The sequence below is a fragment of the Bufo bufo genome, chromosome 1, assembly GCF_905171765.1.
Source record: "Bufo bufo chromosome 1, aBufBuf1.1, whole genome shotgun sequence".
In the NCBI taxonomy this organism is placed as follows: Eukaryota; Metazoa; Chordata; class Amphibia; order Anura; family Bufonidae; genus Bufo; species Bufo bufo.
The window spans coordinates 63,514,252-64,005,448 of record NC_053389.1 but is presented as its reverse complement, the minus strand read 5'-3'; the positions used below and the strand labels follow the sequence as shown (position 1 = coordinate 64,005,448).

At 44.6% G+C, this 491,197-nt stretch overlaps 1 protein-coding gene across 2 annotated transcripts; it reads right to left on the bottom strand.

Annotated features, from left to right (window-relative positions):
- Positions 1 to 55,481: 55,481 nt before the first annotated feature.
- On the bottom strand, positions 55,482 to 363,556 carry GRIK4 (glutamate ionotropic receptor kainate type subunit 4). Of its 2 annotated transcripts, XM_040425209.1 has the most exons (20): positions 363,304 to 363,556; positions 200,510 to 200,643; positions 186,594 to 186,758; positions 180,609 to 180,706; positions 174,411 to 174,576; positions 136,752 to 136,930; positions 132,657 to 132,710; positions 128,013 to 128,174; positions 125,786 to 125,938; positions 118,960 to 119,064; positions 117,559 to 117,666; positions 102,362 to 102,565; positions 94,116 to 94,229; positions 88,729 to 88,838; positions 82,524 to 82,697; positions 77,672 to 77,837; positions 75,783 to 76,008; positions 74,100 to 74,228; positions 68,144 to 68,262; positions 55,482 to 56,736 (listed from the first exon to the last, which is right to left on the bottom strand). In XM_040425209.1, exons 2-20 carry the CDS (start codon positions 200,589 to 200,591, stop codon positions 56,374 to 56,376), a joined length of 2,877 nt encoding a protein of 958 aa, XP_040281143.1. In that variant the 5' UTR covers positions 200,592 to 200,643; positions 363,304 to 363,556; the 3' UTR covers positions 55,482 to 56,373. The 2 variants fall into 2 exon arrangements, with proteins under 2 accessions (XP_040281143.1, XP_040281148.1); XM_040425214.1 differs by lacking the exon at positions 186,594 to 186,758.
- Positions 363,557 to 491,197: the final 127,641 nt, after the last annotated feature.

The following is a 491,197-nucleotide window of genomic DNA, read 5'->3' as shown; positions in this document are numbered from 1 at the left end:
TGTATCTGCAGCAGAGCTGTGTGTGTAATCTACATGTAGCCCAGTGTGTGATGTATCTGCAGCAGAGCTGTGTGTGTAATGTATATGGAGCAGAGCTGTGTGTGTAATGTATATGGAGCAGAGCTGTGTGTGTAATGTGCATGGAGCCCAGTGTGTGATGTATCTGCAGCAGAGCTGTGTGTGTAATGTATATGGAGCAGAGCTGTGTGTGTAATGTACATGGAGCCCAGTGTGTGATGTATCTGCAGCAGAGCTGTGTGTGTAATGTGCATGGAGCCCAGTGTGTGATGTATCTGCAGCAGAGCTGTGTGTGTAATGTATATGGAGCAGAGCTGTGTGTGTAATGTACATGGAGCCCAGTGTGTGATGTATCTGCAGCAGAGCTGTGTGTGTAATGTACATGGAGCCCTGTGTGTGTAATGTATCTGCAGCAGAGCTGTGTGTGTAATGTATATGGAGCAGAGCTGTGTGTGTAATGTACATGGAGCCCAGTGTGTGATGTACCTGCAGCAGAGCTGTGTGTGTAATGTATATGGAGCAGAGCTGTGTGTGTAATGTACATGGAGCCCAGTGTGTGATGTATCTGCAGCAGAGCTGTGTGTGTAATGTACATGGAGCAGAGCTGTGTGTGTAATGTGCATGGAGCCCAGTGTGTGATGTATCTGCAGCAGAGCTGTGTGTGTAATGTACATGGAGCCCAGTGTGTGATGTATCTGCAGCAGAGCTGTGTGTGTAATGTACATGGAGCAGAGCTGTGTGTGTAATCTACATGTAGCCCAGTGTGTGATGTATCTGCAGCAGAGCTGTGTGTGTAATGTACATGGAGCCCAGTGTGTGATGTATCTGCAGCAGAGCTGTGTGTGTAATGTATATGGAGCAGAGCTGTGTGTGTAATGTGCATGGAGCCCAGTGTGTGATGTATCTGCAGCAGAGCTGTGTGTGTAATGTGCATGGAGCCCAGTGTGTGATGTATCTGCAGCAGAGCTGTGTGTGTAATGTACATAGTGTAGCTCAGCATGCACAACAGTGATTCTTCCAGACGTCTCTGCAGCATTTGGCACTGTAGACCGCCATCTCCTCCTCTCCATGCTCCAATCTTTCAACCTTAAAGGGGTTGTCCAGGAATGGATAATGATGACCTATCCTCAGGATAGGTCATCATTATCACATCGGCGGAGCCCTGACACCCGGCACCCCTGCAGATTGGCTGTGCCAGGGAGTCGCTGCGCTCATAAGAGCTTTGGGGAGTTTAGCCACCGCCTGGCAGCTTACCAAGCACAGCGCCGTACATTGTATAGTGGCCGTGCTTGGTATTGCAGCTAAGTCCCATTAATTTCTATAGGGCTGAGCTGCACCTAGACCATGTGATGTCACCGTGCATCGGTCACATGGCCGAGGGGTCACAAAGCGCCGTCCTCTTCTAAACAGCTGATCGGCAGGGGTGCCGGGTGTCAGAACCCTGCAGATCCGATACTGATGACCTATCCAGAGGATAGGTCATCAATAGTGTTGAGCGAACCCGAACTGAAGGGCAGCCAATCAACAAGCTTTTAAAGGGAGTCTGTCACCAACCTGACCGGTTTTAAACCGATCACATAGTTCAGTGGGACACAAAGACATGACACAGATGTTACCTTTGTTTTGTTTTTCAGATCATCCAAATCTTCCAAAAAGTCGTTTTTATGATATGCTAATGAGCCGTCGCAAGTGCCCAGGGGCGGAGTTTGCTCCGCCCCTCAGTAAGCTCAGGCCAGCCCTGTGGCTCTGTGACATCATATATCCCTATAGGCCGTTTGTGCATCGCAGAGGCACAGAGATATGTAGTGCGCATGCGCCGATTTTACGCCAGTAACTGCCCGGGCCCGTCAGCATAGTAACATAGTACATAAGGCCGAAAAAAGACATTTGTCCATCCAGTTCGGCCTGTCATCCTGCAAGTTGATCCAGAGGAAGGCAAAAAAAAACACCCTGTGAGGTAGAAGCCAATTTTCCCCACTTTAGGGGAATAAAAAATTCCTTCCCGACTCCAATCAGAATAACTCCCTGGATCAACGACCCCTCTCTAGTAGCTATATCCTGTAATATTATTACACTCCAGAAATACATCCAGGCCCCTCTTGAATTCCTTTATTGTACTCCCCATCACCACCTCCACAGGCAGAGAGCTCCATAGTCTCACTGCTCTTACCGTAAAGAATCCTCTTCTATGTTTGTGTACAAACCTTCTTTCCTCCAGACGCAGAGGATGTCCCCTCGTCACAGTCACAGTCCTAGGGATAAATAGATGATGGGAGAGATCTCTGTACTGACCCCTGATATATTTATACATAGTAATTAGATCTCCCCTCAGTCGTCTTTTTTCTAAAGTGAATAACCCTAATGTTGATAATCTTTCAGGGTACTGTAGTTGCTCCATTCCAGTTATTACTTTAGTTGCCCTCCTCTGGACCCTCTCCAGCTCTGCTATGTCTGCCTTGTTTACAGGAGCCCAGAACTGTACACAGTACTCCATGTGTGGTCTGACTAGTGATTTATAAAGTGGTAGGACTATGTTCTCATCACGGGCATCTATACCCCTTTTGATGCAACCTATTATCTTATTGGCCTTGGCAGCAGCTGCCTGACACTGGTTTTTGCAGCTTAGTTTGCTGTTTATTAAAATTCCTAGATCCTTTTCCATGTCAGTGTTACCGAGTGTTTTACCATTTAGTATGTACGGGTGACTTGCATTATTCCTTCCCATGTGCATAACTTTACATTTGTCAGTGTTAAACCTCATCTGCCACTTATCTGCCCAAGCCTCCAATCTATCCAGATCCCTCTGTAGTAGTATACTGTCCTCTTCAGTGTAAATTACTTTACACAGTTTAGTGTCATCTGCGAAAATTTATATTTTACTATGCAAGCCTTCTACAAGATCATTAATAAATATATTGAAGAGAATAGGGCCCAATACTGACCCCTGAGGTACTCCGCTAGTGACAGTGACCCAATCTGAGTGTGTACCGTTAATAACCACCCTCTGTTTTCTATCATTGAGCCAGTTACTTACCCACATACAGATGATTTCTCTCAGTCCGAGCATTCTCATTTTATATACTAACCTTTTATGTGGTACAGTGTCAAATGCTTTGGAGAAGTCCAGATATACGACATCCATTGATTCGCCGCTGTCAAGTCTAGAACTTATCTCCTCATAGAAACTGATTAAATTAGTTTGACATGACCGATCCCTCACGAAGCCATGCTGATATGGCGTTATTTGCTTATTTCCGTTAAGATGCTCTAAGATAGCATCTCTCAGAAAACCTTCAAACAGTTTACCCACAACAGATGTTAAACTTACAGGCCTATAGTTTCCAGGCTCTGTTTTTGGCCCCTTTTTGAATATTGGCACCACATTTGCCATGCGCCAATCCTGTGGGACATTCCCTGTCAGTATAGAGTCCGCAAATATCAGAAATAAGGGTCTGGCTATGACATTACTTAATTCCCTTAGGATAAGGGGGTGTATGTCATCCGGTCCTGGCGATTTGTGTATTTTAATCTTTTTAAGTCGCTGATGTACTTCTTCCTGGGTCAGACAGGACACTTTTAATGGGGAATTTATTTTTACAGCGATGCGCGAACGGCCTATAGGGATATATGATGTCACAGAGCCACAGGGCTGGCCTGAGCTTACTGAGGGGCGGAGTTAGGCGCGAGTGAGGCGGGGGAACTTGGGCACTTTCAGCAAACTCTCCGCCCCTGGGCACTTGCGACGGCTCATTAGCATATCATAAAAATGACTTTTTGGGCGATTTGGATGATCTGAAAAACGAAACAAAGGTAACATCTGTGTCATGTCTTTGTGTCCCACTGAACTATGTGATCGGTTTAAAACCAGTCAGGTTGGTGACAGACTCTCTTTAAGCTGTGGGCACTTAGAAGCCATCAGAGACATGACTAGTAATGGCATGGCTGTGATTGGCCGGTGCATCATGTGACCCAGCCTCTATACAAGCTGGGTCACGGGTAGCACCGCCCATCAGCTCTGAGTAGTGCAGGGACAGGAAGCAGGCAGCTGAAGTGAGGGAGAGTGTTAGGAATCTCATCTGGCTATTTGTTTTGTGGGTGTCCTATAGGGATTTTGTGTGCGTGCTATACACCAGCTTTGCACCCCTGACACAAAAATATAATAGTTAATCCGTCTGTTAGTTCGATGGGTGACATATACCCATTTTTGGTGTGAAGTACACCTGCACTGCATCCCTGACAGGGAAATTAATATAGTTAATCAGTCTGTTAGTTTGGTGGGTGACATATGCAGCAGACAGTCCTGCGCTAGGGGCCCCTTTAAGATGTTACAAGGATTTTTGTCATGACGCCAGTTGCATTTCAGCACCGAGGGACAGGAGTCCCCCAAAGTAGATTGTGGTACCCAGGTGTAGGAATACCAGAGTGGTGTAAGGGTTGCCTACGGTGTCCCTTTAGGTGTGGCTGTGCACGTGTTACGGGAACCCCCCAGGCGCAGTCGTCCCCAGCAGAGCAAACAGGGGGAATAGTTGAGGGATTTGTAGAAATTATTTGAGTCCAGACTTTTATTGAAGTTGAAACAGCTTTACTTGGCACGAACTTTCATCAGAAAACAATCTTCCAACTTTATCTTGGTTACCTGCAGGCTTTGGCATAAGTTCTGGCAGGCAAACACATTCGGCTCTGCTACATCTGTACTCCCTAGTTCTACTGTACTAACTGGATTAAATAGGAACTTTTCCTTTCTGCCGTAGTACTTAACTTTCTGTAGTCTGACTCTGTCTTTATCTCTTTATCTTTGTCTTGGTATCTTTAGCTTTATCTTTCTCTTTATCTCTGTATCTTCATTCCTGGCTTAACTCCAGGAATCTTCACTCTTGGATTGTGAGGCTTGCAGCTTAGGCCTCTGGGCCCAGCAGAGCAGACGGGCTCTGCTGGCTGGCACACAGCCTTCCATTTGCAGGGGCTACTCTGAACTAACTCTGACTAGCTGAACTCCTCCCTCTCTATAGAGGGGGCTAGAATGGAAAGACAAGTTCCATTCTCTGTAGGATAGCTCTGCCATAAGTGCCGCCATCTGCTGGTGAACCAGGTACATTACACTTAAACATCATAAAGTAAGAAATACAAATACACATTATGTAGGACCTGGAAATTAATGCATAGGATGACATTACATCAACCATACAAGATAGTAGAGGGGTGTAAAAGGTGGTAATGCCCCTCTGGGGCATTACACATATAACCATTTTTGGTGTCAGATACACGTGCACTTTATACGTGACAGGGAAATTAATATAGTTAATCTGTCATTGGGTGACCTCGAAGAATGAGGAGAGCATCAAATAAGGGACGTGGCCCTGGTCGTGGTGCTGCTGGTGTTGGTGGAGGTCCTGTTGCAAGGAGATGACGTGGTCGATCTGTGCCAGCTACACGCACAAATTAAACACCTTCCTCAGGTGCACGTAGGCGACAGAACATTCAGCGTTATTTTGTAGGCCCGAATACCGGTTTATGAATGGTGAGGCCAGAACAAGTAGAGGCGGTTGTAGATTGGGTGGCTGACAGTGCCTCCAATTCCTTCACATTGTCTCCCACCCGGTCCCCTGCTGAAAGCGCAGAATTGGCACCTGCAGCCCATGGGCATCTGTCTTTCACCTCACCCCCTTACAAATCAGCCAAGAAGTCTGAGCCCCAAGTCATGCAGCAGTCTCTTATGCTTTTTGATGACTCTGCTGGCAGGGTTTCCCAGGGCCGTCCACCTAGCCCTTCCCCAGGGGTGGAAGAGATTGAGTGCACCGATGCCCAACCACTTATGTTTCAGAGTGTCGACATGGGAAGACCACCACAGCACATCTCTGACGATGACAAAACACAGGTGCCAACTGCTGCGGCTTTCTGCAGTGTGCAGACTGGCAAGGAGGGCAGGGGTGAAGAGTGGGTGGAAGATGATGTGGAGGACGATGAGGTCCTCGACCCCACATGGAATCAAGGTCATGCGAGTGACGTGTGCATTTCGGAGGAAGAGGTGGTTGTTACACAGCACCAGTCGCACAGCAAAAGAGGGAGCAGTGTGCAAAAGCAGAGTGGCTGTTCCCTAGACAGTACGCCTGCTACTGCCCACTGCACCCAGGGACCGAGCACACCAAAGCCAACTCCAAGGAGTTCCCTGGCATGGCAGTTCTTCAGACAATGTGTTGACAAGACACGAGTGGTTTGCACGCTTTGCAATCAGAGCCTGAAGCGAGGCATAAACGTTCTCAACCCGAGCACAACCTGCATGACCAGGAATCTAAGTGCAAAGCACGAGCTGCAGTGGAGTACACAATTGAAAAACCACAAAAGATCTCTGGCTCCTCCTGCTTCCTCTTCTGCTGCAGTCTTGGCCTCTTCCTCCCCTTCTGGAGTGACAGTGGCACCTGCCACCCCGCAAACGGAGGATGTGGCAGGAACACCACCACTATCACCCAGCATGTCCACACTGTCCCATGGAAGCATTCAGCTGTCCATCCCCCAAACACTGGAGAGGAAGAGGAAGTACCTCCATACCCACCGGCGATCCCTGGCCCTGAATGCAAGCATTTCAAAATTCCTGGCCTTTGAAATGTTGTCATTCCGTCTGGTGGAGACAGAGACTTTTAAAAGCCTTATGGCGGTGGCTGTCCCACAGTACATGGTTCCCAGTCACCACTACTTTTCCAGGCGAGCCATCCCTGCCCTGCACAACCAAGTGGCGGACAAAATCAGGTGTGCACTGCGCAACGCCATCTTTGGCAAGGTCCACATAACCACCGATATGTGGACCAGTAAGCACGGGCAGGGACGTTGAATCTCCCTAACTGCACACTGGGTAAATGCACTTTCGGCTTTCTCACCCTGCTGCTGCTCGCCTGTCTGCGCTGCATCGTAACTTCGGCCTTCCCGCTCACTGCGACATAGCCACAAGTTGGAACTCCACCTTGCACATGCAGGCCAGACTGTGCGAGCAGCAGCAAGCGATAGTGGAGTTTTAGCTGCAGCACGCACGGGTGAGTTGCTGTTACGATGTGAGGGGAGGAACACCAGAATGACAACAGAAGGAAAATGACCAGGAACTAGGCCTCAAGGCTAGGTAAAGGGAAACGGTCACCACCTATGGAAACCCTAAACATAGCCCTGACTCCTGTCAGTATGAATAGACCGTGAAGGTGGGAATATTCATACACCGGAAACCTAGGCCCTAGAAACCCTGAATAGCCCTAGGAGTAGTGACGGGGTCTAAGACAACTGGTTCCTTCCCAGATGAACGAACCAGCCTCTCCCTGAGGCCTAGAAAACAATGAGCAAATGAGGACAACAAACTACAAGGAGAAGAACACTTATCTTCAATAGAAAATGAATGAGCAGGAACTCAGATGAGGACCACACACCAGCTCTTCCAACTCCAGACAGAGAATATCAACCATTGTTTGAAGTGTGAGTCCAGACTAAACAGAGGAGCAGTAATGACCCCAAGCTACACCTGAGACCAGAGGTGTGGTCATTACCAACAACACTGCAACAAGTGAAAACAGAGGCTGTCAGATAACCTCACTTGCAGCCAGTCTCTCAAATCTTCTAACCTCTGTCACAGGAGGGACTGTGACAGTACCCCCCCCCCCCCCCCCCCTACCCTTCTACGGGTGACCTTATCCGGATGAGCCCTGTGAAAGGCTTTCACAAGGCGACTAACATTAACGTCGGCTGCTGGAACCCACATTCTCCCCTCAGGACCGTAACCCTTCCCGTGAACGAGATACTGAAGGGATCTACGGAGAATTTGTCCATTATCCTTGCGATCTGAAATTCAACATTACCGTCCACCATGACAGGAGCGGGAGGCAAGGAGGACGGTTTAGCAGGTTTGACATATCTCTTCAGCAATGATTTGTGGAAAACATTATGAATTTTTAAAGCCTGCGGAAGTTCAAGACGAAATGCTACCGGGTTAATAATGGCAGAGATCTTATATAGACCAATAAACCTTGGACCCAACTTCCAAGAAAGTACTTTCAACTTAGGCTACTTTCACACTCGCGTTTTGGACGGATCCGTCGTGGATCCATTTGTATTATTTATAACATAGCCAAGACGGATCCGTCATAAACTCTATTGAAAGTCAATGGGAGATGGATCCATTTTCTATTGTGTGAGAGAAAACTGATCCATCCCCATTGACTTACATTGTGTGCCAGGTCGGATCCGTTTGGCTCAGTTTCTTCAAGCGGACAGCAAAACACTGCAGGCAGCGTTTTGGTGTCCGCCTTCAGAGCAGAATGGAGACTGAACAGAGGCAAACTGATGCATTCTGAGCGGATCCTTTTCCATTCAGAATTATCCGTTTAGGACCGCTTGTGAGAGCCCTGAACGGATCTCACAAACGGAAAGCCAAAATGGGAGTGTGAAAGTAGTCTTAATGTTTCTTGTGGACAGCCACACAGAATCACCCACTCTCAGGTCCGGACCACTCATACGTCTCTTGTCAGCCATATGTTTATACTTGTTGCCTATTTTTTTATTATTCTTTTGAATTTTCCGCAAAATAGATGACAATGAAGAGGAAAATCTTTCCTCTTCAGGTATACCAGAAGTTTCAGTACCAGAAAATGTGCCAAACTGTGGATGGAACCCATATGCCCCAAAAAACGACTTATCAGTGGACTCCTGCCTACGGTTATTTATAGCAATCTCGGCCAAAGACAAAAATGAAGACCACTCCTCCTGATTCTCTGAGACAAAACATCTCAAATAAGTCCCCAGATTCTGGTTAGTGCGTTCATTCTGTCCATTCGACTGAGGATGAAAGGCCAAAGAGAAGGACGATTGTACCCCCAGGCGAGTACAGAACGCCTTCCAGAATCTGGAAACAAACTGAGTCCCCCTATCAGACACCACAACAGAGGGAATATCATGTAGCTTCACTATGTTATCGACAAACACCTGTGCGAGAGTTTTAGCATTCGGTAGACCTGATAATGCTATAAAGTGTGCCATCTTGCTGAAGCGATCAGCAACCACCAGAATCACTGTTTTTCCTGAGGAATTCTGCAAATCTGTGATAAAGTCCAAGGTCCGGACAGGATGGACAACGGAAGTAGAGATCCTGAAGGCCGAGTATGTGTCACCTTTGCACGTTCACAAGTGCTACAAGCTGACACATAGCCCTCAACACATTTACGCAACCCCTGCCACCAGGATCTATGAGAAATTAGATTGACCGTGGATCTCCTCCCAGGGTGTCCTGTAAGAACTGTACAATGATGTTCTTTGAACACCTTGTGCCGTAATTCAGAAGGAACAAACAACTTTCCCGGAAGACAGGAATCCGGTTTATCTCCCTGGGCCTCCAACCCCTCTGCCTCAAGGTCGGGATAAAGGGCGGATATGACTACCCCTTCAGACAATATCGGACCAGGAACTTCCGAATCCTACCCCACCCTCCAGGAAAGCTACGCGACAAAGCATCCACCTTGACGTTTTTAACCCCAGGGTGATAGGTGACAACTAAATTAATTCTGGTAAAAAACAATGACCTTCTGGCCTGCCTTGGATTCAGACGTTTAGCCGACTCCAGGTAAGCAAGATTTTTGTGATCAGTAATTACCGTAATAGGATGAATCTCTCCTTCCAACCAATGAAGCCACTCCTCAAAAGCCAACTTAATGGCCAGCCACTCTCTATTACCTAAGTGAGAAGAAAGCACATGGGCGCCATTTACTAGGTGAAGGACCCTGCGACAAGACTGCTCCTACCCCTACCTCGGATGTGTCAACTTCCACAATAAATGGCTGTGACACATCAGGTTGCACCATTATAGGAGCAGAAGCAAAACACTCCTTCACAGCTGAAAAGGCTTGCAATGCCTCCTCAGACCAGACTGAGAGATCCAAACCTTTCCTAGTCATGTCCTTTAAAGGTTTAACAACAGTCGAGTAGTTCAAAATAAATTTACGGTAGTAGTTGGTGAACCCCAAAAATTGCATAAGCACTTTTAGATTTTCGGGTTAATCCCAGTCCAACACAGCACTGACCTTTTCAGGATCTATACAAAAACCTGAAGATGAGAGTGAGTAACCCAGGAATTTCACTTGCGGAACAGCAAATACACACTTCTCCATCTTAGCATACAGTTTATTCTCTCTTAGAATCTGTAACACTTGTCTTATGTGATCCTGATGTGTCTCCATGTCTGGAGAATAAATTTGAATATCATCCAGATACACCACAACAAACCTGCCCACCAGATGATGAAAGATGTCATTGATAAAATGTTGAAAAACCTTAGGAGCATTTGTTAACCCAAAAAGCATGACCATATTCTCAAAATGACATTCAGGGGTATTAAAGGCCGTCTTCCATTCGTCCCCCTCTTTGATCCTTACCAGATTCTATGCCCCCCTCAAATCCAATTTAGAGAACACCTTGGCACCAACAATCTGATTGAACAAATCCAGGATCAAGGGAAGGGGGTAAGGATCACGGACAGTAATGCGATTAAGCTCATGGAAGTCCAAACATGGCCTATGAGTTCCGTCCTTTTTCTTAACAAAGAAGAACCCTGCATCCACTGTGGATTTGGATGGTCTGATATGACCTTTAGCCAAACTCTTGGTGATATATTCTCACATGGCTGCTCTTTCGGGTTCAGAAAGATTATACAACCGAGACTTGGGCAACTTAGCTCTGGGAATAAGGTTGATGGGGCAATCATACTCCCTATGTGGAGATAACTCCTCGTCTCCACTTTCAGAGAATACATCAGAAAAATCTGAGATAAACAAAGGTACAACTTTAGTGGTTAATAATAGAAAGCGATATGCTAAGACAGTTGTCTATGCAATAATCACTCCAATCAAGAATCTGTCTCGCTTGCCAATGGATGGTAGTATTATGTTTGCTTATCCGCCAGCACAAAATGCGAAATGGATTCTTGATGAAAATCACCCACTTTTAAACGGATGTCCTGCACCATTTGTGACAAACATTTCTGTGTGAGTGGAGCGGAATCAATTGCAAATACCGAAATATTTTGTCTAATGCACTTGTTGTCAACCCATGCATACAGATGAACTGACCATCAGCTAGGTTATCCCCTGCCCCACTGTCAATAAACACTTCAATTCCCACAGTTTTGGAATCTAGCACCACCTCGGCAAATAGAAGAAATAGGGTACTACCAGTAAATGACAAAAGTAAATTTTCTGATTCCCCACCCACACCACCAAGAGTGAGATGAGGATTAAACATTTTTCTTTTGTTTTCACCTTGACGCTGAACATAAGGACATACGTTAACAAAATATCCCCTTTTTCCACAGAAAAAGCAGAGTCCCTTCTTAAGCCTAAAGTTATTATCACCAGGGATAATTTCCACGGTTATCAGGCCAGTCATTCACAAGTGGCTTGCAGGGTGGGTTCCTGCACCAACATAGACCAGGTACACAACTGTCCCGCCAGGTCACACTTCTGCAGGATGATGATGAGGAGGAACCGTGTTCACAGCAGACTGGCACCCAAAGCAGCTTATGGGCATCACTGGTGCGTGGCTGGGGGGATACAGAGGACACAGACAATACACCTACCACAGAGAACAGCTTGTCGTTGCCTCTGGGCAGCCTGGCACACATGAGCGACTACATGCTGCAGTGTCTCCGCAATGACCGCCGAGTTGCCCACATTCTAACCAGTGCTGATTACTGGGTGGCCACCCTGCTGGATTCCCGCTACAAGGACAACGTACCATCCTTAATTCCGTCACTGGAGAGATGCGCGAATACAAGTGCACGCTGGTAGACGCGCTGCTAATGGCATTCCTACCTGACAGCGGGGGGCACAGTGGAAGCACAAGGGGAAGGCAAAAGAGGAGAAGGAAGAGGTCGCCAACACAGCTGGGGCACCGCCAGCACCTCAGAAGGCAGGGTTAGCATGGGCGAAATGTTGAAAAGCTTTGTCAGCACGCCACAACAACCAGCACCACCAGCTGATATGGAACGTCTTAGCAGGAGGCAGCATTTCACTAACATGGTGGAACAGTATGTGTGCACACGCCTACACGTACTGAATGATGGGTCTGCCCCCTTCAACTTCTGGGTCTCCAAATTGGCAGAGGGAGTCATCACAGACAAGCGCAGCCGCCTGTCCACAGCCAACGTGGACAAGCTCACGTTTATTAAAATGAACCAGGCTTGGATCCCCTCAGGACTTGTCCGTACCTTGTGCAGAATAGACAAGTATACCGGCCGCACCCAGCCATTGCTATACTCCAGCGCACTTTCTCTTTCCATTCTCTTTTCTATTTCCCAATGTTTTGGGGCCTTCCCAAATTTATAAAAATAAATAAAGGAAATAAAAATAAAAAAACAACAAAAACACACTAGCATTACAGGAAAATATGGTTCCCAGCCAGACCCTCAGTCCGATGACCACAAATATATAGTTTATACTGATTTTATTCAGTGATAGTCACTCATTGGGCTATTTGTGTGCCCAGAAACCATTTGGTCACTGTGTCCCTTTTTAGGAAGGGCAGACTGTAGTTGGGGGAAATGCAGTTGGACAACATTCTCATGGCCAACAGATTGGAAGATATTTAGATGGTCATAGGGTGGAGTCGATGGTGGGGGCTGGGACAGCAAGATATAGGCTACTTGAAACCTGGGGGCTCGTTCTCTATACCTACGACCCTTGGACGGACAGCACTTTAGGAACAAGCTAAGTTCTATCATATGTGTGCTTTCTGTGTATGTATATAAGTATAATATCCCAGTAGACTTTATGGGGGTCAGTTATCAAACTGGTGCAAAGTAGAACTGGCCTTAGTTGACCAAGGCAGTCAATCAGATTCCACCTTTCATTTTTCCAAAGGAGCTGTCAAAAATGAAATGAGGAATCTATGGGCAACTAAGCCAGTTCTACTTTACACCAGTTTGATAAATGACCCCCTATATGTGTACATATAGATATTTGTAGTCTGTAGTTGGATTCTATTCACACGTAGGTCTGTGGATCCCGTGGCTTGTACGTGTTTACAGAAGTGTAGAATATATAAATGCTATTTATGTATGAGTCTCTATATGTACATGTACTGGATGTGAGTTGGGTAGAAGTGTAGATCCAGTAGACGGTATATTGTGGAATCTGGATATATTATATATACATACACATTATTAGCCACATTGCTTAGCTTCCAGGGAGGGCAGGAGCGGAGGTGGCTGTGTGTGGTGGTGTCCTCTATGTATTGTGTTGTTTGTAGTGTCTGTATCTTTATGTAATGTCCATTGTTTTGTCACCTCTGTTATCAGTAAAGTATTTTTATATATAAGTATCTGTGAGGGTTGTATGTTACTCCTGGGGGTATAAAGGACTAGGGGGGGGGGGGGGGTATATAATACACAGAGTAAGCGGGTTATATAGGAGAAAAAGACAGCAGTCTAGGAACAGAATGAAAAAGGACGGATGATGGAGATACAGCCAGGTCCATAAATATTGGGACATCGACACAATTTTAACATTTTTGGCTCTATACACCACCACAATGGATTTGAAATGAAACAAACAAGATGCGCTTTAACTGCAGACTGTCGGCTTTAATTTGAGGGTATTTGCATCCAAATCAGATGAACAGTGTAGGAATTACAACAGTTTGCATATGTGCCTCCCACTTGTTAAGGAACCAAAAGTAATGGGACAATTGGCTTCTCAGCTGTTCCATGGCCAGGTGTGTGTGTTATTCCCTCATTATCCCAATTACAATGAACAGATAAAAGGTCCAGAGTTCATTTCCAGTCTGCTATCTGCATTTGGAATATGTTGCTGTCAACTCTCAAGATGAGATCCAAAGAGCTGTCACTATCAGTGAAGCAAGCCATCATTAGGCTGAAAAAACAAAACAAACCCATCAGGGAGATAGCAAAAACATTAGGCGTGGCCAAAACAACTGTTTGGAACATTCTTAAAAAGAAGGAATGCACTGGTGAGCTCAGCAACACCAAAAGACCTGGAAGACCACGTAAAACAACTGTGGTGGATGACCAAAGAATTCTTTCCCTGGTGAAGAAAACACCCTTCACAACAGTTGGCTAGATCAAGAACACTCTCCAGGAGGTAGGTGTATGTGTGTCAAAGTCAACAATCAAGAGAAGACTTCACCAGATTGAATACAGAGGGTTCACCACAAGATGTAAACCATTGGTGAGCCTCAAAAACAGAAAGGCCAGACTAGAGTTTGCCAAACGACATCTAAAAAAGCCTTCACAGTTCTGGAACAACATCCTATGGACAGATGAGACCAAGATCAACTTGTACCAGAGTGATGGGAAGAGAAGAGTGTGGAGAAGGAAAGGAACTGTTCATGATCCTAAGCATACCACCTCATCAGTGAAGCATGGTGGTGGTAGTGTCATGGCGTGGGCATGTATGGCTGCCAATGGAACTGGTTCTCTTGTATTTATTGATGATGTGACTGCTGACAAAAGCAGCAGGATGAATTCTGAAGTGTTTCGGGCAATATTATCTGCTCATATTCAGCCAAATGCTTCAGAACTCATTAGACGGCTCTTCACAGTGCAGATGGACAATGACCCAAAGCATACTGCAAAAGCAACCAAAGAGTTTTTTAAGGGAAAGAAGTGGAATGTTATGCAATGGCCCAGTCAATCACCGGACCTGAATCCGATTGAGCATGCATTTCACTTGCTGAAGACAAAACTGAAGAGAAAATGCCCCAAGAACAAGCAGGAACTGAAGACAGTTGCAGTAGAGGCCTGGCAGAGCATCACCAGGGATGAAACCCAGCGTCTGGTGATGTCTATGCGTTCCAGACTTCAGGCTGTAATTGACTGCAAAGGATTTGCAACCAAGTATTAAAACGTGAAAGTTTGATTTATGATTATTATTCTGTCCCATTACTTTTGGTCCCTTAACAAGTGGGAGGCACATATGCAAACTGTTGTAATTCCTACACCGTTCACCTGATTTGGATGTAAATACCCTCAAATTAAAGCTGACAGTCTGCAGTTAAAGCACATCTTGTTCGTTTCATTTCAAATCCATTGTGGGGGTGTATAGAGCCAAAAATGTTAGAATTGTGTTGATGTCCCAATATTTATGGACCTGGCTGTATATGAATCTCCAATTTCCAATAAGCAAAATTCCCTTTTATCAGCTAGCAGAAAATTGGACTTCAGCCACTCCTTACATGAAAGAGCTCGGGATGGTTCAAGTGGAGGCATATTGGACTTTGATCCTATTATCAGTGTAGGACATGGGGTAAGGTGGATTGGGGTTGGGACAAATGAATCATTATTTGTATAACTTGTGCAATAAAGAGCTACCAGTAGTTAGTCTAAAAGAGTTAGATATTAACTAGTACAAGGCTGGTTAAAATGACCACTGAAAGGGGATATTGGTGGACTGTGAACTGCCAAGTCAAGGAAACTCCAATATGGCCATGGATGCACATGCCCTGCTTTATCCACTGCTTTCTCACTTGGCTCCTACACTTTGGGTACTTTCACACTAGCGTTAAAGGGAACCTGTCGTCAACTTTATGCTGACCGTACTGAGGACAGTATAACGTAGTGACAGAAATGCTGATTTCAGTGTCACACATCGGCTAAAAGTAAGTGGTTGCCGAGAACCAGCATCATAATCATTGCAGCCCAGGCCTTTAAAAGAGTCAAATCTACCAGAGAAGAGTCATGGTTATTCATGGATTCCTGCTCTCCCGCCCACCTGCTGATGGCTGACAGTCTTCTACCTAGTTTTCTCCCTTTCTTTCTAGGAGAGAACTGACAATCATCAGCAACTTGGATCCTTTGGACCTACTGTTCTACCTCCCGAGGGGCGGTCCTCGGCCTCGGGGGTGGCCCGTTTAACTGCCAACACGTTGATTCAGTATGTCCATATTTTTTACAATAGTGGCAGACAGGCTGCTTACGATTCTTAGACCGGTAACTCGGTCGTCCATCAGGTTCTTTGGGGTATACCTCTTTATATGCAGGCAGAAGGAGTCTTTGAGGTAGGGGACTTTCGTCTTCCAATAACAATGGTCTTTCCCATTCCTCTATTTTCCTGCACACCTTTTCTAGGCTCTTAGTGAGATGGTTAACGTGTTCCATTAACGCAGCCACCACATCGGTTACTGGAGCCTGGGTAGCTTGATTGGCTCCGGACGGTCTCATATTATTAGTTTTTGACTGGCAGGCCTGAGGTTCAAGAGAGACCACCGGCCCTGAGAGCGGGTTTTGACCCAGGATACTGATGGCCAGCTCTTTAAAGTCCAAGAACGCACAATTGGGGTGTTGGGCCGACAGCATCCTCAGCTGGCCCTTTAAGTGCTCAATGTTTACTTACACCCGCAATGAACTGCTCTCTCAGAGTTCGGTCCTGGTCCTCAGCCTCCCGGGGGTCCACCTGGACCGCAGCCCTCAGGGTTTCTTGCAGGGACAAAGCAAAATCACGGAGGGACTCACCGGGCTGTTGCTTCCTGCTGAAAAATCGCATCTTAACTTCTGACACCGTTCTGGCCTCAAACGTGGTGCCGAGGCGATCAAAGATCCGTTCCAGGCTACTCTTTTCAGAATTGGGCCATGACATGACCTCCCTGCGGGCGGCCCCTTCTAAATGTGCTAAAAGGATCTCCATTTGTTGCTCATCGGAGATGGGATAAGGAATAAGGCCAGGATCTGGTCTCTAAAGTCTTTCAGTTTGTGGGCTTCCCCGGAGTATTGCGGGAACCAGGGGGCCCCAAAATAATATGGCATGGTCAGCGGCATTAGGCTGGATGCTGCCGCAGCTGCGTGCACTACAGAGGGTTAATCGGGGGCCACCTGCTCCGCTTCTTCAGGTGCGGACATGGCGTGGTCTCTGGAGGTAAGTTTTGTAAACAGACCCACGCTGGGCTTTCCTTGCTTAAGCGTTGCTATGGGTGACCGCGGAGTGGGTATGCCCCTTTAAGGAGAGATGGAGCAGGCCAAATCTGAATCGTATGTACGTTCTCCCGGATTAAGTCCGTTGTTACTAACGAGGGGCCTCCCCCAGTCCCCCAGCAAGGATCGGAATCCTCCCGGTACTTGTATACAAAGGGGCCGATGAATACCAAAGTTTTTACTCACTCCGGTGATGCGCAGTCCAAGTCTCGCTAGGTACGTGGTTACGTCGTGCGGAGGTCCCACGCGCAGCGTCAGGAGATGAGCGCGGCTTCTCGGAGCTTCCAGATTCGTGGTAGGCGGTATCTTTTTCCTTTCACAGGCTGGGCGGTACCTTCACTTCTTCTTTTTTGCGCCAAACAGACACAGCGATGGCGCAGCAATAATCCAGTCAGCTCGGGCAGCCATCTTTAAGTATAAAGCTGTCAATTCACTGACAGCAAGCGGTGACTTAAGAAGCGGCAAACAGTCCACAAAAATACAGTTTTCACACCGCAATTTTCACAGTTCTTTGGCCCAACAATTTTCAAATAAACAGATAGGGCATTTATCACTTTATAGGCAATAATGGCACACAGTTCATATTCCACTATGGCGTAGGACAAGGATCAGCAACCTTTGGCACTCCAGCTGTGGTGAAACTACGACTCCCAGCATGCACACTTGATTGACTGTTCTCAGAACTCCCATAGAAGTGAATGGAGCATGCTGGGAGTCGTAGTTTCACAACAGCTGGAGTGCCAGAGGTTGCTGACCCCTGGCGTAGGAATATTCCGTATCCTGTTCGTGACGCCATAATATGCAGTTCGCAGCCCTGCAGGGTGAGCGAGTGTAGGGTCACAGGGGTAGTTAATGAACCGAGGGTTGTTCTTGGTACTCACAGTTTATAGAAGACCCTGGGCAGGCGTACAGCAGTGATGGAGAGGCTGGCACATGGATCCTCTGGGGCACTCTCTGTGTATAGGGACCAGGCCAAGTGGTAGGTGAGGTGCCCTGGGTGTTTGCAGGTTTAATGTGACGGTGGCAAGATCCCTTTCAGTTCGTGACGCCAGTGCCGGTTACGGTGGCACACCGATTTCTTGTAGTAATAATTGAGGAACACAAGTTGCAGTGAACCAAAACTTCCTTTTACTGAACAGTTTAACTATTTACAGTCTTTGGTCAGTTCCACATATAAAAGGTGGTGACAGGCAGGCTTTACATCAAATGGCAGGCACAATGTTCTTGCAAGATACTCAGAGGGTTAAACACTTACAGATCAGGCTGCACTTTTCCCTCAGAATCCTGTCTGTCTTTCTCCAAGGCCCGTATGCCCTATTGCTGGCTTTATCCTTGGTTAGGGAAAACTTCCTCAGGTATATGTCTCCTTGCTTTAGATATATCCTTTTGCCCTTCAGCTCTCTGTTTGGCTGGAATAAACTTGGCTCTGCACTGTACTCTGATATGAACTTGGTTTCTCAGGAGGCAGACTCTTCTCCTGGTACAACTTCTGAGCTTCTGTTGCTCAGGAACCTCAGGCAGGCTAGACTGTACTCACTAACCTCCTGGAATATACCGAACTAACTCCTTTCTGTCTGGGCCTAACTATGTATACTAGGGGGTTCCCTAGCTCCCTCTACAGCTTGGGAGGAGAAATTAAACCCCTAACAGGCCTGGTACACAGGAATGAACATGGCATTACAATGCAATACAAAACACCATTCTCCCACAGGCAGTGGGAGCAACATAACCCTTAGTAGTGCCCCCCTTTACGTAGTAGGACACTACATACATATACCCATGCTGGGTGAGAGAAATATCTCTGTAAATTGACAACTTTGTATAAAATTTTTAAAAAGTTGTTATTTACAGAGCTATTTCTCACACACAGGATGGGTATGTGTGAAAAGACACCCCAAAACACATTGCCCTACTTCTCCTGAGTACGGCGATACCACATGTGTGACACTTTTTTGCAGCCTAGGTGGGCAAAGGGGCCCAAATTCCAATGAGTACCTTTTAGGAGGGCATTTTTAGACATTTGGATTCCAGACTTCTTCTCACGCTTTAGGGCCCCTAAAATGCCAGGGCAGTATAAATACCCCACATGTGACCCCATTTTGGAAATAAGACACCCCAAGGTATTCCGTGAGGGGCATGGTGAGTTCATAGAAGATTTTTTTTTGGCACAAGTTAGCGGAAATTGATTTTTTTTTTTATTTCTCACAAAGTCTCCCTTTCCGCTAACTTGTGACAAAAAGTTCAATCTTTCATAGACTCAATATGCCCCTCAGCGAATACCTTGGGGTGTCTTCTTTCCAAAATGGGGTCATTTGTGGGGTGTTTGTACTGCCCTGGCATTTGAGGGTCTCCGCAATCATTACATGTATGCCCAGCATTAGAAGTTTCTGCTATTCTCCTTATATTGAGCATACGGGTAATGAGATTTTTTTTTCTGTTCAGCCTCTGGGCTGAAAGAAAAAATGAACGGCACAGATTTCTTCATTCGCATCGATCAATGTGGATGAAAAAATCTCTGCCAAAAAATGAGCAAAAAAAAAAAAAAGAGGGGAAAGGCGTCTGCCAGGACATAGGAGCTCCGTCCAACATCCAAACCCACTTCAGCTCATATGCCCTGGCAAACCCGATTTCTCCATTCACATCAATCGCTGTGGATGAATAAATCATTGGCAGAATTATTTTTTTTTTATAAAAAATGTTTGCCAAAGCATATGAACACCGCCCCTCGGCTCATAAGCCTCGGCAAACGTATCTTTTTACTGCAGAGGAGAAAACTCGTCTTGCAGCGCCGCATACACCGACTTGTGTGTAATCTGACAGCAGCGCAATGCTTCTGTCAGAATACACATCAGTGCTGCAGCTGGTTGATCGCTTGGTCCACCTAGAAGGTAAAAAAACAAAACAAAAAAATAACAGGCAGCAACGCAATAAATTTATTAACATCAACTTTTATAAACTTTATATAACATTTGAAACAGAACATTAACTTTTTTGCTTACCTGTGATTTTTTTTTTTTTTTTTTTTTTTTTTTACACCTTTAGAGGACAAACCTCTCCTTCCTCATGGGACAATGTGCAAAGCGCAAAGCGCCCAGAGATGTGGCGAAGTACATCATGCACTTTGTCCCAGGTGAAAGGAGAGGTTTGTGGCAGCTCTGTGTGAAAGGGCCCTAAGACCCCTGTGTAACGCGATCCCTACACTAATAGTGTACCTGAGTGTGGAACTTGCGGAAACACTCCCCTATGCATAGGGCAGGCTGGTCAGGACAGTCAGGACAAAAAAAGGTGGTGTCACGCCTTATTCCACCCCTGCTACAGAAACGACATCTTTTTCTTGGGAAACGCTGAGTTGGGGTTCCAGGATAGACACTCGGGAAGTGTCTGCCATGTAGCCGGCTCACTACATCAGGGACTTGGGGCACGGACCCTCCTGGATACAGAAGTTCCGAAATGATCTCTTCCTGGAATTTTAGAAAGGATCCCGTTCTCCCAGCCTTACTGTAAAGAACAAAACTATTATAGACAGCCAATTGAATTAAATAAACAGACACCTTCTTATATCAGCGTCTGGTGCGGTGGGACACTAAATAGGTAGCCAACATCTGGTCATTGAAGTCCACCCCTCCCATGTGAAGGGTATAGTCGTGGACAGAGAGGGGTTTCTCAATGACTCCAGTTGCCCTTTCAATTTGGACAGTCGTGTCTGCGTGAATAGTGGACAGAAGGTAAACGTCCCTCTTGTCCCTCCACTTCACTGCGAGCAGTTCTTGGTGACACAAGGAAGCCCTCTCCCCCCGTGCAAGTCGGGTATTAACGAGCCGTTGGGGGAAGCCCCGGCGACTAGGTCGCGCGGTGCCACAGCATTGAATTCCGACTAGATGTAAGTGCCGAAAGAGGGCCACGCTTGTGTAAAAATTGTCCACTTATAAGTGGTACCCCTTGTGGAGTAAGGGTGACACCAAGTTCCAGACAATCTTGCCACTGCTCCCCAGGTAGGCAGGACATCCGACCGGCTCCAGTTTTTAATCTTTTCCCTCATAGACCCTAAAACGATATGTATAGCCTGTGGCCCTTTCACAGAGCTTATACAGTTTGACCCCATACCGGGCGCGCTTGCTGGGGATGTACTGTTTGATGCCAAGGCGCCCGGTAAAATGTACTAGGGACGCGTCTATGCAGATGTTGATTGGGGGTATACACATCTGCAAACCTGGATGACAAACGGTCTATGAGGGGCCGAATTTTGTGGAGCCGGTCATAAGCAGGGTGGCCTCTTGGATGACAGGTTTTATTGTCAGCGAAATGCATAAAACGCATGGTGACCTCAAAACGTGCCCTGGACATTGCAGCAGAGAACATGGGCATGTAATGTATTGGGTCTTTAGACCAATAGGACCGCAATATTTTTTTTTTAGTTAGACCCATGCTGAGGATAAGGCCCAAAAATATTTTAAATTCGGAAACTGTGACTGGTTTCCACCGGAAAGGCTGGGCATAGAAGCTTTCCGGATTGGCGGTAATAAACTGTGGCGTAGCGGTTGGTTTCTGCCACAACTAAGTCATAGAGATCCGCAGTGAAGAACAGCTCAAAAAACTCAAGGGCTGAACCTAAATGGGCTGTATCTACGCGAACTCCAGACTGGGTGGTGAAAGGGGGCAATACGGGTGCGGCGGAAGCAGGGGAGTGCCAATTAGGGTTTGCCAGCACCTCTGGGAGACTAAGGGCTCTACGGGCCTGTGAACGTGGTGGCTGCGACCGGGGAGTTACTGCACGTGCCACCGTACCAGCTTGAACTGCCCTTCTGGTGCTCGCCATTTCACCAGGGAATACGGCAGTGCTGGTAGAAGGTCCAGGATGTGCTGTGCTGCTGGTGTATGCCGCACCATAAACAAGATCAGCGCTAGCACCACTCTGCTGCAAATGAGGCTCATCACGCAGGGTATGCAGAACACTGACATGGGATCGAGTACGCCTGACCATAGCAGGGACCTCAACCTCGTCATCTTCACTAGCGGTTAGAGTGCCACTGCTGTCTACAGGTTCATATTCTGAACCACTGGATTCAGCGGGTGAGGCGCCCCCATCGCTTTCATCCATCACGGCCAGAATCCTGTAGGCCTCTTCAGCAGAATACCCCTTTGACATTTTGGGCTAACTAAATTTAGGGGGTATTCCTCTGAGACTACCCAGAAAAAAGAGCAAACCTGCCTAGTAAAAAGGAGTGCTTGCGAAGTAAAGCTGCGATCGCTAATAAAGATCCAGAAAGCTCAAAAGTGATCTTTATAGCGCCGCAGCGATTTTACAGTGTTTTTGCAGTGATCAGAAAAAAAATAATTCTGTCACTGTGGTGGGGCGGACTGAACGCAAGTGAGCGCACAAGATCAGGCCTGATCGGGCGAACACTGCGTTTTTTGTAGAGCCTAAGGTGACCCTAATGTACTGATATAGATCTGATTGCGATCGGTCTTGATCACTTACAGATACTATATAGTACTAGTGCTGATTAGCAACAGCGATGACGTTAATCAGCGACTGCGGTGGGCTGGGCGCTAACTACCTAACAAGTAGCTAAGTAACTGGCGGTGATAAGGGACCCTTACAGGGGGGTGATCAATGACAGGGGGGTGATCAGGGAGTCTAATATGGGTGATCAGGGGTTAATAAGGGGTTAATAAGTGACAGGGGGGGTGTAATGTGTGTGGTGTTTGGTGCTACTTACAGAGCTGCCTGTGTCCTCTGGTGGTCGATCCAAGCAAAAGGGACCACCAGAGGAGCAGGTAGAAGGTATATCAGACGCTATTTACAAAACAGCGTCTGACATACCTATTTCATTGGTTATTTTAAAAATCTACAGCCTGCCAGCCAATGATCGCTGCCGGCAGGCTGTAGTTCAACTTGCTTACTGTGCGATCCTGTGAACGCGCGCTCCTGTGAGCGCGCGTTCACAGGAAGTCTCAGGTCTCACGAAATGACGCCAATAGGCGTCGCTAAGACCTGAGAGCGCTGCCGCCCGGACGCCTATCAGCGTTACAGTGGCGGCAAGCGGTTAAGTAGAGATAAGAGGGAGTTAATTGGCACAGGCATGCTCAGAAGACTAAGCCGGGTGTACAATAAGGCGCTGTAGAATGCAAGCATGCCGAAAATACAGGGGTAGTGCGCAGACGTAGTAACAAAACTAATGCGCTGCAGAGAGAACGCGCACTAGACTCAAGGGTATATGGGCAGGCACAGACCGTCCGCAGAATAAAGTGAGCGGCTAAAGGGAAAGAAGCGCGCAGACGCATTGGGATGAAGTAAATCACCGAGGGCCATCGGAGTTATGGGCACTATAGCCAATATAACCAAATGACTAAAATAGTCACATAGGGGATAGGAAGATAAAGTTAACATCATACAATAACTGTAGGGTGGGTATAGAGAGTGATTATTAAGCATATTGACAAGGAGGCGCGGCTTGGACATAAATGGCATGGAACGGTATGCATGAAAATAAGAGTGCCATGACAAAGTAGAATTGGCTCAAGAAAAATGGCCAGTAATTATCAAAAGCCAAATTAGGCTATTTAGGGGGTGCAAACCACATATAAGTGCAAGAGATATAGTAGAAAATATCTTAGGAATAAGATGAATGTAGATGGGACATAATCAATAAACCTAAAATGGAAGCAACACATGGAGATAACACAAGACCGATTGGCATCGCTAAACTGAAACAGCGTTAATACAGTCCTGATCAAAAGTTTAAGACCACTTGAAAAATGGCAAAAAATCATATTTTACATTGTTGGATCTTAACAAGGTTCCAAGTAGAGCTTCAACATGCAACTAGAAGAAATGGGAGTGAGACAAAACATTTTTTGAGCATTCAATTAATTGAAAATAACGATTAAACTGAAACAGGCTGTTTTTCAGCTGATCCAAATTTTAGGACCAAAGATTTTAAAAGGCCAAATCTGTGCAAAGATGTGGATTCATTGTCATTTCCTTCAGGTAGTCACACGTTGTGATGGCAAAGGCAAAAAAACTCTCCCTTTTTGAACGTGGTCGGGTTGATGAACTGCATAAGCAGGGTCTCTCACATCACGCCATCGCTGCTGAGGTGGGACGCAGTAAGACAGTCATTTGGAATTTGGGATCCTGAGGGTTATGGAACAAAAAAGTCAAGTGGAAGACCCAAAAAAATGTCATCAGCACTGAGCCGGAGGATCCAATTGGCTGTCCGTCAAGACACTGGACGATCCTCAACCCAAATTAAGGCCCTTACTGGTGCTGACTGCAGCCCCATAACCATCAGACGGCATCTGAGACTGAAGGGCTTCAAAAACAAAAAACGTCTTCAAAGACCTCGTCTCCTTGAACGCCACAGAACTGCTCGTTTGGACTTTGCAAGAGAGCACCAAACATGGGACATTCAAAGGTGGAAGAAAGTTTTATTCTCTGATGAGAGAAAATTTAACCTTGATGGTCCTGATGGTTTCCAACTTTACTGGCATGACAAGCAGATCCCACCTGTACAGTGTTCATTTTAGGACATGGTCAGATATCATAGTCAAGTATCAAAATAATGCCAATGTGACACCTGACTCTGACACCTGACTCTGACACCTGACTCTGACACCTGACACCTGACACCTGACCCTGACACCTGACCCTGACACCTGACCCTGACTCTCACATCTGACTCTCATATCTGAGTTTGACTTATGCTCTTCATAGGTCAGGGTCAAAGTGAGAATGAGTTATAGATATACTATGTATTTGTATGCTAAATCACACAACCAAAGTATGTCTATTGCTGAGCTTATAGCTCTGTGCCTAAAATGCTGTAAGCTAACACATTACAGTGTTATATGAGTGCATAGCTGATAGCTCAGTGGTAAAGCAATTGCCTCATACCCAGTGTTTCCATGTTCAAAACCCCTTTAAACTGTTTACATTTTATTAAGCCCTAGATAAGAGGCAAATTTAAATGATATGTGATGCAGATATCTCACTTACTTCACTTGTCAGTGTCACAAAACATTTTAGCTTTACTGTGGTTTTGTATGCTACATCACATAGATGAACAAAAATCACAAGATCATCCAAGGCAAGCTGGTAGCTCAGTGGTAGTGCTGTTGCCCCATGTCCAGGCTTTCTGAGTTCAAAACCCCTTTCAGCCTCTAAAAAATGTTTATAATTTATTATGCCCTAGATAAGAGGCAAGTTTAAATGATGTGTGACGCTGATGTGTGGACGCTGATATCTCACTTCCTTGACTTGTCAGTGTCACAAAGGATCTTAGGTTTACTGTGTTTTTTGCTATACAACATCTCATAGATCACCACCTTTGGTGTCTAAAGCTATAGCTCAGTGGTAAGACACTTCCTTTGCATGTAGTATTCATGGGTTCAAAAACCATTACAGGCTTTTAATAAAATTAATATTTTATATTTTATTGACCTCTAGATCAGAGACAAATTCAAGTGGTGTGTGATGTAAGTAGTCCTTTTTTATTTTATTAAGAGTACATGGGCAGCACAATAGTAAAGGGGGCCTTGTATACAGAGCTGTATCCTGGATTTTACATATCTACTGTATATATGTGTATTATACACACAGTGTGCTATAGCTTCACCACACTGAAATTTGCTCAGAAAGCTGATATACATATTACTGGTTTATCCACGGACACAATATATGATCATACAGATCGCAGTTCTATGTGATAGCTTCTAAGTATAGAAAAACCATGTGGTAATGTTATAGCTTGGAGGTTACATTAATGGCTTTGCATGTTGAAGTCCCCAGAAAGACATACAGTACAGACCAAAAGTTTGGACACACCTTCTCATTCAAAGAGTTTTCTTTATTTTCATGACTATGAAAATTGTAGATTCACACTGAAGGCATCAAAACTATGAATTAACACATGTGGAATTGTATACATAACAAACAAGTATGAAACAACTGAAAATATGTCATATTCTAGGTTCTTCAAAGTAGACACCTTTTGCTTTGATTACTGCTTTGCACACTCTTGGCATTCTCTTGATGAGCTTCAAGAGGTAGTCCCCTGAAATGGTTTTCACTTCACAGGTGTGCCCTGTCAGGTTTAATAAGTGGGATTTCTTGCTTTATAAATTGGGTTGGGGCCATCAGTGGCGTTGAGGAGAAGTCAGGTGGACACAGCAGATAGTCCTACTGAATAGACTGTTAGAACTTGTGTTATGGCAAGAAAAAAGCAGCTAAGTAAAGAAAAACGAGTGGCCATCATTACTTTAAGAAATGAAGGTCAGTCAGTCAGCCGAAAAATTGGGAAAACTTTGAAAGTAAGGGCTATTTGACCATGAAGGAGAGTGATGGGGTGCTGCGCCAGATGACCTGGCCTCCACAGTCACCGGACCTGAACCCAATCGAGATGGTTTGGGGTGAGCTGGACCGCAGAGTGAAGGCAAAAGGGGAGTGCTTGTGTGTGTAAAACTTTATTTAGTGTGTGTGTGGGGGAAGCGGTGTGTTTTTATGTATACCCTACCCTAACCCACCCTAACCTAACAGAATCCCCGAAAAATTGCTCACAGCCCAAAAACTCACTGATCAGCGGTACCAAGCTGATCAGCGGTGGGGTGGGCGATGCGCTAACAGTGGCCAGGCGCTCTTTTACAGCTAAGAGTGCCGGCCACAGTCAGCGCACCTACAAAAAGAAAAAAAATGCGCTTGCGCCCCAAAATATGTGGGGGGGGGGGGGGGCAAGCTGCAGCACCCCTGGGGGGACGGGGGTCGCACAAGTTGCTGTGGACCCTAGACACCCTCAGATCCGGGTGCTGCACACATATAAAAAAAAAATTCGCTACATAAGTTGTAATAAAGGAATTGAAAATGTATCCATTAGAGTGCCGTGGCTTCTCTATTTATTTCTGGCAAGTACGGGAACCTCTGGACCGGGATCCAACGCTGCAGGCACCACCACAAACTGGAAATACTGAACTAACAGTGAGTAGTGCTGGCCTATTGTTATATCGTGGAGCTCCAGGACGTTATCTCCAGGTCAGTCCCTCCAACCAATCACAGGCGATCCTCACCCTCATCCTCACCGTCCGTCACCACCACCTCTCAGGATCTACGGAGGGTGATTGGTGGTGTATATTACACCACTGATCACCCTCCTATTCCGGGTCACCGAAGACCTGAATAACCTGGAAATGCTGCAAACCGCAGGTCTGAATTGACCTGCGGTTAGCAGCGATCGCCGGTATGGGGGGGGGACCCCCCTCGGCATTGTCACAGGGTGCCTTCTGAATGATTTCAGCAGGCACACCGTTCCTAACACTGCCCGCCGCACAGCGGTGATCGGAAATACACAGGTACGCCCTGTGTCCATAAGAGGTTAAAGAGGCTCTGTCACCAGAATCAACCCTATTAGACCATACATACTGCCTGGTAGGGCTCATTATGCTGATTATGTATGATAAATAGCTGCAGAGATATGCAGAGATTCATATGCAAATAAACAATTCGAGCACTCAGAGGCGGGGCTGAATATTCTGAGCAATGCTCTACAATACCCCCTGTGCTCTGCACACACACCCCTCCCCCCATTGACTGACAGGGCTAGACAGCAGGCTGACGTCACAGCACCACGGGGATACCGCACATGCAGCCGTCAGCGCTGACCGCGGCAGTGCAAGGGTTAATGAGCCAGCATCAGTGTTTTCACCGATGCCGGTGCCTACAGCAGGGGTCCAACTATTAGTGCCTGCCGGACCCCTGCAGTTGATCGGACGGGAGTAGCTCCTGTGGCCGCCCGATCAGAGCGCTGTACCTGTATGACGCTGGGATTTGTGACCGTGTTTCCAGCGACACACATGTACAGCGCTGGTATCCTATGGGTTAATGACATATTATTTATTATAGTATATGCTATTAAAGAAAAAAAATATGTCTTTCTGGGGACTTCAACATGCAAAGCCATTAATGTAACCTCCAAGCTATAACATTACCACATGGTTTTTCTATACTTAGAAGCTATCACATAGTACTGCGAGCTGTATGATCATATATTGTGTCCGTGGATAAACCAGTAATATGTATATCAGCTTTCTGAGCAGATCTCAGTGTGGTGAAGCTATAGCACACTGTGTGTATAATGCACATACAGTACAGACCAAAAGTTTGGACACACCTTCTCATTCAAAGAGTTTTCTTTATTTTTATGACTATGAAGGCATCAAAACTTTGAATTGACACATGTGGAATTATATACATAACAAACAAGTGTGAAACAACTGAAAATATGTCATATTCTAGGTTCTTCAAAGTAGACACCTTTTGCTTTGATTACTGCTTTGCACACTCTTGGCATTCTCTTGATGAGCTTCAAGAGGTAGTCCCCTGAAATGGTTTTCACTTCACAGGTGTGCCCTGTCAGGTTTAATAAGTGGGATTTCTTGCCTTATAAATGGGATTGGGACCATCAGTTGTGTTGAGGAGAAGTCAGGTGGATACACAGCTGATAGTCCTACTGAATAGACTGTTAGAACTTGTATTATGGCAAGAAAAAAGCAGCTAAGTAAAGAAAAACGAGTGGCCATCATTACTTTAAGAAATTAAGGTCAGTCAATCAGCCGAAAAATTAGGAAAACTTTGAAAGTAAGGGCTATTTGACCATGAAGGAGAGTGATGGGGTGCTGCGCCAGATGACCTGGCCTCCACAGTCACCGGACCTGAACCCAATCGAGATGGTTTGGGGTGAGCTGGACCGCAGAGTGAAGGCAAAAGGGCCAACAAGTGCTAAGCATCTCTGGGAACTCCTTCAAGACTGTTGGAAGACCATTTCAGGGGACTACCTCTTGAAGCTCATTAAGAGAATGCCAAGAGTGTGCAAAGCAGTAATCAAATCAAAAGGTGGCTACTTTGAAGAACCTAGAATATGACATATTTTCAGTTGTTTCACACTTGTTTGTTATGTATATAATTCCACATGTGTTAATTCATAGTTTTGATGCCTTCATAGTCATGAAAATAAAGAAAACTCTTTGAATGAGAAGGTGTGTCCAAACTTTTGGTCTGTACTGTATTTACAGTAGATATGTAAAATCCAGGATACAGCTCTGTATACAGGGCCCCTTTACTATAGTGCTGCCCATGTACTCTTAATAAAATAAAAAAGGACTACTTACATCACACACCACTTGAATTTGTCTCTGATTTAGAGCTCAATAAAATATAAAATATAAATTTTATTAAAAGCCTGTAAGGGTTTTTGAACCCATGAACACTACATGCAAAGCAAGTGTCTTACCGCTGAGCCATAGCTTTAGACACCAAAGGTGGTGATTTCTGTGATCTATGAGATGTAGTATAGCAAAAAACACTAAATCTAAGATCCTTTGCGACACTGACAAGTGAAGGAAGTGAGATATCAGCGTCACACATCATTTAAATTTGCCTCTTATCTAGGGCTTAATAAAATGTAAACAGTTTAAAGGGGTTTTGAACACGGAAACACTGGGTATGAGGCAATTGCTTTACCACTGAGCTATCAGCTATGCACTCATATAACACTGTAATGTGTTAGCTTACAGCATTTTAGGCACAGAGCTATAAGCTCAGCAATAGACATACTTTGGTTGTGTGATTTAGTATACAAATACATAGTATATCTATAACTCATTCTCACTGTGACCCTGACCTATGAAGAGCATAAGTCAAACTCAGATATGAGAGTCAGATGTGAGAGTCAGGTGTCAGGGTCAGGTGTCAGAGTCAGGTGTCAGGGTCAGGTGTCAGGGTCAAGTGTCAGGGTGAGGTATCAGGGTGAGGTGTCAGGGTGAGGTGTCAGGGTCAGGTGTCAGAGTCAGATGTCAGGTGTCAGGGTCAGGGGTCAGGTGTCACAATTATTTTGATACTTGACTATGATATCTGACCATGTCCTAAAATGAACACTGTACACCTGAGATGTTTTCTACGGGCCACAGTTGAGGGGGCGCCATAATGGTCTGGGGTGCTCAACTGTGTTCAGTGGAACAATGGAGCTTCAGGAAGTGCAGGGGCTTCAAACGGCCGCTGGCTATGTCCAGATGTTGCAGAGAGCATTCCTCATGACTGAGGGCCCTCGTCTGTGTGGTAACAACTGGGTTACCACAACGCTACATACAGTACACAATGCCCGCAGGACAAGGGACTTCTTCCAGGAGAATAACATCACTCTTTTGGCCTGATCATTTATAAAAATGGACAACAGTTCCAGACAATAGATGGCCTTCGTGCGGCCGTCTTCACCACTTGGAGAAATGTTCCCACTCCCCTCATGGAAACCCTTGCATCAAGCATGCCGAAACGAATTTTGGAAGTGATAAACAATAACGGCGGAGCTACTCATTACTGAGTTCATGTTTGGAAGTTGGATTTCTGATTTGGGGGGTTTAGGTTTTTTTTGGAGGTGTGGTCCTAAACTTTTGATCAGCTGAAAAACAGCCTGTTTCAGTTTATTCATTGTTTTCATTAAATTGAATGCTCAAAAAATGTTTTGTCTCACTCCCATTTCTTCTTGTTGCATGTTGAAGCTCTACTTGGAACCTTGTTAAGATCCAGCCATGCTAAATATGATTTTTTGCCATTTTTCAAGTGGTCTTAAACTTTTGATCAGGACTGTACCAAGTGTAAATGTAATGATAGGACCATGCGGCATGCTTCACGAGTGTCGCCACTCGTTATTGGATGACTCCGGCCCTATAGGAGGAAAAGAGAAAAAAAGCTGCAGAACTGAAGATATCTCAAAATGGGGGATTTGTGGGAGATGGAGGTCAGTGTATTAAATGGAGTTTACAGGATTAAATAGACAGATAATAATAAAGCTAAAAACAAGGACAAAAAGTCAGTTTATGTGTGTTGATCGCACCCACACACCCCTCCCCCCACCCCACAGTTTTCTATCAGTCTGTACTTCAGGAAGTGCGGGGGGGGGGGGGGGGGGGAGAGGAGAGAGGAATGGAAACATACGTATGGTCTTATGATTTATATCTTGTAACTGCAAATGTCATGTTTGTCATGTGATGGTCTTTTCCTATATATTGTAAGCTTGTCTTTGAAATAAAGAGAAATCTGATACAACTACATCCAGTGTATGTGTCAGTTTCCCCGAGCGCACGTATCCATTTTTAATTTGGATTCCAACAATTATAGGATAAAGGGATATTTCTCTAACATTTGCAATATAAGTATGTACGTGAACGAACCAGGTTCAGACACAGCAGGCCGAACCCAGTTTGCTCATCACTACTTATAATGTATTTCTTTTACCTTGATTGCTCCTATCTATGGTTCTGGGCTCTGGTCACATGACCATGTCCATGCAGCTCTTTCTTATTTCCTGTGATGTCATATCCATGAGTGGGGCAGTGATAGAGGAGTGTCTATGTTACTAGTAGTTGTAACAGCGGCTGCTGTGCGCCACTGTTCCCCTGCTTACCACCACAGTTCCTGGCGCAGTGTTCAGCGGTGATCTGCTGCCAGTGCTTCCCATTTACCGCTGCAGTCCTGAGCTCTGTCTTTGTGGGTGCTGTTTGTTCTGGGATCCGCTCTACAGTTTCCTTTCAGCCCTGGCCACAGTATGCTTGCTGCTTTTTCTCTGCAGCACTTCCTTAAGGGCCGGTGCGCATCACTTCCTGTGCTTTATTGGTTAGATCATGTGACCTCGCTGACCAATCCTAGCCCTCCTGCACATATATAAGTGGCTCAGCCCCCTTCCCAGATGCCTGAGTGTCAAGGTCCCTGTGGCCTGCAAAGGTTGCTGATTTTTCTGCTTGCATTCCTGTGTACCTGACTTGTGCTTGTGTTTCTGGACTCTGCTACCTGTTTGATCCCTGCCTGATTGCCTTGACTCTACTGTTGCCGATCCGGATTGCCTGACCTGCACCTGTCCTGCCTGCACTGACCTATTGCTTGTTTGACTTCACCTCTGCCTCATCCTTCAGTCCTGCACTGTTGCTTCTGTTTACGATTCGGCCTGCTGACTACATCTGTACCTCTGGTACCTTGCTCATGTACCTCCTGGTCTGCCTGGACCAGCCGCCTCCTGTGCCAATCCTCCTCAAGAGGTAGCAACCGGGTGTTCCCCTTGGGAAAATCTATTCCCACCATCAGGGGTACTGTGATGAACGAGGGCTTCACTAAGACAATGCCCTTAGAGGAGGTAGGACACATGGCACAGTGGGTTCACACCCGCTTGTTCGTGACAGTACACTGGGGCCATGGACCCAGCTGGTCACCCCAAGCCTGTCGTCCAGGAATTGTTACATGAAGTGAGGCATCAGAGCGAACGTCAGGATGTCATCATGTAGTTCATGCAAAATGTTGCTGCTCGTCTGGATGCCATCTCTTCTCAAGCTACTGCAGGGTTGCCAGTCGCTGCTACTCCTACAATGCCCATACTGGTGAATCCGGATTTGTGTGCCGCTGGTGTGCAACTCCCTCTGCCATCACACTGTGGTGGAGATCCTAAAACCTGTTGTGGCTTCTTGAACAAGTGCCTGATCCACTTTGAGTTGCATGGGCAGAAGTTTCCCACTGAGCGGTCCAAGGTTGCCTTCATTGTGTCCCTGCTGTCTGATGAGGCCCTTGCTTGGGCAAATGCTATTTGGGAACATGCAGGTCCAGAGACCACTAATCTGCAGTCTTTCCTGGCTACCTTCCAGCTGGTCTTTGAAGAGCCCGGCCGCTCGTCCTCCACTGCATCAGCTCTGCTGCATCTGCAACAGGGTTTTTTGTCTATGGGTCAGTACGCCATCCAGTTTCGTACCCTGGCTGCCGAACTTGCATGGAACAATAAGGCTCAACTGGCAGTATTCTGGGAGGGCCTTTCTGACCGGATTAAGGATGAATTAGCTGGTCGTGACCGTCCGTCCACTCTGAATGACCTAATTACCTTGGCCACAAGAATAGATATGCGTTTCAGGGAACGTTCTAAGGAGGTCGCATGCACCAGAAGACCACCTCGCTTGGCTCTATCCTTCCAGAGGCCGGTTCTTCCTCTAGTGTCCACCCCATCTGAAGAGCCCATGCAAATAGAGCACCTTTGATTGTCTGAACAGGAACGTCTACGCCGCAACGCAGAGAACCTGTGTCTGTATTGTGGAGGCAAGGCCCACTTTGTGCATAATTGTCCACAGAAGCCAGGAAACGCCAATGTCTAGGCTCAGTTGGAGAGGTGGTCCTAAACAAGGAGAAGTCCTCTCCAAAATTTTCTGTGACTCTCTCTCACAAGAGAGTCACACTGTCTGTGCCTGCATTCTTGGACTCTGGGTCAGCCGGTAACTTCATTCAGCAAGCTCTGGTCCATCAGTACCGGCTCCCTACCATCCGTCTAGAAAGACCTCTGTCAGTGGCTTCTGTGAATGGACCGCCACTTCCCGAACCTGTGCTGTCTGTTACTATGCCCCTTAAGTTGCAAATAGGGGTTCTGCATTCAGAGATGATCTCCTTCTTTGTGCTGCCAGCGTCCATGAATCCGGTTATCCTTGGTCTTCCCTGGCTGCGTCAGCACACTCCTGTTCTGGACTGGCACTACTGATTCTGCGTTGGGGATCATCCTGTCAGTCCACCTGCTTATCGGAGGTCCGACCTGCTTCTTCGCCTAATGTACCTAAAAAACGTGCCTGGATCTCCGCATAAGTATGCAATTTTTGCGGATGTCTTCAGTAAGAAAGAGGCCGAGACCCTGCCTCCTCACCATCCATATGATTGTCCGATTGACCTTCTGTCTGGTGCCACTCTCGCTTCCCGAGACCCAAGCGTTGTCTGATTACGTAAAGGAAAAACTCTACAGGGGATTTATCTGGAAATCTACTTCGCCAGCTGGTGCTGGGTTCTTCTTTGTGCAGAAAAAAGATGGATCCTTATGGCCCTGTATCTACGATCAAGGTCTGAATAAGGTCACGGTCAAGAATTGATACGCTCTTCAGCTAATCTCCGAACTCTTTGACAGGATTCGGGAAGCTAAGGTCTTAACTAAATTAGACCTGCATGGTGCATACAACCTTATCCGCATTCCAAAGGAGTTGGTAAACAATATCTTCCGGGACCTGCTCTATGTCTGCGTGATAGTGTACCTGGATGATATACTGATCTATTCTCCAGATCTGACCACTCACTGGAGGCATGTATGTTTAATTTTACAGCGGTTAAGAGAGAATCGACTTTATGCCAAATTCGAGAAATGCATCTTTGAAAAATCTATCGTACCATTTCTCGGATACATCATCTCGGATGCCAGGTTGCAGCTGGATCCCGAAAAATTGAATGCGGTAATTGACTGGCCCCACCCACAGGGTTTTCGCGCCATACATCACTTCCTTGGATTTGCTAATTTCTATCGTCAGTTCATCCTGAATTTTTCATCTCTTACATCTCCGATCTCCGCTCTTACTAAGAAAGGGGTGAATGCCAGAGTCTGGACTCCTGAGGCTGAAGTCGCTTTCATCCAATTAAAGAGGTCCTTTGCTTCTGGACCTGCTCTGCATCATCCCGATGTCTCCAGACATTTCTTTTTAGAAGTGGACTCCTCCTCCATAGGAGCCGGTGCTGTTTTACTACAGAAAGGTTCCAAGGGCAAGATGTTTACATGTGAATATTTCTCCAAGCTCTTTTCCCCTGCTGAGAGAATTACTGTATAGGAGACAGAGAGCTTCTGGCCATAAAACTAGCCTTGGAGGAGTGGCGTTATCTATTTGAGGGAGCCCAGCATCCGGTAATAATCTTCACTGACCACAAGAACCTTACATATCGGCAGACGACCCAGCTTCTGAACCCTCACCAAGCCAGATGGGGACTCTTCCTCTCCTGTTTTGATTTTGAACTTCACTTTCACCCGGCCGAGAAGAACATCAAGGCGGATGCTCTGTCTCAGTCATTTGATTTCTCTGACCAGCAGGAGGAGCCCCAGTACATCGTAAATCCTGCTAGCTTGATCACAGTGGCTCCTGTCCTGGTAAAAGACAACCCTCCCAGGAGGACATTAGTGCCATCTGCCAAGAGAAAAATGTATTCTAGCTTGGGGTCACAACTACAAACTGGTTGGTCACCAGGGATCCACAAGACCTCAGTCGTGATGAGCGGCAGGGGCTATATTCGAATTCGTGATATTTCACGAAAATTTTGTAGAATATTCATCATATATTCGCAAATTTCGAGAATTCGAGATTATTTTACAGAATGCGAAAAATTGGCAATGTAAAAACCGCGTAATGCGAATTCATAACGCTAATTACAGGCGTGGGTCACTTTGGCTAAATTTTTCAAGCTGGTATAAGTTTCCTGAGACTGGAGAAAATGGCTGGCACGGCAGAACATTAGAATAGCTTTATATGCAGATAGAATCAAGTGCTCCAATATATTCGTGATTGCGCTCATCGGCAGTGATTAGAATATTTTTTCGCACTAAGTGCAACTTCACATTTTAGCAGGTCTGACTACAGATTACTGATTGGTGCACTAAGTATTGTTGTGAACTTGACATTGCTTCTTTCTCATTGGCCCACAAGCAAGAAGCAGAGAGGAATCATGTGTTCAGATGGAAAAAAAGGCCGAATATTCGATATAATGAATATATAGCACTATATTCTTAATATTCGCGAATTCTCGAAGTGGCGATATTCGCGATAAAAATTTGCTATTCGAATATTTGTGCTCAACACTAGACCTCAGAACTTTTGTCCCGCCACTACTGGTGGCCCACACTGGTCTAAGGATGTGCGTGATTATGTGTTTGCCTGCACCATCTGTGCTCAGAATAAAGTCTCCAGGACCAAACCACCCGGGCTGTTGTTACCTCTTCCTGTTCCTGATGCCCTTTGACAACACATTGCCATGGACTTTGTTACGGATCTGCCCTCTTCTGCCGGATGTACAGCTATCTGGGTGGTCGTGGACTGGTTCTCCAAGATGGAGCACTTCATTCCTTTGGCTGGACTGCCCTCTGCTGCTGAACTTACTAAACTGTTTGTGAAATACATATTCCGCTTGCATGGACTACCTTGGCATATGGTTCCAGATCGCGGAGTCCAGTTTACCTCTAAGCTCTGGAGAGCTCTTTGCCGACTGCTCGAAATTGAGCTGAACTTCTATTCCGGTTATCATCCCCAGACCAACGGCCAAGTAGAGCGGGTCAATCAAATATTAAAGAACTATCTCCGGCATTTTGTTTCGGCCCAACACGACAACTGGGTACAATTGCTACCTTGGCCTGAGTTCTCCTATAACAATCACTCTAGTGAGTCTACTGGATCCTCTCCATTCTTTGTCATTTTTGGACAACACCCTCGTACTACTCTCCCTGTTCCTATATCTTCTGGGGTACCAGCTGCAGATTCCTCTTTTAGGGATCTTTTGAAGATTTGGCGTGACACCAAGGGCTGCATCAACAAAGCGGTGACTCACATGAAAACGAATGCAGACAAGAGAAGAAGAGAACCGCCTCAGTTCTCGTCAGGAGATAAGGTATGGCTCTCCTCTAAAAATATCCGCTTAAGAGTTCCCAGTTTCAAGTTTGCTCCTAGGTTCCTTGGACCCAGGGCCGGCCTTTGGGGTGTGCGGGCTGTGCGGCCGCACAGGGCGCCATAGCAACAGGGGCGCTGGGCGGCCGACAGCTCGCAATGTAATATGCGGCAGGCGAGGCTGCACTTGTGTTCTCCCTCGGGGCGCCCCCTGTATCTCCCCCTCCCCTGTCTGACCTGACGTTTCTTATAAAGTTATACAAATACAGGAGGCAGTGCCGGAATCAAATAGCCGGCACCCGACCTCTGTGACAGGGAGCTGCGATCAGCGGCAGTTGAGTTAACCCTTCAGGTGCAGTACCTGAGGGGTTAACTGCCGCTGATCGCAGCTCCCTGTCACAGAGGTCGGGTGCCGGCTATTTGATTCCGGCACCGCCTCCTGTATTTGTATAACTTTATAAGAAACGTTGGTGGCATAGTGCGCCCCCCCCCCCCCCCCCCAACACCCCAGTATAAGAAACGTTGGTGGCACAGTGCGGCCCCCCCCCAACACCCCAGTATAAGAAACGTTGGTGGCACAGTGCGCCCCCCCCCCAACACCCCAGTATAAGAAACGTTGGTGGCACAGTGCCCCCCCCCCCTCCCCCCCCAACACCCCAGTATAAGAAACGTTGGTGGCACAGTGGGAAGTGCCAATGAGGGTTAAAAAATAATAAAAATAATTAACTCACCTCCTCCAGTTGATCGCGTAGCTGCCGGTCTCCTGTTCTTTCTTCAGGACCTGTGGTGACGTCACTGAGCTCATCACATGGTCCATTACCATGGTGATGGATCATGTGATGAGAACAGTGATGTCACCACAGGTCCTTTGACAGGTCATGAAGAAAGAACAGGAAACGATCAATTGGAGGAGGTGAGTTAATTATTTTTTTATTTTTTAACCCTCATTGGCACTGCCCACTGCACCACCAATGTTTATTATATGGGGGGGGGGCCACTGCGCCACCAATGTTTATTATACTGGGGTGTTGGGGGGGCCCACTGCGCCACCAATGTTTATTATACTGGGGTGTTGGGGGGGCCCACTGCGCCACCAATGTTTATCATACTGGGGTGTTGGGGGGGCGCACTGCGCCACCAATGTTTGTTATATTGGGGGGGCCCACTGCGCCACCAATGTTTATCATACTGGGGTGTTGGGGGGGCGCACTGCGCCACCAATGTTTGTTATATTGGGGGGGCCCACTGCGCCACCAATGTTTATCATACTGGGGTGTTGGGGGGGCGCACTGCGCCACCAATGTTTGTTATATTGGGGGGGCCCACTGCGCCACCAATGTTTATCATACTTGGGTGTTGGGGGGGCGCACTGCGCCACCAATGTTTGTTATATTGGGGGGGCCCACTGCGCCACCAATGTTTATTATACTGGGGTATTGGGGGGGCGCACTATGGGCCAGTGCACAGGTGCGGTGATCGGATGGATGTTCTCAGCTGGACACCGGCCGACACTGCGCATGCGCTGGGAGCCTCACCAGCGGTTAGGGTAGGGAAAAAGCACTGGCCCGTACGTAATTTTCCCTTCCCTAACCGCTGGTGAGGCTCCCTGTGCATGCGCAGTGTCGGCCGGTGTCCAGCTGAGAACATCCATCCGATCACTGCGCCTGCACACTGGCCCATAGTTTTTCCCTACCCTAACCGCCGGTGAGGCTCCCGGCGCATGCGCACTCTGCTGTGAAATTTCCCTAACCTGTCGTTGTGCGCCTGCGTGGCGCTGCACACCTCCTCGCGTCATGTCCGGTGCGACCGGAAGTGACGAGGGTAGGGAAATCTCACGAAGTAGGGAAGTATAACATTACACCGGCCTTTGGGGTGTGTGGGCTGGTAACTACTTGGTTGGATAGTCAGCCAGCCTATGCAACAAGCAGTGTTTTTGTTGTTTTTTTTGGGGGGGGGGGGGGGCGCCACAAGGTTAGCTCGCACAGGGCGCCTGAACACCTAAGGCCGGCCCTGCTTGGACCCTTTGAAGTATTGAGGAGGATCAATGAAGTGACATATAAATTACGTCTGCCTCTCTCTCTGCAGATTCCTAATGCTCTCCATGTGTCCTTACTGAAACCAGTAGTTCTATGGCTCCTTCAACTCCAAATCTGATTTCTGGAGATTCTGACTAAGTATTTGAGGTCAAAGACATCCTGGACATCAAGAAGCATGGCAAGAAGACCTACTATCTTTTGGGCTGGAAAGCCTTTGGTCCTAAGGGGAGGTTTTGGGAACCAGAGGAGAACATTCATGCTCCGAACTTAGTAAAAAGGTTTCTGTCTCTTTGTGGACTCAAGAAGAGGGGGCGTAAGGAAGGGGGGGGGGGGTACTGTAACAACGGCTTCTGTGCGCCACTGTTCCCCTGCTTACCGCCGCGGGCCCGGGAGCAGTGTTCAGCGGTGATCTAGTGCTTCCCCTATCCTGAGCTCTGTCTTTGTGGGTGCTGTTTGTTCTGGGATCCGCTTCACAGTTTCCTTTCAGCCCTGGCCACAGCATGCTTGCTGATTGTTCACTGCAGCACTTCCTTAAGGGACGGCGCGCGTCACTTCCTGTGCTTTATGGGTTAGATTATGTGACCTTCCTGACCAATCCTAGCCCTCCTGCACATATATAAGTGGCTCAGCCCCCTTTCCAGATGCCTGAGTATCAAGGTCCTTGCAAAGGTCCTACCTGACCCATGCTTGTGTTTCTGGACCCCGCTACCTGCTTGATCCCTGCCTGCTTGCCTTGACTCTCCTGTTGCTGACCTGGATTGCCTGACCTGTACCTGTGCCGCCTGCCCTGACCTATTGCCCGTCTGACTTCACCTCTGCCTCATTCTTCGGTCCTGCACTGTTGCTCCTGGTTACGACTCGGCCTGCTGACTACGTCTGTACCTCTGGTACCTTGCTCAGGTACTTTGTGGTCCGCCTGGACCAGCTGCCTCCTGTGCCAATCCTCCTCAAGAGCTAGCGACCTGGTGTTCCCCTCGGGAAAATCTATCCCCACCATCAGAGGTACTGTGAAGATCGAAGGGTTCACTTAGACAACGCCCTTAGAGGAGGTGGTACACGTGTCACAGTGGTTTCACACCCGCTGGTTCGTGACAATAGGGTTGCTACCCAGCCGGTAATTCAGTGCCTCTGCCGGTGACAGTATTATTTTTTTCTACCGGTATCTTCCAATGTGTACTTGGCACTATTACTTCCATTGTGGAGCGCTCATTAGTACAGCTTTTGCCCCTCCCCCTCTTCTGCTTATGTTAAAATAAGAAAAAACAACTTTCCTCATCCATTTGATTGTGCCACAGGGAACACTCGCTGCTCACTAGATGCACAGGACAGGACCTGTTCTCCAGAGAGATGACGTTTCACAGCATTGACTGGAAGTAGCAGGACCTGCAAAACGTCATCACGCTGGAGTACAGGTCCTGTCCTGTGCGCATCCAGTGAGCAGCGAGTGTTCACCGTAGAATACAGTAGCATAACTAGAAATGACGGCCACAGCAAATTTTTGAATGGACCCCCAGAAACTTCTTTGCAACCCCCATCCCCTGTGCAACCCCTTCCCCTTCTGTGGCTAGTCAAGATTATGCTCTCAGAGGAGGCCGTTCTGTCCATTTCCTACAGTGTCTCTGTATATAATGTCATATTATAATGCTGTTGAGGGGGCCCTGACAATAAAATCTTTTAGTCCTCCTCCTGGGCGGGCCTCTTTTAAGTTTGGGCCCCTGGAGGAGCGATCAAATGGAGGAGGTTCTTTTTTTTTTGCACAAGCAGAGAAGGGAACATTAGGGGCACAAATGGAGGCATTAATATTACTGGGGGCACTAATAGGGACATTATTAATTCTGGGGGGCACTAATAGAGGCATGAAAGGGGTTATCCGAGACTAAAAAATTCCCCTCCATATGCCCCTCATGGTAAATATACTTACATGAAAGGATGAAAGCATCCGGTGTCGGGGGGAGCCTCCCTAGCATCTCGGGTGGCCCCTCACACTAAGTCTACTTACCTGGCTCCCTGCTCCCCGTGTCACTCCTGGTCCCCGCACGGGGAGAAGCAGTAGCGGCAGCTGTGCGGGAACCAGGAGCGACACGGGGAGCGGGGAGCCAGGTAAGTAGATTCAGTGTGAGGGGCCCAGGCATATGGGGGCAGTTTTTAGTCCCGGATAACCCCTTTAATATTATTGGGAGCACTGATGAGGGCATTATTAATTAAGGGGGGCACTAATGGGGGCATTAATATTACTGGGGGCACTAATAGGGCATTAGGCTACTTTCACACTAGCGGCACAGACCTCTGGCAGGCTGTTCCGTCGGGTGAACAGCCTGTCGGATCCGTCCTGCCGCTAGTGAACGTGTGCCCCCGGACTGCCGCTCCGTCCCCATTGACTATAATGGGGGCGAGGCGGAGCTCCAGAGGAGGCACGGCAGCACACGGCGAGAGGCTGCCGGAATAAATGTCGGACATGTCGTAGTTTTATTCCGGCAGCCTCTCGGTGTGCGCTGCCGTGCCTCCACCGGAACTCCGCAAATTTCCAAGTTTCAATTTCTCTACTTCTATAATACATAGTAATGCCTCCAAAAATAGTTATTTACATTCCCCATATGTCTACTTCATGTTTTGATCATTTTGGGAATGATATTTTATTTTTGGGGGACGTTACAAGGCTTAGAATTTAGAAGCAAATCTTGAAATTTTTCAGGAATTTTCCAAAACCCACTTTTTAAGGACCAGTTCAGGTCTGAAGTTACTTTGTGAGGCTTACATAATAGAAACCACCCAAAAATTACCCCATTTTGGAAACTACACCTCTCAAGGTATTCAAAACTGATTTTACAAATTTTGTTAACCCTTTAGGTGTTCCACAAGAGTTATTGGCAAATGGAGATGAAATTTCAGAATTTCAATTTTTGGCAATTTTTCGATTTTAATAATTTTTTTCCAGTAACAAAGCAAGGATTAACAGCCAAACAAAACTCAATATTTATTGCCCTGATTCTGTAGTTTATAGAAACACCCCATATGTGGTCGTAAACTACTGTATGGGCACACGGCAGGGCGCAGAAGGAAAGGAACACCATATGGTTTCTGGAAGGCAGATGCTGGACTGGTTTATTTACATCATGTCTAAGTTAAAGCCCCCTGATGCACCCCTAGAGTAGAAACTCCACAAAGTGACCCCATTTTGGAAACTATGGGATAAGGTGGCAGTTTAGTTGGGACTATTTTTAGGGTACATATGATTTTTGGTTGCTCTATATTACATTTTTGTGAGGCAAGGTTACAAAAAATTTTAATTCTGAAATTTAATCTCCATTTGCCAATAACGCTTGTGGAATACCTAAAGGGTTAAAAAAGTTTGTAAAATCAGTTTTGAATACCTTGAGGGGTGTAGTTTCTTAGATGGGGTCACTTTTATGGAGTTTCTCCTCTAGAGGGTGCATCAGGGGGGCTTCAAATGGGACATGGTGTCAAAAAAACAGTCCAGCAAAATCTGCCTTCCAAAAACCATATGGCGCTCCTTTCCTTCTGCGCCCTGCCATTTGGCCATACAGCATTTTACGACCACATATGGGGTGTTTCTAAAAACTACAGAATCAGGGCAATAAATATAGTTTTGTTTGACTGTTAACCCTTGCTTTGTTAATGGAAAAAACGGATAAAAATGGCACCGTTTTTTTTTTTTTTAGACTGTGTTCATTTGAAGGGTTAGGTCATGTGTTATTTTTATAGAGCAGATTCGTACGGACGCGGCAATACCTAATATGTCTACTTTTTAAATTTTTTTTTAGGTTTTACACTATAATATTCTTTTTTTAAGTAGGGGCTCATTTCTTTGCGGGATGAGAGGATGGTTTTATTGGCACTATTTTGGGGTGCATATAACTTTTTGATTGCTTGCTATTACACTTTTTGTGATGTAAGGTGACAAAAAAAAGGCATTTTTTTGTCACCTTACATCACAAAAAGTGTAATAGCAAGCGATCAAAAAGCTATATGCACCCCAAAATAGTGCCAATAAAACCGTACTCTCATCCAGCAAAAAATGAGCCCCTACTTAAGACAATCGGCTAAAAAAAAAAAAAAAAACTGACTCTTTTAAAAAGTAGACATATTAGGTATTGCCGCATCCGTAAGAATCTACTCTATAAAAATAACACAAGACCTAACCCCTCAGATGAACACAGTCAAAAAAATAAGATAAAAATGGTGTTCATCTGAGGGGTTAGGTCATGAGAGCCATAGTTTTTTTATTAATTTTTTTCTGGGCGATTGTCAGTGGCTAAATAGAATTAAAATTGGGGAAGGGTATTATAAATTTAGTACTCCATGGAAGTGTGGTACTCCCTGAAGCAACCGTCAATGCAGAGGCCCGGATGATCGGGGCACGTGTCACACTGAGTAGTGGTGTCCTTCCGTATCCCCCTCCTGTGACACACTCTGCACCTTTTTTTGGGTCCGTCCCTTCTTTCCAGTATGGGGGACCACACCTGGAAAGTGTTGGCCAGGGATGATCCAGGCGCCTCCAGTTCCCGAGGTACTCCGCCCTGCTCTTTCCCGGTCAGAAATGATCAGGGCCTTAACATAGAAACATAGAATGTGTTAATAAAAACTTATTGATTCAAAAAAATAAAAACTTATTGATTAAAAAAAAAAGAAACATAGAATGTGTCGGCAGATAAGAACCATTTGGCCCATCTAGTCTGCCCAATATACTGAATACTATGGATAGCCCCTGGCGGCCCTATCTTATATGAAGGATGGCCTTATGCCTATCCCATGCATGCTTAAACTCCTTCACTGTATTTTCAGCTACCACTTCTGCAGGAAGGCTATTCCATGCATCCATTACTCTCTCAGTAAAGTAATACTTCCTGATATTACTTTTAAACCTTTGCCCCTCTAATTTAAAACTATGTCCTCTTGTAGCAGTTTTTCGTCTTTTACATTTTCTCTCCTCTTTTACCTTGTTGATTCCCTTTATGTATTTAAAAGTTTCTATCATATCCCCTCTGTCTCATCTTTCTTCCAAGCTATACATGTTAAGGTCCTTTAATCTTTCCTGGTAAGTTTTATCCTGCAATCCATGTACCAGTTTAGTAGCTCTTCTCTGAACTCTCTCCAAAGTATCAATATCCTTTTGGAGATATGGTCACCAGTACTGCGCACAATACTCCGAATGAGGTCTCACTAGTGCTCTGTAGAGCGGCGTGAGTGCCTCCCTCTTTCTACTGGTAATGCCTCTCCCTATACACCCAAGCATTCTGCTAGCATTTCCTGCTGCTCTATGACATTGTCTGCCTACCTTTAAGTCTTCTGAAATAATGACCCCTAAATCCCTTTCCTCAGATACTGAAGTTAGGACTGTATCACTGATTTTATAATCTGCTCTTGGATTTTTACGCCCCAGGTGCATTATCTTGCACTTATCAACATTAAATTTTAGTTGCCAGATTTTTGACCATTCCTCTAGTTTTCCTAAATCCTTTTTCATTCGGTCTATCCCTCCAGGAACATCAACCCTGTTACAAATCTTTGTGTCATCAGCAAAAAGACACACCTTACCATCGAGGCCTTCTACAATTTCGCTGATAGAGATATTAAACAATATGGGTCCCAGAACAGATCCCTGAGGTACCCCACTGGTAACAAGACCATGGTCTATATATACTCCATTGACTACAACCCTCTGTTGTCTGTCCCTCAGCCACTGCCTAATCCATTCAACAATATGGGAGTCCAAGCCCAAAGACTGCACTTTATTGATAAGCCTTCTATGTGGGACAGTATCAAAAGCCTTACTAAAGTCTAGATAAGCGATGTCTACTGCACCTCCGCCATCTATTATTTTAGTCACCCAATCCAAAAAATCAATAAGATTAGTTTGACATGATCTCCCTGAAGTAAACCCATGCTGTTTTTCATCTTTCAATCCATGGGATTTTAAATGTTCCACAATCCTCTCCTTAAGTATGGTCTCCATTAATTTCCCCACTATTGATGTCAGGCTTACTGGCCTATAGTTGCCCGATTCCTCCCTACTACCTTTCTTGTGAATGAGCACATTTGCTAATTTCCAATCTTCTGGGACGACTCCTGTTGCCAGTGATTGGTTAAATAAATCTGTTAATGGTTTTGCTAGTTCACCGCTGAGCTCTTTTAATAGCTTTGGGTGTATCCTATCAGGCCCCTGTGACTTATTTGTATTAATTTTAGACAGCTGACTTAGAACCTCTTCCTCTGTAAAGACACATGCATCAAAAGATTAATTAGTCTTCCTTCCTAACTGAGGTCCTTTTCCTTAATTTTCCTTTGTAAAAACTGAACAGAAGTATTCATTGAGGCAGTCAGCTAGTTCTTTATCTTCTTCCATATACCTTCCTTCTTTTGTTTTTAATTTTGTAATTCCTTGTTTTAGTTTCCTTTTTTCATTTATGTATCTGAAGAATGTCTTATCGCCTTTTTTCCCTGACTGAGCTAATTTCTCTTCTGCCTGTGCTTTAGAAGCTCTTATAACTTGTTTGGCCTCTCTCTGCCTAATCTTATGAATTTGCCTGTCATCCTCTTTTTTTTTTTTTTTTTTTTTTATAATTCCTAAATGCTATCTTTTTGTTTTTAATGATTTTGGCCACTTCTGCTGAGTACCACAGTGGTCTCTTCCTTTTTTTGCTTTTACTGACAAGCCTAATGCAATTTTCTGTTGCCTTCAATAGTGCCACTTTTAAGTAGTCCCATTTCTCCTGGACTCCAATGAAACTGTTCCAATCTGATAGGGACTCGTATACCACTAATCTAATTTTAGAAAAGTCACTTTTTCTAAAATCTAAAACTTTAGTTTTTGTGTGGTGTGACTCAGTCACTGTACTTATAGTAAACCACACTGACTGGTGATCACTAGATCCCAAGCTTTCCCCTACAGTAATATCAGATACCAAATTCCCATTTGCGAATACTAAATCTAAAATGGCCTCCTTCCGGGTTGGCTCCTCAACTACTTGCTGTAGAGATAATCCCAGTAGGGAATTTAGAATATCTGTACTCCTGGCCAGGGGCGGACTGAGAACCCTCAGGGCCCCCGGGCAAAATAAATCAAGGGCCCCCTTACAGGCCCCCCCCATGTTCTGCTGCAAGCCCCACCCTTGTCCCGCCTCCAGCCACACCCTACACAATCTTTAATAAGATTTCAAAGTTAAAGCGGCACAAAAGGCACCCAGACCACTTCAGCTCATTGAAGTGGTCTGGGTACAGTGTCCCTTTTGCAAATCGAGCTGCAATGTTCTAGAGAAACTGCATTGTTTACGTTCCAGCAATAAGTCAGCCTCTAGAGGCTGGCAGCCACCTGAGGGCTTCCTGGAGTAAAACAGACCTTTGGTCTGGTATCTGACGCTGGACGTCCTCACACTCTGCATGATGACCTCCAGGGTCAGATTTTTCCCCATAGGAAAGCATTGATTCAATGCTTTCGTATGGGGTGATCTAATCTCAGCGTCCATTAGTGAGCCTCTGTTAGAAGCAGTGTGGGCATAACTACTGTGAAGGGGGCACATATCTGGGCATAACTACTGTGAAAGGGGGGGAGGCCCTTCACAGTAGTTATTAACCCCTTTCAGCATTCCCACTTTCAGTAAATGGGGGACTGCTGAAAGGGGTTAATAACTACTGTGAAGGGCCTAGCCGTCTGGGCAACCCCACAGATCATCCCCCCACCCACCTTGTACTTGTTCCACTGATCCGCTACTTGCGGGCTACATGGGCATGAGTTTAGTCACTTCGGTGCGCAATCCCATCCTGCGGCGCGTGATCCCGCGAGACCCGTGACCTACAGCGGCGGGTCTTGCGGGATCACGCGCTGCAGGATGGGATTGCGCACCGAAGTGACTGAACTCATTCCCGCGCAGCCCACAAGTAGCGGAACAATTACAAGAGGGGTGGGGAATAGCCAAATTAAAAAATATTTTGAACCAAAAGGTGTTATGGGGGCTCTGTGGATGGCACTGTTATGGGGGCTCTGTGGATGGCACTGTTATGGGGGCTCTGTGGATGGCACTGTTATAGGGGCTCTGTGGATGGCACTGTTATGGGGGCTTTGTGGATGGCACTGTTATGGGGGCTCTGTGGATGGCACTGTTATGGGTGCTCTGTGGATAGCACTGTTATGGGGGCTCTGTGGATGGCACTGTTATGGGGGCTTTGTGGATAGCACTGTTGTGGGGGCTCTGCAGATGGCACTGTTGTGGGGGTGCTGTGGATGGCACTGTTGTGGGGGCTCTGTGGGTGACACTGTTGTGGGGGGGATCTGTGGGTGACACATATATAGCACCTTATGCTATATATGTGTCATCCACAGATCCCCCCATAACAGTGTCGCTGTGAGTGAATGACCCTGGGGAGCCCTGGGGGATAACATTAACACATAATGTTATTCTGCGGCAGGCCCCCATCCCGCCCGGGCCCTCGGACCATGCCCGAAGTCCCCGACCGGTCAGTCCGCCCCTGCTCCTGGCAGAACTAGCTATTTTGGTTTTCCAGTTTACATCAGGAAGATTGAAGTCTCCCATAATGATAACTTCCCCCTTCAATGTCATTTTAGCTATTTCCTCAACTAGTAGATCATCTAATTCTTTGACTTGGCTAGGTGGTCTATATATCACACCTACACGAGTTACCTTATGATTATCAAGCTGCAAGGTAACCCAAACTGACTCTAAATTGTTCTCGCTAACTTGTATCAAATTAGATTTTATGCAATCTTTCACATACAGGGCCACCCCTCACCCCTTCTTGCCTTCTCTGTCTTTCCTGTATAGAGAGAACCCTGGTATTGTTATATCCCAGTCATTACTTCCATTGAACCACGTCTCAGTAACAGCCACTACATCTATATTGTCAGATGCCATTATAGCCTCAAGTTCATTGATCTTATTCCCTAAACTACGAGCATTTGTAGACAAGAACCTGAGCTTGTCATTTCTTAACCTTTGTGCTACTGGCATCTTCTGGCATTGTTCCGGAGGGCAGTCAGACTGCTGGATTATCACTCTTTTGCCTCCCCTTTCCTAGTTTAAATGCTCCTTAGCAAATACTTGGAACTGTTCACCGAGGACATTCGTTCCCTTGAGAGAAAGATGCAAACCATCTTTCTTGTACAGTTCTTTTCCATTCCAACAAGAGCTAACATGAGACACAAAGCCAAACCCTTGGTTCAGACACCATTCACCAAGCCATACATTGAATTCCTTAATGCGCATCTTTCTATCATGCTGAAGGTTATGCACAGGCAAAACTGCAGAGAATGAAACAGTTGATGCAACCTCCCGTATATCCTTTCCAAGTGTGTGAAAAGCTTCTTTCACCCTTGAAACTCATTGCAAGCCAGATCATTTTTCAAAAGATGGACAATAACATCCACCTCTCTTTCCTGCTTTGCTTGCCTAACAATATTAGGGATCCGTCGTTTATCCCTGCTAACGGTAGCACCAGGGAGACATCTCACAACACCATTCTCCTCAAACCTCACACCTCTTATGATGGAATCGCCCACCAACAGCTGCTTACTATCAGTACTCATCTTCTCCTTTTTGTCTTTGGCTGCAGTCTTCCATACTTTAGGCATGGGAGATAATTGTTCCTCACCCACTGTCCTTGAGCCATCCTCCATGTTGCTCTTGCACTCTGAAAGTGCTGCAAATGAATTATGGAGAGCCACAGACTGTGGGACATGTCTTCTATCCACAACTCTCAGTCTACCAGAACCTGCAGTAACCTATCTTCCATTTCTAGGGGGCCTCTGTGGCAGTGGCATTGCAACATTCTCAGCCTGAGTTTGTTTAACGGTTAATTTACAAATCTCATATTTCAAAAAGGCATTTCCTGCTGCATTATGGAGAGCTGTCTACAGATCAGACAGTATCCAAACCTCCGAAGAGTGGAACCTGAAATAAAAGCACAACAATTACTGCACAGAACCAGGTCTGCCATTGTAAAGAGGGGAAAGATTATAAACAAACAAATCTTACTTGTTTAGATTGTATCCACCTCCAGATTACCTCCTGAGTATCTCCTGTTTTGAAACACAGTGTCTGAGTATCCACCAGAAACACCACTGAAGTTCTGCTACAGTGGAAAAGCTCTGAGTTAGACTAAGTTCATCTCCTGAATATCTCCAATGCACTTGAGGACTGCCTCATAGAACTGGAGGAATTTCCCTGTGTTGCCAGCGCTCCGGGACAGCACAAAAGAGTTGTACATGGCAATCTGTACCAAGTAGTTCGCAACTTTTTGTACCATGCCCCGGTTTTGCGCATGGCGTTATATGGCTTGAGGACTTAATCAGTGAGATCAACTCCTCCAATATACCGATTGTAGTCAACGATACAATTGGGCTTGAGGACGGTTGCCACAGTACCTCGCACAGGGACAGGGGTGATGCGGTTACCGTGAATTGTGGACAGTACAAGGACATCCCTCTTGTCCTTATATCTGACGAGCAGCAGGTTTCCACTGGTAAGGGCACGGGTCTCGCCCTTGGGGATAGGTACCTGGAGGGGGTGGGCAGGGAGGCTGCGTTGATTTTTCCGCACAGTCCTACAAGTGGACGTGGATCTGGCAGCGAGGGACTGGAACAAGGGAATACTAGTATAAAATTATCCACGTACAGGTGGTAACCCTTATCTAGCAGTGGGTGCATAAGGTCCCACACAAGTTTCCCGCTAACACCCAGAGTGGGGGGACATTCTGGGGGTTGAATATGGGAATCTCGCCCCTCGTACACGCAAAACTTGAAAGTGTACCCTGAGGTACTCTCACAAAGTTTGTACAGCTTCACGCCATACCTCGCCCGCTTAAAGGGAACATACTGGCGGAAAATGAGTCTCCCCTTGAAAGCAATGAGAGACTCATCAACAGCGACCTCCCTTCCAGGTACATAGGCCTGTACAAATTTGGCCCCGAAGTGATTGATGACCGGCCTGATTTTGTACAGGCGGTCATAGGCAGGATCACCTCGGGGGGGGGGAGGGGGACATGCTGCATTATCTGCATAATGCAGGCATTTCCGGGTGGCCTCAAAACGGGAATGTGTCATGGCCGTACTGTAAAGTGGGGTCTGGTATAGGACGTCCCCACTCCAGTGCAGCCTGACACTGGGTTTTTTGACTAGGCCCATGTGCAGCAAGAGGCCCCAAAACGTCCTCATCTCGGCTGCACTGACCGGAGTCCAGCCCCTGGACTTAGCCAAAAAGGAGCCCGAGTGTTGAGCAATGAACTGTTGGGTGAACAAGTTTGTTTGCTCCACCATCAGATTCACAAAGTGGTCACTGAAAAAAATAGTCATATTTAGTGAAGCCCACTGCGGAAATCTGGATTGGCCAACAAAATTAGGAATCACGGGCTCAAAATCCTCTGGGGTACACCATGCAAGTTCGCCGGCAGGGGGCTCAGGTGGACTTATCTGGTGGGCCGGAAAACTAGTACGAGCCCCAGAGCTGCTCGTACTGATGTGGGCCACAGGGTCCCTGGCATGGGGGTCCCCTTGCTCTGCCGTCTTGGGGGCTCATCATCATCACTAGATGATGAGAAGGACGCGGATGACAAGAGAAAAGTGGGGTCATCCTCGTCCTCACTGGGGCTCTCAGAGTCGGAAGCAAGCAGGGCATATGCCTCCTGGGCCGAGAACGTCTGGCGGGCCATAGGGGAGTGTGCGTGTGTGTGTGTGTGTGCGTGTGTGAAAACTTTATTTAGTGTGCGTGTGTGTGGGGGCATGGGTGTTCGCGTACTTACCCTAAACCTAGAACAGAAAAAAAAATATATAAAAAAATAAATAAAAAAAAGATTCAAACACGTTGATCAGCGGTGGGGTGGGAGATGCGCTAACAGTGGCCGGACGCTAAGAGAGCCGGCCACAGTCAACGCACGCACAAAAAAAATTAAATAAGTGCTTGCGCCCCAAAAAATGTGTGTGGGGGCGGGGCAAGCTGCAGCACCCCTGGGGGGGGTCTAGTGTCACACAGCTGAGTGTGCTGTGGACCCCAGACACCCGATCAGGTGTCTCTGTCCAAAAAGCCCTGAGCCCAGCTGCCCAGAGCACTAATCCTGAGCCGCTGGAGTCTTCAGAACTGTAAGTATTTACAGTAATTCACTGTAAGCTATATTACGGTATATATATTACTTATTTTATATGAGTAAGGGTGCTGGGTGGTTGGAGAAGGAGAGGGATGGATGGAGGGGGAGGGATGGATGGAGGGGTTAGTAGTACAGTAATATCTGCACATTGTAAAAAGAAAAAAAAAGTAATCTGCTAAATACTATATATTTGTGTCAGAAGTTGAGCTTTTTTAATTTTTTGAATAATGATACAGCTATTTTATTTGCTTCTTTTGTGCTGATTCTTAGCTCAGCTATTTTCGGCTGCCTCATTGAAATGAATGGAGGGCGGCCGCACGGAGTGGATAGAAGACCCCGCCCCCTACAATGTCTCCAGTTGTGTATTATGACATTGCCACAGCCCTATCTGCGGTTCAGACGAGCCCTCCTTCCCCTCTGCTCGGGCCCCCCTCCTCCCTTACATACATTGTGTGCACAGATGGCGATGTCCCTGACCCTGACAGCCAGGTGAGCGCTCGCTCTCCTCAGTCTGCTGGTCACTGCACTGGCCAATCAGCATTTAGCAGCGCCAAGCTCCTGCTGCTGATTGGCCAGTGTATCGCAGCAGCAGACAGAACTGAGCGGGCGGGACGCGGCACTCTGCAGTGTGATACTCCAGCCCCCAGTGTCGCCGGCAAGTTTCACTGCGTGCACAAAGTGAGTTGCGAGAAGTGGGTTCCTCTATGTTTAAAAAAAAGTTAATGGGTGAACGGTTAGTGGGGGGAAGTGGTGGCTCAGCGGGGGCAGAAGCAAGCAGGGTTCCTGAGGGTGGGGGGTCACTCTGTTCTGTATAAAAGGCTTATCATATAGAGAACAGTGTGCCCCTCCACCCATGAACTCTGCTTGCTGTTCATACTCATATGTAGGACAGTGTGCCATAGGGCAGTCTCCCCTCACCATGAACTGTGTGTGGGGGGTGAGGGGCTGGTGCACACTAGTATCAGCAGCAAAGAACTTCAGATGTGGGGTGGGGGGGGTGGTGGGCTATGTCAGGCTTTAGGATAGTGGGCACAGGCAGGAGGAGCGATGTGTATGCGGGCCCCCTGCCCTGCACTCGCTCAGCTGTGCTCACATACATATGGCGCCCTGTGCCCACTCTGCTAAAACCTGACATCGCCCATCTATGCCCGGCTCTACCAAAGCAGACAGGCAGGAGCAGTGATGTGTGCAGTACATGGCTCACTGCGGCCCCAGTGGTTTATGAGAGTACGGATTATAAAGCGCTATACGCACCTGAATTCAGCGCCTATTTCTCATAGAGAAAGAAAGTGTTAGAAAATGTCATTTTAAGGTACTTACAATAGGGTTTAATAAACTTTATTTAAAAGTTTAAATACACTTTGTCAGGGATGCCCAACCCCCAGCCGGTGCAAAACGAAACCTTCTCGCCTGCCCTGCCTCGCAGTTGCAATAGCTGGAGCGCCGCAGGTTGGATATTCCCGCTTTAAAGGGGTAGTCTGGTTGTTTGAAGTTATTCCCTAGCCACTGGAAAAAAGAGGGTGTGACGGGGGAGGAGCCAGGGCAGTTACTGGGATGGGAAAAAGGTGGTAGTGGGTGGAGCTGGGGGCCCAATTCAGACTCTTGCTATGGGGTCCAATGATTTCTATGTACGCCCCTGCGAGGAGACCACTGGTGAGCGCCGCGGCCTTCTCACAACTCACCAAGCACAGCGCCGTCCATTGTATAGTGGCTGTGCTTGGTATTGCAGCTCAGGCCCCTTCACATGACAAGGACAAGGATAGGACTGTTCTATTAGGGGCCAGCTGTTCCGTTCTGCAAAATATGGAATGCACACGGACGTCATTTGTATTTTTTGCGGATCCGTTTTTTTTCGGACTGCAAAATACATACGGTCATGTGCATGAGCCCTAAGGAAGCAAAGGTTCCTGACAGTGTGCAGGAGAGCATGCTTCTTCTTCCAGGAGATTCCATGCTGCAATCATGTCGCAGAAGCAGAAGAGCCTTCCATAGGATCATCTATATTTCCACATGATGGAATTTCACACTCTGCTGTGTTGGATAAAGGGCTCAACCAGCTGTCAATGTGCAGCACAACCTCATGGAGCTCAGGCACTGGCAGCTCCTCTACATCCCCAGGCATCTGGAGCTTCCCAGGTTTGTGAGCAGGTCCAACACCTTCATCAACCCTCTTTTATTTTACTCTGAAGCAAAATGAGAATGAAGGCAGCATTGTTATTCTGACTTCATAGCATGTTGCTGTTGGAGAACTAGGTCAACGGGCCTCTGCCCAGGAGGAACTGTACGAGGAACCTGATCTGTTTCTCATTGAAGGAGGGGGCATGAGCAGTACAGATGGGGGAAAACAAATGCCGTAATCACCTGTCTGCCTCTAGCAAACATGAAAGCCGTGACAGGCGACGTAGAGGAAGATCTATCAGAGTGAGAAGAGCACATGGAGGACGCTCTGTCCTCCAGCAAAATGTCAGGCCTGAACTCTGCTCCATCACTCAATGCCAGGAAGAAGACAAGTATCACCATCAGCAGCACCAGGAGCCATAAAGTACTATTGATAGGACTAGGAAAGCCTTCATTTGTGTGTTGGAAGTGTAAGACGTGGACATGTCACAGAGAAGAAATTGCACATATATATAATATTTTGGTATATAAAAGTCATTTTTTTTTGCGGATCCATTGTAACAATGCCTAAAACGGACAAGAAAAGGACATGTTTTATTTTTTTTTGCGGGGCTACGGAGCGGACATACTGATGCGGACAGCAAACGGAACGGACATGGAAACAAACAACGTTCGTGTGCATGTAGCCTTAAAAGTAGCAAATTACTCTCCCTTCTAAAAAGACTCTTGATCTAAAGACAACACAAACAATAGAAACACTCCCTACACCATCTATCTATGCTAGCTCCCTACGCTATGGTTTTCGTGTTAAAAATTAGCAAAACTTTAAAAATGACAGTGTGACTAAGAATCGTTTTAAGTGGTGTTTTTATGGAGTGTAGGCGGCCTCAGCAACTTTGCCATCATTTACACAAAAAACCAAGGCATAAATGATGACTGGACAGGATCTCAGTAAGATGCACGGACTGCCGGAGGAGACATTTAATTCATGCTTTTAATGCCTCCTCTGGCAGTGCAGTTTTGTGTGCTTTTTTTCATGCGTTTTTTTGTTTACTTGAGTGATGTTTCTTTTGTTAATTAAATTTTTTTTAACATATGTTTTTTTATTCCTATAGAAAAGCCTATAGAAGAAAATGCATGAAAGAAAATGCAGTTTGTGGTGCGTTTTATATTTGCTTGAAACACGTCAGCAAAAACACTATGGGGTAGATTTATCAAAAATGGTGTAAGAGAAAACTGGCTTAGTTGGAGGTGGATGGAAGGTGGAATCTGATTGGTTGCTATGGGCAACTAAGCCATTTTTCCTTTACAGCAGTTTTGATAATTCTCCCGCTATGTGTGAAACCACCCTAAGGGTCCCTACATGCACAAATTTTGTCTGCCCTTTTTTACCAGTAAAAAAAAAATCACCAGATAACTGGAAAAAAAAAACTGCAGGAAATGCCACTAGAAAAGGGTGTTTTATAATTTCCTGATCTGGCTGAGGTGCAACCATCCTGACCAAGGCATCCTGATCTTTTTGATTCTGCTATGTTCCATATCACAGTCCATAAAAAGAAAAGAAGAGAAATAACACACGGCAAACATTGAGAGGAACACATGATTTCTGAAGGTCTTGGAGACTGATTCATAGCATGCTTACCAACTGCAGTTTATACATTCAGGACAAATAGGTCCCCACCCCTGGGGACAACCCAAACAGTGTGGAACCACCCAGTTATAGGCAGGATTTACATACAGTAAGTCCTACCCATTTTCAGCCCGGTCCTTGCAAATTCATAATCAATTGCCATTCACATGTATTTGATTTGCCTCATTCATTTCCAGATTGAGGTTATCCTTATAAGGGGGTCAGAATGGCATTCAAAAACAAGAAGAAGTCATACTCACTTCATCAATCCCCCATTGCTTCCTAGGTTCCTCTCAACACAAGAAATGACTGCTCAACCAATCGCTGGCTGAGGGACAGTAGATCACCACTGTAGCCAGTGATTGGCTGAGCAGTCATTTCCTGTATGTTGATAGGATCGGGAGGAGGATTGAGGGATGAGTTTTTTTATGCCCTTCAAAAAAAAAAAATCCCTATCAGACAACCAATTTGACTCTTTTCTTCTGGCGACATCCAGTGTTCCTTCATTGTCTTCATACTGGTCATTGTTCTGAATCTCTGATGCACGTTTATGGGTTGTTGTAGTCATTGTTGTTTTTCCAAATAGACAAAACTTTATGAAAAATTTAAATACATTTTTTTTTCTCCCTTAAAGGGGTTGTCCAGGATTTAGTTTTATTTTAAATTTCCCTTCAGCCAGCAGTAACTGTGAAGATATTCATTCTTACCTGCTTCCCCCCATCCCATTGTCTTCATCTCATCTGTCAACTTCTGCACTGCTGCAGTCAGTAACTGGCCTCAGCAGTTCTATGTCCCGAAGCGGCCTTTGACCAGCAGTGATATGCTGCTTGGAGACATGTCACTGCATGACATTATGTCATGGACTGCATTAAGTCCATCAGGAAGTTGACAGATGGGGATAAGAAGACATGGAACGGAACGGAGTGGCGGTAAGTAGGTAATTATGGATTTCTTCTCAGCTACTGCAGGCTGAGGGTGAGGGGATTAAAAATAATCCAGGACAACCCCTTTATACATATAAGTATCTAGCGGGACACCGTGGACATACATTACAACTATACAAACATACTAAGAATTGTTATCTTTATTTTATAGAAATTGCATAGAATTTTAGATTTCATCAAAAAAATATCATTATAATTCTTTCATACACAGCTTTTACGGACTCCTGGGGTGGATCTTTTTATTATTTTTTATTTTTTTGCAATAAGGGGTAGATTTACCAAATATAATATCAAGAGCAAAGTGGTACCTAACAACTGTCCTATGATCCTACACTTGTCCTGTAAACCTTTCTACTAGAGTATATAACAAAAGCTTATTTTCGGCACCATACTAATGGAGTTTTATTTATCCTTTTCATTTACTTTCACCATCGATCGTTTGGTAAATCTAGCTCTTATTCGTATTACACAATGACGAAGCTGTATATTTACATGACAGCCATGAGGTGATATCCCATGACACCAATATTGTAGACAATTTTTCATGTGGCCAGGATGTACACTTCATATGGGGCTTGACTTTCTCTACAAAAACATGAATACTGGCAGAACACAACCTTCAAAGACACACATGAAGCCATAGTAAAAAAAACAAAAACATTCTCAACCAATTAAAACACCAAAACGGTTTCCTGATCGTACGCAGAGAACAATCTTATTCTCACCACATCCAAACTAACAGTTTAGACAAAATGTTTGGCTTGATACTACAGACACTGTGGGTATCCAAATAAGAATAGCTTCTGGATGTCCATGACTTTGGGGAAAGGAAGACAATGGCCCTCAAGATCCAAAAATAATGATATCATGTGACTAGGTTTAGTCCTCTGCTAATTTAGATGGGAAACCATCAGTTTTACAATGTCGGGAACTTTTTAACGGCAGCTCAGATCACAGAAATCCATGGTGGGAGCTCTTTTTGTATCATGGATTATCCACTAACAGGATTTTAGTCTTGCTGTAAAAAGTTTCATTGTTTAATTGGGTGATGACAAAAAAAAAAGCACTGGATGTTTTGTTTCCCTTTTTAACGCTCATGGCCTTCTACTCCGGCTCACTGCTGTTTGAGGTCTTCTCCCATAAACTTTCCTCACTTTGTGCTGGAGAGCCCGCAGAGGTACGCGCTCTGAGTCCTTGAAAGCGGCGGCACTCTGGACATACTCTAATATGTGTACATTCCCGGGCCACTAGAGCTGCTTCTTGTGCCAGTCTCTGTGCCAATGGGTCAGGCCCACTACCGCCACATAGTTTACCATTACTGAGAATACTAGTACTGCGTCCTCTTCTATCATCCTGAATGGTAGATCTAGAACGTATAAAACCCCCACGCCTACGACGTGGCAGGAGACTGTCTTTGCAGAGAATTATGTTGCTTAACTCTGTCACCATTTCTTTGCACACGGAAACCTAGAAAGAAAAATGATCAAAAATGTGAAATTCTTAAATAATGGGCAACTGGGAAATCTGAAGCATAAATAGATTTTTTTTTTTAGCTGTTTTAGCTGATACACAAAATATTAAATTTATAATATTAATTTATTATGGACAACTGGGTAATCTGGAGCATGGGTAGATTCTCATCTCTGGATGACGGGTTAGATTCGGCACAATTGTTTGATCTATTCAATTGGAGCCCGAATCGATAGTGGGCTTAAAAATTTGAGGACTGATATTTTTTCTCAGTGGTTGCTCACCTTTTTTTTTTTTTTTTTCTATAACTTTTTTTTCTCTCTCTCTCTAAAATTCACCTAATCGAATCACCCAAAATTTGGATTCAGATGCAACTTGAATTTCTACAAAATTTGGGTTGAATCTGATTCGTATTGAAATGATTTGCTTGCCTCTAGTAGATTCTTGATATCAGCTCTCCAGAACTACTGTTTCTCCTTGTGGAGATGTTAGCTGGTGTAGAGATTCTTACAGGCAATGGTCCCTGGGAAAAGGTATGAAAATCCTCTCTCATCCATAAGAAAGAAAACTGTCTTTATAATGCCACCAATCCCCTACCTCTGATTGGTATGGTGAACACACCTTTTCGTATTGTTTACACTACCCTGTAAGTCAATGTCTGACCCATTAAAGAGCTTTGAATCATGACTTGTGATATCAGCCAAACCAGTGTCCTCCAAAAGGAAGAGACACTCATCTGTAGCAGGGGCGTAGCTATAGGGGGTGCAGAGGTAGCAGTCGCTACCGGGCCCAGGAGCCTGAGGGGCCCAAAGACCCTTGTGCCACATAAGAAGACACTGGTATTATAGAAAGTGTATGCAAGTTACACCTCTTGCTGGACACAAGGGGTTAGGTTAAGAATTTGGTATGGAGGAGGGGGGGTGCAGTTAAAATTTTTGCCTCATGCAGCACGAAGGTTTGAGGGAAGGGGTGCCCAAGCTGAACTCTTGCACCAGGGCCCATGAGCCTTTAGCTACGCCCCTGATCTGTAGATTGATGTTTTGGGCTTCTTGCCCCTTTTTGGTACAGAGTCATGTTTCAAGGCATTTGAAATACTTTGGACATTGACTTACAGGGTAGCTATCTCCAAGTGTCAGCTACTTTCACACTAGCACTAAAGCAATCGGGCTTGGCTGTTCCAGCAGAGGAACAGCCTCACAGAGTTCTCCAGATCCGGCAGCTACCCGGCATAATTGCCACGATTTGGCTGGACAAAAACTATTACGTGCAATGATTTTTGTCTGGGCGAATTCCAGCATTTATGCTGGGGAGCGTCCGGATTCCCACCAGATCCCATTATAGTCCATGGGATCTAGCGGGAACGCGGCACTATCCAGCTATGCTGTATCTGGAGAACTCCGGCAGCCTGTTCCTCTGCCAGATTGCTTTAGCGATAATGTGGAACTAGCCTTAGAAAGCTCCACCACAGATTCTGTACAAAACTAAAGATGGAAGGAATAGCATTGCATGCTGCAATATTTTCTCTATGTACAGGTGAAACTTGAAAAATCAGAATATCATGCAAAGTTCATTTATTTCAGTAATGTAACTTAAAAGGTGAAACTAATATATGAGAGACTCATTACATGCAAAGCGAGATATTTCAAGCCTTTATTTGTTATAATTTGGATGATTATGGCTTACAGCTTATGAAACCCCAAATTCACAATCTCAGGTTCCCTTTACTCAGGGGGTATGGATTAATTAGCTGACTACAGTGTGACACTTTGAGCCTAGAATATTGAACCTTTTCACAATATTCTAATTTAAAGTTTCATTAATGCAACTCCTTTTAAGTTGCTTTACTGAAATAAATGAACTTTTGCACGATATTCAAATTTTTCAGGTTTCACCTGCAAAAGGTGGATGCAATGATGGAAATGTGATGAACCCTACTATAGTCAAAGGGGCCCGGCAAGCGTCTCTAGTTTCATAATGTGACAGATTTTCAGTTCTTATAATGGAACAGAAGCATGGAAATAACAGAGCAGATCTGAACTCAGACTTGGTTTTCTTCCTTCTGGAGAAGAGCTCATGTATATACTATTTAATATTAATAAACAAGGGTTCATTCTGGAGCATTGGGAGATGTGCACAATATTTGGTCACATTTAGAGATGAGCGAATTTTAAAATAATTTGAGTTGACCGGTTCACCAAATTTAAAAAATAAATTTGGTTCAATCCGAATTTATTCGCTGCGAATAATGTTAAAAAACTGCTATTTCCTGGCTGCAGAGAGCCTTTATAGTGGTGTAGAACACTGTGCATTGCAGTAAACACGCATAGGGAGTCTGCTGTGGTAGTGAAATAATACTGTTAGTCAGTATGACATGCGTCGCTCTTGGAATCACTGCACACTTCACTTATTTGGGCAGTCACGGGACCAAAACTGACTAAATAACTCAAGTGAGAACTCAGCCTTACAGGTCAATGTTAGCGCCAAGAATAAGCGCACTCCTTTTACATCGTCGTCAGCTGATTCCACATAGATGTCTACAGAACCTGTTCTAGTAAATGCTTATACAAGTAGAGCCCCCGACAGAGTGGAGAGGGTGTCAGCAGTAAGTTTGTGTTGAAGTCACTGATTATTTTGCCCTTCCTCTGATCCATCAGAACAATAACCCCCCAAAAACTGATCCTGTCTGTTGAGCATCCGCCTTCACTCGGTCAGCATTTGGTCAGTAATCTATCAGTATTGCTAAAGCCAAAAGAAACAGGAGTAGATCCAAAACAGAGATGACACGTGAATGGAATATTTGCATGTCAACATTGGCACCCTGGCCACACTTCACCTTCTGCCCACAGATTCTACATATGGCCATATTCACCTCCTCCGGCGGCTTAACAAAACACTGCCACACCGCCGAGTAGGTGATTTTACCCCCAACACTACGCACTGACTGACTGCTACCGCTGCTGCCTCTGTGAACAGGTGCAATGCTACTTCCCAGGTAGGTAGGCTCCTGCGAAGCGGGTGGTCTACCCCAGGCACGTTTGGCTACCGACCTCCCACTGCTGCCACCCTGATGACTCTTGGCCACGCTAGCGACTTGCTGACTCCGCCGCTGCATCACGGGCAAGCTGCCACCCTCTTCTTCCGATGATGAAGCCCCTTTGTCACCCAGTTCCCAAGTGCGATCGGCGACATCATCATCATTGAGTACTGTCTGCGAGTCACTGATGTCCTCCTCAACCGTCTCTGGGTCAGGAGCCTGACCACTCGCAACACCAGCTCCCACGCCACTCTCCTCATCACTACTTGCCTGCCTAGTGGAGGAAGCGGCGGATGTCTCCTCCACATCTTGGCTTGCCAGTAGCTGCTGACTGTCTTCTAGTAGCTCGTTCTCACTATATAGTGAAGCTGAGCCCACAGCATACAATACTTGTCTGGCTGAGGGAACAGAAAATGACAGAGGCAGGTTGAGGACAGGTGAGGGCACTGGGCCTGCTCCCGGGCCATGCCAACTAAGGGTTGTGTCTGACGAACCCACCGACCCTTGGCTGAGGGTGTCTAATGTCACTCGCAACAAAGTGGAAGATCGAGTCAACCATTCAAGAACCGCTGGGTTGTTGGTTAAGACACGACCGCTAGCTGACACCGGGAGCTCAGGCCTCTTTAAGTGACCCCTGCTTCCACGGCACCTTACTCTGCTGCGACCTCTGCCTGCGCGATAAACATTTAGACCTCTGCCAGTCCCCTGTGCAGGGCCTGGCACTTCTCTGTCTGACATACTGTTAGATCAAATAAATAAATAAAAAGGAAATTAAAACACCCCAAAAAAGTCTGTAATTTTCTCACTTCACCAGACAATTGCTAATAGGCCCTTTTTCCCCCCACTAATACACACAAAAAAGGGCTTTAGAACATATAACTGCACCACTGAACGGCAAATATATTTTACTTTTGCCACTAATACACGACAAAAAGGGCTTTAGAACATATAACTGCACCGCTGAAAGGCAAATAGGCCATTTTTTCCCACTTCTACACGACACAGAAAGCTTTAGAACAATATATATTACTTTTGCCACTAATACACAGCAAAAAGGGCTTTAGAACATACGTATTTTTCGCACTATAAGACGCACCAGCCCATAAGGCGCACCTAGGTTTTTGAGGAGGAAAATAAGAAAAAAAAAATGTTTAACCAAAAGGTGTGCTTTTGGTGGGTTTTAAACTAATGGTGGTCTGTGCATGACACTACTATGGGGGATCTGTGGATGGCACTGTTATGAAGGGGATCTGTGGGTGGCACTGTTATGGGTAATCTGTGGATGGCACTGTTATGGGGGGATCTGTGGATGGCACTGTGTCATGCCCCACTCTAACGATGAGCGGAGGTCGGCCAAGATAGCAGCACGAGTTTAGTATTTGTTTTGGTGCCGTGCTGGATCCGCCTCTCATCAAGTGCACTGGGTGGAGTCATTAGTTTAAATAGTCTCCAGCTAAGTGCTCTGAGCAGATTATACTGATCATTTTGGTCTGGGAAGTTTGGAGAGAAGGTTGGCTGTCAGTTCCTGCTCTCAGAAGATAAGTGTCATTTCTTGTTTGGTTGTTTGTGTCATCTAGCCCATCCAGGTTCTGTGCGAGCAGGCTGCTCCTATCTCCCCACTTCACCATCTCAGGGAGTTCAGGGTTTTGTCAGTCCAGGCTGGAGGACACAGCACACCTACCTTCAAGGTCTGCCTGTGGGCTGAGCAGTGCAGGGAAAGAGGTCAGGGAGAGACTAGGAGGCGACCCTTCCCTTGTCTCTCGTCCAGAGCCTGGTTGGTGTGTTATCTTTTATACTGCGTGCACGTCCGCTGTGACATTATAATCCGCCATACTGTGACTGCCATTGCTCAGAGTTTATGTGATGGCGTCAATTGATGCACTGGTTGACCGCATGCAGGGTTTGTCCCTGGAGGTTGCGGATCTGCGTAGTTCGGTCACACAGTGTCAGAGGGTGTTGGCTTTAGGTACCGGTCAAATTGTTGGGGAGCCTAAAGTTGCTCTTCCTGAGAAATTTGCAGGGGGTACTGATGATTTTTTCCGTTTCAAAGAGTCATGTAATTTGTACTTTCAATTGTGCCCATTTTCATCAGGTAATGAGGATCAGAGGGTGGGAATCATCATGTCTTTGCTTAAAGGGGACGCGCAATCCTGGGCTTTTTCTCTGCCGCCCGGTTCTCTGGCCATCCGGTCGGTGGAGGAATTTTTTAAAGCCCTGGGATTGATTTACGATGACCCAGATCGAGTTTCGATGGCAGAATCAAAATTACGTAACTTACTACAGGGTAAACATACTGCTGAGGTTTACTGCACAGAGTTTAGGAGGTGGGCTACTGAGTCGGGGTGGAACGACCCCGTGTTACGGAGTCAGTTTTGTCAGGGGTTATCTGAAAGGTTGAAAGATGCTCTGGCTTTTCATGAATACCCAGATACTTTGGAGAACGCAATGTCTTTGACTATACGTTTGGATAGACGTATCAGAGAAAGGTGTAAGGGTCCCTCCGTGCAGGAGATTCCTCCCGCGTGTGGTTTTGTTTCATCAGCTGCCCAGGGTGATATTGCTTGTTACTCTGGGGTAGGGGAGGAACCCATGCAGTTAGGTCAGATATCTTGCCATTCGGATAGTAGAGACTTTCGAAAATTGCACAATCTATGTTTCTATTATGGGAAGAGGGGTCATTTTGTTTTTTCTTGTCCGTATGTTGAACCACAGGGGGAAGAGATAAAGAAAAAAGAGAAAAAAAAAAAAACTCCCCTCACACTTGGTAGTATGAATGGTGTGGTGGAGCAGACTGGTATGCAAGTTCCCTGCAGTTCTCGTTTTCTCCTTTCAGCTATGGTGGCGCTAGAGTCTAGAAATGTGTTTGTTGATGTTTTTCTTGATTGTGGTGCTGGGGTAAATTTAATTGACTTTCTGTTTCTTCAGGGTCTGGGACTAAGTACTTGCACGTTAGAGAATGAGATTCGTGTTTTTGCTATTGATTCTTCCCCTCTTTCTCAAGGGAGCCTTACTCACGTTGTTCATGGTATTCATTTAAGGGTGGGTGATGCACATGCTGAGATTATTTCCTGTTTCGTCATAAAGGATTTGCCAGCTCCAATAGTTTTGGGGTTGCCATGGTTGTCTAGACATAACCCAATTATAGACTGGCAAGCGAGACAAATCATTGGTTGGAGCAAGTTTTGTTCGGATAATTGTCTTGTCACATCTATTTCTGAAGTGTCCGTTACGGCCTTGCCTCAGTATCTCTCGGATTTTTCGGACGTCTTTTCGGAGGGTGGGGCTCAGGAATTGCCCCCTCATCGTGACTATGATTGTCCAGTGAATCTCATTCCGGGGGCTAAGTTGCCTAAGTCTCGGCTCTACAACCTCTCTCAACCCGAGAGAGAGGTCATGCGAAAGTATGTCGCCTGAGAGTTTGGCAAAGGGCCATATCAGACCATCTAAGTCTCCAGTGGCTGTAGGTTTGTTCTTCGTGATAAAGAAAGATGGATCACTGAGACCGTGTTTGGATTTCCGGGAGCTGAACCGTATTACAGTCCGGGATCCATATCCCCTGCCTTTGATCTCTGATCTTTTTGATCAGATTGTTGGAGCCAAGGTGTTCTCCAAGTTGGATTTGAGAGGAGCATACAATCTGAACAGGATCAAGGAGGGGGAGGAGTGGAAAACGGCCTTCAATACGCACGAGGGTCATTTTGAGAACCTGGTAATGCCTTTTGGGTTGATGAATGCGCCAGCGGTATTTCAGCGATTAGTCAATGATATTTTTCATCACTTGGTGGGGAGGTTCGTAGTAGTCTACTTAGATGACATTTTAATTTATTCTCCTGATCTGAAGACCCATCAGAATCATGTGAGACAGGTTTTGACGATCCTTCGGGAGAATAAGTTATATGCCAAATTGGAGAAATGTTTGTTTGCGGTGCAAGAGCTTCCATTCTTGGGATACATGCTTTCTGATTCCGGTTTTCGTATGGACCCCGAAAAGGTCCAGGCGGTTCTGGAGTGGGACCGACCGGAGAATCAGAAAGCTTTGATGCAGTTTTTGGGGTTTACGAATTATTATAGAAAATTTATTTTGAATTATTCCACGCTAGTCAAACCTCTTACTGATATGACCAAGAAGGGCGCTGATGTCTCTGTCTGGTCGGATGAGGCATTGCAGGCCTTTTCAGCTATTAAGGAGCGTTTTGCGTCTGCTCCCATTCTGGTGCAGCCGGATGTATCTCAGCGAATCGTGGTCGAGGTTGATGCATCAGAGGTGGGGGTTGGGGCGGTGCTTTCGCAGGTTCCTTCTCCTGGCAAGTGGGTCCCGTGTGCCTTCTTCTCCAGGAAGCTCTCGGTCGCCGAGAGGAATTATGATGTTGGAGATAGGGAGTTGTTGGCTATCAAGTTGGCCTTTGAAGAATGGCGTCACTGGTTAGAGGGGGCTTCTCAACCCGTTACTGTGTATACAGACCATAAGAATTTGGCTTACCTGCAATCTGCCAAGCGTCTGAACCCTAGACAGGCCAGATGGTCATTGTTTTTTACCAGGTTCCATTTCATGGTTACCTTTCGCCCAGGGGTCAAGAACGTCAAGGCAGATGCCTTGTCTCGCAGCTTCCCTGGGGGAGGTGATTCAGAAGATCCAGCGCCGATTTTGGCGGATGGAGTGGTGGTCTCCGCCCTGTACCCTGAATTAGAGATGGAGGTATTGGGAGCTCAGGAGGGGGCTCCTGGTTCGTGTCCCCCAGGGAGGTTGTTTGTTCCTGAGGGCCTACGATACAAGGTGTTCAAGGAACATCACAATACTGTTCTCGCTGGACATCCTGGTAGTAAGTCCACCTGTGATCTGGTGTCCCGGAGGTTCTGGTGGCCAGGGTTGCGTAAGAGTATTGAGAATTACGTGACAGCTTGTGAAACCTGCACTCGTTTAAAGGTTGCTCATACTCGACCGCCTGGTTCACTTCTTCCATTGTCTATTCCATCTCGTCCTTGGACGCATTTGTCCATGGACTTTATTACGGACCTGCCGAGTTCCTCCGGGAGAACAGTGATTTTGGTGGTAGTCGACCAGTAGTCGTTTCAGTAAAATGGCTCACTTTATACCACTTACAAGTCTGCCTAACGCTAAGACTCTTGCGCAGATTTTTGTGGATAATATTGTGAAATTGCACGGTATTCCTTCGGATGTGGTCTCTGATAGGGGCACTCAGTTTGTCTCCAGGTTTTGGAGGGCGTTCTGCTCTCGACTTGGCATTCAACTTTCTTTCTCGTCGGCTTTTCATCCACAGTCGAATGGTCAGACGGAACGTACCAATTAAAACCTGGAGACCTACTTGAGGTGCTTTGTGGCTGAGAATCAGGAGGACTGGTCCTCATTCTTCTCCTTAGCAGAATTTGCATTGAATAACCGTAGGCAGGAGTCCAGGGGTAAGTCGCCATTTTTTGGCGCATACGGTTTCCATCCTCAGTTTGGTACCTTTTCTGGGTCTGGTTCCTCCGGGATGCCAGAGGAGGAGAGATTCTCTTCTGCCTTGTCCTCTATTTGGCGGAGGATTCAAGGGAATTTGGAGAGGATGGGTGAGAGGTATAAACGAATGGCTGACATGAGACGTGTGACTGGTCCGGACCTGTGTGTGGGTGATCTGGTGTGGTTGTCCACTAAGAATATCAAGTTGAGAGTGCCATCTTGGAAACTGGGTCCAAGATTTGTTGGTCCATATAAAATTTCCGCGGTGATCAATCCTGTGGCGTTTCGACTGGATCTGCCGCAGACTTGGAGGATCCACGATGTCTTCCACAAGTCTTTACTAAAAAAATATGTTAAACCGGTGGTACCTTTGCCATTGCCTCCTCCTCCTGTTCTAGTCGAGGGAAACTTGGAGTTCGAGATCTCCAGGATTCTTGACTCGAGAGTTCTGCAGGGTTCCCTCCAGTACCTGGTGCACTGGAGGGGATATGGTCCTGAGGAGAGGATGTGGGTTCCGGCGTCAGATGTCAACGCCAGCCGACTGGTGAGGGCCTTTCATAGGTCCCATCCGGATAAGGTTGGTCCAGGATGTCCGGAGGTCACCCGTAGAGGGGGGGGTACTGTCATGCCCCACTCCAATGATGTGCGGAGGTCGGCCAGGATAGCAGCACGAGTTTAGTATTTGTTTTGGTGCTGTGCTGGATCCGCCTCTCATCAAGTGCACTGGGTGGAGTCATTAGTTTAAATAGTCTCCAGCTAAGTGCTCTAAGTGGATTATACTGATCATTCTGGTCTGGGAAGTTTGGAGAGAGGGTTGGCTGTCAGTTCCTGCTCTCAGAAGATAAGTGTCATTTCTTGTTTGGTTGTTTGTGTCATCTTTCCCATCCAGGTTCTGTGCGAGCAGGCTGCTCCTATCTCCCCACTTCACCATCTCAGGGAGTTCAGGGTTTTGTCAGTCCAGGCTGGAGGACACAGCACACCTACCTTCAAGGTCTGCCTGTGGGCTGAGCAGTGCAGGGAAAGAGGTCAGGGATAAACTAGGAGGTGACCCTTCCCCTGTCTCTCGTCCAGAGCCTGGTTGGTGTGTTATCTTTTATACTGCGTGCATGTCCGCCGTGACACACTGTTATGGGGGGGTTCTGAGGGGGGCACTGTTATGGGGGGCATCTGTGGATTGCACTGTTATGGGGTGGTGATCTGTGGATGGCACTGTTATGGGGGGTGATCTGTGGATGGCACTGTTATGGAGGGGGATCTGTGGATGGCACTGTTATGGGGGGTGGATCTGTGGATGGCACTGCTACATCCACAGATCTCCCCCCCGCATAACAGTGCCATCCACATATCCCCCACCCCATAATAGTGGCATCCACAGATGCCCTAATATACCGGAGCTAAACCTATGGGAGGGAGGAGGGGCCGGTGGCATGCAAATGCAGCGGGGCCGGAGCGGTCACTGTACTCCGGCCCAGCCGCTCACTCACTGCTTTATTACCTAAACCTTTTATAATAATAACTTTAATTGAAGTTCCAATCCCCAGTCCCATCTGTACTACTTACTAAATGTCCTGTAGCAGGCAGAGCAGGGCGGCACAGGCACGTGACATCAGTGAGTTACGTCCGGCCGCCCACCCTGCTCTGCCTGCTACAGGACATTTAGTAAGTAGTACAGATGGGGCTGGGGATCGGAACTTCAATTAAAGTTATTATTATAAAAGGTTTAGGTATTAAGGAAGTGAGTGAGCGGCGGGGCCGGAGTAAAGTGAACGCACCGGCCCCCCCGCATTTGCATGCCACCGGCCCCTCCTCCCTCCCCCCTCCAGCTGATACATCGCGCAGCATCGTAGACTGCGATGTAAAATGGCAGCATTCGCCCCATAAGACGCAGGGGCATTTCACCCCCTCCCCCACTTTTGGGGGGGAAAAAGTGCGTCTTATGGGGCGAAAAATACTGTAACTGCACTGCTGAACGGCAAATATATTTTGCTTTTGCCACTAATGCACGACAAGAAGGTCTTTAGAACATAACTGCACCGCTGAACGGCAAATATATTTTACTTTTGCCACTAATACATGGCAAAAATGGCTTTAGAACATATAACTGCACCACTGAACAGCAAATATATTTTTCTTTTGGCACTAATACACGACAGAAAGGGCTGTAATTTTCACACTTCACCACACAACGGCTAATAAGCCCTTTTTTCTCACTAATACAAGCCAAAAAATGCTTTAGAACATATAACTGCACCGCACAAGGGCAAATAAGATGTAGAAATAAATCCTTGTAATAAACCCTGTTAATGGCTGTATCAAACAGCACTTGCACCCCAATAACAAGAGCAGTTTGCTGGAATTACAGAGCTGTATAATGGCAATTTGGATCCGCAGTCAGTGCAGCAAGGTGTAATCGGATTGTTCCTATTACCCAGGCTGTAAACTCCCCTACTGAACCCTGTTCTACATAAATGCTGTGGAATGATTCCTCCCTATCCTTTCCCTACACCTTGAATAATCTTTCCCTGCACTTGTAAATCCTTTTTTTTTAGCACAATGACGTTTTTCCTAGCACTTTCCCTAGCGCCTGCTGACGTCTCTCCCTGCCCTAAGTGCACTGCAAAATGGCAGAATCCAAGATGGCTGAGGCTATTTATAGGGCTGTGACATCACAGGGCTGGCTGCGGATTGGCTGCATGCATGGCATTATGATGATCCCGCCTTCCCAGAGTTCCTTTCTCCATGTCCTCACACGTTCAGCAGCCATTTTAGGAAAAAATGCGATTCATTACTACGAAGCGTGAGGGAATTCGGAACGAATCAAATTTTTCCGGAAATTCGGATGGAATTCCACTTTGCCAACTTCGATTCGCTCATCTCTAGTCACAATGCTAATTAAGAAGTCTTTATTTTACCTCAGAGTCTTCAGAATGGCGTACGGTCCATAGGAACTCGAGCACTGCCATGAAAATAGCCACTATTAGACCACAGATTAATACGACAAAGATGCCGCCAATGTTTTCCATCCCTAAACCTGAGAGAAAAAAGATAAAACCACAGGTTATGAATCATGATTGCTACTATAATGCTGTACGTCCCAGTAGTGAGTGGAATACAATAACATGCATTTATAGACGGCAGTGATCAATACAGCAGAGCGCTTATAAAAATTCATAGGCCAGGTCAGACCTTTACAAGCGCCGCTGTTTTGCAGGGTAGAACACGTTCTCTGACCAATTAATTAAATTTGACGCTAGACACCTGCTGCAGCATTTCATTTCTCCATTCTTCTGCACGGAGAGTCCTGCTATGAAGATTGACAACAAGATGAGCTATTAGAGGATAGCTGTTAGAAGAAAGAAACCTAAGATTGTTGCAAATACAGGGAGTGCAGAATTATTAGGCAATTTTTGAGGATTAATTTTATTATTGAACAACAACCATGTTCTCAATGAACCCAAAAAACTCATTAATATCAAAGCTGAATATTTTTGGAAGTAGTTTTTAGTTTTAGCTACTTTAAGGGGATATCTGTGTGTGCAGGTGACTTGTACTGTGCATAATTATTAGGCAACTTAACAAAAAACAAATATATACCCATTTCAATTATTTATTTTTACCAGTGAAACCAATATAACATCTCAACATTCACAAATATACATTTTTGACATTCAAAAACAAAACAAAAACAAATCAGTGACCAATATAGCCACCTTTCTTTGCAAGGACACTCAAAAGCCTGCCATCCATGGATTCTGTCAGTGTTTTGATCTGTTCACCATCAACATTGCGTGCAGCAGCAACCACAGCCTCCCAGACACTGTTCAGAGAGGTGTACTGTTTTCCCTCCTTGTAAATCTCACATTTGATGATGGACCACAGGTTCTCAATGGGGTTCAGATCAGGTGAACAAGGAGGCCATGTCATTAGATTTTCTTCTTTTATACCCTTTCTTGCCAGCCACGCTGTGGAGTACTTGGACGCGTGTGATGGAGCATTGTCCTGCATGAAAATCATGTTTTTCTTGAAGGATGCAGACTTCTTCCTGTACCACTGCTTGAAGAAGGTGTCTTCCAGAAACTGGCAGTAGGACTGGGAGTTGAGCTTGACTCCATCCTCAACCCGAAAAGGCCCCACAAGCTCATCTTTGATGATACCAGCCCAAACCAGTACTCCACCTCCACCTTGCTGGCGTCTGAGTCGGATTGGAGCTCTCTGCCCTTTACCAATCCAGCCACGGGCCCATCCATCTGGCCCATCAAGACTCACTCTCATTTCATCAGTCCATAAAACCTTAGAAAAATCAGTCTTGAGATATTTCTTGGCCCAGTCTTGACGTTTCAGCTTGTGTGTCTTGTTCAGTGGTGGTCGTCTTTCAGCCTTTCTTACCTTGGCCATGTCTCTGAGTATTGCACACCTTGTGCTTTTGGGCACTCCAGTGATGTTGCAGCTCTGAAATATGGCCAAACTGGTGGCAAGTGGCATCTTGGCAGCTGCACGCTTGACTTTTCTCAGTTCATGGGCAGTTATTTTGCGCCTTGGTTTTTCCACACGCGTCTTGCGACCCTGTTGACTATTTTGAATGAAACGCTTGATTGTTCGATGATCACGCTTCGGAAGCTTTGCAATTTTAAGAGTGCTGCATCCCTCTGCAAGATATCTCACTATTTTTGACTTTTCTGAGCCTGTCAAGTCCTTCTTTTGACCCATTTTGCCAAAGGAAAGGAAGTTGCCTAATAATTATGCACACCTAATATAGGGTGTTGATGTCATTAGACCACACCCCTTCTCATTACAGAGATGCACATCACCTAATATGCTTAATTGGTAGTAGGCTTTCGAGCCTATACAGCTTGGAGTAAGACAACATGCATAAAGAGGATGATGTGGTCAAAATACTCACTTGCCTAATAATTCTGCACGCAGTGTATTTTGGTGTTTTTTTATTTGCTTCTCGAATATGTCCTGTAGGTATAATGTATTTTGCTTCATGACATAATAACCTGGTACTTAGAAGATCTGTCCTGTCTATATGGATGCTTCCTTCCAAACTTATCTCCACTTCTGTTTATGGATTGTGCCTAATATTGAAGCTCAGCTCCATTGAAGTGGATGGGACTGAGCTGCAATACTACTGACAACATGTGGACAGGTGTAAAGCTGCTTTTTGAAGAAAACCAAACATGTTTTTCTAGTCCCGGCCAACCTCCAGGCCAGGCTGCACCATGTATGGGCACTTTAAGGTTGAGCACCGAAGCACTGGGGGATCGCTATGGTGAACATGACTTATTTTACTATTTTACATCACACTGAACTTTTTTAAAACATTTAAATTGGCTGGATAACCCCTATAAACTTTTTTATCCACTTCTCTTACCAACTCTTAGGCCCCTTTCACACGGGCGAGTATTCCGCACGGATGCGATGCGGGAGGTGAACGCATTGCACCCGCACTGAATACCGACCCATTCATTTCTATGGGGCTGTGCACACGAGCGGTGATTTTCACGCATCACTTTTGCGTTGCGTGAAATCGCAGCATGCTCCTCTTTGTGCATTTTTCACGTAACGCAGGCCCCATAGAAATGAATGGGGTTGCGTGAAAATCGCAAGCATCCGCAAGCAAGTGCGGATGCGGTGCGATTTTCACGCACGGTTGCTAGGAGACGATCGGGATGGAGACCCGATCATTATTATTTTCCCTTATAACATGGTTATAAGGGAAAATAATAGCATTCTGAATACAGAATGCATAGTAAAATAGCACTGGAGGGGTTAAAAAAAAATAAAAAATCATTTAACTCACCTTAATCCACTTGCTCGCGTAGCCCGGCATCTCCTTGTGTCTCCTTTGTTGAAGGACCTGTGGTGAGCATTAAATACAGTTACAGGACCTGTGATGAAGTCACTCCGGTCATCACATGGTACGTCACATGATCTTTTACCATGGTGATTCATTATGGTATAAGATCATGTGACGTACCATGTGATGACCGGAGTGACGTCATCAAAGGTCCTTTACCCAGGTCCTAAAGAAAGGAGACAGAAGCAGATGCCGGCTGCGCTATCAAGTGGACTAAGGTGAGTTAAATATTTTTTTTATTTTTTTTAACCCCTCCAGCGCTATTTTACTTTGCATTCTGTAATCAGAATGCTATTATTTTCCCTTATAACCATGTTATAAGGGAAAATAATACAATCCACAGAACACCGATCCCAAGCCCGAACTTCTGTGAAGAAGTTCGGGTTTGGGTACCAAACACGCACGATTTTTCTCACGCGAGTGCAAAACGCATTACAATGTTTTGCACTCGTGCGGAAAAATCGCGGGTGTTCCCGCAACGCACCCGCACATTTTTTCGCAATGCCCGTGTGAAAGAGGCCTTAGGCCCCTTTCACACGGGCGAGTATTCCGCGCGGATGCGATGCGTGAGTTGAACGCATTGCACCCGCACTGAATCCCGACCCATTCATTTCTATGGGGCTGTTCACATGAGCGGTGATTTTCACGCATCACTTGTGCGTTGCGTGAAAATCGCAGCATGCTCTATATTCTGCGTTTTTCACGCAACGCAGGCCCCATAGAAGTGAATGGGGGTGCGTGAAAATCGCAAGCATCTGCAAGCAAGTGCGGATGCGGTGCGATTTTCACGCACGGTTGCTAGGAGACGATCGGGATGGAGACCCGATCATTATTATTTTCCCTTATAACATGGTTATAAGGGAAAATAATAGCATTCTGAATACAGAATGCATAGTAAAATAGCGCTGGAGGGGTTAAAAAAAAAAGAATAATAATTTAACTCACCTTAATCCACTTGATCGCGAAGCCCGGCATCTCCTTCTGTCTTCTTCTTTGCTGTGTGCAGCAACAGGACCTGTGGTGACGTCACTCCGGTCATCACATGATCCATCACCATGGTAAAAGATCATGTGATGGATCATGTGATGACCGGAGTGACGTCACCACAGGTCCTGTTGCTGCACACAGCAAAGAAAGAAGTCAGAAGAGATGCCGGGCTGCGCGATCAAGTGGATTAAGGTGAGTTAAAATTTTTTTTTTTTTTTTTTTAACCCATCCAGCGCTATTTTACTATGCATTCTGTATTCAGAATGCTATTATTTTCCCTTATAACCATGTTATAAGGGAAAATAATACAATCTACAGAACACCGATCCCAAGCCCGAACTTCTGTGAAGAAGTTCGGGTTTGGGTACCAAACATGCGCGATTTTTCTCACGCGAGTGCAAAACGCATTACAAAAATCGTGCATGTTCCCGCAACGCACCCGCACATTTTCCCGCAACGCACCCGCGCATTTTCCCGCAACGCCCGTCTGAAAGAGGCCTAAGGCCCCTTTCACATGAGCGTGACGGATTAGATCCGGATACGTTCAGGGTGCGTTCAGTGAAACTCGCACCATTTTGCAAGCAAGTTCAGTCACTTTTGTCTGCAGTTGCGTTCAGTTTTTTCCGTTCCGTTCAGTTTATCACGCGTTTTGATGCGTTTTTCACGCGCGTGATAAAAAACTGAACGTTTACAAACAACATCTCCTAGCAACCATCGGTGAAAAACACATTGCATCCGCACTTGTTTTCAGATGCAATGCGTTTTTCACTGAAGCCCCATTCACTTCTACGGGGCCAGGGCGTGCTGCGTGACAAACGCAGAATATAGAACATACTGTGTTTTTCACGCAACTAAGAACTGATGCATGAAAAAAAACGCTCATGTACACAGACCCACTGAAATGAATGGGTCAGGATTCAGTGCGGGTGCTATGTGTTCACGTCACGCATTGCACCCGCGCGGAAAACTTGTTAGTGTGAAAGGGGTCTTATGCTCATTCTCTAAACTAGAATACTCTCAGTTAGCCAGGATTCCTGCTGGACCTCAAAAGCTCAACACTTGACTCTATACCTTCTCCAGTCCATGTTGCAGAGTCCCGGCAGACAGAGCCCAGGGACTGAATCTTAAAGGATAGAAAATTTGACATATCATAGTCTAAAATGGTCAGCACAGCACTTGGAAACAGAATCTTCAGGAACAGCTCCCTCACTCATTTCACTTGCACCAACATTTGTCCCCAATCTTTCAATTAAAATCTCCAATGAATTTGAGAAACCCCACTGTCGTCCTATCAAAGAATGGTTTATTGAACAGCAGTGGCTCAGCGGTTAGCAAAGTTGACTTGCAGTGCTGGGGTCTTTAGGTCAAATCAGACCAAATGGAGTTTGTATGTTCTCCTCATGATCATGTGGGTTTCCTCCAGTTTTATCCTACACTCCGAAGACATACTGAGAGGTTAGCAAAGTTGACTTGCAGTGCTGGGGTCTTTAGGTCAAATCAGACCAAATGGAGTTTGTATGTTCTCCTCATGATCATGTGGGTTTCTTCCAGTTTTATCCTACACTCAGAAGACATACTGAGAGGTTAGCAAAGTTGACTTGCAGTGCTGGGGTCTTTAGGTCAAGTCAGACCAAGGGCAACATCTGCATGGAGTTTGTATGTTCTCCTCGTGATCGTGTGGGTTTCCTCCAGTTTTCTCCTACACTCCAAAGACAAACTGAGAGTTTCATTGACTTCCTATAAAAAATGGTGGATGTTGGAGAATGAGCACCTAGATGGCAGTCACTGACTCCCCTGCTCCACAGCTCTCCCAACAGTCTGAGTCCCTAAGTTGAGAAATGTGATTACAAAAGTTTTCTGTTATTATGTCTCTGTTTGCATATCATGGTTAAATCTGGTTGACGAAGAAAACCAAGCTAAGGGGAAATACTGTAATCAGCAAATAGTTATTACATCTTCATAGCCATTGCCACCACACAGAAAATATATTTGTGGAATCATTTTCAGATGAGCATGGTTACCTTTTGCTCTATGGTTTTCTTCTTTTGGACATATACCCCCATCCCACCACTTTCGTTTCAGATCCTCTAGACAGTTGTTTTCTTGAAGCTGTAAGATTGCCAAATCAAACTCATCTCGGAAAACCGAGCCTTCAGGACAAAGAAATATCAATTAAGTTTCATTTTCCAAATTCAGGTGCAAAATAACACTCCAGTGCCATTTAGAAAAACTGAGATATCTGAGCAGTAGAAGCAACACCATAAATCATAATCTGTTTTAAAGGGGTTGTCCCATCTGGACATTTATGGCATATCAATAGGATATGCCATAAATGCCAGATAGGTGCTGGTCCTACCTCTGGGACCCACTACTCTTTCAAAGATGGGTCTCTCCATGAAATGGAGAGCAAGTTGTGCAAGCTTACTTGAATATTTTCCAAAGTTCCATAGCAGTGAATATGACTGATGAGATGGAAGCAGGTCCCATATGTGGGACCCTCACTTACAAAATATTTATGGCGTATCCTATCGATGTGTCCAGTTGGGACAATCACTTTAACCCCTTCAACCATCGTGACGTACCCGTAAGTCACAGTGGTTGAGCAAATATATGGAGCAGGCTGCTACAGTGAGTCTGCTCCACACGCGGTGGGTGTATTATACAGCAGGCACCCGGCTGCAATGACAGGGAATTGCAATCCGGCCAAACCCCATCATTAAACCCCTCAGGTGCTAAGATTAACAGGAATCGCACCACCTGTGACAGGGGCGAACTGGAAACTTAAAGTGGCCCTGGAAAAAATACTAAAAGTAGCCCGTTTTTTAGTCAGGTCCAAATTGATGAAGGCAGAACCAGCAATAACATACTGTGGCACACTATAGTACCCCAACAGAGCCAAATACCACAGTCCATCACAAAATACTGCCCCCATCAGCACAAAATACTTCCCCAAAAACATCCCCTTTCCCAATTTTATATATGAAAAAAATAATTTTTGTCTGAACTATTAAAACATTTTAAAAGAAAGAACGCCATGACAGAAAAAAATAAAAATAAACCACGCAATTCACCATTTTTAAGTCACCTTTTCCCCCCCAAAAAATTGAATAGCAGTGATCAAAAAGTGGAGAACCACAAAAATGGTACCAATAAAAACTACAGTTCATCCTGCAAAAAACAAGCCCTCATACAACTCTGCGGACAGAAATATAAAAAAAACTATGGCTGTCAGAAAATGGTGATGCAAAGAGAAATTTTTATTTTTTAAAAAAAGTAGTAAAACAAAAAAAGTATAAAGTTTGGTATCACTGTATTCATATTAAGCCGCAGAAGAAGGACGTTATGTCATTTTTAGCGCGCAGTAATGTCAAAACCCCAACCTTGGCGGAATTGTGTTTTTTTTCCAATTTAACCCCACAATTTTTTCCCCCAAGACATGGTAAATTAATAAGTGCCCTTAAAAAATAAAACTTATCCCGCAAATAATAACATCTATATGGCTATATGAATGGAAAATTTTAAAAAGTTATGGCTATTGGAACATGGGCAAGGAAAAACAAAAATGCGAAACCAAAAATGGGCCCAGTACTTAAAGGGGTTAATGCATTTAATACAACTGACAATGAAAAAATAGTCTTTTAGTGTAAAACCATAAAAGGATATTAAAAGACATGAAATGATGATAAATTATACGTGTTACGTACCTATGGGCATGCCAATACCATAGCCTTTAGTGTCCAACAGACCTCCAACCTGAGTAAGATTGCAGTTCCGCTGACGATAGTACTCATTCATGGTAGACTCCAGTAGGAAAGCATAGTTGGAGTTTAACACTCTGGCTATACCTTCCTCTGTGCTCTTGACAAATACACTCGGTTGTTTCGAGTACATGTAATTCCACATCCGTTGATAGGTCTGGTAACGAGAATTCTAGAGGGGAAAAGAGAGGGTTGTCATAATTTATGCTGGTGACAAGTAATATCACCATTTTCTTCTATTGGGAACACTGCAGTGTCAGGTAGTGTTATATCAGCGCATATGCTCATATTGGGACGAGCTAAAAGCAAAATAAAATGAAAAATTAATATTCCCCTTAAGATCCCATGACCACAGCACAACCATGTGCAGGAGGCTTTGCGTGAGCACTCAGAGTCCTCTGCAGTACCGCATTATGAAGCCACAGGGACTCAGTGTCAGAAGTATTCTCTTGTAAAAGTAATGCTACTCTATGGGGGAAAGCCTCCGTAATACAGTTTGCAATGCAGCATAGCAAAAGGAGATCAGTGACAGGATCTTTGATGTGTAAGTGACTCTCCTGGACCTTGCAGACCTTTTTACATAAGCAAAGAAGAAAAGAAGGTCTCTACTTCTTGTCTGAGCTATGAAATTGAAGGTAAAAAAAGAGACCCGCCACCCTGATGTTTCAGTACAGTTTTTCTCCATAGCCTAAGGTGACAACTGTGACTATATTGTGACTAAGTGTAAGGCTACATGCACATGACCGTGCCGTTTTTTGTGGTCCACAAAGCGCAGAACGGAACGGGCGGCCCATTGTAGACATGCCTATTCTTGTCTGCAAAACGGACAAGAATAGGACATGCTATATTTTTTTTGCGGGGCCTCGGAACGGAGCAACGGATGCGGACAGCACTCCGTGTGCTGTCCGCATCTTTTGCGGCCCCATTGAAGTGAACAGGTCCGAGCCACAAAAACTGCGGCTCGGATGCGGACCCGAAAAATGGTGGCGTGCATGAGGCCTAACTCTGAATTAATTTTTTAATGTGCAGAGACAGTGACTGTAAGTTTTTTTGTACTACACGTTTTTCATTTTTATAAAAAAACTGCAAGATATCTTTTTAGGAGCCCTCAAACTGTGGGTATCCAAGGGGAATCCATCTTCAGCATTCTACTGAACGCTGAAGACACCGGATAACTGTATGATGCAGAGGATTCTCAGGCTGCCTCTGGTCTCCCTGCCCCAGCTTCTGGCTTCTTTTTCCATCCCTGATTCCCTAAATATGTAAAAGAGCATACTAATGATGGGATACGCTTGCCTGCGGTTTGTTTGCTGCCAGTGCTGATAGATGGCAGCAGCGCTCCCCTCTACTTTACCAGTGTGTTTCCAGATAGCACTGGGAAGATAGGGAGAGTAACAGGGCTGCACTGATCAGCGCTGACAATAATTGTACTATGTTCCTGTATACCTACTGTCAGCACTGATCACTGCAACCCCACTTTTCTCTTTTATCCCAGCGCTGGAAAAGTAGAGGGAAGGGTTGCTGCCAGCAATGTCTGTTGGCAGGGAAGCATTGCACATCGTTTTTAGTATGCTGTACTACATATTTATGGAGGCAAGGCTGGGGCAGGGAGACCAGAGGCAGGCTGAGAAGCCTCTGCATCATAAAGTTATCCAGTGTCTTTAGCTTTCAGTAGAACGTTGAAGATGGATTCACCTTAGCAATGATCAGTTACATCGAAGGGGGCACTTTACATACAGTTTTGTGATAAAAATTAATATAGCTCCCTAAGAAAGTGTTATACTGTAACTTGAAACTTTAGCTGCTCCGAAATCTACTGTATGACACATAATTACTTGAAAAAAGGTCATGCTGGAGCCTCCATGTATTGTACCATACTCAATGGTGGTCTGGTCTGCCAGGTCATCCACTGACTCGATGGGTACGTCCATTCTTTGCACAGTGAGAAAGGCAGCAAGGTTAGCTGTATATGATGATATTATTATTAGGGTAAAGGCCCACCTGTAAGAGCAATAGAAAAGAAAACGGAAATATGATTATGGTTGTCCATTTCTTTACAGCACAAGTCAACATTAAAGGGGTTTTTCCGAGATTTTTTAACTGATGACCTATCTCCTGCATAGGTCATCAGTATCTGATTAGGGGGGTCTAACACCCAGGACCCCCACCGATCAGCTGTTTGAGAAGGCACCGGCGCTTGCAGTACTGCTTCGTCACTCTCACAGCTTTGCCTAGGCCAGTGACGTTGCGTTCATCGGTCACATGGCTTAGGCGCAACTCAGCCTCATTGAAGTGAATGAGGCTGAGCTACGATACCAAACATGGCTACTATATACACTCACCTAAAGAATTATTAGGAACACCATACTAATATGGTGTTGGACCCCTTTTGCCTTCTGAACTGCCTTAATTCTAAGTGGCATTGATTCAACAAGGTGCTGATAGCATTCTTTAGAAATGTTGGCCCATATTGATAGGATAGCATCTTGTAGTTGATGGAGATTTGAGGGATGCACATCCAGGGCACGAAGCTCCCGTTCCACCACATCCCAAAGATGCTCTATTGGGTTGAGATCTGGTGACTGTGGGGGCCATATTAGTACAGTGAACTCATTGTCATGTTCAAGAAACCAATTTGAAATGATTCGAGCTTTGTGACATGGTGCATTATCCTGCTGGAAGTAGCCATCAGAGGATGGATACATGTTCTCATTCTGTTTACGCCAAATTCGGACTCTACCATTTGAATGTCTCAACAGAAATCGAGACTCATCAGACCAGGCAACATTTTTCCAGTCTTCAACAGTCCAATTTTGGTGAGCTCGTGCAAATTGTAGCCTCTTTTTCCTATTTGTAGTGGAGATGAGTGGTACCCGGTGGGGTCTTCTGCTGTTGTAGCCCATCCGCCTCAAGGTTGTGCGTGTTGTGGCTTCACAAATGCTTTGCTGCATACCTCGGTTGTAACGAGTGTTTTTTTCAGTCAACGTTGCTCTTCTATCAGCTTGAATCAGTCGGCCCATTCTCCTCTGACCTCTAGCATCCACAAGGCATTTTTGCCCACAGGACTGCCGCATACTGGATGTTTTTCCCTTTTCACACCATTCTTTGTAAACCCTAGAAATGGTTGTGCGTGAAAATCCCAGTAACTGAGCAGATTGTGAAATACTCAGACCGGCCTGTCTGGCACCAACAACCATGCCACGCTCAAAATTGCTTAAATCACCTTTCTTTCCCATTCTGACATTCAGTTTGGAGTTCAGGAGATTGTCTTGACAAGGACCACATCCCTAAATGCATTGAAGCAACTGCCATGTGTTTGGTTGACTAGATAATTGCATTAATGAGAAATAGAACAGGTGTTCCTAATAATTCTTTAGGTGAGTGTAAGTACAGTGTTGTACTTGGTTAGATGAGAGAATGCTACGGTGCTACTGTAAGTGCTTCTTCTCCTTCTCAGATCAGAGATACTGATCATGGAAAACCCCTTAAAATGGATCGCTTCACTAACTCAGGCTTACATGCAGTAAGGGCTTTTTACAGGGCAGTCCTTGTAGAACTGCACAACACTGCATAACATTTTCTTAATACACTGTTAGGGGGTCATTTTTATACTGAAATATGTCTAGATTAGGCGTATTTCAGGCAATCTGCGACTTTTCCCCGCTCACGCCAGTTCTAAAAAAGTGGCCGTGGTGTGGACAGGGAAGGGGATGGGTGGCAGGCCCGTCTCATTCATCAAAGGTGTAAATATAAGCCAGCTAGGAAGCTGTCCTACATTTGGAATTGACGCTGGATGTGGCAAAGTTTTGGAGAGGCCTGTGCCTTCAGCGGATCCACTGCCAGATATAGGGGTCATTAAGATCGGCGTCTAAAATGGCAGTCTTAATAAATGACCTCTTAAAGGGCTTCTGTCACCCCACTAAACCTTTTTTTTTTTTTTTGCTTACTTATAATCCCCACACTGCGATTTATGCCTACATAATCAAATTAATCATTTTGGTCCTGTAGATTTTGTTTAAAACATGCTTTTAAAATATGCAAATTACCTTGCTACCAGCAAGTAGGGCGGCTACTTGCTGGTAGCAGCCGCATCCTCCGATCCTAAAGACGCCCCCTCCGCATTGTGATTGACAGGGCCAGGGAACGGAATCGTTCTCTGCTGGCCCTGCCTGTTTTCATTCAATATCTGGCGCCTGCGCCGCGGCCGTACCTGTCTTCAATCGGCGCAGGCGCACTGAGAGGCGGACGCTTGCTCGGCCGCTCCATCCTCAATGCGCCTGTGCCGGGTGTAGATGTGACGTCATCGGCGCAAGCGCATTGAGCTGTGGGCTGTGCGCTGCGATTGGCCAGCGCTGCAGCCTAGGAGAAGGAGACGCCCACAGGACAAGGGCAGACACCGCCTACTATAACTTAGTGAGAGAAGATACCGGAGGGGATAACGGGAGAACGGAGGGGCGCCCGGGGATAATAGTAAGTGCAGTGAGATCCCCGGGCACCGCTCTCCATGGCAGCATACTTAGTTCACAATGTTTTTCGAGGTGAAAGGTCCTCTTTAGGTTGTGCTGAATCTTTTCCCACAAAATAATATATTATTTATAAAATTATATATCATTCTGCTCAATAACTTATTGTTTTTAGATCAGGCAGCGTGTTCAATGTGACAAGTTCCCTTCCCTTGAAATACCTGGAATTTTAGGTTGTAGGGTTTCCAGGCTCCTGATATTAATGACTTATCCTCAGGATAGATCATTAATATCTGATCAGTGAGGGTCCGACACCCCACATCCCCCTCACCAATGAAGTGGTCCCTGCAGCCTCTGGCCCTGAAACTAGCACTGTGAATGCAACAGGAAGCACAGCTCCTTCCAACGTGTACTGGCCGTGCTGGGTACTGCAGCTCAGCTCCCACTGGAGTGAATGGTAGCTGACCTGCAGTAACCCAACATGGCCACTACACTTTGAATGGAGCTATGCTTCCTGTTGTATTGAAAATGCTAGTTAGAAACATAGAATGTGTCGGCAGATAAGAACCATTTGGCCCATCTAGTCTGCCCAGCTGATCGGTGGGGGGTGCTGGGTGTTGAACCCTCACTGATTGGATATTGATGACCTATCGTGAGGATAAATCCTCAATATCAGGGGCCTGGAAAACCCCTTTATTGAATACCTTACTGTTAGGGAAGGACTTGTTTTTCTGCAGTGTACTGTAATATTACCAATCAGGGAAGTGCACAGAAATGATAGGACACCGGGGAATAATAAAATAATAATAACAATTATTATTATTATTAATAATAATAATAATAATAATATATCTCTTAGTGTTCAGAGCTCTTTAATTCTGGAACAGAGCTGAAATTTTGAAAACTGTATGGTACAATGTCTACAACAGTAAAATAGTCATCTCCACAAGCAGAGGCGTAGCTAAAGGCTCATGGGCCCCGGTGCAAGAGTTCAGTTTGGGCCCCCCTTCCCTCAATGCTTTGTGGCCAGGGGCAGGGGAGCACATAGCCTTCCTGCTGCCTGAGGCAAAAATTTAAACGGCACCCTCCATGCCAAATTCTTGACCTAACCCCTTCCCCCCAGCCATAATTATAACTTAAAGGGGATAGCCACTTTCTGGCTACTCCTGATCAATGTGAATGTAATATAACTCCATGACACTTACACCTATAGCCTTTGTTGATATTCTGTGCCATTTCCTATATTTCATAAGGTATTTTCCCTTGTTGGCCAAGTCTTTTGTGCTGTCCACACAGAGGTTCTGTCCATAAATGGCCGCTGATGGAGGGTCATGTGTCCAGGCAAAAATAACGCTAAACACATTGCTCGTCCTTCTCCAGTCACATACACTATGTTTGCATTGTTAAGAGTTTTATTGCAGGAGCAATTTGTTTGAATTGAGGAGACAGAGTGATTTTCCTGGTCACATGACCCTCCATCAGCCGCCATCTTATGGACAGGACCTCAGTGTGGACAGCACAAAAGACTTGGCCAACAAGAGGGCGTACCTTAAGAAATTTTGAAAATGATGCAGAATTTCAACAAAGTTTATATTAGTAAGGCCTCATGCACACGACCGTTGTTATGGTCTGCATCCGAGCCGCGTTTTTTCGCGGCTCGGGTGCGGACCCATTCACTTCAATGGGGCCGCAAAGGATGCGGACAGCACTCCGTGTGCTGTCCGCATCCGTTGCTCCGTTCCGTGGCCCCGCCCAAAAAAATATAACATGTCCTATTCTTGTCCATTTTGCAGACAAGAATAGGCATTTCTACAATGGGCCGCCTGTTCCGTTCCGCAAATTGCGGAAGGCACACGGGCGGCTTCCGTGTTTTGCAGATCCACAAAAAACGGAACGGTCGTGTGCATGAGGCCTAAATGTGATATAATAATCTTACAAAAACATTGGTCAACAGCAACCAGAAAGTGGCCAACCCCTTTAAAGATTCTGGGCCCCAGTGCAAAATCTATGACAGAGCCCTCCCAGCATGCACCTTCTATAATACCGGTGTCTTCTTATACGGCACAAGGGTCTTTGGGCCCCCTCAGGCTGGTGACCTCTGTCCACGAGCTATCAAATAGCCTCATCATAGATAAGATACATGCCCATGTGCAGGGAAATACATGTGATTCATTAGGTATTGACATCTGTAGTTTACATCCCTGGGATAGATAACTCCTCTTACCAAACTCCGCTGACGCACCGTGTAGACAGCGCCCGGGGTGCTATGGTAGATCCCTGTTGCATAAATCCTCCAACTGGAAACCACAGACTGTTCCCGAGGGAATACTGGTTTATTAGGAGATTGCATCTTCCCTGTACACATGGATGAGGGCTGTACCACTCATATGGGGTCAAGCTAAATAAATGGAATACAACATGACATATCAGAGAGATAAGTGGGAACATTTTAGAGTAAAAATAATTCCGAGCTCCATACCTGAATGGTAATTAATAGTCCGTTATACTGATCAAATATTGATGGCCTATTCTGAGGATAGGCCATCAATGCAAAACTTTATGGGTAGGGTTACACATTACGGCCTCTGGGGGGGCAGCCAAAACCTCACCCACATGATTTCGCGGGTAAAAAAGGTTTTGCTATCCAAATAGTTTTGCCATTGGTCACTATGTTTAGAGGGGGTTCGGCTACACAATGTATGTTCTTACCTTAAAGGGTTTTTTGAAACTTAAATACTGATGACCTAGGTCATCAGTATCTGATCGGTGGGGGTTCCAACACCGATCAGCTGTTTGAGAAGGCAGTGGCGCTCGCAGTAGTGCCACGGTCTTCTCAAAGCTTTACCTAGGCCAGTGATGACACATTCGCCAGTCACGTGGCCTAGGAGCAACTCGACCCCATAGAAGTGAATGAGGCTGAGCACGATACCAAGCACAGCCGCTATACAATGTACGGCGCTGTGCTTGGTAAGCTGCGAAAAGGCGGCGGCGCTCACGGGAGCACCGGCATCTTCTCAAACAGCTCATTGGCGGGGGTCCCCGGTGTCGGACCCCCACCGATCAGATACTGATGACCTATCCAGAGGATAAGTCATCAGTATAAAAGTCCTGGAAAACCCTTTTACAGGTATATACATATATTAAAACATATTTATTGCAGATATATTTTTGTTCTTGAGATATAATGGATATATCTATTTTTCTCAACCACAAGCCTTCCTATAATTACATGCTTAGAAATATATTTTGGCGTTTTCAGGTCATAAAATGGGCAGGTATGAGTTCTGTTTACTCGTCGTTAAATACGATTTTTCATATCCTTGCTGATAATTGTATATCCTTACAATGCCTAATTAGTGTGCTGCCGGGGAGTGCAAGCATGCTTAATTAACATGATGATTTTAGTAAAGCACAGTGACGTTCCACCAATTATGCATCTCAAGGTGACTGCAGCTCATCAGCCCACACTCCGCATACTGCAAAGAGAAAGACTGCCCTCTGCCAGAGGTGCCCTGTTCGGCCGGCTTCACACGTGAGCACTGTCTGCAAATTTTAATGAAAAACCGGTCACTGGCTGTACGGTCTGGAAAAAAAAATCCTCACGCTAAAACAATAACTCAATAACTGCACATTACACTACACAATGGCATAAGCATTCCCAATACTTATTGCCATAATCATGTTCTTCAGCTTTATGATTTGTAGGGACAATAGGAAGATTCAGTATGACAAGTTTCACTTGAGACAGAATAAAGATTTAGATGAATGGAATAGAGGTTTGTCCCATATGTATTGCGCGTGCTGCCATATGGTGCCCCCATGAGGCACCATATTTTCAGTGCCTCTCGGCATATGGCATGCACTGTTGCATTAATAATACATAAAGGCGTAAGGCGGCTTTGGAGCTCCCTGTCCCGGAACATTTCTTTAAATGTGGACATAACATCTCTCAATTAAGGTTTCAGATAATTGATGGGATCGCACATCCCCGGCGCGGTGCCAATCGAGAGACTCTACTTAAAAAAACTTGAACTCAAATGGATCCACAGGTTAGATAACCTAGAACCCAAAGGTCTTAACAGGGACTATAATTTGGGTGTATTTATTAAGTAGTTTGTTCCCTAGGTGGATGCTGCATCTACCCTGTATATACGAGTCATTTAGATTTGTAACATAAGTTTGGTGCCCAACAAAGATTTTTTTCATGTTTTTACATTTTTATCATATACAAATTTTTACTGGTGGTGAATTGGTTGGATGAGATTGTCGATCTGCGGGACAGTCATTTGATTTATGACTTTACCCGACATATGGGGGTACCTTCCCCCTTTACCCTGTTAATGTTTAATATTAGGGGGGACATGCTTACTAACGTACGCTGCCCCTTCTATACACATTGGGGATTAATGGCCGCAGTGACTCCTTGAGTAGGGTTGAGGGTCAACTAAACATTGATCACTCCCCTATAGGGATCGCTAGGTTTGATTGTGGGGACTCATGTCTCATGTGAGGACTAGGAGATGCCTATGCGACGACTCCAGTCATATTGAGCCCCCTTATACGATATACCATTGGTCGGCTTCTCTCTAACTGTCCGTCCATTCAGGTTTCCCCCTGATAAATGATTAATTTTGTCTTGCCTTTTAATTCGGTTTTTTCAGGTAGGACGCGATTATATTATTGAGTCGCTTCCATGCCTTAGCAACAATATACGTCATTTGACCCCCCCCCCCCCCCCCTTTCCTACTACTGGCTATAGCACAATCCCTTTCCTGCACTTAGCAGCAGGATACGTCACCAGACTCCTTTTTTCCATTTGGTGAAAACACAAAGGTAAAAAGTCCTGTAGGCTGCGCTCACCTTATCTGTCAGGTCTGATCTGATGGTCATGAATAAGGATCTGTATTAGAGTATCCGAAACGCGTAGACTTGCTTGCCATGTTGGATTTTTTATTCTGTGTGTCATTGGAATAAAGAACTACGTCTTTTTTGGAAGCTGGACATCCCGTTTTATTTTCATATAGTCCTTTTTTCCATTGGCTGGAGTGCGAAACCCTTTACTAACTCAGCGCATGCGCAGTAGAATGGGAAGTACGCCGGACACTAGTGCGCGCCTTTCTGCACATTGGACCTCACACGGGGCACCACCAGGATGAAGTAAGTGGCTCACCAATGATTTTAATGAATTGAATATACAGTCGTGGCCAAAAGTTTTGAGAATTACATAAATATTGGAAATTGGAAAAGTTGCTGCTTAAGTTTTTATAATAGCAATTTGCATATACTCCAGAATGTTATGAAGAGTGATCAGATGAATTGCATAGTCCTTCTTTGCCATGAAAATTAACTTAATCCCCAAAAAAACTTTCCACTGCATTTCATTGCTGTCATTAAAGGACCTGCTGAGATCATTTCAGTAATCGTCTTGTTAACTCAGGTGAGAATGTTGACGAGCACAAGGCTGGAGATCATTATGTCAGGCTGATTGGGTTAAAATGTTAAAAGGAGGGTGATGCTTGAAATCATTGTTCTTCCATTGTTAACCATGGTGACCTGCAAAAAAACGCGTGCAGCCATCATTGCGTTGCATAAAAATGGCTTCACAGGCAAGTATATTGTGGCTACTAAGATTGCACCTCAATCAACAATTTATAGGATCATCAAGAACTTCAAGGAAAGAGGTTCAATTCTTGTTAAGAAGGCTTCAGGGCGTCCAAGAAAGTCCAGCAAGGAGGACTGGGGCAAAGTCATATTCTCCGATGAAGCCTCTTTCCGATTGTTTGGGGCATCTGGAAAAAGGCTTGTCCGGAGAAGAAAAGGTGAGCGCTACCATCAGTCCTGTGTCATGCCAACAGTAAAGCATCCGGAGACCATCCAAGGGAGTGGGCTCACTCACAATTTTGCCCAAAAACACAGCCATGAATAAAGAATGGTACCAAAACACCCTCCAACAGAAACTTCTTCCAACAACAGTTTGGTGAAGAACAATGCATTTTCCAGCACGATGGAGCACCGTGCCATAAGGCAAAAGTGATAACTAAGTGGCTCGGGGACCAAAACGCTGACATTTTGGGTCCATGGCCTGGAAACTCCCCAGATCTTAATCCCATGTGGACAAACAAAAACCCACTAATTCTGACAAACTCCAAGAAGTGATTATGAAAGAATGGGTTGCTATCAGTCAGGAATTGGCCCAGAAGTTGATTGAGAGCATGCCCAGTCGAATTGCAGAGGTCCTGAAAAAGAAGGGCCAACACTGCAAATACTGACTCTTTGCATAAATGTCATGTAATTGTCGATAAAAGCCTTTGAAACGTATGAAGTGCCTGTAATTATATTTCACTACATCACAGAACTGAAACAAAGATCTAAAAGCAGTTTAGCAGCAAACTTTGTGAAAACTAATATTTGTGTCATTCTCAAAACTTTTGGCCACGACTGTACACTCCTATTGATCCACATGTATTTATATGTAAGATTGACACATATGTTGAGATATTTTGATGATTATTGGTGACACATCCCCCCCCCACTTCCTGGGTGGTGTCACGCACACCCTTTATAAGGCATATCTTATGTTATAATCTCACTGCTTGATAAAGACCAGAGATGGTCGAAACGTCGTTGTTGTCACTATGCTGCTGATTTAAAATGAACCAATTTGGATTTTGCACAAACAGAAGAGTGCTGCGGATTTTGATGTATTATTGGTACATGCCGGGACCCTCAGCCAGGATCTCTACCCGCGAGCACCACCTCTCCTATCAATGGTAGATACATTTTTTTTCCAATTGCTGGATTCTGTAGTGCTGCCTATCTTGTGTTATTTATTATGCACTGAGGCATGTCACAATTTATTTTTACATGAGCATGAGGAGTAGTACAGAATCTGTGAGAAGAATACCGCCATATTACGGATCCTCACCATATCACTCTGTAATACAGCTGTGTACTATACATCATGACTTAAAGGGCTTTTAATATTGATGGCTTATCCCCAGGACAGGCCATCAATATCTGATTAGTGGGGGTCTGACACCCTACACTCCTGCCGATCAGCTGTTTCAGAGTAACTCCAGCGTCAGGAATCGGTGCCGGAACTGCACAGCCCAATGGACAGAGCTGGTAACTGCAGCATTGCACCCATTGAAATGAATAGGAGCAGTGCTGCAGTAACCAGCTCCATCCACTACACAAAGGACAGAGCTGCGTAGTTCTGTTGATGAAGATAGGGTGCGGGGTGGGTGTCAGACCACCGCCGATATAATATTGATGGCTTATCCTGAGGATGGGCCATCAATATAACTATCATGGAAAACTCCTTTAAAATGAATCCCTTTATTTTACGATCATAACGTTTTTTACTGTATTAAATTCTGTACTGATTATTTTCTTGATCTGTCTTTATATAGATCGGCACTGCTTTTTTCTGATGCAGTGCTCCCAATACATAGGTATTGATTTGAAAGACAACATTCTGGCTGTCTACTGTCACCACTAGAGGGAGCTAACTGCACACTGTCTCATCACTGATTTCCATTTATACCAGTATACAGTAAGATATTAAACTATCTCTGGTGACTACAAGAAGCCAGTATATTAAAGGGACTGGGAACCCATTTTAATATTGTCAGGCATGATGCAGGAATTTTAAACCCAAAAATTGGAGCGCTATATCAGAAAAATGGAGCTCAGACTGCTAACATGATAGATTAAGAAATTAATACACACAGATTTTAGAACCTATTTAGAGTTAGTCTACTTTCACACTGGCGTTTTGGCTTTCCGTTTGTGAGATCCGTCCAGGGCTCTCACAAAAGGTCCTAAACGGATCAGTTTTGCCCTAATGCATTCTGAATGGAAAAGGATCCGCTCAGTTTGCCTCCGATCAGTCACCATTCCGCTTTGGAGGCGGACAGCAAAACGCTGCTTGCAGCATTTTGGTGTCCGTCTGACGAAACTGAGCCAAACGGATCTGTTCTGACACACAATGTAAGTCAATGGGGATGGATTCCTTTTCTATAACACAATCCGGCACAATAGAAAACGGATCTGTCCTCCATTGACTTTTAATGGTGTTCAAGACGGATCCGTCTTGGCTATGTTACAGATAATACAAACAGATCTGTTCTGAACGGATACAGACGGTTGTATTATCTGAACGGATCCATTTGTGCAGATCCATGACGGATCCGCACCAAACGCAAGTGTGAAAGTAGCCTAAAGAGAGAAGAACTCAAGAGTGGACAATCACTTTACCAAACATAAAAACTTGTATCCCAAAAATGGGGATCAGAGATTCTGAGATCAGAGATTCTGAAATATGATGACGTTAGGCCCTACTAATCTAGATGTTCCTCTAGATCCAAGGAGAGTGTATTTCCTGCCTTACATGATAATCAAATGGCAATAAATATAGTAACTTTTACCGAGCCACAAGGAACAACACACAGCTGACAGCCAAGTAGCCAAGAAGCATGAAGAGCCACACACCGGGTGAGAATGGATCCAGAAAAGAAAAGTATCCAGGCTTCCTTCCCTATGAGAAAATGAAAATCAATTACTTCAAGCTTAGGCTTTATGTAAGGGAATGCATAATCAGAAAATTACATAGTTTAAATAATTTTTTGTGTTAAGCAAATTTTTAAATCATTTTGGTGTGTTTTTTTTTTAAAATACAGAAATCTCGTATTCTGGCCACTGAGCTTCATAATAGATTGGTACTTCCTGTTCTGTAGAGGTCACATTTCAACAGTCATCTCATTATCCTCACAGACAGGATTACAATGACAGATAACACCACTGTATAGATAACAAAGGATCTACCATTCACAATAGGTGATGCTCACAGCTCACCTCCTCCCCCTCCCTGTACAATAACTGTACAGGTCACATAGCATGCCCATAACAGTCTTTATTAAAAGTCATCTCCTGTCTACATGTTCCTATGGCTCAGGTAGATGCGATAAAAACATATTTCTAAATGCTGATAAAGGGAGTCTGTCAGCAGTTTTAAGTTAACAATGCTAAACTGCTGACAGAAGTAGGTAGGGGCTGGGGAGAAGAGTTCAAACTATATTTGACGAAGTTTTTATCAACAGGAGTAGTGAGAATATGAATATTTATTCTGCCAGATTCTGCTCTTCTAAGTGCCCAGGAGGTAGAGCTTCACTGTGAAGTGTTCTCTGTAGTGAGCTGCTTTACAGCCCCTCCCCTCTGAGTGACAGCTGTAGTGGTCTCCTGGTTGGATGCTACAGCTTTCACTCAGCAGCTCAATGCAGAAAGCACTTCACAGTGCAGCTCCTCCTCCTGAGCACTTAGAAGTTCATATTCACACAACCCTGATGATAAAAGCGCCAAAAAGGTACATTTTTATTGCTTTCCCCAAGCCCCTACCTAAGTGCTATCAGCAGTTTAGCATGGTCAAAACTGCTGATAGACTCTCTCAGGCAACATAGCTCAGGCAAGATGGCCTTCTCCATAATCATGTACATAAAATTAAATTTAAAAAAATTATATCATAATAAAATAAAAACTGGTTAGAAACGAAGAATATTTATCAGCATCTGGCTGTAATTTGTAAAGAGAATAGGGGATAAACTCAATTTATGTTGTTTCCTCAGAAATTATTTTTCATTGAATTTGTGTTTAAAGGTTTTGGCAAGTCAATGTCAAGTTTCTGTGCTCAGATGCGAGAACAGATTGTGAGTTACCATAGAAATGACTGGTCCTTGGTCCCCTATACTGTGCGTAAAATTCTTCACCTGTGGGGTTCATATTAGAATGGCTTTGAGGACAGGAAAGCAAATGTTATCCCAATGTGTGCTAATACTGTATACACTAAAGACGTTAGTGAAAATCTACCTGCAGGATGTATACATGAGGTAATGAGGCAGCCAGCATTATTTTAATGTGATTTGTTGTATTACTCTAATGTGCTTGTATTATACAGTTGCAAGAAAAAGTATGTGAACCCTTTGGAATGATATGGATTTCTGCACAAATTGGTCATAAAATGCGATCCGATCTTCATCTAAGTCACAACAATAGACAATCACAGTCTGCTTAAACTAATAACACACAAAGAATTAAATGTTACCATGTTTTTATTGAACACACCATGTAAACATTCACAGTGCAGGTGGAAAAAGTATGTGAACCCCTAGACTAATGACATCTCCAAGAGCTAATTGGAGTGAGGTGTCAGCCAACTGGAGTCCAATCAATAAGATGAGATTGGAGGTGTTGGTTACAGCTGCCTTGACCTATAAAAAAAACACCAGTTCTGGGTTTGCTTTTCACAAGAAGCATTGCCTGATGTGAATGATGCCTCGCACAAAAGAGCTCTCAGAAGACCTACGATTAAGAATTGTTGACTTGCATAAAGCTGGAAAGGGTTATAAAAGTATCTCCAAAAGCCTTGCTGTTCATCAGTCCACGCTAAGACAAATTGTCTATAAATGGAGAAAGTTCAGCACTGCTGCTACTCTCCCTAGGAGTGGCCGTCCTGTAAAGATGACTGCAAGAGCACAGTGCAGACTGCTCAATGAGGTGAAGAAGAATCCTAGAGTGTCAGCTAAAGACTTACAAAAGTCTCTGGCATATGCTAACATCCCTGTTAGCGAATCTACAATACGTAAAACACTAAACAAGAATGGATTTCATGGAAGGATACCACAGAGGAAGCCACTGCTGTCCAAAAAAAACATTGCTGCACATTTACAGTTTGCACAAGAGCACCTGGATGTTCCACAGCAGTACTGGCAAAATATTCTGTGGACAGATGAAACCAAAGTTGAGTTGTTTGGAAGAAACACACAACACTATGTGTGGAGAAAAAGAGGCACAGCACACCAACATCAAAACCTCATCCCAACTGTGAAGTATGGCGGTGGGGGCATCATGGTTTGGGGCTGCTTTGCTGCATCAGAGCCTGGACGGATTGCTATCATCGAAGGAAAAATGAATTCCCAAGTTTATCAAGACATTTTGCAGGAGAACTTAAGGCCATCTGTCCACCAGCTGAAGCTCAACAGAAGATGGGTGTTGCAACAGGACAACAACCCAAAGCATAGAAGTAAATCAACAACAGAATGGGTTAAACAGAAGAAAATACGCCTTCTGGAGTGGCCCAGTCAGAGTCCTGACCTCAACCCGATTGAGATGCTGTGGCATGACCTCAAGAAAGCGATTCACACCAGACATCCCAAGAATATTGCTGAACTGAAACAGTTCTGTAAAGAGGAATGGTCAAGAATTACTCCTGACCATTGTGCATGTCTGATCTGCAACTACAGGAAAAGTTTGGTTGAAGTTATTGCTGCCAAAGGAGGTTCAACCAGTTATTAAATCCAAGGGTTCACATACTTTTCCACCTGCACTGTGAATGTTTACATGGTGTGTTCAATAAAAACATGGCAACATTTAATTCTTTGTGTGTTATTAGTTTAAGCAGACTGTGATTGTCTATTGTTGTGACTTAGATGAAGATCAGATCACATTTTATGACCAATTTGTGCAGAAATCCATATCATTCCAAAGGGTTCACATACTTTTTCTTGCAACTGTATACATGTATGGAGCACAACTTTATAATAAAACATGGCTTATTTTACTAGATGATTAGTACTATCTAATTTATACAGTATACAGTATGAGTTCTCCCATTGTACAGTCCAAGACCACACAGATCATAGTGCAAAAGATTAAAGGGGTTGTCCAACGAAAAATAAATTATAGGCAGGAAAAGAGTAAAACTAGGACTCACCTTTGCAGCTCCCTGTCTCCTTGCCATTTCTGGTCCCCACCAGCCTGGAAGGGATAACGTTCCATTGCTATTCACTTGACTGCTGCAACCGGTCACTGGCCTCAGCAATTACGTCTGCAGAATTAGCACGTGACCAGAGAGGCTCTGCTGCTCCTGCACATAAGGCCGCTGAGGCCAATGATTGGTTGCAGCTTGACAGTGTACTTAGATCCAAATCTACTATATCTTTGTCAAGCCTTCCCTTTCAAAGCTCAGCTGTGTGCTACAGACCTCTGTTTCTTACTAACTGGCCAACAGTAAGTTGTTCTCATTGTCTGTCATGTTACAAATATAGTGCAGCCTGGTTTCTGCAAGTCTGCTAGCGCACATTACAATTGCTCTTTATTCTCCCCCTCCCTTTGGTTAGTACATTCTTGTGATCATATCCCTCTTATACATCAGACTGACTACTTAAAACAATGTATAGGTGTCACTGCTGTGTCATGGTCTGGTGTAATGGACCATGACACTTTTGCCGTGCATGCTTGTTGCTGGTGGCAACATGTTGTTTTGCATGTTTTGACACTTCCCCTTTAAGTTGTGTGTCCCTTCCCAGCCTTGTGTGTTCGGGGTTTAGATTTGTCTTCCTTGGTGTGGAACGGGGAGTGGTCTCCAGGCTCTATTTATCCTTGTGTTTTGAGCCTGAGAGCTAGTTTTGTCTCCAGCCTTGGTGTGTGTGTGGGAGTGTTTATGTTCCTGGATTCCATCTGTCCAGTCTGTGGGCCATCCTAGTTGAACATCAATGTCACCCCCTTGTTTCTATGTTCTTTCCCCTACCCTTACCTGTTGTGTTTGGTGTGGGTTTATTTTATGGGTGTGTGGTGATGTCTTGTTTGGTGTTATGCCTGGCATGGTTGCTAGACATCCCCTTGTTGTTCTGGTGTGTTGTTGTCTTACCTGGTGCTTACCTGCCATTCAGTTGCAGCTCTATCTATCTTTTCCCTTATGTTACTAGGCCACTGGAGACTCCGGTTTGTCTGTGTCCTTGAGGAACCAGTTTTCTCCTATTCCTGACCTCTATGCAAGGGACCGTTAGGGTCAGCAGTATCTAGGTTCCAGTGTATGAGCCCTCCCACCTTTAGGGGGCGCTCATACGGTCAGGAGATCAGGGTAAGGATTAGGGCAACTGTAGGAGTTGACCTGCGCCTTTTCCCTGTGTCCAGGCTTAGTATTAGCTTTCTTAATATGGTGGGGAGTTTCCCCCACTCCCCACCGTGACAGTATGTTCAACTAGGATGGCCCACAGACTGGACAGATGGAATCCAGGAACATAAACACTCCCACACACACACCAAGGCTGGAGACAAAACTAGCTCTCAGGCTCAAAACACAAGGATAAATAGAGCCTAGAGACCACACCCAGTTCCACACCAAGGAAGACAAATCTTAACCCCGAACACACCAGGATGGGAAGGGACACACAACTTAAAGGGGAAGTGTCAAAACATGCAAAACAACATGTTGCCACCAGCAACAAGCATGCACGGCAAAAGTGTCATGGTCAATTACACCAGACCATGACACAGCCGTGACAATAGGCTGCTGTAATCACAGGACTAGCTAGCAAGTTCCCTGACAAGCATCTTGCAGTTCCCTGATTGGACAAAACTTTCAAGTTGTCTTAGCTTTTTGTCTCTCTCACTGAATCAGCAGGGAGGAAGTAAAGGGCTGTAGTAATACAAAGTCTTCTTCCAGACTGCTTTATATTGAAATGGATGAAGAATGATTATGCATCCAGCAAGTAATGCTACGAAGCATCTTTTTTCTTTTAAATTCTATACTGCAGTTCTATTGATCATTAGGATATTTCATTAATATCAGATGGACAGGAGTTTGATTCCCAATCAGCTGTTCTGCAGTACTGCTTTTATTCAAGGTACATAAATTACAAAAATTCAGTACATAAATTCTTTCAAATAAAAACAGGCTATAGGGATCCACCATGGCCCCCGGTCAACATCTATTTATTAATTACAAAGTTAGAAGGAAGATCCTTGACGAGAAGCTTACCATATAAACACGGTACAGAATGCTGATTCCTAAAGTCATAAATGGTTTTGAGAAGTCGATCACCTTTTCTCTTTCTGCCGTGATTGTGAGTCCAGCAACAGCCAGATCTGCCTTCTGGAGAGATATAGATATCATGAACATCATTTTTTATGGACGTTACTAAAAACCTTTCAACGCCTCCTTCAAGAAAACAAATCTAATATCAAACACAGTAAGACTGGCCATACATATAAGATACATACCTGTTGGCTGAATGCTTATTTGACCAACAGCTATCCCATCCAAGCCCACCATACTCAGCTTTGTCTCTGGCCATGGCTTCTTTTAAGTATCCTTGTTTTTTGTACAGTACCTAATCCCCCAAGGATTACTACAGTTTATGCACACATTACATACAAAAGAATTGTCTAAGAGTAAAAAATAAAATGACTGTTAGCGTTAGCCTGAGGAGGTGGTGATGGTGAGTACAATAAAGGAATTCAAGAGGGGCCTGGATGTATTTCTGGAGCGTAATAATATTACAGGCTATAGCTACTAGAGAGGGGTCATTGATCCAGGGAGTTATTCTGATTGCCTGATTGGAGTCGGGAATGAATTTTTTATTCCCCTAAAGTGAGGAAAATTGGCTTCTACCTCACAGGGTTTTTTTTTTTTGCCTTCCTCTGGATCAACTTGCAGGATAACAGGCCGAACTGGATGGACAAATGTCTTTTTTCGGCCTTATGTACTATGTTACTATGTTACTGCAACGTGACTTTGTCTGTTTAGAATTAAATAACTGCAGCCTAAAGTTATTTGCTGTTTAGGTCAGGTTTGGAGCACCCTGCATCATTAAAGGGGTTCTCCAGCTTTTTAATGCTTTTGCCACTTCCCACCAGACTTGTTGTGGGAAACAAACTTACCTGTTCCCCACAGGTGACTCCCGTTTGTGCTGGAAGTTTACAAGGGGCACCAGAGTGCGGTGAGTGCAGTGGTGGACCAAAGGAGCCAGAACCAAGTGACGAGAAGCAGATAACAATGCTTCCTTCCAAAGGTCTGGCGTGGGAGGGATGGGAAAAAGTGACAACACCTTTAAGCCACTTTAAAGTTATTAAACTGGTAATGGCAGTGACAAAGAGCAGCACCAGGGTTGCCAACCTTATGTAAATTCTCAGAGAGTCCCAAGAGCATAGACACCATAGAGCAGCACATTCAGTTACTATGTGGCCCATGACAAATACAATAACCAGCACTCTCCTGTGGGATCAGACCAGAGAGGCTAGCCTTTGCTCCCTGTGTGCATCAATGAGTCATGAACGCCCAACACTGATGACAGTTCACCAGTTGTCCTTACTTGGACCACTTTGGAAGCTACTAACCACTACATACTGGGAACACCCCTCAAGACCTGCCATTTTGGAGATGCCCTGTCCAAGTTGTCTAGCCATCACAATTTGGCCCTTGTCAATGTCGCTCAGATCCTGAGATAGACTCATGGCTGCTAACCCTAGCTAAACCCCTGCAGATTTTAGAGTACTTTTCCAGTGGCAGTGGTGTAACTAGAAATGACCGGGCCTCACAGCAAATTTCTGAACAGACCCCCTTCCACCAGCAACTTCTTTGAAACTCTCGACTCCTGTGCAAGCCCCACTCCTGTGGCTAGTCAAGATCGCGCTCTCAGACGAGGCTTGGCAGCCGCTTCCTCTGTTTCCTATAGTGTGATTGTCCATAATGTTATGTATAATACTGTTGAGGGTGCCCTGACAAAATCTTTTATCCCTCCTCCTAGGTGGGGCCCTTCTGAGTTCTGCTTACCATATAGCTACGCCCCCCCCCCCCCCCCACGTGGCCAGTGGGCCACAGTGACAGCATCATATGCATTGCCCAGGCCGACTGTAAGGAATGAGACTCGGATTCCGGCTGGTTCTCTACACATAACGTTGTAACCTCTTCAGGTTTATTCAGACCTGCAGCCACCTCTTCTAGGAGATGAGGGTATAACAACAATACAGGTATAATCAGATTCCTGCCCTGCGGATGCAACTTGTCTGATGCATATTTGGTCTGAAGAGTGAAGAGTGAAGAAAATAGAAGTGGCTTATGAAAGGCAGACAAGCTCCAGGAGCAATAAGCTTTGCTAAAATCGTCTGGAAATGTGGAGAACCAAGAACAAGTCACCTCTTCAGTTTTGTATTTAGAACCATTACTTTGGAAATGTTCTAAGGTATTATGACTCTGTGTGTACTAAGCACTTGCTGGGCACAAAACAGCTGGAGTCTGTATAATCTTTGGAAGTAATGCCGGGAATATATAATGTGCCCTTTATGTGTGGTTTTGGCTTTGTGCACATTTGAATTTGTAGATCATGTTTTTTCCTTCACTAATGGACTGTCATAGAGCGTAAAATTGATGTCAATTCTATTTTCCATCAGTTCCTAATCTGTTTCCTATTTGTTTCAATCTCCTATCATCCATTTGCTATCCATCCCTTTAGGATTGAAAGGGGTCTGTTAACATCTTAATTCTGCACACATGGTTTAACGATCATTTATTGGTCTACCAGAATCTTTTCTGCATTTTTTTTTTTTTCGGAACACACGGGGCTGCTTACAGTTGTGTTCAAAATTATTCAACCCCCACTGAAATTGAGTGTTTTGGCCAGTTTGACATTGATTTTGATCATTTCAGTCATCTTGTTTACAATTAAATCAAAGAGGCACTTGTAAGTCAGACAAATATAACATAACATTTATAATGAAATAACCACAAATGTCTTTTCTGTGCTCACATCATTATCAGTTTTATTCAACCCCCAAGTGACATTCAATCTTAGTACTTAGTACAACATCCTTTTCCAGTTATAACAGCTTTTAAACGTGAAGCATAGCTTGACACAAGTGTCTTGCAGCGATCTACGGGTATCTTCGCCATTCTTCATGGGCAAAAGCCTCCAGTTCAGTCACATTCTTAGGCTCGCGCGCTGCAAGTGCTTTCTTTAAGTCCCACCAGAGGTTCTCAATCGGATTTAAGTCTGGTGACTGCGATGGCCACTTCAAAATGTTCCAGCCTTTAATCTGCAACCATGCTCTAGTGGACTTGGAGGTATGCTTGGGATCATTGTCCTGTTGAAAGGTCCAACGTCTCCCAAGCCTCAGGTTTGTGACGGACTGCATCACATTTTCATCCAATATCTTCTGGTACTGAAGAGAATTCATGGTACCTTGCACACGCTGAAGCTTCCCTGCACCTGTAGAAGCAAAACAGCCCCAAAGCATGATTGACCCCCCCGCCATGCTTCACAGTAGGCAAGGTGTTCTTTTCTTCATAGGCCTTGTTCTTCCTCCTCCAAACATAGCGTTGATCCATGGGCCCAAACTGTTCTAATTTTGTTTCATCAGTCCACAGAACACTATCCCAAAACTTTTGTGGTTTGTCCACATGACTTTTGGCATACTGCAGTCGACTCTTCTTATTCTTTGGAGACAGCAAGGGGGTGCGCCTGAGAGTTCTGGCATGGAGGCCTTCATTACGCAGAAACTTTAGTACCCACATCTGACAAATCTTTTTTCAGTTCCTCAGCAGTCACACGGGGACTTTTCTCCACTTTGCGCTTCAGGTAGCGCACAGCAGTCGAAGTCAGCATCTTCTTTCTGCCACGACCAGGTAGCGTTTCAACAGTGCCCTTTGCCTTGAATTTGCGAATGATGCTTCCTATGGTGTCTCTTGGTATGTTTAACATCTTTGCAATCTTCTTATAGCCATTGCCCTTCCTGTGAAGAGAAATCACCTCTTCTCTTGTCTTCCTGGACCATTCTCTTGACTTCACCATGTTTGTAAACACACCAGTAAATGTCTAGAAGGAGCTGAGTATCACAGTCCTTTTAAATCTGCCTAATTGGTGCTTATTATGCTTGATTGCTGCTCCTTGACATCCACAGGTGTTTTCAATACCTGATCGAAAACACTTGAATGAACCTCTGTTCTTAAGAGTGGTAGTCTTTAAGGGGTTGAATAATTGTGTCAATGAAGAAATCACAAAAAAAACATTTAATACTGTATTACAAAAACAATTGATGTCATTTTAGTTGCATTTGGTTCTTTAAAAAGTCCTTGTAAGATTTCATTCTGAACACAATTACAAATGTACACTAAATTCCCTAAAACCCTTTACAGCATTGGGGGTTGAATAATTTTGAACACAACTGTATATTACCCTATTTAACTGTGTTTAGGGATTTTTTTACAACATTTTTAAGCTTTTCTTTACTATGACAAATTAACCGTTTTTTTTCTTTGGCATCTTCAACTCTTTTAGAGATGCCCATTTGGAAAACGCCTGAAAAAACAGGTACACCTAGAGCATGGGACGTTTAGTAACAAATGGCACAAAAACACACAAAACTACCACAAAAACAAGATGTGAAAGGCATGAAAAGGTATGCTTTGGCTGCAGTGCATTTCGTAATGCACTATAGGCATTAAACAGTTTAAAAACAGGCCATTTACCCCCTTCCTGACCACATACGTGTTTGAAAGCCAAAAACTTTTATTCCGTGGTTAAATAAATTATTTTTGTTCCTTTTCGCTGATACATGGTTTTGTTTTTGTCGTTTTTTGGGGGTGTTTTTTGGTTTTTATTTTTTACACCTGTAAATGGAAAATTGTAAAGAAAAAAAGGGGGACGTAGGGGCATATTTATTAAGACCGGCATTTTAGACACCGGTCTTACTAAAGCCCTTCACTGGCGATGGATCTGCAGGCGCCGGTTATGAAAGTGGTTGTAGAATCCCCAGTCACATGCATAGGATGTAAATAAAATAAATAGTACTATTTTGTTGCAGTGGCTGTACCATCCCAAATCGACAGACTAGGTGCACTCTCCACGGCACACCCACTGCCAATAAAATCGCAGTAATAAATATCAATAGTTTGGAGGGCACTCAACTATCTGGCGTTGCAAGGAACCATCAAATGCATAAATACACATAAACCACTTATTCCCAAATATACATAAAAAGTATGAAAAAAAGGGAAAATTATCTAAAATAAAATATAAAATAATAGCGATATCAATTAATTGATAAAGTTCAATATGGTAAAAAGTAAAATAAAAAGTGCAATCACAATAATGGCAATATCAATGGGATAATAAATATACCTTATTGAAACTTTAGACCCAAATTAATAAAAAATGTTTATCAAATTAAAAAAATATGATTGTTGCATTTATAAATATGCTCATAAATCCCATGATTTGCAATTTCATGATTCCATGGAATAATTAATAATTCATATTATCACATGATATATGTAATATCTGAAAAAGCAAATCAGTGATATTCTCAAATAAAAAAATCAAGTTACAATGATTATTCAAACGGCACTATATACATGAATGAGTTTGTGAAACGTTTTAGTTGGTTTTCATATAATTGGCCAGCTGGTATTGGAATATAATGATATATAAATCTCCAGTTTGTCTCATATAACTCTCCTTGTATAATTCTTAATTTCACTGACGTCAGTATATTAATATTATATTAGGGGTAATTGATGCCAAAAGTTTTATTGTTGAAACTTTTTTTTTTTTTTTTTTTTTTTAAGCAATCCCTCTTTTTGGAATATTCAATTGATATACTATAGGGTTGCATACCTGCGAATAAAATATTCTAAATTCACGAGTAATTGAGGTCCCCTCTATGAAGGCAGCTTTTTGTTCTTTATATTCTTTAGATAACTGTCCCTTGATAGAATTATTAATTGTTAATTGTGGTTAGTGTAACAAACTTGCAGTAACGTTACCAATCCTTTGTAAAGTAAGGAGACTCTGCGACCGGAGTGGAGCTGTAATGCTATGGCCACTGAGCTGTGCCGGCTCGGCTCTTTCGGCTTCCCACGTGTTTGGAAACTGTTGATTTGATCGGCCCCAAGTAACTAGCAAGTAAGTGTTTGACGTAGATCGCTCCTCTTACTATGGAAAGTTCAGTTGTAGAAAGTTCAGTTGCAAAAGGACAACCAGTCCGTCTCCGTAGTATAATAATCTACAAGTAAGTTATAGCCGCTCTCATGTTCACTGTCAGCGCAATGTACATAATTCATATTATTACATATATCATGTGATAATAAGAATTATTAATTATCCCATGGAATCATGAAAATGCAATTCATGGGATTTATGAGCATATTTATTCTGTATTTATAATTGCAACAATCATGGTTTTTTAATTTGATAAACATTTTTATTAATTTGGGTCTAAAGTTTTAATAAGGTATATTTATTATCCCATTGATATTGTCATTATTGTGATTGTACTTTTTATTTTACTTTTTACCATATTGCACTTTATCAATTAATTGATATCGCTGTAATTTTAATTTTATTTCATTTTCCCTTTTTTTCATACTTTTTATGTATATTTTGGAATTAATGGTTTATGTGTATTTATTTTTTTTTTTTTTTTTTTTTTTTTTTTTTTTATAAATATTTTATTGTTATAATACAAAAATTTAAATCCATATTACATACTTGATATTATAAATTCCATAGATCCGCCAATTCTGATCTGTAAACATAATTGACAATAATTTCATGCAAATATCCATAATATGTCAGTATTTGAAAATCAAAGGGAGGTCTCCTACTGGGGAGGGTGACAGGGCTCACCCGACATCCTAGGCTTGATAATGCAAGTGGAAAAAGCAACCCACTTAGCCCAGGTTCTCCATTCGCTACAGGGATAGGGGCCCGAAATCCAGACAGCCGCCCGGCAGCGAGCGCCGCCCGCGCACGCCCTCCCCCAGACACGGGCAAGTACGAGCGGAAGGACTGGCACTCATGTGGCCGATCGCTTTATGCTCACATGCTGCCTAAAGGCGAGCTTGCAGCGATCTTTAATCGCAGGCATTTGATAAAGCAAAAACCAGAGAGGGGAGTCCAGCAGTCTTTTACCACAGTGGTAGAAACCCACTCGTATATTTTACTGCCTCATCCCCATATGATTAAGTCAGCTATCGGTTGCATGGTTCACCATACTTTGCGTTTATTCGCATTGATATTTCATGCGACAGAGAACTCGAACCGAGTGTCACTCAGCAATTAAAAAGGATATAAGCAAAAAACAAAGCCAGATACCTGCTCTGTCTCTTAAAATGAGCACATAGTAGCGCGCCCACCGCGTGTGTCACCTCCCTGCCCGCAATCGAGCCCCATGTCTGACGGGAAGAGCCGTATCCCGAGCCGCGCCCGATATCCGGGCACCTCCAGACCTCGAGTCACGGTCCCCTACCCATGTACCGCTCGATATTATACCTGGATAAAAAATTTTTTACCATTATTTAATACCGGGAAGTCCCCCCTCTTTCAGTCCTGGAGACCCTCCCATGCTTCCAATATACCTCCACATTCTTAATCAATATAATACATACAGAAAAGCCGGACAGCTAGAATTTTCCCCAACTCACCCCATAAACCCACCCCCCCCCCCACCTTGCAGGGAAAAAAAAAAAAAAAAAAAAAGAAAAAGGGATCATAATTGTGTATGTGTATTTATGCATTTGACGGTTCCTTGCAACACCAGATAGTTGAGTGCCCTCCAAACTATCAATATTTATTAATGCACAGGATGTGGCTTGTCATTGGATTTGACGTGAATTCCACACGAAAATCTCTGACAAATCAGGAGTGTGAACTGGCTCTTAAAAGGTAAAGACTTTACTGCGTTACTAGCCATGTACATTCAGTAGAGCAGTCAAGTTTCATTTTTGGCTGTAAGTACGCCTTATTCTGGTTCTAGTCTGTATGCAATTGTATTACCGATCTTAGGCATCTCCCGACCAGAACTGTATGGAGACTTACTGGAAGTGCTCCATGGTAAGGAGAAGTATTGGCAATGCTCCATGAAAAACTAATATGCAAAGAGAAATAGAACCATCTCACCGGCGCCCCCTATTGGAAGTGGCTTCCCATGAGCCATCCAGAATCTTACTCAGTACTGATGAAGGGCAAACACCCCAAAACAGCTGTCTATGGATGGATATCTGGTTTGGCTATATTCTGTCAAATCCCAATACTTGTTAGAAAGTCGGATCTTGACTCATAGTCAGCCACTTCTATTAGGTGGTGCTGGCAGGATCCTTCTCTTTCTTGGGAGATCTCGCCATTATCTGAATAAGATAATGCTTCTTTTTGATTGGTGTAGCACTGTTGGACAGAGAGACGTAGTGAGGAATTAGACATGTAACAGGAAGATGAAGATTTCTGTTCTTACCCTTGATATCAGTTCTCCCACCATCCCATTCCATGTGCCATTTAACTCTGGAACACCGTAAAGTCCATCGACCACCAGGCGGATCTTATAGTTAAAATGCAGGATCTTCGACAGCTCCTGTAGCATGTCCACACAGAATCCTTCATACCGGTCATTACCTTCAAGTTCCTGATAGTTTGGTTTCAGCATCAAATATGGGTTTTCCTGTAAAGTAACTGGTTTTGGTTATTGTAATCAGTCCATGGGTCTGTCTGGTTCCTGCTGTTACTATTATGTTTGCTATGTAGAAAAAAATGTCATTCCAACAAATAAGTCAAGCTAATATTAAGCCACCAGAAAGTTATGAACCCAACGGCTCAGCCCTAGAAGTTGCAATGATGGTATTGTAGAGGTAAATTTGTAGAGGTTATATCAGATTACTAATATGACTATGCAAAAAAACGATTATCCAACAAAAGATCGAAACAATGAAAAAGAGGAAAGATACAGGGGTCAAAACAAAATTTGTCCTTCCAAATTCACCATTAGTATATATTTCCATGGGAGAGGGGAATGAGCCACTGTCAAACCCCTTTGACAGTGGTTGTTCAGCCCCTTGAAAACAAAAACCAAAAGCTTAGTGAGGTATAAAATAGACTAAGTAATGGTCATCTTACCGATCCTCCACTGCTCCCGTGCCACCACTTTAAGCGTGCCCTGCTGATTCTGTCTCCAGTGATGACGCTTTGACACATGACCACTGGAGCCAATCACTGGTTGCAGCAGACATCACTGAGGTCACATGTCCATTTCGAAACGTCATCCCTGAGGACCAAGATACAGAGACTGGCAGTGGACACAAAAAGCAGCAGCGCGGGAGGGGATCGGTAAGGCGAAAATGATTTGGTTTGTTATTTTACACATTTCTAAACGTTTGGTGCCCAATCCTTCTTTCTTCTGACATCTATAGTCAGGGGATGGCCACGGACCACGGAATGGAGCAACGGACGCGGAAAGCACACGGAGTGCTGTCCGCATCTTTTGTGGCCCCAGTGAAGTGAATGGGTCCGCATCCAAGCCGCAAATACTGCTGCTTAAATGCGGACCAAAACAACGGTCGTGTGCATGAGTAGTGTTGAGCGCGAATATTTGAATCACGAATTTTAATCGCGAATATCGCCACTTCGAGAATTTGCGAATATTTAGAATATCGTGCTATATATTCGTATTCGCGAATAGTGTTGAATATTCTAATCGCTAATTTATCGCTAATTTATCGCAAATACATTACATTGCCAATTTTCGCAATCAAGTAAACAATGACTGGAGATCACAAATTCTCGAATTTGCAAATTTATGGCGAATATTCGGCCAAAAATTGGCGAAATATTGCGGATTCAAATATTGCCTATGCCGCTCATCACTATGCATGAGGCCTATGGCATTGTATGTTGAGTCTAGTTTCAACTTACGATGGGTCAGAAAAGACCATGGTATGTTCAAAATATTGTATCCTGAGGCCATTGTATCTTGAGGGATCACTGTACACTGGAGAGTCAGCACACACAGATAGTACAGGCAGTGTGAGTCAGGAGGTTTATATACCTGCAGCTAATCACTGTGTACACTCAGCTACTATATATCTGCACTCCTGGTCCTTTACATAGGAGAGACATTATATATTTAATAGAATAAAGGTATATACATAGGAATATGGAGGGTGGGAAGGAGTGGGGCCTGAGAGCTGCCAGGAGGGATTTGATTGGTCATGATGTCATCCTATACTTCACAGGAGGTCAGCCACAGGGGAGAGACCGAGTTTCTGTGTACACATTAGAGCAAGTAATCAGACTTGAGGTCACATGACCAGGTTGCAATAATGAAAGGTTTCAAAATGTATGGAGGTAACTGCTTTAGGGTGTAACAAAATCCACAGCTAGAATACTTTTTTATCATTATTTTTTTTTTTTTTAAATGATCCTTTCATTTTCCAAAGGAGCTCTGGAAAATGAAAGAAGGGATCTGATTGGATGCTATGGACAACTAAGCCAGTTGATTTCCCCCAATGTGTAATGGCATGTACAGAGACACACGTGGCTCCACTGACTCCATACTACACTGACTCAGTACTGTGGCTATGACGGTCGAATATCTCTGTAATCCAGTATCCATTTCTCATATTCCATGTGAATGAAAAAAACAACATATGCTTCTATGTGAAATCAAAGGCAAACAAAGGTACAAGGGGGCCCTATAGCCTTCTGTGGGGGCCATATTACAGCTCTATACAATGTAGGGTGAGCCGAGCTGTAACATGATCATGTGCATGAGCCCTGAATGAGACCACCTGCCCTATTTTATTTGGCATGTCTACCATTTGTCATTGTTCTTTCTTTCCCTTTCTTTTTCTCTCTTTCTCTTTCTTTCTCTTTCTCTCTTTCTTTCTTTCTTTCTTTCTTTCTTTCTTTCTTTCTTTCTTTCTTTCTTTCTTTCTTTCTTTCTTTCTTTCTTTCTTTCTTTCTTTCTTTCTTTCTTTCTTTCTTTCTTTCTTTCTTTCTTTCTTTCTTTCTTCTGTTCAAGTTACAGGGGATCTTCCTGCTGAAATCCAGCCTCATGCAGCCCGTTGTCATAAATCTGTAGTGTTAAAATGCTGCTAATTGCCTGGAAAGATCCGGTCACAGACTGATGAGCAGCCTCTGACAGAGTCACACAGACTACGGTACTTCAGCTCCGCTAAGATAACATCCGTGTTAACCCTCCGAATGCCAAAGCTTTACAGCTGAAAGGCCTCTACATATTTAAAGAAGTTGTCCAGACATACATGACAATGCTCTAAAATATAACAAAAGGAGTAATACCTCACCAATCCCCTGCCGCCCCAAGCCAACACTTATCCCCATCCCCCACAGTCTGTGATCACCCCTCTCCAGCAATCCTGTCCACTGCAGCCAGTCACTAGCCGCAGCAGTGACCTTAGCCACCAATGAGGTCAGTGGTCACATATTGTGTGGACATGTCAACAGAAACTAGTGGGGGATCAGGTAAGTGTCAGCATGTGGCAGCGGGGGATTATAACAGGGCATCTGTCAGCAGTTTTGTACCTATGACACTGGCTGACCTGTTACATGTGCTCTTGGCAGCTGAAGGCATCTGTGTTGGTCCCGTATTCATATGTGCCCACCGAGAAAAATTTGGTTTTAATATATGCAAATGAGACTCTAAGAGCAACGGGGGCGTTATCTGCTTATCCGCAGCGAACCTTTCACAATCAATATCTGCCAAACCTGCTGATTTTGGTGGGACCTGCCGAAAGTGTTAATGTGCATCAGATGTCATGGGAAGTATGTGGGATTTCAATCTGGCAGCGTCTTACTCCTCTCTCACCTTGTGAATACATGCACAGCTGGCCGACCCAACTGTGTATGTGTATGTGCAGCGAGCCTCTCAGGAGCCGGTGCAGAGGATGGGAGTGGTAGTGGCCCTGATGAGATGTTGTGTCATGGTGTGTACTCCCCCTGGCCGTTGTTCCCTGGGTTCGGTGCAGTGAAAAGATGATATGAAGGAATTAGGCAGACGTAGAAAAACAAGAACAAACATTTTTCTTTACTTAATGCCAAGGATGAAATAGAGTACATCCAGCGGTCGTCTGACCAAGCATTCGGCAGATAGTTATCTAATACGCATGGTCACTTTTGCTACACTAATAGATTTCTTAAAGGGGTTGTCTCACTTCAGCAAATGGCATTTATCATGTAGAGAAAGTTAATACAAGGCACTTACTAATGTATTGTGATTGTCCATATTGCCTCCTTTGCTGGCTGGATTCATTTTTCATCACATTATACACTGCTCGTATGCAGGGGTTACGACTAGAGGTGAGCAAAGTCGATCTGTCTCCATACAGCATTAAAATGTATGCGCTGCGCAGAGGCAAAATTCGTTAAGTCTGAAGTCTTGCGAGACTTCGGTGAAGAACTTCCCGCAGCGATTTGAAAACTTTGATATTGAAGCCAACTTCGGATTGCCGTTTTAAAATTTTTATAACGTTTTATAATCGAAGCCCAAAGTTCTTCGTGAGACTTCGGACTTAATGAATTTTGCCTCCACGCAGCGCATAAATTTTAATGCTGAAATGTGTCGACTTCAGGTCTTGGATCCGAAGCGTGATTCGCTCACCCCTAGTTACGACCACCACTGCAGCGCAGATAGGAGGTGGCCGGGATGGGAACTGCTGTACATTCTGAGCTCCCACGGTCCTGGCCACCAGAGTGGCCGGTGCTTTTTCCTATTGTGTACAAGCACGACCACCTCTGCTGGATTGCAGGGTGGTCATAACCATAGAAACGAGCAGCATATAATGTGATGGAAAAATGAATCAAGCGGCAAAAGAGGAAATATGGACAATCACAGTACATTAGTAAGTGCCTTGTATTAACTTTATCTTCATGATTAATGCCATTTGCTGAAGTGAGAGAACCCCTTTAAGCTCCAATATCCAATACCCAGCATCAGCATTGGATCGTTGAATGAACTCAGGCTCAAGAATCCAAACTGCTGCAAAGCAAGCAGAAGCAGAGTTGCTTTGTTTGATAAATTGTCCGAATTAAAATGGCCATAATGAGTTTTAAAGAGGAGATGTCACCTCTCCTGAAATGTCTGTTTTAGGGCTCATGTAGACAGCCATTGCCCAGCTGTTTTTCGCATGGGGGACCGCAATTTTTTGCGGGGTGGAGGCACGGAGAGAAACCCCACGAAAGCACTCTGTAGCGCTTCTGTGGGGTTCCGTGCCTCCGTTCCGCACCGCACCTTCCAGATTGCGGGTCCATTCGAGTGAATGGGTCCGCATCCGTGATGCGATGCAAAAGCGGCCAGGGGCCCGTATTTTATGGATCCGCTGTTTGCGGCTGGCGCATGGCTGTGTGCGTGAGTCCTTAGTAAATAATTGTATTCCACCTGAACTCACAATCCTGGAGCAGTATTCCTATAAGGGTTCATGCACACAACCATATCCGTTTTTGCAGTCCACAAAACGCAGATCCACAAAACATGTATACCGGCCGAGAGCCTGCCGCTAGTTTTTTCTCCAGCAGAAATGTCCTATCCTTGTCTGCAAAAGGAATGGATCTGCATCCGATCCATAAAGAAATGTGGATCGGATGCGGACCAAAACCACGGTCGTGTGAATGAGCCCTAAATCTATGCTGTGCCATTCCTCTGTTATTCCTGTTAGAGGTTTATGAATAAACGTACAACTTGGGGTGTGTCCCTGCACAGTCTGGGGCTGTCCAATCGGTACTGCCAGTGGCAGACTGTGCAGGGACACCCCCCACTTACCAGTTGTACATTTATTCATAAACTTCTTGGAGGAATAATAGATGAATGGCACACCAATGAGTTATAACAGGGATGCCCAACCTGTGGCCCTCCAGCTGTTGCAAAACTACAACTCCCAGCATCCCTGGACAGCCTACAAATACAAACCGGATTCCAAAAAAGTTGGGACACTATACAAATCGTGAATAAAAACTGAATGCAATGATGTGGAGGTGCCAACTTCTAATATTTTATTCAGAATAGAACATAAATCACGGAACAAAAGTTTAAACTGAGAAAATGTACCATTTTAAGGGAAAAATATGTTGAATCAGAATTTCATGGTGTCAACAAATCCCCAAAAAGTTGGGACAAGGCCATTTTCACCACTGTTTGGCATCTCCCCTTCTTCTTAGGCCTCCTGCACACGACCGTTGTGTGGCCGTTGTGCCACACAACGGCCACACGTTGTGCCGTTTTTTTCTGTTTTTTTTCGCGGACCCATTGACTTTCAATGGGTCCGTGGAAAAATCGGAAAATGCACCGTTTTGCAGCCGCATCCGTGATCCGTGTTTCCTGGCCGTGAAAAAAATATGACCTGTCCTATTTTTTTCACGGCCAACGGTTCACGGACCCATTCAAGTCAATGGGTCCGTGAAAGAACACGGATGCACACAAGATTGGCATCCGTGTCCGTGATCCGTGGCCGTAGGTTAGTTTTTATACAGACGGATCCGAAGATCCGTCTGCATAAAAGCTTTTACATAGCTGAGTTTTCACTTTGTGAAAACTCAGAACCGACAGTATATTCTAACACAGAGGCGTTCCCATGGTGATGGGGACGCTTCAGGTTAGAATATACTAAAAGAACTGTGTACATGACTGCCCCCTGCTGCCTGGCAGGTGCTGCCAGGCAGCAGGGGGCAGCCCCCCCCTGTAGTTAACACATTGGTGGCCAGTGCGGCCGCCCCCCCCCTCCCCTGTAGTTAACTCATTGGTGGCCAGTGGGCCCCCCCCTCCCCTGTAGTTAACTCGTTGGTGGCCAGTGGGCCTTCTCCCCTCCCTCCCCCTCCTAATTAAAATCTCCCCCCTATCATTGGTGGCAGCGGAGTGTACCGATCGGAGTCGCAGTTTAATCGCTGGGGCTCCGATCGGTAACCATGGCAACAAGGACGCTACTGCAGTCCAGGTTGCCATGGTTACTTAGCAATTTGTAGAACCATTATACTTACCTGCGAGCTGCGATGTTTGCGTCCGGCCGGGAGCTCCTCCTACTGGTAAGTGACAGGTCCGGCCGGGAGCTCCTCCTACTGGTAAGTGATATGACCTGTCACTTACCAGTAGGAGGAGCTCCCGGCCGGACCTGTCACTTACCAGTAGGAGGAGCTCCCGGCCGGACGCAGACATCGCAGCTCGCAGGTAAGTATAATGGTTCTACAAATTGCTAAGTAACCATGGCAACCTGGACTGCAGTAGCGTCCTGATTGCCATGGTTACCGATCGAAGCCCCAGCGATTAAACTGGGACTCCGATCGGTACACTCCGCTGCCACCAATGATAGGGGGGAGATTTTAATTAGGAGGGGGAGGGAGGGGAGAAGGCCCACTGGCCACCAACGAGTTAACTACAGGGGAGGGGGGGGGCCCACTGGCCACCAATGAGTTAACTACAGGGGAGGGAGGGGGGGCCGGCCACACTGGCCACCAATGTGTTAACTACAGGGGGGGGGCTGCCCCCTGCTGCCTGGCAGCACCTGCCAGGCAGCAGGGGGCAGTCATGTACACAGTTCTTTTAGTATATTCTAACCTGAAGCGTCCCCATCACCATGGGAACGTCTCTGTGTTAGAATATACTGTCGGATTTGAGTTTCACAATGTAACTCAAATCCGACGGTATATTCTAACATAGAGGCGTTCCCATGGTGATGGGGACGCTTCAAGTTAAAATATACCATCGATTGGAGAAAACTCCGATCCGATGGTATATTAACTCCTGACTTTACATTAAAAGTCAATGGGGGACAGATCCGTTTGAAATTGCACCATATTGTGTCAACGTCAAACGGATCCGTCCCCATTGACTTGCATTGTAATTCAGGACGGATCCATTTGCCTCCGCACGGCCAGGCGGACACCAAAACGACTGTTTTTTCATGTCCGTGGATCCTCCAAAAATCAAGGAAGACCCATGGACGAAAAAATGGTCACGGATCACGGAAAAACGGAGCCCCGTTTTGCGAACCGCAAAAAAATACGGTTGTGTGCATGAGGCCTTACAACACTCAACAGACGTCTGGGGACCGAGGAGACCAGTTTCTCAAGTTTAGAAATAGGAATGCTCTCCCATTCTTGTCTAATACAGGCCTCTAACTGTTCAATCGTCTTGGGCCTTCTTTGTTGCACCTTCCTCTTTATGTTTTGCCAAATGTTCTCTATAGGTGAAAGATCTGGACTGCAGACTGGCCATTTCAGTACCCGGATCCGTCTCCTACGCAGCCATGATGTTGTGATTGATGCAGAATGTGGTCTGGCATTATCTTGTTGAAAAATGCAGGGTCTTCCCTGAAAGAGATGACGTCTGGATGGGAGCATATGTTGTTCTAGAACCTGAATATATTTTTCTGCATTGATGGTGCTTTTCCAGACATGCAAGCTGCCCATGCCACACACACTCATGAAACCCCATACCATCAGAGATGCAGGCTTCTGAACTGAGCGTTGATAACAACTTGGGTTGTCCTTGTCCTCTTTGGTCCGGATGACATGGCGTCCCAGATTTCCAAAAAGAACTTCGAATCGTGACTCGTCTGACCACAGAACAGTCTTCCATTTTGCCACACTCCATTTTAAATGATCCCTGGCCCAGTGAAAACGCCTGAGCTTGTGGATCTTGCTTAGAAATGGCTTCTTCTTTGCACTGTAGAGTTTCAGCTGGCAACGGCGGATGGCACGGTGGATTGTGTTCACTGACAATGGTTTCTGGAAGTATTCCTGAGCCCATTCTGTGATTTCCTTTACAGTAGCATTCCTGTTTGTGGTGCAGTGTCGTTTAAGGGCCCGGAGATCACGGGCATCCAGTATGGTTTTACGGCCTTGACCCTTACGCACAGAGATTGTTCCAGATTCTCTGAATCTTTGGATGATGTTATGCACAGTTGATGATGATAGATGCAAAGTCTTTGCAATTTTTCGCTGGGTAACACCTTTCTGATATTGCTCCACTATCTTTCTGTGCAACATTGTGGGAATTGGTGATCCTCTACCCATCTTGGCTTCTGAGAGACACTGCCACTCTGAGAAGCTCTTTTTATACCCAATCATGTTGCCAATTGACCTAATTAGTGTTAATTGGTCTTCCAGCTCTTCGTTATGCTCAAATTTACTTTTTCCAGCCTCTTATTGCTACTTGTCCCAACTTTTTGGGGATTTGTTGACACCGTCAAAATTGGAATCAACGTATTTTTCCTTTAAAATGATACATTTACTCGGATTAAACGTTTGATCTGTCATCTACGTTCTATTACAAATAAAATATTGACATTTTCCATCTCCACATCATTGCATTCAGTTTTTATTCACAATTTGTTTAGTGTCCCAACTTTTTTGGAATCCGGTTTGTATTAGGGAATGCTGGGAGTTGTAGTTTTACAACAGCTGGTGGGCCGCAGGTTGGACATCCCTGAGTTATAAGAATCGATGCTCCAGAATTGTGATTACATAGGGGATGCGAGTAATGCTAAACCAGACATCAGGAGAGGGGACAGGTGCTCTTTAAGAGTTATTATGGCCATTTCAACTTGGGTCATGTTCATACAGAGCATTTCTGCTGCTTTGCAACAGAAGTTCTGATTTTTGAGTCCATGAAATGACAGACTGCTGATGCTGGATATTGGGTATAGAAGCTGACATGATCTAGTATAGTGTAGCAAAACATAAAACTTGTGCTTGTCAAATAGATATAGTGTGTGTTGTGCTCGCACTTACGTGCAGTACATAAATCAGCAGAATGCATTTTGGTGATGAATTATAAATATTGCTGTCTATTTGATTTGTGTTTAATGCTCCAGAGAAGGGTCATTTCTACGGTCGTGGCAAATAAAATCTTTATTTAGATTTATTCACTGTATTTTTAGCCTTGAGCTTTTACGAGATGAAAAGAGGTGATGAACGGTCTAGTGCTATAGGCCACAATGCAGACCCATTTCAGAGTCTGTATTAGGGTATGTCCATACTGGTGGTATCTTGGTGCAGAAAGTCCTTGTGGAACCTGTGGTAAAATCCACACAAGTTACATGCGGTTTTTTAAATGCAGATTTGGCTCACAGGTCTAGTGATGTGTGGATTCTTTACCGGAAATCCCACACAATTGGCAAGTGTCTGCCACGCGTACCGTACCCTTACTGTCAAAAATTGGACTTCTACTGAACTGGAATTAGATCCACATAAAACCTTGCAGAGATTGAAGTTCAGTTCAGTAGATCCTTCACATATGAATCATAATAGGTCTTCCTTAGAGGTCCATGAGGCCACTATTGAATCCAGTTGAAAAGAACTGAGCCATGTTCTAATGAATGCTATATGTTTGGAGGTATACAGAAGCGTTATTTCCAGGAAAAATTTATCTCAGTACATACAGCATCCAACCGAGCCTGTAGAGCAGCACACAGAGGCTGGGTGGCTTTGTATGAAGAAGCCATACACCTTTCATGCACTGCCATAAGGCCTTCATCTAGTGGGTTTTACAGTAAATCCACCAACCTTCAGGAGCTGCTTTAACAAGGTAGTTATTATGAAAACTACAGTTGAATTTGGTAGATCTGTTTTGGTGGAGAAGATGGCTAGAAGGTAGGAGGAGTGTTTAAACTACGGACTGGGGGGGGAGGGTAATTACGTTATAGGATGGGAAGATAGTGCAGATAGAGACCTGGGCGAGGTAACGGGACAGGTGGAGGAATGGAAGGAGGGACTCGAACAGTTCAGAAGGAAAGGTGTAGGGTAAAAAATATACATAAACCTCTCAAATGTATGTATACTAATGCCAGAAGCCTGACTAATAAAACTGGGGAACTGGAATTAGTGATGTGTGAGGAGGACTATGACATAGTGGGAATAACTGAGACATGGCTGGATGATATCTATGACATAGTGGGAATAACTGAGACATGGCTGGATGATAGCTATGACTGGGTTACAGTCTGTTTAAGAAAGGATCGCCAAAACCGGAGAGGGGGAGGGGTCTGCCTTTATGTAAAGTCCTGTCTAAAGCCCACAGTCCGAGAAGATATAAGTGAGGGACATGAACATGTGGAGTCACTATGGGTAGAAATAGAAATACATGGAGGCAAAACCAATAATAGAATACTAATAGGAGTTTATTATAAACCACCTAATATACCAGAGTCCACGGAAAATTTACTTCTAAACGAGATAGACAAGGCGGCAAATCATAATGAGGTTGTTATTATGGGAGACTTCAACTATCCAGATATAGACTGGGAAACTGAAACCTGTACAGCTCATAAAGGAAACAGGTTCTTGGCAATAACCAAAGACAATTACCTTTCCCAACTGGTTCAGGACCCGACTAGAGGGACGGCCATACTGGACTTAGTAATAACCAATAGACCTGACAGAACAACAGATGTGCAGGTCAGGGGACACCTGGGAAACAGTGACCATAAAGTAATAACCTTCCAATTGTCATTCAAAAGAGTGTTTCTTCAGGGAGGAACAAAAATACCAAACTTCAAAAAAGCTAAATTTAGCCAACTAAGAGAGGCCATAGGCCTAACTTACTGGGACAAAGTCCTCAAGAATAAAAATACCACCACAAAATGGGATATTTTTAAAAGCATCCTAAAATCTCATTGTGAGAGGTACATACCGTATGGAAATAAAAGGTTAAGGAGCAAGAAAAAAACTATGTGGATAAATAGAATTGTAAAGAAAGCAATAAATGACAAAAAGAAAGCATATAAAACACTAAAACAGGAGGGTAGCGAGGAAGCATTGAAAAACGATAAGGAAAAAAATAGAATATGTAAAAGACAAATAAAATCAGCCAAACTAGAGACCAAGAGATTAATTGCCAAAGAGAGTAAAACTAACCCTAAAATGTTGTTCAATTACATAAATGGTAAAAAGTATAAATCTGAAGGTGTCGACCCTTTACAGAGTGATGAGGGGGGAATTGCAGAGAGCGATGAGGAGAAAGCAAAGCCATGAAATATTTTTTTCTCCACTGTATTCACTGAGGAAAATAAACTGTCAGATAAAATGCAGAATGTAAAAGTAAACTCCTCATTAAAAGTGCCCTGTCTGACCCAGGAAGAAGTACAGTGGTGTCTTATAAAGATAAAAATAGACAAATCGCCAGGACCAGATGGCATACACCCTGTATCCTAAGAGAGTTAAGTAATGTCATAGCCAGACCCTTATCTGATATTTAAGGACTCTATACTGACAGGGAGTGTTCCGCAAGATTGGCGCATAGCAAATGTGGTGCCAATATTCAAAAGGTGTCCAAAAACAGAACCTGGAAACTATAGGCCGGTAAGTTTAACATCTGTCATGGGTAAACTGTTTGAAGGTTTTCTAAGAGATGCTATCTTGGAGTACCTCAATGAAAATAAGCAAATAATGCCATATCAGCATGGCTTCATGAGGGATCGGTCATGTCAAACTAATTTAATCAGTTTCTATGAGGAGGTAAGTTCTAGACTTGACCGTGGCGAATCAATGGATGTCGTATATCTGGACTTCTCCAAAGCATTTGACACTGTACCGCATAAGGTACAGGTTAGTAAATATAATGAGAATGCTTGAACTGGGAGAAAATGTCTGTATGTGGGTAAGTAACTGGCTCAGTGATAAAAAACAGAGGGTGGTTATTAATGGTACACACTCAGATTGGGTCACTGTCACTAGTGGAGTACGTCAGGGGTCAGTATTGGGCCCTATTCTCTTCAATATATTTATTAATGATCTTGTAGAAGGCTCGCACAGTAAAATATAAATTTTTGCAGATGAAACTAAACTGTGTAAAGTAATTAACATAGAAGAGGACAGTATACTGTATATATACTACATAGGACAGTATACTGTATATATACTACAGAGGACAGTATACTGCATATATACTACAGAGTACAGTATACTGCTACAGATGGATCTGGATAGATTGGAGGCTTAGGCAGAGAAGTGGCAGATGAGGTTTAACACTGACAAATGTAAGGTTATGCACATGGGAAAGAATAATGCAAGTCACCCGTACATATTTAATGGTAAAACACTTGGCAACACTGACATGAAAAAGGACCTAGGAATTTTAGTGAACAGCAAACTAAGCTGTAGAAACCAGTGTCAGGCAGCTGCTGCCAAGGCCAATGGGTTGCATCTAAAGGGGCATAGATGCCCGTGATGAGAACATAGTCCTACCACTTTACAAATCACTAGTCAGACCACACATGGAGGACTGTGTACAGTTCTGGGCTCCTGTGAACAAGGCAGACATAGCAGAGCTGGAGAGAGTTCAGAGGAGGGCAACTAAAGTAATAACTGGAATGGGTGGACTACAGTACCCTGAAAGATTATCAAAATTAGGGTTATTCACTTTAGAAAAAAGACAACTGAGGGGAGATCTAATAACTATGTATAAATATATCAGGGGTCAGTACAGAGATCTCTCCCAACATCTATTTATCCCCAGTAGTGTTGAGCGAGCATCAAAGTGCTCGTGTAGAACACTTCACGATTCTCAGGTGTTCTACCGAGCACCCGAGCACAATGGAAGAACCCCAGGCTACCCCTGCTCTGAAGAGGGGAGGGTGTCAGGATTCTAGTTCGGCTTAGGAGTCCCTGCTCTGACTCCATATATATAGCTATCTCCATATATGGAGTCAGTGCTTGGGGACACCCCAGTGTATTTAAATCTAATTTAGTCTGCATTTCAGAAGAGTTTCTGCCAGGATTCGAACTCATGACTTTCTGTATTAGAGGCAAGGCACTTAACCACTCAGCTATAATAGCTGCATAGCCAGTTACTTAATTAATAAAAAATAATCTTTAATGCTGCCCAAACCCCTGATGAAGCCAGATTAGCTGGTGAAACATGTTGGGGGGCAATCTTAGGTTTTAGTTTGCTGACCTCTTATGTTTATGTGCCTTCAAGTGTTTGATTAATACACAGATACGTGCTATGCTAAAAGCGATCAGTGTGTGCTAGTGCGCACTTCAGTCAGAGTGGTGGTGTGGGGAAGTGCACTCCCAGCCACTGTCTAAAAACTAAGCAATTCAATAACATAGTGATCTGGCACTAATAATGAGCATCAGCTGGTTTTAACCCACAGTGTTTAGAGCTCACTTATAATAGTTAATAGATGTGGTGACTTCATTTTAAGCGAATCATTAAAAGTGACATTTTATTATCTGGGACAAGAAAGGAAATTAGCCTGTAGCTATGTGATTGTGTACCTGCCTATCTATCAGACATAAGTTGTAAAAACCAAACGTACCTCTTCTACGAGCGCTGCCAAGGATCACATCAACATAAGGTGTATGGTTCCAATAGCTTTATTGTCTACGTGTTTCAGGGGTGGATAACCCCCTTCCTCAGGACAGTAATACACATATACAAAGCTGTTGTGACTTCCTCACAACAGGATCCGGTAAGCGAACTACCGTACACATCTATATACGATATTGTTTCCAGCAACACCACACATAAGGTGCTGTCCTCTCTCTCTCTTTTTTCTCTCTCTTTGCACCTGCCTATTTATGTTACATCTGCCTGTCTAAGTTACATCTGCCTGTCCAAGTTACATCTGCCTGTCTACGTTACACCTGCCTGTCTACGTTACACCTGCCTGTCTACGTTACACCTGCCTGTCTACGTTAGGCTACTTTCACACCAGAGTTTTTGCTGGATCCGTCATGGATCAGCTAAAACACTTCCATCATAATAATACAACCATCTGCATCCGTTATGAACGGATCCGGTTGTATTATCTCTAAAATAGCCAAGAAGGATCCGTCATGAACTCCATTGGAAGTCAATGGGGGACGGATCCATTTTCTTTTGTGTCAGAGAAAACGGATCCATCCCCATTGACGGATTGAGTCATGATGGATTCGTCTTGTTCTGCACCACATCGCGGACAGAAAAACGTTGCTTGCAGCGTTATTCTGTCCACGATGGGGACGCAACCAAACGGAACGGAATTCATTCTGGTTCACTCCGTTACATTCAGTTCAGTTTTCCTCCGCTATTGAGATCCTATGACGGATCTCAATTGCGGAAAGGAAAGGCACAGATGTGAAAGTAGCCTGTCTGTATTACACCTGTCTGTCTATATTGTGCAGCTGATTACTTTGTATCATCTACAGAGATACATTTTCTTTGACTTTAGATGCTGGTGGACCATAGACAACAGAATTTCTTCCAAGCCATCCCAAGAGAAGATGATGGTCAGCCCTTTACTCTACCAGTTGGTGGAGATCTTAGCTTCTAAAATATACAGATGTGTCCTCCCTTACTTTTTCCTCTTTTCCTCTTGCAATGTGTCCTTCTATTCCTTTCCTCTTGGCTCAAGATAACCCAAGATATCTGCTGAAATAAGACCAGATTTGGGGAAAAAAACTTTTGCATTACTCTCATTGTCCTACAGAGTAGTACAAATAATATTTTCCCCAAACCTGGGTATCTTGCATCATTCATTTTAGGTTATCTTGAGCCAAGAGGCAAAGCAAGGAAACACATATGTTAAAAGAAGAGGAAAGGTAAGAAAGGACACGTCTCTACAACATATTTTGCTTGAAATGTCTGGAAAAGTAATATAACTAAATTGCACATACTGGTATATCAAGCTTTACAAAATAGGTTGTACATGAAATAAAATGGAGACTTACTAGAATTGTAGTGATTATAAGCGTTTTATTGGCCAGACTGTCCGAAACATTTTGTAAGAAGTATTTTTTGTCCATGGAGATACCATTAGTGACGTGCCATTGTCCAATCTAATAGGAAAACAGAAATCCAAGTAAGGCCAGCTTCACTACAGTGTATTCATTCCAGGAAACACCCTCCGTGTGGGAGCAGGATCTCCTGGACTGAACACTGCTCCTCTGAACTGAACTCGCAGCATCATAATGACTTATCATGCTCTGAATTTATAACGTCATAACTACAATTCAGATGGGAAGACGGGAATTCACAGCAACATCATTATGATGCTGCAAGTTTACTTCAGAGGAGCAGTGTTCAGTTCGGGAAATACCGCTCCCACATGGATCCTGTGTTTCCCAGAGTGAATATGGTCGTGTGAAACCGGCCTAAGGCTTTTTTTTTAGGGATTCTAAACAAAGAATTACATGCAAAACTATGACCACGGTTTTTTGCCACTGTGAGTGCCTATCAAGACCCAAAGGAGGAGAGTAGGGTTTAAAGGGAATCTCTCAACCGTTTTGAGCATGCTAAACTGCTGACAGCACTAGGTAGAGGCTGGGCAGAGCAAGACAATCATACCTCAGTATAAAGAGAGTGCTATCCACCATAAGGCTACTTTCACACTAGCGTTTTAGTTTTCCGGTATTGAGATCCGCCATAGGGGCTCAATACCGGAAAAAAATGCTTCAGTTTTGTCCCCATTCATTGTCAATGGGGACAAAACTGAACTGAACAGAAAGGAGTGCTCCAAAATGCATTCTGTTCCGTTTAGTTGCATTCACATACCGGAGAGCAAACCGCAAAATGTTGGATTTTGCTTTCCGTCCTGGGATGAGGAGCAAGACGGCATGACCCCCAATGCAAGTCAATGGGAACGTATCCGTTTTCTCTGCCACAATCTGCCACAATAGAAAACTGATCCGTCCCCCATTGACTTTCAATGGAGTTCATGACGGATCCGTCTTGGCTATGTTACAGATAATACAACCGGATCTGTTCATAACGGATGCAGATGTTTGCATTATCTGAACGGAAGCGTTTTTGCTGAACCCTGCCGGATCCAGCAAAAACGTCAGTGTGAAAGTAGCCTAACTATCATGTGTTGACTATGGGATTGTTAATTTAGTGGCACGTTAGGTATTTACCATAATTTATATTTGCAATAATATACTGGTTGGGATCGCTCCTGCTCCACCTGTGCTATATGAATTCCCAGGTGTGTGCCAGATCATTCTAGCTGTTGATTTTTTTGGAAGCTGGAGCAGCTTGTACAGATTATAATAACAGTAATTATCATCATTTTACAGTTCACATTGAATGAAGCTAATTGGACTTAAATGATATGAAAAGAACCGATCCCTTACCTCTTGAAACCCCATCTTGGTATACTGCAGAATCTTCAGATCATAATTCGACCTTTGCCCTTTGCTATTGAATTCCACATGTCCAGTAAGACCTTCCAACTCTACCTGTGCAAGAGAAAGACAGTAACAGAAAGCCACGGGCAATCCAGCTGCTTCCAAATGCTCGCAATATATTTACTTTGTCATCTGTTTCAGTTGTGTATGGTTCAGACATTTGAGTCCCTGGGCGGCAGTATTTATGAGACATGAGGAATAGAGCCCACAGATCCTACTATAGTACATGGTAGCGTGGCTAGCTGGCCCTGCTTTAGAACTGCCCATGTGTGGGATGGGATTTCTGGCTTCATTTGCATAAATTAAGATAAGTTTGTTGCGACTGCTGGCAACGCCCTCTGGCCACCCTTGCCAAGCCTCCTTTCTGAAAAGCACCGAGGGTGGAATAAAAAGTGAGAGATGCAACAATTTTTTTAAAAGTTGCAGACACATCGTTTTTAACGCCACTTAGGCGCAAGAGAAATTATAAATCTCTCCCTATGTGCTATGAACAAAAATACTAAAGATTGGACGGTCTGATTTGGATGTCTGCTCTCAGGTCTGATGTCGACTGGGGGTCTGATCTGAGGTCTGATGAAGATTGGGGGTCTGATGAGGATTGGGGGTCTGATTTGGGGGTCTGATAAAGAATTGGGGGTTTGACATGATGTCTGATAATTGGGGGTCTGATCTAAGGTCTGATGATTGGGAGTCTGATTTGGGGGTCAAATAAAGATTGAGGATTCATGAAGATTGAAATGCTCCGATGCTCACGTCAGAGGGGCTGAGTAGGGGAAGAAGGGGATAAGACTGGGTTTAGAGCTGGACCCCTTTAACTTCAATTAATAGTTCAACTCCTACAGAAGATTCTGTCCAAAGCGACTCAGTTACAAATTACTTTTCCATGGTCTTATTTAGCTGACGTTAGAATAGATATTCCTGATCCTGAAGGCCATATTCCTTTTTTAGTGAACCAAAACTAATTATAAACCTTGTGCCTATGACTTGTGAAATATAAACTATCCCGGGAATTGTGGGTGGGCACTCAGACTATGGACTAGGCAGAAAGCAATTTATTATAAGGTCAATAAAATATATAAAATGTTGTAATAAAAATACAAACATAAACAATTTTAGTATTGTTAGGCAATGCAAATCGCAATGTGTGTACTGAGACCCGCAACAGTATAGCTATATAGGACTGAGACTTGCAACAGTGTGAGGACTAAGTTGCTTGAAACATCCAAACAGTCAGTAAGGTGCAGTACTGGTGAATTCTATCACAATGTCTCTGATCAGAGAGTTCAATAGTGGTATATTGTGTCACAATGTCTCTGGTATATAACGTAGAGATCCTTGCGGTAAATGCAGGGCTAAACAGCCATCAGAGGAATTCCTTCTGGATGAATCCCATATAAATCAAATAGCCAGCCTATATATAAGTAGATATGAGAGGGAGTGTAACTACTTAGGTACCGATATCTTCCTGTGCGGCGTCCCGCATCGATGGTACAGTGGACTCACCTCTATGTCCGTGTGTTAGATATTGGTAGCTAACCTCCTCTCCGCCAAGGTTAAGCAGTTTCACTTATCAGTGGTGTTTTTAGCCACTGATGAAGAAACTGGTTGTTTCGAAACGCGTTTGGCGTGGAAATATATGCTGTAGGAATTACCAAGCTGTATACAGTTGATGGAATTCGTTTGAAGAAATTTTCCAGCTGGAGCGGCAATATAGCCAAAATCAACGCTGCAAACTATCGTGAGACTGGTGCATGGAAATCGACCAGCTGAACAGTGATTGCAGTCTGCTCCCCCGCCACCACTGATAAGTGAAACTGCTGAACCTTGGCGGAGAGGAGGTTTGCTTCCAATATCTAACACACGGACATATAGCTGAGTCCACTGTACCGGACGCCGCACAGGAAGATATCGGTACGCACCTACATCCATATATTGTCAGACCAGACCTTGAGCACTATTGTACATCTCTTGTAGGGATCTGCCCCAATGGTAGCCTTCAGATAAGAACACAGCAGCAGCCTTTTAGTGGTGAAAGCAAAGCAAAGGTTGTCCTTTATTCTTGACAAAACAATAAGGCAGTAAACGGCAGTGACCAGCTTGCTCCAGCCAGCGTTAAAGAAACAATATAGTCCCATATCTATAGCACAACACAGGTACGGTTTTGCACAGTACATTTGGACCTCGCTTTGTCCTCAGTCTTTCAGGCACAGCAACTCCAGCTGACACAGCTGACACAGCTGGCTGTTATTTGTAGGCCAGTCAAAACGTGGCCTGGAACGTGGGGAGTTTTCTCCCACCCAGCACTATGACTACTCCCAGTAAAAGCCGTCCAGGATCAGCTATACTAAATAACAAAGTGTCAACCAGCTACTGCCGCTGACACCTGAAATACTGGCTCTTACTTCACCGAGGCCAGGAACCTCGGTGACACATATCTACCATCAACGATGGTTCCATGTGCCTTCCTACACTATATACCAACTACTCAACGCAACAACAACAAAAAAAAATGTGTCTGCTACTGGGCAAAAAACATTTGTCCTATCCTAAATTGAGTGTGTGGATTACAAATCCGAAGTCAGAATTGTTGTAACACGTATGTAACAAGTATGCCTAAATGAATTAAGCACTTGGAAAACATTGAATAATTTTGAACAGAACGAGTTTTACTCCAACAATTACCTGATCTACATCAAAGTTTGCATAGTAAACAGTCTATGAAAATGTAATGGAATAACAAAATTTCCAAAAGTCTTGTTTTTCAGTTTAAATGTCTTACTTAAGCAAGGCCCAGTACTGTTAAAAGTGCTTCCGGCATCTGCTTTTGCGTTTATGAACGGTCATATTTTTTCATTGCAAAAACCAGTAGTAGTTCCCATCATGTTGGGATTCCAGCGGCCTTGATACCTGTTCTCCATTGTAGAAATATCTTTATGGAACCGCTCTCCATGTTTGTCACTTACGTGTCCCAAATTGGGTAGGAAAAAGTCAAAATGGGAATGTAAGAAATGCACTTTCAATGACATTCAGCAGCCAAGTTGTTCATATGCTATAAGCATGTTGTCTACTAATTCAGCATAGTTTGCAGCTCGTCTGTTCCCAAGGAAGTTCTGCACTACTAGCACAAATGCATCCCAAGCTGCAAGACGCACTCGCTTTGTCAGATTCTTGCGCTGATCATAAGTAGTGTATTTGCCACATATGTAGCAGACATTGTCTGGATCGTTAACACATTTGCGTTTATCCATCTTCAGTTTCAAAACTGATAGCACTATAACAGATCACTTTATCAAAATCTGTCCAGCTTGCATTATATACTTACTGCTGACATCAGCCTGAGTGCGTCCGAACAGATCTGGACATGTCCATTGGAATATCTCCAATATAATGCATTAATATTATAACTGAATAGGCTTTGCATGTATAACTGAAAATCTAAACGTGTCAGGCAAATTCCGAGTTCATATTTGGAATCAGCGCGCTCATTTTAGTATAAATCACATGTTTTTCTCTCAGTAGCAAAATCATTGTTGCACGGTGCTATTGGTTGGCTTACTTTAAAACAGAAAGTTGTACCACATTTATGGTGCAGTTTGGGCGCAAAATGGTACATTTTATGCCATGCCCCCTTTACTGGAAAGCCCCAACCCTTTCTGATGAGCCCCAACTCTCTTCGCGAATTGAAAAAAAAAAGTCTAAACCCAAGTTGCACCGAATTGTGTCACTTTTTGTTTTCCAGTTTCCAATAAGATAGGTCTGTAGGACTCTACTAATAAAGGATCTTTAGACTGCTTGTGGAGGACAGTAATCACTGCTTTCCTCATCGAAGGAGGTAAGTTATCTTTTTGATGTGAGCAGCTATATATATCTAAAGGATTTATGGCCATATTTCAGCAAATGTTTTTTATAGATCTTATATGGAAGGTTGTCTAGGCCCTCTACTAGATAACCTCTCAATTATTGCTTCAATCTCTGCCAAGGAATTGGGTGCATCCAGTTTGACCCTGTCCTCCTCCGACAGTCTATTCAAACCTAAATCCTCCAGAAGGAAGCAATTTCAGATTGGAACACTGCAAGCTGTGAAGTATATAATCCTTTATAGTAATTACCAAACATTGTTGAAGTTTGGGCAGGATCTTTAACCCATTTTTATTTTTGATTGCACCAATCTCCTGGTTCTTCTTTAAACTATGTATTAAATTTGCCAGAAGTTTACTCCCGTTCCCATTACCTCTAGTTTCTTTATATTTTGTAACTTTATGATATCACAGGAAGCAAGCACAGTCAGTGTCGGACTGAAGTTCCGTGGGTCCACCAGAGGAAATTATACTTAGGGCCCATCTTCTGTGTATACAGGACATGAGCAAGTCTACTTTTAAAGGGGTTGTCCCACTTCAGCAAGTGGCAAAGTTAATACAAGGCATTTATTAATGTATCGTTATTAACCATATTGCTTACTTTGCTGTCTAGACTCATTTTTCCATCACATTATAAACTGCTCGTTTCCCTGGTTACGACCACCCTGCAATCCTGCATCGGTGGCCGTGCTTGCACACTATAGAAAAAAGCTCCACCCTCTGTCGGCCAGGACCATAGGAGCGCACATAGGCCGGTGCTTTTTCCTATAGTGTGCAAGCACAACCACCGATGCTGGATTGAAAGGTGGTCATAACCATGGAAAAGAGAAGTGTATAAAATAAAGAAAAATGAGTCTAGCCAGCAAAGGAAGGAATATGGCTAATTCCAATAAATTAATAAGTGCCTTGGATTTTATTTGTCTACATGATAAATGCCATTTACTGAAGTAAGCAGATTTAATAGGATAACTGGTTCAGAGGCAGACATAGACTGCAAAGGCCCTTGTGCAAGAAAGATAATGAAGTGGTCATTAGGAAGCATTGTTGTTTCCTTGATCAGATGGTGGTGGGCACCTTTTTATACGAGGCCCCTGTGCAGTTACATAGGCTACATATGTGGTATGTCCACAAGAAAGATCAGGTTACCGGTTCCAAGGTCAGCTAGTCCTGAGGGGTCTTGTTTTTTTTAGGGGTCCATTATTGTGTCAGAGCTTAGGCCCACCAGAGGATCCTAAATTGGACCAGTCCAACCCTGAGCACTATGCAACCCTAAAGGATGTATGGCACTGTATCAAGTTGGACTGTGGTTCCTTGTGCCCACCAGATCAAGTTATTCTCAGGGGCCCAACCCACATATCATCCATAAAGTCTAATAGGTTTTGATTCAAAGAAATAGACCCTAGTGAAAAATGATTGGCTCGAAAGGCAGACCCAAATGAGTTGATTTCTCCTGGACCTATGGGGCCCACTATGGTATCAAAGCAGGGGATCTACCACAGGATATTCTGGTACTCTGGTGGGCCAGTCCAACATTTCACTGTAATTTGTACCTAGACAGTAGCATACATCGCAGCCTTCAGTCAGAGACACAGGTCAGGAATTAATCCTGATGTAAACCTTCAATAGCAGGCAAGTGTGAACAGAGACTAAGGCCTCTTCCACACATCCATGTCCTTACTTGTGAAGCATCAGTGCTCGATCCGTGTGTCCGTCTTTTGCCTTCCCGGTGTCATCCGTACTCCACGGACACTGCAAGGCTGAAAAGGAATTTCCAAAGCATCTCCTACCAATGGTCCATGAAAACCACTGACAGAACAAGGATGCCATAGACTTCACGAATGCATAGACTTCAATGAGTGTGTTTGGAACCAAAACAGTGAATGTCTTCACCAGTAGTGTTGATCACGAATATTCGAATTGCAAATTTTTATTGCGAATATAGGTACTTCGAAAATTCGCGAATATTTAGAATATAGTGATATATATTCGTAATTTAGAATATTCGATTTTTTTTATTGCGAATTTTCGTAATGCGAATTTTTATCGCAAATTTTTCAATTGCCGAGTAAAAACATGATTCCTCCCTGCTTCTTGCTTGTGGGCCAATGACTCATTGGCCCACAAGCAAGAAGCAGGGAGGAATCATGTCTTTAAATGGGAAAAATGATGAATATTCTGAAAAAAAAATATATAGCACTATATCGAATATATTCGTTATTTCGAATATTCAAATATTCTAAAACAAGAATTTATAGCAATATAGCAAATATTCGGAAAAACAAAAAACGAATATAGAGCAATTTAGCTAATATGGTGCTATAATCTTCTTTGTCTAATAGTTGTAATTTTTTTCTCATCTGAAGTTCAGATTGGAAAAAAAATTCAACTATTGAAAAAAAAGATTATAGCACCATATAAGCTAAATTGCTCTATATTCGTTTTTTTTTTTTTCGAATATTCGCTTTATATTCTTGTTTTAGAATATTACGAATATTCGAAAAAACTAATATATTCGATATAGTGCTATGACTCATTGGCCCACAAGCAACGAGCAGGGAGGAATCATGTTTTTGCTCGGCAATTGAAAAATTTGCGACAAAAATTTGCATTACGAAAATTCGCATATTACGTATTATGATCATTACATTTTCGATTTTTCGAGTAAAAAAAAATTCGTAGAATATAACGAATATTCGAATTTGCGAATATTCGCAGAATATTCTACAAAATATTTGCGAATTACCGTGAATTCGAATATGACCCCTGCCGCTCATCACTATTCACCAGGGTCAGGTCTCACTGACGTGTGATAGAAGCCTAAGTCTGGTGTCAAAAAAGGACGTTTAGGTGTAATTATACACTCCTTCATATTTTACTCATAATAAAAGCCATCTGAAGAATAACCCCTTCCTCACCATTCTCAAGTAGTTCATGAGGCTGGTACCGTGTTGCCATATTTGCGCAGAGCCACATGAAAGGGGTTTAACACCAATCTCTTGACTTCGATTTAATTCCTGCACAGCGTTCACAATGCTGTAAACGGCATCAAAAAGTAACGCAGCGGAGAGCTAAAAAAAGAGACACGATGATAAAGTTAGAAATATATTCATTCAGACGTCTACAGCATGTGCCAGTCTGTCTGCCTGCATCTCTGTGTCTAACTATGGAGACATAATCCATGTCTGAACATTTATCTGCTTAGAATTAAGAGTAATATGCCAAATGTAAGTAAAACATAACAATAATAGGATAAAGGAATAAATTAAGAGCAGAAAAAAAACACAGTCTACCCTTAGCATGAGGCTGAGCTGCAGCGCTATACACAGCCTAAGGCCTCATGCTCAAACCATAGATCTGCAAATACGGATACCGCAATTTCCGCAGACGCCTTGTCAAAATGCATAGTCTTGTCCGCAAAACAGACAATAGGACAGACATGTGGACATATGGATGCGGACAGCATACTGTGTGCTGTCTGTATTTTCTGCAGCCCCATTGAAATGAATGGGTCGGCATTACGCCGTATCTGTTTTATTGTATTGTGATGTACTTTATGCTTTGGCCTTGCATTCCAGCAAGAGAGAAGTGGATGGCAAATGGTTAGCAGAAACGGGGCTACCCATCCTGCTTCTGCCCCCTGGTAGGATTGGGTTAGGGAGCAGCTAGATGAGGGAGAGGAAGGACACTGCAGAGCTCCTGTTCCTTGAAAAGATTCTACAGAGAGACCTCAATCCTACCTCAAGAAAACACCTGAGAGACAAGACAGCAGAGTGAACAGCAAAATCCTGCATTTCAGACACTGCTGCAAAGTGAGGGACTACGGCTAGACGCCCATCACCCAAAACTACCACTAGGCCACATAAAGTTCAAGTCTGAACCTTACAGTGGACATCTATATCCTCAGACGGTAAATAGCAGCTATCCCATCTGCCTCCATACCTCCTTAAAGGGGTTCTCTGGGAATTAAGAAAATGAAAATACTTAAAAATTACTTTATTATAAATCTATTCCCAAATATCTTGCATTAGTTATAATGGCTCAATTGGTCTAGGGAGCAATCATCAGGAGGAATAAAATGGCTGCTGAGCTAAAGAGCTGCCTCATCCTCCTCTCTGCTCTGCTTGTCAGGGATTGTGACCCTGAATACAACTGATAAGATCTTCAGCTTAATCTCTGTAAGAATAGAGTCCATGATGAGACATGAAGTACGGAGAGTAGGTGGGGGTGACTAATGAGCAGCAGCTCTTGTATGCAGTCTCCATTACCACAGCCCCGCATTACCACAGTCTGTCCTGTCCGTCCTCTCTGTACTTCATGTCTCCTCATGAACTCCATTCCCACATAGATTCAGCTGAAGATCTTATTACACTGTATTTAGGATCATAATCTCTGACAAGCAGAGCAGAGAGGAGGATGAGGCAGCTCTCAGTGCTGCGATTTAACTTGTCCTGCTGTGTGATTAGGACAGGTTTTGTATGTACTAATAGGACGGCGGCCATTTTATTTCTCCTAATGATTGCTCCCCAGACAAAACCAGCCATTATAACTAATGAAAGTTATTTGGGAATATATTTACGATAAAGTAATATTTAAGTATTTTCATTTTCTTAATTCCTGGAGAACCCCTTTAACCGATGCCAGAAACTGCACTTTATATTTGCTGCTGCTATTAGTGCCACAAGTTATATTTTGACTTTTCACTTCTGGCCTCATTCTTCAAACTACATTTCCCAGGGGGCTGCAGTCTGATGGAGTATACCGTGATAAAACATCTGATCAGGGCCACTACCACTCCCTTCCTCTGCACCGGCTCCTGCGAAAAATGAGGGCTTCAGTTCATCGGGGGTGTAGCCAGCACTAGGAAGCTGAGGAGCTGAGGTGCACTGAGCACTTGGTCCCCCCCGCTCAGTGCACTAAAGCCGTCATCTGCATAAATAAATAAAAGTCTTGGAATGTCGCAAACCAATTTTCACAAGACCAGTGTTATTTTATCATCTTAATCAGCAGTATGCCTGCTTTAATAGGGGTGATCCTGCTGACAGGTGCTCTTTAATACCTTGATGCCGATGATTGTACAGATCTGAGTTTCAACCCTAGCCAAATAATAGACAGGTAAAGTAATCACCCCTGAGGGGCACTTACGGCAGGGCCAGTGAAAGGAGAGTGATCACAGTTCTCTTCCCATGACTGTTGAAGTATTTGAGCAAACTCCGGAAAGTAGGCGTGCGACTGGTTAAACATAGAAAAACTCAAGATGTTCACTCGGTCATCCAACGGACTGTCGATTCTTTGCAGAGAAAATTCCTGATAGAAAGCAAAGGTCCAGATCAGTTACTAATAGGAAGGCTCATCGACAATGATGACTTAGGCTCTGTTCACGCCTGTGTCGCAGATATTACAGCATGCAGCACTATGACGGATACTACGCTGGAACCTAACGGACTCCTTTATAGGTCAGTGGGGTCCGTCAGGCCCTCTGTGTCTATCCCATGATGGATCTGGCAGAGCTCCTATTAGGCACAGAAAAACAGAATACTTAGAACCCCTTAGTGACCACGCACATTTAAAAAAAAATGGCATTACAAGAGCTATAACTTTTTAGTTTTTTCATCAATGTACTTGTATGAGGTCTTATTAAGTTATAGTTTTTAATGCACCATTTTAAGTACATGTAATGATTGATTGAAGCAAGCTGTTTAGCTAAAAAAAAAAACTTTGTTTAACTAACTACCTGCCTACAGCCAAGCTCAATTAGCTGTGTATTTATTTAACTAGTACATATTAGTAGTATTAAAAAGCTTAGGACAGAGATATAAGTGGATAGAAAACTGAGCTGCTGCAACCAGTGTCAGGCAGCTGCTGTAAAGGGTATAAGATCATAAGATGCATCAGTTCTATCACTATATATTCAGACCACACGTATTATTGTGTACGGTTTTCAGACCGTCTTTAGCCACACCGTGTCAGCGTTATACCACATACTGCTGCGTCCCTCATATATGCGGCAGTCTGACGAAAGCTTTGATTGGATTGTTCTGAACATCAATAAATAAAAAGAACTTCAACTGTGACAGGAGCCGGGGCCGGCTCCAGGTGGTTCATGTGGGCCCTTGGGTGATAAAGTCTCAGTGGGCCCCCTTGTGGCATTTGGCATGGCGCTTAGAGCAATGAAACTACATGTATTATAGCTTAAATACCTTACCAAGATATGTACCCCCTCACAGTAGATATGTCAAGATATGTGCCCTCTTATGGTGGATATGCCAAGATATGTGCCCAGTGCCCCCTTCACAGTGGTTATGCCCAGATGTGCCCCCTTCACAGGAAGTGAAAAAAGCCAACACAAAATCCTCCTCTCCTCAATAACCCGGCTCCTCCCATGATCTGCGCCCCCCATCAGCAGGATACTGTGACACATCGCACTGCTGTGCAGGAGGAGCAGAGGCTGATTCCCAGCAGGACCATGTGTGAGGACATCGTGCTGCTGCTGCTGTGGAGCGCTGGCGGCTCAATGGTGGAGCAAATAGTTCCCTGCTTCAGTGGCGTGCCTACAATGTTTGGCACCTGGGGCGGGTCCTTTCTCTGGCACCCCCACACCCCAATACTTAAAAAAAAATTGTACCCCCTCACAGTAGTATTGCCCTCATTGTACAACATTCACTGTAGTTTTGTACAGATGTGTGCCCCCTCACAGTTGTAATGCCCTATCTGTGCCCCTTTCACAGTTGTAATGCCCTATCTGTGCCCCCTTTTCAGTAATAATCCCCATTGTGCCCCCTTCACAATAATAATCCCCATTGTGCCCCCTTCATAGTAATAATCCCCATTGTGCCCCCCTCATAGTAATAATCCCCATTGAGCCCCCTTCATAGTAATAATCCCCATTGTGCCCCCTTCATAGTAATAATCCCCATTGAGCCCCCTTCATAGTAATAATCCCCATTGAGCCCCCTTCATAGTAATAATCCCCATTGTGACTCCTTCATAGTAATAATCCTCATTGTGACTCCTTCATAGTAATAATCCTCATTGTGCCCCCTTCATAGTAATAATCCCCATTGTGCCCTCTGTGGGCCCTTGCACTTATGCCGGGTGCTGACGCCGGCCTTGACTGGAGATTGCGGAGCGATTTTACCAAGTGCCACATTCTTCTGACCTCTGTTTACTTCCATGCGGAGATAATGTGCACATGAACTGCTGCAACCAACCACTGGCCTCAGCAGTGATGAAAGCATGCGCATGACTACTGAGGCCAGCAATTGGCTGCAGTGGACGTGTGGCTGTGACGTGATCACCGAAAAAGAAAAAAAAGAAAAAAAAAGTGGAGACTGGTGGTGACAAGCAGATTGTTTGTTGGGGGATTGAACGGTACCGTTTTTTTTTTATTTAATCCCAGTTAAGGCTACTTTCACATCTGTGGCAGTGATTCCGGCATAGAACAGCCTACCGAAATTCTCTGGATCCGGCACTGCTGGATGCAAGCGGAATGTCTGCCGGCCTCCTTAAGTATAATGGGTCTGGCGGAGATTCAGTTGCATTCTGCCAAAAAATGCTGAAAATCGGCCGGACATGAACTGTTGCATGCTGTAGTTTGTGTCCGGTCAATTCCCAGCATTCTCTGCCGGATCTCTGTGCCGCAGATGCAAAAGTAGCCTAAAGCCTTTAACCCTTTCAAGACCTTTTAATTTTTTACTCCCAGCCCTCCCAAAGCCGTAACTTTTTTCATTTTTTCATAGCCGTATGAGGGCTTGTTTTTTGCAGGACAAGATGTACTTTCTAATGGCACCATTTACGGTTGCATACAATGTGGTGGAAAGCAGGAAACAAATATTCAAATGGGATACATTTTTAAAAAAACACCATTCCGCCACGTTTCTTTTTTTTATAAATTTTTTTACACAGTTTCCTATGCGCTAAAACTGACCAGTTAATTTTATTCTCCAGGTCATTATGATTGATGTCACATATGTATACCGTAATTTTTCTTACATTTTTATACTGAAAAAAAAAAAAGTAAAAAAAGTAAAGCTTTGAAACAAAAAAATTTTTTCCTTTGCATTGCCATATTCTTTTCACCGATACCATTCTGAGGTGTGTATGACTTTTTGATCCCTTTTTAATAACATTTTTTGTGGCAGGTGAAGTGACCGAAAAATGTCCAATTGGCCATTTTGACTTTATTTTCCATTTTGCTGTTTGCTGCATGGGATTAATAATATAATATTTTAATAGTATGAGCATTTTAGCACGCAGTGATGCCCATGATGCTAATTTTTTTAATTATTTATGTATTTTAATTTTAATTTTAGGGAAATGGGGGCTAAAACGCCAATCTTAATAAACGTGCCCCTAAGTTCCCATGGAGCCCTGCCACAGGCAGGGATTGTATAGAAACTTGTGTGTGGCAGCTTCCTGTCACTCTGGAGGAGAGGCGCTGCCACACACTCTGGCTCCCCCGATCCTCACCGGGGGAGCTGCAGCATGGCCAGGAGCACGCACTCCCGATCTTTAACTTCCCAGATGCTGTGGTCACATTTGACCACATCTGACGATATCAATGATCGCATACATTAGTCCTGGGTGCCTGCTATTTAAAACACCAGTGCCCGGCAGCCATGGTGCCCACTCCGCTAGCTAGCGGGCACCATACATTTACGATGGGAGGTCGGGAAGGGGTTAAAGAGGATCTGTCACCTCTCCTGACATGTCTGTTTTTATAACTGTGGCGAAACCAATCTCGCCACTGGGTTTTGGAGGGGCCTGGCTACTAGCCTCTTGCCCCAGGATTATGGGCCCTCTCATCAGCCAGGCCTCATTTGTTCACAAAGGACTTGTACTAACTTGAACTCTCACCCCCACGAATTAGACCAGGGTTAAAGTTAGTCCATTACGTTTGGTAATTGTATTTTGTGGATTGCGTCTCAGACAATGCTCATTGTGTTAGTTAATTGCGTCGCAGACAATGCTCATTGTATTTTGTTTATTGCGTTACAGACAGAGGGAAGAGGATTTTGTGTACAATTGCGGGGGAGGTTTGAATACTGTAAATGCATGTGATTGGCTGTTTTTACAAAACCCTGTGGGTGGTGGCCTTGTTGGAAGATGTGTATAAAATGCTTGTGTGTTAGAATAAAGTGGTTGCTTTTATACCTTCATGAAGTTTTGGCTTATGTTTGGGGAATGCGATAACTACACTCTTGGGGATTGCTATATCACAATACTCCCCTGAGTATAAGCTCTTGTAAGAGCTTGTTCATGGTTCCTGCTCTCTGGATGTAGGAGAGGTCCACCCACTGGAAGCTGAAGCCCAGTCTTGGGTCCAGCGTGGGTGGAGGACGGTGAGACCCCAACCAAGCTGCGGCGGTTCGTGGGGTCTGCAGTGCGTACGGTGTCAAGTGGAGTGCTTGGAGTCCTCTGGAAGCACTAGGAGCATATATCGACGGAGGTACCCGGTCGGCGTGCTAGGCGTTTCGTTACAATAACTACTTGCATTCCCCAAGTAATAATAATTCTGGGGTCCCTTTTGTTATGCCCCTACGATGTGCCATTCCTCTGTTACTCCTGCTAAGTTATCCAAAGAAGTGATGAGTGAATTGCTAGCAGTTTACAATGATGGTCCAGATGGGTGTTACCCCTGCACATCGGGTCATAAGAATAGACTTCTAGTAGGAATATTAATAAAACAGACGGGTCAGGTGTAGTGGCAGGTGCTCTTTAATGTTTTAAAGGTACAGCAGATATTTAAAAAAGGAAAATGAAAATAATGAAATTAAAATGAAATCTCACCAGGTTTGTGAAGATGTAAGTGTAATAAGCAGATACCATTCCTAGTTCTGCAGCCTGAATGAGTAGAAAGAAATAGAAAGATTTAATTAGAACAAGCAATGAATATAAACCATTTATTAAATTCATGCAAAAGAGATAGAAAGCAGATGAAAGGCACTTTAATATTCTGCTTTCACAGTATTAAAATAAAACCATTACAGCCGAGTGGTATTAATGAGTGTGTATTACTCATAAGCTCTCGCATTGGCTGCGGCTCAATAATGTCATTCATTTTTTATGCAATTCATTAGGTGAAATGGTTTATCCACTTTTACATGGTTTCATTACATGCACCAGCGATCGTCTTTGTAACGTCATCCCGCCTGTCTCTATATCCTTATGATGGCAGGCATTGTACGGCTATGACATGGGCGATATCATGTATCAGTAAGTTATCAAGGTACCAGAAAAAAGTGCAGGTGCAAATACTCTCTAAAGTAACATCGAAAAAACTGTGAAGTTACCCATAGTGTAGCTCGGTCCAGGATGGCGTTTCGAGGAAGGATAGCTGAAACGCTTGTCAGGGTTGGCGCCATCCTGGACGGAGATACACTATGGGTAACTTCACCGTTTTTGCAACGTTACTTTAGACAGTATTTGCACTTGCACTTATTATCTTGATAACTTACTGATATATTATATCGCTCATGTGGTCCCCTCCAGTGATGTCGCCATCTTACCTGCACTTCTTTCTAATTATTTCTATGCATTATTTAAAAAAGTAATTTCGATGATAATTATGCGGACTGGCAATTTCTGTAGGTTTAGCTGTACGATTTGTTGCCTAAGGCATTTCTCTATACATTTCTCTATACACTTTACATGGTCATACTGTTTTTCTGTGTTTTCCGATATACAACTGTTGGCGGTTTTGTTTGTTTTTATTGTACGGCTATGGCCAAGGGGCATCTTCCTCAAAGGGGTTTTCTGGGCTTTTAATATTGATGACCTGGCACCCCCGCCGATCAGCTGTTTGAAGAGGAGGCCACGTTCCATGCGAGCGTTGCCTTCCCTTCCCTTTGTTTACCTGTCACCGTCAACATGCAAAATGTAAAAAAAAGTCAGTGTGTCCATTTTTAATGGCCGTTCATTATTTTTTTTTCAATGAATGTCATTGTTTTGGTTTTTTGGGATATCCCAACTCTTCCAGTACTCTAAGTATATATTATACAGCCCACAGTGCCCCCAGTATAAATAATAGCCACCATTTTGCCCCCAGTATCTATAATGTTCCCTGTGGTTCCCCCGGTGTCTATAATGCCCTCCATAGTGACCCCAGTACATATACAGCCCCCCCCACAGTGCCCCCTGTATATAAAATGACCCCCAATAGTGCCCTCCAGTTTAAATATTGCCCCCAACAGTGCCATCCAATCTAAATATTGCCCCCAATAGTGCCCTCCAGTATAAATATTGCCCCCCCAATAGTGCCCTCCAGTATAAATATTGCCCCCCCAATAGTGCCCTCCAGTCTAAATATTGCCCCCCAATAGTGCCCTCCAGTCTAAATATTGCCCCCCAATAGTGCCCTCCAGTACAAATATTGCCGCCAATAGCATCCTCCATTCTGTTGGGTCTAAAAAAATAAAATAAAAAAAAATATCTCATCCACTTGAACTCAAGGAACTCTTGCTCTGTACTGGAGGGAGCTGATGTGTCACATCAGGTCCTGCTCCCTCCAGCGCAGAACGAGGGTTCCCTCATGTTTAAGTGGATGAGGTGAGTATTTTTTTCTCATTTTAACCCCTGAAAGGCACTTTTACCGCAACATCGGTTGGATGGGTGCACTCTTGTCTAAACGGCTGTTACAACGGGTGCAATGATTTCAATAGTGCCCGACTGGCCGTGAAAACAGCCAAATATAAGACATGTTCTATTTTTTTGTTGGCCGCTCTTCTCTGGTCATTAAAAAAATGGCCATGTGAATGGCCCCATAGGCTTCTATTTGTTCTGAAAATGGCCGTTACAAAAACAGCCGTCACGCGGCCATTTTATCCCGTTTGCCTTAGGCAGGTGTAGAAAAAATGTTGCATTGCAAGAATGCTTTAAAATATAGAAGCGTTAATAGTTTCAATTTAAATCTATTCTGATGCAGGACAATAAACATACAGCCAATGTCATTAAGAACTATCTTTAGCGTAAAGAAGAACAAGGAGTCCTGGAAATGACGATATGGCCCCTCACAGCGCTCTGATCTCATCATCAAGTCTGTCTGACATTACATGAAGAGACAGAAGGATCTGAACAAGGATTTAGATTTCTCTTTTATTCATTCACTTTGCATTTTGTAAATTGATAAAAATAAATTATTAACACTTATTTTTGAAAGCATTCTTACTTTGCAGCATTTTTTTTTCACTTGCCAAAAATTCTACACACCACTTTACTTTAGACATCCTTACCAACAATGAAAAAGTAAAAATGGTGAAATTTAAATAGTATATGTCTCCAGGATCAAACCTATCAAACCAGGTGTATTGCCTGGTAGGGCTGATCCTGCTGATGTGATACCTCTCTTGTTAAAATCTGTGGTCCCGTTCATAAAAAATCAACCATTTATTATGTTAATGAGGACCTTAGTGCACTGAGCGGTGGGCCCTAGCCCCTCAGTTCACCCACTTTCCACCCTTAGGCACTCCCTTTGTCTGACAGGGCCAGACATCCTCACTGTCCTCTTGCCTGGCTCATGTAATATATGGTTGAGAAACATAGGTGTGTGTAGCAGCAGGTCTCTCTCTCTCAGTTTTGTTTTTATTAATTATGAATAAAGAGCAGGTGATATGCATCATTCATTATTGTGGGTTAGAGAGTATTATTCTTGATTTCTAGGGAGAATATATGCAAATTATTGGGAGAGCTAATTTGAATATCTTTCCCACAATACCACAGGTGCATGGCCTTGCATACAATACTGCGCACGCCTACTCTGCATAATAGGGGTTCTCAGAACCGTGCAGTACATCAGAAGTACTGAAGTACACGTGCAGTACATCTCTGTCGGCTTTCCCAGAGGCTGAGAGGATAGCTGCGCATGCGCCGACTGAAGATTCAGTGGAGCATGCACAGAACTACAAGCCCAGCCACGCGGATGCATGGTCATGTATAGTGGCCGGGTTGGAGGTGGCGCCCAGAATCTGCCTCTCAGTCGTCAGGCAGGGTATCCCCTTCTCAGTGTCTTTTTATGGTCACTCACACAGTGTGGCAGAGTCTCTCCTACTAAACATTGGTCCCTATCCGCAGATCATTAGGGGCTCTGACTGATCCACTTTTATATAGTTTCTAACTGATCTAGATTCTTCTGGGGGGGGGGTGAAGCTGGAGAAGCTGTAGAAGCTTAAAATAAACAATGTTGCAGTTCAAGGCTGCCTGTGCCTCAATACAAGTCAAAGGGAATGACCAAGCAGCTTCCAAATGTGAACAACCATACAACCATCTGACTAAACCAGACAGTCAAAAGTTCACTGTGTCACAGTTGTTGTAGTTTTTTTCACTCCAAAACTTAGCTCTGCATAGTCTTAAATGATAACTGTGGAAAATTACTAGCTTCTCAGTGCACAGGATGGAAAGCCCCAAAGTCTCTCAGTTATGGCTGGCTGTGCATTCACCCTTTCCACAGTGCAGTGCAAATACAGTGCAATAACAGTGCAGTGCTACATGCAGTTCAACAATATAAAACAAAGTACCCTACAAATGTCAGCATCTCAGTCAAGGAAAGTGGCTAAGGGTGGAAAGCAGGGTAGCTAAGGTGTCCCTCAGTGACCTTAAGCCACTGCCAGGAAGCAGTTAAGTAATCTTCCTTTTACAGGTTCGCCAACTCCCCCCATCCCCCTCCCGCATTCTTGCACAACCCCATTAAACTTAACATTTTTTTGTCTGGAAAACCTAATCTAGTCTTCCTACTACTACTCCCTCCTACTGGAGTGAGACTACGATTTTTTTATTTTGCGACTTTTTAAAAAGTCTCAGTGATACATCATTTCATTCTCAGCACTGGTGAGGGTCCCATCATCCTAGAGATCAAACTTTTATTAAATGGATGAATATGCCAGAAAATACCTTCATCAGAATAGTGTGGGACATCGATGCATTAGCATGGATAATAATAGTGCCAGTCTTATCATCACGGATTTCCTTTAAAAGAGGTGTTGGATCCCAGGTGTCATCGAGCATCCTGACGGAAAGGCAGTCCTTGGAAATCAGAAACTGGCGTAGGAGCTTTTCAAGATTCAGGAGACCTGGAAAGGAAAGTCTTGTCATTATCATGAATGGGTCCCATTTCACAAAAACGGAAATTGAAAATTGAAACTCTGGAAAATTGTTATGTCTGCTAAATCATTGGGTTGTTCAAAGGCGGCCTGCCATGCTGTGCATGTAGTCCTGTGGGCAGCATAGAGCAGGAGAAGCAGAGCAGATTAGTATATAGTCTTATGTGAAAAGATTCATTATAACGACTAACACATTCATTTAAATCTCTGCTCTTTCTATACTTTGGATCATATCCAGGGTTGCCAACCTAAATTTTTCTTTTTTCTGGACAATTTATCCAAAAATCACGGACAGGCAAAAATTTTATGGACAAATTGGAAAACTATAATGAACTATAAAGATTTTAAGTAGAGATAAAAATTTCGATTAGGCAGCTTCGCCAAACTTCGTCAAGAAATCTAATTTGTTACACATTACTTCATCACACAATGACGGGGAATGGCGATTGCGCCCCCCCCTCCCCCGTCATTTAACCCCTCAGATGCCGTGTTCAACTATGATCATGACATCTGAGACTCACATTCAGGTGCTCAGGGGACTAATCCGGGTTTAAAAAATATATATATATATATACTCACCTCATCCACTTGAATACGGAGAGGACGTCCGCTCCTGTCTTGATTGAATAAAACTCGCCAAAGGACCTGCAGCGAGCGTGAAGACTTCAACACAAGATCGCGCTGGCTGCGCACTGACATTATCAGTCTTCAAGCTCACCTCAGGTCCTTCAATCAAGACGGGAGTGGACGGTCTCTCCGTAATCAAGTGGAGAAGGTGAGTATAATTTTTTTTGATTTTCAGCCACCAATTTAGGAAAAATGTATTTGTTACCACAAAGAGCTAGGAAATTGGGCTTTGCGGGAAATCAAATTTTTCCTAAACTTCGGATCAAATTCCGCTTTGGATGCTTTGATTCGCTCAACACCAATTATAAGTAATACATGTCTCTGGGTTAGATACTTATACTGAACACATTACCAGCATTTCCTGTGAGCTCTAAAATGATGAGAATTACAGTCAAAGCGATCTTCTCAAGAGCCACCAGCCACAGAAAAATCACGGAGACACCTATTTATTTATTTTTTTCACGTACATTGAAAAAAATGCCCCATTTTTACGGACTGTCCAGGAATTTCTTATCCCAAGTTTGAAGACTTCCAGTATGGATGATGCAGAGTGGAAGGCTGGTAACAACCTCCGGTTAGGCAAAAGAAAGCACAGCCGCTGGCCAGGAGTGGTCCAGAAGAATAAAGGATCTTTTGGACCACTCCTGTCCTGCATCTGTACTTTTTTTTTTTTGCCTAACCATAGGTTGTTACAAACCTCCCACTCTGCATCAATCCCCTAGACTCCTAAGCATAGAAAGAGATTAGAGTCTGTCAGCAGTTCTGACCATGATAAACTGCTGATTTATTCTGCCAGATTTTGCTCCAGCTTCACTGTTCTTCACCACTCCCCTCTGCTCCATAAAAGTTATTATTGTCCTGCTCCCCCCCAGCCTCTGCCTACTGCTATCAACAGTTTAACCTAGTCAGAACTGCTGACAGACTCCCTTTATATGTATAAATTACAAGTTTCACTGAATATTTTCCAGCCAAACTATATATCACTCTGCTCAGCTCCTCCTGCTCTATAACCTGCTGCCTATAGATCAGACAACATGTTAAATATGACGAATTCCTTTTACAATAATAAACCATTTATTCTTTGACTCTGGGCAAAAAAATATAAGTTCCTAAGGTGCTTTGTAGCTCCTTAAAGGCATTTTTCAGGGTTTTTTAAAATCCATACTTGGTCCCCGACACTCACTTCTGGCTCTGCAGCTCCCTAGCTGTGTTCCCTGGACTTCTAGTCCCCCATCTGTCAACTTCTTGTTTGGACGGGGTCACATGTGCTGTTGGCCTCAGGCGTGTAGTGTCCCCAAGAGGTAAGTGATCCAGCAGTGATGTGTAGCTTGGATACACTGCTGAGGCCAGTCACTGGCTGCAGCAGTGCATATGACCCCAGACGGGAACCGGAAGTGAAGTTCAGTGAAGACACCCTGGGTCCCAGTGAGCTGGAACTAAGTGGAAGAGATGAGCACATGTCCCCTTGGCTAGGGGGAGCGGCAGTTTAAAACAGGCAAACCCTTTAACACCATAGGCAATAACAAACACTGCTGCAGAGCTTTACAGGAGAGATTGCCAAAGCTTTAGCTCCCTCTCTGACATTACTTAGTATTTAGTGGCTATTGGCTGATGTGTGACTACACAGACGTCCTGCTCTGCCTGCCCCCCGCATACACTGTGCATATAGGGGGTCATTTATTAAGACCGCCGTCGGCAGCAGCAGCGGGCATCCAGTTCACAAAGAACAAGAGAAGCTATGAACCACAGTAGCAATCGTCACCATGGCCATCCCTGGGGCTGTGCAGTGACTGGAGGGAGCACCCCTGGGGGCACACCCTGGTATTGGGGCTCTTGCTTGTTGTTAGTTGGGGTGCCATTAATGCAGGGTGCAAGGCAGCAGTATGGGTGCAGCATCCAGCGGATGGCGAAGCAGTCTGTAACCAGGCCAGTTGGTATCAATAAATAAGTCTTTCTTTACTAGAGAGCAGAATAGCAGTAGTAGCACATCCAGCAATAGCAAGGAACAGTTCCAAGGTATAGAACACAGTGCAATCCGTTCCCAATATGGTTTATCATTACCCAGAACTGGACTATGAACACATGACTCAGATTTTTATTAGTATATGGTGGACTAAACTGCTGACTATACAGCCCGTGTTCAAAGGGTTTTCAGTTTTGTGTTATTAAAGCATCAAGTCTTTAGAAATGAATAAGAACAATTCTTGTTTTCACCCCTGACATACCTGGAGCGCTTTGAAACACAGTGAAGTCACCCAGAACCATTGTATATCTTTTGACCCAGAGGACGGAATCCTTGAAAAAATAAAGTCTACAACACAAGAGTCACGCCATACATCTTCCAAGCAGAACCCAAGGGACACACACATAGAATATAATGAGAAAAAAACCTTTCACATGTACTGTATAATCCTAGTAACCATTTACAGTACAGCACAAGATCCTTTACCGCCTCCTGTATATGCGTACAGTATACACTGCGTGCAGAATTATTAGGCAAATGAGTATTTTGACCACATCATCCTCTTTATGCATGTTGTCTTACTCCAAGCTGTATAGGCTCGAAAGCCTACTACCAATTAAGCATATTAGGTGATGTGCATCTCTGTAATGAGAAGGGGTGTGGTCTAATGACATCAACACCCTATATTAGTTGTGCATAATTATTAGGCAACTTCCTTTCCTTTGGCAAAATGGGTCAAAAGAAGAACTTGACAGGCTCAGAAAAGTCAAAAATAGTGAGATATCTTGCAGAGGGATGCAGCACTCTTAAAATTGCAAAGCTTCTGAAGCGTGATCATCGAACAATCAAGCGTTTCATTCAAAATAGTCAACAGGGTCGCAAGAAGCGTGTGGAAAAACCAAGGCGCAAAATAACTGCCCATGAACTGAGAAAAGTCAAGCGTGCAGCTGCCAAGATGCCACTTGCCACCAGTTTGGCCATATTTCAGAGCTGCAACATCACTGGAGGGCCCAAAAGCACAAGGTGTGCAATACTCAGAGACATGGCCAAGGTAAGAAAGGCTGAAAGACGACCACCACTGAACAAGACACACAAGCTGAAACGTCAAGACTGGGCCAAGAAATATCTCAAGACTGATTTTTCTAAGGTTTTATGGACTGATGAAATGAGAGTGAGTCTTGATGGGCCAGATGGATGGGCCCGTGGCTGGATTGGTAAAGGGCAGAGAGCTCCAGTCCGACTCAGACGCCAGCAAGGTGGAGGTGGAGTACTGGTTTGGGCTGGTATCATCAAAGATGAGCTTGTGGGGCCTTTTCGGGTTGAGGATGGAGTCAAGCTCAACTCCCAGTCCTACTGCCAGTTTCTGGAAGACACCTTCTTCAAGCAGTGGTACAGGAAGAAGTCTGCATCCTTCAAGAAAAACATGATTTTCATGCAGGACAATGCTCCATCACACGCGTCCAAGTACTCCACAGCGTGGCTGGCAAGAAAGGGTATAAAAGAAGAAAATCTAATGACATGGCCTCCTTGTTCACCTGATCTGAACCCCATTGAGAACCTGTGGTCCATCATCAAATGTGAGATTTACAAGGAGGGAAAACAGTACACCTCTCTGAACAGTGTCTGGGAGGCTGTGGTTGCTGCTGCACGCAATGTTGATGGTGAACAGATCAAAACACTGACAGAATCCATGGATGGCAGGCTTTTGAGTGTCCTTGCAAAGAAAGGTGGCTATATTGGTCACTGATTTGTTTTTGTTTTGTTTTTGAATGTCAGAAATGTATATTTGTGAATGTTGAGATGTTATATTGGTTTCACTGGTAAAAATAAATAATTGAAATGGGTATATATTAGTTTTTTGTTAAGTTGCCTAATAATTATGCACAGTAATAGTCACCTGCACACACAGATATCCCCCTAAAATAGCTAAAACTAAAAACAACCTAAAAACTACTTCCAAAAATATTCAGCTTTGATATTAATGAGTTTTTTGGGTTCATTGAGAACATGGTTGTTGTTCAATAATAAAATTAATCACCAAAAATACAACTTGCCTAATAATTCTGCACTCCCTGTATATGTGACTGTAATGTTTATTATTGCTACATTGTTCTTATAAATTTTATTACGTGTATTTTATGGGGATTTAATAAATATTTTCTGCACATGTCAATCTGGTTGCCAAGTGTATGAGTGCTCGCTCATTTTCCTATTACTACATTTGCCTTTAACCCTGGGTTCACACCTGAGCGTTCTAAAAGGAGCGCTCTGTATGCGCGATTGTACGGGCGTTTACAAGCGTGCATACAGAGACAAGCGAACGCCCATTGTCACGCGTTCCCGAAAGTCTATGTACGGGAACGCGCGACAAAACCCCCCAAAGAAGCTCAAGTACTTGTTTGAGCGTCGGGCGTTTTACAGCGCGATCGTACGCACTGTAAAACGCCCAGGTGAGAACCATTCCCATAGGGAAGCATTGGTTTCTCCTTGTTGTGCGTTTTACAGCGCGTAGGAACGCGCAGTAAAACGCTCAGGTGTGAACTTAGGGTTAGAGAGGGTGGTGTGATTCCCTCTATATGAGCTTGTAGCACCATGCCTTAACTACTTGCTAGTGAGCCACCACAACCTACCACTAATAAAAACATATGGTATCAGAACAAGTATTTAGACAGTTAGGAGCAGTAATGTCCATAATTACGATCCAATGTGAGGAGTGTTCTCATCCCACTGCCTCCTCTCTTGGGTTTCGTCACTATCTCCAGTTAATAACTCACAAATAATCAGTTTTTCCCCCATGTCCATAATTGAAATGTTTGTATGCTCCTGAAAGACTCTGTATACTAGAGATATTCTGTGATGAAGCACCATGAATACGTTCAGCTCTCCTTCCTTTATTTTTAGTTTGCGACTGATACAACTAATATATTGTGAACCAGATATATTACGGTAAATCATAGATGTAATGTAACTACTGCTGCAAATGAGATAAGAGTTAATAGGATGGGTTATTCCTGTGTATTTGGAGGTAAAGTTTAAGGTCTTATCAATATACACTGCTTAAAAAAATAAAGGGAGCACAAAAATAACACATCCTAGATCTGAATTAATTAAATATTCTTTTGAAATACTTTGTTCTTTACATAGTTGAATGTGCTGACAACAAAATCACACAAAAATAAAAAATGGAAATCAAATTTTTCAACCCATGGAGGTCTGGATTTGGAGTCACACTCAAAATTAAAGTGGAAAAACACACTACAGGCTGATCAAACTTTGATGTAATGTCCTTAAAACAAGTCAAAATGAGGCTCAGTAGTGTGTGTGGCCTCCACGTGCCTGTATGACCTCCCTACAACGCCTGTGCATGCTCCTGATGAGGTGGCCGACGGTCTCCTGAGGGATCTCCTCCCAGACCTGGACTAAAGCATCTGCCAACTCCTGGACAGTCTGTGGTGCAACGTGACGTTGGTGGATAGAGCGAGACATGATGTCCCAGATGTGCTCAATTGGATTCAGGTCTGGGGAACGGGCGGGCCAGTCCATAGCATCAATGCCTTCGTCTTGCACGAACTGCTGACACACTTCAGCCACATGAGGTCTAGCATTGTCTTGCATTAGGAGGAACCCAGGGCCAACCGCACCAGCATATGGTCTCACAAGGGGTCTGAGGATCTCATCTCGGTACCTAATGGCAGTCAGGCTACCTCTGGCGAGCACATGGAAGGCTGTGCGGCCCTCCAAAAAAATGCCACCCCACACCATTACTGACCCAATGCCAAACCGGTCATGCTGGAGGATGTTGCAGGCAGCAGAAAGTTCTCCACGGCGTCTCCAGACTCTGTCACGTCTGTCACATGTGCTCAGTGTGAACCTGCTTTCATCTGTGAAGAGCACAGGGCGCCAGTGGCGAATTTGCCAATCTTGGTGTTCTCTGGCAAATGCCAAACGTCCTGCACGGTGTTGGGCTGTAAGCACAACCCCCACCTGTGGACATCGGGCCCTCATATCGCCCTCATGGAGTTTGTTTCTGACCGTTTGAGCAGACACATGCACATTTGTGGCCTGCTGGAGGTCATTTTGCAGGGCTCTGGCAGTGCTCCTCCTGTTCCTCCTTGCACAAAGGCGGAGTTAGCGGTCCTGCTGCTGGGTTGTTGCCCTCCTACAGCCTCCTCCACGTCTCCTGATGTACTGGCCTGTCTCCTGGTAGCGCCTCCATGCTCTGGACACTACGCTGACAGACACAGCAAACCTTCTTGCCACAGCTCGCATTGATGTGCCATCCTGGATAAGCTGCACTACCTGAGCCACTTGTGTGGGTTGTAGACTCCGTCTCATGCTACCACTAGAGTGAAAGCACCGCCAGCATTCAAAAGTGACCAAAACATCAGCCAGGAAGCATAGGAACTGAGAAGTGGTCTGTGATCACCACCTGCAGAACCACTTCTTTATTGGGGGTGTCTTGCTAATTGCCTATAATTTCCACCTGTTGTCTATCCCATTTGCACAACAGCATGTGAAATTGATTGTCACTCAGTGTTGCTTCCTAAGTGGACAGTTTGATTTCACAGAAGTGTGATTGACTTGGAGTTACATTGTGTTGTTTAAGTGTTCCCTTTATTTTTTTGAGCAGTGTATTTACATACACACTTCTGTGTACTGCACCTCACACAACCCTTATACGGGTCTATCTCAGTAGATTTCCTATACAAACTAGGCTATATTAGGTTACCAATTGACATACCCCATCTAGCTACATCAGTAGGGAGACATATTGGATCCTGATACTCCTAATGGTCTGAATTAGAGATGAGCAAAACTGTTCGTGATTCAGTTCTGTCTGGTTTTTCCGAATTTTTTAAAAAGTTGGTTTCGGACCCGAATTGATTAGGACCGAACCAAAGTGGCTCCAATTGCCAAAATGGGTATATAACACCCTCTAGTCTCCTGGGAACTTTTAGGAAAACGTATCTCTTTTTGTTTACTTTTTATGAATCCTTTCTTTTTCCCGGCCCCCTCCCCAAGCTCTGGAACGCAATGACAGCAATAGTAAATGATGTCTGAGTGACACTGACATACATAGCTATGGGTAAACGCATGTTTGATGGCGTTAACATACAGCGCATTTTATTTCACACTGCGCCGGCACATGTGTTGTGCTTTTTCATATTCCAAAGCTTCCAAAAATGTTCCCTTATTGGTGGCAGATGATGTTTAAACACATAAAAACACATAAAAAAAAGGGGCTTGGGGGGACCAAGCGTCCAAAAGTCAGGGTCAGAATGCCGGCCCATACGACAAGTAAAAGTGTTAAAATTGTAAAAAAAAAAAAGTGTCTCTTTCTAAACGAGCCTAAAAAATTTCTCTCTTTTAATTGGGAACAGCAGAGTGCAGTGTGAATGTGGAAAGGGTACGGATATAGTGGCATGAGGCTGCAATAACAGCAGCAGCAGAAGCAGCATTGCATGGAACATACAAGGCAGTAGGCCAACGGTCTGGGTAGTAATAGTAGTGGTATCGGTGGCAGTAGGGGATTAGTTGCGAGAAGTAGCAGCAGCTGAGGCAGCAGCAGCAGTCCTATGGTACATGTTGGCAGGCAGGCAGCAGCGTGATGGAGGCAGCAACATGATGGTAGGCACAGGCAGAAGCAGTGCCATTGTAACGGCCCAGAGGTGCATTACCACCTTTGCACCTTGCTACTGTCTCTAATGGGCTAGTATAATGTCAATCTAAGTCTTAATTTCCAGGTCTTGCAAAACGTGTATTCATATTTCTTATTTTGTAACTGTTAACATGTAATATGCCTGGTTCACCAGCAGGTGGCAGCAAATATGGCAGAGCTATCTTGGATAGAATTGAACCTTTTATTCCATTCTAACACCCCCTCTGTTGCTGCAGGGAGGGTGAAGTTCAGTTTTAGAGTTGAGTTCAGTTTACCCCCTTCTTGGTAAAGGTTCAGCTTACCCCCTGCTAGGGGAGGGAAGCAGGAGCACGTCCCTGCTGGACAAGCACTGTCTGGACCAGCTGGAGCACCTTCAGCTCAGCTGGACCTGGAGGCAGAAGCCTGAAGCCTCAGAAACCAGGAGTAAAGTGTTCCCTGGATGAAGCTAGAGACAGTCCAGAATACCACAGCAGAGCCAGAGAGCAACAGACATAGCAGAGAGGAGTTTGCTTGCCACAGTTAATGCCAAAGCCTGCTGGAAACCAAGACAGTAAAGCCTGTAAACTGTTTGGAGAAGAGTTTATTGAAAGTAAAGCTGTTTCCAACTTCATCACAAGGTCTGGACTCAATTTATTTCATCATCCCTTTCATAACAAACCCCCTTTTCATTGCTGCGGACCCAACGCCTAGGGTCCAGCGTAACCAGGTAGGAGCACCGTGAGACGGGCACCAACATTAAGGGACATTTAGACCACCCTACACCACTCTGGCATTCCTAAACCTGGGTACCATCTACGGCATCACTAAAAGGGGCTCTGTGCCCTTGTTGCTTCACTGCAACTGGCATCACGAAAACAAGTACTCTTTTCCCTCTTAAAGGGCCCTGGGCGGAGGCGCCCGTCGCAGCATGAAGGCAGCAGTGGCATGATGGAGGCAGCAGAAGCCACACAGAACATGATGGTCAGCAGGCAAGATGGGGCATCGTCAGCAAGGCCAGATGTATGAAGGGGATGAGGGACAACTGCAGCATGAATGGCATGAGCTGCCACTGCCTGACCTAAAAACACATGCTCCCTGTTGAGGTGGTCCGGTACAATACAAAATCGTTCACAGATTCCCGCTGCTCGTACAGATGTGCGAGCATGTGCAATGTTGAATTCCAGTGAGTTCTAACGTCGCAGATTAAGCTGTGTAGCTGCAGATCATTCTGACACTGCAAGTCCAGGAGAAGGTTCATCACCATGAGAGAATGGTTGAAAAGAGGGACAGTCACCTGGACATTGCCAGCACCTTGTGCAGTTTTTTAAAATACCATGCAGGGAGCATGTGTTATTTTCCCCCAGGTTCATGGCAGCCAGGATGTTGCGGCCATTGTCGCTGACCACCTTGCCCGGGGGGGGGGGGGGGGGGAGTGACAGCCAGCGGGATCTTTGCTGCTTGATGTACTTTAGCAACTGCTCGCCTGTGTGGCTACTGTCGCCCAGGCCGATCAATTTCAACACGGCGTGGCAATGCTTGACTTGACACATGTGATAGAAAGGAGGGGTAGTGTGAGTGACGCTGTGCCCTGCTGCTGCTGGGGACAGGACCGTGTCCATGGTGGAGGAGGTCAGGCTCGGACTGGCCCACAGAGGTACAGGGGAATCACCCGGTGGGCCCCTGAGCAAGGTGGGCCCCTAGTCTCCCACCCCTTGCACAAGTGGCACATAACACAGTAGATTTACTGCACTACATACATATATTCAATGTACAGCACCTCAACCAGCCTATGTTCATATAAGAAACGTGTTAGATTATTTATTATAATTGAATGTATCTGTACGGTGGGCCCCCAAAATAAATTTTACTGGTGGGCCCTAGGTACCCCAGTCCGACACTGGATGAGGTAGATAAGTGCTTTCTGTGGGAGCTAGGCTGATACAATCTTGGGGAAGGGTCAAAGGGACCTGGCCTTGGTGCTGGAGTACTGCTAATTGCTGGTGGAGAAAAGTTTTTTCATGGCCAAACATTCCGTTATAGATGTCTCACGATGGAGCCAAGGACAAGGAGGAGTCTTAGCAGGAGAAGAAGAAGGTGATGATGATGATTCCGTATTAGTTGGGGATGTGGGTTGGCTGCTACAAAGAGGACCAGGAGAAAGAGGACAAATTTGTTCTGATTGGGAATGCTCACCAGTTGTATTTTCCAAAAGGATCCAGTGATGCCGCCTCATGTGCTACAATAGATCTCTGATAGCTATGACTGTGTTTGAACGGCCATGGCTTATTTTAGTCCTGCAGATCTTGCACACTGCTGTGGTTTTTTGTGCTCGCCTTGTGGTGAAAAAATACCATACAGGAGTTGCTCGCACAGAGTTAGGTTACTTTCACACTTGCGTTTGGGGTTCCGCTTGTGAGATCCGTTTGAGGGCTCTCACAAGCGGCCCCGAACGGATCCGTTCATCCCCAATGCATTCTGAATGGATAAGGATCCGTTCAGAATGCATCAGTTTGGCTCCGTTCCGCCTCCATTCCGCTCAGGAGGCGGACACCTGAACGCAGCTTGCAGCGTTTTGGTGTCCGCCTGGCTGTGCGGAGCCAAACGGATCCGTCCTGACTTACAATGCAAGTCAATGGGGACGGATCCATTTGACGTTGACACAATATGGTGCAATTGCAAACGGATCCGTCCCCAATTGACTTTCAATGTAAAGTCAGGAGTCCCTATTAATATACGATCGGATCGGAGTTTTCTCCAATCCGATGGTATATTTTAACTTGAAGAGTCCCCATCACCATGGGAATGCCTCTATGTTAGAATATGCTATCGGATTTGAGTTAGATCGTGAAAACTCAGATCCGACAGTATATTCTAACACAGAGGCGTTCCCTTAGTGATGGGGACGCTTCAAGTTAGAATATACTAAGAACTGTGTACATAACTGCCCCCTGCTGCCTGGCAGCACCCGATCTCTTACAGGGGGCTGTGAACCGCACAATTAACCCCTCAGGTGCCGCACCTGAGGGGTTAATTGTGCGTGTCATAGCCCCCTGTAAGAGATCAGGTGCTGCCAGGCAGCAGGGGCCAGACCCCCCTCCCTCCCCAGTTTTAAATTCATTGGTGGCCAGTGCGGCCCCCCTCCCTCCCCAGTATTAAATTCATTGGTGGCCAGTGCGGTCCCCCCTCCCTCCCCAGTATTGAATTCATTTGTGGCCAGTGCAGCCTCCCCTCTCCCCCCCCTAATTAATATCACCCCCCCCCCCCCTCATCATTGGTGGCAGCGGAGAGTTCCAATCGGAGTCCCAGTTTAATCGCTGGGGCTCCGATCGGTTACCATGGCAGCCAGGACACTACTGCAGTCCTGGCTGCCATGGTTACTTAGCAATTTTAGAAGCATTATACTTACCTGTGCTGTCTGTGGCCGGCCGCTCCTCCTACTGGTAAGTGACAGGTCTGTGCTATAAGCAATGCGCCGCACAGACCTTTCACTTACCAGTAAGAGGAGCGGAGGGGGGCCGCACTGGCCACCAATAAATTTAATACTGGGGAGGGAGGGGGGCCGCACTGGCCACCAATGAATTTAAAACAGGGGAGGGAGGGGGGTGCGGCACCTGAAGGGTTAATTGTGCGGATCACAGCCCCCTGTAAGAGATCGGGTGCTGCCAGGCAGCAGGGGGCAGTTATGTACACAGTTCTTAGTATATTCTAACTTGAAGCGTCCCCATCACCATAGGAACGCCTCTGTGTTAGAATATACTGTGGGATCTGAGTTTTCACGATTGTGAAAACTCAGATCTGAAAAAGCTGTTATGCAGACGGATCCGTTCTGAACGGATGCAAGCGTTTGCATTATAGGTGCGGATCCGTCTGTGCAGATACCAGACGGATCCGCACCTAACGCAAGTGTGAAAGTAGCCTTACAAGCAGCCGAGCTGGGGCTTAGCTCTGGCACCTTTTGGGCCTAACTCACCCACAGCATGAGTGGCATCACCAGATCTTGAAGCAGACGTGGCCCTGGCTGTTCTTTGGAATGTCGCCTCTGCTCTTTATTACTGCCTCTGCCGCCACCACCCTTCTCCACTGAGGTTACCTCCTCCTCAGCACCCCGACCCGACTCCCAGGTCCTGTCCAGCACACAATCGTCATTGGAGTCCTCATCCTCCCTGACTCTTTTATCAGGCTGAGATGTTATGGTGGGCTGCTAGACACTAGAAAAACCTAATCTATGGCACCCTTCCCAGGGGGGAGCCTGCCTTATATACCCAGGAAAAATCAGCCATTCACTACGGACCACTGACCTAACACTGAGTATCCCCGATGGTTGTGTAAGGGCTCATGCACAAGAATATATTTTTTTTGCGGCCCGTATGCGGAACCATTCACTTCAAAATGGAAATGCCTCCATGTGCATTCCGTGTCCGTATGTCCGCATGGCCGTTCCGTAAAAAAGATAGAACATGTCCTATTCTTGTTCGTTTTGTGAACAAGGACAGGCATTGTTATAATGGATCTGCAAAAAAAATTAAAACGGATGCAATACGGATGTCACACGGACGTCATCCGTATTTTTTGCGGATGCATGTTTTGCGGACTGCAAAATACATACGGTCGTGTGCATGAGCCCTGAAAATGAAAAATCACTATGGCCAGCATTGATCATGGTGTATAACGGGTTTCATCACAGAGGATGATACTCTAAGACTAATCTTCCAAGAGCCTCACACTTTTGCCTACAGACACAAATTAATTAGAAGGATTCTTCTTTTTAAGCTGCTTTTTATCTTCCTACAACCCTGACCCCCACAGTTCCACTGAACAGTACTTATATCACCATGGTACCCTATGGTAATCTAAATTCAGTATTTTACACCCACAAGGGGTCTGGATGCTGTGGGTATAAAACAAACGCTAAGATGCCTCCTGATACTGCTTGGTGAAACAAGTCTAATTATGCGGATACAGACAAATATTCTTTTACTGATTGTTATCTTGATTAGTTCAGGTTTTTACTTAATTCTCCCTAATCCTTGTACTGTTTTGACCTGGAGTGCATCTGCGGAGAAAGCTTGTCCTTGAATATATATTGTTATAGAGAATATAAACATGGATCTCCGGCCACATTGAGATGGCTGTAATAATGGCTTAGGCCTCCTGCGGTTACAGTGAACCGAAGTTATTTCACCTTACGCTTCTATGGTAATTTAAAATCGCTTGTACCATGGGGAGCAGCCTGCTTCAATATGAATGAAAAGTATGATTACACTGTAAGGAGTAGTTCGCTTACAGGAGGAATTGATTCATGCATTACATAAAGCTAGAGGGGCTACCGCCTGGCTAGCGGATCAGTCTCCACCTAATTCCTTTATTGACATGTAATTAAAACCTAATAATTAGGTCCATAACGTGAATTAAGAACCTAAGTTACATTAGTACACACTAGTTAAAAAGAACGGTGTCTACCAGCACTCCTCGAGGGAGAATACGGAACTACACAGAGGAACATATGGTGCCACACAGGATGTCTACATGTAAGCCATCCGTCCCCTGCATATCGGAAACGGGACGAATCCGTTTTGCAGCCCATAGACTTGTATTATGACGGAATGAATAGAGGCATTCCGTTATGCATTCCGTCCTAGAATTGCGTTATGGTCCGTGGTAACGGAATCCATAACGCAATTCACCTTTTACCACCAAACAAAGTGTGGATGAATTTCAAAATATTAAATTCGCTCATCTCTAGTCGCGACCATGGAAATGAGCAGGGTGTAACGTGATGGAAAAAAATGAATCCATAAACTTTGTCTACATGATAAAAGCCATTTGCTGAAGTGAGACAACCTCTTTAAAAGGGGTTCTGCAGTTTGTTTAAACTGATGATCTATCCTCTGGATAGATCATCAGCATCTGATCGGCGGGGGTCCGACACCCGAGACCCCCGCCGATCAGCTGTTTGAGAAGGCAGCGGCGCTCCAGCAGCGCCGCGGCCTTCTCACTGTTTACCGCCGGCCCAGTGACGTCACGACTAGTATCAACTGGCCTGGGCGCGGCTAAGCTGCATTCAAGTGAACAGAGCTTAGCCGCGCCCAGGCCAGTTGATACTAGTCGTGACGTCACTGGGCCGGCGGTAAACAGTGAGAAGGCCGCGGCGCTGCTGGAGCGCAGCTGCCTTCTCAAACAGCTGATCGGCGGGGGTCCCGGGTGTCGGACCCCCGCCGATCAGATGCTGATGATCTATCCACAGGATAGATCATCAGTTTAAACAAACTGCAGAACCCCTTTAAGCTAAGTGGCCCTCACATTGTAACTACAAGCTTGTGGGCTTAAATATATTACTTATTAAAATGTCATGCTTGTTCCTGGAGATCGTGTATGTTGCGGCTTGGATGCGGACCCAATCGCTTCAACGGGGGCCGCAAAATGTGAGGACAACACTCTGTGTGATGTCCCCATCCGTTGTTCCGTTCCGTGGGGCAACGAAAAAAATAGAACATGTCCTTTCTATGATGGGCGACCCATTCCATTACGCAAATTGCAGAACGAACACGGTGCAGTTGTGTGCATGAGCCCTTAAAGTACGTTTTTTATGTGCTACACTTTGAAGTCTGTCTGTAATTATTTTGCGTCATCTCACATCTCATCTTACATACGGCTCCATAATGTGGAGCCTTAGGTTCTCCATGTGCCACCATGCAGGCCCGAGACACATGGCTTTGCCTTAGGACCCCTGCACACGAACGTGTGCTTCCCGTTGCCGTATTGCGGACCGCATTTGCAGATCCGCAATACGCAGGGTGCCGTTCCGTTAGCATTCCGCATCACGGATGCGGATCCATTCACTTTAATGGGTCCACAAATCCGGAGATGCAGAATGGTGCAGAACTGAAGCACGGAACGGAACCCTACGGAAGCACTACGGAGTGCTTCCGCGGGGTTTCGTCCCGTACTTCCATTCCGCAAAAAGATAGAACATGTCCTATCTTTTTGCAGAACGGCCGGATCGCGGACCCATTAAAGTGAATGGGTCCACGATCCGCTGTGGCTGCCCCACGCACTGTGTTCGTGCATTGCGGCCCGCATTTTGCAGGCTGAAGCACGACCACGGGGCGCACACGTTTGTGTGAAGGGGGCCTTAATTGTATGCCTTAATATATAATAAACCACCCCCATATGTTCAGTGAAGTGCCCTGATAAAGAAGAAGCTGAGAATGAACTCTCCCAACCTGATTTAACCTTCTGTGACACCACTCGTCGTGTTCCCAGTGTATGAAGCTCCAGCCCACACATTGCATTTAAAGCCTGTCAATTACTGTCTAAATGCTGAATTAGATAAATAGTCCTCCCCAACGCAGTGAACTACTGCAGAGGAGTAAGTGAGCGCATGATGGACGCACCATATATTTATCAAAGAATAACCCCGTCTTTATTTCCTGTCTGTTATTTATCAGTAACCAGCATCCTGAGCTATAGGTCAAATTGCAGGTTTCCATCAAACTCTTAGCTATACAGGTGAAACTCGAAAAATTAGAATATCGTGCAAAGTTCATTTATTTCAGTAATGCAACTTAAATGGTGAAACTAACATATGAGAGAGACTCATTACAGGCAAAGCGAGATATTCCAAGCCTTTATTTGTTATCATTTGGATGATTATGGCTTACCGCTTATGAAACCCAAAAGTCACAATTTTGGGGTCCCCTTTGCTCAGGGGGTATGGATTCATTAGCTGACTAGAGTGTGACACTTTGAGCCTAGAATATTGAACCTTTTCACAAAATTCTAATTTTAAGATGCGTTAATGCAATTCCGTTTAATTTGCATTACTGAAATAAATAGACTTTTGCACAATATTCTAATTTTTCGAGTTTCTCCTGCATATCTGTCTAAGTTAGGCTACTTTCACACTAGCGTTACTGTTTTCCGGTATTGAGATCCATCATAAGGTCTCAATACTGGAAAAAAAACGCTTCCGTTTTGTCCCCATTCATTGACAATAGGGATAAAACGTAACTGAACAGAACGGAGTGCTCCACAAGGTCCCTATCAAATGATAGCAGCGCTCCTCTCCTCCTCCTTTTGTGTCCGGAGCCCGAGGAGAGAGAAGCGCTGCCTGCACGTGTGGAGCATCACCCCATCTGTGCCCCAGCACCCATCCTTGCCCGCAGGACCCGATCTGTGCCCCAGCACCCCCCATCTTATCAGCAGGTAATTAGGGAAAGTCTAGGGAAAGGTTGGGCTAGGCAGGGAAAATAAAGGGAAAGTTAGTGGTAAAAAAAAGTTTTCTTGCATCACCCTAATTAGGGTGTCTGCGGTCCACAGCACAGCTGTGTGACCCTAGACCCCCCAGGGGTGCTGCTGCTTGCCCCCCTGCCCCCCCAACTTTTTTGGGGCGAAGGCAGTTTTTTTTTTGTGCGTACGCTGACTGTGGCCGGCACTCTTAGGCCTCTTTCACACGGGCGTTGCGGAAAAATGTGCGGGTGCGTTGCGGGAACACCCGCGATTTTTCCGCGCGAGTGCAAAACATTGTAATGCGTTTTGCACTCGCGTGAGAAAAATCGCGCGTGTTTGGTACCCAAACCCGAACTTCTTCACAGAAGTTCGGGCTTGGGATCGGTGTTCTGTAAATAGTATTATTTTCCCTTATAACATGGTTATAAGGGAAAATAATAGCATTCTGAATACAGAATGCTAAGTAAAACAGGGCTGGAGGGGTTAAAAAAAATAAAAAATCATTTAACTCACCTTAATCCACTTGCTCGCGATGCCCGTCATCTCCGTCTGACTTTTACTGTAAAGGACCTGTGGAGAGCATTAACTATAGTTTAAGGACCTGGGATGACGTCACTTTGGTCATCACATGGTACGTCACATGATCTTTTACCATGGTGAATCACCATGGTAAAAGATCATGTGACGTACCATGTGATGACCGGAGTGACGTCATCCCAGGTCCTTAAACTATAGTTAATGCTCTCCACAGGTCCTATACAGTAAAAGAGTCAGACGGAGATGACGGGCATCGCAAGCAAGTGGATTAAGGTGAGTTAAATGATTTTTTATTTTTTTTAACCCCTCCAGCCCTGTTTTACTATGCATTCTGTATTCAGGGAAAATAATAAGGTTAGGGTCTCCATCCCGATCGTCTCCTAGCAACCGTGCGTGAAAATCGCACCGCATCCGCACATTCATTTCTATGGGGCCTGCGTTACGTGATAAACGCACAAAGAGGAGCATGCTGCGATTTTCACGCAACGCAAAAGTGATGCGTGAAAATCACCGCTCGTGTGCACAGCCCCATAGAAATGAATGGGTCAGTATTCAGTGCGGGTGCAATGCGTTCACCTCCCGCATCGCATCCGCGCGGAATACTTGCTCGTGTGAAAGGGGCCTTAGGCTGGGTTCAGACCTGAGCGTATTTGATATGCGCGTTTAACGCGCGTTTTTGTCGCGCGTTTTTATGCGCGTTTTTTGCAATAGTAAACGCGCGTTTGACGCGCGTTTGTGTGATTGACTGCAGTGTCCTATGGCCACAAACGCGCGTCAAAACGCCCCAAAGAAGCTCAAGAACTTGTTTGAGCGTAGGGCGTTATTCAGCGCGTTCAAACGCGCTGTAAAACGCTCAAGTGAGAACCAGGGCCATAGGGAAGCATTGGTTTTCATGTGTTGAGCGTTTTACAGCGCGTTTGAACGCGCTGTAAAACGCTCAAGTGTGAACCCAGCCTTAGCGTCCTGCTACTGTTAGCGGTTTAGATTATTTTTTTAACTTTTTTTTAACTTTTTTTCCCCTTTTTTTGTTAGTCTGTTTTTTTTGTCTGTTAGGCTTAGGGTAAGTACGTGAACACCCGTGCCCCACACACGCACACCAAATAAAGATTTACACGCACATACACACGCAGACACACACTCCCCTATGGCCCGCCGGACGTTCTCGGCCGAGGAGGCATACGCCCAGCTTGCCTCCGAGTCCGAGAGTCCCAGTGAGGACTAGGATGACCCCACTTTCCTGTTGTCATCCGCGTCCTCCTCATCATCTAGCGATGATGATGAGCCCCCAAGGCGGCGGAGACGCCGCCAGGCGGAGCAAGGGGACCGCCATGTTAGGGACCTTGTGGCCCACCCTAGTAAGAGCAGCTCTGGGGCTCGTACTAGTTTTCCGGCCCACCAGTTAAATCCACCGGAGCACCCTGCCGGTGAACTTGTCTGGTGTACCCCAGAGCGATTTAAGCCCGTGATTCCTGATTTTGTAGGCCAACCAGGAATCCAGATTTCCACAGTGGGCTTCACTGAATATTACTTTTTTTGTAATTTTTTCAGTGACCAACTGGTAAATATAATGGTGGAGCAGACGAATCTGTACGCCCAACAGTTCGTCGCTCAACACCCGGGCTCCTTTTTGGCTAGGCCCGGTGGCTGGACGCCGGTCAGTGCAGCCGAGATGAGGACATTTTGGGGCCTCATGCTGCATATGGGCCTAGTCAAGAAACCTAGTGTCAAGTATTACTGCAGTGGGGACGTCCTCTACCAGACCTACAGTCCTCTCATCCCGCAAAAAATGAGCCCCCACATAAGATAATGGGCTAAAAGAAAAAAAAAAAAGAAAAATGACTCTTAGACTTTAGAGATACCCCAATTTTTTTTTTTGTAGCTTAAAGGATAATATAGTCTAAAACCTAAATAATTGTAAAAAAATGTAGACTTATTAGGTATTGCTGCATCCGTAAGAATCTCCTCTATAAAAATACCTCATGACCCAACCCCCAAGATTAACACGGATAAAAATTTTTTTTTAAGAACGGTGCAAAAAATTCTTTTTTTTGTCACCTTACATAACAAAAAGTTTAATAGCAAGCGATCAAAAAGTCATATAGCCCCCAAAATAGTGCCAATAAAACCGTCCTCTCATCCTGCAAAAAATGAGCCCCCACATAAGATAATCGGCAAAAAAAATAAAAAATTTGGGGTATCAAAAAGGATAATATAGTCTAAAACCTAAATAATTGTAAAAAAAAGTAGACTTATTAGGTATCGCCGCGTCCGTAAGAATCTCCTCTATAAAAATACCCCATGACCTAACCCCCCAGATTAACACGGTCAAAAGAAAATATTAAAAACAGTGCCAAAACAGCTATTTTTGGCACTTTTCCATTTCAATCCGTTTTTTCCGGTAACAAAGCAAGGGTTAACAACCAAACAAAATGTAATATTTATTACCCTGATACTGCAGTTTACAGAAACACCACATTTGTGGTCGTATACTGCTGTATCACTAAAAGGCGCAAAAGGAAAGGACCGACATGGTTTCTGGAAGACCGATTTTGATGGCCTTTTTTATTGACACCATGTCACTTTTGAAGCCCCCCTGATGCACCCCTAGAGTAGAAACTCCCTAAAAGTGACCCCATCTAAGAAACTACACCCCTCAAGGTATTCAAAACTGATTTTACAAACTTTATTAACCCTTTAGGTGTTCCTCAACAGTTAATGGCAAATGGAGATGAAATTTCAGAATTTTAATTTTTGGTAACCTTGCCTCACAAAAATGTAATATAGAGCAACAAAAAATCATATGTACCCTGAAAATAGTCCCAACAAAACCGCCACCTTATCCGGTAGTTTTCAAAATGGGGTCACTTTTAGGGAGTTTCTACTCCAGGGGTGCATCAGGGGGGTTGAAACAGGACACAGTGTAAATAAACCGGTCCATAAAAATCAGCCCTCCAAAAACCACACGGCGCTCCTTTCCCTCTACGCCCCGCCGTGTGGCCGTACAGTAGTGTACGACCACATATGGGGTGTTTCTGTAAACGGCAGAGTCAGGGCAATGAAGATACAGTCTTGTTTGGCTGTTAACCCTTGCTTTGTTTGTGAAAAAAATGGGTTAAAATGGAAAATTTGGCAAAAAAATGTAATTCTCAAATTTCATCCCCATTTGCCAATAACTCTTGTGCAACACCTAAAGGGTTAACAATGTTTGTAAAATCAGTTTTGAATACCTTGAGGGGTGTAGTTTCTTAGATGGGGTCACTTTTAGGGAGTTTCTACTCTAGGGGTGCATCAGGGGGGCTTCAAATGGGACATGGTGTAAATAATCCAGTCCAGCAAAATCTGCCTTCCAAAAACTATATGGCGCACCTTTCCCTCTACGCCCTACTGTGTGCCCGTACAGTAGTGTACGACCACATATGGGGTGTTTCTGTAAACTCTTGTGCAACACCTAAAGCGTTAACAAAGTTTGTAAAATCTGTTTTGAATACCTTGAGGGGTGTAGTTTCTAGAATGGGGTCATTTTTGGGTGGTTTCTATTATGTAAGCCTCGCAAAGTGACTTCAGACCTGAACTGGTCCCTAAAAATTGGGTTTTTGCAAATTTCTGAAAAATTTCAAGATTTGCTTCTAAACTTAAGCCTTGTAACATCCCCAAAAAATAAAATATCATTCCCAAAATGATCCAAACATGAAGTAGACATATGGGGAATGTAAAGTAATAACTATTTTTGGAGGTATTACTATGTATTATAGAAGTGGAGAAATTGAAACTTGGAAATTTGCAATTTTTTTAAATTTTTTGCTAAATTTGGTATTTTTTCATTTAAAAAAATAAATTTTTTATACTTCATTTTACCAGTGTCATAAAGTACAATATGTGACGAAAAAACAGTCTCAGAATGGTCTGGATAAGTCAAAGCGTTAAAGTTATCACCACTTAAAGTGACACTGGTCAGATTTGCAGAAAATGGCCTGGTCCTTAAGGTCCCAAAGGGGTTAAGGTTACAGTGGCACTGCTATCATGTTGCCCATAGCAACCAATCAGAGCTCAGCTTTCATTTGTGAAGCTGCTGTGGACAAGTGAAAGCTGCGCTCTGATTGGTTGCTATGAGCAACAAGGCCCATGTCGATAAATGAGGCCTAATTTTTATGTGCTCAGATGCCATGCCTGCCGCTTACATTGAAAATATGTATGAACCTACCATGAGGCAAATGTAATCGAATGACATCGGAAATCCATTAATTTTCTTTAAACAGTAGAAGTCCTCAAGGTGCCCTGTCCAAATGAAAAATAGGTTGTGATGTATTGGCAGGAGATGGAGTGGTAGACATAAGGAATTTTTAATTTCGCTACCAAAAGATTTATTAGCGGACCTTATTTATTCCCATCTCTGTGCCTCGCGTTACATGTGCACTTACTGTACAAACTCCATTCAATTAAATGTCCAGCCATGGCCTTATAATATGTTCCACTACTTAGTAGTAAAAATGACTTTTTATTAGGTTAAGTAGTTTTTACGGCCGTTTGTTAAGCCGTTTTTAGCTCTTCTGTATGTGGGAACAGCAGACTACAATTTAGTTGCATTACCCGTTTGGAGTACAGGTGCAGGGTGCTAATCTGTGCATCTACCATGCTTTACACTGCATGTTCAAATTGGCTGTTATCTTTAACCCCTTCCGACCGCCCTACCGCGCAGGAGGGGTGTATGGAGTGGACTCGCTGGCTCGTTAATTGCATTTCCATGCACCAATGATTGCTACAGTATGGGGAATGAACGATCATTACTACGATCATTAAACCCCATAGAGTTTCACTGTTTGTCGCCAGCACATTCCTGTTTACACAGCACGATGTGATGCTGGAAAAAACGGATCCTCGACAGATGATCATTTGCTTGTTTGTTGGGTGATTGGCAGCACTTTTACACTGGCCAAACCTTGGGAACAAATATTCGTAAAAACTTTTATTCCTGATAATCGGAATAACAGAGGCCTTAGAGATTAGTTTTAGACTTTAAGAAATGCTAATATACAATATATTACTATATTGAATGTATATACCAGTGATGGCGAACCTATGGCATGGGTGCCAGAGGCAGCACTCAGAGCCCTCTCTGTGAGCACCTGTAATGACCCAAAATGCCATTACCACTCCGCACCCCGCTACTGTCTTCCATGGGCTAATATAATGTCATCTTATGTATTTCTGTCCAGGTCCTATACACTGTGCACTTAAAATAATGTTATGTAACTGTTCATGTAATGTGCCTGGTTCACCAGAAGGTGGCAGCATACATGGCAGAGCTACAGGTACATAGAATGGAGCTTTCCATTCCATTCTAACATCCCCCCTCTGTGGTGTGGTGGGTGTGTCCCACTTGCAGCCGGGAGGGTGGAGTTCTGGTTTGGTTCAGTTTAGCTTACCCCCCTCCTATGGGTTAGGTGTGCAGCAGGTGCACGTTCCTGTTGGACGAGCCCTGTCTAGGCCTGTTAGAGCACCTTCAGCTCTGCTGGATGTGGAGATCACAGTTTAAAGCCTCAGAAGCCAGGAGGAGTTTTCCCTGGACAAATCTAGAGACAGACCAGACTACAAAGTGAAGTACAGCATAGAGAGGAAACTACGTTCTATAGCCAGCCTGTCAGCACAGCAGGGTCAGAGAGTAACAGATGTAGCAAGGAGGAGTTTGCCTGCCATGGTTTTGTTCATGCTAAAGCCTGCTAGGAATCAAGACAGAGTCTGTAAATCGTTTGGAGAAATGTTTATTGAAAGTAAAGCTGTTATTGAACTTCATCACAAGGTCTGGACTCAATTTATTCTTCATCCCACCATTCAACTACCCCCTTTGTCTGCTTCAGAGCCAACGCCTGGGGTTCGAGCGTATCCAGGTAGGAGCATCGTGACACGTGCACAAAACATTAAGGGACATTGTAGGCCACCCTACACCCCTCTGGCATTCCTACACCCGGGTACTAACACCATGTCTTAAAGGGACTCCGTTCCGTTGTTGCTTTATTGCAACTAGTGTCATGAAACACTTAACTCTTCTTAAAGGGACCCCTTGTGAACCGTGCCTCTGTTTCACACCTGCAGCCTAGAAAAAGTCTATGGTGTACCAATATGCCCTAGACTTTTACTGCCTTTAATCAGCGCAGGGCGCACAATGAATGACACAGGCAGCGCTCTGAATGTAGGCAGGCTATTATAGCTAAATGATAAAGATATACTAAATTGGACTGTAGTATTCAGGTTAAATTGCTATGTTGGGTTTTGGGTTACAGTTTGGGCACTCAGTCTGTAAAAGGTTCGCTATCACTGGTATATACTATACTGTATATACTATACATTACGGCATAGCGCAAAGTGCTTTTTTCCATCAAATATCATGGAATCTGCAAGTAGCAGAGCTAACAGAGGCTTCTGTTGCATATGTGAACCTCACTTTAGTAAATTCCCATTAAATTCGGTTTTTCAAACATTTCATTAGGTATGATATAAAAATCTGAACTGACCCTTACTGATATGACTATTGATATTATTTGTGTCTAAAATCCAAAAGTAAACACATAGGGGGTCATTTATTAAGACTGACGTTTTAGACGCTGGTCTTAATAACCCTGCGCACTGGCGGTGGATCCGCCGAGGTGCCGGCCTCTACATAACTTGGGCGCATCCACTGCCGGTTTAAATTTATGGCAGCTTCCTTGCTGGCTTAAATTTAGACCACTTTCTATGCCTAAAACAGGCAGAAAATGATAAATGATAAATGAGACGGGCCCACCGGCCTGTCCCCCTCCCCACCACAACCCCTTTTTTTGACCTGACATAAGCGGGGAAAAGTTGCAGATTGCGACACAACCTTTTCACAGTAATCTGCCCCAGAAAAAAGCAAAAGATAGGTGAATTTCTGTTAGTAAATGACCCCCATAGTTTTACCAAATGGTAACTAGTGAAAAGCAAAGCAAAATAACGCTGATGTAGTTTAGAAAAGTAATAAAGAATATGTCATCTTTTGACTTTTACTTTCTATAGTTCACAGCATCTATTTTAATACCAGTACCAGACACTGCTCATACAGGGAAAGGGTCTCTATAGTACTAATCAGCGGCTTACACAGATCTTTTAGGGCCCCATAGTGAAACTTCTGCCCCACCCAGTTTTCTAGTATAAAAAAGTTACCCCACAGCTCACCCACTTTATCTGATTTCCATATCGGAAAAAGTTGATAAATATGGAGCTCATTCTGCTCATTCATATTTCTCAAGGTATTTATACCAGACAAATGTATAAGGAGAAAAATCTCCTTATACAGCTTTCTGGCATAAATGATAGTAAATCCGGAGGGCCGCAGGAGGCCACACCCCTCCAGCTAAGCCCTGCCCACTATTCTCATCACTTTGAAAAAGTGAAAAGTTGCAAATTATTGCACAATAGTGGCAAAAACACTTAGGGCCTTGCAGACGAGCGTTCCTCCTGCAGCGAGTCCGACCTGCCAGCGCTACCGGGGTCACATAGCATTATTATATTGATTTATGATGCTATGTAAACCTTACAGTTCTGGAATGTATTGGATAACACTGGCAGCATTATGCCAGTGTTATCCAATACACTCCCGAACTGTAAGGGTTACATAGCATCGTAAATCAATATAATGCCATGTGACCCCTGGCAGCGCTGGGAGGTCAGACCGGGAGCTGCGATGCGGACTCGCTGCGGGAGGAACGCTCGTCTGCAAGGGGCCTAAATGTCCCTCAATATGCCAATATTGTAGAGTTGTGTGAAAATGAGTTCATGCTCTAAGCACCATATTTTTCATTTGGACGGGTAGCCGGACTTCACTGTTCAGCGTGTGGTTATTATTCTTCATTGTGTGTCGTGTTCTACCTGCTGATTTCACTGCTCCGTCACACATCCACAAGCAGAAGGAGACTTTTCAATAAGAGAATACCAGGCACTGACTTGGGTTAATCAGCGGGAATAAATTGTTCTTCCGATCAATTTAACTTTTTGTTACAGATGCATAACACTGACAGCGCCAACATCAACTCAAAGCGGCTGAATATTCTTTATACCTTATACTGCCGTTCAAACTGATATTTTACACAATTTCCTTTACTTACTGGATTGAAACAGTTTAGAAATTTCTGATGTTATATGCACATTAGTAAATTAAATTTATGTTAAAGCAGGGGTGCACAACCTGCAGCCCGGGGGCCACATGCGTCCCTTGATATCATTCTGTGCGGCCCCCAACAATCTGGTGACATGTATGTCTATGTCTTGTAGCTGTTCTCATGCATTTTTCATGTATTCTCCCATTAGATGGGAATCCTGGAGGTGTAACCAGACATTTATAGTACAAACCGGATTCCAAATAAGTTGGGACACTAATAACAAATTGTGAATAAAAACTGAATGCAATGATGTGGAGATGGCAAATGTCAATATTTTATTTGTAATAGAACGTAGATGACAGATCAAACGTTTAATCCGAGTAAATGTATCATTTTAAAGGAAAAATACGTTGATTCCAATTTTCACGGTGTCAACAAATCCCAAAAAAGTTGGGACAAGTAGCAATAAGAGGCTGGAAAAAGTAAATTTGAGCATAACGAAGAGCTGGAAGACCAATTAACACTAATTAGGTCAATTGGCAACATGATTGGGTATAAAAAGAGCTTCTCAGAGTGGCAGTGTCTCTCAGAAGCCAAGATGGGTAGAGGATCACCAATTCCCACAATGTTGCGCAGAAAGATAGTGGAGCAATATCAGAAAGGTGTTACCCAGCGAAAAATTGCAAAGACTTTGCATCTATCATCATCAACTGTGCATAACATCATCCGAAGATTCAGAGAATCTGGAACAATCTCTGTGCGTAAGGGTCAAGGCCATAAAACCATACTGGATGCCCGTGATCTCCGGGCCCTTAAACGACACTGCACCACAAACAGGAATGCTACTGTAAAGGAAATCACAGAATGGGCTCAGGAATACTTCCAGAAACCATTGTCAGTGAACACAATCCACCGTGCCATCCGCCGTTGCCAGCTGAAACTCTACAGTGCAAAGAAGAAGCCATTTCTAAGCAAGATCCACAAGCTCAGGCGTTTTCACTGGGCCAGGGATCATTTAAAATGGAGTGTGGCAAAATGGAAGACTGTTCTGTGGTCAGACGAGTCACGATTCGAAGTTCTTTTTGGAAATCTGGGACGCCATGTCATCCGGACCAAAGAGGACAAGGACAACCCAAGTTGTTATCAACGCTCAGTTCAGAAGCCTGCATCTCTGATGGTATGGGGTTGCATGAGTGCGTGTGGCATGGGCAGCTTGCATGTCTGGAAAGGCACCATCAATGCAGAAAAATATATTCAGGTTCTAGAACAACATATGCTCCCATCCAGACGTCATCTCTTTCAGGGAAGACCCTGGATTTTTCAACAAGATAATGCCAGACCCCATTCTGCAATCAATCACAACATCATGGCTCCGTAGGAGAAGGATCCGGGTACTGAAATGGCCAGTCTGCAGTCCAGATCTTTTACCTATAGAGAACATTTGGCGCATCATAAAGAGGAAGGTGCAACAAAGAAGGCCCAAGACGATTGAACAGTTAGAGGCCTGTATTAGACAAGAATGGGAGAGCATTCCTATTTCTAAACTTGAGAAACTGGTCTCCTCGGTCCCCAGACGTCTGTTGAGTGTTGTAAGAAGAAGGGGAGATGCCACACAGTGGTGAAAATGGCCTTGTCCCAACTTTTTGGGGATTTGTTGACACCATGAAATTCTGATTCAACATATTTTTCCCTTAAAATGGTACATTTTCTCAGTTTAAACTTTTGTTCCGTGATTTATGTTCTATTCTGAATAAAATATTAGAAGTTGGCACCTCCACATCATTGCATTAAGTTTTTATTCACGATTTGTATAGTGTCCTAACTTTTTGGGAATCCGGTTTGTATATACTGTATGTACAATATGCCTTAAATACAGTATTTCAGTTGGTAATACCCCTTTAACTTTTATTTTCGGCCCTAGGGATTACTTCAGTCTGAAAATGTGGCCCCCAAGCAGAAAAGGTTGTGCACCCCTGTGTTAAAGCATGTATAGTACCCGAATGAAGGGGGTACCTTCAAATAGTTTGTTATTTAACCACCTCCGGACCGCCTAACGCAGGATCGCGTTCCGGAGGTGGCAGCGCTGCGCACAGTCACGCATATACGCGTCATCTCGCGAGACGCGAGACTTCCTGTGAACGCGCGCACACAGGCGCGCGCGCTCACAGGAACGGAAGGTAAGAGAGTTGATCTCCAGCCTGCCAGCGGTGATCGTTCGCTGGCAGGCTGGAGATGTGTTTTTTTTAACCCCTAACAGGTATATTAGACGCTGTTTTGATAACAGCGTCTAATATACCTGCTACCTGGTCCTCTGGTGGTCCCCTTTGTTTGGATCGACCACCAGAGGACACAGGTAGCTCAGTAAAGTAGCACCAAGCACCACTACACTACACTACACCCCCCCCCCCCGTCACTTATTAACCCCTTATTAGCCCCTGATCACCCCTAATCACCCCTGATCACCCCATATAGACTCCCTGATCACCCCCCTGTCATTGATTACCCCCCTGTCATTGATCAACCCCCTGTAAAGCTCCATTCAGACGTCCGCATGATTTTTACGGATCCACTGATAGATGGATCAGATCCGCAAAACGCATCCGGTCGTCTGAATGAAGCCTTACAGGGGCATGATCAATGACTGTGGTGATCACCCCCCTGTCATTGATTACCCCCCTGTAAAGCTCCATTCAGATGTCCGCATGATTTTTACGGATGCACTGATAGATGGATCGGATCCGCAAAACGCATCCGGACGTCTGAATGAAGCCTTACAGGGGCATGATCAATGACTGTGGTGATCACCCCATATAGACTCCCTGATCACCCCCCTGTCATTGATTACCCCCCTGTCATTGATTACCCCCCTGTAAAGCTCCATTCAGATGTCCGCATGATTTTTACGGATGCACTGATAGATGGATCGGATCCGCAAAACGCATCCGGACGTCTGAATGAAGCCTTACAGGGGCGTGATCAATGACTGTGGTGATCACCCCATATAGACTCCCTGATTACCCCCCTGTCATTGATTACCCCCCTGTAAAGCTCCATTCAGATGTCCGCATGATTTTTACGGATGCACTGATAGATGGATCGGATCCGCAAAACGCATCCGGACGTCTGAATGAAGCCTTACACGGGCGTGATCAATGACTGTGGTTATCACCCCATATAGACTCCCTGATCACCCCCCTGTCATTGATCACCCCCCTGTCATTGATCACCCCCCTGTCATTGATCACCCCCCTGTCATTGATCACCCCTCTGTAAGGCTCCATTCAGATATTTTTTTGGCCCAAGTTAGCGGAATTTATTTTTTTTTTTCTTACAAAGTCTCATATTCCACTAACTTGTGTCAAAAAATAAAATCTCACATGAACTCACCATACCCCTCACGGAATCCAAATGCGTAAAATTTTTTAGACATTTATATTCCAGACTTCTTCTCACGCTTTAGGGCCCCTAGAATGCCAGGGCAGTATAAATACCCCACATGTGACCCCATTTCGGAAAGAAGACACCCCCAGGTATTCCGTGAGGGGCATATTGAGTCCATGAAAGATTGAAATTTTTGTCCCAAGTTAGCGGAACGGGAGACTTTGTGAGAAAAAAATTAAAAATATCAATTTCCGCTAACTTGTGCCAAAAAAAATAAATTCTATGAACTCGCCATGCCCCTCATTGAATACCTTGGGGTGTCTTCTTTCCAAAATGGGGTCACATGTGGGGTATTTATACTGCCCTGGCATTCTAGGGGCCCCAAAGCGTGAGAAGAAGTCTGGTATCCAAATGTCTAAAAATGCCCTCCTAAAAGGAATTTGGGCACCTTTGCGCATCTAGGCTGCAAAAAAGTGTCACACATCTGGTATCGCCGTACTCAGGAGAAGTTGGGGAATGTGTTTTGGGGTGTCATTTTACATATACCCATGCTGGGTGAGAGAAATATCTTGGTCAAATTCCAACTTTGTATAAAAAAATGGGAAAAGTTGTCTTTTGCCAAGATATTTCTCTCACCCAGCATGGGTATATGTAAAATGACACCTTCCCCAACTTCTCCTGAATACGGCGATACCACATGTGTGACACTTTTTTGCAGCCTAGGTGGGCAAAGGGGCCCATATTCCAAAGAGCACCTTTAGGATTTCACAGGTCATTTACCTACTTACCACACATTAGGGCCCCTGGAAAATGCCAGGGCAGTATAACTACCCCACAAGTGACCCCATTTTGGAAAGAAGACACCCCAAGGTATTCCGTGAGGGGCATGGCGAGTTCCTAGAATTTTTTATTTTTTGTCACAAGTTAGTGGAAAATGCTGATTTTTTTTTTTTTTTTTTTCATACAAAGTCTCATATTCCACTAACTTGTGACAAAAAATAAAAACTTCCATGAACTCACTATGCCCATCAGCGAATACCTTGGGGTCTCTTCTTTCCAAAATGGGGTCACTTGTGGGGTAGTTATACTGCCCTGGCATTCTAGGGGCCCAAATGTGTGGTAAGGAGTTTGAAATCAAATTCTGTAAAAAATGACCTGTGAAATCCGAAAGGTGCTCTTTTGAATATGGGCCTCTTTGCCCACCTCGGCTGCAAAAAAGTGTCACACATCTGGTATCTACGTAATCGGGAGAAGTTGGGGAATGTGTTTTGGGGTGTCATTTTACATATACCCATGCTGGGTGAGAGAAATATCTTGGCAAAAGACAACTTTTCCCATTTTTTTATACAAAGTTGGCATTTGACCAAGATATTTATCTCACCCAGCATGGGTATATGTAAAAAGACACCCCAAAACACATTCCTCAACTTCTCCTGAATACAGAGATACCAGATGTGTGACACTTTTTTGCAGCCTAGGTGGGCAAAGGGGCCCACATTCCAAAGAGCACCTTTCGGATTTCACAGGTCATTTACCTACTTACCACACATTTGGGCCCCTAGAATGCCAGGGCAGTATAACTACCCCACAAGTGACCCCATTTTGGAAAGAAGAGACCCCAAGGTATTTGCTGATGGGCATAGTGAGTTCATGGAAGTTTTTATTTTTTGTCACAAGTTTGTGGAATATGAGAAAAAAAAAAAAAAAATCATCATTTTCCACTAACTTGTGACAAAAAATAAAAAATTCTAGGAACTCGCCATGCCCCTCACGGAATACCTTGGGGTGTCTTCTTTCCAAAATGGGGTCACTTGTGGGGTAGTTATACTGCCCTGGTATTCTAGGGGCCCAAATGTGTGGTAAGGAGTTTGAAATCAAATTCAGGAAAAAATGAGGAGTGAAATCCGAAAGGTGCTCTTTGGAATATGGGCCCCTTTGCCCACCTAGGCTGCAAAAAAGTGTCACACATCTGGTATCCCCGTACTCAGGAGAAGTTGAGGAATGATGTTTTTTTTTTTTTTGTTTTTTTTTCTTACAAAGTCTCATATTCCACTAACTTGTGACAAAAAATAAAAAGTTCTATGAACTCACTATGCCCATCAGCGAATACCTTGGGGTCTCTTCTTTCCAAAATGGGGTCACTTGTGGGGTAGTTATACTGCCCTGGCATTCTAGGGGCCCAAATGTGTGGTAAGGAGTTTGAAATCAAATTCTGTAAAAAATGACCTGTGAAATCCGAAAGGTGCTCTTTGGAATATGGGCCCCTTTGCCCACCTAGGCTGCAAAAAAGTGTCACACATCTGGTATCTCCGTACTCAGGAGAAGGTGGGGAATGTGTTTTGGGGTGTCATTTTATATATACCCATGCTGGGTGAGATAAATATCTTGGTCAAATGACAACTTTGTAAAAAAAAATGGGAAAAGTTGTCTTTTGCCAAGATATTTCTCTCACCCAGCATGGGTATATATAAAATGACACCCCAAAACACATTCCCCACCTTCTCCTGAGTACGGAGATACCAGATGTGTGACACTTTTTTGCAGCCTAGGTGGGCAAAGGGGCCCATATTCCAAAGAGCACCTTTCGGATTTCACAGGTCATTTTTTACAGAATTTGATTTCAAACTCCTTACCACACATTTGGGCCCCTAGAATGCCAGGGCAGTATAACTACCCCACAAGTGACCCCATTTTGGAAAGAAGAGACCCCAAGGTATTCGCTGATGGGCATAGTGAGTTCATAGAACTTTTTATTTTTTGTCACAAGTTAGTGGAATATGAGACTTTGTAAGAAAAAAAAACAAAAAAAAAAAAAACATCATTTTCCGCTAACTTGTGACAAAAAATAAAAAGTTCTATGAACTCACTATGCCCATCAGCGAATACCTTAGGGTGTGTACTTTCAGAAATGGGGTCATTTGTGGGGTGTTTGTACTGTCTGGGCATTGTAGAACCTCAGGAAACATGACAGGTGCTCAGAAAGTCAGAGCTGCTTCAAAAAGCGGAAATTCACATTTTTGTACCATAGTTTGTAAACGCTATAACTTTTACCCAAACCATTTTTTTTTACCCAAACATTTTTTTTTTATCAAAGACATGTAGAACAATAAATTTAGAGCAAAATTTCTATATGGATGTCGTTTTTTTTGCAAAATTTTACAACTGAAAGTGAAAAATGTCATTTTTTTGCAAAAAAATCGTTAAATTTCGATTAATAACAAAAAAAGTAAAAATGTCAGCAGCAATGAAATACCACCAAATGAAAGCTCTATTAGTGAGAAGAAAAGGAGGTAAAATTCATTTGGGTGGTAAGTTGCATGACCGAGCAATAAACGGTGAAAGTAGTGTAGGTCAGAAGTGTAAAAAGTGGCCTGGTCTTTCAGGGTGTTTAAGCACTGGGGGCTGAGGTGGTTAATGTATTGTATTGTTATGTAATGTATACCCAGCATACCACGCTATGTATGACACAGCCAGAGTTAACAATCCTGGCTCAGCCCTTGTAGGTGTTTAGATGTGGGCTGGCACTAGGGCTGCACGATATATCTCAAAAATAATTGAATCGCGATAATCGGCAAATGCGGTTTGGCGATTCAGCCGAGCCGAAAAATGCCGCGATTATTATATATGAAGGGGCCCCTATTGATAAAAAAAAGTCCTCTGTCCTATTGATAACAGGTCCAGCCTCTGTACTTACTTTCACAATGAATGCACTGCAGCGACGAGCGGGAGCGAGCGAGGCAGCCGGCCGGCGCGTGACTGACGTCACTTAGTCACGCTCCTGCTTCCTGAATTAAGTGGGAGGAGCGTGACAGTGACGTCAGTCACGCGCCGGCCGGATCGCTCTCTGCCGCTCTCTGCAGTGTGAGTGCATTCATAGTGAAAGTACAGAGGCTGGCCATTTTATGAATAGGAGAGTTAACACATGAAGGGACACATGGGGCCATAAGGGGGACCAGCATAAGATGCTATATGTGTGTCTTATGCTGGCCCCCCTCGTGGCCCCATGTGTCATAGCACACATCCCCCATAACAGTGTCCTCCGCAGGTCCCCCATAACAGTGTCCTCCGCAGGTCCCCCATAACAGTGTCCTCCGCAGGTCCCCCATAACAGCGTCCTCCACAGATCCCCCACATAACAGCGCCATCCACAGATCCCCCACATAGCGCCATCCACAGATCCCCTCACATAACAGCGCCATCCACAGATCCCCTCACATAACAGCGCCATCCACAGATCCCCCACATAACAGCGCCATCCACAGATCCCCCACATAACAGCGCCATCCACAGATCCCCCACATAACAGCGCCATCCACAGATCCCCCACATAACAGCGTCCTCCACAGATCCCCCACATAACAGCGTCCTCCACAGATCCCCCACATAACAGCGCCATCCACAGATCCCCCACATAACAGCGCCATCCACAGATCCCCCACATAACAGCGCCATCCACAGATCCCCCACATAACAGCGCCATCCACAGATCCCCCACATAACAGCGCCATCCACAGATCCCCCACATAACAGCGCCATCCACAGATCCCCCACATAACGGCGCCATCCACAGATCCCCATAACTATGTCATACCCAGCCGCGTCAGCGGCTCATATGGGAAAATCCAAGCAAATAGACCTCTAGCACAATTCCCTTAAAATATCGCATCGCACATCGTTATCGCAATTTTTAGGGCCCTAATCGCAATCGCACAAAATTCCCATATCGTGCAGCCCTAGCTGGCACCACCCCTGACCTAAGGAGAGAGTAGGCTGGAGTGGTTGGAGGAATGAAGCAGTGCCCTATGCTCCTCTTTCATAGGGCTCAAACTACAGAGACTCACCGATCTCTGCAAGATCAACAGAAAGTGAGAGAGAAAAGGAGATCTTAGAGTCTGCATCTCCAAGCATAAGAGTCAGTGAGGTAAACTTGCTACTACAGCCATTCAGGCTTTGCTGAAGTGAGGGACACTATTAAAACATCCTTCAGACCTGGACACGTTCTGGCCAAACATGCCTTCAAAAACCCTGTATCTCCTAGTGGACACTACAACCATTATTGCCAAGGTACTGTTGCCAGTTATAGATTCTACTGAGAAAGACTTTAGCAGTGTACAAAGAGTGTGATAACCACCAGCTTTGCCAGCCTCCATACCTCACTATCTGGGGAAAGGATCTGTACTATGTACACACCCATTTTGCAACTAAGTAAAGAGAAATGTTTATTCTTCTACCTCATGGCTGGATTTCTGGCTCCTACACCATACACTGGCCATTGCACTCTACATGTCCTGCCTTGCACTCATACAACCACCTAACATCACAGACACCCCAAGAATCACCAGGCAGGAGCCCCAGAACCAGGGTGTGCCCAGAGGGAAGAAAGGGTGTACCGTTCTTTCACTAAATGGCCCAAGGGAGTAACGATGTAAGGAAAGCCACTGTGATTGACTGCAATCAGAGCCACTTTCACTCCCATCCTCTGCTCTGGCTCCTCAGGGGCTCACTGCACATGCATCAACATATATACAGTAGATGACATAGCATAAAGCAATATGTTTTCCATCCAGAGCAGTCGCGAGTTTGTAAACAAATTTCTCATATCAGGCTTTCATGATCATCTATATCAGGGGTAGGCAACCTCAGACACTCCAGATGTTGTGAAACTACAACTCCCAGCATGCATAATTACTCTATTCTACTCCGAACTCCAATAGAAATGAATGGGGCATGTGGGAAATTGTAGTTTGACAGCAGCTGGAGTGCTGGAGGAGGGTGATTCCTGATCTATATAATCTAAAACTATATACTATACTATACTATACTATAACTATATTACTTTCTATGCTCCACTGAGCTGGACCCTTTTAGCATTTTCATTTCATATAGCGAAGTCATCCACCATACAATTTTCTAAACGTGGCTGTATAAATTGACCAAAAGGACAATATCAACCAATCATTCATCAGAGGAAACTTTACACCGAATGATCATTTTGAGCGATGACAGAAGGTCCATTGTCTGGAAAGAAGTGTTTCACATTTTTGCCCAATAATTGCTTATCCACAAGCAAACATTCAAGATATTGTTCATCTTTTGCCTTTTGTCATTGAACCCGAATGGCCAGTCAGAAGAACTGTAATGGCCATCATGGACTGAAATGTCTTTCGTGTTTGACAGACCATCATACGTTTAACGGTTGTACAACCACCAAACTACTCGTAATGTATTGCAACCCCCCTACTACTGGTTGTACGCCTTGGACAATCCCTTTTTGTTAGAAGATTCACAAGATGATAACACGGTCTCTCTCTGCTTGGACCTTAGGCTTATCATACACATTGAATGCTCCTTTGCCGACAGCTATTTCTACTGCTCCCCGTTCATAGACTCAGTCAAGCATGGATGTTTTACCAGTAGGGAGAGTGGAATAAGCTACTGCCAGCATCTTCAACAGCAGCTTTTTTCCCCCAAGAAGAAAAGTATTGGGCAAGTTGAAATCCAACAACCCTATCATTCTCTCCTTATGTCATCTTCTTTTAGGAGGCCCCAATATATATTAGATGATCGACCGGTGTCAATGAAATTGCCAGGATCACAAGACATACTGTACATCTAATGTGCATGTCCAACTTTAAAAGGGGCTGTCCCACAAAAAACACTTATACACAAGATGCGGAAAAAGGGTCTGATCAGCAAGGGGATTTTTGGGTCCCCCACTGTTGATGAGACTGAACCGACATGCCTGTGTTCTGCTGCTCCCTTCATTCTCAATGAGACTTCTTGAGAGAGTCAAGTGTAGAACTCTACTATCTATAGAAGTTCTACAGACTTGAAAGCACTGGCAGCAGATGTGCGACTGCTGCTCTATTCAAACGGGGGAACACAAGGCCCATGTCCTCATGATGGGCAGAGGCCCCAGTGGTCAGACCACTGCCTATCCTGTGGATAAGGAATAAGTGTGTTTTGTGGGACAATCCCTTTATACATTGATCAGTATACATCTCTAAAACACAACCACAGGGAACACAAACGATTAGTCCCAGGTCCATAAGAGTGACAGACCCTCCATGTAGATATTTTTAATTCTGACTAATAAATGAGGGTTCCATTTGGAGAAGACCATCTATTATCAGTCACATCAACATGAATCTGGAACTTTCATATACTAAGACTCCACTAAGGAATGTCCTCCGACAACAGATCCGCTAAATACGGATACCTTCCATGTGCATTCTGCATTTTTCTCGACCCCATCAATAGAAAGGACAGTTCTTGTCCACAATACTGGCTATAATTTGTTGCTACGGCCACACTGACTTGCAAAAAAACATGAATGTGCGCAAGGCCCCATTGAAATGAATGGGCTACAGTGTTATCTGCCAAAAATGCGGCTAACACATGGATGAGAAATATGGTCGTGTGTATGGGGCCGAGGTAGCATAATGCAAACTGTAACCATTAGCAGGCTTCAACCTGTTCTGATCAATGAAAAGTCTATTACACAGCGAGATGATTGATGTAGTTCATATTTCATTGTGGTGATAACTATGATCACAGTGTGGGTACATTGATCAAGCGTCCATGAGAATTTCCATAATAACCCGGTCAGTTATGTATCATTAGGATACCACAATACATATCATTAGAAGCATTGCAGTGGTGTCCAAATCCATGGCATGACATGTATGAAAGTCGTAGTCAGGTAGTCAGCAGATTATCAGAATGTGATTTTCAACGGGCTACAAAGTACATTTTACAATGCTTTCCATTTGAGTTAAAGGGGTTCTCCGGGCTTTTACTATTAATGACCTATCCTCAGGAAAGGTAATCAATATCAGATCGGCGGGGGTCCGACACCTGGCACCCCTGCCGGTCAGCTGTACGAGGAGACGGTGCACACAATGTGCACGCGCTGTCTCCCTTCTCTCTTCCTGTCCGCTGCTGCGGTCCATGGTCTTTGCCATAGACAGCAGCAGTGAACAGGGAGACAGAAGGGAGATGGTAACTCAAATCAAATAACCCTATTATATAAGTGCGGCATTTTTCATCCATATTCAGTACGATGGTAGACTGCCCGAACTCCTGAGGATGCCGAACGTTCGGCGAAACATGTCGGGGGGGGCAGCCTCTGAGCTATTAGTTTTTAGCACAGGTAGTGAGTGCTATCAGTAATGATCATAGGAGCTAGAGACGGACCAGTTGGATAGTGTGCGCGCTTGCGGCAGCGCGCAGCCACCGACACAGGCAAATCTGAGTAATCGTGACAGCCAAGCTGCCAAGTGATAGTTTAGCACATCAAGTGCAAAAGCCCTCGCTCACCCTGATAGTTTTTAAATCAAGTTTCTTTTTGTTTGCTGATCTTTTCTGTTTCTTATTAGTTACGGTAAGTTTATAATACATATCAATAAAATTAAAGTTTTAGCAAAATAAGTATGTACAGTAGGTGGAAAAAGGCATCTACTGTATACTCTAACGACAATGCAATACTGAATAAAAGAAGGGAGATGGCACGCGCAGTGTCTCATACAGCTGGGCGTCGGGCCCCCGCCGAACTGATATTGATGACCTATCCTGAGGATAGGTCATCAATAGTAAAAGCCTGGACAACCCCTTTAAGCTAAGTTCCGGTAACCTGATCTGGCCGTCTATTCCGGCAGAGAACAGCCTGCCAGAGTTCACAGAATTCGGCATTGCCAGATACTGTCATTCACTGCCAGATCCCATGGACTATAATGGGATCTGGTGGACATCCAACCACTTTCCGGCTTGAGGGCATGTAACGGTTTGTGTCCGGAAAGCAGCCGGATCCCCGCTGGATCCCTTTATAGTTTATGGGGTCTGGGTGTGAATGGAAGTATCCGTCGAAGCTGTGAAGTTAACCTAAATAAATCAGTTTTTTCAGGGTTACATGAGGACAACTAAATCGAGAACCATGCGTAATTGATTATAGCGCCAAGTACTTACACTCCGCTTTGGCACAGATAAGACAGGCAGTGGTACTGTTGAAGAAATTAAGCAAAGCCGCAATGGCTGCGCTGACGTCTGTGTTGCTCGGATGAAGGTTCAAAGTGGTGAATCTCTGAAACTGAAACCTTAAAAATTCCTCAGGTGATACTTTTATGTGAGGGACCTGATGGAAAAATAAGAAGAAAGAGTTAGCTCTAAAGGCATGGAAATTGGCTAGTCACTAAAAGATGTGAGAAGCTGAGGCACCGAAGGAAAGGAAGAAAAACTTTCTAGACATTAGAGACTTGAGGTTATAAAGTTCTCATAGAGCAACCAAAGGAGTGGAAATGAATTTATATTGTGGAATATATTGTATCGTAGTATTTTCCAGTATACGGTGGAGTCACTAACCACTAAGAACTAAGTAGGGTTTTAGAACATGAACAATAAAGGTATGGCCAGATGGTGCAGCTTGCCACATGTGGCTAATTGTGGATGCACATACATCAGTTGTCTCTGGCCAGTTTTTTTGTGTTTCCTATGAAAAGAAACCTAGCGTATTACGGTGCCAGCAAAGTGGATGAGATTATACGAATCTCATGTACACTTTGCAGATTGTTGCCGTTCAGAAATGGACCTGCCGTGTGGATTTCCAAATCTGCAGCATGTCAATAATGTTTGTGGTTTTAGCTGCGGATTTCACCCTTTTCCAATGAAGGGTGAGATCTGCGGCGAAACCGCGTCAAATCGTCGCCAAAATCTGCAATTAGAAATTGTGGATTTTTGTTCGGATATGGTGCAGAAACTTGTGGGGTTCTTATGTGCGTTCACCTGCACTCGTGTGCAGGCTGCCTAAGGGTTCTATCACGCACTTTGTAAAACCACATCCAAATTTCCCCATAAAAAACGGAGTCATATACTAACCAGAAATACAACCATATTAGGCCTATTTCTGGCGCAGATTGTAGGGCAAAGGTCCTTTGCACCGCAATCTGTGACTTTTCCCCGCTCACGCCAAATCTAAACAAGTGAACGTGGTGTGGGCGGGGAAGCGCAAGAGCACTGAGTGTCTTAAGAGAAAATTTGCTTGTATTTTCCAGTCACTATAATGCATAGTAATCCTGAGAGCACCGAACTGATTGCTACCCCATGCTGCGCAACGTTTTGGGGGTCACGCCCCCTTAATCATACGCATTAGGCCTCATGCACACAACCGTTGTGTGTTTTGCGGTCCGCAAATTGCAGATCCGCAAAACACGGATGGCATCCGTGTGCGTTCCGCAATTTGCGTAATGGCGCGGACAGCCATTAACTGCCTATTCTTGTCCGCAAAACGGACAAGAATAGGACAGGTTATATTTTTTTTTGCGGGGCCGCGGAACGGAGCAACGGATGCGGACAGCACAAGGAGTGCTGTCCGCATCTTTTGCGGCCCCATTGAAGTTAACGGGTGCGCATCCAAGCAGCAAAAACTGCGGCTCGGATGCGGACCAAAACAACATGAGGCCTTACTAGGAGAAGTGTAATACTGGGACATGCAGTATTCTTGTCCTTTGGAAGGAGAACTGGCTTGCATCTCACTCTGAGAAGTATTTCTCTTTCTGTTTTTCACCCAAAATGAATCACTAGAAATTTAAGGCTAGTTTCACACTAGCGGCAGGGGACTCCGGCAGGGTGTTCCAGCTGGTGAACAGCCCGTCGGTTCAGTCCTGCCGCTAGTTCACGTGTGCCCCCGGACTGCCGGTCCGTCCCCATTGACTGTAAAGGGGGTGGGGTTGGAGTTCCGGCGGCAGCACGGTCCACGCACGCCGAGAGGTTGCCGGACTTAAAGTACTGCATGCAGTACTCCGCCCCCACCCCCTTTATAGTCAATGGGGACGGAGCGGCAGTCCGTGAACTAGCAGCAGGACAGATCCGACAGGCTGTTCCCCCGAAGGAAAAGCCTGCCGGACTCCCTTGCCGCTAGTGTGAAAGTACCCCGAGTTTGTTAGAATCTTGAAATGTTATAAATTTTTGGAGAATGAAATCTGAATCCCGGAGTTGTGGTGTTTTCCACAAATTTTATTTTGTGTGGAAACTTACCTTTGTTTGTAGGGATTTTAATTGCAAATTTGATTACTTTTAATGCAAATAATAAGATCTAGGACAAATCTGTGGCAAAACCTGCAACAAAATCTGCCCCAGCCCCTATATACAGTACTATCAGTGCCGTGTCCGCCACATGTGAACCCTCCTGTTCTCCTTTTGCTCTTGTCTTTCCTTCTTCTAGAAACAGGCATTTATGAAATGCGGCACGCTCTTGCACAGATTATATTGCAGCGATAGTAGGAGAAATGTATTTTTGTAGAACTAGATTTCTACAAAAGTAATTCCTAAATTGTACATTTCTTTCAGTCTCCTCAAGTTAAATGTAAGAAGGGTATGTCTGAGCGGGATCCTCTGATCGTCTGATCTGACAAGGGCTGAGTGAACCTTTTCTTGGCAGCCGTCATCTCCGTGAGATTATTAGTCTATAAATAGGCAACTGCACAAATCTATCTCTTCATCCTTTATTCTGCATGTGTTCAATAAAATGATTTTGACATACCATTTTTACCAGAAAACTTAAATATAGCCCCATAAATCGATTGCCGGACCTCAGACATCAGAATTCTTGATTAAAGCTGCTTGAAATATATGACTGATTCAGAGGTAAATGACACAAGGTAGGTGGGGGATCTGTATCATTGGGGCCGAGGACATCACTATAGCTACTTTTGAACATTTCACGAATAAGGCCTCATGCACACGACAGTTGTTTTTTGCGTCCGCATCCGTTTTTTTTGGAGGATCCGTTTTTTTTCCCACAGACCCCTTGTAATAAATGCCTATCCTTGTCCGCAAATGTGAAAAAAGTAGGACATGCAATATATTTTTCGCTGAAGGGAAACACGGACAACGGACGCGGAACACAAACGGATGAACTATCAGCATTTTTTAAATGAATGGGTCCCCATCCTATCCGCAAAAAAAACGGAACGGAGGCCGAGAAAAACAACTGTCGTGTGCATGAGGCCTAAGGCTGGGTTCATATCACCATTTCACTGCTGTTTTCCTGCATACATGAACGGATTTCAGACGGAAATGACTAAAACGGATGCAAAATGTGCACAACGGAAGCTTACCGTAAATTACAGGATCTGAAACGGTGACGTAAACCCAGCCTTAGAAGCCATGTAAACTGGAAAGTTACTACAGCGACCCATATTCTCAGTTGCTGATGGCATGGCACGGGTGTTCAGTGATTTGTCACGAACGTACCGAGACATAATGACGTCCTGGCGACAGTGAGCGGGAGGAGACCTATGAGACTGGCAACACGTGGCTTGATCTCACAGGTTTTCCATACTCAATAATAGGAGTCTGTGTCGTTTCTGGCAATGGCTACACCCCTTGCCTTCAGGTGTTGTATCATAAACCACTGGGGAACCTCGTCCATACCCAATTGGATATAAACAAGCCTAGGGCCAGAAGATCCCCGAATGGACACAGGGTGCTGGAACATAGTTGCCGGGAGCAGGTGAACATATTTTCATTAGGTACCATATGCTACGGGGCTGATCAAAAAGGGCCTTAATCCTGGATATGTCCTTTAGGGCTAATGCACACGACCGTATGTATTTTGTGGTCCGCAAAACACGGATCCACAAAAAATACGGATGACATTCATTTATGCAGACAATAATAGGACATCTTCTATTTTTTAGAGGAACGGACATGCGGACATACGGAAACGGAATGCACACGGAGTAACTTCTGTTTTTTTTTTGCAGACCCACTGAAATTAATGGTTCTGCATACGGTCTTCGAAAAAACCGGAATGGACACGGAAAGAAAATACAGTCGTGTGAATGGGCCCTTAAATTTACAAATATGTGTTGTCATTCTAACATGATCTAACTAATACTAGTATTAAAATGTGTCCTCATGACTATAATGGGACCAGGTGGAGATTTGGCCTGTTTCCAGCATTAGTGCCGGGATTTGGCCAAACAGAAACCGGAGCTTGCATAGATTATTGTCCGGCCAACAGACCAGAGCCCTGCCAGGTCCCATTATACACTGCGTGCAGAATTATTAGGCAAATGAGTATTTTGACCACATCATCCTCTTTATGCATGTTGTCTTACTCCAAGCTGTATAGGCTCGAAAGCCTACTACCAATTAAGCATATTAGGTGATGTGCATCTCTGTAATGAGAAGGGGTGTGGTCTAATGACATCAACACCCTATATCAGGTGTGCATAATTATTAGGCAACTTCCTTTCCTTTGGCAAAATGGGTCAAAAGAAGGACTTGACAGGCTCAGAAAAGTAAAAAATAGTGAGATATCTTGCAGAGGGATGCAGCACTCTTAAAATTGCAAAGCTTCTGAAGCATGATCATCGAACAATCAAGCGTTTCATTCAAAATAGTCAACAGGGTCGCAAGATGCGTGTGGAAAAACCAAGGCGCAAAATAACTGCCCATGAACTGAGAAAAGTCAAGCGTGCAGCTGCCAAGATGCCACTTGCCACCAGTTTGGCCATATTTCAGAGCTGCAACATCACTGGAGTGCCCAAAAGCACAAGGTGTGCAATACTCAGAGACATGGCCAAGGTAAGAAAGGCTGAAAGACGACCACCACTGAACAAGACACACAAGCTGAAACGTCAAGACTGGGCCAAGAAATATCTCAAGACTGATTTTTCTAAGGTTTTATGGACTGATGAAATGAGAGTGAGTCTTGATGTGGCAGATGGATGGGCCCGTGGCTGGATTGGTAAAGGGCAGAGAGCTCCAGTCCGACTCAGACGCCAGCAAGGTGGAGGTGGAGTACTGGTTTGGGCTGGTATCATGAAAGATGAGCTTGTGGGGCCTTTTCGGGTTGAGGATGGAGTCAAGCTCAACTCCCAGTCCTACTGCCAGTTTCTGGAAGACACCTTCTTCAAGCAGTGGTACAAGAAGAAGTCAGCATCCTTCAAGAAAAACATGATTTTCATGCAGGACAATGCTCCATCACACGCGTCCAAGTACTCCACAGCGTGGCTGGCAAGAAAGGGTATAAAAGAAGAAAATCTAATGACATGGCCTCTTTGTTCACCTGATCTGAACCCCATTGAGAACCTGTGGTCCATCATCAAATGTGAGATTTACAAGGAGGGAAAACAGTACACCTCTCTGAACAGTGTCTGGGAGGCTGTGGTTGCTGCTGCACGCAATGTTGATGGTGAACAGATCAAAACACTGACAGAATCCATGGATGGCAGGCTTTTGAGTGTCCTTGCAAAGAAAGGTGGCTATATTGGTCACTGATTTGTTTTTGTTTTGTTTTTGAATGTCAGAAATGTATATTTGTGAATGTTGAGATGTTATATTGGTTTCACTGGTAAAAATAAATAATTGAAATGGGTATATATTTGTTTTTTGTTAAGTTGCCTAATAATTATGCACAGTAATAGTCACCTGCACACACAGATATCCCCCTAAAATAGCTAAAACTAAAAACAAACTAAAAACTACTTCCAAAAATATTCAGCTTTGATATTAATGAGCTTTTTGGGTTCATTGAGAACATGGTTGTTGTTCAATAATAAAATTAATCCTCAAAAATACAACTTGCCTAATAATTCTGCACTCCCTGTAGTCAATGGACAGGCAGAATGCCGCTATGCCAGATAGGAGGATCTCTGCCAGGCCGTTCCTCTGTCGAAAACAGCCTGCTGGAAGATTTTAACACTAGAGTGAACCTAGCCTAATAAATGGTCAATTCAGTTTGGGATTTAGGTAAACATTCATGTTGTCCACCTTCTATCAAGGTCCGTGCCTCACTCACAACTTTGAAATATAAGCAATAAAATTAGCCATGAGATACATCACAGCAGTTTTCTGCTTCTCACTTAAATTATAATCTAGTCTGCGGTGATATTTCTTTTATATTTCTTGGCACTCATATAAAAGAAAATCACTAATATGGTTCCTGCTGCTTTCAAGTCTGAGAACGGAAGCCTGTTATGTGCTGTATTAGGGTAAGCCGTCATTGTTAAGTATTTAGTTCCACTTTACAGACATAATTGTCAAACAAATCAGAGGAAAACATCTAACATAACATGGAGTAAAAAAAAAGAAATGACAAATGTGTCAAGGCAGGATAGAATAGCATAGCATGCGGCAGACTGATGACTAGAGCGGGCTAACCTCCTTCTCTCCACAGATGTTGCTGATGATGGAGCTGGATGACGGGCTGAACGATGGGCCTAGGACCCCCAAAACTCCTTTGGGAAGGATTTGGCACACTGTAACAAGGAGATAAAATTCTCAGTTATTTATGAATTTCCACTTTTTTTTTTGTTCTCTTCTTCATTTTATGGAAGGGATCATGATTTAACCCAAGCGAAAAATACAGCAAAACACAGACAGATTGAACACATACATAAATTAGCATATTTCACAAGTTCTGTGGATTATCTGAAATGAATCAGCAGGGAAGGTGTCCTATTTTTTAAGGTTTAGATGCACAATTAATGGAACAAAGCTGTAATATATATATATAGTTGTGGTGGTGCTTGAAAGTTTTGAAATCCTTCAAAATTCTACATTTCTGCACATTAATTTGACCTTAAACTACCTCAGATTTTCATACAAGTCCTAAAAGTAGACAGAGATGACCAATTCAAACAAATGAGTCAAAAATATTAGACTTGGCCATTTATTTATTGAGGAGAATGATCCAATATTACATGTCTGTGGGCGGAAAAAGTATGGGAACCTTTGCTTTCAGTATGTGATCCACTTGTACAGCAATTAAATGTTTCCATTAAATGTTGATTAGTTCTGAACATCGGCTTGGAGGAATTTTAGCCCATTACTTCATACAAAGCACGTTGGTGGGTGTGCTACCATGAACTGCTTGATTCAAGTCCTTTTACTAACATTTCTATTGGATTCAGAACGGTCAAAACTATGACTTGGCCATTCCAAAACTTTCACTTTATTCTTCTTAACCATTCTTTGGTAGATCAACTTGTGTGCTTAGGGTCGTTGTCTTGCTGCATGACCCACGTTCTCTTGAGATTCAGCTCACAGACAGATATCCTGACATTTTTCTTTAGAATTCACTGGTAGAATTCAGAATTCATTGTTTCATCAATGATGGCAAGCCGTTCTTCCCCAGATGCAGCAAAACGGGCCCAAAACCTAATACTACCACCACTGTGCTTCACAGATGGAATTAGGTTTTTATGCTGGAATGCATTGTTTTCCTTTGTCCAAACATAATGATTCTCATTTAAACCAAAAAGTTACATTTTAGTCTTCTCCCTCCACAAAACATTGCTTCAATAGCCTTCTGGCTTGTCCAGGTGATCTTTAGCAAACTGCAGATGGGAAGCAATGTTCTTTTTGGAGAGCAGTAGCTTTCTCCATGGCTTCCTTTGTGACCTTTACATGCCTTGCTCTTGGCATGATATTTGTTGGTCAGCCACTCCTGGGGAGGGTAATAATGATAATAATAATTAAAATAATAATAATAATAATAATAATAATAATAATAATAAAAAATAAAAAAAATATTGATTTTCCTCCATTTGTACACAATCTGTCTGATTGCTGGAATCCAAACTCTTTACAGATGGTTTTGTAACCTTTTCTAGTCTGATGAGCATCAACAACTCTACTTCTGATGTCCTCAGAAATCTCCTTTGTTAGTGCCACGATACACTTTCAAAACATGTCTTGTGAAGATCAAAAGGTTGCCAACTCACACCTCATTTTCATCCCATGACCAATGGGGTCATTTATCAAACTGGTGTAAAGTAGAACTGGCTTAGTTGCCATAGCAACCAATCAGATTCCACCTTTCATTTTTGACAGCTCCTTTGGAAAATGAAAGGTGGAATGTGATAGGTTGCTATGGGCAACTAAGCCAATTCTACTTTACACCAGTTTGATAAATGACCCCACAAGTTTACTATTTTAGACTTTTTGTTATTTTTGAATTTTGGTTATCTTTATCTACTTTTAGGACTTGTGTGAAAATCTGAGGTCGTTTTAGGTCAAATTTATGCAGAAATACAGAAAGCACTACTGTTTATCTATGTTTATAGTATATTCTATGCAGAGACACATGAAACAAGTTATATAGTTACATTGAGTTAGGAGTAGAGATGGCCAGTTCGCAGTGTTCACCAGCGAACACTGCGAACTGGCCATCACTGGTTAGGAGCCTAATGGGATTATCCAAGAAATTAAGAAGCACATTTATTAAGACCAGCGTTTTAGACACCCATCTTAATAAAGCCCTAAGCTGGTGATGGATCCGCTCAGGCCTCATCCAGCATCGCATCGCATCCAGCGCCAGTTCTAAATGTAAGACAGCTTCCTTGCTGTCATACATTTAGACCTTTTTCTACACCTGAAACAGGCACAGAAAATGGTAAATTAGACAGGCCTACTTCCCCACCCAGTTTTAGAACTGGTTTGATCAGGGCAAAGTCTCAGATAGCGGCACAACTAACCATTGCACCCCCATCTGCGCCTGAAATACGCCTAATTTAGGAGTATTTCAGCTTAGTAAATGATCCCGTAAGAACGTAAGAGCAGGAAATGTTTAAAAATTTAAATAGGCAGCCCGGCTCCAGTGGTCCCAAACAGTATTTGTATATTTTCCAGCAGCATTGATGTGCTGTACATTCACGTGACTGCTACAGTCAGTCAATGGCCTCAATGGACTTGTGCCATACTTTCTTTTTTTTTTTTTTTTGATCAGGTAATTTTTATTAAGCATGTTTTTTTTAAAACAAAGAAAACAAAAGAAAAAGAAAGCATAACAGTTGTGAAAAACACAACAATCAATCAAAACATACAATCCCTCAAAAAACCCTCTATCCGTCTTTTATCCCCCCAAACCCACCCGCTTCCCTCCCTTCCCGCTGGTCTGTAACAAAAAGAATAATCCTTAGTCCGTGCCTTCTAAGAGTTCTTTAATGAAGTTCAGTTCCAGTTCCTTGGCTCTGTGTAGTTCTTCGCTCAGTTCCTCTGCTTTCCTAGGTGTCACACACACCTGGACTCTTACATCACTCCTACTTCCTGAGCCCTTACTAGCCTCTGAGCAGTAATACACTGAGTATCTCCCACATTATCATACTCATCATACTCCCACATTACTAATACTATCTCCATTAAGGCCAGGCTCCTACCGGTGCTTACCATCATTTTGCACCCCATTCTGTGCCATACATTCTAGTGTGGTCCCCAGTCGGTAGCATACACAATTAACCAGCACTTTTATATGGGACTCAAGATGCCATGTGATTGCCTTAAAGGGGTTGGATGAGTCACAAATATTGATGATCTATCCTCAGGATAGGTCCTGCATATCAGACCAGTGGAGGTCCAACACTTGGCATCCCCGCCGATCAGCTCTTTCGGGTAGCCATGGCGCTGGGTGGGAGCTGTACAGTGTACGGAGTGGAAGCAGAAGGCTCTGTACACTGTGCAATTTTCAGTGCCAGCCTACTGTAGCTCAGCTCCTACTCCCTTAAATGGGAGTTAAGCAGCAATACCCCGGCATAGCCACTACATGTGTATGGAGCCATCTTTTTCCAGCTCTGTATACTGTATAGTTTCTGGCTTCTGGGGATTGAAGGATGCCAGGTGTGATACCCCCACTGATCTGATATTCATGACCTGTTCTGAGGAATGGACATCAATATATTGTAGGCCCCTTTAACTGTTTTGAAGGGGTTTTGTCATCTCAGACAATGGGGGCATATCGCTAGGATATGCCCCCATTGTCTGATAGGTGCGGGTGCAACCTCTGGGGCCCGCACCTACAATGAGAACGGAGTGGGGAAATTAACGGAGGGCGCACTGCGCATGCGCAGCCGCCCTCCATTCATTTCTATAGGGCCGCCGAAAATAGTCGAGCGCTGGCTCGGCTATTTCCGTCTGTCCCATAGAAATGAATGGGAGCATGGGCCGCGCTTGCGCGGTGCGCTCTTATTCACTTCTATGGGAGCAGCGCTTGGTGGCGGACGGACCCCGGGGTCCTCCAGCCACAGCTCTCCCAGCTCCATTCTCATGTAGGTGCTGGTCCCAGAGGTGGGACCCGCACGTATCAGACAATGGGGGCACATCCTAGCGATATGCCCCCATTGTATGTGATGGGAATACCCCTTTAGGGAAGTAATGGCACTTAAACTGTACATGAATTGCCTTATATGTTGTCTGTTTACTATGCTGTGTTGTTTAGGTTGAGTTATGTTGTGGAATGGATCTGTCCTGTCAATCTGCGTTTAAGGGCTTGTCAGGACGAGAAGGTAGCGGAAGCTTCTGCAGACCTTTCTCGCCCCTTGAAGCCCATGCTTGAAGGCTAATTAAGACCCCCTCCTGGATGTAGGAAATAGGAAAATTAGAGAAAACGTTGCCACCACATATAGCTGCTGATGTTTGAGGGTATACTGGAACCAGAGCATACAGTAAGCGGAGCACTCAGGAAGCGGAGCATAGCACGCAGCCACCCCTAACTAGGCCTGCCAGCTACTTACTAAGGTCTTGGAACAGGGAAGTTACCACTGTCATAGACCGATGATTTACTGATGACTGTAAGTGCAACTTGGACCCCTGCTCCGGTGTTCACTTCCCATCCTCAACCTATCTGGGACACGCTATTAAGATCAGGGGGCTGCACATTTCTAAATTTCCACCACCTCATCCCAGGGAGCAGTAATGTGCAGAGCCTTCATTTTATCTTGATGTGGCAATGCCCTGAGATTCGAACAGATCTGACCACCATGAAAGGTGCATTTCCAACTTAACAACTCTGCCACACCACCACCCCCCTCCAGGTCCTGCTCACCACACTAGTGTCACCACTGAGGCCAGTGACTGGCTGCAGCTGTCATATGGATTTAGGGCTTCCAGAAAATAAAGACCAGAGAGGAACAACGGGAGCAGCAGCACTGGCGGCGCATGGTATTTAATTGATGAATAATAGTGCTTTTTTTGTATTCTAGTGTTTCCTGCTCTTTGCTTAAATTCTTACAGGGGTCGTCCACTCCTTTTCAAGCAATGGCCTATCCTCAGGATAGACCATACCTATGTGATTGGCTGGGGTCCGACACTCTGCATCCACACAGATCTGCGGTTCTGCAGTATCTCTGATGCTGGGAGAAGATACGGTATTGATGGAACTACACAGCTCTATCCATTGTGGCTAATAGAGCACTGCTGAAGTAGCGCTGTAGTCACCAACTCTGTCCAAGGCACAATGGATGGAGCTGTGTAGTTCCAGTGCCTATTTCTCAACAGCTGATGGGCGGGGCGGGGGGTGTAAGACCACCACCAGTCATAAATTGATGATCTATCCTGAGGATAGGCCATCACAGAAAAAGGGGTGGACAACCCCTTTAAACTCTCGGAAAACGTCCTGAATGCAACTGACCTGCAATACCAGACACAGTCCTGTTTCGAGAAAAAATATATATATTTTTTTTAATCTGCAGATTTCGGGTGGGTTCGCATTGGCTTTATGGAATACCGTTATAGGTTCCATTATAACAGATTTAGAGTTTTAGGACGGAATGCAAAACCGGAAGCCTTTTAGAGGCATGTCCTGTCAACAGGACTATTTTTTCCGTCATGCATAACGGAACTAAACTGAACCATTATGTGTCCCCATAGACATGTTTGAGGACGGAGCAAATTGGAATACACTCTTAAAGGTTTCCATTTTGCATTCCATCATAAAATTCTGTTATATTCCTTTGCAACTCTGTTTTAACAAAACCTAGAACGGAATTCCATAACGCCAATGTGAACCCGCCCTTAGCCAGAACACGGACATAATGAGCATTACCATTATGTGACATCGTTTTCTACATTATGCTTGTAACTTCTCGCAACCGGAATACCCCTTTAAGTTCTGAACATGTCTCCTGCTCACGGACATAATGAGCATTACCATTATGTGACATCGTTTTCTACATTATGCTTGTAACTTCTCGCAACCGGAATACCCCTTTAAGTTCTGAACATGTCTCCTGCTAAAATACATGATAAAGACGGAACCGTTCCAAATCCTGCTACGGGACTCAATGAGTGCATTACCCTCCATATATAATCAAGTTACAATGTACTATGTAGCATATTTGCACCATATTTTCAGTAGAAGACATTTCCTACTTGTTTCTGCCGTCTCGTACTCGCTGTCTCTCAGAAGCTCGAAGATGTCCACCTCCAGTTTGGATTTTCCTTGCCTCTCTGGGGTCCGGTTTATTCTGTCCTTGGCTAGTGTGATTGAAAGTCGTTCTCCCCTACTGCATTCCATTGGGTCATCTAAAACTGCAGCTGGTGAGAGAATGAGATTACCTTCAGAAAAAAAAAAATAGAACATCCCCCGAGAAAATGTGACAATAGATTTTTTTTTTTATTCAATTCTTTGTGCGTTGCGTCCTTTTCTGAGATTTAACGTTTTGTGTTAGTCTTATCAGGCAAGATATTATTCCGAAATCAGTAGGGTGCACGGTAATTATGAATATTCAAAGCGCTTAGACCTTCTGCATTCTACAGCATGTTATCACCGCACCTTTTAGATATTTGTACAACTGGATAAAGAGTGAAGTGGGAGAGGTTGACCCTCGTGTAATTAGTTATTATATAGGTGTCCATGCAGCAGAAATGATTGACATGACCGAGAGTCAAAAACATGAAAAGAGGTTTATCACTAAAACTAAGCGTTCACTCCTGTGCTCAGCTCCTTATTTCGGGTTTATAATAGCAAATTAGCAATAATACATTCATTGTGTGAAAGTAATGTGCCCCCTTCAAATGCTTCTGATGTCCATAACATTAAAGCAAGGTCCCCTGAAAGACATCTGCTTTGCTCACTAAAGGCTTTCTGTCTATTCCCAGTTGCCTCCATATCTCTCTCATCAGATTCTTTGCCTGAGCCTCACATCAAACATTCCAGCTCCGTCAGTTTAGCTTCTGTGAGATTCAGTGGTAAGAGATCATTTGCAAAAATAACTCTGCTTGCCTCTCCTTCCTCACTACAGCGCCGTGCGTAGCGCCGCTCCTCAGAGACACAAATACATCCGCACTATGTAATCACAACTTCCATACGTCAATGTGCATGTCGTGGAGTTGTTACTAGTAGGACAACTAAGGGAAGCCTAATGTGCACTTTCAGGTCACTTTATAGAATAGGCTGCCATGGGTGCAGGGGCGGACTGGCCATAGACCCTACAGGGAAATTTCCTGGTGGGCAGATGCCTAGTGGACCAACTAAGCCCTACTAATGCTCGGAGCATCAGGTACTTATATTCCTGGCCGGTGGCCACAGGTGCCCTCCTGAATTCAACTCTATTACTGTCATTACTCAGGACTGTGATACAGTTGGATACTGCAGCAGTAGTATTTTGTGCGGCACTGGGGTATTTGGTTTTGGTGAGAAAGTATTTTGTGCTGCCCTGTGTTATTTGGTTCTGCTGGGGCAGTATTTTGTGCTGCCCTGTGTTATTTGGTTCTGCTGGGGCAGTATTTTGTGCGGCACTGTGCTACTTGGGTCTGTTGAGGCAGTATTTTGTGCTGCCCTGTGTTATTTGGTTCTGCTGGGACATTTATTTGGCTGCACTACGGTATTGCAGGCCCTGCCTACTTCTCTTGTCCCTGCCTACTTGTATTGCCCCGCCTTCTGTCAATTTGAACAGTTAATAAAGCCCTATAGCTGTCGGTGCTTTTGCCGAAGTAGAGGTACCGGCCTCTTCATAACTTCGGTGCATCCAGCGCCAGTTCTAAATATAAGATAGCTTCCGAGCTGTCTTACATTTAGACCTTTTTCTATGTCTGAAACAGGTGTAGAAAATGGTAAATGAGATGGACCTGCCGGCCCAACCCCTTGCCCGCCCATGCCATGCCCACTTATTTAGACCGGGCGTGAGTGGGGCAAAGTCACAAATTGCGGCGCAACTAAATGTGGCGCAACTAGCTTAGAGGGGTTCTGCACTTTCATTTAACTGATGATCTATCCTCTGGATAGATCATCAGCTTCTGATCGGAAGGGCTCCGACACTCGGGACCCCCGCCGATCAGCTGTTTGAGAAGGCAGCGGCGCTCCAGCAGTGCCGCGGCCTTCTCACTGTTTACCGCCGGCCCACTGACGTCACGACTAGTATCAACTAGCGTGGGCGCGGCTAAGCTCCATTCAAGTGAACAGATCTTAGCCCCGCCCACGCTAGTTGATACTACTCGTGACGTCAGTGGGCTGGCGGTAAACATTGAGAAGACAAACAGCCCCGCCGATCAGATGCTGATGATTTATCCAGAGGATAGATCATCAGTTAAATGAAAGTGCAGAACCCCTTTAATAAATGACCCCCTGGTAATTTCCCTACACTGCTCTGCTCTCTGGCTGACTCCCTATATGGATGATGGTAAAGCTATGCTATGAAGAGCACACATTATAAGCGGGAGACATTAGTTCTACTAGGGCCACTAAAAAGGGGTATTTTTATGTACTTGCACACATAATAAGGTGGTATAGTTTATACTGGCACATTATAAGGGGGGATTTTTGTACTGGCACACATTATAAGGGGAATTATTACGACTTGGGGCATTATGGTGGGCTTTATAACTACTAGTGGACTATGAGGAACATGATTACTAGTATGAGCATTATGATGGCATTACATGTTATCAAATAAATAGCATGTTTTGTGTTAAAATTAAAGGGACTCCATCAGGAAATTCACTGATAAACCAGGCACAATGCCTTGCGGGGCAAGCTCATCTGAATGTAATGATACCTTTTACTTAGCGATCCATTGCTTAATTGTGGAGAAAAAGTACTTTTAGTCCATATGCGAATGAGCAGTTCAGTGCACCGAGGGGGGGCCCAAGCCACTCTATGCCCCTCCCTCTCCTTCTTGATGAACAGGATCAGGTTCTCACATAGCCATCTAACCTTGGCCTATCAGTCAAGAAGGACTTTATCTGAAGTCCCCTCCCATATTAGTAGCAGGTCAAATATAAAAGGACCATGCAACTTGTTATGGGAGAAGAAAGGATTTCTGCCGTGGTACTGAAAAATTCTGTTATGCAATTTATTCCAGCAGAGGACATCATGGTTGGCAATGGTTGGCAGGAACAGGGCTAGCCACCCTGTTCCTCCCATCTTGGTGGGAGTGGAGTGATCCTGCTTCCTGCCAGGAGGGGAAGTTCCTGTCTAGCTAGGCAGAGTGAGAAGGGAGAGGTGAATTCCTGTTCAGATACATGGAGAGCGACAAAGCACACGTCAGAGCTCTCACTCCCAGGAACTGTATCTAACTCAGGAACCAGATATTCTTCTTCTGTGAGAACAACTCAACCCTGCCTCAAGAAACCACTTGAGTGACAGCAAAGTGATCAGCAAAAGAAGACAATTACTCTTACCGGTAATCTGATTTCCCGTAGCCTCCACAACGGCACTGATAGGAGCTTGATCCCGCCTCCCAGGGTCCGGGACAGGAAACAACAGCGGAAGCCCAAATGTAAAGACACCTCCTCCTACCTACTCCAGTTAATAACAGAGAACTGAAGATATTTCATAAACATAACATCATATGAATACAATCTGTGACTTAGAACAAACAAATAAATATATATATATATATACCTGTGTGTGTGTGTGTGTATATATATATATATATATATACACACACACACAGGTATATATATATATATTTATTTGTTTGTTCTAAGTCAAAGATTGTATTCATATGATGTTATGTTTATGAAATATCTTCAGTTCTCTGTTATTAACTGGAGTAGGTAGGAGGAGGTGTCTTTACATTTGGGCTTCCGCTGTTGTTTCCTGTCCCTGGGAGGCGGGATCAAGCTCCCATCAGTGCCGTTGTGGAGGCTATGGGAAATCAAATTACCGGTAAGAGTAATTGTTATCTTTCCCTAACGCCTCCACACCGGCACTGATAGGAGATTTTCAGAGTGGAATTTTTCTAGGGGGGGACCACAGCCGAAAGGACTTAATGTCCAAATGCCAGATCCTGGCTAGCCATAACATCAAGTTTATAATGCCTAAAGAAGGTCATGGGGTTAGACCATGTGGCTGCCTTACATATCTGATCCACAGAGGCAGCCCCTCTTTCAGCCCAAGAGGTGGACAAAGCTCTCCTGGAATGGGCCTTCAACCCCAAGGGAGGAGAAACCTTTTTTTCTTTATAACAAATGATGATGGTCAGTTTTATCCACCGGGCTATTGAAGCTTTAGAGGCTCCTAGACCCTTATTTTTTCCTTGAAACTGGACAAGGAGATGGTCAGACTTTCTAAAAGATTCTGGGGCCCTTAAGGTACTCTAGAAGACATCTCCTCACGTCTAGATGGTGAAACATTTTTTCCTGATCTGAAGCTGGAGATGCACAAAAGGATGGCAACGCTATTTCCTGCTGACAGTGAAACTTAGAGAAAACCTTAGGCAGAAATGCTGGGGAGTGTCTAAGAATCACCATATCATCCATAACTGTGAGGTATGGTTGTTTACAGGAAAAGGCCTGGATCTCCCCCACCCTCCTGACCGTAGTTATAGCAATAAGAAAGGTGGTCTTCAGAGTCAACAATTTTAGGGATAATTCTGAATGAGGCTCAAAGGGCATAGACGTGAGACCAGAGACAATGTTTAGATCCCAAGGTGGAACATTCACAAAAAAAGGACGTAAACCTGCTTGTACCTTTAAGGAATCTACAGACCAGGGGATTTTCTGACATTTTGACATCCAGAAAGACACTAAGAGCAGAAACCTGAACGTTTAAGGTATTGGTTCTAAACCCCTTATTAAATCCTGATTGCAGGAACTCTAAAATCAAGCCTACATCTAAACTACTTTGAGGATCCCAACGGCTACCCGCAAATAACAAAAAAGCATTCCATGTCCGCAGATAAATCTTTGAAGTGATCTGCTTTCTACTATGTAGCAGGGTAGATATGACAGCCGCAAAAAAAAACTTCTTTTTTAACAAACCCCATTCAAATTCCAGGCCGCTAAATGTAGATGCTGAATGTTGCGATGGAGGGCAGGACCTGATGGAGGAGGTCAGGAATCTGAGGCAGAATCCAGGGTTCCCCTGCTGAGAGATTTTGAAGCAGGGGGAACCAAGACCTTTTTGGCCAATAAGGAGCAATCATTATAACCTGCTCCTCTTCTTCCCTTATCTTCATCAGAGTCCTTGAAATGGTGAAATGCGTAGAGAAGGAATTTGGGCCATGTTAAAGAGAGAGCATCTATTTGATTTAGATCCTCCTGGGGGCAGATGGAATAGACATTTTTTACCTTCTTGTTCTGTCTCGACGCAAACAGATCCAAGACCGCAGGACTCCACCTCTCTGAGATTTGTCTGAAGATTTCTTGATTCAAAGACCATTCCCCCTCTCTGAGAGTTTGTCTGCTGAGAAAATCCGCTAAAATATTTTCTTCTCCTTTTAAATGAACTGCCGAAATGGACTTTAGGTTCTCCTCTCCCCATTTGAATATCATTTTCGAGACAGCCGTCAAGGACTTGCTCCTGGTCCCCCCTTGACAATTTAGATATGCCACAGTTGCCGTATTGTCCGAAAGTACCTTGACATGGTGGTGTTGGACAGTTGGTTTCAAGCATAGGAAGGCTCGGAAAACTGCTGTCAACTTCCTCAAATTTGAGGATGCTAAAGACATCTGGAGACTCCATGTCCCCTGCACCATTTCTTGCAGAGCATGGGCTCCCCAACCCTTGCAGCATGCGTTGGTGGTCACTGTAACTTGGTCCTTTGGCCGCCACTGCACCCCTGTTTGTAGATGCTTCTCCACCGTCCACCAACTTAGTGATTTTTTTTACTTGGTGTGGAAATTTTCTTTTCTTTTCTAAGGAACTCTATGTCTTGTCCCAAGATGAAAGAAGGAAAGACTGCAGGATCCTGGTATGGGCCTGAGCCCAATTCACTGAGGATATTGTCGATGTTAAAAGCCCCAACAAGCGCATGAGCTCTCTTATCGATGCTGTCCTTTTGGAACAAATCACTCTTACCAGGGCTACTAGGTTGATTTGTTTTTCTTAGGGCAAAAAGGAAGATAGATGGTGGGTGTCCAGAAGTACCCTCAAAAATAACTTCTGCTGGCTTGGAATTAGACTTGACTTCTCCTAGTTGATGACCCACCCTAAAGAACCAAGGGTTTCTTTCACAATCCTGAGATGGTCGAGAAGACGTGAATAGGAATCTGCGGCGATCAGAAGGTCGTCCAGATAGGGGGCCACAATTATTCCTTTTAGATGAAAGTAACCTACTACATCTGCCATAATTTTTGTGAAAAGACGTGGCTCACTAGAGAGGTTGAAGGGCAAAGCCTGGTACTGGAAGTGACCGAGCTCTCCTTTTATGTAGACAGTGAACCTGAGATATTTTTGACTTTTGCTGTGGATAGTAACATGATAATAGGCATCCGCCAGATCGATTGTTACCATGCAATAGTCTTGAAAAAGGAGATTCACTGCAGATCTTATTGATTCCATTTAGAATTTTTTGTAAATGATAAAGTGATTTAGGTATTTTAGATTGAAGATCGTTCTGAACTTCCGACTTGTTTTAAAATAATAATTTAGAAATAAGGGAGAGTAAACCCCTTGACTCTGTTGGTCTAACGAAACCTTTACAATGACACTTTTTTCTAACAGGGAAGAGACTTCTGACTCTAGAGCCTCCTGTTTGAATAGATCTGAAAAAACCTTGTTTGTAAGGAATCTTACTGGCGGCAACAAACAGAACTCTATCTTGTGACCTGACCCGATTAGTTTTAAGACCCAGGGGAAGGCTCATATAGCATCCCAGGCTTGGCCAAACTTTGAAAGCCTGCCCTCTACCAGACTTCTGGCGTCATTGGGACTTCTTAGAAGAGGAATCAGGATTGAATAAAAATCCCCTCCCCCGGCCTCTAGAGGATTGCCATCTACATCTATCTTTTTTTGGGAACGAAAAAAATTTCTCTGCTGAAAAAAAACTGGATTCAGATGGAAACCCATTTTTCTTGTCTGAGGCTTTATCTAGAATATTATCCAATGCGGACCCAAAGAGTCTATCCCTCTCACAAGGAATAGCACAGAGGAGACTCTTTGAGCCTGCATCCCCCGACCAGGACCTTAACCATATGGCTCTACGGGTAGCATTTGATAGAGCTGTAGACCTGGCCGAGAGCCTCACCAAATCTGCTGAGGCGTCCGCCAAAAAATTAGAAGCCTCTTTTAAAGCCGAAAGAGAGGATATAATTTCTTCCTGGGGGGTACCGGCTGCTAAATGGTTTTCCACCTGGTTCATCTACACAGAAAGGGACCTAGCTGTGCAGGTGGCAGCAATAGCAGGTATAAACATGGCCGACCCTGCCTCCCAAGATTTTTTAAGGAGTCCTTCACATTTTTTGTCCATGTCTTCAAAGAGGAGGGAGGATTTTTTTGAAATTCTAGCTACCAGGGCATCAATCCTAGAGGTTTTTTTCCCATGTTTCACATTCTGAATCTGCAAACGGATATTTACGTTTGAAAGCTTTAGAAATAGCGGGTCTTTTTTTAGGGTCTTTCCACTCCCTAGATATAATGTCCCTTATATTATCATGAATAGGGAACACCCCTCTTTTCTTTTCCCGCAATCCCTGAAACATTTGGTCCTGGATTAATAAGGGTTCTTTAACATCTTCTAACTTCATAGTTGCCCATATAGTTTTTAACAGAAAATCTGTATCCTCAGGGGAACATAACGGACGACCGTCATCAGAGGAATCAGAGTCCCCAGAAAAAAGTTCTCCTTCATCAAAGTCAATTATGTCCGAGGACGGATCCACCGATTTTGAAGTAGACGGATGGGGAGAGGTGGATGCCATATGTTGGTCTATTGTAGAATTAACCTCATCCCTAATAAGGGTTCTAAGGTTTTCCATAAATTACGGCGACTCTTCCGCTACCACTTTTTCGGTGCAGAGTGGCTTTTTACTAGCAGGGGGAAGGCTCTTTCTGCACATAACACATTTCTTTGTTGTAGATTCACCACCCGTGGAGTTTGCAGGGCCAGCCTCTTTTATCTAGAGAGTATATACATTAGGTTAGAAAACTAGACCCAAAGGTAGTACCAACACCAGCACCCGTGTGGTGAATATGGGTCTTTAAATAAGAAAAAAAACATACATCAAACCCATAGCATACATGGAGGAGGTCTCTTACCATGCTGAGGGCCTTATTGGGATCAGCAGATCTGTGTGGGGTGTCAGCATCAGTGGAGGATATTCAGGCTATTCTCTAGAGCAGGCATCTCAAACTCGCGGCCCTCCAGCTGTTGCAAAACTACAACTCCCAGCATGCCCGGACAGCCTACAGGTATCAGCCTACAGCAGGGCATTGTGGGAGTTGTAGTTTTACAACAGCTGGAGGGCCGCGAGTTTGAGATGCCTGCTCTAGAGCAAACCGCATCTTCCTGGGATCGCAGAGCCATTTTTTAACTCTGCGTCCCACACTTCTACAGGCTCCGCCCCCACGCTGAACCTTGAGAGCACGCCGCACTTCCTCCTTGCCATGCCCCCCCGGCCGGCATGCGTGATGATATCAGCCGCTGCCGGAAGCGCGACCAGTACTGGCGGAGAAAGGGCAATGCAGTGTGCCTCAGTAATCCTCCTGCACACAGAGGATTCCTTTTGCAAAAACTAGGGCTAGGCATCGATCCCCTCTACCCAGAGGCAGGAACAGCCCAGGATGCCCAGCCCGGGACTAACACCGAGGGACAGAGAAGGAGAGCCCACGCTCCACCCGGAGCCTCTGTCTCCTGCTCAGCCCTCCAAAGAAGGGGAAGGATCCTAGGCTGAGGGCACCAATCTTCAGCCAGCACACTGGCAAGGCTTCCATACGTCCTGAGAGACAGGAATCAACAACTGGAGTAGGTAGGAGGAGGTGTCTTTTTATTTCGGCTTCCGCTGTTGTTTCCTGTCCCTGGGAGGCGGGATCAAACTCCCATCAGAGCCAGTGTGGAGGTGTTAGGGAAATACAGCTTTACAGACACTGCTGCAAGGTGAGGGACTACAGCTCAGACACCACCACCTACTGAAACCATCGCTATTAAAAATATTAAGCCTGTGTTACAGTGGACACCTAACTCCACAAGTGCTTGCTAGTGGAAACCTATTACATCCAACCAGTCACCATACTTCCTGATCTCATGCCAGAAACTGCACTTTTTACTTCATACTGCTGTATTTGCTGTAAGTTATATTTTGTGCTCAGTAAAGAGAAACTGTTATAACTTTACTTCTGACCTGATTCTTCAAACTACTCTTTCACTGCAGCGAACCCCAGGGAGCGACAACCTCGGGGAATATACTGTGACACAACATCTCATCAGAACAACTACCACTCCTATCCTTTGCACCATCTCCTCAGGGGCTCACTGAAGAGCAATGTCTGATCGGTGGGGGTCTAACTCCTGGCGCCCCTGCTTATCAGCTGTATGTAGGCACTGGGACTACAAAGCTGTGTGGTAGACGCAGCTGGTTTCGGCAGCATTCACTTCAATGGAAGCAGCACTTCAGTAACTAGCTCCATCCACTACACAGCTATGTAGTCCCAGTATTTTCAGCGCAGGAACTACTCCCAGATAGCTGACTGTGTGTTTGTAGTGCAGGTTTGGCACATCAGCATATATGTTGGAATATTTTCCTGACTTCTGAAATACAGTCTTCTACAGGCATGGCATCAATTGAGCTTTAGTCTATATACCTGCTGCTTCCTTGATCTGTAATGAGCTGAGGAATATATTATGCCTATATCAATCTGGAAAAAAAAAGTTCTGGAACAGAAGTGTAGGGTACACAGCAACAGCGCTATCACGTTACATATCAGTGTAATTAATACAGCAATTAACATTTAATTTTTTACTTAAATCTAATTGCAGCAATAATAATAATGTTAGCTATCAAGCATAGAGATTTATCCGGGTGCAGAGAAGAAGCAGCGACCATGGCAACAATCAGACATTTAATTGTGTCTGCTCTATTTCTATTTTTTGTTCTGCCATTCGCAATAACCTCTAATGTGCTTTAGATACTCGAAATACTGGTGAATAGGGTCTGGACTGAGCAGAAGCAAAAAATTCTACAAGAATGTTCTGGATACTTTATGAACTAAAGGAATATACACTCACCTAAAGAATTATTAGGAACACCTGTTCTATTTCTCATTAATGCAATTATCTAGTCAACCAATCACATGGCAGTTGCTTCAATGCATTTAGGGGGGTGGTCCTGGTCAAGACAATCTCCTGAACTCCAAACTGAATGTCAGAATGGGAAAGAAAGGTCATTTAAGCAATTTTGAGCGTGGCATGGTTGTTGGTGCCAGACGGGCCGGTCTGAGTATTTCACAATCTGCTCAGTTACTGGGATTTTCACGCACAACCATTTCTAGGGTTTACAAAGAATGGTGTGAAAAGGGAAAAACATCCAGTATCCTGTGGGCAAAAATTCCTTGTGGATGCTAGAGGTCAGAGGAGAATGGGCCGACTGATTCAAGCTGATAGAAGAGCAACGTTGACTGAAATAACCACTTGTTACAACCGAGGTATGCAGCAAAGCATTTGTGAAGCCACAACACGCACAACCTTGAGGCGGATGGGCTACAACAGCAGAAGACCCCACCGGGTACCACTCATCTCCACTACAAATAGGAAAAAGAGGCTACAATTTGCACGAGCTCACCAAAATTGGACTGTTGAAAACTGGAAAAAAGATTGCCTGGTTTGATGAGTCTCGATTTCTGTTGAGACATTCAAATGGTAGAGTCCGAATTTGGCGTAAACAGAATGATAACATGTATCCATCCTCTGATGGCTACTTACAGCAAGATAAAAAGCTCGAATCATTTCAAATTGGTTTCTTGAACATGACAATGAGTTCACTGTACTAAAATGGCCCCCACAGTCACCAGATCTCAACCCAATAGAGCATCTTTGGGATGTGGTGGAACGGGAGCTTCGTGCCCTGGATGGGCATCCCTCAAATCTCCATCAACTGCAAGATGCTATCCTATCAATATGGGCCAACATTTCTAAAGAATGCTATCAGCACCTTGTTGAATCAATGCCACATAGAATTAAGGCAGTTCTGAAGGCAAAAGGGGGTCCAACACCGTATTAGTATGGTGTTCCTAATAATTCTTTAGGTGAGTGTGTATATATATATATATATATATATATATATATATATATATAGTAATATACAGAAGACACCAGCCAACTCCAGCAGGAGTCTCCTGTCCATGCATCACACAAGTCATTGTATGTGATTGGTTTGGTAAAGTACTACCATTTTAGCTTCTTTTATGTGATGGCATTAATTGTATTTTAATGTAATTTTTAAATTTGTCACTAAACCTTAACCTTTTAAGATATCTCTGGGTGGTTGCAGATGGTGAGTGCCTGTCGTTCCAATACATTTATTTACTCTTACTCCATTACTCCAGTCAAAACAACAAGAGCACCGTTTCTCTACCTATAGACAGGTGAGCCTCTATATTACTCTTTTGTGAGAAAGGTATTGTCATGTACTGTATGATGTCTGATTTCTATTTCGTACATCAATCAGGGCCTAACCCCTTTAAAGGGGTTTTCCAACTTTTTTATGCTCTCTGGATAGGTCATCAGTATGTGATTGGTAGGGGTCCAACACCCTGGACCCCTGCCAATCAGCTGTTTGAGAAGGCACGGCAGTTCTGTGAGCATCGTGGCCTTCTTGCAGCTTACGCTAAGCCAGTGACGTCACGTTCAGCAGTCACGTGGCCTAGGTGCAGCTCAATATCATTCAAGTGAATGGGACTGACCTGAAATACCAAGCACAGCCATTATCTAATGTACGGTGCTATGCTTGGTAAGATGTGAGTAGACAGCGGTGCTCACCGAAGTGCCATGGCCTCCTCAAACAGCTGATCAGTGGGGGTCACAGGTGTCAGACCTCTGCCGATCAGATACTGATGACCTGTCCTGAGCATAGGTTATCAGTATAAAAAAGCCAGAAAACCCCTTTAAAAATCAGTTATTTCTTCTTTCCTATGATACATTTATTTGTATAATTTATTTATTTCCTTCCATTTCTTTCCAGAATTGTACAGTCATTTCAAGGATATATTAGATTTTAGGAGAATAAGGGCTTCTTTGAGTGATCTGTGTCTGCTTAATCAAGTATCTGTTTACATGTCGCCATACATGTGCTCCTCTGTACTAGCCCCCTTTATTGGCATGCTCTGAATAACGCAAGTCATGAGAATACTAAGAGTACTTCATCTGAGAACCCCAGGTAAGTAAAAAAAAAATTCGGTTGGAAGATAAATCTAAAATCGAGAAATGAAATATGCAATGCATTATAACTGTCAGAGGAGAAAAAAAAGAAGCACAGTAGAACATCTTAGAAATCTACAATCTGCAGAGGAACATCAACCAATCTTCTGCTGCAATAAAAAATAACAATAAATAATCCTGTCCTTTGTAAGGCACAGACATCTTGTGAATAGGGGCTCTACAAAATATTCCTTGCCTCTTGTTTAGCAGAATAAAGGGGGTTTCAATGTTTATAGAAAATACAGAAAAAAACTTTTATATGTCTAAATTATCACCACTTGATGCCCCATAGCTCGGATGTAATTATTTTTAATTGACATTATTTTGAGCTCTGTGCAGTGCAGTTGTTTTGATTCTGCCAGGGCTTTCTGTAGATGGGATAACTAAACTAAAAGACTGTGGTTCTCGCCTATCATATACTTTGCTTCTTTTTCACAACTGCATGCAGTAATACCCCTCTATTACAAGGTGCAAGGTAATGCTGTAATTACTGTCTTCACAGACATCAAGGCTCTGATACTGAAACACTACCACTCATTGACACTTCTGAAGAGAAACATACCCACTCCAGAGACAAGGAGAGAGAAAAGCCAGTGAGAGGAGTGGAAAATTCTAGGAAAGACGATGACATGACGTGTGAGAGGACAGAATACCCCATGTTCATAGTATGAGTGTCACACGATCACGAGAATGTTTCCTTGCAGCACTGGAGTCCTGGTTTTAAACTGACCAAGGACAACATTTGCATGGAGTTTGTATGTTCTTCCCATGTTTGAGCAAGTATTCTCTGGTTTCCTTAAAAAAAATACAGACTGATAGGTTAGTTGGCATTCTATGAAATTGATTTGTGTGTGAGAGAGATGGGGAAATTAGATTGTGAGCTGCATTGGGGAAAGGGACTGATGTGAATGATGACAACTAGTGAGGAGCGAAGTTATCAAAACTTCGATTCAGCTGCTTCACCAAATTTCACAAAGAAATGCGCTTTGTGACGAATTACTTCACCACAAAGCGCATTTCTTTGTAATTAGTGGGCGCAATAACGAGGAATGGTAATTTCACCGCCCCCCCATCATTGAACCCCTCAGATGCTGCGTTCATCGCTGATCACGGCATCTGAGATGAACATTAAGGCCTTTCAGGGGTTAATCCGCAGGAAAATTAAAAAAAAAAAATACTCACCTTATCCACTCGATCGCGTAGAGGAGGCCATGGCCATCTTGATTGAAAACACCGCATGAAATCTCACGTGGTGACATGATGACGTCATCACGCCGGCCAGTGTGGTGACGTCATACATCGCCGCCCAAGAGATTTGGCGCGGGATCTTCAATCAAAATGGCCATGGCAGACTCTTTGCATGCAAATGGATGAGGTGAGTATGATTTTTCTTTAGTATGATTTCAGGGAAAATGTATTCGTTACCACGAAGTACAAGGAAATTCGGCTTTGTAGCTCAGCCCTAATGACAACCTCTGTAAAGCATTGCAGAATATGTTCCTATGATGGCAATATAAATAAAATATATAATACATATCCATATGGGACTGGTGTATTTAGCTTCAGACTGTACATTAGTGAAAAATGAAACTGCATTTGAATGATGTGTACACAAATCCCACTCTTTTAAGAAAATCTATTGTGCATATTAGAAAAGGAGATATTACACCATCATGGAATACTGAAATACCCTGGGGCAACCAGTAAACTTACCAATTCGAATAGAGTGGGGGCTACCAGTGGTCTTCATCAGCAACAACAGGAGAAGCACCAGAGGCGCCAGGACACGGAGCATTTTACACAAATCGTCATGAAGCCCTCTGGTGATTCGGGCGTTCCATAAAAACCTGCAAACAAGAAAGGACATATGATATACGCTGCAGTATTTCACATTTATGACCAAGATGAAAAAGAACATTACCTATTTTCTAGCACTGAAATATATAAAACATAGAGAAAAAGCTGAAAAAACTAGGTCGTGAAACCAAAGGAGATTAAAAATGAAGATGATGCAGGACACAATATAACATTTTGGTGAGATACCAAGACGTTACATTTTATGTTCTCTGCTCTCTGTAAAGTCGAAGTTAGTCAAAACTGATGTATACGGTATATCTCTTTTTTTCTTAAACATATTTATTTTATTTTTAAAAAGAAGTAGATGAGTGTTTTTTATTAATTACAAAAGGGACCCTGTCACTACCTTTTACATCCATAAACCACCAACCCTGCCTTATACTATAGCTAAAGGGGTATTCCAGTTATGCTGTTAACTCCTATCTCCTAACACTGAGACCCCCACCGATCACAAGAATGGGCATCTTACCCTGTGGAGCCCCTCAAAATGAACCAAGTGGTCAGGAGAGGATGCGCTTGGCCACTCCATCCATTTATATGGGAGGTCATCAGTATCTGATAGGTGGGGGTCCGACAGCCAGAATCTCCCGCCGATCAGCTGTTTGAGAAGGCACCGGAGCTCCTTTGAGCATTGCCGCCTTCTGATAGCTTACCAAGCACAGCTCTGTACATAGTATAGCAGCTGTGCTTGGTATCAGGCTGAGCTGCACGTAGGCTACGTGACCGATGAATGTGTCGTCACTGGCCTAGGGAAAACTGAGAAAAGCCATCGGCGCTCACTTCTCAAACAGCTGATCGGCCGGGGTCCCGGGTGCTGGACCCCAACTGATCAGATACTAATAACCTATCCAGACGATTAAAGTCTCGGAAAACCCCTTTAAGTGTAGCGAAGTACTTTCTAATTGTGTCCCTATCTATATTATCAGTAAATATGAGTAAGTTTTATCCCCACACATAAAGTTAGTGTATAACCTGCTAATAGTCACAGAGGTGGCACTACTTGGATGAATAGTCACGTGAGCCTGAGATACATCATCTCAAACCCACTCTGACCCCATCTGGCGCATGCACAGTAAAGTGAGGTGTACTGGTTTCTGCTTCATTTGTGCCCTGTGTATGCGCCATATGCCTCAGAGATGTCAATCAAACAAGAGTGATTATGTGTAGGATATGGGCAAAGCGACTATTCATCTGAGGAGCTCCACCTCCATGACTACCAGTAGGTAATTATGCTTTTCGAGCATAGAGAGATAAAACTTTATATTTTACCTAAAGCAGCTGCTGAAAACACAGTATAAGCTAGTGGTGGTGGTGATTTAGGGGAGTCCAAGCTATTGAGGGCTGGAGTGACAATGATGCTGCTGGCATCCCCATGTAAGTTAGCATGTTCCCCAGATGTGATGTATAGAGAAGTGCAGGTACACCCTGTGTAGAGATGCCATAGGAGAGATTGAGAGAAGGTCACAGAGCAGTAGTGTAATGTGGAAGATGCTGCAGATTCCTGTGTTTTGCTAGCTAGCAGTAGAGGTGAGTGGCACTAGGGGTTATCCGGGTCTATAAAAATAAAACAACCAAAAGAAAAAAGGTGAACAGGCACAACCACCTCCTGGAGTGTATACTAGCAATTTAATTCAGCAAATAGGCAATAAAACATGTATAATAAAATCTGGTATATATAATAAAATCAATAGCAGCAATAGTATACAGCAAATTTCACAACAAAATAAACAATACAGCAGCAAAATGTCCAAAATTTTGGTGAGGATGCAATAGCAGCAGTAATATAGCACTATAAATGTCCAATGTATTTGGATTGAAGATAAATATATATATGAATGAGGATAAATGCGTAATGGTAAATGCGTCACACTGGATCCATGCGTCACACTTAGAAAGAATCCGGAAAGGATTATCTATGGCATTGCAATAATTTTAATATATATGTGATTGTACTTGCAACTATCTATATTGGATTCTCGGATCCGAATCCATTTCTTATATACATGGAATTGGACCCACGTTTTCCTTTTTAGTGCTCAATTAAAGACGCCCTATATAAATGACTAAAAGACCGCAGTTCTGGAACTACTGAGGAAGAGGCAAGTAGCCTCGAAACGCGTCTAGTCCCCAACTGCGGCGTCTCTATCCTACATAACCGGTCCGGACCGAAAAAGTACAGTGTGCGCACAGAGGAAGTTTTAAAAGAAGGAAGAGAGCACATATTGCCATCGCATAGGACCTGAGAAAACACATAGTGTTTGCCTATATCTGGATAGGACCTGCGGATCACCTGACCTAGACGTCACAATCATCTGACACCTAAAGACACGCCCTCTGGATTACGTAGCGGAACGTCTTTGACTACGCGATTTCAGCTGTTACACGTGTCTCCAGCGTCCCTGCAAACAACCGGCATCCCACACCTCCTGGACTGTGTTTGGACATACAGTACAGACCAAAAGTTTGGACACACCTTCTCATTCAAAGAGTTTTCTTTATTTTCATGACTATGAAAATTGTAGATTCACACTGAAGGCATCAAAACTATGAACACATGTGGAATTATATACATAACAAACAAGTGTGAAACAACTGAAAATATGTCATATTCTAGGTTCTTCAAAGTAGCCACCTTTTGCTTTGATTACTGCTTTGCACACTCTTGGCATTCTCTTGATGAGCTTCAAGAGGTAGTCCCCTGAAATGGTCTTCACTTCACAGGTGTGCCCTGTCAGGTTTAATAAGTGGGATTTCTTGCCTTATAAATGGGGTTGGGACCATCAGTGGCGTTGAGGAGAAGTCAGGTGGATACACAGCTGATAGTCCTACTGTATAGACTGTTAGAATTTGTAATTATGGCAAGAAAAAAGCAGCTAAGTAAAGAAAAACGAGTGGCCATCATTACTTTAAGAAATCAAGGTCAGTCAGTCAGCCGTAAATTGGGAAAACTTTGAAGTAAGGGCTATTTGACCATGAAGGAGAGTGATGGGGTGCTGCGCCAGATGACCTGGCCTCCTCAGTCACCGGACCTGAACCCAATCGAGATGGTTTGGGGTGAGCTGGACCGCAGAGTGAAGGCAAAAGGGCCAACAAGTGCTAAGCATCTATGGGAACTCCTTCAAGACTGTTGGAAGACCATTTCAGGGGACTACCTCTTGAAGCTCATCAAGAGTGTGCAAAGCAGTAATCAAAGCAAAAGGTGGCTACTTTGAAGAACCTAGAATATGACATATTTTCAGTTGTTTCACACTTGTTTGTTATGTATATAATTCCACATGTGTTAATTCATAGTTTTTATGCCTTCATAGTCATGAAAATAAAGAAAACTCTTTGAATGAGAAGGTGTGTCCAAACGTTTGGTCTGTACTGTACACGTGAGTAGGCATTTTATGCCACGATTACCTACACGCCAGAGAGAAGGAGCGGTAAGCACTCTAATGTGGTTGTATTGGGCATCAATCTGATAAATATCAGAACTGTATATACCTACAAGTGGGACCTTTCTGGATTCTTTCTAAGTGTGACGCATGGATCCAGTGTGACGCATTTACCATTACGCATTTATCCTCATTCATATATATATTTATCTTCAATCCAAATACATTGGACATTTATAGTGCTATATTACTGCTGCTTTTGCATCCTCACCAAAATTTTGGACATTTTGCTGCTGTATTGTTTAGTTTGTTGTGAAATTTGCTGTATACTATTGCTGCTATTGATTTTATTATACATGTTTTATTGCCTATTTGCTCAATTAAATTGCTAGTATACACTCCAGGAGGTGGTTGTGCCTGTTCACCTTTTTCTTTATCTTCATGACTTATTACACTGGGTAGGTGACCCAGAGAACAGTGCACACACCGCTATCTATCCACCTAGGTGTTGAGCCTTCCATTTTTCCTTCCTCTTCAATATCACTGCAGTGCCTTATATGACAGACTAAAGCTAACTGAGTACCTGTAAACCTGTTTTGATCAAGCAGAACTTTTCTCATTTCTCCCATGCAGCCTCCACGTCCATCTCCATCTCATCCTAGCTGTGGGAGATAGTGTTGAGCGCGAATATTCGAATCGCGAATTTTAATCGCGAATATCGCCACTTCGAGAGTTCACGAATATTTAGAATATAGTGCTATATATTCGCATTCACGAATATTCTAATCGTGAATTTATCATGAATTTATCGCAAATATCGGCACTTAGCAACATCCCTAGCAACCAATAGGAAAGTTGCCTATAGGAGCAGTGTTGATTGCGAATTTTCGTATTGCGAATTTTATCGCAAATTTTTCGATTGCCGATTTTTCAAGAAAATAATGACGAGATCATGAATTCTCGAATTTGCGAATATATGACGAATATTCTCCCAAATATTCACGAAATATCGCGAATTCGAATATTGCCCCTGCTGCTCATTACTGGTAGGAGTGTCAATTGTGATGAAGCAGCTCTCTCAGCATCCACCCCCCCCCCCCCAGCAATGCTGCTCCACGCCCCCTACTCCTCTTTCTCTTGTTCATCCCCACCTACTACATCAACTCAGCAAAAAATGGCTTTGCGCTCTACACAAAAAACATCATAATTTTTATGTACAAGACTATAAACTTCCTTATTTCTACTCTCTAGCAAAAAAAATTCACCACAATCACCTCACTAAAATAAAGTGCCCTAAATGTCAGGTAATGCTCAAAAATCCCAAACACTGTAGCATGTTTATAACCGGGGGAGCAATTCCTCTGCATGTGATTCATTTCTAGCGGCAATACCCAGCAAAAAATGCATACAATGGAGGATGTCGCCAGCGGACCACATGCACAACAAAGGCGGTGCAAAAGGGCTCCGTTGTGTTCCTGACAGGAATACATTGGCTAAAGTCTCAGTTTTTAACATCAGCCTGAGGGATTAGCCAGTGTTGTCAGTTGCATATTATTGTGGTGCACCTTTTTTAGTGATTTATATCAACCACCTCCTCCTCCAATGCACAGCCCCATGTAAATAAAATCACTTACTCCCTCCAGCCTCCATTGCAGTCCCATGTAAATAAAATCACTCCTTTCTTCCAGCCTTCTCCAACGCACAGTCACACGTAAAAATAAAAATCACTCTCTCCCTTCAGCCTCCTCCAATGCACAGTCCCATGTAAATAAAATCACTGCCTCCCTCCAGCCTCCTCCACTGCAGTCCCATGTAAATAAAATCACTCCTTCCCTCCAGCCTCCTCCAACACACAGTCCAGTGTAAAAAGAAAATCTCTCCCTTCAGCCTCCTCCAATGCACAGCCCCATGTAAATAAAATCACTCTCTCCCCTCAGCCTCCTCCACTGCAGTCCCATTTAAATAAAATCAGTCCTTCCCTCCAGCCTCCTCCAATGCACAGTCCCATGTAAAAAAAATCTCTCCCTTCAGCCTCCTTCACCACATTCCCGTGTAAATAAAATCACTCCTTCCCTTCAGCCTCCTCCAATGTACAGTCCCATGTAAAAAAAAAATCTCTCCCTTCAGCCTCCTTCACCACACTCCCGTGTAAATAAAATCTGTCCTTCCCTCCAGCCTCCTCCAATGCACAGTCCCATGTAAAAAAAAATCTCTCCCTTCAGCCTCCTTCACCACATTCCCATGTAAATAAAATCACTTACTCCCTCCAGCTTCCTTCACTGCAGTCCCATGTAAATAAAATCACTCCTTCGATCCAGCAGTCCCATGTACATCACACCTGCCCCCCAGCCCCCATCATACAGTCCCATGTACATCACATCTGCCCCCAGCCCCATCATACAGTCCCATGTACATCACATCTGCCCCACCCCCATCATACAGTCCCATGTACATCACCCCTGCCCCCCAGCCCCATCATACAGTCCCATGTACATCACATCTGCCCCCCAGCCCCATCATACAGTCCCATGTACATCACATCTGCCCCAGCCCCATCATACAGTCCCATGTACATCACACCTGCCCCCCAACCCCCATCATACAGCCCCATGTACATCACATCTGCCCTCTCAGCTCCATCATACAGTCCCATGTACATCACATCTGCCCTCCAGCCCCCATCATACAGTCCCATGTACATCACATCTGCCCCCCAGCCCCATCATACACTCCCATGTACATCACCCCTGCCCCCCCAGCCCCCATAATACAGTCCCATGTATATTACTCCTGCCTCCCCAGCCCACATCATACAGCCTCATATACATCACATCTGCCCCCCAGCCCCATCAAACAGTCCCATGTACATCACAACTCCCCCCAGCCCCATCATACAGTCCCATGTACATCACCCCTGCCCCCCCAGCCCCATCATACAGTCCCATGTACATCACATCTTCCCCCAGCCCCCATCATACAGTCCCATGTACTGTACATTACATTCCCCCCAGCCCCCATCATACAGTCCTATGTACTGTACATCACATCTGCCCCCCAGCCCACATCATACAGCCTCATATACATCACATCTGCCCCCCAGCCCCATCAAACAGTCCCATGTACATCACAACTCCCCCCAGCCCCATCATACAGTCCCATGTACATCACCCCTGCCCCCCCAGCCCCATCATACAGTCCCATGTACATCACATCTGCCCCCAGCCCCCATCATACAGTCCCATGTACTGTACATTACATTCCCCCCAGCCCCCATCATACAGTCCTATGTACTGTACATCACATCTGCCCCCCAGCCCCCATCATACAGTCCCATGTACATCACATCTGCCCCAGCACCCATCATACAGTCCCATGTACATCACATCTCCCCCCAGCCCCCATCATACAGTCCCATGTACTGTACATTACATTCCCCCCAGCCCCCATCATACATCTCCCTCCTCCATATACAGCACTAACCTGCAAGGACCCACTGCTCTCTGCTTCAGTCTTTTGCAAACTGTGAGGCTCTACTTGGATGCTTTATCTGTGTGCCTGCACCACAAGCAGGCACTGTTAGAGATAAAAGCGCTCAACTCTCCTGGGGTAAGGCAGCCATATCTGTGCAGTCAGACAGCCACAGGCGCTTACTGCAGGCTCCTCTGCCTTGCTGGAGGGGCCCAGGGGGCAGGGCTGTAACACTGCTGAACTGCACTAGGAGCAGAGATGAAGGGAGGCATGAACCTGTCTCACTGCTGACTGACACCTTCATTGTGGGTGGGAATCAGGAGCCCAGAACACGTGCACAATAAACGGCATGTGTTCTGTGAACAAGGAGGAAGTGAAGAGAGTGTTCCATGTGACCAGGCAGGGGATCTCAAGCCCTGTACAAAACTTTTAATAAATGTAAATTATAAATTTGCAGCACCTACCAAGGGGAGAAGGATGAAATAATAGTTTAATCTCGGAATACCCCTTTAAGCTGCGTCACCTCAGGGCCCAAATAGGGTAAAGCCACTACTGAGCACAGCAGAAGGGTAGAGACCGGTGCTAGGGTCACCAAGAAGCTTCCTAGCCTCCAAAGTCTGAGAGCAGCTGAGACTTGTATAGCAAACTGGCCTCTAATCAAGACAAGCTAGCCTGCCCAGCGTGACTTCCTAAGGCAACTAACTGTTCACAGTATTGAGAGAAGGGATACAGCAACTTCGGAGCTTCTGTTGGAGACTCCACATTGCGAGAGTGCTGATACCCAGGTTCGTTGGGTGCAAAGCAAGTCAAGTGAGAGCATAAGCTGTTTTTTCTTGATGAGAAATTACCTCTGTTAAACCAACTGATAAATATTGTGTTCTCATTGACTCTGTATCTGTAAGCTCATTGCTTTTTAAAATACTGTAAGTAGTAAGCATGTTGCCACTTATAAGACTGTTGTAAATGTCAAGTTTGTTGCCGGACTTAAGGTCAGTAAATATTTAATTTCAAGTTCCATTTTTGTATGACTGCATTCTTTTTGACATCCTAGAGTGGAAAATCACACATACCACTCAAGGGTCAAAAAGATCCTTTCTGTAAGATCCGATGTCCTTACAAACCGTTGGCCAAGCAAGGATTTGGCCAACTGTTAGCAAAAATGTATGGTCACCTTTAGTCTCTCTAACTTAACATGGTTGAAAAAGCAATTTTCTCCAAAAAATATAAATAAAATATTTCCCCAATCAATACATTTTTGCAGATAATTTTATTGATATATCCTTTGAATGTTTTCTTGACCCCTAAGTTTTCAAAATTTAGAATACGTATGTAGGTTTTTCTTTTCCTTTTTTCCCTCCTAAAAATGATTATTTTTCATAAAAGAACCCTTGTGCTTTTCCACTTTCACCCGATCTTTCTTCATAGTTATGTTAAAAGAAAGTCGTCCTAAGAAACAATATGAAATCTTCTAATTTAGAAGATTGTAATTGAGCTTGTAACATTTCACTTTATCATTAACGTCTTAGCAACTGTGGAAAATGTAATAAACGTATTTTACCATAATTACTTTACTGAAGATTTCCCCTTAATTTTCCCATTAACATTTAACAACGTGATTCTTGTCAAAGGCTCCTATATAAGATCCACACAAAAGGGAAAACACTATCTTTTTAGAAAGCCATGGTCAAATTTTTTAAGACCAGCATTTCATACTCTGGTTTCGTCCACTGTAGAGAAGTTCACTGGAGAAAAAAATGTGACAGAGGCCTCTTAATACATCTACTGCATCTTTGCATGTCAGTGCTGGTGTAGATTTGTGCCATAATTCACACCAATTTCTGATGTAAATTATAATAAATCTGTCAAGTCATAAGTCATCTCCTCCTAGGCCGTGGATGGCTGAGAAACCCGAAAAGGCAATATATTTTTGCACATTTTTGCTGCAAATGATAAATTTCTACTTATGAGTTTAACTGCCCAACTTGAGATGAGTGTGGAGCAAGCAGTCTTCACGTTTGTGATGGGAGGGCATTTCAGCCCACTGATCAAAAAGTCTGACATGTCACTAACACAAGTCAACAGTTTTTTTTTAAATTGTAGGTATCCTTTAACACATGAAACAACAAAGGGTATGTAGCCAGGATATATATACACTCACCTAAAGAATTATTAGGAACACCTGTTCTATTTCTCATTAATGCGATTATCTAGTCAACCAATCACATGGCAGTTGCTTCAATGCATTTAGGGTTGTGGTCCTGGTCAAGACAATCTCCTGAACTCCAAACTGAATGTCAGAATGGGAAAGAAAGGTGATTTAAGCAATTTTGAGCGTGGCATGGTTGTTGGTGCCAGACGGGCCGGTCTGAGTATTTCACAATCTGCTCAGTTACTGGGATTTTCACGCACAACCATTTCTAGGGTTTACAAAGAATGGTGTGAAAATGGAAAAACATCCAGTATGCGGCAGTCCTGTGGGCAAAAATGCCTTGTGGATGCTGCGCTCCTAAAATAGTTTGTTGATGGACTTTAACCTTGAAAATAAAATGAGATCAGAACACACTCTACAAAAGCAATGCATACATATACTGTATCTCCGCTATGGCATAAAAAAGCAGAGAAGACAAGGCACCTTAATAGTACAGATCACAATGGTAATAAACATACTGGAGATCAATGCCGTTTCTGCTAGTAATGAGCGAGAGCAGATGCGCCTCTAAAATCAACAATATACCGGTAATGCCTTTTAGGAAATTGGCGGCATGACACGATCGAATATGCCGGAGCAAACTAAAGTGAAGTTCTCCACCGGGTAAATAAATGTCAAAAGAATTCGGGCAGCCATTTCTGAAGACTACCAGGCGGTGTGGGGGGATACAGCGTCTGCGTGCAACAGCTACACGTAGAGTAATAGATAATAAAGATCATAAGGGACAAAAGAGTCATATTTATAGCAATGATCTTCCAAGAACAGCACTGAGCTGTGTAAGGATAATTAAAGTACTAAAAAAGGACGTTCAGTGGGTTTCCTTAGTTTTCAGAGGTGATAAAACTATACTTAGCAATTTAAAGCATCACATAATCTATGACGTAGGAGTAATTGTAAGGCTGCGGGGCTTGTTAAAATGTACAACTGACAACATCATAATCTGTGCTGCTGCTAAAACCATGCAAAATGATGCAAGTATGTACGAACATATATCAGCTGCGTTCAACCGGATGGCTGTACAGAGCCGCAATCAGCTACAGTACTTGGATTTAGATTGGATTTTGCAAAATAGCGATATACCTCAGCTCTTTATAGAGAGGCAGCATGCTATAGAGCAGGAGAAGCTCAACACATTGACATGGAGCTTTATGGGAAAAAGATTCAGAAAAATATGCAATTTATACATTTCAATTTTATGCTCTTTCTCAGCTTAGTTAGACACGGGGCCCTCATATCAGTGACTGACAGCTATCTCTGTATACATACAGTCGTGGCCAAAAGTTTTTAGAATGACACAAATATTAGTTTTCACAAAGTTTGCTGCTAAACTGCTTTTAGATCTTTGTTTCAGTTTTTTCTGTGATGTAGTGAAATATAATTACAGGCACTTCATACGTTTCAAAGGCTTTTATCGACAATTACATGACATTTATTCAAAGAGTCAGTATTTGCAGTGTTGGCCCTTCTTTTTCAGGACCTCTGCAATTCGACTGGGCATGCTCTAAATCAACTTCTGGGCCAATTCCTGACTGATAGCAACCCATTCTTTCATAATCACTTTTTGAAGTTTGTCAGAATTAGTGGGTTTTTGTTTGTCCACCCGCCTCTTGATGATTGACCACAAGTTCTCAATGGGATTAAGATCTGGGGAGTTTCCAGGCCATGGACCCAAAATGTCAACGTTTTGGTCCCCGAGCCACTTAGTTATCACTTTTGCCTTATGGCACGGTGCTCCATCGTGCTGGAAAATGCATTGTTCTTCACCAAACTGTTGTTGGATTGTTGGAAGAAGTTGCTGTTGGAGGGTGTTTTGGTACCATTCTTTATTCATGGCTGTATTTTTGGGCAAAATTGTGAGTGAGCCCACTCCCTTGGATAAGAAGCAACCCCACACATGAATGGTCTCAGGATGCTTTACTGTTGGCATGACACAGGACTGATGGTAGCGCTCACCTTTTCTTCTCCGGACAAGCCTTTTTCCAGATGCCCCAAACAATCGGAAAGAGGCTTCATCGGAGAATATGACTTTGCCCCAGTCCTCAGCAGTCCAATCACCAAACTTTCTGCAGAAGATCAATCTGTCCCTGATGTTTTTTTTGGAGAGAAGTGGCTTCTTTGCTGCCCTTCTTGACACCAGGCCATCTTCCAAAAGTCTTCGCCTCACTGTGCGTGCAGATGCGCTCACACCTGCCTGCTGCCATTCCTGAGCAAGCTCTGCACTGGTGGCACTCCGATCCCGAAGCTGAATCCTCTTTAGGAGACGATCCTGTCGCTTGCTGGACTTTCTTGGACGCCCTGAAGCCTTCTTACAAGAATTGAACCTCTTTCCTTGAAGTTCTTGATGATCCTATAAATTGTTGATTGAGGTGCAATCTTAGTAGCCACAATATCCTTGTCTGTGAAGCCATTTTTATGCAACGCAATGATGGCTGCACACATTTCTTTGCAGGTCACCATGGTTAACAATGGAATAAGAATGATTTCAAGCATCACCCTCCTTTTAACATGTCAAGTCTGCCATTTTAACCCAATCAGCTTGACATAATGATCTCCAGCCTTGTGCTCGTCAACATTCTCACCTGAGTTAACAAGACGATTACTGAAATGATCTCAGCAGGTTCTTTAATGACAGCAATGAAATGCAGTGGAAAGGTTTTTTTGGGATTAAGTTAATTTTCATGGCAAAGAAGGACTATGCAATTCATCTGATCACTCTTCATAACATTCTGGAGTATATGCAAATTGCTATTATAAAAACTTAAGCAGCAACTTTTCCAATTTCCAATATTTATGTAATTCTCAAAACTTTTGGCCACGACTGTACAATCATAGATGAGACACCACTGCAAAAGAAGGTGATGTTATCTGTCTGTCATTGGCAGGACACGTAACAGGCACCATGACACCAAATTTCCTTCTGCTAAGTACCTGGAAATGGTGCGGGCAGAGACAGAGGTGTGTAATAAATGTGCCACCAAAACAACAAAACCATGGGAGCTGCTCATGCTTCTTGGCAGATCAAACAATCCTCTCTACTGGTGGTCTTTCTGGGCTTTCTGGAGCCTGTTTGCCATGACTACTTGCCCTCAAGTAACCACTGCTCCCAATACTTCCCTGATGGCTATGTAAGAACGACCTAAATGGCGGGCAATTTATTGAAACAACCATCCTGCTTCTCTCAGCCCAATGAGGAACCCCTCTAAAAGTCTGCATCTAGCAGTCAACAATCTCTCACCAAGTGGTACACTACCCAAAAGTGGCCTCTGAGAGCCTTTTTATAGAGCAGCAGGGAAAAACCTTTTACTCCCTCTTGTGGCAACACACAGTGTCTAATCAGACCATGCCTGTAACCCTTTACACATTCTTGAGACATAAGTGCATGCTGAGTTTTGTAGCAATCCAACATTTTCTGTCAATGAGTGTATATATGTCACGGCTGTATGTGGGCAACAAGAGCATACACAGTTAATAGAGCTACTGACCGGACCCAAACTAGGGAGGATAAAGGGTGACCCCTGTCAGACCCTCAAAGCTCTCCCTATGCTGCTAAAGCACATGCCCGGATCCAAATGGTGGAACGGGGCATGCCCATGTACCTAAGACTGATGACCTCTGTAACCCCTACAATAGTGGAAGGGGCACGGCCACCGGTGCCCATGCTCAGTATATTGAGGGAACCGTGGCCACCTCAGATCCAGTCAGAAAATAAACAGGTACACAACAATGTCTGCACACTTAGCTGAATGAGCTGCAGCCGCAGAGAAGACGGATCCAAAGACAGCTGGCAATATCCGGAGTGCTTGCTGCAGCAGAACACAGGTCCAGTGAAATGATAGCTAACAAGTGAAGATACTCAAGCAAGAGCTACAACTCAAATGAGAACTATAATCCACAGCCTAGAAAGGAGGAGGGGTGATTTAAAGGCAGGGAAATCAAACGCAGGAGGAACAGCTGGGAGGACTCCTCCAAGCTCTAGTAGTGACATCATCACAGGGGTGGAGAAACAGAGCTGTGAGAACGTCTCAAAACTCTGGTAGTGACAGTACCCCCCCCCCCCCTCTACGGGTGGACTCCGGACACCCAGGACCCACCTTCTCAGGATGAGCCCTATGAAATGCCCTGATGAGGCGAGTGGCTTTAATGTCCGACACCGGAACCCACATCCTCTCCTCAGGACCATAACCCTTCCAATGAACGAGGTACTGAAGAGAACCGCGGACAATGCGAGAGTCCACAATTCTGGAAACCTCAAACTCCAGATTGCCATCAACCAAAATCGGAGGAGGAGGCAAAGAGGAGAGTACCGTGGGCTGGACATATGGTTTTAAGAGAGATCTGTGAAATACATTATGTATCTTCCAAACCCGTGGAAGATCAAGACGGAAGGCAACAGGATTGATGACTGACAAGATTTTATAAGGCCCAATAAACTTGGGACCCAATTTCCAGGAGGGAACCTTCAGTTTAATATTTCTTGTAGACAACCACACCAGATCACCCACATTCAGGTCCGGACCAGGCACACGTCTCTTATCAGCCACACGCTTATACTTCTCACTCATCTTTCTAAGATTACTCTGAATCTTTTGCCAAATGGTAGACACAGACGAGGAAAATCTCTCCTCCTCAGGTAAACCAGAAAGAGCCCCTCCCGAGAATGTCCTAAACTGCAGATGGAACCCATATGCACCAAAGAATGGTGACTTATCAGAAGATTCCTGACGACGGTTGTTCAGAGCAAACTCAGCAAGAGGGAGAAATGAACACCAATCCTCCTGGTTCTCTGACACAAAACAGCGCAAATATGTCTCCAGATTCTGATTGAGGCGCTCAGTCTGACCATTCAACTGCAGGTGAAAAGCAGAAGAGAAGGACAGCCGAACCCCCAGGCGAGAACAGAAAGCCTTCCAGAACCTGGACACAAACTGCGTGCCTCTATCGGAAACAATATCAGAGGGAATGCTGTGCAATTTAACAATATGGTCGACAAAAGCTTGCGCCAACGTTTTAGCATTGGGTAAACCAGGGAAAGGTACGAAATGAGCCATCTTGCTAAAACGGTCCACCACCACCAGGATCACTGACTTCCCTGAGGAACGAGGAAGATCCGTGATAAAGTCCATGGACAGGTGTGTCCAAGGACGGGAAGGTATGGGTAACGGGAGAAGGGAACCTGAAGGCCGTGAACGAGGGACCTTAGCGCAAGCGCACGTCTCACAAGCAGCCACAAAACCCTCCACCGACTTACGAAGAGCCGGCCACCAAAATCTCCGAACAATGAGATCTACCGTGGCTCTACTCCCGGGGTGACCAGCAAGAACAGTATCATGATGCTCCTTGAAGAGTTTGTGACAAACAACTTCCCAGAAGGACAACGGGCAGGTGCCTCAGTCTGGGCAGCCTGGACCTCGGCCTCCAAATCGGAATATAGAGCAGAAACAACTACCCCCTCCGCCAAAATGGGACCCGGGTCCTCGGAGTTTCCTCCTCCCGGAAAACAGCGAGAGAGAGCATCAGCCTTCACATTTTTGATCCCAGGGCGGAATGTAACGACAAAATTGAATCTGGAGAAGAACAGAGACCATCTGGCCTGTCTCGGATTCATACGCCTGGCCGACTTCAAGTATGCCAGATTCTTATGGTCGGTAAAAACGGTGATAGGGTGCCTGGCCCCCTCCAACCAATGGCGCCATTCCTCGAAAGCCAACTTGATGGCCAACAACTCCCTATCTCCCACATCATAGTTTCTCTCTGCCGGGGAGAGTTTTTTAGAGAAAAAGGCACAGGGTCGCCATTTGGCAGGAGAAGGGCCCTGGGACAAAACCGCACCCACACCCACCTCGGAAGCATCCACCTCAACAATAAAAGGTAAGGAAACATCGGGATGCACCAAGACGGGAGCAGACGCAAAACTCTCTTTAATCTTAGAAAAAGCTGCAATTGCCTCCTCCGACCAAGAGGAAAAATCCGCCCCCTTTTTTGTCATGTCAGTAAGGGGTTTGACAACAGAGGAATAATTCAAAATGAACTTTCTGTAATAGTTCGCAAAACCCAGAAAGCGCATCAATGCCTTCTGATTCTCAGGAAGCTCCCACTCAAGTACAGCACGGACCTTCTCCGGATCCATGCGAAAACCAGAAGCAGAGAGGAGAAAACCCAGAAATTGAATCTCTGATACCATAAAAAGACATTTCTCCAGCTTGGCGTACAATTTATTTTCCCGCAGAATCTGCAGAACCTGAAAAAGATGATCCTGATGGGTCTGAACATCAGGGGAAAAAATCAAAATATCATCAAGATACACCAATACAAATTTCCCCATTAAATGGTAGAAAATACTATTAACAAAATGCTGAAAGACGGCCGGAGCATTCATCAGGCCGAAAGGCATAACGAGATTCTCGAAATGCCCGTTAGGAGTATTAAAGGCCGTTTTCCATTCATCCCCCTCTCTGACCCTGACCAGGTTGTACGTGCCTCTCAAATCCAATTTGGAAAAAACCTTGGCCCCAACAATTTGGTTGAAGAGGTCCGGGATCAGAGGAAGGGGATAGGGATCGCGAATCGTGATACGGTTCAGCTCCCTAAAATCTAGGCAAGGTCTCAGAGAGCCATCTTTTTTTTTAACAAAAAAAAAAAAACCGCGGCAACAGGTGATTTTGAGGGAAGAATATGCCCCTTATCGAGACTCTCGGAGATATAGGTTCGCATTGCGATTCTTTCCGGTTGTGAGAGATTGTAGAGGCGTGCTTTTGGCAGCTTGGCGCCGGGAATGAGGTTAATGGGACAGTCAAACTCCCGGTGAGGAGGTAGCTCCTGAACACCGCTCTCGGAAAACACGTCCGAGAAATCAGAGAGAAATGATGGCACAGTTTTAGTAGACACCTCTGCAAAAGTCGCTGTGAGACAATTTTCTCTACAAAAGTCACTCCACAATTTATTTGCCTTCCTTGCCAATCAATAGTGGGGTTATGTCTAGTGAGCCAGGGTAACCCCAAAACTAGAGGAGAAGGCAATCCGTTAAGGACAAAACAAGATATATCCTCCACATGAGTGTCACCTACAGCTAGCCGGATATTGTGAACAATGCCCTTCAGAGATCTCTGTGAGAGTGGAGCAGAGTCAATAGCAAAAACAGGTATATCCTTTTCTAATGTGCAAACCTGAAAAATTGAGTGTCAATAATCTCACAAGAAATGACTTTGCTCTCTAGCGCCACCCTGGCAGACAGGAGAAAACGGGAACTGCAGGTCAGAGGAAAAGCATCAATTCCTACATCAACTTTGCCCAAAGTAGCAGATGAAGCAGAATTTGATGATTTACCTTTTGAGGTATTTCTCTTATTGCTCTTAGTACAGTTCAAGAATTTCCTAGACGGACAAACATTTGCCAAATGAGCTATGCCCCCACAACAAAAACACACTATACTCTGAGGACTAAATCCTCTTTTATCAGGGGCAAGTCGACCTAGCTGCATGGGCTCCTCCTCAGAGGGGAGCGAGACAGGATGAGGCCCCTGCACACTGAATGAGTCCGCACCACTGCCCCTAGACTGACAATGGCTGGACAGAGAGGTCTCGTTTCTTTCTCTTAGACGCCTGTCAAGGCGTACCGCCAATGACATGGCAGACTCTAAGGATGTTGGTCTCTCATGGAAAGCAAACGCATCTTTCAATCTCTCTGAGAGACCATGACAGAACTGACTCCAGAGTGCAGCATCATTCCAACCTGAATCAGCTGCCCATCTCCGAAATTCAGAACAATAAAGCTCCGCAGACAGTTTGTTCTGGCATAAAACACGTAAGTTAGATTCGGCCAGAGCAACACGATCCGGGTCATCATATATCTGCCCCAGGGCCACAAAAAATCTTTCCACGGATCGAAGGGAGGGATCCCCTGATGGCAGCGAAAAAGCCCAAGTCTGAGCATTACCCCTGAGCAGGGAGATGACAATCCTCACCCTCTGCTCCTCCTTACCAGAGGAGTGGGGACACAAGCAAAAATGGAGTTTGCATGCCTCTCTGAAGCGAACAAAATTCTCACTGCACCCGGAGAACGTTTCCGGAAGTGAGACCTTTGGCTCGCAACAGACTCCATGAGCCGGAGCAGAGCCCAATGCTTGAAGCTGAGACATAGATTGACGGAGATCCGCTACTTTCAAAGAAAGACCCTGCATGCGGTCAACCAGGCCAGAAAGCGGATCCATGTCAAAAAGGACGGTTTTGGTGGATTATAATGTCACGGCTGTATGTGAGCAACAAGAGCATACACAGTTAATAGAGCTACTGACCGGACCCAAACTAGGGAGGATAAAGGGTGACCCCTGTCAGACCCTCAAAGCTCTCCCTATGCTGCTAAAGCACATGCCCGGATCCAAATGGTGGAATGGGGCATGCCCACGTACCTAAGACTGATGACCTCTGTAACCCCTACAATAGTGGAAGGGGCACGGCCACCGGTGCCCTGCTCAGTATATGGAGGGAACCGTGGCCGCCTCAGATCCAGTCAGAAAATAAACAGGTACACAACAATGTCTGCACACTTAGCTGAAGGAGCTGCAGCCGCAGAGAAGAGGGATCCAAAGACAGCTGGCAATATCCGGAGTGCTTGCTGCAGCAGAACACAGGTCCAGTGAAATGATAGCTAACAAGTGAAGATACTCAAGCAAGAGCTACAACTCAAATGAGAACTATAATCCACAGCCTAGAAAGGAGGAGGGGTGATTTAAAGGCAGGGAAATCAAACGCAGGAGGAACAGCTGGGAGGACTCCTCCAAGCTCTAGTAGTGACATCATCACAGGGGTGGAGAAACAGAGCTGTGAGAACGTCTCAAAACTCTGGTAGTGACAATATATCAATCTGCTCAGCTGCTCAATAACATGCCACTTAATGACAGGTTCTCTTAAAATTGAGTTTTCCTACAAAGAATATGTATCCCCTGTCCACAAAATTTAGTATAAGTGTCTGATTACTGGGGGCTTTTTGGCAATCACAAGAATCATGGTCCCTAATTCCACATGAGAATGGAGCAGTAGTGCCCGGCATGACCACTGCTCCATTCACTTGTATGGGACTACTGGAGTTAGTGCTTGGCTCTATCTCCAACAGTTCCATGGACGTGGTTTGTTTTTGTTGGGAAATCCCTTCATGAAAGTAGTGAATATTTGATTATTCTGTACCCAACAGGGTAGTAACGTTCATTATGGGATAATTATCTGTATTTGGCATCATAGTTGCATTCAAGGCTTATAGAAACATCACTTGTAAAATCCTCCATCAATCTCAGGCATAAATACTGTAATATTTTCTCCCAACATAACAGTAAAGTGACAATCAGGTCCACCAAAAACTAACATAACATGAGGAAAGCAGCACTGGGAGATGCAAGTGCAGCTGATGGCCATTGTAGATGAATTCATAGGGGATTAGGACTCAGAAGAACCATGGAAGATGGACTAAAAAGGACAGCATCAGGTACTTTAACTATACAGTACCCAAGGATAATTTTATGGAGAACTGGAGGGTAGTGTTAAAATTTATTTTTGCATTATTAACACATAATCCTTTTCTGTATATTGAATATCTGGTACAGAATATTGTCAGGCCCTCAAAGACTTGGAGAGGGCAGATGGTGAACAAACTACCTTCATAGATCATGAAGACTATAAGTGAGATAGGGATTGTCTATTACTTTCCGGAGATTGTGTTAGCTTATTTTCCATGTGGCTTTAAGAAAGTCTATTATCAGAGCATGAACTGTTATTTTCCCATGCCACTTTCTTTATTTAAAGGTGTTTTCCAGAATTATGTAGTATTTTTCCACAGGGCAGTAGTGAAAGTCCAATGACCACTGCAACCAAAAGCTGCCCTCAGTAGACATGCAGTTCAAACGCATTTGACTGAAGAGGTCAATGACTTCCTTCAGAGGTAACGTAACCAAGCCACTTCCGATCTGACTAGGATCAGAAGCAGTAGTGTAGCAGCACTTGAACGGCGGCCCAGCGGACAGGTACATTTTTTTTTTTTTTTTTTAATGGGGCACACCTTCCAACTCCTGGGGTTTTTGGCTCCTGGATAACCCCTCTAAGTCATTCTAAAATTAAAACCTTACTTGCTTACTTAAAGCTTGCATCTAGTTTTCCACTTCCGTTGGATGTATACGTCATTTGCTTACATGGATGTAGCAATCTTCAACTTGTCCTTTGATATTGGTATTTAACACATTCCCGGCATGGGTTGAATCGCAGGACCAACATGGTTGGTCATTGTAGCAGATATATTTTTCTGACTATGCCACAGTATACAGTATATCCTGTTGAGGGGCTAGTACCTTATATCTCATGTATTTACTTACCGCTACCATATCTACCATCTGTCACGAAACATATATTAGAGATGTATAATATCCTTTGGCCTTTTCCTGATCGGGTCACCTAGCTTTTTTGATAGTCCATGATTAACAGAGCCTGGATATCAGAGAGTCTCTGTTACATTTGGCTACCACTGCTCTATGTCTAGGTCTATTAGTGATTTAGAGCAGTCCGTTTTTGGTCCTATTATCATTGTGCACATCTGTTTTTTATATCTATCACACTTGCACTTTCTCTATAGCCCCTGATGAACTCCGAATTTGAATATATTTCCTGGGGGAAACGCGTTGGGAAAGGTGATTTAATATCTGCACAGTTGTCCCTCATGGAAGATAGGTCTCCATTAATGTAGGTGACCATAGTTCTATGTATAATACTGTCCAACAACTCTCTGTGGGACACAGAGGGGTGAGGAGGTTTGACGTTTCTAATGCCTGGTGTGCTGGTTATATATTCATACCCCTATCGGCTTAATACAATAGTGCATCCCACTCCCCTGTTCCTTTATGATAGGTTAGGGTCATCCCATGGTGAGATCTGAAGACAGTGGGATCACTCTTATAAGAGCACTTATATAGCGCTACTATATTCCGCCGCACTTTACAGACATTAACATCAAGCTGTCCCCAATGGGGCTCACAATCTAAGTTCCCTATCAATATGTCTTCAGAGTGTGGGAGGAAACCGGAGTCCCTGAAGGATAGCCACACAAACACAGGGAGAACATAAATATAGAATACAGTGGCTCTACCAGTCTGAGAGATCGTGGTTCGGTGCTCTCCCCACGACACACCCAATGTCGATTGGAAAGGGATATAGAAAAAAATTGAATATTTCGGGTGGAACTCTGCTATTCGGTGCTGTATGGAAATGGAGACCCTTTTACAGTCAATTAATATAAAATCTACAGTTTATTGTAAACATCAATGCATCATAAATGCTGTGCAAAAATGTGAAAGGTAGATGTCCCACTTCCGGACTTGTATTAATTCGTGACGCACGTCTACCACGCATTTGAAGCAGCAAAACCATACATTATATACATAACTAATTCATATAAAATAATACAGCTAAAATAATAGTTGGCCAACTAGAAGTGTCAAAAAGAAAAGAGAAAAAAAGACCCAAAATCCTTATGTAGTATTCCACCTACTGCAGTACTTGAATGTACCTAAAATCTATTAGCATATCAGGTTGTGGTAAAATAACTGTCAGAGCAATATGCAAAGTTCCGATGATGTATACAGATTGTTCCTAATTGATAACTATCATGCATCTTACGTACATCATTATTCTGATCATTGTCCTGATCATAAGATCATTTGTTGGTTATAAAGCAATATTATGTCCTGATCATAATAGACTACGATGTACATATGGACTTGATTTCAAGCATCATTCCAAATGATATATATAGAAATATATGCAATAAATGACATCCATTATTCAACCATCTATATTTCTCCAAACTGTAGTAGTTCCATAAAAAGACTACAGATAAGGCTCAATACCGAAAAAGAAAAGAAACCAAAAAGAAAAAAATAAAGAATCAAACTGTAGGTTGATATATCAAGAGAGAATAAGGGGAAAACTATTGTATTCATTCATAAATAACATATATGCGTTTGTAATGCGATTTCAATGCGTTTATTTAAGATTTCAGTTTTAACCACCCTAATGCATAAAATTGTTATATTCACAGATAAATGTACAAAAAATTGTACAAACAAAAACACAGAAAAAAGGAATAGGAGAATGTACAGCATGTACATTCTCCTATTCCTTTTTTCTGTGTTTTTTTTTGTACATATATTATTTTCACTTTTTTTCACAAAATTATTTATTTATAATATATTGAGGAGACATTATTTCATTACCAGGTATAAAAAGACGCACATGCGATTTTTAGTGCGACTTGTCATTATCATTTCTCAATGGGAACGTGAATATATTCGTATAACATATGTTTATGTCTTTTTCTTTTTCTATTTGTTAATTACTACCCACTTTATACATATCACTGTGATATTTTTTATGTGTTCCCTAGATATGGGTTGGTGGGAAGTAATTAACCTGATATGCTAATGGATTTTAGGTACATTCAAGTACTTCAGTAGGTGGAATACTACATAAGGATTTTTTCGGTCTTTTTTTCTTTTCTTTTTTTTTTTGACACTTCTAGTTGGCGAACTATATATTTTATCTGTATTATTTCATCTGAATTATTTATGTATATAATGTATGCTTTTGATGCTTCAAATGTGTGGTAGACGTGCGGCAGGACATCTACCTTTCACATTTTTGCACAGTATTTATGATGTATTGAAGTTTACAATAAACTGTAGGTTTTATATTAATTGACTGTAGAAGGGTATTCATTTCCATACAGCACCAAATAGTAGAGTGCCCCCCAAATATTATAATTTTTTTTTTTTATATGACAGCGAGAACATACAAATTCCATGCAGATGACGTCCTTAGTCAGATTCGAACATAGGACCCCAGAGCTAACCACTGAGCCACCATGCTGCCCTGCTCCACTTTAGGTAAGGAGAGCCTACGGAGAGTCTACACTGGTACACTACTGTTGACTGAGTATCCTTGGACCTTAGATTGGATATGTATTCTCCACATCCTGAGAGGTTTTATAGTATTTTTTGGGGTTAGAATTAATAATGGTTATGCTTTTAGGGAGAGTTTCTGTTATTTTTCTGTGATTTTTGCTGGTGACCCTCAGACTATCTTTTGTCAAGTTAAAGTTTGCTACAGCTCTACCTTCAAAAGGAGCCTCCAACATATGACCTACATGACCTCATTCTATGTTTTATTTTCTACTGTGTCCCCCTGGGTGGGTAAATGACCAGTATGCTGAAGTCTGCCAGCCCAGCATATTCCTGAAGGACGCTCTTCTGGAACATGCTAGGTGCCTGAGGGACTATGGATACATTCAGCATGTGGGCCATGTGAACAGAACCTGATGTAGTCCCATTCTACTCAGCGTTTTTTTCTTCATCCTCGATAGATTTTGAATACTGTGCAAACCAAACAACCTACCGCAGCCACTTAAACACGTACAAATAAAGTATGTTTACTGTGGCGTAACAGGTCGCATACTGTTCTTGTCCTCCAAACCTCCCGCGTCATTTTTTCTGATTCGTTTGTTTGACCTGTACCAGCTGCTATAAAATCACAGGCCTACAGAACCGTGGACAGCTCCCGACTGATACATAGCTCGAAGCTTGCAACATCCAGTAATTGATCATGTTTAATGGGGAAAAATCAACCAGCGTGGCATGGTTCATCAGAGGCACACTGGGGAATTTATTGAAGTGTACCACTGTAGTCGCTGTGTCTGTGCTTACTGAAACGTGGCCAATGTCTTTACTGTTAAACTAAAATTATACCTTTCACTGTTTTTAATAGCCTCGTCAAACATTTCCTTTCTTACAAAAGGTACTTTCTGACACCCTACTAACACAATCCGCAAGAACGTAATAGAAGATTTGTTTGGTTGCATCATAGAACGGATGAGCATTGAAACAGTTATATAGCTACGAAACAAAAAATCTTGCTCTTTTTAAATATATTGTTATAACTTAAATTTTTTGCTGTTTTTGCTTGTTTTCAATCTCTTTTATTACATGGGTTTTCCGGCTTGCATCAAAATCCTTTAAAATAATTATTTATGAAGGTAGCTGTGATTTTATAATGCAATTTTAGCTTCATTATTCCTATCTTCCGTTCTGGGCTGTGCCACTTCAGGCCAGGTTACATGACTATCCCCGAAATGGCACTAGCCAGATGACTACTAGCAGGTCATTAGCAAACAGTGCACAGATGAATATGACTTTATTTTTTACACATTATGATATCATATAGTTTATGTAAGCCATGAGGCTAAAGCTATTAAAACTGAATATAGCTCATTAAGTGTGTATGAGGTCAGGAGGTCAGAGATAAGAGCTCTATGTGAGCCATCAGCTGGTAGGATTCAAAGAAAACAGAAAGTCAGAGCTTGCAAACAGAATGATTTCAAGTGAAATAAAATGCAATCATAAAAAAATGTCCTCGAAGGTGTACATAGCCTTTAAGAATTGTTAAGCCTATCTTACTCCTGTTTCTTAGAATTCACAGTAAAACAGTCAAGTGCCGTTTAATACCTGGAAACCATCAACAGGCTGATGCTGAATGATCTGTTATTTTTATGATGAAGAGGCTTTTTGATTTTTGAATGGCAGAAAAAGCCAGTTTAGACCATTTTCTGCCGACTGGTGGTGCCTTTTTACAAATAAGCATTACAGATATACAGATATCTATGACTTTAGTGATCTACCATGTTGGATTGTTTTAGTCATTGTTGGGCACAGTCCCTGGAAAGTTTTCTGTGCAAAAAGAAGGATCTGCATCCCATTGATACAAGCCCAGACTAGGCCATGGATCAAGGCAGAAATTAATTGACGCTTGCCTTTTCTTATGGCATCATCCAAAATGACAAACTTCAGAGGCAAACAATGAAGAACAAGTCACACAGAAAATGGCCATCTCAGAACCCTAATGTACGACCAGCTTTAGGGCGAGGTTTCTATTGCAAGTTGATGGGCATAACAGCATAATCATCTGCAATCTTCTTTCCAGTAAAAACAAAAACATAAAATAATTTAATAAAGGACCCTTATAAGACAATTGAATCCCTTACTCATTGGTTCTGTAATATCCATGGCTACTGTAATAAAGGAAGCTCTGCTAGTAGAGAGAAGAGCTGATTCAGTGGAGAAGGGAAAACTTCTGCAACTTTCTTTTATATATATATACACGTTACATTTCAGTCTCAAACAATTTTGAGGATCTCTGAGAACATACATGTTTATATCCGAATGCTGAGAATATTGCCAACATAAATCACTAGGTAAAATCTATTTGTCTGGGGTTCAGGTGGTTTGGCTCACAAAACATTGCCTGGACTGGTATATAGCAACTAGTAAATTCAGCTGATCATCAGTGGGGTGCTGGTGGTCAGTTCCCCGCAATCTGATATTGATGAGTATTGGGTCATTTTAAAGGTAGTGTGGTGACTGATGAGCAACTACCTGAAAAGAGGACGGTGAAAGGAAAACAAAAAATTTTATTTAACAATTCAATAAAAGAAAAGGGCAACACTACCCTGTATATGTGATCAAATTATCAGGCACATAGGAATAATGTCCTGAAGGGGTAAACAGGCCACCGCAAATGCTAGTGGTCTGTAAAACAATCAGGGCACACAAGTCAGCACTTACACCTCATGGTTGTTGGTGTGCGTGCATAGGACTAAACAAATGACTAGCTGGCCATAAAAGACTCTTGTTCCAGTAAGTAAGCTATATTGAACGTCTGGCAGTGTCAGTAGGACTACATAAATGCAACACCCCAGAGTGGTATTACCACCTCTTTTGGGCCCCACTATCCTGTGTCATTTTGTACATCTAATATCATGTCCTGCAATATGTGTGTATGTATTTCCCTGAGAATTACTGTTAACATGTAATGTGCCTGGTTCACCAGCAGGTGGCAGCAAACTTGGCAGAGGTGGTTAGCAGAGGATGGAACCTTCTATCCATCTCTCTTGCTCCCTCTAGGGAGGAGATTAGTTAGGAGTAAGTTCTAGACTACCTCTCCTGGGCAAAGGTTGAAAGTCTAGCCTTCCCTTCCTTGGGGACAGGTTGTGTCTAGAGGATCCCCTCCTGGGGAAGGAGCAGGCCTCGTCCCTGCGGGGCAGGCCCTGCCTGTGAGTTCTACATGGTTGCATGTCCCCTCCTGGGCTTGCATTGCCTAAAAGCCAAGCTAAGTAAGCTTTAGGTCAGGACGAAGTTTCTAGGAGTAAAGTAAGAGACAGACTACTGACTACTTAATCCAGCCAACATAGCAGAGCTGAGAGAATACAGATGTAGCAGAGCTTATTGTGTTAGCCTGCCATTTTTATGCCAAAACTTGCTGATGACCAAGATGAAGTTGGAAGATGGTTCCTTGATGCAAGTTTATGCAAAGTAAAGCTGTGTTCAACGTTAACAAAAGTTTGGACTCAATTATTCCTTCACCATCCAAGTTAACCACCCCTTTTATCACTGCTTCGAACAACCACTTCTGGGATCCAAGGATATCCAGGTAGGAGCACCGTGACACGTGCATCCAACTCCTTCAGGGAGATTGTAGGTCACTCTACACCATTTTGGCAATCCTACATCTGGGTATCTACACTTATTCCATCTACTTAAAGGGGACTCCAGGTCCTCGTTGCAGCAATGCAACTGGCGTCTCGACAACTTGCTCTAACAGAGGGACATATATCGTAAAAACCTCTTAAAGGGTAAGGGATACCCCCAGACACGGGTCTAACCGTCCGTTGCACATACCACTGCACCACTAGCAGAACACCAAAAAAGGGGGGATCCCTGTATACATGAATACGAAGACTAATTCCCCTGTGTCAGGAGCAGTCTCCACTAATGATCCCTCGTTGTTCTGGCGTTAGGACGCCAAACCCTATTGTTCAGGGACCTAACCAGTACTCAGAACATGACCACTTTTGGATGTATGTAGCTGGCCATTTAAGGGTGAATATCAGAACACCGCTATTAATGTCACCACCTGCTATTCCCGCCCAACGAGTTTCCTGTGCCTCTTAAACTTGGACACCTCCTCAGGAGCGAGGATAAGCGGAACTGAGGACAGGTAAGTATAGCAATTTTTTAGAACAAATACCCGGCGTGGAGTGACTTTGAGTTAATGTTGAGAGCATAAGATCTTTATGTACCTGGCTGGTGGCCATGAGGAGACCTTGTGTGGCCCCCTGAGCATCAGCCCACTGGGAAATTTCCCTGTAAGGTCTATGGCCAGTCCGCCCCTGGGGGCACCAACAGCAAGCAAAAAAGCTCTATCTTCCTATATACATTTTTGAATATAGTTCCCATTGGTAAGATGCTTAAAGGGTTAATATAATATGCTTGATTGGACAACCCCTTTAAAGACTTTAGTGTCAAGTGGTGCAGGTTGTGTATTTTTATGCCGGTACATGCAGAAAAGAACAGTTACAAATGCGTCCACCTCCAGAGCAGTAGGAAGCAGCGGCGGAGCAGCCATAAATAGAAGTGTATCAACGGGGCTTCAGCGCTTGTTCACACACAACACGTCCATACTGTATCTCGCTTTTAAACTTAAACAGATGGTTCTGTCTCTGGCTTCTTATGTCTTCGAAGACCCGCTGTGTGCATGATGCGTGCCTTCATTCTTCTGTAGATCTTAGCAGCAGCACAAACCTATGAGTCAGCCATAATGTATTAAAATGGCCTGGTAGAGTTACCCTTTGTTTGAGACTGAGGGGTAACTGCACGTGGAGTAACGGTAATTGCCCTGCTTCACCTGTACTTGCATCAAAACCACACAAGCGCATTAATTACTAGTAATCCGTATGAGATTAACATAGGTCGGCCGCAACGTGTGAAAGAAACTCTGACTTCCAAATAATGAATTCTGAATGATCTTAATTTGTCCCAGTAGTTAACCCTTTATCTAACGTACCGTGTCCGTCCAGACGTTGTTATAAGGAAACCACTTAAAGGAGATGTCTCACAAAGACGAGTCTTGTCCATATGTCCTGTTGGGGCACGTAGTTGTTAAAAAGTGGGAAAGGGAGTCCAGGAGTCAGAATGTATGAGATCTGCTCCTTTTCTGGTGGACTCAAGCTGTCCTTGTATTACATGGATGGTCCTTCGATTGAATTGCTGCCATGTTGTGAGGAGCGGGCAGGGAATGGCGTAGAATAAATGGCAGGCGGAGGCGCCATTACTTTGAAACAAAAAGCTTTACTTATTCTCCAAGAAGCAATGGGCACAAATGTATAATGGTTACAATCCATATATGGAGGGCACAAACACTTGGTAGTTACGGGACGTTAGGCACTTAGCTTGATGGTTGCACTCACTTGTAGTGCTACATACAAAGAGGTACAGTTCTTACAGCCCAATGTACGGTCCCTAAGCATATCACTTAACAGTCCTGAAGGGCACCTCCTTATAGAGTTGATGTAAGCCGGATGGTGGTTCCTGGTAACCAGCACTCCCTCAGATCTGTGCTGTGGCATGCATCCCCTTGCCGTCTCATCGTGGCATCCCATTGGCAAATTGGATGACCGTTGCCGGTAAGGCTCCTGACTGGCAACACTCCGGATGCTATGGTCCATGCTCCTGCAGACTCCGCTGCGGTGCTCTGTCTCCTGGTCACTGACACCATAGTAACCACAACCATTTGTCCAAGTCATGGACCATCTTCATTGCACCTGTACCACTTTCAATCTCCGTCAACGTTAAGCCATCCTTTTGTCTGCAACCTTTCTTGCTCACCGCAGCCATAGAGAGCCTGCTGTTTGCCCCAGCTGGGGATGTCAATTCAGGCCTCCACACTTGGCCACAGGGCTCCATTCACCATCTGACCATCTGTGCACACTGCCAGCAGAGGGAATGTGCACTGCATCTTGCTGCTTTGGCACTCCTTGTTGCCTACACTTACCTGCTGCAGTAGGCATGTGGAACTCTCACCCCCAGCAGGAGGGTAAGTGAACAGCTTGTCACTTGTGCCTGCACTCACCACAATAGTGCCTGCCTGGAGCTTTGGCATGGCATGCAGGCCCACGTCACCTGAACCCTGCACTGTTACTGAGCCATCCCAGTTCTTATGGGGGCAACACCACAGCAGTGCCACTCAGAATGGCCCTCATATTAATGTGGGTGCCGATCCAAAGTGTAAAACTACCATTTCCCAGCAGTGGTCAAAGCAAGGGAAATTCCAGTCAGGCTGTGGCTTCCTCCGGCAAAATCAGCTGTTTGCCGATAATGCCGAAAGGCAGACCCATGGTGATCAGAAAATCAGTGGGACGCCTGCATTTTGTAAAGGGTTGTCTCTCATGTGACAACTCCCTTAGATGGTTTGTGCAGGATTAGAAAAAAAACATGTCTGCCTTCTACCAGAAACAGCGCCACGCCTGTCCGTAGGCTGTGAGTGGTATTGCAGTTCAGCCCCATTCACTCCAATGAAGCTGAGCTGCAATATCAGACACAACACAATGGACAAGTGAGAAGAAAGCAGCCATGTATTTTTGATCCTGTACAGCCCCTTTAATAATGTCTCTGCTCCCGCTCTCCAGTATGACCAGTTTTATACACATTCTATACTGGGCCACTCATGTCACCTTGAAATAACATGATTTGAATGTTCAAAGACGGCGGAAAATTCCTTATTTTCATGTTAACAGCTTCGAGAAAAGCCATTTTACAGAAATGTTGGCTATTCTAGGAACTTGCATACATCTTCAAAATGAATTGGATTTCAGCCTCTCACTACAAAGATGTTCACATCTCTCATTCTTTTGCATCTTGCACAGCTATTGAAATCTTCTCCTTTGAAAGGTTCAACTTGATGGATGTCTCTTCTTTCGGCAAAAGTATGTATTTTGCGGTCCGCAAAACATGGATCCGCATTTGTTTGACGTCCGTGTTGCATCAGTTTTTTTTGAAGATCCATTGTAACAATGCCTGTCCTTGTCCACAAAACGGACAAGAATAGGACATCTATTTTTTTGCAGAACGGACTTGTGGACATACGGAAACGGAATGCATGAAGAGTCATTTCCGTATTTTTTTTGGGCGGACCCATTGAAGTGAATGGTTGAGCATATGGGCTGCAAAACAAAAATGGAATGGACACGGAAAGAGAATTAGTTCGTGTGCATGAGCCCTAGCTCTGTATCATGGCAAACACTGTCTATTATGTAAGCCTCACAAAGTGACTTCAGACCTGAAATTGTGCTTATTTTTCAAGATTTGCTTCTAAACTTCTAAGCCTTGTAACATCCCCAAAAAAGAAAATATCATTCCCAAAATGATCCAAACATAAAGTAGACATATGAGGAATGTAAAGTAATAACTATTTTTGGAGGTATTACTATGTATTATAGAAGTAGAGAAATTGAAACTTAAAAATTTGCTAATGTTTCAAATTTTTGGGTAAATTTGGTATTTTTTATACATAAAAATGATTTTTTTCTTACTCCATTTTACCAGTGTCATGAAGTACAATATGTGACGAAAAAACTATCTCAGAATGGCCTGGATAAGTCAAAGCGTTTTAAAGTTATCACCACATAAAGTGACACTGGTCAGATTTGCAAAAAAATGGCCTGGTCCTTAAGGTGAAAGTGAGCCCGTTCCCTAAGGGGTTAATATGAGGAAAAAGTGGGTGATTTGAATTTATTTTTATTTTACTAGTATATTTTTTAAACTTTTTAAAACTTTTTTTGCAATTATTTTAAGTCCCCTTAGGGAACTTTAACATGTGATTGTTTGATTGCTTCTCCCATAGACTGAATTATTTAACAGTGTACCCTGTCCTGCCACATACAATGCTGTCTTGACACCTTTTTCGGGGAGGTCATTATCACCTACTGACTCCAATTAGGATAATGGAATCAACACCTTTGACCCCATGCTGGGCATAATGACCTCTGACCCCATGCTGGGTATAATTACCAGATGTTGATTCAGTTACATATTTATTCCCAGAGAATTCTTGTACAGTCACTCAGAATTGAGAAAGCTCATTGGAAGAACGAGTGAAACGTTTTCAAGAAATCTACAGTACGTCCAGTTGCCTTGATTTATTCTTTACAGATATAGTGTAACCTATGGGAAATTTAGTAAAATCCTATCAAGCCCTGCCGCAGACAGGGCTCCATAGGAACATCAGTGTCCTTCAAGAGCCAAAGGCTCCCATATCAACCAAACAGCTCCCTCAATCTTGGCACAGGAGAGCAGTTTGTTCCCCGGGAGCACAGCGCTTCAAGGAAAAGACCTCTCAGATGCCGTGGTTGCAATTGACCATGGCATCTGAAGGGTTAAATGTCCACAATCGGCATTATAGCCAATCGCGGACTCTTCCTCCCAGTGTCTGCTATGTAAAACAGCAGTCACCTGGTGGCTGTGGCGCCTGCTCAGCTCCTGAGCCAGCACCATCTTTAAAACCCCAACTTTCACCGTACATGCACAGTGCAAGTCCTGAAGAGGTTAATGAGTTGATGCGATGATTCAATAAATAAGACAAGTTTACTTGGTGAAAGGGGGGGTACGCTTGTCTCATAAGCCAGTGGTTACGTCTTACAGGGTAAGTAAAGCTTTGTAAAAGGAAGGTGCAGAAGCTCTGCTCTGAGCATTGTGCCCCTTCGGCTTTCATCAGCTCTCTGAGTGGATCAAAAGTATATGGGTGCCGTACTCCGCACACTGGCTGTCAGAGCAAACCTGATTGATGCCAATGGAAGGCAATGCTCAGAGCATTGCATCTGCTGCCATTTTACAAAAGTTTAGGTACCCTTTACTGATGCTCAAAAAGACACACAAAAAAAAGTCTGTGTGTAATACTCAATCTGTCCTCTAGATGTCACTGCTGTACAATCACCAGGTTACTAGGACATGGATCCCAAGTTCTGCACCCACTGAAATCTGTTGGTCAACACAGTGCCCCCTGTTGCCTCTACTACACTGTGGCACACAAAAGGTTTTTTCATGTTTTGCCATGGAGTGACTAGTCTGTAATACTTTCCTGCAGGCACTTCTGCTGTAGCACAGGATCTGCGTACATGGCATTGCCATGTGTGAGGAGTCTGACGCTCAAGTATGCAGACAGGATGCGGAAATGCAAGAAATTTGTCTCACTGTCCAGCTTAATTTTTTAATTTTTTCATACCCCTAATAGAGCTTGTTTTTGGAGAATTGAGTTCTCCAGTTTTGGTGTGCATTTATCTTCACATTTACAATTTTTTTTTATTTATTTATTTATTTATTTACCCCTTTATATCTAAAATTTTGCGTAATATAGAAAATGATGACATGTGCTGAAAAAACAAGTTTTTTTCATCTTTTTTTAATGGAGGGAAACAACGAAGTCAGCCCCAGAGAATAACGTGTAGTGACGTCTGCAGTTGCCTTTGTTTCTTTCTCTTTTATTGCTCAGATTGCGGTTCTACACGGTCGTTGTTCAGGACGTAGCCCCGCTTACACCCCCCCCCCTCCTCCAGCTCACACTTTAGATTGTATTTCCTTTTCTTATTCAATTTCCTACTTTCCTCTATCTGCCTGTAATTCATTTTGCACCTTCCCTTCTCATCTCTGGTCGTGTTCACATTATCTCTAAAATAGCATACGTTATTCATCTCTGTCAACCACCGTTTTCACACAGATATAGCGCGCATAAACTCCAAGCAACGTTAATAACATATTGTGTGTGCGCTTATCTTGTACTGATCGCAGGCTGCAGTCGGTGTAATAGCCCAGAGCAGCATTCACAATCCTGCTGGTGGACGGCCAACAAGCTTGCATGGTGGTATCATTCAGTCATGATAACATAGTTTGTTAGGCTGAAAAAATTATTCTGTCACTGCAAGGTAGTATTATTCTGTCATGGTATGGCAGTACTAGTCTATCAATGTTTGGTAGTATTATTCTGTCATGGTATGGCAGTACTAGTCTATCAATGTTTGGTAGTATTATTCTGTCATGGTATGGCAGTACTATTCTATCAATGTTTGGTAGTATTATTCTGACATGATATGGCAGTACTAGTATATCAATGTTTGGTAGTATTATTCTGTCATGGTATGGCAGTACTATTCTATCAATTTTTGGAAGTATTATTCTGTCATGGTATGGCAGTACTAGTCTATCAATGTTTGGTAGTATTATTCTGTCATGGTATGGCAGTACTATTCTATCAATGTTTGGTAGTATTATTCTGTCATGATATGGCAGTACTAGTATATCAATGTTTGGTAGTATTATTCTGTCATGGTATGGCAGTACTATTCTATCAATTTTTGGAAGTATTATTCTGTCATGGTATGGCAGTACTAGTCTATCAATGTTTGGTAGTATTATTCTGTCATGGTATGGCAGTACTATTCTATCAATGTTTGGTAGTATTACTCTGTCATGGTATGGCAGTACTATTATATCAATGTTTGGTAGTATTATTCTGTCATGGTATGGCAGTACTATTCTATCAATGTTTGGTAGTATTATTCTGTCATGGTATGGCAGTACTAGTCTATCAATGTTTGGTAGTATTATTCTGTCATGGTATGGCAGTACTATTCTATCAATGTTTGGTAGTATTATTCTGACATGATATGGCAGTACTAGTATATCAATGTTTGGTAGTATTATTCTGTCATGGTATGGCAGTACTATTCTATCAATTTTTGGAAGTAATATTCTGTCATGTTATGGCAGTACTAGTCTATCAATGTTTGGTAGAATTATTCTGTCATGGTATGGCAGTACTATTCTATCAATGTTTGGTAGTATTATTCTGACATGATATGGCAGTACTAGTATATCAATGTTTGGTAGTATTATTCTGTCATGGTATGGCAGTACTATTCTATCAATTTTTGGAAGTATTATTCTGTCATGGTATGGCAGTACTAGTCTATCAATGTTTGGTAGTATTATTCTGTCATGGTATGGCAGTACTATTCTATCAATGTTTGGTAGTATTACTCTGTCATGGTATGGCAGTACTATTATATCAGTGTTTGGTAGTATTATTCTGTCATGGTATGGCAGTTCTAGTCTGTCAATGTTTGGTAGTATTATTCTGTCAATGTTTGGTAGTATTATTCTGTCATGGTATGGCAGTACTAGTCCATCAATGTTTGGTAGTATTATTCTGTCATGGTATGGCAGTACTAGTCCATCAATGTTTGGTAGTATTATTCTGTCATGGTATGGCAGTACTATTCTATCAATGTTTGGTAGTATTATTCTGTCATGGTATGGCAGTTCTAGTCTGTCAATGTTTGGTAGTATTATTCTGTCAATGTTTGATAGTATTATTCAATCACTGTATCATAGTATCATTCTATTAGCATATGGTAGTATCATTATGTCAATGTTTGGTAGTATTGTCACTATATGGTGGTATTAGTCTGTCTTTGCATTGTGGTGCTATCCTGCCACTCTACGGTAGTATTATTATTTCATTACATGGTATTGTAGCATTATACTGTCTCTGTATGGTAGTATGTGAAAAGAGAAAGGACAAGGGTGCCCTCCTAGTGCATTACTCCAGGTAGCATTGTAGCATGGTAGCATTACTATTAAATAACAGTGTGGCGGTATTATTCAGTCCCTGTGCGGCAGTCCACTCTGAAGTCAGTATAAAGTAGTGACACACCGTGATTTCAGCCGTCTGTCACTTATGTGTATGTGTGCAGCAGTCTTACAGAATGTACATCTTAGGGCTCATGCACACAAAAACGTGCCGTTTTTTGCGGTCCGCAATTGGAGGCCCATTATAGAGATGCCTATTCTTGTCCGCAGAAACGGACAAGAATAGGACGGACAAGAATAGGACATGTCTAATAATTTTTGCGGGGTCACGGAACGGAACAACGGATGCGGACAGCACACAGAGTGCTGTCCGCATCTTTTGTGAACCCATTGAAATGAATGGTTCCGAATACGAACTGTATACGGAATCAAAATACGGTCCATATACAGAATGCAAAATACTGTCGTGTGCATGAGCCCTTAGACTTTGTAGGATGCTGACAGAAAGGAGCTCAGCGGTATTCATGAAGTGAACCCTCCCGCTCCCTCCCTCCGCCCTTCAGTCACTGAGCATAGAGAAAGCTGTAGATAAATGGCTGGAAGGTGGGGGGGCCGACACATCATGAATGCTATTTGTCTTCTTGCTGTCTGTGCTGTCCGCAAATGGGGGTTCTCCAAAACTGCCACACAAATACAGAAATGATAGATCGCTGACATCTAAGTGTCTGTCACTACTTCACACTGCAGCACAACAGAGCTGACTGGCAGTATTACTGATCAACATATGGTAGCATTATTCAGTCTCTGTGTGGCAGCATTAATTAGTCAATATATGGTAGTATTATTTCAATACTCTAAGCCAGTATTATCTGGCCTATATATAGTGGAATTGTTCAGTCACTGTGTGGCAGGGTTATTTGGCCAATATATGAAAGTATTAATTAGTCACTGTGAGCCAGTATTATTTGGTCAAACATATGGGAGTATTATTCAGTTACTAGGTTCCAGTATTATTTGGTCAAAAGATGGTGGTATTATTCAGTTACTGTGTGTCATTATTATTTGGTCAAAAGATGGTGGTATTATTCAGTTACTGTGTGTCAGTATTATTTGGTCAAAAGATGGTGGTATTATTCAGTTACTGTGTGCCAGTATTATTTGGTCAACATATGGTGGTATTATTCAGTCATTGTGTGGCAGCATTATTTGGTCAAACATATGGGAGTATTATTCAGTTACTAGGTTCCAGTAGTATTTGGTCAACATATGGTGACATTATTCAGTTACTGTATACCAGTATTATTTGGTCAACATATGGTAGTATTAGTCAATCACTATGTGGCAGTATTATTTGACCAATCTATGGTAGTATTAGTCAATCGCTGTGTGGCAGTATTATTTGATTAATATATAGTGGTATTATTCAGTCACTATGTGGCAGTATTATTTGGCCAAACTATGGTAGTATTAGTCAATTACTGTGTGGCAGTACCATTTGATGAATATATAGTGGTGTTATTCAGTCACTGTGTGGCAGTATTATTTGGTCGATATATAGTGGTATTTGGTCAATCACTATGTGGTAGTATTATTTGGTCTATCTATAGTGGTATTAGTAAATCACCATGTGGCAGTATGAATTGGTTAATATATGGTGGTGTTACTCAATCACTGTGTGGTAGTATTATTTGGTCTATATATAGTGGTATTAGTAAATCACCATGTGGCAGTATGAATTGGTTAATATATGGTGGTGTTACTCAATCACTGTGTGGTAGTATTATTTGATGAATATATAGTGATATAATTCAGTCACTTTGTGGCAGTATTTTCTGGTAATGATATGGTGGTATTATTCATTGTGTGCTGATATTATTACACAGGTATAATACACAGAATACTATTATAGATCACAGGGTTTTCGGATGGGGCTCAGATAGAGCTTATACCTACGGATAATGTCTGCGCTACGGATCGTCACATTACGGCCCAGAGCAGCTTACTGATGAATAAATGCCCAGAGAATTACAGAAACCTGTATATTATAAAACCGTGCCCTCATATATATCTAAATGACATTGCTCCGAGTAGCGAGGGCGAGACGGGGGACAGCTCCTATGATAATGTGGAGGCCAAAATGTAGGTTTTTCAGGAGCCAGGGGACCAGCAGGTATCAGGGGCCCTACTGCCTAACTTACTCATCTCTAATAGAGGCGATGGCAGCTGTGCTTGATGATTTGCACGGAATGGGTAAGGAAGGAACATTGCATTACTTGTGAAGCCTCATTATTATCTTGGGGTACCCTGAGGTGAGGCGGAATGAGAGAATAGGATTCAGAACGTCATATCGCAGCAAGTCGCTTACAAGGAGCGAGATAATGAGATGAGATTCTGCAACTGGGGCGACAGATTACAAAGATGGAAGGTGAATGAATGCGGCTGGAAATGCGGATGTGAAAAGTCTTCTTTTCTATATGTAAATGCTGCAAGACAGGAGCTGACGAGAGAGACGGGAAACACTTCTCTAGTACATTTCAATGGGCAATTCTTTTTTTCAAAGGGGTTGTATGAGTTATTAAAAACTTGCCAAAAGCCACTAAATGTCATAAGCAAAATGACCCCAGACATTTCCACCCATCACTGCAGCTTTAATCTGTTTGTGTACAAGGCTACAGCGGTGACCTAGTGGTATACAGCATGACCATTGCAGCAGATACACAGTGACCGCTGCAACCAATAACTGGCCTCAGCGGTATTATGGAGAGTTATACAGCATGACCACTGCAGCAGATACACAGTGATCATGGCAGCCAATCACTGGCCTCAGCAGCATATGGAGGGGTATACAGCATGGCCACTGCAGAAGATACACAGTGACCGCTGCAACCAATAACTGGCCTCAGCAGTATATGGAGGGGTATACAGCATGACCACTGCAGAAGATACACAGTGACCACTGCAGCCAATCACTGGCCTCAGCAGTATTATGGAGAGTTATACAGCATGACCACTGCAGCAGATACACAGTGACCGCTGCAACCAATCACTGGCCTCAGCAGTATATGGAGGGGTATACAGCATGACCACTGCAGAAGATACACAGTGACCACTGCAGCCAATAACTGGCCTCAGCGGTATTATGGAGAGTTATACAGCATGACCACTGCAGCAGATACACAGTGATCATGGCAGCCAATCACTGGCCTCAGCAGTATATGGAGGGGTATACAGCATGACCACTGCAGCAGATACACAGTGACCACTGCAGTCAATCACTGGCCTCAGCAGCATATGGTGGGGTATACAGCATGACCACTGCAGAAGATACACAGTGATCATGGCAGCCAATCACTGGCCTCAGCAGTATATAGAGGGGTATACAGCACGACCACTGCAGCAGATACATAGTGACCACTGCAGCCAATCACTGGCCTCAGCAGTATATGGAGGGGTATACAGCATGACCACTGCAGCAGATACACAGTGATCATGGCAGCCAATCACTGGCCTCAGCAGTATATAGAGGGGTATACAGCATGACCACTGCAGCAGATACACCGTGACCACTGCAGTCAATCACTGGCCTCAGCAGTATATGGAGAGGTATACAGCATGACCACTGCAGCAGATACATAGTGACCACTGCAGCCATTCACTGGCCTCAGCAGTTTACAGAGAGGTATACAGCACGACCACTGCAGCAGATACATAGTGACCACTGCAGCCAATCACTGGCCTCAGCAGTATACGGAGAGGTATACAGCACGACCACTGCAGCAGATACATAGTGACCACTGCAGCCAATCACTGGCCTCAGCAGTATACGGAGAGGTATACAGCATTGCCACTGCAGCAGATACATAGTGACCACTGCAGCCATTCACTGGCCTTTAGCAGTATACGGAGAGGTATACAGCACGACCACTGCAGCAGATACATAGTGACCACTGCAGCCAATCACTGGCCTCAGCAGTATACGGAGAGGTATACAGCATGACCACTGCAGCAGATACATAGTGACCACTGCAGCCAATCACCCGCCCCAGTGGTATATGGCACAGGACCACTTAGGACAGTGATTGGCTGCAGCAGTCAAATGCAATATATGTCTAAGTGACTGCTGCAGAGCTGTGGCGGTAGTTAGGGCAGACGATTAAATGGAGAGTATAGGTTCATTACATGAAGTGACTTTTGGCAAGTCTAAATTTGTCATACAGTCACGCAGTATTGACAAGAAAAACGGCAATGCCCAGTTGTTAATGTATTCACGTATTTCCTGGAGGAATAGCAGAGGGACAATACAATTCAGGGTTCTAATTGCTTCAATTAGAGCAATGTTGCAGTAACCAGCTCTGTCCACTACATATGAAGCCGGAGGTACTGCGGAGCGGGTGGAAGGGGTGTGGGGCCTTGGCCCCCACCAATCAAATATTTATGGCCTATCATTTTAAGGGCTGATCAGAATTGTTTTTGTTCTGCCTCCTCGGATTCCATCAGAAATAACATTTATATTTTTAAGCTTGCGTAGGCATGCGTAGGTATCATTATCATAATTTCTTTCTTTTAGTATAGGGGAATGCATAAAAAAAGCTTTTTTCCTTGATTTGTTTCTGCACAGATCAAGACATATTTTATACATGCATTTTTTTTTTGCATTGTGGTTTTATTTAATCACTTATTTTACTTAAAATCAGTCCTTTTAGTGGACTATTAACTGCATAAAAAATAATAATAATGTAGTCACAAAACGCAGTCATCTCTAAGACAATCCTCTTTTATTACTTCTTTATTAGGCATAGGGCTCTCATAATTTCCCATTGAATTTCCGGGGCTGACAAAGCTACAAAGGGATCCCGTCCGTTCATCAGTCATGGTGAAGAGTTAAATGCCCATGATCGGCGTTTTCACTGATACCAGTCATTAGTGCTTGAGGGCGGATGTGAATCACAGTTCTCTTCCAGCACTGATTGTGCAGATACATATATATCTAAATGCATGAAAGGAACCCTTCCACGACATACATGTTTGTATTGATGCAGGAAGGGGTTAATGGCTATGACTCATTTTCAAAAGAGACATGTTAGAGCAGAAATGTCCTCTGTATTAGGCTCCATTCACATGTCCGCAAATGGGTCCGCATTCGTTCCGCAAAATTGCGGAACGGGTGCAGACACATTCATTCTCTATGGGGACGGAATGGATGCGGACAGCACATAGTCTGTCAGCATCCGCATTTGCGGAGCGCGGCTACGATCTTCAGGTCCGCAGCTCCGCAAAAGATAGAACATGTCCTATTCTTGTCTGCAGCTTGCGGACAAGAATAGGCATTTCTATAGGGGTGCCGGGCGGGTGTGTTGCGGATCCGCAATTTGCGGGTCCGCAACACACCACGGACGTGTGAATGGAGCCTTATACCTCTGCGGAGAAATTTCTATTTATCTTTATATTGTGACATCACTGTGTGTAATATTCCTGTACTGTGACATCACTGTGTATATTATCTCTGTACTGTGACATCACTGTGTATATTATCACTGTACTGTGACATCACTGTGTATATTATCCCTGTACTGTGACATCACTGTGCATATTATCCTTGTACTGTGACATCACTGTGCATATTATCCCTGTACTGTGACATCACTGTGTATATTATCACTGTACTGTGACATCACTGTGTATATTACCTCTGTACTGTGACATCACTGTGTATATTATCCCTGTACTGTGACATCACTGTGTATATTATCACTGTACTGTGACATCACTGTGTATATTACCTCTGTACTGTGACATCACTGTGTATATTATCACTGTACTGTGACATCACTGTGTATATTATCCCTGTACTGTGACATCACTGTGTATATTATCCCTGTACTGTGACATCACTGTGTATATTATCCTTGTGGTGTGACATCACTGTGTATATTATCCCTGTACTGTGACATCATTATGTATATTATTCCTGTACTGTGACATCACTGTGTATATTATCCCTGTACTGTGACATCACTATGTATATTATCCCTGTACTGTGACATCACTGTGTATATTTTCACTGTACTATGACATCACTGTGTATATTATACCTGTACTGTGACATCACTGTGTATATTACCTCTGTACTGTGACATCACTGTGCATATTATCCCTGTACAGTGACATCACTGTGTATATTATCAATGTACTGTGACATCACTGTGTATATTATCCCTGTACTGTGACATCACTGTGTTTATTATCCCTGTATTGTGACATCACTGTGTATATTATCCCTGTACTGTGACATCATTATGTATATTATTTCTGTACTGTGACATCACTGTGTATATTATCCCTTTACTGTGACATCACTGTGTATGTTATCATTGTACTGTGACATCACTATGTATATTATCCCTGTACTGTGACATCACCGTGTGTATTTTCCCTGTACTGTGACATCACTGTGTATATTATCTCTATTCTGTGACATCACTGTGTATATTATCTCTATTCTGTGATATCACTGTGTATATTATCCCTGTACTGTGACATCACTGTGTATATTATCCCTGTACTGTGACATCACTGTGTATATTATCTCTATTCTGTGACATCACTGTGTATATTATCCCTGTACTGTGACATCACTGTGTATATTATCTCTATTCTGTGACATCACTGTGTATATTATCTCTGTACTGTGACATCACTGGGTATATTATCTCTATTCTGTGACATCACTGTGTATATTATCCCTGTACTGTGACATCATTGCGTATATTATCCCTGTACTGTGACATCACTGTGTATATTATCACTGTACTGTGACATCACCGTGTATATTACCTCTGTACTGTGACCTCACCATGTGTATTTTCCCTGTGCTGTGACATCACTGTGTATATTATCCCTGTGCTGTGACATCACTGTGTATATTATCCCTGCACTGTGACATCACTGTGTATATTATCCCTGTACTGTGACATCACTGTGTATATTATCCCTGCACTGTGACATCACTGTATATATTATCCCTGTACTGTGACATCACTGTGAGTATTATCCCTGTACTGTGACATCACTGTGTATATTATCCCTGTACTGTGACATCACTGTGTATATTATCCCTGTACTGTGACATCACTGTATATATTATCCCTGTACTGTGACATCACTGTGAGTATTATCCCTGTACTGTGACATCACTGTGTACATTATCTCTGTACTGTGACATCACTGTGTACATTATCCCTGTACTGTGACATCACTGTGTATATTATCCCTGTACTGTGACATCACTGTGTATATTATCCCTGTACTGTTACATCACTATGTGTATAATTTCTGTATTATGACATCAATAAATGAACTTTGCACAATATTCTATTTATTTCACCTGTAAATTCCATGTAAAATCAAGGGTTTTGTTACAGATTTTGCATCTGGTTACACGTCTGTTGTTATATAGTAATCAGCGAGGTTGAAGGGACACTGGTAATGAGGGACAGAAGAAGAAATATAATCACTTTTAGACGCCTCACCTGGTACCTGGCTGAATATTTAATATGCACTGAACAAAAATATAAACGCAACACTTTCGGTTTTGCTCCCATTTTGCATGAGCTGAACTCAAAGATCTGAAACATTTTCTACATACACAAAAGACCCATTATTCTCAAATATTGTTCACAAATCTGTCTAAATCTGTGTTAGTGAGCACTTTTCCTTTGCCGAGATAATCCATCCCACCTCACAGGTGTGGTATATCAAGGTGCTGATTAGACAGCATGAATATTGCACAAGTGTGCCTTAGACTGCCCACAATAAAAGGCCACTCTGAAATGTGCAGTTTGATCACACAGCACAATGCCACAAATGTGGCAACGTTTGAGGGAGCGTGCAATTGGCATGCTGACTGCAGGAATGTCTACCGGAGCTGTTGCCTGTGTAATGAATGTTCATTTCTCTACCATAAGCTGTCTCGAAAGGCGTTTCAGAGAATTTGGCAGTACATCCAACCGGCCTCACAACCGCAGACCACGTGTAACCACACCAGCCCAGGACCTCCACATCCAGCATGTCCACCTCCATGATCGTCTGAGACCAGCCACCCGGACAGCTGCAGCAACAATCGGTTTGCATAACCAAAGAATTTTTGCACAAACTGTCAGAAACCGTCTCAGGGAAGCTCATCTGCATGCTCATCGTCCTCTTCGGGGTCTGGACCTGACTGCAGTTCGTCGTCGTAACCGACTTGATCGGGCAAATGCTCACATTCGATGGCGTCTGGCACGTTGGAGAGGTGTTCTGTTCACGGATGAGTCCCAGTTTTCACTGTTCAGGGCAGATGGCAGATATACACAGTTCCTGGAAGCTGAAAACATCCCAGTTCTTGCATGGCCAGCATACTCACCGGACAGGTCACCCATTGAGCATGTTTGGGATGCTCTGGATCGGTGTATACGACAGCGTGTTCCAGTTCCTGCCAATATTCTGCAGCTTTGCACAGCTATTGAAGAGGAGTGGACCAACATTCCACAGGCCACAATCAACAACCTGATCAACTCTGTGAGACGGAGATGTGTTGCACTGCGTGAGGCAAATGGTGACCACACCAGATGCTGACTGGTTTTCTGACCCCCCCCCCCGTAAGGCAAAACTGTGCACATTTCAGAGTGGCCTTTTATTGTGGGCAAAGGCACACCTGTGCAATATTCATGCTGTCTAATCAGCACCTTGATATGCCACACCTGTGAGGTGGGATGGATTATCTCGGCAAAGGAGAAGTTCTCACTAACACAGATTTAGGCCTCTTTCAGATGGGCGTTGCGGGAAAATGTGCGGGTGCGTTACGGGAACACCCGCGATTTTTCCGCGCGAGTGCAAAACATTGTAATGCGTTTTGCACTCGCGTGAGAAAAACGTGCATGTTTGGTTAGGTGTTCTGTAGATTGTATTATTTCCCCTTATAACATGGTTATAAGGGAAAATAATAGCATTCTGAATACAGAATGCATAGTACAATAGCGCTGGAGGGGTTAAAAAAATAAAATAAAATAATTTATCTCACCTTAGTCCACTTGATCGCGCAGCCCGGCATCTCCTTCTGTCTCCTTTACTGAACAGGACCTGTGGTGAGCATTCATTACAGGTCAAGGACCTGTGGTGCCGTCACTCCGGTCATCACATGATCCATCACCATGGTAAAAGATCATGTGACGTACCATGTGATGACCGGAGTGACGTCACCACAGATCCTGTTCAGTAAAGGAGACAGAAGGAGATGCCGGGCATCGCGATCAAGTGGACTAAGGTGAGTTACATTTTATTTTTTTAACCCCTCCAGCCCTATTTTACTTTGCATTCTGTATTCAGAATGCTATTATTTTCCCTTATAACCATGTTATAAGGAAAAACATGGTTATAAGCAACCGTGCGTGAAAATCGAACCGCATCCGCACTTGCTTGCGGATGCTTGCGATTTTCACGCAACCCCATTCACTTCTATGGGGCCTGCATTGCGTGAAAAACGCAGAATATAGAACATGCTGCGATTTTTACGCAACGCACAAGTGATGCGTGAAAATCACCGCTCATGTGAACAGCCCCATAGAAATGAATGGGTCGGTATTCAGTGCGGGTGCAATGCGTTCCACTCACGCATCGCATCCGCGCGGAATACTCGCCCGTGTGAAAGGGGCTTTAGACAGATCTGTGAACAATATTTGAGAGTAATGGGTCTTTTGTGTATGTAGAAAATGTTTCAGATCTTTGAGTTCAGCTCATGCAAAATGGAAGCAAAACCAAAAGTGTTGCGTTTATATTTTTGTTCGGTGTAAGTAGAAGCTGCAGCACGGTTGTGCTTACTGGTCGTTGGGGAACAAAAGTAAGGGATTAGGCTGCAGAAGTTACACAACCTCACATCTACAAGCATCTATGAAGGCTTCCTTACAGCACTGATACAAACAAATTTGTGAGCAATTTCTCGGCATCCTGTGATCTAAAAAACCTGTAAAGCCTCATTAACAAATGTGAGCTAAGCTGTAATACACAAGGGGTAGACAGCATCCAGAAAACATCTACTGCTAATGCAAACTCCAGAAGAACATCCCTAATGTTATTATCCCTGGATGTAAGAAACTCAATAGCCATATCTGGTACCATGAAATCATTAATGTCACATCAGCTCAGCAGCTATTAAATTGGGAAGAAATTAGTCACAAAGTAATGGTATCTAATCTAAAACAAATAAGTGACTGGAAGATTTAGAGGATCCTCCAGGACATGCCTTGATTGAGTCGATGGGGGAAAAAAGCAGCTATTAGACCTAGCCTCAGCTAAACCGCCCCTCATAAGGAAGGCGCGGGATGATAATTGTAGGCAGAATTAAGTGTACAGCGGCTCTTATTAGTGCTGTTCCTATAATTTAAGACGATTTATCTGCCCTTAGGGTCCGCAGTGCATGAAAATTGTTAATAGGGGCAATTAAATGCTCCAGAATGCTTTTTTAATGGTGCTGGAGAACATTCGGCTCATTAATGTTACATGTCCAGAGCCGGGTACAATTAATAGGTGTACACAGCTCAATTACACAGACGGGGCTGGTATCACAGTCAAATGTCATATTTGGAGCCCTACTATATTCCTCTATATTGTACACCCTCCTGGCTCCTCTTTATTAAAGGGGTATTCCCCATCTCAGGAAATTGGGGCATATCGCTAGCAAGATATGTCCCCATTGGCTGATAGGTGCGGCTCTACACCGAAAACAGAGCCTTGAAAGAGGTGAAGGGCGCACCGCACGTGCGCAGCCGCCCTCCATTCATTTCTATCTGGACGCTGAAAATAGTTGAACGCTGGTTTAGCTATTTCCGTCGGCCCCATAGAAATGAATGGGAGCGGCGGCCGCGCAAGCGTGGTGCGCTCTCATTTACTTCCATGGGGTTGGTGGTGGCCGGACCCCGGGCTTCTCCAGCCACCACCGTCCCCACTCCGTTCTCCAACTCTGGGACCTGCACCTATTAGACAAGGGGGGCATATTCTAGCAATATTCCCCCATTGTCTCAGATAGGAATACCCCTTTAATTCAATTGTTCCCACTTGCAAAGTCATCCGACCGGCAAAATATTAAGAGACCCATTTACTAATGCTAAGCCAGTGTAAACTTAGACACTCTTAAAGGGGTATTCCAGCTTTTTGATGTTTTTAAGTGAACAGGAGCTGAGCTGCAATGCACCAGACAATGGAAGAAGCCTTCAGGCTCCAGTTTAGTTTCTAGCACCAGCGACTGCTGGAAACAGGTGATCTTTGTGGGTGCTGGGTGTCGGAGCCCCTCTGATCTGACCTTGATGACCTATCTGAAGGATAAATTACTAGTATCAGAAGCTGGAATATCCCTTTAAACTGCACCACATTTTTCACAGTGGCTGAGGCTGGATGATAAATCTGGCCCAGTCTAACTTTACACCACCGGTTTATTGACTTAGATTACTCCAATAAATGTGCCAATTTTATTTTATTTTTCTTCTTTGCTCTTTCCATCAAAGCCAGTCTCGGACAAAGCAGGAAAAGTGACTAAATGTTTTAAATGGTTAACAAATGTGGTGCAGGGTATGCCAAAATTCTTGTGCCTTTTCACTGGTTACCCTCCCACAAGGTGTATTGCGGTGTGTTGACTCTCCCCCAACAAATGATGTTAGAGAAAGGAAGGATTGGACATCTTGAATTTCAACATGCCTGATGTTTTGTTCTTGGGGTAGATAAGCTGCCACCACAGATGTCTAGTAGCACCTTACTCCCCTCTTCCCTTTGAAAACACATGCATGCTCAGCCGAACCAAGCATGCATGAGTGCAAGGGAGTTGAGAGAAATAGCCAACAGCTATGGAAGGTGTCGAAAGCTGGCCACACATAAGGGTACATCCACACGGTCAGGTTTCTGCACGCAGTTTTTGAAGCCAAAACCAGAAGTGAATTCAAAAAATGAGGTGATAATCTGTCCTTTGTAATTTTTCTCCTTTTCTCCATGGCCAGCTTTTGAATCATAGAGATTTTAAGAACTTTCACCTATTATCTTGTGTTAGGGCTTGGTATCTCACTGGCAGTAACACACAAAACTGCTGCTTTAGAGGTCATCCATAAGCATATTACAGGCATCCTTTTGGCCATAGCAAATAAGATTGGTAGCAGCGATCTACCGGATGTATGAACTGCCCTGTATATAGTGGGGCGTCTATAATCTTTACGCTTGCACAGCTGTACAGTAGAGCTCTACCACTGTTTAGCCTAATTTACTCACTATTAGTGTTGGGTGAGCACCGCCTGTGCTCGAGCGTGATGCTCGCGTCTCCTCCCCGCACGTTTGTTGGCACTTACTGTAATGCCGTAGCCATGCTATATAGCACCCGATGACACGTGCTTCGGCTCAGTCTTAGTCAGGGAGAGCTGCAGCAGAAGGGACAGATAGTATAGGGACAGGTTTGTTAGGCAGGTTTTATTGGTGAAAGGTGTTAGAGACCCAAAAGTCATTTTAAGGACTATTGTTTTAACTGGCTGCCATATACATTATTAGCGCAACCTGCGCTAAATTTCGGGCAATTGTTTGGCTGCTGCTGACAGTGACACAACCTCTGCTACATCTGTTGTGTTACATTTGCGCTATGAAATTCAGCACAATTGTTTGGCCGCTGGTGACGGCGACATTACCTGCGCTACATCTCCAGTATAACATTTGCCCATTCAGTCTAATTTATTTGCGCATACACTTACAAAACCTGCGCTACTGTACGTGTGACATACTTTCAAGCATATATACCATTAATTATGCTGAAGGCGAGCAGTATGGGACGGGGAAGTGGCCGTGCTGCTGATGGTGCACGCAGAGGCCGTGGCCCTGTGCGCAGTGAAACTGTGCCTGCTGCCAAAGCACAAGAAACACACTCATCCACGATACCTAGCTTCATGTCCAGGGTTTGCAGGGCGGCGCAGGACACCATTCTCGACGTCATACCAGTGCTACCAGGTGGTCGGTTGGATTGCAGCAGATAATGCTTCCAGTCAGTTAAGCACCACCCTGTCTTCCACAAAGACCACTCTCAGTAGCCAAGAGTCTGGTCAACAGAATCCTCACCCTGATACTCTTTCCTCCCACCATGGAGAGTCTTGGCAAACAAGTCATCCCACACTCGGATATTCCGAGGAGCTCTTTTCATCGCCATTCCTTCATTTGGGCCTCTCAGCAAGCCCGCTTGAAGAGGGATATGAGGAGATATTGTGCCCTGATTCCCAAACTCTTGAGCATCCACAGTCAGAAAAAGATGACAGTGGGGAAAGGCAATTAGTGTTTCACGAGGTGGATGATGATGATGAGACACAGTTGCCAATAAGTCAACAGCAATTAGTGTCTCAAGAGGTTGATGATGAGGATGAGACACAGTTGTCAATAAGTGAAGTTCTTGTTAGATCAACAAGTCAGGAGGATGACCAGAGTGAGGAAGTGGAAGAGGAGGTGGTGGACGATGAAATCACTGACCCAACCTGGGAAGGTGGCAAGCTGAGCGAGGACAGCAGTACAGAGGGGGAGGTATCCACAGCACCACAACAGGCTGGAAGAGACAGTGGGGTGGCAAAAGGGAGAAGGCGGGCCACACTAAACAGGTCTGCAACTGTTCCCCGGAGCACTCCCTTGCGGCAATCTCCCTTGGCAAGGGGTAGGTGTTCCACAGTCTGGCCCTTTTTTTGAGGAAAGTGTGGACTATGCAAGAATTGTCATTTGCAACCTGTGCCGTACCAAAATGAGCAGGGGCTTGAACACTAGCAATCTCACCACCACCAGCATGATCCACCTCATGGCATCCAAGCACTCTAATAGGTGGGCCGAATGCCTGGGTCCACAACCAGTGTCTGCGGGTCACACCACTGCCTCCTCTTCCCCTGTGTTATGTGCTGGCCAATCCCCTGTCCAAAACACAGGCCCGGATGCCTCCCGCCCTGCACCTTGACTTTCGCAAGCACCATCATCATCTACCACATCCACTTCTGTGTCCCAGCGCAGCGTACAGATGTCCATACCCCAGGCCTTTTAACGAAAGCGCAAATACCCAGCCACCCACCCACAGGCCATAGCACTAAATGTGCACCTTTCCAAATTGCTGGCCCTGGAAATGCTGCCATTTAGGCTTGTGGACACCGAGGCTTTCCGCAGCCTGATGGCGGTGGCAGTACCTCGTTACTCAGTCCCCAGCCGCCACTATTTATCCCGGTGTGCCGTCCCAGCCTTACACCAGCATGTGTCCCGTAACATCACCCGTGCCCTGACTAACGCAGTTATTGGGAAGGTCCACTTAACGATTGACACATGGACAAGTGATTGTGGCCAGGGACACTACATTTCCCTCACGGCACACTGGGTGAACGTTGTGGAGGCCGGGAGTGAGTCGTGTCCTGGGATGGCACAGGTGCTACCGATGCCAAGGATTGCGGGCCCTACTTCTATCAGGATTTCCGCCATCACCTATATTAGTGGCTGCAACCCCCCCCTTCTCCTTCTCCTCCACTTCCACCTCTGAATTCTCATCTTGCAGCACCAGTCAGCCATCAGTCAGTAGCTGGAAGCAGTGTAGCACTACAGTGGGGAAGCGGCAACAGGCTGTGCTGAAACTTATTTGCTTAGGTAACAAACAACACTTCGCCGCAGAGCTGTGGCAGGGTATAAGGGACCAGACTGAGCTGTAGCTCTCGCCACTCAACTTACAACCAGGCATGGTTGTGTTTGATAATGGCCGTAACTTGGTGGCGGCTTTGGAGCTCGGCAAGCTCACACACATACCATGCCTAGCCCACGTGTTCAACTTAGTGGTTCAGCGGTTTCTCAAAACCTACCCCAATTTGCCTGAGCTACTGGTGAAGGTGCGCCGCGTGTGTGCCCATTTCCAAAAGTCATGTACAGCTGCCGCTGGTCTGGCAACGCTGCAGCATCCTTTGCAATTGCCAGCTCACAGACTATTGTGCGACGTGAGCACGCGCTGGAACTCCACGTTCCACATGTTGGCCAGGCTTTGTGAGCAGCAGGGGGCAGTAGTGGAATACCAGCTGCAACATGGTCGTCGCCTTTCCAGTCATGAGTGGGCATGGATGTCTGACCTCTGTGAGGTTTTACGCAACTTTGAGGAATCAACACAGATGGTGAGCGGCGATGCCGCTATTATCAGCGTAACCCTCCCACTTCTGTGTCTACTGAAATGCTCGCTTCTCACTATGAAGGCGGACGCTTTGCATGTGGAAGAGGTGAAAATGGGGGAAGACTGTACACAGGGTGATAGCCAGACCACCCTCCATTCGTCTTCTCAGCACAAATTGGATGATGATGAGGAGGAGGAGGAGGAGGAGCAGGAGACGGTTGCCTCCGCAACAGAGGGTAGTACCCATAGCAGGTTTATTCCATCTGTTCAGTGTGGATGGGCCGAAGAGGAGGAAGAGGATGAGGAGATTGAGAGTCATCATCCTGATGAGGACAGCGAAGTCTTGTCTGTTGGGACTCTGGCACACACGGCTGACTTTATGTTATGCTGCCTTTCCTGTGACCCTCGCGTTATATGCATTTTGGCCAGCACCGATTACTGGTTGTTCATCCTTCTCAACCCCCGCTACAAAGAGAACTTCTCATCTCTCATTCCTGTGGTGGAGAGGAAGAGCAAAATGGTGCAATACCAGAAGGTCCTTGTGGAAAAATTGCTCCAAAGATTTCCAGCTGACAACACTGGCGGCAGAGTCCGTAGTTCCTTGGGCAACAGAGGAGGGGAGACGAGGGAAACACACAGCAGTTCCAACAGAGGCAAGGCAACACTCTCGAAGGCCTGGTACAGTTTCATGACACCACTCCAGCACCCTCACCCTGATGCGCGACCTAGTGTCACAAAGAGGGAAAAGTTTTGGAAGATGGTGAAGGAGTACGTAGCAGACCGTGTCTGCGTCCTCAATGATCCCTCTGTGCCTTACAACTATTGGGTGTCCAAGCTGGACACGTGGCACGAACTGGCGCTCTACGCCTTGGAGGTGCTGGCCTGCCCTGCCGCCAGCGTTTTGTCAGAACGGGTATTTAGTGCTGCTGGGAGCATAATAACTGATAAGCGCATCCGCCTGTCAACTGAAAAAGCTGACAGGTTGACTCTTATCAAAATGAACAGGGCCTGTATTGCCCCTGACTTCTCTACTCCACCAGAGGAAAGTGGCTGAACATAAAAGCACTTTAAATGTGGCTTTTATGGTGTATTGAATACACTGTATTCCCATGCACCCCTTCCACCACAAAAAAGGGTATATGGTTCAATCTTCCTTTTCTCGTCCTCCTCCTCCATCATATCAACATGCTTATTAGGCTGCCCTCGCCCCTAATGTTTTTGAGGGTCAGCTCAGCAGCAGACCCTCACCCCTAGTGTTTTAGAGGGTCACCAGCAGGCCCTAGCCCCTAATGTTTTAGAGGGTCAGCTCAGCAGCAGACCCTCACCCTTAATGTTTTAGAAGGTCAGCTCAGCAGCAGACCCTCACCCCTAATTTTTTAGATGGTCAGATCAGCAGCAGACCCTCACCCCTAATGTTTTAGATGGTTAGATCAGCAGGCCCTTGCTCCTAATGTTTTTGACGGTCACCAGCAGGCCATCAATCACAATTTTTCAAGGGTGTGTATGATGCCTTCCTTTATGTGTAATAAAGGGTGTTTTGGAGTGCCGGTTCCTAGTAATTTTTGTCAGCTCTTTCTCTTAATGCATAGGCTTTATAAGTGTAGGAGTCCCACTACCTGAACAATTGTACCACAATGTGAATGAGGCCCTCATTTATGTGATATACAGGTTGGATCGAAGTGCCTCTTACTTGTAATTTTTAGCAGCACTTGCACTTTATATACAAGTAAATATACAGGAAAGATATCCTATAACAATTTTTCCTCTAAAATTCATTTTATCTTCGGTTTTGTGCGTATTATTGTCAGTCTGTAAAAGTTTCGTACTACTCGGACAACATTGTTCCCAGCAGCGACCTGGGAGTCCAAGATGCATCCAGACATCCTCCCCATGCTGTTCCCGAACCATTTCAGTGGTGTTTCCATCAATTTCTGACCTATTCCTATGAACCATACACCCTCTGGTTTAATGCCTGGTTTAATGCTCGGGTTCTCCCATTGACTTCCATTGTGCTCGGGTGCTCTGCCGAGCATCCGAGCATCCCAAAGTGTTCTACTCGAGCACCCGAACACTTTGGTGCTCGATCAACACTACTCACTATGCATTTTCTGCTTTTGGATTTGCTGTATTCGTTTGCTTCCTTCATGCCTTGTCATCCAGACAGAAGAACATGCGATGTTTGAAAGGCGTGAGCTGTTATTGGAAGGATACCGTCTATGACATTTCAGTTGAGTGCTGGGCTCTCCCATTTCATTTTCATCATGTGCTGGCACCTGTAAGAGGCACGCCTTCTACAAAATCTAAATGTTCCTTCTCTAAAATTCCTTTGCAATGTAGGAAACATTGATAATTGTTCATATACACAATGGCCAATATATAAAACTGAGATATATATGTATATATATACACTGCTCAAAAAAATAAAGGGAACACTTAAACAACACAATGTAACTCCAAGTCAATCACACTTCTGTGAAATCAAACTGTCCACTTAGGAAGCAACACTGAGTGACAATCAATTTCACATGCTGTTGTGCAAATGGGATAGACAACAGGTGGAAATTATAGGCAATTAGCAAGACACCCCCAATAAAGGAGTGGTTCTGCAGGTGGTGACCACAGACCACTTCTCAGTTCCTATGCTTCCTGGCTGATGTTTTGGTCACTTTTGAATGCTGGCGGTGCTTTCACTCTAGTGGTAGCATGAGACGGCGTCTACAACCCACACAAGTGGCTCAGGTAGTGTGGCAAGAAGGTTTGCTGTGTCTGTCAGCGTAGTGTCCAGAGCATGGAGGCGCTACCAGGAGACAGGCCAGTACATCAGGAGATGTGGAGGAGGCCGTAGCAGGGCAACAACCCAGCAGCAGGACCGCTACCTCCGCCTTTGTGCAAGGAGGAACAGGAGGAGCACTGCCAGAGCCCTGCAAAATGACCTCCAGCAGGCCACAAATGTGCATGTGTCTGCTTAAACGGTCAGAAACAGACTCCATGAAGGTAATATGAGGGCCCGACGTCCACAGGTGGGCGTTGTGCTTACAGCCCAACACCGTGCAGGACGTTTGGCATTTGCCAGAGAACACCAAGATTGGCAAATTCGCCACTGGCGCCCTGTGCTCTTCACAGATGAAAGCAGGTTCACACTGAGCACATGTGACAGACGTGACAGAGTCTGGAGACGCCGTGGAGAGCGTTCTGCTGCCTGCAACATCGTCCAGCATGACCGGTTTGGCATTGGGTCAGTAATGGTGTGGGGTGGCATTTCTTTGGAGGGCCGCACAGCCCTCCATGTGTTAGCCAGAGGTAGCCTGACTGCCATTAGGTACCGAGATGAGATCCTCAGACCCCTTGTGAGACCATATGTTGGTGCGGTTGGCCCTGGGTTCCTCCTAATGCAAGACAATGCTAGACCTCATGTGGCTGGAGTGTGTCAGCAGTTCCTGCAAGACGAAGGCATTGATGCTTTGGACTGGCCCGCCCATTCCCCAGACCTGAATCCAATTGAGCACATCTGGGACATCATGTCTCGATCTATCCACTAACGTCACGTTGCACCACAGACTGTCCAGGAGTTGGCAGATGCTTTAGTCCAGGTCTGGGAGGAGATCCCTCAGGAGACCGTCCGCCACCTCATCAGGAGCATGCACAGGTGTTGTAGGGAGGTCATACAGGCACGTGGAGGCCACACACACTACTGAGCCTCATTTTGACTTGTTTTAAGGACATTACATCAAAGTTGGATCAGCCTGTAGTGTGTTTTTCCACTTTAATTTTGAGTGTGACTCCAAATCCAGACCTCCATGGGTTGAAAAATTTGATTTCCATTTTTTAATTTTTGTGTGATTTTGTTGTCAGCACATTCAACTATGTAAAGAACAAAGTATTTCAGAAGAATATTTAATTAACTCAGATCTAGGATGTGTTATTTTTGTGCCCTTTATTTTTTTGAGCAGTGTATATACACTCACCTAAAGAATTATTAGGAACACCATACTAATACGGTGTTGGACCCCCTTTTGCCTTCAGAACTGCCTTAATTCTACGTGGCATTGATTCAACAAGGTGCTGATAGCATTCTTTAGAAATGTTGGCCCATATTGATAGGACAGCATCTTGCAGTTGATGGAGATTTGAGGGATGCACATCCAGGGCACAAAGCTCCCGTTCCACCACATCCCAAAGATGCTCTATTGGGTTGAGATCTGGTGACTGTGGGGGCCATTTTAGTACAGTGAACTCATTGTCATGTTCAAGAAACCAATTTGAAATGATTGGAGCTTTGTGACATGGTGCATTATCCTGCTGGAAGTAGCCATCAGAGGATGGATACATGTTCTCATTCTGTTTACGCCAAATTCGGACTCTACCATTTGAATGTCTCAACAGAAATCGAGACTCATCAGACCAGGCAACATTTTTCCAGTCTTCAACAGTCCAATTTTGGTGAGCTCGTGCAAATTATAGCCTCTTTTTCCTATTTGTAGTGGAGATGAGTGGTACCCGGTGGGGTCTTCTGCTGTTGTAGCCCATCCGCCTCAAGGTTGTGCGTGTTGTGGCTTCACAAATGCTTTGCTGCATACCTCGGTTGTAACGAGTGGTTATTTCAGTCAACGTTGCTCTTCTATCAGCTTGAATCAGTCGGACCATTCTCCTCTGACCTCTAGCATCCACAAGGCATTTTTGCCCATAGGACTGCCGCATACTGGATGTTTTTCCCTTTTCACACCTTTCTTCACCATTGTGAAATACTCAGACCTGCCCGTCTGGCACCAACAACCATGCCACGCTCAAAATTGCTTAAATCACCTTTCTTTCCCATTCTGACATTCAGTTTGGAGTTCAGGAGATTGTCTTGACCAGGACCACCCCCCTAAACGCATTGAAGCAACTGCCATGTGATTGGTTGACTAGATAATTGCATTAATGAGAAATAGAACAGGTGTTCCTAATAATTCTTTAGGTGAGTGTATATAGAAGGAAACGGACAGCACTTCCAATAGAAAATCGTGATTTAATCGACCCAAGTGGGACAGTGAGGCAACGTTTCGGCTCGGACACAGAGCTCTGTGTCCGAGCCGAAACGTTGCCTCACTGTCCCACTTGGGTCGATTAAATCACGATTTTCTATTGGAAGTGCTGCCCGTTTCCTTCTACACTTTTTGGGTAAGCAGTTATACCCTGGGACATAGCACCCGTCGTACTGCGTACTGGTTGTGAATTGGTGCTGCCAATTTTTCCTTTTGTATATATATATATATATATATATATATCAGAGGGAATGTGCCATCAGAAAATGATCTATTGTTTAAATCAACTTTTTATGTTAGACACAATTTTAAAGAAGTGTTTTTTGGTTTTTTTTCCATGTCACTGTCTATTAGTTAGTTTTCCCACAGACCACAAAGCCTAATAATAGGTGCCAGTTCTCAGTCTGTACAGGTCACTTTTTGGAAGTCATCTCCTTATCATCACAGGCAGGTTTACAATGACAGATATCAACTATATAGATAACACAGGATCCACCATCCACAATAGGTAATGTTACAGCTTATCTACACCCACCTGACCTCTGGGGAGGAAACTCTCCCATAGACGTCAATGAGGTCTCTCCTACTGTGCAGTGTGTCTTTGGTCCATGGTGGCTGCTGTAAAGCAGTTCTCTAGATGCTGTTAACAGTAGCTCAGGGAAGATGGCCACCCCATAATCATGTTCAGGAAATGGGGGGGGGGGGAGGTTTTGCAATCAGAAAATAAAATCAAATTAGAAAAAAAAGGATATCTGTCACTATCTGGTTCTAACTAACAGAAAAAATTATAGTAGATACATACATACATACATCATAATCATTGCAGCCCAGGCCTTCAAAAGAGTCAAATCTACCTGAGAAGAGTCCTGGTTATTCATATCTCCTGCACTCTCACCCATCTGCTGATGATTGGCAGTTCTCTCCTAGAGAGAAAGGGAGAAAACTAGGTAGAAGACTGTCAGTCATCAGCAGGTGGGCAGGAGAGCAGGAAGACATGAATAACCATGACTCTTCTCAGGTGGCTGTGACTCTTTTCAAGGCCCAGGCTGGAATGATTATGATGCTGGTTCTCGGCAACCATGTACTTTTAGCTCATGAGTGACACACCGCTGAAATCAGCATTTCTGTCACTACTTTATACTGCCCTCAGTACGGTCAGCATAAAGTTGAAGACAGGTTCCCTTTAAGTTCACCACCACAGCCAACAGAATGGTCTCAGCTTTTAGGTGTTGTCCAGGTGCCTCCCTTATCCAGTTGAAGTCCGGAGAGCTGGGAGCCTATTTGGGACACCAAACCACCTGTAAAGTAAAACTACCCACTTTAGTCTAATCGGCTCAAGGAGATGTTTGGATAGAAACTTTTTGATATGACACCCCTTGTGGTGGAGGACCTCACTACATGGTCAAATATCAGATGTACTGTATCTGGGCTGTGTGTTGTATCTAAAGGAACTGAAAGAGTAAAGAGATAATTCAAGAAAAGCTAGTTATGTTACTAGAAAGTACTGTAGACTCCCTGTGCAGGTTTGTATGACCTTTATGTCTCCTCTCCTGTAACCCTTCTAGGTGGTGAATTTCCACAGCTAGGGATAGGTCCATATATGTATATACTTTGAGCAGCCCTCTATACCCAAAAGCCACACAGACACCATACATAAGAGATCACCTTGGTACAAGAGGCCCACTTCTCAAACTCTGAAATGTTGGACTTGAGCCACTGTATGATCCAAGTATAAGACAAGTATATAACAGAGCAAGTCCCAACCCCCTTTTGGATAACTAAAGCTTTTGAATTTTAATTTTGGGTTTCATCCGTTTCCACTCCAAGGCCCTAAAAAAGTTATTCATTCTTTTAAAAAGGACCTCTAACCTCTCCTGACGTATGTTTTGGAAACCTCTTGCACACCCCATGTATTAATAATTCTGGACTATCTATTCTTATGACTCTGTGATGTGCCATTAATGCATTTTTCCTGCTAGAAGTTATAAATGAATTGCCAGCCGCCAATGTCAGACTGTGCAGGGACACCCCCCCCCCCCCCCCCAGTTGGTAATACCCTTCAGGACCTTTATTGCAGACTGCTAGCAATTCAGTCATGCACATCTAGTAGGAATAATAAAATACTAAGAATAGATGCTCCAGAATTATTATTACATGGGGAATGCAAGTAGTTACTAAAACAGACATGTCAGAGGGGGCAGCTCCTTTTTAAAGCAGTGTCCAGGAATCCATATTGGTGTATATGTAGGGTACAATATCTGTGATCGTTCTGATCCACACATATCCTATCCTGCGTTCTTGTTACTAAAGGTTGAAACAATTTATAAATGTGTGCAATATTTGTATGACCTTTAAATGTAATTTGTTCTCTTTACTATGAAGTTGTCTTGGCTTAAAATCTCAAAATCTAGTCTAGGATCAAAAGCATGAGAAGACATGACTCATGGTGGTATTTGAGTCTTCCTCTTCTCAACCCAGATGACCCTATTTATTAAACCAAAACCTGGGTGTTACCCTTACAACCTAAAATGACCCAATAGATCTTTATGTCTCCACAACATACCATCTGGACACACTTAAAGTGAATATGTCATCAGAAAACAGTTTTTTAAGTTTAACATATTTTAAAATAATTTTAAATTATTTAAAATAATTCAAAATAATTATTTTTACGGTAATTTTCTATGTCACTTTTTATATTTAAACTAAAACCATAAATCCTGCAGTTTTCTCACTGCCCACTTCTTGGTCTGTATAGATCACTTTACTGCAGTCATCTGCTTATCTGTTATTCTCACCCTGCCTGTAATGATATCACCTCTGTGTATAGATAAGACAGGATCCACCATTCAGAGTAGGCGATTGTGACAACTTCTCTATTCTTCCCTTGTACACAGGTCACACAGCATTCCTAGACTCCCCCGTAGAGGTCAATGAGGTCCCTCCTGTCCATTGTGTCTATGGCCCATGGGGCTGCCATAAAGCAATTTTTTTGAATGCTTTCTAAATGTTGTTAAGAACAGCTCAGGCAAAATGGCCGCCCCCATAATCATGTTCAGGTAATAAAAAATAAAAATAAAAATTTACAATCAGAAAATAAAAACAGATTAGAAAAAAGGAGACGTGCTACTATCTGGACACATTTTCTTTAAGATCTTCTAGCATAGGAAAACCATAGCAAAGGAATTCCTCTGTCTAGATATGTGACGCCCTCTCTTTAGTCCTCTAGCTTTTCTACCAAATATTGCAACCTAGTAATATCCAAGATTTATTTCTATCTAATTAATCCTACTATATCAAAGTCCACAGTATACCGGTAACTCTTAGGCACATACAGTGCTGCCATAATTATTCATACCCCTGGCAAATTTTGACTTAAAGTAACTTTTATTCAACCAACAAGTAATTTTTTGATGGGAAATGACATAGGTGTCTCCCAAAAGATAATAAGACGATGTACAAGAGGCATTATTGTGGACAAAAAAACATTTCTCAGCTTTTATTTACATTTGAGCAAAAAATACAAGATGTTCTGCACTGTGGAAAATCTCAGAAGACGTGGTCGTAAGCCAAAAGTGACACCTGTGCTGGCCAGGAGGATAGTTAGAGAGGTGAAAAAGAATCCAAGGATCACCACCAAGGCCATCCTGGTGAATCTGGGCTCTGCTGGTGGCAATGTCTCAAGGCAGACAATCCAACGGACACTGCACACTGCTGGGTTCCACTTCTCCAGATAAGGCACACAAAAGCTCGCTTGGCCTTTGCAAAAGCTCATCTGGACAAAGAAGAAGACTTCTGGTCTTCTGTGTTATGGTCAGATGAAACAAAAATTGAATTGTTTGGTCACAATAATGTTTCCTTCATTTAGCGTAAAAAAGGAAAAGCCTTAAAACCACAGAACACCATCCCCGCTGTCATACATGGTGGTGGGAACCTAATGCTTTGGGGGTGTTTTTCAGCCAATGGACCAGGGAACCTAATCACAGTAAACGGCACCATGAAAAAAGAGCAATACATGAGGATTCTCAACGACAACATCAGGCAGTCTGCAGAGAAACTTGGCCTTGGGCACCAGTGGACATTTCAGCATGACAATGACCCAAAACACACAGCAAAAGTGGTGAAGAAATGGTTAGCAGACAACAGCATTAACGTTTTGGAGTGGCCCAGCCAGAGTCCAGACTTGAATCCAATTGAGAATCTGTGGAGGGAGCTAAAGATCAGGGTGATGGCAAGAAGACCCTCCAACCTGAAAGATTTGGAGCTCATTGCTAAAGATGAATGGGCAAAAATACCTGTGGAGACCTGCAAAAAGCTGGTCTGCAATTATAGGAAGCGTTTGATTGCTGTAAAAGCCAATAAAGGCTTTTCTATTGATTATTGAGAAGGGTATGAATAATTTTGGACACTTGTAAATAAAAGCTGAGAAATGTTTTTTTTTCCCCCCAAAATAATGCCTCTTGTACATCGTCTTATTATCTTTTGGGAGACACCTAGGTCATTTCCCGTCAAAAAATTACTTGCTGGTTGAATAAAAGTAACTTTAAGTCAAAATTTGCCAGGGGTATGAATAATTATGGGCAGCACTGTATCACCAGCTTACGTCATACGGCTCAAGATTCCTTAAAAAGCGACACAACCTAAATAACGAGAACCCTGAGAGTCACAATAATAGACAGGAAGCGGATTCCACCGCATAGCATTGTTCAGCACGTTCTCAGATTGCTATTTATATTCAGCAGAGGGTAAGTCGTTCCTCCTTCAGCGTGAGGTTGATGTTATTTTATGAACAATTTCCAATACTCGGAAAAAGGAGCCGAGCCCTGCGGCGTTTCTTAATACGCTATGTGGTCTTCAACATCCAAGACTGCGCAAGAACATAAATAACCTGCAGTCAGTCCTAATTACAGGATTAAAAAAATATAGAAATGAATGCATAGGATTCAGATTAATGAAGCATATGTAAAACAAATAGGGGAATCTGGGAACAAATATGACAGAAATCAAGGTCCTTCTAAAGAGGACGAGACTTCTTTATACACTGCGGAATCACTAACTAGGCATCTCTGTCTGGAAGACATTAGATTATTAATGAAAGGATAATTAAAAGATGGAATAGATTCGTGGGTTGGTGCTGATTATGGGTTATGGTTATAAAATAGGGAAAATAATGTTTACATTGTAATCAGTGATTCCAGAAGACTGATGTATTCAATCAAGTAATTAAATTATTTTTGTAATATTGATGACCTACACTCAGGACATTGCAGTGGCGAGCGGGTGTAATTACAGCTCCGCCGCCCCCATTCACTTCAATAGGACGGCTCCCTCCTATTCACTTGAACAGGAAGGAGCCGTCCCATTGAAGTGAATGGGACAGCTACTTGTAATTACACTGCTCGCCACTGCGATGTCGATAGCGAACAGGTAAGCAGTGAAGAGAAGGCAGCGCTCATACGAGTGCTGCGTTCTGTTCAAACAGCTGATCGGTGGAGTTGACGGCAGTCGGCCCCCGCCAATGTGATATTGATGACCTATACTGAGGATAGGTCATCAATATCACAAAAGCCCGGAGAACCCTTTAACCACTGAATCCCTCATGCTCCAGTTCCCAGGTGCAACTGGAACCTTTTACCTCATGCACTTGTACCCCAGTGCATACATAGTGGATGTCACAAAACAATGACAACATACATAGTGATGTCACCGTACAGGGATAATATACATAGTGATGTCACCGTACAGGGATAATATACACAGTGATGTCACCGTACAGGGATAATATACACAGTGATGTCACCGTACAGGGATAATATACACAGTGATGTCACAGTACAGGGATAATATACACAGTGATGTCACAGTACAGAGATAATATACACAGTGATGTCACCGTACAGGGATAATATACACAGTGATGTCACAGTACAGAGATAATGTACACAGTGATGTCACAGTACAGGGATAATATACACAGTGATGTCACAGTACGGAGATAATATACACAGTGATGGCACAGTACAGAGATAATATACACAGTGATGTCACAGTACGGGGATAATATACACAGTGATGTCACGGCACAGGGATAATATACACAGTGATGTCACCGTACAGGGATAATATACACAGTGATGTCACAGTACAGGTATAATATACACAGTGATGTCATAGTACAGGGATAATATACACAGTGATGTCACGGTACAGGGATAATATACACAGTGATGTCACAGTACAGGGATAATATACACAGTGATGTCACAGTACAGGGATAATATATACAGTGATGTCACAGTACAGGGATAATATACACAGTGATGTCACAGTACAGAGATAATATACACAGTGATGTCACAGTACGGGGATAATATACACAGTGATGTCACAGTACGGGAATAATTTACACAGTGATGTCACAGTACAGGGATAATATACACAGTGATGTCACAGTACGGGGATAATATACACAGTGATGTCACAGTACGGGGATAATACAGGGTGTGCAGAATTATTAGGCAAGTTGTATTTTTGAGGATTAATTTTATTATTGAACAACAACCATGTTCTCAATGAACCCAAAAAACTCATTAATATCAAAGCAAAATATTTTTGGAAGTAGTTTTTAGTTTGTTTTTAGTTTTAGCTATTTTAGGGGGATATCTGTGTGTGCAGGTGACTATTACTGTGCATAATTATTAGGCAACTTAACAAAAAACAAATAAATACCCATTTCAATTATTTATTTTTACCAGTGAAACCAATATAACATCTCAACATTCACAAATATACATTTCTGACATTCAAAAACACAACAAAAACAAATCAGTGACCAATATAGCCACCTTTCTTTGCAAGGACACTCAAAAGCCTCCCATCCATGGATTCTGTCAGTGTTTTGATCTGTTCACCATCAACATTGCGTGCAGCAGCAACCACAGCCTCCCAGACACTGTTCAGGGAGGTGTACTGTTTTCCCTCCTTGTAAATCTCACATTTGATGATGGACCACAGGTTCTCAATTGGGTTCAGATCAGGTGAACAAGGAGGCCATGTCATTAGATTTTCTTCTTTTATACCCTTTCTTGCCAGTCACGCTGTGGAGTACTTGGACGCGTGTGATGGAGCATTGTCCTGCATGAAAATCATGTTTTTCTTGAAGGATGCAGACTTCTTCCTGTACCACTGCTTGGTAGGTGTCTTCCAGAAACTGGCAGTAGGACTGGGAGTTGAGCTTGACTCCATCCTCAACCCGAAAAGGCCCCACAAGCTCATCTTTGATGATACCAGCCCAAACCAGTACTCCACCTCCACCTTGCTGGCGTCTGAGTCGGACTGGAGCTCTCTGCCCTTTATCAATCCAGCCACGGGCCCATCCATCTGGCCCATCAAGACTCACTCTCATTTCATCAGTCCATAAAACCTTAGAAAAATCAGTCTTGAGATATTTCTTGGCCCAGTCTTGACGTTTTTAGCTTGTGTGTCAGCCTTTCTTACCTTGGCCATGTCTCTGAGTATTGCACACCTTGTGCTTTTGGGCACTCCAGTGATGTTGCAGCTCTGAAATATGGCCAAACTGGTGGCAAGTGGCATCTTGGCAGCTGCACGCTTGACTTTTCTCAGTTCATGGGCAGTTATTTTGCGCCTTGGTTTTTCCACACGCTTCTTGCGACCCTGTTGACTATTTTGAATGAAACGCTTGATTGTTCGATGATCACGCTTCAGAAGCTTTGCAATTTTAAGAGTGCTGCATCCCTCTGCAAGATATCTCACTATTTTTGACTTTTCTGAGCCTGTCAAGTCCTTCTTTTGACCCATTTTGCCAAAGGAAAGGAAGTTGCCTAATAATTATGCACACCTAATATAGGGTGTTGATGTCATTAGACCACACCCCTTCTCATTACAGAGATGCACATCACCTAATATGCTTAATTGGTAGTAGGCTTTCGAGCCTATACAGCTTGGAGTAAGACAACATGCATAAAGAGGATGATGTGGTCAAAATACTCATTTGCCTAATAATTCTGCACGCAGTGTATACACAGTGATGTCACAGTACAGAGATAATATACACAGTGATGTCACAGTACAGGGATAATATACACAGTGATGTCACAGTACGGGGATAATATACACAGTGATGTCACAGTACAGGAATAATATACACAGTGATGTCACCGTACGGGGATAATATACACAGTGATGTCACAGTACAGGGATAATATACACAGTGATGTCACAGTACAGGGATAATATACACAGTGATGTCACAGTACAGGGATAATATACACAGTGATGTCACAGTACGGGGATAATATACACAGTGATGTCACAGTACAGGAATAATATACACAGTGATGTCACCGTACGGGGATAATATACACAGTGATGTCACAGTACGGGGATAATATACACAGTGATGTCACAGTACGGGGATAATATACACAGTGATGTCACAGTACAGGGATAATATACACAGTGATGTCACAGTACAGGGATAATATACACAGTGATGTCACAGTACAGGGATAATATACACAGTGATGTCACAGTACGGGGATAATATACACAGTGATGTCACAGTACAAGGATAATATACACAGTGATGTCACAGTGCAGCGATAATGTACACAGTGATGTCACTGTACAGGGATAATATATACAGTGATGTCACAGTACAGGGATAATATACACAGTGATGTCACAGTACAGAGATAATATACACAGTGATGTCACTGTACAGGGATAATATACACAGTGATGTCACCGTACGGGGATAATATACACAGTGATGTCACAGTACGGGGATAATATACACAGTGATGTCACAGTACGGGGATAATATACACAGTGATGTCACAGTACAGGGATAATATACACAGTGATGTCACAGTACAGAGATAATATACACAGTGATGTCACAGTACAGGGATAATATACACAGTAATGTCACAGTACAGGGATAATATACACAGTGATGTCACAGTACAGGGATAATATATACAGTGATGTCACAGTACAGGGATAATATACACAGTGATGTAACTGTACAGGGATAATATACACAGTGATGTCACTGTACAGGGATAATAAACACAGTGATGTCACTGTACAGGGATAATATACACAGTGATGTCACAGTACAGAGATAATATACACAGTGATGTCGCAGTACGGGGATAATATACACAGTGATGTCACAGTACAGGGATAATACTCACAGTGATGTCACAGTACGGGGATAATATACACAGTGATGTCACAGTACAAGGATAATATACACAGTGATGTCACAGTGCAGCGATAATATACACAGTGATGTCGCAGTACAGGGATAATATATACAGTGATGTCGCAGTACAGGGATAATATACACAGTGATGTCACAGTACAGAGATAATATACACAGTGATGTCACTGTACAGGGATAATATACACAGTGATGTCACAGTACAGGGATAATATACACAGTGATGTCACAGCACAGGGATAATATACACAGTGATGTCACAGTACAGGGATAATAAACACAGTGATGTCACAGTACAGAGATAATATACACAGTGATGTCACAGTACAGGGATAATATACACAGTGATGTCACAGAATAGAGATAATATACACAGTGATGTCACAGTACAGGGATAATATGCACAGTGATGTCACAGTACAGGGATAATATACACAGTGATGTCACAGCACAGGGATAATATACACAGTGATGTCACAGTACAGGGATAATAAACACAGTGATGTCACAGTACAGAGATAATATACACAGTGATGTCACAGTACAGGGATAATATACACAGTAATGTCACAGTACAGGGATAATATACACAGTGATGTCACAGTACAGGGATAATATACACAGTGATGTCACAGTACAGGGATAATAAACACAGTGATGTCACAGTACAGAGATAATATACACAGTGATGTCACAGCACAGGGATAATATACACAGTGATGTCACAGTACAGGGATAATAAACACAGTGATGTCACAGTACAGAGATAATATACACAGTGATGTCACAGCACAGGGATAATATACACAGTGATGTCACAGAATAGAGATAATAAACACAGTGATGTCACAGTACAGGGATAATATACACAGTGATGTCACAGTACAGGGATAATATACACAGTGATGTCACAGCACAGGGATAATATACACAGTGATGTCACAGTACAGGGATAATAAACACAGTGATGTCACAGTACAGAGATAATATACACAGTGATGTCACAGTACAGGGATAATATACACAGTGATGTCGCACTACAAGATAATATACACAGTGATGTCACAGTACAGGGATAATACTCACAGTGATGTCACAGTACGGGGATAATATACACAGTGATGTCACAGTACAAGGATAATATACACAGTGATGTCACAGTGCAGCGATAATATACACAGTGATGTCACAGTACAGGGATAATACTCACAGTGATGTCACAGTACAGGGATAATATACACAGTGATGTCACAGTACGGAGATAATATACACAGTGATGTCACAGTACAGGGATAATGTACACTGTGATGTCACAGTACAGAGGTAATATACACAGTGATGTCACAGTACAGGGATAATATACACAGTGATGTCACAGTACGGAGATAATATACACAGTGATGTCACAGTACAGGGATAATGTACACTGTGATGTCACAGTACAGAGGTAATATATACAGTGATGTCACAGTACAGAGATAATATACACAGTGATGTCACAGTACAGGGATAATATACACAGTGATGTCACAGTACAGGGATAATATACACAGTGATGTCACAGTACGGAGATAATATACATAGTGATGTCACAGTACAGGGATAATATACACAGTGATGTCACAGTGCAGGGATAATATACACAGTGATGTCACAGTACAGAGATAATATACACAGTGACATCACAGTACAGGGATAATATACACAGTGATGTCACAGTACGGAGATAATATACACAGTGATGTCACAGTACAGAGATAATATACACAGTGATGTCACAGTGCAGGGATAATATACACAGTGATGTCACAGTACAGGGATAATATACACAGTGATGTCACAGTGCAGGGATAATATACACAGTGATGTCACAGTGCAGGGATAATATACACAGTGATGTCACAGTACAGGGATAATATATACAGTGATGTCACAGTACAGAGATAATGTACACAGTGATGTCACTGTACAGGGATAATAAACACAGTGATGTCACTGTACAGGGATAATATACACAGTGATGTCACAGTACAGGGATGATAAACACAGTGATAGATAGATAGATAGATAGATAGATAGATAGATAGATAGATAGATAGATAGATAGATAGATAGAATTAGAAACATTGTACATGGTTATATATTTAAAACAATATTATTAACCACTTTCCTCACAAGAACAGTTGAGGAACGAGCAGAAGACTCATAATTGCTGCCAACAAAGCTAGCGGGCTATCAGCGACATCCTCGGGTTCCGCTCTAATGGTAGTGAATAATCAAAGTAATCCTTTCCAGACCATTAAAGTATTTTACATTGTGATACAGGTAGGTGTGCACGAGAGCGATAAAAGGAGGCAGAAGCTCTTTATGGAGGTCTCTGGAGAGGATGGAGAACCTTTGGATCTTTCCAACCACAGAGAAGCTACACAAATGAAGTCAGTAATGTGGAAAAGTATAGAATGTGCATCAGTGATTAAGACACATGTAGACATGTAAAGTATTCATTCCCTTATCAGGATGATTCTGAACCTTATCACCAGGGGTTAATTCCTGGAAAACATTTCCACTGAATAGTGTAGCCATAGGTGTTGAAGATGCAGCAGTCGCACCTGAGCTCTGGTCCATCAGGGTCGCACAATTCTGTCTACCGTATAAGAATACACCAGTATTATACGGCTACTTTCGCATCTGCGGTCTCTCAATTCCGGTTTTGAGATCCGGCAGATGATCTCAAAAACGGAATTAAATTGACAATGAATGATCAGGATGTATGCATCCATTCCGTTTTTTTGCGTTTTGGTGTGAAACGGAACAAACCAGGTCTGACATGAAAATCAATGTAAAGCCTCATTCACACATCAGTGTTCTACGTACGTGTTCTCCGCGGACAGCACGCGTCCCCATTCATTTTAATGTGTGTATTCACACATCAGTGTTTTAGCACGGTCCATGGGTCCGTGTTTTTAGCACGGACGCGTGCTCTATTTTCACGGATCCATCACGCCCATTATAGTCTATGATGCCATCCGTGTTTATGCTTTGAAAATAATTTTTCAGCTGTTCAGTGTCAGTGAAACACGGATGACACACGGACAACAAAAAACGGAAACACGGATCCATCACGGACATCTTCACAAAGGCATCACTGACCACCTTTTCACGGATTTTAGCACAGACATTAGAATGAGCCTTAAGTCAAAGGTACCGGATCATTTTTGGTTTTTTTGATTAGCGAAAAACCGAATCCAACACCAATTGACTTACAATGATTTTCATACCAGATCCAGTTTGTTCCGTTTTGATTTAATACAACTGCCCGAAACGGATGCATCCGGATGTATTAAATGGCACGGATACGTTTAATTAAAGATCTTCTACTGGATCTCAAAACCAGAATTAACAACGCAGATGTGAAAGTAGCCTAAAAGGCACATGGTAGGTGAGGGGCCCTGGTACAAAATTAATATTGGGACCCAGGAACATCAAGTTTCCGTTCAGTTTCCACGCCTGCGAACCTTCTGTTCCCGTCTCTACCTCACTGAGGCTCGATGTAACTTTAGATATCTATAATTGTATATTCTGGCCACGATTTCTTTGCCTGCTTTTATTTTTAGTTGTCCATTCATACTGTAAAAGTGGCAGCTCTGCGACTAATCAATACTGATTGGTGACTGATGACAAGACCCAGTGGCAGCGCTCTTCAATAGTCTCTGCATGAAACATTTTCCCCCATGATCCATCATGATCATCTTAGCGTTGAGGTCAACGACTGATGGATTGCAGAAAACGATAGAAACTTTTTTTCGATCTGCGCATTCAGGCGAGTCTTCAGTTTTTTGGGCCGCAGATAAAAGCGTAGCATGCTGTGGTTTTATCTTTTGCCTGATCAGTCAAAAAGACTGAACTGAAGACATCCTGATGCATCCTGAACGGATTACTCTCCATTCAGAATGCATGGGGATAAAACTGATCAGTTCTTTTCCGGTATAGAGCCCCTGTGACGGAACTCTATGCCGGAAAAGAAAAACGCAAGTGTGAAAGTACCCTAACTCAAACTGATGTAATTTTGACCTAATTTTTCAATCCAGTATAAAAAAATAATAATCTGCCAAAATCAATATTGGGTCCAAAAAACATCTGCGCATTTTTCTTACATTTAAGGTCCATTTTTCATTTTATATGTGAAAACAACACAAAATCTGTGTAAAGTGCATGTGGGCCGGCGACAAATTGGCTTAAGCACACTGTTCACTTTTACTACTATGGCTATACCTGAATTGTAGGTCACACGCCGCTTGAGGGCCACGTCACTGCTGCAGCCGGTCTTTAGCTGCAGTGGCACACGTGACTCCCTTCCACTCTAGAAGTCGACAAGCTGAGATTGGAGCGCTGAGACCACAGTGGTGGACCAATGGAGATGGAACCCAGAGGCGGCAGGAGTTAGTAGGTATGCTTCCCTTTGCTGGTCCGGTGAGGTGGTGGTGCTAGAAAGGCTGCCAAACCTGGACAACCCCTTTAAGAGCCTCTATAACATTACTTCCCTCTTTAATATAGCTGGAACTGAAGTACAATGTAACCCATCTTAACAGTACCAGGACACAGAATCCGGACCTTGAACACTTTTATCTCCTGGTGTGCTCATAGACGTTGTGCACCAGATGTCCTTTTCAGTCTGTGAGACTTCACGGGGGGGCTTAGTGGTCTGGCTACTGTATCTCTCAGGGATTCACATTAGTTTTGCTTGTACCTGTGGACTCTACAGTCTACGGTCACTCTGTGTTGAGACCACAAGGCCCTCTCAAATTCTCCAATGTCTTCAGTAGCACTCTTAACTGGAACTGAGCAACTGCGACCACCTCTGAGATGCTACTGAGGTGGACAGAGAACAGTAACATATGTTATATAGTGGTGCTATACAGATACATTTTATTGATTGACTCAGTGGCTATACTGAATTTTTAGTAAGAATAAATCACAGCGGAAGTTTTCTTTATACAAACTGTCGTTTTTTTAAATTTAAAAATAGTAAGTAATGTGGCAATAATATAAAAGATAAAATAAAAACACTTATTGCCGCATTATTTACTATTTTTGAATCTTAAAAAAAGAACACAGTTTGAACAAAGCAAACTTCCGCTGTGATTTATTCTTACTAGTAATTGGGATGGGAACCCTGTGCACAGCATACATCGTACCGGGAGCGGCAAAGCTTGTTATACTGAATTTTTTAATTACGGTACATGCAATTACACAGTTATTCAGATCAAGGTGCTGGTTTGATAAATATAGAATACTTTTTTGGGGGACCGACAACCCCTTAAAAGAAACCAATTGAACCAAAACCACCCTTCCTCTACCCAAAGTAGATGTCCAGTAACACACTATGCTGGGTGCCACAAAGATCTCTCACCACTCCACATAAAGCTTCCAAATGAATTAGTCTACAGGACTTCTATGGTGGGACTTCTAGAGCCGTGGCCAGCTAATGGAGACAAACAGGCTGTAAAACTGTAACGTGGTTTATGCATAAGGAAAGATTTTATTAAATTCATAAAATAGTAAGTAAACAAAGCTCATGAGTAGTGATGGATGAACATCGGCCAGGATGTTTCGCGAACCGCGCGTTCGCGGTGGGCCCCATTCATTTAAAGGCAGGCGAACCTGAAAAAACCTTTAGGTCATATTTGCAGCAACCAAATACTTACTAGAAGTGCACAAATAGTCCCACGACATGGACAGTGACATACCAGGGGAGGATAAATGGCAAAAATTTCCACAAAAAATATGTATTTTAATCAGGGGCCACAGGTCAAGCCTGCCCACTCAGTAGTCCAGGGGTTCCTCGCTTCTCAGAGCGTCCACATCGGCCGTTAACCGATGTAGTTGGACACCTGTCGGTCTAGGCGTTCCATGACGCTGGATCCTGGGGGCGGCTGTCGATGGGTTGGCTGCAAGAATGATCTTATATCCGAAGTGACCAACACATCTTCAAACTGCCCTCTTCTTGCATGTGCGGTAGGATTGGTACCCGCACCTGTTTCGCTGTGGGTTGAAATTCCTCTGCCAGTGGCCGCAACAGCAGAATGCAGCATCTCTCGCAGCAAGGCCTGGAAATGCAGCATTCTTACAGCCCTCTGTGATGCTGGTAACATGTCCGCCATTTTGTGTTTGTACCGGGGGTCTAAGTACGTTGCCACCCAGTACAGGCCCATGCTTTTTATACGGGGGTCACTCTTCAAACACTGGAGCATGAAGGCCCCCATTTTCACTAAATTGGAAGCGGTGGAGCTCCCTGTCTCCTGCTCATCACCTAGGGGAATGTCGTTCTCGTTCTCCTCCCCCCAGCCACAGATGAGAACAGGGATCCCCGAAAAGTTTAAAGTCCCCCTCAAACACTGCTCTTCTTGCTCCTCCTCCTCCTTCCAGCCACCATCCTCCTCTGACTCCTCTTCAGACTCCTGCTGACTTGTCTCAGATGGAGTAGCTCCCCCTGGAAATTCCTTCTGCATCCTCATCTTCCTGCTCCTGCTCCTCGACGGCTTAATCAATGACACGACGCAATGCACGCTCCAGAAAGAAGGCTTAAGGTAAGATGTCACTGATGGTGCACTGGCAATGACTGACCAGTTTGGTGATCTCATCAAATGGCCGCAGAAGTCTGTATGCATAGTGCATGAGCAGCCACTGGCGCGGTGAATAGAAACCAAGCTCCCCAGAACCTAGACTGGTATAGGTGTGCTATCGATAGGTGTGATATACTGAGGGGTGTGATATACTTATAATATACTTTCTAATATAGAAAGTATATTATAGTGCATTTGTATTGTGCAGCAGTTGTGTGCGGTTCTGCTGCGATACCGCAGCCACACAGAGTGCCAAACGCTATTGGAATAACTAGGCTTTAATCAGTATTTGGTGGAAGCCGGCATATCAAACCCCTTAATCAGTATTTTGTGGAAGCAGGTGTATCGCAGGCCTCAATCAATATTTGGTGGAAGCAGGTATATCAATCCCCTTAATCAGTATTTTGTGGAAGCAGGTATATCGCACCCCTCAATCAGTATTTTGTGGAAGTAAGTATATCAAACCCCTTAATCAGTATTTTGTGGAAGCAGGTATATCGCAGGCCTCAATCAATATTTTGTGGAAGCAGGTATATCAATCCCATTAATCAGTATTTTGTGGAAGCAGGTGTATCTCAGGCTTCAATCAATATTTGGTGGAAGCAGGTATATCAATCCCCTTAATCAGTATTTTGTGGAAGCAGGTATATCGCACCCCTCAATCAGTATTTTGTGGAAGTAAGTATATCAAACCCCTTAATCAGTATTTTGTGGAAGCAGGTATATCGCAGGCCTCAATCAATATTTTGTGGAAGCAGGTATATCGCAACCCTCAATCTGTATTTTGTGGAAGCTGGTATATAGAACCCCCTAATCAATATTTAGTGGAAGCAGGTATATCGCACCCCTCAATCTGTATTTTGTGGAAGCTGGTATATCAAACCCCTTAATCAGGTATATCACACCCGTTGCAAAAAGTTGTTCCAATAGCGTTTGTCCCTCTATATACCTGCGGTATTGCAGCAGAACCGCACACAACTGCTGCACAATACAAAAACACTATAATATCATTTCTATGTTAGAAAGTATATTATAAGTATATCACACCCCTCTATATCACACCTATACCAGTCCTTAAAAAGACTTTTGTGGCCCTATTAGCTAGCATTTGGTGTCCCTAACAGTCTGTCCCTGCTCCACAAAGCAACCTCTCCCTACACTGGCAAACCACAGAATGTAAAATGGCTGCTAGATCGGATTGTGTTATAGGGTGGGGGTGTGTCCATGTGCTGAAAAGTCTCAGTTGTCTGTCCTGTCCCACCTGATGTGTGTGTCATGGGTCAAAGTTCGGTGCAATGCAAAAGAATACGGTGCAGGCGGACATCGCCATATGTTGGCATGTTTGGCGAATCGCGAACGCGCAAAGTTCGCCCGGCGAACCGCAAAGCCATCTCTACTCATGAGTAAAATCGCTGCATGTCATATCATTTCCAGCTCCTGGGTTTTGAACCCTTAGCTTCTTCTGGGCCATCCACTGCTGTCCCACTTATCCCCAGCCATAGCCAGCCCCTTCTAACCTACGTTCTTTCCTTCCTCTGACCCTTTGTCCGCCCTCCACACATTATTCTATTATATTTTTTGAAGACCTGCAATGGTGGCACCACTCACACCCAAGGAAGAGAACGCTCTTGGTCTTGGGTGATCCGGGAGTCTGGGTGTAAAACAATGAGTCACAACCATGAAGAAGACCTCACACCGGCAGCGCCTTATTCTGTAAGACATCCATGAATAAAGGTGACATTAGCAGAATAAGGAGCGGTCGTCTGCTTGGTTATTTGCTGATCGTGATTGATCATATTTAATATACTAGCAGCATGATAGTACTAAAGTGGGGTTTTAATGTATTATGCATGCGCCAGCTCCACAAACATGCCGAGAGGTGGCCGGAATAAAACTACAACATGTAATTGGCATAACAGCTCAGCCCCGTCCACTTCAATGGAGGCTGAGCTGTGCCGATGAACATGATGTCACTGGCCTGAGGATAGTCACTGGCCTGAGGATAGTCACTGGCCCGAGGATAGTCACTGGCCTGAGGATAGTCACTGGCCCGAGGATAGTCACTGGCCCGAGGATAGTCACTGGCCTGAGGATAGCTCATCAGTATAAAAGTCTCAGAAAACCCCTTTAAAGGATATCCAAACTATTGATTTCCAAATGAAATCCAAAATGTACTTTCATTCTGAGGCCACTTTAACTTTTGGTCAGTATTTTGCAGTGCAGCCTCTAGAAAAAGATGTGTAATGGAAAGATTTGTTTTGGAAACTTTCCTGGTCTTAGCTCAAAAACACTGATGTAAAATACTGACCAAAGACTGAAAGTGTGAAAATGGCTTAAATGGTTTATACCTATGACCCTGGCTGACCTGTTACATGTTCACTTGGCAGCTGAAGGCATCTGTGTTGGTCCCATGTTCATATGTGGCCGCATTGCTGAGAAAATAATGTTTTAATATATGCAAATGAACCTCTAGGAGCAACGGGGGCGTTACCATTACACCTAGAGGCTCTGCTCATTCTACAACTGTTGTGCGCCCTCTCTGCTGTAATATGGCAATGGAGGGGAAACGGGCGTGTGAATGAGCCCTTAGGGTGAGTTGACACTTCAGTTATTTAATCAGTTATTTCCATCAGTGATGGTGAGCCAAAACCAGTAGTGAAGCCTCCACAGAGATCAGGAATAATGGACAGATGTGCACCTGTTCTGTGTTTTTGATCCAAGCCTAGTTTTGGCTCACAATAACTGATGGAAATAACTGATCAAATATCTGAAGTGTGAACACAGCCTTATCCTTCATATCCATTATTACAGTATTCTGATTACAATGTAAAAACAGCGATTCTAGAGTTTAAGGGCTCTTTCACACTTGCGTTGTCCGGATCCGGCGTGTACTCCACTTGCCGGAATTACACGCCGGATCCGGAAAAACGCAAGTGTACTGAAAGCATTTGAAGACGGATCCGTCTTCAAAATGCGTTCAGTGTTACTATGGCACCCAGGACGCTATTAAAGTCCTGGTTGCCATAGTAGGAGCGGGGAGCGGGGGAGCGGTATACTTACAGTCCGTGCGGCTCCCGGGGCGCTCCAGAATGACGTCAGAGCGCCCTAAGCGCATGGATGACGTGATCCATGAGCGTGGGGCGCCCTGACGTCACTCTGGAGCGCCCCGGGAGCCGCACGGACGGTAAGTATGCTGCTCCCCCGCTCCCCACTACACTTTACCATGGCTGCCAGGACTTTAGCGTCCCGGCAGCCATGATAACCATTCAGAAAAAGCTAAACGTCGGATGCGGCAATGCGCCAAAACGACGTTTAGCTTAAGGCCGGATCCGGATCAATGCCTTTCAATGGGCATTAATTCCGGATCCGGCCTTGCGGCAAGTCTTTAGCATTTTTGGCCGGAGCAAAAAGCGCAGCATGCTGCAGTATTTTCTCCGGCCAAAAAACGTTCCGTTCCGGAACTGAAGACATCCTGATGCATCCTGAACGGATTTCTCTCCATTCAGAATGCATTAGGATAATCCTGATCAGGATTCTTCCGGCATAGAGCCCCGACGACGGAACTCTATGCCGGAAGACAAGAACGCAGGTGTGAAAGAGCCCTAAGTGGGAAAGAGCCCTTATTTGGGGAACATTTTTTTTCAAACTAGAGCTTCTTATTTTATGCGAATAGACATCATAATAAGTTATTAAAATTATTAAAATTAATTCCCTATTTTGTGTTGGTGGTTTTGATATATGATATGATAGTTTCTATTGAACAGGGCAACTATGGCTACGGTTTTGGTGGGCATGGGTGTTTTTATTTGTTTTTATGTATTTTTGGCATATTATATGTCCCCTAAGAGGTGATTAAAAGATTTATGGATATGCTATTTTATTTTTATTTTGCATTTTTCCACTGTAACTGGGACATCCACAGGAGCCCCAGTCACAGGCGAAAACCACCCCCTTGGGTGGCTGCTTCTTGTCTTCTCCTTGTGGTCCCCAGCTGTCAGTGAGCTTCCATGAGCTTTAATCTCTAATGGTGCATGTACGGCGCTCCAATAGCACAATAATGTAATAGTCGTCACGACTATGATACCAGGAATACAACTTGCCAGAGCCCTTCTAGTGAAATGAACATGGCCGTATTTAGAGTTTGTGATGCCCTAGGGACTTTAGCTCCCCACCTCCCCCATATTGATGTCCATAGAATTTAGATAGCTAACGGCAAACTGTGGCTAGACTGTCATCTATGCCTCCCAACTGCTCCATATGCATGCATGCTAAACTAATAGCCACACTGCAAAACAATCTACAAAACAACATGGGGAAAATTATACTGAGGTTAGCGTTCTTACACCAGTGCACCTAATTTATCAAGGGGCGCACACCTCCTAATAAATTAGGTATCTTTTGGCAGTCCATATAAGTAAATGCAAAGCAATGGCAGCTATCAGATGGTGTAGACTTCCACTATAATTTGTGCCAATTTCAATTTTAATAAATGTGTCAGGCCCCTCCCACTAAGCTCCACCTACTATTGCTAAATATAGCGAGAGCAGCGTAAAAAAAAGTTGCACAGTTAGAGCTTCAGCAAAAATGTGTGTCTGCTATTCCATTCAAACAAGGGAATGTAGGTGTCACGGTAAGTGGGGAAGGGAAGAACACCAAATAAACAAACTACAACAGTAACATAGACTAGGCCCCAAGGCTAGTGAGGAGGAGGATGGTAACCTCCTAGTTATCCCTGAGCTATCTCTCCCTGACTACTGACAGTATGAGCTGGTGGTGGAAGAACTCATACACCGGAACCTAAGACCTGCTGAAACTGTCACAAACCCTAAATTAGGGAGCGGGGATGAGACTGCCAGGACCTTCCACCGTGAAGGGACCAGCGTCTCCCTGAGACCTAGACACAACACACACACAAAGTAGAAACAGGCTGACTTAGCTTGAGATGAGTAAGAAGCAGGAGAACCTCTAACAACCAGCTTAGAACTCCAGAAGGAAATAACAACCGCAAGGTCTGCAGTGAGAAGCGGGCTAAAATAGAGCCAGTAAACAGCAAATGAGCAGAACCTGTGGAGAGGCGAGATCCTGCCCACAACAACAGACAGCAAGGAAAAACAGAAAGACCTGTCAGATAGACTCACGTGCTGCAAGTCTATCTGATCTTCTCAGACCTCTCACAGGGAAGGCAGTGAATAGTAGGATCCCCTTATCGTGATTAGCAGGGGGCGCAGCAGTTGGACCCTCCCAAACAATCAGATGGGATACCCCCTTTAAAGGGGTGTAATTTGGTGGCAGATTTCCTTTCATTTGGAAAATTATGTAAGGAATTCTCTTCCATAATATTACATATGAGTTTGAACAAGGAAGCCTTTGAATATTAATTTTAGATTTCTTCTGTCAGCACTATGTCAAAGCATGACTGAGCATGAGCCAATGTCAGCACAGTGTGGACAGGATGCTATAAACAGTGCCTGTATTCACCATGGCAATCACAGGTGACAGCCCTCATGTTTAGAATGTAAAAAAATAAATAAGCATTTGCCTCCCTGGTGCCGCCCCCTGCTGGGCAGCACCCTAGGCACTTGTCCTCTAGTGCCTAGTTGAAAAAAATACATCCTTGAGCATGAACATTTATGGTACCATCTCATTGGGTATAATTTATTAATAGGATTTGCTGCAGATTTCAACCTCATTGTAAAGGAGGCAATGTGCAGAATAAATTGAGATGACGTTGATTTAAAATCCATATCACAGGTCACTTTTTTTAAATCTCATCCATTTTGATTATACAGTAAAATGCTGCTGCACACAACCAGAAAGGCACCAAATCAACCAGATATCCACCCCATGTGGATGTACTCTTAGTCTAAACTCTTAGTCTAAATCAGCGATGCCCAACCTGCGGCCCTCCAGCTGTTGCAAAACTACAACTACCAGCATGCCTGGACAGCCTACAGCTATGAGCCTACAGCAGGGCATGGTGGGAGTTGTAGTAACATCTGGAGGGCCACAGGTTGGGCATCCCTGGTCTAAATGATGTAAAAACAATTTAAATGAGGTATTCCAATTAGTATGAGCACTTCTTTACACATTGCATTGCACTGGCAGCAGCTGCCTGGCATTGGTTGATACAATTTATTTTACAGTCTATGAGCATTCCTCTTCTATGTCAGTATTTGCAACAGTTTTCTGCTTAAAGGGGAACCGGTCTACATTATTAGGCTACTTTCACACTAGCGTTTTGGCTTTCCGTTTCTGAGATCTGGGCTCTCACAAGCGGTCCAAAATGTATCAGTTTTACCCTAATGTATTCTGAATGGAAAAGGATCCGCTCAGAATGCATCAGTTTGCCTCCGTTCAGTCTCCATTCCGCTCTGGAGGCCGACACCAAAACGCTGCCTGCAGCGTTCTTCTGTCCGCCATGTGGTGTGGAGCAAGACGGATCACAATTGAAAACGGATCCGTTCCCCATTGACTTTCAATGGTGTTCAAGACATAATACAACCAATTCATGACGGATGCATGCGGTTGTATTATTGTAACGGAAGCGTTTTTGTAGATCCATAACAGATTCGCAAAAAACGCTAATGTGAAAGTAGCCTTAGCTGTATATGCATGACATTATTCCCTGCATACAAATCAAGAAAACCTTGAGTTTCTACCCGAAAAGAGCAATCCTTTCTGAGCTAAGCAAAACGACACCATGCTGAGGTTTGATAAAGATGATAGATAACCTCATATTGATTGTCACCCAGCTGCTTCGGAGACAAGTACAGTATAATGAATGCAGATGAGGTGCTCACACATTCCCCCCATGCTCCTTCAAAATCCCACAGTCTGGAGGTTGGCGCTGATCTCCCCCCTGAACAGGCAAAGCTGATTTGGACCAGTGGTCAGAAGAGTGCCACTTGACCAAACATCTCAAGAGAATCCAAGACTAAAACAGCTTGAGCACAGATAACAGTCAAGAAATTTCATGCAGAAATAAATTGTGTGGCGAGCTTGTCTCTGTAAGCAAAAAAAAACTAAAACTGAAAGATATAGTGGAATATTTCTTTAAGACACAGTAGAATAGGATCTTTATTGGCTTGTCTGTAGAGGGCATCTAAACATAGACGTGCGCACGGGGTGTGCCTGGGCACACCCTAATCAAGCCTGCTGGCCGGCAAATACTAATAAGCGCTTCCACCTTCAAAGCGCTCATTAGTACCGATGGACCAAGAAGCGGTGAACGCTATGTACTTACCGCTTCCTGGTCCTTGGCTGTCGGCTGTGCAGGGCTGCGCACAGCGTGAGGTGCTTTGTGACGTCACGCTGTGCGCGCCCGTTCAGAGCACAGCCGACAGCAGGAGGAAGAGGATCGCGGGCGGAGAGGAGCGGCGGCGTCCAGGAGCAGAGAGGTATGTGGTTTTTTATTTTATAAAAAATGAGGCTGCTGGGGGCATAATGGGGGCTAATGAGGCATATGGGGGCTAATGAGGTATATGGGGGCTAATGAGGCACATAGGGGCTAATGAGGCGCATAATGGGGGCTAATGAGGTATATGGGGGCTAATGAGGCACATAGGGGCTAATGAGGCGCATAATGGGGGCTAATGAGGCATAATGGGGACTAATGAGGCATAATGGGGGCTAATGAGAGGCATAATGGGGGCTAATGAGAGGCATAATGGGGGCTAATGAGGCATAAGGGCTGATAATGGGGGCTAATGGCATAAAGGCTATATATATATACACGCGCGGTGTGTGTGTTTGTGCTTTAGGGTGCACACCCTAACGCAATATGCTGCGCACGCCTATGCATCTAAAGGATCTTTTTTCCAACAAGAAGTAGCTTTCTCCTTATTTCCCTCAATCAATCTACCTTGAATATGGTTGAAATGTTCCAATACTTTCAGCTTTAATCTTTTTGCTCTTTGTATATTCGAAGAACGTTTTCCTTTATTTGCCAATTCGTCTTTCCATTCCCAGTTTTACTTTATAGTCTTTTTTATGGGTCACATTATTTCCTTTGTGGTTCTTTAATGCTTCCCCCAACTTCGTTCTAATTCCAGCTGATGAAAAGCTCTTTTGCCTCCATTTCTTTTCGCTAAGAAAAAAAAAGTGTTTTATCTTGATTTAAATGTTTGGTATCTATGAGTTTTAATATGAGGCAATGATTATTTAAGATATGTTTTAAATATCTATTTTGGCCGTTGTCCCAGTCAATGAGCTTTAATGCTTCTTTTATGTGGTTCAGATTAGCCTTCTTGAAATGCTAGGATTTGCGGCTCCTCCATTAAACATCATCATGAAGGATGTGGATGATTAACATGATGTCTTTGTCTCATCGCTAATTAAAATACTCTTAATGTATTCTGCACTTTATTTTCCTATTTTATTTGTATTGGCTAGACAGTTTTTGGTGCTCTCCAGTAATGATGTCTCCTAGAAAATCCCATATTCCTGTTACCTATGCTTGGAGGATACTAAGGCTGTCACGGTTGGCCTTGTTCCACTGCAGGGCTGGCATCAGTATCAGGTAATCCAGGCCAGATTGGGGAGCCTATAGGGATCTGGATAAACATGCTTGACAGTTGTAAAGCCAAAGGCCGGTTACACAGTAGGCTCACCAAGACGACCAAATGCCCACATACATGTGGAATGGCCCATGCTTCCTTTACCAGAAACATCCCTAGTATACCTGACTTAAAGGGGTTGTGCAGCAATTTCTATTGATGACCTATTGATGACCGCCAATCAGCTGTTTGAAGAATAAACAGCACTCCATGCCAGCGCTGCCTCCTCTTCATTACACTGCACTTTGCCTCGGAAGTGCAGTGTAATACAAGTAGCCGCTCTAGTCACTTGAATGGAGCGAGTTCTTATAATTACACTACACTGCCGCTCCAGAAGAGACGACACGTAGTGTAAAGAACAGGAAGTGGCGCTCGCATGAAGCACCTCCTGCTCATCAAACAGCTGATCGGCGGCTGTGCCAGGTGTCGGATCCCCTATCCTGAGGATAGGTCATCAATATAAATGCACTGCACAACCACTTTAACTACAGTGATACTATGCAATTAATGATAGTTCATATTGCAATTAGTGATAGTTCATAGTATGCCTCATGCACACAGTTGTATTACGAATCTGTGTTCTACACCTTCACCCAGTCAAGCCATCTATAATAAGCATCGGAGCATTTCATGCTCCAATGCTCTCCCTCGATCTCCCTCGATCTCTGCTAGGCGGAGGCTTCTGCCTAGCAGTGTTCCCAGTGACGTCACCGGCACTAATGGGCGTGCTTTATCACTGTCCTAGTCTGTAAAACACAGAAACCGGAAACCTGTCACCACATTTTAGGCCCCTAAACCACCGCCATTCTAATATAGCAGATGGTAATTAGTCTCTAAAGATGTCCTTATATAAACCACGCATTTGTGGTGCACAGGCCCATGAGGGGGAGGCTGTGAGAGCGGAGAGGAGAGGCATGGTGGTGGTGGCAATGAGGGTGGTTGTGGTCCTTATGGTGATTCTACTCCAACTCTCCACTAAGCCACCGCTCAGTGGTTGGAGGGTCACACTCTTTCCTCCCTTGGGGGCACATCCTGGACATTGGATGCCCTTGCCCTTGATGTTGGGTGAGTGGGTGGCAAGGTGCAAGCAGGAGAGCAGGGAACCTGATCGGATGTAGAACCAAATGACCAGGCCAGCTTAGTTATAGTAAAACAAGATGCCTCTTTTACCGAATAGATGATGGGGGTCACAATACAAGTAGTAGCCACAGTTCTCTTATATTTCACAGAGTAGGTTTTTCCCAAAGGCTGTGTATAGGGGCTGGCTTTGGTGGAGGTCCCTGAGTCTCTTTCTATAGGTACATGCAATCTTTGCAAATGACCAAAGTCATGTAATCTCTCAATACTTGTCTGCATTGCCCAATTACGGGCTGCAGTCCTAGATTAAATGAACAGTCCATCTCAGTAGTGTGGCAGGCACCAGAAGCAATTAAGCCTAACCCTGTGCAGTAAAGTCCAAATCCGTAAGCATGCATTTCCTTTACTGTGTCTGTCCAAGCATTGTCACGTAATGGTCCTCAACCTTCTGCACAAATTCATTGTTTCCTTCCCTTAAAGTTTGGTTCTGAGCAAAGTTGCTTTTCTGGCAGCTTCCACTCACACAGGGATGGTGTCTCCCTGGAGAAGAATTCTCCAGCTTCACATCTTTTTTCTTTGCATGTTTGCTAATACCCCAAACTAGCCATATGTCATGCCCTGCTCAGATGATGTGCGGAGGTCTGTCAGATTAGCAGCACGTGTCTAATCATTTGTTTTGTTTTGGAGTCGTGCTGGATCCGCCTCCCTTCAGGTGCTCTGGGTGGGGTCATTGGCTTAAATTACTTTCACTCCCAGGGGGCCGTGCGGGTTATAGCTCAGTCAGTCTGTGGAAGTAAGGAGTGAAGGATTGGCTTTTCTGGCTCAGATAAGATAAGTTGGTTTCTTATTTCTTTGGTTTGCTGTCTTGGCTTTTGTGTGTCGTCTGTCCCCTCCTGGATCTGAGGGAGCAGGCTGTCCCTTTTTCTCCTTTCCCCATCTCAGGGATTCTAGTGTATTCTCAGCCCAGGCACGAGGACACATTATTCCTACCTTCAAGGTCTGAATGTGGGCAAAGCAGAATAGGGAGAGCAGTTAGGGATTAGCTAGGAGGTGACCTTATCCTCAGCTTCTCGCCTAGAAAACGTGTCCGCCGTGACACCATAGAAGAATACGACCAGCCCACTACTCGGCAACTATTACCAAGGACTGCCAGTTAAGTATTTTCTCTCCCATACATAGCTTTTTGGAATACAGAATGCATAGATCACAGATAGCATCAAAGTAAACATTTCAACAATTTAAGTAGTGAACCATATCATATCATATCATTAACTCTTTAGCAGTGAACCAGAGGGTCACTGCACATTATAGCATAAAGTATAAGATAAAGTTATAAAATAGCACCTGAGAAGTTATACAGTCTTGTCCCTAAACATGCTCCTCCTGGCTTGATTGGCATCTCACAGGCTGGCATATGTTATTATTAACCAGCTCTGGTGGTACGGTATCTTGTGCATGCACTGTATACCAAGGCCAGTCAATATCTCTGTATTGTATACGACAGATGCTGCTGGCCTGTGGAATGTCAATCATGCCCGGAGAAGTGTGTTTGGGGAATCAGACTGCATGACTCCTGAACGGAGTACAGGACCGCCCAAATGACTCTTGGCAGGTAATTAAAGGGGTATTCCAGTGGGATACATTATTTCAATTTTCAATAACAATTGGTAACAAAACAGAGCCTTCGATTAATAGAACATAACATAATAATGAAATATAATATAGCACATATAACAATGTGTCACACAATGTTAGCATGCCAGAAAAAAAGCCACCCATGCCTCATTGGCTTTTGTAGCACACAATCCTGCGAAGGACGGGACTGCTTATATAATGCATAATGCACAATCCATAGGAATGGCAGATGCAGACCCCCTCCTCCCCATCCTGTCCTACCAAATGTCTATATTATAACAATGGCAATGTGGTATAGCCAAGGTAATGTCTTTGTTCTGCTCTATTAGCTATGTAACAGTGTATATCACATTTACAAGTGATGCCAAGTGCCAGATATAAAATTTGCTCTTCTGCTGCCAAGTACATTAGTGTTATTATAGTCGTATATCCGGTGCCAGATTACGAACTACAAATACGATATTATTGAGTGCTTAAAGGGACTGTCCCATTTTATGATCCCATAATAAAACATTATGCATCCTATGCAAGATCTTGAGTTACTGTCATGAAACACTGATTGACTCTGTTCACTGGCTTAGCCAGGTATTTAAATATTTTGGCCCGGGTAAATTGTCTTTAATGCCCCCACCGGCAGATAGCACCCATAGCAAATGCCCTGCCAGCCCTCCTCTAGCTGCACCTCTGGGAAAGTGCCATAAATGTCTGATAGACGCAGAACTTGCGCCCACCTTCAATTCAAATTACGGATGCAGTGGTCTTTGGGCACCTGACCAGGCAGGACAGAGGTCAGGGGACCTCTATTCTGGAGACAGATGTCTGATAGATGTGGGTGGACTCAAATGTTGACAGGTCTCTCTAGCTGCATGGGTAACTCCCATAGAAGTGCGCTCACAATTGTGTCCACCTCTCCATTCATTCTCCACCTGGATGTGGAGGTCAGCCACAGCCTCGCCAGCCAGAATGGGGGTTGGGTATTTGGGTTTCAGAGATGGGACCCACATATATCAGATCCTGTGGATACGCCATAATAAATGTCTGAGATGGGAATATCCCTACAGGTGTAGGAGCGCTCTCTCTTGACAATGGCCATTGAGAAGGCATAGCGAGGCCTAATCGATCTGGGTCTCCTTGTCCTCAAGGGTCCAAGATAGAACAACTAATCCGGATGATGTTATGGTATGCGTGCCAAGGAAAACTGGAAAAAGTAGAGTCGTCTTATTATTTATAGCTGCATTGATTGATACAGTGTCTGGCAAGATGCACATGACATTTGTGCCCCTTTTGCAAGAAATCTTATTCTACCAATAAGAATATCTGTTTTGCGCTTATTTATTTTCAGTGACTGCAAATCGTCGATAATCTACATTTAATTACAATATCAAGATATCAATTTTCCTCTTACTTCATCATCAACATCACTAAAGCTTTTGTCCCATGAAAAATATTGAACATTTTTCAAACCAGCACCTGGATCTGAATACTGTCGTAATTGCATGTAAATTTAGCATAGCCACTGAGTTATTGCTGTTTGTTCATTTTCTTATTTCTTTGCCCACCTTGCTGAGGTGGTCGCGCATGCTCAGTTCTGTCCTTTAACCGACACCAGCCGTATGTACTGTTAGAAGCTTTGACGGTTACAGAGAAAGAGCGCTTAGGCAGAAAGCATGACCCCTTGAGAAAGGACCTGACCCCTGAGAAAGGACGCACCCCATGCGTTGCCAGCTTGAAATAAATCTAGCAGAGCAATTGGAGCAATGAATGTGGAGATCACTGGATCCATGTGAGGTACAGGGCTGGTTCTGCCATGTACTGTATGATGTCTGATTTTCAATTTTTACATTAATCATGGGGTAACCCCTTTAAGAAATAAAAGTTTGCTGAACTCCAGTTGTAATAACTTTTGCCTGTCGCTTATTTGTGGCTTATATGCTGTTATTTGAAGCTTCGTAATTAATAATGGAGTGTAAATATCCAGCACTAACAGCACCAGAAGCAGATGGTAGACATTGCAGAAGACACACAGAGACTGAGCTAACATGTGGCAGACTGCACAAACACGATTGCAAAAATGAAAAGGCCAACGGGAAAGAATGAGGCTCAACATAAGTTCAGTTATTTCTATTGAATGATGTCAACTTATTAAACAGATACCGTTAAAGGGTTTCTGTCACCCCACTAAAGTGATATTTTTTTTGTTGGGCTAGTTAAATTAGTTATATAGCGATATATTAAAATATAATAGTGTTCCTTACTTTGATCCAGCAGTTTAGTCAAAAAACGAAGTTTTATCATATGCAAATTCGGTCTCTACCAGCAAGTAGGGCGGCTACTTGCTGGTAGCTGCTGCAGAAATCCGCCCCCTCCTCTTGTTGATTGACAGGGCCAGCCGGGATCTCCTCCTCCGGCCAGCCCTGTCGGCTTTTCAAAAATCGCGCGCCCGTGTTGAATCTGCGCAGGCGCTCTGAGATGAGGAGGCTCGTCTCCTCAGAGCTCCCTCAGTGCGCCTGCGCCGATGACATCATCGAAATAGAAGACGTCATCGGCGCAGGCGCACTGAGGGAGTTCTGAGGAGACGAGCCTCCTCATCTCAGAGCGCCTGCGCAGATTCAACACGGGCGCGCGATTTTTGAAAAGCCGACAGGGCTGGCCGGAGGAGGAGATCCCAGCTGGCCCTGTCAATCAACAAGAGGAGGGGGCGGATTTCTGCAGCAGCTACCAGCAAGTAGCCGCCCTACTTGCTGGTAGAGACCGAATTTGCATATGATAAAACTTCGTTTTTTGACTAAACTGCTGGATCAAAGTAAGGAACACTATTATATTTTAATATATCGCTATATAACTAATTTAACTAGCCCAAAAAAAAAAATCACTTTAGTGGGGTGACAGAAACCCTTTAAGAGCGCCTTCACGCGCTGTGGATTTTGTTGTAGAATTTTCTGCGACTGAAGATCATTGCATTCATTTAAATGGGGCGGCAAGTCCATGGATTTCCGCAAGCCTCATTCAGGTGAATGGGACTGATTTTCAGCCGTGGAAAATTCTGCAAGAAAATCTTGAACAAAAGAAATAAAGGAAAAAAAATATGTAATTCACAACTAATCCGAATTTTCTTTGCGCTTTGTGGCAACTAATCGATTTTGTTACTAAAATGGCAACTCAACGTGTAACAAAGTGAAAGTAAGAAGCCCGGGAATGCAAGATCTCCCATAATGCATTGCAGACAGCCAATTAGCAGCTAGCCAGCCCCTGTGATGTCACAGCCCTTTAAAAGCCTCATCCCACATGGTATGTGAGCTGAGCATAGGGAGAGACATGACAAGCACTGGGGACAGTGTTGCTAAAAGCTTTTAATTGTGAGATATTGGATAGGGAGAGTGCAAGGACAGTGTAGGGAGGACGTAGGGAGAGTTTTAAATACTGTAGGGAGAGAATAGGAAGAGCATAGGGAGACTGCAGGGACAGGGCAGGGACTGTATTCTGAAGCTGAAGGGATCCATAGGAGACAGCGCAGTTTGCATTAATTCCTGTGTTCGAACACAGAGCTATTTAATTAAACAATGTCCACTTTGTTTAATAGATAAGTAATTCTATCACACCTTGATTATCAAATTGGGGTGAATAACCTTTCCTGTTCTATTGTTAGTGGGGTGTCCACATTCACATTGAATAAGTTATTTTACACATACAGAGTGCTACAATACAGTATGTCCAACGGACAGGTGCCAGGGCCCTCCAAAGCAACAGGCAGGGGCAAAACTTTTGCTGGAGCCATCAGAAGTAGCAGCAGAAGAAGGGGTGGTAGCAGCAGCAGCAGCAACAGGCTGGAGCTGCCACTGTCATCCAGTAGTTGTGTTTTTCTTTTGGTTTAGCTAGGGGTTAGCTAGGACTGTTGGTGGCCTGCACGGCGATGCACACGTCCATATACTGTATGAGACCTCCCTGTCAAACTGACACACAGTAACTGTTTCACTACTACAGCGGACTAGCTATGCATGCTGTTGCAATACACAGTGATGTACACCAAGATATACTCTCCCTGCAGGCCGGGATATCACTGATTTAACACGCTTCGTGATTAAATTAATTTAGAACAAAGCACATTTGGGGGAAAAATTTGGTGAAGCGTTCGAATAGAATTTTTGAAAACTTCGCTCATCTCTAGTTGTGCCCACTGGGACATGTACTCAGGTAATACAGTCTTTTACGTCCAATCTGGAGGTTGTATCATCGGCGACCAGCTCCTAGCACCTCCCAGGAAACGGCTGATTTTACTGGAGGAAACCTTTACTGCGAAGGCATTATTTCTATACAGTATTAAATGGCAGCCATTCAGATTAATGACAGTCCTTTAATATGTGGACTGCTCCAGCACTATAGATACAGCTGATGGGTGTGTACTGGGTGGTTAACTTTTAGCCGGATTGTTAAAGAAAAGAGTATTGAGACCAGGGGCAGAATAGACCCTACAGGAAAATTTTCCGGTGGGCCCACCTGAGACCTCCTCACTGTCACTGGCCATGTACATAACGATAGGATGCTTTCAGCATTAATTTATGCTAGGAGCATCAGGTACATATGACCCTGGCTGTAGGCCGCAGGCCCCCCTCCTGAATTCAACTGTATCTCTGTCTATAGGATGGTGATATAGTTGAATACTGGAGTGGTGGTGGCAGTATTTTGTGCTGCACTGTAATATTTGGTTCTGCTGGGGTGGTATTTAGTGCTGCATTATGGTATAGAGGGACCCCAATAATACTTTGGTTGTCCCTGCCTCCTGCTGTTGACCCACCTTCTTTCAATTTGAATCCACCTACAACATTTGGCCACTTTTAGTTTCCTTTCCAGGACTAGTGATGAGCGGCTTAGGCAATATTAGTTTTTGCGATATTTCACGAATGTTTCACATAATATTCGCAATAAATTCACGAATTCGTGATCTCCAGTCATTATTTTCGCGATTGCGCAAATCAGCACTAATGATGCGCATATTTTTTGCGCAATACATGCAACTTCACATTTTATCAGGTCTGAGTAGATATTACTGATTGGTGCACTAAGTATTGTTGTGACATCACAGCACTATGTCTGTAGCATGTATGTATGGACAGCAGAGAAACAGTAATTCCTATCACACTACCTAACACCCTGCACTGGAACCTATCAGCTACACTATATCACTATCTAACCTACAGTGACTATCTCCTACTAACTATCTGTATTATATATATGAGCTAACTAACTATCTAATGTAATTGGATAAGGAATAGGATCCAGATGAAAGCACAGAGCACAGCAATGTCCCTGCTCTCTCTCTCAGAACTGTAAAAAAAACAGCGGAAAATGGCTGCTGGGGAGTCTCTTATATAGTAAGGGGTAGGCAACTTTCCTATTGGTTGCTATAGATGTTGCTAAGCTCTGACAAAGATATTGCAGCCTTCTCATTGGCCACAAGCAAGAAGGGAGGTTACTGATGAAAAAAAATCTAGAATATTCGCGATTACGAATATATAGCACTATATTCTACATCTTCGCGTATTCTCGAAGTGCCGATATTCACGATAAAAATTTGCGATTAGAATATTCGCAATCAACACTATCCAGGACCACCTTAAGTTCACAATCCATCCCTGATGAAGACTGTGGTCTATCTAGGGAAGTAGAACTTGATCAGATATGAGTAGTTAGGTGGAGATTGAAGCAGACAGCAAAACTAGGCCAACACTAGCAGTAATAAGTAGTCAAAAACACAAGCAGGAACTTAGTGAACCTATTGGTTAAGTACTAGCGTGGTGTCCTGCCCTGGAATATATAGAAGAGGTTCAGCAGTTCACTGGCTGATGTATAATGGACCTTCTGTGAACTGTTGGTATAAGAGGATGTACACACAATTTTATAGTTTTGTGGAAAAAAATCTGATGTGGAATCCGAGGGTAAATCTCGTATTTCTGACGGAGGTTTTCAGTTTGGTTGTGCACTCCTAACGAACTCATCTTTCTCACAGGCTGCTTTTAATTAGTGCAGTATATAGCTGGAGCCTAGGCTCCCTGAATTCATTTGAAGCCAGTTGGCACAAGGAGGGGTATGATATAGAGCACGTTCAGTATATAAATAGAGCCTGCTCTCTCTGAATTCATTTGAGGCCAGTTGGCACAAGGAGAGAAGTCAATATACAGTAGGTTCCCATCCAAAAGAGGTCACCTTACCGTGATGGATGGGCACAAATGATTTTGATTAAAATATAGTTGCTAAGTGCCTCATATTTATTTTGTATAATGGAATTAGTTTATATATTCTATGTTTGGTGTTGCATTGTTTTTGCATTTGCTTTTGGAGGTTTGCAGTTGGTCATTCTGTGGTTTCGCCAGGGTTGCCAATCACCCAAACATTCCTAGGCAGTCTGTGACAATAGGGGACTTTTTTCACTGTCCATGAAAAAAAACAATTGCGTCTGTGACTTTTTTAAAAAAAATTTATGAGGCTGGTGGTACTTGAACAAATGAATGTGTAATTATCATAATTTTACAGTTTAGAACAAACGCTGTAATGAGGTCATCTCAGAATTGACCTATAGACCCGTATTACGGTACATATAATCTTTATTGTTCATTACAATTTTCCAAATTTTGGTTGCATTTTTTCTTAGGCAAGTTTTCCAGAATAAAGAAAAATTCAGGTGGGAAACTTTGGGTTCCACATGTCAACCAGCACTATTTCATAGCACAGATTTCACATGGATTCTGCATTAAGAAGTGCGGGGTCATTTATTAAAACAGATTTCAAATCCACATGGAATAAATCTGTCTGTACAAATGGCAACATGGAGTCCAAATCCCACTGGAAACAATGAAACACAGATCTGACATGGTATTCACAATAATTTTGGCACAGAAAACACATTGAAATTAGTGTCAAATGTATTTTATTTTACTCACTTATATAGTGCTGACATTATCATCACTCACTGTCCCCAATAGAGCTCATAATCTAAGTTCCCTATGAGTATGTCTTTGAAGTAGGGGAGGAAACTGGAGAACCCAGAAGAAACCCACACAAACACGGGGAGAACATACAAACTCCATGCAGATGATATCTCTGGTTGGATTTGAAGCAAGGACCCCAGAGCTGCAATCACTGAGAAACCATGTAGCCCACACTATATAAACATACCGTAAGCCTGAAAAGTCACCCATGTGACAGAACATACAACAAACCAATACAGGAAAAGACAATGGTGACTACACAGCAGATGTAGATGTTGAAGATAACCTGTTATTACAGCTAGATCTAGAGACAGATTGGGAACTTAAAGTGCCCCTGGAAAAAAACCTAAAAGTGGCCAAATGTTGTAGGTGGGTCCAAATGGAATGAAGTTGAGACAACAGAAGGCTGCAGGGACAACAGAAGTAGACGGGGCCAGCAATACCGTAGTGCAGCACAAAATACCGCCAAAGTAGAACCAAATATCATAGTGCAGAACACAATACCGCCAAAGTAGAACCAAATATCACAGTGCAGCACACAATACTGCCCCAGCAGAACCAAATATCATAGTGCAGAATACAATACTGCCACCTTCACTGCAGTTTTCAACTGTATCACAGTCCTAAGGCTACTTTCACACTGGCGTCTTTGCTGGATCCGGCAGGGTTCAGCAAAAACGCTTCGGTTACTGATAATACAACCATCTGCATCCGTTATGAACGGATCCGGTTGTATTATCTTTAACATAGCCAAGACGGATCAGACATGATCAAGTCAATGAAGGACGGATCCGTTTTCGATTGTGGCAGATTGTGGCAGAGAAAACGGATCTGCCCCCATTGACTTGCATTGGGAGTCATGCCGGATCCGTCTTGCTCCGCATCCCAGGACGGAAAGCAAACTACAGCATGTTGCGGTTTGCTCTCCGGTATGGGAACGCAACTAAACGGAACGGAATGCATTTGGAGCATTCCGTTCTGCTCAGTTCAGTTTTGTCCCCATTGACAATGAATGGGGACAAAACTGAAGCGTTTTTTTCCCGGTATTGTGCCCCTATGACGGATCTTAATACCGGAAAACTAAAACGCTACCCTGTTTCCCCGAAAATAAGACAGTGTTTTATATTAATTTTTGCTCCCAAAGATTCGCTAGGTCTTATTTTCAGGGATGTCTTATTTTTCCATGAAGAAGAATGGCACAGGGGTATCAGGGTGGGGAGGGGGATCACTTAAAATGGCACAGGGGGATCAGAAGGGGGAATCAAAAAGGTCTTATTTTTGGGGGGATGCCTTATATTACAGCGAGAGGCAAAACTAGAAGTAGGTCTTATTTTCGGGGGATGTCTTATTTTCGGGGAAACACGGTAGTGTGACAGTAGCCTAAAGACAGAGATACAGTTGAATTCAAGAGTTGGTCCTGCAGCTGCCAACCAGGGACATAAGAACCTGATGCTCCTGGCATGTATTAATGCAGAGAGCATCCAATCATTGTGTACCTGACCAGTGACAGTGAAGAGGGCTCAGACGGACCCCTGGGCATTGGCCCACCGGGAAATCTCCCTGTGGGGTCTATAGACAGCTGTGATTATACAGCCTTAGTATAAAATAAAAAAGAATAGACATAAATGAAACAGGAGGAGCATGTAAGGAATAAAAAGAAAAAGACAGATTCCTAATGTATAATGTATGCTGCTTAATACACCGACCGAGCTAGAAAGGGATTTAACTACAAACAATTCTCCACCTGTCTGGTATCAGTAGTAACAAGTCCTGTGAATGCAGAATGTAGCTAAACTAAAATATTCACACCAAACACTTATACAAAGAACAAAAACGACTAAAATGCTTCAGGGGAAGCGCATACAAAAACACTGCATTCAGAAACCAGCATCGGCGCCTTTATGTAAGTCGAAGACTAATTTACAGAGATTGATGCTGTTATAAAAATGAGTACAAAAAGTTCTGTTACTGGAATGGGGTCCCGGATTGTCTTTCCAACATACGGTACAGCCACATAAATCATCTCTGAAGTTTTAGAATAACATTTTTGATAGTATACCTCTTCTGCTATATTGTATTTGGGAATTGGTGTAGGTACGCATCAAGCTACATCCTTTAGGCTGTGTTCACATTTGCAAGGTAGGCTCTGTTCTGAGCCTTCCTTGCAAAATCCATCAGATTTGACAAGAAGAAAAGTGATGCATCCAACATCTTCCGGGACATACAAAGAGGGATTTGCTGGTAGAGTTATATAACAGGTTGAATGAATACATTCCAGAACCTAATAATTTTGGACAACTCCAAGTCATGTCAATGAGGCTGCCTGATCAGAGCCGGGCTTCAATATAGTTCAATATAATTTTTGAACTAAAGAAATATGAGAAAGCTTGTGAGTTTCACTAATGGACAGTTTAGGGATTGCCAAAATTTTATCTGGGATCAAGTTACAACAGCTGGCAATAAGCTCTGGCTGTTATAACTTAAATCAGCAGAGACAGGACATGGAGAAGAAGCAGAACCTCTAGACATATCATCCTGCTTCCCTTCTATATCTCTACATAACTGCTGGAGACTAGTTAAGTTCCATATCTACATACCCTAACTAGGACTCTGTTCTAAGCTCCTTCAAACAGTTAGATGTCAGAGCTTTTTTCAGGATGCCATGTGTTTCTTATCATTCGGAGTGTCTGCCACCATCTTGGAATACTCTGATCTGTCTTGAGTGACATTCTCACACTCATCATGGGGTTTGATAATAATCATCATTTTCTTTCAATTGTCTTAGGGCACATTTTCAATTTCTGTCACATTACAATTTCATTCTGTTCTCTCAGGTTTTATTTTCCTTAAATGCCTTTCTACCAAATGGCTCAATATTAGCAAACACTGTGAAAAGAAGAGTTTACGTGATTTCATTACAAGTCTGTAAAAGGACATGAGCACTGTAAGATTCCAACCTCATTTTCTACTGACAATTACTCTCCTGTATTGTTTCCTCTACTTTTTGTACTAAGACATTTACAGTGCATTTAGAAAGTCTTCAGACACATTTTTTGTTTTTCACATTTTGTTACATTGCAGCTTTGTGCTACAATAAAAAAATTCCCCATCATTCTGCAATTAAGACCCCATAATGAGAAAGTGATAACAGAATATTCAAACTCTTTGCTAATTTATTGAAAATGAAAACCTAAAATCTTACATTGACATAAGTATTCAGACCCTTTACTCAGCACTTAGTTGAAGCATCTGACAGCGATTACAGCCTCTAGTCTTCTTGGGTATGATGCCACAAGGTTGGCACATCTGAATTTGGGGATTTTCTGCCATTTTTTTCTGCAGATCCTCTCAAGCTCTGTCAGGTTCAATGGGGACCGTCAGTGGACAGACATTTTCAGGTATCTCCAGAGATGGTTGATTGGGTTTAAGTCAGGGCTCGGTCTGGGCCACTGAAGGACATTCACAGAGTTGTCCCTAAGCCATCCCTGTGTTGTCTTGGGTGTGTGAGCGTAGGGTTATTGTATTGTTGGAAGGTGAACCTTATGCCCAGTCTGAGGTCCAGAGCACTCTGGATCAGGTTTTCATTAAGAATATCTCTGTACTTTGCTCGATTCAGCTTTTCCTCAACCCTGACCAGTCTCCCTGGCCCAGCTGCTGAAAAACACCCCACAGTATGATGCTGCCACCACCATGCTTCACTGTAGCGATGGTATTGGGCAGTGCCTGGTTTCCTCCACACATGACGCTTAGAACTGAGGCCAAAAGTTAAATCCTGCTTTCATCAGACCAGGGACTCTTGTTTCTCACAGTCTTATGGGTATTTAGGTGCTTCTTTGCAAACTTTCATGTGGCGCATGCGCCGTGCTCGTCTGTATTCGGCGCATGCGCAGTCAATGTCTGACCGCTTTCTGCACAGACATCTTCACTGCGTCTGTTCCTCGGAGCACTATAACGTCATCGGCGCAGGCGCAGTGGAGATGTCTGAGCAGCGAGCGGTCAGATATTCACTGCGCATGCGCCAAATACAGACGCGCACGGCGCATGCGCGAGAATTCGTCCGCTGGCTCACAGGGAGGATCGCATTCCGGAGGAGATGGGCGGGCTGGAGGGACGCGCTGGGCGGCGGCATTTTGTGAAGGTAGACTGAGCCTCTAGGTGCTAATGACGCCCCCATAGCACCTAGAGGCTCATTAGCATATCTATATAAGTTCATTTTTTTGCGAAACGGCTGCACAAAAAGCAATTATATTAGGATGGTTTGATAGAGCAGACACTAGCGGATCGCTAGTGTCTGAAAGCTAATTATGTGAAAACGAAGTGTTAGAAACCCTTTAAGAGAAGTGGGAGGCCCCAGAGCTAAATTTAGGGTCTGTAAACATGACATTTTTTATACATTTATAATAAATCTGCAAAATTTCAAAAATTATGTTTTCACTTTATCATTATGGGGTATTGAGTGCAGATTTATTGGGGAAAACTTAAACTTTTTTTATATTTTTAGCTCAAGATGGCAACATAAAATAGAAAAAGTGAAAGGGTCTGAAGACTTTGAAGATGTACTGTATACTGACCCCCTTCTTAGGATATTTTTGTAGGGCTTAGTTATGGACCAATGAATTAAAGGAGTTTTCTGGGAAGCAGCAGGATCTAGCAACCCACCTTAATTAATCATATCCTGCCTGCAGAAGAAAGTTTCCAACAAACTTACCATCTCAAAGTTGTGTGGATAGGCTGAAAACCCATTCACAAGAGTTCTTTGGAAAATCTTTTATCTGATAACATCACATTTTAACCAGGTTTGCAGTCTGGTCTCTGAATGGGGCATCAACTCTGTAGCCCAGAACACAGGAGGTTCTGTGGGTGGAGCCAGAACTAACAATCTCCTTGGCACTTGTGCAAACTATTTAATTCACCCCATCTGTCCATGCCCAGATAGACAAATAGTTCTGAACCCGTCCAAAGCACCCAACTTTGGGCTGTGGAAGTGATATCCCAGTCCATAGACCAGACCTGAAACCTGGAAAAGGACGTGACACAGGCTTATATACTGCAGAATTTTTCAAAGTGGAGCATCACGTGACTGGGTACCAGACCAGCAAATCCACGCAAGTATGTTGAAAACTTTCTTCTGTAGGCAAAATAGGTTTCATTAAGGTGGATTGCTGGGTCCCAGAAAACCCTTTTAATGTCTTAGCTGCCCATAAATCTGCAGGGTGGGCCATTTATATGGATACACCTTAATAAAATGGGAATGGTTGGTGATATTAACTTCCTGTTTGTGGCACATGAGTATATGTGAGGGGGGAAACTTTTCAAGATGGGTGGTGACCATGGCGGCCATTTTGAAGTCGGCCATTTTGAATCCAACTTTGGTTTTTTCAATAGGGAGAGGGTCATTTGACACATCAAACTTATTGGGAATTTCACAAGAAAAACAATGGTGTGCTTGGTTTTAACGTAACTTTATTCTTTCATGAGTTATTTACAAGTTTCTGACCACTTACAAAATGTGTTCAATGTGCTGCCCATTGTGTTGGATTGTCAATGCAACCCTCTTCTCCCACTCTTCACACACTGATAGCAACACCGCAGGAGAAATGCTAGCACAGGCTTCCAGTATCCGTAGTTTCAGGTGCTGCACATCTCGTATCATCTGAAGGCATTCGTCTATGCTGTGAAGATACGAGATGTGCAGCACCTGAAACTACGGATACTGGAAGCCTGTGCTAGCATTTCTTCTGCGGTGTTGCTATCAGTGTGTGAAGAGTGGGAGAAGAGGGTTGCATTGACAATCCAACACAATGGGCAGCACATTGAACACATTTTATAAGTGGTCAGAAACTTGTAAATAACTCATGAAAGAATAAAGTTACGTTAAAACCAAGCACACCATTGTTTTTCTTGTGAAATTCCCAATAAGTTTGATGTGTCCCATGACCCTCTTCCTATTGAAAAAACAAAAGTTGGATTCAAAATGTCCGACTTCAAAATGGCCGCCATGGTCACCACCCATCTTGAAAAGTTTCCCCCCTCACATATACTAATGTGCCACAAACAGGAAGTTAATATCACCAACCATTCCCATTTTATTAAGGTGTATCCATATAAATGGCCCACCCTGTACAATAGCTCTCAGCCAAGCAATAGCTCTCTTATCTCTTCAGGAACAAGAGATCGGGCAAGTGGAGGACACATTTAGCAGGAGATTTTGCTGGTCCTGATAAAATCAGTGGACTTGGCTGAATGTCATCTTATGTGTATAGGCACCCTAGGTCTGGCCATATTCAAAAGATAGCTGTTGATCAAACACCTGTTCATCTGACAGCTCTCACTCCCAATCCCCTCATATAAATGTCTGCTTGACCAATCTCAGTGGGATGATAATGAAGAAGTCACTGCCATACTCCTCTGGCAGTGGATTATCTCTAGAAAACAAAAGGATTGGGCAGTTGAAATCCAACATGCCTGATCTGATGTCACATGTCAGATGAGAGACAGAAGGCCTTCATACACATTAGATGGTCTGTTGGTTCTGCCAAAATCAACATCTCCTGTGCATGGTCTACTTTAGAGTAGAAATTCTGTAGCAGTGATTTGTAGTTTTGATTTTTGCTTTATGATGGGATTGTAACCCCATGTGTCCTAATCTGTGACTTAAATTGATTCACCTCTTAAAATGTCAATAGTATCAGAATGGTTAACTTATTGATAGGGTTGAGCGAACACCAAACGTTCGGGTTCTCCGAGTTCGGTCGAACTTCGCCGCAAAGTTCGGGTTCGAGACCCGAACTTGAACCTGAACCCCATTGAAGTCAATGGGGACCCGAACTTTGGGGCACTAAAGTGGCTCTAAAAAAGTCATAGAAATGGCTAGAGGGCTGCAAAAGGAAGCAAAATAGGGGTAAGAGCAGTACAATTGCCCTGCAAACAAATGTGGATAGGAAAATGAAATAAAATAACATAGAATTAAAAAAAATAAGTAAAAAATAATGATCTTGAATTAGAAGGCAGAGGTCAAAGTGAAGTAGGAGGTTGATGAGGCGGTGGACGTGGCGGTGTAGGTGGAAACAGTGGTGGAGGAGATGGAGGTAGCCAGCACTATTTTTGTAGTATTTTTATATATATTTTTTTTTCATAAATTTGGGAAGACCTCAAAACATTGGGAAATATAAAAAAGAAAACAAAGAGAAAGTGCACTGGAGTATAACAATGGCTCAGGGTGGGGCCGGTATACTTGTCTATTCTGCACAAGGTACGGACAAGGTAAGTCCTGTGGGATCCATGCCTGGTTCATTTTAATGAAAGTGAGCTTGTCCACATTGGCTGTGGACAGGCGGCTGAGCTTGTCTGTGATCACCCCCCCTGCCGTGCTGAACACACGTTAGTATTATGACTTACTCCACCTCTTGCAAAAGTGGCTACAGCCTGATGTGCTGAATCCCCCGGCTATGCTGGATAGACTATTAGCCGATATGTTCTGGAGGGCTTTGCCATACCCTCTCCAGCACTGGATCGGTCAGGTGTCTCCTGGCAATGCACTTGATATGGTCGACCTGGTGGAACGCTATGAAGCTACCAGGAATCTAAAAGAGGATTCTGTCAGGAGGGGGGTCGGCAAACCCCAGAAATCTCCACCGCAGGCCCGGAGATTTGAGCCGATAAAACCCACCCAGGATGTACCCACAGCGGACCTGGCTCCGATAGTCTGCTGGCGGTGTCAGGAGCCTGGCCATGTAAGGGCTGACTGTCCTCATCGGGTTGAGCCCATGGACACTAACTATGGCTACCGTCAGTCGCTATATGCCAGGAGGCTGTGTGCAACAGGTACCCAAGTGTCTCTAGATCACTTGTGCCAGGTGGAAGTGGGAGACACGTGGCGGAGGATCTGCTGGACTCAGGGAGTCTGGTGACCCTAGTAAGGGCTACCCTGGTGCGGTCCACTGAGTATACTGGCTGGCAAGTTGGGGTGATGTGCATCCATGGAGACTTAAAAGACTACCCCACCGCTCTGGTGTCTCTAACCACAGTGGCCGGTAAATGGACCCACGAGATGGCTGTCGCCACAAATCTGCATTATGAACTTATAATAGGGAGAGACTTCCCAGGCTTCCTGGCACTGTGGCCTGCTATGAGAGTGACTGATACCCATGAGACAGGGCTAACCCTAGCAGAGTGGCCGGCTCAGGGGGGAGACCAGAATCCTGGGAACCTGAGACCAAAGGGCCAGCAGTAGGGGTGACCGCCACTTCAGTGGAAGAGGGAGAGACAACCACGCTAAGTGTGATGGTGGGGGAAGTGGAGGACTTGAATTGGCAGACCTCAATGTCTCCGGGGATAATTTTGGTACCGCCCAACGTCGGGACCCAACCGTATCCCGTGCCTGGGAAAATGTGTTAATAGTAGATGGTGAACGAGTCAGTGTTTCCCAGTTTTGTGGTTCATCAGGATATGTTGTATTGGGTAAACCAACTAAAGGGTGAGCCTATTGAACAGTTGGTGGTCCCCAAGGCTTATCGCAAGCTTGTGTTAGATCTTGACCACCAACACGTTCTCGGGGGTCACCTGGGGCTGCTGAAAACTCAGGATCGTATTCTACAGTGGTTTTACTGGCCCAGCATATTCAAAGAGGTGAAAGAGTTTTGTAAGTCTTGCCAGACCTGCCAGATAACTAGCCCCCAGCCACATTTCCGAAGTCCCCTAGTACCTCTCCCGATTATCGAAGTACCATTTGATCGAATAGCTATGGACCTCATAGGCCCAGTACCGAAGTCCGCCAGAGGGCATCAACACATCATAGTCATTCTAGACTTTGCCACTCGGTACCCGGAGGCGGTGCCACTGCAACATACCTCAGCCAAACTCATAGCTAAGGAGTTAATGGAGATGTTTTCCTGAGTAGGACTACCTAGAGAGGTTCTAACCCACCAAGGGACCCCTTTTGTCTCCAAGGTGATGAGGGAACTCTGTAAGTTGCTGCACATAAAACCACTACGGACGTCCGTTTACCATCTGCAAACGGACGGTCTGGTAGAACGGTTTAACCAAACATTAAAAAATATGTTGAAAAAGAAAATAGTGTCTAAAGATGGGAAGGACTGGGACCTCCTTCTGCCCTATCTCATGTTCGCAGTGCGAGAGGTACCCCAGGCCTCTACTGGGTTCTCGCCCTTCGAACTGCTATATGGCAGACACCCTCGCGGTCTCTTGGATGTGGCCAAAGAGGCGTGGGAACAACAACCCATTCCACATAAAAGTGTCATTGAGTACGTTACCCAGATGCAAGATCGGACAGTGTTGCCTCTTGTTAGGGAGCATATGGAGGCAGCTCAGCGAGCCCAGAGTTGGGTCTATAATCGACAGGCTCGGGTCCGGATATTTAACCCGGGTGATCGGGTTTTGGTTCTGGTGCCGACCGTGGACAGTAAGTTCCTGGCTAGGTGGCAGGGACCCTACGAGGTACTCAAGAAAATTGGAGATGTAAACTACAAGGTACACCAGCCAGGGCGACGAAAGCCGGAGCAGGTTTATCATGTGAATTTACTTAATCCGGGTAAAGATAGGGAAACTTGTACAGAAGAAAGGCCCACCGGGTTTTCTAGGAAAAGAGGTACAAGCCCCTCTGTCTGATGCAAGAGAAGCGGCTGCCACAGTAAAAATTGCTGACAGCCTCTCCTCTAAACAGGCTCAGGAGGCCAGGGAGTTTGTTAATCGGAACGCGGATGTGTTCTCAGACCTCCCTGGATGCACTTCCATAATCCAGCATGACATTGTCACTGAGCCTCAGGCAAAAGTCAGATTAAAACCATACCCGGTACCCGAGGCTCGGTGACAAGCCATATCTGAGGAGGTGCAGCTAATGTTGCAGCTAGACATCATTGAGTCAAAAAGTTAGTGGGCCAGTCCTATAGTATTGATACCCAAGCCGGACGGGACGTTGCGGTTTTGTAATGACTTTCGAAAACTTAACGAGGCTTCCAAATTTGATGCGTATCCCATGCCCCGGGTGGATGAGCTCATCGAGAGGTTAGGACAAGCCCGGTATTTTTCTGTTTTGGACCTCACGAAAGGGTACTGGCAGGTGGCCTTAACAGAGGCGGCCAAGAGAAAACTACCTTCATCACGCCTGAGGGGCTGTATCAATATAAGGTCTTACCCTTTGGTCTGCATGGCGCCCCCGCCACTTTTCAGCGACTAATGGACATTGTGCTTCGTCCACATCGTCGGTACGCTTCAGCTTACCTGGACGATATTGTCCTCCACAGTACCGACTGGGAAAGTGACCTACCCAAAGTGCAGGCTGTAGTGGACTCCCTTCGGAAAGCTGGCCTAACCGCTAACCCAAAAAAATGTGCGACAGGTTTAGAAGAGACTAAGTGCCTGGGGTATGTCATTGGGCGCGGAGTCATCAAACCCCAAGTGAACAAAATAGAGGCCATACGGAATTGGCCCCAACCTGTCACCACTAGGCAAATAAAGTAATTCCTGGGAATGGTGGGCTATTACATGAGGTTTGTTCCCCACTTTGCTACTCTAGCCACGCCCTTAACAGGACTCTTGAAGGGACACAAGTCAATGATGGTTCGCTGGGATGATTGGGCAGAAGAGGCTTTCTCCGCTTTTAAGTCGGCCCTGTGCAGGTCCCCAGTTTTGGTAACACCCGACTACAAAATGGAGTTTATAGGACAGACCGATGCCTCTGAAGTAGGCCTCGGTGCTGTACTGTCTCAGGAAGTCAACAGTGAGGAGCATCCAGTTGTCTTCCTCAGCCGTAAGCCGTAAGCTCACCCCAGCTGAGACCCGGTATAGTATAGTGGAGAGAGAGTGCCTGGCTATCAAGTGGGCACTAGAATCTCTCCGCTTTTATTTATTGGGGAGAAAATTCCGCCTGGTGACTGACCACTCCCCTCTCAAGTGGATGAGCCAGGCCAAGGACAGAAATGCCCTGGTAACCCGATGGTTTCTCTTTCTACAAGACTTTAAGTTTTCGGTGGAACACAGGGCAGGCCGGTTACAGGGAAACGTGGATCCCCTGTCCCGGGTATACTGTCTGGTGTGTGTTCACCCCCTCAGGGTTGAACAAAAGGGGGGGGGGAGAGGTTTGGTCTGGGAAAACAGGTATTTTCCTCCCAGCATGTGCTGCTGGGCTGATTTATAGCCAGGTGAGGTCAAATACCGGACCAAATTTTAAATGCCGGTCCGGGTTTTGGCAGCACCTGGCTGTCCTTAAATAGGTAGTTGGGATCTGGGAGCCTTGTGTCTGGATGAAGGCTTGCTACCCATTTGCCATGAAAACAGGTTGGTGCTGCTATGAGCAAGGACTCTTTGAAGCAGAATTGCGGCATGGTGTGAATTACCACCAACACCGCAAGGTGACTTTTTGTTTGAATATGACTGCTTGTTTTCTGACTTGCCTAAAGTGTGAATAAAACACTGAACTGTTTGATCCAAAGAACTTGTTGCCTCTATACTGCGTCCGCTAATCCTGTCTACTAGAGCGAGTCCCCACAATACATACATGCAAACTTGCTAAAATGTGAAGTTTCACGTATTGCGCCAAAATATTCGCATCATTAGTGCCAACCATTTTCTTCAGTCTCAAGAAACTTCCAGCAGCTTAGAAAATGTAGCAAATGTGACCCACGCCTGTATTTTGCGCACATTACGTGAATATTACATTGCTGATTTTTCGCAATCAAGAAAAACTTGAATTCGCGAATTCGCAAATATATGATGAATATTCGCCCAAATATTCTTAAAAAATCGCGAATTCGAATATAGCCTCTGCCGCTCATCACTACTGACCAGATGAGGAGGCGGTAGAGGAGAAAGCGGAGTAGGAGGAGGAGGCAAAGAGAAACGTCCTGCAATCTTCGGTTGCGGAAGGACATGCGCCAAACTGCTATCTGCATCAGGCCCAGCTGCCACTGCATTTACCCAGTGTACAGTTAGTTAAGGAGATATAACGTCCCTGCTCGTGCTAACTGGTCCACGTATCAGTGGTTATGTGGACCTTGCCACAGATTCCGTTGCGCAATCCACACCTAATTTAGTCCGTCACTTGGTTGTGCAGGGTGGGGATGGCTCACCTGAAAAAGCAGTGGCGGCTGGGAACCACGTACTGTGGGACAGCCACCGCCATACGTTTTTTTGAAGTCTCTGTCTCGACAAGACGGAATGACCGCATTTCAAAGGCCAGGAATTTTGAAATGCTGGCATTCAGGGCCAGGGATCGCGGGTGGGTAGGGAGGTACTTCCTCTTTCTCTCCAGTGTTTGGGACATGGACAGCTGAACGCTTCCATGGGACATTGTGGAGATGCTTGGTGACGGACGTGGTCGCGTTGCTGCTGCCACATCCTCTGTTTGCAGGGTGGCAGGTGCCACTGTCACTCCAGAGGGGGAGGAAGAGGCTGAGACTGCAGCAGAAGAGGGACCAGGAGGAGATCTTTCGTGTTTTTTGAGGTGTTTACTCCACTGCAGCTCGTGCTTTGCACTTAGATGCCTGGTCATGCAGGTTGTGCTTAGGTTTAGAACATTTATGCCTCGCTTCAGGCTCTGATTGCAAAGCTCGCAAACCACTTGCGTTTTGTTATCAGCACATTGTCTGAAGAACTGCCACGCCAGGGAACTCCTTGGAGCTGGCTTTGGTGTGCTCAGTCCCTGGGTGTGGTGGGCAGTAGCAGGTGTACTGGCTAGGGGACGGCCACTCTGCTTTTGCACCCTGCTCCCTCTTTTGCTGTGCGGCTGGTGCTGTGTGACCACTGCCTCTTCCTCCGAACTGCACACCCCACTCGCATGACCTTGATTCCATGTGGGGTCTAGGACTTCATCATCCTCCACATCATCTTCCACCCACTCCTCACCCCTGCTCTCCTTGCCGGTCTGCACACTGCAGAAAGCCACAGCAGTTGGCACCTGTGTTTCGTCATCATCCGAGACGTGCTGCGGTGGTCCTCCCATGTCCACATCCTGAAACATAAGTGGCTGGGCATCTCTTCCACTTCTGGGGCAGGGCTATGTGGACGGCCCTCGGAAACCCTGCCAGCAGAGTCCTCAAAAAGCATAAGAGACTGCTGCATGACTTGGGGCTCAGACTGCTTGCCTGATTTGCAAGGGGGTGAGGTGAAAGACAGATGCCAATGGGCTGCAGGTGCCAACTCTGCGCTTTCAGCAGGGGACCGGGTGGGAGACAATGTGAAGGAACTGGAGGCACTGTCAGCCACCCAATCTACTACCGCCTCTACTTGTTCTGGCCTCACCATTCGTACACCGGTATTCGGGCCTACAAAATAACGCTGAACGTTCTGTAGCCTACGTGCACCTAAGGAAGGTGTTTAATTTGGGCGAGTAGCTGGCACAGATCGACCACGTCCTCTCCCTGCAACAGGAGCTCCACCAACACCAGCAGCACCACGACCAGGGCCACGTCCCTTATTTGATGTTCTCCTCATTCTTTGAGGTCACCCACTGAACTAACAGTCAGATTAACTATATTAATTTCCCTGTCACATATGCAGTGCAGGTGTACTTCACTAGTGATGAGCAGCAGGGGCAATATTCGAATTCGCGATATTTCGCAAATATTTTGTAGAATATTCGTCATATATTCGAGAATTCGAGATAATATTCTTGATCGCAAAAATCGGCAATGTAATATTTGCGTAATGCCTGCGAAATACCGGCGTGGGTCATTTATGCTACATTTTTCAAGCTGGTATAAGTTTCCTGAGACTGGAGAAAATGGCTGGCACGGCAGAACATTAGAATAGCTTTAAATGCAGGTAGAGTGCTCCAATATATTTGCGCTTGTGAATTTTCGGCAATTAATGATGAGCATATTTTTTCGCAATATGTGCAACTTGTGACATCACAGCACCATGTCTGTAGCATGTATGTATGGACAGCAGAGAAACAGTAATTCCTATCACACTACCTAACACCCTGCACTGGAACCTGTCAGCTACACTATAGATCAATCTAACCTACACTGACTATCTCCCTGGATTATATATATAAGTTAACTGTCTAATGTAATACAACAAAGCACAGAGCACAGCAATGACACTGCTGTCTCTTTCATAACTGCAATAAACTTTAGAAAATGGCTGCTGGGGAGGTTCTTATATAGTAAGGGCAACTTTTCTGTTGGTTGCTAGGGATGTTGCTAAGCTGCGACAAAGCCTTCTCATTAAACCACAAGCTAGAAGAACGGAGGGATCATCACCTGATGTGTACTGTGTTAAAAAAAATATATATATTCGTCATTACGAATATATAGCACTATGTTCTAAATATTCGCGAATTCTCGAAGTGCCGATATTCGCAATAAAAATTCGCTTTTCGAATATTTGCACTCAACACTATACTTAAATAAATAGCAATAAATGGGTATATGACGTGCACCTAACTAACAGACGGATTAACTATTATATTTGTGTGTCAGGGGTACAAAGTACAATGTTGCATTGCAGCCACAAAAAAAAATAAAAAAATCACTGTAGGTCATCCACAGATTTATGATTAGCTTTCTGTGTCAGGGGTGCAAATATTGTGTATTGTACCCACAAAAAAATCGCACTAACACTTTCGCTCACTTCAGCTGCCTGCTTCCTGTCCCTTCACTACTGAGAGCTGATGGGCGGTGCTACACGTGATCCAGCTTATATAGAGGCTGGGTCACATGATGCACCGGCCAATCACAGCCGTTAGTAGGCATGGCTGTGATGGCTTCTAAAGGCACACAGTTTAAAAGCTTGTTGATTGGCTGCCCCGCAGCCTTTCAGCAAGCTTAATTAAATGCCTGAATACCGAACTCGAACCCGAAATTTTCCGGCAAAGTTCCGGTTCGGGTACCAAAAATCGTAAATTTCGGTATGGACCCGAACTTTACAGTTCGGGTTCGCTCAACACTACTTATTAACACTATGGGGATAACGTTTTTGTAATATACTTTATGAAGTGAATTTCAACTTTTGTATGAAAAAACTTGCTCTGTAATGTCCCTTAGCAGATCTCTCTACTGTAAATGAGCATTGCTAAGAAATATCTATCTTCACCGCAGTGCAACATTGGACTCACTACCCCCTCATATATATCCGTAGAACTGACATGACAATATATACACTGCTCAAAAAAATAAAGGGAACACTTAAACAACACAATGTAACTCCAAGTCAATCACAATTCTGTGAAATCAAACTGTCTACTTAGGAAGCAACACTGAGTGACAATCAATTTCACATGCTGTTGTGCAAATGGGATAGACAACAGGTGGAAATTATAGGCAATTAGCAAGACACCCCCAATAAAGGAGTGGTTCAGAAGGTGGTGACCACAGACCACTTCTCAGTTCCTATGCTTCCTGGCTGATGTTTTGGTCACTTTTGAATGCTGGCGGTGCTTTTACTCTAGTGGTAGCATGAGACGGAGTCTACAACCCACACAAGTGGCTCAGGTAGTGCAGCTTATCCAGGATGGCACATCAATGCGAGCTGTGGCAAGAAGGTTTGCTGTGTCTGCCAGCGTAGTGTCCAGAGCATGGAGGCGCTACCAGGAGACAGGCCAGTACATCAGGAGATGTGGAGGAGGCCGTAGGAGGGCAACAACCCAGCAGCAGGACTGCTACCTCCGCCTTTGTGCAAGGAGGAACAGGAGGAGCTTACAGCCCAACACCGTGCAGGACGTTTGGCATTTGCCAGAAAACACCAAGATTGGCAGATTCACCACTGGCGCCCTGTGCTCTTCACAGATGAAAGCAGGTTCACACTGAGCACATGTGACAGACGTGACAGAGTCTGGAGACGCCGTGGAGAACGTTCTGCTGCCTGCAACATCCTCCAGCATAACCGGTTTGGCATCGGGTCAGTAATGGTGTGGGGTGGCATTTCTTTGGAGGGCCGCACAGCCCTCCATGTGCTCGCCAGAGGTAGCCTGACTGCCATTAGGTACCGAGATGAGATCCTCAGACCCCTTGTGAGACCATATGCTGGTGCGGTTGGCCCTGGGTTCCTCCTAATGCAAGACAATGCTAGACCTCATGTGGCTGAAGTGTGTCAGCAGTTCCTGCAAGACGAAGGCATTGATGCTATGGACTGGCCCGCCCGTTCCCCAGACCTGAATCCAATTGAGCACATCTGGGACATCATGTCTCGCTCTATCCACCAACGTTGCACCACATACTGTTCAGGAGTTGGCAGATGCTTTAGTCCAGGTCTGGGAGGAGATCCCTCAGGAGACCATCCGCCACCTCATCAGGAGCATGCACAGGCGTTGTAGGGAGGTCATACAGGCACGTGGAGGCCACACACACTACTGAGCCTCATTTTGACTTGTTTTAAGGACATTACATCAAAGTTGGATCAGCCTGTAGTGTGTTTTTCCACTTTAATTTTGAGTGCGACTCCAAATCCAGACCTCCATGGGTTGAAAAATTTGATTTCCATATTTTTATTTTTGTGTGATTTTGTTGTCAGCACATTCAACTATGTAAAGAACAAAGTATTTCAGAAGAATATTTAATTAATTCAGATCTAGGATGTGTTATTTTTGTGTTCCCTTTATTTTTTTGAGCAGTGTATATATATATATATATATATATATATATATACACACACACTGAACAAAAATATAAACGCAACACTTTCGGTTTTGCTCCCATTTTGCATGAGCTGAACTCAAAGATCTAAAACATTTTCTACATACACAAAAGACCCATTACTCTCAAATATTGTTCACAAATCTGTCTAAATCTGTGTTAGTGAGCACTTCTCCTTTGCCGAGATAATCCATCCCACCTCACAGGTGTGGCATATCAAGGTGCTGATTAGACAGCATGAATATTACACAGGTGTGCCCAGGGGCGGACTGACCGGTCGGGCACTTCGGACATGGTCCGAGGGCCCGGCCGGGATGGGGGCCCGCCGCAGAATAACATAATGTGTTATGCCCAGCGCCCCGATTCCGAATGTTATGCTGGCCTGGTAATGGTGGTAATGGCAGCGGGGCCCGGTGCACTCACTGTATTCTATCGCACCGGGCCCCGCTCACTGTAATACAAATTTTCATATGTGAACAAGAACAAGAGAAATCCTCTGCGATCCTCTCCCTCTCTGTACTCACAGGCCGGACGGCAGCGTAACTCACTGACGTCACGCGCCTGCTCCGCCTGCTTCATTCATAAAGTGGGAGTAGCAGCCGCGTGACGTCAGTGAGTTGCGCTGCCGCCCGGCCTGCCTGCTACTGAGTTTTTGAGTACAGAGAGGGAGAGGATCGCAGAGGATTTCTCTTGTTCTTGTTCGCATATGAAACATAGTATTACAGTGAGCGGGGCCCGGTGCGATAGAATACAGTGACTGCACCGTGCCCCGCTGCCATTACAACACCAGATGCCGGCCCCCAGACCCTGTATTGGGGGTCATTCACTCACAGGGACACTGTTATGGGGGGATCTGTGGATGACACATATATAGCATAAGGTGCTATATATGTGTCACCCACAGTGCCATCCACAGAGCTCCCACAACAGTGCCATCCACAGAGCCCCCACAACAGTGCCATCCACAGAGCCCCCACAACAGTGCCATCCACAGAGCCCCCACAACAGTGCCATCAACAGAGCCCCCACAACAGTGCCATCCACAGAGCCCCCATAACAGTGCCATCCACAGACCACCATTAGTTCAAAACCCAATATTTTTCAAAACCCATATTTTTTTATTTGGCTATTCCCCACCCCTCTTGTAATTGTTCCGCTACTTGTGGGCTGCGCGGGCATGAGTTCAGTCACTTCAGTGCGCAATCTCGTCCTGCAGCGCGTGATCCCGCGAGACCCGCCACTGTAGGTCACGGGTCTCGCGGGATGACGCGCCGCAGGATGGGATTGCGCACCGAAGTGACTGAACTCATGCCCACGTAGCCCGCAAGTAGCAGATCAGTGGAACAAGTACAAGGTGGAGGGGACTGTTTCTAACAGAGGCTCACTAATGGACGCTGAGATTAGATCACCCCATACGAAAGCATTGAATCAATACTTTCCTATGGGGAAAAATTTGACCCTGGAGGTCATCATGCAGGGTGTGAGGACGTCCAGCGTCAGATACCGGACCAAAGGTCTGTTTTACTCCAGGAAGCCCTCAGGTGGCTGCCAGCCACTAGAGGCTGACTTATTTCTGGAACGTAAACAATGCAGTTTCTCTAGAACATTGCAGCTCGATTTGAAAAAGGGACACTGTACCCAGACCACATCAATGAGCTGAAATGGTCTGTGTGCCTTTTGTGTCGCTTTAACTTTGAAATCTTATTAAAGATTGTGTAGGGTGTGGCTGGAGGCGGGGCATGGAGGCGGGACAAGGGTGGGGCTTGCAGCAGAACATGGGTGCGGCCTGTAAGGGGGCCCTTGATTTATTTTGCCCGGGGGCCGTGAGGGTTCTCAGTCCGCCCCTGGGTGTGCCTTAGACTGCCCACAATAAAAGTCCTCTCTGAAATGTGCACAGTTTTGCCTTACTGGGGGGGGATGGGGGGGGTGTCAGAAAAACAGTCAGTATCCGGTGTGGTCACCATTTGCCTCACGCAGTGCAACATATCTCTGTCGCATAGAGTTGATCAGATTGTTCATTGTGGCCTGTGGAATGTTGGTCCACTCCTCTTCAATAGCTGCGCGAAGTTGCAGAATATTGGCAGAAACTGGAACACACTGTCATATACGCCGATCTAGAGCATCCCAAACATGCTCAATGGGTGACATGTCCGGTGAGTATTCTGGCCATACAAGAGCTGGGATGTTTTCAGCTTCCAGGAATTGTGTACAGATCCTTGCAATATGGGGTCGTGCATTATCATGCTGCAACATGAGGTGATGGTTGTGGATGAATGGCACAACAATGGGCCCCAGGATCTCGTCACGGTATCTCCTTGCATTCAAAATGCCATCAATAAAATGCACCTGTGTTCGTTGTCCATAACATACGCCTGTCCATACCATAACCCTACAGAACAGAACGCCTCTCCAACGTGCCAGACGCCATAGAATGTGAGCATTTGCCCGATCAAGTCGGTTACGACGACGAACTGCAGTCAGATCCAGACCCCGATGAGGACGACGAGCATGCAGATGAGCTTCCCTGAGACGGTTTCTGACAGTTTGTGCAGAAATTATTTGGTTATGCAAACCGATTGTTGCTGCAGCTGTCCGGGTGGCTTGTCTCAGACGATCATGGAGGTGAACATGCTGGATGTGGAGGTCCTGGGCTGGTGTGGTTACACGTGGTTTGCGGTTGTGAGGCCGGTAGGATGTACTGCCAAATTCTCTGAAACGCCTTTGGAGACGGCTTATGGTAGAGAAATGAACATTCATCCCACGGGCAACAGCTCTGGTAGACATTCCTGCAGTCAGCATGCCAATTGCACGCTCCCTCAAATGTTGCGACATCTGTAGCATTGTGCTGTGTGATCAAACTGCACATATTTCAGAGTGGCCTTTTATTGTGGGCAGTCTAAGGCACACCTGTGCAATATTCATGCTGTCTAATGAGCACCTTGATATGCCACACCTGTGAGGTGGGATGGATTATCTCGGCAAAGGAGAAGTTCTCACTAACACAGATTTACACAGATTTGTAAACAATATTTGAGAGTAAGGCTGCATTCACACGTCCGTGGAACACGGTCCGATTTCTTCAGAGTGCAGGAGCGCACGGCGTCATTGGTTGCGCTTCCTGTTTGCGCCGCTGTACAGTGATGCACTCTGAAGAAATCCAGGCCGGTATCACACAGACCGTGTTCCACAGACGTGTGAATGCAGCGTAATGGGTCTTTTGTGTATGTAGAAAATGTTTCAGATCTTTGAGTTCAGCTCATGGAAAATGGGAGCAAATCCAAAAATGTTGCGTTTATTTATTTTTTCAGTGTATATATACAGTACAGACCAAAAGTTTGGACACACCTTCTCATTCAAAGAGTTTTCTTTATTTTCAGGACTATGAAAATTGTAGATTCACACTGAAGGCATCAAAACTATGAATTAACACATGTGGAATTATATACATAACAAACAAGTGTGAAACAACTGAAAATATGTCATATTCTAGGTTCTTCAAAGTAGCCACCTTTTGCTTTGATTACTGCTTTGAACACTCTTGGCATTCTCTTGATGAGCTTCAAGAGGTAGTCCCCTGAAATGGTCTTCCAACAGTCTTGAAGGAGTTCCCAGAGATGCTTAGCACTTGTTGGCCCTTTTGCCTTCACTCTGCGGTCCAGCTCACCCCAAACCATCTCGATTGGGTTCAGGTCCGGTGACTGTGGAGGCCAGGTCATCTGGCGCAGCACCCCATCACTCTCCTTCATGGTCAAATAGCCCTTACTTTCAAAGTTTTCCCAATTTTTCGGCTGACTAACTGACATTCATTTCTTAAAGTAATGATGGCCACTCGTTTTTCTTTACTTAGCTGCTTTTTTCTTGCCATAATACAAATTCTAACAGTCTATTCAGTAGGACTATCAGCTGTGTATCCACCTGACTTCTCCTCAACGCAACTGATGGTCCCAACCCCATTTATAAGGCAAGAAATCCCACTTATTAAACCTGACAGGGCACACCTGTGAAGTGAAAACCATTTCAGGGGACTACCTCTTGAAGCTCATCAAGAGAATGCCAAGAGTGTGCAAAGCAGTAATCAAAGCAAAAGGTGGCTACTTTGAAGAACCTAGAATATGATATATTTTCAGTTCTTTTACACTTGTTTGTTATGTATATAATTCCACATGTGTTAATTCATAGTTTTGATGCCTTCATAGTCATGAAAATAAAGAAAACTCTTTGAATGAGAAGGTGTGTCCAAACTTTTGGTCTGTACTGTATATATATATATATGTATATATATATATATACACACACACTATGGGGTCATTTACAAACGTTATTTGCGCCGCAATCTTTTCCGCCGCTCACGCCGGGTCTAAAAAAGGGTGTCGGGGAGGAAAAGGGTGGATCGGCAGGCCCGTCTTATTTATCATTTTCTACCACCCTGCTGGGAGTCAGCAGGGTGGCAGCAGTGGGAGGTCGGGAGCAGGGGTTCACCGAAGTAGCGGCAGTAGCAGTCAGTCAGTGTGGTATGTGGTAAAATCTTTATAGAAGTATTTTGGTGGAAAAAATACATTTTATGCAGCGTTCAGCACTGCACTTATATGCGGTAAAATCTTTTGTGACTTATTTCGGTGAAAAAACAAATTTCCACCTCCTCCATTAACTTCCTCCTCTCTTAATTCTCATCCTCAACACACACACTGACTTGACCCCCCTGCCCCAGTTATATATATAAGTGGTGCCAGCACCACCTAGGGGTGAATAAAGGTAAATGACTCTGCCAGCCTGTTAAAGGGAATTACAGCATGATACCACAATACATTTGATATGATTAAAGTGCCCACATACAGCACATAGTGGGACACTGCATCAAGATGAATCAGGCGTGGATCAGCCAGGATTTTCACACACCAATGCCTGATGCATCCACTGGCGGATCCAGGGGGGGGGGGGGGCAACGGGTCAATTGCCCCCCCCGAGAATATAGTGAGAGAGTGAGTGCCGCTCCGTTCGCCCACTGTGGCCCCGTTACCTTCTCCCGTGCTGTATGGTAATTGCTACTATCGGAACACCAGGGAGGAGTCTGCCCTGTTTTTCCCTGGGCGTTCCGTCTCCCTGGCTGTAGCGCTGTCCAATCTCAGCGCAGAGCTCACAGCCTGGGAGAAAAAAACTCCCAGGCTGTGAGCTCTGCGCTGCGATTAGACAGTGCTACAGCCAGGGAGACGGAACGCCCATGGAGAAACAGGGCAGACTCCTCCCTGGTGTTCCGATAGAAGCAATTACCATACAGCGCGGGAGAAGGTAACGGGGCCACAGCGGGCGAACGGAGCAGTGCCCATGGATAATAGTAAGTGCAGTGAGATCTCTGGGCGCCGCGCTTCATATACAGATAGTTATCTTACAATGTTTGGACCCATGAAAGGTCCTCTTTAATAAGTTTTCAGGGCCCCTTCACATATACCGGCGCGGCGGCGGCGACATTGGTGACCCGCCCTGTCCCTTCGACCCCCCCACCCCTCTGTGCATCTTACTGCCAGCCAGCTAGAGTCAAGCCGGCGCCGTTCTAATTAGGCTGCCCACCAAGTTCCGGGCCCTGGAACTGGAAGTCCAGAACAGAGGAGCACCGCACGAGAGTAGTGTTGATTGCGAATTTTCGGAATGCGAATTTTCAGAATGAGAATTTTCAGAATGAGAATTTTTCGTAATGAGAATCAATGAGATCATGAAAACTCAGATCCGATTGTATATTCTAACCCCCAGGCCAGCGGCGTACCGCCCATAGAGGCAGACCACGCCACTGCTATGGGGCCCGCGGCACTGGGGGGCCCGTAGCGCAGAGAAAGACCCGCCCACACTATTTGGCCCCGCCCACTCATGACATGCAGCCGACTATGCGGCTGCTTTTCTTCAGTCCCCAGGGCCGGCGCTACCATAAGGCAGACCAAGCGGCTGTCTTAGGGCGCGCCCTGGGCAGGGCGGAAGAATTAATAAATGTTTTTTTTTTCTTGCACTTACTTGAACCCGCCGTCCCGCCCTGCGTGTGCCGGCCGGCGGACGCGGCGCTCGTAGTCAGGGCAACACTCAGATCATTGGATTGGATACCACCCGCCCGCCCGGCCCCGCCCCCAGCCTGCGTGTGCGGACAGTGCGGCTGTGCCTAAGGGCAGGCAGATTCTTCATTAGGCTCAGCGCGCCGTTCAGCTGCCTCAAGTCACCTGCACTGGCTGCACAGGGGGCGTGACAGCTGCGTTTTATATACATACCAGGAACGCCACGCTCTTCTCTTTACAAGCCTGTAAGTTCCTCTATCATTTAACAATATTTCAGAGATTTGCTTTACAAGGTTTCAGGGCTATTTTTACTAAGCAATGCTTCCCGGGAAGTCATCAGCCATTTGGGCCTGTCAAAGTAATCTAAGAGCAAAAGACTTGATGGAATGAAGTAGAAATAAGGAAGATTCTGAAGCACCGGCTGTGTCCCTGGCTGGCCTGAAGTAAGTCAGACTCAGTCAGAACAAGTACCGTTCGTCCTGCAGTGTCACTGCCTGCACAGTCGACTCTGACATATGACTATATATTATGAGGGCCCGTGTTAGTTTACAAATCTCTGGGGGGCAGGGTGATATCTGTGTTACTTTACAATGTGCCCCCCTTGCCTGTCACTGCAGGGAGCTCGGCCCATATGCTGCATGTAGTAAATAATCGCTATATTGCTATATATTCTTGTTTTTCAATATTCCGAATATTCAAAAAAACTAATATATTAGTTTTTTAGAATATTCGTCTTTTTTTTTGTAATCTGTACAGTTGTTCCACTTTGGCATACTCCTCCCCGACAAGCGTCCCCGTCACCATGGGAACGCCTGGGGGTTAGAATATAGCATCGGATCTGAGTTTTCACGATCTCATTGATTCTCATTACGAAAATTGACATTACGAAAATTCGCAATCAATTCAACACTACTCCTAACGAATATTCGAATTTGCGAATATTCGACGAATATTCTATGAAATATTCGCGAAATATCACGAATTCTAATATGACCCCTGCAGCTCATCACTAATAATGTGATGGAAACATTTATCCAGCCAGCAAAGGAAGCAATATGGACAATCACAATACATTAGTAAGTGCCTTGTATTAACTTTCTCTACATGATAAATGACACTTGCTGAAGTGAGACAACCCCTTTAATAGGTGGAAATAATTGAGTGCACTCAGCGCTGAACTTCTGCTCGGTCTCTGATAATTCATTTACAGTAGATGCTTGGGATCTGAGCTATAGTACCCAAGCATGCTGTGTGAATACCGTCTAATGTACTGTGATTAATATTGCCTTACTGATGGTTTTATCATCTTTGTATAAAAATGGCAGCATATGATTTCGTGATATCTATACTATATTTAACAAAAATACGCTAATTAATTTACAGTATGAACTCAATTTGTTAAGAAAGAGAACACGGTACATTGTACTATTCTTATCAAGACTTGTATCCCAGATGGGCTACACGAGTCATTTTGGTTTGTATTAGCTCAGCGTTGACCAAATGCAATAAAAAGGTACAATTGTACGGATAAAGCAAATGTAACGACTGTAATTGCATTTTAAATGCACCATTATTCACCCATTTTTCTTGGGCCATGGCTTACAATCCAACCAATGCAACCTTTCAACATTTTCTCAGTTTTCATGTAGGTTTCTTTTACATTTTTTGGCTGCATCCCATGATCTAAAAGCATGCTTAGGGCATGTTAACCCTTGCTGGAAGTGCTACAGTAGCACAACGGGTGCAAACTATCAATGTCCTGAAAATGTTCAACTGTGTTACTAGGAGGGTCAAAGATGATGTAAGCAGCTTGTGTCCTTATACCTGTAATGACCCAGAGTGCCATTACCACTCCGCACCCCGCTACTGTCTTCTATGGGCTAACACAGTGTCATCTTATGCATTTATTTCAGTCCACTACAATGTGCATTACTATTTCTATGCAACTGCTAACGTTCATGTATTGTACCTGGTTCCCCAGAAGGTGGCAGCAAGCATGGCAGAGCTACATTTGCAGAGGATGGAACCTTCTTTCCATTCTCTTCTTTCCCTCTAAGGAGGAGTTTAGTTAGTTAGAGGTCAGTGGAGAGTACCCCCTGCTTGGGGAAGGAAGCAGGTTCATGTCCCTGCTGGATGTGTACTGCCGAAGCCAGTTAGAGCACCTTCAGCTCTGCTGGACACAGAGGCCAAAGCCCGAAGCCTCTGAAGCCAGGAGGTATAGATTCCTTGGTATTAATCTAGAGACAGACTACAAAGAGAAGTTGCAGCATAAAGAAAGAAGCAGAATTATACAGTAAGCCTGTCAGCACAGCAGAGCCAGAGGGCAACAGATGTAGCAAAGTTGAGTTTGTTTGCCTGCCAGAGTTAATGCTAACCCCTGCTGGGAACCAAGACAAAGCCCGAAACTGTTGGAGAAACGTTTATTCAAGTAAAGCTGTTATTGATCTTCATCACAAGGTCTGGACTCAATTTATTTATTCAAATCCCTTGATTATTCCCCCTATTTGCTCTGCTTCGGACGACAACGCCTGGGTTCCAGCGTATCCAGGTAGGAGCACCGTGACATGTGCACCAACATTAAGGGACATTTAGGTCACCCTACACCACTCTGGCATTCCTACACCTGGGTATCATCTACTACATCACTAGAAGGGGCCCTGTGTCCTTGTTGCTTCACTGCAACTGGCGTCACGAAAAACATTTGCCGTTGTCGTGCATCGCATACCCATCATAAGAACCTGCAAGTCCTAGTGTAACATGTGTAATGTTACCCAATGTAGGACCACTGCTCTTTGGGCCCAGGAAATATAACTGACTGGTTTGAAAGATATTCCCAATGGTGGTCCGCTCAGTGGGAACCTCACCAATTACAAGGATGGGGTGGTCCCACTCCTCTGTTCTGATGGAACATCAGGTGGAGCATGCGCCCTGTCACTTCTTTCATTCTTTATGGGACTGAAAGAGATAGCTAAGTACAACGCTGTGCAATATAAATGAATGAAGTAGCACTGTACAATTTTCAACTGCCGTTCTACCAAAACCCCCATTCCCAGGATTGGTTTGAGTCCCAGCAGTTGGACTTCCACCAATCAGTTATTCCCTATCCTGTGGGAATAAATTTACCACAAACCTAAAGCACGTATACTATCTTCAAATTATTATTGAAAGCTATGAACACTTTCAGGAGCATTTTTATTTTTATTTATTTTCATATATTATTGCATTCTACTCATTTTGGGCTAAAAATCGTTTTCTAGTAGTTTTTGTGACACAGGGGTTAAATTTCAGTCTACTTGCACACTGTCACTTTCTGAGTCCCGTCAGATGGCGACTTATGTATAGCTCTTATCTCTGATCTCCTGGCCTTATAAACACTCATTTAAAAGGGATTCTCCAGGAATTATGAAAATGAAAATATTTAAATATTACTTTATTATAAATATATTCCCAAATACCTTTCATGAGTTGTAATGGTTTATTTAGTCTAGGGAACAATCCTCATGGGAAAAACATTGGCCGCTGTCCTATTAGTACACACATAACCTGTCCTTATCACACAGGAGGACAAGTTACTTTAATACTCTAAGCTAAGAGCTGCCTCATCCTCCTCTCTGCTCTGCTTGTCAGGGATTATGATCCTGAATACAGATGATTATGATCTTCAGCTGAATCTCTGTAGGAATGGAGTTCATGAGGAGACATGAAGTACAGAGGGCAGCAGAACTTGTCTAATGGGCAGCAGAACTTGTATGCAGTCTCCATTACCACAGTCTGTCCTGTCCGTCCTCTCTGTACTTCATGTCTCCTCATGAACTCCATTCCTACAGAGATTCAGCTGAAGATCTTATCATCTGTATTCAGGATCAAAATCCCTTATAAGCATAGCAGAGAGGAGGATGAGGAAGCTCTTTAGCTCAGTGTTGTAAAGTAACTTGTCCTCCTGTGTAATTAGGACAGGTTTTATGTGTACTAATGGGACGGCGGCCATTTTGTTTCTCCTAATAATTGCTCCTCAAACAAAATGAGCCATTATAACTAATGAAGTGTATTTGCAAATATATTTATAATATAGTAATATTTAAGATTTTTATTTTCTTAATTCCCGGAGAACCCCTTTATGTTGTATTCTTATCACTTGTGATAATAATTTAGCTATAATGAGTGTTTATTGGGTCAGGAGATCAGAGATAAGAACTATACATAAGTCGTCATTAGGGATGAGCGAATCGACTTCAGATGAAACATCCGAAGTCGATTCGCATAAAACTTTGTTCCAATACTGTACGGAGCAGGAGCTCTGTACAGTATTAGAATGTGTTGGCTCCAATGAGCCAAAGGTATTGCTTCACGAAGTCTCGCGAAACTTCGGGTAATAACTTCATAAATTAATTTGTACTGTAAATAACCATTTCCCGAACTCGGGTTATGTTTTAAGTGGTACCTTGGAACTGAACCCGAGTTTGGGAAAAATTTTTACAGTACAAATTAATTTATGAAGTTATTACCCAAAGTCTCGCGAGACTTCGCAAAACAATAACTTCGGCTCATCGGAGCCAATGCATTCTAATACTGTACGGAGCTCCTGCCCCGTACAGTATTGGAACAAAGTTTTATGTCAATCGACTTCGGATGTTTCATCCAAAGTCGATTCGCTCATCCCAAGTCGTCATCTGACGAGAAAGTGACAGTCTGCATATATACTGAAACTTAACCCCTGTATCACAAAAACTTTTTGAAAAACACTAATTGCAAAAATTATTTTTAGCACAAAATGAGTAGAATGCAATAATAATAAAAACAAAGTACCTGCAAGTGTTCATAGTCTTTAAGTGAATGACATTTGCTTGGTAAGGGCTGCATATTACATACCTCATAATATATTCTTGGAGGACTTTGAAGAATCTGTGGAATCCTCCATTTATTGTTTTACTTTGAAAGCTGATTATTCTCTTTTCATGTACTAATGAATTGAGCACTTGAGCACACTTGTTTGAATTTATTTCGGAACTATGCCCTGTACATTGCACTTATCCACATGATAAAATAATATACCATGAACATCAGTTTGAGTCGTCGGCGATTGATTTGTGTTATGATTGAATTGATGTTTCGATCGAAAGTGGTAACCTGCATCAGACAATGTATGCTAACCATCAGATGATTGATACCAAATATGTAGCTAGGTTTTCCTAGCACCAAAGCCAATGGTTCAGTTCCGCCTTGTATCTTAAAGGGGTTGTCCAGCTTTCTGAACTTTTTCCACTTTTTTATGTGTTGAAAAAACAATACTCACCTGCGCCACTCAGTTTCGTCTCCCTGGCTCTGATCCCTGTCTTGTAAACCAAGTAGATAGGTTCACGTGCACCTCTGAAACTAATGACTGGCCTCAATGTTGATGTGTCCCCAAGTAGCACATGACCCAGCAGTGATGCGCCGCTTTTGGACACGTCCCTGCTGAGGCCAGGCCAGTTATTGGTTGCAAATGCTCACACGACCCCATCCACCTGGTTTACAGACGGGGACTGAAAGACCACTTAAAAGAGCCAGAGAGCCGACACGGAGCAGATGGGAGGAAGTAAGTATGGTTTTTTTCAACAGGTAAAACAGGCTCCTGTCCAAACTTTTAAAAGCCAGCACTTGGGGCAAATGCCCCCCAAATGCATGCCACAGGATTGTAAGAGAAGGAAAATTTGGTTCTAAGCACCACTAGGCACGTGTACTCTATAATTTGATAACTTAGTGTATATTTTAAGCTTTGATTCTTTTTTAGCTATGAAATATTCGTGCTTTTGGTTCCAGATTTATGTATCAGGATGAAATACGTGAAGCCCAATTTACTTTACTGATGTAACATTTACATTATCCATATGGAGAACTTGGAGTCATTTCGTGGATGTTATTGTTTTTTTCAGTTTCAAAATGAAAACAAGAAGTAATTATTCGCGGGTAACAGCTGGGATTTTTCTCATTTGCATTTGCAGTAGTGAGTGTTACATAAATATGCAGCACTCTGTACAGTCATAAATTTAGTTTTATTTCGTTTCGTATGTTATTTTTATATCCTGCGGCAGGGTAACGCAAAGGTCTACAGATTGAAATAAGACAGATAGTAATTAATAGGAATTCAAAAGTTTTTTGGGTCTGTCCAGAAATACCAGTCTTCTCCATGGGCTAATGTCTGGTATTGCGGCTTATTCAAGGAAATGGGTCTGATCAATATCACACTGCTGGGGACTGACACCCAGCACCCCTACTGTTCCACCTGTTCGGACGGAAGTCATATCATGGACGGAAGGGTCCATCCACTGTGTAGTTTGCAGCTCCGGAATACTGCAGCTCAGCTTATATTCACTTAAATTGAAGCTGAGCTGCAGTACCCTGGTTTGGCCACTTCTCAGTGGAGTAAGCTTTCTGCTTCCATCTTCATCCACTGTATAGATGCAGCTGAGCGGTGGGGTGTCGGACCCTACCGATCTGATACTGATGATCTATCATTGAGGTCTAAATCCTGGAAACCCTTTTAATAGACGGAGGTCACCCATTCAAGGCCCTCATTTATGAGTCAGAGTACAAAGTCTCCAAAACTGTAGTCCTCCCGACTCTCTTCCCACTTGGTGAGGTGGTCTGTGGATATGGCAAAAATGATGAGATGAGAATACCCCATTAATGCTCCATTACCCCTGTGCCGAAAATTGAAGAGTTTTTGTCACCAGGATCAACTCTATTAAACCAGGTATATAGCTCGGTAGGGTTGACCTAGCTGAGTAAAACAATACCAGCGTTGTGGAGAAATGTAGACTTGTATCCTTATGCAAATGAGCCATTGGAGCACCAAGAGATGGCCTTATGGATGGGGTTTGAGCACTGCCCGAGCGATGCCCCTGGTGCTGACTACAGACACCTCCGGTGGTCCAAACACGCCCACCCCCTTAGATTGACAGCACTTCTGGGTGGAATGACGTAAATGGCGCATGAACACTAATCATCTGCGCTGCTCGGCAAGCAGCAGAAGACGGGGTGAGCAGACACCATGCTTGCTAACAACTGCACAGGTGCAAATACTCAGCGCTAGATGTGAGGTCTAGCAATGTCAATCTAAGGGGAGGGGCGTGTTTGGAGTGCTGGAGTCATCTGTCGTCAGCAAGGGTGTCGCTGGAGAGGTGCTCAAACCACATAAGCCAACCTCTTGGTGCTCCAATGGCTCATTTGCATCAAAATAAGTCTTCATTTCTCCAAATGCCAGCACTAAAAAGAAAAGACATGTATCGTTTTACTCAGCTAGATCAACCCTACCAGGCTATATGCCTGGTTTAATAGGGTTGATCCTGGTGACAAGAGACTCTTTAAAGTCTTGATACTGGGTTCTCTGACAGGTTACAACAGACGGCTGGGGGGGGGGGGGTGTCTCAGCAAATTTTATGATCATCTTATTTTTGAGTGGACCACTGGAAAAAAAGATAACACCTTTGAAGTGGATCTTAAAGGGGTTGTCCACTATTAGAAAAACATGGCTGCTCTCTTCTAAAAACAGCACCACCCCTGTCCACGGGCTGTGTCTGGTAATGCAGCTCAGCTCCATTGGAATCAATGGGACAGAGCTGCAATACCACACACAACCTGCGGACAGGCGTGGTACTGTTTTTGGAAGAAAGCAGCCATGTTTGTCTAATAGTGGACAACCCATTTAACAAGATAAGATAGAGGAGAAGGTGTTCTGCTCAGGGTACGTAGCTTTCTATGCTTTAATTCAATATTTTTAAATAAAAAGTTTTACAAATGCTACTAGGAAAAGCCCGGAGGGTCCTATTTACTTCACTAGTTTTTACAGCTTTTTTGTTAGAGTTTGTAGATGAGAGATGCAGGATTTCTCCACGAGTCCTGACAGTTTTATACATATATTACAGAAAACTATATACTGTATATATGTATATAAGCTTAGCATTAGAAATAAGCCAAATTTTTTTAATTAGTTTTGGATTCAATTCTAAAGAATCAGTCAAAAATTTTTATTTGGGTCTGCATCGATTCTATCAAAAGTGCTCCAATTGCCCTGAAAATTGGTATATGACACTGAGTTCTCTTAGGATATTTTTCTTTCTTCTCTTTCTCTTTTATTTTATTTTTTTGCCCTCTCCTAAGCTCTTTAATGCAATGACAGCAATAGCAAAAAATTGCCAGAGTGATACTAACTAAAGCTATGGGTAAATGCATCCTCGTTGCTCCTAGAGGCTAATATGCATATTATAGAAACAAACTATTTTGTCAAGAATGTGGACACCTAGGAAGATGGGACCAAGACCATGATGTACAACTGTCAAGCGCACATGCCTCAGGTGAGTCGGGTTTATTGTGACATATCTGATGACAGAATCCCTTTAAAGGTCATCTGAAGACATCTGTGTTGGTCCCATGTTCATATGTGGGCTCTAGGAGCAATGGGGCATTGCCATTACACCTACAGGCTCTGCACTCTCTGCAACTGCCGTGCCTTCTGCACCTTGATCGACAGGACCAAGCATGATGACGTTTCCATTGCCTGGCCCTGTCAATCAAAGTGGAGAGGGTGCAGCAGTTTCATAGAGAGCAGAGCCTCTAGGAATAGGGGCCAACACAGATGCCATCAGCTGCCAAGCGAACATGTAACAGGTCAGCCAGTTTTATAGGTACAAATCTGCTTACAGATGCCCTTTAAACATGTTTTTTTTAAGAATAAAAAAAATAAACCTTAAATCTTTTTCCAGTTTTCACACTGCCCATAATAGGTTCTCTAGAAATCACTTCTCAGCAGTCATCTTATTATCATCACATACAGGATTACAATGAAATATCTATATCTAATACCTATATCTAGATAAGACCGGTTCCACCATTTACAATAGGTGACAACACAGTTTACATCCTACACCTCCCTGCACAATCACCTCTGCACAGAGCATGCCCACAACACTCTGCCAATGTGTCATCTCCAGAACACAGTTTCCTATGGTCCACGTGACTGCTGTAAAGCATTATCTCTGAACGCTGTGAACGGCAGGCTTAGGCCTCTTTCACACTTGCGTTGTCCGGATCCGGCGTGTACTCCACTTGCCGGAATTACACTCCGGATCCGGAAAAACGCAAGTGTACTGAAAGCATTTGAAGACGGAACCGTCTTCCAAATGCGTTCAGTGTTACTATGGCACCCAGGACGCTATTAAAGTCCTGGTTGCCATAGTAGGAGCGGGGAGCGGGGGAGCAGCATACTTACCGTCCGTGCGGCTCCCCGGGCGCTCCAGAGTGACGTCAGGGCGCCCCAAGCGCATGGATCACGTGATCCATGTGATCACATGATCCATGCGCTTGGGGCGCCCTGACGTCACTCTGGAGCGCCCGGGGAGCCGCACGGACGGTAAGTACACTGCTCCCCCGCTCCCCACTACACTTACCATGGCTGTCAGGACTTTAGCGTCCCGGCAGCCATGGTAACCACTCTGAAAAAGCTAAATGTCGGATGCGGCAATGCGCCGAAACGACGTTTAGCTTAAGGCCGGATCCGGATCAATGCCTTTCAATGGGCATTAATTCCGGATCCGGCCTTGCGGCAAGTGTTCCGGATTTTTGGCCGGAGCAAAAAGCGCAGCATGCTGCGGTATTTTCTCCGGCCAAAAAACGTTCCGTTCCGGAACTGAAGACATCCTGATGCATCCTGAACGGATTTCTCTCCATTCAGAATGCATTAGGATAATCCTGATCAGTATTCTTCCGGCATAGAGCCCCGACGACGGAACTCTATGCCGGAAGACAAGAACGCAAGTGTGAAAGAGCCCTTAGGCAAGATAGCCGCCTGCATAATCATGTACAATAGAATAACTACAATCATAAAAAATGGGATGTAGCGTGCGGCACCCATAAAGACACATCTTCCAACTGCGCGTGGGTAAAATCCATTCAAAGCAATGTAGCATCTGCCCACAGTGGCCACAATGTGGGGGACACACCTTGTGTGCACCGGGCCTGAAGAGTCCTTTGTCTTGAAAAAGCACTCCAAGGCCGTAAATACTTCTCCTATTTGTTGGCTGGAATGTGATGATTTTCTTTAGCAATTTTGTGTGTGTGCAAGCAAACAATCTGGAGAAAGGAACACAGACACCCACACAGAGGCGCGCAAACGACTTGTTAATTAGCAGGAGCATTTGTACGAATACAGATAATCCAGCAGGCCTAGATTTTTGTGAAACTTCGGAAGTCAATTTTGGCTAACATATGTCATTCTCCAATGCCGGAGAGAGGTAATAATTAAATATAGCTACTGAGACAAAGTTTTCTTTGCTTATTAGCTATTTTCTATGGAAAAGCAAAAATTCTGTTTACAATGCAAACAGGCGAGCAGCAAAGAAGACGGTGAGGTTATGCCATAATTAAAGTTAAAAATGAAAATCAGACATCATATAATACATGACAGTCTCTTTCTAAGGCTACTTTGACACTAGCGTATTTGCTAGATCCGGCAGGGTTCAGTAAAAACGCTTCCGTTACTGATAATACAACCGCCTGCATCCGTTATGAACGGATCCGGTTGTATTATCTATAACATTGCCAAGACGGATCCGTCATAAACTCCATTGAAAGTCAATGAGGGACTGATCCGTTTTCTATTGTGACAGATTGTGACATAGAAAACTGATCCGTCCCCGTTGACTTGCATTGGGGGTCATGCTGGATCCGTCTTGCTCCGCATCCCAGGATGGAAAGCAAACTACAACATGTTGCGGTTTGCTCTCCGGTATAGGAACGCAACTAAACGGAACGGAACGCATTTTGGAGCGTTCCGTTCAGTTCAGTTTTGTCCCCATTGACAATGAATGGGGACTAAACGGAAGCGTTTTTTTTCCGGTATTGAGCCCCTATGACGGAACTCAATGCCGGAAAACCTAAACGCTAGTGTGAAAGTAGCCTTACAAAGCTAGAACCGGCCCTGTACCTCAGATGTACCTCAGTTCATTGCTCCAGTTCTGCTAGATGTATTTCAAGCTGTCAGCTAAGTGGTTGTGTCCTCTCTGCCGCAGCCCTCCCATCACAGCAGCTCTCTCACTCTAGATGTCACCATTTAGGGCTGGTGGCAGTTGAAGGATGGAAATGAGCATGTGCGTCCACCTCCAAGAAGTGGACAGAGAAATAAGGAAAAGAACTAACAGCAGGTGGCGCCATACAGATAGATTTTATTGAATAAATCACTGGCTATACTACATTTTTAGTTACATTCAATTACCAAATTTTTCAGATCCAGGAGCTGGTTTGAAAGACGTAGAATATTTTTCATGGGACAATCCCTTTCAGAAAAAAGCTTTTTAGGCATATACAATTTTATCTTGTCTATTGCAATGGCCTCAGAGAGGGTAGCAGTCCTTGTGCCTACCTCCATCACCACCATTGATTGGCCGGCAGTAGTGATGTGCGTGTAGAGGGCACGTCACACTTCCAGTCCGGCGGGCACCAGAAGTGGAGGAGAAGGGATCTCGCGTTGGAACTGGACCGCCAGGGACAGGTGAGTCTTTCCCCCCCCCCCCCCCCCCCCACATATGCCCGACCATATTTAAAGGTGTTCCCAGTCTCAAAGAACCCCTTTAATGCACTTGTGATATCACAGAAGCTTAAGTGACTAAATGATGTCATGGGATAGTAGCTTACTTGCCTTACCCACTTATGATGTCACAGCAGCTAACCTGACAAAAAGGCTTTTGTGACGTCATGACAGCTGTCACCCACAAGTGATGTCATAGTAGCTGACCTGACTGAAGCCCACTGTGATGTCATAGCTACCTACCAGACTACAATAGATATAATAGAAAGGAACCAGTATGATTTCCGGGCCCACTTGCGTTCAGGGCCCTATGCAGCTGCCCAGGTTGCAGATATGGTATGCCCACCCCTGCAGTCCAATTGGGATTGGGAGGGAATCTTCCACCACGTTTGGGCAGATTGGTCCCATGTTAGTTTTTTATTTTTTTATTTATTGGTTGGGGGGGGGGGGGGGTCCCATCAGTAGGGATAATCTGCATATTTCCTACCACCCTCCCCTTGTAATTATCCACATCCTCTCACTTTCCTTGGTTAAACATGGTGGACAGTATATACCATTAAACTGTGTATTGTGGAGATTGTGGAAGGGGGAAATCATACTTTCCAGTTCGCTCACGTCCTTCTTCTGCCCTCCTTATCTTTTATTCTCTATTAAAATTGACAAAAAATACCAAGAAGATGCCACAGAGCTCCCGGTATAATTGCAGGCTCCCGTGCACGTTTTGCCATATGCATTTTTGCTCTGCCCTTGCTCTAAACGAATGGGAAATTAATGACTGGCCGCCATCAGTTTGTATCAGTTTCCATCGCCGTTAATTATTCTGTCACCCATTGACCTGAAAAAAAATCCTGTAAAAATCCTGTTCATGCCAGAAGAAATGAAGACTGATGAACTTTAGTATCATCATCCCATAGAAATTAATGGGATCTGTCAATGGATACAAAAATATAAAATAGAAAAATATTTGAACACCCCCTAAAGCATTTGCCTTGCTGGGCCAGATTAAAAGGGTTGTGCAAGTTCAGGGTTTTGCGAGTTTGAAACTTGAATTTCCTTGAATTTGAAACATTGTATAGAATTATTTCTTTCAAGGGTTGTGCAAGTTGTTTTTTTTTTGCACTGGCTTGCCGCTCCTTCCTTTCTCGGCCTGTGCTGCTGCGCTGTGCTCCCTCGCTGTAAACATCCGGTTTGACACGGCTGCAGCCAATCGCTGCCCATGGCAGTGACCGGCTCCCCTTACGTCATGACAAATGGGCATGTGACGCAACAGAAGCAGGTCACCGCCACGGCCAGCGATTGGCTGCAGCCGTGTCAAACCGGAGAGAGCGCAGGGAGCAGCACAGGCCGAGAAGGGAAGGAGCGGGAAGCAAGTAAGTAAGCTTCCCTTTACAGGTACACACATTGATCACATTGATACGTTGCCATACAGTATCCTCGCCAAACTGTAAATAGATCATTATCCATTTGTGTACCGATTCATATTCGTAGAAGGATGTCTAATGTCATTTACACACCGTGGAGGCAGATCATGCCACTGTGACCGGGCCTGATGCTGAGCAATGTCTCCTGTTCCTGACAACAAAAAACGGTATTTTCCTGCAGCCACCGCTAGGAGGAGTTTGGCGCACAGCAATTTTTACAGCTTCCATTAAGTTCAACGGTAACTGTATAAATTCCTACAGGCTGAGCGTCCCCCTAGTGGTGACTGCAGGCAGCCTGTTTTATCATGTACAATGTGAAGGAGAAGCAGGAGATTTATTGCAGTGTTGGGAGATTTATCTTTGTATTTATGCCAACTGTCTGATAGAAAAACAGTGAGAAATATGGAGGGGCATTTATCAACCTGTTTACAGTTAAAAAGTCACAAATAACAGTGCAAGCCATATTTGCACCATAATTTGCCACTTTTTGAGCTTCTTGCCACTTTTCTAAACAGGTAAAAAAAAAGTGGGGCTTAGTGGAGGGGTGTGGCCTATCCCAGCCAGCTAGATTTAATATAAATTATGCCAGAAACGTAATATAAATTATAGCGCAAATCTAGTTTCTGGCACAGGGAGGGAAGGAGATGCGCCTAATTTATTAAGAGGCATCTCTCAGTAGTGCAGAAGGGATTAAGACATATGGAACACATGTGGGAAATCTAAAAAAACGGACATTCAGTAGAAATGTCATTGGGGTGACCATAATAAGTTTTGCTATGGGGCCCCATGGTAAATATGTATGCTCCTGCTCTGACCCATTAAGGATTTCACTCTATAAGAGGGTGCACTGAGGTACCTGGCACCAAGACTTAGCATCCGAACATTTAAAAGGGTTGTCCCATGAAAAATATTCTACAGTATTCAAACCAGCTCCTGGATCTGAAAACTTTTGTATTTGCATGTAATTAAACATTTAGTATAGCCAGTGGGCTATTCAATAAAATGTTCCTGCACACCATCCGTGACAGATAACCCCTTTAAAGCAAATTTCACACTAGTGAAACTACAACTAAAAGCAGGCTTTTCTGATTCCGAATTCATTGTATCGCATAGCCAGAAAGGGCCAGAGCACTGCCAGGCCCCATCGACTATAATGGGACCCGGCAGGGATCTAGAGTATTTCTAGCATTAATGCCAATGTTCGGCAGGACAAAAAAACAGCACATGATAGTCAATGGGCTCCAGCGGGGAAAGGCAGCACCAAGGTATGCCAGATAAGAGGAACTCTACCCGGAATAGCCATCCGGATGATTGTAACATTAGTCTAACCTACGGTAAGGTCCATAAATATTGGGACATCTACACAATTCTAACATTTTTGGCTCTATACACTACCACAATGGATTTGAAATGAAACGAACAAGATGTGCTTTAACTGCTGACTGTTAGCTTTAATTTGAGGGTATTTACATCGAAATCAGATGAACGGTGTAGGAATTACAACAGTTTGCATATTTGCCTCCCACTTGTTGAGGGACAAAAAGTAATGGAACAATTGACTTCCCAGCTGTTCCATGGCCAGGTGTGTGTTATTCCCTCATTATCCCAATTACAATGAGCAGATAAAAGGTCCAGAGTTCCAAATGCTATTTGAATTTGGAATCTGTTGCTGTCAACTCTCAAGATGAGATCCAAAGAGCTGTCACTATCAGTGAAGCAAGCCATTATTTGGCTGGAAAAACACAACAAACCCATCAGAGAGATAGCAAAAACAGTAGGCGTGGCCAAAACAACTGTTTGGAACATTCTTAAAAAGAAGGAACGCACCGGTGAGCTCAGCAACACCAAAAGACCCGGAAGACCATGGAAAACAACTGTGGTGGATGGCCGAATAATTCTTTCCCTGGTGAAGAAAACACCCTTCACAACAGTTGGCCAGATCAAGAATCTTCCAGGAGGTAGGTGTATGTGTGTCAAAGTCAACAATCAAGAGAAGACTTCACCAGAGTGAATACAGAGGGTTCACCACAAGATGTAAACCATTGGTGAGCCTCAAAAACAGGAAGGCCGGATTAGAGTTTGCCAAATGACATCTAGAAAAACCTTCACAGTTCTGGAACAACATCCTATGGACAGGTGAGACCAAGATCAACTTGTACTGAGTGATGGGAAGAGAAGAGAATGGATAAGGAAAGGAACTGCTCATGATCCTAAGCATACCACCTCATCAGTGAAGCATGGTGGTGGTAGTGTCATGGCGTGGGCATGTATGGCTGCCAATGGAACTGGTTCTCTTGTATTTATTGATGATGTGACTGCTGATAAAAGAAGAAGGATGAATTCTGAAGTGTTTCGGGCAATATTGTCTGCTCATATTCAGCCAAATGCTTCAGAACTGCAATGGCCAAGTCAATCACCGGACCTGAATCCGATTGAGCATGATTTTCACTTGCTGAAGACAAAACTGAAGGGAAAATGCCCCAAGAACAAGCAGGAACTGAAGACAGTTGCAGTAGAGGCCTGGCAGAGCATCACCAGGGATGAAACCCAGCGTCTGGTGATGTCTATGCGTTCCAGACTTCAGGCTGTAATTGACTGCAAAGGATTTGCAACCAAGTATTAAAAATTTAAAGTTTGATCTATGATTATTATTATGTCCCATTACTTTTGATCCCTTAACAAGTAGGAGGCACATATGCAAACTGTTGTAATTCCTACACCGTTCACCTGATTTGGATGTAAATACCCTCAAATTAAAGCTGACAGTCTGCAGTTAAAGAGCATCGTGTTCATTTAATTTCAAATCCATTGTGGTGGTGTATAGAGCCAAACATGTGAGAATTGCGTCGATGTCCCAATATTTATGGACCTGACTGTATGTCCTGTAAGTTGTAATTGGGAAATCTATGGATTGGACCCAAAGATGCTCGATCTGATTGAAATACGGGGGAATTTCGAGGCCAAGTCACCACCTGGAACTCTTTGTCATGTTCCTCGAACCGTTCCTGAACAATTTTTGCATTGTGGCCCGGGGTATTAACCTGCTAAAAGAAACCACTGCCGTTAAAGATTACCCCTGCCATAAAGAAGGTGCTTGGTCCGTAAAATGTTTAGTTAGGATGTACATGTCACATCCGCATAAACGCCAGAACCAAAAGCTTCCCACAGAACATTGTCCAGAGCATCTCGCTGCCTACGCTGGCTCGTCTTCTTCCTATAGTGCATCTTGGTGCCCTAGGTAAGTGATAATAGAAATAGAAAATTTGATTCATCAGACCAGGAGATCATCTTCCATTGCTCCATGGTCCAATTCTGGACACAGGTCAGCATGTGTATTTTGACCAAAAAACAGCAAGGGGGGATTCACCAATACATAAAACATATAGTATATAAAATACATTCCCATTAAGACGGCCAATGACTTTAGCCTTGCCCTTGACTCTTAGACATGGCACTGTGCAGGCTGTCAGGAGATTGATCTTTGCACTTCATGCTCACTGATATCTTGGTTCTTGGTCTGTTGTGTTTTATATGTTTATGGGGAGATTATAATTCTTCTCCTAGGACTAAATAATGAGGAATGCGTGAATAAATAAAATCCTGTCTGTACGCTGGCATTTATTATCAGTGCCCCCGCCTTTAGAGACTGACTACCCTGCAAACATGCGATGAAAAATGGAGTGAAGGGCTTGGAAATGTAGGTTCGGTTAACACAGCTAGACGCCGTTATAGGTTTATTATCGTCTTTAACCATTGACATATCTAATTTTACCAGTTGAAGGCTCTGCGTGAAGTAGGAATATCTCTGCTTTAATGAAGATCCGTCGGGAGTAATTAGAGAGAAAAAAATGACCTTCGGGTCTCTGGGTCTACTGAGGCTGCAAATAGCACATTTCAGTTACCGTACTACAGGCAAGGCATTGTGATGCTCTTGCCTGTTTATTAAGTAGGATTACGCTATAAATTTATTTAAAAAACTTCCTTATGTGCCTCAAAACTGCCCCCCCGCCGCCATCACAATTATAACAGCACCCGCAACGCTACTGTCCTAAAAAGCAATTTGTGGTAATCTGCACATTTCTAGTAATTGTTTCCATTGCTCCAGATAAATCCACGGTCTGGCGCTCAAGCGGCAAATTTCAGGGCTATTATTGTACATGCATTAAAGGCGTAAATGTACATGGAAAAGCTTCACGGATGTGCCTTTAGCTACAACGCAATTCTTTTTGGACATTCTTTTTGGACATTCACATCAAGCAGAAGAAGCAAAACCACGGATCCTACGACTAATCATCTAGAAGAACAGATTATGGGACTTGGTGAGGGATCCACAGGAAGTTTCGGTACGCTCAGGTGTGAACCTTAAAGTCTCAGAATTATCATAAACTCAATGTTTATGAGGGAAAAAGTCTTAAGAATACAGATCAGCCATGACACTAAGACTGGGTTCACACCTGAGCGTATTGGGTATGCGCATTTTACAGGCGATTTTTTTCAGGCGTTTTTGAGGCGTATTTTGGGGCGTTTTTGTATTTAGGAAACGCTCGTAATACGCGCGTTTGTGTGATTGACAAAAGAGGCATCCAATGAAAAACTGTGGAGGACAGTGTTATGGGGGATCTGTGGAGGACACTTATGGGGGACCTGTGGATGACGCTGTTATGTGGGGGATCTGTGGATGACGATGTTATGGGGGATCTGTGGAGGACACTGTAATATGGGGATCTGTGGAGGACACTGTTATGGGGGATCTGTGGAGGACACTGTTATGGGGGATCTGTGGAGGACACTGTTATGGGGGATCTGTGGAGGACACTGTTATGGGGGATCTGTGGAGGACAGTGTTATGGGGGATCTGTGGAGGACACTTATGGGGGACCTGTGGATGACGCTGTTATGGGGTGGATCTGTGGATGGCACTGTTATAGGGGATGTGTGCTATGACACATAGGGCCATGAGGGGGGGGCAGCATAAGACATATAGCATCTTATGCTGGTCCCCCTCATGGCCCTATGTGTCCCCTCATGTGTCCTAAACTGCGCACATAACTGGCTTTGTGTGTAAAGTATTTTACTAGTGTCTGAAACAAGCTCTCTCCTATTCATAAAATGGCCAGCCTCTGTACTCACTTTCACTATGAATGCACTGCAGCGAGCTGGCTGGCCGGCGCGTGACTGACGTCACTTAGTAACGCTCCTCCCACTTAATTCAGGAAGCAGGAGCGTTACTAAGTGACGTCAGTCACGCGCGGGCCGGCCAGCGCGCTGCCGCTCGCTGCAGTGCATTCATGGTGAAAGTGAGTACAGAGGCTGGCCATTTTATGAATAGGAGAGAGCTTGTTTCAGACACTAGTAAAATACTTTACACACAAAGCCAGTTATGTGCGTGGGGCCCCTTCATATATAATCGCGCGTACGTACGCGCGTTTTTAAATGAGCAAACAAGAAACACCCATTGTCGCGCGTTCCCGCTGAAGTCTATGGGCGGGAACGCGTGACAATACGCCCCAAAAAAGCTCCTGTACTTCTTGGGGTGTAGGGCGTTTTACAGCACGTAGGAACGCGCTGTAAAATGCTCAGGTGTGAACCCAGCCTTAGGCCCCTTTCACACGAGTTTTCCGCGTGGGTGCAATGCATGACGTAAACGTATAGCATCGACACTGAATCCTGACCCCTTCATTTCAATGAGCCTGTGTACATTTTTTCACGCATCAGTTCTGCGTTTTTCACGCAGCTCTGGACCCATAGAAGTGAATGGGGCTTCAGTGAAAAACGCATTGCATCCGGAAGCAGGAGCGTTATTGCTGATCGCGCCATCTGAGGTGTATATTAATGCCTTTTAGAGGTTGATCAACAAAAAACGCACCCATCTTGCTTGAAGATCCAGCGAGAAATCTCGCTCGGCACATCGGCCGGTGTGGTGAGGTTATACGTCACCGCGCACGAGATTTGGTGCGGGATCTTCAAGCTCAAATGTATGAGGTAAGTATGTTTTTTTTTTTAACAGGCATTTCAGGGAAAATCGATTCGTTACAACGAAGCATGAGGAAATTCGGCTTTGTAGGGAATCAAATTTTTTCTGAAATTTGGATCAAAGTCCAATTCATGAACTTCGATTTGCTCAACACTGTATTTATGCCTTAATGAGGTGGGAATGTGTGTCCTTAGTTTTTTTTTCTTTTGTTTATTACTTTTTATATATATTTTCGCTAGTGCCAGTCATGTGATCTGTTTCATGTGATTTTTATGCAGGTCATTGCTGATGTGCGAGAGGTGGTTTAGGTGACTGGTCATTTCATGAGGATTCAGGCAGGTTTTCCAGCACGCTGTGGCCAGTCATGTGCCCCTGTAGGCTTCCTGTCGCCCCATTTGTTTGCCAGAACTGGCGCAACGGGAGGGTGTGGCTAGGCCTACAACAGAAGGTAATGCAGTATCAAAGGACTGCCTTGTTATGGTACACCATCCCCCTGACAAAGCATTCTTGCGAAGCGCGCCATAGGTGGCCGGCATCTGTTGTTTATGCCTCTTCTTTTCTTTCTCTGGTAATGTGTTTTTGGGTGATTCTTGGACTTTCATTTAGATGAGATATTGTCCTCATTATGTTGTTTATTTAATTGGTATATTGCTAAGTACAAGACATTGGTACATACTGTATATCTGTGACTTGTATGGTATTTGGCCTACACACAGTGCGTACATTTTTGTCCGCCGGGTGTCCCTCTTGTTCCATACTGATCTCATTGTTGTATGGATTCAAATTTTAATGAATAATGTATTTTAATGTATTTTTTTGTGATAAACAATTTATGATATTTATCTAGTGGCTTATATTGATTTTTGCTCAGGGGTTTCCATTTAGTTATTTTCTGTGTTGTTAATTGCCATGTGACCTTACTTGTTGGGTCAGGTTTGATAGCTAATTATATATGCTAGCTCTGTAGTATCCACAGTCTCTGAACAGATAGCCTTTTCCTTTGGGTATGATGGGCAGCCGAAGGATTATTGTTTCCCACCACATGCAGAAAAGGCTGTAGCCGCAATGTAAATGCGTTTACCTTTCTCTGACAAATGCTTTGCAATCCTCCTTGAAAGGCCGCTCTACTCTGCTGCTTTCAGTACCTCTTTGCTTCACGGGCTGGCACATAAATTGTCACTTTTACATTTTTGTAATCCGCAGGGGAAGTATTCCTTGGCTCAGCTCTGCCTCCTTGCTATACATTCCTCCACAGCTCACACTAGACTGACATCTCTTTCCTCCTATGGAACCAGCCCTGCCAAGACACCTTCCACTCCATGTACAACCTTATGGGGCAAACATAGTGCATAAAATATCGTACATTAACACTTTACAGTTTGAGTTGTGAAATGCAGCCTCCATGGATCAGACTTGTTTTTCCATCGATTGGATTGAGATCTGTGGAATTTAGAGGCCAAGTCATCACCTGGACCTTTTTGTCCTGTTCCACAAACCATTCTTTTACAATTTACTTAGTGTGGCCGGGGGCATTATCGTTCTACAAATGCAGTGTCCCACTCCGTATCAGTAGTGGGGCCCTGTATATATAAGGGTATTAGCAGAATGTCAATTTATGATATGTATTAATTGCTGTAATTCCTATAACAGGCAGTTTACATCTTGCATGCAGAAACACCCAGTCATCATATATATATAAGTGGTCCCTCAAGTTACAATATTATTTGGTTCCAGGACGACCATTGTATGTTAAAAACATTGTAAGTTGAGTAATCGGTTCCAACGCCCCAAATGTCATCCAAGATGAGAAGATATAAGATAAATAAGCAGATAACTAAGACAGACAAAACAAGTCCTTACATATCACAGTCAGGAACAGCTGCTAACTAGCAACTAATACAACTAGTTTACCTTGATTGGATGGATCTGAGTCTGAGACATTGTATGTTGAGTCTAGTTTCAACTTTCGATGGGTCAGAAAAGACCATGGTATGTTCAAAATATTGTATTCTGAGAACATTGTATCTTAAGGGACCACTGTATATGTAGGAGGTGCAAGACAGAGTAAGCAGTAAGAGGAAGTGTCATCCAGATGAAGTTATGAAGCGAAGTCCAGTCAGAGCGGCACATGTTTAGTCTGAAGCCAAGAAAAACCAACTCTGGAGTCAGACACAAAAGTCAGATGCCTCAGCCAGACCGATCCCTTCCCGTGCAATCGTCTTTACTAAAGAGTGGTGAGCTGTCTAATTTTGATTGAGACCGCAGAGTCGGACAGAAAGAGCCAGCTGACCATAGCATAGGGCTGGACCCACTGAAACCTGAAGACAGGCAGCTACCCCTCTAAGTTGTGCGCAGACCAAGGGTAGGCCTCTAGAGAGGAATAACAGAAAGCCAGAGTTTTGAGAGAGTATAAGGAGAGACTAGTGGAGGTGAGAGTGTTACCTCAGCCTATAGACTCCATTAGCACCCATGTGAGACAGGACTTAGCCTACGGTGCCTGCTCACGTCCTGCAGTGAAGTACAAGCTGTGTTTGGAGCCGCATTCCTCTATGGACAGTGTGGACGTGTTATTGGAAATTGTGAGTAAGTCTACTTTCACACTCGCGTTTTGGCTTTCCGTTTGTGAGATCCGTTCAGGGCTCTAACCAGGGCTTTTTTTCTCAGAGAAAAGGTGGTGGAACTCACCCCCCCCTCCCCTGGCCACGCCCCTACACAACCCTAGGACCGCCCCCTACCCGCCCCTAAGACCGCCCCCTACCCACCCCTAGGACCGCCCCCTAAAACCGCCCCTTTAGATAACAGGGATGCAAGTAAAATTGGGGGGGGGGTGGGGCTATAAAAGTCCAGCCCAGCAAAGAAACCCCCCAGATGGGGATGGCACTGTTAATGGGGGATCTGGGGATGGCACTGTTATGGGGTGGAGGATCTGGGGATGGCATCCACAGATCCCCCATCCTATAACAGTGCCATCCACAGACCCCCCCCCACCCCATAACAGTGCCATCCACAGACCCCCCCACCCCATAACAGTGCCATCCACAGACCCCCCACCCCATAACAGTGCCATCCACAGACCCCCCCACCCCATAACAGTGCCATCCACAAACCCCCCCACCCCATAACAGTGCCATCCACAGACCCCCCCTCCACCCCATAACAGTGCCATCCACAGACCCCCCCATCCTATAACAGTGCCATCCACAGACCCCCCCCACCCCATAACAGTGCCATCCACAGACCCCCCCCCCCACCCCATAACAGTGCCATCCACAGACCCCCCCACCACATAACAGTGCCATCCACAGACCCCCCTCCACCCCATAACAGTGCCATCCACAGACCCCCCACCCCATAACAGTGTCATCCACAGACCCCCACCCCATAACAGTGCCATCCACAGACCCCCCCACCCCATAACAGTGCCATCCACAGACCCCCCCACCCCATAACAGTGTCATCCACAGACCCCCACCCCATAACAGTGTCATCCACAGACCCCCCATTGCCGCTCCAGTACAGTTATACAATGTGTAATTAAATGAATAATGATTCATGCTGCCCCCTCAGTAGTATAACTTTCAATATATTGTACTCACAGGGCTACTGTTATCGTAATGCAGGCCGGCCGGGCAGACGAGCGGGAGCGTCACTGACTGACGTCACGTGCCTGCGCCGCCTACTTCATTCATAAAGTAGGCGGCGCAGGCACGTGACGTCAGTCAGTGACGCTGCCGCTCGTCTGCCCGGCCGGCCTGCATTACGATAACAGTAGCCCTGTGAGTACAATATATTGAAAGTTATACTACTGAGGGGGCAGCATGAATCATTATTCATTTAATTACACATTGTATAAGTCTCTACTGGAGCTGCGGGGCTGGAGCACAGTGAACGAACCGGCCCCCTGCTCCTCCTCCCAGTCCCTCCCCACTGATACATCGCAGGCTGCGATGTCAAAAGGTGGCGGAACGCCGTTCCGGTGCGTTCCGCCAGAAAAAAAGCCCTGGCTCTAACAAGCGGTCCAAAACGGATCAATTTTGCCCTAATGCATTCCGAATAGAAAAGGATCCGCTCAGGATGGATCAGTTTGCCTCCGTTCAGTCACCATTCCGCTCTGGAGGCGGACACCAAAACGCTGCTTGCAGTGTCCGTCTGATGAAACTGAGCCAAACGGATCCGTCCTGACACACAATGTAAGTCAATAGGGCGTATCCGTTTTCACTGACATAATCTGGCACAATAGAAAACGGATCCGTCTTTCAATGGTGTTCAAGACAGATCCGTCTTGGCTATGTTAAAGATAATGCAAACGGATCCGTTCTGAACGTGAAATGAGTATGAGTGTGAAAGTAGCCTAAGCCAGGAAAGCAAGATATATATGTACCGGTTGTGTGAAACAGAGAAGTTAAGTGATGTCTACTCCCCTGGAAGATAGACAGTCAGCCAGAAGTGACAATAGCCTGAGTGTGACCAGAATCAATACCTCACTTAGGATTACAGAATTGCGATGTGCTTTGAATGGATTACAACTACCGCTCTGCACTGCAATAATCTGTACATCTACCTCAAGGCAAGTGATTCTCAGTAAATGTTCCAGTAATTTATTCAAACTGACTCCTTTTTCTTTTATCACCTCATTTGCACCCAAGGGTGCTGGCGTCACAAACCTCAGGGACCCTGCCATCCTTGCACCTAAAACCCTAGACAACCAAGGGCACCTCAACAAACATCTGGCAGGAGATCCCTCAACACCAGAGTGTGCCCTGAAGGAATACGGTGCCTTCCTTCTCATCCCTGCACGATGGCCCAGGGAGCCAACTACTACACCCATCAGGCCACCACACTCACACATTGCCCCTGTGGTCCCGATTGCTGCAAAAAGAGGCCACTGCCACTAGGGAACGCCGTTGCCATAAAGGTGGGTAACAGTTTAGGTACAGTACTGTAGGTGGTAAGTGTTACATCCACAAGAATGCCAGGACCCAACGATTACCAGCAGAAGGTTTCACTGCCTCCGGCAAATTGTCTTCTTCCCATAGTTCATTCTGGTGCCAGTTATTCCCCAAATAAGTAGTGCCCTGTGATTACACAGCCCCATATGCACTGTGTGTTCTGACACATTTCAGTCTTTTCATGTACTATAAGATGGGAATCTGAGGATTCTGAGCACCTCTTCCATTGGGTGAGACGGAGCACGGCTTTTTTTATTTATTAAAAATGTAATCCACCTAATAAAAAACGCCATAATTTGGCCTGCGTTCCAGATGCTTACAAGATTGCTTGCCATGCTTAGAACATTGATAACATTCAGGAGAACAAGATATAAAATATATAAAAATGATTTTGATCTTAATAAAGGTATAGCTTCTGCTACCGGGAGGTCCTTGAATGTCCAGTCACATCTTCTTTCTTTGGTTGGAGCCTAGTGATCAATGTTATTTCATAACCGCTAGGTTTTCCGTGTTGAAAAATGATTTCTCAGAGGCTCCGGCCAGCCCTAGCTTCTCCTGTCACGGCTGTGTCCACAGAGGCGGCAGACAGTTTTAGCTTTCACATTCAGTTTCATCAGAAAAAACGTTCTGATCCATCACTGAACCAAAACTGATCCATCACTGACCCAACGGCGGGTTAGTGTGAAATATTGCATGACGGGAACTAACCTTTACCTACAGTTTACAGGTAAGGCTACTTTCCCATATGAGTTTTGTGCGGATCCGTCTGGTATCTGCACAGACGGATCCGCACCGATAATGCAAACGCTTGTATCCGTTCAGAACGGATCCGTCTGCATTATCATGAACAAAGTCAAAACACAAAATATAAGAGAACTTTCTGAGCAACTATTGTTTAATGTATTATTACAAACCGGATTCCAAAAAAGTTGGGACACTATACAAATCGTGAATAAAAACTGAATGCAATGATGTGGAGGTGCCAACTTCTAATATTTTATTCAGAATAGAACATAAATCACGGAACAAAAGTTTAAACGGAGAAAATGTACCATTTTAAGGGAAAAATATGTTGAATCAGAATTTCATGGTGTCAACAAATCCCCAAAAAGTTGGGACAAGGCCATTTTCACCACTGTGTGGCATCTCCCCTTCTTTTTACAACACTCAACAGACGTCTGGGGACCGAGGAGACCAGTTTCTCAAGTTTAGAAATAGGAATGCTCTCCCATTCTTGTCTAATACAGGCCTCTAACTGTTCAATCGTCTTGGGCCTTCTTTGTTGCACCTTCCTCTTTATGATGCGCCAAATGTTCTCTATAGGTGAAAGATCTGGACTGCAGACTGGCCATTTCAGTACCCGGATCCTTCTCCTACGCAGCCATGATGTTGGGATTGATGCAGAATGTGGTCTGGCATTATCTTGTTGAAAAATGCAGGGTCTTCCCTGAAAGAGATGACGTCTGGATGGGAGCATATGTTGTTCTAGAACCTGAATATATTTTTCTGCATTGATGGTGCCTTTCCAGACATGCAAGCTGCCCATGCCACACGCACTCATGCAACCCCATACCATCAGAGATGCAGGCTTCTGAACTGAGCGTTGATAACAACTTGGGTTGTCCTTGTCCTCTTTGGTCCGGATGACATGGCGTCCCAGATTTCCAAAAAGAACTTCGAATCGTGACTCGTCTGACCACAGAACAGTCTTCCATTTTGCCACACTCCATTTTAAATGATCCCTGGCCCAGTGAAAACGCCTGAGCTTGTGGATCTTGCTTAGAAATGGCTTCTTCTTTGCACTGTAGAGTTTCAGCTGGCAACGGCGGATGGCACGGTGGATTGTGTTCACTGACAATGGTTTCTGGAAGTATTCCTGAGCCCATTCTGTGATTTCCTTTACAGTAGCATTCCTGTTTGTGGTGCAGTGTCGTTTAAGGGCCCGGAGATCACGGGCATCCAGTATGGTTTTACGGCCTTGACCCTTACGCACAGAGATTGTTCCAGATTCTCTGAATCTTCGGATGATGTTATGCACAGTTGATGATGATAGATGCAAAGTCTTTGCAATTTTTCGCTGGGTAACACCTTTCTGATATTGCTCCACTATCTTTCTGCGCAACATTGTGGGAAATTGGTGATCCTCTACCCATCTTGGCTTCTGAGAGACACTGCCACTCTGAGAAGCTCTTTTTATACCCAATCATGTTGCCAATTGACCTAATTAGTGTTAATTGGTCTTCCAGCTCTTCGTTATGCTCAAATTTACTTTTTCCAGCCTCTTATTGCTACTTGTCCCAACTTTTTTGGGATTTGTTGACACCGTGAAAATTGGAATCAACGTATTTTTCCTTTAAAATTATACATTTACTCGGAATAAACGTTTGATCTGTCATCTACGTTCTATTACAAATAAAATATTGACATTTGCCATCTCCACATCATTGCATTCAGTTTTTATTCACAATTTGTTTAGTGTCCCAACTTTTTTGGAATCCGGTTTGTATTATTATTATTACTATTTTTAATTTTATTACTATTGCTATTATTGTATTACTCCAACTATTATTACTATTGCTATCATCACTATTATTATTATCATTACTATTATTTTTACTTTGTTTATTACTACTGTTATTGCTATTATTTCTACTAATATTATTACTAGTATCATCACATTATTATCATTATTATTATTATTATTTTAAAGGGGTTCTGCACTTTGTTTAAACTGATGATCTATCCTCTGGATAGATCATCAGCATCTGATCGGCGGGGGTCCGACACCCGGGACCCCCGCCGATCAGCTGTTTGAGAAGGCAGCGGCGCTCCAGCAGCGCCGCGGCCTTCTCACTGTTTACCGCAGGCCCAGTGATGTCACGACTAGTATCACTGGCATGGGCGCGGCAAAGCTCTGTTCCCTTGAATGGAGCTTAGCCCAGACCAGTTGATACAAGTCTTGACGTCATTCGGCCAGCGGTAAACAGCGAGAAGGCAGCGGCGCTCCTGGAGCGCCGCTGCCTTCTCAAGCAGCTGATCCGCGGGGGTCCCGGGTGTCGGACCCCCGCCGATCAGATGCTGATGATCTATCCAGAGGATAGATCATCAGTTTAAACAAAGTGCAAAACTCCTTTAACTATTATTATGATTACTACTATTATTATTATTATTATTGTGATAAAACTTTTTTTTTTTTTTACTTTTTACTTTTATGATCCATCAGTTATACGCTATATAATGGAGAAGAGTGAAATCAACCAAGTGGATGCAAAAGAAGTTCCAAAACCATATTACTCAAACTTAGAAAAAATGACCCCCCGTAAGGGCCTTTTGTCATTGCATGTTTTCACCTGTTGTTTAATCATGCATGAAGGAAGAGTTGAAGATGACTGGTCGGTTTTGTATCTGCCTTGATGCTGTCACACTTAACTATATGATGTAAGTGGATTTCCAATATTTGTAACTTTGTGTTCCATAAATGCCTAAAAACAAGTTTTTTGTGGACATCGTAAAAGTATTTCTGACATCTGTAACCTTTACTGTTACCAAGATTCACCCCCACATCCCAAATCTATGGAGAAGGCCACATTTATCCTATTCCCAGTGATGGTGGAGGTCACAGAGGCTGGACCCACACACACCAGACTTACAGGGGGATTCCAGTAACAAGCATTTATCATCCACTTGATAGGTGACAAATACTACTTCAGTGTGGGTTTGACCACTGGGACCCCAACCAATTGCCAGAATGGGTGGACATGTACAGTATATTGCAGTGGCTGGTTTTAGGATGACCCCAGTGCTATGCTGGGTCCCCGGACACTGTTGAGGTGTCACCACGTGTTGCTGCTCTACGGAGGTGAAAATAAGGCATGTGCACCCCAATGAGAAATAAGTCCAGAGAGTCAGGGTCTGCAGTAAACCAGTGTGCTTCTTTATTGGAGGAAGTGGAAAACAATACAGGAAAGGCACTGAACTGACTTCTCCAGTCTCCGCCTTGGCAGAAGAAGATTTTGTGCTGAGCTAGTTGTCCCTCTCTCAGATGGTTGGTGCCCTAGACAAAGGAACGGGGGCCCATGGTCTGTGGCTCGGTCATCCATCTGGCTCTCTGGTCAAAGGGCTGCTGACCCAGGGTCTGTGGCTGAGCATCCCCATCTCAGCATCTTCTTCTGGTCATTTACACAGTTTGGCAGCAAAGTCTCTTCTACTAAACAATTGTCCCTATCAGAAGACAACTAGGGTCTTTGACTGCTCTCATATACAGTTTTTACTGAACTAATACATTCTAGTGGAAGGGGTGGAGTGGAGAATCATAGCCTAAACAAAAACAATGCTGTAATTTCAGTCTGTCGTAGACTTGTATAGAGTTTCAATGCAAGTCTATAGGAATGATTAAACAGTGTTTCAAGACATTAACAACCAAGCAAAACCAGACAGTCAGAAGGTCAGCGTGTCTGTTTTTTTCCCTCCTAAACTTTGCATAGTTCCTTATAGTAACTGTGAAGGATTTGTAACTTATCAGTGCATAGACAGGAGGTCCCAATGTCTCTGAGTATTAGCTGGCTGTGCATTAATGCTTTCCACAGTGCAGGGCAGCTATAGTGTAATAGGAGTGCAAATGAACAGGATGTATTACAATAAAGTTAAATAAACTTATAAAATGCAGTTCAACAATATAAAACCATATAAGTGCACACAACAGCATAAATTACAGTGCAATTTAACCCTTCAAAGTGTACTAAAGTAGTGAGTTGATGGCTTTGTATAGTAGCAATAGGGGCAAGTGTCCATAGTCCAAAGTACCCTAGCTCCAGTGCACTACAGTATCAACATAGACATTGACATACTGCTGGATGGTGGGTACTCACCTCATCCACTTGATCGCGCAGCCGTCATCGTCTTCTTCTTGCAGGACCTGCAAAAGGACCTGTGCTGACGTCATCGGTGAGCGCGATGACATCAGCGCAGGTACTTTTGCAGGTCCTGCAAGAAGAAGAAAGAAGATGATAACGGCTGCGCGATCAAGTGGATGAGGTGAGTCTTTTTTTTATTATTTTTTAACCCTCAGGTCATTTTACTTAGCATTCTGTATTAAAGAATGCTATTATTTTCCATTATAACCATGTTACTACTCCAGAGCGACTGCAAGATTACAAATGTCGATATACCAGAAAATCTACAGAGTTATATAGTCAGCAGAGTGACCAGCTACTTCAGCTATACAGACAATGCTACGGGTGAGGGACTACAGCTGAGACACCCCTCACCCAGATCATATATAGGCCAGACTAATTTAATGTCTTCATTACACAGTGGACCCATAAAGCCACAAGTGTCAGCTTCCAGCTGTTAGCCAGAAGTTCAGGAGGGAGCCATCCCTGAGCAAGATAGTATACCAGAGGTGCCATTATCAACTACTTTGCTAGCCACCATACCTCATCATCTGAGAAACTGCATTGTACACAACTACTGCTGGATGTACTGCAACTCCTATTTTGCACTAGGTAAAGAAAGACTTGTATTCTTTTATATCTGACATGATTCCTTAAAGGGATTCTGTCATCAAGATTTTCGATATGGAGCTGTTCGTATCATCCTCTCAGTCTCCATTATCTAATTAAAAATATACTAGTTTTACCCCCACCTGTCCTTTCATTTTGGATAAAAATCGGTTTTATTATTATGCTAATTTCCTTACTAGCGTGCCAAATGGGCTGTCCCTCCGGCTGTTTGTGCCCAGCCGCGCCCCTTATCTCGTAGCCCAGCGCCGCCCCACTGCTAATTATGCACTCCTCTCATCGCCGATGGTGCGCCGTAATCTCGCGCATGCGCCCTAAATCCACTGTCCTGGCAGCAGCCTCAGCGAATGAAGCGCGCATGCACCAGCTGTCTGCGCACTTGGCCCGCAGGTGCTGACCAGTGGATTTAGGGCGCATGTGCGAGATTACGGCGCACCATCGGCGATGAGAGGAGGGCATAATTAGCAGTGGGGCGGTGCTGGGCTACGAGATAAGGGGCGCGGCTGGGCACAAACGGCCTGAGGGACAGCCCCTTGGGCATGTTAGTAAGCTAATTAGCATATTAATAAAACCAATTTTTATCCAAAATGAAAGGACAGTTGGGGGTAAAACTAGTATATTTTTAATTAGATAATGGAGACTGAGAGGATGATATGAACAGCTCCATATCGAAAATCTTGATGACAGAATCCCTTTAAACCAACATTTCAAGGCATCGATGCCTGGGGAGCAACAGCCTGAGGGAGTACACTGTGATGGGGAACAACGGCCTGAGGGAGTACACTGTGATGGGGAACAACGGCCTGAGGGAGTACACTGTGATGGGGAACAACGGCCTGAGGGAGTACACTGTGAAGGGGAGCAACGGCCTGAGGGAGTACACCATGATGGGGAACAACAGCCTGAGGGAGTACACTGTGAAGGGGAGCAACGGCCTGAGGGAGCACACTGTGATGGGGAGCAACGACCTGAGGGAGTACACCATGATGGGGAGAAACGGCCTGAGGGAGTACACTGTGATGGGGAGCAACGGCCTGAGGGAGTACACCGTGATGGGGACCAATGGCCTGAGGGAGTACACTGTGATGGGGAACAACGGCCTGAGGGAGTACACTGTGAAGGGGAGCAACGGCCTGAGGGAATACACCATGATGGGGAGCAACAGCCTGAGGGAGTACACTGTGATGGGGAGCAACGGCCTGAGGGAGTACACTGTGATGGGGAACAACGGCCTGAGGGAGTACACTGTGAAGGGGAGCAACGGCCTGAGGGAATACACCATGATGGGGAGCAACAGCCTGAGGGAGTACACTGTGATGGGGAGCAACGGCCTGAGGGAGTACACCGTGATGGGGACCAATGGCCTGAGGGAGTAAATTGTGACACATGATCTCATTAGGGCCACTACCACCCCCATCTTCTGCACTGGCTCCTCCAAGGCTCGCTGCACTAGGGATGCCCATAATCCTGATAATGAAGGGGCAGCGGTGTCGATTCATCTCTGCATTCCCTGCACTTCCTGGATGGCAACGTTCTCTTCCTCCTGGCTGAGCAGGTGACAATAGCAGGCTGCAGCGGCCATGCAGAGCGGGTGGCTGCGGAAATCAGTACTATTAGCGGCTTCAGCGATGCAGCTGAGTTTTTTTCAGTCAGTTAGTATCCCATCTGCAGACACCAGACTGCTGTAAACCTCATAAAGCTCATAGTCCTCTCACTAAAAACGAATAGCAGGGAATTGGACACGTCAATGGCCAGTCGGCTCTACTACAGCTAACAATATATTAGATAATTGCAGTTTATGGAGCTCTGTAATATTTTATGTTAAAGCGCCTCCATGCTTTCCAGCTAGCCACAATTATTCATCCATGTCTGCAAAGTCACATTTGGCTACAGCAAAAGAATAAATACCCAAGCAATCTCTAAAAATACAACTTCCCGCTGCCGAGGCCTGTAATCTATGACTTCCATTAACGAGGCAATTGTGAGGCTGGATCAAAGGCTGCGCCGCCGCTCCTGCAGCCTATTATCAGTCTAAAGTGCTTCCTACCAAACACAAACAAAAGGCCTTATTCACCACACAACCGGCATCATTAGCAACCGCAGATCCTATGAGCTGGGCCCCAAACCACTAATTATTCTTCATTTTACTATTACGTGCCGCCTGCTGCGCTTCTAACGTTGACGATTGTGATGCGGAAGCAAATTTATTTCCTACAGGTTTATAGTATCTCCACAGGTGACGGGAAGGTCCATCACAAATGTGCGGAAAAGATTACAACCCAACACTTAGGCCTCATGCACACGACCATGGTTTGGTTCCGCATCCGGACCCATTCACTTCACTTCCGTGTGCTGTCTGCATCCATTGATCCGTTCGGTGGCCCCGCAAAAATGATAGATCATGTCCTATTCTTGTCCGTTTTGCGGACAAGAATAGGCATTTCTATAATGGGCCGTCTGTTTAGTTCCACAAATTGTGGAAGGCACACGGGCGACATCCGTGTTTTGCAGACCGCAAAACACGGCACGTTCGTATGCAAGAGGCCTTAAGGGGAATTGTGTCATCAGAAAATGACCTATTGGTTAAATCACATATTTTATGCTAAACATTTTTTTCAGAATTTTGTATTATTTATTTTTTCATGTATCTATATTTATTTATTTTTTTGAAAACGGTATATAATCATGCAATTTTCATACTGAGCCTAATAATAGGTCATAAAGTAACCATTGCATTGTCATGATAGGCAGGATTACAATGACAGATATCACCTCTGTATAGATAACACAGGATCCACCATTCACAGTAGGTGATATCACTGCTTTTCTACTCCCTCCTGACCTCTGCACAGGTCACACAGCTGCCTGCAATGAAGGTCTAGATAGGCGTTACCAGTTGGGGGTGTGCTCCTGCACAGTGTGACACTAACCAAGCAGTGCTGCCAGTGTCAGACTGTGCAGGGACCCCCCCCCCCCCCAACTGGTAACAGACTGCTGGCAATTCATTGAGCCATCTATCTATCTATCAATAATCACATTTTATGCAGCATTATGAGATATACAGTACACCACAAAGATGGCAATGGGCCTGATGTTAAAGCGTTCCTCTGAAGTGATGCAACCGTACACAGCTACTCACCACACACACCACTTACCTTTATCGTGCAATGGTAATGCACACCACAAGTGGTCAGCTGGTGATGTGCGGATGCTCTTCTGAAAAGACCTCACTCATCTGAAATCTCAGGACAAGCGATCCTAGATGAACAGCCGCAAAAGGCAGCAGTTGAGGTATGAGGTTCTAGAGCCGAAACCATGGGAATCAATCACACTCATCAGTTTCTGCTCCTGATTATGTGTCATAAGAGGCCATTAGCTTATCAGGCATCCAAATATCTGAAGATCACATCTCCAGATTGGTGCTAATAAGAGCCATGTGCAGCGAGCCGCTGAGGAGTGATAGTGGCCCTGATGAGATGTTGTGTCACGGTGAACTCCCTTAGGTCATTGCTCCCTGGGGATCGGTGCGTGGGAAAGGTGGTTTGAAGAATTAGACCAAAAGTATAACAGTCTCTCTTTATGGAGTGCAAAATATAACTTGTGGCACATCCAGCAGTAGTAGGTACAAGGTGCAGTTTCGGGTCACCAAGGAATAATGTATGGTGGTTGGTTGGATGGCAATTTAAAGGGGTTTTCCAATATTTTTTTTTACTGATGACCTATCCTCTGCATAGGTCATCAGTATCTGATTGGTGGGGGTCCGTCTTCCAAGACCCCCACTGATTAGCTGTTTGAGAAGGCAGTGGTGCTCCTGTGAGCACTGTGACCTTCTCTCTGCTATTCCTAGGCCAGTGATGACACGTTCATGACACGTCCATTCAAGTGATTGGGGCTGAGCTGCAATACCAAGCACAGGCGCTATATAATGTACAGCACTGCGCTTGGTGAGCTGCGAGAAGGCAGCGGTACTCAGAGTAATGACGGTGCCTTCTCAAACAGCTGATCGACCAGGGTACTTATGACCTATCCAGAAGACAGGTCCTCAGTAAAAAAAAAAAATCTCAGAAAACTCTTTTAATGGCACTAGCAGGCACTTGTACATATAGTTGTCTACTGTGTGATACAGGCTTAAAATTAGTATAGCCTTATTGTAGGTGATGGGTGTCTGAACTGTTTTTCCTCACCGGCAGCAGGGTCTGTGCAGCTATTCACTCTGCTGACTTTATCCGCTGCAACTTTTGGGAAAGCCGTATCTTGACTCAGGCTATTTTTCTGGAGTAAGGGTCTCAAAGGAGAATAGAAACAGGCTTTCATATTAGGAGCTCAAGCATGTGCTTCCTTCCTCCACACTCTCTACTCTCAAACTCTCTCTCCTGGCAGGAAGTAAGACTAGCCCACTCCTGCCAAGAAGATAGGAACAGGGTGGTTAGCCCACCTGCTGGAATACATGTCAGAACTAGGGATGAGCGAACCCGTGGAAGTTCAGGTTCGCCGGGTTCGGCCGAACTTCAGGCCAAAGTTCGGGTTCGGGACCCGAACTTGACCCCGAACCCCATTCAAGTCAATGGGGACCCGAACTTCACTTTATTATTTTCTGTTATAACATGGTTATAGCAGAAAATAATATCATTCTTAAGACAGAATGCAAAAGAATATGGCCATTTAGGGGTAAAAAAACAACAACAACCAAGTCACCTCATACACTTGATCGTGCTGCCGCAGTGTCTTCTATCTTCTTCCAGCAGGACCTGCCAAAGGACCTGCGATGATGTCATCGTGCTCACCACATGGTGAATGCGGTGACGTCATCGCAGGTCCTTTGGCAGGTCCTGCTGAATGAAGATAGAAGGACCTGCGATGATGTCACCACTCTGACCACGTGGTGAGTGCGGTGACATCTTCGCAGGTCCTTTGGCAGGTCCTGCTGAATGAAGATAGAAGGACCTGTGATTATGTCACCACTCTCACCACGTGGTGAGTGCGGTGACGCCATCGCAGGTCCTTTGGCAGGTCCTGCTGAATGAAGATAGAAGGACCTGCAATGACATCACCGCGCTCACCACATGATGACAAATCGACTTTGGATCTATGATTCGAAGCTCAATTCGCTCAAGCCTAATAATAATATTAGGCCTCATGCACACAATTGTATTTTTCATCCGTGTGCTATCCACATTTCATGCAGATAGGACACAGACCCTGTCATTCACACAGATGTCATCCGTGCGCTGTCTGCATCCCTATGTCCGTTCCGCAAGCTATAGAACATGTCCTATTCTGTTATGTATTATGGACGAGAATAGTTATTTCTAGCGAGAGTGAGAAAAATGTGGAGCACACACTGAAGGTATCTGTATTTTGCAGTTCTGTCGTTTGCAGAACGAAATATGGATACGGTCATGTGCATGAGGCTGTGTGAGCAATGGTCTATATGTCTGATTTTTAGTTAGCTCTATAATTCACTATTAGGACCCTGAGAGATCCCTTTTTCCCTACATCATTTTAAATCAAAAGAAACATCTAAGTGGGACTCAAAGGAGAAAGCAAATGTTCACTAATATTTCTTTTAGGAATGATTTCTCTTTTTCTAAAACACACAGTCCAATCATCCTTTTGATCTAAAAACAATTTCCCAAATGTGAAGTAAAAGGGAATGTATTTTGGGGATAGACAGAAGCTGCATGCAACTAAGTGATTTCATAAGAAACAAAACTGCATATGAATTGCATGGAACAGTTGACAAATTTCCCAACAAAATGGGAAATTTCTGTGGCAGTTGTATGCAATGAAATAGAACACAAGTAATCACAGAGCTATCACTGTGTCTATGTGCTGGTTGGTGTGGCTGTGTCCGGACTACTGCTGCTTTATCTAAATGAGCTTTGTTCTGTTACTGTATAGAAGCACAGAGCTTGGTTCTGTTACCGTATCTATGCACAGTGCTTGGTTCTGTTACCTTATCTATGCACAGAGCTTGGTTCTGTTACCGTATCTATGCACAGAGCTTTGTTCTGTTACTGTATCTATGCACAGAGCTTGGTTCTGTTACTGTATCTATGCACAGAGCTTGGTTCTGTTACCATATCTATGCACAGAGCTTGGTTCTGTTACCATATCTATGCACAGAGCTTGGTTCTGTTACTGTATCTATGCACACAGCTTGGTTCTGTTACCGTATCTATGCACAGAGCTTGGTTCTGTTACCTTATCTATGCACAGAGCTTGGTTCTGTTACCATATCTATGCACAGAGCTTGGTTCTGTTACCGCATCTATGCACAGAGCTTGGTTCTGTTACCGCATCTATGCACAGAGCTTGGTTCTGTTACCTTATGCACAGAGCTTGGTTCCATTACCATATGCATAGAGCTTGGATTTTTACTGTATTTATAAACAGAGCTTGGTTCTGTTATCGGGTCTATGCACAGAGCTTGGTTCTGTTACCGTATTTATGCACAGAGCTTGGTTCTGTTATCGGGTCTATGCACAGAGCTTGGTTCTGTTACCATATCTATGCACAGAGCTTGGTTCTGTTACCTTATCTATGCACAGAGCTTGGTTCTGTTACCTTATCTATGCACAGAGCTTGGTTCTGTTACCTTATCTATGCACAGAGCTTGGTTCTGTTACCTTATCTATGCACAGAGCTTGGTTCTGTTACCTTATCTATGCACAGAGCTTGGTTCTGTTACCGTATATATGCACAGAGCTTGGTTCTGTTACCATATGCACATAGCTTGGTTCTGTTACCATATCTATGCACAGAGCTTGGTTCTGTTACCGTATCTATGCACAGAGCTTGGTTCTGTTACCTTATCTATGCACAGAGCTTGGTTCTGTTACCTTATCTTTGCACAGAGCTTGGTTCTGTTACCGTATCTATGCACAGAGCTTGGTTCTGTTACCGTGTCTATGCACAGAGCTTGGTTCTGTTACCTTATCTATGCACAGAGCTCGGTTCTGTTACCTTATCTATGCACAGAGCTTGGTTCTGTTACTGTATCTATGCACAGAGCTTGGTTCTGTTACTGTATCTATGCACAGAGCTTGGTTCTGTTACTGTATCTATGCACAGAGCTTGGTTCTGTTAGTGTCTATGCACAGAGCTTGGTTCTGTTACCTTATCTATGCACAGAGCTTGGTTCTGTTACTGTATCTATGCACAGAGCTTGGTTCTTTTACTGTATCTATGCACAGAGCTTGGTTCTGTTACCTTATCTATGCGCAGAGCTTGGTTCTGTTACTGTATCTATGCACAGAGCTTGGTTCTTTTACTGTATCTATGCACAGAGCTTGGTTCTGTTACCTTATCTATGCACAGAGCTTGGTTCTGTTACCATATCTATGCACAGAGCTTGGTTCTGTTACCGTATCTATGCACAGAGCTTGGTTCTATTACCTTATCTATGCGCAGAGCTCGGTTCTGTTACCGTATCTATGCACAGAGCTTGGTTCTGTTACTGTATCTATGCACAGAGCTTGGTTCTGTTACCTTATCTATGCACAGAGCTTGGTTCTGTTACCTTATCTATGCGCAGAGCTTGGTTCTGTTAGTGTCTATGCACAGAGCTTGGTTCTGTTACCTTATCTATGCGCAGAGCTTGGTTCTGTTAGTGTCTATGCACAGAGCTTGGTTCTGTTACCGTATCTATGCACAGAGTTTGGTTCTGTTACCTTATCTATGCGCAGAGCTTGGTTCTGTTACTGTATCTATGCGCAGAGCTTGGTTCTGTTAGTGTCTATGCACAGAGCTTGGTTCTGTTACTGTATCTATGCACAGATCTTGGTTCTGTTACCTTATCTATGCACAGAGCTTGGTTCTGTTACTGTATATATGCACAGAGCTTGGTTCTGTTACTGTATCTATGCACAGAGCTTGGTTCTGTTACTGTATCTATGCGCAGAGCTTGGTTCTGTTAGTGTCTATGCACAGAGCTTGGTTCTGTTACCTTATCTATGCACAGAGCTTGGTTCTGTTACTGTATCTATGCACAGAGCTTGGTTCTGTTACCGTATCTATGCACAGATCTTGGTTCTGTTACCGTATCTATGCACAGAGCTCGGTTCTGTTACCTTATCTATGCACAGAGCTTGGTTCTGTTACTGTATCTATGCACAGAGCTTGGTTCTGTTACCTTATCTATGCACAGAGCTTGGTTCTGTTACCGTATCTATGCACAGAGCTTGGTTCTGTTACTGTATCTATGCACAGAGCTTGGTTCTGTTACTGTATCTATGCACAGAGCTTGGTTCTGTTACCATATGCACATAGCTTGGTTCTGTTACCATATCTATGCACAGAGCTTGGTTCTGTTACCATATCTATGCACAGAGCTTGGTTCTGTTACCTTATCTATGCACAGAGCTTGGTTCTGTTACTGTATCTATGCACAGATCTTGGTTCTGTTACTGTATCTATGCACAGAGCTTGGTTCTGTTACTGTATCTATGCACAGAGCTTGGTTCTGTTACTGTATCTATGCACAGAGCTTGGTTCTGTTACTGTATCTATGCACAGAGCTCGGTTCTGTTACCTTATCTATGCACAGAGCTTGGTTCTGTTACCGTCTCTATGCGCAGAGCTTGGATCTGTTGACTTATCCAAGTACAGAGCTTAGTTATGATGGCATCTGTTAGTGCAGTGATGGCTAACTTCCGGCACTCCAGCTGTGGTGAAACTACAACTCCCAGCATGCTCTATTCATTTCTATGGAGCTCTGAGAACAGCCAAGCAAGTATGCCTGTTGGGAGTTGTAGTTTTACCACAGCTGGAGTGCCGGAGGTTAGCCGTCACAGTGTCACAGTGGTATGATAGTTCTGAGCATGGTTCTGTTAACATTTCTTAGTGGTCAGTTTGGTTCAGATATCGTATGTCAGTACTGAGCTTGGTTCTATTACTGGGTCTTGGCTCTTCTGCCGTATCTATGTGTAAAGCTTATTTCTGTTACCATATCTTAGCGTATCTTATTGCTGGGCTTAATTCTGTTAACGTATCTACAGTAAGTAGCAGCTTGAGATAATATAGATAATGTGTGTATATATCATATGGATATGTTGCGTGGCATTAACTTTACTAAAATGTACTCCTTTTTAGCAATATTCCCCTAATCAAAGACAATCAATAACTTATATGTGTCTCAAAATGCTGGTAACAAAAACTGTAACTCATCTTGCAAAAAAACAAGCCTTTATTCCGTTATACTGACAGAAAAATAAAGTTATGGCTCTTGGAATGCAGACATAAAAATGACCCTTTCTCCGTAAAACACGCTTTTAATGTCCAAAATTAGTGAAATATGAAATGAACTATACAAAGTTCATAATAATGTTATTTACACTGCACTATTCATGCAATAAAAAAGCCATATAATGATAGTGGTTTTACTATTTAAAAAGTTATTTGTCTTGGAATGCTTTGAAAAATTGCTGTGTCCTAAAGGCCTAAGAATGAACTACCGTAGCAATATTTGCATGCAACTGTTGGGTGGGCCCCCAAAGTCAGTTCAACTGGTGGACCCTAGGGACCCCAGTCCGACACTGAATACACTGGATGACACTGAAGATGAATTTTGAGGTTGATTGTTGCCCAGAAGAAATCAAACAGTATGCTCAACACTAGGAACAACTATATGGAGAGATAGAGAGATATAACTCAGTAAATTTTAGGGAATTTGATCAGGGAAATCTTTGAGGGAGGGGTTGGTCACACTGTGCTTAACACAGCTTAGCCTGGCATTTCCTCACACCAAAAAAAAAAAAAAAATTATTTCTGTATGTGAATACCTCAAGTTCATATATAGGTTTATTCCCAGCACAGCATCCTAATAGCATTCTGCTGCAAACGCCGAGCAATTATTTTTTTTTAGTGCAATATATCCATGTTATTAAACCTGTTGCTTTATAGCAAAAGCAATTTACTACAATAACGCCATTTTTATACCCGTGATATTAAACGGATAGTTTAAAGATATTTTACAGCAAACACTGCATCGTTATATCTGTGTTAGCAGACAGACATATTACTGAATCAGACCATGCATTTCATAAACAATTTAGTACAAACATTTCATTGTTGCACCAGTGATATTAAACACATAATAGTTCAAAGACATTTCACTGCAAACGCTGTATTCTTCCCAAAGTAAATTGTCAATAAGAGTGCTCACTGTGTTTGTAGAGGGGAAGGACATTTAATTGTGCCTCTGTCTTTAAATGACGGAAAACACACTTGCAATTGGGTCCTCGGGCATGCCGGCCAGAATGGCAAACTGTATGTTCGCTTGCTTACGCAGTGACAGGCATATCATTGACATAAAGCAGTCTGATGATTACTGGATAGCCATGCTTTTAGACTATCACTATCAAAGCAAAATGAGGAGATGTCTTCCTGTTGCAGAAAGGGAGGCCAAATTACTTTATTACTAGGAAACACTGTGTATGCATGCCACAGCTTTCAGCAAGCAGATGCCTGCCTTCCGTGTGTCTGACCGGAAGGTCCCTCTTTTCTCTTTGTCCCCCGCAGAGTCAACCACCTCCCGCCACCTACCACAAGCATCAGAAGCCACAGCAGCAGCCAATTCAGTATTATCAACATGATGGAGTCATTTTTTCATGTGCCAATCTGGGCTGATGGAAATCACCAAACGGAAACATACTGTCTCAACACCCAGATTCAGTCCTACCTGGACTATGGCCTTTTTGTGGCGTATACAGTGTTCCCTGACCCTATGGACTTCTGTGCAGGCAGATTGGAAGAGTGGCCTGAACTGGCTCCATATGTTCTCTCTGTTCTGCTTTGTCCAGCCTCTAGTGGCATCTCAGAGAAGGTTTTCAGCGTGGCAGGGGGTATCATGACACCTAAACAAAGTTGTCCTCCACCAGTGTACAAAACATAATTTTTTTCAAAATGAACAAGGCATGGATCCATGAGAATTTTCACACTCCTCCAGCTGAGGCTGATTAATAGATCTGCCCTTGCTGACAGTGTATTATCATGCCACGGCCACAGTTTGCCTGCCTACCATCATGTTTCATAATGTATGGCTGGTGCCGTCATCATGCCACTGGTGCTGTCTGCCTGCATACCATCATTTTTCATAATGTATGGCTGCTGGTGCCGTCATCATGCCACTGTTGCTGTTGGCCCGCCTTCCATCATATTCCGTACCGTATGGCTTCTGCTGCTGGCAGCAGCATCTGCTACTCCGTGCTGCTAATACCACTACTGCCACTTCCATTACCCCTTCTGCCACTTCCATTACCGCTACTCAGTCACCACTACTACTACTACTATACCCACCTACTACTAAACCCACCTACTACTATACCCACCTAATACCACACACATCTACTACTACACACATCCACAGCCTTATTTGTTCCATGCTGTGCTGCTACTGCTGCCTCTACTATTGTGGCCACTTCCCACTATTATCCTACCCTTTCCACATCCGCACTGTACTGCTGCTGCTCCCAATTAAAAGGGAGAATTTTTCCAGGCTTGTTCACAAGAAGCCACTGCTTCTTATGACAATTAACACTTGTATGTGTATAAATATGGACAGCCATTCTGCCCCGGTAACATAGAATTTTTGGATGCTTGTGCAGAACAAGCCACTGTTTCTTATGACAATAAGGCATGTGTATATTTTGGGCATTTGGCCCCAGCAATACAGAACAATTTTTGGAAGCTTTCTAATATGAAAAAGCATAACACATGTGACGGTGCAGTATATTTTTAAACACGCTGTTTGTTAACACTGTCAACCAATGCGTTTACCCATAGCTATGAAGGTCAGTGTCACTCTGATATTATTAACAAAAAGAGATAGCATCTTTTCATAAAAATAGTCCTAGGAGATGTCAGAGTATCTTAAACCAATTTTCAGGACAATAAAAGCATATTCGATTCGTGTAGAATTGATTGGGGTCCGAACCAATTTTTTTTATAAATTCGCCAAATCGGACACAAAATGAATTTAAATAAATTCGCTCATCTCTAACCCAAATCCATTTGTCGTTCTTTGCTTTTTAAAGGGTTTCTTCCATCTCAGTCATTTATGGCTGAGATCGAATATACCCATCGTATGCAGTGGCCAGGGGTGCCCAGAGACACAAGAACACCTCAGTGGGCTATGCTAAAATGTTTCTATAATTCCCATTCAGAATCTGCGGGAGCAATGGAAATGGCACAGTACAGCCCGCTCAACTTTTTCGATATCTCCGTCCACCGCTCGCCACCACATATGACAGGTATTCCAATCTCAGCCATGAATGGGATTGGACTGCTGTGACTTGGGGAATGGATCTTCACCATACTGATGCAGAAAGCATCTATCTGGCTCCTATCTGTATATTCAAGCTCACCTTGTATAATTATTTTATTATTTGGTGCCATCTGGTACCAAAATTGATGAAGATTTTTGTTCTGTTGTGTAAATTAAAATTATTCAAGGGCATGGATCTCCAGGAACAAAATGGATTTTTTTTAATGCAGTGAACCATAAGTGTCCCTCTTTGATTTTGGGAGGTAGGTTGAAATTGGGACTCTCTAATAAGATGATGGTGGGCACACTGAATTCTTGGTGTGTCTGGTGCTCAGTGGTAGGACGATTACAAGTATTGTTCTCTAAGTACTGTCTCTAATCACTGATATACTTTCCTTTAGTCATCCATCCGGCAAACAAATACAACCTCTCGCAATGTTTCAATCTACTCCCTGGACCTTGTTTATGGCTTGGAGAGCTAGAGAGCAGAGTCAATGGCGATTGCTCCTCTGGAGGAAGCGTCAAGGTCCAGGGAGTAGACCGAAACGGTGTATTTGTTTGCCGGATGGATAAATAATGGGAAATATAGCTTTAATACGCACTTCTGTGTGCTGTGGTTACTTAGACAACAGTAATTGGGACTCTAGGCTACACATGCCATCTCCTACGGGCTGCGTACCTCCAGATGCATGGTTGTCCATGATACTAATGGCAGGTCTTGGGGCATCTAGAAAGGAGCTCCAGAAATAGAAACCTCTGAGGAGATAGTATATGCGGCTTTATGTAACAAGCTTCCCGTGGAGACTATGGTGTGTGTTCATTCTTATGTGGATTAGCATAAGAAACAGCATATATTTCACAGCGCATGAATATTTTATGGCGCACGCTGACATAGCTGCAGAGGCTATGTCGTATGATATTCATCTGAATTGAACCAGCACTGGGCGCACCGGGAGGATTCCTTGTACTATATGTTACCCGTTTAACTCACTTAACTCCTTTCCAGTAGCACCTAGAACCCGTATGCTCCCATCACAAAGTAGTGATCTCTACAGAACAGGAAGCGTCAGCCTATTATGCTGTGAAAAATGAAAATAAATCCTAAAATACATTTTTGTGACGTGGAAAGTTTTAAAAATGACAAAAAAGTGTTAATCGGGGACTGTCACCAATTTTATGTTGTCCTAACTGAGGACAGGATAATTCATAATTAATTATGGGATAAAATTTAAAGGGGTTCTCCAGGAATTAAGATTTTCATTTTCTTAATTCACGGAGAACCCCTTTAAGGTCACTTTTTGGCAGTCCTCACACTGACGCTCCCTGGGCCATACAGTGAATGGTGGGGCACACAGTATTGGGGCTCCTGCCTGGTGGTAGTTTGGGTGCCCTTGACGGTGGATGGTTGGCAGGGTGCAAGGCAGGAGGGAAGGTGGAGTAAATTACCAGGCCCATTTGGTTGCAATAAGTAATGCCTCTCTTTACTGAATAGATGATGGGAGTTGCAGTACATGTAGCAGAAGTAGGCAGTTATGAGATGTATTACAGAGTAGGCTTTTCCCAATAGTTGTGTATAGACAGTAGCAATGATGGCAGTAGTCTTCCCTGATTCTCTCTCTAGAAACACTTCACAATCTTCCCAAATAATGACAGATTTGCAATTCCATTCTCATTAACACATTCTGCAATTCCCAGTCTGCGGGGTGCGGATCGTAGACCAAATGGTCAATCCACCTCCAAAGTGTGGCAGGAGCCGGAGGCAATTAATGGTTTCCACATGCAGTAAGTCCTTTGCCTTTACCTTACTGTCTGTATCTAGCATGGCCTTGGTTCTTAACCATCTAAAGTGTCCATTCTCTTAGGGGTAGTCTCTTAGTTCAGTTGCTAAAGGTTCACTTGACTAGGCCTAGTTGTCTGCAGTTCACCAAAAGCACGTCCTCGCTCTAGTCCTGCTCAGCTAAGACTTTCTAACCAGGGGTGCAACTAGCCCTTCACTCAAGCAAATGCACTAAAGAGCTGTGATTTAACTATTTCCTGCCTATACATCACCATTAGGATAAGAGAATACTTTAACATTAGAGCGCTTAGGCAATAAATCACAACATTTAACTCTTTAGCAGTAATCCGCTAGGTCACTGCAGAGTCCTCTCATTGATAAACATGCTCTGTGGAGTCCTCGTATTCCTGAGTTCCCCCCAACCTTTTTTGAAAGACGTCTTTCTCCCTGTACACAGTATGGGAAGAGACCTGTCAATCAGACGGAGGACGGCGGGGGATTCCGGCACTCGGACCCTGCTGGAGCTGCTCCACAGGGGTTTTAACTAAATGACGGCATAAAACTGCTGACAGATCCCCTTTAAAAAATATACTTAACAGAAAAGCAATAGGTAATTTTCTAATGACACATTCCTTTTAAGAATTCTTTTAAGGAAACACTTCATCTTAGAACATTTGAAGTGGGAAATCATTTTTTAAACCCACACCTTAACAGACATGCCAGTATGAAAGCGGCAATATAAGGTAAATTCACAAGGGTTCCCGACAAGCCTGAGAAGAAAAGAATTGAACGTAGAATTTAATCAATGAGAAATTCAAGCAAAACGCATATAAAATAGACAGCAGTCCTCGAGTTAAGTTACAGAGTCTTTCCGAAATGGACTTTTTTTTTACCCTACTATTGAATTTTATGTTCACGCCATGTCTTTGAGCCTATAAAGCATGGAGGTTGTTGTTCTGTAGAGAGTAAATTGCTTCTGAACCTAAGGGTCACTGGATGACTAAGACTACGGAGAGCTGCTGACTGTAAGCGGCTATTCCTGTGATACCAGTAAGGCCTTGTTCACACCCGTGTCGGAGCCTCATCACATTTGATTTGCCATCGCAACGACGTGACAGTTCCGTCACATGGTGGACACCATGATGGAGTCCAATGGATCCCATCATAAGTCAATCTGTCAAAGCATTGTGGCTTCCGATACAAATGGCGCATCAACACAGATGAGACCAGAGCCTAAAACATGTGCCGTATAGCAGGGTTTATGATAGTGCATTTTTATTTTATTTTTGTAAAAAAAAGTGATACTGTGAATTTGGAAGTTTTTTTAAAATATACAGATGTAGCAGGGTTAACACTCAAACTCTTAACTCAAATTTCTTAACTCGTCGTGTTAATCTTGAAACAAAAGCCATTGAAAAGCAATTGAAGGCGTTTGCTTAACGCATTTAGTTTAGATAACACGTCTCGTAAAGCATGAGTGTTAACTCTACTACATCTGTACATATGGCTCTAGATCAGGAGTGCTCAACAGGTACAGTGCGAAAAGGTGATTGGGCAGGATTATAGGCAATGTCCGCCAGGAAGCTCCCAGAAGGAGAAGATGCCTCTACTTTCTGCCACTAGCCTTTAACCCCTTTTGGACGCAACCACTTTCCATTTTAGTTTTTCCCATCCTGTCTTTCAAGAGCCATCACCTTTTTTATTTTTCTGTTCAAACAGGCGTATGGGGGCTTGTTTTTTGAGGGACAGGTTGTACTTTCTATTTACACCATTAAGTTGACTGCGATCACGGTGTGGTTACTACAATGACAGGTTACCGTTATTCTGCAGGTCAGTATGATTACAACAATACCCAATTTATGTATTATGTTTCAAAGAGAAAAAAAATTGCCGCCCATAACTTTTTGCTATATTCGTCTATTGAGCTGTGTGAAGGCTCTTTTTGACAAGGCGATCTGGAATTTTTATTCATACCATTTTGGGGCACATATAACTTTTTCATCACTTTTTATTCTATAGGCTCTATAGGAACTTTACTATGGCAGGCCATGGAGCCTTCTAGTCGCCAGGGGGTATGTTCATTCACCAGAAGCAGCCCACTTCCGGATAAATGAGCCCTCCCATGCTATGGTTGCAATGGACCATGGCATGTGAGTACTGTAGTTCAATGTCCATGATTAGAGTTGTCTCCAATCATTGACTTTGCATGCAGATGCCTGCTGTGTAAAAAGTGCTGAGCAGGCACCACCTTTGTTTTTTTATTAAAGTTATTTTTTTTTTAGCAAAGTCAACAATCCAGCAAGGCACCATTTTTAAACATGTACAATGGTCGTTGGGAAGGGGTAAAGAGGTCATCTAACCCTCTGAATTTTTTTGGAAAGAGCATACATCGTCATAAATATAAAAAAAGGAGTAATACTTACCTCTGCCCCTATCACTGTGGTGTGCCCTTCCGGTCTCTATACCTAATGCTCTAGGCATACCACCAAACTTTTTGCATGGTCAAAGAGGGACACGTACAGCTGATGTGAAAGATCCAATCACTCACTGGCAGGTCATGGCTGCAACCAGTTATTTTACTGAGCAGCATTCACAGCCATTTCCCGCCATGTCGAGCAGGAAGTGCAGCGGGGACCCAGCTCCATCAGAACTGCAGTGCCACGCGGATCGCAGGGTTTTTGTTTTTTTGGAGGGTTTTCTTGTGCATGTACAGCTCCTGGGACAGCTTTATTTTGTTTGTTCTGGAATACCCTTTAAATCTTCTAATTATAGACATTTTAAAGTCAAAATTGCACCAAATAAGTAAAAAAAAAAAAAAACTATAGAAGCTGAGGGCTAATATACAGGTAGGAACCAAACCTAAGTCCTCAGATCAGGGGACGTGTCCTTTCCTACTGCAGGTTTCTCCCTATCACAACTCAGGAGGCAGTTGAAGGATGAAACTGAGCATGTGCGACCAATTCAGTGAATTGAACAAAAAAATAAGGGAAAAAAACAGCAGGTGGCGCTATACAGATACATTTTATTGAATAACTCTGTGGCTATACTAAATTTCTAATTACATGCAATTGCAAAAGTATTCAGATCCAGGTGCTGATTTGAAAAATGTAGAATATGTTTTGTGGGACAACCCCTTTAAGGAGCAAAGAGGGACTTGGGTTTAAATGAGGGACATTTGGGAGGTGTGGCTTTAGGGATGCACTGTTGACACAACACAGCCGGTGATTGGCTGCAGCGGTCACATGTCATGTCAACTCGTCATTGCTGGAGTAGGCGGGAGAATAAGGAAGCGTGGCAGTAATGTGACTATGACATACCATTGTAAGCTGCTTTAAATGCATGTAGTGGGGTGTTAGACGACCCCTAAAAGTACACAGCACTGGCGGAAAACAGTGACGGCTTCATTCACACATGTTATTTTCCTATTTCAATGCATTTTACTGTCCTCTTTAAAAAAAATAACCTGCGCACGTAGCGGAATTTCGGTTTTGGGCTGGACTTTTCTTTACATCTCATCATTTACACTGAAATACAATGGGATTCGATGAATATTCATGCTCAGGCCCTTGTGCAGAATGCGTAAGAAAGAGCGAAACACGTCGCAAAACAGGAAGAGCGCGCGCTGTCGAGATCCACGAGAACAGCCAGAGAAATCACGTTTCCAATTATCATTTCACAAATGACTTTCTAAATGTCACTCCGTAATTTGCATGGCAGCAATATCTCCTTCTGCACGGCTGGAACGTGCACATGAATGGAAGCTGGGACGGCCAGAGCGGCGGGATGAGACACATACGTGAGGCTGGCTGCACCCGCTGCTGCTCACATCCCGACGTAGACCAGATGAAAGTCCCACAGACAGCAGGATGCATGTCTCCACATGACGGGCGCATGCGACGCGTGCACAGGAGGCTCACATTGTCTGTGGTTGCACCCTGCGTGGTGCTGGGGCCACCTTTTCAGCGGCCGCTGGTGTAAACGCCGCGCACATCTTGCACGAGGATGCCCTCGCTTGCAGCACTTTTTCTGTAGTTTCGTCACATCAGCACAAAGGCGGGAAAGTAATTTACAGTATCAAATATATAGTATCAAATAGTATCAAAGATCGAATCGGCCTCTCAAATATAAGGTAATGTAACGGGATCCTAGGGATGGGGGTGCTAATGCCGCCAACTGTGCCCAGGAGGTAAGTGTTAGTACATACTCCATTGGATCAGACGTTACCGTTACGGCTGCACTCTTACCTCTTTATTCCTGGCATTGGTGGCGATCCCTGACAGGTCACTGAATCCTAAAACTGGAAAACCCAATTATAGGGGGTCTGCCGCTAGAATTTTAGAATAGGGCTCCACTAGTTGGCGCTGTAGATCCCAAGCGCACGGCTGGGCACGGAGCATATAACAAGGCACGAGCTTTACGTAAGAAATCACGTCCCCTCTGGCGGGTCACCGGGAATCATTCGACCGACCCCCTACATACTCCCTTCAATAAACCTAGGGGGCGCTCTTTAACTGCCCTAGACTTGGGGCAATAGTACCTAATAGGAGCTCGCTGATTTTAGAGGCACCGATTCAACCCCTTTTTAAGACACCATAGGTGTCTCATGGGTATTTAGGTGCATGAAAATGTCTGGAAAGCGCTGCGGAATATAGTAGCCGTATATAAGGGCATAAAATAAATAAATGAGCATGAAAAGAATTAAAACTACACTGTGACGAGAACCGGGATACCTGCCTATGACAAGCGGGCGCTCTCTTATCACCCCAGATTGTTTTGGGGGCAACAGTGCCCAATGGCTTGCCGATCTGAACCCTGTTTAGGAAATGATAGAAATGTAATATATGTATTTAGGGGTAGAAACCCCCATAAAAGGACATTCCAAGGAGAATCTGGACACCTGTATTCCCAGTCTGCAGGATTCGCACAGAAGATATGTGTATCGCTGTGTCTGCGTGGATATATATGTATACGGGATGGATTAGATACAGATGTAGCCGAGCTTCACTGGAAGGTTCATTAGGTAAGTAAACAATGGCAAGAAAATGTTCATTTACTTTTTCAATGGATTTCAATGGCTTTTGTTACGAGATAACACTGTGCCGTGCTATCAGAGTCAATTTTAGCTCGACTACATCTATAGATAGATATGAGATAGATAGATAGATAGATAGATAGATAGATAGATAGATAGATAGATAGGAGATAGATAGATAGATAGATAGATATGACATAGATAGATAGATAGATAGATAGATAGATAGGAGATAGATAGATAGATAGATAGATAGATAGATATGACATAGATAGATAGATAGATAGATAGATAATGGATAGATAGATAGATAGATATGACATAGATAGATAGATATTAGATAGATAGATAGATAGATAGATAGATAGATAGATAGATAGATAGATAGATAGGAGATAGATAGATAGATAGATAGATAGATAGATAGATAGATAGATAGATAGATAGATAGGAGATAGATAGATAGATAGATAGATAGATAGATAGATAGATATGACATAGATAGATAGATAGATAGATAGATATAGATAGATACAGTAGATAGATAGATATAGATAGATAGATAGATAGATAGATATAGAGATATACAGTCATGTGAAAAAATTAGGACACCCTTTGAAAGCATGTGGTTTTTTGTAACATTTTTAATAAATGGTTATTTCATCTCCGTTTCAACAATACAGAGAGATTAAAGTAATCCGACTAAACAAAGAAAACTGAAGAAAAGTCTTTTCAAGATCTTCTGTAAATGTCATTCTACAAAAATGCCTATTCTAACTGAGGAAAAAGATAGGACACCCTTGCCCCTAATAGCGAGTGTTACCTCCTTTGGCTGAAATAACTGCAGTGAGACGGTTCTTGTAGCCATCTACCAGTCTTCGACATCGGTCTGAGGAAATTTTACCCCACTCCTCAATGCAGAACTTTTTCAGCTGTGAGATGTTTGAGGGGTTTCTTGCACGTACAGCCCTTTTCAAGTCACCCCACAGCATCTCAATGGGATTCAAATCTGGACTTTGACTTGGCCATTCCAGGACTCTCCATTTCTTCTTTTTCAGCCAATCTTTGGTTGATTTACTAGTATGTTTTGGGTCATTGTCATGTTGCATGGTCCAGTTCCGCTTCAGCTTTAATTTTCTAACTGATGGTCTGACATGTTCTTCAAGCACCTTCTGATACACAGTAGAATTCATCGTGGATTCTATGATGGTGAGCTGACCAGGTCCTGCTGCAGCAAAGCAGCCCCAAACCATGACACTTCCACCTCCATGCTTCACAGTTGGTATGAGGTTCTTTTCTTGGAATGCTGTGTTTGGTTTACGCCAAACATGTCCTCTGCTGTTGTGTCCAAATAATTCAATTTTGGACTCATCTGTCCAAAGAACATTATTCCAGAAGTCCTGGTCTTTGTCAACTTTATCGCTGGCAAATGTCAGTCTGGCCTCGATGTTTCTCTTGGAAAGCAAAGGTTTCCTCCTTGCACACCTCCCATGCAAGTTAAACTTGTACAGTCTCTTTCTGATTGTAGAGGCATGTACTTCTACATCAACAGTAGCCAGAGCCTGCTGTAGTTCTCGAGATGACACTTTAGGGTTTTTGGATACCTCTTTTAGCATCTTGCGGTCTGCTCTTGGGGTGAACTTGCTGGGGCGACCAGTCCTGGGCATGTTGGCAGTTGTTTTGAAAGCCCTCCACTTGTAGACTATCTTCCGGACAGTGGAATGGCTGATTTCAAAATCTTTTGAGATCTTTTTAAATCCCTTCCCAGACTCATAGGCTGCTACAATCTTTTTTCTGAAGTCCTCTGACAGCTCTTTTGCTCTCACCATGGTGCTCACTCTCACTTCAACAGTCAGGGGCACACCAAACTAAATGTCTGAGGTTTAAATAGGGCAAGCCTCATTCAACATGCAGAGTAACGATCTACTAATTATGTGCACCTGGTGTGATATACCTGTGTGAGATCTGAGCCAATTTAAGAGGGAATACATGTGAGGGTGTCCTATCTTTTTCCTCAGTTAGAATAGGCATTTTTGTAGAATGACATTTACAGAAGATCTTGAAAAGACTTTTCTTCAGTTTTCTTTGTTTAGTTGGATTACTTTAATCTCTCTGTATTGTTGAAACGGAGATGAAATAACCATTTATTAAAAATGTTACAAAAAACCACATGCTTTCAAAGGGTGTCCTAATTTTTTCACATGACTGTAGATAGATAGATAGATAGATAGATAGATAATGGATAGATAGATAGATAGATAGATAGATAGATAGATAGATAGATAGATAGATAGGAGATAGATAGATAATAGATAGATAGATAGGAGATAGATAGATAATAGATAGATAGATATAGAGATATAGATAGATACAGTAGATGGATAGATATAGAGATATAGATAGATAGATAGATAGATAGATAGATAGATAGATAGATAGATAGATAATGGATAGATAGATAGATAGATATGACATAGATAGATAGATAGATAGATAGATAGATAGATAGATATGACATAGATAGATAGATAGATAGATAATAGATAGAGAGATAGATAGATAATAGATAGATAGATAATGGATAGATAGATAGATAGATAATAGATAGATAATAGATAGATAATAGATAGATAGATAATAGACAGATAGAGGGTAGATATAGAGACAGATAATACATAGATAGATAGATAATAGATAGATAATAGATAGATAGAAAGATAGATAATAGACAGATAGAGGGTAGATATATAGACAGATAATACATAGATAGATAGAGATATTAGATGATAGATAGATAGAACAGACAAACAAACAGATAGAAAGATAGATAAAGAATAGTTAGATAGATAAGGGATAGATAGTGTTCTTCACTCTCATCGATGTATATTTGGAGTAGTAGTCCCCCACCCCCGGGCTCTGTAGCCCCCGAGAGCCGACACCAGGCAGATTACCATTTGGCCCACCCTGTCTGCTGTGAAACACAATCCAATAATTACAATTTGTCTCCTTCTAGAAGTCACAGCTCCTCTGCTGCAGCCGGGGAGCCGGTGCCTTCCATTCATTAGGGTTTCTTCTCATGTCCCTTCCATGTCCAGCTCTGCTTAGTAACTAATGGCAGGGAAATCATCCATTCTGGAGGGGGCAGGAGAAGCCCCCTGAGCTGCAGCTGGTGCAGCTCTCCCTGGGCCTGTCCACCTGCCGCTCATGTCACCAGAGAGCCCACATTCCTGACCAGACATAGACTCATTACCAAGCCGCCAATCTACCACTGCAAAGTATAGGCTGCTCCATACCTCGTCCATATACTCCATCCAACTCCCCGGGCAGATTGATGCAGCTTACTCCCCCCCTACCCCCACCGTGATGCAGCATTGCATTAGATGCAAATAGCCTTACAGAATAAATAGAATTTGCACCCTGGATTTCGTTAGGGAGGAAGTAATTGCGTTGTTAACCCTTCTCGTCCCGCCGTGACAAGTGACAGGGCTTCACGTCACTTCTCTATGAGTAGCGTCTATGATATCGATAACACGTTGGGGGGGGGCGCACATGTAATGAGAACTTGGGACACGTCTACCAAGAGAAGCCGGTGGGTTGTCGAGCGGAATGACTGATGATCGGGGGGTACGAAGCAGAATTGGAAACGTGGACTTGCGTTACCTTTCCGTATCTCAGTGCATGGCTCCTAAGTGCTTGGACTTGTTCCTAGGATTTCCTCCTCCTCGTCTACAAGAATAAGCCGGGGGATAGTCCGTGTCTTCTCTTTCTTTCTCTTCCATGCTTCATTCTTCTGCCCCTGGTGTCATGTCACAGACGTCGCCTCCTAAATGCAGCAGCCCCAGCACATCTGGTGGAGGGGGGTGCTGCGAATAATGCGGAAGGGGCGAGAGAGGAGACAATGAGGCAGAGCAGCGTCTTCCTTCAGGATTATCCAGCGGCTCAGAGGCAGCGCCGAGGAGAAGAGACATGAAGGAAAAGAAGGGAGGATGCGATGGAGAGGAGGACTGGGGGGGGGGGGGAGAACTGTGGAAAAAGGGAGCCGTGGAGAAGGAGGGATTAGGTGGAAGAAGGGATTGCAGAAAGGAGGGGTGAGGGGATGTGGGGTCAGAGAAGAAAATGGAGTTAATGGAGAGGGGGTGGGGGGGTGGTTGGCTGGAGAAATGACGTAAGAAGGGATGGAGTGGTGATCTACAGGTACGGAGTGATCCGGAGTCAGCGCAGGTGGAGACAACTGCATGAATAGCAATTACCGCACCCGACTCCTAAAACAACCTGTTGGTCATCAGGGTAGATTTCTGTGACTGTGCCATTGACTGGAATGGAGCCTGCCAACGAAAAATGTAAAAAAAATCCATGCGCCTGCTGCAGAAGCAACCCCATGTCTGCTGCGTGTGAATAGACACTTACTACACGCATACATCTTGCAGCTGAAAAAAAGTTGGTAAAAAGTGAGGTTTTTTATTTTTCATGTTAGGTGTTTGTTATTTTCACCACTTCCTTTAGTGCTGTTTGCTGCCATTTAAATAAAAAATAAACACAAAAAATCCACAGCAATTAAAAAAAATCCCACCCTGAAAAAAAATCCTGTCCGTGCTCCGTGTCATACCTCTCTGACTACTTGCATCTAATCATTCAGGAGCATCTATTCTTGCATCTAATTCATATGCGTACGGTACTTCTGGAGCATCTATTCATCTATGACTAAGATGTGCCGTTCCTTTATTATTCCTGCTAGAAGTTTATAATTAAAGGTCCATCTGGGTGGTACCAGCTGGGGATGTGTCCCTGTACAGTCTGACACTATCCAATCAGTGCTGCCAGTATGAGACAGGGACACCCCCCCCCCCCCTTCCTTCCCAGTAACACCCAGATGGAACTTTATTGCAGACTGCTGGCAAATGAATCACAACTTCTAGTAGGACTAATAGAGGAATGGAAGAACAGAGCCATAACAATTGATGACCCAGAATGGTTATTACATGGGGGATACAAGTAGTTACTAAAACAGACATGTCAGGAGAGTGACCTCCACAGTGCCCCATAACAGAGACATCCACAGTGCTCCCATAATAATAATATCCACAGTGCCCCCATAATAGTGATATCCACAGTGCCCACATAACAAAAATATCCACTGTGCCCCCATAACAGTGACATCCACAGTGCCCTATAACAGTGACATCCACAGTTACCCATAACAGTGACATCCACAGTGTCCCCCATAGCAGTGACATCCACAGTGCCCCATAACAGTGACATCCACAGTGCCCCTATAACAGTGACCTCCACAGTGCTCCCATAACAGTGACCTCCACAGCGCCCCCATAACAATAATATCCACAGTGCCCCCATAACAGTGACATCCACAGTGCCCCCATAACAGTGACATCCACAGTGTCCCCCATAACAGTGACATCCACAGTGCCCCCATAACAGTGACATCCACAGTGCCCCTATAACAGTGACCTCCACAGTGCTCCCATAACAGTGACCTCCACAGCGCTCCCATAACAATAATATCCACAGTGCCCCCATAACAGTGACATCCACAGTGCCCCCATAACAGTGACATCCACAGTGCCCCATAACAGTGACATCCACAGTGCCCCCATAACAATAATATCCACAGTGCCCCCATAATAGTGATATCTACAGTGCCCCCATAGCAGTGACATCCACAGTGCCTCCATAACAGTGACCTCCACAGTGCCCCCATAACAATAATATCCACAGTGCTCGCATAACAGTGAAATTCACAGTGCCCGCATAACAGTGAAATTCACAGTGCCCCCATAACAGTGACATCCACAGTGAACCCCATAACAGTGACATCCACAGTGCCCCCATAACAGTGACATCCAGAGTGCCCCATAACAGTGACATCCACAGTGCCCCCATAATAGTGACATCCACAGCACCCCCATAACAGTGGCCTTCACAGCAGCCCCATAACAGTGACATTCCCAGTGCCCCCATAACAGTGACATCCACAGTGCCCCCATAACAGTGACCTCCACAGTGCCCCCATAGCAGTGACATCCACAGTGCCCCCATGATAGTGATATCCACAGTGCCCCCATAACAGTGACATTCACAGTGCCCCCATAACAGTGACATCCACAGTGCCCCCATAACAGTGACATCCACAGTGCCCCCATAACAGTGACATCCACAGTGCCCCCATAGCAGTGACATCCACAGTGCCCCCATAGCAGTGACATCCACAGTGCCCCCATAGCAGTGACATCCACAGCACCCCCATAACAGTGACATCCACAGTGCCCCATAACAGTGACCTCCACTGCGCCCCCATAACAATAATATCCACAGTGCCCCCATAACAGTGACATCCACAGTGCCCCCATAACAGTGACATCCACAGTGCCCCCATAACAGTGACATCCACAGTGCCCCTATAACAGTGACCTCCACAGTGCTCCCATAACAGTGACCTCCACAGCGCCCCCATAACAATAATATCCACAGTGCCCCCATAACAGTGACATCCACAGTGCCCCATAACAGTGACATCCACAGTGCCCCATAACAGTGACATCCACAGTGCCCCCATAACAATAATATCCACAGTGCCCCCATAATAGTGATATCTACAGTGCCCCCATAACAGTGACATCCACAGTGCCTCCATAACAGTGACCTCCACAGTGTCCCCATAACAATAATATCCACAGTGCCCGCATAACAGTGAAATTCACAGTGCCCGCATAACAGTGAAATTCACAGTGCCCCCATAACAGTGACATCCACAGTGAACCCCATAACAGTGACATCCACAGTGCCCCATAACAGTGACATCCACAGCGCCCCAATAACAGTGACCTCCACAGTGCCCCCATAACAGTGACATCCACAGCACCCCCATAACAGTGGCCTTCACAGCAGCCCCATAACAGTGACATTCACAGTGCTCCTATAACAGTGACATCCACAGTGCCCCATAACAGTGACCTCCACAGTGCCCCCATGATAGTGATATCCACAGTGCCCCCATAACAGTGACATTCACAGTGCCCCCATAGCAGTGACATCCACAGTGCCCCCATAACAGTGACATCCACAGTGCCCCCATAGCAGCGACATCCACAGTGCCCCCATGATAGTGACATCCACAGTGCCCCCATAACAGTGACATTCACAGTGCCCCCATAACAGTGACATCCACAGTGCCCCCATAACAGTGACATCCACAGTGCCCCCATAACAGTGACATCCACAGTGCCCCCATAGCAGTGACATCCACAGTGCCCCCATAGCAGTGACATCCACAGTGCCCCCATAACAGTGACATCCACAGCACCCCCATAACAGTGACATCCACAGTGCCCCATAACAGTGACCTCCACAGTGCCCCCATAGCAGTGACATCCACAGTGCCCCCATGATAGTGATATCCACAGTGCCCCCATAACAGTGACATTCACAGTGCCCCTATAACAGTGACATCCACAGTGCCCCCATAACAGTGACATCCACAGTGCCCCATAACAGTGACATCCACAGCACCCCCATAACAGTGGCCTTCACAGCAGCCCCATAACAGTGACATTCACAGTGCCCCTATAACAGTGACATCCACAGTGCCCCATAACAGTGACCTCCACAGTGCCCCCATGATAGTGATATCCACAGTGCCCCCATAACAGTGACATTCACAGTGCCCCCATAACAGTGACATTTACAGTGCCCCCATAACAGTGACATCCACAGTGCCCCCATAACAGTGACATCCACAGTGCCCCCATAACAGTGACATCCACAGTGCCCCCATAGCAATGACATCCACAGTGCCCCCATAGCAGTGACATCCACAGTGCCCCCATAACAGTGACATCCACAGCACCCCCATAACAGTGACATCCACAGTGCCCCATAACAGTGACCTCCACAGTGCCCCATAACAGTGACCTATGTGCTGCCTGCGCCTGTATGTTCTGCCTGCGCCTATATGTGCTGCCTGCGCCTGTATGTGCTGCCTGTATGTTCTGCCTGCACCTGTATGCTCTGCCTACGCCTGTATGTGCTGCCCACGCCTGTATGTGCTGCCCACGCCTGTATGTGCTGCCTGCGCCTGTATGTGCTGCCCACGCCTGTATGTGCTGCCCACGCCTGTATCTGCTGCCTGCGCCTGTATGTGCTGCCTACACCTGTATGTGCTGCCTGCGCCTGTATGTGCTGCCTGCGCCTGTATGTGCTGCCTGCGCCTGTATGTTCTGCCTGCGCCTGTATGTGCTGCCTGCGCCTGTATGTTCTGCCTGCGCCTGTATGTGCTGCCTGCGCCTGTATGTGCTGCCTACGCCTGTATGTTCTGCCTGCGCCTGTATGTGCTGCCTGCGCCTGTATGTGCTGCCTGCGCCTGTATGTGCTGCCTGTATGTTCTGCCTGCGCCTGTATGTGCTGCCTGCGCCTGTATGTGCTGCCTGCGCCTGTATGTGCTGCCTGTATGTTCTGCCTGCGCCTGTATGTTCTGCCTGCGCCTGTATGTTCTGCCTGCGCCTGTATGTGCTGCCTGCGCCTGTATGTGCTGCCTGTATGTTCTGCCTGCGCCTGTATGTGCTGCCTGCCTGCGCCTGTATGTTCATTCTGTGGCGCCTGGAAAAAAATCTCCTATCTCCTATTCTTGTCCACATAACAGACAAGGATAGGACAGTTCTATAGAGGGCAGGACGTTCCGTTCCGCAAAATGCAGAACACACACGTCCAGTGGACTGCAAAAACAGCTACGGCCGTGTGTATGAGCCCTAAGATTCCTAGCTTCCCTTCACAAACAATTTTTACCTGCATGTTTTTTTTTTTCTATAAAAAAAAGTCATGTACCCAAAAAATGCACCAAGAAAAAAAGATCACAAAAGCCCACTATTAGCAGCGTGCTGCATGCTTCCCAGTTACTGTACAGCAAACCTCTGGCCATGTCGGCAAAAAAAAAATCACCAGGATAAAAGCTGCCAAAAAGAAGTATTTAAAAAAAAAAACACTATAGGTGACCACACCCTTTGTGAAATCCTCGGTTTAATTCTCCAACTGCCACCAGTCATATCTACTGTTAGAAGCTGGGACAGTTACAGGTAGAGAGCTATAGCAGAAACGGCACGCCCTCTGAGAAGAGGGACCCCCCCCTCCACCCCACCCCCGAGCTGGCATAGGGAAGGAGCTGGAGCAGAAAGGACACATCCCCTGAGCTGTTATTAGGAGGGAGCTGTACCAGAAAGGACTGCCAAGCTGCAATAGTGAGAGAATTACAGCAGAAAGGACACGCCTCTTGATCTGTGATAGGGAGAGAGCTGCACTGCTGCAACATAAAGGACTCACCCCCTTAGCTGTGATAGGGAGAGCCCTGTAGCAGGAAGGACACACCCTCTGAGCTATGATAAAGAGAGAGAGCTACAGCAGAAAGGAAACACCCACTGAACTGTGATAGGGAGAGAGCTGCAGCAGAAAGGACACACACTTCTAAGCTGTGATAAGACGATAACTGTGGCAGAATGACACCCCCCCGAGCTGTGATAGGGAGTGAGCTGCAGCTGAAAGGACACAACTTCTGAGCTGTGATAGGGAGAGAGCTACAGCAGAAAGGACACAACCCTTTGAGCTGTAATAGAGAGAGCTGCAGCAGGAAAGACACACCACCTGAGAAAAGGACTCTTGTGTGCAATAAGCATTAAAAAGGGCACATTCTGTACGGAGTAGAGGAGGGGTCAACACTCCAGCTATTGTGAAACTACAACTCCCAGCATGCTCCAATTACACTACTTCTCTGGAAGTTCTGACAACAGCTAAGTATTCATGTTAAGAACTGTAGAAGGCCACAGGTTGGGGAGTAGTGCTCTAGAGGTATTCTGTCTGCAGGTGCTGCACAATTTAGAGAACCTTAGACCCACCAGAGTATGTGGTTCAGATACTCACCCTCTACGCCAGGGGTCAGCTCCCTACGGCACTCTGGCTGTTATGAAACCAGTGGCATACCGCCAATTGAGGCAGACCACGCAGCTACTATGGGGCCCGTGGGGAAAAGGGGCCCGCAGTGAACCAAAGGCTCCGCCTGCATAAACCAGCAGTGTGGAGCGCCGGCAGGGGGGAGGAATGATGAAGCGGGCAGCTCTCTGCTTCATCATTACAGGCAACTATGGATGCAGAGACAGCTGCCTGAGAGTGGGACATACCTCACCCATTCCAGGACCGCGGGGTAGCCACTGAAATCCTGGACTCTCCTGCCGGATACAGGCTGGTTGGCAGGTATAGTATCCCTATCATCATTGGAGAAAGCTAAAGGACCTGTGATGATGTCATCACAGGTCCTGTACATCTAGTAAATGAACTACACAGTCCATCAGGACAGGTACTTCCACAGCATGGAGAAGAACTGCAGGACGAGCTCTGCACTGAGACTTGAATGGAGTGGTGAGAGGAGTTATATGTATATACACACACAGGGGCGTACACAGAAATCATTGGGCCCCATAGCAAGAATTTAGATTGGGCCCCCATGCCCGTTCCTAGTCTCTCCCACTATACGCCCCCTGGCTCCTCTCACTACCCTCCCTAACTTCTCCCCCTGCCCCACCCCGCAGCAGTATTTTGTTCTACAAAATGGCAGTACTAGTGAATGGGATCTGGTAGGTTCTGGTGGTCTTCAGCATATATTGACAAGAATATAGGGCATTACATGATGTAATACCACCCAACTTTCCTGCTGTCCAGCATGGCACATGCGCAGAGACATGAGAAAAGTGTGAGGAAGTGAGTGCCCCCCTTCCCCCATCCCCCATGTCATGCAGGACAGCTGGGAGACACGGACATTACTCGCTATTCTGCATGACACATGTGCAGAGACAGGAGTCTCTGGGAAAGCTGGGTGACCCCCTCCCCCCTGCCTTTCCATGTTCTTATTATCTGCATTTATGCCTTGCAGGATAGCAGGAAATCTGAGTCACATTACATGATGTAATAGCACCCAGCTTTCCTGCTGTCCTCCATGGCACATGTGGAGAGACATGAGAAAGCTGAGTACCACAACTCCCACCTCCCCTCATATCTTCTCATGCCTCTGCACTTGTGCCATGCAGGACATCAGGAAAGCTGAGTCACATTACATAATGTAGGGACAACCAGACTCCCTCCTGTTCTGAATGGCATATGTGCAGAGGAATAGCCTGGGAAAGCTGAGTGGAGCTTCTGTAACACCAAGGAAGATGCAGATCCATGTACACAAGTATCATACGTGTGACTGGTGTCATACATGTGACTTTGGTCTGAAGTCCTTGACATGAGTTCAGTGGACCTGCTCGGCATAGTCCTAGGTCCCCATACATCCAGGTCAGTGCATGTTATTTGTGGGCCATCACGTACCCAGTATAGCTGACGCATGCACTGTACGACTCTATAAGTGCCTCCATACGTGGGGGAATACTGACGCACAGACCAGCGCGGTGTGTGACTCATCCTCTAATCTGCGTAGTTAGCAGTCAATCAGAGGGGAGCAATAATTTACAGAACAGGGAGGTAAATGGGTCAGATAAGCAATCTGGATAAATAGCATGGGACCGTACGCAAGGTGCGTTAATGTTCCCAAATAATCACATTGCAGGGGGTGGGGGGGTGTACAATACATGCATCTGTCCACCAACATCAGACACAGACATAGTACTAATAGATATATCCCAGATTCCCGCACTGTGAACAATTAAAGTTGAAATGCATTGTTAGGACTGCTGCACATGCGCACAGGAGTCCTCTCTATTATGTTAGCACCGCACAGCAGTCCGGACTGTGTATCTCAGCGCAGCTTTGAGAGCTGACAGTGGTAGAAAGGGAGGCAGTAGGAAAATTAAAAATTACAATCGCGGCTCCTTCTGTACAGGAGAGATTCCTTTTATACTCAGTCCTGCAGGATTTTTTATAATTTGCACTGCATTTATCAAAGTTAGGCACAATGTTTGATACATTTGGTGCATCTTTAAAGGGGTTGTCCCACAACAAAATATTCTATAGTTTTCAAACCAGCACCTTGATCTGAATTCGTTTGTAATTGCATGTAATTAAAAATTTAGCATAGCCACTGAGTTATTCAATAAAATATATCTGTATAGCGCCACCTGCTGTTTGCTGTTTTTCTTATTTCTTTGTCCATGCTCACTGAGGTGGCTGCACATGCTCAGTTTCATCCTTCAACTGTCTCCTGAGCTGTGCTAGGGAGAGCTGAGACACGCCCCCTGAGCTGTGATAGGGAGAGCTGAGACACACCCCCTGAGCTGTGATAGGGAGAGCTGAGACACGCCCCTTGAGCTGTGATAGGGAGAGCTGAGACACGCCCCCTGAGCTGTGATAGGGAGCGCTGAGACACGCCCCCTGAGCTGTGATAGGGAGAGCTGAGACACGCCCCCTTAGCTGCAGCATAGAAGACCCTCCCCTTGAGCTGTCAGCTTGATATAAATCTAGCAGAGCAATTGGAGCAATGAATGTGGAGATCACTGGATCCATGTGAGGTACAGGGCTGGTTCTAGCTTTGTTAGAAAGGGATTGTCATGTGCTGTATGATCTCTGATTTTTTACATAAGTCATAGGATAACCCCTTTAAGTCTAGCCTTTTCGTCTTGAGATGTTCCTCCACTTTCTACACCACCCTTTCACTGGAGAAAGATTGAGATCATTTTTGCAACAGTCAAAGTCTTATGCACTTTCGTGTCCATTACGTTTCATAGTTTGTTTTTTTGTGGCCCGTATGTGGAACCATTAACTTCAAGGGGGTTGAAAAAAACGGAAATCACTCCATCCGTATGTCCTCATGGGTGTTCCCCAAAAAGAAATAGAACATGTCCTATTATTGTCCGCATTACAGACAAGGATAGGACTGTTCTGTTACGGGCCGGACATAAGCTTTCTGCAAAATACGGAATGCACGCGTCCAGTATCGGTGTTTTGCGGATCCGCAACTTGTGGACCGCAAAACATCTAATGGTCATGTGCATGAGCCCTAAGTCTGGTTTATATAAGCTCGACAGGCTTAGGGTCCATTCACACGTCCGTATGTTTTTTGCGGATCTGCAAATTGCGGATCCGCAAAACACGGACACCGGCAATGTGTGTTCCGCATTTTGCGGACCGCACATCTCTGACACTCTCATAGAAAATGCCTTTTCTTGTCCGCAATTGCGGACAAGAATAGGACATGTTCTATTTTTTGGCGGAACGGAAGTGCGGATCCGCAAATAAGGATGCGGACAGAACATTCCGGCCCCATTGAAAATGAATGGGTCCACAACTGTTCCGCAAAATTGCGGAACGGATGCGGACCCATTTTGCGGACGTGTGAATGGACCCTTACCATGACGACTTCCCCACAACTTGTTCAAAACTGGAGGGAGGGTGTAAATATGCAAAATGTCACAAATGTTTAGCCCATATTTATGCAGGCAGAATTCTGGAGCGCGGGGCTTGATAAATACCCCCCACAAATAGTGCTAATGACCTAGCGATAGTTAAATATTCCCATGAAGAGTATTACTAGGAAATGAACGGGGCATTTCAAATGAAGTATTATTACATGTACATTATAGTTTCCTCTCTAGTAGTGCCCCTGCTGTTTCTCCTTCTGGTCCGCCTTCTTCTGCATTCAGTGGTGGACACACGTGCTCAGTAGCTTCCCTGTAGTGTACGGGAGTTGTAATACCCGTCACTACCAAAGTGTCACTTGGTGTGCTGTCGTCCCTCCTAGTTATGGAGAAGTTGGTATATGTCAGTTTTATAAATTGTCATGTAATGTAATGTTATGTATTTCCCTGTTACTGTGAAACTTGCATGTACAGGCCTAGGGGTGTCATTCCAGCTCTTAGGCATTAGAGGGAGCTAGGGAGCCCTAGTTTATATAAGGGCCAGACAAGGAAGGGAAAGTCAGTGTAACCTGATCTAGTGTGGAGTGCAGAAGGCAGTCTAGACCACAGGTCAGAAGTTTCTAGAGCCTGAGGAAGTGTCCAGAAGCGGAGAGAGACAGAAGCAAAGATCAGGAAAGCAAGAGGTACTCAGAAAGACAGAGGAGGTACTTATAGAAGCCATAGCCAAGGATATAAAGCCAGAATTAGGTTAATGGGCCTTGGTGAAGAATTGCTGTATTCCAGGATCAGACAGAATTAGAGTGCAAGCTCCTGTGCTGCAAGTCCTGTGTTCAACACTCTGTAATTACCCTGCTATAACCGACTTGCCTGCATCGACCGAATTGTAAAATCTACTGTATGCCAAGGAACTGCGATTCCAACATTGTCTCTGCTTGAAAATTACTAAAGTTGGAGTTCTGTTTTAAAGCTACGTTTCCTCAATTTATTCCTGCATCCGCAAACGGCGTGCCACCGTTTACTTGGCACTGGCGTCACGAACTATTTCTACCTATACCTGCCCTTGCAGAGAGTCAGCTGTACCAGGTTAGTGTATATTGCACTACATCACCCAGAAACACCTACTGCACACAACTTGAGTACGCTGCACCTCTCTTTTGGCGTCACGAACAGGATACGCACGCTTTCCAGTGCAAGAAGCGTGAACTTTGTGCCTTATACCGTTGCCCTGTGACCAAAGTGACAAATAACCTGTTTTATTCAAGTGGACTTTGTGGACTGAAAATCATACCCAAAGTGTACCAAAAAACTCTAAAAAGCGCTGTGCAGTATTGCGCTGCACAGAGGAAGAAAACCGCCGCATTGGAATGTGGTTTTGTGGACTTTTTGCAATCCTGCTTGCTGTCAGTGAATAGACAGCGTTTGTACCTAAAGATGGCCGCTGAGCTTGCTGAATTTACTGCTGCACCCAGAGCACCGGACCGCTTGCTGCAGCGGTGCCAAGCACGTCACACCCTGCAGTGATCATGCCAGGGCCGGCACGGTCCATCAGAGGGTTCACCCCTAGGCCTATGGGGCCAATACCTATTAGGGGCCCCTTTACTCTACAGCTGCCCCCTGACACTGTTATGTGGGCCCATCCTCCTGTAGAGGACTACTACAGACGATACTTGCCAGCGGAGTCAAGTGATTACAATATGCCACTGTGATCAGCCTGCTAGGCCTTTGATTTATTTCTTCTGAAGTTTCATGTTAACCCTTCCAGGACAGGAGTCCTACATTTCCTGGTCCTTTGTTGCGGCTGCCAGTTTGTCCACGGCTCAGTGGTAGGTGTTGACCACTGAAATTATAAAGTCAGCAAGGCCAGGCTTGTTTCCAGGACCTCCTGCCTGCTTTTGCTACCCACGCCAAGTTGTGCCTGTTCCTTTGTTGCACCTTTTACCCTTCACCCCCTTTTCAGGTTGATCAGGGGTATTACAGCACTTTTCTTGCTGTCCTTTTATAGTGCAATTTGATACTAAGGAACCGTGCCCGGAGACAGACTCAAAAGTACCTGAGCCTCTGAGATTCTTATTCTTTTAAAAGTATTGTGCCCAGGGATGGACTCCACCGCATGAGAGCCTCTGTGATTTAATGAGAAATGACCTGGGTACGGACTCATGTTTGTTATTTGAGCCTCCAAGAACTTTTATACCGTTTTCTACTGTTTTATCATGGACTTATTCCTTGTCATGGACTATCCTGGTTATAATGTTACGCTGTGCCAGGTCAGCGCCCCCGTTCCATTCACTATCCTGAGAGAAGAGAACGACGCCCCTTGTCACTACCCTTCACTTTTGCCAATTGGACCTGATGTAAATGTAAATGCAGATGAATTACATGTATGTATGCCTGCATGTCTCTATTTTCTATTTCAGGTAGAGATTCCAGTTGGGCGACCCATGATGGAGTACGAGGTCGTACTCAGCTTAAAGCAGTGGGGTATGTAGTGTACGGGAACTGTAATACCCGTCACTACCAAAGTGTCACTTGGTGTGCTGTCGTCCCTCCTAGTTATGGAGAAGTTGGTATATGTCAGTTTTATAAATTGTCATGTAATGTAATGTTATGTATTTCCCTGTTACTGTGAAACTTGCATGTACAGGCCTAGGGGTGTCATTCCAGCTCTTAGGCATTAGAGGGAGCTAGGGAGCCCTAGTTTATATAAGGGCCAGACAAGGAAGGGAAAGTCAGTGTAACCTGATCTAGTGTGGAGTGCAGAAGGCAGTCTAGACCACAGGTCAGAAGTTTCTAGAGCCTGAGGAAGTGTCCAGAAGCGGAGAGAGACAGAAGCAAAGATCAGGAAAGCAAGAGGTACTCAGAAAGACAGAGGAGGTACTTATAGAAGCCATAGCCAAGGATATAAAGCCAGAATTAGGTTAATGGGCCTTGGTGAAGAATTGCTGTATTCCAGGATCAGACAGAATTAGAGTGCAAGCTCCTGTGCTGCAAGTCCTGTGTTCAACACTCTGCTATAACTGAATTGCCTGCATCGACCGAATTGTAAAATCGACTGTATGCCAAGGAACTGCGATTCCAACATTGTCTCTGCTTGAAAATTACTAAAGTTGGAGTTCTGTTTTAAAGCTACGTTTCCTCAATTTATTTCTGCATCCGCAAACGGCGTGCCACCGTTTACTTGGCACTGGCGTCACGAACTATTTCTACCTATACCTGCCCTTGCAGAGAGTCAGCTGTACCAGGTTAGTGTATATTGCACTACATCACCCAGAAACACCTACTACACACAACTTGAGTACGCTGCATTCCCTTCTTCCCCTCCTCTCAGTTCTGGTGTAGTGATCTGATAGAGAAGCAGGTGAAGTGATCCAGGCACCATTCATTCATCCCTAGAAATATATAGGAATATCTGTCTCCAGAGAGGGGAGGGGGAAATGATATTACTGTGCGCACCATAGTGATGGTTATTATTGGATTCTCTGCGGCTGTGAGCGAAGGAATATTTTCTGTGCAGGGGAGGAAGGGGTTAACGAGAGATGACCGCAATGCACTCCTGGGGTTGCAGGTGCTTGATGAGCTTCTGACCACCCACAGAAAGAGCAGAAATAATAAAAGAGAAATAAAAGAGAAAAAAAAGCAGAGAATAAGGGCTCATGCACACGACCGTCTGTATTTTGCGGTCCGCAAAAAATACGGATGACATCCATGTACATTCCGTATTTTGCAGAACGGAACAGCTGGCCCCTGATAGAACAGTCCTATCCTTGTCTGTAATGCGGACAATAATAGGACATGTTCTATCTCTTTGCGGAACGGACATACGGAAACGAAATGCACACGGAGTAACTTCCGTTTTTTTTGTGGACCCATTGAAATAAATAGTTCCGCATACGGTCCGCAAAAAAAAAAAATTGTGTGTATCAGATCTTACACAGGGGAGCTGCATTATTTGCATTGATATCATTAAAATAATGGAGTGCGTTACCCCAGACATCTTTTAAAAATTTGTATCTTGGTGTCCAGGGGTGCACCACCAATGAGGCCAGGTGAGGCGATCGCCTCGGGCTGCACCAGGTAGGGGCAAGAGGGGGGCAGCCAATGGGCCATGGGCTGAAGGGAAGGTGTTAGGTTAAGAGATTGGGAAGGGTTGGTTCAGTTTTCGGCTCAAGCGGCAGAAAGGCTAGGTGTACCCTTGTTGGTGTCACACACCATAGGTCTTGTTGGAGGTTATGCCTCGACGGGTCAGAGCTTTACATAGTATTAGACAAGTGGAGTATATAAATTATGATTTCAAAGAAAGTATACCTTGGCGTAAGGCGACTTTCACACTCATGCATTCTGAATGGAAAGAGATCCGTTCAGGATGCATCAGGATGTCTTCCGTTCCGTCAGCATTCCGTGACCGGATACAAAACCGCTGCAAGCTGCGGTTTTGTGTCACGTCATAAAAATGAAAAAAAAAAAATTAAAACTGATTCGGCACTGAAAACAATGTAAGTCAATAGTGACAGATCGTTTTTTTTAGGGGCCTAAAAAAACGAATCCATCACCTATTGACTTTGAATGTATTTAGTGACGAATCCGTTTTGATTTCACACAACCGCATCCTAACAGAACGGATGCATCCTGATGTGCAAAATCAAAACAAATCCGTTTAATTCCGGTATTGAGATCCTCTGCCGGATCTCAATACCGGAATTGACAATGAAAGTGTTAAAGTAGTCTAACTAGTGGGAAAAAAAATACAAAAGTGGGAAAACTGAGATCCGATACCTAACAAATTTTCCTATTATAATTCTATAACTGCATTAATATATATACAGCACAGACCAAAAGTTTGGACACACCTTCTCATTCAAAGAGTTTTCTTTATTTTCATGACTATGAAAATTGTAGATTCACACTGAAGGCATCAAAAACTATGAATTAACACATGTGGAATTATATACAAGAGAATGTCAAGAGTGTGCAAAGCAGTAATCAAAGCAAAAGGTGGCTACTTTGAAGAACCTAGATTATGACATATTTTCTGTTGTTTCACACTTGTTTGTTATGTATATAATTCCACATGTGTTAATTCATAGTTTTGATGCCTTGATAGTCATGAAAATAAAGAAAACTCTCTGAATGAGAAGGTGTGTCCAAACTATTGGTCTGTACTGTATATATATATATGGAAAATGAAAATAATAATCCATTAAGCAGCAGTTAATTAATGTGTTAATATCCCCCTAAACAACGGGTTTATGTCGCTTTAAGCAATTAACTTCCTGTTAATAAGCTGATGGAGAAAAAAATCTCCGACCTTTATGGGATTAACCGCTTATCCAGTCTAGTCAATGGGGATTATTCACTTGAACTTGCCGCTACATTATTAATTTGGAGCATGGAGCGATGATAGGAGATAATCGCCAACAAAGAGATGAAACAGGTTTTGATAGGTAACCACTGGTATCCAGAAATGTGGAGAGCACCCTCTTGCCCAGTCTTGAACACTATTTGAAGTCTAGATAAATTAAAAATTCTGCACCGGTTAATTTATTAATATGTTTTTATCTCTGTTTATTAACAGTTTTATGAAGAAACATGGGTTCATAACATAGGATCACGCAAGATCCAACAATAGTACAAGCATACAACAAGGAAGAGCAGAGCGTACTATGGTAGTTACTACTCATTAGTAGGCTGTGAAGCATAAATCCTGCCTGATGTCAGACATTTGCTTACTGCAGGATAAGAGAAAAAGACCCTACCAGGCAAGTTACGGTACAATTGCTGCAAGCCCCTGATGAGCCAGTGCAGAGGATGGGAGTGGTAGTGGTCCTGAGGAGGTGTTGTCATTGCGTACTCCCTCAGGCCATTGCTGACTGGGGATCAAGCAGTGGAAATGTAGTTTTGAAGCGGATAGAAGTGAATGTATAACGGTTACTAAGTGCAAAGTACAACTTCAGGTACATCCAATAACAGCGGACTCCAAAGGCAATTTTTTGGCACCAGTAAGGAATATGGAGGCAGGTTGGAGGGCTGCAATTTAACACTACTAAGTGTAGATATCTACTATCAGGTCTAGTCTTGTAACTGGCCTAGTGGTAATCTGAGTGATGGGTGTCTTGTCTGTAGTCCCTCACCTTACAGTCTTCGATGCAGGTCACTCTGCTGTCTGACTACTCAAGGATTTACTTGAGGACATATAAAGTTGATCTCTTCAGGCAAGAAGCAGGGCCAGCCTACTCCTATCAAGAGCGAAGCAACAGGGTGGTTAGCTCTGTTCCTTGCTAAACATTGCCATTCATTCCTTCCTAGAAGTAATGGCTAACCATAAAAAATATAAAATTCAATAAAATACATAACAATACAAACTATTTAGAATAAAAGCATTTGCAGATACCCCCAGGTCTGTGCACAATATTTATGTGTAAGTAGACTATAAGCTAAACATTCAGAAGAGGACTCATTTGCAATCGCTAGCAAGAGAACAAGAGACGGAAAGAAAAAGAAAGAAGTGGAAAAAATAAAAATAAACTGGAAGGAGGGGGAGGAATGGAGAAATAGGGTTAAGATGGGAAGGAGGTCGAAGAAGGGAGGAAAAAACAATCACTACCAGGATCCCGGTAGGCACAGGAGTCTGCATATCAGGAGTGATGTATCCGAGAGTGGAGATCAGAAGAACAGTATCTAGAAGTCAGAGGAAACTTAAACCAGTTTTGCTCCACAGTACTCTGCAGTGACTTCCTCCATGCAACATAAATATATCATCTCCTGGTATCATTCTATAAATGGGCCATGTATGGTGTGCAGTGCCTTGGTATTATTGATCTAGCCACTATAATACAAAAATGCAGATAGAACCCAGTAGAATAGAGAGGTGAATAACTTGAGGGCAACTCCTCACTGATTTCTGAGAAACCTTATTCCAAAAAGGCTTACATTAATCACAACTCCACCACACATGAATCATAGTTCCCTTTTCCCCCTCCCAGTACCAACAGGTCTCAAGTACCATAGAAAAGATTGCATGTAGCCAGATAGGAAACCTCTACCAATTATTTTTTCCTGGCCAAAAGGCTCCATAGACAGTTTGTCTCTCATCTCTAGCTCATGTTCTCAAGCCAAGAGGAAACAAGGAGAGTCACCATGTGTGTCTTTGATCAGATTGCAATACAGAGGAGTCAGCAGGGAGGACAACTGTGAAATAACTCCTCTAGCACTGCTCCCGCAAGAGTCACATTGGGACAACCCTAGTAACCAGGTCTCTAAACAAAGATAGTAGGGACCTCAACAATAAGTGATAGAAGCGGGGGTCATCGGAGGGTTTAAGACAAAAAAAGTTTTCCCATTGAAGGCTAGGAGTGAGTGTTGGATTCTGGAAAATAGGAGTGAGGAGGCTATCCCTCCATGAACAGACATTCTTATGTGTTAAGGAGTCCCATAGTCTAAGAATTTGTTGTAATAATACGGCATTCTTGGCCAGTTGAGGTCTATCTCCAGGAGAAATCCAGGAAGCATGCATCAAGGGGAATGAATAAAAGATCTGTTCTAATCCAACCCACTGCTTAGGAACCCCATAATGATGCCAATTTAGAAGTCTCTAGTATAGCTGCTGTATGGTATAATTTAAAGTTTGGGAGGCCAACACCACCAAGAGACTTTGGTCTAAGATGACCTCTAACAAATTGAAGGACTGCTTTTTTCAGACGTTGAAAGAAAGAGGATGGTAGTGATGTGGGGACGGCCTGAAAATATAAGAACTTAGGCAAAATGTCCATCTTAAGTCCGTTCATGCCTTCGAACCAGGACAGTCCCTTCTTATTAAAAGTGTTGAGCTCATGTAAAGTATGATCCAGGAGAGCAAGGTGGTTTAGGACATAAAACTCGTCTTGGTCAGCCAGGACATTAACCCCCAGGTATTTGATGGCATGTGGTTGGCATTTGAAAGAGAATGAGGCTAGGAGCAGATAGAAACCCATTGACCCTTCCTTTGGCTGTGGGGCCAGAGTATAAGGCATGGATCCTATCAAGATAACGAGGGACCAGACCAATCAGTCTAAGGCTGAGTTCACACTACAGGTATTTGGTCACTTATTGTGAGACAAAACCAGGTTTGGGTCAAAAACACAGAACAGATGCAGATGTTTTCATTATACATTATCTCTCTGTAGGCTTTACTACTGGTTTTGACTCACAATAACTGATGGGAACAACTGACCAAATAACTGAAGTGTGAACTTGGCCAGTGGACCTGATCGAATGCCTTCTGCACCTCTACTGAAAGTAGGCCGAGAGGCATTGCGTGGGCCCAGGCTGTGTTCACAGCAGAGTTTTTATGGTTTTATTACAGACCTCCCAGCCACCGACGAATCTAACTTGTACTGAAAAGATAATAGCAGGGAGAAGGGGGGCAAGCCTTTCAGCCAGGATTTTGGAGTAAAGTTTTATGTCAATGTTAATTAAGGAAATGGGACGATAATTAGATGTTAGAGAGGGATCTTTGCCAGGTTTCAGCAAAACACGGATGTGCACTTCAAGGGATTGGGCCACAAAGGGAGACTCCTGAATACAATTAAAGATTATAGTTAGGAAAGGTGTTAATTTGTTCTTAAAATGTTTATAGAAGGTTGGTTGAAACCACCTGGGCTTGGCTTTTCCCAAATGGGGAGGTTTTAATGGCTGTCCTTAGGTCTACTTCCAAGAAAGCTCCCTCTAGATCTTCTCTAGTATGTGTAGATATAAAGGGTAACGCGGTCTCATATATATAGTAATTGATGCGAACAGTAAGAGAGGAGGGGGCACATCCGTGAATTAATCTTTAATGCTGTAACGTTGGGAGTAATAAGCGTGAAACACTTCCAGGATCTCTAGGGGGTTCTATACTATCAGGTCGTTTTATGTGAGGGATAAAAATGGGTGATGTGCGAGGATGTAGAAGATGGGAGAGTGGTCTACTGCATTTATTAGAATATTCATAAAAAAAAACTACGCCCCTGATCTTGGCATCTCTTATACAGTACTTCTGGTCAAATAAGGCCTCAAGGAGGTCAACATAAATAAAAGGAGAGAGGGCCTGTGTGTCTTTCGTTTCTAGGGTGTGTACATGGGTAAGGAGGTCATTAATTTGACGTTGCCGGTCCCTTTTTAAATGGGCCCCATGCTTGATAAACCCCCTTTTACCTTAAAGGGGTTCTCCAGGAATTAAGAAAATGAGAATACTTAAATATTACTTTATTGTAAATATATTCCCAAATACCTTTCATTAGTTATAATGGCTCATTTTGTCCGGGGAGCAATCATTAGGAAAAATAAAATGGCCGCCATCCTATTAGTCCACAAAAAAAACTGTCCTAATTACACAGGAGAAGAAGTTAAAGAGCTGCGCCATCTTCCTCTCTTACTTATCAAGGATTATGATCCTGAATACAGTTTAATATGATCTTCAGATAAATCTCTGTAGAAATGGAGTTCATTAGGAGACATGAAGTACAGAGAGGATAGTGTAGATAATGAGCAGCAGCTCTTGTATGCAGTCTCCATTACCACAGCCCCACATTACCACAGTCTGTTCTGTCCGTCCTCTTTGTACCTCATGTCTCCTTCATTACCTTCATTCCTTCAGAGATTTAGCTGAAGATCTTATCAGCTGTATTCAGGAAGGATCATAATCCCTGACAAGCAGAGCAGAGAGGAGGATGAGGCAGCTCTTTACCTCAGTGTTGTGAAGTAACTTGTCCTGCTGTGTGATTAGGACAGGTTTTGTGTGTACTAATAGGACGGCAGCCATTTTATTTTTCCTAATGATTGCTCCCCAGAAAAATGAACCATTATAGCTAATGAAATGTATTTGAGAATATATTTATAATAAAGTTATATCTAAGTATTTTCATTTTCTTAATTCCCAGAGAACCCCTTTAAAGGGCATCTGTCAGCAGATTTGTACATATGACACTGGCTGACCTGTTACATGTGCGTTTGGCAGCTGAAGGCATCTGTGTTGGTCTCATGTTCATATGGGTACTAGGGTACTTTCACACTTGCGTTGTTGGATTCCGGCAGGCAGTTCCGTAGCCGGAACTGCGTGCCGTGTCAGGAAATCTGTATGAAAACAGATAGCATTTGTTTCCGGATCCGGCAGACAAGTGCATTGAAACACCGGATCCATCTCTCCGGTGTCATCCGGAATAAGGATTCCGGTATTTTTTTTCCCACATTTTTCAAGGTCTGCTCATGAGCAGATCGGAAAAATGGATACGGTTTTCCATAAAAATTGGTACCGGATCCGGCATAAATTTTTTATTTTTGGTATTTTTTTACAGTTCTATTTTTTTCTAGTCTGATTTTTATTCATTGTTATTTTTTTGTGGTTCTAATTTTCATTTTTATTTTTGTGATTCAAATTTTAATTTTTGGGATTTTTATTTTTTTGCGGTTCTATATTTATTTTCTGGTCTGATTCACTTCTATGGGAAGCCGGCTTGGTGGTGGCCGGACCGGAGTCCTCCAGCCACCACTTTGCGGGGCTCCATTCTCGATATACTGTAGGTGCGGGTCCCCACCTATAAGACAATGGGGGCATATCCTAGCGATATGCCCCCATTGTCCATGATGAGACATCCCCTTTAAAAAAGCTGATCGGTGGGGTGTTGTGTCTCCGCCAATCGTATATATATAGCCTATCCCGTAGATAGCCTATCAATAGTAAATATGCAGGCAATTCCGAAATTTTGGCCGGAGAAAATACTGCAGCATGCTGCGGTATTTTCTCTGGCCAAATACCGTACAGTGACTGAACTGAAGACATCCTGATGCATACTGAACAGATTGCTTTCCATTCCGAATGCATTAGGATAAAACTGAAGCATTTTTTTCTGGTATTGAGCCCCTGTGACCGAACTCAAAACCGGAAAACTTTAACGCAAGTGTGAAAGTACCCTTACTGAGAAAAATGAAGTTTTATTATATGCAAATGATGGCCCTATGTTCATATGTGCCCACATTGCTGAGAAAAATTATGTTTTAATAAATGCAAACGAGCCACTAGGACTCCTAGTAGGAGCAACAGGGGTGTTACCGTTACACCTAGAGGCTCTGCTCTCTCTGCAACTGCTGTGCCCTCTGCATTTTTGTTGACAATGCCAGGCAGTGAAATCATCACACACGGCCCTGTCAATCAAAATGCAGAGGGCACAGCAGTTGCAGAGAGAGCTGAGCCTCTAGGTGTAACGGCAACGCCCCCGTTGCTCCTACTAGGAGTCCTAGTGGCTCGTTTTCATTTATTAAAACATCATTTTTCTCAGCAATGTGGGCACATATGAGCATGGGACCAACACAGATGTCTTCAGCTGCCGAGTGCACATGTAACAGCAGGGGCGGACATACTTCCTGTGCAGCTGGTTCAGCTGCACAGGGGCCCAGCGTGCGAGGGGGCCCATACAGCTTGGACAGGTCCACTGGTGAGTGGGGGTGAACTTCAGAATGAAAGATAATGTGCTGCTCAGGGACAGATTCATAGGAGGCTGACAGGTTTTAGTGTAATCAGCACTCCTGCTCAGTAAGGCTGTGTCCACAGGGTCTGATTTTTACTAAATCGAGGCAAAGGAACACCGCTTTTTACCGCAATGTTCTCGAAAATAGGAGCTTGTGAACCCAACCTTACTGACCAGGAGAGCTGATTGGTCTAAAAACTGAGAGGGGGGGAGCCTAAGTCTGTTACTGAGAGGGGGAGGAGCCTGCTACTGAGAGGGGAGGAGCCTGAGTATGCTACTGAGAGGGGGAGGAGCCTGCTACTGAGAGGGGAGGAGCCTGAGTATGCTACTGAGAGGGGGAGGAGCCTGGCTGAGGACACAAGAACCAGCAATACAGAGCCAGGAGGTGAGGAAGGGATCTGTATGTAATGTAGTGTAAAAGAGTGCCTGCATGTATGACAGTGTGTGTATGTGACAGTGCCCGCATGTGTACAGGTGTACGTGAGTGACCGCATGTGTCACAGTGCCTGCGTGTGTACAAGTGTGTATGTGAGAGTGCCTGCATGTGTGACAGTGTATGTGTATGTGTGTGACCGTGCCTGTTTATGTGACAGTGTGTGTGTGACAGTGCCTGCATATGTGACAGTGTATGTGTGTGACAGTGCCTGCATATGTGACAGTGTGTGTGTGACAGTGCCTGCATATGTGACAGTGTATGTGTATGTGTGTGACAGTGCCTGCCTGCATATGTGACAGTGTGTGTGTGACAGTGCCTGCATATGTGACAGTGTATGTGTATGTGTGTGACAGTGCCTGCCTGCATATGTGACAGTGTGTGTGTGACAGTGCCTGCATATGTGACAGTGTATGTGTATGTGTGTGACAGTGCCTGCCTGCATATGTGACAGTGTGTGTGTGACAGTGCCTGTATATGTGACAGTGTGTGTGTATGTGTGTGACAGTGCCTGCATGTGTGAGGATGTGTGAAAAAGAGCGGTTGCATGTATGAAAGTCCAGTATGTGTTAGGGTTCATTCAGATGGCCGTATGAAGAAGTCTGCATCTGTTCCGCAATTTTGCAGAATGGGTGTGGATCCATTCATTTCGCAGAAGATGCGGGCATCACATCGTGTGCTGTCCACATCCATATGTCCGTTCAGCAGCCCCGCAAAAATGATAGAACATGTCCTATTTTTGTACACAATTGCAGACAAGAATAGGCATTTTCTATCATAGGACGCACACGGCCAGTCTCCGCGTTTTGTGGATCCGCAATTTGCGGACTGTAAAGCACAGCCGTCTAAATGGGCCCTTAGGCTGGCACCACAAGGTGGCTGTGGCTGCAACACACATTGTGCAGCCAAAGATTGCAGCGACACTACCATACATCACAACTAGTAAAGTAAATGGGGCCGTGACCTGATGGTCACAAAAAATCCAACCTGCTGAATTTCTTGCTACTTTTCGATTGTGATTTTAAGAAACTTCAAGGTCACAATGCGACCCCATTCATTTTAACTCAATGCATCGTAGCATTGTGCTGCTGTGATCCTTGGTTGCACAACACATTGTTGGCCAAAAGCACTGTGCAGCCTTAAAGGGGTCATGGTATTTATTTATTTATTTCATTCCCCCCCCCCCCCCCTTCCTTTTTCATTGGTACTGTACTTATTAAATGTTGCTTCCTGGGCCAGCGCTGCGCTCCTGGGCCTTATATGCTGCTTGGTCTTCCAGGATTATGCACATATTGTATACTGTATGTTTATATTTGTATGTGTGGTTTGGGGAGGGGGGGGGGGGGCAAGCACATTCTTTGCACAGGGGCCCTCTGCTGTCTGTGTCCACCCCTGTGTAACAGGTCAGCCAGTTACATAGGTACAAATCTGCTGACAGATGCCATTTAAAGGAGTTTAAATCTCATTAAGAATGTAAACAGCAGGTGGCGCTATACAGATAGATTTTATTCAATAACTCACTGGTTCTACTAAATTTTTAATAACATATAATTACAAAAGTATTCAGATCCAGGGGCTGGTTTGAAAAATGTAGAATCTTTTTTTTTGGGCCATCCCATTGCTTCACTGCAGCACTATACCGTATTGTCATTATCACTATTTATAGGATTCATGAGCATAGCCTTATGAGGATCCTTTTCTGTAGTAGCTGATCCTTAGCAGGAAGCGCAATCTCATTATTGGTGCAGATAGGGGTGTCACTTGGGATTTGAACACTTGTAATCACTCAAGGCCAATAGCACCAGTGTTTCTATTGGTTTTTTCACATTAAACAGCAGAGCTCCCCCTAGTGGTGGCTGCAGGCATGCCGAAGTTTAGCCTTTAACTCTATGTACACATGGCAGCTTTGCATCATAAAAACTGAGCTTTATGGAAAAATGAATCAACCCTGAACGCTAGACCTTAAAAAGACACCGGGGGACAACGTACCAAGCAAAACGAGCCAGAACTGTAGCTCTACCGCTATATAAGGAGAAAATGGAAAAGCAGCGTCAGATCCTGGCAGAGGTAGAAAATGATTGATTTCTGACTTTTTGCTGAATTGAATTTTATTCGTGGAAGGGAACCAAATCTGGTACCGTTATTTTTTTATTTTTTGCTGGTTAATGTCATTCTGCAAATACTGAGAGTAAAATGGGGCTATACGGTTATATAACGCGTATCATAGGAATACTACTATCTTACGTATAACCTATATACATGGTAGTAACACAGTTATGGCCATTATACAGTATGGTCTACATTCCAAGGTCTGAGATTTCAAAAATAAACTTGCCCTCAAACAACATAAAATAAATCTCAGGACGTGTTCGCATGATGGATTTGTCCACTGGCTGATCCTAGAATTTCTGCCCCCGATTTGCATTCACCACTAAAGTGGCTCCACACGTAGATTAACCCCTTTAGTGGTGCTAATCCCCATGAGCCCTAAGACATCTGAAAGGCAACATGGATTCTCGATGGGCACGGATTTGATGAGGATTTCAACACCAAGTACTTGCCCAAATCCATGTGACTATACCGCCTTGTGAACATACCTTATAAGTGGATTTTCTGTGCCGAGAGCTGCGTTAAATCAGAGCCCCCATCACTTTCAATGGAAATCCGCATTTGGCTGAGTTTTCAACAGGACGGGGTTTGGGGCCCTCTTACACATGCAGGGATGATAGAGATGGAATTTTTGGTGCGTGTCTGGAAAAAATGTATCACAGTGGGGGGTGATTAAGACATACAGTACAGACCAAAAGTTTGGACACACCTTCTCATTCAAAGAGTTTTCTTTATTTTCATGACTATGAAAATTGTAGATTCACACTGAAGGCATCAAAACTTTGAATTAACACATGTGGAATTATATACATAACAAACAAGTGTGAAACAACTGAAAATATGTCATATTCTAGGTTCTTCAAAGTAGCCACCTTTTGCTTTGATTACTGCTTTGCACACTCTTGGCATTCTCTTGATGAGCTTCAAGAGGTAGTCCCCTGGAATGGTTTTCACTTCACAGGTGTGCCCTGTCATTTTTAATAAGTGGGATTTCTTGCCTTATAAATGGGGTTGGGACCATCAGTGGCATTGAGGAGAAGTCAGGTGGATACACAGCTGATAGTCCTACTGAATAGACTGTTAAAATTTGTATTATGGCAAGAAAAAAGCAGCTAAGTAAAGAAAAACGAGTTGCCATCATTACTTTAAGAAATGTAGGTCAGTCAGTCAGCCGAAAAATTGGGAAAACTTTGAAAGTAAGGGCTATTTGACCATGAAGGAGAGTGATGGGGTGCTGCGCCAGATGACCTGGCCTCCACAGTCACCGGACCTGAACCCAATCGAGATGGTTTGGGGTGAGCTGGACCGCAGAGTGAAGGCAAAAGGGCCAACAAGTGCTAAGCATCTCTGGGAACTCCTTCAAGACTGTTGGAAGACCATTTCAGGGGACTACATCTTGAAGCTCATCAAGAGAATGCCAAGAGTGTGCAAAGCAGTAATCAAAGCAAAAGGTGGCTACTTTGAAGAACCTAGAATATGACATATTTTCAGTTGTTTCACACTTGTTTGTTATGTATATAATTCCACATGTGTTAATTCATAGTTTTGATGCCTTCATAGTCATGAAAATAAAGAAAACTCTTTGAATGAGAAGGTGTGTCCAAACTTTTGGTCTGTTCTGTAGGTGGCCAAAAATGACACGCTGTTATTCTGGCATTTTATTACCGGTAAAAAGATTCCAGACAGAATGGGTCCGCAATCTGGAAGGAGCGGTGCGGAACGGAGTGCTTCTGTGGGGTTTCTCTCCGTGCCTCCGCACTGTAAAAAAATCACGGAGAGTGGATTCGGAGTCATGTGTCTGGATCCGTCACGGCAGCCGCACAGATGGTGCCCGTGCATTGTGGACCGCAAACTGCCGTGTAAATGAGCCCAAACTCCCAGTTTAAGACTTTTTGAATGCCCATGCACTTAAATTTAGGCACACTTGCCGTTTTTATGCCACCTTCACCACCGGGGTAGGTGTGGAGTCATCAGCTGCGGCACATTCTCCAATAGTTATACCAGTTTCACGGCATAAGGCCTCTTGCAGACAAACGTAATGGCTCCGTGCCCGTGCGGTCCGCAATGCACGGGTACCAACTGTGGGCCAGCCGAATGCGGATCGCGACCCTATTCACTTGAATGGGGTCCGCGATATGTTGTTCCGCAAAAAGATAGGACAAGTTCTATCTTTTTGCGGAACAGAAGCACGGAACGGAACACCACAGAAGCACTCCGTAGTGCTTCCGAGGGGTTCCGTTCCGCGCTTCCGTTCAGCATCTCCGGATTTGCAGACCCATTCAAGTCAATAGGTCCGCATCCGTGATGCGGAATGCCCACGGAACGGTGCCCGTGTATTGCGGATCCGCATATGCGGTCCGCAATACGGCAACGGAGCCCTTACGTTCGTCTGCAAGAGGCCTTAATGATGACTAAAATCTACTTCAGCGAGAGACTAGAGTAGATTTCAATCCAGGAGCACAGACTGCCAGAGTATGGGTCTAATTTAGGGCTCATGACATGGCCGTAGCCTGTTTTACGGTCCGCAAATCGCGGATCCACAAAACACTGATACCAGTCGTGTGCGTTCTGAATTTTGCGGAATGGAATGTGTGACCGATAATAAAACGGTCCTATCCTTGTCTGAAATGTGGACAAGAATAGGACATGTTCTAGATTTTTGCGGATGCCACAGAATGGATATTCGGATGCGGACAGCATACGGAGTGCTGTCCGCATATTTTGCTGCCCCCATTGAAGTGAATGGGTCCGCATCAGACCTGCAAAAATTGTGGTTCAGATGCAGACAAAAAAGATGTTTGTGTGCATGAGCCCTTATGATGAGGCCTGTGCCTGACGGAGAATAGGTCTAATTTATGATGAGGCCTGTGCATAGTCATAAATTAAGCGCATCCTCTGGTGTAAAATGCCGGTCTTTGATGAATGACCCCCGTTATGTTTTTCCCCTATAGAGAAGGTGATGTAAAAACGCCAACAGCTCCAGCATGCTGATTTACTATTATTTTTTTTTAAAGAGAAGCAGGAAAGACAAAAAATAGCCGACTAATGAACAAAAATGGAAAAGTAGCAAAGAAACTTGTGTGTCCTGTGCTTCATATTTCCCATAGACCTTCAGCTAACCTCTGGGACTAGTGTTTATTCCGCAAAAACACACCCAAAACTAGCATCAACCCACCTCAAAAACGCACATTTAATGAGGTTTCGAAGGCGTTTTTTTTTTTAGAGGTGGAAAAATGCCAGAGCAAATTTATGTGTATAGAGGTTCGTTCCTTAAAGGGAATGTATCACCAAAAATGTTATCTGCAAGTTAAAACCAGATACTGACACATCTCCTTCTTTTGTAATATGTTTTTATTTTCTGATTGCAGATTTATTTCTTCTATTTTCTGACCATGATTATGGGGGCGGCCATCTTGCCTGAGCTGTTCTTAACAGCATTTAATATAGCATTAAAAAAAATTGCTTCACGGCAGCCCAAAGGTCTATAGCAGGGATCAGCAACCTGCGGCACTTCAGCTGTTGTGAAACTACAATTCCCAGCATGCTCCATTCATTTCTATGAGGGCTGTTTCACACGAGCGAGTCCATTGCGGGAACCGCGCTCCGTGTGTGAGTGTGATCCTCCGCTCTGGACTTGCAGGAGCGCCCGCCATTATCATAATGTATAATGCTATGTGCCTCTGTTTGACCTTATTTCTACAGAATCATAACGACAGCTTTATGTCAGTATGATTCTGTGGAAATAAGGCCATGCAGAGGCACATAGCATTATAAATCATGGTAATGCCGTGCGCTCCTGCAAGTCCAGAGCGGAGGATCACACTCACACACGGAGCGTGATTCCCGCAATGGACTCACTCGTGTGAAATAGCCCTTAGAAGAGCAGAGCAAGTATGCATGCTGGGAGTTGTAGTTTCACAACAGCTGGAGAACTGGAGGTTGCCTACCCCTGGTCTATAGACACAATGGAGGGGACCTAGTCTTCTGGGCATGCTCTGTGACCCGTGGAGAGGTCATTGTAGAAGGAAAGAACAGATAAGCTCTGACAATCACCTATTGTGACTGGAGGATCCTGTTTTATCTGTACAAAGAGGTGATATAATTCCAAGTGGGATTAGAATGACAGATAAGCAGATAACTGCAGTGAAGTCATCTGTACAGTGGTGCCTATTATTAGGCTTAGTGGCCAGTTTAGAAACTAGGCTTTTTGTTTAAATATAGATATTGACATGGAAAATTAAAAATAAGATCATCAAAAATATGTGATTTAAACAATAGGTCATTTTCTGATCACACATTCCCTTTAGGCCTCATGCACACGACCGTTGTTCTGGTCCGCATCCGAACCACAGTTTTGCGGCTCGGGTGCGGACTTATTCACTTCAATGGGGCCACAAAAGATGTAGACAGCACTCCGTGTGCTGTCCACATTCGTTGCTCCGTTCCGTGGCCCCGCAAAAAAAATATAACATGTCTTATTCTTGTCCGCTCTTTGCGGACAAGAATAGGCAGTTATATTAAAGGCTGTCCATGCCGTTCCGCAAAATTGCGGAACGCACACGGACGCCATCCGTGTTCCGCAAAACACACAACGGTCGTGTGCATGAGGCCTTAAAGAGGTTCTCCGGGCTTTTAATATTAAAGACCTATCCTCAGGATAGGTCATCAATATCAGATCGACACCCCCGCCAATCAGCTGTATGAAGGGAAGGGGCGCGCGGTGTGCACGTGCGTGCCGTCTACCTTCTCTCCTCCTGCTCGCTGCTGCTATGTCTATGGTGAGCAGAAAGAGAGAAGGGAAACGGTACGCACGCACTGCGCGCGCCTTCCTTTGTACAGCTGATCGGCGGGAGTGTCGGGTGTCGGACCCTCGCCGATCTGATATTGATTTCCTATCCTCAGGAGAAAAGCCCAGAGAACCCCTTTAAGTCCAGACTACAACAGTCATTAGATACAAAAGAACAAACACTAAAAAAGAGGAAACAATAGGCAGAAAAGTAACAGTAATCTGCAGAAGTTACACTGTCAGCGTGACGGCTCGTAGCTGGTGTGCACGGAAGCATACATTCTGCCAAAAGAAAAAGAAAAAATCAGCAAGATGAGTTTAATTTAAAATGTAATCACAGCTTGTGCATCAGCCTCCCTCTCCTCCTCGCTATATTGGAGGCACCAGCAGCCGGAGCGTGTCAGGAATAGTAATCCAGCATCATAGCATATCTGTAAGAGGAGCACTACCCCCACCCCATCCCCGACACTTGTGTCAATCACCGAGCACCTCTCAGACTCAGTCCCCGGGATGCATTATGCTGCCAATTGACTGATAGGTGCTCTACCAATCGGAGCTGCCCCGTGTGACCGCCGTGAATGAGACGAGCGTGTGCAGACAGGGCTACGACCAGGGTGACAGATGCTCCATGGCAGTCGTCAAAATAGGCGAAGAGCTTTGTTGTCGTACTGTTCGTATCAGCGCGGAGCAAATCTCCGCAAATTCAGTTAGAAGGGATTTGGTTCTGTGATCGGATACTGACGAATACAACGCAGAAGAATCCTAGATTACATGCAGTTTATGCGCCGAGAAGCTTTTCCGAATAAGATGGAGCATAATGCACGGTGATTGTCAATGAGCTTTCAGGGAAGGCATCTGGTTTATAAGCACTCCGCATGAAATATTAGAGAAGTGACTGACAGAGATTTACCCGTGGACTATTGTTAATAGGATATATCACTCCTCTCACCAGCAGACATGCCAGCTTATAAAATATATACAGGTGCCATCCTATATACTCTATATAGCTATAGATGCCATCCTATAAACTGTATATAGCTATAGATGCCATCCTATAAACTGTATATAGCTATAGATGCCATCCTATATACTGTATATAGCTATGGATGCCATCCTATAAACTGTATATAGCTATAGATGCCATCCTATATACTGTATATAGCTGTCAGGAATATGGATTATTATTTACTGGCAGCCCTGATTGTCATTTGATTCACTTTTTGGCATGTACATCAGTGTACATGCAAAATAACTTCCCACCCCCCAGCCATCTGATTGTCAGCTAGCAAGGAAGAAAGCCCCAGGGGTCCAGGCTTCAAGGAGGCCCCAGGTGGAGAATGTCACACCTCAATCAGCCAGTTTGGAGGCAAGCTAAATCCTGCAGGAAAACCCCCCAGCAGGAGGTATCAGCCCTTGCCAGGATCAATGCTACCTCCCAGACATGTTGGCACCTACATTTCATAAGAAATTATGAATCGCCCATCGCAGGCGCAAACCGGATACATATTTGTGTCCCGGTGGCCACGATGTACGTGCCCATGGTCTTTGCTTGATGGGGGGATGTCAGGGAAGGGAAAGGGCTATCCATAGTACTCAGTATATTGGGCAGACTAGATGGGCCAAATGGTTCTTATCTGCCGACACATTCTATGAAACCAAATAACTGTACTATGTTTGGACTCTAGTTGTAGCCAGAACCCAGGCGGATCAATTAGGCCCGGAACCATCTTCCTGCGACATTCTGGTCTGGGGCTATGAGCCCTATGGGTCATTTGCTCCCAGCACCAGATAAGGAGGAGTGGACCTTACCCATAGGGGAGAGGGGAGCCGCTGGCTACAGGTCATAAGCCCATGCAAGCCAGAGGGCGGTGTCTTTCTCTGAAGAAGGGTCACATTGTGTAATGTGTTAAGAGGGACCCAGGAACTAGCTGAGATCATGGCCCTTCATTTGACTACAGCAAAGAACACCTCACAACCCAAAGGAACTTTCATCTTACCCGGTAACTGACTTTTACTCTGCTTAACCCTGTTGTACGCATATAACCTGTATCTGTAACCTCAGACCACTGTGTATATACTCTGTGTATATTGTGTTATATCTAGTGTGCCCTTACGGCGATTAAATATCTAATTTAATCTTGTGCTATCTTGTATCTCGATCACGAATCCCCACGTCCGTGTTTTGGCCTAGTTATAAGCTACCACGGGTTGGTTTCTCACCCTATATAATCCAGTTAGCGGACCGGGCTTATATCAAACTAGAAGCTAGTGGCAGATTTCCTGGGCTGAGGAGGCGCTGTTTTCACTGCAGCAGTAACAAGGCTCTCTCAGTTTGTTGCCTCTCTGTGCCCGCGTGGACAGGAGGTGTATGTGTAAACTGTACCAAGCTGACCTTACCTGCTCCTCTGGAGGGCGTAACGTCACGTTTTTGGCAACCCGTGACCATACCGCGTCTAGTGAGCTCGACGTAGGTGACGTCAAGCGGGCACGAGGTGTGGTATTCGTCACAATAGCTATGGATGCCATCCTATAAACTGTATATAGCTATGGATGCCATCCTATAAACTGTATATAGCTATGGATGCCATCCTATATACTGTATATAGCTATGGATGCCATCCTATAAACTGTATAAAGCTATGGATGCCATCCTATAAACTGTATATAGCTATGGATGCCATCCTATAAACTGTATATAGCTATAGATGCCATCCTATAAACTGTATATAGCTATAGATGCCATCCTATAAACTGTATATAGCTATGGATGCCATCCTATAAACTGTATATAGCTATAGATGCCATCCTATAAACTGTATATAGCTATAGATGCCATCCTATAAACTGTATATAGCTATGGATGCCATCCTATAAACTGTATATAGCTATGGATGCCATTCTAAAAACTGTATACAGCTATAGATGCCATCCTATAAACTGTATATAGCTATAGATGCCATCCTATAAACTGTATATAGCTATGGATGCCAACCTATAAACTGTATATAGCTATAGATGCCATCATATAAAATGTATATCGCTATAGATGCCATCCTATATACTGTATATAGCTATGGATGCCATCCTATAAACTGTATATAGCTATGGATGCCATCCTATGAACTGTATATAGCTATGGATGCCATCCTATGAACTGTATATAGCTATGGATGCCATCCTATAAACTGTATATAGCTATGGATGCCAACCTATAAACTGTATATAGCTATGGATGCCATCCTATAAACTGTATATAGCTATAGATGCCATCCTATAAACTGTATATAGCTATAGATGCCATCCTATAAACTGTATATAGCTATGGATGCCATCCCATAAACTGTATATAGCTATAGATGCCATCATATAAACTGTATATAGCTATAGATGCCATCCTATATACTGTATATAGCAATGGATGCCATCCTATAAACTGTATATAGCTATGGATGCCATCCCATAAACTGTATATAGCTATGGATGCCATCCCATAAACTGTATATAGCTATGGATGCCATCCCATAAACTGTATATAGCTATGGATGCCATGCTATACACTATATCTACCTATACATGGCATCCTATAAACAATGGGGGTCATTTATAAAACAGGAATACGCCTAAATTAGGCTACTTTCACACTCGCGTTTGGTGCGGATCCATCATGGATCTGCACAGACAGATCCATTCAGATAATACAACCGTCTGCATCCGTTCAGAACGGATCCGTTTGTATTATCTTTAACATAGCCAAGACGGATCCGTCTTGAACACTATTGAAAGTCAATGGAGGACGGATCCGTTTTCTGTTGTGCCAGATTGTGTTATAGAAAACGGATCCCTCCCAATTAATTTACATTGTGTTTCAGAACGGTTCCGTTTTGGCTCAGTTTCCTGCAAGCAGCGTTTTGGTGTCCGCCTCCAAAGCAGAATGGAGACGGAACGGAGGCAAACTGAGCGGATCCTTTTCCATTCAGAATGCATTAGGGCAAAACTGATCCGTTTTGGACCATGTGTGAGCCCTGAACGGATCTCACAAACGGAAACCCAAAACGCCAGTGTGAAAATAGCCTTAGCCGTATTTCTAGCGCGGATTAGGGCACAAAGGTCCTTTGCGCTGCAATGTGTGACTTCTCCCCTCTCGAGCCAGGTCTAAAAAAAGGGCGGGGAAGGGGATGGGCCGCCAGCCACGTCTCATTTACCATTTTCTACACCTGTTTTAGACGTAGAAAAAGGTCTAAATGTAAGACGGCAAGGAAGCAGTGTTACGTTTAGAACTGGCAGAGTATCTGCCAAAATTATGGAGAGGCCGACACCTCATCATAACTGAGGAGGATCCACCTGCTTTAGGGGTTATTAACACTGACATCTAAAACACCGGTCTTAATAAATGTTTATGGGCGTGGCCCTTTCCCCACCCACGCCATGCCCACAATTCTAGACCTGGCGTGAGCAGGGAAAAGTCGCAGATGGCGGCGCAACTAATCACTATCTGCGCCTGAAATACGCCTAATATCTAGCTATAGATGCCACCCTATAAACTATATCAGTTAGATGTAAGGAGCTCAGACTCCTCAGGATCTTTTTCACCAGTGACAGGTGTTTGGGCTCCACACGCAGATGGTGGAAGGAACCAGGTGGACACAGCAGTTTTGCTGAACTCATATTTGGTTTGTTGTTGTAACTCTTGGTTACAGTTAAGGTCCCTTTACACGGGACGATATTACAGCAGATTGTCCTTCCCGATAATCTGCTGCCCGCTGGTGGAGGAGACCACTCTATTTACATGCACAGACGGGGAGGAGCGATCACTAATTGCATCACTCTTCCCCATAATGACTTTTGTGTTCGCACAAACGATCCAATTACCCAATGAATGAGCGTTTTGCTCATTCATTGGGTAATCGGTGGTACATTTATACTGCTAAATCATCGCTAAGAAGCGTTACTATGAATGCTCATTAGCAATGATCAATGCGATTCTCGACCCATGTAAAGGGTCCTATAAGCTGGATTTACACGAGCTGACTGAGCGGCCGGTTGTTGGGAAGCGCTTCTTTCTGACAGTCGGCTGCTCGTTCAGTGAAGGAGACCACACATTTACATGCAGTGATCTCCTTCCCGTTATGAGGATGAGGGATGGCTATTGCGATCCCTCGTCCCCATACAGATTCATGGTTTCTGAGCAGCAGATTGTGTGGTCTAAACAGAGTAAACTATGATCAGTGGTGCCTGCATGAACGACAGGATCACCCGATGAACAAACCTTTAGCCTGTTCATTGGGTGATTGTTGGCACATTTTGTCGGGAACGTCCTTTCGCAGTAACGGCCATTCTCGATAATCTGCCCAATTCTTTGGCCATCTAAATGCACCTTTAGGCTAGGGCTACACGTCGCAGCTAGGATCGCTGAGCAGCAGTGATCCCATAGAGATGAATGGGATCGCTGCTGCAGTCGCAAGAAATCCAACACGGTTGGATTTCTAGAGACTGTTGCAGCTATCCTTTTAATTTCTATTGGATCACTGCTACTCAGCGATCCTGGACGCGACAGGTGTCGCCATGTAGCACTTGCCTTACTATCAGACTGTGGTGTTCTGTCTTCATACACGTTCACACAGTGTGCAGTCTGACATTTAGCATAAACCATTCCTGTCTTCCAAATAAGAGGACTGTTCTTTGTAGTCTAACTTGTTTATTGGCAAAACAAGAGTATTTGTATGGTAAAACTATAAGAATACAAATAACATTAAGTATATAGCATAGCATGTACTGTAACATTTGCATAACACAGAAGCACATGGTAAAATGTCTGCCTTACATAGGACTTAATGTCTAACATCTAACAGTTACAACTCCCTGAATAACGCAGTTACAACTAGCTGAACAGCTCTGCATAACATAAAATCCCTGAAACAAAGGTAGCTCTCTCACCAGATATGATTTTACCAGGATGGTGGAGTTTAAGAAGGAGATATGCAGGAGGACAGCTCTGTACTGTGTCCTGGAGACTTCTCTTTCCCAGGATTCTTTGCACCACCCACAATACAGCAGTCTTTGAAACAAGAAAAACAAGGTGCAATACAATTTAACACCGCTAGATGGTGCTATTACCACATTAATCACTACAGAAATACTAAAACCCTGGCTGACGTGAAATAGAATTTTCCCTAACCATACTGGGCAGAACACTTCCCGTCTGGCGTCAACATACGCCACCACTGAATCCTTCCTTTTTAACAACCAATTTTGGCCAATGATGGGACCAAGCTTCTGTAAAGCGCTATCCTTGGAGACTGTTTGACCTTTGCTGATGTAGTCTATTTCCTTAGCATGACATTCGTGTTGTATAGTGCGAATTATTATGTTCTTGAACCTTTTCCAGGTTAGGAGCGGTAATGGCATGTTTGCAGTGAAGCCAACGTTTGCAGGGCTGCTGGCTCACAGGTAGTGTTGATTTGTAAGACTGAGCTATATGAACTAGACAGGCTATAGCACAAACAAGCGAGATCCAGGTGGAGACCCTGTCGAAACGATGAGATTTGAGTTGGTGGTCCGAAGTCCAGCGCTTTAGTCGAATACTACTCGTATCTGCCTTGGTTTTTTAGGATGATACACACCGAAAATAGGTAAGTACCAACACTCCTCGGAGTCTTGGAGTGTGGGTGCCATTTCTGCATGGTTGTTCTGTAATATTCTTTCCATGAAGGTAAAGAAATGTTCTTTCGTCTCCGGGGTCCTCTGAAGTTTGTGCTTGAGGGAGATGAATTGACTGTAGACAAGTTCTTTGTTGTTAGGTAAGCGTTGTCTCCGGGGTTTAAACGTTAAAAGTGCGACCCAGCTTTTTGACTTGTCTTTTACTATTCCTTGATCCAAGATCTCCAAGAACAGCCTGTCTTCTATGGACATTGCGACACTGTTTTCTCTTGTCCTGTGGAAAACTGTGCACCCTAAGTGATCTTGCTCATCATCACAGGCATGATCTTCACAGGAGGTATCTGCGAAAGAACAAGGCACAGGAGCGCTGTGTGGCAATTATTTTATCATGAAACTGCTCCGACATGGCTGGAATAAGGAAGGATGTCCATTTTCAAGTGTGCTGGTGAGCATATTATTGACTGAGGTTGGCTTGTGTGCTCCTTCTAGACAGACATATCCTATGATGGCCCATCCTAGGTCAAGTCTCTGGGTGTATGGAGCTTTTTGGGGGCCGTTAATCTGTCCTCTAGCCTTGTGAATTCGTAGCATGTCTTTTCTAAGGAGTAAGACTATCTGCGATTCTGGGTCCAGTTCTGGTATCAGGTGAGCCATATGCCTCAGGTGGGGGTGGTATGCCACTACCTCTGGTGTAGGCATGTCAGACCGGTTGTCAAGTATGTGATTGCACTCCTGTAAGATTGGCAGTGACAAACAGGTCTGACCATCTATGGACTCTACCTTGTACCCAGTTTCTTTCCTCCCCGCCATCTTAACGGTACCTGCACATGTACTTAAAGAGTAGGGAGAACTGGGCCCTACGATGTTGGAGGTGTCGAAGAAGGTGGATTTAGCTAAAGACCTGTTGCTTTGATCATCTAAGATTGCATATACAAACGAAAAATGTGATCGCACACTACATCCAGCACTCTGCCCTCCATGCTGGATGAGGCATTGGTGTACATTTTGGCCAAAGCGTAGTAAGCCACTCACCACGTCAAGGTCGCCTCTATTTGAGTGGTCCCTAACACTAGTTCCTACCTGTTTATGGGCCATGACAGCCACACAAAATCCAGGGAATGCAGGTCAGCGTGCACGCCAAGCACACTCTGCTTTTAACCCCGTCTGGTGCCATTACAGCTTTCATCGGATCCAGGGATGCAAGTACCAACATGCATGCTGAGCCCACCATAAACTTCTCCTGGAGCCAAATGGCTACTGGTAGGTTCTATATAAGCAGACTCAGTTTTATACTGACTTTAAAACCAGCCTCCAGGACAGATTGACTGGTCAGGTGTGCAATGACTCCAAGGAGATCGCCACGCCTCCAATATATACTACAAAGAAAAAATGTGGGGAATTGGGTCAGCACAACCTGTATGTGGTGCACATCACTATGGCGAAATACATATACAAACGAAAAATACAAATGTGATAGCACTCTACATCCAGCAATTTGCCTCCATGCTGGATGAGGCATTGGTGTACATTTTGGCCAAAGCGTAGTAAGCCACTCACCACGTCAAGGTCGCCTCTATTTGAGTGGTCCCTAACACTAGTTCCTACCTGTTTATGGGCCATGACAGCCACACAAAATCCAGGGAATGCAGGTCAGCGTGCACGCCAATCACACTCTGCTTTTAACTCCGTCCGGTGCCATTACAGCTTTCATCGGATGATTGCATATACTTGATCGTCTTATCTCGGTGACCGACCGGATAAACTCTGACAAGGCAGATTTTTGAGAAGGAATTCCCTCCTGCAAGTCCTTTACAGATCTCTGTACAGTGAGAAGTGACTACTGCGGTGTCTATGTCAGTGTCTTTTTGCTTCCCGTCATGCTCCTCTGCTTGGGATGATACCTGAGAGGGTGGTCCATGGTGTAAAGCCGTTTTCTGTGCTACCGCATTCTGTGCATGTCACACTGACCTTACAGTTCCAGGCGAAGTGCGATGTTGTAGCGCAGCACGTGAAACAGATGTTATTTTCTTTGAGGAATTCTTTGCGATCCTCTAAAGACTTCTCCCTGAAGGCTCTGCATTTTAGTAGAGAATGTGGTTTCTTGTGCAGAGGGCATTCTTTGGTAAATCTTCGAGTTTGTTCTCTTCTTTAGAAGACTTAAACGGCCTGTAAGGAGAACCTGTGGAGGCAACGTTAGTTTTGTGGACTGCCACTGGTGTTTTATGAGGTTTGACACCAGGAGTAGTGGAACATGACAATGTAAAGTCAAAACTGGGATCATTTCTGATCCTTGCCTGTTCAGCGACAAAGTCTACAAGCAGCATAAAGGGGGGGAATGGTACTTTATGAAACTGTTTATAATGAGAACCATGCGTGATCCACTTCTCCTATAGGTTATAAGGGAGTTTTTGGACAATAGGGTTGACACCTCTGGCGGTGTCCAGGAATGCTAGCTCTGGCAGATCTCCTTCTGCCTGAGCAACCTGTGCCTCTATTAACAAGTCACTGAGTTCCCTGAGCTTCTGGTAACCCCTACCCACTATTCTGGGAAAATTATCAATTCTCTTATATAAAGCATTTTTTATAGCTTCTATTGACCCATAACACTCATCAAGTCTTTCCCACACCATCTTTAGGCTTTTGCCCGGATAGTTTATGTTAATGTCTCTGATTCTTTTGGCATGTTCAGCAGACTCGCTTCCAAGCCACTTTACCAAGAGATCTAACTCACTACAGGAAAGATCTAAGTCTCTTATGGCGTTCTGGAAGAAGGCTCGCCATGCCCTGTAGTTCTCAGGACGATCGGTGAACTTTATAAGTCCTTATAACTAGCTCCTGTTTAGCAAAGAACTTAGCGAAGTCCATGGCGGCCTGGTTAGCGCCAATACTACACAGTGTGTTGTTGTTATGCTGCATGTGTGCTGTATCCACATACCTTTTAGGGGTTTCTGGCTTAGGGAAGTCTGTATAATACCATTCTGATGCGAAGGTTCTCCCTTTAAGTCGAAGCAAAGGTGTAGCTTTCGTTCTGCAGGGTGGTAGTTGTGGTCAGCATCGCTTTGTCACACACAGTCCTGCTTGAGGTACTGCGGTTCAAGGTAGTATCTTGTGCACTCTGTATAAGTTGATATACTGGATCATCTTATGTCTTGGGATGCTGATGGATGTATTTTGAGACACACTGTGTTGGATCTTGTTCATCTAGGTCTGGCCCAAGTACTTGGCTGTGTTTCTCGGATTCAGGGAACTCCAAGGCTTCTAGGAACTCTGCTTTGGCTACTGTGGCTTCTTTCTCTGTGGCAAGTTTTTCCAGTGCCACTTGCAGGCATGCTGTCTCTTCTTCCAGTGCCACTTGCAGGCGTACTCTCTCTTCTTCCAGTAATGCTCTCTCTTTCTTTAGTTGCAACTCTTGTGCAGCAAAGGAAGACCTTACTTTTGCAGCCTCAGCTTCTGCACGGGCGAGAGCAGCCTTTTCTTTTATTGAGGACTTGCTAGAGCAGCTTGCTCGTGACCTGGCCCTGTATGATGATGCCTGGCTAGCGGACATTGTGTGCCTTTTGCTGGCTGCTTAATGTCTCTGTGCGGACTCAGTCTATGTAGAAACGGACTTCAGCGTGGTCTGGATCGTGCTGCACTTGCTGCGTGTGTGATGGGGGCTCCGTATAGTCAGATCCACTATCGCTGGTGACTAGTGTGGTAAAACTATAAGAATACAAATAACATTAAGTATGTAGCATAGCATGTACTGTAACATTTGCATAACACAGAAGCACATGGTAAAATGTCTGCCTAACATAGGACTTAATGTCTAACATCTAACCATTACAACTCCCTGAATAACGCAGTTACAACTAGCTGAACAGCTCTGCATAACATAACATCTCTGAAACAAAGGTAGATCTCTCACCAGATATGATTTTACCAGGATGCTGGAGTTTAAGGAGATATGCAGGAGGACAGCTCTGTACTGTGTCCTGGAGACTTCTCTTTCCCAGGATTCTTTGCACTTCCACAATGCTTTGCACCACCCACAATACAGCAGTCTTTGAAACAAGAAAAACAAGGTGCAATACAATTTAACACCGCTAGATGGGGCTATTACCACATTAATCACAACAGGAATACTAAAACCCTGGCTGACGTGAAATATAATTTCCCCTAACCCTGCTGGGCAGAACATGTGGTATTCCACTCTCTATACTTTTATTTATAATTTGGGGCACCACTGGTCCACTGAACACTTGCGAAAGTGAGTGCTAGTAATTGCTATGGTTGGCTGCCCCTGCTCAACGCTCTCTCCTGCTGTGGGTCTCACTTCTCCAACATCTGCCTAGGTCCCTTGGGTGGTGCGCCAATTGATGAGTGTCACTCACCTGTAGCTAGATAAATATCATGCAGTGTGGCTGGTCGTTTCTATACCACCAGCCGCAGTGTTCTACTGGCACTTCAGGTGGCTCCTTCCATGAGGTCCTCTTGGTCACCTCTCAGGAAAGTACTACACAGCATATAGATGTTCTAGGTTGACCCCTGATTCAGCCCACCACCGTGGTAGTGTACAGGGTGTTAACCAATCACTTGCCACTAATATAAAGTGCAGTATCTAAAATAATTCACATCACTCACAGTGCAACTTGACCCAGACTTACTTAAAACGTCCATCGACCTTCTGCCAGAGGGTATGTGGCTCAAACAGGTGTTATCCCTGCTATAAAGGCCATACATGTCACACATAAGAGTACTGCTCAAGGTGTTAAACCCACAGTGGTGCATACTTTACTTAGTATCATGTTGGTATGAATCCATCCTTACAGATCACGTACACCCATACATACATGATTGTCTTCCCTGGGGCGGATGGGATCTTCCAGCAAGACAATGTGACATGACACACATTTAGAGATAAAGAATCCCAGCAACCGCTGTTATGCTTGAAAATAAATGTCTTTTTTATTTCATATTAATTTCATAATTAATAACGCGTTTTGGCACACAGCCTTTATCAATAGATACATAACAATAAATCAAACCAACTTTATATAGAGTATATCCAATCCAACATAAGTGACATCATCCACCCTCAATGGGCATGTCTAGCACCAATCTGCAACTAGGGTTCACTTCCACATAGGACAAACAATGAACACAAAGGATATTACATTTCAAGAGTGGAAGATCAGCGTGCCGATTGTGTCTATAGAAAGAAGAAAATATTTTCACCTACATACACAAGACCACATGGGCATTTATTAAATAGATCACGTTTTTGGATTAACATGTAAAGAATCCTTCTATTTTAAAAGTTTGATAAAGGGATGATAAACCTTCGAGAACATTGGAGACAAGGGAGGGACGGGAACGTGCCTTTTTTCACAGTCCTCAATGTGCTCTGTCTCAATGTCTCTTTTTTATTCCCTAAATCTGCATGCACCAATTTATCTCTGAGGCTAGGATTCTTTTCGTTGCAGATGTAGGTGAAATGATGCAGATAGTGAGAGACAAGATATGTAAGCACAAGTCCACAATAAGGACAAAAAAATCTGCTATTACCGTTGCCTCATCATTTTGACAAGTGTAAACATTCAGTGTCCCAGTTGAGGTGTCAGGTTCTTGAGCAAGTTACGTATGAGACCAAGGAGAAGAGGTCATATAAAAAAAACTCCTGCTCCGTAGGGAAGCATACTGGATACATACTCTTAGTACATTACATCCCAGAGGTCTGAATCGTGACTATGAGGTTGCAAGGTTATAGGATTATAATGATCTGGTAGTGCTGCCGATATATTATTTTACTGATGTGCTTTATTTTCTTCTTTCTATAGACACAATCGGCACGCTGATCTTCCACTCTTGAAATGTAATATCCTTTGTGTTCATTGTTTGTCCTATGTGGAAGTGAAACCTAGTTGCAGATTGGTGCTAGACAGGCTTCCGCCCATTGAGGGGTGGATGATGTCACTTATGTTGGATTGGATATACTCTATATAAGTTGGTTTGATTCATTGTTATGTATCTATTGATAAAGGCTGTGTGCCGAAACGCGTTATTAATTATGAAATGAATATGAAATAAAGACATTTTTTTCAAGCATAACAGCGGTTGCTGGGATTCTTTATCTGTTCCACGTGGAGCTTCGCTCCTTCCCGCTGCAACGCTAATCCTTAGAGCGAGTGCCGGCTTAACACATTTAGAAATGTCTGACGTTGTTTGGAAGAACATGACCAAGACTCCCAAGTACTACCCTGGCCCACTAACATCCCCAGACTTGGACCTAATTGAGCATCTGTGGGACATCATAATCGTCATGTTCAATGTATGGATCCTCTCCCACACCAGCTGTGGGATGTACTGCAGTCAGCATGGCTCTAGATACCTGTGCCAACCTACCAGGACCTTAGAAGAAAAGAAAGTTCAGCAGCTCTCACCTGCCCCACCTTCACCTGTGAGCACGGAGGACCCGTGTCAGGCCCGGGTAACGTATTGCAATATGGTTGAAGAAATCCAGCTCCACTTCGGTAAAGGAAAAATTTATTTTGCTTGCGGTAAAATCACATCCAGTTACAGTTACAATGTCGTTGTCTACGCGTTTCGGGCTACTGAAGACAATTCACATTCTTACTCATGACACAATACAACATTAAAAAGTGGCAGTGTTTATAGAGGGACTGCACCTGTTTTCACTGATTGTGGTCACATGACTGCAGACAACCTCCAAAGCATGCCACACCTATGAACAAGACTTCTCATGAGAAAAAAAGAAGAAGAAATAAGAAAAAAACACACAATGAACAAGAAAAGCCTATACAAAAAATGTGCAACATATGCACTGGCTGTAGCAAAAAAAATTAAAGGAGAGAGTTTTTTAAGTTTTTTGACTTTTTTGAGGGACGGCTGTAAAGTGCAGGAACAATGACATAATGGGTTTATTGTTGCAAGATTAGGTCTAGACGTCTGTTCAGACCATCAGGTTGCCGCGCGTTCAATGCGAAAATCCAAAAGGGTTCTCTATTTAATAATTTTCTTTTGTAATCCCCTCCTCTTTTTGGCAAAAAAAAACTTTCTATACCCTGTACCACTAGATCCGATGTGTCACCACCATGGCAGACAGCAAAATGCAGACTAGCTGCAGATATATTGCGGCTGCCATGGTGGGGCACATCGGAAATGTGCCTGCGTATTCTGGTTTTTATGGCATTAGTGGTGCAACCTACATATTGCAGTTTGCATTTTCTGCATGTGATTAAATAAACTGTTGCAATTAAGGTATGTTTTCATTTGAAAAATCCTGCCAGTTGAAGCTGAAACAAAGGTATTAGAAATCGACATGCGGGTGCAACATATGCACCTATAATGTCCGCATCTATAGCTTCCTTTGGTCGTGAGCCAGACAGGCTGCGGTTTTTTCCTGTCCTGATACAGGCTAGGACTGACATAGTTAGCTATAGTGGGTGCTCTTCTGGCTGCACATTTAACCCCATCTGCAACTATGTCCGTCCATTCTCTATCATATGCCAGGACAGGAAAATGCCTTTTTACAATGTGGCAGATCTGTGTGAACTCTGTGCTGTATTGTGTAACAAACAGATTCCCTTACTTCCCACCAGCAGCACAGATGGGGTTAACTGCCCCCCGTGGACTGGTAGGATCGGTGGAATTTTTAATGAGCCCAAAGAATAACCAATAGAAGAACTCCAGCTCCCTTAAAGGGAGGGGTTCACCCCCCAGCCCAGCGTGTTTTTTTCTGTCCTTTGGACAGGTGGACTGGCGAAGCTCTCCCTCTCTGGGAGTTTGGAGACCATTATTCCAGATTGGTCTCCTTTTTTTGTCCATTACATCTAGCGCTCTTTCTAACCTGCGCTTATTCTTTCATTCCCCCATTCAGCTGCTGCTTAGCGATTTTTGGGGGCAATATGTTCTCTCTACTTACTGAGTTTTCCCCTCCTGGATGCCTCGGCTCGCTCAGACTTCGGCGTGGCATGGGCGCCGCCATGACCGGAAGTGACGCGCTGCCTGCTGCGGCGTCACTTCCGGTCTTTCGGCTAATGTCGTTTTTTCTTTCTGCTTAAAGCAAACTAATTCCTGCCAGCCGGGGGGTTGTTTTTCAGGAGGGGTGGGCGTTGTAAAGGCAGTTAAGATGTATTCCTTTACCACACTAATGTTTAAAGACGTACAGCTGTTACTCTGACTGCTGGGGGAGTGCTAGTGGCTGGGCCCCTCCCCTGGGTGGAGCTGTTCCCTTCTTAAGCTCCCTGACAGCTTCAGTCTGTCTCTGGCTGCGCTGCTTTAACAAGCTCCAGAGTCTCCTGTGCTCAGGGAGAGTTGTCTAATATCTGAATTCCATTCAGCCTCTATTTTTCAAAGTGCATGACTTTTCTCCTCTGGTTCGTGCCGCTAATCAATGTCTTTTACTCCCTTAGTTTTTTAATTCAGGGATGTTTTAATTTTCTTCTTTCGTTTCAGCTATGGCTTCTCCTAGAGAGTCAGACCAGCAACGGAAGTCCGCGGCCAAGAGAAAACACCTGGACTGTTATGATTGCAACATGCCTCTTGACGAGAGTTGCCCCTATTCCAGGTGCGACAGCTGCCCTTCTGGCACCGCTACAGAACCATCTATGCAGGATATGTACCAGTGGGCTAAGACGTACGTAGACGACTCCATCAAGGGTGTCGTACACCTTCTAAATGAGAGGTTACCGGTTCCCTCTCAGACTCCAATGGAAGTTGTCGCCCCCACTGACAGACCTATTCTGTTGTCGCCCCCACTGACAGACCTATTCTGTTGTCGCCCCCACTGACAGACCTATTCTGTGGGGTCATCTTCCTCGGATGAGGAGGAATCAACTTCATGTTTCTTTCCACCCGAAAAGACACAGAAGCTACTAAAGTCCATCAGGTCGGGGGACCATGATGTCGACATAGGGGAGTCTTCCGATCCCGCCTGCCGGACTCAGCGGGTCTTTAAGGCAGATGAGACCCTTCTTTCTGTGATGCGCACAGAATGGAAAAAGCCAGAAAAAGGCCCAGTCCTCACCCGGAAATTTAAGTTAATGTTTCCGATGGCTAAACCCTTAGTGGAATCATGGGGTTCCATACCTAAGGTGGACATGGCGATAGCCAAACTGTCCAGGCGCACTCTGGTTCCTGCAGACGATGGGTCTAGTCTGCAGGACCCTCTAGATAGGAGGGCAGAGTGCACCCTAAGAAGGGGTTACTCGGCGGCCGCAGCTTCCGCCTCAACCTCCATTGCGGCCACAGAGGTCTCTTCTTTCCTTAGAGCCAGGCTGAACCAAATCCAAACGGATGTCGACCAGAGTGTCTCCCGAGACGACATCCTGGCCGCTTTCAAATCCGTCAATCTGGCCATGGATTTCCTGTGCGACACGTCCCAGCTACAGCTGAAATTGGCAGCCAAAACAATGGCTCTGGTGTCTGCTGCTAGGAGACCTCTGTGGCTAAAGCCCTGGAATGCCGACAATGCTTCCAAATATAACCTCTGTGGGCTTCCTTTCGAACCAAACCGCTTATTCGGTTCAGAATTAGACTCCATTATGGAGGGTCTCTCGGATAAAAAGGGAAAAAGTCTCCCCCAACAGCCCTTTCGGGGCAGGGGTAGACAAGCTCGCGGGGGCTGACCAGGACAGCAGGTTGGACGTAGAGACTGGGGGGGGGCGTCTAGAAAGTTCTCTAGACGCTCCCGTAAACCCACCAGGGAGGCAAAGCCCTCCTGACTATGGGCCTCTCAGAGGCTCTTGGATAAACCCTGCTACCCCTGTTGTTACGCCTCTAGACTTTCCCGTACCCCTCCCTCACCTCCCTGTAGGGGGGCGTCTTTCCTTTTTCAAACACGTATGGGCCCAGGAAGTCTCAGATCCCTGGGTCCAAAGCATAGTAGCTACGGGCTATTCCATAGACCTCGTTTCTCTCCCCCCAGAAAAATTCATCGCTACGCACAGTTTTTTGCCGGCCAGACAAAGGATCCTAGAGTCCTATATCCAGGACTACATTTCCAAGGGAGCCCTGGAGGAGGTACCGGCAGGGGAGAGGGGTCTAGGGATTTATTCTCCAGTATTCCTGGTACCCAAAAAGACAGGAGATCTCCGGATGATCATAGATTTGAGATTCCTCAATCGTTTCGTAAGGAGAACCAGGTTCCGTATGGAAACCATAAGGTCAGTCAGCCACCTCCTCAGTCCTGGGGACGTGATGGTTACTCTGGACCTCAAGGATGCTTACCTCCACATCCCGATCCATCCCTCCTCACGGAAATTTCTCAGGATCGCGGTCCAGATTTCAGGAGTGCGCAGGCACTATCAATTTGCCGCCCTCCCCTTCGGAATCTCATCTGCCCCCCTTATCTTCACCAAGGTGGTAGTATCGGTGGTAGCAGCTCTGAGACTCCAGGGACTGACCATTGTCCCTTACCTGGATGATTGGCTCCTTCTAGCCTCTTCAGTCCCTTTACTTTCCCATCATCTTCGTGTTGCAATTTCCTTTCTGCTCCGCTTAGGCTGGATTATCAACTGGCAGAAGTCGAACGTGAGCCCTTCAACTTCTATCCATTATCTAGGATTCGTAGTCGACTCTCTGGAGATGTCCCTCCAGTTGACGCCAGAAAGAGGAGCGTGGATTCAGGACCTGGCAAGGTTCCTTTACGTACCACGACGAGTCTCCATACGGACCCTCATGAAGATGTTGGGGCTCATGTCAGCGGCTGCGGATGCAGTCCCTTGGACTTTATGGCACCTCTGACCTCTTCAGTCGGAGGTCTTAAACAAATGGAACGGCAGCCCGGCAGGGCTAGATTCCCTGTGCTCCCTATCCAACCAAACCCGGAATTCCCTCAGATGGTGGTTCCATCTACCAGCAGGGAAGTCTATGACCCAACCAGTTTGGCTCATATTGACTACGGACGCGTCCCTTGTAGGCTGGGGCGCCCATTTAGATGGATCCCCAGTTCGGGGATCTTGGTCTCCTCAGGAGCGGCATCTTTCCTCAAATCTCTAGCTAGCCCTCCTTCACTTCGCCCCTCAGATTCGGGGCAAAGCTGTGAAAGTCCAGTCAGACAACATGACTGCCGTGCTTTACATAAACAAGCAGGGAGGCACAAGATCCTTACCCCTTCTTTCAGAAATTGGGGTAATTCTACGGTGGGCAGAGCTGAACCTATCCCATCTATCTGCCACTCATATTCGAGGCTCCCTCAACTTCATTGCGGATCACCTAAGTCACGGCTTACCGACCATGGAGTGGTCACTGCACCCGGAGATCTTCAAGCAGCTAGTCCTCAAATGGGGTATGCCAGAAGTGGATCTTATGGCAACCAGGTTCAATGCCAAGGTACAGAGGTTCTGTTCCCTATACAGGGAGGACAACCCCCTGGCGATAGATGCTCTGACAATACCGTGGAGGTTCAGGCTGGCTTACATCTTCCCTCCCTTTTCCATGATTCCGAGGGTATTGATGAAAATCTGTCAGGATCAGGCCTCGGTAATAGCCATCATACCATTTTGGCCCAGGAGATCCTGGTTTACCCAGCTCATTCAGATGAGTCGGGGACAATATTGGAAACTCCCCCCAGAGCAGACCCTGGTGTCGTGGGACACGCATCTCTGCCCAGATCTGCACAGATTCAACCTGACAGCCTGGAGGTTGATCAGTCCCTTCCCAGAGTGGATGGGCTCTCTGAGTCGGTCCTGAGAACTTTGTCGCATTCTAGAGCAGAGTCTACCAAAAAGGCCTACTCCCGGATCATGAGGATCTTCACCTCATGGTGTAGTTCCAACCAGGTGGCGTCTGCAGATCCGCCCCTCTCTGCGATCTTACAATTCCTCCAGGATGGGTTGGAAAGAGGTCTCTCCCCTTCTACCCTGAAGGTCCAAGTTTTTGCCATCTCGGCCTGTCTCAACAGGCCATATTCTTGGGACCCGCTCATCAAACGCTTCCTTAAGGGAGCAGAAAGATTGAAGCCTACGATACTGAAACCCGTTCCCCAATGGGACTTATCAGTAGTTCTCAAGGGGTTAGCATCTCCCCCCTTTGAACCTTTGGAGGAGGCAAGCTTTACATTTCTAACACTCAAGGTGGTCTTTCTTCTGGCTATTACCTCAGCCAAAAGAATTTCGGAGCTACAAGCTTTCTCCGCTTTACACCCATACATCATTTTCTTACAGGACAGAGTCCTTTTAAAATTTCTACCTTATTTTAGACCTAAGCTTCCAACTTTTCAAAATATCAATCAGGTAATTTCTCTACCTGTATTATTCTCCGCCTCCTCCTCTGATGTTCCAGTCCGACATCCACTGGACATATCGAGATGCCTCCAGATCTATGTGGATAGATCCAGAGAATTCAGGATAGATGAGAACCTCTTCATCCTGTTTGCCGGTAAGTCTAAAGGCCGCAAGGCGTCTAAAACTACTATTAGTCGCTGGATCAAGGAAGTCATTAGGGAAGCTTTCACCTCCCAATCCTTAGATCCTCCGGAGTTTGTGAGGGCCCATTCTACTAGGGCCGTAGCTACCTCTGTCGCGGAGAGAAGTCTTCTCCCCCTAGAGTTGATCTGTAAGGCGGCTTCCTGGAGCTCTGAATCAACCTTCATCTCTCATTATAGAATAGATGCTAAGGTAGCAGAGTTTTCGGCTTTTGGGCAGACAGTTCTTACTTCTGCCGGGCATGAGGACCCTCCCTAGGGGATTCTTCTTGCTATCTCCCCATCTGTGCTGCTGGTGGGACGTAAGGGAATCGTTAATTTCTAACGATAATTTGTTTTCCCTTAGTCCCAACAGCAGCACACAAATTTTCCCGCCCTAAGTACCTTTTCTTGGTATAAACACGCTGGGCTGGGGGGTGAACCCCTCCCTTTAAGGGAGCTGGAGTTCTTCTATTGGTTCATTCATATAGAATTGCCTCCCACTCCTTTAAAAAAGTATCCGAATATACGATAGTTGGATTTTTCTTAAGTCTGAGCCCTCTAGGAATCATCCCTTTATCTGTGTACTTTTTCAGTGAGGTAAGATCCCACCATGTACGGAGCTCTCTAGACATTAATTTCTCAAGCGAGGACATTGACACAGTTAGTTGTAAATTCTCCTGGATGGATTTATCAGGTGTATCATAAATGGCATTCATTCGCTGTAGTCTGTCCTCATCATCCTCTAGAGGACGCAGTGAAACATGTGCCATGACGTACCCTTATGAAAAAAACGCTTATGCAGACAGGGGCAAGGTGTGCTCGCAGTCCTGACAGATTCAATAGAAGAAAAGAAAGTTTAGCAGCTCTCACCTGCCCCACCTTCACCTCTGAGCACGGAGGACCCGTGTCAGGCCCGGGTAACGTATTGCAATATGGTTCAAGAAATCCAGCTCCACTTCGGTAAAGGAAAAATGTATTTTGCTTGCGGTAAAATCACATCCAGTTACAGTTACAAAGTCGTTGTCTACGCGTTTCGGGTGTAAAGACAATTCGCGCCGCTTACTCATGACACAATACAACATTAAAAAGTGGCAGTGTTTATAGAGGGACTGCACCTGTTTTCACTAATTGTGGTCACATGACTGCAGACACCCTCTAAAGCATGCCACACCTATGAACAAGACTTCTCATGAGGAAAAAAAAGAAGAAGAAAAGAGAAAAAAAACACACAATGAACAAGAAAAGCCTATACAAAAAATGTGCAACATATGCACTGGCTGTAGGAAACAAAATTCAGGTTGAGGATGTAATACGGCAGGTGTCCGAGATTGAAAGAGGGTCTCTGGTCCATCCAGAGCAGGAGAGTGTGTCTAGGGGTAGGGAACTCAGTGCTGTGGTCGCCAACAGAAACAAAACTAAAAACTTCAAAAGTAATGGAAACAACAAAAGAAATCTGTTTGTTACACAATACAGCACAGAGTTCACACAGATCTGCCACATTGTAAAAAGGCATTTTCCTGTCCTGGCATATGATAGAGAATGGACGGACATAGTTGCAGATGGGGTTAAATGTGCAGCCAGAAGAGCACCCACTATAGCTCACTATGTCAGTCCTAGCCTGTATCGGGACAGGAAAAAACCACAGCCTGTCTGGCCCACGACCAAAGGAAGCTATAGATGCGGACATTATAGGTGCATATGTTGCACCCGCATGTCGATTTCTAATACTTTTGTTTCAGCTTCAACTGACAGGATTTTTCAAATGAAAACATACCTTAATTGCAACAGTTTATTTAATCACATGCAGAAAATGCAAACTGCAATATGTAGGTTGCACCACTAATGCCATAAAAACCAAAATACGCTGTCACATTTCCGATGTGCCCCACCAGGGCAATCGCAATATATCTGCAGCTAGTCTGCATTTTGCAGTCTGCCATGGTGGTGACACATCGGATCTAGTGGTACAGGGTATAGAAAGTTTTTTTTTTGCCAAAAAGAGGAGGGGATTACAAAAGAAAATTATTAAATAGAGAATCCTTTTGGATTTTCGCATTCAACACGCGGCAACCTGATGGTCTGAACAGACGTCTAGACCTAATCTTGCAACAATAAACCCATTATGTCATTGTTCCTGCACTTTACAGCCGTCCCTCAAAAAAGTAAAAAAAACTCTCTCCTTTAATCTTGTTTCCTACAGCCAGTGCATATGTTGCACATTTTTTGTATAGGCTTTTCTTGTTCATTGTGTGTTTTTTTCTCTTTTCTTCTTCTTTTTTTCTCATGAGAAGTCTTGTTCATAGGTGTGGCATGTTTTAGAGCAGTGGTTCTCAACCTTTCTAAAGCCGTGACCCCTTAATACAGTTCCTCATGTTGTGGTGACCCCCAACCATTACATTTTTTTCCTTGCTACGTCATAACTAATTTTGCTACTGTTATGATGACCCACCAAAAACACACACAGACACCAATACACCAAATGTTAATTCAAATACACAAGTATTCATTCATAACCACAGAACTTTAGCATAAATACAAAATATTTGTAAACCAAATAAATAACTTTAAAATAAATAATAAACAACAAATACCCCCTAAAAAATAAATTAGTGGTGCGCACAGTACCCCTCAAATAAATAACTCAGTGGTGCTCACAGTACCCCCCCCCAAAAAAAAAAAAAAAATCTGCGGTGCTCAGGGTACCCCTCAAATAAATAAATCAGTGGTGCTTCAAGTCCCCCCCAAATAAATAAATCAGAAGTGCTCAGGGTCCCCCAAATAAATAAATCAGCGGGGCTTCAGGTCTCCCCCAAATAAATAAATCAGCGGTGCTCAGGGTACCCCCAAATAAATAAATCAGCGGTGCTCAGGGTACCCCCAAATAAATAAATCAGCGGGGCTTCAGGTCTCCCCCAAATAAATAAATCAGAAGTGCTCAGGGTCCCCCAAATAAAAAAATCAGCAGTGCTTCATGTCCCCCCAAATAAATTAAGTCTTGCTCAGCCAAATAATTAAAATAAAATTAGCCAGGCTCAATTAAATCATTGGTGGCAGTGGTGCTCAGCGGCGGTGTCATTAACGAAAAAACTCGGACCTCAGCAGACAGGCGGCCCGACTTACTCGTCCAGACGTCAGGCTCCTTCAAGCACAGGCAGTGATAGGACATCACTTCCTGTGCGCGAGGATAAGGGGCCGCTGCCGTTGTGCGTGCGACCCACAATAGGAAGCCTCAGGCGACCCCCCGGAAAAGGCCGATCGACCCCCAAAGGGGTCGCGACCCCTAGGTTGAGAACCGCTGCTTTAGAGGGTGTCTGCAGTCATGTGACCACAATTAGTGAAAACAGGTGCAGTCCCTCTATAAACACTGCCACTTTTTAATGTTGTATTGTGTCATGAGTAAGGGCGCAAATTGTCTTCAGTAGTCCGAAACGCGTAGACAACGACTTTGTAACTGTAACTGGATGTGATTTTACCGCAAGCAAAATAAATTTTTCCTTTACTGAATTGGAGCTGGATTTCTTCAACCATATTGCAATACCAGGACCTTAGGCCCCATTCACAAGACTGTATTCTCGGTCCGCATCCAATTTTGTGCAGGTCAGATGCAGACCCATTCACTTCAATGGGGCCACAAAAGATGCAGACAGCACACCGTTCCACGGCCCTACAAAAAAATAGAACATGTCCTATTCTTTCCGTTTAATGGACAAGGAAAGGGCTGGTCTAGAGAGGGCAGGACATTTCATTCCGCAAAATGCGGAACCCACACGGCCGGTATCAGTGTTTTACGATCCGAAATTAGCAGACTGCAAAACAGACTATGGTCATGTGCATGAGCCCTTACTGGGTCTCCCCCAGCCCGTCTAGCTGCTGTCCATGCTTCACACGGTGGTTACTCTAGATCTGGGTCGGCTAACCTCCGGCACTCCAGCTGTGGTAAAACTACATCTCCCAAGTGTAGCTTCACCACAGCTGGAGTGCCGAAGGGTTAGCCATCACTGCTCTAGATATTACCTGGTGGTCATGATAATGTGACTCGACCATATAAATAACCGTCTTTCTGAAAACCGCTAGGAGTGGTGCGATATTTTTGGAATATGTATATCCTCATACAGGATAATCGGAATCATTCTCAGTTATAAGTGGGGTTGATCTGGACATAGGAGTAGCATTCCTCTGCACTTTTGCCCTTCCTATCCAATAGAGCGCCTTGATTAGGTGGTACATATAGGTGTGCGTGCTCCTCCTCTCATTGGTTGCTTGATGCACATGGAGGTGACTAGGAGCAGCACACCATGTGTGGCGTCTGCGGTCCTGAACATAGAAGCCCAATGGCTTAGGTAGGTTTAGCGTAGGACCCGCCTGACCTGAGACCACCTTGGCGCTGGGTAGACAGGCACAGATGTGTTTTGATCAAAATATATTGGCTAAGTGTCTCAGATTTTATTACATCAGAGTGAGGGCTTAGTCCATATATAATGTTTGCATCTATTTTGTTAGTGCATTATTATCTTTTTTTTCTGTGATTTTTTTCATAGGACGGGGCAGACAGGAGATTTTACGTCCCACACATTGCACCCTGAGGTGCCATCAGCAGACTGCAGACTACTGTTCAGCAAAGCCATACTACGGGACACTGACTCCAGACTCATCTGCTTGGAGGCTGGAAGAGGATTTATGATTCCTCTGCTGTAATGCTCTATATGAGGGTCTCCTCTGCTGCCTTCCTTCTAGCCTCTTCAGTCCCTTTACTTTCCCATCATCTTCGTGTTGCAATTTCCTTTCTGCTCCGCTTAGGCTGGATTATCAACTGGCAGAAGTCGAACGTGAGCCCTTCAACTTCTATCCATTATCTAGGATTCGTAGTCGACTCTCTGGAGATGTCCCTCCAGTTGACGCCAGAAAGAGGAGCGTGGATTCAGGACCTGGCAAGGTTCCTTTACGTACCACGACGAGTCTCCATACGGACCCTCATGAAGATGTTGGGGCTCATGTCAGCGGCTGCGGATGCAGTCCCTTGGACTTTATGGCACCTCTGACCTCTTCAGTCGGAGGTCTTAAACAAATGGAACGGCAGCCCGGCAGGGCTAGATTCCCTGTGCTCCCTATCCAACCAAACCCGGAATTCCCTCAGATGGTGGTTCCATCTACCAGCAGGGAAGTCTATGACCCAACCAGTTTGGCTCATATTGACTACGGACGCGTCCCTTGTAGGCTGGGGCGCCCATTTAGATGGATCCCCAGTTCGGGGATCTTGGTCTCCTCAGGAGCGGCATCTTTCCTCAAATCTCTAGCTAGCCCTCCTTCACTTCGCCCCTCAGATTCGGGGCAAAGCTGTGAAAGTCCAGTCAGACAACATGACTGCCGTGCTTTACATAAACAAGCAGGGAGGCACAAGATCCTTACCCCTTCTTTCAGAAATTGGGGTAATTCTACGGTGGGCAGAGCTGAACCTATCCCATCTATCTGCCACTCATATTCGAGGCTCCCTCAACTTCATTGCGGATCACCTAAGTCACGGCTTACCGACCATGGAGTGGTCACTGCACCCGGAGATCTTCAAGCAGCTAGTCCTCAAATGGGGTATGCCAGAAGTGGATCTTATGGCAACCAGGTTCAATGCCAAGGTACAGAGGTTCTGTTCCCTATACAGGGAGGACAACCCCCTGGCGATAGATGCTCTGACAATACCGTGGAGGTTCAGGCTGGCTTACATCTTCCCTCCCTTTTCCATGATTCCGAGGGTATTGATGAAAATCTGTCAGGATCAGGCCTCGGTAATAGCCATCATACCATTTTGGCCCAGGAGATCCTGGTTTACCCAGCTCATTCAGATGAGTCGGGGACAATATTGGAAACTCCCCCCAGAGCAGACCCTGGTGTCGTGGGACACGCATCTCTGCCCAGATCTGCACAGATTCAACCTGACAGCCTGGAGGTTGATCAGTCCCTTCCCAGAGTGGATGGGCTCTCTGAGTCGGTCCTGAGAACTTTGTCGCATTCTAGAGCAGAGTCTACCAAAAAGGCCTACTCCCGGATCATGAGGATCTTCACCTCATGGTGTAGTTCCAACCAGGTGGCGTCTGCAGATCCGCCCCTCTCTGCGATCTTACAATTCCTCCAGGATGGGTTGGAAAGAGGTCTCTCCCCTTCTACCCTGAAGGTCCAAGTTTTTGCCATCTCGGCCTGTCTCAACAGGCCATATTCTTGGGACCCGCTCATCAAACGCTTCCTTAAGGGAGCAGAAAGATTGAAGCCTACGATACTGAAACCCGTTCCCCAATGGGACTTATCAGTAGTTCTCAAGGGGTTAGCATCTCCCCCCTTTGAACCTTTGGAGGAGGCAAGCTTTACATTTCTAACACTCAAGGTGGTCTTTCTTCTGGCTATTACCTCAGCCAAAAGAATTTCGGAGCTACAAGCTTTCTCCGCTTTACACCCATACATCATTTTCTTACAGGACAGAGTCCTTTTAAAATTTCTACCTTATTTTAGACCTAAGCTTCCAACTTTTCAAAATATCAATCAGGTAATTTCTCTACCTGTATTATTCTCCGCCTCCTCCTCTGATGTTCCAGTCCGACATCCACTGGACATATCGAGATGCCTCCAGATCTATGTGGATAGATCCAGAGAATTCAGGATAGATGAGAACCTCTTCATCCTGTTTGCCGGTAAGTCTAAAGGCCGCAAGGCGTCTAAAACTACTATTAGTCGCTGGATCAAGGAAGTCATTAGGGAAGCTTTCACCTCCCAATCCTTAGATCCTCCGGAGTTTGTGAGGGCCCATTCTACTAGGGCCGTAGCTACCTCTGTCGCGGAGAGAAGTCTTCTCCCCCTAGAGTTGATCTGTAAGGCGGCTTCCTGGAGCTCTGAATCAACCTTCATCTCTCATTATAGAATAGATGCTAAGGTAGCAGAGTTTTCGGCTTTTGGGCAGACAGTTCTTACTTCTGCCGGGCATGAGGACCCTCCCTAGGGGATTCTTCTTGCTATCTCCCCATCTGTGCTGCTGGTGGGACGTAAGGGAATCGTTAATTTCTAACGATAATTTGTTTTCCCTTAGTCCCAACAGCAGCACACAAATTTTCCCGCCCTAAGTACCTTTTCTTGGTATAAACACGCTGGGCTGGGGGGTGAACCCCTCCCTTTAAGGGAGCTGGAGTTCTTCTATTGGTTCATTCATATAGAATTGCCTCCCACTCCTTTAAAAAAGTATCCGAATATACGATAGTTGGATTTTTCTTAAGTCTGAGCCCTCTAGGAATCATCCCTTTATCTGTGTACTTTTTCAGTGAGGTAAGATCCCACCATGTACGGAGCTCTCTAGACATTAATTTCTCAAGCGAGGACATTGACACAGTTAGTTGTAAATTCTCCTGGATGGATTTATCAGGTGTATCATAAATGGCATTCATTCGCTGTAGTCTGTCCTCATCATCCTCTAGAGGACGCAGTGAAACATGTGCCATGACGTACCCTTATGAAAAAAACGCTTATGCAGACAGGGGCAAGGTGTGCTCGCAGTCCTGACAGATTCAATAGAAGAAAAGAAAGTTTAGCAGCTCTCACCTGCCCCACCTTCACCTCTGAGCACGGAGGACCCGTGTCAGGCCCGGGTAACGTATTGCAATATGGTTCAAGAAATCCAGCTCCACTTCGGTAAAGGAAAAATGTATTTTGCTTGCGGTAAAATCACATCCAGTTACAGTTACAAAGTCGTTGTCTACGCGTTTCGGGTGTAAAGACAATTCGCGCCGCTTACTCATGACACAATACAACATTAAAAAGTGGCAGTGTTTATAGAGGGACTGCACCTGTTTTCACTAATTGTGGTCACATGACTGCAGACACCCTCTAAAGCATGCCACACCTATGAACAAGACTTCTCATGAGGAAAAAAAAGAAGAAGAAAAGAGAAAAAAAACACACAATGAACAAGAAAAGCCTATACAAAAAATGTGCAACATATGCACTGGCTGTAGGAAACAAAATTCAGGTTGAGGATGTAATACGGCAGGTGTCCGAGATTAAAAGAGGGTCTCTGGTCCATCCAGAGCAGGAGAGTGTGTCTAGGGGTAGGGAACTCAGTGCTGTGGTCGCCAACAGAAACAAAACTAAAAACTTCAAAAGTAATGGAAACAACAAAAGAAATCTGTTTGTTACACAATACAGCACAGAGTTCACACAGATCTGCCACATTGTAAAAAGGCATTTTCCTGTCCTGGCATATGATAGAGAATGGACGGACATAGTTGCAGATGGGGTTAAATGTGCAGCCAGAAGAGCACCCACTATAGCTCACTATGTCAGTCCTAGCCTGTATCGGGACAGGAAAAAACCACAGCCTGTCTGGCCCACGACCAAAGGAAGCTATAGATGCGGACATTATAGGTGCATATGTTGCACCCGCATGTCGATTTCTAATACTTTTGTTTCAGCTTCAACTGACAGGATTTTTCAAATGAAAACATACCTTAATTGCAACAGTTTATTTAATCACATGCAGAAAATGCAAACTGCAATATGTAGGTTGCACCACTAATGCCATAAAAACCAAAATACGCTGTCACATTTCCGATGTGCCCCACCAGGGCAATCGCAATATATCTGCAGCTAGTCTGCATTTTGCAGTCTGCCATGGTGGTGACACATCGGATCTAGTGGTACAGGGTATAGAAAGTTTTTTTTTTGCCAAAAAGAGGAGGGGATTACAAAAGAAAATTATTAAATAGAGAATCCTTTTGGATTTTCGCATTCAACACGCGGCAACCTGATGGTCTGAACAGACGTCTAGACCTAATCTTGCAACAATAAACCCATTATGTCATTGTTCCTGCACTTTACAGCCGTCCCTCAAAAAAGTAAAAAAAACTCTCTCCTTTAATCTTGTTTCCTACAGCCAGTGCATATGTTGCACATTTTTTGTATAGGCTTTTCTTGTTCATTGTGTGTTTTTTTCTCTTTTCTTCTTCTTTTTTTCTCATGAGAAGTCTTGTTCATAGGTGTGGCATGTTTTAGAGCAGTGGTTCTCAACCTTTCTAAAGCCGTGACCCCTTAATACAGTTCCTCATGTTGTGGTGACCCCCAACCATTACATTTTTTTCCTTGCTACGTCATAACTAATTTTGCTACTGTTATGATGACCCACCAAAAACACACACAGACACCAATACACCAAATGTTAATTCAAATACACAAGTATTCATTCATAACCACAGAACTTTAGCATAAATACAAAATATTTGTAAACCAAATAAATAACTTTAAAATAAATAATAAACAACAAATACCCCCTAAAAAATAAATTAGTGGTGCGCACAGTACCCCTCAAATAAATAACTCAGTGGTGCTCACAGTACCCCCCCCCAAAAAAAAAAAAAAATCTGCGGTGCTCAGGGTACCCCTCAAATAAATAAATCAGTGGTGCTTCAAGTCCCCCCCAAATAAATAAATCAGAAGTGCTCAGGGTCCCCCAAATAAATAAATCAGCGGGGCTTCAGGTCTCCCCCAAATAAATAAATCAGCGGTGCTCAGGGTACCCCCAAATAAATAAATCAGCGGTGCTCAGGGTACCCCCAAATAAATAAATCAGCGGGGCTTCAGGTCTCCCCCAAATAAATAAATCAGAAGTGCTCAGGGTCCCCCAAATAAAAAAATCAGCAGTGCTTCATGTCCCCCCAAATAAATTAAGTCTTGCTCAGCCAAATAATTAAAATAAAATTAGCCAGGCTCAATTAAATCATTGGTGGCAGTGGTGCTCAGCGGCGGTGTCATTAACGAAAAAACTCGGACCTCAGCAGACAGGCGGCCCGACTTACTCGTCCAGACGTCAGGCTCCTTCAAGCACAGGCAGTGATAGGACATCACTTCCTGTGCGCGAGGATAAGGGGCCGCTGCCGTTGTGCGTGCGACCCACAATAGGAAGCCTCAGGCGACCCCCCGGAAAAGGCCGATCGACCCCCAAAGGGGTCGCGACCCCTAGGTTGAGAACCGCTGCTTTAGAGGGTGTCTGCAGTCATGTGACCACAATTAGTGAAAACAGGTGCAGTCCCTCTATAAACACTGCCACTTTTTAATGTTGTATTGTGTCATGAGTAAGGGCGCAAATTGTCTTCAGTAGTCCGAAACGCGTAGACAACGACTTTGTAACTGTAACTGGATGTGATTTTACCGCAAGCAAAATAAATTTTTCCTTTACTGAATTGGAGCTGGATTTCTTCAACCATATTGCAATACCAGGACCTTAGGCCCCATTCACAAGACTGTATTCTCGGTCCGCATCCAATTTTGTGCAGGTCAGATGCAGACCCATTCACTTCAATGGGGCCACAAAAGATGCAGACAGCACACCGTTCCACGGCCCTACAAAAAAATAGAACATGTCCTATTCTTTCCGTTTAATGGACAAGGAAAGGGCTGGTCTAGAGAGGGCAGGACATTTCATTCCGCAAAATGCGGAACCCACACGGCCGGTATCAGTGTTTTACGATCCGAAATTAGCAGACTGCAAAACAGACTATGGTCATGTGCATGAGCCCTTACTGGGTCTCCCCCAGCCCGTCTAGCTGCTGTCCATGCTTCACACGGTGGTTACTCTAGATCTGGGTCGGCTAACCTCCGGCACTCCAGCTGTGGTAAAACTACATCTCCCAAGTGTAGCTTCACCACAGCTGGAGTGCCGAAGGGTTAGCCATCACTGCTCTAGATATTACCTGGTGGTCATGATAATGTGACTCGACCATATAAATAACCGTCTTTCTGAAAACCGCTAGGAGTGGTGCGATATTTTTGGAATATGTATATCCTCATACAGGATAATCGGAATCATTCTCAGTTATAAGTGGGGTTGATCTGGACATAGGAGTAGCATTCCTCTGCACTTTTGCCCTTCCTATCCAATAGAGCGCCTTGATTAGGTGGTACATATAGGTGTGCGTGCTCCTCCTCTCATTGGTTGCTTGATGCACATGGAGGTGACTAGGAGCAGCACACCATGTGTGGCGTCTGCGGTCCTGAACATAGAAGCCCAATGGCTTAGGTAGGTTTAGCGTAGGACCCGCCTGACCTGAGACCACCTTGGCGCTGGGTAGACAGGCACAGATGTGTTTTGATCAAAATATATTGGCTAAGTGTCTCAGATTTTATTACATCAGAGTGAGGGCTTAGTCCATATATAATGTTTGCATCTATTTTGTTAGTGCATTATTATCTTTTTTTTCTGTGATTTTTTTCATAGGACGGGGCAGACAGGAGATTTTACGTCCCACACATTGCACCCTGAGGTGCCATCAGCAGACTGCAGACTACTGTTCAGCAAAGCCATACTACGGGACACTGACTCCAGACTCATCTGCTTGGAGGCTGGAAGAGGATTTATGATTCCTCTGCTGTAATGCTCTATATGAGGGTCTCCTCTGCTGCCTTCAGGAACCGGAAACTGCTCATGATGCAGTTCCAAAAAATCTTGTTGACAATCTCAGAGCTGATTCACACCACCAAGGTCATTACGGGAAACACGGGCGTGTGTCAGGGCGGACCACAGCTTCCCCACATCATCTTCTGAGTACAGTTCAATAGACCCACAATCTGATAGGAACAGACTGTATTATAACTCACTATGATGCAGTCAGTATGGGTCAGGGGAGCCGTGGTCGGTCAAGGAGATGCGGCTGACACACAGTCCGTGTTTCCCTGTCCAAGCGCAGTCATGTGAATCAGCCCTTACAGAAAGTGTGAGACCCCTTCTAGAAGTATGTGTGAATCCCTCTTCCCTTATAGACTGGAAGCCTGTTATCTGTGGTGGGTGAAGCCTCCTTGATTTGCAGCTGATTTGGTTTTCATGAACCTAGAAATTATTGATTTGTCTTGCTGACTAGACAATCTGTATTCTCCGTCCTCAGCCGCGTGTCGCATGTGTTTATGGTAATGGGTCACTTTCTGCAGGCGCATTTCGTGCTGGAGCCAAGGGTAACTCTGGGGATAGGTTACTCCTGAGGGAATTCCTGAAATGTCAAAGCCAAACTCTGTTTCAATGAATGACAATGATAACCCATCTTATTCTGAGAAGAAAGAGGGGGCTTATGCATAATTTAGCTTTAGGACTTGTTCACACAATGTGTGGCAGCCTAGAAGATCCAAATATAATCATATGAAATCCAAGATAAAAAACAATTGTGGCACGCTCCATATGCCTTAGAATATCTCCGTAAGGGTCTGCTCCAATACTCCTTTAAAAAACCCTACTTGTATTTTTTCACACCACAGTAGCAATGGTGTTTTTCCTTACCCTTCTCTGTAGGTCAAAAAAGCATAAAAAAGCATATGAAGAAAAAAAACACTAAAGAGTCACAATCCACATGTGGCGCTTTTTTTGTGGCAAAAAAATTGGCAGACCAAATTTAAAGGGGTTTTCTGAGATTTTTTTTTACTGATGATCTATCCTCAGTGCTCCGCCCCGGGCGCCGGCTCTCAGGGGGTGCCAGAGCCTACAAGCAATGAGCACTTCCATCAATATAGATGGAAGCGTTCATTGCTGGAGCACAGGGAGCTGTGGTCCTGGCACTCAGCTCCCTGCGCTCTGTCTCTCCTGCACTGAATGGTGAAGCAGGAAGACTTCTCCCCGCTCCACCATTCAGCCTGCAGACACAGATCACGCTGCCGGCCTGTGTGGGCGGAGTCTGCAGCCCGGAAATCTGCATAATCTCCGCCCCCACACAGTGCTGCAGAGCGATCTGTGTCTGCAGGGGAGAGAGATGTGAGCTTCAGGAACGGGACAAGGTGAGTAGGTACTGTGTTTTTTTATTTTATTTAACAGAGGGCATTTCTACCATGGTGGGGGCACAGAGGGTATTTCTACCATGGAGGGGGCACAGAGGGCAAAATTACTACAAAGGAGGCACAGAGGGCATTACTACTTCAAAGGGGCACAGAGGGCATTATTACTACAAAGGGGGCACAGAGGGCAATACTACTACAAAGGGAATATAAATAAAATAAACACTCCAGTACGTTGCCTGTATATCAGCGTCGCTGGTCCAAAATGTGAAGTGGGCAATGTTTACACAAACAGTCAATGCGTTTTCAGGGTAGGACCGCGCTGCTATTTTAGCAATGCAGGATTCTTCACTCTAGCACAGAACCATCCGCATATTTGGACACAGAAAACCAAATCGCAAAAGCGAAAACCGGGTCGGGCAGGAATAGGCGAAGGTGTTTTATGATTTTGATAAGCTTTTAATCAAGATTGATTTTGTGAGTATAATAAACCTTTTTATCTGACTGGAACTATCAGTGCTTTACTATTGGTGTGATCTCTTGATATCCCACAGGAGTGTGCTGGAGGAGAGGAGTGCATCTGTGAAGGGCGATTTGGTTCTCTGTGTCCAAATATGCGGATGGTTCTGTACTAGAGTGAAGAATCCTGCATTACTAAAATAGCAGCGCGGTCCTACCCTGAAAACACTACTACAAAGGGCATTACTAGTATTAGGGGGGCACAATGGGCATTACTACTATGGAGGGGGCCCAATGGGCATTACTACTATAAATGGGATACAATGGGCATTATAACTATGAAGTGGGCACAATGGGCATTACTACTGTGAAGGAGGCACAGTGTTCATTATTACTATGAAAGTGGCACAATGGGCATTACTACTATTAAGGGGGCACAATGGGCATTACTACTATGAAGGGAGAACAGATGGCATTACTACTGTGAAGGGGGCACAGACAGCATTACTCTTGTAAAGTAGGTGGGCATAACTGTTATGGGGCACTGAGTGGGCATAATTATTATTATGAACGGGCACAGAGGGCATTATTACTGTTATGGGGGCACAGAGAGGGCATTACAACTGTTAAGAGGGTACAAATAGGGCCTTACTACTTTGAAATGGGCACAGAGAGGGCATAACTACTGTGAGGGAGGCACAAAGAGGGCATTAAAACTGTGAAGGGGGCACAATGAAGGGATAAGTACTTTAAAGGGGCACAATGTGGGCATAAATACTGTGAAAGTTGTACAGTGAAGGCATAACTGCCATGAGAGGGCACATATCTGGACAAAAGTACTGTGAAATTTGTACAATGAGGGCAATACTGGGAGGGGGTACAATTTTTTTTAAGTATTGGGGGGGGGGGGGGGGTACCAGAGAAAGGACCCACCCCGGGTGCCAAACACCCTAGGCACGCCACTGATCTGATCAGTGGGGGTCCGACACCCAGGACCCGCTGATCAGCTGTTGGAGAAGGCACCGGAGCTTCTGTGAGCCCCGTAGCCTACTCTCTGCTTTTCGTAGGCTACTGACGACACGTTCATCTGTCACGTGGACTAGGAGAATTGTAGTGAATGGGGCTTAGTGCGATACAAAGTGCTATACAATGTACGGTGCTGTGCTTGGTAAGCGGTTCGGATTGGCGGGGGTGCTGGGTGTCGGACCCCTACCGATCAGATACTGATGATCTATCCTGAGGGTCGGTCATCAGTTATAAAATACTGGAAAACCCTTTTAAGCGTGTAGGATCCTTAAGGATAGCGTGAGGACCTACTATGGGGTAATAGTCCTTGTTTTTAATTTTTAAATAATTAAACCTCTCAAAAATAAATATTTCTCTAAATATACAGTCAGGTCCATAAATAATGGGACATCGACACAATTCTAACATTTTTGGCTCTATACACCACCACAATGGATGTGAAATGAAACCGACAAGATGTGCTTTAAAGGGTTTCTAACACTTCGTATGCCATAATTAGCTCTCAGACACTAGCGATCCGCTAGTGTCTGCTCTGGCCAACCATCCTAATATAACAGCTTTTGGGGCAGCCGTTTTGCTAAAAAAGAACTTTTATAAATATGCTAATGAGCCTCTAGGTGCTATGTGGGCGTCATTAGCACCTAGAGGCTCCGTCTACCTTCATAAACAGCCACCGCCCAGCGCGTCCCTCCAGCCCGCCCATCTCCTGCTGAATGCGATCCTCCGTGTGACGCAGCGGACGAATTCTCGCGCATGCGCCGTGCGCGGCTGTATTCGGCGCATGCGCAGTGAATGTCTGACCGCTTCCCTGCTCAGACATCTCCACTGCGCCTGCGCCGATGATGTCATAGTGCTCCAAGGAACAGGCGCAGTGGAGATGTCTGAGCAGGGAAGCTGTCAGACATTCACTGCGCATGCGCCGAATACAGCCGCGCACGGCGCATGCGCGAGAATTCGTCCGCTGCGTCACACGGAGGATCGCATTCAGCAGGAGATGGGCGGGCTGGAGGGACGCGCTGGGCGGTGGCTGTTTATGAAGGTAGACGGAGCCTCTAGGTGCTAATGACGCCCCCATAGCACCTAGAGGCTCATTAGCATATTTATAAAAGTTCTTTTTTTAGCAAAACGGCTGCCCCAAAAGCTGTTATATTAGGATGGTTGGCCAGAGCAGACACTAGCGGATCGCTAGTGTCTGACAGCTAATTATGTCATACGAAGTGATAGAAACCCTTTAACTGCAGACTGTCAGCTTTAATTTGAGGGTATTTACATCCAAATCGGTGAACGGTGTAGGAATTACAACAGTTTGCATATGTGCCTCCCACTTGTTAAGGGACTAAAAGTAATGGGACAATTGGCTTCTCGGCTGTTCCATGGCCAGGTGTGTGTTATTCCCTCATTATCCCAATTACAATGAGCAGATAAAAGGTCCAGAGTTCATTTCAAGTCTGCTATTTGCATTTGGAATCTTTTGCTGTCAACTCTCAAGATGAGATCCAAAGAGCTGTCACTATCAGTGAAGCAAGCCATCATTAGGCTGAAAAAACACAACAGACCCATCAGAGAGATGGCAAAAACATTAGGCGTGGCCAAAACAACTGTTTGGAACATTCTTAAAAAGAAGGAACGCACCGGTGAGCTCAGCAACACCAAAAGACCCAGAAGACCACGGAAAACAACTGTGGTGGATGACCGAAGAATTCTTTCCCTGGTGAAGAAAACACCCTTCACAACAGTTAGCCAGATCAAGAACACTCTCCAGGAGGTAGGTGTATGTGTGTCAAAGTCAACAATCAAGGGAAGACTTCACCAGAGTGAATACAGAGGGTTCACCACAAGATGTAAACCACTGGTGAGCCTCAAAAACAGGAAGGCCGGATTAGAGTTTGCCAAACGACATCTAAAAAGCCTTCACAGTTCTGGAACAACATCCTATGGACAGATGAGACCAAGATCAACTTGTACCAGAGTGATGGGAAGAGAAGAGTATGGAGAAGGAAGAAACTACTCATGATCCTAAGCATACCACCTCATCAGTAAAGCATGGTGGTGGTAGTGTCATGGCGTGGGCATGTATGGCTGCCAATGGAACTGGTTCTCTTGTATTTATTGATGATGTGACTGCTGACAAAAGCAGCAGGATGAATTCTGAAGTGTTTCGGGCAATATTCAATATATTCAATATTCAATTCAATAAATATTGCGAATTCGAATATGACCCCTGCCGCTCATCACTAAATATGACCTATGTAATATACTGCCCTGTATATGTGCAGCACGCCAGACCTGCAGGGGATTGCGAAGTGAGGTCACGGTTATGGGCAATCGAGGGTTATTTGGAGGAGAACCCTGGGCAGGCATGCAGCAGTGAAGGAAAGGTAGACACAAAGTTCCTCTGGGGCACACTCGGTATGTAGAGACCTGGCCTGATGTTGTGTGAGGTGCCCTGGATGTTGCAGGTGTTTAGAGTGCCTGAAGCAAGGTCCCTTTTGAGATTCGTGACGCCAGTGCCTGTAACGGTGGCACACCGGTTTCCGGTAGCAATAAGTGAGGTACACAGGTGGTATGGTGAACCAAACGTTGCTTTACTTAAAACAGTCCAACTTTGTACAACAAGATGGTAATGCAGTCCCTTATATCAAGTGCTTCACAAGCAGGCTTATTTCAAATACTGGCAGGTATAATTCTGTGCAAGATACTCAGAGGGTAATCCACAACACACTCAGAATCAGGTTGTACCTTCTCCTCAGAAATAGTGTACACTGTTCTTTAGAACTCCTGTCTGGTTTCTATCTCAAGGCCCGGATGCCTAAATGCTGGCTTTAATCCTTGGTAAATATATATCTTCCTCCCGTATTGACTCTTGCTCTTACTTTATAGTTCCTCTGCCCATTAGCTTACTTATCTTAGCTGGTTGCACTGTCTCTGCTTGGCTTGAGGGTAACTGCAGGTTTCTCCCAGGAGGTCCTGTCCTACTACTGGGGTATCTCGACTGAGCTAATCCTAGCCTCAGGAGCTTCAGTTAGACTAAGTGACTCCTCTAGTCCCCTGGAATAAACTACCTCTCCCCTGTCTGGGCCTACCTATATATAACTAGGGCTCTCTAGCTCCCTCTAACGCCTGGGAGGCTAAACTGCACCCTGACAGGCCTGACACCCAGTTAATACAGGGAAATGCATACACATGACATTAAATGTAATAAGACACATTAACCACTTCCCATCTGGGCCCTTTGCCCCCTTCCTGACCAGGCCAAATTTTGCAAAACTGACATATCTCACTTTATGTGGTAATAACTTTGGAACGCCTTTATTTATCCAAGTCATTCAGAGATTGTTTTCTCGTGACACATTGTACTTCATGATAGTCATAAATTTGAGTCAAAATATTTCACCTTTATTTATGAAAAAATCCCAAATTTACCCAAAAATTTGAAAAATTCGCAATTTTCTAAATTTCAATTTCTCTGCTTTTAAAACAGAAAGTGATACCTCATAAAATATTTATTATTTAACATTCCCCATATGTCTACTTTATGTTGGCATCATTTTGGAAATGTCATTTTATTTTTTTAGGACGTTAGAAGGCTTAGAAGTTTAGAAGCAATTCTTCAAATTTTTAAGAAAATTGCCAAAACCCACTTTATAAGGACCAGTTCAGGTCTGAAGTCACTTTGTGGGGCCTACATAGTGGATACCCCCATAAATGACCCCATTGTAGAAACTACACCCCTCAAGGTATTCAAAACCGATTTTACAAACTTTGTTAACCCTTTAGGCGTTCCACAAGAATTAAAGGAAAATGGAGATCAAATTTTTAAATTTCACTTTTTTGGCAGATTTTCCATTTTAATCAATTTTTTTCTTTAACACATCGATGGTTAACAGCCAAACAAAACTCAATATTTATTACCCAGATTCTGCGGTTTACAGAAACACCCCACATGTGGTCGTAAACTGCTATATGGGCACACGGCAGGGCGCAGAAGAAAAGGAACTCAACATGGTTTTTAGATGCCATGTCCCATTTGAAGCCCCCTGATGCACCCTTACAGTAGAAACTCCCAAGAAGTGACCCCATTTTGGAAACTAGGGGATAAGGTGCCAGTTTTATTAGTACTATTTTTGGGTACATATGATTTTTTGATCATTCATTATAACACTTTATGGGGCAAGGTGACCAAAAAATTGGTTGTTTTAGCACAGTTTCTATTTATTTATTTTTACAGCGTTCACCTGAGGGGTTCAGTCAAGTGACATTTTTATAGAGCAGATTGTTACGGACGTGGCGATACCTAATATGTATACTTTTTCTCATTTATTAAAGTTTTACACAATAATAGCATTTTTGAAACCAAAAAATTATGTTTTAATGTGTCCATGTTCTGAGAGCTATAGTTTTTTTATTTTTTGAGAGATTTTCTTATGTAGGGGCTCATTTTTCGCGGGATGAGGTGACGGTTTTATTGGTACCATTTTGTGGGACATACGCGTTTTTGATCACTTGGTGTTGCACCTTTTGTGATGCAAGGTGACAAAAATTGCTTGTTTTGACACAGTTTATTTTATTTATTTTTTCACGGTGTTCACCCGAGGGGTTAGGTCATGTGATATTTTCATAGAGCTGGTTTTTACGGACGCGGCAATACTAAATATGTCTATTTTATTTTATTTTTTCTATTTTTAATTTTTTTTTTTATTCCTTACTTGGGATTTTTTTTTTTTTTACATGTGAAACTTTTTTTTATTTTATTTTTTCAACCCTTTATTTTATTTTTATTTTATTTTACACTTTTCGTCCCCCATAAGGTCATACAAGACCTCTGGGGGACATTTACTTCACTTTTTTTTTTTTTTTTTACACTGTTGATTTCTCCTGTAACTGGGGCTGACATAGTAGCCCCAGTTACAGGACAAATGCACCCCTATAGAGGCTGTACAGCAGCAATCCAGCGCTGTACAGCCTCAGTGCAGGGCTGATCGAGGTCTCTGAGAGACCTCACACAGCTCCTGCACTCTCCGGTCCCGGCGGTCACATGACCGCCGGGCCGGAACAGGAAGCGCACAGCGCTTCCTGCTCTGCAGACACAGCGCTCGGTGAGCGCTGTGTCTGCAGCGATCGTGAAGGCAGGGACACCTGGGCACTGTCCCTGCCTTGTCTTAGGGTTGCCCTGCTGTCACTGACAGCGGGCAACCCGATCAGCAGCTGCACGATTAGCGTGCAGCTGCTATTTCTGACAGGACGTTTTAAAACGTGCTGTCAGAAATAGACGTCCACCCATAGGACGTTTATATCCTATGGGCGGACGTGAGGCGGTTAACCCTTGTGTAGTGCCCACCTTTACCTAGTGGGACACTACATATGGAGGATGTATGTAAGGAGACTATGACCTATATAACATACAGCCCGGTATATGGAATCCATACACAGGGCAGTATAATACATAGGTCATCGTTGTGTCCCAAATCGCTGTGTAGCCATTTTATGTTTGTGGGCTGGTGAGATTTGTGTGCCAGGCCTGCTTTTAAGTCCCAGTCCGGCCCATGTTAATGGTTGAGTTGTTTTTTCTAAACGAAAACCTCAGTATTCCGGTTAAATTGTCGTGTTGGCACTTTGCAATAAATAAGTGGGTTTTGGGTTTAAGTTTGGGCAATCGGTCTCTAAAAGGTTCATCATCACTGTGCTAGAGGAAAGAAGGTTTGTACACAAACATAGAAGAGGATTCTTTACGGTAAGAGCAGTGAGACTATGGAACTCTCTGCCTGAGGAGGTGGTGATGGTGAGTTCACTAAAAGGGTTCAAGAGGGGCCTGGATGTATTTCTGGAGTGTAATAATATTACAGGCTATAGCTACTAGAGAGGGGTCGTTGATCCAGGGAGTTATTCTGAATTCCTTGATTTGAGTCGGGAAGGAATTTTTTCCCATAAAATGAGGAAAATTGGCTTCTACCTCATGTTTTTTTTTGCATTCCTCTGAATCAACTTGCAGGATAACAGGCCGAACTGGATGGACAGATGTCTTTTTTCAGCCTCACACATTATGTGACTCTGTTATTATTATGTATGGGGGTAATACTGATCTCCTATAGTGGTTTGTTTAGTACCAGTACGGTGGTAATATTCAGTCACTATTTAGCTGTATTACTAGTAGGCATGGTGTGGCATTAGGCTACTTTCACACTTGCGGCAGTGTGATCCGGCGGGCAGTTCCGTCGTCGGAACTGCCCGCCGGATCCGCCGATCTGCCGCTGACTGAAAGCATTTGTGAGACGGATCCGGGTGCGGATCCGTCTCACAAATGCATTGCAAGGACGGATCCGTCTCTCCGCTTGTCATGCGGACCGATGGATCTGTCTTGTACATTTTTTCACATTTTTACCGATCTGCGCATGCGCATGCCGGAACGACGGATCCGGCATTCCGGTATTCTGAATGCCGGATCCGGCGCTAATTCATTCCTATGGGAAAAATTGCCGGATCCGGCGTTCAGGCAAGTCTTCAGTTTTTTTCGCCGGAGAGAAAACCGTAGCATGCTCCGGTTTTCTCTTTTGCCTGATCAGTCAAAACGACTGAACTGAAGACATCCTGATGCAAACTGAACGGATTACTCTCTATTCAGAATGCATGGGGATATACCTGATCAGTTCTTTTCCGGTATAGAGCCCCTGTGACGGAACTCTATGCCGGAAAAGAATAACGCAAGTGTGAAAGTTGCCTAACATGGATTGAAGGCCACTCAGGTGACAGATGCTTAACCCCTAGCTATGCCCTTCAGTCAGGCCACTGATTATGACACACTCAGACTCTGTGGCCGATGACTTTACAAATAGTGTTTCTATGGAAACAAGAAGCGTTTTCGTGCCAGGATTCTAATAATGACATCACAATAAGTGTGACCATGCCAGGATTCTAATAATGACATCACAAGCAGTGCCTCAGTATGACAGCGGCCATCTTGAATGTAATGGGCTAACACTTTAGGAACATACTCTTAAGGGAAATATATTACTAGTGGATGAAGTATTAACTGAGGAGGATTTTTTGGTACACACAGATTTTATGCAAAAATGTGTGGCTAAATAATACAAATGGAAATTGGTAACTCACCCCTTCAGGCTCCAGCTCTACCCATAGAAAATAAGGACTGATTATAATTTGTGAAATTTGATAAGTAAGAGAATTAAAACACAATTTTTTTTCTTTACAAAAAAAAATGTTTATTATGAAACATTTTGGGTTTTCAGTACATTTTTTGCAGCTCTGGCTCTTTAAGGAGGCGGTGGCTCCATCTTCAGGATTGGCTGGATTCAGGTCCGCTAACTTCTAAAGAGGAGGTCTGTGGTCGCACTTCTGGCAGAATTTCAGGGACGGTTCCTCATGTTGTTTTGTAGTCGGATCCTAGAAGAGCAAATATCCACATAAGAAAAACTGTTTACAAATACACAAGGAGAAGACGGAGGGAAGCGACCAAACTTACCGGACCTGGTCGTGCACCGCTCATCTTCAAGGGAATTTCAGAGGGTTTGGATGGTGAAAACCATCTATAGATGGTAAATGGGCTCCAAGGGGTAGATGGTAAGTGGCCCCAAGGGGTAGATGGTAAGTGGCCCCAAGGGGTAGATGGTAAGTGGCCCCAAAGGGTAGATGGTAAGTGGCCCCAAGGGGTAGATGGTAAGTGGCCCCAAGGGGTAGATGGTAAGTGGCCCCAAGCCACAGATGGTAAATGGCCCCAGGCGGCAGATGGTAGTGGGAACCAAGCAGCAGATGGTATTTGGCAGAGGGGCAGATGTTATTAAAGGGGCCGAGGTGCAGATGTTATTAAAGGGGCCTAGCGGCAGATCTTATAGCCGGCGGCAGATGATACACGATGGCCGCTTTCTCTTCCGGGGGATTGAGGCCCTGATGGTGGTGGTGGCCCCCTGAAGGTCTTTCATAGCTATATCGTCGGGATATTGGCGAGGGCCAACATCCATCTTCTCATCCTCGTGGACAGACTCCATCTCTTCATCATCTGGATACTGCCGTGGGCCGATATCCATGCTCTCTACTGCATTCACCACAGGTACAGTCAACCTCCTCCTCTTCCTAGACTTCCCCATGGTGACAGCCAGCTAGAGAAACTGACACTGATGTCAGGGCGCGACACTGATTTATGGGATAAGACCACACCCCCTGATTGTTATGTCATGATTCCCCTTTATGACATCACAAGTGAAAGGGTCACGGCATAGCAAGGGGGGCACAGGGGAGGAGACAAGCATGACGGTGGCATTCTAATGATGACATCACAAGAAGTGCCTGAGCATGATAGCGGCCATTTTGAATGTAATGGGCTCACACTTGGCCCCTAGGAGTGTTCTAGGGACAATTTTTGTAATATCACAGCATCTACATACATGTTCTTGTATGTAATTTTCTTCATGTCTGTTCATTCTCTTCCTATAGATTTTGGGGTGAGTGGTGGGATATATGACCCCAGAGGTGGAATTATGGGGCAGATTTATGAAACCATCTAAAAGTAGAACTTTGGTTCCTGTAGCAGCCAATCACAGAGCAGCTTTCATTTTGCATTCAGCTCTGTAATTGGTCGCTATGGGCAACAAGGACAGATTTCCTTTTTGCCCATTTCACCACCTCTGCCCCATCGTCATCTACAGTCAGGTCCATAAATATTGGGACATGGACACAATTCTAACATTTTTGGCTTTTTACACCACCACAATGGATTTGAAATGAAACGAACAAGATGTGCTTTAACCCCTTAAGGACTCAGCCCTATTTCACCTTAAGGACTTGGCCAATTTTTGCAAATCTGACCAGTGTCACTTTAAGTGCTGATAACTTTAAAACGCTTTGACTTATCCAGGCCATTCTGAGATAGTTTTTTTCGTCACATATTGTACTTCATGACACTGGTAAAATGAAGTAAAAAAATTTAATTTTTATTTATAAAAAAAATACACAATTTACCAAAAATTTGGAAAAAATTGCAAATTTCCAAGTTTCAATATCTCTACTTTTATAATACATAGTAATACCTCCCAAAATAGTTATTTCTTTACATTCCCCATATGTCTACTTCATGTTTGGATCATTTTGGGAATGATATTTTATTTTTTGGGGATGTTACAAGGCTTAGAAGTTTAAAAGCAAATCTTGAAATTTTTTTGAAATTTTCAAAAACCCAATTTTTAGGGACTAGTTCAGGTCTGAAGTCACTTTGCGAGGCTTACATAATAGAAACCACCCAAAAATGACCCCATTCTAGAAAATACACCCCTCAAGGTATTCAAAACTGATTTTACAAACGTCGTTAACCCTTTAGGTGTTCCACAAGAATTAATGGAAAATAGAGATACAATTTCAAAATTTCACTTTTTTGGCAGATTTTCCATTTTAATAATTTTTTTCCAGTTACAAAGCAAGGGTTAACAGCCAAACCAAACTCAATATTTATGGCCCTGACTCTTTAGTTTACAGAAACACCCCATATGTGGTCGTAAACCGCTGTACGGGCACACGGCAGGGTGCAGAAGGAAAGGAATGCCATACGGTTTTTGAAAGGCAGGTTTTGCTGGACTGTTTTTTTTGACACCATGTCCCATTTGAAGCCCCCCCTGATGCACCCCTAGAGTAGAAGCTCCATAAAAGTGACCCCATCTAAGAAACTACACCCTTAAGGTATTAAAAACAGATTTTACAAACGTCCTTAACCCTTTAGGTGTTCCACAAGAGTTATTGGCAAATGGAGATTAAATTTCAGAATTTCAATTTTTTGGCAAATTTTCCATTTTAATCTATTTTTCCCAGTAACAAAGCAAGGGTTAACAGCCAAACAAAACTCAATATTTATGGCCCTGATTCTGTAGTTTACAGAAACACCCCATATGTGGTCGTAAAACGTTGTACGGGCACACGGCAGGGCGTAGAAGGAAAGGAATGCCATATGGTTTTTGGAAGGCAGATTTTGCTGGACTGTTTTTTTTGACACCATGTCCCATTTGAAGCCCCCCTGATGCACCCCTAGAGTAGAAACTCCAAAAAAGTGACCCCATTTTAGAAACTACGGGATAGGGTGGCAGTTTTGACGGTTTTATTGACACTATTTTGGGGTGCGTGTGACTTTTTGATCGCTTGCTATTACACTTTTTGTGATGTAAGGTGACAAAAAATGGCTTTTTTTACACCTTTTTTCATTTTTATGTTTGATATGTTTATAGAGCCGGTCGATACGGACGCGGCGATACCTAATATGTATACTTTTTTCCCCCCCTATTTTTTACCAATTTTTTATTTGGGGAAAATGACGTTTTTGTTTATTTTTACTTGAAACTTTAAATTTTTTTGGGGGAAAACTTTCTTTTTTCAACTTTTTTTTTACTTTATTTTTTGTCTGACTTTGGGACTTCAACTTTTGGGGGTCTAATCCCTTTTACAATACATTCCAATACTTCTGTATTGGAATGCATTGGCTGTATGAGTAATACAGTGTGTATTACTCATACAGCTTCCGGCCTGTGAGATCCAGGGGGCTGGATCTCACAGGCTCATCACCGGAAGGCAGCGCGATGCCTTCCTTAGACATCACGCTGCCTTCCATGCCATCGGGTCCCCCCTACAGCCTCATGGGGACCCGATGGCACCGACGCCTGCAACCGCCGGATAAGCTAAAAGCCACAAGCCGCAGGTCTAAATTGACCTGCGGTTTGCGACGATCGCCGACACGGCGGGGTCACGGGACCCTCCCGGCATTGTGACAGGATGCCCGCTGAATGATTTCAGCGGACATCCTGTTGTGATTAACCCCCGCCGCGCCACAATCGCGATTTAAACTTAGGCTGTACCTGTACGCCCTGAGTCCTTAAGGGATTAACTGCAGACTGTCAGCTTTAATTTGAGGGTATTTATATACAAATCAGGTGAACGGTGTAGGAATTACAACATTTTGCATATGTGCCTCCCACTTGTTAAGGAACCAAAAGTAATGGGACAATTGGCTTCTCGGCTGTTCCATGGCCAGGTGTGTGTTATTCCCTCATTATCCCAATTACAATGAGCAAATAAAAGGTCCAGAGTTCATTTCAAGTGTGCTATTTGCATTTTGAATCTGTTGCTGTCAACTCTCAAGATGAAATCCAAAGAGCTGTCACTATCAGTGAAGCAAGCCATCATTAGGCTGAAAAAACAAAACAAACCCATCAGAGAGATAGCAAAAACATTAGGCGTCACCAAAACAACTGTTTGGAACATTCTTAAAAAGAAGGAACGCACCGGTGAGCTCAGCAACACCAAAAGACCCGGAAGACCGTGGAAAACAACTGTGGTGGATGACCAAAGAATTCTTTCCCTGGTGAAGAAAACACCCTTCACAACAGTTGGCCAGATCAAGAACACTCTCCAGGAGGTAGGTGTATGTGTGCCAAAGTCAACAATCAAGAGAAGACTTCACCAGAGTGAATACAGAGGGTTCACCACAAGATGTAAACCATTTGTGAGCCTCAAAAACAGAAAGGCCAGATTAGAGTTTGCCAAACGACATCTAAAAAAGTCTTCACAGTTCTGGAACAACATCCTATGGACAGATGAGACCAATATCAACTTGTACCAGAGTGATGGGAAGAGAAGAGTATGGAGAAGGAAAGGAACTGCTCATGATCCTAAGCATACCACCTCATCAGTGAAGCATGGTGGTGGTAGTGTCGTGGCGTGGGCATGTATGGCTGCCAATGGAACTGGTTCTCTTGTATTTATTGATGATGTGACTGCTGACAAAAGCAGCAGGATGAATTCTGAAGTGTTTCGGGCAATATTATCTGCTCTTATTCAGCCAAATGCTTCAGAACTCATTGGACGGCGCTTCACAGTGCAGATGGACAATGACCCAAAGCATACTGCAAAAGCAACCAAAGAGTTTTTTAAGGGAAAGAAGTGGAATGTTATGCAATGGCCAAGTCAATCACCTGACCTGAATCCGATTGAGCATGCATTTCACTTGCTAAAGACAAAACTGAAGGGAAAATGCCCCAAGAACAAGCAGGAACTGAAGACAGTTGCAGTAGAGGCCTGACAGAGCATCACCAGGGATGAAACCCAACGTCTGGTGATGTCTATGCGTTCCAGACTTCAGGCTGTAATTGACTGCAAAGGATTTGCAACCAAGTATTAAAAAGTGAAAGTTTGATTTATGATTATTATTCTGTCCCATTACTTTTGGTCCCTTAACAAGTGGGAGGCACATGTGCAAACTGTTGTAATTCCTACACCGTTCACCTGATTTGGATGTAAATACCTTCAAATTAAAGCTGACAGTCTGCAATTAAAGCACATCTTGTTTGTTTCATTTCAAATCCATTGTGGTGGTGTATAGAGCCAAACATGTTAGAATTGTGTCGATGTCCCAATATTTATGGACCTGACTGTATGTGATATAAAAAAAGGGCTGTCCGGACTACAGATACTGATGATGTATCCTATTGGCAGGAGTGAAACACTGATCGTCTGTTTTGGACTGTGCTGCAGACATCAGTGTACAGAGCAGAAGGTTTATTTATTTTACACACTTATATAGCGCTACTATATTCTGCAGCGCTTTACAGACATTAGCATCACACTGCCCCCAATCTAAGTTCCCTATCAGTATGTCTTTGGAGTGTGGGAGGAAACCAGAGAACCCAGAGAAAACACACATAAACATGCGGAGAACATACAAACTCCATGCAGATGTTGTCCTTGGTCGGATTGGAACCTAGGACTAGAGTTGAGCGAACCCGAACTGTAAAGTTCGGGTTCGTACCGAACTTTAGGTTTTTCGGCACCCGGACCCGAACCCGAACATTTACGTAAAAGTTCGGGTTCGATGTTCGGCGCTTTCTGAAAGGCTGCACAGCAGCCAATCAACAAGAGTCATACTACTTGCCCCAAAAGGCCATCACAGCCATGCCTACTATTGGCATGGCTGTGATTGGCCAACTGCAGCATGTGACCCAGCCTCTATTTAAGCTGGAGTCACGTAGCGCCGCCCGTCACTCTGCTCGGATTAGTGTAGGGAGAGGCTGCAGCTCCTGTGAGGGAGAGATCAGGGAGAAATCTTATCAAGAACTGTTTTTTGTACTCAGCGATCTACAGCAAATGTGTTTTGTGGGTGCAGTGCACAATTTTTTTAAGCCTGCCCTTAGCCAACTACTGCTGAAAACGAACTTTTTTTTCTTCAGTTAGTCAATATCAATACATAATCGGCAGCCATTTTATGCAACGATAGTGCACCAGCACAGGCTATCTGCATGTCTGCAAGTCCAGAAATACAGCTTTTTGCTTACTGGGGTTAAAAAAATACATCTGTTAAATATAGTGCACATCTGGGATTACACGTGCATAAGTGATTGTCACATTTAGGACAGAAATACAGCTTTTTGGTTACTGGGGTGAAAAAACCCTCTAATATACTGCACATCTGGGATTAGATAAGCATAAGTGACTGTCACATTTAGGCCAGAAATACGGCTTTTTGGTTACTGGGGTGAAAAAAGCCTCTGATATACTGCACATCTGAGATTACACGTGCATAAGTGACTGTCACATTTAGGCCAGAAATACGGCTTTTTGGTTACTGGGGTGAAAAAAGCCTCTGATATACTGCACATCTGGGATTACACGTGCATAAGTGACTGTCACATTTAGGCCATAAATACAGCTTTTTGGTTACTGGGGTGAAAAAACCCTCTAATATACTGCACATCTGGGATTAGACAAGCATAAGTGACTGTGACATTTAGGCCAGAAATACGGCTTTTTGATACTGAGGTGAAAAAAGCCTCTAATATATTGCACATCTGGGATTACACGTGCATAAGTGAGTGTCATTTTAGGCCACAAATACCGCTGTCATATAGAGTTAAAACATTTTTTTTAGTGCAATACCCTACATCAGGGTTTTTATTGGCGGTTAATTATTTTTAACAGACTTAATCACTTTTTACTTTGCTTTGTAAATGCTAACTATGAGGCAAACATCTAATAAGGGACGCGGTCATGGTCGTGGTGGTGGTGGTGTTGGTGGAGCCTCTAGTGCAGGGAGAGGACGTGGCCGTTCTGCCACAGCTACACGTCCTACTGAACCTACTACCTCAGGTCCCAGTAGCCGCCAGAATCTACAGCGATATTTGGTCAGGCCTAATGCCGTTCTAAGGATGGTAAGGCCTGAGCAAGTACAGGCGCTAGTCAATTGGGTGGCCGACAGTGGATCCAGCACGTTCACATTATCTCCCACCCAGTCGTCTGCAGAAAGCACACAGGTGGCGCCTGAAAACCATGCCCATCAGTCTGTCACATCACCCCTGTGCATATCGGGGAACCTGTCTGAGCCTCAAGTCATGCAGCAGTCTCTTATGCTGTTTGAAGACTCTGCTGGCAGGGTTTCCCAAGGGCATCCACCTAGCCCTTCCCCAGGGGTGGAAGACATAGAATGCACTGACGCACAACCACTTATGTTTCCTGATGAGGACATGGGAATACCACCTCAGCACGTCTCTGATGATGACGAAACACAGGTGCCAACTGCTGCGTCTTTCTGCAGTGTGCAGACCGAAAAGGAGGTCAGGGAGGAAGACTGGGTGGAGGACGATGCAGGGGACGATGAGGTCCTAGACCCCACATGGAATGAAGGTCGTGCCACTGACTTTCAGAGTTCGGAGGAAGAGGCAGTGGTGAGACCGAGCCAACAGCGTAGCAAAAGCGGGAGCAGGGTGCAAAAGCAGAGCGGCCGTCGCCAAAACAGTTCGCCTGCTACTGGCCACCGTCACCAGGGACTGGTTCCCTGGCATGGCACTTCTTCACACAATGTGCTGCGACAAGATCCGAGTGGTTTGCACGCTGTGCCATCAGAGCCTGAAGCGAGGTATTAATGTTCTAAACCTTAGCACAACCTGCAAGACCAGGCATCTATATGCGAGACATGGGCTGCAGTGGAGTAAGCACCTTAAAAACCAAGAAAGGGCTCAGCCACCAACAACACCACCTCCGTCACCAAGCATCTCCACCATGTCACACGGAAGCGTTCAGCTCTCCATCTCACAAACCTTTGAGAGAAAGCGTAAATTCCCACCTAGCCACCCTCGATCCCTGGCCCTGAATGCCAGCATTTCTAAACTGCTGGCCTTTGAAATGCTGTCATTCAGGCTGGTGGACACAGACAGCTTCAAACAGCTTCAAACAGCTTCAAACAGCACGTTCCCAGCCGCCACTACTTCTCCAGGAGAGCCGTGCCCTCCGTGCACAACCAAGTATCGGATACAATCAAGTGTGCACTGCGCAACGCCATCTGTGGCAAGATACGTGGACCAGTAAGCACGGCCAGGGACGCTATATCTCCCTAACTGCACACTGGGTAAATGTAGTGGCGGCTGGGCCCCAGGCGGAGAGCTGTTTGGCGCATGTCCTTCCACCGCCAAGGATCGCAGGGCATCATTCTTTGCCTCCTGTTGCCTCCTCTTCCTACTCGGCTTCCTCCTCCTCTTCTACCACCTCCTCATCCGGTCAGCGACAGACCTTCACCACCAACTTCAGCACAGCCAGGGGTAAACGTCAGCAGGCCGTTCTGAAACTGATGTGTTTGGGGGACAGGCCCCACACCGCGCAGGAGTTGTGGCGGGGTATAGAACAACAGACCGACGAGTGGTTGCTGCCAGTGGGCCTCAAGCCCGGCCTGGTGGTGTGCGATAATGGGCGAAATCTCATTGCAGCTCTGGGACTAGCCGGTTTCATGAACATCCCTTGCCTGGCGCATGTGCTGAATTTGGTGGTGCAGAAATTCATTCACAACTACCCCGACATGTCAGAGCTGCTGCATAAAGTGCGGGCCGTCTGTGCGCGCTTCCGGCGTTCTCATCCTGCCGCCGCTTGGCTGTCTGCTCTACAGCGTAACTTCGGCCTTCCCGCTCACCGCCTCATATGCGACGTGCCCACCAGGTGGAACTCCACCTTGCACATGCTGGAGAGACTGTGCGAGCAGCAGCAGGCCATAGTGGAGTTTCAGCTGCAGCACGCACGGGTCAGTCGCACTGCGGAACAGCACCACTTCACCACCAATGACTGGGCCTCCATGCGAGACCTGTGTGCCCTGTTGCGCTGTTTTGAGTACTCCACCAACATGGCCAGTGGCTCTGACGCCGTTATCAGCGTTACAATACCACTTCTATGTCTCCTTGAGAAAACACTTAGGGCGATGATGGAAGAGGATGTGGCCCAGGACAAGGAGGAGGAAGAGGGGTCATCTCTAACACTTTCAGGCCAGTCTTTTAGAAGTGGCTCAGAAAGAGGATTTTTGCAATAGAAGAGGCCAGGTACAAATTTGGCCAGCCAGGGCCCACTACTGGAGGATGAGGAGGATGAGGATGGGAATGAAGCATGTTCACAGCGGGGTGGCATCCAACGCAGCTCGGGCCCATCACTGGTGCGTGGCTGGGGGGATACGGAGGACGCAGACGATACGCCTCCCACAGAGGACAGCTTGTCCTTACCTCTGGGCAACCTGGCACACATGAGCGACTACATGCTGCAGTGCCTGCGCAACGACTGCAGAGTTTCCCACATTTTAACGTGTGCTGACTACTGGGTGGCCACCCTGCTGGATCCCCGTTACAAAGACAATGTGCCGTCCTTAATTCCCTCACTGGAGCGTGATCGGAAGATGCGCGACTACAGGCGCACGCTGGTAGATGCGCTCCTGAGAGCATTCCCGACTGACGCCGGGGACAAGTGGAAGCACAAGGAGAAGGCAGGGGAGGAGGAAGAGGTCGCCAACGCAGCTGTGTCAGCGCCAGCACCTCAGAAGGCAGGGTTAGCATGGCCAACATGTGGAAAAGCTTTGTCACCTCGCCGCAACAACCGGCCCCAACTGCTGATATGGAGCGTGTTAGCAGGAGGCAGCATTTGAACAACATGGTGGAACAGTACCTGTGCACACGACTACACGTACTGACTGATGGTTCTGCCCCATTCAACTTCTGGGTCTCCAAATTGTCCACATGGCCAGAGCTTGCCCTGTATGCCTTGGAGGTGCTGGCCTGCCCTGCAGCCAGTGTACTCTCTGAACGTGTATTTAGCACGGCAGGAGGCATCATTACAGACAGACGCAGCCGCCTGTCCACAGCCAACGTCGACAAGCTCACGTTCATTAAAATGAACCAGGCTTGGATCCCACAAGACTTGTCTGTACCTTGTGCAGAATCTATATTTATACCACCATCAAACATACATTCTTATACTCAAGTGCAATGATTCTTTGTTTTCTTTTTTTTTATTTGTCCCAATATTTTGTGGGCTACCTACCCCAATAAAAAAAAAAAAAAACATTGTTAGCTACCTCCTCCTTCTCCATTGCTGCCTCCACCTACAACACCACATTCACCGCCTCCTCAACCTCCGACTCCATATCCACCTCCTTCTCTGAGTTGCAGGTTAATAATTTGTAATTTTTAGTTATTTTATTTTACGTTATTTCCCTATCCACATTTGTTTGCAGAGCAGTTGCCATGCTCTTAAGCACATTTTACTGCCTTTTACATCCCTCTAGCCTTTTCAAGGACTATTTTAGAGCAATTTTAATGCAAAAAAGTGCCAATTTTAGTTCCCTAAATTGAAAACATTCTTATTTTCAATTGTCGGGTGACATTTTACCATTTTTGGCGTATACAAACCCCTGCTGTGCCTGGGTGACAGGGGCCTAAATCTCTCAAAATCCTCTGTTCTATTGCTGGGTGACAAGAACCCACTTTTGCCGTGAATGAACCCCTGCTCTGCATTGCTGACAGGGAACAAAATTTAGTGAAAACATCTGTTACTGATCGGAAGATGCGCGACTACAAGCGCACGCTGCTGATAGCATTCCCACCTGACAGCGGGGGCACAGTGGAAGCACAAGGCGAAGGCAGAGGAGGAGGAAGAGGTCGCCAACGCAGCTGGGGCACCGCCAGCACCTGAGAAGGCAGGGTTAGCATAGCCAAAATGTGGAAAAGCTTTGTCAGCCTTGGAGGTGCTGACCTGCCCTGCAGCCAGTGTATAGTGTAAAAGTGTGTTTAGCATGGCAGAGAGCATTATCACAGGCCGCAGCCAATGTGGACAAGCTTACGTTTATTAAAATGCAGAATAGACATTTATACCAGCCTCAACCATCCATTCTTGTACTCAAGTGCACTTATTCTTTGTTTTATTTTGTTATATGTCCCAATATTTTGGGGGATACCCCAATTTAAAAATAAAAAATAACACAAATCAGTGTTGGCTACCTATTCCTCCTTCACCGCCGCTTCCACCTACACCGCCAGGTCAACCTACACCGCCACATCCACCGCCTCCTCAACCTCCTACTCCTAGATCCAGATTGTTATTTTAATTTTTTTTTGTATTTTATGTTATTTTAAGTCATTTCCCTATCCACATTTGTTTGCAGAACAGTTGCCATGCTCTTAAGCACATTTTGATGCCTTTTGCAGCCCTCTAGCCCTTTCCAGGACTATTTTAGTGCCCAAAAGTTCGGGTCCCCAATGACTTCAATGGGGTTCAGGTTCGGGGTTAAGTTCGGGTCCCGAACACAAACTTTTTTTTCAAGTTCGGCCGAACCCGAACATCCAGGTGTCCGCTCAACTCTACCTAGGACCCCAGCGCTGCAAGGCACCAATGCTAACCACTGAGCCACAATGCTGGACACTGGTTCAGGTTTTCCCATGATTAATGTAAAAAATAAATCAGACATCATATAGTACAGGACAATTTATTTCTAACAAAGCTAGAACCAGCCCTGGACCTCACATGGATCCAGAGATCTCCACAATAATTGCTCTGCTAGGTTTATATTAAGCTGACAGCTCAGGGGAGTGTCTTTTCTGCTGCAGCTCAGGGGGCGTGTCTCAGCTTTGCCTATCACAGCTCAGGGGGCGTGTCTCAGCTCTCCCTATCACAGCTCAGGAGGCAGTTGAAGGATGAAATTGAGCATGTGCGGCCATCTCAGTGAGCAGGTCAAAGTAATGAGAAAAAAACAGCAGGTGGCGCTATACAGATACATTTTATAGAATAACTCAGTGGCTATAATACATTTTTAATTACATGCAAATACAAAAGTATTCAGATCCAGGTGCTGGTTTGAAAACTGTACAGTATTTTTCATGGGACAACCCCTTTCAGTAATTCAAAGTAAAGTGAAATCTCAAACATTTTTTCAGTTTATACATTAACTTGTTGAGTTTTTAAAGAAAATGCTGGCATTACAATTTTTTCGAGCAGCCTAATATTCCTATTACTTTACCTTTGGTAACGGATTAACACAACCCGGAGAAATGTTGTCATGGTTTTGATTTTGAATTGAATGTGAAGCATTTCCAGTGCATTTATGGAAATAAAAGTTACTATACTGATTTTGTGCTTTCTTTGTTTTTTTTTAAACTCAATGCTGTTTTTTGGACACTACTGTATGTCTCTGATCCCAGTGACCACAATGCATGTACCACCTCAGAATTAGCAATAAAGATGTTGGAGAAGATGGATGAAAAAAAAAACATTTACTGGCTCGTTATTGAATGTTTCATGCGTTGGGATCAGAGCTCAGTCCTTCCCAGATACATGTGACGTGTATACAATGTGTTCTGATCATCCCTCGCTGTTCAGCTTTGGTCCTGACTTCTAACATTACAAATTCATCGTGTTACTTTCTGAAGCCTTTGGCGCTTGTGAGGTCTTCATGCAGAACATCCTCCTGGCATTTGGTTGGACGTCGTGTGGGTCTTGATGCCTTCATATTAGGTAATCAAAAAAATCACAGAAAAAAACAAAGATAAAAACATCCTGCACGGTATGATAAATAATAATGCGGATGTCCCTGGCCACATTCACAAAAAAAATCACAGAAAAAATAAATATAATAATGCACTAACAAAATAGATGCAAGCATTATATATGGACCAAGCCCTCACTCTGATGTAATAAAATCTGATACTCTTAGACAATATATTTTGATCAAAACACATCTGTGCCCGTCTACCCAGCGCCATCTATTTTGTTTTGCATTATTATATTATTACTTTTTCCCTGTGATTTTTTTTTTGCTACATGTTAGGTAATGTTTAGTTAATGAATGTTCAAGATAAAGAGTAAAGATAAGAACTATGGGGGCACTAGTTATGTGAAATGAAGCACTGCAGCTCATCTGAGTTGTCAAATTAAACTGTTGGACAAGTTAAAGGGGAACTCCGCTTTGAATAACAATCAATAATATTCCCAAGTTAGAATCAACATAAAAATGCTGAATACTTTTCTTTTGTCATGTTCCACTGATTTTGATTTAAAGGAATTGTCCAGTGACAGTCTCTTTACCATCACCACTACTTTTTAATATGTCTTGTGGATTTCCTATTACATCTTTGGTGTTTTGGTGGTGGAGCAGCATCATTAAGGACTTACGGTAGCTGATTTATTTACTATTTACTCTATTTGCGTGTTTAGAAAGCATCTGATCCACTGAATCCACGATTAACTGTCTTTATTGCATTGGACTTGGTATAGCATACAACTCCTAGTAGGCCAAAATCCTGCAGAAATCAGTATAATCACCAACTGTAAAAGAATGGCTTTATCTGTGATGTGCATCATCGTTGTGTTGATTGTTCTTCGGATGAAATGAACACAGGTTCACAAGCACCAGCTCTCACTCTAGACACATTGCTTTTCTGACTTTGACCAACAGATGACGCCATGCCGGCCTAACACAGCGACATCTGGCAACATTGTTAGTCTTCTTGCAAACAGAAATTAAATAGGGGGTCTTTCTTAGAAGATATATTCGTCTGGAAAGTTTTGATGACTTACCTTATGGGGCAAATGAAGAAGGTGTAACCTGTAGTAGCAGAAACAGAAGGAGGGGAGTTGGTTCCCAGGGGAAGAGATTTGCACAAGCAATTGGTCAAAGTGGGAGCAGAAGGTGGCAGGGCAGAACTTAGCATGATTGGGGCACCAAAGAAGCAGAGAGAGGCAGCTAAGTGGCCAGCAGCGGCTGAGACACAAATAGATGGTGGGAAGGTGAACAGACTCCTGGTCCATCTGCAGAATCTTGCAGAGTGCTTGTTGCATTATCCTCCGGTCAGTCCCCATTGTAGGTCTTGGAGCCAGAGACTGAGCAGTGAAGCTGAAGGACAACAAAGTCACCAATGGTATGAACTGGCCAGGAAGCAAAGCCAGGCACTTGATGTACCAACACCCAGAACACTGCCTCCTGAGGAACCAAAGTAACGAGCAAGGCAAGTAACAATCTGCTGGAGGCTGTTGTGTTTAGACTGTTTTAATGAATTTGCATTTACCCTTCAAGGTGCTGAATAAATTTCAGGATTAGCTAGCCACTACTTGGACAGCCAGTGTATCTCAGATCCTGTTGTGGAATCCTGTGCTTGTAGAGGGGGACCTTTTCATGACCCACAGAGGCACCTAGGTGACCACAGATGGACATCTAGGCTAGGCTAGACTTTGGTGGGACATCCCACATTGGAGAAGTCCACAGGCTTGGCATTGTCTGGTTGCCAGATGCTGTTCGCATTTAGAGGTATTAATAAATTAAGAATTCCTCTTGAAAGAAGTGGCCCTTATCTCAGGAGGCTCATCACGATACAATGTGCAGCCTTCCAAAAAGCAAACTGTGTTAGAACATTAAATGTGAAGCTTTGGGCGTAATATAAAATCACTTGTCACCTCTGGTATAAATCAGCGAAGGTACGGTATAATTTTGTCATCTGGCATTGATGGACATGATGGATGCCAGACGTTCAAACACTCTGAAATACTGTACAGTTTTAGAAAAGTGCAGACATTTGACTTACCCCGAGAAGCAGTTTTATGGGAACTCTATGTGCTCTCACTCCTCTCAGCTTTCATAATTAATTTCATATAATTATTAACTTACAGATAAGCAATGTCACAGTCAATGACAGTAGCTGCGGAGCGGTTGAGGTCTTGCCGACTTCTTATCAGAATTACCGTTTTATACATGAAGCTCTATGCGCAAGAGATCTATAGAAGCTTGGGTCGTCATTACTGGATGAAAAAACCTGGAATGGATTTTATTGTGATTTTACGTGCAGATTTCTTTCATAGGTTTTAACCTATCAGAGGGTGAAAACCACAGAAAGCACTAGCATGCTGCAGATTTAAAAGGAACCTGTCATCAACTTTATGCTGCCCTCACCGATAGTAGTAATAGGTGTGCTTATTTCGGCGGTCTGTCACTCAGGAGCTAAAACAAAGAGGTTGCCGAGAACCCGCGCCATTGTAGCCCGTGCTGGAGAAGAGTCATTGCTGCCTGAGAAGAGTCAAGGTTATTCAGGAGCTCCTCATCTCTCCACCCACTTACTGATGATTGGTAGTTTGTATCCTAGGGTTGAAACTAAGGAGAAAGCTGCCAGTCATGAACAGCAGAAGATTGGGGAGAGGGAAAACTCATGACTCTCCCCAGGCAGCCGTGACTCTTCTCCAGCAGGGGCTACAATTGTTGAGCGAAGTGAGCTTCGGATGCTTCAGCCAAAACTTCCGAATAATACTGTACGGCGATCCGTATCCATAGTATTAGAATGTATGGGCTCCGAAGTTAGTTATTCACGAAGTCGCGTTGGATAACTTCGGTAGTTGAATTTTAAAGTGGAAAACCAAAAAATTGAAATCGAACTCGGTTCCGAGCCCATACATTCTAATACTGTAAGGAGACGGATCTCCGTACAGTATTATTCTGAAGTTTTGAACGAAGCGATTTCAGATGTAGCATACAAAGCTCGCTTCGCTCAACACTAGCTACAATCATTATAATGCAGGTTCTCGGCAATCCCTGAATTTTAGCTCTTCTAGCACTACTTTATGCTGCCATCAGTGAGAAGAATGAGGTTGTTGGGGAAAGTATTTCACCTCTGTACAGACTTAGAAACTGCATAAAGAGCGAATATTTACTACGGTCAGGACCTACGCTGTATCTTCCCTGAGGCAGGAAAGCTCTAATATTGAACATAAAGGTCAACGTGCTGTTATGGCACAAACACATGTAACGTGAATTCACTGAGAAAAGAATGTCAGGCACATAAAAGTATAAGAATCAACTCAAACATTATCTAAAGGGGCCAACATAATTTAACAGACACAGCAATATTTGTTGTTTTGCACCGACGCATGCTGAAAACTAGAAAGGGGGGGGCTGCACAATTTCGCTATTGTGTTTAGGATTTCATTTTTATGGTTTTAATACATTTTAAAAAGTAAAAAATGCTTTTGTGTTATCATTTTTAAAGGCCTCCTAAGGATAGCTTCACACTATCGCTATAATCTTCCAGCAGGCTGTTCTAGCCCGGCAGTTGAACAGCTTGCTGGAGTTCATCGTATCCGGCATAGCCAGATACTACCTTTCTCTGTCGGAGCCCATTGCCTGTAATGGGACTTAGTGGGTATCTGGCCTGTTTCCTGCATTAGTGCCAGGATTCGGCCATCCCAAAAAAACGCTGCAAGCTCCTTTTTTTTGTCTAGCCGAATCCTGGCACTGAATCCGGAAACAGGCCGGATCCTATTTTAGTCAATGGGCTAATGAGGGAAAGGTAGCGCTCCTGTGAAACTAGCCTAACATTTTACTTTTCCTTGGACGGAGCTTTATGAAGGTTTTATTTTTCATTGGCACCAGATACAACTCTATTTATTACATTTTTTGGGAGGTGAAATAAATGAAAACAGTAATTCTAGCAAAAATTTTTGGTCTTTTTACATCATTCACCATGCGGGATAATTAATACATTTGTTTTATAGTACTGGTCATTACAGTTGCATAGATACTTATTATGTGCATTTTTTTTACATTAAATATAGACTCTTAATGAGAAAAGGGGTATTGTGCTTATTTTTAAATACTTTTAACATTAACGTTTTAACATTTTTTATTCCTGCTTATAGGGGATTTGGTGGTACGATGGCATCATTGTTGGTATAATACACTGAAATACTTCTGAATGGCTATATATTATGCCTGTCAGTATATGGGCGGGTTCTCATTAGCGTTAGAAATTCTGTTATAGTGTTTCGTTATAACAGAGTTATAACGGAATTTTTGGATGGATCACAGAAAAAATGCACCAAACGGATATGCCACTGACTATACTGGCTAGTCATAAATGCAGATATTAAAAGCTGAGACTTTCGCCAATATATTCCTGTCAGGAAAATATCGGAGCCCTTCATGCACCACGTCACGGTCACTCAGCATGGCAAAGGGTCCTACCACTACGCTACCTATGGTGTGAACACGGTCTGAAGGCGATGTAATCCAGCTCACAGCCAGGCTTCCACACAAACCCCTAGCAGGACAACTAGTGCAATGTGAACAAAGCCAGACTGTAAGCCACACCCATATCAGACCATGTGATGGAGGTCACCAGGTGCAAAAGAGTGTTTGAATGCCAGGTAAAGGCACATACACTACATATAAAACAAGACAAAAACACAGAAATATAGTGGCAATACTGGAGGAGCTGCTCAACCCCTAACACTGTAGCGTGTTTTTCATTGGGGGAGCAGCCCCACCGCATGTGGACCGCAGCAAACGACTATCCCCAGCAAAAAATGCATACGGTGGAGGATGTCGGCACGGTCCACATGCACCACAAGGGCATCCTACACAAAACGGAGCATTGTGCGGATGTAAATACAATCAAATAAATCACAGAAAAAATGCACCAAACGGATATGCCACTGACTATTTCTGTGTTTTTGTCTTGTTTTATATGTAGTGTATGTGCCTTTACCTGGCATTCAAACACTCTTTTGCACCTGGTGACCTCCATCACATGGTCTGATATGGGTGTGGTTCACAGTCTGGCTTTGTTCACATTGCACTAGTTGTCCTGCTAGGCGTTTGTGTGGAAGCCTGGCTGTGAGCTGGATTACATCACCTTCAGACCTTGTTCACACCATAGTTAGCGTAGTGGTAGGACCCTTTGCCATGCTGAGTGACCGTGACGTGGTGCATGAAGGGCTCCGATATTTTCCTGACAGGAATATATTGGCGAAAGTCTCAGCTTTTAATATCTGCATTTATGACTAGCCAGTATAGTCATTGGCATATCCGTTTGGTGCATTTTTTCTGTGATTTATATGATTGTATTTACATCCGCACAATGCTCCGTTTTGTGTAGGATGCCCTTGTGGTGCATGTGGACCGCGCCGACATCCTCCACCGTATGCATTTTTTGCTGGGGATAGTCGTTTGCTGCGGTCCACATGCGGTGGGGCTGCTCCCCCAATGAAAAACACGCTACAGTGTTAAGGGTTGAGCAGCTCCTCCAGTATTGCCACTATATTTCTGAATTCTTGGATGGAATGCAAAATGGAACCCTTTAAGAGGCATTCCGTTTTGCTCCATCCTAATATATTTCTAAGGGCACATAAAACTGTTCCGTTTTCTTCCATTATGCATGACTGAAAAAAAAAACTTATTTTTTTCCGTCATGCTAATGCGAAACTACCTTAACACTGATAGGAATCGGTTGGCGGACCTAGGGGTCTTCATGACGCCCCATGCTGCAGTGGAAACCCATCAGCACCATGTACGGCACAGGTACCGATGAGGTGACAGAGGGATCCTCCTTCCTCTATCTCAGGGGTCAGCAACCTCTGGCACTCCAGCTGTTGTAAAACTACAACTCCCAGCATGCATAGCTTGCTCTGCTCTTCTCAGAACTCCCACAGAAATGAATGGAGCATGCTGGGAATTGAAGTTTGACAACAGCTGGAGTGCCACAGGTTGCTGACCCCTTGTGCTATCTAATCATTTACATGCTAAGGTCGCTGCTGACCACAACATCAAAGGGGCTTGAAAATCAGGATTGGAGCTACAGTAGATCTGATCCCAGCCATTGTAGCAGGGTGTTAGCTGTATCTTACCATAGACACCCAATGATGTAGGTGTTAAGTGTCAGACGTGGTTGTGCTAGTTGAAAATATGCCATTTCAATACAGATTAGTCTCTTCTCATCTACTGATTAATGCAAAAACATCTACAGAGAGAAAATGAAAATCTCCATCTCCCCAACTAACATTTTCTAATGAACAAAACATGCAAATTTCTATTTTAACCTCATGTCACACTTGCGTTCGGGAGTCCTGTCTGGGTTTCAGTCGACCTGTCTAGAATTTTTTCACCTCAAGAATAATATCATAGTCTGCAATTCAGATCAGTTGCAGGGCAAAATTATGCACCCACAAGACTGAACCCAGCCTTATTCCTGCCTTTAAAAGTTACTTTTACAAGGCTGGAAATAGAAATTTAAATAACACGCATAATGAAGCGGCAAAGTGAATTATATCAGCCTGACTGACACAATGCTGTGAACGCAGTTTTCACTGAAGGCTTTCCAAGGAGTCCAGAAGCAGCGATGAAACTTCTCCGGAACTGCCGTTGTCCCAATATCCTCATTAGGGTTAATCAAATTGAAACTTGGCGCGTACATCACATCGCTCAAGAGTTTCCACGGAAGTTAAAGTAATTTTACATCTCATCATGGGTAGAAAGCAAACAAAAAATAATAATTTGAGGTTACTTAAAATTCCCTCCTGTTTAGATCAAATGGGCTATCCTCAGGATAGGTCATCAAAATCTGATTGGTGGGGGTCTGACTGCCGGCACCCCCGCCGATCAGCTGTTTGAAGAGTCTGCAGCGCTCTAGTATGGCCGGACTAGAGAGCGTAGCCTGTGGGGAGCCTGGCATGACGCAGGTGGGGCGTCAGCGAACCCCTGCCAGGTCAGGATTGGGGGGTTCGAAAGTGGGGGGTGGAGTAAGGAAGGGGGGCCTTTAAATAGGGGTGGCGGGAGAGAGGTGGCAGCCATTTTAGGAAAAGTTAGGGCAGACAGGGAGATTATATCAAGCAGCTGCGCTCACCCTTTCCCACATGGCGGACATTGAAGTTCTGCTGGGCCAGTTGAGCGAGGCAGCGGCAGCCCAGGATCCGGAATGGCTTCGCAGCCAGTTGCAGGGCTTATTAGGTGAGACGGAGGGAGCGCAAAAACCTCTGCAGCAGGAGCCGCGCCGGCCACGGCGCCCACGGACGCTGGTGCGCCTTAGCCCGGATCTTTTACCTAGAGTCCGGCGCCGGGTCTGGAGCCCCACAAGGGACCCTCCACGCCAGGCATCCCATTGGAACTGGCCCAGGTTCGGCGGATCCCCAGGAGGGCCCTTCCTATTCACTTACTGCCGTCAGCACGTCCGTTCCAGGGCCCAGGGGGGCTGCATAATCCTCAAACGGCGAAAGAACGCGCCAGGATTCTGGACCATTGGATGGACGAGTTCTTGGAGCAGAGTCAGGATGGGAATCAGGATCTGCGGCTGCTGGGAGCACAGAGCCCAGGCAGCCTGGTGAGTTCTCCTGGGGACCTTTCCTATCTACTGTTAGTGCTCTTGGGGGTGGAGGGGGTGAGGGACCTTCTGGGGAGTTACGGCGGGGGTTGGCGAACGTGTTGGGGGGTTTGGCGTCATTAGCAGCAGGTTGGGGTCCTGTAGGGGTGTCGTCACTCCCGGCGTGGGGCTTAGCGGGGTCCAGGTTCAATCCGTCAGATGGCGTGGATGCCGGGGCAGCTCATGCACAGTTGGGGGGTGTTTCCGGAGGGAGCGCTGCGTCATCCGGAGCGAGTTCTGTGTCCGTACAGACGCAAGCGGGGGGTCCGGTGGAGGAAGAGACGGTTAGGTTGGATGACGCTTCAAAGGGGGAGGTTTATGTGTGCTTTGACGGCCCTTTAGGTGCACATTTTAAAACAGGATGTGAGGGACCGGATTAAAAAGGGGGAGTATGTGGAAATGTTTTCACTATTACCCCTTGAACGGTTTAATTTAGATAGGGATAGGAAGGACGATGGCAAAAAGGAGGAAGAAGAAAGGCGCCGGTATAGTTTGATACCGTGCACCTTTGCAAATTGGCTACAGGCCTTTACGATTTTAGCCACTGTCATCGGTGAAAATGAGCCTGAATGCTGTTTGGCTCTTTTTGGCTACCTTGACACAATTAACAAGGCTTACCGGCTTTATGGAGGACAAGAGTGGCTCCGCTATGATGAACAATTCCGCCAGCGGAAAGCGGTGCGACCCAACATTCGTTGGGACCATAAAGATATCGCGTTATGGCTAAAAGCTACGGCACCGGTCAGAACGGTTCAGCCCTTTCGAGGTGAGGCGGGGGAATCCAGCCTGTCCTCGTTTACTACTGCGGCGGCCAAGGGACTTAGTTTTTTGTTCATTGAGGGAGGGTGCACGTTTGGGGCGAACTGCAAGTTCAAGTTCGAATGCTCTTTCTGCGGGGGTGGACATTGAGCGAATAGATGTTTCAGAGGGGTTAGGCAAAAAGGGGGGGATGCAGCTTCAAAACGGGGGTGACGCCAGTGAGTTTGAACGAGATGGTGCCATTTCTAAGTAGGTACCCGGATAGGGAAGCGGCGCGGTTGTTGCGGGATGGTTTCAGTTGCGGTTTTTGTATGCCTTTTGTTCCGGGGGAGGCGGTCTTGTTGAAAAAGAATTTGCGTTCGGCGTAGGAACATAAGGAGGTAGTAACAGAGAAGCTGTATAAGGAGGTGCGGCTAGGCAGGATGTCGGGACCGTTTTTGGAGCCTCCGGTGTTGGGGTTGCGTTTGTCACCGTTGGGAGTGATTCCCAAGAAGGAGGCAAATACATTTCGTCTAATTCATCATCTGTCATACCCTAAGGGTTAGTCGGTCAATGATGGAATAGATCCTGAACTGTGTTCGGCGGTTTATACATCGTTTGACGCGGCAGTTGCTTGGGTGAAAAAGTTTGGCCTGCTACCAAAAACGGATATAGAGGCGGCTTTTCGTCTACTACCTGTACACCCGGACAGCTTACATTTATTGGGGTGTTTTTGGGATAGGAGTTTTTTCGTGGATCGGTGCCTTACGATGGGGTGCTCGTTGTCATGCGCAAATTTTGAAGCTTTCAGTTCTTTTTTTGAATGGGCGGTTGCAGACGCGGCGGGTTGGAATTCTATCATACACTATTTAGACGATTTTCTCTGCATAGGTCCGCCAGGGTCGTCGGTTTGTTCCTTACAGTTGCATATGTTAGAAATATTGTTTAAGCGTTTTGGCGTTCCGCTGGCACCTGAGAAAACGGTGGGCCCTGCGACACAGCTAAGTTTTTTGGGTATCGTTATTGATACCGAAAGTATGAAATGCCAGTTGCCGGCAGATAAGCTAGATGACTTGAGGAATACGGTGCAGCGGGTTTGGAGGTTGAACGAGATTCAGTTACGCAACTTACAGTCGCTTTTGGGCAAGTTAAATTTTGCGTGTCGAATAATACCGATGGGCAGAGTTTTTTCACGGCGGCTGTCAATAGCAACCTTCAAGGCGTTGGCACCTCATCATTATATTCTTCATTTTTGGAATCTTATAATGGTAGGTCACTGTTGCTGAGTGAGACGGTGAATTGTTTTGACTTTGAATTATTTTCTGATGCCGCAGGGGGAACGGGGTTTGGGGTTTATTGTGGTGGACAATGGTGCGCGGAGAAATGACCTGAGGAGTGGTTCGCACGGGGATGGGTGCGTAATCTAGCTCTATTAGAACTTTTAACGATACTCGTGGTGGTTTTTCTGTGGGGCGGGAGTTTTCATAATCGTAAAGTCTGTTTCCATTGTGACAATATGGGGGTGGTTCAGGTGATTAATTCATTGTCGGCGGCGTCGCCCTAGGTCGTTCAGTTACTGCAACATTTGGTCCTGGAGTGTTTGGAGCTGAATGCGTAGGTGGTGGCAGTTCATGTTCCAGGGGTTAAAAATTGCATAGCTGATGTGCTTTCTCGTTTCCAGTGGGAGTGATTCCGGATGCTGGCGCCAGAGGCGGAGGAGTTTCCCCCTCTCCTGCCCGACCTGTCTTTGGGACCTGCTGGAGGAACGGTAGCAAGGTTGATACGGTCTTCATTGGCCCTGAATACGTGGGACGTATACGGTAGGGCATGGGGCCATTGGGAACGTTGGTGTAACACATTAGGTGTTGATGTGGATGCTGCGGGCGGTGACGTAGAGGCACCCATGTTACTGTTTTTAGGTCACTGCAAGGATGAAGGTTGGTCCGTAGCGAAGCTGAACAGGTTGGTGGCATGTGTGGCTTTCGATTGTCGCTTACAAGGCTTGCCGGATGTCACTAAGCATTTTTTGGTGGCTCAAGCATTGAAGGGCCGGAGGCGTCAAAAGCATAGTGAGGATGATAGGCGCCCGGTTTTGTTTGCTTTGTTGTTGGAGTAAGGCTGGGTTCACACTTGAGCGTTTTACAGCGCGTTCAAACGCGCTGTAAAACGCTCAACACATGAAAAACAATGCTTTCCTATGGCCCTGGTTCTCACTTGAGCGTTTTACAGCGCTGAAAAACGCACTGTAAAACGCCCTACGCTCAAACAAGTACTTGAGCTTCTTTGGGGCGTTTTGACGCGCGTTTGTGGCCATAGGATATTGCAGTCAATCACACAAACGCGCGTCAAACGCGCGTTTACTATTGTCAAAAACGCGCGTTAAACGCGCATATCAAAGACGCTCAGGTCTGAACCCAGCCTTAGGGATACAGGCAGGGACCGTTTGCAAGTCAAGTTTTGAATTGGCGTTATTTAGGCTGGCCTTCTCTTTGGCCTTCTTTGGGGCTCTGCGTCTAGGGAAATTAGTCAGCGGGAATGTTCGGAGACCGGGTGGTTTGTTCCAGGAGAACGTTGACCTCTATCAGGACAGGGTGGAGTTTAGGATCAGACGGTCAAAGATGGATGTGTTTGGAAAAGGGTGCAGGATTGTACTATACACAGTGCCAGGTTGTGCCGTGTCCGGTACAATGTCTGGGGGATTAGAGGAACAGGTCGTTGGGGCCGCTGCTAATTCATGAGGATGGGTCCTTTTTGTCCCGGTTTCAGTTCCTAGTGGTTTTCCGTCTGTGTTTGAAGAGCCTGGGTTTAGAGGGGGCGGGTTATACTGGCCACTCTTTCCGTATAGGGGCAGCTACCGAGGCAGCAAGAGGATGGACAGGCGAAGAGGTAGTCAAACGCATAGGTTGGTGGGAGTCAGTTCGTTTTAGGTCATACGTACGCCTGGCTCGCCTGTAGGGTTGGGACTTGGGAAGTAGTCAGGTTTTTTGTGGTTGTATAATGGTACTATGTTTATGATTGGGTATAGTTGTATACTTAGACATATGTATTTACTTAGCGGTGCTATGTTCTGTTCTTTTTTTCTCTTGCAGGACGGCAACCGGCCTTAATTTGGATCTTAGGCCATTCATATGTGTTTTGGGGAGCCTTGAGGGCGGCGGTATGGCAGGACGGGCGACAGGTTTTGCAAGAGAGGCTGCAGTTATCCGTTGGATAGGAAAGAGAGGTATGGTTTGGAATAGTGTGCTGCCAGAGATCTACAGGCTAGTGCGTTTGGATAGACCTCCGGATGTGCTAGTGCTACATGTTGGTGGTAATGACCTTGGGGCGAGACCTTTTAGGGAGCAAACTAGGGACATAAAATTCGATGTTTTACGGATTTGGTCTTTATTCCCAGAAACAGTAACAGTTTGGTCAGATGTGGTTTATAGGCATGTGTGGCGTGGGGCTCGGTCGAAGGATAGATTGAATAAGGCACGGATAAAAGTCAACCGGGCAGTGGGAAGATTCATGTTAAGGATTGGTGCCATGGTTGTGCGCCATGCGGAGTTGGAACAAGGCTCTGGTGCGTTTTGGCGGAACTGATGGGGTGCATCTAAATGAGATCGGTATGGATCTGTGGAACTTGGGTTTGCAAGGGGGCATTGAAACAGCATTAGGAATTTGGAGGGATGCTCATGCTTAAGGTCTCAAGCACGGGCGTTCTTGGCGGCGGGAGGTCCTCGGAGTTCGTGGAATAACAGGTTATGGAGGATGGGAGGGCTCCATGGTTGGGGCTGGACTCCTATGGTTGGTATTGTGGCGAAACCAACCTCGCCACTGGGTTTTGGAGGGGCCTGGCTACCAGCCTCTTGCCTCAGGATTATGGCCCATACTAACTTTAAAGGAGAAGACAGACCGGCCGCACAGCTTAAATCTGTCTTTGGAATTGTATTTTATGTTATGTGAGGGTACCCAGATAGCTAATTTTATTGAGTGCCATTCACCTAATAATATGCACTCAGACTTGAGCTATCTGGGGATATGTTAAATGTCTGTGTTTACTGTAGGGGGTGTGACATTGCATGTTTAAATGGTGATTTCTGTCCTGTTGTCCCCACATGTGTATTGGCGATTTCCCTTTGTCTTGAGAGATATTTGAATTACTCCTCGGGTGTCTCCAGGGCAGAGAGGAGGAAACCATGATGCATTGTGGGGATGTATTGTGTCTGTGTATCCTGAATTGCTGCATATCTGTCCTGTGTCACAGTCTTCCTTCTGGTCCCCTAGGGGCGTGTCCACCAGATGGGGACCTGCATAAATACAGGCGGGTAGCCCTCAATAAAGAGTGCCTGTTTTATCCTTCATCATGTTGAGGCTGGTGTTTGGGTAACTGATCAACACTGGGGGATTGCTATACGCTGGGAGATTTGCTATACTCCCCTGGCTATAACTACTAGCTCTTTTAAGAGCTGTTCCGGCTCTCTGATTTTAGGAGAGGTTCACCCACTGGAGCCTTGTCGTAGGTCCAGGGTGGGTAGGAGACGGTGAGACCTCACCCAAGCTTCGGCGGTTCGTGGGGTCTGCAGTGCGTACAGTGTCGAGTGGAGTGCTTGGAGTCCTCGGAAAGCACTAGGAGCATTTATCAACGGAGGTACCCGGTCGGGGTGCTAGGCGTTCCGTTACATTTGGTGGCAAGCAGTGGGATGGCGTCCTAGTGTGAGGAGAAGCAGCTCGGAGACACCGTTCGTGGAGTATATTGAGGGCAACGCTAGTATCCGTACAGCGCCCCTGGCTACAGCAGCAGGATGGAATCAGCTAGTCTTCGGACAGCGTTCTATGACGAGGAGGAGGAGGCAGCCGCAGACTACAGGGATGCAGACAGAAAGGAAGTCTGGTATGATGCCCTGGAAAATGCCCAGCGGCGGTGAGGTGAGGATAACCCATCATTATCAAATTCCTGGACAACTGGTCAGGAAAGATTTAGTTCTGCGTGGTAGTCCTGTAAGGGCCGGAGGGTGCACCCTATGGACAGAGCAAGAGAGACATAGCTGGTAAGAAGCAGGCCGCTGCCTGAGTGGAGGGACAAAGTCACCTCGGCGGTCAGACCTGCTGGGTAGAATGGAAGAGAGGGAATCGGGTCTGCAGCAATTAATTGTGTGTTTCTTACTGAAGCTCATCCACAATGTCCATTGGGGGGCCTGAATGAGCATATGGGGGTGCCTGAATAAATAATTAACAACTGATATTAGGGGGGGGGGGGTTCTGGGGAAGTGACATATGGGGGAGGGGGCTGCCTATTTTATATACTGGCAGACATGGGGGCACTATGGAGGGGGATGAGCACTATTGGGGGCCCTATCTTGTATACTGGCACACATGGGGGGCACTATGGAGGGGGAGGAGCAATATGGGGGTCATAGCTTATATACTGGCACACATGGGGGGCACTATGGAGAGGGAGGAGCATTATGGGGACCCTATCTTATATACTGGCACACATGGGGGGCACTATGGGGGCATCTTCTGGGACCCTATCTTATATACTGGCAGACATGGGGGGCACTATGGAGGGGAGGAGCAGTTTGGGGGCCCTATATTATATACTAGCACATATGGGGGCACTATGGAGAAGGGGGGAGAGGAGCACTATTGGGGTCATTATATAGGGAAATTATACTGGCACACATTATGGGAGCATTTTATTCTGGCACATTGTCAGGCACCATGGGGATAAGGGGAGGCCCACTATTGGGGCACGATATAGGAGTATTTTATACTGGCGCAAATTATAGGGCACTATGGGGACCTTGTCTCAACTAAGGGCACTAAGAGGGTTTTTTGGGCACACAGTAGGGGGCATTGGCACACATTATGAGGGCACTATGGGGGTACTAAGAGGTATTTTTTATACTGACACACAACAGGGCATTTTTATTTTTATTGTAACACATTATAAAAATAATTATTATTACAATAGGCATTATGGTGGGCTTTATTACAGTTGAGGGACTATGAGGAACATGAATACTAGTATGAGCACCATGGGAGCATTATTACTTCTGGGACACAGTGGGGACATTATTACTACAGGGGCATTATTACTACTATGTGTTGTCTGTTAGATAATTATTTATATTGGTGGGACTTTGGGGAGCAGTATTACTGGGGGGGGGGGGGGTAGGTAGGGTAAGTGGATGCAGTACAGAGGCAAGAACAAGGTAGTAAAGCAAAAGTTCAGTGTTTATTCACACAAAAGAAACAAAAAAAAAAAAAAAACACTTTGCAGAGTCCTGGTGTTAATTCACACAGCACAAAGGCCACAGAACAAAGATGTCACCTGGCAGGCTGTTTTATCCACGGCAGTCCACAGCCGTCCCCAGCAGGCTTTAGGGCACCTGATTCCCAGCGCAAGGCTCAACAGCACGGTACCAAACGTTTAGGTCCCAAAGCAGAGCCTGACAGAGCTCCACTGTCAGATGGAGGATCAATTCCACCCAGCTGAGACTGTTGGCTGGGTTTTTATAGCCCAGCCTGTTGGCTGGGTTTTTATAGCCCAGCCCAAAACCCGGCCTGGTAACGTGGGGAACAGCCACCCACCCTTCTCTTTGGCTGCTCCCAATAAGAACCAACCAGGATCGGCTTTACAGCCATACTAAGTAAAACAACAGTGTCAGCCAGCACTAGCTGCTGCTGACACACGAAATTACCGGTTCTTATCTCACCGAGACAAAGAATCTCGGCGACACATACCTTCCGTCAATGACGGACCCTTGCGCCCTCCTACATACCTCCCCTCTTTGTTCAACCCTGAGGCGGTGAACACTTGCCAGACAGTGTACCCGGGACAGGGCATCTGCATTTCCCTGTAACCTGCCTGCCCTATGTTCCACAGAGAATTTAAAGTTCTGTAGAGACAAGAACCACCTGGTGACCTGAGCATTCATCTCCTTGGCCTGGCTCATCCACTTGAGAGGGGAGTGGTCAGTCACCAGATGGAACTTTCTCCCCAACAAATATTAGCGGAGAGACTTGAGTGCCCACTTGATGTCCAGGCACTCTCTCTCCACTATACTGTACCGGGTCTCGGCTGGGGTAAGTTTGCGGCTCAGGTAAACAACGGGATGTTCCTCCCCATTGGTTTCCTAAGAGAGTACAGCTCCGAGGCCTACTTCAGAGGCATCGGTCTGATACCACAAACTCCCTCTTGAAGTCGGGCGTCACCAAAAATGGGGACCCACACAGGGCCGACTTCAAAGCGGAGAAAGCCTCTTCCGCCTGGTCATTCCAGCGGACTATCACGGACTCCTGACCCTTCAAGAGACCTGTCAACAGAGCCGCTAAAGTGGCAAAATGGGGAACAAACCTCATATAATAGCCCACCATTCCCAGGAACGACTTTACTTGTCTAGACGTGACAGGTCGGGGCCAATTCCGTATTGCCTCTATTTTGTTTACTTGGGGTTTGATGACTTCGCGCCCAATGACATACCCAAGGTATTTAGTCTCCTCTAACCCTATCGCACATTTCTTTGGGTTAGCTGTTAGTCCCGCCTTTTGAAGGGAGTCCACTACGGCCTGTACTTTGGGCAGGTGACTTTCCCAGTCGGTACTGTGAATGATAATATCGTCCAGGTAGGCCGAGGCGTACCGCCGATGTGGACGAAGTACAATATCCATTAGACGTTAAAAAGTGGCGGGGGCGCCATGCAGGCCAAAGGGTAATACCTTATATTGGGACAGCCCCTCTGGTGTGATGAAGGCAGTTTTCTCTTTGGCAGCCTCTGTCAAGGGTACCTGCCAGTACCCTTTGGTGAGGTCCAAAGCAGAAAAATACCTGGCTTGGCCTAACCTCTCAATAAGTTCATTTACTCGAGGCATGAGATATGCATCAAATTTTGATATTTCGTTCAACTTCCGAAAATCATTACAAAATTGTAACATTCCGTCTGGCTTGGGAATTAAGACTATAGAACTGGCCCACTCACTTTTAGACTCCCCAATAACGTCTAGCCGCAGCATGAGCTGTATTTCCTCCGAGATGGCTTTTTCGGTGAGCCTCAGGTACCCGGTATGGCTTTAACCGGACTTTTGCCTGAGGCTCAGTGACAATGTCATGTTGGATTGCGGAAGTGCGTCCAGGGAGGTCTAACTAACGAACTCCCTGGTCTCCTGAGTCTGTTTAGAGGAGAGGCTGTCAGCAATTTTTATTGTGGCAACCGCTTCCCTTGCATTAGACAGAGGAGCCGGAACCTCTTCCCCTAGCAAGCCCGACGCGGGCTGTCTTTCGCACAGGTGTCCCTATCTTTCCAAGGTTTTAGTAAATTAACATGGTACACTTGCTCTGGCTTTTTCCTCCCTGGCTGATGTACCTTGTAATTTACCTCTCCAAATTTTTCCCGTACCTCGTAGGGTCCCTGCCATCTAGCCAGGAACTTACTGTCAACGGTCGGTACCAGAACAAAAACCCGATCACCTAGGTTAAAGATCCGGACCCGAGCCTGCCGATTATAGATCCAACTCATCGCTCGATGAGCGGACTCCATATACTCCCTGACAAGAGGAAAAACGGTGTCTATCCGCTGTTGCATCTTGACAACATATTCCAGGACACTTTTATGCGGAGTGGGTTGCTGTTCCCACACCTCTTTGGCTACGTCCAACAGACCACGAGGATGTCTGCCATAAAGCAATTCGAAGGGCGAGAACCCAGTAGAAGCCTGGGGCACCTTTCGCACAGCGAACATGAGATAGGGCAGAAGAAGGTCCCAATCCTTCCCATCTTTAGACACCACCCTTTTTAACATGGTTTTTAGAGTTTTATTAAACCTTTCAACCAGACCGCCCGTTTGCGGATGGTATACGGATGTCCGTAACTGTTTGATATGCAGTAACTTACAGAGTTCCCTCATCACCTTGGACATAAAAGGGGTCCCCTGGTCAGTCAAAACCTCTTTAGGCAGCCCCACTCGGGAGAACATCTCCATTAGCTCCTTAGCTATAAGTTTCGCTGATGTATGTCGCAGTGGCACCGCCTCCGGGTACCGAGTGGCATAATCAAGGACAACCAAGATGTGTTGGTGTCCCCTAGCGGACTTCGGTACTGGGCCTACTAGGTCCATAGCGAGGTACCAAGGGACTGCGGAAAAGGTGCTGGGGGCTAGTTGCCTGGCAGGTCGGGCAAGACTTACAGAACTCGTCCACCACCTTAAACACACTGGGCCAGTAAAACCGTTGTAGTATCCGGTCCTGTGTTTTCTGCAGTCCCAGATGACCCCCGAGAACATGCTGGTGAACTAACTGTAACACGAGTTTGCGATAAGCCTGGGGCACCACCAACTGTTTAATGGATTCACCTCGCAGCTGGTTTACACGATACAACATACCCTGATGAACCACAAAACGGGGTACACCGTCTCTGCCCCTGGTTGTTGTGGTTCACCATCTACCAATAATACATTTTCCCAGGCTCGGGATAGGGTTGGATCTCGGTGTTGTGCAGTACCGAAATTATCCCCGGAGACATTGAGGTCTGCCAGCTCAGGACCTGGCGGCAAGTCTTCCAGGTCTCCCACCATTACACTTAGCGGGGGTCTCTTCCTCTTCCATCATAATGGAGGTCACCCCTACCGCTGGCCCTTCGGACTCAGGTTCCCAGGGTTCTGTTCTCCCCCCTGAGCCAGGCCACTCTGCTAGGGTTACACCTGTCTCCTGGGTATCAGTCACTCTCGGAACAGGCCACATAATGTAGACATGTTGCTACACCCACCTCGTGGGTCCACCCGGAAACCGTGGACAGAGACACCATAGCAGTAGGATAGTCTTTTAAGTCCCCATGTATACACATGACTCTGACTTTACGGCCAGTATACTCATGACTCCGTACCAGGGGAGCCCTTACCAGGGTCACCAGACTCCCTCAGTCCAACAGAGCCTGCGCTGGGGTGTCTCCCACCTCTACCTGGCATAGGTGATTCAGTGACTCCGGAGCACCCACTGCACACAGTTTCCTGGCATACAATGATTGACGGAAGCCATAGTAGTTATCCCTGATGTGGACAGTCAGCTCGAACATGGCCAGGCTCCCGACACCGCCAGCAGATTATTGGAGCGGGGTCCACAGGGGTTACATTTCGGGCGGGTTTGGTGGGCACCAGTCCGGGTTGGAGAGTTACGGTATTTGACTCCCCCCCTCCCAAAAGAACCCCCGTGCAAGTTCTGGGTCGCCTCATAGCGCTCCACCAAGTCAACCATCTCAAGCGCATTACCTGGCCAATCCATTGCTGGAGAGGGGGTGGCAGAGCCCTCCAGAACATATCTGCTTACAACCGGTCCAGCATAGCAGTGGGGCCCAGCACGTCAGGCTGTAGCCACTTTTTCAAAAGGTTGAGCAGGTTATAATACTGGGGTCTCACGGGCTCAGCCGGGTTGAACCCCCACTGATGCACCCGCTGGGCCCGGACCAGCACATTCACCCCCAGTCTTGCCAAAATCTCACCCTTTACCTTTGGGTAGTCGGCCGCTTGATCACCCGGCAAGTCGAAATACAGCCGCTGAGATTCTGATTCTCCAGGAAAGGAGCGACGAGCTCAGCCCACTGGTTCCGGGGCAGCCTTTCCCTGGTGGCCACTTTTTCATACATCGCCAGGTAGGTTTCGATGTCATCTGCTGTGGGTGTCATCTTAGGGATCGCTGCACGGACTGCTTTCCGGGCATCGTGGACGCTTGGGGTTGCTCCTGCGGTCTGCAAAGCCATCATGTGTTGTAACAGCAACTGGTTGGTCTCTTGCTGCTGCTTGTTAGCCTTTTGCTGGTGCAGGTTTGTCTCTCGCTGCTGCAAATTAGCCTCCATGAGGGCCTTCACAACAGCCTCCATTTTGTCGTGTGACACAGGTTTGAATTTAGCTGGTTTGATAATTGACACAACTGTGGCCAAAAATGCAAACCAAAAATATTTAGCCGTTCACGCCAGCCTCACTGTGCTTGCCCGCTTTGTAGGGATTTGCTCTGGTAGGTAGGGTAAGTGGACGCAGTACAGAGGCAAGAACACGGTAGTAAAGCAAAAGTTCAGTGTTTATTCACACAAAAGGAAAACAAACACTTTGCAGAGTCCTGGTGTTAATTCACACAGCACAAAGTCTACAGAACAAAGATGTCACCTGGCAGGCTGTTTTATCCACGGCAGTCCACAGCCGTCCCCAGCATGCTTTAGGGTGCCTGATTCCCAGCGTGTGCCTCTCCAGCACGGTACCAAACGTTTAGGTCCCAAAGCAGAGCCTGACAGAGCTCCACTGTCAGATGGAGGATCAATTCCACCCAGCTGAGACTGTTGGCTGGGTTTTTATAGCCCAGCCCAAAACCCGGCCTGGAAACGCGGGGAACAGCCACCCACCCTGCTCTTTGGCTGCTCCCAATAAGAACCCGCCCAGATCGGCTTTACAGCCATACTAAGTAAAACAACAGTGTCAGCCAGCACTAGCTGCTGCTGACACACGAAATTACCGGTTCTTATCTCACCGAAACCAGGAATCTCGGCGACACGTACCTTCCGTCAATGACGGACCCTTGCGCCCTCCTACAACCTGTATTAGGCTACTTTCACATCGACATTAGTTATTCTGGCAGGCTGTTCCAGCAGAGAACAGCCTGTTGGAATTCACTGCCCGCCGGCCCCATTGACTATAACGGGGTACAGCAGAGATCTGGCCACAATCTGGCAAAATGCAGAGAATCAGCGGGACACGGCCGGCCGATTCCTTGCATTTTCTGCTTGATCAGGTGGCCGGAGCGTAGTGCTGCAGGTGTGAAAGTAGCCTTACCCTGTATGTTTTGTATTGCTATAAGTAATGTTAGGATGGAATAGGTTACGTTGCGATTTTGGCTTGGGGTGAGGGCCCAGGCACATTCTTTGCAAAGGGGCTCTCTGCTGACTGTGTCCGCCCCGCATTATACAGAACTTTAAATGGTGCCTTTGAAAAGTACAATTCATCCCATAAAAAACAAACCTACAATGTGATCTGTTGTTGGGTCCGAAATGGACCATTATGGCTGGGTCACCACCAGTCCCTCCTAGTAATTTATCCACCTGTTATGCCATATGCTGAACCCTGGCACCAATGTCAATGACCGCAAAGAAAACCATTTGGTTGGTAACAGATTATTCTGTCCATATTCTCATTATAGATTTCCATATAACCACTAAACTGTTTTGTCCTACCTACACTATCATTCCCTCGACTACTGTTAGAGACAGCAGTATTCACTAGGACTGCCGTTGCTGAGAATGACACCCTCGCATCATCACTCAACAGCAATTTTGTTTGGCACAGTAACAGGAGTGACCTTTCTTCTCTGGGAACCTTTTCTACTCCCTCTAATGTACATTAAACTAGCTACTTTCCTGGTCCTCCTGGATCCCATTTCTGTTCCACCTTCCACATCAACCATATTAACTACTTGTTCTATGGGCAGCAAGCTCCTCTCAAGATCATCAGTTGCCCTCAGATTTGCATTTTACACCTATAGATCTTTAATGTGACCTTCCAGTTGGGCAGCTAATCCGGTTGGCTAGTCAAAGAAAACCTAAAAATTTCACTGTGTTGAAATCTTATTGTTTATTAGTAGTTTTGCAGAAACTTCTATGACTGATAATCCATTCCATGCATCTGAGTGGTGTCCTTTTTGCAGCACGTGCATTAATGTTGGCAAACCTCACAGGTACAAAACTAAACCAAAATTGCATTGCGAGTAAAATGTCCCCACAAGCCCCCGGATGTGCGCCTCTGCTGTATATGTCTAAATTCACTAAGATTCTTTGTGCATCTCAAATCCCAAGTGAGACAACGGGTTTTTACATTTATTTTCTGCCAATTATGCTTAACTTTGTCTTGTCATCCAGTGTATCTTATAGTGTGAAAACACATTATACCGTGACATTCCATAACATTCCTTGAGGTGCCCAGGGGAATGCATTAATGTCTACTTCCTATACTGTTTCTTTTATGTTCTAGGTAAGCAGACAGCTCTCCATAGCTTGGAAATGCCCTTGACTCGACCTCCTCCTGACATTTTCGTCTTTGACACTTCACAAGGATGTTTAATTTTTTTTATCTTCGCCTTTGTTCTTCTGCTCATTAGACTGTTCTCTTCTCCTTTGGCGTGTTTTTCTTTGCCACATAAGATCAAGGCTATATAAACACATCAGTAGGCTCAGCGAGGTAGCTTTATTAGCAGGTCCCACCACCATTATATTGCTAATTGTAAATTGTGCCACAGAGGTACCATCCCTCTGGGTAGTACAGCCGAATCCTAAAGATCCGCCCAATCTCCTTGTGTGAGGAATATAGATTAATATTTACTGTCAGCCATGTCCACACACCCACCATTTGCTGTCAGATAGCAGAGGTAGTGAACTCCACAGGAAGGCCCTGCTTCAAAGCCCCAGCCATATGGCAGGGAACTTTTTGCAGGCCACGTTTGTTTACAATTTCACACCCCATTCAGACAGCATGGATCCTGCAGGAAAACCTTCCTGCAGGGGGTCTAAGCCATTCCTCAGTTCAATCAAATCTAGCATATAGCACAGCCATCACAGGCGCAAACAGGATACATATTTGTGTCCCGGTGGCCACGATGAACATGCCCATGATCTCAGTTTGGTGGTGGGATGCCAGGGAAGGGAGATATACATATTTCCCCACAGAAACCAAATAACAGTACCATGTGTGGACTCTACTTGTAGCCAGAACCAAGGTGGATCTGTTGGTCCCAGAACCATCCCCCTGTGACTTTCTGGTCTGGAGCTATGGGCCCTAATGGGTTTTGTGGGTCCTGGGCTGCCAGCCCAGAAGAGGAGGAGGGGATTCTTCTCAGAGGAGAGAAGAGGAGGGGCCGGCTACAGTTTAAAAGGCTCGTGCCAGCAAGCGGGTGTCTCTTTTCTCTGAAGGAGGGTCACATTGGGCCATGTGTTTAGAGGGACCTGCAACCAGCTGACATCACTGCCCTCCATGTGAAAAGGACTAATCATAGCCAAAAGGAACATTCATCTACCCGGTAACTGACTTGTGCGCTGTGTAATCTTGTTTGTACCATATTACCTGTATTTGTAACCTCCGACCACTGTATATATTCTTTGTGTATAGTGTGTGATCTAGTGTGCCCTTAAAGTGGTTGTCCGAGATTAAAATTATTTTAAAAAACAACATGTTATCTCACCATATATAGCTGATTCAAGGCCCCCCATGATGTTTTTATGTATTTTTACCACTTCTCCAGGGCTCCGATGTTCCCCCAAATATTGTTTACATGTATGTTACGTGTGTGGTAACTTCCTGCCGCACTGCCTTGTGGGTCCTCAGCATCGCGTTGTTTGAGCTGTCCATTATATTACTAACAACTCCTACATGCATCCGCCCCACTCATTGACATTCCGCCTCCTGCCGCACATATCCCCCCCTAAACCTGCCTGATCTTACGCCTGCACACTCAGTCCCTCCCTTCTAACACACACTTAATGTACTCTGCATAATTAGCTTCTGTGCCGGTGATGTCACCGTTCCACAGGGGAGTGGCTCAGCGCTGTGTGTTGCCACATAGTTTCCACCCTCCGTGCGCTCTGTATAATGAGAGCGGCTGGTGGTGACGTCACCGGGCTCCTTGAGAAGCGGAAGAAGAGACTTCGCTCCACACAAAGAGGCCCGGTATGTCACTCACTTTGAGAAAATCTTCACTTCCGGCTCCAATTTTGCAGATGTGAAAAAGGGGCATCAGAAAATGCATATAAAGGTAGGACACGCATGTATGGACTGTTTAGGTGTCTGGGGTCCACTTAAACCAAAGTCCCCAATCCCGGACAACCCCTTTAAGGCGATTAAATATATCATTTAATCTTGCGCTGTCTTGTATCTTGATCACGAATCCCCCACGTCCGTGTTTCAGCCTAGTTATAAGCTACCGCGGGTTGGTTTCTCACCCTATATAATCCCGTTAGTGGACCGGGCTTATATTAATTGAGAAACTGGTGGCAGATTACCCGGGCTGAGAAAGCGCTGTATCAGTGTGGCAGTGAAAAGGCTCTCTCAGCTTCTTGCCTCTCTGTGCCTGCGTGTACAGGAGGTGTCTGTGTAAACTGTACCAAGCTGACCTTACATGCTCCTCTGGGAGGGAGTAACGTCATGCCTTGGTAACCATACTGCGTCTTGTGAGTTCGACAAAGTTTAGGTCAAGCGGGCACGAGGGGTGGTATCCCTCACATATTGGTGGCAGCAAAGTGGGATCGAGATACTAGTGTGTGTGAGCGGGAGACCCATACTCCCAGACACTAAAGACTACCAGCAAAAGCTTTTGCCGCTGGAGTCTTAAGATCAGCTCAACACTAGACAGTCTGAGGGCAAATATAATAAGGTATGTGTGTGCATCAGGTTGCAGTCTGTGTCAGTGATCATCAGTTGCAATGACGGCCAGTATCACAAGGAGCAAAGCTAAGGAGATGGCCGATGCTATGAGGGGTGGTGGGGAGGACGGAGTCCAGATAGGGGGCCCAGAGGAGGTGGAAGCAACTTTATTCAAGGCGAGGGGGAGCACAGCCAAAGCTCCCCAAGGAGCCAGTTGCCAGCGGTGAGGTCCGCGGTGGGCCTCACTCCATCTGCCCATCCCCCCAGCCAGGCAGGCTCGGCTGCTCTCCTACAAGCTGCCCTGGACCGTGTCCAGGCCGAAGACCAGGCAGCCTCTGAGCTCCTCCTGGCGGCGGCAGAGAGTCGCAAGCAAGCAGAGGCTGCAGAGCGAGAGCGTCGCGAGCAAGCAGAAGCTGCAGAGCGAGAACATTGAGAGCAGGCTGCAGAACGTTGCGAGCAAGCCAAGCGTGAGCACCAGCTACCAGTGCTCCAGCTCCAATTCCAGCAGCCTTCCTCACCAGATACATATTTGTGTCCCGGTGGCCACTATGAACATACCCATGGTCTAAGTTTGGTGGTGGGATGCCAGGGAAGGGAGAAATACATATTTCGCACACAGAAACCAAATAACGGTACCATGTGTGGACTCTACTTGTAGCCAGAACCGAGGTGGATCTGTTGGTCCCAGGCAGCCTCTGAGCTCCTACTGGCGGCGGCAGAGAGTCGCAAGCAGAGGCTGCAGAGTGAGAGCGTCGCGAGCAAGCAGAAGCTGCAGAGTGAGAACGTTGGGAGCAGGCTGCAGAACGTTGCGAGCAAGCCGAGCGTGAGCACCAGCTACAAGTGCTCCAGCTCCAATTCCAGCAGCCCTCCTCACCGGATACAGCCCGATGTGAGTCTCCAGAGATCCGGATTCCAAAACTGCGGGCAGAGGACTTTCCCCTGCTGGACAAAGATGGGGACTTGAAAACTTTCTTGTTGGCGTTTGAGACGGCCTGCCATCAGTACCAACTGCCGGAGGACCAGTGGGTCAGATTCCTCACGTCATGTCTCAGGGGAAAAGCCCTTGAAATCTTTGGGTACCTGCCCAGCGAGACCATCCTGAGCTATGAGGACATCAAACAGGCTCTAGTCAGGCAGTACAACCTGACCCCTGAGACATACTGGAAAAAACTCCAGTTTGCAAAGGGGCTCTACCCAGAGCTGGGCCGATCACATGCAGGCCTTGCTGAGAGCGGTCGACCAATGGACCACAGGATTGGAGTTCACCACCGTCCAGCAGCTGAAGGAGCTCATCGCCACAGAGCAGTTCTTGGGGAATTGTCTGGAGGATCTACAGCAGTACCTCCGTGACCGGAAGCCAAAGGGGGCCTCTGCAACAGCAGCCCTGGCCAATGAATACACCAACAACAGGATTTCAGAGGGCCGGAAACCTGTCGGCTGGAGAGGGGGTAAGACACATGCTGCACCTGCTACTCCTGCCCCTAGGCCCAAGTGGGCACAAGCCCCTGCTACACTTTCCAAGTCAGTGGGGGAACCCCGACTTTGCCACCTGTGTAAGCAGCCAGGACACTTCAAGGCTATGTGTCCCCAGCATCCGAGGGACCCGTCCCAGTCGCCGACCCGGAAACCGTCCACTGTGTTGTGTGTGGGTGGGGGTGGTGGGAGGTCCTTTGACAATTTGCAACCGGTTACTGTGGGCCAGACCGTGGCCATGGGACTTAGAGACACCGGCACTGAGAAGACTCTGGTACGGCCTGAACTGGTGGCACCCCATGATTTGTTGCCCGGGAGATCCCTTACTGTCTCCGGGATTGGAGGAGTGTGCCTCTCCCCTCAAGGGGGACGGGGTCATTCAAACCAGCTGTGCTGAAGCCCCAGGGTGTGGCCAGCAAGCACGCTGGGACCTGTTGTCCTCAGGTGTGGCTACCGAGGGGACAAGCAGGGGGTAGACAGCTGCGGAGGAGGATGCAAATAAGATCAGGGCTGTCCAAGGAGAGATAGGGCTCCCAGGTAAAGCCTCAGTGCAGGATTCGTCCACAACCGGGATGTTAGTCCATCTGGACTGGTGACTTGGTCGGAAGCCAAGGGAAAGCAGGCACTACCAGCGATGGCAGAGGCCATAGCGGATGTCACGCGCAGTGGGAGGGCTGGGGCCCCTCAGAGGTCTGAGGGCTTTCCCCCTTCCGACTAAGTGGCTGCTGAGTCAGATGGAGGCCAGGAGAAAGGTCCCGGGGACCTGACAGAGGACGTGGCAGTTTCGGCTATTCTGGCCACGTCCGGTCAGGGGTTTCAGGTGACATTAGTGGCCTGAACGCTCTCAAGGAGCAAGCGGCACAGCCTCCCTCGGACTCAAACTCAAACTGGGACCAAGGACGGCTGTACCGTGTCACGTTCCTGCAGGGCTCACCGGAGGAGTGGCCTAGAGACCGGCAGGTAGTAGAACTGACAGGGGTCATGGCAGTCTCGTCTATTCTGACCACGTCCCACCAGGGGTTTCAGGTGGCGTTAGAGGCTACCGCCAGCTTGAAAGCTCTCACGGAGCAGGTGGCCAGGCCTCCCTTGGACTCAGACTTCCAGAGAGCGGTCTGGGACCAAGGACGGTTGTGCCAGGAAACGGTCCAACAGGGCTCACCGGAGGCGTGGCCTAGGGACCGACAATTCGTGGTGCCCTATCCGTTCAGGGTGGAGTTTCTGCGGGTTGCGCATGAAATTCCGGTGACCAGTTACCCAGGGGCCACTAAGACAGAGGCCTGGACGGGAGACGTAGCCATCCCTGGTGTGTCATGCGCTTCCAGAAAAAGGTGCAGGCCTTGTTGCGGTTGGTGCATGACAGTATGGGGCAGGCCCAGATCGTCTGGAAGCAGGGGTACGACCAGATGGTTTGTGAGAAGACCCACCAGGTGGGTCAGCAAGCGTGGATGCTGGTTCCCGTAGATCAGGACAAGCTTCAGATGGCCTTGGAGGGCCCGTACCTCGTGCGGCAGTGGCTCAATGCCAGGATGTACCTGGTCACCCTGGACCATGCCCGGCGAAGGCAGAAGGCCTTCCCCGTTAACCTGATGCAGGCGCATCATGAGCGGGAGACAGGTGCCCTCCCAGAATGCCGCCCCTTCCAGGAACTGTTCACCAAAACGCCCGGAAGGACGGCGTCCACCGAGATGCCGTTGGGCATGGAGTATGCCCCTGCCACTTCTAAGCGGATGGTCAAGCTGCTTAAGGGACTTGAAGGGTACCTGGAGGTCATTGCCGTCTTCGGTACTACATAGGCTCAGATGCTCGGGCAGATCTGTCAGGCAGACTTGACCCGTTTGCTAGAGAAGTGGCAGTTGGGGACAAGCAAGGGGCCCAGGGCAGACGGGGAAGCTTTGTAACTGGAGTCTGGGAGAGTGGATGCCAGCGCATCCTGGCTCATCCCCTGGGACAAGCACTAGATGATGTCCTTCCTGGACACCGCCGGGTACTATAGGGGGTTCGCGCCCCTCTATGGTAGCCTGGCGAGGCCCCTGACGGACCGCACTAGGAAGAAGCTGCCCTCCACAGTCAATTGGACAAACGACTGCGAGACGGCCTTCTAGGCGCTGAAGGAAACCTTTTTCAGCTTCCCGGTACTACAGGCAGCCAACTTCACGAGTACGTTTAAAGTACCGACTGATGCCAGTGATTGTGGCCTCAGTGTCAGGCTCAGTCCAGGTGACTCCATTGGTCAGGAACGAATGGGAGGTTGGTATGCAGGAGCCTGGCGCTCCAGCCATACCACTTTTCTATTTGCCACCAGAGAGGGTGCGGATGGGCGCATGGGGAACCACAGGCGTGTGGTTCCCCTAGCGCCCTCTAAAAGGGGGAGGTGTGAGGAATATGGATTAATATTTACTGTCAGCCATGTCCCCACACCCACCATTTGCTGTCAGATAGCAGAGATAGTGAACTCCACAGGAGCGAATTTAAGTATCTGAAGTGCGCTTCATGGTAACGAATCAATTTTTCCTAAAATAGTCGCTGAAAAATAAAAATAAAAAAATGATACTCGCCTCATCCACTTGCTCATGGAGAGGCCGTCCGCTCCCATCTTGATTGAAGAAAACCCGCCAAAGGACCTGTGGCGAGCGTGATGACCTAGCTACGTGATCATGCTGGGTGCGTGTGGTGACATCATCAGCAAGTGGATGAGGTAAGTATAAAAAAAAAATTAACCTCTGAAAGGCTTAATGTGAGTCACAGATGCTGCGATCCCTGAGGGGTTAAATGACAGGGGTGGGGATTTGGCGCGATCGCCATTCCTCATGATCGCACCCGCTCCTTACTAAACAAAGCGATTTTTGTGACAAAGTAATTCGTAACAAATTAAATTTGTCGAAGTTCGGTGAAGCTGCTGAATTGAATTTTTTTAAACTTCGCTCATCTCTAGTACAAATTCAGAAAAGAGTTCTGTGTTGCCATGACTATGTTGCCCCACATGTAATGAGCACTTAGTATGGAGAGGTGAAGAGAAGCTCCCTCCCCCCCATCCATTGCAGAGGAGAGGGTGAACGGTGAGATACGTTGCTCTGTGTGTGTAAGGAGGGGAAATCTCTTGGATATACAAAAGAGGTGGGGGAGGCAAGCATGGTTTAAGTGCCACCTTTAATTTTCACCTGCACCTGTGTCCAGAGTATGCCACTACCAAACGGGCCCGAGCGCATTGACTTATAAGAACCAAGTCATCTCATGAAGCAAAGTTCTCCACCTGCAACAGGTTGTCCCTGAAGTTGAGGAAGCTCCCCCTGCCACCTGATAGACTGGGCTGGACATCTCAGCTGGCCCTGACAATCTAGTGCCTGCCCCGCTACTCTGAGTAACAGTGCAAGTACTGGCTCTGCGTCTGCTACTGGAGCAATGACTGTCTATGCGCCACTATGCTTCACGTCTCCAGAAGTAGTTTCACAAATATGCAGGATGTTGGGCTCAAGGAGTTCTTTAATAGAGGCAATTGAGTGGGGACATGTGGGTGAAGACACCAAAAAACCTAGACAAACCTTATTGCCTTATTCAGAAAAATTCACCCAGTGGGAGAACCTAAATTTTAATATCATGGTTTGTAGAGTGAAACTAAATCGCACCTCCTCATTCCTATACTATTGACTACTGTATGTAATAAGCAGCATTTCTTATGATAAAACATGGCTATACAGCGGTTATATCAATCATTTGCTGTGCACTATTAAGAGGCATTAGTATACAGTTTGATCAAAGAGCATAGGCCCACTTACCGCGACAAGGTCGCCTCTTGTTAAGTGGGAACCTACTCTAACCGTAGCGCAGTGCCGTGTGGCGACCACCACGTCTCCACACTGCTCCAGCAGGCAATGGGATCCAGCAGCCAACCAGTTACCCCGCTATACAGTGGAGCCACCTAGGCCTCGGATCCCACAGCTCCACCAGCACAGCACAGAAACAGCGACGGCCGCCATCCAGCGCCGCATGTGAACTGGTGCTAAAGGATCACCTGTTCACAGCTTCTCAGGAACTCCAACTGAGATGTGGTAGGAATTAAAACCCTGTGCAGACTACTGCTAATTTAAGTAAAGAGCACCTGTGTCACATGGGGAGGAGTGCTGACTTAGTATGGGGGAGAAAAGACTATAGAGAATTTAAATCATGGTTTGTAGAGTGAAACTAAATCGCACCTCCTCATTCCTAAATTTTAATATGTTGCAGGTAAACAACCTCAGCAAAGCTGGGAGCCCATCAGGGCACTCTTAGGCTAAATGCACACGATCAGGATTGCGTGCGGATTTTCCGCACAGATTTGCGTGCGGACAATACACACTGTAGGTCATGTACATGGTATTTTATGAGAAATTTTAATTCTCAATACACACGATGCAGATTTTTTTCAGCGCAGATTTTGACCTGCAGTGCAGCTTTTAAAATCCGCAGCATGTCAAATTATTATTATTTTTTTCCTGACCGGATTTTCTTCATTCACTTAGTAAAATCCGCACGCAAATCCACATGCAAATCCGAACTAATTGAGATTTGCCTGCAAACACCTGCGGATTTCAGTGCGGATTCTCCGCACATGAATCCTGAACGTGTGCATGTACCCTTAGGCCTCTTTCAGACGGGCATTGCGGGAAAAGGTGCGGGTACGTTGCGGGAACATGCACGATTTTTCTGCGCGAGTGCAAAACATTGTAATGCGTTTTGCACTCGCGTGAGAAAAATCGCGCATGTTTGGTACCCAAACCCGAACTTCTTCACAGAAGTTCAGGCTTGAGATCGGTGTTCTGTAGATTGTATTATTTTCCCTTATAACATGGTTATAAGGGAAAATAATAGCATTCTGAATACAGAATGCTAAGTAAAATAGCGCTGGAGGGATAAAAAAATAAAAAATAATTTAACTCACCTTAATCCACTTGATCGCGCAGCCGGCATCGCTTCTGTCTTCTTTCTTTGCTGTGTGCAGGAACAGGACCTGTGGTGACGTCACTCCGGTCATCACATAGTCCATCACATGATCCATCACCATGGTAAAAGATCATGTGATGACCGGAGTGACGTCACCACAGGTCCTTTTCCTGCACACAGTAAAGACAGAAGCGATGCCGGGCTGCGCGATCAAGTGGATTAAGGCGAGTTAAATTTTTATTTTATTTTTTTAACCCCTCCAGAGCTATTTTACTATGCATTCTGTATTCAGAATGCTATTATTTTCCCTTATAACCATGTTATAAGGGAAAATAATAATGATCGGGTCTCCATCACGATCGTCTCCTAGCAACCGTGCGTGAAAATCGCACCGCATCCGCACTTGCTTGCGGATGCTTGCGATTTTCACGCAACCCCATTCATTTCTATGGGGCCTGCGTTACGTGAAAAATGCACAAAATAGAGCATGCTGCGATTTTCACGCAACGCACAAGTGATGCTTGAAAATCACCGTTTATGTGCACAGCCCCATAGAAATGAATGGGTCCGGATTCAGTGCGGGTGCAATGCGTTCAACTCACGCATCGCATCCGCGCGGAATTCTCACCTGTGTGAAAGGGGCCTTACAGTTCAAGGTCTTCAGTCACCCTGGAGAGCTTGATTTCTTCCAATAGGAATGATCCAGGGTGTACTGTCCAAAGCACAGCAGAAGACATCTAATTGCAATAACACCTAGCTGTCCCAAGAGTCTGATTCTTCGTTACATGAGTCAGGGTCACTTTTAGAGCATACCTGACGGGCTGCTACTAATAGGATTTACTTGAAGATTAAAAGTATCTTCTTAGACTGTGGAGCAGGACTCATGATTTATCCACTACGTCTGATTCACCTAAAACAGTTTTAGACAATTCTAGATTTCCTTCAACAAGGTTTTGAGAAGGGTCTTAGTACAACCCTCTAGGTTAAAGTTGTCCTCCTTCTTTGGGATCTGTTGTACTCAAGATCCTTTTATAAGAAGCTGCTGTTTCCAGTCCCTTCTTGGAATATTTTGCTGATCCTCAAGAAATTAAGTGAACCCCTTTTTGAGTCATTGGAAGATAGCTCTCTTACCTATCTCTCTTTAAAAAGAGTGAGCGGACATCTTCAGTCCATGGTTCTTTTGAGACATACCTAGACGAGGTCTCACTCAGATGTCAGCACAAGGCTCCCTCCATATTTTTAGACATACATACCCAAGGGGACAAAGTTTTTGTTTCTCTTTATAGTTTTAGTGTCACTGAAAGTGTGATCAGCCCATGGGGTGGAGAATCGCCCATCATTGTGCTACTGATGGGAATAAGGGACAACAGATTTACATCCTAAATTCCAAACTATTTGCCAGATTTTTCCTCTAAGGTCATACATTGTAAAATGAATTAAATGTCTATAAAATAACCCCATGCCTAGTGCATGTCAGTATAAGAATTGTACACAGTATATGGATTTAGGTTGCTGTCTAAGCAAATAAGCAGTTTTGATAAATTTATGTGTGTTTTACTTGTGGCAATGCAAGTAACTGTGCATCTGTGGGATTATCTCATTGCTTGTGCCACTGTTTGTTGGCTTCTATTTCTGATATTTCTTGCTTCGGGCTGGCTGAAGCTCTGTCTCCTCCTTTCCTGTGTAGCTAGCAGTTTAGTAATATGCCATATATAATCCTGCAGTCAGGTGCCCAACATAAATTTGTATGAAGGTCTCAGCCTTGTGGACAGTAAATCAATCCATTCAAGGGAATAACACGAGCTGAATGAGGACTCGGGGAAATCCTGTAATTCTAGAAATTAAATACACTCCATAGGAAATAGCTATTTGACACATTTAAGAAAAAATATCTGGAAATAAATTGGAATGATTTGCTTTAAATTCCCGCGGCGCACACCATTATATGTGCATCAACATAATTTCAAGGATTATTCAATTTGGCAACTGAAAGAAATCCCCAACACTGTATTTAAGAAGTATGTTCGTATGTGCGCCAGGAAAACTTCTTTAGAATTTCTTATGAATTTATAATTTACCAGTAGAATAAATTTGTAATAAAAATTTAAAATATGTTCTCAACCACTTTGGGTGCTTCATAAAGATAGCGCTCATTCTGACCACCATATTTCTCAATGTATTCATGCCAGACACTGATAAATCTCCTGCTTCATTTCCCATAGCATATTGTAAAACTGGCTGCCTATAGCCACCACTAGGGAGAGCTCAGTGCACAGGAGTTTATACAGATACTATTGATATCAATGGAACCTGCAAATAATATATTCGCACTGGGCTTTCCGTAGTGAGAAGGTAATGGGAACTACAGTGAATCTATGTCTTGAACAAGAGAAACAGTTTAGTACCAGGCTGTCTGGGTCCAACAGCAGTATGTGATCTGCCTCTATAGTACATTAACAAAAACTGTATAACACAATGGTATATATAGTTTTTTTTTTAATAATGTAAATTAATGGGCAACACATGCCACTATAGGCCTATGCAGAGGCATTAGTCATACATTGGGGAACACTTCTGACATACAATATACCTGATTCTAGTCCTCCACTCCAGCATGCAAAATGAGAAGTCCATTTCAGGAAATAAAAAGTGCACCAAAAACTGCAACCCAGGTCACATACACAGTTGTAGTTTTTTTCAAACTTAAAAGGATTGTCTCATCGAGAGCGGAGCCCCAAAAGTGGTGGAGGGCGCACTGCGCAGCCGCTCTCCATGAATTTTTTATGGGACGGACGGAAATAGCCGAGCGCTGGCTCGGCTATTTCCGTCGGGACCATAAAAGTAAATGGGAGCGGTGGCCAGTCATGCGCTCCCTTTCATTTGTATGGGGAGAGCGCTTAATGGTGGCCAGACCCTTTGTGGGGCTTTGTTTCTGATAATGGTGCAGGTCCCATAAGACAATGAGGGCATACAGTATCTCTAGGACAAGGATCAGCAACCTCCGACACTCCAGGTGTTGTGAAACTATATCTCCCATCATGCACACTTGCTTGGCTGTTCTCTGAACTCCCACAGATGTGAAAGGAGCATGCTGGGAGTTGTAGTTTCACAACAGCTGGAGTGCCGAAGGTTGCTGATCCCTGTCCTAGAGATACTGTATGCCTCCATTGTCTGATGTCTGTGATGAGACAACCCCTATCCATACTTTCCAACTTTCTTAATGAACAAAGAGGGACACATTGTGCGGCGTGCAAAGCGCGCCACGGCAAATTTTTTCTGCACTGGGCGACACCTCTAACTCCACCCAAAACATAACTATGCACCTAATCCCAACCCGTCCTCTTAATGCCCCCACATAGTAATTATTCCCCCTTCATGCCACCAAACAGTATTTATGCCCACATTGTGCCCCCTCACAGAATTATGCCCATCTGTTCCCACAGTAATATGCCCTGTTATGTGCCTCATTAACATGCCCAGATGTGCCCCCAGTAGTATGTCCAATTATGTGCCCCCAGTAGTATGTCCAGCTGTGCCCCCAGTAATATGCCCTGTTATGTGCCCCCTCACAGAAAGTAAAAAAAATTATATAAACACCACATACTTACCTTGTTCCTAGCAGCAGCAGCAGGACATCGGCTGCTCTGGTCTGTGGAGGAGGCGGAGCCAAGGCTGACTGACGGCCCCGCCCTCCACACAAACAAGAGGTGTGGAGAGTCGGCAGGGAGGAGGAATGATGAAGCAGGGAGCTGATGCCGGTTCTCTGCCTTATCATAATACACAGGCAACTGTCTCTGCTTCCTATGGAAGCGGGGACAGCTGCCAGAAAGTGCGACATACCTCCCCCGTACCGGGACAGTGTCTGCAAACCGGGACTGTCCCGCAGGATCCGGGACGGTTGGGAGGTATGCCTATCTATCGTATAAAACACCACTGATTTTCAAAATTGTCAGCGTGGGTGTAAGAAGTGTCTAAAACATACTTTTTATAGTATTTCTGGACAATAATGAACACGGGCATAGAGGAGTCGGTCAGGAGGTATCAAGATGTCAGCATTACAGGACTCAGGTTTGTAAAGCAGAGATTGTCCCATCTTTGAATTTAGAATCACAGCAATAGATTACGGCAGGGGTGGCCAACATTACGGACACACACTAACACATTAATTCAAGCATGGTAGGCAGCGGGTGCCGACGGCGGTAGCACATACCCGGCCTTAATAACAGGGCATGTTATCCGCAGCAATTAACTCCTCAGGTGTGGCACCTGAGGGGTTAATTTCTGCGGATCGCAGGCCCTGTTATTGTGGCCGGGTATGTGATACCGCCGCCTCCTATACTTCAATTAATTACATTCATTGGTGGTGCAGTGGCCACAGCCGCTCCCCTTCTCCTCCCTGCTATCTCCCCATTGGTGGCAGCGGCAGCCTCATGTCATGTTCTCTATTAGGCAGCGTAGCTGCTTCCCATCTCCACCGCAAGAGCCATGGGTTGGCCACCCCTGGATTACGGTGTCACATATCAGAGAAAGGAAATAATTACTTACAAATACAACACGTTGGTAAGTGGTAAAGGGGAAGCTAAGGCTACTTTCACTCTCGCGTTTTGGCTTTCCGTTTGTGAGATCCGTTCAGGGCTCTCACAAGCGGTCCAAAACGGATCAGTTTTGCCCTAATGCATTCTGAATGGAAAACGATCCGCTCAGAATGCATCAGTTTGCCTCCGTTCAGTCTCCATTCCGCTCTATAAGCGGATACCAAAATGCTGCCTGCAGCGTTTTGGTGTCCGCTTGACGAAACTGAGCCAAATGGATCCGTCCTGGCACACAATGTAAGTCAATGGGGACGGATCAGTTTTCTCTGGCACAATAGAAAACGGATCAGTCTCCCATTGACTTTCAATAGAGTTCATGAAAGTGGCTATGTTACAAATAATACAAACGGATCCGTTTATGATGGATGCATGCGGTTGTATTATTGTAACGGATCCATTTATGCAGATCCACGATGGATCTGCCCAAAACGCGAGTGTGAAAGTAGCCTTAGCTGGAACTCCGAGAACCGCGCCAGGTCGAGCATCTCCTTGACTAGATGTGATGAAAAGTAATGTGACCAAACTGTTCTTTGTGCCGATACTAGAAACACATTGTAGGAAGACGACTAGTATAAAAAGCCAATAAAACCTCACTGAAATATACCGTAATGCTGTGCCTAAAGGGGGAGGCTTCTTGCATCAATTCTACAACATTTACTCTGATTCTATGCAAATCCAGAACTTGGGAAACTGATTCCTGGACTTCTTCCGCAGCTGCTTATCTAGTGCCAGCCTATTCTGCAGCATACTGCTTGCAGTAGGATTCCCACCTCACATACACCATAGAATCCGTTTCATAAAGAGCCACTTTAGCTTTTGAGGTTTCTATGATGTTCATGTGGGAGAAAACCAGGGTACATGGAGAAAATCTACAAAAACATAAGAACATACAACCATGGTTAGAGTTGATGTCCACAGTGCTTCATCACCATCGTTCTCCAGACCAAGTCACCTCTATAAATGACCACATATTTTCTTTTAGCAAATTATTACCATTGCAATCAGAGAGCAGGACTTTGTTACTAAAAGCATGTTCTTCTCCAGCTCCAGCATCTTGATAAGGGCTTGTTCACATGACCGTATGTATTTTGCGTCCCTGTGCATTCCGTTTTTTGCGGAACGGAACAGCTGGCCCCTAATAGAACAGTCCTATCCTTGTCTGTAATGCGGACAATAATAGGACATGTTCTATTTTTTTGTGGATATACAGAAACGGAACGTACACGGAGTACCTTCCGTTTTTTTTGCGGACCCGTTGAAATGAATGGAAAGAAAGAAAATACGTTTGTGTGCATGAGCCCTAAGGCTGTTTTTTTCCTCCATGGTTAGAAAGTCAAATTGTTCTTGGTCACACAGAAACGATTCATGATGGAGGAACCACCATAAATCTTTTGGATGCCAACCAGTGCATGGTTTTCCTGAATTTACAGGACATCTATTATATCATCCCCGTTCACAAAGCTATTTACTTATTCCTGAGGATTGCAATTTAGATGGACTAGAAGATATACAGTATGTCATTTTCAATTTCAGGTCATTCAGCAGCTCCAAGCATCTTCAGGATCATGGCGGAGGTTTCAGCCTTCCTTCATCAAATGCAGATACTCAATATTCCTTAAAGGGGGTTATTAACTAGCCTTCATCGCTGTCTGAAAAATGTATACTTACCAATGTGTTGTTGTCCTTATTCATGAGACACGTTTGTCTGAAACGTGTTGCCTTTGAACATGGACCTTGTGGATTAATTTTCTTATATGACCAATAAAAGTTGATATATTATGGGATGCTGCTCTGGACCTTTTTTTTTTGTACATGACCATCTGTGCTGCTGCAGCCAATGACTAGCTTCAGTGGTCATGCGTCCATGAATGACATGTCGCTGCTGAAGCCAGCCATTGGCTGCAGCGGTACACGTCCATGCCCTGAAGAAAACAAGCTGGGGGAAAGGAAGATGGAGGAATAGGAGCCAGCATGGTGGACTGAAATAATAGGGAGCCGAGGAGTACTGTCCGAAATCTTTCATGAGTTGATTCACTGTTGGGGCCTCCCTTGGGCTGCTGGCAGCATGTTATAGAGCAGGAGGAGCTGAGAAGACCGATATATAGTTTTGTAGGAAATGATACATTATAACTTGTTTTTTTACATTTAAATTCCTGCTCATTTTGGTATTATGAAGTCCAGGAGGCGGAGCTACCAGTGATTGACAGCTATGTCTGTATACACAGTCATAGAGGGCAGCCTGTCAATCACTGATAGGACTGCCTCCTGGACTTCAGAGCCCGGAATGAGCAGGAATTTAGATGTATAAAATACAAGTTATACTGTATCATTTCCTACAAAACTGTATATCAGTCCGTTCAGCTCCTCCTGCTCTATTAGGTGCTGCCTGTAGCTTACATTGCATTTTCATGGAGAAAGGCTCCCTTTAAAAGCCAGTATTCCTGGAAAACCCCTTTAAGGTGACCATAAACATTAAAGGGGTTATCCAGTAAATTATATTGATGACCTAACCTCAGCATAAGCCATTAGTATCAGATTGACGGGGATCCGACACCCGGGACCCCCTTCGATCAGCTTCTAGAAGAATCCGGAGCTCCAACAGCACTGCGGCCTCTTCCTAGTCCATGTGACATCACTGTACATTGGTCACATGGCATAGTTGTAGCTCAACCCCATTGAAGTGAATGGCGATGAGCTGCAGCACCAAGCACAGCTGCTATACAATGTAGTTCGCGGTACTTGGAAATCTGCCGGGAGCAGGCCGTGGTCCATAGAGCTCCGGTGGCTCCCTGAAACAGCTGATCGGCAGGGGTGCCAGAACTCGGACCTGAGGATAGGTCGTCATCATCATCATCAATTCCTGGATAACCCCTTCATGTCAACAGAACTTCTGATTTCTAATCTAATGTGTATGGGGTTTGTTCAGTCTTTCCAGCAAAAGCAGATGTTGGGAGAGTGAAGGTCCAGGCCCATTTCACCCATATGTTCTTGTGTGGTCCTGGGACTGCTGGGCTGCCACCTGGTCAAGTCAATCTACTTTCTTCAGACATTACAATTATTACGGAGTTTTTTTTTACTATGTATTTGGATCACTCATTATAGAAGCAAAGATGAGCATATTCTGCACCGACGACTGATCAGTAACTAACACGGCATCTACCCCGACTTTAATCTGTGTGTTTTAACCAAATGACTGACTGCTGATAAATATTGATGAGAGGGTTTCACCCTTGTCGAGCCGTCTTAGAGTACAGGATTTAGCCGATTGGTCCATGATGAGACCTCACATACTCCGCTGACCTGCACTGCAGCTCCAGCTATTAGATTCATTAGGACACCAGCCGACCCTCCAGCCTCATTCTTGTGAAAGTTATGGAAAAATGTCATAGGGAGACACGAATAGAATATATAATTAACCTGAATATCCAAAAGGGAATTTATCAAGCTGATATACACTACATGAGACTCGGGACACATACAGCTAATGGGGTGCAGTATCCAAAAACACTGTGGTTATTCAGTTTGCAAAAAAGATGGTTGGGGGTGACCTAATTACCTCATACAATGCATTCAGAAAGTCTTCACTTTTTTCACATTTTGTTATGTTGCAGCCTTGTGCTAAAATAAAAAATAATAATTTCTAAGTTTCCCCTCCATCAAACTGCACTCAATACCCTATAATAAGAAAGTGAAAACAGAATTTTAGACATTTTTGCTAATTTATCGAAAATGACAAAACTTAAATTTCACATGGACATTTAGACAGTTTGCTGTGACACTAGAAATTTAGCTCCAGGGGCCTCCCATTTCTCTTGATCATCTTTGATATGTTTCTACACCTTGACTGTGGTCCACCTGCAGTAAATTTTGTGGATTAGACATGATTTGGATACACACAGCTGACAATGCATATCAGAGCAAAAACCAAGCCACGAGGGGGAAAGAACTGCCTGTAGAGCCCAGAGACAGGATTGTGCAGGGATGGCCAACCTGAGGCTCTCCAGCTGTTGCAAAACTACAACTCCCAGCATGCCCAGACTGCCTACAGATAGCAGCCTACAGCAGGGCATGGTGGGAGTTGTAGTTTTACAACAGCTGGAGAGCCGGAGGTTGGCCATGCCCGGGATTGTGGGCAGGCACACATCTGGAGAAGGGTACAAAAATTTCTGCTGCACTGAACTATCCCAAGAGCACAATGGCCTCCATAATTCTTAAATGGAACAATCAGGACTCTTCCTAGAGCTGGCCACCCACTAAACTAATCGGGGGAGAAGGGCCTTGGTAAGAGAGGTGACCAGGAACCCAATGACAGGGGCGGATTGGCCATAGACCTTACAGGGAGATTTCCCAGGGGGCCGCCTGGGCCCTCCTCACAGCTGTCCAGTGGAAGTTTTTGGGGATGTATTTTGTGCTGCTGGCAGTATTTTGTGATGGACTTGGTATTTGGCTCTGTAGGGTTGGTATAATGTGCAACAATATGGTATTGCTGGTCCTGCCTTCCATCAATTTAGACCTGTCTACACACCGGGGCCACTTTAAGTATTTTTTTTCCAGGGCCACTTTAAGTTCCCAGTCCGCCCCTGGTTGAGCTCCAAAGATCCTGTGTGCAGGTGAAAGAAACTTCCACAAGGTCAACCATCAGTGCAGCACTCCACCAATCTGGGCTTTATGGCATAGTGGTCAGAAAGAAGCCTCTCCTCAGTAAAAGACACATGAAAGTCCACCTGATATTTGCAAAAAAAAAAGCACCTAGAGAATTCTCAGACTGTGAGAAACAAAATTCACTGGTCTGATGAAACTAACATTAAAGATTTTGAACTCAATTGTAAGTGTCATGTCTGGAGGAAACTAGGCACTATTCATCACCTGTCCATTACCATTACCATGGCACCATCATGCTGTGGGGGTGTTTTTCAGCGACTGGGACAGGGAGACTGGTCAGGGTTGAGGGAAAGCTGAATGGAGCAAAGTATAGAGATATTCTTAATAAAAACCTGATCCAGAGTGTTCTGGACCTCAGACTCGGCCGAAGATTCACGTTCCAACAAGACAATGACCCCAAGCACACAGCCAAGACAAGACAGGACAGGAGCGGCTTAGGGACAAATCTGTGAATGTCCTTGAGTGGCCGACCCAGAACCCGACTTGGACCCAATCCAACATCTCTAGAGAGACCAGCAAATGACTATCCACTGATGGACCCCATCCAACCTAACAGAGCTTGAGACGATCTGCAGAGAAGAAAGGCAAACCTTGTGGGATGACTGGAGGCTGTAATTGCTGCCAACGGTGCTTTTATCAATAAATTAGAAAATATTTCTACCATTCTTTCTTCACTTTCTCATTACAGGGTATTGAGGGCAGAATGATAGGGAAATAAAAAAAAAAAAAAAAAAAAAAAAAAAAAAAAGAAATGTGAAAAAAGTGAAAGGGTCTGAATCTGAAGACATTCCAAATGCACCGTACAAATATATTAATGACCTTTTCATATTAAGACCTGCAAGTGTAACAAGGAATCAAACAACAGGGAAAAGGTTGTGCCATGCTCATAGAAGGGTATCCTATACTGTAAGGTTATAGACCTCTTTGCCCCATGATTATTATAGTGGTTCATTCATTGTTATTCTAAAATTAGTTCTGGATTCCATTAGTCTCAAACAATACCTGCAATACATTGGTAAAGAGGAGTCTGTTTTAGTAACTACTTGCATTCTCCATGTAATAACAACCCTGGAGCATCTATTCTTATGACTCTATGTTGTGCCATTCCTTCCCACTAAAAGTTATTAATGCTTTACTAGCAGTTGACAAAGATCCAGGTGGGTGTTACCAGATAGGAGGGCTGCCCCTGCACAGTCTGACACTATCCAAACAGTGTTGGCAGTAAACACCTGTGCAAGGACACACCCTCACCTGGTAACACCCATCTGGATCTTTATTGTCAACTGCTAATAAAGCATTCATAACTTCTAGCAGGAATAGCAAAGGGAAAAAGAAACAGTCATCAGAATAGATGCTCCAGAATTATTACAACAGGGATGTAAGTTGTTGTCAGGAAAGATGACAACTCCTCTTTAAAATGGGTCTTTGGTCTAGAAATGTATTGTTTGTCATGTGGACGTAGGAATTATACAGTGAAACCTCTCTGAGAAGACCACCCCCTTATCAAGCCTAGATTTCCTCCCACAAGCTTTCAGTTTCATCAGATGGTATGCTGTGCACCCTGTCCATCTTTTTTTGAAAAAACCACCCCTTTAAGAGACCACTCCAACCCATTTTTGGGTACCCTCAGTGATTTCACTCATGAAAATGTATCCTACCTAACATGAGAATTTGCTTCTGCCTCATAGTAGATATTTTTCCATCCTTTAGATTAATACAGGGGGATAATACGTTGAACTCGACTTTCTTTTAATGTGTGCCTGCGTGATCCTGCTGTTCACGACCATTTGTTCTTACCAGAAAATTTGAGGGGTTCACGTAGGGTGTTGTATCTTGTCAGACTTAAAAGATTTGTCCCATATGGATATTTTGGGCATTTCAATAGGATACAGGGCCCCTGCCTAAAGAGAGGGCCTAACATGCACGATGCCCAGTGCTGGTTACTCGGGTGCTGCAGTAACCAGTCCTGACCACTACACTATGGACTGAGCTGTGTGTTTCCAGTACCGGCGATCAGATATTGATGGCCTATTCTGAGGACAGGTCATCAATAGAAGAACTGGAATTCCCTTTGACTGTTGATTTTGGTGAGAGTTTAAGGTCTATGGGAGCCCGAATGACTGACTCTTGACGTGTGCCAATAGGGGAAAGAAGGAATAGGCCTATCGGATTACAGGTGACTGGTAGTAGCTTATTCCACATAAGAAATACAAAATTGTGAGAATGTACAGTCAGGTCCATAAATATTGGGACATCGACACAATTCTAAGATTTTTGGCTCTATACACCACCACAATGGATTTGAAATGAAACGAACACGATGTGCTTTAACTGCAGACTGTCAGCTTTAATTTGAGGTTTTATACATCCAAATCAGTTGAACGGTGTAGAAATTACAACAGTTTGCAAATGTGCCTCCCGCTTGTTAAGGGACCAAAAGTAATGGGACATAATAATAATAATTATAAATCAAACTTTCACTTTTTAAAACTTGGTTGCAAATCCTTTGCAGTCAATTACAGCCTGAAGTCTGGAACGCATAGACATCACCAGACGCTGGGTTTCATCCCTGGTGATGCTCTGCCAGGCCTCTACTGCAACTGTCTTTAGTTCCTGCTTGTTCTTGGGGCATTTTCCCTTCAGTTTTGTCTTCAGCAAGTGAAATGCATGCTCAATCGGATTCAGGGCTAGTGATCGACTTGGCCATTGCATAACATTCCACTTCTTTCCCTTAAAAAACTCTTTGGTTGATTTTTCAGTATGCTTTGGGTCATTGTCCATCTGCACTGTGAAGCACCGTCCAATGAGTTCTGAAGCATTTGGCTGAATATGAGCAGATAATATTGCCCGAAACACTTCAGAATTCATCCTGCTGCTTTTGTCAGCAATCACATCATCAATAAATACAAGAGAATCAGTTCCATTGGCAGCCATACATGCCCACGCCATGACACTAACACGACCATGCTTCACTGATGAGGTGGTATGCTTAGGATCATGAGCAGTTCCTTTCCTTCTCCATACTCTTCTCTTCCCATCACTCTGGTACAAGTTGATCTTGGTCTCATCTGTCTATAGGATGTTGTTCCAGAACTGTGAAGGCTTTTTTAGATGTCGTTTGGCAAACTCTAATCTGGCCTTCCTGTTTTTGAGGCTCACCAGTGGTTTACATCTTGTGGTGAACCCTCTGTATTCACTTTGGTGAAGTCTTCTCTTGATTGTTAACTTTGACACACATACACCTACCTCCTGGAGAGTGTTCTTGATCTGGCCAACTGTTGTGAAGGGTGTTTTCTTCACCAGGGAAAGAATTCTTCGGTCATCCACCACAGTTGTTTTCTGTGGTCTTCCGAGTCTTTTGGTGTTGCTGAGCTCACTGGTGCGTTCCTTCTTTTTAGGAATGTTCCAAACAGTTGTTTTGGCCGCGCCAAATGTTTTTGCAATCTCTCTGATGGGTTTGTTTTGTTTTTTTCAGCCTAATGATGGCTTGCTTCACTGATGGTGACAGCTCTTTGGATCTCATCTTGAGAGTTGACAGCAACAGATTCCAAATGCAAATAGCAGACTTGAAATGAACTCTGGACCTTTTTTCTGCTCATTGTAATTGGGATAATGAGGGAATAACACACACCTGGCCATGGAACAGCTGAAAAGCCAATTGTCCCATTACTTTTGGTCCCTTAACAAGTGGGAGGCACATATGCAAACTGTTGTAATTCCTACACTGTTCACCTGATTTGGATGTAAATACCCTCAAATTAAAGCTGACAGTCTGCAGGTAAAGCACATCTTGTTCGTTTCATTTCAAATCCATTGTGGTGGTGTATAGAGCCAAAAATGTTAGAATTGTGTTGATGTCCCAATATTTATGGACCTGACTGTAGGTGTCACTTACTGAAAAGTACTTAAGAGGTTTAAAGGTATGCTCCAGGAAAAATAGACCACCAATGTGTTATTGGTGGAAATCCACCCTCCGTTTCTGGCACTGCAGGCCATCTGTATGCGCAGTGACTGGACTGCTCTATGATAAACAATGGTGGGAAGACTTAGCAATATAGCAGTTTAATGACGTGCTTATCTTTAGAGTAGCACATTGTAATTTCTCCTCTTGAATTTCAATGAGTTTGACTGAAGGCTTTTCTCATTGTGAAAACAGCAGCCACTTGAATGCCTTCTTCACCTTCAACAAAGAATCCACAAATCTCCTCCATTCCTTATACAAGTGCTTTCATGGATGTGGGGAGGAACATCACTTAAACTCACAGATCGGGTTCCAGTCACTATGAGTGGTTTACGATGCAATCAGCAGGGAAATGGCTGCACAGAAACCGCAGGGAAGTGGTTAGTCTGAATGGCGGTTTCCAGTGCTGTAGAGGTTCTGGGCATGTGCACATCACAGATTGATCTTCTAGTACAGGGATCAGCAACCTTCCGCACTCCAGCTGTTGTAAAACTACCATGCTCCATTCATTTCCATGTGAGTTCTTAGAAGAGCAGAGCAAGTGTGCATGCTGGGAGTTCTAGTTTCACAACAGCTGGAGTGCCGGAGGTTGCCTAACCCTGTTCTAGTATTTGATCACCACTCTTCCTCATTAGGTTCTGCTACTAGGTGGACACACAAGTCAGAAAGCCCTATCACATTTACTAAAGTAGCCATAAAGATAGAGATTCTTCAACAATCTTCTCCAGGCTGAGGCTATATTCACATGCTTCAGATTTATTGTACAAACGCTTGAGAATGTCATTCATCCGAATGGGGCTTGCAGAAATCCATGGGCTTGACGCCAAAACAACCCATCAGATGACCGACGGCAGATCCAACAGGATGTTCACATGACTAAAATCAACAGCAGAAAAATCAGCTGAAAACGGGTTGTTTTTGGTGGCAGATTTTTAATTTGGTGGTGGTTTTAGAGGAGTTTTTTTGAAAATTTTTGGTTGAGGTTTTTCTGCTTCCCTATTGACTTCTATGGAATCCACAATCAAATCTGTTTCTGAGAAGAAACATGTCACTTCTCACGCGTTTTTCAAACCAGCTACTGAAAACAAAAAAACCTTACCATTTTACACTGTGTGCACAAGGTGGGATTTTTTTTACATTAACGACAATGTGGGAACTCTTAGTGGAGTTTTGAAAGTGGATTTAGCTTTACATTGCTGAATCAGTGGCAGATTTTAGCAGTGTGAACACAGCCTCACTTCTTAGAAGCAGACTGGATTGTGGATTCCACAGACGCCAACAGTGAAGCAGGAAAACTTCAACCAAATACTCTTCTAAAACACTCCTAAAACTCCTTAAATTTTTTTTTGCCCTGGATTTTGCTGCGTGAACATACCCTTAGAGATGGAAATTAATCAAGTAAATGTAGAATTACTAAGAGATAAGTTAAAGGGGTTGTCCCATGAAAAATATTCTACAGTTTTCAAACCAGCACCTGGACCTGAATACTTTTGTAATTGCATGTAATTAAAAATTTAGCATAGCCACTGAATTATTCAATAAAATGTATCTGTATAGCGCCACCTGCCATTTGTTTCTAATCCTTGTCCTGCTCACTGAGATGGCCGGACATGCTCAGTTCCATCCTTCATCTGCCTCCTGAGCTGTGATAGGCAGAGCTGAGACACGCCCCCTTAGCTGCAGCAGAAAAGACACTCCCCTTGCGCTATCAGCTTGATATAAGTCTAGCAGAGCAATGAATGGGGAGATCTGTGGATCCATGTGAGGTACAGGGCTGGTTCTAGCTTTGTTAGAAAGAGATTGTCCTTTACTATATTATGTTAATTTTTTACATTTCTCATGGGAGAACCCCTTGCACCATAAACGGTGCTTAAAAGTGAACAAAAATTTCTCTCTCCAAACAGATTTTTGTAGAAAATCTACGTAAGCGTTAAGCCGACTGAGTTTTGTTCTTTATCTTATGAATCCGGCGTATTACAGAGGAGCTCCTTTATTATGTAACCCTCTAAATGCATAATCAATGCTTCACACTGAGACTGACGATTTCCTTTGAAAGCACTTCTACTCATCTGAATGTCGGACTCGTTTCTTTAACGCCTTTTTCAGACCTTGCTGCTACAGAAAAACAGAAGAGAATGTCCTCATCGTTCCATAAGCTCGTTTAATATCAGAATATTACTGAACTTCCCCGTCTCCCGCCCCCGCATTTTAATGCATTCCTCTCCAAGAGACATTGCATTCCAGAATCATACAACTTTATCCGCTATAATTCATAAAATAACTATGTCACAAACATACATTTGGATAATTATATAGTTTAGACACCCATCCACAATAATTAAAAACACAGAGTATGAATGTTAATATGGCCTTACGCAAAAACAAAAAAATACTCCCACATCTTGTCTTAAGCCAAATGTTAAGAGTACACTTCTCATGTACAATAGGAATATATCTGGAAGATTTTCTTTAAATACATATACATACAAGAGAAAAGAAGGATGCAGAAAACTCCCTTTAAGGGGAAACACAGCCGAGTAAAGCCGTGAATAACCTGTCCTAAAAGTGCAAAGGCGCGTCCCTAGATTGCTTCCTGATCTCCTAATCCAGCAATATTGGCATGGGAGAAAAATCGGGCACGTTAAGCTTAAACTACATGGTACTCGGTCACATCCATGACCTCCGCTAGTAAAATACGGGCCTGGGTTTATTGGCTAGTAACACAGAGTAAAGAGGCTGGTGGAGATCTCAGTGCCTAGAAAATAATACATGGAAACTTTGTTCGTTTCAGCTGGTGCTAATCTGTCCAAATACAAAAAAATGAAGTAGTGATTGCAGTCTTGCACATATACATATACTGTCTGAACATGCTGCATCTTCATGCGAGCATCAGATATGGGCGATTGTCTACATGGAAT

What these genes read in the sequence shown, in the direction of transcription:
- GRIK4 (XM_040425209.1), bottom strand. Translation starts at nt 200,591, where the DNA reads ATGCTCCGTGTCCTGGCGCCTCTGGTGCTTCTCCTGTTGTTGCTGATG. An exon ending in TTATAATCACTACAATTCTA is followed by an intron (nt 102,566 to 117,558) that starts GTAAGTCTCCAT and finishes GTTACTTTACAG; the next exon opens with GAAAACCCATATTTGATGCT. An exon ending in CGGTGCGTCAGCGGAGTTTG is followed by an intron (nt 77,838 to 82,523) that starts GTAAGAGGAGTT and finishes TTGCTCTTACAG; the next exon opens with GTGGGCCTTTACCCTAATAA.